The sequence below is a fragment of the Peromyscus californicus genome, unplaced genomic scaffold (assembly GCF_007827085.1).
Source record: "Peromyscus californicus insignis strain IS unplaced genomic scaffold, ASM782708v3 Scaffold_2__1_contigs__length_46816999, whole genome shotgun sequence".
Lineage (NCBI taxonomy): Eukaryota > Metazoa > Chordata > Mammalia > Rodentia > Cricetidae > Peromyscus > Peromyscus californicus.
The window spans coordinates 848495-1372192 of NW_026294540.1; the positions used below are offsets into that span (position 1 = coordinate 848495).

Sequence of the window (523698 nt, forward strand, 5' to 3'; positions counted from 1 at the left end):
GCTGGACACTAGGGAATGACAACAGCTAATGAGCTGAGCTGTGGTGATCTTTTCCAAGCAGGCACAGTTGAACTCTCGAAGATGGTGTCTATCTGGGTCAGAGGACAGACAGTAGAGACCTATCAGGTGGGCCTCCTCTTCACCCTCTCATCCGCTGGCCTAGGCTGGGTGCTCGCTGACTCACATATCTAATGAATAACTGAGCGCCCACGTTCTGACACTATGCACTTTGCCAGCCATTAGTATCTGAGCCATAAACTAAACCGAAATGATATAAATGGCTAAAGTCTATCCATTCTCTTTGCCTTTTTCCCTCACTTTCTGTGGTGATGAGGATCAAATCCAGGGCTTTCCATGTGCTAGGCAAGCGTTCTCTACCTTGAGCTATGCCACAGCCCCCAGATCTATTTCCAATTAGCAGAAGCCAGAAAAGAAATACATAGAAAGTTTATTTTTAAAACTTTAAATTAGCAACTAGAGGGGACTCTTGCTTAACTTGATCTTCTCTTCTATGTTTGAAAAGTATTTCATCTTCATTAGAATTTCCTTGGCTTTTTCAAAATCACCTGAAATAAACAAGAGACAATGACATCAGTCAACAATAAAACCAACTCTGGCATCTCAGGCAGCCAGATCAAACGGCCCAAAGGCTGACGGCTTCAATTGAGGGTGAGCGCACCCTATATCAACATTTGCCAAAGTCTAGAAATACTTTTGTCTGCCATAACCAGAGAAGTAGAAGTGAGACCTAGCCGGGCAGTGGTGGCACACACCTTTAATCCCAGCACTCAGGAGGCAGAGTCAGGTGGATTTCTGTGAGTTCGAGGCCAGCCATCTCTACAGAGCGAGATCTAGGACAGGCACCAAAACTACACAGAGAAATACTGTCTCGAAAAACCAAAAAAAACCCCAGATACGCTGTGAATGATCTTACCTCCCCCAGTAAAAATATTTTTTCACTCAGAATGTCAGCAAGGTTGAGAAATCCCAACTTAGACAAATACAAATCAGTATAATATACACTAAAGTGAGGTCTTTTGTAGCCAACCCTGGGAACAGTAAATGTTAAAAACAATAAGTAAATAAGGGGGCTGGGGAGATAGTGCAGTGAAAGGTGCCCACCCGCCAGCAGGATGGTATTTGCTGCCCACTGAAGCAAGTTGATAGCCTTGAAGAAAATAATTAATTAAAAAATGATAAACTAGTGTATAGAAAATATGGAGGATTGTTGTAGAATATTATTTTAAGATGTATTACATTTGTTTATGCTGTGGAATATTTGTTTAATGATGCAAATGCAAAAAATTGCATTTTTTCTTTTCTTTTCTTTTTTTTTAAGCTTTTCAAGACAGGGTTTCTCTGTGTTACAGCTCTGGCTCTCCTGGAACTCGCTTTATAGACCAGGCTGGCTTTGAACTCACAGAAATCCGCCTGCCTCTGCCTCTCAAGCGCTGGGAGTAAAGGTGTGTACCACTACTGCCTGGCTGTGTTGCATTCTTTTATGTTGTATTTGTCTAACTCTTGTGAAGCTGTGCTACTTTGCCTGTCTAGAACACCTGATTGGTCTAATAAAGAACTGAACGGCCAATAATGAGGCAGGAGAAGGGATAGGTGGGGCTGGTAGGCAGAGAGGATAAACAGAAGGAGTAATCTGGGAAGAGGAGCTCTAGGAGCAAGAAAGAGGAGGAGAGGACTCCAGGAGCTGGCCACCCAGCTACACAGCAAGCCATGGAGTGAGAAGTAAAGAAAGGTATATAGTAAGGTAAAAGCCCAGAGGCGGGCTGGAGAGATAGCTCAGAGGTTAAGAGCACCGACTGTTCTTCCAGAGATCCTGAGTTCAATTCCCAGCACCCACATGGTGGCTCACAACCATCTGTAATGAGATCTGGCGCCCTCTTCTGTGTACATAATAAATAAATAAATCTTAAAAAAAAAAAAAAAAAAAAGCCCAGAGGCAAAAGACAGATGGGATAATTTAAATTAAGAAAAGCTGGCTAGAAATAAGCCAAGTTAAGGCCGGGCATTCCTAAGGAAGAGTAAGTCTCTGTATGTGATTATTTGGGAGCTGGGTGGCGGGTCCCTCAAAGAGCCAAAAGAGTAAAAAAGAACAACAACAACAACAAACAATAATAGGGATCTACCAATAAGTTTGCTTAGAGTAGTGTGAACGATCCTTGGGGGTCAAATGACCCTTTCACAGGGGTCATCTAAGATCATCGGAAATATCAGATATTCACATCATGATTCATAACAGTAGAAAAATTACAGTTATGAAGTAGCAATGAAAGTAATTTCATGGCGGGGTGGTGGTGGCGCATGCCTTTAATCCCAGCACTCAGGAGGTAGAGGCAGGCAGATCTCTGAAAGTCTGAGGCCAGACTGAAAAAAAAAAAAAAAGAAAATTATAGCTGGGAGTCACAACCACATGAGGAACTGTATTAAAGGGTTGCAGCATTTGGAAGGTTGAGAACTGCTGGCTTAGAGGATATTAAGATACAGAAGCAAACTTTCCACGGTCTCCCATACCAGACCGTTGTCAAGGCCCCATCTAGCCTTTAATCCCAGCACTCAGGAGGCAGAGGCAGGCAGATCTTCAGAGAGAATTCCAAGTCAGCCAGGGTTATGGAGAGAGATACTGTCTCAACAAACAAATACAGGGCGCTGGAGAGATGACTGCTCTTCCAGAGGACTTGGGTTTAATTCCCAGCACCCAGATGGCAGCTCACAACTGTCTGTAACTCCAAGTTGTGACACCCTCAAACAGACATACATGCAGGCAAAACACCAGTGCACACAGAAGAAAAATAAAACAAGAAAACAATAACAAAACCGCCAACCCCTATGTGCATGCTGGCTCACAGGTTTTGGATTTCCACTTTCTCTGCAATCTTTTGTTGCTCCCAGGTCACTCTCTCCCTCATTGCCACCCAAGTTTTCTTTTTCATAAGAGATGTGAATTTATTAGAAATGTGAAATTATCTAACATTTATTGAAGGGAGGGGGACTCTCTATAAACTCTCTAACCCTGAGAGAAAGCCTCAATGTTTGTTTTCTAAACATTGTTTTACATTTAATAAAAATTTATTACATTTAATAAAAGTCAAAGAGCCGGAGAGATGGCTCAGCTGTTAAGAGCGCTTGCAGAGGAGCTGGGTTCAATTCCCAGTACCCACCTGGTAGTCAACAACTGTCTGTAACTCCAGTTCCAGGGAATCCAGAGCACCAGGCACACATATGGCACACATTCATACATACATACCTACAGGCAAAACACTTATATACATAAAATAAATTTTAAGAAATTTAAGAAAAGATTTATATTTATTATGTATATAGTGTTCTGTCTGCATGATTGCCTGCCTGCCAGAAGAGGGCACCAGATCTCATTATAGATGGTTGTGAGCTGCCATGTAACCATGGGAATTGAACTCAGGACCTCTGGAAGAACAGTCAATGCTCTTAACCTCTGAGCTGTCTCTCCAGCCCAATAAAAAAATTTCAAGTGAAGAAAAAAAATTAAAGTTAATAAATCAAATTTAAAAGGCCCAGTGAGATGGCCCAGTGGGTAAAGTCCCTTGCTTGCTGCTGAACCCCACAGCATGAGTTTGATTCCAGGAGACCACACTGTAGAAGGGAACTTGCTCTTCAAAGTAGTCCTTTGATCTTTTCATGCATACCCACACACACATATAATGTATACATGCTACATAAATGTAATAGGAATTTTTAAGAAGGAATTAAATACCTTGTTCAAAAGCTCTGTTTATGCTGTCAGTAAATTCTTTCTGTTTAGCTGAAAAAGGAAAATAATTATTTAAATTTTTCCATTTAAATAAACTTACAATAAAGTCAGGTGGTGGTGGAGCATGCCTGTAATCCCAGCACTTGGGAGGCAGAGGCAGGTGGATCTCTGTGAGTTCGAGGCCAGCCTGGTCTACAAAGTAAGTTCCAGGACAGCTAGAGCTGTTACACAGACAAACCTTGTCTTGAAATGCACCCCACCCCGCAAAAAAACAAAGGGGAAAAAAAGCAGACTTATAACATGAAGGCAACACTTTGTGACCGTGCCGCTTCAGACACAAGATGGACCTGGGTTCAAGGTTTGACTGACTTTGTCTTCTTGTGCTGCTGAGGACTGGACCAAGGGCTTAGGCATGCTGTGCAAAGTCTGTGCTACTGAGCACACTCTGTCCCTGCATTCTTGACACAGGGCTTCACTGTGTTGGCCAGGCTAACATTGAACTCACTATTCTCCTGTCTCTCCCTCTTGACTGTTGGGATTATAGGTATGTGCTACCATACCTGTCTAGCAGTTCTTGTTAAATGCAGTACTAACAGGCCCTATGGACATTTTGATTTTCAACAAGGAAGGTCTGGAGGCAAATGCCAAGGCTTATAAAGTGGCATGGAATCACACAAGAAAAAAAAAAAAAAAAAGGGAGAGATCCCCATAGTCTGGATGTCCCTCAAGAGGTCTGGATGTTAAAAGCTTGGCCGGTGACTGGTTTTGCTAACAGAAGTGGGTGGACACTTCAGGAGGCAGGGCCTCGTAGGAGGAGGTTAGGACATTAGAGACATGTCCTGGAAAGGGGTCCTGGGACCCAGGCGCTGTTGTTTCTCTCTTTTGGCTAGCTGCCATAATGTTCGATGCCTCCTCCACACTACATTCCTGCCTCAGCCCCAAGGAGCAACCGGGCCAATCCACCACGGCTGGACCTCTAAACTGTGAGTCAGAAGAAACCGCTCATTTCAGGTGTTGTGTCACCGTGATGGAAAGACGACCACCACAGGAATCGGGGATGTGCTGTGGGGATCTCTACACCCTACAATCATGGCATTTATTACCATTCATTACCAAGGGTTTTAGGCAACCGCTTGCAAATGATATAGCCGTCCAGGAAAATGATTTTATTTTTGAATTATTATTAATGAAATTATTTCCATTACATTGTATCTTAGAAGAGGAAAATGCCAAATGCAGAGCAGGCACAACCACCTCATTTGCCTATAGTGGCTCATCAGAAAATGAGGGATTTTACAAGTATGCCTTCAGATCTAACTATATTTATTTGGAATCTTTAAAAAACATTTCAAATAAATTGTATCTCTAAGCTAGGCAATGACAGGTATGGAATTCTCCCTTAGGCACAGGGCTGGTGAGTGCAGGAGCTGGGAACTGAATCCCAGGGCAAGAAATTTATGAATTGATCTAAAGGACAGTAAGTTATCCATACAAACCCAGCATCGACTATGTTGCTAGAAGTGTTTCACATGCTTTGTCTGTATCTCCTTACTGAAACTGATCTAGGCTCTCTATTTTACAGCTGAAGGAACTGAGGCTCAGATACCTGAAGCCAATGTTTTAGGGTCACACAGAAAATCAACAGTAGTACTGAGACCGATCCTCACTCTGGAGCTTTATGTGATGAAACTCCAGCCCAGATGATGCCTGAAGCCTCGGGAGGAGTGTAGCCCACTTCTGCTTGCACGCTCCCGAGTCTCTCCGCTCTGGACCACCAGCCCTAACGCTGTGGTTGTCTCCATCTGACAGGCTGCTCAGCACTTCTATTTACTGCTGTAACTTATTTAACAGCCATTAGCCAAGTCCCTGCCATGCTGCGGGTGCTTTTCTGAGAGGGAAGCAGAGAGCAGACACAAGTTATGCTTCTGCAGAGAGCAAGTCTGGGAGGTCCACACTGCTGACCTTCCAGACAGCAGTAAAGTGATCGGAGTGGCCAAGGGCAGAGACAGCAAGACCAAAGGAGGCTTCATGAGAAGTGATGAGTGCTCCCAGATCGGGGAGAGGAGTGAATATGGATGGGATGAGAAAGAGGAGAGTTTCAGGCCGCATCAATAGCGCTCACGAAGGCCTGGGGTAGAAGGGTGCCTGTGAGTGATGAGGAACTGGAAACTGCCAATGTGTCTACAGTGAGATGGTAAAATGAGAAGCAGAGGGTACAGCATGCAGGGCCTTGTCAGCTATGTTGAAATGTTTGGTTTCAAACCCAAAGCAGGGAAAATCCATTTAAAAGTTTTTAGACAAGGCTTTGAACAGAGAGGAGACTTAGGTTTCAAAACCACCCCATCGTGACAGGACAGATATATTCTAGGTAGGCTTCCAGGTACAGACAACCACAGAGTCTGCAGCTGCTGTGGTTGGTTAGAAGTGAGAGGAAGAGATTGCTGGTAGTGAAGAGATTGGTAGATGGAGCTGAGACATGTTTAGGTCTATTTTTTTTTTAAATAAAAATTACATTCATTTACATGTGTTTGTAGCAAGAGGGATGTGTGCATGCCATGGTATGAATGTGGAGATCAGAAGACCATGTGATTCCGGGGGAATCAAACTCAGGTTGTCAGACTTGGTAGCAAGCACCTTAACCACTGAGCAATCCTGCCGGCTTTAGGTCTATCCTTTTAAGAAAATATTGCTTTCTTTCTTTACTTCTTTATGTGTATGTTTGTGTGCCTGTATGAGTGCATCACACATGTGTTCCAGAATCCATGGAGGCCAGAAAATGGCATCTATAACGCCAGTAAAGGATGGCTGTTAGCCACTGTGGGTGCTGGGTACTGAACCTGGTCCTCTCCAAGAGCAGCCAATGTTCTTACCTGCCGAGCCATCTCTCCAGCCCACCCTAGGTCCATTCTTTAGACTTGCCAATGTACTGACTGGGAGTGCACAGCCGAGGACGTTTTAACCATTTTCTTTTTGAGACAAGGCTCACATATAGCCCAGGTTTTCCTGGAAACTGCTATGTAGGTGAGGCCAGCCTTGAACTCCTGATTCTTTTGTCTCCATCTTCCAAGAGCTGGGATTACAGGCGTGTACAATTGCATCTAGCATAAGCTTGTTAAAGACAACTCAGTGTCTACCTTTGTTCAGCTGCAGGAATCATGAATGAATTCAGAGAGGGAACGGGGAAAGGCTCATATATATCCTTTGGTGGGGGCAGACAGGTAAAACTTACACATTCTATTTGGACATACTGGGTTGGAATATATAAGTTTTTTTTTTTTACTTGATATATGCCCAGGCACACATAGTGCTTGATCCACAATAGGCATACTGTAAATATATGTATGTATGTATGTATGTATGTATGTATGTATAGACAAGGTTTCTCTGTGTAGCCTTGGCTGTCCTAGAACTCACTCTGTAGACCAGGCTGGCCTTGAACTGATAAAGATTCGCCTGCCTCTGTCTCTGAGTGCTGGGATTAAAGGCGTGTGCCACCACTGCCTGGCAATTTTTGTTTAAGTACTTAAAGTTTATACCTACATGAGAATCTTGGAGCCTTTTCTGCACAAAATGGTCATGTTTTCCCCCCGAGACAGGGTCTCTCAGTGAAGCTTTGAAGCCTGTCCTGGAACTTGCTCTGTAGACCAGGCTGACCTAGACCTTACAGAGATTCTCCTGCCTCTGCCTCCCGAGTGCTGGGATCAAAGGCGTTCGGCACCACCGCCTGGCCTGAAATGGTCAATTTTATACGGCAACCTGGCCAGGCTGTGATTCCCCCTTGTTACTGATGAAGATATGATTGTGGCTGCGGTAACATTTATAGTCAGTTGAGTGTAAAGTTCACCCCTGTGCTGGCAAGTCTTATGTCAATTTGACACAAGTTAAGAGTCATTTGAGAGGAGGGAACCTCAACTGAGAAAATGCTTCAGTAATACTGGGCTGTAGGCAAGCCTGTAGGGCATTTTCCTTTTTAGAGATGATTTATTTTTATTTTATGTGCATTGGTGTTTTGCCTGTATGTGTCTGTGTGAGGGTGTCACATTGCCTGGAACTGGAGTTATAGACAGTTATGAGTTGCCATGCGGGGGCTGGGAACTGAATCTCTGGAAAAAGCAGTTAGTGCTCTTAATTGTTGAGCCATTTCTCCAGCCCCAGAGTATTTTTCTGATTAATGACTGATGTGGGAGGGCCTAGCCCATTGTGGGTGGTGGCATCCCTGGGCAGGTGGGGTCCAGTCTGAATACAGGGGGAGGTGCTTGGTCTTATGGCAGCTTGATGTGCCATGCCTTGCTGATGCCCATGGGAGGCCCGACCCTTTCTGAGCAAATACAGGAGGAGTGGATTGAAGTTGGGGCAGAGGGGAGATGGAAGGAGGGAGAGGGAGGAGAGGCTTTGGTGGGGATGTAAAATAAATAAATAAAAGGAAATCAAGTTGAGCAAGCCAGAGGGAGCAAGCCAGTTAGCAGTATTTCTATATGGCTTCTGCTTCAGTTCCTACTTTCTGGTTCCTGGCCTGACCTCCCTCAGTGACGGACTGTTACTCTGAAGTATCAGTATTAATTTCAATAAACTATAAACTTTTTCCTCTCCAAGTTGCTTTTGGTCATGGTGTTTTATTACAGCAATAGAAACCCTAACTATGATAACCCTCAACATTGTGAGAGGGTCTCATTCAATTAAGTAAGGTCATTATGTGCAAAAAAGAGGGATTCAAAGAAAGGAATTCTGCTTGAATGCTGTAACACAGAAGAGCAGAGTGATACACCTGTAATTGCAGCAGTGAGGGGTGGAGGCAAGAGAATCAGTTCAAAGTCATCCTAAGTTTCAAAGTGAGTTTAAGGCCAACCTAGGACACATGAGCCTCTCTAGAAGGAAAACAAACAAAAACATAACAAATCCTGTAACATAGAGGGTGGGTATGCTCAGTGGTTGAGCACTTACTTAGCAGGTGTAAGTCCTTGGTTTAGACCTAGCGCCCACACAAAACATATTCAGGACTGTGACATAAAAATCCAACCTGAGTTTTTAGCCTGATGTCCTGCCCTACAGATTGTGTGTGTGTGTGTGTGTGTGTGTGTGTGTGTGTGTGTGAATGCAAGGTGTGTTTGCAGGTGCACATGCATCAGTGTGTATGTGTGCTCAAAAGTATGTCAAGGCTGGAAGTCATCTGTGTGTTATTCTTCAGGCACCATTCACCTTTTTTTATTTTAAAAATTATTATTTACTTAGTGAGTGTGTGTGTGTGTGTGTGTGTGTGTGTGTGTGTGTGTGTGTGAGAGAGAGAGAGAGAGAGAGAGCGCGAGAGCGTGAGAGAGAGCGAGCGAGCGCACCACAGCATCTGTGTGAAGTCAGAGACGACTTGTGGGAATTGTGGGGACTGAAATCGAGTCCTCTCGGATGTGCACACAAACACCTCACTGTCCCAGGTCTTGCCTGCAGTTTCTGGGCTAGCCTCCACACACACATTTGGGCCAATTTTATGAAATAAATAGACCTATACTCTATTGGTTTTCTAGAGAACCTTGATTGATACACTATGGAATGAAATGAAAAATAAAGCAGGTGGGACCAGAAGGTCAGGGTTTCAGTGCTGGCTGGGCTACCGATCTCTGTGTGATTGGAGGCATTTCTGCCAACGTCTGAGGCTCATTTTCCTCACTAGAGATGACCGGAAAACAAAGAACTCCCTGGATGACGATGAGGGCCAAACAATGTTTTTCGACCCATTTTTCCTGTAACCTAGTCATGTGCTCTTAAGAATAATGAAGGATACTTGTGAGAATCTCACCTATTACCTCTGACTGTGGACTCTATCTCTTCCATGGCAGCCTCACTTTGAGCCTCTGCAAGTTTCTCATTGATTTCCATTATTTCCACAAGGAACCGACCATCTGTGTCAAAATCGGTCCCTTCGGGGATTTCTATTCCTTGGAGCTTTAGCTATTAGGGAGAAGAACAAGGAAAATGAAACAGATCAGGGTCATGTTTAGAATACACTGATGCTCATGGGAGAAAATGTGAACACTGCTTGGAGAGGGAGCCCAGAGCTTAGTACAGGCTAAATAAGCACTCTACCACTGAGTCACATGTCCAGCCTGGAAAACTTGAGCTTTCCTGGTAATAAAGAAAGTATGGACTGAGATAAGCGTGCTGGTACAGGACCTCACTCACTCCTCTACTCAGATGTTAAAATGTTTTTAAACATTCTATTCAATTCTAAAATTGCCTAGATGTTCTTGCAAAAAACTCCCCAAGTAATCCCATCATCAGATTTATATAAAATAGTTAAAGCACTGCAACCGGGAAGTTAAGATATACAAAAGGATCCAGGCCTGGTGGTGCAGTTGTATCCCAAGAAGCCAAGGCAGAGAGATCACAAGTCAAGTGCAGCCTGGGCAGCTGAGTGAGACCCTGTTTCAAAAAGTAACAAGGTAGCTGGGGATACAGTTCAGTGGATTCAAAACAAAGCACCCCTGGCGCCGCTGCCCAAAACAAACAAACAAACAAACAAAAAACAACCCAAAAAGAAAACCAAAACCAAAACCAACCCCCGACAAAAAAAAACTCAAAACCCAACCAACAACAACAAAAAAACCACAGCTCCCCCTCCCCCAACAAACCAAAGAAAAACCCAGTAATTATCAGACAGGAGCCATGACTCGGTGGCAGAGAACTTACTTAGTTAGCATGAGGCATAGGTTCAATGCCCAGTAGTGAAGAAAAAAAAGTACAAAGGAGCTAGAAGGGTGAGGTGAAGCAAGAGAATTAGTAACCTAAAGCCAGCCTGAGCTAGACAGTGAGATTCTGTCTCAAAAGAAACAGAAACCAGCAAAATAGATTTACAAAGAATACTACAAAAATTATACTTGTATAGAGAGTCTTTTTCTTTTCTCTTCTGTAGTACTTTTGAGGCTAAATATTATCAGCCTCCTGGACTAGGCCAGGTCTCATACAGAGGAAGTCACTTACAGATGGGTTGGGAAATCACCTTACAAGGTATAGTCCCCTGCTCAGGGGAGCCTGAAGAGTCTTATAGGCATCATTCACCAGGGTCGAATGCTTCTCTGAGAAGAGTTTCTCAGTCTGTTCACAGAGATAAAAAGAGTTTTATTACCACAAGAACCAGTCCTCTTTGATTCCCAAACTTCTATAATACAGTGATTGGGCAGGGATTTAAAGAGTATAGCCGAAATTTGAACCTGCCATTGGATGAGTAGTCTGTATTTTCAACGGATGGGTTTTCAGTTATGTGGGAAGTCAGATAAAAGCTGTGAAGAAATGACATCTCTGGGCCCTGGCTGTCTAGGGGCAGGCATCTGCCACAGGGTGGAGCTAGCAGCTCAACTCTTTCCAGATCAACACCGCCACCCACCCAGTTGCACACATATATGGGGAATTTTAGTGGTGGTCAGTGAATACCTGAGACTTTTGGCTGAAGAAATCTGGGTGGACGAGACGTTGTAGTTGCTGGTACCTGTGCTGAAGCTTCATGACGTCAACCCTGAAGGATCGGTGGCTGGAAAGAAACTAGATGTTATTCATGCACAGTATTTAGAGTTGTTTACTGTGGTCTGGTTCTGCTCTTGGTGAAGACGTAATAAACATAAACAAAGGTTATTTTTTAAGACGTGGTAGCTGTAATGAAGGAAAATAGAACAGGAACAGAATAGGTAACGTAGGTATGACATTTAAGAAACTTGAATGGTGCTACTACCAAATGACCAAAGATCAGAAAAGGGACATGAATGGAAATACGTAAGTGCAGAGACCCTGAAGTGACTGGAAGATTAATAGCTTGACAAATTAAGGGATAAGGTTAGTGTGGTCCATTGTAAGTACTCAGTGACTGATGAAAATGTGTCCCAGAGTTTAGAGCACTTGCCCAACCTGCATGTCCCTTGATTGCCCCCCCCCCCCCACTCCCCAGTTAAAAACTGGATCTAGGGTCTCCTGCATGCTGGGCAAGGACTTCAGCACCAAGTCACTCCCTTCCCTCCTTCACCCACCAAACCTCTTTTTACTTTTTATTTTGAGACAGAGTTTCTTAACTAAGGTACCCAAGTTGACTTTGAAGTCACTCTATAGTTCAGGCAGGTCTTCCAAAAAGCCTACTTTCATCTCCCTGATCACTCTGATTACAGGTCTGTTACCAGGCCTAGAGCCTTGACATTAAAAAAAAAAAAAAAAAAAAAAAAAAAAAAAAAAAGAGCTTGTGTATCTCAGGCTGGCCTCAAACTTGCTATAATAGCTAAGAGAAACGTACAACTCTGGATCTTCCCACCTTTTCCCTTCAAGTGCTAGGATTATAAACGTATGACAATAAATCCAGTTTACCACCTGAATTAAAAAAAAAAAAAAGGTTGAGTGTTGCTCAGGGTTGAAAATTTTGATCCTTCTTCTTCAGCTTCCTGAGTAGTTGGAATTATAGGTAGAGGCTACCACACTGAGCCATTAATATCTAGAAGCAGGTCTTTTTTTTTTGTTTAAAGCATAGTATTGGAATTCGAACTCAGATTCTTGCTAATGCAAAGGGAGTGTTGTATCACTGAGCCAAAGCAAGGATTAAGCACTTACTTTACTTTCTTTTTGGGGGGAGAGGTGATGTTGGGGGGAGTCAGACTGTGACTCTGTGTAGCCCAGACTGTAGGATTGATTCTCTTGCTTCTGGCTGGAGGGCTGGGATCACAGGTGTGGACCACACACGGCCCTCCCACTTTAATCTAATCTTTATTAGTTCAGCTCTGCTCACACTTCCGTACCAGTCTCCAGAAGAAAAGGCAGGAGGAAACAAACCATGCCAAACATTTCTTGGCCTCTCTCCCTCAAACCTTGAGCCTGAATTAAAATTTTGATTTTTCAAACAGGGCTCCAACTTGTGACCTTTCTCCTTTCATCCCGGAATACTGGGATTCCAGACATATGCCACCACACTTGGTTTATTTTATTTTTTGAGCAATTTCTCTGTGTAGCTCTGGCTGTCCTGGATCTCGGCTCTGTAGACCAGGTTGGCTGGAACTCACAGAGATCCACCTGCCTCTGCTTCCTGAGTGCTGGGGTTAAAGGTCACCACCACCGAACAGTACACTCACCTGGCTTGTTTTATTTTTACTTTCTCCTTTAAAATATTTATATATTTGAGATAAGATGTGTCCTGTTTTTGTGGTTGGGCTCCAACTGGGGATCCTATCTTAGTCCAGCATGCTTTTAATTCCAGCAATGGGGAGGTAGAGGCAGGTGAATGTGTGTGAGTTCTAGGCCGGGAAGGACTACAAGGTGAGGCTATGTTTTTAAAAAAACAAAACAAAACAAAACAAACACTCCTTTCTGCTCCCTTCAGTGTTCAACCTCTGGACTTCCCCTTTCCAGGAGTCCCGCCCCTCAAACCCCCCTAAACTGTAACTTTGTGCCGTTTCCTTTTGGTGTTGTTGCCGATGTTTAAAAACAGGGCCTTTGTCAAAGCAGAGGCTAGTTCTGAATTCCTGAACTTCTGGCCTCCACTTCCCATGAACTTAGAGGCATCCGCAAGTTCACTCCTCTATTTCCTTTAGTTCCCCGCCTCCATCCTCAACTTCTTTCCAGTCTGTAACTTGATTCCCTCTTCCTCTCAGGCAAACTCCTAAAATTTCAGCAGGTACTACATTATACAAATGACCTATAGACTTATCTTTTTTTTTTTTTTTTTTTTTTTAAACTTGTTTTGAATCAGTCTGGGTAAGTTGCCTAAACTGGCCTTGAACTGTGGTCTTCTTGTCTCAGTCTCCCAGCTGGCTGGAAATTACAGGCCCGCCGGCGCTGACCCAAGTGAAGATCGCTAGGGTAACACTTGTTTAATTTTACTAACATCTCGGCCAACCGAACTTCTCGGGATCGCCCTCCCATCACTCCGCGCGTACCAATTCATGAGGCTGAAGTAGTCCCGAGTCGGGTCAGGAGGCTGCAAGGCGCGGCAGTGTTCGCAGAAGAACCCATCCCCACTCTCCACACCCGCGGCGCTGCCGCCGCAGTTCCAGCACTGCCGCGCATTGCTCTTCCCCGAGGCAGCATTGCTGCTCAGCAGTCTCCTTCCCAGGAACCCAGCCAGTCGCACCTCCCACAAGCAAAGCAAATCCCGGGCCCTGCAGCCCCACATCCGGACAGCCGCCTGCCTGGCCTGGGTCGCCGGACCCGAGGGAAAGGAATCAAGAGTGACTCGCTGCTGATTGGCTAAGGAGCCGAGGAGGCGGGATCAGCCGCGGGAAACCAGGATGCGGAGTCCCGTTCTGCATCCTAAACTCCAACTCCCAGGAAGCCTTGAGGCTACGTGTTGCAGCCACCATTTGTGCCTTCTTATTGGTCCTGCCGAGGAGGAAGGCGTTTTGATTGGCCGAGGGTGGAGTTTGTATGGGTAGATTTAGCGCCACACCACTGGCTGCGGCGGTAGGGTGTTTGTGGCTCCAGGTGTTCTTTCGCGGTGAGTCTTAGCGGGAATTTTTTTTTTTTTTTGAGTGTTTGAGGATTCGAAACGCGTTCTCTCAGGGTCTCATGCAAGGGGGCCCTCCGCAGCTTCCGCTTTGTCTGCTTAGTTGTGTGTGCGAGGGGGCGGCGCTGTGTGCAGGCAACTCTTCCTTTTTTAAATGCTCTTCGAGGGGAAATTCTCTTTCCGTAACTTAACAAGCAGAAACAGGTCTGGACACATGGGTAGGAAGGCACAGAGTTGGGCTCTTCAATGCCAGAGCGAAATAGTTTCGTAGTGAGTATTATGAATGTTAGTGATCATGCCAGACCCTTGATTCATTCTTCCCAAATGTTACCGAGAACTCAGTCTTAGAGCTGCTAGGCTCTGCAGGAACTGGAGAGGGTACTAAGTAAATATGTGGGGTAGGGTGGCAAGGAGTGGATAGGAGGCAGCCAGCCACTCTCAGCTTCTGTGCATGAAGGAAAGGCGGTATAGCGCTGTGTAAATGGCCGATACATTCTATTCGTAATCCTGGAATTTTGCTATGGTCACTTTTCACTTATCAGTGGTCCTGCCTTTCTTAGGTGAATATGCCTATTCCTTTAAAATTTTTTGTTTTAAAGTCATGTGCAGTGCGCATGGAGGCCAGCAGAGGGCATTGTATTCTCCAAAAGCTGAAGTTACAAGTATTTGTGTGCTCCTGGATGTGGGTGCTGGGAACTGAACTCAAGAGAGCAACATGTGCTCTTCTTGGTTTTTTGTTTTTTTTAGAGACAGGGTTTCTCTGTGTAGTTTTGGTGCCTGTCCTGGATCTCGCTCTGTAGCCCAGGCTAGCCTCGAACTCACAGAGATCCGCCTGGCTCTGCCTCCCGAGTGCTGGGATTAAAGGCTTGTGCCACTACGGCCCGGCGACAAGTGCTCTTCTTAACCGCTGCAATGTCTCTCCAGCCCCTTAGCATACCCATTCTTCACTTTGTATGTTTGGTGCTACTGGGCATGGAACCTGGGACTTTGCATTTGTTCGGTAAGTGATCTACCATCTACCATTGAATGATATCCACATTCCTCACTTACCTGTGGGTAAAGATTTATTTTATTTTTAATTACGTTATGTGGTGTGTGGGAGTGTGCACATGCGAGAGCAGGTGATTGCAGAGGCCAAGAAGGACTTCAGATCCACTGGAGTTGGAGTTACAGGCAATCTTGAGCTGCCAGACATGGGTGCTGGGCACAAGAGTAGTATGTGTTCTTTCCTGCTGAGTCATCGCTGCAGCCGTTCTTCACTCTTGAATTTTAAGCCTTGTTCCTTGAATCTCACCTTATGGTTGGGCTCTTGTTTTTGAGGTCGGATATGAAGAGCCAGCAGCCACACGGCAGCACTTCCTCGAAGGCCCACAGCAGTGGTGCCTGTTCGCAGTCCCAAGGCGGCTTCACCCAGTCCCAAGGCACTTTGTCTCAGCTGCACGACCTCTCTTCACAGTCTCAAGGCACATCCAGTTCCTCCAACAGCACAGTGCCATCCTCCAGCCAGTCCTCTCATTCCAGCTCTGGGACGCTGAGCTCTTTAGAGACGGTGTCCACTCAGGAGCTCTGTTCTATTCCTGAGGACCAAGAACCTGAGGAGCCTGGTCCTGTCCCGTGGGCTCGGTTATGGTCCCTTCAGGATGGATTCTCCAATCTGGGTAAGGCATTTTGTGCTATAGTATAGTATATTGTTTAGAGAACTAGAGAAGGTGGATAGGTTGTTGCGAAAGAACTCTCAGGGCCCCTGTAACCAATTAGAGGTGAAAAAATTTAAAAAGTTAAAAAAAAAAATAGAGGCTGTGGTGGAGTGCGTGGGTTGTTGTTACCTACCATGTGCTCATGTTATTATTTCTCCTCCTGGTTGATCTTCATGCTGAGGATTAGACTTAGGCCTTATGCATGGTAGAGAGCTCTTACACTGAGCTACATCTGTAGTCTTATCCCTAGCTACCTCATTTTTTTTTTTTTTTCCAAATAGAATCTTGTGGCCGGGCGGTGGTGGTGCACGCCTTTAATCCCAGCACTCAGGAGGCAGAGGCAGGCGGATCTCTGTGAGTTCGAGGCCAGCCTGGTCTCCAAAGCGAGTTCCAGGACAGGCTTCAAAGCTACACAGAGAAACCCTGTCTCGAAAACCAAAACAAAACCAAAAAGAAAAGAATCTTTCTAAATTTCATAGGCTGGCCTCAAATTTTTATTTTTTTTCAGAAAAAAGGCCTCATGTAGCCTGGGTTGGCCTTGAACTCACTATGTAGCTGAGCCTGGCTTTGAACTCTTGATCTTCCTGTCTCTGTTTCCCACGTGCTGGCATTATAGCCATACATCACCAGGCTCTACTCACTTGTTTTGAGACAAGGAATTCTGCAGCCCAGGCTGGCTTGCAATTTACTATGTAGTTCCTCATGGCCTTGAACTGGCATTGAGCTTCTTGTCTCAGTCTACTGAGTAGCTGGGATTACACATACTAACTATACCTGGTTCAAATTTATACATTTGTATGTAGAGATCCAGTTGATCCAGAGCTATTTCTGAAAGATACTTGTGTTATTCAGGGTTCTCTAGAGTGGCTTACAGGCTGTGTGTGGTCCAGCTAGTCCAACAATGGCTACCCATGGGAGGTCCAGGAATCTAGCAGTTGTTCAGCCTGTAGAGCTGGATGTCTCAGCTGGTCTTCAGTGTACACCAAGATACTGTTGAGGTAGGCTTTAATGCCAGTGAAGGAATGGACTTGCTAATAGAGTGAGAGCAAGCAGGAAAGAGAGAGCAAGCTTACTTCTTTCGTGTCCTTTATATAGGTTAGCAGCAGAAGGTGTGGTCCAGATCAAAGGTGGATCTTCCCACCTCAAAAGAGCTGGATTAGCCAGGCAGTGGTGGTGCCCAGAAGCAGAGGCAGGCAGAGCTCTAAGTTCAAGGCCAGCCTGGTCTTATAGATTGAGTTCCAGGATAGCCAGGGCTACACAGAAAAGCCCTGTCTTGAAAAAAACAAAACAAAACATCACCCCCAACAACAATAACAAAAAATTACAAGGGGATTTATTAAATTGGCTTACACAATATGGTCTAGATAGTCCATTAATAGTTCTCTACATGATGCAGAGACTGAGAGCCTAGTAGCTGCTCGGTCTGCAAGGCTGGATGTCTTAACAGTCACGATTTGGTACTGACAGCCTGGAGGGTTCCTAGAGAGATGCTGATCTTCAGTCTGTTTGGAGGGCAAAGAAGCAACAAAAGGTGGTAGCCAGACATAATGGGATAGAATGCAGGTATCAGCAAGAAGTGACGGCAAGCAAGCAATACTGCTTTTCCCTTGGACGTTTCCTTTCTTTTCCTTCGAGACAGGGTTTCTCTGTGTAGTCCCGCCTATCCTGGAACTCACTCTGTAGACCAGGCTGGCCTCAAACTCAGAGAGATCCGCCTGGCTCTGCCTCCTCAATGCTAGGATTACAGGTGTGTGCCACTACTGCCCGGCTCCCTTGGACCTTTTCTGTCTTGGCTCACAGAAGGTGCCGCCTACTCTGGAGTAAGTTTCTCTCCTTTAGTTAATTCTTCATAGATCCACGCAGAGGTCTGTCTCTTAGTTGTTTTCAGATTCAGTCAGGTTGACAATCAAGGTTGACCATTTCAGTATTCCACCTGTAGCCAGGCTGGCTCATCGTCCTCTTGTCTCAGCCTCCTGAATGCAAAGATTATAGTTGTGTCAGTATGCCCAGCAAGAACGAACAATTAATAGCCATGTTGTCTTTGATCTATGAATTTAATCTTTAGTTTCTTTGTACAGTGGTTTATACATTTCAATATACAAGTCTTATTCCCTTGTTTGTTTGATGGAACCCAGGCTGACCTTGAACTTGCTATGTACGTTAGGCTGACCGTCAACCCCTGAACCTCCTGCCTCTACCTCTCGAGTGATGGAATTACTGCTCCACCTGACTTTGTTTATTTGGGGAACAGAGCCTTAGGTTGTAGCCTGTCCTAGCTTGGAACTCACTAAGTACCCTACTCTAGCCTTGAACTCATAGCGGTTCTGCCTCAGGCTCCTGAATGCTGGGATTACAAGTGTGGGCCATAGACATCACCACTACACCTTGCTGATATATTTTGAGCAATCTTGAATCTGCATTTATAAGGGATATTGGTTTGTAGCTTGTCTTCTCTTTGTCTGGTTTTGTCATTAGGGTTTAACTGGCCTCATAGAATGAATTGAGACTGTTCCTTTTTTCTCTCCTTCTTTCTCTTCTCTCCCCTTCTTTCCTTCTTTTATTTCTTGTTCTTAAAGCATATCTCTTGTCTTTTTTCCTTTTTGTCTTTCTTTGTCTTTTATTTTTTATTTTTTGAGACAATGTTTCTCTGTATAGCCTTGGCTCTCCCGGAACTAGTTCTATAGACCAGGCTGGCCTGGAACTCACAGAGATCTATGTGCTTCTGCCTTTCGAGTGCTAGGATTAAAGGCATGTGCCACCACTGGCTAAAATATAATGATTTTGGGGGTGGTGGTGCATAATCAGGGATGCCTATAATAAATACCAACACTTAGTTCTGCCATTTTTTTTTTTTTTTTGAGACAGTCTTCATAGCCCTGGTTGTCCTAGAACTCACTATCTAGATCAGGCTGACCTTGAACGCACAGAAATCTGCCTGCCTGCCTTTGCCTCCTTAGTGCTGGGATTAAAGGTGTGTACTATCATGCCAGGCTTGGAGCTGCACTCTTGAACAAGATACTCCCAGCTGTCCTTACGGACTTCAAGGTCTAATCAAGGAGACAGTCGATACAGAATTAAAATAAGGGCCCATCTTTGTAGAGTAACAGAACGGGGCATTATTATGGTACTAGATAAGATAGTGAAATGGGGATCTGCTTATATGGAAGGCTTAGGGGAAGATGTAAGTCCAGACTCACCTTTGGGCTTCTGTTTGAGTCCAAATACAAAAGGAGAGAGGAAGTGAGCCATTCAGGTAGTTGGAGTATTGTGTAATACTATTCCTGGGGAGAAGTGTGCAAATGTTTGCTCACCCCAGAACTAGAACAACGTACGGACAGCACTAAAGTCCAACTGGGTGAACTGATGAGTTTTATTGGGTGAGAGGTCACTTAGAGGAGCAGAAATGACTTACAGACAGCTGCATCACCAAAGGTCCACCCCAGCACGGGTGACAGCTCACAACGCTGGGAACCTGGAGCACACTGCACAGCCTGCAGGCGGCTCAGCAGGTTGGAGGGTGTCCTATCCCAGTGGCTCAGTTGGTCTGGGCAGCGTGGCTGGTCTAAGAGTCTTTGCAGCTTGTCTTGTCTCTTGGGGAGAGAAGGACTTAGGGTCAGAAGTTATTTTGAGTTGTTTACTTTCTGTCTTAAGGCTCTTCCTTACGGTATGGAGTTGTTTCATCTTTAGAACAACCTATGGTTGGGGGCTGGAGGGATGGTTCAGTGGTGAAGAGCACTGGTTGCTCTTGCCAGAGGACCTGGATTTAATTCCCAGCACCCAGATGGCAGCTTGGAACTGCCTGTCACTCCAGTTCTGGGAGTCTGACATCCTCACACAGACATACACACAGGCGAAGCACCCATGCCTATAAAGTAAAATAATAAAAATCATTAAGAAAAGGGAACAACCTATTGTTTTACCTCTTTATATATATATTAGAATATCCTGCCGGGCGGGTGGTGGCGCATGCCTTTAATCCCAGCACTTGGGAGGCAGAGCCAGGCGGATCTCTGTGAGTTCGAGGCCAGCCTGGACTACCAAGTGAGTTCCAGGAAAGGCGCAAAGCTACACAGAGAGACCCTGTCTCGAAAAACAAAACAACAACAACAAAAAAAAACAACAAAAAAAAGAATATCCTGTCATTTCACTTCCCTTTTCCGATCCTATGCCTTTTTGTGGGGGTGGGGGTGGGGACAGGGTTTCTCTGTGTAGTTTTGGAGCCTGTCCTGGAACTTACTCTGTAGACCAGGCTGGCCTTGAACTCACAGAGATCCGCCTGCCTCTGCCTCCCGAGTGCTGGGATTAAAGGTGTGCCGCACCACCGCCCGGCCGTGTTCCCCAATTTTTAATCTTAGAAAAATTTGGTCATCAAATCTATACCTTTGATTGCCTTCAATTACATGCTTCTTTTTTGACAGCGTCTTCATTCTGTGTAGGTAAGAGTGGCCTTGAGCTTTCCGGCTCCTGGGAGCCTCCCAAATGCTGGGGTCACGTGGGTATCACGTCACAGAACTGGTTCCTCCCTACAGTGAGCACTATTGAATGTTTGATGCATGAGATTCCAGTCCTCTGCTGTGTGCTTTTGTATCAACAGACTGTGTCAACGACAACTACTGGTTTGGGAGGGATAAAAGCTGTGAATATTGCTTTGATGGACCACTGTTGAGAAGGACCGATAAGTATCGGACGTACAGCAAGAAGCACTTTCGAATTTTCAGGGTAGGTGACAGTTACCTCTCTCCTCCGAGATCTGGTGATGTAGTCTTTGCTCTTGGGTGTCTTGCACCATTTCATCCCTGTTGTTAAAACGTGGAAATCAAATGTTCTCTATTTTAGGAAATGGGCCCTAAAAATTCTTACATTGTGTACATAGAAGATCACAGCGGGAACGGAACCTTTGTAAATACTGAGCTTATAGGGAAAGGAAAACGCCTTCCTCTGTGTAACAACTCTGAAATCGCACTTTCACTATGTAGAAATAAAGGTAGTATTATTATATTGTTAATGGGCTTAACTTCCTCTGTAAAGGGAAATTTTTGTGTCTTCATCGATTATGCTTTAAATTAGTCAAGTAAGTAAGTTAGCATTCAGTCACATTCAGGAGTTAACTCCATTGCCTGAGTTGTGTTTTTCCTTTGTTTGTTTTTTTTTTTTTTGAGACAAGGTCTCATTGTATGGCTCTCCTGAAATTCCCTGTGTAGACCAGGCTGACCTTGAACTCAGAGATCTGCCTGCCTCTGCCTCCTGAGTGCTGAATTTTTTCTTTGTGTGGTGTGTGTGTGTGTGTGTGTGTGTGTGTGTGTGTGTGTGTGTGTGTGTGTACAGAGAGAGAGAGAGAGAGAGAGAGAGAGAGAGAGATTGATTCTATGTGCGTGTGCAGGCTTACATGTTACAATATGCATGTAGGGGTCAGAGGACAGCTGTTGGGAGTTTGTTTTCTCCTTCCGCTGTGGCTCTGGGGATCACACTCAAGTTATTAGGCATGTGTATTAAGTTATTTTTACCTACTGAGCGACCTTGCTGGTTCCTGGATTAAAAATAATTGACTTTGTATTACATAATACATGTAGTTCTAAATCTTATAGTCTATATAGCTGAATTTTAGAACCAGTTTTCTAATCATGAATTAACAAGCCCATTTCTGTCCTTTCCCCCTCAGTTTTTGTGTTTTTTGATCTGACTGTAGATGATCAGTCAGTTTATCCTAAGGAATTAAGAGACGAATACATCATGTCAAAAACTCTTGGAAGGTAAACTTTTTTTTCTTTATATGATAAACTAGACCTCATTTTTTTCCTATGTATTTTCATTGGTTAGTTTTTGTACTTGATTTTACAGCCTTGTTATTTATAGCATAGCTGTTTGTCGAACTTTGTGGTAGATGATGTATTACTGATTTATTTGATAATGATCAGTTTAAATACACTCGTTTTCCTTATAAATTTTAGTGCTTGGAGTAACTTGTGCCGCCAGGCTTGGCTTCATTGATGACTCGTGTGTGTGTGTGTGTGTGTGTGTGTGTGTGTGTGTGTGTGTGTGTGAGAGAGAGAGAGAGAGAGAGAGAGCGCATCTGTGTGAGGATGGTTGCATATGAGTCCTGAGGTCAGTATTTTCTTCAGTGATTTTCCACTTTATATTTTGTAGCTCGATGAACCTGGAGCTCACTGACTCAGTTTACCTTGCTGGCTAACAAGCCCCTAGGATGTCCCTGTCTTTACCTCCCCAGCACTGGGATTAGAGACAAGCTGTTTATGTAGGTGCTGGGATCCAAACTCAGGTCCGTACGTTTGTGTAGCAAACATTTTATAGACTGGACTGTCTTCCCAGCTCTTTATTTTACTTTAATTAAGTAATTTTTGAGATAGGGTGTCACTTTGTTGCGCTGACTGGCCTAGAAATCGCAGAGATTCCCTTGCTTCTGCCTCCCAAGGGGTTGGATTAAAGGCCTGGGCCACCATTCCTGGCTGGTTTATTTTTTTATTTTTTTTGGTTTTTCGAGACAGGGTTTCTCTGTGTAGCTTTGCGCCTTTCCTGGAACTCGCTTTGGAGACCAGGCTGGCCTCGAACTCACAGAGATCCGCCTGGCTCTGCCTCCCAAGTGCTGGGATTAAAGGCGTGCGCCACCACCGCCTGGCTGGTTTATTTTTTTTAACATTGGCTTCAACATCACTATGCAGTCAAGGACGGTCCTGAACTCCTGATCCTCTTGCCTTTACCTCCCCACTCAGGATTCCAAGCCTGCCTCACCATGCCCAGCTATTGATGACTTTTGAGAAGCAGTTTTTTTTTTTTTTTTTTTTTTTTTTGGTTTTTCGAGACAGGGTTTCTCTGTGTAGCTTTGCGCCTTTCCTGGAACTCACTTGGTAGCCCAGGCTGGCCTCGAACTCACAGAGATCCGCCTGGCTCTGCCTCCCGAGTGCTGGGATTAAAGGCGTGCGCCACCACCGCCCGGCTGAGAAGCAGTTTTTAATAACCTGTGATTCATGGAACATATAATTCACATGTATCTGTATGTGTGTGGGGGCACTCATGCCACAGTGAGTATGTGGAGGCCAGAGGGCTCAGTTCTCCTACCATGTGGATTGAATTCATACCATTATGCTTGAGGGCAGATGTCATGACCTGGTCAGTCATCTTGCTGGCCTGGCCTTGCTTTGTTTGTTTAATAACGCTAGTGTTCAAATCGAGGCTTCTCTGCATGTTTGGTAAAGTGCTAGAGTACTGAACCTTATCCCCAAACCATTTAATTAATTAACTAATTAAGTTTTTGGCTTTTTTTTTTTTTTTTTTGAGACAAGGACTCACTCCATAGTTTAGACTGGTGTGAACTAAAGTAAACCTCAAACTCATGGGCAGTTGTCCTGTCTCAGCTCCTGAGGGTTATAGGCATGAGCTTTCATGTCCAGTGTATTTATTGTTATTTAATTATTTAATTACTTTTGTGTGTATATATGGGTGTGGGTGTGTAGATGAGAGCGTTATCATATATGTGTGAGTATATGATATATGATGAGTGTGAGGTGTGTGTGTATGAGATTGTATGTGTTGTGTGTGAGTGTGGATAGGTGTGAATGTATTAATGTACGTGTGAGTGTGATGTGATATGCGTGTGAAGAGTGTGTGTATGGTGTGTGTAAGTGTAGGTGGGAGTATTATAATGTATGTGTGAGTACATGATGTGTGAGGGGTGTGTGAGATTGTGTTGTGTTGTGAGTGTGGGTAGGTGTGAGTGTATAATGTATGAGTGAATGTGATGTGTGTGAAGAGTGGGTGCGTGTGGAGGTTGTGTGTGTGTGTGTGCTTACATGTGACCTGTGTACCATGGTGTGCATGTGGCACTCTGAGGACAACTTTCAGGAGTTTTCTCATTCTGCCATAGATTCAGAGATTAATCAGGTCATCCAGCTTGTCTGGAGCCCTACTTTGCTTTCTATTGCTGTGGTAAGCATCATAATCACCAGCAGCTTGGGGAGGAAAGGGCTTGTTTGGCTCTCATGTCCTGATCACAGTTCATCATTGAGGGAACCAAGGCAGGAACTCAACCAGGGCAGAAACCTGAGACAGGAACTGAAGCAGAGACCGTGGAGGAACGCTGCTCACTGGCCTGCTCCCAAAGGCTTGCTCAACCCGGCTTTTTCTATAATCCAGGACCACGTCCCCAGGGGTAAGACTGTGTACAGTGGGTTTAGCATCAATCGTTAATCAAGAATATGTCCCACAGGCTTGTGTACAAGCCAGTCTGATGGAGATACTTTTATTTCTATTGGGGTTCCTTCTTCCCAGGTGATCCTAGCTTGTGTCAAGTTGACAAAAAACAAAAACATAAACAACAAAACCCAGTACAATTGATTCCTTGTCGACTTGACATACAAACATGTTACCATCGCACCATAATCTTTCCTTTCTTGTTTGTCCCCAAGATGTCACATTACTATTAATATCATCGGCTGGGGGTGGTGATGCATGTCTTTAAATCTAGTACTTGGGAGGTAGAGGCAAGTGGTTCTTTGTGAATTTGAGGACAGCCTGGTCTATATAGTGAGTTCCGGGACAGCCAGGGCTATGTAGAGAGACCCTGTCTCAAAAAACAAACAAAAAAAAAATGTCACAGTGTGAAGCACCATCTAATTTTTTTTTAAGACTGGATCTTTTTAAAATTTCAACAAGGGGGCTAGAGAGATGGTTTAGCAGTTAAGAGCACTGACTGCTCTTCCAGAGGACCCGGGTTCAATTCCCAGCCTCTACATGGCAGCTCACAACTGTCTGTAACTCCAAGATCTGACACCCTCACACAGACAAACATGCAGGCAGAACACACAGAATAAAAATAAGTAAAAAGTTCAACAGTTTGGAACTGGAGAGCTGCCTTGTGACTAAGAACACTGGTTGCTCTTCAAGAGAACCTAAGTTTGATTCCCAGTACCTACGTGATGTCTCATAACTGCCTGTAACTCTAATTCCAGGGGATCTGGTATCTTCCAGTCTCTGGTGTACTGCACATAAGTGTGGCACAGACATATATGTAGGAAAAGCACCCATACACATAAAATGAAAAAAACAAAAACTCAGCAATTTATAAGTTCAAGTTTTCATTAAAAAATATTCAAAGTCTCTTCACTGTGGGCTCTTCTAAAACAACAACTACAACAAAAATAAGTGTTATTTTAAGAAGGACCCAGGGTTACAGTCAGATCAAAGCAAAATCGAATTCCAGCGGTGTACATAGCTCAGTGTCACTCACTCATGATCGTTTGGACTACAGAAGTCTTGAGTAGCTCCACTTCTCACACTGTGCCCTCCATGGCACACGTAGCTTGTCTTGTAGTCTCAGGCTGACTCCATACCTGCTGCTGTCCTCAGTGGTCATCCCTCAGTCCAGGCATCTCCATTATGCTGGGGTCTCCAACTGCAACTGAGCCTGCATCTTTACCAGTGGCCTCCTGGACTCTCTTCAGGGATACTCCATCCCAGCCACACAGTGCCAAGCCTCAGCTGCTTTCCGTGGTCCCTTCATGCCTTCAAAACTAGTATCTTATGGGAGACTCTTACACATTATGAAGTTACATATTATTACACATTATTGACTTCCAGCTTGAGATGTAGCTTTGGACCCTTTCTGGACTGCAGTTTCTGTGTGCTGACCCAGAAGATTTCACCTTGATGATGCTGGTGTCTTATTAATCACAGCTGATTTTTAATCCCCAGCTAACTAGCATTGATTATCTCAGTAAAGCACAAAAGGTTTTATTTCACAGATTAAAACCCCTGCCCAGACAGGGTTTCTTTGTGTAGCCCTGGCTGTCCTGGAACTCACTCTGTAGACCAGGCTGGCCGCAAACTCAGAGGTCCACCTGCCTCTGCCTCACATGTGCTGGGATTAAAGGCATGCACCACCATCACCCAGCCTCACTTTCACAAAATCTTAATTGAAACTATCACACAAAAGGCTCTCATAGAGTCTTTAAGGGACTCTAAATTTTCCCTCTGAAACTTCACGGACTAGACTTCTATTATTTGCATTTCTCTCATCTTCCAGTTTTTTTTTTTTTTTTTTTTTTTTTTTTTTGGTTTTTCGAGACAGGGTTTCTCTGTGTAGCTTTGCGCCTTTCCTGGAACTCGCTTTGGAGACCAGGCTGGCCTCGAACTCACAGAGATCCACCTGCCTCTGCCTCCCGAGTGCTGGGATTAAAGGCGTGCGCCACCACCGCCCGGCCATCTTCCAGTTTTCTACAGAACAACCCGCTAATCTCTGAGCACTCAGTGGCTTTTCCAGCCCAGAGCTACAAAACCCTATAATCCTTCCCCCAAACAACATGGTGACATCCATCACAGCAGTACCCCCACTCCTGGTGCCAATTTCTCTCCTACTTTGCTTCGATAAACACTGTGACCAAAAGCAGCTTGAAGAGGGAAGGGGTTATTTGGCTTCCATGTTCTGATCACAGCCCAATCTTTTGAGGGCAGGAACTCAGAGGCAGGAACTGAAGCAGAACCATGAAGGAATGTTGTTTACTGACTCAATTTCCATGGCTTCATCATTCTGCTTTTCTTTTCTTTTTCTCTTTGAGACAGGGTTTCTCTGTGTAGCTTTGCGCCTTTCCTGGAACTCACTTGGTAGCCCAGGCTGGCCTCGAACTCACAGAGATCCGCCTGGCTCTGCCTCCCGAGTGCTGGGATTAAAGGCGTGCACCACCACCGCCCGGCTTTTATTCTGCTTTCTTAACATCCTAGATCTGCCTGCCCAGGAATAGTACTGCACATAGTAGACTGGCCCCTCCCACATTAGTCAAAAAAAAGTCCCACAGACTTATCTATGGGACAATCTAATGGAGGCATTTTTTCAATTGAGAGTCCTTCTTAGCAGGTAATCCTCAATGAAATCAAATTGGCAAAAAAAACCTAGCCAGCTTATGGGTCAATCACTTCTGCTTGCTGAACCGTCCTGTCAGCCCCTACTCTTCTAAGGTAGGCATGCAATTTAATGTAAAATGTTCAGTTCAATCCCTAACAGAAAAAGACAGCCTGGCAGGGTAGTACATACTTGGCATTCAACAACGTAAAACAAATTTAGCAGAAGGATTGGGAGTTCAAAGTTATTACATCCTTTGGCATAATAGTCATTTGAGGACAGCTGAGCTTCCTAAGACTTTTGTCTCAAAGGGGGATAAAAGGAAATAAATAGGTAGCTAGGTGCTGTCACAGGATCTTCCAGCTTCTAGAAAGGTTAAGACCAAACCAACATAGTAGGATCCAGTCTCAAATAATAAAGAGGTACTGATTGCTGCTATAACATGGGTGAGCTTTTAGAACATTAAGCTAAATGAAAGCAATATGAATTTCTATGAAATACCAGATAATTTTTAGAAAGCTAATTAGTGGTTGCTAGGGGCAAGGTAATATGGTGTTTTCTTAATTGGAACTAGATAGTAGCAGTTGCTATGGCTCGTACTATAGTTATCATTGCTAGGATTGGTCTCACTTTGCAAAACAGATTTACTGGGGGTCACAGTGGGCTGCATACTGTTCTGTGTGGCCGTTCCTCTGCCCTTGGTGGTACCCAGTGAGTCTGAAATCTTTGAGGGATGCTGCTGTGTGCAGAGTAATCGTGTAGCACTTTTAGATGTAGTGTAGGGTGCAGTTCATGCTTCCAACTGTGTATGCAAATTGTTTGTTGGTAATTGGTTTGGACTTTCTCTTTCTTCAGTTCAGGCCTGGATGAACTCTGTGGACCCAAGTTGGTCTTGGTTGGCTGCTGTCCGTCTCTCTTCTCAGCTCTTGAGTTACAGTTGTGTGATACTCCTGGCATAGTACTCAGTTTTGATCAGGAAGACTCTTTGATATTTCTCTGACCTCTAGAGAAAGTAAATTCTCTTTTTTCTTAGTGTTTTTCCGTGAATTTCATGATCAAGGCTGTGATTCAGATTGAAGTCACTCCAAACTCAGTGTTAATGGATGTTCTGCATCTAACTGTGCTCTTGACAGTTTACTCTGGTGAACCTTCAGTGTGTCCTTTGAACACAGGGACAATGAAAAAAATGTTGCATGGACAATTCTTAGTTTCATGTGTGTGTGTGTGTGTGTGTGTGTGTGTGTGTGTGTGTGTGTGTGTGTGTGTGAAAGTCTGGGAGTGCCTGTGCCACAGAATTTGTGTGGAGATCAGAAGACAACCTTGTGTGTTGGTCCTTGGCTTTCTACTTTGAGACAGGGTCCCTGTTTGCTGCTGTGCATGCCAGGCAGGCCGGCCCACAAGCTTCTGCCTCCAGTCTTGCTGTGTGGAGTCTGGGTTACAGACGTGTGCTAGGATGCCTGGTTTACATGGGTTCTGGATATTTGAACTCAGATTCTCACACTTGCATGACAAGCATGTTACCCACCTGAGCAACCTCCTCAGCCCCATCTTTGACTTCTTATAGTCAAGGCAGATTTGGACATGGTGGGTTTCATGACAGAAATCATCCTGAAAAGTCACTGTCTGTGTTTTTCCCATTAGTGGTGCTTGTGGGGAGGTAAAAATGGCTTTCGAGAGGAGAACATGTAAGAAAGTAGCCATAAAGATCATCAGTAAGCGGAAGTTTGCTCTTGGCTCATCGAGAGAAGCAGTAAGTACCTGTGTTTGCAGCCCCCTGGGTCTTCACATCTTCATAACTTCCTCCAGTAACCCTGGAGTATGGCTCAATCTCAGAAAGATTGGATGGCTTAGTTGTAGTCCTTTTTTTTCTTGTTTTTTTATGACAAGGTTTCTCTGTGTAGCTTTGGAGCCTGTCCTGGAATTCACTTTGTAGACCAGACTGGTCTTGAACTCACAGAGATCTGCCTGCCTCTGCTTCCAGAGTTCTGGGATCAAAGGTGTGGACAGCTCACCCTGCTGTACTTGACTCTGAACACTGATTTTGAAAGTATCTGTTAAAGTATCAAATCCTTATTACCTACAATGTATCATTTTGACTCATTCTCCAAGTTATGGTGATTACTTTTTTACTCCAAAAACATTTTTTTTTTTTTTTTTTTGAGATAGGGCTCTCACATAGCGCCACCTGGCCTAGAACTCATCATGTAGTGAGATTGGCCTAGAAGGTGTCTCCTATGTATGCCTCCTCTGGAGTGCTAGGATTATAGGCATGTACTCCCACTCCTGACTGAGGTAGCTTATTAACTCACTAATTGACTTTTAAGTAGTTTTGACTCAGTTTGATCGTAAAGTTCCTCTGACTGCAAAGGACAGTAACAGTCTGTTTCCCTACGCTCTGCTGATCTTATTGGCTCTGTAAGGTTTCGTGTGTTTTCCAAGGAGTTGGTTAGCATTTGCCTGATGAGATTCACTTCTGAGGTGTGAGTTGAACACTATACAGAAGTTCTGGATATTATCAGACAGATTTAGATAGATTCTCAAAGAAATCACCAACTTCCTCATAATTTATGCAGATAATAATTCTCTGCTTGGTTGTTATGGTAACTCCAAATGCTTTGCTGTTTTGGGTGTTGTGGCAATGTCTATGAGTTAGTTATAGAAACACATTTTTTTTTTCTTCAAGGTAAGGTTTCTCTGTTTAACAGTCTTGTCTGTCCTGGGACTCACTTTGTAGACCAGGTTGGCCTCAAACTCAGATCTGCCTGCATCTGCCTCCCAAGTGCTGGGGTCAAAGGTGTGTGCCACCACCGCCCAGCTTCGAGACCTATTTTTCTCAAACTCAGGGATTTATGAATGCCAGGCAAGTACTGTACCACTTAGGTAACATTTCCAATTTTCAGTTGCAGATTTTTTTAAATGTAAATTATTTTTATGTAGCAGCTATTTATCACTTTTTCTACCCACATTTACTAAATGAGTGCAGTAGCTAAAGGCGTTTTTTTCCACACATAAGCTGACAAAGTAAGTAGAAGGCAGGACCCAGTCACTTCTTCCTCCCCAGCCAGCTGTTTCTGGCTTTAACATTCTTCAAATTGTTTTTCCCTAGATAATTCTGTTCTTACATGGCAAGAGGAATTTCCTGTCTGTGTTCACTTTGTTATAGATTGTTCACCCCCATGATTTGCTTCCCATTTAGGAGAGAAAAGCATATCTACTAGATTGATTAAAAACTTAGAGCCAATCTTTACTTCTTAATTGATCTCAATTAATAGAACCCCCTACCCCACCCCAACCCTGTACTATAGTAACTAGTGTGAGAGCTGAGAGGAAAGGCTGGATTTAAAAATTTTAAATCTAGGGGGCTGGAGAGTTGGCTCAGTGGTTAAGAGCACTGGCTGCTCTTCCAGAGGACCTGGGTTCAATTCTCAGCACCCACATGGCAGCTCACAGCTGTCTATAATCCCAGTTCCAGGGGACCCGACACCCTCGCACAGACATACATGCAGGCAAAACACCAATGTGCATAAAATAAAAATAAAAAAAATAAAGCAAATAGACATTTAAAAAACTTTTAAATCTGGTCTTCTTAGCCAGAGTCTGTTTTACATAACTGTAGTTTACATATTTTATCTATTTATTTGTGTACTCTATGAACAGAGGCTAGTCTATAACTCAGATGGCCTTTACTTACTTAAGTTTAATTCTAAATGTATTGTTAAGATACTAACCATTACAATTATTATTGTTAATGAACTCTAATGTTATCCTATTTAGGACACGGCTCCCAGTGTTGAAACTGAAATAGAAATTTTGAAAAAACTGAATCATGTAAGTATTACTATTATTCATAGAAACTTATCTCAAAATATGGGACATGTACAAAGCGTTTCTGTAGGAGTCTCGTGTTAACTTGGGCTCCTTCATATGTATGTGAATGCATACATGACCCAGCTCTTTTTTTTTTTTTTTTTTTTACCTTGCGAGAGTTTTTATTTCAAGATGTTGAGAATGCAGTCCTCTGTAAAGGCTTTATAACCTCATGATTTAATACTATTTTTGCTGAGATCTTGACCAAAATCTTAGAGATTAGTGATCATATTTGCAAAAAAAAAAAAAAAAAAAAAGTAAGTTTTAGTGAGGTTAATTTTACCTGAAATTTTGACCCTGTAATATACCTTTTATTTGGAGTAATGCAGTTAAATCTATGGTATGTGACAGGTAAGTGGAGTCCCGTCGTACCGTCTGATTCATTGGTGTGGGGAGTCTTGCTGGGTATAGATGGTCCTTACCTCTTTTGTCAGGATGAGTGTGTGTCTGTGGAAGTCACAGAAAGGTGAGAAGGGCTGTAGTGTACTGGTCTGATCTTGTCTCTGCTTTTGCGATGTTTTCCAGTGTCTTTACTTTATGAGTACCCGTCAGCACCAGCTCAGTAGGTGCTGGAATTAAACTTGACTCAAATCTTGCCTGCCCAGCTAGGGGTTATCTTATTCTCGCTTTTAACCTCCAAACAAAAGAATTTCTTTTTCTTTCACCTCCTCACTTCCCTCCAAGAACTCGAAGCTCTGTTTATTCTAGATTACTGCCTTGGACACAGCATCCCCACAGCCTATTTACAACTCAGTGGCCGGCCTCCCTGCTTGGCTGTCCTCCACTTCATCTGCAACTTCTTCCTCTCCTCTTTTCCTTCCCTGCTCTCTCTTTCCTTTCCTTTTTCCTTCCGTCTGCCTTTTCTCCCCCCTCACCTCCTTCCTCCCCCACTTTCCATTTCTTTTTTGTTGTTTGGAGACAGCCCTGCCCTGTTGCCCTGGCCGGTCTGGGAATACTGTGCGCTCACGTGATCCTTCCACCTCCGCCTCTTGAGTGGAGTTTGTTTTGGTTCCTTTCCACAGGAACTGGCTGAGTTGGCCAGGCTCGACTCTGATTCCTGGCTCAAGCAATCTTCCTGCTGCAGGCTGCTTTGCCACTTTTTTTTTTTTTTTTTTTTTTTTAACACATTCGTTGCTGGCAAAATGACTCAGAGGTTTAAGACACTTGCTACCAAGTCTGATCATCTAAGACTGATCCCTAGGAACTACTGGGAGGAAGGAGAAAATCAGCTCCCACAAGTTCTCCCCTGACCTCCACACATGCTCCATGGCATACAGAGATGCAGACAGACAGACAGACACACGTAATTAAATAAACAAACCACTACACACATCCTGTCTCCTGAAGTATTTTACTGCTTCTTTTGAGCCTTATTAAAATGGAAGTCTTGCCTTAGCACTCAGCATTGTTGCCAAGGTCTTACATGTTGGGAGGCAGTGGGGTCTCCGCTGACTATCTTGTAACAGTTCACTGCAGGAAGGCCTCCTGGATACAGAGCAGCAGTTATGCTGAGACTTGCTTTGAAGGAAGAACACTGTGGTGAGTGGGTTTCACCACCCTTTTTAATCTCAATCCCGAAAGTATTATATTCTCTCCGATTCTCACACGATCACAGTCCTCTATGCCGATCGATACTCACCCAGTCTGTTTCTTATCCCTCTCACTGTGTAAACACAATGGGTGTGCTTTCTACGTGGAAAATCATAATGTTAAGTGTACATTCTAGAGTACCTAAACCTGTTCTTCCCTGCCCACGGTGTTCTGTGTCCCCTGTGCTGATGCTAGGTCATAAGCTGTCAGCCATGCTTGAAAGGTTTTATACAATGGGAGGGATATTATCACAAAGGGCTCCGTTCTCCATGCTTCCAGTCCTGGACCTAGATGAATCTGGTATCTGGTAGTATAATTGGGCTTCCTCTCTAGCCTTCTTCTTTGTTGTTGAGACAGGGTCTCATATTGCCCAGGCTGGCCTTGAACTTGTTTTGTAGCTGAGGCTGCCCTTGAGTTCTTGATTTTCCTTCCTTGTCTTCCCAAGTGCTGGGATTACAAATTAGCTTCATGGTCTCTGGTCTTGTGTCCTGTTTCTCCTCACTCTTGTGCTGGGGTTGGATTTCGGGTCTCGGGCCTGCTGTGAAAGTTCCTCACCGCCCTGAACCACCCAGCTACTGCTGCCGTATTCATGGTGCTTGTCAGGTTCCTTGGGTCCTGTTTGCGGACAGATGAAGAAGGCTGGGAAGACCTGATGTCGCTCTTAGGCTCATCTGCACACATGAGTCACCCCTTGCTGTCACTGGAGTGTTCTCAACGAGGAGTCAGCTACATCCCATTTCGCTGTCTCCCATAGTGACAAGGGCCCAGTGCCTGCTCTTTGTCCTCCTGAAGCCTCAATTTCTGTGTCTTGAGGTTTCCTTTTTGGAGTTTCTCATTTCTCCTTTCTTCTGTTTCAGCCATGCATCATCCAGATTAAAGACGTTTTTGATGCAGAAGATTATTACATTGTTCTGGAGTTGTAAGTAGTAACTTTTTGTTTTGTTTTAGTTTTGGTTTTTCGAGATAAGGTTTCTCTGTGTAGCTTTGGAGCCTGCCTGAGACTCATTCTGTAGGCCAAGCTGGCCTCAAACTCACAGAGATCCTCCTGCCTCTGCCTCCTGAGTGCTAGGATTAAAGGCATGCACCTCCACTGCCCAGCAAGTAGTAACATTTTTAATTTATTTCTGTGTAAGTCTTATAAGCCAGAAAAGAATTGAATGCAGACTTGCCTTTCTTATGCTAGGGCTCTAAATGGAAATGTGTTGGTGGGGTCACAAAGTGTGTGTGTGTGTGTGTGTGTGTGTGTGTGTGTGTGTGTGTGTGTGTGTGTATCAGTTCTAAAGCCCTTCTAACGGCAGGTATGAAGGGACTGAGACCTGTATCTGAGGCCTGCGGTCAAGCTTTACTTTATACAAAATGAGCTGATCGCCCATGAGGAGTTCATTTCACCTCCCTGAGTCTCCTTTTCTTGGTGTTACATGTGGGTAATAATTGTACCCTAACATGTAGACTTCTTAAAAGGATTAAATGATTTGAGGGTTGGGAAGCCCTACAGGGTACTGGCACATGTGGACATTCAACATGAGTCCAGTTTATCATTACTCTGAAGATACCTGCCTGTGTGGACCACTCTTGAGGCTCACGGGACCTGGTTGCATGGTGGCATTTGAGTATCTTTCAGTTTCTTCAAGGGCCCCAGTTTCTTCTCATTTCTGGAAGTGGCCTGTTCCATGTCTGTTCCTGTATAAATGTCTGGGAGCAGTTGTTGGGTCAGGCAGGGAATGCTGTGCTCATAGCCGGCAAATGATGCCCATGGAGACTGGCCATTTGATTATGACAGGGAGGGCACGATGGATGATGGCTCATTGAGGAGAGGGATCTGCCGCCAGGTTTGAGGATCTGAGTCTTATCTGAAGGACCCACATGCTGAAAAGAGAGAACTGACTCCTAAGCTGTCCTTGGACCTTTATGGTTAAGTCATGTCACATGTGTGCTTAACCCACAAACACCATACACACCCAGCAATAATATATGTGTGTGTGTGTGTGTATGTGTGTGTGTGTGTGTGTATTTATATTTATCTATTTCTAGAAAGGCTGAGGACATGGCTCAGTGGTTAAGAACATTGATTGATGGTGCTGGAGAGATAGCTCAGAGGTTAAGAGCACTGACTGCTCTTCCAGAGGTCCTGAGTTCAATTCCCAGCAACTACATGGTGGCTCACAACCATGTGTAATGAGATCTGGCGCCCTCTTCTGTATACATAATAAATAAAAAATCTTAATTAAAAAAAAAGAAAGAACACTGATTGCTCTTCCAGAAGCTTTGGGTTCAGTTCCCAGCACCTGCACAGGTCCAGGTAACAAATCAATAATAGTGGCAACAATATAATCAGTACTAGCTGCTGCTTGTTACAGCCTTGCTGTGAGCCAATTCTGCTGGCAGCATTTCCCTTGAATGGACTTAGTATCCTTCATAATGCTCCACGGGTTACAGTGGGTTCCTACTTCACCGTTGAAATGTCCTTTAAGGAAATGACTGGCCTCACTGAACGCCTGCACTCTGCCATGCTTTTTATGTGCATCAGTAGTTTTGCTCTGTAGATGGACTCAAACCCAGGGTCTTGTACAGGGTAGGCAAGTGCCCTACATTCTCAACCCTCAATTAGTACTATTATTATTTTTTGAGATGGAGTCTCATGTCGCCCACTTTGGTGTTAAATTCTTTGTGCCGCTTAGGATCTCTTTGAACTCTTGATGTACCACCAGCCTCTGCTTCCTGAGTGCTGGGGTTTAGATATGCACCACCTCTTATGTCTTATTTTGACATCAATTATTGTAGTAGGTGGGATTAAAAGTGTGGGCCACCACCATCCTGCTGGAATTAGACGTTTTAAAGTTCCCGAAGAAGTCACCAGTGCCTACTCTGTTACACCTTTTTCTCTTTTCCAACTGGGGCATCTGATGGTGGATGAGGTTTATTAGCGGGTTAATTTGTTACAAGATTTATTTTTTATTATTTTCAAGTGTGTGGGTGTGTACACGTGACTTCCAGTGCTCAGAGAGGTCGGTAAGTGGGCTTTGGTTCCCTGGAGCTGGAGTTACAGGCACTTGTGAGTTAGACATGGGTGCTGGGAAGTGAATTTGTGTGGTTTGTAAGAGCAGTGAGTGAATGAAGACATGGCCGCTCCAAGGTGTGGTTGAGAAGGGTTTTATTGTAGATAAGAGGGAGAGCACAGCCAGAGGTGTCTGGAAGAGTCCAGAGCAGAGAGAGAAAGTAGAATGAGCCAGGCCAGGAGAGAAGGGAGAGATGAAGAGGAGAGAGGAAGAAGAAAGAGAGCAAAGAGGAGAGAGGGCCACGAGAACCAAGAGAGCACATGGCCCAAAAGGCAGGGTTATGTAGGAAAGAAGTTGGGGGAAGGGAAGCCCATGAGCTGGAGAAGTTTAGCGTAGTGGGGCTCTGAGAAGAGCTGAGAGGAGCCATGGGTACTCAGTGAGCCTGGAGGCCATCCTATGCTTTGGTATGCTGATAGGCACCAGTTAGCCATTTGTCCTGAGTTTCTTTTGGACAGGACAAATAGTATATACACACTGTTAACAACTGAGTTGTTTTCTCCAGCCCTCAAGATGATTCTTATTTATTTATTTATTTATTTATTTATTTATTTATTTATTTTGAGGCAGGGTATCATGTATCCACGGCCAGCCTGGGGCTCGCTATGTAGCCCAAACCAGGCTGGCCTTGAACGCTCTAGGATCTGCCTGAGTGCTGGGATTAAAGGCGTACGTACCCCATCACACCCAGCCAAGCTCATTCATTTTGAAAGTTCTGTGAAGAGAGAATGAAATGACCTGTGTTTTAGTGGTGGAGTTCCAGGTCGGGGCCTCTCCCCCGTGGGGCAAGGGCTCATTGACTCACACCCCGCCTCCCCCATTTTGCTGGGCTAGAGGAGTTTATTTCATTTGTGCTGTGCCTCCATGAGTGAAGGTCCCACTTGTCTGTGTTTCAGGATGGAAGGAGGAGAGCTGTTTGACAGGGTGGTGGGGAACAAACGCCTGAAGGAAGCAACCTGCAAGCTGTATTTCTACCAGATGCTTTTAGCCGTGCAGGTGAGAGGAACCCTCTGGAGTTAGGCCAGGACCCAGGGACTGAGGGTTGAAATTCAAGAGGTTCTGTGTTTGTTGTTCTCTTCTAGGCAAATAAATAAGTAAGTAAATAAATAAATATATAAAAAAAATCTCTGCCCCCATGACTCAGATGATCAAGCAGAAAGGGAACTAAGGAAATGAATATACCACCAGTCCTGGTAGCGCAGCCTGGAATCCCAGCTACTTGGTCAGGGTAAGGCAGGCGTCTCAGAGTTCAAAGCCAGCTCAGGCAATGTAGAGAGAGCTTGTTTCAAAATCAAAATGGAAGGTACTTTCGAAGCCCCAGGTTCACCCCCTCGTATCTCAGAAAAACAAAATCCACACAACCCTGTCTGTGCCTTTGACTTGGAGGGCTTTCTGGAGCGGCATTGATCTTTTTGCACCTACCCGATTCTCATGGCGATGTCTTGGTTTGCAGAGCGTAAAGGTGGGATTGAAAGCAAGACTGACCAGTTGGGATGATTGAGATAGATAATTTGTTCTTCTATGGTTCGATAATATGTTCCTTATGAACAGTACCCCACAAAATGCAGCACACCGATGATGTGCCGGGCATGTGCTCATACTCTGTCCCAGGTTTTGTGGTGGTAATTACCTCCCAAGGTTTGGTAGTTTGGTCACTGTCTCTCTCCCTCCTTCCTCCCACCTCTCTCTCCTCTGACTTTCCTCTCTCTCCTTTCTCTCCTCTGCTGACAGGGTCTTTCTCTGTGGCCCTAGCTGTCCTAGAATCTATGTAGAGAAGGTTGGCCTTGAACTCAGAGATCTGCCTGTCTTTGCCTTCCGAGTGCAGAGGTTAAAAGCATGCACCACCATACCAAAGAAGTTTGTTCTCTTGAAAGCCCATTCATTGAAGGAAATAGAATGGAGGTGGGAGGCAGAGGCGGGTGGATCTCTGTGAGTTCCAGGACAGCCTGGACTGTTATACAGAGAAACCCTCTGTGGGGGAAGGGGAGTGGGTAGCCTGTATTTGGAACAGTTATTGTATTGAGTGAGGACTGAGGGGGATTTTCCTAGCTTTGGCTTATCTGAGCTTATCTTCCTTAATGTTTTCAGCAGGTCAATGCCCAGTAAAAGTTTTGGATGAGAATTTTTTTTTGGAGGGGTGGAAGCAGTTAAGTGCAGGTACTAGTTTTGCAGAGGACTGGAATGTGGTTCACAACACCTGTAATTCCAACTTCAGGGTATCTGACACCCTTGGTCTAAATGAGCAGCACTCACATGCACATAAACTCCCTCATACATAATTAAAAATAAAAAGAAACATTATAAAAAATATTTATTTTTCCTCAATCCTAGATCCCAATCACAACCCTTCCTCACTCTTTTATTTTTATTTTCTTTTCACAGTGCTGGGGATAGAACCCAGGGCCTTGTGTATAGACCTACACACACACACACACACACACACACACACACACACACACACACACACACACACAAAACCTATATTCCTAGCCCATAAGCCATCTATAAGGTTTGTTTGTTTGTTTTTTTGAGATAGGGTCTCATGTAGCATAGACTGACCTTTACTTTGCTCTGTAGTCCAGCCTAGCTTCGAACTCCTGATCTTTTGCCTTCACCTCCCAAGTGCTTAGATTGAAGGCACACACTACCTTGCTTGGCTTCACAGTTCATTTTTTAATGATCTGTGAGTTCGAGGCCAGCCTGGTCTATAGAGTGAGTTCCAGAACAAACAAGGCTACACAGAGAAACCCTGTCTAAAGATTTTTCTGTAACATGAATTTCTAAGTGCTCAGCCCTGGTCCAGCTCTGTCTTTGAAGAGTTAGATGATGGTAACTGTCCTCACGTGTGTGTGGGATAAACCAGTGTTCCTGCCTCTCTCCTTGTACAGTACCTTCACGAAAATGGGATTATACATCGGGACTTAAAGCCAGAGAATGTTCTTTTGTCATCTCAAGAAGAGGACTGCCTTATCAAGGTGAAAACTCCTCACTCTCTCTGCTGCCACCGCTGTGATTTCTGTCCAAACTGTCTTTTAATCTCTTACTTAAAAACAGAGGAATATCCAAAGGTTGGGAATCTGAACTTCCCATACTTAACAGTTACTGCTGAGATCTATTGAGCACTTCCTGAGGCCCGGGGTATACAAGCCACTCTGTGCAGAGGGAGGAAAGGGTTTGAATGGACCATTGAGTCATGGATCCCGCCTTTCCTTGTCAGCCTAGCCTCACTCAGGAATCTCCGGTTACAATTACAAGACAAAAACCAACATGAAAACCCCAAAACATAAAACTCAAGGGTGACAACAGGTGCATCTCCCCCCACCCCCAAGCTTTCCAGATGTTCCATTGTGTAGTCAAATTATATGCATAGTATTAAGAGTCCTAATGTGTTTGTGGCAGGGTTCTGCAGTTTTTGTAAAGTTATAATGATGATAGGTAAATTGGAAAAACCTTGGTTCTCAGGTTCCTAGGCCCAGGGATTTTCTTTTAAGCAAAATTAAATGCTTTGCCAAGACATGAAATTGTACATTTTGGGTTAATGGAGGGTGTCTGTGTAATAGATATTCCAGTTTCCATGTCTCTTAGGAATGGTTGACTATGATTATGTTTGGATTTCATTTTTTTTTAAAAGATTTATTTATTATGTATACAATGTTCTGTTTGCATGTATCTCTGCAGGCCAGAAGAGGGAGCAGATCTCATTACAGATCGTTGTGAACCACCATATGGGTGCTGGGAATTGAACTCAGGACCTCTGGAAGAACAGCCAGTGTTCTTAACCTCTGAGCCATCTCTCCAGCCTGAATTTCATTTGTTTTGTTTGTAATTTTAGATCACTGATTTTGGACAGTCCAAGATTCTGGGGGAGACCTCTCTGATGAGAACTTTATGTGGTACGCCCACCTACCTGGCTCCTGAGGTCCTTGTCTCCAATGGGACTGCTGGGTACAGCCGTGCTGTGGACTGCTGGAGCTTAGGAGTTATTCTTTTCATCTGGTAGGAAAAATTTTCCTTGTTTTACAGTGTGGTTGAATGAGGTCAGATGAAACTGTACCTGTGTCCGGGTAGAGAGTTTCTGTTTGATTTAGGTCATTTTTAAATCATTGATTCAAGGAAAAGCTGATTTTTCTCAATGCTGAAGAAGAAACCTGTGTATCCAAATGCCACTGAGAATGCCACTTGATTTTTTTTTTTTTCCCTTTCTTTCTCTACCAATGTTAAGCCTTAGTGGGTATCCACCTTTCTCTGAGCATAAGACTCAAGTGTCACTGAAGGATCAGATCACCAGTGGAAAATACAACTTTATTCCTGAAGTCTGGACAGATGTTTCAGAGAAGGGTATGGATATGGAAGGGTTACAGATGCGTGCTTTACTGAAATGTGGGTGTTCTGTTGGTGGGAGTTTCTTGTTAGACTCGGTGTTGTTTTCTCTTGTCTGTTCTGTTCATTGCTTTGCACCGTTTGAAAGGAAGAGGACATTATTAAGAGCCTGGGCTTAAGTCCCAGGTCTGCCATTGGTTAGTTTTGTGACCTCAGGCAAGTTATTTAACTTTTTTGAGTCTCCATTTTCTTTATTTGTAAACAGGTGATCAATAACTCTGACATCAAAGGTTTTGTGTGAGGTTTAATGTAACATACACAAGGGCCTGCTACCCATTCAAGTGTGCAAAATAACTTTTAATAACAAATATTCTTTGAGTAAGAAGAATATAAAAGTTCATTGTTGTCAGTTATCTGTATTTTTTTTTTTTTGCACCTTTCCTGGAACTCGCTTTGTAGACCAGGCTGGCCTAGAACAGAGATCTGCCTGCCTCTGCCTCCCGAGTGCTAGGATTAAAGGCATGCGCCACCACCACCCGGCTATCTGTATTTTTCAATTTATTAAATCTTTTTTCGGAGCTGAGGACTGAAACCCAGGGCCTTGCACTTGCTAGGCAAGCGCTCTACTGCTGAGCTAAATCCCCAATCCCTGTGTTTTTTAATTTAAAAGTGCAACCTTGCAACTCCCATGAGAAAAAGTAGATGAAAACCAAGTGTCCAATAATATAACATAGGTGATTGTGTTAAATATCAGGGTTTCAAAGAAGAATATTACTACAGCAGAAAGCCAGCCTTTGGTTGTTGCTGGCCTGTGGGTTGGGCTTTGTTCTGACATCCCTAAAGGGAACCCCTCTCTGGTCTCTCACCGTCAAGCAATGGGATGCAGAATTTGTGGTCCATTCTGAGTATCTCAGAGCTGGGTAGACGTTTAGTTTTAATTAGCTTGAACTCGAGTCCAGCGGCAAGACAGGGAGCAAGGAGCGAAAAGGTTGTGATGTCCCAGCAGGGAGAGATGGGATACATCCTTGTTCCCAAGGTCCCTATCCTCTGCATTCAGAGGGGGGGGACTTAGAGGGCTCTCTCCACCAAATCAGCTGGCTTCATGCTGCTCTCCTCTCTGGCTGGTGGTCTGTAGTTCTGGCATGGTTTAGTAATGCAGGTGAAATGTATCCATTTCTTTCATTATGATTTCTCCAATTCTCTTGCTGCCTTAGCTCTGGACCTTGTCAAAAAACTGTTGGTTGTGGATCCAAAGACTAGGTTTACCACTGAGGAAGCCTTGAGTCATCCGTGGCTACAGGTGGGTGTATGAGGTAATGCATGTTTGCCTAAAATTCAGGGGAGCCCTGAACTGTGTGAGTGAGTTTTAGGCTGAGGGTCACACACTGTCTCCGTGTTGTTGGGTTCGTTTACGTGTTTTCAATCAGGCGGTAGGTATAGTTTGTGTGTAGTTGTTTTCAATCAGGATGTACATACATGTGGAGGAGGGAGTGAGGGAGGAAAGGATGGGGGAGAGGATGGAAGGGAGGGAGGATGAATGATTATGTGTGTATGTTTTTTTTTTATTTTTATTTTTTAATATTTTATTGCTGTCAACTCTTTCCATGTAACTCTGTAGCTCCTGGATGAACAAGCTCACTTCATGTCAGGTTCTGATTCCTTTTGGCTGCCCTGACATTGCCGTGTAGCTGTAACCCTTTGCGAGCTTGGTCTTCCTCAGTGCCCAGCTGTCTCCTTTTTCTGCTCTCCCTCTACCAAGTGGAGTGGGCTGGGCTCTGGTCCAGCCGTTTTTTTCACCTTCCATCAAGAAAACTGGGGCAGGTCCAGGAAGGCTGTCTCCCTGAGGGAACCCAGTCACTTCCTGAGCCAGGTGGTTGTGTTTGAAAGGGTCCCCACTCTTGTTCCTGGTGAGCAAGCGTGCCCTCAGTGCGGGCTGTCACCTGCACCCTTTCAGTTTGCATGATGTCTATGTTCACACGTCCCTGTTGATGTCAGATTTTTGTGCCAAGCTCATTCAAAGCTGCTGCCAGAGTAAGAGCGTCTGTGACTTTGGGAGATTAATTGTTGGCTTGGAATTAATCAACCAGAGTATCCAGCAGCTTTTCTGGTAGATGTGTGATTCTGCTGTCCCGCTTGGCCACACTTTTCTGTGAACTTCCTTATGGTCTCAGTTTCCTCTGGGCCTGGGTGATATCACTAGGTGGCTGGAGCTCTTTCGTCTGTGATTCTCTGTTTTGGGAACACCTGGAAAAATCAAGCTTCCCCGATATTCTTCCGGGGCTCTGGAAGATTGTCCACTTTCTCTCTTGCAACCCTCCACACCTAAGTTTTGGCCAGACCAGGCCTGGAGCATGGCTTATCAGGTCCAGCACCAAGCCTGAGGACCCGAGTTTGATCCCCAGTACCCACATGGAAGGAGAGAACTGACTCCTAAAAGTTGTCCTCGGACTCCACACACATGCACACAAGATAAATAAACAAAAAAATGCAATAAAATATTTTTTTAAAAAGGAGGAGGGTGGGGTGGGGAGGACAGATATATATGTTTTGGATATTGCCCTGGAAACATTCTCCTCCCAGAAGAAATGTGTCAGATGATTCAGTGTTTGCGAGACCACACAATCTGAAAGCAGCAAGGGCCTTGGAAACAAGGAGTTTGGAAACAAAGGTATCTTTGCATGTGGGGCTTTAACGCTGATGAAAAAAAGAAACCCATGCCTTGGCTCTTTTCACATGCCTTAATAGGGCAGCTTCTGGGATCCAAATGGAGGCAGACCACTGTGTTGGCTTTCTCTGTTAGCTTTGGAAAAAAAAAGCCTGTGGCTGGCCAGTTAGGCCTAGCAACGGGGTTTGTATTTGCCTGAGATGGATGAGTCAGTGTAGCCCATTTTGTTTGTACTTCTTGTCTCAAAAGAAAACTGTTATTCACAAGCAAGAAAAGGTGAAGCTCAGCTCTGCCCCAGTCTCATATGAAGACTCTTCTCAGCCTTTTGCTTGAAGTATCATCGTGGGCTCTGGATGAGGAGGGCGAGGGAACAGATGGGCTATCTAAATGTCTGCTAATGATGATAAGCTTGGACTTGCGGGAAAAGTCTCATGGTTTGGGGGACTATGAATCCTTCTCTCTGCTTTGTCATTAGCTATATCCAGTGGGGGGATATTCTTCACCCACCTTATTTCACGTTTTAAAAAAATATTTATTTATTGTGCTTACAGTGTTCTGCCAGCACATATGCCTGCCTGCCAGAAGAGGGCACTAGATCTCATTATAGATGGTTGTGAGCCACCATGTGGTTGCTGGGAATTGAACTCAGGACCTCTGAAAGAGCAGCCAGTGCTCTTAACCTCTGAGCCATCTCTCCAACTCTCTCAATTTCACTTTTAATAAAATAGAAGAAGGCCGGGCGGTGGTGGCGCACGCCTTTAATCCCAGCACTCGGGAGGCAGAGCCAGGTGGATCTCTGTGAGTTCGAGGCCAGCCTGGGCTACCAAGCGAGTCCCAGGAAAGGCGCAAAGCTACACAGAGAAACCCTGTCTCGAAAAACGAAAAAAAAAAAAAAAAAAAAAAAAAATAGAAGAATCCTTCCTGCTTGCCTTAATATTTTTGGATGTAGACTTCTCACAGATTTACAGATAAATCTTGTAACTTGTGCTAATGTTGAGATTCATTTTCTTTTTTTTTTTTGGTTTTTCGAGACAGGGTTTCTCTGTGTAGTTTTGGTGCCTGTCCTGGATCTCGCTCCGTAGACCAGGCTGGCCTCTAACTCACAGAGATCTGCCTGGCTCTGCCTCCCGAGTGCTGGGATTAAAGGCATGTGCCACCACCGCTCGGCAGAGATTCATTTTCATTGTACTCTTGACTGATAGCTTGTGAATATGATGCACATAGCCTCAGGTCATTCTGGCCACACCAAACAATGTCTAGGAGAGGGATATTCGTGTTAATTAGCTTTCTGTTACTGTGACACACTGAGAGAAGCCAGTTCATAAAGAGGAGAGGTGTTTTGGGGGGTTTAGTCCATGACTGATGTGAGAAAAGAGAGGAAGAAGCTCTGAGGAGATGGCCAGTGGCAAACATGAGAATCTGAGAGGTTGGGGGTGCAGGCTCCCCTGTAGCTCATAGTCCAGTTAGCTTGACTGTACACAAGGATGAACAACAGGAGACTCTTTTCTTAAGCAAGATGGAAGGTGAGAATTAACATCCAGGGTTGTCATCTGACCTTCACATGCATGCTATATATGTCTGTATGCCTGGGGAAGACATGGTAAGATTTGTTTTAATTGTTTGTGTGTGTGTGTGTGTGTGTGTGTGTGTGTGTATGTGCACATGTGAGTGCCAGTGCCCAAGCTGTGCATACACACTAAGATTTTAAAAAGGAAGAGGAGGAGGTCCAAATTTTCCTTCTAGGGTATCATCCAATAATACAACTTCTTCCCAGTGGTCTCTGCCTCTGAAGGCTCCACATCCTCCAGCAGCACTCTTGGAGATAAGTGTTTAATACACAGGACTTAGGAGCACTTATCTAAAGCACAGGGGCATTCCATTGTGGTTTTATTTGTTCTCAAATTCATTCCTTCAGAGCACAGGTAGTGAGTTCATGTTTCAAACAGTGTTAGGCACCATGGTCTACAGAGCAGTGCAATTCAAGTGGTCGTAGAGCAGGTGCACTTCAGGAGATGTGTGTATGAGGTTGGTGCTCTCAAGACAGGTACTCTGAGAGCCACTCAGAGTAACTAGTAAGAGAGGGATGCCAGCAGCTGCTGCTTCCTGTCAGTAGATAGAGAGGAACTCATTATTCATCTTTTGGTCTTCGGAATTTCCCGCCTCCACAAAATTGCTCATGTTGGAAGCCTTTCCTCCTGGACGCCATGGTAGAGGTAGAAAACTGTGGTGGGAAAGAACACGGGGCTTTGAAATCTGGGTCTGTGTTCTCTGCCCATTACTTCTGTTCTAGTTTGGTTTCTGTGCTCCTGTGATAAACACTGACTAAGCCAACGTGGAGGAGAGGGTTTATTTCGTTTTACACATCACAGTCAGTCACTGAGGGAGGTCAGGGCAGGAGCTCAAGGCAAGATCCTGAAGGCAGGAACTGAAGCAGAGACTGGAGAGGTGTTGCTTACTGGCTTGCTCTCCAGGGCTTGCTAGCTTGCTTTCTTATACAACCCAGGACCACCTGTCTAGGGGTGGGTGGGTTTGTTTTTTGCTTTTTGTTTTTGTCTTCCCATCTCAGTCATTAAAAAAGAAAATGCTCTGCACGTGTGCTCATGGGTTAATCTTATGGAGGCCATTCCCTAACTGAGATCCCCTCTTCCAAGATGACCCCAGTATGTGTGATGTTGACAAAAGTCTAAACAGACCAGAGCTCATTCCGTTGATCAGAAAGACTTCAGACACAAAAAATCCACCTGCCTGTGCCTCCTGCGTGCGGAGATAAAGGAATCCCAGCACTCAGGAAGAGGCAGGTGAAGGCAGATCTCTGTGACTCAAGGCCTGAGACTCTGTGGGTGTGTGCGTGTGTGATGTGTGAGTGCAGTGCCTGAGGCGTACAGAAGAGGGGTTAGATCCTCTGGTATGGGAATTGTAGGTGCTTGACGTGGGTGCTATGAACCAAACTCGGGTCTGCTCCAAGTGCAGTACATATTCTTAACCTCTGAGCACCTCTCCAGCCTCCACCAGGAGTCCATCTTTTTTATTGATAGATTCTGTTTTATGTTTCTGAAAATGGGGAGCAGTGCCAGGCTACCTCTCATGGCTTCTGCATGCCAGTCCTTGGACCCTGCAGGATTTTACCTTGAGGGAGGTGGCAGCAAGTTATGCACATTGGGGAAGAGTTCCCTTTGAGATGCCACCCTTGTTACACATCTCCCTCGTGCACCCAGAATACCTGTGATGTTTGGTCCTGTTTATTACCATCTTTTCTCATGAGATGTGGGCCTGAGGTTTTGTAGGCTTGAGGTCTTTCTGTCAACTTGCTTAGCACTTGCTGTGTGACTTTCCTAGGGTGCTGGGTTAGCTGTTTACATGTCATTGGCAATATTTGTGGCAGGAGGGGTGGGTTTGGTTCTGTGAGCACTCAGGGTGGCACAGTTTCAACTCTGCACTGTGGCCTCTTGACTACTCAGGGGTTAGGGTTAGTTCTGAACCACAACTAGGGGCCTGGCTGTCTGGTCAACTGAGAACCTATGACCCTTGAGTTTGTTTTAGCCAATGCTGACTAAGCACTGGCTGTTCTGAGAAGGCAGAAGTGAACAGTCATGGTCTCTTCGTTAAGGAGATTTCAGCAAATGCATGAGGTTTGCCGTCAGGATGGCAGCCTTGAGCATTTACCTGTCACTCTAGGAGCTTGCTACTCCTCATGTGCAGCCTGTCTATGCCTTTGGATCTCTTCACAGGATGAATACATGAAGAAAAAATTTCAGGATCTACTTCTGGCTCAGGAAAAGAATTTGATGGCCCTGCCCCTGACTCCCGCCCAGGTATTTTGATGACTGTACTGTATCCTAGAATTAAATTGCTGATGAGCAAGTCTGATGACTGACAATTCTGTGTGGTGGCAGGTGCTTAATGATAGGCTTGGTGACCCACACATGTATTCTCAGCACTTAGGAAGGAGGCTGAGACCGGGCATTGAATCTCAACAGAGGCAGGAGGATTGGGAGTCATGGGCCAGCTTGGTCTACATAGTGTGACTCTACCCTACAAGTATAGTGCAGTAGATACTTATTTTCTACTTGCTGGCCATGCTTGGGATTGAACCTGGGACCTTATGCTGTTTAGGCACACCTTCCACCCCTCCAGCCCGAGCCAGTGTTTCTACTCTTTGTTTTGATGTGTTCCTGCAGCCCTGGGAGGTGTAATAATGCAGGATGTGTTGAACGAATTGGAGCAGTAGATGAAAAGCTTCTTAGTCCAAAGGTCTTTTGCATGGCAAGATGGAATATCCTGTTAGAGGCACAAATTTAAATTTTGGAAAATGTAAAACTTGGGCAAGTAGTTTATGATGGTTTTCTCTTTTAAAATATTTTTGTTGTTGTTGTTGTGAGTGAGTAAAATAATGGGTTTTGTTGTGATTTCTTGATTGCAGTTTTATTCTTTTGGAGTTCTTTGTATGTTTACACTAGTATGCTTGTTTATTCCTGTCCTGTTTTGTTTTCCTCACTGAGCTCTCTTGGTCTTATAAATAGGAAAATAAACTGTAGCAGAAAAGATTGTTGTTTCCATAAAACAGAAAAACTTGAGACTGTGAGAGAGATTAGGTATCCTACACACTCTGTGCTGAGGGTTGAACCAGAACCTTAGTGCGTGGTAAACACCTTTAACACTGAGCTACAGCTCGACAGTGTCAGGAGACAGTGACCAAGAGAAGCTGTTGGTATTACCTGTTGTCTGTATTTAGATGTTCTTCAGCTTACAGTGTGATCACACATCCTGAGGAACTCATCTTAAGTTGGAGGCATTTTAAATAAGGAATTCCTTTAATAATTCTAACCCCTGTAGCACAATGGAATGTGTGAGCTCCCCTGGTACTCCTAACCCCGTGCTTGGCTGGGAGCTCTGGCTGCCTTAAGTCATGCCTCACCCACAAGTTTGCTAGACAGGGGAAAGATCCAGATTTGAATTTGCTTTTGTATCACTGTAAGGCAAAACAAAACACAAACAACAACAAACAAACGAAAAATAAAGAACTGTACATACATACAGTAGTGGTTAGAAATCACCAGGCAGAGTAGATACCCATCTTGATATCAGAGGTGTGTTAGGGTTCAGTTGTCATGACAACTAGTGATTCTTGCCGGGCGGTGGTGGCGCACACCTTTAATCCCAGTACCCGGGAGGCAGAGCCAGGTGGATCTCTGAGTTCAAGGCCAGCCTGGTCTACTGAGCGAGATCCAGGAAAGGTGCAAAGCTACACAGAGAAACCCTGTCTTGGAAAAAAAACCAATAAAACAAGCAAACAAAAAACCTAGTGATTCTTGGTTCTTACCATTTCCCATGACATGCCCCCAGTTTACTGCTGTCAGGAGTTTTCATAGAAGCCATGCTTTTCTTTTGAATACTTTTCCCTTTGCTTTATTTCCAGCCTTCTAGTCGAAAGCGGCCCCTGGAACGGGAAGTGGAGGATGCTGAGAGCACAAAGCGCCTGGCTGTGTGTGATGCACTAGTTAGAACGTAAAAGAATGTAAAAGAAATGTGCTTTCAGTTGGGCCGCGGTGGTGACGCAAGCCTTTAATCCTAGCACTCGGGAGGCAGAGCCAGGTGGAGCTCTGTGAGTTTGAGGCCAGCCTGGTCTACAGAGTGAGTTCCAGGACAGTCAGAGTTGTTACACAGAGACCCTGTCTCGAAAAACCTTAAAAAAAAAGAAAAAAAAGAAAAAAGAAAAAAAGAAATGTGCTTCCTTTCACACTGCGATTGTCTTTTCTACCCTTGAAGTCTTTTTTTTTAAAGACTATATATATATTTTTTTAAATATAGTCTGTATTTTAATGATGGGAACAGTTGTTTTTCCATCGCTGATACACAATTAAAAACCTTGTGGAAACTGACCTATGAATAGCATGAATAGCACTTTAGATGAATACCTTTCCTTTTCTTAAAAAAAAAAAAAAAATTGTTAGGGGGCTGTGTGGAGAGATGGTTTAGTGGTTAAGAGCGCTCCTGTAGAGGACTGAGGTTCAGTTCCCAACACCCATGTAACTACAGTTCTGGCTTCTGTGGGTACCCACACATCTGTTCTTGCACACAGACACACACAAACATTAAAAAAAAAATTCTAAAACAATGTTAGAAGTTGTTGTGTGCCTTTCATCTGGATCTTCACCTTGACTGTTGTCAGCAGTCCGGCTTCTCAGGATGTCACTCTGGTTTTAGTTTGTATGATCTGAATACAAATTGTAAAGGTCCCTTAAAGTCTCAGCCTCTCGGGGTGGTGCACACATCTGAGTTTGAGGCCAGCCTGGTCTACAGAGCGAGTTCCAGGTCAGCCAGGGCTACACAGAGAAACTGTCCACACACACAACACCTGTCTAGGTCCCTTAGAAAGAAAAGGACACGGTGATATTGGGTGATTTGTGGTGACTGCCTGCCAAGGAGCCATGTGATGGCAGGCATGTTGCTCCTTGTGTCTTTTAGTCTGATTTCACACTTCTGGAATCCATCCCAGACCTTGAGAAGCAGAAACAGCAAGAGTGTGAGTTCGAGGGCAGCCTGAGCTGTTAGTGAGACTCTTGTCTCAAAAACAAATGAAACAGAGAAGTTATCCTTTATCTATACAGTTTATATCTCTGAACTCTTGGGGCTTCAATGAGATTAATTTTCCCCCAAATTTTAAGGTGATCCAATGTTTCTTTAAGTTAGGTCCTTCAGCTGTCCTTGTGGTAGAGGTGAAGGTGGAGAAGTAAGGTAGGAGCTAGAGACATCTATGGTGGTTAAGAGCATTGGCTGCTCTTCCACAGGACTTGGGTTCAATTCTCAGTACCCACATGGTGGTGTTAATCCCACTGGCGAGAGTAAGACCACTACCACAGTTTGAGCCAAACTTGAAGCAAGGTTGATTTTTATTGGGGTGCACTCAAGAGCCGAGCTGGCCAGTGACTGCCTTCTAAGTCTGATTAAAGAGAGCAGCCCTGAATCCATTTCTTGGGCCCCTTTTAAAGAGTGAAATCACAAGTAGCTGCAAAGCAGGTTTACAGAAGAGAGACAATGGGGCAAGAAGGAAATGCAGAAAAAAATCTCAAAAAAGACATCCTGTGGTCACCATGTGATTAGAGATGGCTCTGGGAGGGTTGGGAAGGGTAGGGGTAGTCTTAAAAACAAGTCAAGGTCATCGGTTGGGGTAAGGTCAGGTTCCTTAAATTTAAAAACAGCAATTCAGCTTTTTTAAAAAAAAAAAAAACAAAAAACCAAAAACATTTATTTACTGTGTATACAATGTTCTGCCTGTGTGTATGCCTGCAGGCCAGAAGAGGGTGCCAGATCTCATTATTGATAGTTGTGAGCCACCATGTGGTTGCTGGGAATTGAACTCAGGACCTCTGGAAGAACAGCCAGTGATCTTAACCTCTGAGCCATCTCTCCAGTCCCCAGCAATTCAGCTCTTACAGTAAATAGAAACTTATTTTTAGTAATAAAGCATAATGACTCCCCTTCAAAATGGAGTCAGGCAGGTTCCTCAGTGACTCAAAATTGTAACTCCATTTTAAGTTTGGGACATTTAATAATTCCAACCTGTGTAACACAATAGTGTGTGAGTTGCCTGTTAACCCCATGGTTGGCTGGGAGCTCCCCTGGAAACCCTGTAGTTGGCTGGGAGTTCTAGGGCCTCTGGCACCCTCTGGCTTCTGTGGGCACCAGGCATACAAGTGGTTCACAGATATACATGCAAGCAAAACAGTCATACACATAAAATCAGAAGCAGGAGGAAGGAGAAAGGTTGGTACCAACCTACGTCTTTCTGACTGTAAAACAAATGTTTTTTTGTCTCTTGTAATTTATTAAGTCATACTTATATTATTAGGGGATTTTTATTAAAGGATGTTGACTCAAACCGACAGAATCACAAGAGACTGTCTAAAAAGATTTTTTTTTTAAGATTTATTTTTTTATGTAAGTGAGTTCTGCTTGCATGTATGTACACTGTGTGGGTGCCTGGTGCCCCTGGTGTACAGAAGAGATCATTGAAGCCTCTGGAACTGAAGTTACAAATGATTGAATAATCATGTAGACTCTGGGATGTGAACCCAAGATCTCAGCAAAAGCAGCAAGTGCTCTGAACTTAAGGACTTTCCTTTGACTATGAAGTCTGAACTGCCAAAAGTAAAGAACAGTTTTTGTATCCCATAAGTCTGGTTGCAGTGACAGGTCTTTGACATGTAAAAATTGAAACATTGTTGGTGGCCTTAGAATATTATTTTAAGATGTGTTACATTTGTTTATGCTGTGGAACATTTGTTTAATGGTGCAAAGATGTGTTGCATTCTTTTATGTTGCATTTGTTTAACTCTGTGAAGCTGTGTTACTTTGCCTGTCTAAAACACCTGATGGTCTAAAAAAGAGCTGAATGGCCAATAGTGAGGCAGGAGAAAGGATAGGCGGGGCTGGTGGGCAGAGAATAAATAGGAGAAATCTAGGAGGGAAAGAAGAAAAAGCAAGAAAACAAGGAGAGGAGGATGCTAAGGGCCAGCCACCTAACCAGCCACAGAGTAAGAGTGAAAGTAAGATATACACAAGGAAGGAAAGGAAAAAGCCCAGAGGCAAAAGGTAGACAGGATAATTTAAGAAAAGCTGGCAAGAAACAAGCCAAGCTAAGGCCGGACATTTATAATTAAGAATAAGCCTCCATGTGTGATTTATTTGGGAGCTGGGTGGCAGGCCCCTCAAAAGAGTAAAGAGTTAAAATAACCAACAACAGTGGCCCATACTTTACTCATAAAAAGTGGAATTTGTTTCAGGACTATCTATGGCTGGGGTTAGTAGCCACAGTGTAAGGATCATGTAAGACCTAGGGTGAACAACCCTGGTTAGAATGACGTAAGTAAACCACAAATGGAGTAGTGACAAGCTATAAGCTATGTGTGGAAGTAGGGGTAAGACTAGAAACCTAGCCAGAAAAGAATATAAAAGATGAAGCCTCAGACACGACCAACAGAGCTTGTCAGACCCTCGCGTGAGACAACTCTCTTCCGCCAGAGACGTGAGAGCCTGTCCCCAGCGCAGGCTGACCCAAGATCCAGAGGAACAGATGTGTCGAGTCCGGACCTGTATACCCGGAGAGGTACTCCTGCTTCTTTTTGGAAGACGGGATAAATATTGCTTGTAATCTTATTGTGTGAATAAATGAGTGTTATACCAAGTCTGAATCAAGACTGATTATTCCTCCCCCGTAACCGGGGTATGTGCTCACTATACACAGGAACACAGGCAGTTCTAATAGCAACTTCTCTGTTTCTGACCCATTATAACTAACTTGGTTGGTGATAGACCACTCTGTAGTTTGCTGGCCAGGCTATCAATTGAGCACTGTGCTTCAGAAGCTCTTTACCTGGACAGGACAGTGAAGGTGGGCACACAGCTCTGTTCCTTGTGAGTGTCTGAGGTTTGGCAGGCCTAGTGCTGAGGGCTAATGGGAATTGGAGTGGCTTGAATATTAAAGGCAATGAAACGAAAGAAGACAAAAGAGGTTCATTAGAGTTGTGGCAGGGTTGTGTAGGAATGAGAAGCTGGGGGAAGGGAAGCCGCTCAGCTGGAGAAGTTTAGGGTAGGGGGCGTGGTGAGAAGAGCCATAGGTAGTTGTTACACTGAGAGCCTGGTGGGGCCAACATGTGCTTTGGTATTCTAATAGGCATCTGGAATAGCTTTTCTTTCTTTTTTTTTTGGAGCTGAGGACCAAACCCAGAGCCTTGTGCTTGCTAGGCAAGCGCTCTACCACTGAGCTAAATCCCCAACCCCTGGAATGGCTTTTGACCCCAGTGTCCTTCGGTCCTGACACTAGGAATCTTTTTCTTCAGTAGTTGGGAGCTAGTTGCACTTGGGTCCCTACATGGAAAGAACTACATGAGAAGGAAGCAATCAGAGATTGAAGACTTGAGGCATATTTGATTAACAAGTTGATCCAGGTGCAGATAAGATCACCCCAGGAGCAGCTATGCTTAAAAGTGAGATACCATCCCAGGACCTCAGTTATATGATCAGGCATTTTCCCTTTTTTGTTTACTCCGGGTTATTTGTGTCACTTGTATGTGGAAAAGATCAGAGGGACAAACAGCTACATAAAAATTCCAAGAGTATCCAGGCAGTGGCACATGCCAGGAGATAGTTCGAGGCCATCCAGGTCTACAAAGTGGGGGGAAAAATTCCAAGAGATTCTTTACCGGTAGGGGAAATGTTCTCTGCTATTCTGTTAGCTTTTGGGTTTTCTCCAGAGGTCTGTGGCAGAGAGACCTGTGAGAAGAATGGTTGGGTGAACCCCTTCCTGCTAATTACACCACAGGGCTTGAAAACTGAGTTCTTCTTCTTCTTCTTCTTCTTCTTCTTCTTCTTCTTCTTCTTCTTCTTCATCATCATCATCATCATTTGTGAGCACTTTGGAAGGATACAGCAGGAATTAGCACCTGCGAGCCTGGGAGAGCCTAGTGTGTGCCAGGCATTATGTGTTCATTACTATTACTATTATTTTATGTGCATTGGTGTTTTGCCTGCACGTATGTGTGAGAGTGTCAGGTCCCCTGGAACTGGAGTTACAGACAATTGTCATGTGGGTGCTGGGGGTTGAACACGGGTCCTCTGGAAGAGCAGCCAGAGCCCCACAATATTCTTTTTGGTTTTCGAGACAGGGTTTCTCTGTATAGTCCTGATTGTCCTGGAACTCGCTCTGTAGGCCCGGCTGGCCTCGAACTCAAAGAGATCCGCCTGCCTCTGCCTCCCGAGTGCTGGAATTAAAGGCGTGCGCCACCACCGCCTAGAAAAACATGGTTTTTAAGGAGACTAGACGTTGCATCTTTTCTAGGGATCTCTCGGTTCTTAATCGCTGCAAACACTAGGTCTCGCCTCCAGGGAACCACCTAGTGAGGACCAGCCGCCGAGTCCTGGGATGCAGGAGGTGGGCTTCTGAAGATTCCATCCTAACTGGACGAGGGAGAGCACTGATGCGGGCCTGGGACGCCAGCGTTCACCGTGTCACCCCCACACAGGCGCGCCTTCACTTGCCCCGGCCCCGCGTGGTGCCCTCCGGGTGGTCCGCAGTGCGGCGGGCGGCTGCTCGGAGCCCGGAACAGCGACCCCCCGGGCTCGCTCCGGGAGGGCTCAGGGCCGGGCACGCGCTTGCGCGGTGCGAGCTGGCTCGGCAGGCGCGCGCGTGCGCGTTGAGGGCGCGGCGGGCGCGGGGGTTGGGGGGGCGCTCGGCGGCGCGCGGCACGGCGGGAACATGGCGCGCGGGAGCGGGGCGCGCGCCTAAGCTGGCGGGACCGTTAGCTCTAGGCGGACGCGGACGGGCCCCGCGGGGATGGAACAGCCGCTGACGCTGGCGCCCGAGCCGGCCTCGGCGCGGAGCCGCAGGCGGCGGGAGCCGGAGTCTCCGCCGGCGCCGGTGAGTGTCAGCGGGGCGCGGGCCGGGAGACTTTCTTTGTGAAACTCCGTCGGTGCAAGCCGGGCCGGGCCTCGGCGGGGGCGGACGGGTGACTGACTTGGAGGCAGAGCCCCCCAACCCTCTCCTGCTCCTCGGGGTTCGATCCCCGCCGCGAACCATACAGGCAGACCCGGTCCGTCATCTGCCCGCCTGCCTCAGTTTCCACGGCTGTGCGTGCCTGCGCCAGGGGCTTGGAATGCAGTGGGCACCTTCGGTCCGCACCTCCTCTTCCTCGACCCCGCCCCCTCGGAGCAGGGCGGGGGTGGGGTGCGGTGGGGTGGGGGACGGGGCCCGAGCCCACCGTGGCTGTAGAATGCAGCTGCTGGGAGGCTCAGGTGTTGCCATCCCGGGTGGTGTTGGTAGGGAGTGGGCGTTCCGTTCCTAGAAGGCGACAAGGTGGTTGGTGCCTCATCACCGACAGATCCTGGAAAGCTTTAGGTCCACCTGGGCTTAGCAATGTTTGGGTGTGTCTGTCAGAGTGAAGGATGCTGAGCAAAATTTACTTTGCCTGGCTGGAGCAGCCTTTTTTTTTTTTTTTTTCCCTCCCAAGCCACTAACTAGCCAGGGTGTAGAAATAATCTGGAGCACTTTATTAAAATATAGGCCACACACAAGAGACGCACACACGCACAAACTGGTTTCTCAAGGCACGAAGTTTTGACTCCGGGAGTTTGTCCGGCTGTAAAGTGTCTCATAAGCAGATAACTTGCTCTGTTTTTACTTCTGCATGGTGCCTAGCAAGTAGTAGTTGTTCAGTAAATATTTGTAGAACTGATTGGCCCTGGAGTTGCAACCTGGGAACCCTTGAGATACTTCAGGTGCCTTTTGAGATAAATATCTGTTAGCTTTAGTTCATATATGATTTTTCTCAGCTTCAAGGTTAACTTTTGTTACTATTTATAAGGTGATGTTTCCAGTGTGCTTTAGTAAAAAACAAGGTATATGTTGATTAGTATAAAGGATCAGGTCTGTATATCCTGGCTAGATTAAAATTAATTCTGAGTGTCAGGGGTATGTCTCTATGGGGAAAGGTTCCTGCCACCATGCCCGAGCATCTTGAGTTGGATCCCTGGAACCCTCACAGTAGGATAGAAAGTACTCTGGCAAGTTGTCCTTTGACCTCCTCACAGGTGTACCAACACACACACACACACACACACACACACCACGCACGCACACACGCATGCGCGTGCACGCGGAGAATAAAATTCTGAATATAAAAAATGCACTATTTCTTTTCATTTGAAGACAGCCCTCTAGGATTTTTTGTTCTTTTGAGACAGGTAAACATTTACATTTTCTTTAAAAATATTTTTTATATATTTAAGTGTTTTCTTCACTCATATGTATGTGCAGCAGAGGCCGGAAGAGGGCCTTGGCTCTCAGGTTACACAAGTCGTGAACCATGAACTGGGTGCTGAGAGTGGAACTCTGACACTTTGCAAGAACAGCTGCTGCTTTTTAACCACCGAGTCATCTCTTTATCACCAATATTTGCATTTTCATCCAAGGAAATCTGAATTATTATTTATTCAGGAAATTTGGCAGTTGCTTTTTTGAAGTTTTGTTTTTTTTTTTCTTGCTAGTACTACAATTGCTTGATGCTATGGTTTCTTTTTCCTCCATGTAGCTGTATTTCATTTAGTTGATCTCTCTTCAATAGTGTTTTTCAGTAAATAGAGAATTCAAGTGTAAGAAAGACAGAGCTGAGATTGCATCTGGAGAAGAAAAAACCGAAAAATAAAATGATGTAATCTCTAAATGTGTTTTGTCGATTGTATGGATTCGTTTAAAAGAACAAACTGTCTTTAGGGGTTGGGGAGACGGCTTGGTGGGCACAGTGCTTTCTATGCAAGCACAAGGACCCAGGTTCACCCCTGACTTCCCCCTAAAATTGGGCCAGTTGGTATGGACCTGTAACCCCAGAATTGGGAGTTAGGAGGTGGCGGCAACAGGTGAATCCCTGGTGCTCACTCGCCAGCCAGCCTGCCTGAAACTGGGCTTTAGGTTGAGTGAGAAAGCTCTTGAAAAACAAGGTGGAGAAAACCTGGCATGGTGACGCATATCTTTAATCCCAGCACTCAGAAGGTAGAAGCAAGCAGATATGTATGTGATTGAGGCCAGCCTGGTCTATGTAGAGAGTTCCAGGCCAGCCAGAGCTACATAGTGTGTTAGGGTGGGGGGTGAGGGTGGGGGTAGAAAGCAATTGGGGAAGAGTCCTGAAGTCTACATCTCATGGCCTCTTCAAAAACATTCACAGGTCAGTGAACCTGTGCCCACACAAGCATGCAACACACATACACTAAAATACCTTTTAGAAAAGCTTTATTCCCGCTGAGTGTGGTGGCACACACCTTTAATGCCAGCACTTGGGAGGCAGGGGTAGGAGGATCTTTGCAAGTTTGAGGACAGCCTGGTCTACATAGGAAGTTTCAGGGCAGCAGGACTACATAGAGAGACACTGTCTTTAAAACAACAACAAAACAACAAGCCGGGCGGTGTTGGCGCACGCCTTTAATCCCAGCACTCGGGAGGCAGAGCCAGGCGGATCTCTGTGAGTTCGAGGCCAGCCTGGGCTACCAAGTGAGTTCCAGGAAAGGCGCAAAGCTACTCAGAGAAACCCTGTCTCGAAAAACCAAAACAAACAAACAAACAAAAAAACCCAACAACAACAACAAAACAAAACCCCCAAAACAAAAAAGAAAAGCTTTACTCTCAATGGATACATCTGCAGCACAATTCATGAACCCAGGGCTCAGGGAACATTGTGGAAGGTGGGGACAGAAAGATTGTAAGAGCCAGAGGAAAAAGGAGTTTGTTGTGAGATTGTGTCTTTTAGAAATGTCATCGGCTACACTGAATATGACACAAATGGTCATGCTAAAGAGGAAGGGGAAAGCTCATGAGGCCTCAACCCTAGACAAAGAATTACAGGTAGCTAAGGAATGCTGGAAGCGGGAGAAGTAGTCTTCACCAGGGACAAACACACTGATTTGTTACCCAGTACCAAATGGTAAGACCTGGAAACATACATATGAATATTATATGGACGGAGCAGTTGTATTTATATGTAGGAATATGTATATGTATGTTGCTACATAGCAACAACTAATGAAAAAAAGGCCATGGATTTGAAAGGGAGCAAGGAGAGGGGTGTGTGGGAGGATTGGAGGGAGGAAAGGGAAGGGGGATTGTTGCAATTATAATCTAAAAAAATATTTAAAAAGCTTATTGAAAAATAAAACTTTACTTCCAACAAGGTTAACATCTTTAGTGTTGTTAGGTTCTTTTCTCTTTGTTCTGACCACTGATTGAAAGTAACTTTAGGGAAGGTTTATGTTTGAGGGTCCAGCCGATGGCTGGGAAGGCGTAGTGGCAGGAGCATGACATAGCTGGTCACATTGTATCAGGAGGCGGGGAAATGAACACAGGGCAGCTGGTCACATTGTAGCAGGAGGCGGGGAAATGAACATAGGGCAGCTGGTCACATTGTATCAGGAGGCAGGGAAATAAACACAGGGTAGCTGGTCACATTGTATCAGGAGGCGGAGAGATGAACAAAGGGCAGCTGGTCACATTGTATCAGGAGGCGGGAGATGAACTCAGGGCAGCTGGTCACATTGTATCAGGAGGCAGGGAGAGGAAGGTGGACTTAGCTCTCTTTTTGACAGTCTGAGAGGGAGCCCAGCCCATGGAGTTCGCCAGCCAACTTCCTGATGAGTTTTTTCTCCTCAGAGGTGCCTTCGAAGTCACACCTGGAAGTGTGTCTTTTAGGTGATTTCAATTATAGTTGAATTAAGAGTTTTGGGGGCTGGAGAGATGGTTCAGTGGTTAAGAGCACTGGCTGTTCTTCCAGAGGACCCAGGTTCAATTCCCAGCACCACACAACAGCTCACAACTGTCTCTAACTCCAGTTTCAGGGAATGACACCTTCATACCAACACACGTAAAATAAAGTTAAATAAAAAAAAAAAGTTTTGTAACCCAGGTGTGGTGGCGCATGCCTCTGATGCCAGTGCTTGGGAGGCAGAGACAGGTGGATCTCTGAGAGCGAGTGGTCTACAGAGCGAGTTCCAGGACAGGCACCAAAACTACACAGAGAAACTCTGTCTCGATAAACAAAACAAAAAAGATTTAGTTTCATGGTATATTGACAGAGTAGTGTGTGACCATTATTGTTATCTCCCGTGTGTGTGTGTGTGTAGGTGTGTAGTGTGCTTATGTATGTATGGGTGCACACGTGTGTTTGAGGGGGTGGAGGCCAGAGGTCAATGTCCTCTATTGCTCTGCACCTCCATATATATCTGTATATTTTAAGATGTATTTACTTACTATGTATACAGTGTTCTGTCTGCATGTTTGTCTGCAGGCCAGAAGGGACACCAGATATCATTACAGATGGTTGTGAGCCACCATGTGGTTGCTGGGAATTGAACTCAGGACCTCTGGAAGAGCAGCCAGTGCTCTTAACCACTGAACCACCTCACCAGCCCTCCCTCCTTATATTTTGAGACAGGGTTTTGTTGTGCTTGGAGCACACTGTTTTTGGCTAGCTAGTTCAGGCTGGACAGCAAGCTCCTGAGATCTGCCTGTCTCTGTATCCCTTCTCTAGTGCTAGGATTATAGATGTCTCCTGACCAACTTCTGAATCCTCTTACTGGCTCTGTCTTTAAATTATTTGTGTGTGTGTGTGTGTGTGTGTGTAGATATCTGTGGTGGCCAGAGGTGTTGCACCCCCCTGGATGTGGAGTTATAGACTGTAGTGAGCCACCTGATGTGGGTTCTGGGAACTGAACTCGGGTCCTCTGGAAAAGCAGCAAATACTCTTAAGGAAGATAAATAAATGTCCAAAAACAAGTGTAAAGTATGTAACTTGTTGGTTGTTGGGGATACGAATGCAATATAATATGATTCTGCATTACTGGTGCTAAGCTGAAAAAGACTGACGTATATGAGAGCGGAGGAGAATGTGGAGAATTGTCTCATATCACTGGCATGAAAAGTGACCCATGGGCCGGGCGGAGGTGGCGCACGCCTTTAATCCCAGCACTCGGGAGGCAGAGCCAGGCAGATCTCTGTGAGTTCGAGGCCAGCCTGGACTACCAAGTGAGTTCCAGGAAAGGCGCAAAGCTACACAGAGAAACCCTGTCTCGAAAAACCAAAAAAAAAAAAAAAAAAAAAAAAAAGAAAAGTGACCCATGGACTTTGAAAACAGTTTGACAGTTCAGTAGTTGTGGCTCTAACAAAAGTTTGTATGAATGTTCATAGCTTTGGTTGGTGATAGCTGAAAAGTGACAGCACTGTTCATGAACTAACTGCTGGATGGTTAACGTTGAACACTCATACTGTGGAATCTTCTGCAAGTACTGATCAATTCATGACACAATTGGATGGCCTTTGAACATGCTCTGAATGAAAGGAACTAACCTTAAAGGTCCTGCTAACTGTCGGTGTGAAAGTTCAGCGTAGGCAGAGCCACCAGGAGCAGATCTTGAGATTGACGTCTTGGTATGCCACATAAACTGGTTTGGTTCAAGCAGTCCTCTTGCCTCAGCCTCAAGAGGAACTGTGACTACAGGTGTGCAGCACTACTCCCTACTTATTTGTCTTTCTTTTTTCAGTTTTCCTGTGTTCGTGTATGCTATGCATGTGTGTATGCATGTTTTTTCATATGTGTGGGCACATATGCATGTGTATGTAGAAGCCTAAAGTTGATGTCAGGAATCATCCTCAACCATTTTACTTTATCCAGTGAGGCAGGGTTTCTCAATGCATAGCTTGCTAGCCAGCTTGTGGAGATACCCTCTCTGCACATTCCAGGGCTGGAATTATAGGTGGGCTGCTATACCCACCTGGCATTCATGTAGGTTTCTGAGGACTCAGACTCCAGTATTCTTGTTTATGCAGTAAACTTTCTCCCCATTCCTGCTATTTAGTTTTAAAAGTATACGACTTGGGCTGGAAAGATGGCTCAACATTTAAGAACACTTGCTGATTTTCTAGATGACCTGGGTTGGGTTTTGGTCACCCACATGGGGGCTCACAACTGTCTGTAATTTTAGTTCTAGGGGATCCAGTGTCCTCTTTTGGGTTCTGTGTGCACCAGGCACTTACATGGTTTACATTATACAATCACACAAACACTCATAAACAAAAATAAATAAAATAAAGGAGTCCCCAATTGAGCCAGGCATAGTGATTTTATGCCTATAGTCCCATATTTTGTGAGACTGAGGCAGGAGAATTGCTGTGAATTTGAGGCCAGCAGGGCTCATCAGTGAATTCCACAGCAGACTGGTCACAGAATGAGGCCCTGTCTCAAGGGAGAAGCTGAAGGAACGGATCTGTGACTTAGAGCTGCTAATCTTCGGGGACCTGGTTTGGTCCCAGCACCCACACTGAGTGTTCACAATTGCTTATGATTCCATTTCCAGGGGATCTGATACTCTCTTGGCCGCCACAGGCACTGTATGTATGTATGTTGTGCAATACTTACCTCACATAGATACATAAAATGAACAAATAGTTGAATATATTTAAAAAGAGAGAAAACAAAGTATAAAACTAACACAGCCTTTGTGTATTCATATGGTTCCCTCCTCCCTAGAGACAGGGTCTCATTATTCTAGATGGACCGTAAGCCTGCTGTGTAGCCAAGGTTGTCCTTGAACTTCTGGTTCTCCTGCTTCTGTCTCCTGACTGCTGGGGTTACAGGCATGTACCACCAAACCTGGTTTTATATAGAGCTGGGGATCACACCGATAGCTTTGTTTATCAATGGAGTTATATCCTTGGCCCCATACGATATTTTTATGTGAATTTGAAAAATGATCTGAGCCATAGGAATAATTTAATATCAGGCTGGAAAGATGGTTCAGCAGTTAAAAGCACTTGCTGCTTTTCCAGAGGACTCAAGTTCAGTTCCCAGCACCCACATGGCAGCTCACAACCTTCTGTGTCTCTGATTCTAGAGTATCCATTGCCCTCTTCTGGACTCTATGGGCACTATATACACTATGCATGGTCATACATACAGGCAAAATATCCATTACATAACATAAAAATGAATAAAAAAGAATAACTTAGTGAGTGGAAAGTGACTTCATGTGATTTAGAAAATGATGGTCAAGGTGCAAAGGCAACGTGTGTGTGTGTGTGTGTGTGTGTGTGTGTGTGTGTGTGTATGTGTGTGTACACGCATGGGCACACGTGTGTCTATATGTGTGGATGTGTGTATATATATCTGTGATGTATGTGTTTGTGTGTGTTTATATGTTGTTCATGCTTGTGCATGTAGAAGCCAGAGGTTGGTGTTAGGTGTCTTATTATTTTATTTTTGTTTACTTTTAGACAGGGTTATCTTAGTTCTATTTCTCTGGAGACACTGCAACTCTTATAAAAGGAAAGCATTTTCCAGGTGATAGCGGCACACACCTTTAGTCCTAGTGTGGGAGCCCACAGAGTTTCCTAGTGAGATCTGAGATTGCTTTACCCAGCAGGGCTGCATAAGGGGATGGACTGACCACGTGTGTGGTTACCAGGTGTTTTACATTTGGATGTGAGGTATGCTTTGATCTAGTAAGGGGAGGTCTTTTGTCCTGCCCCTTGGCATTCCTATTAAAATCCCTTTTGAAGAGACAGAAGGGGCTAGTGGATTTTGATCTGGGTCCTTCTGAAGCTATCCTGTGTTTCTGTCTGTCTCATCTCTGCTATCTTTCGACCTACTAATTCCTTACGCCCTCTCCTCCTCATAGAATCGTGACAGTTGGCTATTGAAAACTTAATCAGTAGTGACTCCAGATTGCAGCTGCTGTCCTGGATGTGTTACTCTTACTTGACATAGTAACACCCCTGCTGGGACTTGGGGTACAGTCACTGTTCTAACAGATGCCTTTTTGTCAATGCCTGCCATGAGGACCACAGAAGCAGTTTGCATTCAGCTGTTGAGGCCAGCAGTACACATTTACTGTTTTACATCAAGAAATATTAATGCCCTAGCCCTGTGCCATGACTTAGTTTGAAGGGATCTTGATCATCTATCTTTCCCACAAAATGTCATAATGTCTACTGTATTGATGACATTATGCTGATTGGGTCAAGTGAACAGGAAGTGGTGGTATAGAAGAAACTCAAAGCAATAGAATTGATGTTATAAAGGGTTTGTTAATGGATTGGCTTAGGAGACATAAAATTATACAAGCTAGAATTTAGTTAGGGGTGCTACCCCTCCCAATACCCCATAGGCTCACAGATTTGAATGGTTGTTTACCAGACAGTGGCACTATTAGTAGGGGTAGCCTTGTTGGTGGAATTGTGTTACTGGGGGTGAGTTTTGAGGTTTCTCAGAAACCTGCTTAAGCCAGGCGCAGTGTCTCTCCCTGCTGCCTGTCAATCTGCATGTAGAACCCCTGGTTCTTTTCACCATCACCATTCTGCCTGCCTGCTGCCATGCGTCCTGCCATGATAAGAATGGACTAAACCTCTGGACCCGGAGCCCACCCCAATTAAATATTTTCCTTTATAAGAATTGCTGTGGTCTCTTCACAGCAATAGGACATTGACTAAGATAGAAGTTGATATCAGGGACTAGGGTATTGCTATGACAGGCCTGACCGTGTTTCTTGGTGGAATGTGGACTTTGGGACTTTGGATTAAGAAAACAGTTGAACACTTTAGATGGGGCTAAATGGGCCATGCTAATAGGAGCAGGGAAGACAGTTTTGCTGGGAACAATTTAGATTTTTACGGCCAAATCAGGAGGTTTTAGAGGAGAAGAATATTAGTAGATGGCCTAGAGATGTTCCTGTGTTATATTGGTGAAGAATGTGGCTGTTTTCTGCCCTTGTCCAAAAAATCTGTCTGGGGCTAAATTGAAGAGTTTTGGATTAACAGCATTGACCAGGAGATTTCAAAACAGCCTATTATTAACTATGTCATGTGGTATTAGTGACCAGTCTTATGCAGATCTATAATGAAAAGGAACAAACTGTGTAAATGTAAGTCTTATTAAATAAGAAACACAGAGCCAAATGCAGAGTTAAAAGCTCAAGAGGTCAGAGCAGTAGCTAAGAGCTAAGACTAAAACTGCCTTCTTACACCCCCCCCCCGCCGCTGTCATCCTTCCCCTCAGAAAGAGAGCTACTTCCTGTATATCTGTCATTTTATTGACTTTCTGTTCTACCTTCTCATTGGTTGTAAACCCAACCACATGACCTCCTCGTCACTGCCTGTCTATACAGACCTCCAGGTCTTCTATGGTTGGTATTGAGATTAAAGGCGTGTGTCTCCATGCTGGTGGTGTCCTTGAACACACAGAGATCTGCCTGTCATGTGATTGGGATTAAGGGCATATGCTACCACTGCCAGACTTCTGCTATGGCTTGCCATTAGCTCTGACCCCTAGGCAACTTTATTTATTAACTTACAAATAAAATCACATTTCATCACAAATAAAATATCACCATAAAGCTGAACAGGAAAAATACAAAATGTAGAGTTTGAGGAGAAAAGGCACACAGGAAGTATAATAAAGCTGAGTGCTGTGTTCAAGGAGATAAACTGATAATGAAAAGCCAGTTGTTAAATGGAATAAAGGGAGTGGTGACCTAAGAGCAGGATCTTACCCAGCTAAGCTTCCAGCTTGTGAAAAGGAATTAAAGAAAAACTTAAGCAGTGAAGGAAACCATTGAAAGCAGAAAGCTGATACAGATGTGTTGGGGAATATTATTTTAAGGTGTGTTACTTTTGTTTATGTTGCATTTGTTTAACTCTGTGAAGCTTTGTTACTGTGCCTGTCTAAAACACCTGATGGTCTAATAAAGAGCTGAAAGGCCAATAGTGAGGCAGGAGAGAGAAATAGGCAGGGCTGGCAGGCAGGCAGAGAGAATATATAGAAGGAGAAATCTGGGAGAAGGAGGAGGACTCCAGAGACCAGCCACCTAGCTACATATCAAGCCATGGAGTAAGAGTAAGATTTACAGAAGTAAGAGAACAGGAAAAGCCCAGAGGCAAAAGGTAGATGGAATACTTTAAAGATAAGAAAAGCTGACAAGAAACAAGCCAAGCTAAGGCCGAGCATTTATAATTAAGAATAAGCCTCCATGTGTGATTTATTTGGGAGCTGGGTGGTGGGCCCCCCAAAAGAGCAAAAACAACCAACAAAGATGTAATTGAACAAGGGGGGGCATTGTTGGACAGCAGCAATCCATTATCAAATGATCATAGTATCATGTGCTAGCAGGCCTAAGCCGGTCCTGAGGGCACAAGCAAGTTACATGAAGATGCCCAAATGCCTATGGTTTCTGTTCCAGTTGCAATGCCATCTACTTCTGAGCGTACAGCTATGGCCTCATGGGGTATGCTGTGTGATCAGTTGACTGAGGAACGTAAGACTAGTAGGATTTCCTTTACTGTTGGTTCTGTATTGTCTTAGTCACTTTGATTCTTGTGACAAAGCATAGTAACTAAGGCAACTTATAGAACAAAACATTTCATTTGGGACTCATGGTTCCAGAGGGTTAGAGTCCATGACCATCATGGTGGGATGCATGGCAGCAGTAGGTAGGCATGGCAGTGGAGCAGCAGCTGAGAGCTTACATCATCCATAAGCATGAGGTAGAGAGAGAACTTACTGGGAATGGCATGTGTAGCTAGAGTTTTCCTGCCTGGCCCACAGTCAGGACAAATCTCTCTCACCTGCCAGTCCCACAGCCGTCAGACCCAACCAAGTAAACACAGAGACTTATATTGATTACAAACTGTATGGCCGTGGCAGGCATCTTGCTAACTGTTCTTACAGCTTAAATTAATCCATTTCCATTAATCTATACCTTGCCATATGGCTCGTGGCTTCCCAGCATCTTCACATGCTGTTTCTCATCATGGCGGCTGGCAGTGTCTCTGACTCAGCCTTCCACTTCCCAGCTTTATTCTCCTCCTTGTCCTGCCTATACTTCCTGCCTAGCCACTGGCCAATCAGTGATTTATTTATTGACCAATCAGAGCAACACATTTGACATACAGACCATCCCACAGCAGGCATGGGCTTTTGAAACCTTAAGGCCCACCCCCAGTGACAAACCTCCTCCAACAAAGCCACACCTCCTAATCCTTCCCAAACAGTTCCACCAACTGGGTACCAAGCATTTACATATATGAGCCTATGGGAACCATTCTCCATCAAACCACCACATGTACACTGCAAGCATCATCTGGAAGTGGACAGATGCAGCAGTATAGCCCTTTTCTGAGACAATCGTGAAAGACTACAGAGAAGAGAAATCTTTATAGTGGGCAGAACTTTGGGCAGTGCACACAGTTGTACATTCTGCTTGGAAGGAGAAATTGCAAAAAAAAAAAAAAAAAGGAAGGAGAAATGGCCAGTTGTGTGATTATTTACTGATTCATGGGCTGTAGTCAATGGTTTGGCTGTGGCCAGGGACTTGGAACGATCATGATTGGAATTTGGTGAGAAAAACTTTTGAGTAAGAAGTTTGTGGCTAGATCTCTTCAAATGGGCAAAGGATGTGAAGATACTTGTGTCCATGTAAATGTTCATTGAAATGTGACTTCAGCAGAGGAGTAGTTCAGTAATCAAGTAGATAGGATAACATGTTCTGTGGACAGTCAGCCTCTTCCATGGCTGTCCCTCCTGTTGCCCAGTAGATCCTTGAACAGAGTAGCCATGGTGACAGTGATGAAGGTTATGGATGGGCTGGATAACATGGTCTTCTACTCACCAAGGCTGATCTAGCTACAGCTGTTGCTGAGTGTCAGATCTGCCAACATCAGAGGCCAACACTGAGCCCCAGTATGGCCCCCTTCCTAGGGATGAGTAGCCAGTGACCTGGTGGCAGGTTGATTGTATTAAAGCACTTCCTTTGTGGACAGGAAGAAGTTGTCTCTGATATGACGCTTTACCTCCCTGACTCTAACAACTCCACTAAAAGACCTGTTGACTTGATGAATCAGTTTACTCGGCTATCAGGATGCAAAGTTGGCCTACAAAGACCAGTAGCATTTTTGTATACCAATTATGAACTAGCTAAGAAAGACATCAGGGAAATAATTCTGTTCATAGAAACCTCAAAAAAGAAAAGAAAAATAGAAAAAAAAAATGACCTAGTCTAAGCCTATCTTAGCCAAGGATGTAAAAGACCTCTCTAGGGAAAATTATAAGCACTAAAAAAAGAAATTGTTGTTGAAATCTAACTTTAAGGCATGGTGGTCTGATAAGTTAAGGTGTGTTTCTTGTATGCAGCAGAAGGATGGATCCTGTTTTCTTATCCATTCTGTTAGTCTGTGTCTTTTTATAGGTGAGTTGAGACCATGATATTGATGGATATTAATGACCAGTGATTGTTAATTCCTGTTATTTTTTTGTGGTAGTGTTGCATTTTCCTTCTTTGGTATTTGTTGTTGTGGGATTATCTATTGCTTGAGTTTTCATGGGTGTGTTTAGCTTCTTTAGGTTGGATTTTTCCTTCTAGTGCTTTCTGTGGCCAAATTAACCAAAAAGCAGAGAGAGAGAGAGAGAGAGAGAGAGAGAGAGAGAGAGAGAGAGAGAGAATCCAAATTAACAAAATCAGAAATGAAAAGGGAGACATAGCAACAGACCATGAGGAAATCCAGAGAATCATCAGGTCATACTTCAAAAACCTGTACTCCACAAAATCAGAAAATCTGGAAGAAATGGACAATTTTCTGGATAGATACCACATACCAAAGTTAAATCAAGACCAGATAAACTATTTAAATAGACCAATAACCCCTAAAGAAATAGAAACAGTCATCAAAAGTCTCCCAACCAAAAAAAGTCCAGGACCAGATGGTTTCAATGCAGAATTCTACCAGATTTTCAAAGAAGAACTAATTCCAATACTCTTCAAATTGTTCCACACAATAGAAACAGAAGGAACACTACCAAACTCTTTTTATGAGGCCACAATTACCCTGATACCCAAACCACACAAAGATGCAACAAAGAAAGAGAATTACAGATCAATCTCCCTCATGAACATTGATGCAAAAATACTCACCAAAATATTGGGAAACCGAATCCAAGAACACATCAAAAAATTATCCACCATGACCAAGTAGGTTTCATCCCAGGGATGCAGGGATGGTTCAACATACGAAAATCTGTCAATGTAATACACCATATAAACAAACTGAAAGAAAAAAACCACATGATCATCTCATTAGATGCTGAAAAAGCCTTTGACAAAATCCAACACCCCTTCATGATAAAGGTCTTAGATCAGGAATGCAAGGAACCTTCGTAAACATAATAAACACAATAAAACATTAAAAAAAATTTACAACAAGCCAACAGCCACCATCAAATTAAACGGAGAGAAACTCAAAGCGATTTCACTAAAGTCAGGAATAAGACAAGGCTGTCCACTCTCTCCATATTTATTCAATATAGTATTTGAAGTTCTAGCTAGAGCAATAAGAAAACAAAAGGAGATCAAAGGGATACAAATTGGAAAGGAAGAAGTCAAACTTTCACTATTTGCAGATGATATGATAGTATACATAAGTGACCCCAAAAATTCTACCAGGGAACTCCTATAGCTGATAAACTCCTTCAGTAAAGTGGCAGGATACAAGATCAACTCAAAAAAAATCAGTAGCCCTCCTATACACAAATGATAAAAGGGCTGAGAAAGAAGTCAGAGAAGCATCACCCTTTACAATAGCCACAAATACTATAAAATACCTTGGGATAACACTAACTAAACAAGTGAAGGACCTTTTTGATAAGAACTTTAAATCTGTAAAGAAAGAAATTGAAGAAGATATCAGAAAATGGAAGGATCTCCCATGCTCATGGATAGGTAGGATTAACATAGTAAAAATGGCAATCTTACCAAAAGCAATCTATAGATTCAATGCAATCCCCATCAAAATCCCAACACAATTCTTCACAGACTTGGAAAGAAAAATATTCAACTTCATATGGAAAAACAAAAGACCCAGGATAGCTAAAAGAATCCTGTATAAAAAAGCAACCTCTGGAGGCATCACCATCCCTGACCTCAAGCTCTACTATAGAGCTATGGTAATAAAAACAGCTTGGTATTGGCATAAAAACCAACATACAGACCAATGGAATCGAATTGAAGACCCTTACATTAATCCATGCACATATGAACACCTGGTTTTTGACAAAGAAGCCAAAACTATACAATGGAAAAAAGAAAGTATCTTCAACAAATGGTGCTGGCATAACTGGATGTCAATATGTAAAAGATTACAAATAGATCCATATCTGTCACCCTGCACAAAACTTAAGTCCAAGTGGATCAAAGACCTCAACATAAATCCAATTACAGTAAACTTAATAGAAGAGAAAGTGCACATTGGCACAGGAGATCACTTCCTAAATATAACACCAGCAGCACAGACACTGAACACAACAATTAGTAAATGGGACCTCTTGAAACTGAAAAGCTTTTGTAGGGCAAAAGACACTGTCAATAAGACAAAAAACAAAACAAAACAAAACAAAAAAAACCAAACAAAAACAACAACAACAAAAAAAAACAGCCTACAGAATGGGAAAAGACCTTCACCAACCCCATATCTGACAGAGGACTGATCTCCAAAGTATATAAAGAACTCAAGGAACTAGACATCAAAATACTGAACAATCCAATTAAAAAATGGGCTAAAGAGCTAAACAGAGAATTCTCAAAAGAAGAATCACAAATGGCTGAAAGACATTTAAAGAAATGCTCAACATCCTTAATCATCAGAGAAATGCAAATAAAAAACGACTCTGAGATACCACCTTACACCTGTCAGAATGGCTATGATCAAAAACACTAATGACAGTCTATATTGGAGAGGATATGGAGCAAAGGGAACACTCCTCCACTGTTGGTGGGAGTGCAAACTTGTACAACCACTGTGGAAATCAGTATGGTGGTTTCTCAGAAAATTGGGAGTCGATCTACCTCAAGACCCAGCCATACCACTCTTGGGCATATATTCAAGGAATGCTCAATCATACACAAAGATACATGCTCAACTATATTCATAGCAGCACTGTTTGTAATAGCCAGAACCTGGCAACAACCTAGATGCCCGTCAACTGAAGAATGGATTAAGAAAATGTAGTACATACACACAATGGAGTACTACTCAGCAGAGAAAAACAATGACAGCATGAAATTTGCAGGCAAATGGATGGAACTAGAAAATATCATCCTGAGTGAGGTAACCCAGACTCAGAAGGACAAAAACATGGTATGTACTCACTCATAAGTAGATAGTAGATATAAAGCTAAGAACAATCAGACTGCAACCCACAGAACCAGGGGGGACCCTAGGATGACTGTGGCTTATAATAAGTTTTGGTTTTACTCAGTTACTGGGCAAGCCTTAATGAAACATTTCACTATTAGGATAAGAATTTATACGGTATCAAACTGATAATAGAAAAATAAATAAATATATAAAAATGAAAAAAATGAGGAAGACACTGTAAGAGTGAGAGTCTTGAGTGGATACTGTCAAAAGGACCATGTTAACTGCATCGGTTACTTCTCTGTGAAAAAACACCATGGCCAAGGCAACTTACAGAAGGTTAATTCTGGCTTTTGGTTCCAAAGGCAGTTACTTCTCTGTGAAAAAACACCATGGCCAAGGCAACTTACAGAAGGTTAATTCTGGCTTTTGGTTCCAAAGGGTAAGAGTCCATCATGTCAGGGTTGGGGTTGGAGCAGGCATGGTGCTTGAAGCAGAATGCTGAGAGCTTACATCTTGAATCGCCAGTACAGGAAGAGAGAGCGAGCACTCAAAGCTGGACTTCCTAGATGTTTCTAGATAGTGTAACCAGTGGGGACCAAGTGTTCAAATGCAGTAACCTATGGCGGACATTCTCCCTCAAACCACCATATTCCATTCCTTAATCTTCATAGGTTCCTAGCCATATTGTACTGCAAAATGCATGCAGTTCAAAGTTTCCAAAATCTTTATCGTCTTTCAGTTTCAACACCATTTAAACATAAAGTCTCTTTCCTTTTTTTTTTAATTCTCTTTTTTGGGGGGGATGTCACAAGGGTTGGGATTGGACCTAGGAGGACTGGGAAGTGAGTGTGATTGTGGTGTAAGAAATTACCAAATAACCAATACAAATATTATGTTGGAAAAAAATTTAAAAGTAAAGTCTCTTCTGAGTCTCAATGCAGTCTCTTAATTGTAACCTCCTATAAAATAAGAAAAGTATATACTTCCAAAATATGATAGCCTGCTGGGTGTGATGGCACACACCTTTAATCCTAGCACTCAGGAGGCAGAGACAGGCAGATCTCTGTGTGTTCGAGGCCAGCCAAGACTAGAGACAACATATTTTAAAAACCAATTCTGCTTCTCTAGCCAGCTTGCTCTGGATATCCTGTCTCTGCCTCCTGAATATGAAGATTACTGGTGGCCACCACACCTGCCAAGGTTTTTACATGGAATTTAGAGATCCAAACTCCAGTTTTGATGCTTCCAAGACAAGTGTGTTGTCCATTGAGCTATATCCCCCTCTTGTATGTGTCCATTTAAGGTACTGTTAGCTGTTTCAAGGAAAGCTTATTGTTTAGAAGGACAGAAGTCAACTTAGAGAAGCAGAATTGGTTAACTCTAGATTCAGAAAGAGACTGTGCCTCAATGAGTAAGATACCTGACATCAGCTCCAGGCCTCAGGAACCTGTGTGGAATGTTTGAACTTATGACAATTTCTTTGTTTGTAGATCCCTCTCTTTGGTGCTAAGACTATTGCCCAGAGAAGTCCTGATGAACCAGCACTGAGCAAAGCTGAATTTGTTGAGAAAGTCCGTCAGAGTAACCAGGCCTGTCATGATGGAGACTTCCACACAGCTATTGTTTTGTATAATGAAGCCCTGGCAGTTGACCCTCAGAACTGCATTTTATATAGCAATAGATCTGCAGCCTACATGAAAACCCAGCAGTACCACAAGGCATTGGATGATGCAATCAAAGCCCGACTCCTCAATCCCAAATGGCCAAAGGTAGCAGTTTTATTTACTTTCACAGAATTGTCTGTTTTGAAACTTTAGGATAACATTTCATTGATTCAGTACAGATACTCATTCATAGAATCAATACTTCAGCAAAATCTACAGTGACCAAAAGCCAGCAACCACCTTTCTTTAGTGGTTTTGTAAGTTTGCTTTCTGTCCATATTTAATTCTTTCCCTGCTTGTTTTAGATTTTGGTGTATCTTTTTTTTTATTTTTTATTTTGGTGTATCTTATTGATGAGTTACAGGATCTATTCAGGTTTTAGACATCTTTTTTCATATAAGTGTTTAGATGTTGTATAGCGACTGTATTTATCTCCTTCAATTTAAAATGAACTTAGTCATTTGGTGTTGCCCACCTTTAATCCCAGCACTCGGGGAGGCAGAGCCAGGAGAATCTCTGTGAGTTTGAGGCCAGCCTGGTCTACAGAGCAAGTTCCAGGACAGCCAGGGCTACACAGAGAAATCTTGTCTCTGTGAACAAACAACAACAAAACAAACAAAAAGAATGATGTTTAATCAGGGAAATCTCAGCTGAAAATAAATCATAATTATATTCCCTTGAGCACTGCCTGGTGCAAGTTGGTGATTTTGTTTTGTTCATAAAGATACTTCTTATATTAATGATAGCATTGTTATTTTATATCTATATATAATATATATTATATATATACACATATATGTATATATGTATCCTAAGTTGAAAATAACTTAAGTGAGAAATAAACTGGGTATGGTGGTGTATACATCACCCAGTATTCAGGAGGCCAAGGCAGGAGGATCATGAGTTTAGGTTTAATAAAAACAAAACATAACACATATTTAAAACACATAGTCTACCAAATATCATAGCTTAGTTTAGTCTACCTATAATGTGCTCAGTGCACTTAGGCTGGCAGTTAGACAAAATTGTTTAACACAAGCTGGGTCTGGTGTTCAAGCTTGTAATTCTAGCACTCACAAAGGAGGACTTCAGGTCTGAGGCTAGCCTGGCCTGCACAGAAAGTTCTCTAAGACAGCCTGGACTTCATAGCAAGCCTTGTGTTAAAAACAGACAGATGATGGCATTTCTGGATGGAGACGGCAGGTGTGACAGTGGAGGGGAAAGGCTGGGGCTTGCAATACTAGGGGAGCATGAAGCCATGTGAAGCCATGAGGTCATGCAGGGCTGAGTTGCCTGGGCACACATATCCTTCACAGAGGATAGAGGGAACAGATATTTCTGGCTGAACTCAGTCTCAGATATTTCTACCAATTTAACTAAAAGTTGAGCTATGAAGTTTGGATGGTTGCCTTTTCCTCAGATGGTTTGAAATCAAAGCATTAAAATTGATATAAAAGGGCAAAGCATCCAGAAAAGAAGATTATTTGGAGTTGCTGGCTGGTGTGTCTTGTGCCTGATCCTGGCCATAGGACTCAGTGATGGACACATCAACATTTAGGAGGTGCTAAGAGGGCTCCTGTTTTTGAATCTTTCCAAATATCTACATGTTGGGAGAGATCTGAGCTTCATATCCATTAACAGTTTGATCCATCGACAGGGTCTTATTAGGAAGTAAGACTTTTTGCATCTGAGACAAACAGAGTGAGGCATCATCTGGCCACCTGCAGGGTTTTCTACTCCATCTCTCATGTTGTCCTGTCTACAAGAAGTTGGTCTTTCTGTGTGTTATATGCTCCAGCACACATGTCTAGAAGTCCGAGGGCCACCAAAGCTGTGCTGTCTCCGATTTCTCTCTGAATTCTACCTTCCCTGTCACAGCTGCTTTTTTTCTTTTCTTTTTTCTTTTTGGTTTTTCGAGACAGGGTTTCTCTGTGTAGTCCTGGCTGTCCTGGAACTCGATCTGTAGACCAGACTGGCCTGGAACTCACTGAGATCCACCTGCCTCTACCTCCTGAGTGCTAGATTAAAGGCATGGGCTACCACTGCCAGGCTCCTGTCACAGCTTCTTACAATGTCAGTGTGATTATGTTACCAATGCTTAGGGGCAGGGCCAGGTGTTTCCAGGTTCTTGGCTTCTTGTTCAACAATGAAATAAAAGCCCACACAGATTTCAAAGTCACTCATTACTTGATTTAGAACAAAGCAATAGAATACCTCAGAACACACTGTAAGAGAGCCGTGGGCCACATGAGTGAGATTTCTCAAGGCTTTAGGTTATTGCCTGCAGGAAGGAGCAGCTGATTACTAAGGGACAAAGTTTGGTGGTTCTGTTTGGATCCATTGATAGGTCATATAATAATTTTTCTGCTACACACTTCCCTTCCTACAATGCATCAGATTTTCATCATGTGCATGCCTAATTATACAGAAGCATAAGATTATAAATAGGAAAGCAGAACCAGGTGGATCTCAATAAGTTCAAGGCCAGCCTGGTCTACAGAGCGACATCCAGGACAGGCTCCAAAACTGCACAGAGAAACCCTTTCTCGGGGGAAAAAACAAAATAAAACAAACAAACAAACAAACAAAAACAGGGCTGGTGACTGGAATGTAGCAAGTCTGACCTTGGAGAACCACTCATGGATCTTCATCCTGTGCAAGTGAGGCTGAGTGGGGGACACTTCATTTATGAAATTCTGTCTACTTATGCAAGTGAGGCTGAGTGGGGGAGGTTTCATTTATGAAATTCTGTCTACTTATGCAAGTGAGGCTGAGTGGGGGAGACTTCATTTGTGAAACTCTGTCTACCTACAAAGTCATCATTGAGCTCCTCCTAGCTTTTGATATGTAAGTGCAGTTTCTGATGTTATTCTGGTAATAAAATTAGACCCTTTCTTTCGGTGGTTAAGTTCACACTTCCTTAACTGGGGAGTGACTGCTGCTTAGCATAATACCCTTGTTTGGGGCAATGATGGATATGATTTAAAGCTCCTCTGCTACAGTCAGAATTGCTTTGATGTTGGCAAGTAACTGTGACCAGTAAGACAGATTTGCTTTTTTCTTTTTAATTTGTTTATTATTTGTGTGTATGCATGCTCATGTATGTCATTCACAAGTGCAGAGGTCAGAGGATAGTTGTGGAGTCAGTTCTGTCAACACAAAAATATAACTTACCTCAAAGGGGACAAGAGGAGCGCTGGAGAGATGGCTCAGGGGTTAAGAGCATTGACTGTTCTTCCAGAGGATCCGAGTTCAATTCCAGGCACCCACATGGCAGTTCACACCTGTCTGTAACTCCAGTTTCAGGGGATCCCGACACCCATGGTAAAAACACAAATGCACATAAAAATAAATAAAATGTATTTAAAAAAGGGGGACAAGAGATAGTTATTTTGGAGCCAAATATGAGTGATAAAAGCACAGAAACAAATACCACATTCTAATGAGGCAGCAATTTCTTGAACATTTTGTACTCAGAGTAGAGAAAGCTATAAATGAAGACAGTCAGTACAGCAGTGAATACATTGGGTAGGCAGGCTATAGCAAAACAGAGAGCTCTGCTGTATGTCTTAAATGCTATCTATCAGTAATCTTCGACCTTCATTACCATCTAGGGGTCTTGGTCATGTTTCTCTGCCAGTTAAAAAGTTAAAAGGCAGGAAAAGTATCAAGAGCAACAGCTAGCAGTGGAGAAATCTCAAAACCACAAACAGAAGCAGACAGAATCAGCAGAGGAGTCTTGAAGCTGAAAGTCCAGCCTCCTCTCTAGGGCTGGGGTTTTTAAAGTCTCTGGAGGTCTTCCTCTCCTAGTATAGGGTTGGTCAGTTTGAAGAGAGACGGGGCAGCGGATTGGTTCACAACTGCTGTGTGTATATGTCCTGGTCTTGGTTCACAACTGTTGTGCATATGTGTCCTGGTCTTGGTTCACAACTGTTGTGCATATGTGTCCTGATCTTGGTTCACAACTGTTGTACATATGTGTCCTGGTCTGGCCTTGAGCTCATTGGGCCAGTCCATCAGCAGGGGGCCCCACTGGCAGGGGAAAATGCCCACAAGGCTTTTGTTTTAAGCTGGCAGCCTTTTGTTTGAGGTGAAGAGGGAGAGGAAGTCATCTTTGAAGTCCCCACTTTGTCAACTGCCCACAGCTCCCCTCACTGTCCCTCTGTCTACCAGGGAGTCTGTCTGACTCCTACTCCCCACTCTTAGTGGAGGAAACTAGGGTTTTGTTAAGCTAAACTATCCCAAGAGGTTTTATCTGTGATGTTAGGTCTGACACAGAAGTGAGCAAGGAATGGCTATTTAGTTGTCTAAAAATAGCAATTGTAAAAGATATTTATTAAAGATAAATTGTAAGCAGGCTGTGGAGCTGCCACGTTCCAAACTCTACATAGTCACTAAAGTTTTAATTAGCTGGTAGGTTTGAGCTTGAAGAGAATCCTTTCTGGGAACTTGTCTTTGTAGTTCTCTCCTTTATGTGGGCTCCTGGGAGTGAATTCAGTTCTTCAGGTTTGTGCTTTAGTAAGATAAATTTTCATGAAGTTATGTGGTAGAAGATATTAACAGCAGCTGAATCAGAGGCCTATGTCAGGTCCAAAAGAAACTCAGGACAAACGGCTAACTGGGGCCTACTATAGTACCAAAGCCCCTACTGACCTCCAGGCTCATTCAGTAGCCATGGCTCCTCTCAGCTCTTCTTACCCCACCCCTACCCTAAACTCCAGTGTAAGAGTTGTCTTCCTGCAGCTTCTCATTCCTATATAACTTTGCCATTCTTGCCATGCAGCCCCTTGCCACGCCCCCCGGTCCTCTCCTACTCTGGATGCTTCCAGATGCTTCTGACTGTCCTTCCCCTCACATCTACAGTAAAACCTTCCCCTCAACCATACTTTGGAGTGGTCATGTCCTCACTTTATACAGTATGTATGGAGACACATGACTCTCTCTTCCACCTGGTTGAGGCAGGTCTCACTGGTTCCATGGTGTTGGTGTTGGGTACTCTAGGCTGGCTGGCGCATGAGCTTCTGGTGATTCTCCTGCCTCCCAGTGTGCTGTAGGATTGTTGGGATTACAGCCTTACCCAGCAGGGATGAGGGCTTCTCTGTAGCTGGATAGATAGTGCCTGGTTCTAGTCACACACACACACACACACAGAGTAGCAGATAGTGAAAAGATAAAAGTTTATTGGGGCAAGGGCAGAGTGGAAGAGTGAAAGGCCGTCTTGGAGTGGGGACATGAGAGGCAGACAGATAGACAGACAGAAAACAAGAGGAGCAAGAGCAAGGGAGGGGCTGACAATCGGGTACTTTTAAGGGGTGCGTGCATCACATAGCTGAAGTGGAAAGGCACCTGGCATCTCGTAACTGCCTCGGTGGCTGAGGCAGGCTACCGCTGCTGCCGCTGCTGCCGCCGCCTTTGCAGGAACTAACAGATAGTACAAGTGATTGCTGTATGCTTTTCATCTGGATCCTCCACTTTTTTTTTTTTTTTTCCGAGACAGGGTTTCTTTGTGTAGTTTTGGTGCCTGTCCTGGATCTCGATCTGTAGACCAGGCTGGCCTCAAACTCGCAGAGACCTGCCTGGCTCTGCCTCCCGAGTGCTGGGATTAAAGGTGTACACCACCACCGCCCAGCTGGATCCCCTACTTTTAACATTTTACCATATTTGGTTGATAGTTCTCTTTCTGACTATATCATTTTTACTGTTATTTTTGGAACCGTTTGAGACCAAATTGAAGACAAATTGTCTTGCCACTTCTAAATCCTTCAGTATATATTGAGAACATTCTGCCATATAACAACAGTGCAAACCTTAAAACCAGAACATTAACATTAATATAATAATGCTGTCCAATCCATAGACCCATTCACATTTCAGTGAATTGCTCAAGGAATGTCCTTTATGAACATAATTTATTTTCTGGCCCTAGATCTACTATTTGGAAAGAAATGTATCAGACTATATAGTCAGACTAAAATTTCAAACCTATATCACCTATCCACATTTTAGGTAACTTACTTGATGTACTAGATTTCATCATTTTTTGGCTCTTAATTGTAAATTTCCTTGGTTGGTGCCTTAACCTTTGACCACTGTAGTAAAAAACCAGAAACATGTATTCCTTGCTCTTTGTTTTGACTCTGCTTTTGCCCATACTACATGTAATGCATTGGTGCTGGTGTTTGGAAAGCTTGGAAATCTCTTGATTCTGTGAGCCAACTCATATCTTTGTTGCTTAGCTTGAAAATAAAGGAATTAGAAACATTTTTTTTTTATATGTCTGTGCTTGCTTCCAGGTCATACCAGGTGCCTCTTCTCTACAGGAGTCAGCCACAGTGTGTCAGAGTAGGAATTGTCTTTTAGAGTAATTTTATATGTCAGCCAGCATCAGGGCTGTAAGAGACACACTGGAGAGAGTGACACACTGTGCTCCATTCTGAGTCTTAGGTGAATGCACTCTGAGTTATTTTGGATTATGCTTATGCTTACAGTCTTTGTAATCCTAGTATAAAGTCTCATTAGGTAGCTGTTCGTTATTTTACAAATGAATAAGTTAAGAAAAAGCATGGCCAACATTTGGGACCAGCTGGCAACTCTGAGGAGCAGAGTTCATTATGATTCTGATTATTGATACCTAGAAGTAAACAGGTTAAGATTTGGTTGGTTTCTTAGTTACTTTTCTATTGCTGTGATGAGACATCCTGACCAAGGCATTTAATTGGAATTGGGGCTTGTTTACAGTTTTAGAAGGTATGACCATCTTTTAATCCCACTGTTCGAGAATAAAACTACTGCCACAATTTTGGGGCCAAATTTGAAGTGAGCTTTATTAAATACTGGCCAAGAAGATGGACACTGGCCATGTCCATACCTGGGATTCCCAGGGAATGGCTATGAATTATGTTAAGCAAAACCTACAAGGCTATGTAGGTCCCACCTTTTTCCAATTAGGAGAAAGCATACATCATGATGTGTACATCCTGTACAGTTGGGGCAACCAATCTTGATTCTGAAACTTCAAAGCCCATCCCCAGTGACACATCATCTTTTAACAAGGTCACACCTCTTAATCCTTTTTAAAATAGTTCTAACAACTAGAACTAAGCATTCAAATGTATGAGCCTTTGGGGGTCCATCATCAATCAAACCAGCACAGTTTCTAAACAGGTCTAAGAGTTAGACTAAAAGGCAATGTAAACTCTGATGACAGCCGCGTGTATGTTTACACTCATCTTTCTAGAACAGCCAGAGTCTTGACTGAGGTTGTGCAAAATAAAAAATAAGTTACATATTTCTTACTCCAAGAGCCAAGAAGCAGGACATAAGTCACAGTCACAGGAAAACCAAAGTGTAGCCTCGTAAGAAGCTCAGCGTCAGACACTTGGGATTCATTTGTGATCTTACAGGGCTTGGGGAGCTCCGCCTCCAGAACTCTGCCATTCACAGCGCGCTGAGCTCCTCTCACAGGCTCAGACTGCACTTGCAGCTGCTGCCGTCTTTGGTGGTCATCGCATGGCACTGGCATCTCCAAAATGCTACAGTCTCTACTGCAACTCGGCTGCACCTTCACCAGTAGCTTCTGCTGACTCTCTTCAGGGACTCTGATCCTGCCACATGGTGCCAAGCCTTGGTTTTTCTCCATGCACCGTCACCAAGTCCTCTCTGGGTTCCAAGCCTCAACTGCTCTCTCACACTCCTCATGACTTCAAAACCCTGAATCACCTGAGAGACTCTTACACATTATCAAGTTCAGTGCAGAGTACAGCCTTGCCCTCTCTGGACTGCGGCTTTTGTGTGCTGCCTTGAGGAAGTACTTCCCAAGCTTATGCCTCCATGATGCTGATCTCTTCTTATTCACAGCTGATGCTTCAGCTCCAGCTGACCAGTCTATTCCAGTAAAGGTTTCACTTAGTGGTCCTTGTCTCCTGTTAATCACAGATGACTCTTAGCCCCTGTTTAAGGGACTCTCAAATTTACCTTTGAAACTTCATAAACCAGGCTCCACGTCTACACTGTTCTCACAATAGCTTTTTTTTTTTTTTTTGGTTTTTTGAGACAGGGTTTTTCTATGTAGTTTTGGGCCTTTCCTGGAACTCACTTTGTAGACCAGGCTGGCCTCCAACTCACAGAAATCCACCTGGCTCTGCCTCCCAAGTGCTGGGATTAAAGGTGTGTGCCACCATCGCCTGGCCTCAAAATAGCTTTTTAAGCTCTGAACACCAGATGACTTTTTCTAACGCAAAATTCCAATGTCCTTCTGAAATCCTCCCCAAAACATGATTAGGTCTGTCACAGTTACATCCCATGGACCTGGTACCACAATTGATTTTACTCAGTTTTCTGGAGGAACAGAATCAAGGGGTTGAAAAAATTAAGCCATCTTTTTTTTTTTTTTTTTTTTTTTTTTTTTTTTTTTTCGAGACAGGGTTTCTCTGTGTAGCTTTGCGCCTTTCCTGGAACTCACTTAGTAGCCCAGGCTGGCCTCGAACTCACAGAGATCCGCTGGCCTCTGCCTCCTGAGTGCTGGGATTAAAGGCGTGCGCCACCACCGCACGGCTAAGTCATCTTTAAAATAGTAGCAACAGCTAAGTCACACCAAACCATTGGCCACAGCCCATGAATTAGTGAACAGTCACACATCTGGCCACAGCCCATGAATTAGTGAACAATCACACATCTGGCCACAGCCCATGAATTAGTGAACAATCACACATCTTGCCATTTATCCTCCCTAACAAATCTGCAACTGTGTGCACTGCCTGAAGTTTTACCTAATGTGAACATTTCCCTCTGAAGTCTTTCAGGATTTTTCCAGAAAAGAGCTATAATGCTGTGGCTATCCACTTCTGGTGCTGCACAGTGTGAAGAACCACCAGTTAACTGTGCCCCAGTCTCTCTTCCTCAGTCATCTAAGCTATAGGGCACACCCCACAAACCAGTAGGTGAATGCTGTTTGGAGCCTTTGGTAGTCCCATAGGTCAATCCCAGTAGAAGCCCATAGGATTTTGGAGTAAGACCATCTATAGATAACTTCTTTTGAGAGACAGCTCTTGGCCTGTTAGTGGGACCTTAGTGAAAACTGAACATTTTTTTTTTAGTTTTAAAAACTACAAACTATATTTATATTAAAAATTGAAATGTCAAGAACAAATAACACAGGGTCCAAAAAACCAAGATAAGAGGTAGTGAACATATCACTCTACCTCACCAGTCCAGATTGTAGCACACTTGACCATAACAGTCCTTATAAGGCTGTAACAGGAAGACACAATAATTATGGTCTAATAGTCACTGTGGAGACAGCAACCTAGACCATCTCCAAGCCAGCCTTTCCCCTCCAAAAGCCTTCCTTGAGCATTGGCTCACACTTGTAATCCCAGCACTTGGGAGGCTGAGGTCAGAGGTCCATCATGAGTTTGAAGACTACAGAGTGACACTGTATCTCAATAAAGCAAACAGTAAAAAAGCAGTCCAAATGTCCTCTGCAACATCACTCCTGTGTGATGCTGACGAAGATGTGGTGCTGTTCTGGAGCTGTCTCAGGACCAGGTGTCTGGACATCAGTACTGGAAGCTGCGCTTGGTCTGGATATCATCGAGAATCTGCTGCAGTTCCTCATCTTCAAAACGCCCTTCCAGGCTTGGAATCAGAGCTTTGGACTTAGCAGTCTCTGGACAAAGATTGGCTAAACAAGCCAACTCAAACTTATGTAACTTTTTCTGGACAAGCGAGCTACGAACACTGGCAATGGTCTCTCTGTTTTTGAAATGACTGAAACGGGCTGTATAGTTTAGGGTTTTCATGAAAACCTCTGAAAGCTCCTGCTCATCTTCTGCACTCTCATTCTGCTGCTTTTGATGCTCCAGAAGCATGTGAACTTCAGAGTTTAGGAGTGTCTCAGCTGTTTCAAACTCTTTGGGAAAGATGAGCTGAGAGGCGTCTTCTACGTCGCCAGCCCGTGGATCGCTGCCGCCTGCCGCCATTGCTTTAGGAAGATCTGAAAACTGAACATTTGACTATTGGCCACCAGGTCACCCTGCAGCCTGAGCTTCCCTTTATGAACAGGGTGTTATTGCACCCACCAAACCATAAAGTCACACATCACAGCAACCGTCCAACAAATCGAAGTGGTATAGATGTGATCTGGTTGGAACAGGTCCTGAGGGAACAAGTATGTTACATGAAGTTGTCTAAATATTATGTTCTATTCCTGTCACAGTGCCTTCTATCTCCAAGCATCCCTCTGTCCATGGGTAGCACTGCCCCCCAGTGAACTTGGCCCTCCCATATCATATCAATCATGTATCCAGAAATGACCTACTGACTTGCCTCCAGACTGTCTGATGGAGGCATTTTCTCAGTTGAGAGTCCTCTTCCCTGATAACTCTAGCTTGTGTCAAGTCAACAACACAAAACAAAAGTGACCCTCATAGGCTCATGTATTTGAACACTTGGTCCCTAGTTGATGGTGCTGTTTGAAGAGGTTTAGCAGGTGTAGTCTTGCCAGAGGAAGCAGACCACCAGAAGTGGGCTTTGTTTTTTTTTCCAGTTTTTTCTCTTTGTTTTGTGCTTGAGGTTCAAGAGCTCTCAGCTTCTGTTCCTGCTGGCTGCTTGCTGCCATGATGGACCCATCCTTGGTCATGCTGTTTATCACAGCAACAGAAAAGCAGTCTTATAGCCAACTAAAGGTCTCAAAATCCAGTGTTTTCTGTTTGATGCAAATCACTGGGTACTCTTGGTTTTCAGATCCCCCCATGGATTGAGTTACTTTGATCAGTCAGAATTAGACTTGGTGCAGGTTTATGAAACATTGTGTCAAATTGATTTTAAAGATTGTACAAGTGGGATCATAAGTACAGCATTCTTTTCAAATAGAGAAGGAATAAAAAAGTGACTCAAAGGATTGGTTACCAAAGGGTCAGCATTTGAGAATGTCCTTCCTACCTACTAGATAATAACAAAACCCTTTGCTTATGTAGGCTTGAAAATGTAGGCTAACTCCTTCAATTAGATGGAGATAAAAGGTTTGTTTTTTCTTTAAAAAAAATAGAATTTTATATGACTTTTTTGTGCTGTGCTCAAGTTTAATACAATTTACTCTTTAAAGGAGTAAGATATGGAGTCTTTCATGTAAATCATATGTGGTTTTATTTATTTATTTACTTTTTGTTGTTTTGTTTTGTGTTTTTGAGACAGACTCTAAGTATATTGCTGGTTTTGAACCAATGGGTTTAAGCAGTCCTCTTGCCTTAGCCTCTGAAAGCACTGGAAATACAGGCATGTGTCATAGTGCCTTCCTCCTGTGTTACTTTGTAGCTTTATAGTATCATAGACATATAGTTTTGCTCTGTTATTATTAACTTGTAAGAATCTCACATGTGCTTGTAATTGCAGTTTTCACTGAATAAGCTCTTTGTATTAACAGGTTAAGCAGTGATTCTGTTGTTTGTTATTGTTTGTGGTACTTGAGATTGAACCTAATGCTGCACACATGGTAAGCAAACACTCTACTGCTCAGCTACATCTACAATCCAAAGTTGCCCTTTTATGTCCAAGTGGATAGAGGAACTTCTGCCATGTCTCCATGTTTCATATGCTCTATAAATTTTTATGATAGTATTTAATAAATATTTGCATATGTAGCACTGTATCAGCTATTCCTTGATTATAAGCAATTTATACATTGTTATCTGGGTATGGTAGCACAAGCCTATGACTTTTAGCACTTAGAGAGCTGAGACAGGAGAATAAGTATGAAGTCAGCCCAGGTTACATAGTAAGAACCTGTATTAAAAAAAATACAACAGAACCAAAAATGTAGTACATTTGAAATTTCTCTTTAGACAGTGTTTCTGTAGTACTGTATATAATGTCTAGATTCTGTTTTCATTATCTCAGATTTTCTCCTTGGTTCAACCGTATGAGACCAACATAGTGGATTTTTTTTCCATGTTGCACAGATAAGGAAAACTGAGTTCAGGAGGGACTGTGGTTTAACAAAATGAATTGTTATATGTGGAAGTTCTTTGTAAAATATAAAAGACTAAAACATGAATATTGTATTTCTGTACATTAGGCTATTGTTAAACTTAGTCTTATTTTGAGTCTAGTATTCTTGGTCCCTGTGTTATATATTTTTCCATATAAGTAGATCATATTAGTTGCCATGTTGTTAGTACAAACAGTAATTTTGTTGGTATTCACTGCAATCGTGAATAGTGCATTGTGTTTTACAGGATAATTTTTGGTCAGGTCTATGTTTCTGCCTCAATACTGAAGATAAGTCTTAGCTCTTTCCACTCATCACCTCTTAGTTTAGGAAACAGTAATGAAATTGTATTTAGACATCAAACTAAAATACAAACTCAAATTTTTGTGTGTATAGTTTCTTTTGTAGAGATTTAGGTATTTTTATAACAAAATGGTATAAGCTAAATAATCAGGGAATGTCATAGAAAGAATGATGGTTACCAGGGTGTGCAAGAATGAGGAGAAATAACATGTGGTTTAATAGGTACAGGTTTCATTTCATAAGACGAAAAGTTCTGGGCTTGTACAACAACATGAAAATAAGACTACAGAACCCAATACTTGGAACCGGCAAAGGTGACGAGTCTTGTCTTACCATGATGACAAACCAACCTCAAAAGGTATAAAATACATGCAGTTTAACAAGTGTTCAGAACCTGCTACCTAGAATGAGAAATGGTAATGTTTCCTTTGCAGTGATTATTTGTGAAATTAAGTGTAACTGCATTTTAGCATTATTCTTGATGCAAAAGCCTGGAAGGTTCTGGAGCACAGATAATCCTGTTAGGTGAAATATGACCCTGACATTAATTTTTGCATTAGTGTTCTATTTTGTTCAGTTAATATGGTGAGCAGTATTCTTATACAATGCTTTTTCATTCTGGTTTCCGTAGTAAGAGGAAAAGATTTATTATGTTTAATGGTTCTCCCATGTTTTTACCCAGGAGCTTCCCTTCCAGACGTCTGCCTGGCACTCATTGTAAGCTACTTATCGATATCTCAGCCTCTGCAGAGTTAATACATGACTAAGTGATGAGCCTAAAATCTGTGTAGTCACCTGTAACTTCCAGGTATCATGCAGGAGTGCTCCCCTCTCTTCCCCTGCCATTAAGATGTCAGTGGATGCTGTTGCTTTATCGTTTAGTCTGAGAATAGAACTAAAAGTAACTTTTCACTGTAAAGTAATTTATTAAAAAGGAAAAGCTCAGCCGGGTGGTGGTGGCGCACGCCTTTAATCCCAGCACTCGGGAGGCAGAGCCAGGCGGATCTCTGTGAGTTCGAGGCCAGCCTGTCTACAGCGCGAGATCCAGGAAAGGCGCAAAGCTACACAGAGAAACCCTGTCTCGAAAAACCAAAAAAAAAAAAAAGGAAAAGCTCCCCAGCTAATAGCCTAGTAATTTTCTAAGTATTAATTTTGCTTTTAGTGCTACATATTAGGCATTCAAAGCAATTTAAATCAGAAGTGTACTATATACTTAATTTTTTAGAGTTTTTATTAGTATATATTAATTATAAACAATAATAAATGTCCTTATGACATTTCTATTCATATATATGATGTAGTTTGATTAGTCACCCCCATTACCCTTTCTTGGATCCTTTCCCCTCCCACCAATCCTTTCCACTTCCCAATTAGTTCCCATTTACTTTCATGCCATTGTGTGTGAACCAATGAATTAAATTAGGGTTACCTGCTAGAGTGTGAGTGAAGTAACTTAGCAGTGGCTCCTGTCTTATATTCCTCTCTCTGCCCAGCCATATCACTTCCTGTCTCCACCTCCCTGGTGCTGGGATTAAAGGTGTGTGCTCCACTGCCTGGCCTCTATGGCTAACTAGTGGCTGGCTCTGATTTTCAGCTTTCACCCTGATATCTGATTCCAGGTTTTTATTAATAAGACCAGTTAGGATTTGCGCTATACCTCTATCTCAGGGTCTCTACGCTGTGCATTGTAGAACTGTAAATAATGTTTCTTCTCACTTAGAATAAAATTCTTATCATGACTCAAGAAAACCCTGATTTGGTGTCTGATTTTGTCTCTTATTGGTCATGTTTGTGTACCATACTCCAATCACAATCTTCTCCCCTGCCCCCCCCCTCTATTTTCCTGGGCCATGAATATTTTAATTTCTTTGTCACTTTAATCCTATTGATCTTGCTCCCTGTAGTTGTCTTTCCCTCATATGGTTGCAGCAGCTTCTTTATATTTAGAAATAAGCTTGAATGTCCCTGCCTGATCCAATGTAACTATTTAGCCACGTTTAGTCATGTTGTTGTTGTTTAAATGGATTTTCTCTACAGCTCTTTTCTTAAAAAAAAAAAAAAAAGATTTGTGTGTGTGTATGTGTGTGTGTGTGTGTGTGTGTGTGTGTGTGTGTGTGCGTGCATGTGCATGCACGCACACACACCTGAAGAGGCCATAAGAGGGCACTCAGATTCCTTGGAGCTGGAGTTACAGGCAGCTGTGAGATTCCAGATGTAGGCACTAAAAGCTGAATTTGGGTCCTCTGGGAGAGCATCAGGTGCTCTTAACCACTGAGTTTTTTCTCCATCCCTCTATGGCTCTTTTTACTATCCTATTTTGTTTCTTGGTTTCTTTGCTACTTAGGATATATGTTCCACAGGAGTGGGAAACTTGTTTCTCTCTGTTTTTCATTTCTTTTTTTTTTTTTTTTTTTTTTTTTTTTTTTTTTGGTTTTTCGAGACAGGGTTTCTCTGTGTAGCTTTGCGCCTGTCCTGGAACTCACTTGGTAGTCCAGGCTGGCCTCGAACTCACAGAGATCCGCCTGGCTCTGCCTCCCGAGTGCTGGGATTAAAGGCGTGCGCCACCACTGCCCGGCTTGTTTTTCATTTCTTACATTGCATCCCTGTGTCTGCAACAGTGAATGACATGTACTAGATCTTACTAGTGTATTGAACAGATAACTGAATGATTCTTTGCTGTGTCTTGCTGAGTGCTCCCATGTTTCCCAGCGTCCTGTGGAGGAGCAGAGTTTAGTCAGGGAGATTGACAGAGCAATAACTCTAATGTGAATGTGTGAGGTCCTATGACAGAGGAGTCTGTTCTATGTAATGGAGCCACGCCTGAGAGAATATTAGTGTTTCTAGGGATAGGTCAAAGAGATGAATTAATGCATCAGTGCTTTACATTTTACATTAAATCATTCTCTGGAGTTACTTTACTGATTAGTTACTGACTAGTTCTGGAATCACTAACTCCACTCACCAGTGGTATTTACTTTTTTCTGAAGAATGTTTTTAAGATTAATCATTTGAGGGCCAGGCAGTGGTGGTGCATGCCTTTAATCCCAGCACTTGGGAGGCAGAGGCAGGCGGATCTCTGTGAGTTCAAGGCCAGCCTGGTCTACAGAGCAAGTTCCAGGACATCCAAGGCTACCCAGCAAAACTCTGCCTCAAAAAACCAAAAACCAAAACCAAACCAAACAAAAAAATCATTTGACCTTGTCTAAGTGCTTTGAAACTATAGGATACTGCATGCAGGAAAAAACAAAAACAAAAAACTGCACAGACTTGGGCTGGAGAGATGGTTCAGCAGTTAAGAGCACTGACTGCTCTTCCAGAGATCCTGAGTTCAATTCCCAGCAAATACATGGTGGCTCACAACCACCTGTAATGAGATCTGGTGCCCTCTTCTGGCCTGCAGGGACATATGCAGGTAGAACATTGTATACATAATAAATAAATCTTAAAAAAAATGCACAGACTTACGCAGAAAAAAAACAACATAGGATGCTATATAGGCCCTGATATTCTTAATTGTACAAGCAGCTGCTTTTTATAGTTTTTATTTTTTTACTTAGGTTTTGATTATTCAAATAGAAATAATGCTTTTTAAAAAGAGTATTTTGAGGGGCTGGAGAGATGGTTTTGTGGTTAATAGCACTTGCAGAGGAGCTGAGTTTGGGTTCCCAGCTCTCAGGGTAAGCAGCTTACAACCACCTGTAACTCCAGCTCCAGGGAGATCTGATACTCTCTCTTTGCTTTCCCCCAACATGAATATAAAAATAAATCTTTTTAGAAGTTAGGATGATGACTCCGTTAGTAAAATGGTTCAATCCCTAAAACCCATGTAAGAAAAGAGCCCAGGTGTGCTGCTGCATGCCTGAAATCCCAGTGATGGGAGTTATTGGCCAGCCAGTTTAGCCTGCGAGGTGAGTCCAGGCTAGTGCTGTGCCAGCCATCCTGTATCTCCCAAAAAGAGGTGATGGCACCCGAAGATTGAGATCCAGAGTTTTCCTCTGACCTCTGTGCATGTGCACACATGAGGATTTTTTTTTAGGAAAAGCCTAGTAGATATTCAAAAGACCTATATGGATCTGTATTATATTGCTAGTGGAATGTATCTGTATTTTGTACTTACTCTGATACAATTTTCTCAGAAGTAATCCACCCTCATCCCCTGGAGGCAGTAGTAGGCACACTGAGCAGGATCGCCAGTCTGCTAGCAGCTGGGTGCCCTGACTCAGTGTGACTGCTCTTCTTCTTCTTCTTTTTTTTTTTTTTTCCCAGAGCTGAGGACCGAACCCAGGGCCTTGTGCTTGCTAGGCAAGTGCTCTACCACTGAGCTAAATCCCCAACCCGTGACTGCTCTTCTTACTCTTCAGTTGTGAGGATTTTGAGAGCTAGTGCAAACCTCTTTCCTTTACTGTTATATTATGTTGTATTTGCTCAGAGAGAGCTTTTCCTCTTTCAGTACTTGGAGCATAATAATGTGCAATGATTGTTGTATGCACAGGAATACTTAATTTTACTTCATTATATTACACTATATTATAGATTTAAAAAATGTGTATAGATTTAAATTTTTATAAATTGAACCCTTTTTAAAATTTGGGCTGGGGATGTAGCTCAGCTTATAAATCGTGAGACTCTTGGTTCCACCCCTGGCACTACATAAATTCTGCCTGTTGGCACAGGCCGGCAATCCCAGTACATAGGAGGTAGAAACAGGAGGATCAGAAATTTAAGCTCATACTTGGCTGCATTGCAAGTTTTATGCTAGTCTAGTGTGTACAAGACCCTGTCTCAGAAAGTAAAAAGGGAGAAAAGGAAAAGAAGAAAAAGAGAATCATTGTAATAGCCAATATTACAAAGAAAGTTAATCCCATTTTGCTCTTTTAAAAGAAGAGCAAGCTCTGGGAGGGAGGCAGGGATGTAGAGACTCCTGTTACCTTTGGACTGTGGATAAACAATAAAAGAGTTACACTGAAAGGCATAAAATGGAATACTGCTGGAAATTGTGCTTCTTGCATTAGACTATTTAAGAAAAGCATGTTGTTTACTTTTATTAAAGGAAAAAAATGAATAACCGAGAAATAGTTTCTTGGGAATTTAATCTTTTGATAACTTAACCCTCAGATTTGATATTAACCAATCTGCTTTTTTATAGATATATATTTTAAGAGATATCATTTTAAATACATATGTGTATGTATGTCTGTGCATGTGTGTGTGGGTATCCATGGAGGCCAGAGGTGTTTGATCATTTGGAGCTAGAGTTACAATTTTGAGTCCCCTAACAGGGAGTTGAGCTTGGGTGCACTAGAAGAGTAGTACATCCTCTTAGTCACTGGACCATCTCTGCAATCCCTGATACCAATGTTTTTGCCAAGCTGAAAGAAATATTGTTACTTTTATATTTTGTAAATAGCTTGTCTTAGTTAGGGTTCCTATTGCTATGATAAAAACCACCATGATCAAAAGCAGCTTGGTGGGAAAAGGGTTCCTTTGCTTGCATTTCCACATCACAGTTTGTCATGGAAGTAAGTTAGGTCAAGAACTCAGGAACCAGCCATGGAGGAGTGCTGCTTACTGGCTGCTCAGCTTGCTTTCTTGTAATACCCAGACCACCTGCCCGGGGATGGCACAGACCTAGTGATCTGGGTCCTTGCCCATCAATCAAGAAAATGGCCATAGGCTTGTCCACAGGCCAACCTGGAGGGGGCATTTTGTCAGTTGAGGTTTTCTCTTTCCAAAGGACTCTTGCTTGTATCAGGTTGACAGAAAACTTGACTGTAGATGACTGTCTGTACCTTTAGATTTTTCTGCTGAGTTATAATCAGGCATGCTTTGTTTTATCTTGATCTGTATAACTTATTAATGCTTTTTTTTTTTGATATTTTTGAGACAGGCTTTCTCTGTGTAGCCCTGGCTGTCCTTGAACTCACTCTGTAGACTAGGCTGGACTTGAACTCACAGAGATTCACTTGCTTCTGCCTCCCGAGTACTGGGATTAGAGGCGTGTGCCATCACCGCCCAGCAATGCTGTGTTTTTAAGCACCTTGACATTAATATTTGAAGTTCCTGAGCTTCTGTAAACCAGGTTCATACCAAAAGAAACAGCTGTAAAATGGAGAAACGTAGAGATTTCACAAGGAGTTGTGGGTAGTTAATAGAACTCTTTAGTTGACAGTAAAAATACTGTTTCTATAGTGCTACATTCTGTGTTTACCTTCTGTTGTATTACACAGCTGATTTTAGGCAAGAGAGATGGGTTACACTTGTCATCTACCATTTATCCTGCATTTTCAATAACATGCTCTTCTAGACGGCAGCAATCCTACTGTCCCAGCAATTTGATCTGTTGTGAAAGTAATGTTACACACATGTGTAATTTTATTATTTATGTAAAAAACTTGTTTATCTCTTTTTGTGGAAGTAAAAATGAATCAAATTTTAAGTAAAATTGAACTTTTATTTATATTTGCTTTATCTTTTTCACGATGTCCCTTTAAAAAGTGATTTTGGCCGGGCGGTGGTGGCGCACGCCTTTAATCCCAGCACTCGGGAGGCAGAGCCAGGCAGATCTCTGTGAGTTCGAGGCCAGCCTGGACTACCAAGTGAGTTCCAGGAAAGGCGCAAAGCTACACAGAGAAACCCTGTCTCGAAAAACCAAAAAAAAAAAAAAAAAAAAAAAAAAAAAAAAAAGTGATTTTGTAAATGAAAAGAGTTTTAAAGTACTGTGCAGGAAGAAAGGGCGGAGACATAATTACATTATTGGGTGGACGCATTACGATCACTAGGCAACGGGCTGTGAGAAATGTAGCATTTCTCATTTGTGCCATCATGTAGCCACTATGGAGCTGCACTGGAATTTCTTTTTAATCAAGTCCAGCTGTTGATCTGGGAACACACTTTTCTTGGGGTATTAGGAATGTGTTTCCTTCTTTCCTGTAGTGTCTTAAATTGCTACTTACATACCACCTGCATGTACTCGTGGACTCAGCCCTGTACAAACGTCAGAACAAAGAACGTGGTTTGACAGCATTAACTTCTGTTTTTAAATAAATTGAACTCTTGTTTTTAATTTGATGAGCAGGAACTTTCCAACTCTAACCCTCTCTTTACAATCTGTTTTTAATTTGCAAAAGAGATGTCCAATTTTCAGACATAAAATTGTTTAAATTTTGTTTTTAGATTTTCTCATTCTCTAGTCATACCATCACCAAACTCAACACATTATTTTATAGCTGTCAGTGCCTTTTTTATTTGTACACTTATCTTTACTACTTTGATATTAACCCTCCTATTCTACTTTCTTCTTTCTTTCTTTATAACGCTATATTCTATTTCCCTTTCCTTGGAAGATCCCTTACCCCACCCTGGTCCCTTACCTAGCTACCTAACCTCTGTAGTTATTCTGATTGAAACACACATATCTAAACTTAAAATCTAACTTCTACACATAAGATAAAACATTTAGTATTTGCCTTTTGGGGTCTGGGTTACCTCACCCAGAGTGATTGTTTCTAGCTCCATCCATTTACCTGACATTTCCTTTTTTCTTAACAGTTGAATAATATTCCACTATGTAAATTTATCACATTTACATTAACCATTCATTAGTTGATGGAAATTGCTCTAGTCAGGGTTTCTATTACTGTGACAAAACACCATGACCAAAAGCAAGTTGAGGAGGAAAGGGTTTATTTGCGTACACTTCCACATCATAGTCTATCACTGAAGGAAGTCAGGACAGGAACTCAAACAGGGAAGGAACCTGGAGGCAGGAGCTGAAGCAGAAGCCATGGAGGGGTGCTGCTTACTGATTTGTTTCCCATGGCTTGCTCAGCCTGCTTTTGTTTGTTTATTTATTTATTCATTCATTTATTTATTCTTTGTGTCTTTCACATCATGCCTCTTGATCTCACTCATCTCCCTCCCCACCCCAAAATAAAACAAAATAAAATTTAAGAGAAAAAGAGGGGGAAAAAAGGGAAGAAGGGAGAAAATCTCGCATTGAAACTGCAGTGTGACACACTGAATCACACAATAAACTTATCTGTACATTTTTATATGCAGGAGTTTATATAGAAATAATCATTGGTCTGATTTGAGGCCCCTGGTCCCTGCTGCATCATCAGTGCTGGGCCCTTACTGGGATTCTTCTTGGACATTCCATTGCTACCCTGTGTCATGGAGATCTTACAGCCCTGGGTCCACAGGACTGACTCTTTCCCCATCCCCCAGGGCTCCAGCAGATCACAGATGGGGTGGTTGTTGGGATGGGCCAACACATAACCCTGGTTCTGGGTCTTGGTAGTTGCAGGGTTGGTCAGCCTGCCAGCTCTCACCTGTCTTCACTGCCAGGGTAGGCTCTCCAGCATTGCCCTGACTAGTTCACCACTTGCAGTGATGATCAAGGGTTGGGGCCAGTTCTCTGGCTTTCATGTGCTCAGGGTTGGTTCTTCTACACCTACACCTTCAGGGCCAGCTCTACTGTGCTGCCCAGGCGAGGTATAGGGGCCACTCTCCCAAGTGGCTCAGCCTGCTTTCTTATAGAACCTAGGACCCACAATGGACTGTGCTCTCCCCAATAAATCATTAAGAAAAATGCCTTACTCTTAGGGAAAATGTAGACTCTTAGTGAGGCATTTTCTTGATGGAGGGTCTCTCTTTTCAGGTAGCTCTAGCTTGTCAAATTGACATAAAACTAGCTAGCACACACATCTAGGCTATTTCCCATTTCTGGGCCAAGAGGGAATTATTTTATTTTATTTTGGTTTTTTAAGACAGGGTTTTTCTGTGTAGCCCTGGCTGCCCTGGAACTGACTCTGTAGACCAGAGTGGCCTCAAACTCAGAGATCCACCTGCCTCTGCTTCTCGAGTGCTGGGAGTAAAGTCTTGTGCCACCAGGCCCAGCTTTTCGGTCTTTTTTCTGCTGGAAATATTTTTTTTTAATTGAATGAAAATGAAAATACAACATACCCAGACCCATGGGGTACAATGAAGGCAATTCTGAGAGGCAAGTTCATAGCAGCAAGTGCCTAAATAAAAACCTGGAGAGATCTCATTAACAGCTTAATAAAACACTTGAAATCTCTAGAAAAAGAAGAAATGATGCCCAAACCTAAGAAAGAATCAAACTTGGGGCTGAAATCAATGAAATAGAAACAAACAAAAACCAATACAAAGAGTGAGTGGAATGAAGAGTTTGTTCTTAGACAAAACAAGATTGACAAACCTTTAACCAAAAGACACAGGAGAGGATCAGAATTAATAAAGTTATAGATGAAAAGGCAGATACTGAGTTCATTCAGGGAATCATAAGGACCTATTTTAAAAACATGTGTTGCCACAAACTTGAAAACCTAAAAGAAATGGATGAGGGTTTTTTTTTAAATGAATATATGAACTACTGAAGTTAAATCAAGATGAAATAAACAGTTTAAACACATCCCTAATCCCTAGAGAAATATAAGTGGTAATTAAAAATATCCTAACCAAGAGCCAGGCGGTGGGGGCAACACACCTTTAATCCCAGCACTTGGGAGGCAGAGCCAGGCAGATCTCTATGAGTTTGAGGCCAGCCTGGTCTACAGAGTGAGTTCCAGACAGCCAGGGTAACATACACACACACACACACACACACACACACACACACACACACACACACGCACACGCACACGCACACAGACACACACACACACACACTAAAAACCACCAAAACCAAAATAATCTCCCAACCAAAAAAAGCCCAGGGCCAGATGGATTCTCTCTCTCTGCAGAATTTACCAGACCTTAAGAGAAAGCTAACACCAGTGCAGTGCCTGTCAAATCACTCTATGAAATAGAAACGGAAGGAACATTTCCTAATTCTTTTTATGAAGCCACTATTATCCTGGTACCAAAAAACGTGCAGACTCAACAAAATAAAAAATTATAGACCAATATCCCTGATAAACATAGATGGAAAAATTCTCAATAAAATTCGAGGACACAGCAAAAAGATTATCTACCTATCATGATCAAGTTGGCTGCAGCCCAGTGACACAGGGATTGTTCAACATACGTTAATCAATAAACATAATCCGACACATAAACACATTGAAAGACAAAATCCACATGATCATCTCATTAGAAGAGGAAAAGGCTTTTGATAAATTCCAGCATCCCTTCATGATAAAATACTGACGAGACCAGGAGTATGAGGGACATACCTCAATGTAAAAGGTGATTTACAGTAATCTTTGTTCAACATCACCCTGAAATGTACAGAGACACAAAGCATTTTCACTTCAGTCAGGAAGAGAAGGATGTCCATTCTCTCCATACTTAGTCAGTATAATACTTGAATTTTTTTTAAAAAAAAATTTATGTTCATTGATGTTTTGCCTGCATGTCTGTGTGAGGGTGCTAGATCCCCTGTAACTGGAGTTACAGACAAGTGTGGCACACGTGAAAACAGGAGGGCACTTGAAGTGCAGGGATGCGGGAGGCAGGAGAATAAGGAAGAAAAGGGGGAAGAAGAATGAACAAAAATTACGTGTGTAAATGTTATAATTAAACCTGTTACTTCATCACAGGCCACTACTGCCAGGAAAGCAGGTAGGCTAACTGCAGGTCTTCACCTCTCCTTCCATTCTTCCAAGGACCATTCCCAGTGTTATCCCCAGCTCTGGAGCAGAGCACCATCAGCAGCCTCCTCCTACCTGGTCTCTAGTCTCCTGCCTATTTAGTCCCACAGATCTTCCTCTCCTAGCCACCCTTTCCCTACTAGTTGCTTTGTCCAAGACCCCAACTCTAGCAGTCCCTCCCCATGGAAACCCACAGGCCACTGCTGCAGGAAGCAGGTAGGCCAACTGAAGATCTTCACATCTCCCTCCATTCCTCCAGATCCAATGCCCTAGTGTCACCCCCACCTCTGCAGCAGAACATCTGCAGCAAACCTCCACCCTATCTCTATTAAATCCCAGAGCTCTTTCCCTCCTAAACTCCCTCTCTATTGCTTTATCCCAGCTCCTGTCTCCCTCATATCTCCCTGGGAACCCAGAGGCTATGCCTGCAAAGGAAGCAGGTATGCTAACTGTAGATCTTCACCTTTCCCTCCATTCCTCCAAGTCCAATCCCCAGCTCTGCAGCAGAGCACCTTTGGTAACCTCCTTGCTACACCTCACCTCCAGTGGATCTAACAGATCTTCCCCTCCCTACCTTTCCTCACCACACTAGTTGCTTTATTCCAGTCCACAACTCCAGAAAAGATGCTCCCCAGGAACCCACCAGTCAGTGTTTCAAGGGAAGAAAATAGACTTAACTGCAGATCTTCACCTCTCCCTCCATTTCTCCATAATCCGTGTCCCACCTCTGCAGTAGAATGCCTGCAGCAGCCTCTCTTTGCCCTCTGCTCCTAAGTCCAGTGGATCCCACAGATCTTCCCCTCCTCATCTCCCTCCCCCAACTCATTGCTTTGTCCCAGCCCCAATCCAGAAGACTGGGAACCCACCGGTCACTCTGGCAGGGAAAACAGGTAGGCAAACACCAGATCCTCACCTATCCTTCGGACTTAGGGTTTCTGTTGATGTCAAGAGACTCCATGACCACAGCAACTCCCCCGCCCCCCGCCCCGCCCCAGGGCTGAGGACCGAACCCAGGACCTTGCGCTTACTAGGCAAGCACTCTACCACTGAGCTAAGTCCCCAACCCCCACAGCAACTCTTATAAAGGAAAAACTTTAATTGGGGTGGCTTGCTTACAGTTCAGAGGTTCAGTCCATTATCACCATGGTTGGACATGAGGGCATGCAGGCAGACATGGGGCTGGAGAAGGAACTGAGAGTTAATACATCTTGACTTGCAGGAAACAAAAAGTAGTCTATCTTACTGGGAGTAGCTTGAACATGGGAGACTTCAACAAGGTCATACCACCTAATAATGCCACTCCCTTTGGGAGCCATGTTCTCTCAAATTAACACACCTTCCATTCTTCCAAGTCTAATCCCTCAGACTTATACCTAGCTCTACAGCAATCTACTTGTTGCAGCCTTCCTTCCCACTCTGCCTTTAATTTCTAGTGGATCCTGTAGATCTTCCCCTCCTAGCCACCCTTCCCCCACTAGTTGCTTTGTTTCAGTCTCCAAGTCTAGCAGACCACCACCCTCCATGGAAACTCACAGGCCACTGCTGTAAGGAAGCAAATAATTCAACTGTAGATCTTCACATCTCCTTCCATTCCTCCAGATCCAGTGCCTTAGTATCAACCCCCCCCCCCCCCCCCCCCCTCCGCAGCAGAACACTGTGGCATCCTTCCCACCACCGCCTGGCTCCTCTGACCATTTTAAAGATAATTTCTTAAGCTATTGAAGTCCTTTTTAGAAAATCCTAGCTGTGTTTTTCCTCTAACTGTTTTAATGTTTCAGGTTGTGGATTAAGGTGTTTGTGTTTTGTTTGTTTGTTTTGGTGGTGCTTTTTGGTTGTGTGTGTAGTATGAGAGAGAGATGATTGTAGTTTCATTCTCCTACATGTGGAAATCCACTTTTCTGCACCATTTGTTTATAAGCTGTCTTTTCCCCCCAATTCTCATCTCAGACAACTTTATTAACACTTAGCTGCCTTTGTTTCTAGAACTTATAGTGTTCCGCATCAGTGTGCATATTTACTTCCATGCTAGTGACACACACGCTGTCTGTTGTCCTGTGGCTCTGGAGTGTAATCAGTCCAGGAACTGTGCTGCCGCCAGTGTGGCTCGCCTGCCAGGGCTTGCTTTATCTATGTGGAGTCTTTGTGCTTCCTTTTGAAGTAGTGAACATTTTTTTTTAGCTCTGTAAAATGTCATTGGGATTTTGAGTAGGATATCATTGAAACTGTAGATTGCTTTTGGTAATGAAGCTATTTTTTCATTATTAATTTTTGCTAATTCATAAACTTTAGAGTTTTTTCCATCTAGTGTTCTTCAGTTTCTTAAAAAAAAATTTAGATTATTTTATTTTATATGTATGAGTGTTTTGCCTGCACACCTGTCTGTGCACCATGTGTGTGCCTGTGGGGATCAAAAGAGAGCATTATATTCCCTGGAACTGCTACATGGGAACTGAACCTGGGTCCTTTGTTAAGAGCTTCTAAACAATGAGTCATCTCTGCAGCTCCCAGCTGATTTATTAAGTGCCTTAAAATTTTCATTGTAGAGGTTTTTCACTTCTTTTGCTGGTTTATTCCTAGATATTTAAGAAAGACTATTACTAATGGGATTTATTTCCCTGATTTCTTTGTTGGAGAATTCAATATTGGTATATAGGAAAGCTATTGATTGTTGTATGTTGATTTTAAGTGCTTATCAAGTCTAAGAGTTCTGAGGGGGCTCTAGGTTTAGGTGCAGGTTGGATAAGGATCTGCAGATAAGGATAACATGATTTTTCCCCCTTGTGTCCCTTCCTTCTGTTCTTATCTTATAAGCATATTAAGTGTAATCTTTGGGAGATGAGGTTTCACTGGGTAGTAAAGTCTATTCTGTGTTCCCTTGTGCCTTGGGTTGGCTGCAGAGTTAGGTCCTCGCTCTCACACCTTCTAAGTGATAGAATCCCAGACACTGACAGCACCCCTGCCTTGTATCAATTTTTTTTTTTTTTTTTTTTTTTTTTGGTTTTTCAAGACAGGGTTTCTCTGTGTAGCTTTGCGCCTTTCCTGGTACTCGCTTTGGAGACCAGGCTGGCCTCGAACTCACAGAGATCCACCTGGCTCTGCCTCCCGAGTGCTGGGATTAAAGGCGTGCACCACCACCGCCCGGCCGTATCAATTATTTTTATGATGATTGATTCTCAGTTAATGTTTGCAAACAAAGTCAGATCTTTGACTGATTTTTGAATAGTGTGGTGATGGGATATGGGGGTAGGAAAATTAAGTGTATAGACTGAGGGTTGATTTAAAGATGCTCACCTTGTCTGGGCCCCAGGCTTGTTCCTGTCTTTCAGCATACCCACTCTTTTCTCTGTAGGGTAGAGAGAGTGTATTAGAATGCAGCCTGAAGTTTTATTAATTGCACAAGTCTGCGATCTGCATTAGACCTATGAATGTTACTAGAGGTCAGACATCTAAGTTCTATAGCTAGTTAAGCATCATTTAAAATGAAGAATTTGGTTTCAGACTTCGGGCAATGCAGATCTCTAATTTATCTATTAAGTAATAAATCAAAGATGAAAAAGCTGTTAAAATTTCAATTTTATATCAGAATAGGTATCTCTTCATAAATATTGCAAACTTAACAGTGTTTTGTGTAAATATATGGTAAAATTTCATTCTTTATTTCTGGGTCTGCACTGCACCTCATTTAGAAACAGCTTCCTGCAGAGGGACATACACTGAATATACAGGTATTAAATTCTTAATCCTCGTCATAGTTCTCAGGCACTTTAAAATATTAATGACATTTATTATATAAGTCATACACGTAAGTCCATATATTAAATGCTCTGCTAGGAATTGAGTTAAATGCAAGGTTATCTTCTTATTGCCTCACCTACCCTATGGTTCGTGAATTTGTCTTTGCAGATCTACTTCCCAGAGGCAATTCTCATAATTAGTTTTTTTTGTTTTTACTACTACAGATCATTTGTGCATTTAAAGATTTTACCCATAATCACTAAATTATGTGTACAAATATACATGCTTATGAAATAGTGTTTTTATGTTCCTCTGTCCTGTTCCTTTTTTCTCTTTGATGTAGAATAAATTCTAATTGGTCTTAATAATAAGAACCCAGAGTCAGATATAAGGGTGAAAACTGAAAGATCAGAGAAGCATAGCAGCCAGCCACTAGAAAGACTTCTTACCTCTAGAAGTCCTCAGACTGAAAGGGCATGAGCTCCTGTATCCTCCCACCTATATTCCTGCCTGCCCAAATTTAGGTATCTTAATTTAGTTCTCCAAGGTTTTGTTAATACATTGTTTATGTAATGAATATCTATTTCCTTGTAACTTTTGTATTTTCTTAGATTGCTATTTGTCTTTTAACTTTGTCATATACTTAAAAATGCTGCATAGAATTTTAATTATATATGTTTTATTTATTTTTATTTTATAACTTTTTGTCATTCAATTATTCTTTGAAAGGATTTTCACTAAAATATTCATTTTTATATTTAAATGTTTTATCAAATTAGAATTAATTTTAGTATAAGCATATCCATCTTTTTCTTAGATTCATTTTTATTTTACATAGCTTAATGCTTGCTTGCATGTATGTAATGTGCACCAGGTGTGTTGTGGTACCTTCAGAATCCAGAGCATGGCATTAGGTCCTGTGAAACTGGTGTTACAGATGTTTGTGACCACCATGTGGGTGCTGGAAACTGACCTCAGATCCTCTACAAAAGCAAGTACTCTTAACCATTGGGCCATCTCTCCAGCCTTTCCATCTTCATTTCTATTTCAAGTTGGCTACTCATCTTCTCTCCACTGATACAGAGTTTGTCTTTATTGTGTTGCAGATTCTCATGCTAGTTGTATAAAGCTACAGGTAAATTTGAAATTTACTTTTACTTTCACTATTATGTCATTGCAACCATACTGGTAATTATTTTCTGATATTCATTTTATTTACAAGAAATTAAGCAATATAATTGCATGCTTTAGCATATGAGTTGGATGAATTTTCCTTGTTGCTCCTAATTTATTTTATTTCTATTTTATTTTATTAGTGGGGATTAAAGCAGGGCTCTGTGCATGCTGTGAAAGTGCTCTACCACTGAGCTGCCTCCTCAGCCCATACTTTTTTATTCACATTGTTTTGTTGTCTTAGATACTAACTTGAGAATCAAGTCGCCCAGCGTCTTCGTTACTTTTCTATTACTGTGATGAGACACCATGACAAAAGCAAGTTATAGAAGAGAGAGTTTATTGTTGGTTTACAGTTCAGAGGATGAGTCCATGGCTGTCGTGGTGGGGAGCATGGCAGCATGCAGGCAGGCATGGTGCTGGAGCAGTAGCTGAGAGCTTATGTCTTGATCTACAAGCACAATGCAGAGAGAGATAATGGAATGGCGTGGGGTGGGTTTTTTTTTTTTAAGATTTATTTATTTATTATGTATACAGTGTTCTGCCTGAATGTTAGAAGAGGGCATCAAATCTTGTTATATATGGTTGTGAACCACCATATGATTGCTGGGAATTGAACTCAGGACATTTGGAAAAACAGTTAGTGCTCTTAACCTCAGAGCCATCTCTCCAGCCCTGGTGTGGGCTTTTGAAACCTCAAAGCCTACCCTCATTTTACACCTCCTCCAAGAAAGCCACACCTCCTAATCCTTCCTAAACAGTTCCACCAACTGGCGACTAAGTTCTCAAATATATGGGCCTCTGGGAACCATTCTTACTCAAGCCACCACACCTAGTTAAAACTTATCTTGATATCTTGTTGGTATTGTATTACTCTTATGAAAAATAAGTCATAGATAAAACATTGATGCCCTAGTGTCACTGAATCTTTCTGCTCAAAATAGGATAGACAGTATTTATCCTGTTCATGTATTTATTCTGTTCATTTCAGTAGCAATAAAAGATTTTTCCTTGTAGATCTTATACTTTTTGATAACTATATTCTTAGGTCATTTATCTTTATTGCTTTAATATTTGGAATAATTTTATCCTTTTTCATTTTATAAATGGTTTGCTTGTTGTTGGAAGTTCTTTGGCAGTTTAATGGCTTTAAAAACAAGATATCCCATTTTAAAACTTATGTTTGCTTTTAAAGCAATTGTTATTTATTTTGTTAAGATTTATTTTTATTTCTTTGTTTATGTCTGTCAGTCTGTCTGTGTGTATATATGCACACATATATACAAGTGCCTATGGAGGCCAAAAGAGTCTGTCAGATCCTCTGGATCTGGAGTTACAGGTGGTGTGATCTGCCCCTAGAGTGGTATTTTAAAGATGACCGTGTGCATCATTAATGATCTACTGAGAGTATGGAACCACTCAATCAAAGATGAACTTTGCAGTAGCATAGTTCACCACCACCCCTCACCTTTTGTGATTATATTTTGTGCAATACATTTTAAACTCAAGTTTAATTGTTTGCTTTAATCAGTCATGTGTCTGTTACAAAATTAAGAGAAGAAAATATATGTTTTGAATATTTATTTATAAATTTACCTCCCTCCCTCTCTCCCTCTCTTTTTCTTCCTTTCTTTCTCTTTTCTTTTTCTTTCTTTCTTTCTTTTTTTTTTGACATGGTTTCACTATGTAGATCAGGCTGTCGTTGAACTCACAGAGATCTTCCTGCATTTGCCTCCTGAGTGCTGGGATTAAAAGCATGGGCCACCATACCTGATAATGAATTTACCATTTCTTATTGTCTTCATTCTTTTCTATATATTTGAATTTTCATGTTACCAGTTCCATCCAGCCTGATAAATACCTTTTAACATATTTTTTTTAGAATTTATTTTTATTTTATGTGTTTAGGTGTTTGGCTGCATGTACATGTCACCACATGTGTGCAGTGTCCATGGAGATGAGAAGAAGGTGTTGGATCCCCTGGACCTGGAGCTACAGACAGTTGTTACCCAACATATAGGTGCTGGGAATTGGACCCAGGTCCTCTGAAGAGAAGCCAATGCTCTGACCACTGAGCCATCTCTCCAGCCCCCTAGAAAATGTTTTGTGTTTTTTTTTTTTTGTCATTTCTTACTTGATATAGAATCATAGGTGGACATTGTTTTTCTTTCAACATTTAAAGCTATTCTAATGTCTTTGGGTGTCTCTTTCCTTTCCCCCTTCATGTCTTTATCTCATGTGTCCCCCTTTCTCCTCCTTCCCAGGATACCAGCAATTCCCTCCACCCCTGCTTCCTCTCTTCCCTTCCTCTCTGTCATCTCCCCTTTTCCACTCCTCTCTCCCGCTGCTCTTTCTTCCTCTTTTTCTTCTGTAGTTGGCCTAGAACTTACACTTGCTGAGTAAGTTCTTGACCACCAAGCTCTATCTCCAGAGCCTTGTTGTCTCTTTTGGGCAGGGTTTCACTCTGCAGCCCAAACAACCCTCTCACTTCATCCTCCCTAGTAGTTGGGAGTATGAGTCTGGCTTGGCTGGCCTCTTTATTTCTGAAAAGAATTTAATGTTCCCTATTTTAGCTTTTAGGCTCTCATTTTTTATCAGTTTCATAAAAATTGGATGAAAACCTAGATTAGATGATGAATTTAACTTTGTTAATTCCACAGTCCACACAATTAAACTTTGTGTTCAATTTTTAGCAATAGTTACCATGTATCTGCAAGAAATATTCTTTCAGGGCTATTGTGGATGCCCTGTGTGTGGATCTTCAGTTACGATTTGGACTAAGTTGATATACTCAAAGTTGTCATAAGCCCTGTCTGTAAGCCCAGAAATACATTCAGAATAACACATCTCATACCCTGTCCCCTGTGGACATCTTTTGCAAATTGCAGCCTGTTAGCCACTTGAACCCCAGTGGTATTTGGTTTTCTTGGCACTTCATTAGCAGCTGCAGGGAATATTTTGATTAACTGTGGCATTGCATGCCATGCGTGTTAGCATCTTGTTTTTCTCACATCTGAGGCCCTGACCCAGACCAGTCAGAGCATTCGGGTTTTTAAGGGTCTGTTTCCTGAGGCTATTCCATGTAGCAAGTAGTTCTTGGTCCAGTCAGTTATTTAAACACGAGTTTAGTACACAGAATTCTCAAGCTGATGTCTCTGTAAACTTAAAGCAACTCTCCAGAGCTGGGGCAGGGGGAGAGGGTGGGAGGGAGGGAGGGGAGGAGGAGGAGGATAGACTTGTGGAAGGGTCTTCCACAGACTGTTGACCTCTTCAGAACAGATGGAGTTGTGATACATCGGGTGGCAGAGACATTTCTGGTGTGGCTGGAAATGGTCTGTAGTCACTTGCAGAACTCAGAGCAGTTTTCTGGAACATTACTTAACATGGAACACATTGAAATAGGGGTTGTCTGATATGCAGGAGGCCTGCAGTGCATGGTGTTCCACGCTGGTGTGGCTGTGATGTTGAGAGGGGCACAGGAATGAGCAGAATGAGCTAAGTAAGCACCTGTCTGGAAAGGAGGCTTCAGTGTCCATGGAGGTCACAGAAAGATTTCACTGGACTCAGCTGCAGTTGAGTTTACTAAGGTTCTTTATGCTCTTAGCACTTGCTTGGGCAAAGTACCACCAAGTGTCCTCAGCTCGATCACCCCCCACCCCCGCCCCTGTTCAGCAGCCAGAGAACTGGTTCATAGAATAGTCCTCCAGTGCCCTCTACTGAGAGATTGCCATATGTGTTCATTGTAACCAAGTGGATATCTGAAGGCTGAATTTGGAGCTTTAAGGCAGTTAATCAATAATGGATGTATCCATTCTCCTACACCCCAGGTCTGAAAAACTGTAGCTTTCTTCTGGAGTCCTGAAGAGAGGGGAGGGTCTCAGTTAGTCACACACATTCTTATCAAGGGTAGGTCCCTTTTTTCAAGGATTGGTTCCTTTTCTATTTGATCTTGGTGATGGTTCATCTTCAGCTGGTTGTTTATGTTCTGATCCAGGGTTATAATTTCTTAACTTTGAGAGACTCTATGTATGCTTCTCTGCTGTGATTTTAAGTAGAACCTGTTCCTTTTTTTGGGGTGGGGGCATGTTTCGAGACAGAGTTTCTCTGTGTAGCCCTGGCTGTCCTGGAACTAGTTCTGTTCCAGGCTGGTCTCGAACTCAGAGAGCCAGAACTCCCTTTGCCTCCCAAGTGCTAGGATTAAAAGTTTGCATCACCACCACCCAGCTTAGAACCTATATTTTTATTATGAAATTATAGTATAAGGAGTAAGAATGTTTTGAACTTAATGTTCTGGCTTGTTCATTAGAATTCAGTCCCTCTAGTACACCTTCTCATCTTAATGACGAATTTATGAGGTCCATGCAACATGGTAGATATTCACTGGGCATTTGCAAATATGGATTTATTTTAATCTGAAAGCCATATAAATATTTTCAAGAATTTATTGCATAACTATTATGTAAAAATTTCCCTAAGGGTTTTATATTTATTAATTTTTTTACTTTAATATAAAAAAGCCCTTGGAAATAAGTTAAAGCATCACATTTACAAGTAACCATACTAAAGACTACACAACTTAGTGAACCTGTGTGCAGTTAGAACTGGCATTTGAGATGGAAGTTTCGACACTTCCCACTAAGTTTATGCTCCAATCCATCACTAAAACTAGAATGCTCATGACAGAATTAGAACTAGAAAATACTTAACTTTATATAGACGAATTCCTGTCCATCACCTGTCTTCACTCCTCCTCACCCCTTAGATTTGCTTTTCTCCTCTCTCCTTTTTATGTTATACTCTCAGAGTTTTAATAGGGTCAGCTAGTTCTAAGTCAGCCTGCCCTCATCCCTAGGTCCCTCCCTCCCACCCACCTTCTCTCCCTCCGGCCCTCCACACTGGAGACTGGGATCAAAAGTGCGTGCCACCACTGCCTGTCTTCTAGTGGCTGTCTCCACACTCTGATCTCCAGGCAGGCTTTATTTGTTAGAGCACAAACAAAATGCCACTGTATAACCCCTTGTGGTGGTTGGTTTTTGTCAACTGGATACAAACCTAGATGTATCTGGGAAGAGGAAATCTTAATTGAGAAAATGCCTTTATCATATTGGCCTGTAGGCAAGTCTGTGGGTCATTTTCTTGATTACTGTTGTCACAGCACCCTGTGAATTAACTATGACAGCTATTATTTAATTGCAAATGTGTCCAATGTGGCTCTAGCTAGGGTGACATTTGACAAATTGATATAATAGTGGATAGTATTAATTTTTTGAAGCATCATTTTTCCAAAAATGACTTTGAAATTTTTGAATAGGGGTCAGAGTAGATGGTACACAGCTGTGGAGGTAGAGGCAGGAGGGTCAGGAAGTCAGGATTATCATAGGCTACATAGAGATTTCAAGGCCAGCCAGGGTTACATGAGACACTTGTATAATAAAAACAGTTTCTCATTTCCCCCTTCATCTCACTTATGTCCTGCTATTCCCCTCTTTAGAGTTCCTTTCTCTTCTTATGGTCCTTTTCATTTTCCTGGTTTCTGTCGTTAGTCTAGGTTATAAACTCACATCCAAAGATTCAGAGAATTAATATCTAGAATGTACAAAAAACAGAGTCAAGAAAACAATTCAATTTTAAAAAATGGGCTATGGCTGTGAACAGAGTTTTCAAAAGAAGAAATAAAAATGGCTATGGAATACCTTAAAATATGTTCATTATCCTTAGCAATTAGGAAACTTCAAATTAAAACAACTTTGAGATTTCAATTCACTCTAATCAGAATGACAAAGATAACAAAACAACTGACAACAAGTGCTGGAGAGGATGTGGAAGGCGCTCATTCAGTGTTGGTGGGATTGGGGAAGGGCCTCATTCAGTGTTGGTGGGATTGGGGAAGGGCCTCATTCAGTGTTGGTGGGATTGGGGAAGGGCCTCATTCAGTGTTGGTGGGATTGGGGAAGGGCCTCATTCAGTGTTGGTGGGATTGGGGAAGGGCCTCATTCAGTGTTGGTGGGATTGGGGAAGGGCCTCATTCAGTGTTGGTGGGATTGGGGAAGGGCCTCATTCAGTGTTGGTGGGATTGGGGAAGGGCCTCATTCAGTGTTGGTGGGATTGGGGAAGGGCCTCATTCACTGTTGGTGGGATTGGGGAAGGGGGCTCATTCACTGTTGGTGGGATTGGGGAAGGGCCTCATTCACTGTTGGTGGGATTGGGGAAGGGCCTCATTCAGTGTTAGTGGGATTGGGGAAGGGCCTCATTCAGTGTTGGTGGGATTGGGGAAGGGGGCTCATTCAGTGTTGGTGGGATTGGGGAAGGGCCTCATTCACTGTTGGTGGGATTGGGGAAGGGGGCTCATTCAGTGTTGGTGGGATTGGGGAAGGGGGCTCATTCAGTGTTGGTGGGATTGGGGAAGGGCCTCATTCAGTGTTGGTGGGATTGGGGAAGGGCCTCATTCACTGTTGGTGGGATTGGGGAAGGGCCTCATTCAGTGTTGGTGGGATTGGGGAAGGGGGCTCATTCAGTGTTGGTAGGATTGGGGAAGGGCCTCATTCACTGTTGGTGGGATTGGGGAAGGGGGCTCATTCAGTGTTGGTGGGATTGGGGAAGGACCTCATTCAGTGTTGGTGGGATTGGGGAAGGGGGCTCATTCAGTGTTGGTGGGATTGGGGAAGGACCTCATTCAGTGTTGGTGGGATGCAGGCTGCTTCAGCCACTCGAGTCAGTGTGGAGAACTCGCAAAAAGAAATAGATCAACCACTCCTTGGCGTATTCCCAAAGGACATGACATCCTACTCCACAGATACTTGGTCAGCCATGGTCATTGCTGCTCTATTTACAATATTGAGGCAATGGAAACAACCTAAGTGTCCTTTAACTGATGAGTGGATAATGTGGAATAGAGACACAGTGGGATAGTATTCAGCTGTAAGGAAAAATTAAATCATTAAACTCACATATACATGATGCGACTGGAAAATACACTGAGTGAGGTGATCCAGACCCAGAAAGACACACAATTCATGTTCGCTCTCATTTGTAGATACTTTTATTATGTCCTGTGTCTTCACTTTATAATTTCCTGTGTTTATCAGCCTGCCCTTTAAATTTTCTACTTTTCATTGAGATGATGATGAGCATGATGATAATAAAGCTATTATCTTTTCTTCCTTCTTTACTTAAGTTTTTTTTTTTAATTTACTTATCTTTATTTTATGTGCATTGCTGTTTTGCCATGGATGTCGGGTCCCCTGGAACTGAAGTTACAGACAGTTGTGAGCTGCCATGTGGGTGCTGGGAATTGAACCTGGGTCCTCTGGAAGAGCAGTCAGTACTCTTAACCACTGAACCATCTCTCCAGCCCCTCTTTACTTAAATTATGATCTAGATTTAGGGTCTGTCGCATAAATGCTTCTCAGTTTTTCTACAGAAGTATTCCTTTAGACAGAGTTCACTATTTCCTGTTGGGAAGTTTGACCAGCATTGACTGCAATGACTGGGAAATATTTTCATAAACTTAATAGTTCATGTAAATTTTGTAGCTTGTGCATCTATCACATGTTGATGTTTATCTTAATAACAGACAATGGTGGTCCAGTTCCAAGGAAGCACAGCCGGCACTACAGGCAGACCCCACAAACATGTGGTTCTGTTTCTTCTTCTCCATCTCTGCTTGCTGCCTAGAGGGTCACAACTGTCTCTGAAATACTACTTTAGGGTATTGTGTTTCTTTTTCAATAAAAACCCATATGACCTAGATGTTGCTCAACTGAAGAATGGGTAAAGAAAATGTGGTACATTTACACATTACTCAGCTGTTAAAAACAGTGGCATCATGAAATTTGCAGACAAATGGATGGAACTAGAAGAAAAATCATCCTGAGTGAGGTAACTCAGACTCAGAAAGACAATCATGGTATATATTCACAAATATTAGCTATAAAGTAAAGGATAATCATGCCACAGTTCACAGACCCAGAGAGGCTAAGAGGCTCAAGGAGGATGCAAGGATCTCCCTGGGAAGGGAAAATGGAATAGATTTCATAGGTGGACTGGGAGCAGGTGGGGATAGGAACAGGAGGGATCAGGTGGGGGTGATGCAGGGAGAGTACTGGGAGAGACAACTGGAATTGGGGGACAGTTTAGGGGTGAGGAACAAACTTAGTGCAAGGGAAACTCCCTGGGATCTATGAGGGTGACTCTAGTGAAGACTCCTAGTAAAGGGGGATATGGAGCCTGAACCAGCCATCTTCTGTAACCAGGCAAGGATTCCAGTGGAGGGACGGGGACAACAACAACCCAGCCACAAAACCTTCGAGACTTAATGTTTATCCTGCCTGCAAGATGTGCTGAGTTAAGGTGTTGCAGAACTCATGGGAGTGGCCAACCAATGATTGGTTCAACTTGTGACCCACTCCAGTAGAGGGAGACCATGCCTGACACTCTTGGATGGCCAGGAACCAGAGGCTAGATAGTCCAGAGACTTAGGATAGAACCAAACATGACTGGGGGAAAAAAAGTCAATGAAATGATTCCTAATGAAATGAAAAAAGTCAATGAAAAAATTCCTAAATATTCTGCTATACTCATAGACTGGAGCCTAGCATAACCATTATCAGAGAGGCTTCATCCAGCAACTGATGGGAGCAGATGCAGAGACCCACAGCCAAGTATCAGGTGGCACTTGGAGAATCCTGTGGAAGAGGGGAGGAAGGATTGTAGGAGACAGAGGGGTCAAGGACACCACAAGAACACTGCTCACAGAACCAACCAACCAGGGCTCATAGGGGCTCTCAGAGAACTGATAATTAGTGAGCCTGTATGGGTGTGACCTGGGTCCTTAGCATATATATTATGGTTGTGTAGATTGGTTTTCCTGTGTGACTCCTAACAATGGGAGTGGGGTCTGTCTCTGACTCTTTTGTCTGATTTTGGGACCCTTTTCTTCCTACTGGGTTGCTTCGTCCAGCCTTGATATGAGGGTATGTGCCTAGTCTTATTTGTAACATGTTATAATATGTTTGGTGGATATCTCTGGGAGGCCTGATCTTTTCTGAAGGTAAATGGAGGAGGAATGGATCTGGGGGAGAGTGGAGATTGGGGGAAAGGAGGAAGGGGAAGCTGTGGTTGGGATATAATATATGAGAGAATAAATTAAAAAGAAACAAAACCTTGGAGAGCTGGAAGGAAGGTTATAGAGGATGTTCTGCAAAGGTAGGTAAGGAAAATTGTGTTAGGAAGGAATGAAGCACTTCCAAAGTCTTGTCTTGGGGCACAGTGAGTCTGGTCACCTCTTATCTTGTCTCATTTCTGAAAAGAACATGATCATTCCAGAACAGCATCAGCACTAAATAATCTCTTACTACTGTGCCCCGGGGGAGAAAACCCCTCCTCCTGAGGTCTGTAGTGGTTGTGACAGTAAATACACAGATCTTCGCGTTCCAATAGCATGGAGTTGAAAGGGAACAGGAACACCAAGATCAACTCAGGTACTTGCCAACTGTCTGGGAAGGCCCTAGTGTCTCCTAATTATTTCCTGTTTAGATGGGGGCGGTGGTTGCCAAGCATCATTAGAGTTTATTTATTATTGAAATGAGGTCTACACTGCCCAGACTGGCCTCTAACAGCTGAGTTCAAGTGAACTTTCTGTCTCTATCTCTTGAGTTGCTGCAACAGTTGTAGAGTTACCATATCCAGTTTGTTTGTTTGTTTGTTTATTTGTTTTTTTGAGACAGGGTTTCTCTGTGTAGCTTTGCGCCTTTCCTAGAACTCGCTTTAGAGACCAGGCTGGCCTCGAACTCGCAGAGATCTGCCTGCCTCTGCCTCCCAAGTGCTGGGATTAAAGGCTTGCACCACCACCGCCCGGCTTATTTTTTAAATTAATGTCATAAACTCCTATGATAAGACACTTGGATACCTCAGTGATTACACATACCAGATTTTTGTTTTATGTGCTGTTTATGACTTTTTTTTTAGACAAAGGGCAATACAGCTGTGAAAACACAGTGATAAAGGCCGAAAAAGCCGTTGTCACTCCAGTCTGACAACTGACATTTAGTCCTTGGGACCCACAGGTGAAGGAGAAAACTGACTACTGAAAGTTGTCTCTGTCCTCACAGGTGAGCTGAGGCATGTGCCCATCCCTCTCATGCTTTTTTGCCTGTGTGCACATGCCTGCACACGCTCACATATGTGCACATGCCTGCACACGCTCTCATGTGTGCACATGCCTGCACACGCTCACATGATGGCGTCTGTTAGTACCTCATTCCTTTTTCAATGTTTGTCTTGTTTTTCATTATTTTTCAGTTGTTCTGCATTTTACCTCATCAATAATCTATTTAGTCATCTTTTGTATTCCAATTTTAGTAGTTACTCAGTCCTATTAAATCTGTTTTAATGTGTTTTAGTTCTCTGCTATAGTTCTCAATCTTTTTCTCAATGTTGTGTTTTCTCTTTCTCCTTTTCTTGTTATGGTGAGTGGCCCACATGCTGCCCCACACATGTAAATGATAACTTGCAGGAGTCACTTCCCCCCACCCACCTTATATAGGTCCTGGGGGTCAGACGCAGGTCTCAAAGCTCACATGGCAAGCACCTTATCTCACTGAGCTACTTCGTTGACCCTGTCTCTCAGTTCTCTTTCTTTTCTTTTTAAAATTATACTTTATTTTGTGTATGAGTGTGCACATTCCACAGTGTGCATGTGGAGGTTAGAGGACAAGGTGCAACAATTGCTTCTCTTCTTTTGACATGTAGACCCCAGGGATGAATTCAGATTGTCATGCTTGGTTGCAGATGCCTTTACTAGATGATTCATCTCTCTAAGTCTCCCGCTCCCCCACCCCTCCATGTTTGTGTGCTTGGTGCTCATGCTTATATCTGTTTTGCATGTATGTAGGTCCGTGTACAGGCCTGAAGTTAAAGTCAGGAGTTGCTCTTCTCCTTGGTCACGGAGGCAGAGAAACCCAGATATTGCTTGTCTTGCTAATAAGCTTGCTGTGGGGACCCCAGTCTCCCCCTCCAGCTGGAAGTAGAGGCATACCATGTGGCCAGCATGGTTTCTGGGATCTGAAATCTGGTCCTTGTGCTTTAGCCGCTTGTCTCTCTACAGCCCCACGGTTTTCCGGAGCGTGGCAGTCGCTGTGCTCCAGGAAGTCTCCATCCTTGCTGTGCTCTCTGAGTTACCCGGGTTCTTGTTGGTTTTATTGCTGTTGTTGACATATGTAGTGAATTTTGATATAAAGAGAAATTTTATGAAAATGTGGATCTCTGCCTGTCCTCGGCTGATCAGAGTGGGTGGCTACCAATCCAGTTAGGGATGGATCCAGTGCAAGTTTTGATTGAGAACTCAGTGTGTTCTCAGCTTCTTACCCTGATGAGTTCTGAACTCTAAATTCTAGTCTCCTAGGGTGGCTGAGAACATTTTCATACTTTTTAAAGCCTTACTGCTTATAAAACTTGGCATATAATATTTTTGTTGTATTTTAATACATTTTAAATTGAAGTGCAATTACATCACTTTCCCTCTTTCGTTTCCTCCCTCTAGTCCCTCCCAGGCACTCTCTGTCCAACACCTCCTATGTCCCCACTCTCAAAATGATAGATTCTTTTTCTTTATCATTGTTGTGTGCATGTATGTATGTGTGCATGTGTATGCACAAATGTACAAATGCAACCTACCAAGTATGTTTTTATTGTTTGTTACATATGGTTTCAGGCCTGACCCCTTTGTATTGGATAACCAAGGGGGCTCAACCCTGGAGAGGCTGATCCTCCCTCTCCCAGCGGTCATTAGTTGCCTGTAGTTCTTGTCTAGGGTTGGGACCCCATGAGACTTTCCCTTTCCACATTAACATGTCGGTTATGTTGCCCTTGTTTTGGTCTTGTTTGTGCAGCTGTCTTGAGGGGAAAGCTGGGTGAGTATCAGGCTTGGTTCTCTACCTCCTTTCTGGGCTTTTGACTCCTCACGTTTCTGATTCTGTCTGATTACCCCCACGGGACAGTCAGAGCATTGCTTGCTTTTATGTTTTCCACTTATGTCTGAGTGGAAGCAAGGGTCCAGTGAAGATGGGCAGCAGGACATCTACCCTCCCTGTTGCTGTTCTCCCCTCTTCTGACTGCTGCAAACAGAGCTCCCCAGTCAGCTCTCTCTGGTGTCTTTCAGTAGACTGTTTTAAAAGGAATTTGTGACTTTACCAGGATATTTTTATGGGAAAGTTCTTTTGCCACAAATCATTCCATCCAATCTGAATCTAAGACTTTGGCCACAGCCGGTAGTTGTGTGCATGCCTGTAATCCAAGTACCTGGAAGGTGGAAATGAGAGGACTAGAGGTCCAAGGTCACCCTTGGCAATATAGCAAACTTCACAGATTTATTAGATGTGTATTTGAGACAAGTTAGTGAAAAGCTTGCTTTCTCGGAAGTTAATTCATTTGGTCCATTGGTCTTTGTGAAGATGAGCATTGCTGTCTTCTTTACTTTTCCAATTAAGACTTGAATTTGGGGGCTGGTGAGGTGGTTTGGTAGATGAAAGGAAATATCATAACTTGTTTTCCTGCCTTTCCTTTGTTACTTTTGCTGATAGACCTCAAATCCAGGTCACATAACATCAGATACAGTGGTTTTAAACTCCCCATTTGGAGTTAGGGAAACTGCCTGTTGTGTGAATCCATCTCTCTTCTAACTCAGTGTGCACTCTGAAGTCTGAGCACGCTGAAGTAACTTGTGACTTGTAGATACTCTCAAGAATCCTTGCTGTCATTTACTCTTCAGTCTGTTGAGAGTGGAGCATGAAGCTCACAAACAGTCTTGGTTTTAAGGATAAATTTTACATGTCTTCTCTGCTCTTCTTCATCCTTTCTCAAAATGACCAAAGAACAACCGAAGTGCCAGAAAGAGAAACAAGGGCATGGATTTCTCTGTAGTGGAAGAGTTTCTCCTGTTTCTAATGAACCATGCATTGTGAGGTTCCTGGACCTGACTTGGTAAAGTTTTTGGTCAACTCTTTTGTCGGTTCCCACTCTGGCTGCTGTCAGGGCTTTGATTCTTGTTGTCCTGTCTTCTTCATTCAACTGTTTTATCTGCCATTGCTTAGAAAGCTGGATATCTAAGGGTGCTTAAACTGTCTTAGAATAAAAATATTCTCTTAGGACTTTAGTGGGTAGTTTGGTAGCTTTTTAGAAATTTATGGCTAATGAAGTGGAGGTGGCTTTGACCAAGGCACGAAGCTGATTACTGAATACTGTAGGAACAAGAACCTGACTTCTGAGTCCCATACTGTGTTCTGCAGTGTTGAGAGTTGAATAAAGCCTTTCAGTCATCAGTGGTTAGAGACCTTTAAACTTCTTTCCTAATGGATAGGTGAATTCTGTTAGACATGTCACTTCACTATACTTTTATTTCTGTGTGTTTTCAGTTATTTCATTTTACATACTAATTCCCCCAATCTCAAGTCAGTCATAATCTTAGGTATGTGGTCTTGGGTCTCTGATTTTGGGTCTGTGATCTTGGGTCTGTGATCTCAGGTCTGTGATCTTAGATCTGTGATCTTATATCACTGATCTTGGGTCTGTGATCTTTTTTTTTTTTTTCCCCTGAGACAGGGTTTCTCTGTGTAGTTTTAGTGCCTGTTCTGGAGCTTGCTCTATAGACCAGGCTGGCCTCGAACTCACAGAGATCTGCTTGACTCTGCCTCCCGAGTGCTGGGATTAAAGGCAAGTGCCACCACTGTTTGTGATTTTAGGTTTGAGATCTTACATCTGTGATCTAAGGTCTGTGAACTTAGGCCTGTGGTCTTAGGTCTGAGATTGTAGATCTGTGACCTAGTATGAGCAAGCCAGCAAATACCCCAGTTCACTGAAATCCATAAAAGATTTCATAACTCTTTGGAAACTTGAAATTCCCATGCTGAAGCTAGAGTGAGCTAGTGGGAAGAATATTTTAACGTTTCTGGTTAAAATGCTGAACATAATGGCTCTAATATTACATTGTTAATAATAAGTTTTTGAAAAAAGTATGAATTACAGAAAGAGAAAAATGCTTAATAGTCACTTTTGAGTTTTTATTTAATATGAGATATTAAAGCAATGTTGAGGAATTAAATTGTTGAAGCCATTTTTACCCTGAAGGTCCTAGCTAGAATAGTCAGAAAGGCCCTTTAATAAATGTTTAGGAAGTGTTCAGGAAGTTAAATAATTTATGAAGTGTTTCAGTTAGTTATGATATATGCCTTTATGTTGCCCTGACTGTTGGGAATGGGCACTCTTGAGGTGTAATGGCTGAGATATTCTGAGGCTGAAGAGTTGACAGGAGATTTTGTGCAACAGAGCCAGCCTTGTCTTTGTTTTGTTCACTGGACCTCCTTCAAGTTTCCTGACTGTGTCTTCATGTTCCCTATAATCTGTCTAGAGAGCTCTTGTCACCATTCTTTTCGGGAGACATAGAGGCAGACATCGCTATTGGACTATTTTTTGTGGAGACTTTACTTTTTTCTGTTTGAATTTTTAATTGTGTTGGGTATTGTAAGAAATAAATTATTGGAGGAAAATGGAAGAATGGATTCAGTTCTACTCAGAATGGTGAGAGCTCACTTTTATTGCTCTAAGAGGGTGGTGAATTGAGAGGATGCGGGAGAATATGCAATGCAGGGGCCGAGAATAGTTTTTGTAGTCAAGAGCAAGAAGGCAGAGGACATGACTTCTCCAGATCCACAACTTTTCCTGGATAAGATGTTTTTCAAAGCTGCAAGGTGAGAACTGAATCATATATCCTGTGTTTTCCAACCTTGGGCTCCAGGACTCTGAAGTCCCAGGACCATGTCCTTAATGATGCTTTTCTTTGCCAACGGTCGACAGAAGGCTGTTTAGAAGAAACTTTTAAGTCACTTGTTGACACCTGAGTGTTTTCATGTTTAGGGCTTACCAATTTTTAATCTTTGAAAAGGTAATTTTATGTCCTGGTTTTAGATGACTATTGTCTTCAAATGCTGGACAACAGACAGAATAACCAAATGTTAGAAATGTAATGGAGTAGATATGGGGAGTTGAGTGGTTTTGTAGATAGTTGGAGTTGCATGTATTTTACTGGATCGTTGTGATCAGTCTTTATCTTAGTTTACAAATATATTCTTTGTTTGTTTGTTTGTTGAGACAGGGTTTTTCTGTGTAGCCTTGGCTGTCAGGGAACTCACTCTGTAGACCAAGCTGGCCCTGAAATCAGAGATCCACCTGCCTCTGCCTCCTAAGTGTTGGGATTAAAGGTGTGCGCCATCACTGCCTGGCTATAAATATATTCTTTTGCCTTTAAAAAGTTCTGGAAGCGTGTGGCGTTCCCCTGTTAGTTAGCATTAGTTATAGAAACTGTAGTTTGGCTGCCAGACTCCTCTGCTGTCTGATTGCGGCAGTTCCTCCTGTCGTCTGTGGCTTTGTTTTCTGCCGTTTTTGTTATTTTCAGTTAACTGTGATCTAAACTATTACATGCAAATGTCAGAGACACAGACTTTGTCACCTGTACACTGCTGTGAATAACATGCTTGGCTGTGAGGTACTCCCACTCGGTGCTCTGTCAGTCGTGCTGTCACTGGGCACTGGCTGGCTCCGCTCTCTGATCTTTGCAGCAGTGCTTGTGTTTAAGTCGGCCTTGATGTCATGACGGCCCCAGTGCAGGAGGAGCAGTGCTGACAGTACCATTCACTGTGTTGTTGTCGTTGTTCTCTTTTATTATTAGTGACTGTTGTTGCATTTCCCCCCAAGATAGGGTTTCTCTGTGTAGCCCTGGCTGTTGTGGAACTCTCTGAAGTCCAGGCTGGCCAATAACTCAGAGATCTGATTGCCTCTGTCTCCCGAAAGCTAGGATGAAAAGCATGTGCCACCATGCCTAGTACTGTTGTTGTCTTAATGCACCTAATTCATAAATTAATCATGAGCATCTGTGTCTTACATCACTTTGTGATCATGGTGTACTCTGAGAAGTGGGTCATCAGGTGATGCTGTTTTGCAGGAGCATTCTGGAGTGTACTTACACAAGCCTACATGTTGTAGGTCTATCACTGTACACAAGTTAGGTGGTGAACAGGAGATGGGTGAGGTGGATGCTGGCATAACATTGTGTACATTTCACATCAGCTTTTCTATGTCTAGAAAGTATATGGCAAGATAGCAACATTATAGTAAACATGTAAAGCAGAACAGTTGTTTATTATGGTTTTCAGGCATTGTATGTTGTACACCATGCTTTGGTCTTTACTTTTATATGACTGGTAGCCAGCACGCTTATACCATCATCTCTACAACATTTAAATAGTACATTTCACTGCAATGTTAAGATGACTGTGATGTCACTAAGTGGTAGGACTTTTCAGCACCTTTATTGTTTAAGGGGATACACCACTTCCATTGTATACACCACTGGCTGTTGTCTCTAACACAGCTCAAAGGTAAATGGTGTGTGATTGTATGTTTATCATTTGATACTGTGTTCAGTTTCAGCATCTGACTGGGATGGGTGATAGCGTTGAAAGTATCCTTTGTGGATTAGGGGGCTACTGTAGTCCTTAGAAGATTTGTACTTTGTACTTGAAGTCTGTCAATTTGATCAGTTTCATCTAGAGCAAACCTGGTAGGTTTTAGAGTCAGAAAGACATAGTTTGATGGAGTGATGAGATAGCTCAGTCATTTAAAGTACTGTGCAAGCTTGAGCACTTGAATTCAATCCCAGAACTCATGTAAAGATTTGGGGATGGAGGCACATTCTTGTAATGCAGGTGATGGGAGGTAGAGCTAGTAGATCTCTGAGACTCACTTGCTAGCAGCACCATTGAGCACCAGGTTCCAGTGAGAGACTCTGACTTTAAAACAGGGTTTTTAAGGTGCCTGAGGAGGAGGATTAACATCCCAGGTTTTCCTCTGGCCTCTGTGTGAACGTTGATGTGTATTTGCACACATACACATGACAGACTGGAACATCTAGCTCTGCCACTTAATAACTGCAACCCTGGGTGTGACCCTTGTTTGTGAACCTAAGTTCCTGAAGTATAAAATGAGTTGCAATGAATATTATTTATTCACTACAGGATTATAAGTGTTCTTGTAAGTAAATAGGTTGTATTATTACTAATTTTCAATTGACAAATGAGAATTTCTTTGTTTTGGATGAACAACATAATGTTTTTGTAGAGAGTACATTGTGGAATGTTTAAACATACCTGGTAAAATAACATATGCACTAAGTCTTGTGCTCATCATTTTTTATGGTGATGAGTATTACTCACAACACTTAGAAGCTATTGTATTATCCTGGAATGTGGTGCCTATTTTATAATTGAACTACTGTTGTTTTCAGAACCATTTTGTCTAACATTTCTAGATAGAATTTGTTTTTGAAATACTTAATTCTTTTTTTTTGTTTTGTTTTGTTTTTTTCGAGACAGGGTTTCTCTGTAGTTTTGCGCCTTTCCTGGGACTCACTTGGTAGCCCAGGCTGGCCTCGAACTCACAGAGATCCGCCTGCCTCTGCCTCCCGAGTGCTGGGATTAAAGGCGTGCGCCACCACTGCCCGGCCTGAAATACTTAATTCTTTAAACAAATTTCTAAAAAACTGTGTGTGAGTGTGTATGTGGTGTGTGTGTGTGTGTGTGTGTGTGTGTGTGTGTGTGTGTGTGTGTGTGTGTGTTGTGTGTGTCTATAAGTGCTCCTGTGGCACAGCATGAGTATGAATCTCAGAGGACAGCTTGTGTACAGTTCTCTATTTCCACCATGTGAGTTCCTGAGATTGAATTTAGATTGTCAGACTTGGAAGTGAGCGTCTTTACCTGCTGAGCCCTCTTACCAGAAATACTTATTTTATTTGTATGTTTAATCAGTATGTGAACCTTGTGTATACAGTGCTTGTGGAAAATGGAAAAAGGTGTCCAATCCCTTGAAACTGAAGATGCAGGTGACTGTGAGCCTCCTTGTGTGGGTGCTACAGTAGGTGTTTTTAACCTCCTGAGCAATCTCTCCAAGCACCTAAAGTGCTTAATTCTTAAGAAGCATTGCAGTGTACTAGAAAATTTCAGGCCTCAGAGAATCATAGTGTTATCATGTTAGTTTACTATTTACATTAAAAAGGCATAATGAAATCATCATTTTCCAAATTACATCAGCTCATTGAAATTCATTTTTAAATGGAAATATTAGTATCTATTTTAGTTTTTTGTTTGTTTTTTCGAGACAGGGTCCCTCTGTGTACCCTTGGTTGTTCTGGAACTCACACTGTAGACCAGGCTGGCCTCAAACACACAGAGATCCTCAGGCCTCTGCCTGAGTGCTGGGATTAAAGAAAGGCGTGCACCACCATGCCCGGCATCTATTTTAGTTTTAAAGATGTAATTTAGGCATGGTCACACACATCTATGATCTCAGTACTTGGAGACAGAGACAGGATAATCAAAAGTTCAAAGTCAGCCTTGACGATGTAACAAGTTTGAAGCCTTGTCTCAAAGAAACTTCAGTAGGCAAAGGTATAAGAATTTTGTCTTAGCTGTATGTAGCGGCATACACATTTAAATCCCAGCATTTGGGAGGCCAACTTAGGCAGATCTCTGTGCTTTCGAGGCCATCCTGGGCTACATAGTGATACCCTGTCTTGGAAAAGTCCCCCCCCCCACAACCCCCCCCCCCAAATTTTGTCTTATAATATTTGACTTATTTTTTTAAAGATTTATTTTATTTGTTATGTATGCAGAAGAGGGTGCCAGATCTCATTACAGATGGTTGTGAGCCACCATGTGGGTGCTGGGAATTGAACTCAGGACCTCTGGAAGAGCAGTCAGTGCTCTTAACCTCTGAGCCATCTCTCCAGCCCTATTTGACTTATTTTTGAGTTGACTGGATGTGCCATGTACTGCAGTGATTAGACAGGACCCTGCCTCCTGTGGGATGGCTGTATGAAGACATGCTGCCGCTTCACAGAGAGTGCTCTGCTCCCCTGCACTTCTCGAACATTAGGTTTCTTGACATTTACCTTAAAACCGTGAATGGTTTGTGCTGCAGAACTCTGCTGTTTGCTTAAGTACCTCAGTAAACATGGTGATGTGAAGGAACCCCCCTGCCCCTCAGCATCTCTCAACAGTGTCTTCTTACTTAGTTTCTTATACTTATACGTGGGGTCAGGGACCAAAATCATTTGATATGGGTAATGTTGCTTTTCACTCCAATTTTTACTGATTTAAAAATAACTTAGAGCCGTGTGTGGTGACATGTTTGTAACCCTAGCACCAGGAGCCAAGACAGTAGAATTGCCATAAAATTGGGGTCAGTCTGTAGTACATGGGAATACCCTTTCTCAAAAAATAAAATAAAATTCGGGGCATGTTTAATAACTCTCTGAAAAGAACCATGAAGGTTTTTAACTATCTTGAAGGATCATAGACTCCCTTATACAGTCATCTAAAAAATTTGTAAATAGAATACTTAGCTTTAAATTAAAAAATCAGGTCATTAGTGAAAGCCTTTCTTTGGAAGAAAAGCTTCTTTGATTCTTATTTCATAGTCATTAATGAAACTATCAATTATATGAATTACAATTTTCAGTTCACATAGTAATTTCCATCTGTCTTCATAATAAAATCCACTCTGTAATCTCTTCAACAAAGACATAGTAAACAGCACCTGCCATAGCACACAGCTACCAAGTGAGTGTTCACACTTCACTGTATGAAACAACAGTGAAGGGTTAATGAAAGTTGGATACATTATAAGATTACAAAGGTTTTATTTATGAGAGGATAGGGAGGGTATGGTTATATGGATGAAACATTAATAACCTCTCCATTCTGCAGGAACTACTCTTTTTAGTCCCATAGGGACTGTGAAACTGTGTTTTGGTGGTCTGCACAAGAGGTTAAACTTGGCAAATGTTGTGGTGAATGATGTCATTGAATGCACACCATATGTATTGAAAGTCAGGGAATGCTCTCTTACTGCCATGCATAGATGTATATAAGTGCTGGAATGGAAAAATCATTTCTGTGAAAATACAGACAAGAAAGACAAGAATGTTCTGTACTGAGTCTGATCCAATCACCAGTAGCTGCCAAGTATGATACACCCTGAAAAGTTTTCTCTTCTTAATTTTCCAGCTTCCAGCCTTTCGTTGGCTCTTAGAGGCAGTCTGTTTGGAAAGCCTTATTCAGTATGTTCTTTCTGTTGATATGATTTGAACACCAAGTGAGTCTTCCATTTTCTCAGTTAAAGGAAAACCGGGAGAGTAGTCTAGTGTGCATGGTCACAGCAGATGGAAATGATTAATTGATTTAGTTTACTCACCAATTTCTTGTTGTTTCTAGTAGAGCGGTGTTATATCAGAGACTCATACTACTGATCTTTGTTCTATCCATTAATATATCAAAGAGTATAATTGTTGCTTTAATCATTCTTATTACCATTATTTAAAATGTTATGCTTTAATGCTACACTGATGGGTACACCAGGTATATAAAGCAATTGAATTTTAGAAGAAATTTATGACTATGACTACATGGAGAAAATGGCCATCCTGCCAAAAGCAATCTACAGATTCAGTGCAACTCGATCATCAAAAGTTTGACACAATTTCAGAAACGGCATAAACAAACTTTATATGGAAGCCTCTTTTCTGATTCTTAATTCTTTGAGAAGGCTTTATACTGATCTCCATATTGTTTGGGCTAATTTACATTCCCATGATCTTATACAAGGAAGGTGGTTGTGTTTTTTGTTTTTTATTTTGTTTTGTTTTTCAACTAGGAGTGCTTCCTTTAGAGTTAAGAATGGATGACTCTAGAACCTGACTTTTAGGGTGAGTTAGGCAGCACAAAGATGTGAGTGACGGTGGGGATTAGGTTTTTGCACATGTCAACTGAAGCCATCATCCTGAGCTGCTGTCCTCAGGGCTGAGGTATGGGTTGAAGAGCTACTAGCCATGCTTTGAGAGAGATTCCTTTCTAGACAAGGGTACAGGCAAACCCATATAATTACACAGTGGAGTTGGGTTTTAACATATAGGTATATGAAGGTTATATATAGAGATGATTGTATATGTATACATATGGATATACAATTATCTCTAGACTATCATAGGAATACCTTTGAAGACTACAGTATCCAGAGTATAAATTTTCATGTGATTAATAATTATGCTTTATATATCTGCCTTTTAGTTGTATGCATAGGATTTTTTTTAAGAATCAGAGATTCTAAAGTTATCAGAGATACCTGAAAGATTTAAGTGAATGATTTGGTGTGCATTTGTTTATACTGACAAGAGGAACATTATCATTCTGCTGTTCTAGGATTAGGTTACAGCAGAACACAGGGAAGGAGATGTGTGTTGTTATGGCCAGACTTGTATTGAAGATCAAAGACTGTAGCAAGTATGACACAGTATGTATTTTCACGAATCTATTGACTCAGGTGAAGTTGTGAGTGAATTGGAGAGCCCCATCTTTCACTATTGATCCACACTTTTGCTGGTGTACGTTGTGAACCAGCACATAGCAAACGCTGCTCTCCGGAGCATGAGTTGCGGAGGCCTGGCAGGCTTTTGCAGGAGGTGGACGGTTATGCAGCCAGCAGTGCTTATGTTTGTGCTCAGAGACTGTTGAAGCTGCTCCCAGCTGGAACTAATGACTGCCTTTAAATTGTTATCTTCTTGATAATTTGTAGCATTTTAAAGGTTTTTAGCTAATATCACTAAGATATAGATATTAAATAGGAAATATCTTCTTACAATAATAGATTAATATTTTTACGCCATTTTAGAGTTTGAAATTTTACCGTTACACTCAACAACTCAGCGAGACTGTTTATATTATCTTCATTTTATAGATTTGAAAACTGAAGTCTAAGGATGTTAAGTAACCTTTTTAGTTTATCTACTAAGTTGTATAATGATTTTCAAATTCATTTATTTGACAAAGACTTTACTTTTGAGTTGATTGTAAAAGTCACTGGGGATAGTCACATGGCACTTACATCATGAAGGAGAGCCAGATATTAAAGTAATCAATCATAGAATTAATTATTGAATTATAACCGTGGTAAGTAGTGCCAAGGAGTACAATGTGGGATGAGGTGTGTAATAGGAAGACCCAGCATATCTGAAGTTCCCTGAGGAAATACTGCATCTGGTTTGAAGGAAAGTAGAGTGTGTGGAGAGTTCTGTAGATGGGGGTAGGGCATGGACAATACTGAGGAAAAAGGATATTGATAAGTTTAGAGGCTGAAATTAGGCAAGTGTGTTTGGATCACAAAAAATGAGTACAGATATCTGGTGAGTTAGTAGGGAGCTAGTCCCAAAAGCATATGTTTTAGAAAACTTCAACAAATTATTCAATGTCTACTGCTCCATGTGATACAGTATGAAAGAGATTATCTGAATTAAAAATGCTCCCAGGAGCCCCAGCCAGCAGAGGGTGGGAGTAGGAGGCCAAAGTCAGCATGGCTGACTTTAGGCTTTAGAGTATTGTGTGATCTGACGCTGAAGGAAAATACACAACCCAAACTAAGATGTGCTTGTTTTTATCTTTGGTTGGCAGCAGGAGCTCTTTCCATCTCACTTTGGTGTACATTGGAGACAGTTCCATGAGCTTACTGAGGTGACAGCCTATTGTCAGAATTTTGTGGAATGTCTTTAGAACTTGGGAATGCTGCCTTTACCGGTTCCCTTGTGTTTTCCTCAGAAGGGAGTCTGCATCATTTCTCCTACAGTGTTGTTGTCAGTGAGTGAGAGCTCTGTGACTCTGAAATCAACAGATGGGCATTTTACAGGCTGCTTGCTCTCAGGTGCAGGGATAATGAGGATTAAACTGCATGGGATAGAACTGATGCTCCACTGCAGAAGTGGAAACAATTGTTACCTCGTAACTGGTTGTTATCAGATGCACTTTCAAGACTTGTCCTAGACCAGTGGTTCTCAACCTTCCTCAAGCTGCGGCCCTTTAATACAGTTGCTCATTTGGTGACCCCCAACCATAAAATTATTTTAATTGTTACTTCATAACTGTAATCTTCCTACTGTTATGAATCATAATGTAAATATGTGTTTTCTGATGGCCTTACGCAACCCCTGTGAAAGGGTCGTTGGACCCCTAAGTTGAAAACCTCTTTTCTAGATCATCAACAAAAACAGTAATTATGTTCTGTTGTATTTGGAAAATACCTTGTTAACTCTATAAAGTTAAAGATGAAGCTATGGTTTAAAAAATGCATTGATAGATACCAGAAAGTATTTGTAGTACCACTCAGCTTTTCAGGTAAAATACCAGAGTGCTGGGGGCTGGAGAGACGGCTGAGTAACAAGTGCTTGCCCTGCACCCTGAGGACCAGAGTTTGTTCCAGCACCCATGTGGCAGGCTTGTGATCCTAGCTAGTCCAATCTGGGAGCAACAGGCCCCAGTGAGACCCACCTGAGGGAGGGTACACGTAGGCACACACACACACACACACACACACACACACACACACACACACACACTCCACAAATGGCAGAATCTACTATAATACTCAAAACTTTACAGTATTTAAGAACATTATTTCATTAAAAGAGAATATGTGTATGTCATGATTTTTAAATGTACATTTATAAGCTTTATATAGACAAACAGACTTTAAAAATTTTGTTTTGAATTACATTTATTTGTATGTGAGCACCCACATGCCATGTATGGTACCCATGTACACACCACAGTGTACATGTAGCAATCAAGAAGACAGCTTGTTCAAGTCCATTCTCTCCTTCCATTGTGCGGGCCTGGGTGCTGTGGGATGTTCTGTATGTCACATGTGTTGCTGATTAGTCAATAATTAAAACACTGATTGGCCATTGGCTAGGCAGGAAGTGTAGGCGGGACAAGGAGGAGAATAAAGCTGGGAAGTGGAAGGCTGAGTCAGAGAGACACTGCCAGCCGCCACGATGAGAAACAGCATGTGAAGATGCCGGTAAGCCACGAGCCATGTGGCAAGGTATAGATTTATAAAAATGGATTAATTTAAGCTGAAAGAACAGTTAGCAAGAAGCCTGCCATGGCCATACAGTTTGAAACCAATACAAGTCTCTGTGTTTACTTGGTCGGGTCTGACGGCTGTGGGACTGGCAGGTGAGAGAGATTTGCCCTGACTGTGGGCCAGGCAGGAAAACTCCAGCTACAAATGGCGTCCAACGTGGTGGCAAGAGTTTCCACCTAAAACCTGAGAAAAGATTCTAAAACAGAGCGAAAAACAGCTTCCTAATTGTCTCTCTCAAATGAGCGGCAGCTGCTGGTTTGAGCTACTGGTGGGTTCCTAGCGTGAGTGCTCGACCTGCCTATGGCGGGAATGAGGCCTTTGCAAGTGGCACTTTGAGCTGCATGGTGGATTTAGCCTTTGCTGGTGCAGAGCAAAAGGGGAGGTTTCTGGGCTACACGCTGCTTGGCTAAAAGCATAGACCCCCGATAGCTCCCAGAGCTGGCGGTAAACCATGGCCATGTTGGGAAGCTGAGGTGGGTGGATCCAGCAGCCACAGCTGCTGCAGTTTAAGGCAATAGATTCACAATAAGACAGATTCAGATATAATAGTTTACAATGTGTGTAAAAGATACGTAGGCTTGAAAGAGACAAAAAAGATGATATATAGAGTTATAGAAATAAATACAAAGTTTTAAAAAATAAAGTCTTTAAAGAGACAGTAAAGGTAGTATAAAAAATAAGCCACGTAAAAATGGATATTACACAGAGAATCTGCATTGTCTTGTCTTTGGGACTTTTAACTGCAGAAAAACATTTCATTGTAAAAGCTGTTGAGTTACGCCAAAATGTATATTTTAAAGGTATCTTGACTTCAAAATTTGAATATAAGGATATGTTACTTTGGAAAGGAGACTCTGCTTTTGTTCCTACAGAAAGCCAGAGGCTATGGATTTGTTCCAGATTAAGACACATCAGGTTTGACCAGCCAAGACCCCCTGAAAGGTCTCCGATGACACCATGGCCCAGATGATCCAACATCCAGAATGGTTTGAAGGCAACTGGCTCAGACGATACACCCTCATGGACTATTCCATAATCCTAAAATTTTCTTTGTTTCCCCATAAGATACAGCGCCCCCCTCCAGCAGGAAGTAGTAAGAGAAGCTACACCCAAATTCCCAAATTGTATGTAATTTTACTTTGTTAAGGTTAAAACCTTCCTTTTTTTTTTTTTAAAAAAAAGGGGGGAAGTGCTGTGGGATGTTCTGTATGTCACATGTATTGCTGATTAGTCAATTAAAACACTGATTGGCCATTGGCTAGGCAGGAAGTGTAGGCGGGACAAGGAGGAGAATAAAGCTGGGAAGTGGAAGGCTGAGTCAGAGAGACACTGCCAGCCGCCACGATGAGAAACAGCATGTGAAGATGCCGGTAAGCCACGAGCCATGTGGCAAGGTATAGATTTATAAAAATGGATTAATTTAAGCTGAAAGAACAGTTAGCAAGAAGCCTGCCATGGCCATACAGTTTGAAACCAATACAAGTCTCTGTGTTTACTTGGTCGGGTCTGACGGCTGTGGGACTGGCAGGTGAGAGAGATTTGCCCTGACTGTGGGCCAGGCAGGAAAACTCCAGCTACACCTGGGTATTGAACTCAGTTGTCAGGCTTCACAAGAAGCACCTTTTCTAGCTGAGTCATCTATCCTTCTCATCTGTTTGCACTAACATGCATATAGGCAGTCTTCAAATTTAGGTGGAAAGGAACTACTCTATAATATGTTAATTTCTTTTAAAAAAATCTAGGGCGCCGGGCGGTGGTGGCGCACGCCTTTAATCCCAGCACTCGGGAGGCAGAGCCAGGCGGATCTCTGTGAGTTCGAGGCCAGCCTGGACTACCAAGTGAGTTCCAGGAAAGGCGCAAAGCTACACAGAGAAACCCTGTCTCGAAAAACCAAAAAAAAAAAAAAAAATCTAGGGCAACAAATGAGATTTCTTCAAAATTATATGAAATTTTCTTTTGGTGGGCTGGGGAGATGCCCAGTACAAATGGAATCCATCGAAGCTGGCCTTGGCTACCTTGCAAATTTGTGGCCATTCTGGGCTATGTGAGATACTGTATAAATAAGTAAGTAAGTAAATAAATAAATAAACAGAACTCATCATTTCTTTGTACCATCTGAGTATTCTGGCTCCTCTAGCTCTGTTGACGGTGGTATTGATCTGTGCTGTGTGTAGCAGTAGTCGGTTCAGTTATTTTGCTCTGTGTCCTGCAATGTACTGTTTGTAACTGATGGCTACTTGAATAGTTTCCAAGCTTTGGTTGTGAAGAATAATGCTGCTGTGATCTTTGTGTAGTTTGTTCAGATTGCTTGTGTACAGTTTGAACTTCCATGAGTGATTTATGAGAATTCCAGTCCTTCCATATCTTTGTCGATCTTTGGTATTTTCTATTTAATTTTAGCTGATTAACTCCCTCGTCTCTCGGATGTCCTGCATGCTGGTCATCTCTCTGCACCCTTGGTCTAGTCAATGTCTTTTAAGTCTCCAAGGCCTGTGGTGATTTCTTCCCTTCTTATTCAGGTTCTTTGTCTTTTCCATTGTGCTTTTTTCTGGAAATTACAAATTTCACTGCACATGTTAGAGAGTCAGCCTCTGCTTTGGAGATTATCTGTATAACTTTAAAAAATATTATTTAGTTCTGTTGTCTTTATTTAATTTTCTACTTATTCTTCTTGACAAAGTTGCTTAAGATTTTAAAATTTTCAGTCTTTTTTCTCATATGTATGTATTTAAGGTCATTAAAGTACCATCCCATATATTTTCATATGTAGTACTCAATTATCATCTGTTTAAAAATATTTTGTATTTTCCTCTTTTTTGTTTGTTTGTTTTTTCTTTTTACAACCACTGATTTGTTGTCATCATAGAAAAATTTAAGGTTTTTTATTTCCCATAAGTTGAATAATAGAGAATATATATATTTTTATATAGTGTTTTAAAAAGTGATATAAGTGGTCACATATATCAGTGCTTTGCTGAGTTTATTACTGAATGCTATTCCATTGTGTGAATATATCCTAACTAATTTATACATCAACTTGGACGTACAGCTGTCTAGTTTTTGTTGATATTGTTGATATTTTTGTGCTGGGGGTCAAACCCAGGACCTTACACAGTATAAGTTCATGGTCTACCGTTGAGCTATACACCAAATCCATGTGTGGTTTTTATCGATTATGAATGAAGGTTCTATGAATATTGACATTTCTGTAGATACATGTTTTAATTTCTTATAGGTAAAGGCCTAGGAGGGAATTATTACAACTATTAGACTAGATTCTATACAAAACTGGCAAACAGTACTTTATCAACTACTCATCTTACACTTCAGCGATAGTGAATGTTGCATCCGTATCACATTTCTGGCAACATGTTTTGTTTTCATTCATTCAAAAACATTTTACTTTTAATTTTGATAAAAACATGGAATATAAAATTGACCTATCAAATAATTTTAAATAGTTCCGATTAGCACTTGTATACAATGTGTGTGTGGGAGTCAGTAGACAACTCTAGGGTGTAGATTCTCTTCTGCCATCTTGCATTCTCTGCGCATCAAGATAAGGTCTGTGCCTCCACCTGCTGACCTTCTCACAGACTCTTCTTCTTTTCATACTTTGTCCTATTCTAGATCCTTTGTTTCCGTGGAACTTAAGAACCACCTTGTCAGAATCTATGAAAAGCTTGCTGGTGTTTTGATTTTTACATTGACTCTGTAGATAAAATTGAGGAGAATGAGCTTCTTAGTCATAATGAATTTTCCAACCCACAAATACGGCATGAGCCTAATTTATCTAGATTTTTAATTTTCTGCAACATGATATTTCACACTCTCCATGATTTAACTTTTCCTAACATTTTAAATCTTGCTACTACTCACCTTTTACTTCTTTTACTTCCGCTCAGCTAATCTGTTTCCTTTGGACAACATTCCACGTTAGGTTTTTCGACATTTTTATGGTCTTCTTTAGAGGCAGATATACATTGTGTCTTCATATAGTCAGTAACAGATCCCAGAGTCAGACAGTTTGGGTTGAATTTGTAAAGCTTTTAATGTAGTTCCTCAGTTTGGAAGATCTTCTTAGTGGCATTTGGTTACGCACACTGAATACACTGACTGTGAATTCATTGATGGTGAACAGTAACCCGTCACTTTTGTACATTTCATGCTTAAGTGTGTTTTCATGCTTGGCTTAAAGTAGGTGCTGTATAAATGTTTATTTTATATGAGTTTTGCAAAAGCTCTGAAAATAGACATTGGTGTATTATTTCACAGCACTAAGAATTATTCCTCTGGACTCCAAAATTTTATGAAATAAGCTTGCACCATTTTGCCATTTCAAAAGAAAAAGACAAATTTAATGGGTGACTGATATGTTTTTATTCTAGTCATAGATTGCTGTATCCCCAGTGATTGACCTGATTGTACTTTTTCTTCATTTTATCTTATTCATGTAATTATTAACTGAATCTTTATCTTATTCTTTATATCCCGTTATGAAGCCCAGGTTATCAGCGACTGTGCAGAAACCTGTTAATAAGTGAAAATTGTTCCTGCTAATGAAAATTATGGATCACTGTGATAAGGAATTGTCTCTTATAAATGTTGGGTTTCTGCATATTGTAGCCTTTAATGTAATTAGCTGTGTTCTAGCTATATTACATATTATTTAAAAGATAAAAACAAATCTGCATATCAAGTAAAAACTGCACCACATTGTAGTCCTTCTGCTGTTACTGTTGTGTGATGATAGGTCCTCATGTAAGAAAACCGGGTAAAGCCCTGTGACACGGTGATGGAAACAAGTGGTCTTATAGCATCAGTGCTAAAATCCTCACAGCAAATGTTAGAGTGGAGGCTTCCAGACAGACTGCAGCTGTCAGGCAGACTGTGATAGTTGTTTAGGCTAACGTGATGACTGTCTTCTTGGAGCTGGTTTTCTTTTTCTTTCTTTTCTTTTTTTTAAACAATTTCTTTTCTTTTAAGATTTATTTATTTATTATGTATACAACATTCTGCTTCCATGTATGCTTGCATGCCAGAAGAGGGCACCAGATCTCATTACAGATGGTTGTGAGCCACCATGTGGGTGCTGGGAATTGAACTCAGGACTTCTGGAAGAGCAGTCAGTGCTCTTAACCTCTGAACCATCTCTCTAGCCCAGAGTTGTTTTTCTTAATTGTAGGCCTTCTTAAGGATTTAAGAGAAGTTGAACAGTTTTTTTTTTTTTTTTTTTTAGTACTTAACTATCTGTACTCTTTGGAGAGAGATTTGAATTAATGTATTTATATCTATATTATATATATATTTAAAATCATAGTGTTGGGCCCATACAACTGCTAAAACTTCAAAAAAAATAAAATATAAAAATAAAAAAGCAGACAGGCTGGGTATGGTAATTTGTACCTATAATCTTAAGACCTAGGAGACCCAGGCAAGGGATTCCTGGGAGTTTGAGGCCAGTCTAGGTTACAGATAGACTATCTTAGAGGAAAAATACAGGACTGGGAATTTGGCTCAGCTGGTAGGGCACTTGACTAGAATGTACAGAGCCCCGGGTTTGGTCTCCAGCATGGCATAAAACCTGATGTCGTGGTTCATGCCTGTGATACCAGCACTTGGGAGACAGAAGTGAGAGGATCAGGAGTTCAAAGTCATCCTTTGCTGCTTAGGCCACTCAAGGCCAGTATCAGCTGCATGAGGCCTTTCCTAAAACAAACAAAGACACCAAAGGATTTATACTGATGTCTTTCAGAAGCCAGGAGTGTGCTGTGGAGCTGTACTACTTAGGTACAGTTCAGACATGATTTAATTTGGGAAAAGGGCTCTCTTTCTTCCTTAGTTCATCAGAGTTGAGCTCTCATGCTCTTGTTCTGTTTTCAGCTCATTGTTCCCTTAAAAGCCCGGGAGCTGTTCTTTATTCACAAGCCTAGAAATACAGGAAAACTGAAAGCTATACCGTTCAGGTAGAGTACACAAGCTTGCATTCTCAGTACTTGGGAGATGTGGACAGGAGGATCAGAATAAGCCTACACAGTGAGATTTAGTCTAGCCTGAGCCACATGAGGCTCTGACTCAAAACAGTCACCTTCCTCCCCACAAAAAGCCCCAAACCAAAACCCACATAAACAAAATCCAGACGAACAAAAGCCCCCATCCCTTAAATAGTACTTACTATATCTAGTTGTATAGTAAAGGGAAAACTCTCACTTTTCTACCATAAACAGCAGTCTTAGAAAAAGGAGACCCTGCCTCAGAAACAGAAAAACACAATAATATGGAGTGGCACCACGTTATATACGTGACATCCTGTTCGTTACCTGTCTTCCAGTGGCAACGATGATGTGTTATGTCTGAAATAAGCAGGTCTCTCAGAGTCTTCTTGTGTTATCCAGTTTTATCCATAGCTAGAAGTATGAAAACAGAAAAAAACAAGGAAGGCAGGCATGTTTACTATTGAAACATCATTCCTAAAATGTGGTCAGGAGGCTAATTCAGTGTTAATGCTTATTATGAACTTTATAGTTTGTTACATAAGATTTGATGCTGTTGTGCAGCAACATAGGATATGCTTAGAATGGGTATTATTTGAGAGATTCTCACGCAGCCCAGGCTGGCCTCGAACTCCTGACCCTCCTACCTCTCCTTCTGAGTACTGAAGTCATGGCTTATACACGTTAAGCCTATTTGATAAACATTAATTATATATTTGTTATTATAAACAGTAAGTGTATTTATACAAAGAGTTCTAGGATATATGTTTATTTATTTATTTCTATCAAAATCTTAGCCACTTTTATCTCAGGGTGGTAAGTGTAAACGTAATTAAATATTTTTTCTTCCTTTTTTAAAAATCTGAGACATGATCTTTGGTAGCCTTAGGATGACCTTAAACTTAACTACAGCTAAGGATGACCTTGAACTACTGTCCCCCCACTCTATCTCTTAAATTCTGAGGTTACAGGTATATAGCACATACTCAGATAAAAAATATTTAAGATGATATAATACCCAACTTTTTTTAAAAAAAGATTTATTTATTTATTATGTGTACAGTGTTCTGTTTGCATGTATCCCTCCAGGCCAAAAGTGGGAGCCAGATCTCATTACAGGTGGTTGTGAGCCACCATATGGGTGCTAGGAATTGAACTCAGGACCTCTGGAAGAACAGCCAGTGTTCTTAACCTCTGAGCCATCTCTCCAGCCCAACACCCAACTTTTTTTTTTTTTTTAAGATTTATTTATTTATTATGTATACAGAAGAGGGTGCCAGATCTTATTACAGATGGTTGTGAGCCACCATGTGGTTGCTGGGAATTGAACTCAGGACCTCTGGAAGAGCAGTCAGTGCTCTTAACCTCTGAGCCATCTCTCCAGCCCCCAACACCCAACTTTTAAAATCAAAGATAATTTATTAATTCTCTAACTTTCATAAAACTCTTTTCATTTTGGAAAAAAATCCAATGTGCCTATCATAAAACTTAGTCTTTGATTAAGATGTGTTTATTTCTTTTGGAGGGGTGTATTTGAGGATTTAACTCAGTGCCTTGGGCATACTGGCTAAGTTGCTCTGCCATTGAGCTAGATCCCTAGCCCACATATATCCCTTATTAGGACTAAGTGAAGATAAAAACCTGATGTTCACGGTTCATCTTCTTTTGGAAGTCTTAGCTATGTCATAGAAGTACATAAACGTTGAGGACTGCACCCTCACAGTTTCTCAACTGAATGTTGAGGAGTCATTGGCTTCCCAAGTTTTACTGTATACAATTTTTTTTATTACTAATAGTAAATCTCAACTATGTAAGTAAGGAATTGCTGGATATATGGCCTTTATCAGAGGAAATTGTGTGTAGTGAGGAAAAAGGCAGGTACTTGGCACATGTTATGTTAATGTTGCTCTGATTTTCACTCTCATGGCACTCTGTGGTTCTTCTGGTGCATTCTTAGTTGTGTGCATATGTGAAAACTGTGATTTGAACCAAATCAGTGAAGCAAATCAGTGAGACCTAGGCTTAGGTGAGTCAAAAAATGTAAATCAGCTCGCAGTTGATTTGCGAGGATTTCCTCTGTCTGCAGGACAGCATGGCCTCCCTGCCGAGTTGGCTCTTCTTGCTTTTATCCTTGGACTTGCTCTATACAGTTTCCATTTGTCATTAGGTTATTTCAAGAAAGAAAGGTATTGTAAAATGCACATGAAAGTGTTGATTACTTGTAATTCTCAGCAGAGTAGGGGAATCCCCTCCCGCATTGTGGCAGTCTGCAAATGGTTAAACTTGATGAAATACTAATGAAGAATTACAGAGTTATTTGTTTGACTTTGCCACTTGGGACACTTGGCAAATGAGACAATTCATCTCAGTGTGAGCTGGTCTTATTTCTTAAAGAAAATTAATTAATGCAGTTTGTCTTCTTCCCATATCTCTGATTATAGTCCTTTTATTATATCTTCACTTTCCTGCTTTACTTTCTCCCCTGGAAATAACTGTTTTCAAGCCTTCCTTGTTTCTTTCGACCTGATAAGTAAAAAGCAATTTTCCTTAGTGTGAGTGTCTGTTTGTGATTTTAGTACACTTTAGACTAGACATTTGTACAATTTCCCATGGGGGAATTTCTACACTAAGGAATTTCACTGCACCAAAGCCTCTTTTAAGGTGATTTAATCAATTTTCTCTTACAGTTGTCTTTGTTAGTCTTTATCTTCCCTTTGTGAACTGGGTTAGCACTGAGTGTCTTTCAGAAGCTCGAGCTTAAACTTGTCAACACCGATTCCGCTCTTAGCATCTCTGCTTTGTATGCAATGATCCCTGTGATCTTAGGTCCACATCTCAGCAGTTTCTGAAGAACAAAGGGTTGTTTTATATAATTTCAACAATTACAACTATAAATGCAACTTCTTTTCAAGAAATGGCTAGAGCATTTTTTTAAACCGAATGTCTTTGACTATACACACACACACACACACACACACACACACACACACACACACACCTCCCCACAATGTGGACTTCTCACTTTAAAGGTAGGACAACTATATACTCATTTTCTTTCTCTTTTGATACTCATTTAAAAAATAGGATTTCAGAAATTTTAACTTTTAAATCATTTCTAACATATTTTTCACCCTACACACTCAGCAAGGAATCAGTTTGAGAAGAATAAAATTATTGTCAGTCATCTCCCATACCAACGCTGTATAAAAATTTTTAGTTGTGCTGATGAGAACATGAAGAATTGGCAAGAATATGTTTAAAGCTAACTGAATGAGAAAAGATGTGGGAAATACAGAATGGAAGTGAAGCTAATTAGGAATTAAACAAATACATGTTAAGATAGCAGTTTGTGTATTCATATTTAAACTAAATAAGGGCTGTATAAAATAATTTTTATAGATTATTGTCATTTCCAGATTGTTTTATATTATATACAAGAGTATTGACTTGGTTTAACTAAGAATGAACAGTTTTGCTTCAGTAGTTGAATGAATTATAGCAATGGAAAGTATTTGTTTTTCTAAGAAAATTCATCTAATTTTCTTATCAGACTAGGTTTTAGAATTACTGAGATGATTTAATCTACTAACCTTTAAATATATCAACTCTGTGCTGATTACAAAAATACTCTTTATCATCTGCCCCAGTAGTGATATTTGACACTTGAAGGGATGGTAACCTTTAAAATGAAATAACCTTGTCATAATATCATGGCTGGAGACTGACAAGGATACTCAGATATACTGGACTTCAAGGGCCGTTCTGTGGAACCATTTGCAGATGTTTTTATTAGAGAGATTTACAGATACCATGCTGTTATGTATATGTACTGTCAAGTTGAGGAGACAAATCAGACATATAAATCATGTTTGAGGATTCATAAAATAACTAAACGAGTCTTGAGAGGCGGGTGTGAGGCAGGCGGCTGTTGTTTGCAGGCTTTACTGGTTCATCTCCTTGAACTGTCACTGAGGTGTCTCAGGTAAGTCTGTGTGCTTTTGTCTTTCTAGATTGTTTGGGAAATTATGCTGTGTTAGGACTTTAGTGTCTTTACCAGTTATTTTTCCCATTGCTGCCAAAAAATATGGACAAAAGCAATTTCTGGGTGTGGTGGCATTACCCTCCCCCCTTTTAAAAATAATTTATTTAATGCACATTGGTGTGAGGGTGTCAGAGTCCCTGGAACTGGGGTTACAGACAGTTGTGAGCGGTCATGTGGGTGCTAGGGATTGAACCCTGGTCCTCTGGAAGGGCAGCTAGTGGTCTTTCTTGCTGAGTCATCTCTCCAGCCCCCAAAAGCAATTTCTGGAAGGAAGAATATACTAATTACTTTTCTATTGCTGTGATAACACATGACTAAGGCAACTTATAAAAGAAAGTATTTAATTGGGTGTTTGGTTCCGGAGGGTTAGAGTCCTTGATGGTGGAGGTGAATCAGTGGCATGGCCGGTAGGAAGAGCTGAGAGTTCACATCCTGATCGGAGAGTAGGAGGCAGAGAAAGGTAACGGGGAATGTCACAAGTCTTTTAAAAACTCAAACCCCCCTCCCCACCTGTGTCAGACCTCCTCCAAAAAGGCCACGCCTCCTAATTCTTCCCAAACAGTTCCACCAGACATATGCACCTATGGGAACCCTTCTCTTTCAAAATACCACATGGGTTTATCTGAACTCAGAGTTCAAGAATAGAGTCCACCATGGCAGGGGAGGCAGAGAGAGATGAAGGTGTCCTCAGCTTGCTTTCTCCTTTTTGTTCAGTCTGGGTCATTTAGGGCAGGTCTTCCCACTGCCGTTAATCCTAGAAACTCCTTCACAGGTGTAACTAGAGGCTTATCTCCTCGGTGATGCCAGAGCTCATCAAATTACCAGTATTAACCTCACAGTGTCCATTTGGTCGAGCCTTGGTATAGGACCAGGGGAATAGGAAGGAGAATACTTATGCAATGGATTTAAAAGTTCAAAGTTGGGGAAATACTTGAGGTTATGTGTCCCTAAGGCTTGCAGGGATGATCTGCAGAAGTTATAAGAATGAAAAAAAAAAAAGATAAATCATGGGGCTTGTGATGGAGTCATAAACCATTTATTAAAATCTGGGAGTGATGGGATACTAGTAGAGCTGTCATAGAGCAAGGAAGAAAGGTATTCTCTGTGTGTGGTCTATGTGTGTGTATATATGTTATGTATGCATGGTGGTGGTGGTGGTGTGTGTATGTGGGTGGGTCGGTGGTGGTAGTGGTTGTGTGTGTGTGTGTGTGTGTGTGTGTGTGTGTGTGTGTGTGTGTGGTGTTTATGTATGCTTGTATATGTGTGTATGTTTAACATGAATTGCTAATTGGTTTTATTAATACAAAACCTGGAGCCAGATATTGGGATAAATGCTGAAAGATAAGAGAAGCAGAATAAGCCACAGCCAGCCTCCCCTCGCCAACTCCTCAGCCAGTCTTGCTTCCAGGAATCCCCAGACTGAAAGCCTCTGAGTCCTCACCCCTGAGGGTTAGTCGAACTGCTGCTAAAATCCTCTAATTCCTGGTCTTCATGCCTTAAATAATTTTCTGCTTCCTGCCATCACTTCCTGAGATTAAAGGCATGTGTCCTTCCCAAGCAAAGACATGAGATCTCAAGTGCTGGGATTAAAGGTGTGTGCCACCATGCCTGGCTCTGTTCCCATTGTGGCCTTGAACTCACAGAGATCCAGACAGATCTCTGCATCCCAGTGATAGGAGTAAAGGTGTGTGCCACCACTGTCTGACCTCTATGTCTAATCTAGTGGCTGTTCTGTTCTGTTCTGTTCTATGACCCCCAGATAAGTTCATTAGGGTATACAATGTATCAAATTCACCTGATGACTCTGTGTTGAACAAAGTAAATGCTAAGAATCTCTATGTAGAGTTGCCAACCTGAATCAGTAGAAAAAAATTTACAAAGGGAACATTACTCAAATCTGAAAGTTTTGGAAAATGTCATGTAAAAAATATTTTACCAAGTGGTGGTGCACGCCTTTAATCCCAGCTCGTGGGAGGCAGAGGCAAGTGGATCCCCATGAGTTTGAGTTGGTAAAGTATCTGATGTACAAACAGGGTGAGGTGAGTTTGCATCCCCAGGAACCCACATTAGAAATTCCAGAGTGGTGGCATGAATCTAAAACTCCAATGCTGGGATTTAATGGGGACATCATGGAGATAGTCAGATCCCTAGATGTCATTGGCTAGCCCATCTAGCCAATTTGTTAGCACTATGGTGGAGTGAGGTACAGGAAAAATGCCCAGCTTCTACTTCTGGTCTCCATTAGCATGTGTACCTGTTAATGCATGCATCCTCACACACATCAGCACAGTCCCCCACCACACACACACACACACACACACACACACACACACACACACACACACACACAGAGAGAGAGAGAGAGAGAGAGAGAGAGAGAGAGAGAGAGAGAGAAAGGTTCTTGTTTGATTGTAGAAAATAGTTCCCAGTTATTCCTCAGAAATTAAGCAGAATTATCATATCATCCACAGTTCACCTCTGCATATATACTTAGAAGAAATGAAGCCAGGATCTTGAAACACACATGGACACACAGTAATAGCAGTACCATCACATTAGCTGAGATGTAAAACAGCTCAAATGCCTATCTGATTGTAATAGATTGATATAGATATTCAATGGGAGATTATATAAATATAAAAAGAAATGGAGTTTTGATTTGACATTTGCTACAACATAGATGACTCTAAAACATGCTAAGTAAAAGAATTGTACAAAGGGCCATGTGTTGTGAGATTCTAATTTTTAAACTGTCTACAATACATAAATCTATGGAGATGGAATGTGAAGCGATGGCTTCTAGGAGCTAAGGGGAACGGGGAGAGTGTAGAATGGGTGTAGGCTTCCACTGTGGAATGACGACCCTGTCTCAGAACCAGATTGGTTATACCATATTGTGAATATGCTAACTCCCACTGAATTAGTCAGTTTTAAATGGTTAATTTTGTTATATGAATTTTGCTGAAGTTCCTTTGAATGTTTGAAGAATAAATGATTGCATATGGTCATTTGTTTGGATATCCTGCTATGAGTTGGTTACTGTGTATAAAATTTCCAATTTCTAGCTCTGTTATCTGAGAACAATGAAAGAGTGGGAACAAGCAGTGATCACACTAAAGCATCTATGGTACTGTTTGATTTACACAGGAAAAGGGAGATCCTTGATTGACATGGAACCCACTTATTAACAGAAATAGTTCCCAAAGTCTGATGTGGTATGAGGGACAGCGGAATAAGATTGCGGTTGCACTGACTGCTGTGAGCATGTGGTGCTCACCTGTCAAGTGCAGCTATGGCTGTCCTCAGCCCCCTCCTCCCAGTGGGAATGCCTACCTGTGTGAGGGAGCTCGTCCGATCTACTCTCCCTTACTTTGACCGACTGCAGATCCTCCACCATGGTTGAAGTCCTTCTCGGTTAGGGGTGCAGTAGACACACAGTGTTAGCCCCAAACCAACCTTTAATTGGCTAGAGCTATCATTGTTGAATGACACAAGCTTGCTTCCTCGGGAATGGAGGAAAGCACCTCTGAGAATCTGTGCAGATTCAGTTTCCACATATGGCTCCATGTAACGCTTTTCCTTCAGCAGCATGCCCTCAAAATGGAGTGGATTTCCTGTTTCCAGTGACTTCATATTACAGCTTTCAAGAGCTCTCCAGTGGTTGTAGTTTGTTCATCAGACTGCAGATAAACTTGGGTTATTTCACGTCATTACTTTCCATGACTAGACATAGCATTTTATGATATTCTACGCAGTCTCTTTTCGGTGTGTGTTCACACGTGTTTGATTATTAGCAGTGGTTTCACTGTTGCATGGATTTCTGAAATGAGGAAGTTCTAGCTCAGGTTAGTACTGAAACTGCAGAGATTAGTAATTAGAGACAGAAATATCTGTGCTGTGTCACCTGTCATATTGGCGATAGGAATGAGAGTTTAAAAAAAAACTATTTTAAAAATAGTGCCCATCTTAACACAGTTTTGGCTTTATGTTAATAACGTGATGCAGTGTATAAGACAGGACAGAATAAGAGAGTAGCAGAGTGGGTGAGGAATTTGTTCTGGACTTCCATATTGCTGGCTATGTGGCCTTGGAAAACAGATTATCCTCAGTGTTCCTCAGTTTAGCCTTTAGAAAATGAGGATGATCAGCATGTTCTCTAGTCTGATGAACTCTTAAAAGAGTAAGGCCTACCTTATATAGTAAGCTTCAGTAGGCCTAACGTGTAGACAGAGGCTTGCATTCTTTTAAGTTAATGGTTTGAAAATAGAATGAGAAATGTTGCCAGAGTGTTGCTTGTTTGCAGCTGTGAGCATTGGGCTGCTTTTCCTTCTCAGTGTTCCCCTCCCAGTTCTCACTGCTGTCTCCTTGCTTAGAAACAGTTTCAGAAAGCCTTAGCCTGAGTGAAAGCTCCTCCCAGAGCTTCTGGAACCCTGGAGTTAGACTTAGTTCTTGTGTGTATGCAAATGAAGCACTGGAGCGCTGTAGAGATGTAAATAAAACATTGGCTTACCACTCATCAGATTGCAGCGTGCTGGAGCAATGTGCCAGACTGCTTTTGACAAGCACAGTGAAAGGTTTTTTTTCTTCAGCACGACAAATCCTAATTAATTTTCTGAACATTTCAAGCTTCCAATCGGATCTTTCTGTTATTTGTGACCTGAGACTCATGCCACAAAGTTGGTGAAAATTTTTAATTTTATGGTAAGATAAGATCTGTGTATAGCTTAGTTATGTGAGAAACAAGTGTCCGAGAGCGTGAGAGTTGTTGAGTGTGCACAGTGCTTGTTTCCAGCTCTCATTAAGCAGATGCTTTTAGAATGAGTTCTTGTAGCAGCAAGTTCCTCAGGTTGCTGTGGTATTCATCATGACTGACAGCTCACATCTGGAGCTGTGGAAATCTGCATGTTGATAGCCCTCATTTGGCTTCACCCCGTCTTTTGTGGTACAAACTTGCTGTTTATTTTTTTTCTCCCCCTCAAGAAGGAGATGCACAGTCTCATGGGTAACAGTGTTATTTCTTTATTGCTTTACTTCTCATTTCTTATATTATTCAGTAAACATTTTGAGATTATGAATGAGCTCTATTTTCTGTAACCTTGGGGAGAGAGAAGGAAAGGGGATAAGATGGGTGTGGAGGGGAAGAAAGAATAAAAAGACTGTTGAGAGTATGTGGTCGAATGCAGGGAAACGATGAGGGAGAGTCTAGGGTAAGGAAAGTGGGAGAACAGAAGGACAGCTGTTTCATGGCCACAGTGACAGTGAGCATTCTCGCATCTCTTCCTACTCATCCATTACTACCTGATTACTGCAACTATCTGTTTTCTTTAAAATGTTTAATAATTATGATTCTCTAGCTCTGGTACATAAGTCATCAGAAGGTCCAGAGCAGCCTAGTGGAATGGACATCTTGCCAGATGCAGCCTGGGTGCAATGTAAATCACCCTAAGTGCTGATTGTCATCCTCACATGAATGAGGAATTTGTGTAGTCCCAAAGGAGTGTTTCTCTTGACAGTTCATTGTGAGGGTTCGTGTGCAGATCTTCTGAAGTCTTGCAAACTCTGCTGTAGTTATGTATGATGCAGACTTTGCAGTGTAGTGGTCCTTGTGAGAAACCAGGCTTCTTGCAGTTGGCGACCTGTGCCAAGGTAGCTCTCATTCCGTGTTTGTTAGGGAATTTGGTTGGACAGTTAATTGTATGAAGTGTAACAGATGGGTTTTCATTTCCATGCCTTGTCCATATATGATGCTACTTTAACTTGTGCAGTTGATCGTGGCTTGATTATTATTGTTTAGTATTTAATGAGCTGGGGACGTGATGGTGGGAAGTCAGAAGTGAGCACAGCAGTCAGTGCCTTGCATGGTTGTACTTCGTGTGTCAGGGTTGCAGTGGTAACGAGGTGGACATGCAGGTAAATAACAAGGTGATTTCCCATGAGTTCCAGGCCAACTTGAACTTCAGTGTAAGAACCTGTCTCAAAAAGGGTAGTGGCAGGGGTCCCAAGAAGACAGAAAATCAGGATGATGTGATACACCGTGACCTGGGAAGAACATTTGTTTTATTTTAGATGGGTTTGTCAGAGGTCTTTGAGAAAGCAGATTTTAACTTAAGCCTCCTCAATGAATTGAGGCAGAAGGAGCTGTAACAGCTGCAGTCTCTCTGAGGTTAGATAACCCTTGTCTATTTTTTTTTAATTATGGAAAATTTCAAATATATGTACTTACCAGTTTAAACAACCATGAACCCTTTTTCTGTCATTATGGATGAACCTTTCTTTAGGTTTTTTTTCTCTTTTCCTTTGTGTGTATGTGTGTGCGTGCACAAGTGTGCATGGGTGTCAGAGGAGGCCAGAGGAGGCTGTCAGACTCCTTGGATCTGGAGTTATGGGCAGTTGTGAGCCACCCAGTGTGGGTCCTGGAAACAAATTCCTGTCCTCTACAAGAACAGTACATTGCAGGGCAGGAAAATTTCCTCCACTCTCCAGATCTCCTAGCCAGGTCTGAAATAACTTATTTAAAGACAGACTAACAGGAACAAATACAGATAGAGGGAAGTGTAACCAATTTATTATTTATGCTTTAGGAGTGACTAAAGAGTATTTATAGGCTAGAACCCACGTCCCAGGGTAGACTGTCTGTTTCTACACTTAGGAATAGTGGAGAACAGTGATCCCTGGAGAGATGTGACTGGATGGATTAAAAGGGGAATGATGTAGCAGCAGTAGATGAAAAGGGCTTGGGGGACCCAGGAAGGCCTTTCTGTGACTGCCTTCCTCCTGGGTGTGGGGCAGGGCCTTTAGAAGGAAGTTGATGTGACTAATTTCCAGACAAGCTAAGTTGGAGAATTTCTTTATAGCCAGCTCCTACACAGAAAGATAGAGAGAAGGAAGAGTAACATTTCTAGGTTTTTCTGCAGATGTTGGGGGTCCAGGAGGGGGTGCTCCTGTTTCTATGGCCTGCTTTACAGGGGCAGGGGAGCAGGATAAAGAAGACAGCAGAGGGTCATGGTAATCCTATGTCTGTGTTCCTTTCCTTCAGTTCACGGTCCTAAGCATTTCACATTCTGAGCCTCAGGTACCTGGCTCACAAAGCTATAGGTCTTAGGTTCACAAAAGAATAGTTCATGCCAATAGGATATTGAGTATTATTTTATGGTTTCCACAAAAGATGATTGGAATCCCTGGTTTGATCAGATGTCTATTCAATCTTTCAATAGTTTGGACTCTTGATCAGAAAGTGTTATACTTGTCAACTTGTTGAAGAGATGTGATTTTTTTTTCCTAGAATGTGAGGGGGGGAGAAACTATAAAGAGAAGATTTCAACTGAGATTGGTAATTTAGCTACCACGAAAGATAGAGCATGTTCTGGAAAATCATACTTGAGGAGTTTTGCTTATATGGTGCAAGGTGAATCTAAAAAGAGATGATAATTAATGATTATTATTGTTACTTTGCTCTCTAAGCCAAATGTCAAATGAGGGTCAGTCCTATAGTGTTAGTCCTTAAGATGAGTGTTGAACTCTTCTATATGTTCAGAAAGAACTCTGATATGATAGTTTACTGTAGAGGAAAAGCCAGACACAGAAATTCAGTAGATTGTTGCTACTGACAATGTCTTCCTCATACTGTTGATTTAAAAAACATTTGCCATCACTTGAATCGATTTGGGATTGCAGACCCGTGTTTGAACCTGAAGACCCCCTCTAGTAACTGCTCCCAGAATTTGTAGGCCCGCTGGGATTAGTCCTTGGGGAGCCATTCATTTCCTTCCAGGGAGAATTACGTCTGTAACCCCAAACCATGCTCACATTCCTTCTTGATTTTTGGATATGAGATCACATTTTTTTCCTAGTAGTCTTATCTTGAACCTTCTTTTTCTAAAAAATTAGATTCCTTCTGTGATCTTTGATATTTGCTTTTCTTTTCTGATATAACAAAAATCCTATGATTTTTACATATTGAAGGCATATTTTTATTTTTGTATTTTCTTGCCACACACAATTCCTAATAGGACAGTTGCATAATGAAGACTAATTTGAATATCCATTAATTGTGATAGAAGAAAATGACCATATTTAACAGTATATTGTTAGTCTAGAACAAATTGCTGCCACAGCTGCCTCTGAAGAGGCTTGCATGATGTGTCTAGTTGAGCTAGATGCCAACAGATCAACAAGTACAGGGCTGTTATAATATTGAAACCCAGCATTAAAATTCATCAAAAGCGCTCATTTATACTTTTTATTAAATTTTCAAAAATTGCAGTTATTAATATGGATTATTCTTCAACAAATAGGATTTGCACTAGGGAAATACATGCCTGACTATATTTGGATATGGGGGAAATGATCTTCCTAGTGTGTTTCATATTAAGGAGGCACACTTTGTGTCCTCCTTGGATATTTAGCAAAGTCACAGCAGATGTGACTTACCTATTTATTTTGGATGTGAGGATACTGGTTCTAGCAAGTAGACACAAAAAGAATATAGTAGTTTATGCTAGGAAACTAATGAAGGATGAAGGGTTGGTGCTGCTCAAGCCTGGGCCCCCATAAACTGCAGTAGATGTGGGTGCTGACCCACAGTATGTGCGGAGTGCTCTTCTCTAAACCATCTGGTGCAATGCATTTATATGAGCAAATTACAGATGTAAATGTGGCCGTGCAGGGTTCGATGTGCACTGTGTGCTATCTGCTAGTGGAGTGCCAAATCACACTTCACATTCTTTGTACTATGTATGATTTCTTGAGATATATTACATCTGTTTGCTATGCCCTCTCTTAATACACACTCCATTAATAGAGCGCATTAATGCTGTGCCGCGGTGGGATTGTTTCATGTCTGTACCTGCACCTCAGAAGATCTCAAGAGGAAAGAAGCAGTCCCAGTTCTCCATAGATGCATTTCCTTCCTTGCTCAGATGATGTGAAAGGACTCAGCAAATGCATTGCTGCCTGCGCTTTAAGACTCTTCTTGGAATCCTTAGCTAATCCTGTCGTTTCTGATATTCATCTGTTTGATACTCTTATCTAAAGAGTTGGAAGACTTTTTGTGAGAAAATGTGAAGTGATTTGCCAGAGTCACAAGTTAGGGGCTGCTACTAAAACCCAACTGAATCTGACGGTTACTATGGCAGGATTGCTGCCTGTTTTGAGTATTTGTGGGTAAAAGTCCTTACTACACAAGCATGACGATGTACCTTCAGGACTCAGAGCTGAGTGACAGGAGAGAAATGGCTCCTGAAGTATCCTCTGAGCGGCGACACAATGCCTCCTACACCAGGCAATCATCATAATCAAAATAAAAGTTATTTTAAAAGAATCCTGATATTGTTCTTACCTGTTTAATTTATTTTAGTATTTTTCATAATTATTATTATTATTTTTTTAATACAAGTCTTTTAATGTCCTGAAAGATACCCAAAGTCGTACTTAAATGCACAATCTTGTTTCTGGAGCTGGGTAACTTAGGTCTTACTCATCAGCCTGCTGCACTGTTCCCTTTCAGACACATAGATACTATCCAAAATTTTTCTGATATCCTTGTTTTTAACTGTTGTGGCTTGCTGAATCAGAGCCACTGAATTTGATACAAGTTCAATATCATTCCCTTCAGGGATTAATTCATCCTTCTGGGCTCGAGAGACAGAACAAGCAACACTTGTCCTCATCCAAACCCTGCGGATATATTTTTCACCCAAGAAATTTCAGATTTCAACCAAAGACCCATTCTCCTGAGTAACGACGTTGGTGGGGAAGTGGGCACACACAGACCTCATCCTGTAGGAGAAGCCCCGTGTAACACCCTTGATCATGTTCTGAACATGACTGCAGATGGTTCGGACAGTGGCCAGTTCCTTTCTGTTACCCCACTATTTGTCAACCTGGAGCCTCTTCTTCCCGAGGAGACTCAGCTCTATATTGATGTGTTTGAAGTCCCTCTGGAGGGTTCCTCTGGGGCCCTTCACAATGACTGTGTGCCCCTTCAGAGTGATGTTTACATTTTCTGGAATGTTGACAGTCTTGATTGCTGAGAATGGTCTTCATTCTCGTAGTAGATGGGGCCTTAATAATTATTATTCATTATTTATTATCAAATAATTATTCATTAAACAATCATCTAATTTATTATAATTATTATTAAATAATTATTACTTAAGAATTACTAAATTCTTTTATTATTTATTTAAAAAATCATTTATTATTTATTTAAAAATCTAGGATTTTTAAAAAATTTATTATATATACAGTGTTCTTCCTGCATGTATGCCAGAAGAGGGTACAAGATCACATTATAGATAGTTGTGAGCCACCATGTAGTTGCTGGGAATTGAACTCAGGACCTCTGGAAGAGCAGCCAGTACTCTTAACCTCTGAGCCATCTCTCCAGCCCCAAGATCTAGGATTTCTGAGATCAAACTTTTAACAGAATTCAATATAAAATTAAGACACAATACTAACATCAAACATTTTACGTGCAATAAGTCCAAATATATTAACTCAGAATAAGAGTTCTGAGTTAGAACACGAGTTCAATACATGAGTAGTAGTCTATTTAACATTCTACAGCACTCCATTCTACTACTCAGTGTTCTACAGCACTCCATTCTACGCCTCAGTGTTCTACAGCGCCCAGTTCTACTCCTCCGTGTTTTATAACACTCCACTCTACTCCTCAGTGTTCTACAGCACTTAGTTCTACTCAGTGTTTTATAACACTCCATTCTACTCCTCAGTGTTCTACAGCACTCAGTTCTACTCCTCAGTGTTCTACAGCACTCCATTCTACTCCTCGGTGTTTTATAACACTCCACTCTACTCCTCAGTGTTTTATAACACTCCACTCTACTCCTCAGTGTTCTACAGCACTCCATCTATGTAGCAAATACAGAGGAGGGCTGGAGATGTGGTTCAGTGGTTAAGAGTCTTAACTGCTCTTGCAAAGGATCCAGATTTGATCCTCAACAATCACAGGGTGACTCCCAGTCTCCCCTCTCAAAGCTCCAGTTTCAAGAGTCTGACAATGTCTTCTGGCCTCTAAAGGTGATGTACATATTTCACTGCACTTACATACATATAGGCAAAACACACATACAAATAAAATTAAAATAATGAAGTCTTTTTTAAAAATTGAAGAAGGGGGGATTTATATCAAGCAAACATTTCTAGGAATAATCTAAAGTTTCATGTATGGTTTTATATTTTATAAGTTTAGATATGGAAAGTTCATTTAGAGGTATAAAAGGCATTGGATACCTGGGCAGAGTCTGTATTCATGACTTTTTAGAAACAGTAGGATGTTAACAAAAATTTCAGTTTTTATGGGGATGTTGCCTCATTCTTTGCAAATTTATTGTAGGACAATAAATAGATAAGATAAAAAATTTGACCTGGAAGGAGGTGATGTGAGGGAGGGCAGTAGGATAGGGGAAAAATGACAGCAATGTGTTGACACATACACATGCAGATGCTATGGTAAAACCCAGTACTTTGTGTATGTCTTAGTTTGCTTCTCTGCTGCTGTAATAACTGACCACAAACAACTTTGGGAGGGAAGGGTTTATTTCATCTCACAGGTCAGCAGTTCTCAGCCTTTCCAGTGCTGCCACCCTTTGACACAGTTCATGTTATGGTGACGCCCAACCATAAAATTATTTCATTGCTACTTCATAACGGTAATTTTGCAACTGTTATGAATTGTGATGTAACTGTCTGATGTGCAACCCCTGTGGGGTCATGACCTACAGGTTGAGGACCACTGTTACAGGTTATAGTCCATCACTGAGGAAAGTCAGGGCAGGAACTTAAGGTAGTAACCATGGAGGAATGCTGCTTACCAGCTCTCTCTCTTTCTCTGGCTACTCCCCATGCATTCTCAGCTAACATTTTTAAACAGTGCAGATAGACTCACAGTAATCTGTGTCTTCCTACATCAAGCAAGACAATCCTTTACAGACATGGCCACAGGTCAATTTGATATGGGCATTCCCTTAACTGAGACTCATTCAGATGTCTCTAGGCTGTGTCAAGGTGACAGCTCAACTTAAAAACAATACAGCCGGGCGGTGGTGGTGCACGCCTTTAATCCCAGCACTCGGGAGGCAGAGGCAGGCGGATCTCTGTGAGTTCGAGGCCAGCCTGGGCTACCAAGTGAGTCCCAGGAAAGGCGCAAAGCTACACAGAGAAACCCTGTCTCGAAAAACCAAAAAAAAAAAAACAAAAAAACAAAAAAACAATAATACAAAAAAGGGAAATTATTTTACAAAGTGTTTGAAAAAATTAAATATATAGAATAAGAGGCAAACTTTTAACAAGCAATAACTAAACAGTGTACCGTTTGAATAATTATGTTGTCTATAAAGTCATGTAAGAAAATCAACTGATTAAAGATGGAGACTTCAGTAAACAATGTAAGAGTTTGGGATTTTAGGTGAAGTGACTCTGACAGCAAAGACAGAACTGTTCCTCAGAAGACCCAGGTTCCTAGGTTTTCTGTTTTCTCATTTGGTTTTCATGGGATAGTCACTATGTTTTAGGATTAGACTTTAAATTTCTTATTTTTGTAGTGACAATGTTAAAATTATGAGAATTACATAAAATAACGTACATATTTGTTAAGGGAGGCTGAGAAAAAAAAGATTACCTAGTTTTTAAGAGTTTATAGGGGCTGGCAAGATGGCTCAACAAGTAAGGTGATTGCCACCAAGCCGGACAGCTCATCTCACTGCTGGACCTCCAGGTTGGAATCGAGACCCCGTGGTTACCACCGAGTTCCCGGGATTTGCCTGTCTGTGCCTGGGGATCTGAACTCAGGGTCTCATGCTTGTGAGACAGGTACTTTTCCAACTGAGCCCTCTCCCCAAAACCAACCCTCCCCCTCTCCCCATTTTTTTAAAATCTTTTGAGATGGAATCTCACTTTGCTGAAACTCTTGATTCTCCTGATTGCAGCTGTTGGGATTGTAGGTATAGACCACCATGCTCAACACAATCTGCCTGCTTTTCAAATGATGATTACAGAAAAGTACTTTCTTCTCTGTGGCATTTGATAACTCTACCCTGCCAGCACATGTCTTTTTTGTGCTTTTACTGGTTTGCCAGCTCATTTTTATTGTCTAGTGTAGAAAACAAGTGGTATAGTTCATGTTGATAATTTCAAGGTTTTTTGAGAAATTAGGCACAATAGTTCATGCCTGTAGCCTGAGCTACTTGGGAGGCTGTGGTAGGATTGCTTAAGCTCAGGAGTTAGGGACCAGCCTGGGACATGTAAGTGAGACTCTACCTTTTAAACAAATACATAATTCATGGAAAAAACCTTTCAGTTGAGGCAGTTACACCTGAACAAACTTTTTGTTGTTAGTCCTTTTTTTCATGCCTCAAAACTAGCTTGGTTTCTCCTGCTGTGATTGCAGGGTGGGCACCGCACACCTGCCTCAGTTTAACTTCTTAAATGAATTTGAGAAAGCCAGTTTTCTTATTACCATGACAGAATGCCTGACAGAAGCTACTTAATGGAGAAAGGATTTACTCTGGCTTGTGTTTGAAAACAACTCATATGTGGCGGTGTGAGTGTGAGTTGACAGCTCCTATCACGTGGCAGCTGGGGAGCAGATCCAGCTCTCCAGTTCCTGCTCCAACAGCACTGTCTCTGCCACTTGGGCCCCATGAACAGAAAGTTCCATGGTCTCCACAAACACCAGCAGAAGCGAGTGTTCAGACACTGGAGCCAGTGAGGGACATTTCATGTTCAAACTACAGCAGTTGACTACATTTTTATAATGGCTTTATTACGGTCTAATTCACATCTGTCAAGTCCAGCTTCTTGAAATGTACAACACCACGGCTCTTTGTAAAGCTTTCTCTCCATCCCCACTGTCGGGTCTCAGAAACTCCACACCAATTAGCAGGCAGGCTTTGCCTCCTCAGTCTCTGATATCCTTATCTACTTTCTGCCTGCATGGATTTGCCCTCTCCGAGTATTCTGTATAAATGCAATTGTATAACATGTGCCCTTTTAACCACAAGATACAGGGATTCAAGTCTAGAAATATCCCATTCTTACCTAGGCTGATTTCAGCATTTTACATTCCAGAAACCTGGTGAGATGTAAGAAAATAGATGTGGTGATTTTCCCCACCAGATGGAGAGAGCATTTCTCAGAGTTGCTCTCTTAAGAATTATTAGCTTTGCAAGAAGGAGAACTACTTGGAAAGGGAAGAAGAAGACCTCCAATGGGCTGGGCATAGAGCTCAGTGCCACCTACCAGCCAAGCAGGCAGGGCCCCTGCGCAACCAGTACCCACCCCCAGAAAAAAGAGAACAATAATTGAGAATAACACTTTTAGTTCAGGTACTTGTACTTGCTTGTTCGTCTGTTGTTTTGAAATAGAGCCCCACTCTAGCCTGAGCTACCCTTAAACTCATGACAACTCTACTAGCATGAGCCACCACAAACCTTTAGCTATATTTTGATGGCTTGGTGGTTCAAAATTTACCATTTAGTGTAGCAGCTGACCCTAGCCATTGACACTGAAAGTTGTTGCCGGCATTCTGTGCTACTGCCAAGTAACTATGTTAGGTGGCATAGGTGTGAAGAGTGTTTTTGTAGGGTGACTCTTCTGAATTACTTTCTGAACATGTTAGTGAGTCTTACATGTGTACACTCAGCTGAAGGAAACACTCCTTGATATGAATTGCTGTTGCTTAATTTGGTAATCAGGATGTTCATCATCTGACCTTTTCAATACCTTTGGAGCAGGAACACAAAGCTCTCTCTTGATTTTACAGGGTGGCCAGAGAGGCAGCACTTTAAAAATTAGCATATGAATGTTTTGACTGTCTCACTTAAGACAGCCTGTCAGCTTGGCAGCTCCAAGCCTGTTATTTCTGTGTCTTCTCTTTTTCCAATTTCATGTTTTGACAAATAAGATTGTACTTTTGACAAGTGATTTCTATTCCATCTAAGAATTTCAAAGTGTTTTAAATGTGTTTATTAAACTATCTAAAGATCATCACATCTTCTCATCTTTGGTAATACAAAATTTTCCCTGATAAGAAGGATAGAAAGTGATAGTACTGGCATTCCTGCAGTAAAATAAAATTTTAGACAATAATTGTTTTTCTTTTCTTTCAGAATAATTATTCCATATCTTTCAGAAACATTCCTTTCAATTCTTCTGATTTAGGCCTGAGTGTTTTTGAATAATCCCCGCCCCTCCTCCCCATTGTGAAAGGTCTTACTCTGTAGCCTAGGCTGGCCTGGAACTCACTCTGTAAAACAGAATTCATGACAGTGGCAGTCCTCCAGCATCAGCTTTCCCAGACTGAATTTGTAGGTCTTAGGCATCCCACTGAAAGTCTTATTGCTAAAGCAAATTCTATGTATTTAATATTATTATGTAACTGAAATTATAGTTATTGTTCAACAGATATTTAATGAATACTGTGCTGGATAGTTTTGTGTCAACTTGATACAAGCTAAAGTCATCTGAGAGAATGGAATCTCAATTAAGAAATTGCCTCCATAGATAGGTCTGTAGGCAAGACTGTAAGGTATTTTCCTAATTAGTGATTGATGGTTAAGGGCCCAGCCCATTGTAGGTGGGGCCATCCCTGGGCTGGAGGTCCTGGGTTCTATAAGAAAGCAGGCTGAGCAAGCCATGAGGAACAAGCCAGTAAGCAGCACCTCTACATGGCCTCTGCATCAGCTCCAGCCTCCAGATTCCTGCTGTGTTTAAGTTCCTATCCAGACTTCCTTCAGTGATAGACTAAAATGTGGAAGTGTAAATCAAATAAACCCTTTCCTCCGCAACTTGCTTTGGGTCATGGTGTTTCATCATAGCAATAGTAATCCTAACTAAGACAAGTACTTGTAGCATGAATCTTAGAGGGTCTTATTAATAAAATCAAACCTGAGGCCAGTTATTGGGATGAACACTGGAAGATCAGAGAGACAGAACAAGCCACAGCCACCTCACCTCATTAGTTCCTCAGCTGATCCTGTTTCCTCAGATTGGAAGCCTCTGTGTCCTCATATCCGAATGGCTCTCAGCCGAACTGTGCTGCTCAAAACCTAAAAGCTTGAATGCTTTACCAGCCAAATGCTTCTAGTTTCTGGTCTTCAAGCTTTATATATCTTTCTCTTTCTGCCGTCACTCCCTGGGATTAAAGGCTCACTTCTTGGGATTAAAGGCATGTGTCACCATGCCTGGCTATTTCCAATGTGGCCTTGAACTCAGAGGTAGAGACCCCAGGATCTCTACCTCTGGAATGCTAGGATTAAAGGTGTGAGTGCCACCATTTTCTAGCTTCTGTTTAACATTGTGGCTGTTCTATTCTCTGACCCCAGAAAAGTTTATTAGGATGCACAATATTTTGGGGAACACAATACCACCACAAGTACTTATGCTGGGACTTGCCCCAAAGTCTGGAGTCACAATTATGGACATACCCCATCCATAGAGCTTACATATGCAAAGTAAATGATGTTATTTCAAATTGATTGCTTATTTATTTCATTATTTGAGATGGACTCTTATTATGGCTCTAAACACCTGAGCTCAAGTAATCCTCCTGCCTCAACCTCCCAAGAGTTGAGACTATAGGCTTGTATGGAAGAAAGACCAAGTGGTGGCCTGTTTGGAAACAAAACCAAACAAAACTTGAACGCAAAGGAGGAAACACCTATTTTCCAGGAAGGACATTTGCAGATTTTTGCAGCTATCAAGGTTGTGAAAGCTGGTGTGGCTGCAGCAGAGAGAAGGCCAGCACAATGAGAGTGAGGGTAAAAAGCAGTCTAGAACATGAGAAAGTCATTGAGTTTCTACTTCTATTCTGTGTGTGTGTGTGTGTGTGTGTGTGTGTGTGTGTGTGTGTGTGTGAATGTGAATGTGCATGTGTCTGTGTATATCGTGTGTGTGTGTGTGTGTGTGTGTGTGTGTGTGTGTGTGTGTGTGTGTGTAGGTCATGACTCATTTGAGTATCTTACTCTTTTCCTCTCTTGCTGTCTTCTTTAAAAATTGATAATTTCATTCATGCATGCATATATTTTGATTGACTCTACTCCCTATTCTCTCCCATACAATTCTCCTCCCAACTTCCTGTGATTTGTGTTTCTAAACTGTGGAGTCCACTTAGTGTCACCTTCATGTGCCTAAGTGTAGGGCGCTCTCTGGGGCTGCACTCCTAAGCACACTGACTCTCCCTCCCCAGCAGCCACCATTTGCTAGTAGCTCCTCTGCCCCATCCATGTGAGTATTTTAGCTGTCTCGATCATGTGCAGGTCTTATACATGTGAACCGCCTCTGTGAGTTCACATGGATGTGGCGGTTTCTCCACTTTACTCTCAGACGGGTCTCTCAAGAAACCCGGAGCTTGCCATTTTGACAGCGAGCCTCTGGGATCTGCCTGTCTCTTCCATCTCCAGTGCTGAGGTTGCCAGCATACATCAGTGTACCCAATTTTTACACGAGGGCCAAGGATCCGAACACAGAAACTCATGCTTTCACACAGGTCTTTGACTAGGAGAAATGTGTGGTCTGGTTTGTGTTCAGGGTCGTTCTGCTTGACCAAGAGACCAACAGTGTGGCAGCTACAGCAGCAGGGAGCCCAGATGGTATTAATGACATTGGTGACTGAAAAGGAAGGGGCAGAGTGACAAGAAGTATTGGGGTTTGGGTTAGATTTTGTAAGGATACGACATGTTGAGGGCTTGCTAAGGCCTTGGATGTCAACAAAGTGAAGAGAGAGGTCAGCGGTGACTGTGAAGATTGGGCCTGTGAAGGAAGACACTGCTTACTGGCATGCTAGAGACCCACTCCACCCTCCAGAGAAGGAAGGCAGGCAATGGTGCCTCGCAGCTCTTGAGCAGACTCATGAGTGTGATCATGCAAGGAAAACGTCCCCAAGCACAGATAAAATCAAATATCTATGAAGAAACAGAAAGCAATTGTGATTATTTTAGTTAAAACTATTGAGTGACTCATTGAATCATTAAGAAATCAGGCTAGTTGGGGTGGAGAGATGGCTCAGCAATTAAGAGTACTGGCTGCTCTTCCAGACGACAAGGTTGGTTCCCAGCATCCACATGGAGCCTTGTAACCTTCCATCCGTCAAGTTCCAGGGGACCTGACACCTTCTTCTGGCTTCCTTGGCATGCAAGTGGTACACAAACATACATGCAGGAAAAGCATCCCACACAGACTAAAAGATAAGGCTGGTAAGACAGGCTTAGAAGTGAGTGGAAATCAAGGAGACCAGTTAAGAATTTTGTTCTTATGATGCCACAGCAGCTGTGTTGTATCAAGGATGTTGGAGTTGGAACTGTTGAGGCTTGATCTGCAGTAAGATGTCACCGTGAGGCTACCATCATCGAGGGCCGAGAAGCTGCATCTGTCTTCCATAGCTTTGGCCGTTTACCTGGGTGTCACTTCACAGTCACAATTCTACCAGAGGACTGGACCTAGGTGTTGTGCCTTCATTCAGGTGCTAGGAGCACTCATTGTCTGAACTTGGGGATGCTGTAATGACAGATATTCCCTACATCCCACTATGAATCACACCATGTGGAAGTCCCCCAAAGCAGACAGTGTGAATTGAGTAACCTGTTCTACTTCCCCAAAAATGAAAACAAAACAAAACTCTTACTTCATATTCAAGTTTTAGTTCTATGAATGTTATTTACTTACTTTTTCCTTTTTTTGTTTTGAGATAACATCTTACTTTCTAGCCCAGGGTAGTCTTGAACTTCCTATGTAGCTTGGGCTGGCTCCAAGTTCACAATCTCAGCCTCACAGTGCTAGGGTTTCAGCCATGCATCACCAGTCCAACTTCATATTGATAACATTCTTACGATAGTGGACTCACTGCTTGCCAGAGAGATAAGAACCGCTTTCCTGGCCAGCAGCCACATCATTGGATGAGTGTTATGGAGGAGGAGGACTGGGCACTTGTGCTGAGTGCCTGTCCCTGTCGTCTTCTGTCACAGAGCTCAGGTCGACAATTATCTGCAGAATGCCTGCTCTTTTCACGGATTGTTTTTAAGCTTTGGGAAAGTCAGGGTAGACTTGGTTCTAGATGCAGTCTTCTGCTTGGATGTGACACTTCTTTGTTTTTGTTTTTTGAGACAGGATCTCATGTAGCCTGGCTGACTTTAACTTTGAATCCCCCTTCCTCTATGTTCCAAGTACTGGGATTACAGTACTTGATTACAGGCCTGCGCCATCATGCCTAGCAATGTTACATTTTTGGGAGTGATGTTTGCCTTTCTCTTTTTTAGTGTACATGGTACATTATGTTACATAAAGACAGTTTCATACAGGCATATGGTGTACTTGGAACATAGTTCCCCATGCCCAGCTACTCTTCCCTTCCTCACATTACAACTCCCATGAGTTCCTCTGTTTCCTAGACGGTTTCACTTTTACTCTCATGTCATATGTGCATATGTGATTCTATGCTGATATAAAATCTAGGAACCGTAAATGAGAGAAAATATGACTTCTGCCTTCCTGAGACTGACTTAATTCTTTTAATAGGATGGTCTCCAATTGCATCTATTTTCCTGAAAGGCACAATTTCATTCTTCTTTATGGCTGAAAAAAAATACATTGTGTGTATAAACCACATTTTTGTTTTCTTTTATTTCTCGATACAGGGTTTCTCTGTAGCCCTGGGTGTCCTGGAACTCACTCTGTAGACCAGGTTGGCATCGAACTCACAGATCTGCCTGCCTCTGCCTCCCAAGTGCTGGGACTAAAGGTGTGCACTACCACTGCCCGGGTAAACCACATTTTGTCTGTTCCTCTGTGACAGACATGTGATGTTGGTTCCTTAGTTATGACTATAGCTGCAGGAAGTACTGGTGATGCACAAGAGCCCTTTGGGCAAATACCCAGGACCTGATGTTCTGAAATCTCTGCTGAATGTCCTGGGTGATGCCTTTCCTCTGTGGAGGTTCTTAGGGACACAGAGCAAATAGGCATTCAGCTGTCGTAGGTCTCTGAGTTGATTTCTGGAGCTGTGTGTCGCTGTAGTCTGGTCAGAACATTCCAGCTGTTTTATCTTCTTCAAACCCTGATTTCCGCCTTCTCAACTCCAGGAGGCTGTTGTGCTCTTTGGTGCTGCCAAGGCAGCAGGGGGCCTTGGATTGTACCTCCAAGGAGAAGCCAGGGTCACGACAGGGCTCTCTTTCCTTCCTCTACTTCTCAACTTTCACAGTATGGTGCCACCTGTTGTCTGAAATGCTTTGAAGGTAGCATTTCCCCTTTATTTTGTTCAGTCTTTTAGTTATGTCAGACCAGCAAGTTGTTCTTTCATGGACAGCAGCAAGAATCACATTGGAAATTGATAGGACCACTGCAATACATGACACTACTTCAATACACAACCCATGGTATGACAAGAAAGAAAATTTAAAAACGGAACCCAGACGGGTAGCACAGTAAACTACACTGGCAATAACTGTATTTAAATATTCAAGCTTGTCCTTATAGTGAAGATATTGCATATATGTTTATATGTATATATAATCAAACATATAATCTTTCCAATGACCATACTTAGGTAGGTGCTATTATGCCATTGAGAGTGGTAAAAATTCAGACACAGCAAAATGGAGTAATGCAAGGTCACATAGGTAGCAAATGATGGCTCTTGAGTTTGCATCAGGCAGTATTAGTGAAATAACAATTGCTATCTTAAGGAGACCAGTCAGCCTGCCCATCCTATCTGGCAGTGAAGGCAGCTGTATTTTTAAAAAAGAAATATATTAAACCAGGAAGCCTGGCCAAAGCCTGTAGTTCTAGCCTTTGGGAGGTAGAAGCAGAAGGATCAGAAATTCAAGGTTATCCCTGGCTATATACCTAGTCCAGACCAGCCTGGGATATAGGAGATCCTATCTTCCCCATTAAATTAAATATATAACATTGCTTAAGATTCAAGTTAAAGCTGGGCAGTGGTGGCGCACACCTTTAGTTGCAACACTCAGGAGCCAGAGGCAGGCTGATCTCTGTGAGTCTGAGGCCAGTCTGGTCTACAAAGTGAGTTCTAGGACAACCAGAGCAGTTACACAGAAAAACAAAAGCATACAATTCAAGTTTAATCTTTCCCTCCCTCCTTCTTCCTTCTCCCCCATGCCGCAGCCCTTCCTTTATCTCTCTCATCTTGTTCACATTACATCTTTGGAGAACTTTTATAAACCTAAAGTTTTATGTGTTATTAATGTAGTCTTTATAGCTGTGTTTATTCATGTGTGCATTTATCTCGATACTGATTTGTCTGTAAACTATATCATGTCTATCATCTATCTATCTATAATCTATCAATTTATCTATCTGTCTGTTGGTCTGCCTTTCTATCATCTATTTCTCTATCATCTATCATCCATCCATCCATCTGTCATCTATCTATCTATCTATCTATCTATCTATCTATCTATCTATCTATCTATCATCTGTCTGTCTACCTGTCATCTATCTATCTGTTATCTATCTGTCCATCTCCAGACCAAGCCTCTTCCTCCTTAATCCCCTTCGCTGCATCTGTCACTTCAGTATCTATCACTCTTCAGGTCTCAAGCTGAATTTGGAGTCTGCCTGTTCCTTCTGTGAGCTGTACTTTAACTAATGGAGTTCTTGCTTTTCTGAAAGATGACACATTCTGAGATAATCCTTAAATCTTCCCCTCTTGGCCCCTTCACAAGCAGCTTCTCCTAAGAAGGCTTCTCTTTTGTGTGTGCTGCCCCAGTTCAAGGCTGCTTCATCCCCTATTGATTTATTGCCACAGAAACTTACTTGATCTTCTTGCCTGTGTTGTTCCCGTATTCTGTCTTTCAGAGTATTTACAGGATTATCAACATAAAACCCAGATGGATTTGCCAGTCCGCTGTGTGAAATCCTGTGCAGGCTCATCACCGTAGTCTAGCTGCAGAGTCAGGAGGCGCCTCCTTTCAATTCCAGGTCCTTGTGGACACGCTACACTGGGAGTTTGCTGACTCTGTATTTTTAGTTTCCTCTTCCTAAAATGGGAATGTTAATAGTCCCTTCACATGAAGAAGTTATTTCATGTTATTTTATTGCATATTTGAGTGTCTTGTATGTGAGTGAATGTGTGTGTGAGTGTGTGTGATGGGTGTGAGTGTGTGTGGTGTATGTGTGTGTGGTGTATGTCAGTGTGTGTATGGTGTAAGTAAGTGTGTGTGGTGTATGTGAGTGTATGTGGTGTGTGTGGTGTGTGTGTGGTGTATATGAGTATGTATTTGGTGTATGTGTGTATGTTTATAGTGTGTGGTGTATATGAGTGTGTGTGGTGTATGTCAGTGTGTGTATGGTGTATATAAGTGTGTGTGGTGTATATGAGTATGTGTTTGGTGTGTGTGTGTGTATGAGTATGTATTTGGTGTATGTGTGTGTATGTGTGTGTGTGTATGAGTATATGTTTGGTGTATGTGTGTGTGGTGTGTGTGTATGAGTATGTGTTTGGTGTATGTGTGTGTGTGGTATATGTGTGTGGTGTATATGAGTATGTGTTTGGTGTATGTGTGTGTATGTGTATGGTGTGTGGTGTATATGAGTGTGTGTGGTGTATGTCAGTGTGTGTATGGTGTGTGTAAGTGTGTGTGGTGTATGTGTTTTGTGTGTGTGTGTGGTGTATGTGTGTGTATGTTTATGGTGTGTGGTGTATGTGAGTGTGTGTGTGGTGTATGTAAACGTGTATGTGGTATATGTGTGTGCATGTGCATGGCACCTGTGAGACAGCCTCCTTTATCACTTTGTACCTCATTTCTTTGAAGCAGGGCCTCTTGCTGCTCTTGGAGCTTATATTTTTCAACCAGGCTGGCAGCCAGTAAGCCCTAGCAATCCTCCTGTCTCTACCACCTTTTTCCATGCCTGTGCTGGGTTTAAGGTTATGCTCAGGACCATACCCTGATGGTAATGTGGGTGCTGATGTATGAACTCTGGTTCTTATACTTGCACAGTAATTGCTCTTAACTACTGAGCTATCTTTTCTGCACCAAGATAATATTATCTGAAGGAAATAAAATAGCCATTTAAAATGTTTCAGTGTTTGAATGTACTCAGTGAATGATGACTAGTATTATTAATACTCTTTCATAGCATTCCTAGCATTCTAAGCTTTAAAAAAATATTTTTGTGCATGTGTGAGAGTGTGTACACATGGATATGGAGCCCATCTTCAAGTACTATTTCTTAGATGTTACTCACCTTGTTTTATGATATGGGGCCCCTCACTTGGACCTGGGACTTTTTGATTAGGCTAGGCTGGCTGGCCCGGGGTCGATCCTCCTGCCTCTGCTTCCCCAATGATGTTCTTATATTGCATTCTAATGCAGCTAGCTTTTTATGTGGGTTCTGGGGATCAAACTCAGGTCCCATTGCTTGCACATCATCAGTCAGTTTACCAAGTGAGCCATCTTCCAGCCCTGCCCCTTTTTAGTGGTTTTGTGGGTTGTTTTGTTTTGTTTTGTTTTTGAGACAAGAGTTGGTCTTGTAGCCCACATTGACCTCCAAATGGAGGAAACATGGTCTTCCTAACTTCATTCCAGTACAGCTTGCCTTGTATTTTAGGGTCTATTGGATGATTGCTAATGGATTGCCTTTCAGATTTGGGCTTTTCGCTGAGTCTAGAACACTGCCACTCAGAGCAGTGTTGAAAAAATGCTGTGGCCTGTTCCAGCCATCAGAGTCAGATTTAACTCTCCCTGGATTTCCCTAGCCCCAGTGTCAGAATGTGCCTCCCAAGTCCCGTCTTCAGGCACTGGGTTTGCGCTCCCAGGAGCCCAGGGTGTGATCAGGTAGTGTTGGCGGCTGCTCTTGTGTTAGCCGTGCACCTCACTGTACCTGACTGCTCCTCTTCCAGCACAGCTGCCACCACTCATTTCTGTCTTGGCTCCCAGAGCCGAGGTATACAGTGGGTGCTCAGTTAGTGTTGAACTAAACAGGACCCTCAGCCTCTCCAGAGCTGCTGGCAATGGGAGGAGGAGAGGTAAGACCCTTAGAAGTGGACCTTATGGGGTAGAGGGCTGGAGGCAGTTCCTGCAGCCAGGGGGCATGTGGCTCACTCAGACTGTGGCAAGTTATTATAGTTTCCTAGAAAAGCAAGACTTTAACATGGTTATGTGTGAAATGTCACTAATAAGTAAATTTTCTTGGTATCAGATATACTTCTACCTTTGTCCTTTTACATTCTCTACACCCCTCTAAGGTACTTAAAAATAATTCGGAGGTCTCTAGAACAACAGGGAACTGTATTCTCCAAATACAGTTTCACGTTGTGTTTAAAACAAAATCATTGCAGGTGAGCATGAGGCTGGCATTTCCAGGCCTTTAGCCATGATCAGTGTGACACACGCCAGTCCTTAGGAACTTCTCCACCACTCACGTACTTGTGCTTTTGTTCAGATTTGGATAGACCAGTAGTTACTGAAGTACACACCATGCACTAGACTGGCTTACAGCAACTGTGTTTAGGGAAGTCATTTGCAAAGTTTTGTGTTAAAAAATCAGTAGGTTGGGACTAGAGAGATGGATCAGCCGTTAAGAGCATTGGCTGCTCTTCCAGAGGACCAGGGTTCAATTCCCTGCACCCAAATGATGGCTCACAATCATCTGTAACTCCAGTTCCAGGGGATCTAATACCCTCCTCTGGCTCCATGAGTATCAGGCATACACATGATGCACAGACATACATGCAGGTAAAAACATATATACATAATGTAATTTAAAGTATCTTTTAAAAATCAGGAGGTTATAAAATGCCCTTTAGTAACTTAAGATCTAGAAAATATATCCTTGCTGTTGAGTTTTGAATCTTGGAAGCAATAATATTAATGTGTGTGTAGGTCATTTTGACCTGTGGTAACTTAGTAGCTTCATATAAATAATTCCTGGTGGTTCATATATATTGGTAGAAGGTGAAGTTGTGAATATCTCAGGTATAAATACCAATTCAATTTCTATTAAGCCCAGTAAATTAGGTACAAAGAGGGAAAAAAATAAAATGATTCAGGATGGTGTTGGTATTTAAAAGCTTCTAGTTAATGGTCTTCTATTAAGTGAAAGCAAAAACAGTCAGAGACTCCAGGGGAAGAAATTACACGCAGATTACAAATAAGTGACCCACAGATGAGATATCAAAACAATTGGAAGTCACCTGAAAGCTTTGGATCACTCTGATGTAATTGGATTGATTCTCTTTTGACAGAAACACAAAGCATTTTCTGTGTCCCTTATTGATACAGCCCATGATTGAGACACTGCTACCCTCCGTTTAATAACTTCATATGATCTGAACTAGAAGGTTGATTTCATAGACCAAGGTCCCGTGGAGGTGGACTGCAGATGCCTTTAGAAAAGACCCCATAGATTAGCAACTGTTTGGTTGCCTAAAAGTCAACAACCACACTTTAGGACATGCAGATGGATTTTAGTCCTGTGGGTGTGCTTTGGTTGGCTTGTTAGGATACTTTAGGAGAGTTTTGAGCAAAAAGAAATCTAGAAGTTTGCAGCTCCTCCTTACAGATTGGAGGCTTTGACATGGCTGCTTACCTCCTGTACTCCAGGGTCAAAATCCTTATAACTCCCTTTGTTTTAGACCCATTTCATCTATTCATGCCACTTTCCGTACCCTTCTGAAAATGTGTGTTAAGCAGAAAGTCAGAGGCAGTCAAAAGAAACAACCACCAACCATCCTCATCTCCCCAGCAGGCCCGGGAGTCTGGGTCTTTGCTTGTTGTCAACTATGATGTGGCCTTGAACACAAGTTCACTGAACTTTGGTTTTGTTATCTGTCAAAGAGGTATAATAAGCCTTTTAACCATGCACAGAGTTTTAAAAAATTCATAAGAAGAGCCTCATAAAATCAGAGTTAATATTTTCTTTTGTATTAGGTAGGTTAAAATTAAATGCTGCTTTGGGTTGGACTTGATACATGCCTGTAATTCCAACAACTGGGAGGCTTAGGATGATATCCTGAGCACAAGCATGAAAGGTCAGCTTGGAACCCATGAGAGAGAGAGAGAGAGAGAGAGAGAGAGAGAGAGAGAGAGAGAGAGAGAGAGAGAGAGAGAGAGAGAGAGGTGGAGAGAGGGGATTCAACTGTGCTGTTTTCTTACTGTTAACCCTTTCGTGTCTTTTATTCTATACAATAAACTCTCTTTTGATTCCCACAACAGAGTGTCTTCTGTTTTGTATGAAGTAGAACAGAGTTTCTTACAGTCACCGTTCTTTTCTGCTCTCTTCATTTGTTCTTGTTTTGTTTTTAATTTTGATAGGGATCTCCTGTGGTAGCCCAGCTGGCTTAGAACTCATTGTGTAGCTGAGGATGACCTTGAATTCCTGATCCTCCTGCCTCTGCTTTCCTAGAGCTGTGATCACATGCTGAGTGCCCGATTTGTTCATTTAAAAAGTTACACTGAGTGTGTGTGTGTGTGTGTGTGTGTGTGTGTGTGTGTGTGTGTGTGTGTGGTGTTAGAGGTTAAACCAAGCACATGCCGGACAGGTGCTTTAGTGCTGAGGTACTCTAACACATGCACATCTTACATATGCTTGTTCTTTTTGCTCATATTCTCCTTTTTCTCTCTCTTTCATTGTTTCATTCAACAAATATTTATTGGCTACTTGGCGTATGTTGGCTCCTGTGGACAGATATTGGTTTGTCTGTGTATATCTAGGACAGGATCTTCTATGTAGACCCGGGTGACTTCTAACTCCATCCCACCTTCACCTCCCAAGTGCTGAAATGATGTGACTGCCATGCCCGGTTGTGTTGGGCATTGTAACAAAGTCCTGCTCCTGGGGCTAGGGATGGTTCAGGGGTTAAAAGCATTTGCTGCTCTTCCCAAGGATCCAGGTTTGATTCCCTGCATCTATGTGGTGGCTCACAACCATCTCTAATTCTGGTTCAGGAGATCTGTTGCTCTCTTCTTGACTTCCCCAGCATTGTAGGCAAAATACCCATACACATAAAATAAGAATAAATCTTTTTTTTTTTTGGTTTTGTGAGACAGGGTTTCTCTGTGTAGTTTTGGACCTGTCCTGGATCTTGCTCTGTAGACCAGGCTGGCCTTGAACTCACAGAGATCCGCCTGGCTCTGCCTCCCGAGTGCTGGGATTAAAGGTGTGCGCCACCACTGCCCAGCTATAAATCTTTTTTTTTTTTTTTAAGTTCCTGTTCCTTTGGAATTTATGTTCTTGTGGAGCAAATAGACTTTTTTTTTTTTTTTAAATAAAAAACAAAGTAGCTGGGCGGTGGTGGTGCATGCCTTTAATCCCAACACTCGGGAGGCAGAGGCAGGCGGATCTCTGTGAGTTCGAGGCCAGCCTGGGCTACCAAATGAGTCCCAGGAAAGGCGCAAAGCTACACAGAGAAACCCTGTCTCGAAAAACCAAAAAAAAAGTATATGATAGAGCTATGGACTAAAATGTAGCAATGTGAGGAGGATAGAAAAGAGCTGTCATTTTAGATAGTTTTCTAGTGTAAGAAGGAGCCAAGCAGAGATTGGTCCAGGTTCAGGGCACCACAAATGTGTGCTAGGCATGTTCAGGGATCAGTGAGAAGCCAGTGTGTGGGGACCCAGGAAGGGAGAATGGGGAGAATGAGCTCAGAAAGGTGGGGGTGGGATCAGATCCTCAGAGGCAGCTGTGGCAGGCATCTTGGCTTCTAGCTTTGGGAGAGTTGCATCTCCCCTGCATTCTTGCTGCTGCCGGCCTTTCCACCTCACTCCCTCAACAAGCCTTTGGCCACACAGCTCCTTAATTACTTAACCAACTAGGCAGTGGATTTCTCCTACCAGAGTCTGTCCTGAATTCTTAGTAACCTCCTTTAGCTTCAGGATTTCATCTGTTCCTTTCTATCCTCTGAGATGCTTTATACCTAGTTGGTGCAAATGTTTCATGAGGCTTTGGCTTCGGGTGCCAACAAGAAAAATTTGAAAGTGATATCTAAGAAAGAAGTGAGAAGAGTTGGGGATAGATTGGATGTGAGAAATGATGTGGGGTGAGTTTGTGGTCCTAGGAACATAGTGATGTCATAGACAGAAACAGGATGGTTAGGAAGGGAGGCTGATTTTAGGTAGGTTGATATGGAATTTTCAATTCTAGTAGGGTGTGTATACAGAGTTTCCAGAATAATTTGGGTATGTCACAGTACACTGAGAATGTTGGCTTTCTTTGTGGCTGAAGTCATGATTTGGAACAGTCTCTTCCTCATATTTGTAGCGCCCAGGAAAGGGGTTGACAAACAGTCAGAGCTTATACTAATGATGAGGGGTGTGTAGAGAACAGAGAAGACCCTGAGCGAGTGAAGCCCTGAGTGAATGTGTGTTGTTGACACAGGCACAGCCTTGTCAGGGACCACAGAGCCTCAGGCTCAGAGAGTTGACAAAGCCTTTTTGGGAGACTTAAGTGCAAGTGCTGATGATAAGTACAGAAAATGTCTACCGTAGCTTTCTCCCCTGGATATTTAAGGCCTGAAGACTGTGCCCTTACAAAGACTGTTCCAGCTGAGATCACTAAACCTGTCTCCTTGCTCATCTGCATATAATAATCATGACTCCTTGTTCATCTGAATGCAATAACCCCATCTCTGTTCAACTCTATAATAAACCTGTTGAGCTTCTGGGAGTGATGAGGTTTCTCCATCAGAGAGCCCAGCCTACCTGACCCCAGCTTTTCTGTCCGAGTGTCCACCTGTCTGTCATTCCTTATTCCCTTATTACCCCAGTCAGATCCCAGTCCCTGGAGCTGTGCAAGGACATGGCAGGGTTATGTGGCACATAGCTGTGGTTCTCAGTGTGAAATGACATAGACTTTGGAGTAAGGTCCTGTGGGTCTGAATTCAGCCCTCATACTCTATGTGTGTATCTCAGTTGAGCAGCAGCTGTGAGTCTCAGTGTCCTTCTATGGAAAATAGAATGAGAAAAATCTATGCGGTCACTGAAGGTTGACTCTCATTTCTGGTGTTTTAATGACTATTTATAATCTGCTGTAGTGACACACCTGTGTGTGATTCCCTGTATAAGTGAGTTCTGCCAGTGTGTAGGGAATGTTGGATGCATACTGCATCAGTTAATAATGTTTGCATCTGTTATTAGGATAGTAACTTCTACTGCCGATTATATTAGCAGCAACCAAAATAACATTAAGGTGGAATTGGGAGTTGACAGGCGTGTTGGATAATAAATGATCGTAGTATTACATAGTATTTTGTATTCATAGATTAATCGCCATCCATAAGATGGAATCAGTATACAAAAGATGAATAAAACTCAGTCCCTATAGTAATATTTTATAGTGATAAAATTAATGCATGCTATTCAAGCATGATGGTCTGTGCCTATAGGTCCAGCTAAGCTACTCAGGAGGGTGAAGGGGAAGGATGGCTTGACAAGTTCAAGACCAGCCTGGGTTATATAGTGAGACTGCTATTTTTAAAAAAGCAATTAATTTAGAGAAGCAAATAAAATTTATATTTAAGTTCATTTGGGTCGAAGTTTCTGATTTTTTTTTTTTTTTTTGGTTTTTTGAGACAGGGTTTCTCTGTGTAGCTTTGCGCCATTGGAACTCACTTGGTAGCCCAGGTTGGCCTTGAACTCAAAGAGATCCGCCTGCCTCTGCCTCCCAAGTGCTGGGATTAAAGGCGTGCGCCACCACCGCCCGGCTCTGATTTTTTTTAAGTTGTTATATCTCAAGTATTTTTTCTTTAAATCAGAATGTATATGGCCTTTCAAAAGATTCATTTATTATTTATTTTATTTATGTTAAGTGTGTCTGCTTGTATGAGTTTAGGTGCACAGCCATGTGCAGGAACTAGTGGAGGTCAGATCCCCTGGAACTGGCGTGGCTCGTGGTTGTGAAGTAATTTCTGGCCTCTGGGGTCAGATCCTCAGTGCAACCGGGGAGCCGTCTCCCCAGCCCCTTTGTAGCCGTTTGATTTGGATTCTTGCCCTTTTTTATTTCTCCATATAGCTCACACAAATCTGAGAATTCTTGAGAGGTTTCCTAGCCAGCCTGTGGCTGCCTGTGGAACTGTAGCTTTACTTTTTTGCTGTGTAGTAGATGTCGTGGCACTAAGACCCAGAAACCTTGTGCTCTGTGTGGCTGGAGCTGGGCTGTGCTCATACTGAAGGGAAGGAAGTCATTAGTGCAGACTGAGCTGTGGAGTTAGGTTCTTGCAGGATTTCCTTCCAGCCTTTCCCCACTAAGGTTCTTGGGAATTTAAAAAAAAAAAAAATCTAAACACACAAACCAAGTTTTCCTATTTACCGTGTTCAAGGAAGGTAGGCATTTCGGATGGGCAGATCCGATCCCAAGTTGTCTAAGAAGCAGAAAACTGCGCAAAGAAGCTCTGATTACAGATCTTTGGAATTTTCTTTGCTAAATTTTACAAACGAGAAATACACCCAGAATTTGGGAATTGCTCCAGGCTGTGTGTGAGGGTTTCATTGCTTGTCTAATCCTTTTCGAGAAGAGAATTCGCCAAAAGGGGCTTGGATGGCAGGAACCCGGCCGGGTTTCTGTGGCAGCTCGTGTTGTGGGTCTCTGCTCTGAGGGGTCTGCGGCCGATCGGAGAGCTGCTGTCGCTGGCTGCGGGGCTCTTTCGTAAGCGCGGGTTGGGGAACATGCCCCGCTCCGGCCCGGGTGAGCCGCTGGCTGCTGGGACTTCTTAGCCCCGTGGGAGAGTGTCGTGGCCGCGGCATTGAACCGAAGACGAAGACTGTCGGTCCTCTCCCGGGCTCTTCCCTCTCGCTGCGAACAGGGAAAGAACTAGGGGGTGCAAGGAGGCAGCATGACTTGCAGTCGCCGCCGCCCTGCGTCTGCCCCCAGCCCCCAGCCCACATCTTGATGCGCCCCGGGTCGGCTGTACAAATATGATGAAATGGCAGCCCCGGAAGAAGGTGAGTGCGGCGGCCGCGGGGCTTCGGGGAGGGGAGGGCCCGCGGGACCCCCGAGGCCATCCGGGGCTGTGCGCCCACAGCCCGCCAAGTTCTTGCCTCTGGGCGCGCGCGGCCGGGCGGGGTGACAGCTGAGCCTCAGCCCCGCGTGCTGGGCCGGGGCTGCGCCGCCCGCCCCGTTAGGCCCGCAGGTGGGCGTCGGAGCGCCCCCTGCCCCGCGGGGATCGGCGTCCGGGCTGCTGGCAGCCGCTTCCCCTGGGCCCCGCTGGGGGGCGGGCAGCCCCGGAGCGAGCGCTGAGCGGCTCCGGGCGACGGCCGGGCCTCGGGCGCAGGGGCTGCAGCGGGGCCGCTGCTGCGTTTGCGGCCGCGTGGGCGAGTGCGGGCGAGCCGGCCATTGTGCACCGCGTGTGTGCATCGATCGTGGGCAAGGGGGAGGGGGTACTTTGCTTTTTGCAAGATTATTTCCTAATATGGCTCCTTTGTTGAGAACTGAAGAAAAAACATCCAGTGGTTCTATCAAAATAAATTGCCATTGGTCCCCGAAATAACGTTTCTAAATGTGGGACCCGTCCTTTCCTTGGGACACTGAGGGAGAAAGACAGCTTTCTTCAAGTTGTTGGCAGCCGTATGTTTGGCCAGCGTTCCCCTTTGCAAACTTGCCTGACTGCCACTGTTAGGTTAACCCAGCGGTTTACAGCATAGCGGGACTTTCCCTCAATACCTCATTTGGCCATGGTTTTTATTGACATTCTTCTGAAGGAAAACACAGCGAACTGAATGTGCTGTGCCCCTCCCCAGCCGTGACCTGTCTCTGCTAGCAGCAGTCTGGTGTTTCACTCAACTAGCTAAACTGATTCTTTCTTTGTGCCATGATGTGTGATGTTGAGTTTGACATCAGAGCTGAAATAGAAATCATGTGTGAAACGCTGAGAAGACACTGTGCGCTGGTTTGACTGCTGGGGAACCCAGCAAACCCTGCTTCATTATAGCCTGGTGAACGGAAAGGTTTTCTTCAGTGTCTAATTGATTCGATTTTGTCCTGTGGCAGTTGTTTCTGCCTAGCCCACATCCAGAACCACTCATGTATTTGTTCTGTTCTCATCGCAGGGCTTCGTTCAGCGATATTGGTTTAGGAGATTTGTGTGTTTACCCCCCCCCCCCCATTAAAACAGAGGAAAACCCCATATAACCAAACATCTTTCGCAGATGCTGCCTAGTCCTAGAGTCTTCTATATTTGTATAATTTTTATGAGTAGTTTAAAGATAATCTGCAAACTGTACAGTCACAAATGCCTGGTTTTTCTATTTTAACCAACGTGTAGTAACTCATATGGTTATGTCAGTGAAAGCCCCTCAGGGTACTGGTATTGCTTGAACCACGGAAGTATTATTCTTGGCAGCCAGGTGGATTTCTGGACTCTGGAAGATTCTATTTCAAGCGTTAGGATTCACTGCAGTATTTACTCACTCCGTGATGCTTAAATGACTATACCAGAAGATTGTGTTTATTTTCTGTATTCATAATCACAAGTCATCACGTTATAAAGACCCAGATATCAATCTGCAGAGTTCATAGGAACTGAGCTGTCTGCTTCTGTGTCATCATTTGTTGGTAGCTTGAGAGCAATTCTTCTACATTGGAAGTGAAAGCTACCTTGGGAAAGATGCTATTCAACTCCAGTGGGCATCACCAAGCAGACTCGGTTTATTTTCTTAGTCATGCCAGAATACTCACATGATCACACCATTGTCATGATTTCTGGCTGGGTCTGGTAACACATTTGTGGTTGTGCAGTCATATGCCAAACTGATCCATGGACTCTTCACACCCCATTGGTGGGATCTGAACAGAGATAGGGAGAGCACCCACAGATTGTACCACAAGCAGCTGCCCGTCTGGGCTTTAGGGCTTCGGCTGATTGGTAGCTTGGGTCTTGGGGTCTTGCCAGTCACTACTAGTTTGGGCTTTTTTTAATCCTGGGTTTTTGGGTTCTCTGTAAGAGAGTAACTATAAATTCCAGATTTCTTTGTTTCTAACTGAACATGGAGCTGGGGTACATGATTTAAGGGGAGTTCTTTGCTCCTCTTTACGTTGTTAATTTGGTAGATTAAATACTCAAGACAAGGTTTATGAATTGCCAATCTGTAGTATTCTATTCGGGTATGATATCTTTCACAAAGGAACCTTCCAGCATGGTTTATCAGGTCCACACCACACCTCACCATGCCACACCCTAGTGTGAGTCTCAGAGGGCCTTTCAAACATAGTGGGCCTCTCACCAAGAGTTAAACACCTAAAAAAAAGAGAGTTAAACACTTTCCTAAAATAAATATTCATACGTGTATACTTAACTTTAGACTCATCACATTTTATATATTAAATATAGACACATTTTTCTTTATTAATCATACTTCAATTGAATGTGTTAAGTAAAAATGAAAGATTCTGAATAACTGTCCTGTTTTGTGGTTGTGATAACATTTTCTGTCGTTCAGGTAGCAGCTAACATTTCTTAGGCACCTGCTGTATGCCAGGTGCCTGTGGTTGTCTGTGCATTTGTTCAGTTCTTATCTAGTAAGGAAAGGGCGTGCTGATTGTATTTTGCAGATAAGGAAGCTGGTTAGAGGAGTGTTTTGACTTCCTAGGGCTACAGCAGGGCAGGGTGAGAACAGGGTTGAGACAGCCTTGTCTCCTTCAATACCATTGTACTTAGGAATTTTGATGATTAGGCCTTTTTATCTGAGATAGATAAAACCAAGCAGGATGTTACTATCCACAGAGCTTTGCTTCTCTACTACCAAAATGCTTCCCCCACCCCTCATCCCCTTTCCCCTTGAAGGAACACAGTAGTGACTTCAGCTACCTGGGAATTCTAAGAGCATTTATAGTCTATGGTTTTTGAGGTTAATTTCATCTTATTGGCTGGAGTCTTTTTTTCTTTCTCCCTGTATTTCTGTCTTTTTAGGTGTTTATCTGGCCTCTGTGGAGCTCTAGTTCCTTATGTTCAGGGACCATATCTCTTTTGGTTTCAAGGATAATATAGTTGCTCAATAAACATTTATTTTGTATAAAAGTAAATAACTACTACTTGCTACTATCACTTGTGTTTTTAGACCTGCTACTAAAGCTGATTCATAGGTTTGTCTCTAGTGGGTTATTGAAGAACACCAGCATATTTTGTCATTGGCTTCTAATCTTTACAGACAACATCAGAAAGGGGGCAGCCACTCTCCACAAAATCTCCCTAGAAGTCATGATTAAGACAGACAAGTTTAATGTAGTACCAGGCTCGGTAGCAGAACTCACCCCAGTATCATGACTGTTTTTTTTTTGTAACCTAATTGGCCTTGTAGAATACATTGTTTCCTGTTTTACATAAGAGGCTATCATGAGGCACATTGTTTTTATCTTGTATTTGCAGAAGTGATAGTAATTAAAACTTCAGTCTCGTAGGAGCATGTTTGTTTACCACTATGAAGAGATTTCTGCTTTCTAAATCCAAGGATTAGTATTAGATAGCACTGTGTCAATAAGACTCCAGTCTGAAAGTCAGAAAGCCTCTCTGATTAGATTTTTTCATTGCTTATCTAATGTTATTTTACTGTTCACGCATAATAAAAGATTATTAATAGGAATGTGTCACATAAGCTACATTAATTATGTAATTTGAGAATCTTATGATGTATTTATCTTGTTATACTTGTCATGTTAATAAAATATGAATCTGGCTTTACTTATCTGTTTTATTTAAGCATGTGGAGTAATGAGTTTCCTTGTGACATCTCCATCCTTTGTGTCCTGCTTTTCTCTTACTTGCTTCCTCCTCTGCCTTCCCCCAGCACCTCGGTCCTTAAATGACTTCTCTGTTGGAGCTCCATTGAGAAGCTTGTTTGAAGCTCATATGTAAGATTGCATCCTGTAGATCTATGTCTTGCAATGACATCACTTTTATGAAAGAATATATCTCAGATCCCTACTCTATCTCTGTGATGAAGTATTTTGTTTCTGGATTATAACATTAATTTCAGATTTTAATAATCTGTACTTTGGTGTTTTAGTATTTATTACCTAGTCATTTCTGAATTCTTTGCAGTTGGCATTCCTGTGTCACTCATCTTGGGACTCAGCTTGTTTAGTGGCGTAGGATCATGTTAGCAGTCTTCTGCAGTCCACTCTTTATAGCATTTCTAGGTCCATGCAGCCTGGGACACAGGCTCTGAGCCGGCAGCTCCCTTGACTCATGTCCTTGGGAGTCATTTGTTCTTTCATGTCTGACTCCTCACAGAGTTTATCACCTTCTGGATCTATTGTAAATGGCATCCTAATGATTTTCCTTTTTCTGGCCTCTTTTCCCTCTAGTTTCTCCTTCTTATTCCTTTCAAGTAATTGCTGAAAGACATAAATATGCTTATATTACTGACCTTGTTAAAGCCCTGCCCTCTCTCCATGCTCTGGGAGAGGCACACAGTGGGATAAGCACGTGGTGAGCCGGACAGAAGACATGACCTGAGGTGGTTTGTCACTTGCTCTCCTCCTCCCTGAGGCCAGAGGGTTCTTAGTGGTGCCCACCCATTGTTCATCATCAGTGTTAGTGCTACAGTGTAGCTTCTACCTTAAAACTGCATTTCTGCAATTAGTTTTATTACAAAGAAGAACCTGGAAACAGACAGCTGTAGTGTGAATTCTCTACTGATGAGGAAACTCTGAAACTGGACAGTGGTGAGGATCCAGCTCTGCTCCAGCACAGCTCTGTGGCCAGTGACTTCACTCTTAGGAGGTCTTGGCTATGTTAAGGGGAATGGCACCTGGCTCTTAGAAGAATGCTTGGCATGTTGAAGTCCTCACTGCATTTTCACTGCAGCACAACTGTACCTGGCAGTCTAGCTAGATGTGGTTCACTACTTCTTTCCTATGCCTAGAATGCTCCCTTCTCCTCCTGCCCCTCTTTCTTCTCCTGCTCCTCCCCCTCCTCCTCTTTTTTTTTTTTTTTTTTTTGAGACAAGATCTCATTTGTTGGCTGGACCTTACAGACTAGACTCTCCCTTCCTTGGCCTGCTCAGTGTCCTCATATTCTTCATCCATCTTGATCTTGTCATTGTTTTGTCATGGAGCTTGCCTTTGCTTTGACAATTCTATTGCTGGGCATCACTGGCCATTCCCTCCTTTGACTATAATTGTGCTAGCCACAGTCCTGGCTCAGCACTACCACTGCCCGGGTGTCCATCTCCACAATTTTGAGGGAGGCGGTAGGCACCAAGGAAGAGCTGAATGAGTGACTGCCTGAATGAATGCATGCACTAATGGGATGACTTGGTAAGATTCTTTGACTTGCTAGTTACAGGGAGTACCTAGTTTACAAGATTATGGCTGCGCATTTCTTAACCTTTTGAGAATGACATATTGCACAGAAGTGAGGGTTCCTCATTAAAAGGATAGTCTGAATTGTGCACCTATTAAAAATATAGTCACACTCATGGGATGGTAGCTTCATAATGCTGTGCATCTAGTAAGTATCACCGAGACACACACTTGCTGATGAGTAGTCTCATCTCATGTGAACTTCACCTCAATTGAAAAAGGAAAAAACATTGAAGTGACTAGTGACACATTTCACACTGATCACAGGACATCAGTGCATCAGTGCCATGATTGTGAGCTACCATATTAAATCTTTATTTTCTTCAGTCCTCAGTATTTTATTTATTCGTGTGATGTATGTGTATATATGTGTTTGTGTATGTTCAGGTGTGCATGAGTGTGTAGAGGCCAGAGCTCAATATCAAGTATCTTTCTCAATCACTGTTTGCCTTATACTTTAATACATTATTAGCATATGTTAATTATTCATAGCAATAGGCTTCACTGTGACACCTTCATGCCAGGTATATATATTTCAACTGTATATCCCTCTTTGCCCTTTATCCTTACCTGCCCCTTCCCTTCCTGATAATCCCTTTGCTTTCCTGTCTGCCATTTTCTTTTTGTGTGTGACTCAGTGAGGTTCACTGGATTGTTTAAATTAACATGTAGGTGAGAGTAATGTCTCCACCCCTCACTCTTAATTGCATATAAATCCTCAGGGAGAGATGAGGCCTGTGAGCTCTACCCCTCCACAACCAGGTGTTGGCAGACTTAGCCTTTGTACCTTAGTTTGTGAGGTAGGGTCTCTGACTGGATCATTAGGGTAGGTGGTAGACCTGCAGGCTCCTGGGAGTCTCCCATCACTGGGGTCACTGATGTTCCTGGAATCACTTAGTTTTGAGGTCAGTGCCGGTGATCTGAACTCTGATCCTCATTCTTAGTGCCGTAAGCACTAACCCATGAGTTACATCCCCAGCCCCGGCCCTAAACTTCTTTAATTCTGTGTATTTGGTAGGGAGTGGTCATCTATACAAGAGTCAGGAACGCTGGAGCACTGTAGTTGTATAGATAGATAAGAAGTGAAGGACGGAAGAGGTGAGAAAATCTGTGTTGGCACCTTTGCTGTCCAGGGTGATCAGCAAACCCACCAGTGTGAGTGGTACAGAGTTTAATTGGCCCAGCGTGAAGAAGGAACCCCAGCAGCTGCCTCCCTTTTGCTAGTCAGTCACTGAGGTGACGCACTGTGGAGGATCCAGGAGGAGAGGGAAAGTCTGTGGGCTCCAGCTTCCCCAGCACCTGCGTGTGCTGTCAGCAACAGCACCTGCCTCAGCAGCAAGACTGCGTTCGCTGACGTGCTAAAACCGTGGAGTTTATAGAAAACTCAGAATCATTTCATCTAACCATGTTTTCAGGATTCACAGGGCACGTTGGTCCTGTGCTTTCTTCACCCCGTTTAAAGTTTTGGCAGCTAAGAATTTTCACATTCTTACGTGGCCAAGCTCTTTAGCTTTCTTCCCTTTTTGGCATATTTGTCCTTTAGATTATTCTGTTAGTGTTCTTTGTTATTTTTTTTAAGCACTTTGTCCTTTTTGCACATAGTTTAAGAAAAAAATATAAAATTGTATCCTTTAACACATACCTTTTGTGTAATAAATAGCATGTATAGAAAAAGTTCACAAACTAATCTTGTCGTTTTTGGTTTTTTGAGACAGGGTTTCTCTGTGTAGCTTTGAAGCCTGTCCTGGATCTCGCTCTGTAGACCAGGCTGGCCTCGAACTAACAGAGATCCTCCTGGCTCTGCCTCCTGAGTGCTGGGATTAAAGGTGTGCACCCCCCAACCCCCCAGCCTATTTTGTCTTTTTCTTGTCTGGTTTTCGCTTAACACGATGACCTCTAGTTCTGTCCATTCTTCTGCAAACAAAACAGCTACTTCTTTATAGCGAGTACAAGCATCTGCTGGTGGACATCTTGGTGGTTCCATGTTAGATTATTGGAAATAGCGCACAATAAACAGAGCTGTGGCAGCAACTGTGTGCTGTGTGCTGACTCAGTGTTTTGGGAGTATACCCAGGAGTGCTATTTATGATCACATAGGAGTTATTTTTAAAAATTCTTTCTTCCTTCCTTCTCGCTCTCTTTTTTTTCTGTGTGTGTGTGTGTGTGTGTGTGTGTGTGTGTGTGTGTGTGTGTGTGTATGAAAGAGGGAGAGGGCGAGGGCGAGCGCGAGCGCGACCATGTACCTGTGGAGGTCAGAGAACAACTTGTGGAAGTTGGTTCTTCTTTCATCATGTGGGTCCTGGGAACTGAACTCAAGTGTCAGGCTTAGTGGCCAGTGCTTTTACCCACATAGCCTTGTTGACGTTTTTTTGTTTTGTTTGTTTGTTTGTTTTTTTCTTTTTTTGGTTTTTCGAGACAGGGTTTCTCTGTGTAGCTTTACGCCTTTCCTGGAACTCGCTTTGGAGACCAGGCTGGCCTCGAACTCACAGAGATCCGCCTGGCTCTGCCTCCCGAGTGCTGGGATTAAAGGCGTGTGTATGTCTGTGTACTGCTTGCCAGGTGTCTGCTTCGGAAGCCAGAACATGGTGTTGGACCTCCTAGAACTAGAGTTACATACAGTTGTGAGCCACCATGTGGGTGCTGGGAATTGAACCCTTGTCCTCTGGAAGAGCAACCAGTGCTCTTAGCCAGTGAATCATCTCCCCATCCCTACTCTTAGTTATTTTGAGGAGTTTCTGTGCTAATTTCCATAGGACACATACCAGTTTACATCGCGCCATCAGTGTATAAGGATTCCTGTACCCACACCCTCACCAGCATTTTTAGTCACTTGTTTTCTTAATGATAGCCATTCTTCTTGGGGTGAGATGAAATCTCAATGTAGTTTTCATTTGCTTTTCCACAGTGATTAAGGATACTGTGAATATTTCGAAATACTTCTTGGCTAGTTCTTTTGGGAACTGCTGTTCAATTAAAGTTTGTTCTTTTGGTGTTTACATTTTTTTTTTTTTAGTTATTTGTAAGTTCTGGATGCCCAGTCTGTGACTGGCAGAGATCTCCTTCTCCAGTGTGTGCCCTTGTTGTGGTATGGAATCTCATTGTCAGTTCCTGGAGTTCCTGCCAAGCTACAGGAATCCTTCTCAGAAAGCCCTTGCCGATTCCATATCTTGGAGTTTCCCCTAGAAGTTTCAGGCTTTTTTTCACTAAGGTCTCTGTTGCACTTTGAATTGAGTTTCATATGGGATGGGAGATATGGATCTAGTTTGATTCCTCGAATGTGGAAATCCAGCTCTCCTAGCACCATTTGTTGGAAAGGCTGTCTTTTCTCCAGTGTAGGTCTTTTATATCTTGATAAATATTAGATGGCTGTAACGTGTGGGTTCATTTCCATCTGTCCTGATGGTCTGTGTGGCTGTCTTGTGCCAGTGTCGTGCCGTCTTGTTATTATGCTCTGTAGTGTAATCGGAGGTCAGGCTTGTGTTTTCTGCAGCACTGCTCTTTCTGCTTAGCATTGCTTCGGTTATTCTGGGGCTTTGTGCTTTCATATGAATTTTGGGATTGAAAAATATTTTAAATTTAAAAATAGACTGAATGATAGCATTAGTCATTGAAAAAATGAGAACTTTGTCCATTATACTTACCTGAATTATGAGCTCATTGTTGCAACAAGTCCTTTGTTAGCATGCTTTATTTTCTCCATGTTTCCATACCTGGAATGCATACCGCACATCCACATTTTCATGATTACCTTGGGTTTGGTACCTGAAAAGCTGCACTTACACCCATCTCCATTGTGTATTGTGGGAGCTGCATTTGTGGAGTAGAGAGTATCTTGCATAAACAAGATGGGTACAGAGCTGGGGCTGCAGCTCAGCCAGGAGAGTGCTTGCACAGTGTGCACGGAACCCTGGGTTTGGATTCTAGCACACCATCACAGGTATGGTGACACATACCTGTGATTCTAGCACTTTGAGGGTAGAGGAGGGTGGACCAGGACTTTAAGGTAACCCTGCTCTCTGTAGTGGCTTGAGAGCAGCTTGAGCTACATGAGACTCCCTGCCCCCCACCCCCAAAAAGTATGCTTTTGGTTGAAGAAAAAGAAATGAAGAAGAGTAGAAAGAAGTGTACTAGAAATGTTAGAGTCATGATCTTCGTCGACAGCCTTATACCTTTATGCTTTCTTTTCTCTCTCTCTCTCTCTCTCTCTCTCTCTCTCTCTCTATCTATTTTTTGAGACAGGGTCTCACTATGTATCTCTGGCTGTCCTGGAACTCACTATGTAGACCAGCTCATCTCGAACTCACAGAGATCCACTTGTCTCTGCCTCTCAAGTGCTGCATCAAAGGCGTGTGCCACCACACCTGGCTATTATTTCATTATCATATTTTTTCCAAAAGATGTTAGACTGAAGAAATAAAAGATAAACTGAAAATTGCTTTCAAAATTATTGTTAACGACTCCGGCAGCCTTACTAGTTTGAACTGTTTCAGGTTGCTTATGTGTGACCATCTTGGCTATGTTCAGAAGTGGTGAAGGTTGTACCTTGAGCATGTATCTGAGCTTGGTAGTGTAAGAGTCACCCAGGTGGTGCTGGTTTTGAAGGTGTGAAGGGGTCATGGAGAGTAGCTGAGGCTTGGTACTGTGAGAGGTCAAGAGAGGCCATTAGTGAAGGTGTGGCCTCAGTGGCAGTTGAAGGCCCAGAATTGAAGGGGTCATGCAGAGAAGTTGAAGCTTTGCATCATGAAGAGGGGAGGCTGTTGGTGAAAGTGCAGCCCAGCTGCAGCAGAGGCCCCAGCATTTGTGAGGTGCCGATCTGTGGGACGACCTCCAAGAGCAGCAGAGGTGGAGTGGAGCCAGCCGGGGCCTAGTAGATAAGCTGTGTGCTTTGGAGAGGGCAGAGTTGGAGACGTGACCCAAGCCCTTTGGAGGAGCCCAGAAGATCATGAGTGAATCCTAGATATTGGACATTAAGTTTTTTACAGTGTTGGAGTTTGGTTTTGCTTTGTTCAGATTGTGATTGTGCCCTGGTTCTTCCCTTTTAAAGTATTAACCTAATTTTGATTTTTGCAGGAGACCACAGCTGAAAGAGTTTGAACTTTTACAAAAGATTTTGGGTATTTCTCTCTTCCTCCCTCCCTCCTTTCCAACCTTCCTCTCTCCTTTTCTTCCTCCCTCCCTCCCTCCCTCTCTCCCTTTCATTCATGTACGTATGTATGCATTTTAGTTTTTTGAGACAGGGTTTCTCTGTGTAGCCCTGGCTGTCCTGGAACTCACTTTGTAGACCAAACTGGCCTGGAACTCACAGAGATCTGTCTGCCTCTGCCTCCCGAGTGCTGGGATTAAAGGCGTGCACCACCACCCACCAGTTTGTGATTTGGATTTTTAAAGAGACTTATTTATTTATTTATTTTTGGTTTTTCGAGACATGTTTTCTCTGTGTAGTTTTGGAGCCTGTCCTGGAACTCACTTGGTAGCCCAGGCTGGCCTCTAACTCACAGAGATTTGTCTGACTCTGCCTCCTGAGTGCTGGGATTAAAGGCATGTGTCAGCACTGCCCGGCTAAGACTGAACTTTTAATGTGTTTGAATTTGTAAAGACTGTGAGACTTTTAAAGTCACTTATGTCTTTTATTGTGATATTAATATTAACATGGCATCTCCGGGCTAAATGAGAAAGGAAAGGTTCTAACTGAAAAGTGATGTGTCTGTGTGTCAAGCTAACAAGGGGTCAGTTGTTCTGGCTTGTTTTATGTCAACTTGACACAAACTAGAGTCATTAGAGAGGAGGGAGCCTCAATTGAGAAAATGACCCCACAAGGTCCAACTGTAGGACATTTTCTTAGTTAGTTAGTGGTGGGGGAGGTCCCTGCCCATAAGAAAGCAGGCTGAGCCAGGCGGTGGTGGCGCACGCCTTTAATCCCAGCACTTGGGAGGCAGAGCCAGGTGGATCTCTGTGAGTTCGAGGCCAGCCTGGACTACCAAGTGAGTTCCAGGAAAGGCGCAAAGCTACACAGAGAAACCCTGTCTCGAAAAACCAAAAAAAAAAAAAGAAAGCAGGCTGAGCAAGCTAGTGAGCAGCAGCCCTCCATGGCCTCTGCATTGGCACCTGCCCCCGGGTTCCTGCCCTCACTGCTCTTGACTGTTACATGGAACTGTGAGTGAAATAAACCTTTTCCACGTTGAGTTATTTTGTTACGGTGTTTCATCAGAGACTAAGAGAGTCACCCAGCAACTTGCTAAGAGATGGGTTCCATATAATCACGTGATGGAGCTGGAAGAGAGGATGGTGAAGCATCAGTATCAGTCTCTGCAGCCTGGCCACAGGTAGAGATGGGTCCACTCTGGTGGGGACCTTGGACAGCTGAGGAAGAGCATTAAGAGTGTCTGCACTGTTGCAGACAGGACAAGAGTTCAGGTTGAAGCAGAGATAGGGAGAAGATGCTGATCACAGACTCCACACACTGAATAACAAGGGAAGACCAACCTAGGTCAGTGTGGACCAAGAATAAGGGGGAGAGTAAATTACTGAGATAGAGCGATGTGTGAACAGTAAGCATTTGGTACAGGTTCAGAGTAGACCTCACAGGTAGGATGATCATTATCCCAATGTTGTCATTGCTCTGACTATTTCTGCTGACAGCTGTGGTCCTCAGGACCTTTAATGAACTATATAGATGCTGTATCTCTTATAATGCTTATGGAAGAAACAATTTAGAGTGACTGGGTTATTACAGGACCAGTGTTTCCCCCAAAGAACTGTAACTGGGCAAATTATGCTTGCTAATTTGGGTAGAACTCTATGACTTTATTTCCAAAGTAAGTCTGTAATATTTATTTACACTGCCTCATACTGGACTAAGAATGGATAGGTGAGAGTGTAGAATTTTTTTAAGATTTATTTTTAATTATGTGTGTGTTGGGGAGTGGTGTGTGCAAATGAGTGCCGGTGTCTATGGAGGTCAGAGCCTTCAGATCTCTGGTGCTGGAGTTACATATGTATGACTGTGACCTGCCCCATGGGTGCTGGGTACCCAATCAGATCTGCTGCAAGAGCAACACATCCTTTTAATTGTTGAGCCATCTATCCAGCTCTAGAAATGTAAAGTTCTTAAAGTTAAAATTGAAAATATTACACATCTATAGAATATACTGCTGGCATGTTTATTAGAACAGGGTGAAAATATAGAGCAACAAGGCTGGAGAGCTGGCTCACCAGTTGAGAGCACTGGCTGCTCTTCCAGAGACACAGGTTCGGTTCCCAGCAACCATATGGCAGCTCACAATGGTCTCTTAAGTCAGTTCTAGGAGATCCGATGCCCTCTTCTGACCTTAGTGGGCCCTGCATGCACATACTACACAGACATGCATGCAAGCAAAATACTCATACATATAAAATAATAAAATAAAAATTATTAAAAAACAAAGCATTATTAAAAAAAACATAAGATGAAGAAATATAGAGAAGCAAGCATAAACGTTCTAACCATAGCATACTAGTCAGGGCTGGGGATGTAGAAAGAGATTTGAAGATCAGCTTTTAAATTCCATGTTATCGACTATTGTGGTGGTATTGTGTTCCCCAAAATATTGTGCACCCTAATAAACTTACCTGGGGTCAGAGACAGAACAGCCACTAGATACAAAGGCTAGAAAATGGTGGCACTCACACCTTTAATCCTAGCATTCCAGAGGTAAAAATTCCTCTGAATCTCTGTGAGTTCAAGGCCACATTGGAAACAGCCAGGCATGGTGACACACGCCTTTAATCCCAAGAAGTGAGCCTTTAATCCCAGGGAGTGATGGCAGATAGCAGAAAGGTATATAAGGCATGAAGACCAGAAACTAGAAGCATTTGGCTGGTTAAGCTTTCAGGCTTCTAGCAGCAGTTCAGATGAGAGCCATTCGGATATGAGGACTCAGAGGCATCCAGTCTGAGGAAACAAGACCAGCAGAGAAGTTGGCCAGGTGAGGTTAGCTGTGGCTTGTTCTGTCTCTCTGACCTTCCAGCGTTCACCCTAATAACTGGCCTCAGGTTTGATCTTATTAATAAGAACTTTTAAGATTCTTGCTACAGACTATAAACATGCAAGCACAGTTAACATTTGTGTTGACCTTGGCTAGGGTTGGATCTCAGAAGTACAGCTCTTGTATACGTGTGTGAGGTCCTTGGTGCAATCAAGGACTGAAAGAGAAAAATTGTACCAACTAAGTACCAGGAAAGATTAATAGTCACAGAGCTTATTATGTTACCATAGATGGGTTTTAAATACTAATATAACACGTGCAGCTTTTATAAATAAAATCAGGTATTTATGTATATTTGTAGCCTTTTAGAGATAGCTTCAATGATGTGTTTTTCAATGGGAGCAATTTTGAAAATCAAATTTATTTTGAATGATCACAGTATTAAATATTTAGCGTAGTCACAGATGTGGAAATATTTAGTATAGTCACAAGATGTGGAAATATAGGTAAAATACATTTCTCGGCTTATAATGTAGAAGAGAGAATGAGACAAGTGTACAAATCCTTCAAATGCCAGGCGGCATATGCCAGCATCACCCAGGTAGATGAAAGGAAAAGTCACAGCTGGGGTTGAGAGTCGAGAGGATGGACTTGGAGCTGGAGTAGAAACGTGTGGACCAAGTGTCTTTATGATGGAGTAGCATTTCAGCCATGCTGGAGGGTCTGTTGGTTTTTATTAGGCAGAGATGAGCCTGTTCCAGGCAGTGAGTGATGTAGGGAGAGGCGAACTCTGGGCATGGCTTTCACTATGGTAAGGAATCCCAATTTGGCTAGAGAGGAGACTTCACTTGCCAGCTGAAATCTAGATGGTAATTGGCCCCAAAGATGGTGAAATTAGGCTTCACATGTTTATTCTCCTCTTAATACCCTGTCGGTAACTAGTTTCTCTCACATTTTCATATTAAAGGAAAATAAAAAACTGAGTAGGCTGCAAATGATGGGATTTTACTTGGCTCTGCGAGGGTTTTTATAAAAAGGACAGCAGCTGTTTACATGGTTTCCATGATTATCCCATGCACATCAGAATGATTTCCCCATTGTTTTATGCACAAGCCCACATTGGATTCAGCTGTCTTTGGTGGTTTACCATTCTCACTTTGTCTGTGCTTACCTGATGATGGGGATGTCATAAATTTGGAATTCTAAGCTCTTCCAGCTTCAGAATGTCGCCTCTTTACTACACGTTATGTGGCACTGATAATCAGTCTGAGTGCTGTGGCACAATTCACCAAACAGCAATCGCTCCTGGATTTCCAAATAAAGCATTTGAAGGAGATGATATTTGCAGAATGTGCTATAGTAGTGAATTTAGAGAGTACAAGATAATTACTTGTAATTATGGCAATTTCTGTAAGGGAAATCATCTTAATTTGTTCCCACTAAGAAACAGAATTGCTTTTCTCACAGCATTGAGTCTTTTTAGGAGATTAATACCGTGTGCCTTCATTACTTTGAATGGACATTACAGCTTTTCACTACATCTGAAATTACCCTTTTAATTCACACTTCTGTTTGAATTTCTGTTAAATGCAGTCTTCACTTATTTAAAAAAATCATATTCCAGAGCTTTTGGACAGAACTTACACATCTCTCCCAAGAGAATAATACATCTCAACTAGGCAAGGAGACCACAGGGAGTGACAGTGTGAAGGAGGCGAGAGAGTCTCTGCCAACTGTTCCTGAAATTTTCTAAATTAGATGGCCATTAGACTTCTGGGTAATTGCTCTGGGTTAAAGGAATGCTGTGTGTCTGGGCATTTTTATGGAGGCAGACTCTGCTCCTTTTATTTTTAAGTATTTAATTATTCCATTTGGGAAAGGTAACCTGTATATAGGAATTGAAGTGGGAAGAATGAATTTTTAATAGAATATAATTAACTGGAAAATACTGAAAAAGAAACGAGAGATGTATGTCTCAATAGTTGACAGTGATGCTAACTATGAGACCTAAGTTACTGTTAGGCTACAGTTGTTTACAGAAATAAGAAACTTGGGCATCTGAGATGGGAATCTTTAAAACAAAGTCTTGAAGGCCGAGGAGGTGGCTCAGCAGGTGAAACGTCGGTTGCAAACCTGATTTTGGAATCCCAGCACTCAGGTGAAAGCTGGGCATAGTAATGTGTAGTCATCAGTAACCCTAGCACTGGAGGAGAGAAGGAGGTGGAGGCAGGAGGATAATGGAGCCAGACTAGCCAAAATAGTGAGCTCCAAAGACAGGCTGTCTGTCTGTCTGTCTCAAAAATAAAGGAATGATGTTGATCTTTAACCTTTATATACACATGTGGTGTTTGTATGCACACACACACACACACACACACACACACACACACACAGAGAGAGAGAGAGAGAGAGAGAGAGAGAGAGAGAGAGAGAGAGAGAGAGAGAGAGAGAAAGTTCTGTGCATTGTGTAGGGATTTCTTTTGGCTGCAGTGAGTTGAAGATAGTGTGTTGTCTTAGTGACTGTTCTATTGCTGTGAAGAGACACCATGACTAAGGCAACTTTAAAAGAAAACATTAAGTGGGGGCTTGCTTACAGTTTCAGAGGGTGAGTCCTTGACTGGCATTGCAGAGAGCGTGCCAGAAAGCAGGCAGGAACGGTGCTGCAGCAGCATCTGGGAGCTCGTATCTGATCCACAAGCACGAGTTGGAGAGAGGTAGAGACTGGGCCGTGGTGCGGGCTTTGGAAACCTCAAAGCCCACCCCAGTGAAACAGTTCCTCCAACAAGGCCCCAGTTCCTAATCCTTCCCATAATAGTCCACAAAATGGGAACCAAACATTCAAATATATGAGCTAGGGGGCCCAATCTTATTTAGGTGTGCTAGAATTTTTCTCCTCCTCAGTCCCAGATGCAATGTTTCTCATGGTAGAGGTACTCCTGTGTTTGAGATCCAAGATGACATTTTGACTGTCAGCTCTCAGCATCAAACAGAAACCACAGCATTAGGTAGAGTCAGAATAGGATCAGCTGGTAGGCAGAGCTAGGAGGTGACAGACACATCAGATAACTGTGAAGCTGCATCTTTGAAGTTTCTAGAAGGTCTCAATTGTTGCCAAACTTGGATGAATAGATTGAATAATTGCTTCAGTATGCATTTATTGGTGGTCTAGGAATATGCCAAACAGTTTGAGCTTGGGGCTTTTTCAGGTTTTGGAGCATTCACATATACATAATAAAATGTCTTGGGAATGAGACTCAAGCCTAACCACAGAGTTCATTTGGTTCATGTATACCTCATATACATAGTCCGAAGGTAATTTTACATGTTTCCTTGATTGTGATGGTGATTCATCATAGGAGATCAAGTATGGAATTTTCCATCTGTTGTATCATGTTGACACTCTTAAACTAGAGATTTTAGAACATTTTGGTTTTTTATAGTAGGAAAGCCCATTCTGTGATGTTAATTGTCCCTGTTACTTCTGTTTCATTATAGCATACCATCCTCCTTTGGTCAATAGTTTAGTTATATAGTCAAAAGGAACTTTTGCATGTATGAATGATGCTGTCTTAGTAAGGGTTTCTATTGCTGTGAAGAGATACCATGACCACGGCAACTTTTATAAAGGAAAAATATTTAATTGGGGTAGTTTACATTTTCAGAGGTTCAGTCCATTATGATCATGGTGTGACATGGTGTGTAGGCAGACATGGTGCTGGAGCTGAGAATCCTACATCTTGGTAGGCAACAGGAAGTGGTCTGAGACACTGGGTGGTATCTTGGACATATATGAGACCTCAAAGCCCACCTCCACAGTGACATACTTCTTCCAACAAGACCACACCTCTTCCAACAAGGCCATACCTCCTAATAGTGCTGCTCCTTTTGAGGGCTATTTTCTTTTAAACCACCATAGATGTCCACATTGTTTTTCCTTTTTTAATTTAAAAAACTAGTTTCTAAACCATGTTCTGTAAGATTGAAGAATAACTTCAGTTGTTAAAAATGTTTGGAAGATGTATGTAGTTACTCCCTCCTAGTGATTCCTTTTCTCATTGTAGGGTCACAAGAGACCCTAGGCTGGCAAGAGGCCGGATGCTTCCCGATATGACCCTTCTTAGGCAACACAAAAGAGCCAGTTTTAGGAATTAGTTTTTAACATATCTCTGTTTGAGGATTGGACATGAAAACATTGTCCATATAGAGATATTCTTTTCATAGTTGAAATTAGTTAGAAGGAAATGGAAGAAGGAACCAGGATAGGGAAGAAATCAAATGAGAAGACTTTTACAGGCACACCGAAAGGCAACAGGAAAATATATCTTGAAAAGATACAAAATGTGATCATGATGTGGAATGATAGAAATCCATGATCAAGCTCCTGGATTTAATGTTTCCCCAGAGACATGAGATAATTGCTAAGTGACAATGTATTTTTCCTAGCAGTTAATCTTCATAGTTCTTAAAACATACTCCCACTGTTTTTTCCTAAAAAACACTATCTATAGGTTCCACTTTACTTTTAAATGACTGTTTTTTAATTTTAATTAAATTTTTTTTTTTTTTTTTTACCATAGAAGGTTAGATAAGAGAGTGAGTACGTTTGGCAAGTTTTACAGTAGGAAGGTCTTTCCTCTGTGCTTGGGGTTCTGTGGAGTCTCCATGCAGGGTCCTTGGGTGTTTGACTCCATGTGCTTGGGGTTCTCTGGAGTCTCCACACAGGGTCCTGGGGTGTTCGACTTGTACCAGAGCTGCTCTTTGCCTCGAATGAAGAGGTGAGGTTTTGTTTAGGGACTTTTGTTACTATTCTTTTTACTTCCACTAAGAACAAAGGCCACGCAACTGCCACTGTCACCTTGTCATGGAAGTGTGCTGTGACGGTGCATTGGCATTTGGAAACATTGCTCCTGTTTTTCACAGATTGATGCGTGATACAGCTATGAGAGTGTCTATTTTTTCATGACCCTGTTTACTTGAATGAAATTATGAATTACTTTAGTCCGGTGTTTATAGAGTCATTGACAGTCTGTGAAAAATGTTATGTAAAGTTTTGTAATACTTTGATGAAGCTGCTGCTGTAGCTGTCATCTAAAATTTGGGAATTTAGAATGTCCAGAAATCTTTGGGAATATGAGGGATCTACAGTAATTTTTTTAACTCTTAATCTTGAAACTTACATGATGTTTAATATTTGTGTTTATTCATTTAAAAACAACAACAAACTAAACAACATGCTTTCAACAACAAAGTGCTTTTACTATTTTGAGCAAAGAAGTAAGTGGTTAGAAATAAAGAGACAGACTGTGTTATCCACGAGGGACTGCCAGCGGGGTCCAGAACACACCTAAAGTATAAGTGATTTTCAAAATTAAAAATTAGATCTTTGGGTTCATTTTGATTTGGGGACAGGGTCTTACTCTGTAGCTCTGGCTGGCCTCGAACTCACTATATAGACGAGACTACCCTTGAACTCAGTCCTTCCCCGTGCTAGAATTAAGGGCATGGCCACTGCACCCTGCCAGACTTTTAGATTTTATGAATGAAGGGCAGCTTGCTGTTTGAGCTTTTAATGGTTTCATTATGACATTTAAGACATATTATAATGTTGCTGATCATACCTCCCTTCCTCCACTGCCCTTTCACTTCTGCTGAGCCTTCCTCCTTCCACATTCTAGCTGGTTTCTCTCTCTCTCTCTCTCTCTCTCTCTCTCTCTCTCTCTCTCTCTGTGATTTCATCCCAATGAGTTCCTTTAAGGTTGCTTGCAGGCATACAGATGATTTATTTATAGGAGCATAGCCATTTTACCAGTGGCTATACCACTCACAAAAATGTCTGTCCCTCCTACCACTCACCATTAATTACCAGTAGCTTCTCAGGACAGGATGCAACCCTGTGAGTCCTCCCCAGTTTGCAATGGGGTGTTGCTGGGCCCAGTCTCGTGCAGGCGTTGTGCAGACAGTCAGAGTTTCTGAAGGTCTGAGTGAGGCGGCCTTGTCATTGCTCCCGGTTTACGGCTGTCAAATGACAAACAGTGCAGACTACAGAGCTGAAAAGTATGCAGAGTGACAACATGTGAAGGTCAAGATGTTTGTTGGACTAAATCATTTGTACTTAAGGGATGCTGACCATTACCTTTTGTGAAACCATCCATATATCTTCCCATTCATAAATGGAATTCCTTAGTGCTCATCAATGCCGTTTAGCAGTGAGAGTGAAGTCGGAGTCACTTTCTTTTCCTGCTCACAGCTGATTTCCCTCTGCACTCTGCTAAGGTAGCAGAGATGCTTGCACTTGCTCCTTGTTCCCCTCTCTCACTATTCAGACACAACTGAAAATATATTCACATTCAGTCTGATGACAGTGTAGCCTAGACCACACCACATAACCACATTTCATCTCATCCTCTTTAGGTACGTTATAGATCTTGATTTGAAGTAGCAACTGTAGATTTTATTTTATTACATGTCTTAAAGAATCATTTAATTCCACCAACTCTTTCATAAATGGAATTCTTTCTTTAAGTGGAGAGATAGACTTAAATTGGTAATTATTGCTAAAATACATAAGGAATAGTGACATTTGAACCTCATTAGTCATTAAGGAGTTTGGTACTCTTTTTTGTGGGGGGTGGTTAAGGTTTCTTTTGATGATATGCTCATTTGTAATTTTCTCCAAAAAGTCAAATATTACCATGTAAAATAGAATAAGGCATTCTTTTCAGAGATGTCAATCTATTGCTTTTATTTCCCTATTGGGAGACAAATGAATGTTTTTGAGTGGTGTTTTAATTTTCAAAGTTTCTGTTGGGCATACTTCTGGATGTATTGTATAAAGGTAGGTCACAGTATGCGGATTCCATTTTTGTAGTCAACTGGAATAGGACAAAAGGAAGAATGTAGGCTGTGTTGCTGAACACATAGATGTGGCCGCTGCATGTGCAGCTTACACAGGTGCAACTCCCTGTTCCTCTCCTAATTTAGTGATAAAACACTTTATTAGTTCACCCTCAGTTATGAGACATAGGTTCTGCATAAGATATGACAGTGGATATTTGGGTTTGTGATAGAATATATAAAATACGGTAATAAGGATGCCACTATCTAGTTCCTTTTCTAAGAATTGTTTATTATGTCTGTTAACTCAGTGTGTGTGTGTGTGTGTGTGTGTGTGTGTGTGTGTGTGTGTGCGCAAAACTTAGGGGAGTGGGTTCTCTCTTTGCACCACGTGGGTTCCAGGGATGACTCAGATCATCAGGTGTGGCTGTAGGTACCTTTGCTCTTTGAGCTATTATGCTGACCCTTGCTTTACTCTTTCAAGGATGATTATGAGAGGTACTGCTGTGTCCAAGGAATATTACCAAGGGTTCCAGTATTCAGCTTCCACGTGACATTTATGCTTAGTCAATTTTTATCAGTGCTGAAGTTAGAAAAAGAGAATTTTTCAAAGAGACTGACCTGGACTCTGACAATGTCCTCATGCTCTTTCATTTTCCTTTCTTTTTAAAAAATTTTTTTTGAGATAGGATTTTGTTTAGCCTAGATGTGAACTTGACTCTGGTCGTACTGCCTCAACCTCCCAGCATGCACCACCATGCTTGACTAGTTATGCTCTCCTAACTGTGACCCAAATTATTAGTTAATAGCAAATAAAACTAGATTTTTAGTAGGGAGAGTAACAGACGTGATCATTAGCCAAGATGAACATTTCATCATCCAGCCAAAAGCGTTCATCTGTCTCCTTTACAATTAAAACAAAATCTCCCAGTCTTGTCACTCAACAGTCATCTGGTGTGATGACAAGGGCTGTACAAACATTGCTAGCAGCTGCCAGAGAGTCAAAAATCTAACTTTTCATAAATCAAAGTTGCTGCCTAGAAATAAATCAGCTTTTTATGATAAAGGCTGGTAGCTTGTTTGCTTAGCTTCCAATACATTTGTAAATTAACGTCTGCAACGTGGATTTCAGGACACTTTGGATCTACAATCTATCTTTCCATCCATCCACCTGTTTTATGTTCTAGCTTCTGATTATCTATTCATTTTCTATATCTCTATCATTCATCTAGGTATTATCTATCACCTATCTTCCATCCATCTTCTGTCTATCCACCCATCTGTATCTATCATCTATCTGTCATTTATGTAGCTGTCATCCATCCATCTAGCTATTGCTCTCTTTTTTGAGATAATGAGTTTCTTCTTTCTTCTCAATTGTAGTTGCTGTTGGGAAAACAAAACCCAGGCACTGTAGATATTCAACTTAGGAGACAAGGCAGACAGACATTGGATGGTCTTAAGTTTCAGACATTTCTGAGAATGAGATAAACGGCTCCTTTTGTTGTAGTTCATTCATCGAGTGCTCTCATTTAAGCAGAATGCTGACATGCTATGTATGTCAAGTCATTGTTTTGTTTTGTTTTTAATTTAACTTAAAAACTTGGTTTGGGGATGAACATCATATGTTTTAGCAGGAGTTCTAAATCAGTAGCAATTCCTCATATCCCCAGACAGTAAGAAAAGAAAAAAGCTCAACGGAACAAATTTGTGTAGAGCATCTACTCTGAGCGAATAATTAGGTGCTTAAGTAGATAGAGATTACAGATGAGTTTCTATCTATTAAAGAGGTTAGCCACTTACCAAGTGCTAACAGCCTGCTGCAGTGGAAGGCCGAGATATCAGAAGGGTAATTAGCACAATAGAACACAGGGTGGGAACGGCTCCTGCTCAACAGCTCAGAGAGCCTCTTTCAAACAGTAGTGTTTTAATTTGTCATGAAGAATGAGTAGATCTTCAACAAGAGGACAGAGGGTAAAGTATTTTTGAAAATATACATTCTGCTATGCAGCCTCAAATTCACTATACAGCCCAGGCTGCCTTGAACTCTTGTAGTAATCCTCCTGCCTCAGCCTTTCTAGTGCTAGGATTATAGGCATGCACCATTGTAGCATGAATCCTAATTGGTCTTAATAAAAACTCAGAACCAGATATTGGGGTAAATGCTAAAAGATCAGAGAGACAAAGGAAAAAGCCACAGCCACCTCTCACCTCACCAACTCCTCAGTTTAAAAGACTGAGCTCCTGTCTCCTCCTGCCTTATATTCTTTTCTCTGCTCAGTCATATCACTTCCTGTCTCAACCTCCCTACTGCTGGGATTAAAATTGTGTGTGCCTCACAAGTACTGGGAGCAAAAGCTTGAGATCCCAAGTGCTGGGATTAAAGGTGTGTGCCACCACTGCCTGGCTCTGTTTCTCTTTTAGACTGGATCAGTCTTGTGTAGCCCAGGGTGGCCTTGAACTCACAGAGATCCTTCTGCCTCTGCCTTCTGAGTTTTGGGATTAAAGGTGTGTGCCACCACTGCCTGGCCCCTATGGCTAACTAGTGGCTTAGTTTTACCCTCTGATCTTCAGGCAAGATTTATTTGTTAGAGCGTACACAAAATATCCCCACACACCACTACACACAACTATTATTTTTTCAACTGTACTGGTTCATTTTTGTCAACTTCACACAAACTAGTGTCACCTGGGAACAGGGAACCTCAGTTAAGGATTTATGTCCGTAAGGTTGGCCCGTGGCCATGTTTTTGGGGCATTTTCATGGTTGTGGCCATGTTTTTGGGGCATTTTCATGGTTAATGATTGATGTGGGAGAGCCCAGCCCACTGTGGGTGGTGCCACCCCTGGGCAGATGGGCCTGGGTTATACAAGAATGGTGACCAGGCAGGCCATGGAAAACAAGCCAGTGAGAAGTGTCCTCTCATGTTCTCTACTTTACTTCCTGTCACCAGATTCTTGCCCTGAGTTTGTGTCCTGGTATCACTCAGTGCTGGACTGTAACTTGTCTTGAAATAAACCCTTTCTCTTCAAGCCGCTTTGGTCAGGGTGTTTTATCACAGCAACAGAGAAATAAACTAGAATAAGAATGACTTTGTTCTATTTTATTTTTTTATTTATGTGAGTGTGTGAAGGTGCCCATGGAAGCCAGAGAGGGCATTGGATTCCCTGGAACTAGAGCTACAGCAGTTATGAGCTGCTCATTGTGGGTGCTGGAATTGAATTCTAGTTCTCTGAAATAGCAGCAAGCTCTCCTAACCATTCAGCCATCCCCGAGCTGCCCCTCAAATAATGACTTTGCAAGAGGAAATGGAATCCAGAAGTGTGATTTCAGGTAGTTGTGCAGGATGCATAATCATGGCTCTTTAGCTTTTAGTTTCCTAAGAGCAACAAAACACTCGGTAGAAGGTAGCCCCTAACCTGGATGGTCATTTTAATAATCTTTAAAAAAGTACATCTGTTTGGACCCTTTTCCCGGAGTCTATCCAGTAATTCTTGTGTAGGGTTACACTTCCTTTTTTAGCTCTGTGACTGCCCAGTCTTTTTGGTTTTTGTTTGTTAATTTGAGGTAAGGCCTCACAATGTAGCCCTGGCTGGAACTCACAGAGATCCGCCTGCCTCTGCCTCCCAAGTGCTGGATTAAAGGCGTGTGCCACCACCGCCTGGCGCCAGTCAGTTTTAAAGACAACTTTCTCCAGAGGCCTTCCTGCCTATGTAGAAGTAGTCTTGGCTCCTCCAAACAAGATGGGGGACATGTTAGACCATGTTTAATTAGGAATCTAAAAATTTCAGTGTTTGAGTTGATTTGGAATTTATTCTTCTCTATAGGCACACACAGGTGCTCAATAATGTTAATTGCTAGTACATAAGAATATGCTAATGCATCTTAGTCTTAAGGTTCAATTCCAGAGCAGTTAACAAGAATTTAAGAGTTTTCCTTCTCTTTTCCTCGATACTTCTCTTCCTTCCGTTTTCTTCTATGTTTGATTCCAGAGTATGATGCTCTTAGGTTTTTTGGGAAGCTCTGAAGTGTCCTGTGGCCTCACATGGAGCATCACCATCATTCAGGTTCCTATAAGTTCAGTGAGCATTGAGATGAAGCAGTTGTGTTGCTGAAAGTTTCTGTAGTGCACCTCCTCTATCCCCCGATCTTGGTAGTGGTTGGTTTTGGTTTTTGAATTTTTTCTTTTGACAGTGTCTCATTCTGTACTCCAGGCTGTTCTGGAACTTAGTATGTAGCCAAGGCTGGCCTTGATCTTGTGACAACCCTGTTGCCTTAGCCAAGGTTACAGCCGGAGCCATCATGCCCTGCTAAGCGTCCATAATTGTAAGTCTCTATTGTGGCCTGATGTTTTGTTTCTTCACTAGTCCCAAACCCTATTTTCTGGAGGTTCTGGGAAGGGAGTGCATGCTGTGAGTGTTTTGAAGTTCTTAGCAGTTGCAGTGATGTCACTGAGGGTTGAACTGAGTCTGTTTGATTTGTTATAGTTTCCTTATTCTACTCACTCAGCATTTCCCTGGCAGTTAATTACACAGCGGCTTCGGGTACATTCCATCCGACGCTGAAGACAGCTTCGCCGAAGGCTGACACACTTTCCTCCTTGGTTACACAGCTAATGGCCACTCAGGGATAATTAGTGAGAAGAAACTCCAATGGCCCAATTACTGTCTTCTCAAGGTTTTCCCTCCTAATTCTTCTTTGCTCAAATCTTGAGAGATTGCCACCATTGTAGGGTGTGTGTGTGTGTGTGTGAGTGTGTGTGTGTGTGTGTGTGTGTGTGTGTGTGTGCTATTTAAAACTGGGTTTTCTTAGTTCAGGCAGACAAAAGGTAGTAGACCTATATTTAGCATGTGAGGAGAACCCTGTGAGGAGAGGCTGCTGGGAGGCCTCTGAGAGGCCCCAGAGCAGCAACATTCAGAGAAGTGGTGGCTGGTATTTTACAGCCACAGCTATGCCTGGCTTTTGGTTCCTGGGGTAAGACTCATACCAGCTGCCCTATCTGCCTACTGAAAAGGTTTGAGGTTTTTGTCTCTGAGCTGCTAGAGCGTCCATGGCTTTGTGTGATATGTAGATTAGCAATCATATGTGCCATTTTTCTGTCAGGAATCTTGACTTGGGGTATTGTAGCTTCCCAACATAATGAAAATGCATGTGCATATGCCTTGGTAATAAAACCGTGTGAGCATGCCCACTACAGGGTTTGGTAGGTAGAGAGAATCTCTAAACCTTGTAAATTTCTGAGTCATCTAACTAGGCCATATGTTGTCTGCCTTTTTAGAAAGTCTGTCCAACAGAGAGCACAGTGATTTCATTCTTTTTCCGAAGGCCCATGTCGGAATTAGGTGCTTCTCACTGGAACTGGGCAAGCAAACCTCTGTTTTTGAGTTTTGTCCAAACTGGGAAAAAATGACTGTGTTAAAAGAAATTCCTTTGAAAGAACTACCTTCTGGAGTTAGTGTGACTGTTGTGGATGTGCTGTTCGTATGACTGCGTCTTTATACACAGAGGTCCCAGGGAGTGTCTGCTGGTTGAGTGGAGGTAATGAAAGTTTTCATCACTGGAGTTTGAGTCTTTCCTTTCGCCGCTGTCTTCCTGTTTGGTTTAGATGTCCAGCTCCCTCTACAGAGCCCATCACTGTCTCATCAACCCACTTGCTTCAGCATTTGTGACATGCTTTCCTGAGATCCCTGCCAAGGTTAGTAGAGGCTATCTAAAGTTCCAGATGATGAAATTGAGCAGGCCTTGGTGGAGGAGGTCACTTGAATGCAATCTGCTTTACCGACGCAGCGATGGCATCAGGAAAGAATATTGCTGGGAGATGTGTCCCTAGTCACAGCGTGACAATCAGAGGAGTAGAGGACAATCGGGGGCGAAAGCAAGGACTGCATCCGCAATACAGTCAGTACATGATATTCAAGTCATTTTCATAGTTCCAGACTGACACAGAAGCCCTCCTTCTGACTGCTAGAGTTCAACAGGAAACTGTTTTCCTGGGGGAAGCTGATGAGGGTAAAGGAAGAAGTCAGCCCGTGGACTGTCGTTGTTTAAGTACAAGCTTGCCGCTGAGCCCCATACATGGAAGCTGTGGAACTAGAGGCAGGGATGTGATGTTGCTGGATTTCTCCTAACTTTGGTGTGTGTGTTTTAAAGTTCTCGGTGTACTTTCATGAAGAGAAAAACAAAATAGTTTTTTTGTTTATTTTTTTGTTTTGTTTTATTTTGTTTGAGACAGGGTTTTTCTGTGTTTCCCTGGCTGTCCTGGAACTTTCTCTGTAGACCAGGCTGGCCTCGAACTCACAGAGATCTGCCTGTCTCTGCCTCCCAAGTGCTGGGATTAAAGGCGTGTGCTACCACTGCCCGGTGACATTTACTTTTTTTTTAATTTGTAAAATTAATCTTGCTCTTTTAAGAAGTTGCATTGTTGTAAGGATTTTTTTTAAAGATTTATTTATTTATTATGTACACAGTGTTCTGCCTACATGCATGCTTGCAGGCCAGAAGAGGGCACCAGATCTCATTATGGATGGTTGTGAGCCACCATGTGGTTGCTGGGAATTGAACTCGACCTCTGGAAGAGCAGCCAGTGCTCTTAACCGCTGAGCCACCTCTCCAGCCCCTGTTGTAAGGATTTTGTTCAGTTGGAGAAGTTGGAGAAGAAAACAACTTTCTCAGGTCCCATGGGGCAGCTCCTGTCTAAGCCATCCTATTGCTCAGGAGATGTCTCAGCCTTCTCATCTCATCCACGAAATTGCAGAAGGAGCCCTGCCTGCCCCAGTGGTGTACTGTGAGGATCTCACAGGCAATATGCATTCAAGAAATTGTAAAGCAATATATTTTTATATAAAACAGTTTTGAATCACACTTACTGATAGGTTTTCTGTACCCTGATAATAGATTTCTCTGTCAATGCAGTAAGCCAGATCGAGCTGAATTAAAAAGTAAAAGACTAGTTTTATTGGGGCAAAGCACTCCCATGACCCTCTAACCACACACACACCCTGGGTGGTGGGGGAGGAGAAAAGTCACATGACCAATCTAAAGGAGGGGTCTTAAATACCCTGTAGGCACGGGGCTGTGATATGTACTCCACAATCTGGGTTTGTAAGCCCAATTATAACGCTTTGGGTGGGGACCTGGCAGCCTCAGGGGAGGAGCCTTCTGCACTGCCAGGATGTAGAACTAGACTTTTGGCGGTCTTTCTGAGAGGGTGGGGCTTGGAGAGGGAGGAATGGGGCCGAGCTGGAGATTCCAGTGGAATACTTACTCTTTGGTGGTTATGGTGCATTATAAATAAATCTGTATTTAATTTTTAATTATCAAATATTATTTGAGGATAGAATTATGTTGAAAATATCTTTGGTTTCCATTTAGTACTGTGACAACATATTTCTCTGTAAACCAGTGTCATCAGCTGTTTTAATAACCATTGCAGTTGCTCACCCATGTGCCTCCAGGGGGAGTCCGTGCTGCTTTTGCTTTAAGCTTTTCAGTTACGTTTGGTCGTTATGTGCACGGGCTTGCCATCTCACACATGTTGCAGTCAGAGAGCATCTCTGTCCGTCAACCACGTGGGTCCCTGGGATTGAACTCAGGCTCTAAGACTTGGTGGCAAGTTCCTTTCCCTGCCGAGAAAGCACCTTTCTCTCTAGCCCCTCCACTTTCCTCTAACATTTTCTTCATTTATCTTGGGGCATTTCATTTATCTGGTATTATCTTACTATTATTTTTCTGTCATCTAAGGATTATGATAATTAAACTAAGACCATTACTAACCATGGCATGTGCTCCAAGACCTCCTTCGATACACCCCCATCTTTTTCTGTGTTCCCAAGTCCTTCTGACAGTGTTCATATTAGGCTGCCTAACTTTAGTTAAGTTTGTGAATTAGATTCTGAGCCCTTATCTCACATATTTTTACCAGAATATAGTTTTAAGTCATTAGTTATGACTTAATAAAACAAATTATGCAACTAAAATATTGAGTTAATTGATCAGTTTTGTCTAAACTGATCACCTGGTTTTTAAGGTTATAAACCCTGTATTAATTATTACTTACTATTCCATTTATTTTATTTTATTAAGACAGGTCTCATTATGTAGCTCTGACTGGCATGGAACTTGCCATGTAGAACAGACTGGCCTCTAACTCACAGAGATTTCCCTGCCTTAGTCTCCAGAGTGCTTGGATTTAAATGCATGTACCACTCACCACGCTTGGCTTTTCCATTTACTTTAAAGGAAGGCATTTCTTTTTTCCTCTCCTTTTTATTGTTTGAAAACTTCATACATACACATATACTATATTTTGATTAAGCTGCCATTCCCTCACCTGCAGTCCCTCCCCTGTCTTCCCCACTATTTTTTCTTCCCAACACAAGTTGGTTTGCTTTTCAGACCCACTAGTGCATGCAGTGCTGCCTGTCTGTACATGGCACAGAGCGTCTCCTCGGGCCTGGGTAGCTGCTGTGTCTTTAATCCCCGGAGGAAACCAGCTCCTCTGCTCCCCAGCAGCCACTCCTTTCCAGTCGCTCCTCAGCTAAGGACTGGCTTTCTTGATCTCACTTCCTCCTTCCATTCTGGCATTTTGTCTGGCTTCATCTTGGATGGGTCTTTCACAACCACTGTGAGTTCGTATGTACAACTGCCCTCTTTTCCTTTGATGATCCTTGAGGCTTGGGAGGAGGGGTGTGATACTGACATCCACTTGAGAGCTCATCACCCTGCAGTCTTGTGTTCCTGTATGTCGAGCAGTGTGGGACTTGGTAGTAATTGCCAGCTACTGCACAAAGAAGCTTCTCTAATGAGGGTTGAGAGATGTGCTGTTCCACAGGATTAACCATAAATGACTAAGGGTCCTTTTAATACTGTGCCATTTAGCAGAAGAGTAGTTGGAGATTCTCTCCAAGGGCCTATGATCTCTGTAGCCAAGGGTTCTCAACATCAGTAGCAGCGTCAGGCATGGGTTCTGTCTCGTGGAAAGGGTTGGTTGCTTCCTAACGTTGTGTCACGATTGTACTAGTGAGCATATCTTGCCAGGCCAGCTGCTGTTGAGCCCAACGGCACCCGTAGCTGACTTCTCCCTCTGGTACTGTACATAGAACCTTCCAGCAGTGTAAAAGGTAGCTGGTAGGGATGAAGTTTCCAGGGTTGGTACCAGCTTGCTTTCTCCATGTTTTATTACTCATGTATGTGATGTCTTTGACAGTAGGGTTTATCAAGTTCTGGAGGATAGCAGTGTCAGTATCTTGTAATGTTAGGAGGTCTGTGGGACCCACTGACAAGAACTCCAAAAGAGGCAAACTATTCCTGGTCTTGGGCTTTTTGTTTGGTTGCCTATAGTATCTAAGGGGGTCATTGTTTCTGGCTATAGGGTAAGTCCATTAAGCTCTGTGTATGTATATGTATATGTACACGTATATGTATACGTACACATACACGTATGTGTATATGTACATGTGTATATATTTAGGAAACTTCTATAGTAATAGGTTCCATGACTTTTAAAAGGTCTTTGCTGTCAGTCATTGCTCTCCATACTCCCTCCTTTATCCTGTCCTCCTATCCCCCACCCACTCAGTGCTTCTTATGCCCTTATTTCCCATCTCCCCTTTTTACCACCTACATTCTGTTCCCCCACCCCACGGCCTCTTACTCTTCTCATATGTGGATGCTGGCTTTAAAGTTTTGATATAGCTGTCTAAATTGGAGTACCTGTAGAGTTAAGGAAGATATTTTTGATGTTTCTCTTCAAAATTGGAAAGTGAGCTATTTAGACCAAATTTAATGAAAAACTAGCAGAATTTTGTACCATTTTTGGTGTTTAGAGCTCTGCATATTCACTTTTCTTCCTTGGGAGCTGGTTTCTACTTCCTTTCTGTCCTCACCCATTAGGTTCAATGTTTGGATGAGCATCCTTGGTCCTTGAGGTGCGCGTTTCTTCTGCTCCTCCTGATGATCTGTCTGCTCTTCATCCCTGAGACATACTCCTCTGCAGAGGTTGTCTGTCTCCACTTAGAATGCTTTCCCTACTCAGGCCGCTCTGCTGTGATTCTCTGTCCTGAACTCTGACAGAAACATCTCCTGGCTTAGAGAATAACTCATTCATCTTCCCAACTCCCCACCTTGCATTATTGTCTTCGAGGGGTGGAGTTAGCTCCCAGATGTTTCCAATATTCCTTCCTGTGGCCATTCCCTGGTTACAGGCTGACGGCTGCGGATTTACTGCTGCTCTCGAGAGAGCAGAGCTGCATCTGTGCAGGGTGTTTGCTTCCAAAAGGTCATTTCCTGCTGCGAATCCAACCAATGTGAGCAAGCCGGAGCATGCCCTTGCTCTCCTGTGTCCTCATTTTACTTGGGAGAGAAATTAGGCTCCTTTTAGGTATGCAGAAAGCACATGCCATCAGATGATGATGTGACATATTGGTGATTGACTGAAACAGGTGACAATAGGAAGAGTGTTTAAGCTCAAGTGAGTTTTGACATGTGTCTAGGTTTAAGTGAATTAAAGAGGGAATGTTTGAGTTTGAATTAGTCAGTAGTTCCTTCTGCTCCCCATTGTTTATAACATCCGCCAAGAGCATAAAGATAGTCCAAGTCCCCACCTCTCTTAGTTGAATCTCATTTGTCTGTCGTTATACTGAGCTTCTGAACAGCCCAAAGCAAGAAATCTTTTTTATCCTGTCTCTACCTAATGACACGGACCCCAGCTGACAGCAGTGGTGGGGGACAGGACAGCTCGCTTCTTTCTTTTTCTCTGAATTCTCTCTTTAAATCTTTTGAAAGTACAGATTTGCTATCTTAAGTTATCTTGAGATAGGTTATTTGAAATGAAATATATTCTTTCTGCATTATAATTTTAAAGTAAGTTTTCATGTAATAAACTTGATTCTCCTTTTTTAATCCCTGTGGCTACTACCTTCCAGGCTGCTTGTGGTATTGGTTAAGTAGGTTCATTGAAGTATTTCAGCTTCATGAAGATAAAACCCAGTTCATATCGTTCTGCCATAACCCTCAGGTGACCAGGGACATGATGGTTTTAAGGCCTGAGCCTAGGAGGCAGGTCCTTCCTGAGCCCCACCAGAGCTGCCATTTGGCCTTACAGAGCCACGTCTTGCAGCACGTGTCATCACTTTTCAAGAATCTCGTAGGCAACGGTTTATATCAAGGGTTTAATGTGGGGAAAGTCTGCTCACTGCTGTTTCACAGTCTTATCAGTTTGCAGCTCCCTTGCATCACCAGCCCCAAACGCAGAAAGAAAAATTGGAGAAACACACAGTACATGCTAAAACTGTGAAATGAACAGAATAATAATGGAGGAACAGACTTTGAAAACAGAGCTGGCTCTACAGGAGGGGTGAACTTGGAAGAAGGAAAGGGAGAGTAGAGCCTATCTAGCACAGACCTGGCAAACATCTGGTATACCTGAGGTGGGGGGAGAACACCAGTGAAGGGCTGTGTGTCAAGCTAAGGAGTTCTGGGCTATAGGAGCCACAAAGCATCCAGCGTTTTCCAAACTTGTCAGAAAACCACGATCCTCCACCCCAGTGGTAGAGGATGGTCTGGGGAAGAGCACAGGGAGGGTGGAAGGCTTACTTAGTGACCAGAGACCCGCCCGCATTGGAAAGTGTTAACCGCAGCCGCACCTAGACTCTGGTTCCAGTTGGCACAGCTTCCGTATGTCTTCATTGAGAAATCTTGAGACATTTGAAGGTCTTTTTGTGATTTTCTGTGGAGAACTTATATGGTTACAGCTCCCCTCTCAGAGTAGAATAGAGGTGGGTTGGTAACTTGCCATCCTGCTTGATTATTTTGAAATAATACTTATATAAGGTCTTCGTCTTAGGGAGCTTTAGCCCAGAACTTTGGGAGGTCAGGGTCCTGAAATCTGTCTGTTAGGATGCTGTTAGCTTGGTCTCTAACTGGCAGCAAAAATGATTGGTTTTGGTTATTTATTGTTTTTTTTTTTTATGACTCAGGCAGTACATTTGTATAGCTTATATACTAAGTGTGTAGTGATTTGAGATTGTGGCTTGTCGTGGTGGTGGTGGTGTGGGGTGTGTGTGTGTGTATTAGTGCTTTTCTGAGGCAGGGTCTTGTTATGTAGCATAAGTTGATCTTAACCTTATGATCCCTCCTGCTTCACCGCTCAGCATTACAAGCATGTGCTATACACCTGCGAGAACTGGTGGTTTATCTTTTAATCTGCTGTTTTCACGTCTTTGCCGTCATGGCAATCACTAATAAGTGCAGGCCATCAGACTTACATTATAGCTGTTGCTGTGGTCAAGAACTTTCTTCCAGGTATCATTCCAATTTATTTTCCCAATTTATTTTCCTTTTTGGAAAGCCTGTGGTCCTTATGTATTTGTTGTAGGAGTATTGCCTTCTAATGCATTCTTTCAGGAGGGAAACATCTTACAAACCTCTTCTTGAGTTTCTTGGGTTCTGAAGGATGTATTTCTCCCAGCTCTTCAATGATAGAAGCGCTAGTAGAAGATGATTCTGAGAGTGACCTTGTCTTCAGTTTGTAACTGTGTAATTTAACAATTGTTATTTTTCTTCTCCTGATCATCAATTTTTCACAGCAGACAAAGGTAGAGTAAAATCCCCACATTCTGAAGACAGATACTATGTTACATTGCAAGGCAGACAAGAAGCAAGGATAAGATTCATAAAATGCAGCTGGAAGCTTAAAACTGATTTCTCTGTGCTTCGGTAGCTCAAAGGAGTCAGCTCAGAGTTTAATGAACGTGGGATCTGAGCTGAAGAATCCTCTGTCCCTGAATCCTTAGTGACTTCTAGTAAGCGCATTGCTGGCTCCATGTGGGAGTGGCTCTCTTTGTTCACCATATCTTTCAGAGTTTGAAATGATACTAAAGGGTTCATCCAGCCCAGCAACCCTGAAGGCTATTCTCCAGTGTGTTCACAGCCTGTGGACATCACAGGGCAAATGTGGACAAGCCCTGGCTTAATATCAAGTCTTTAAAATGAAAACTTGGGACTTTTCCCTCAAATAGTATGCTGATTTTGTGCATTATGAGAAGTGTAGAATCTTCCAGGCAGAACAGACTTCATCAGTGCCCAGTTGGCATGGGCAAAACCCTGAGTTTGACCTGCAGCCACCCCTCAGCTAAAAGACACTGCATCTAGTCTCCCTGAAAAACTAGAACAACTCCTTGAGAAGTAGACTGAAAAGTTGGGTTTTCTACATGGTGATGTTTTAGAGTCTGCTTCCCAGCATCCCATTAGTTAAGTCTACTCTACAAAACTAGGCACACAAAATGGAAAAGTAAGGATGAAGGCACTTCTAATACTCCTTCCCATAATGTAACCAAAGTGAGAGAGTTCTAAGAATCTCAGTTAAGTTATTGAGAAGTCACAAAGGTATTTTCTGTAATTAACAGTGAACCAGACCTCTGCAAGGTCATTGTTGCAGGTAACTGATACAGTGTGACCATGAGATCTCCACAAAGCTCAGGTGTCATCAGGATGCTGCCTGTGTGGTGGTTAGTTCAGTTCCTTTGTATTAAACATGGCATTATCACCTGCAGGATGGTCTTCTGTTCATTCAGTGCCAATAGAAATGGTTTGTCCATGTGAGAAGTAGAAAAATACAAAGAATTTGTCACCGGGGTGCTCCAGTTCTACATGCATTGTATGTGGGAACCACAGTGCATACAACACTGCGGAATGCCTAAAGACACTGCTGTCTGTGCCTTGTTACAACCGTAATTTTTATTTGCTGTAAAATGACTACAGCTCTAAAAAATTTAATCAGACAGTGAAGCAGTTAAGTGGGTTGTTAAGCTATGCCTATCTCAGCCTTACACTGAATCAAAAGACTGTCTTATCCAAACACCCAGACCTCGTATAGAGCACTGTTGTGTCTGTCTGTGTATATCATATTCCCTAATAGGGGCCTAAGGAGTTTGGCATGCTGGGAAAAGACTTGTTTATAGAGTGCTATTAGAGAAATGCCAGATAAGAAAGATTTGGAAAATAATATCTCTGCCTATGTGGGCTTTCCTCCCTCTTACTTTTCTTAGAATTGTCTTTGTCTCAGGTCTAGGAAAGTGTTAGGTAGATGTAGAGCAAATTCGGCTTCTTAGCTGCCTAATTAGGACAGAAAATAAGAATAAGTATATTTCCCCTTCTTCATAGGCAGGTGAAAAATCATTTTCTAAGAAATGCCAGGAAGGGCAGAACCCATCTAGTTGCTAGGAGTCAAGTGCATCACCATCTTCTTGTTCTCTGTCATGGGTTACTATTTCTACGGGCACTTCTGAGGGCCAAAACACAACAACCTCCTGGAAGTTTGTTAATAGCTCTTTCAAATTTTCAAGCAGTTTTATGAATTAATAATAAGCTGGAAACAAGCCCATTTTTTAACAGGCAGTGATGCACAGAATGGAACTTCACCCAGTCCTGGCTCTTATGTTAGGAGGGAGGGGGTTTACTGGACGTTGTAAACTCACTAAACTTGTGTGATATTGTCATTAGTTGTTGTGAAGCATTGAAATTCAGACACTTGTGTCTGAGATAAAGTATCTCTTCTCATAATTAGATGTTACTAGGACAAGGCTTCAGACTTCCAATGTACCAGATGCTACGAAAGTTTATGATTGTCTTTCTGGCTGTCTTTTAGATTGTTTTGCTAGATCCCAGTGGGAAATGCATCTCTAAGCCCACAAGGCTGCTTCTCTGCTACACAGCAGGGCCAGGCTCTTCCCCATCTGTCTCAAACATAGATTTCAGCCTGAAATTGAGGAGAACGTGTGCCGTGTTAAGTCATTAACAACTGTTTCAAAACAGTCTGATTTCTAACAGTTGGTGCATGTGGAGATACCTAATTAAAATAATTCCAGTCTCGTTAATAAGATAAGTGTGTTTTCTAGTTGCCATGGGATTATCACTATCAGATACAAAGGGTTTGAGGCTTAGCTGAGCAAATGAAGCATATATTTCAGTCCCTTTATTAACTTCATTATGATTTAAAGAGTTAAACCCCCCTTCCCCTTACATTTTCATTTTAGTGAACAGCAGTGGGGGATGGGAAGACGGTGCCCACAGCAGTGCTAACAGCAGGCATCACACTTCTCGACCCCAGGAGACTGAGATGAAGCACGGTGTGCAGTGAACCGCCAGCCTCTGGTGGTCACTGTCACTGTCTTTTCCATAAGACTTTCAGAGCGCAGGGTGTCTGTGTCCTTGTGGTCCTGTGCTCTCTGCTGCTGCCCGGTGCACCAGCTCCAGAGTTGCTGTTGTTCCGTGATGTCTGTCCAGTGAACGGCAAAAGTCAAGTCCTGATGTAGTCCCATGTACTTTCATCTCTTTGATGTAATCACCTCAGAGTCTCCAGAAAGGACTCACAGGGGCCAGAGAGATGGGTCAGCAGCTAACACTGTTTGCCACCAAGCCTGACGACTTGGGGTCTGTCCATGGAAGCAGATGCTTGAAGGAGAGAAGTGCCTCCTGAACGTTGTCCTCTGACCTCCATACGTACACTGTTGCACAAGTGCACTACCCTTCCCCAGTGAGTGGAAAACGGAAGAAGGGAGCCAGAATCTGCTGTGAGGCATATGGGGATGCTCATTCTAAACTCTAAAGAACATGACGTCAAAATCATTTTGAAAAAGTCCCTCATGCTGAACTGCATATGAGAATTAACAATTTTATAGCATGAAAGCCGAGTAAACCAAGCCTTCTTCAGGGGACTCTAAACAAAGGCAGAATTTGTTATTAGCTGTTCAGAGCTGAGAGCTATTTACTAAAGTAAGTCTTGAGAATACACACTGTTAAATGCTAAACTGCCACACAAACAGAAAAACCATACATTTCAATAGATACTGGGAGACAAAATCTTCATCAAGTTCCATTTCCATCAGACGTTGGTCACTCCCAGTTTCCTGTCATCGCTGTGGCCCTCTTGTATCCTTCATGGTTATTAACCATCCCCATTTCCCCAGGGTTCATGCCCCTTAACGCTACAACTCTCCCCTTCCCTCACTCCATGTAGGTAAGACAGAGTTCATGTTTTGGATAAGATGTCGCATGGATTATCTGGGGTGGGGAGGGGAGAAAGGAGGGGGAGAGACGACTGTAAGAGTGATTGGAGGGAGGGGAGAAGCTGGAGGTAGGCGCCATGAGGCAGGTGTGAGGGAGCAGGTGCCAGGGAAGGCGCTGTGTGTGGAGAGCTGAAGTCTACGTTTGCCGCCTCCCCACTTCCTTGTTGTGTGTTGCGTCATGAAAAAGAAATAACCTGTGTACTTCTCTGACTTCTTAATGCTAATGCTAAGAACCTTCTTTGTGATTGAATGCTTTTTGCTCCCAGAGCTTGTCATTTGACAAGCAAAGGTACCACAAACCAGGCGTAAGCTGCAATCACATGAAAATGGGAGCTTGTTACCTGAGCATCTGGGACATATGTTTCTTTCTTTTTTTTTTTTTTTCAGAGTTGAGGACCGAACCCAGGGCCTTGTGCTTGCTAGGCAAGTGCTCTACCACTGAGCTAAATCCCCAACCCTGGGACATATGTTTCTTAACAGAAAAAGTCGCAATTTATTGTCCCTGTTGCCTTTCCAGCTTGACTAACTCTGACCCAGGCAGTGAATGGCTCTAGAGCTTGTGTTTGGGAGAAAATTAGAGCCATTGCTGTGGACCACACAACGCTGTTTACCTCTGATGACAAGAGGACACTAAAGCCGCCTCCTACATTTTCTTGTAACCTTCTCCCACCTGTTACATGTGAGCAGACTAAATGGGGGCTTTGCATGCAGGGTGCTCTGTAGAGCCAAGAGGGAGTTTTAGCCCACCACCAGGTGTATTGGGAGCCAAGGATCCTGCTTTAATGCTTCTCTTGAACTATTCAGGTATGGGGAGGGAAAAAGACACCGTTGACTTTGTGGACACATCTGGCTCAGGTGGCGTCTGTTTTAGGGTCTATTTAATTAATTTTTATTACTACTGAAGTATTTTATGTGTATGTGTGGGGGGTATGTGTATGTGTACTATGTGCATGTATGAGCCTGAAGACGTGAGACTTTGGATCCTCTGGAACTAGAGTAACAGGCAGTTGTGGACTACCTTGTGAGTGCTGGGAACGGAATCCAGATCCTCAGTGATGACATTAAGTACTCTTACCTGTTGAGCCGTCTCTCCAAGCCCTGTTTTAGGGTCTAAGACAGTAGTAGTGTCAGCAAAGCTTTGAGTCTAGAGCTGGGAACAGCTGACACCAGTAAGTTGAACTGTCACAATGGAATCCTCCTGTCTATTCCAGAGCTTGGCATCACCAGTATTTTTGGGCTGGTGACAGCTTCATTCACAGTACAGTTGTCTGTGGCTAAAGCTAAGTGCACTCCTTGTATGTGGTCTGGGGTTCCAGCACCAGTTGCAACAGCAGAGTATGGGGTAGTGTTCTGTTGTTCTGTCCTCTCCGATGAACTTGGCAAGACTCAGCCAGGATCTGTATATCTTGTTTGGTTAAGAGAAGATTGATATACAGGCCAGAGGTGCAGAGCATGCCATCTGCAGCTTGAGCATGGTGGCCCTGCAGGTTAAGTTGCCTTTTTGGGAATATGAGGTTGTGTAGAAGCCACTGAAGTATTTTATTTAGTTGCTGGCTTAATAGTTAGACCCGTGGTATATGGAGCCTTGGGTGTCAGAGCAAAATTGGAAGTAAAACTTCTCTAATTCTTATTCATTTTCCTGGATGTTCCCAACAGAGGCATGGGCAAACTGAACTACTGTTACCCTAGGCCTCCTGAATGCTGGGCACTGTCCTGGAGTCATGTCACCTAACAGTATGTTAACACTGAGAGTTTCAGAATGGCTGTTTCACAGGTGAGAAACAGTCTACAGATTGGTTAGTAATTGTTACTACATAGTGGTCTGGGATTTGAACTTAAGTCTCTTTGAATCAGGTACACTACCCAGTTCTATGTGTTTGAGCTTTAAAATGAGGAAGAATTATAGACAGGTCTAAAGGGAAGTTTTAGGATTTTCCAAAACTCATATGGTGTCAAATCCCAGAAATCTGTGCCTGGGGAGATGACTCAGGGTTAGAACACTTTCTGGACTCCTCCAGAGTCCTTGAATTCAGTTTCCAACGGCCACATCAGATGGCTCACACTCTAATTGCAGTTCTCCAGGCACTGTACTCACATGAACATAGCTGTATGCAGTCATGCACACCTACACATAGTTAAAATAATAGCTTTCTAAAAGTCGCAGAAAGCAGAAATTCCAACACGTTATCAAAGTTCACCAACTGACAGTATGTGATGAAGCCAGTCACTGAACTGAAACTGCAGGATAATTAGGTGGATTACTAGAGTATTAATAGGTCTTACTTTGTTTGCACATGCCACCACAAGATCTTTACCAAGCTGGGTTTCTAGGCTTTGTATATGGTAATGCTCGTGGACCTGCATCTCATGTCAGTGCGTAAGACATCATTCAGAGTAGGCAGCAGGAAGTTGTTTTCTCCTTCATCTGTCTGGCACCACTTCTGGAAACTGGAACACTGCTGAACCTGCCAACCTCAGGCTTCCTTTGGTTGTGTGAGGGTAGGACTAGGTATGCTGTTCCCACTGCAGCAGCTGAATGGGTGCACTCAATGTGGGAGACACATTGAAAGGTAATTGACATTGGAGTCAGACTGGAAATTTGGACTGAGGGTGGGTGAACTTGAGCAAAAAGCTGATGGTAGGAGATCTTGACTTTTATCCGAGAAAAGCATAGACATGTCTTACATCTAAAGTACAGCAATGGTGAGCTAATTATATGTGTCTTTCCCAGCAGGTTGGTGCTCAGGTTTGCAATAATGGGTCAGTAAAGCAGTTGATTAGACCAGTGTTCTCCTGTTCTAATGACTTAGTGTTTTTCTTTTCTTTCTTTTTTTTTTTTTTTAAGATTTATTTATTTATTATATATACAGTGTAATGTCTGCATATATCCCTGCAGTCCAGAAGAGGGCACTAGATCTCATTACAGATGGTTGTGAGCCACCATGTGGTTGCTGGGAATTGAACTCAGGACCTCTGGAAGAACAGTCAGTGTTCTTAACCGCTGAGCCATCTCTCCAGCCCAGTGTTTTTCTTTTGTTTTGCTTGTGAGATAAGGTCTCACATAGCCTGGGCTTTGAAGTCACTCTGCAGCTGAGGATGATCTTGAACTCTTAACCTGCCTCCATATCCCAAGTGCTAGGTTCACAGGTATTCTTCACCATGCCTGGATTCTAATGGTACACTTAAAAATAATTTATTTTACATTTATTTGCGTGGTGTGTGTATGTGTGTGTGCACACTTAGGGGACAGCTTGAAGGAATTGATTCTCTGCTTCTACCTTGTGAGTCTTGGGGATCGTACTCAGGTCCTCAGGCCTGGTGTCAAGCACCTTTACCTGCTGAGCCATCTTACTGACTGTGCTGACCAATTTTATGCCATCTGAGAGGAGGGAACCCCAATTGAGAAAATGCCTCCATAAGATTGGCATGTAGGCAAGCCTGTAGAGCATTTTCTTAATTATTGATTGATATGAGAGGTTCTAACCCATGGTGGGTGACGCCATCCCTGGGCTGGTGGTCCTGGTTTCTATAAGAAAGCAGGCTGAGCAAGCAATGGGAGGCAAGCCAGCAAGCAACACCTCTCCATGGCCTTTGCATCAGCTCCTGCCTCCAGGTTCCTGCCCTGCTTGAGTTCCTGCCCTCACTGCTTTTGACAATGAACTGTTCTGTGGAACTGTAAGTGAAATAAGCCCTTTCCTCCCCAAATTGCTTTTGGTCATGGTGTTTTACCACAGCAGTGGTAACCCTGACTAAGACAGTGGCCCTAATGGTACATGTTTCAGTGAATTTATGGAGACTGTTATTTGACTGGGGTAACAGAATGAGTTCATTGCAGCCTCTCATCGGCTCCCCAAACAGGCTGGATCAGATTTACTCTGTAAACCAGGCTGCCTTGAATTCCCAGTGATCCCCCTGCCTCTGTCTGTGCCTGCCATGTGCTGGGATCAAGAGCATGCACCACCACATCTGGCTCATCTTCCCTGATAGATGGCGTTTATTTGGTTGTCAGGTGTCTTGGATTGGGCATGTTTTTGTCCTTAGTGCTTCCCACAGCGGGGGTTTCAACAGACACCTGGTGAGTGAGTGAAGGAATACAAATACGCTTGGCTTCACTGAATGTCTCTTAAGTGTGTCTAAAAGCTTTGGTTTTTATTCTTATTTTGTTAATCTGATTTGATTGATCACTTAAGAAGCATCAACCCTGTTATTGCTATGGAATGAGGAGCAAGGCGTGAAGGGCCACCTTACTGTGACCCTCTCACTTCCTCCCACTGCTTGGTTAGCTGACTCTCACATGCCTTTGGTCTTCTCTTTATTTCCCTGTACACCTGGATTTTCACCAACTGGTCTGCTTCCTGCTAATGTTTTGTTATCTCTCTCTTCATATATATTTCCTTGTCCCATTCTTCTCCTCTTACTGCTCCATCCTCTTTGTCTGCAAATGTAAGCAAGAATAAAATGGCCAAACATAATTTTAAATTTGTATTTGATGACGATGTATTTATACATTTTAAAGGTTTATTTTTATTTTATATGTATAGGTGTTTTGCCTGCATGTATATCTGTGTACCACACATGTGCCTGGTGCCCCTAGAGTCCAGAAGAGGGTGTTGATCCTCTGGAACTGGAGTTACAAATGGTTGTGAGCTTTGTGTAGTGCTGGGAATAATTGAATTCAGTTCCTTTGTAAGAACAACAGTGCTCTTAATCACTGATCCATTTCTTCAGCCTCTGTATTTACATCTTTTGAAAAAAGTTTGAGTCTAAGGATTGAAGACTTTCAATTAACTTCTTCCTGTTGGATTTCCCCCCACAGGATATGGTTGTTCAGGATGTGTAAGACTGAAGAAGTAATGGTAGAAATGCATTCATGAGTGGAGTGTTGGCACGTGTTATCTTTACCATGTGGGTCACCTTAAATATTTTAGCCAATATTTGCATATTAAAACATAGAGCTCACTTACATCTCAATCATTCTGGTTAGTATGGCCTCAAAATTGAAGGATGCGTGTGTGTGTGTGTGTGTGTGTGTGTGTGTGTGTGTGTGTGTGTGTGTGTGCATGTATGTGTGATTGAGGATGAACTACTTGCTAGCTTAGTTCTGTTTTGCACTGAGCTTTGCATGCATGGGCTAAGGGGGCCTTTCCGTCCTCCCAAGTGCAAGGTGGCTGCCATTCATTGCTTTTTGGTTTTAGACTGCATGGTTGTTTGGGACGGTGTATATAATGGGGCTTAGGTAAGGAGGCTGGCAGCTTTGGGGGAGTGACAGGACTGAGCTGGCAGACTGGCAGGAAAGAAGGCAGGTCATTCCTGGCATGGGGAGGAGAGCTTGAAGTAGAACTTGGCTGGTGACGGGTTCAGACTGGTACTAATTTAGAAAAGGCAGCTGGGACCTATCTGTGGTGTTTGAGTTTGTAGGAAGTAAATGAGATGGAGGCTTCCAGAAATGAAAAAGTGAAGGATTTGGGCTTTCAAAATGAAACTGTAGTGGAATGTATAGAGTGTAATGTTAATACTGGAGCTGTATGTGATTTGGGGCAAAGGGCAGAGCTGCCCTTTGATAGAGTGTGAGGCGTTCACGGTGACCATTTGTCACAAAAGTCGGCAGGGAGAGAGCAGGAGCTGGTAGACTCTTGACGTAGGCGAGGATGGCTCTTGAACTTGTTGTGGGGCCGGTAAGGCAAGGTTAAGTGGTGCAGTGCTTTACAGTGAGTAAGAATCAAAGCTCATCTTTGTACTGTGCTTAAGATAAATTGTGTGATTATGAAAACACTGATGATGAAATTCACTTCTGTTCTCAGCTTATACACAGATTGTTCTGGAAAGAGCACAGAAAAGAGCTGAGGCTGGCGCAGTTGGGCTGGGATTTAAATTTCAAACAAAGGCAGACAAGAGATGGTTGACCAGAGAATGAAGGAGTCTGCTGGAGCAGTGGGGTGGGGATCTTGCAGTCTCCACTGCCAAGTCTCTCCAGCTAACAACTGAAACACTCACTTCTGTAACCCAGGTTGATCTTAACAATCGCCTTACATCTGAACTGGCTGCTACAGTCTGAGATTTCTAAATTGAAGTAAGAAGCAGGCTGTGGAATTGATGTACTAGAATAATGACTTAAGACTATCAGTACTTAGATGACTGGAAATGGCTGAGGGAAATATCCTCAAGTATAAACCTCACTTGGGAGGTGGTTCCAAAGTCAGAGCCAAAAGTGAAAAGGGGAATAGTCAAAATTGCCGTGAAACAGCCCTTTAGAAATCCCATGTTAGGGGTCAGTGAATCGGTCATTGGGGGGCCAGGTGTACTTGGTTTGTATTTAGGCACCGTCGGGAGGGGATAAGTAATGCTTTTCCCTGGAGCTGCTTTCAGCCAGTCAGCCTGTCCTTGTGAGGAGTGACAGCTGATTCACCTTCCTCCCATTCTTAGGCCCACAGCTCTGTGTTTCTGTTGCCATGTTTTCTTTCCCATTTCTTCTGTATTCACCTTATCTCTGTTCTTTTCCGTTCTCCATTTCTCCTGAGTTCAGCTAGGGCCAGTCTTTCTGTTTTATCTCTCCATCTCTCCGATGTGTGTCTTACCAAGCTCACCTGCTGCTCTGACGGGCAGGCGGGAGTGTGGGGCTGCATCCCACCCTGAGCAGATTGGACAAGTCTTGTGTCTTCTCGCAGCAGTGCCTGCACTGGGCTGTCAGGGACACCCAGGCTTGTCTGCACGCCTTACTGTGTGCAGGCCCAGTCTACAAACTCTGAGGGTGAGTGGGATTCTGAGGTCGTTTGAGGCTTACCAGTATATGGGATGTTCTTGGGAATCCTGCACTGAAACCCTGTGCACTGTGAGAGTCTTTTTCAGAGGGGATTTCCTGTGAATGCACTGAGATAATGAATTTGATGGTCACAGTTACCCTGAGGGAGGAAGGAGGGGTTGGACACCTGATTCTATAACTCCGTGGGTGGATCTGTGTTCCTAGCTTCTTATGTTTGTGGCATATTTTGTAGTATAAAGTTTTTGTGATACAACTGATGGGGAAAAAGAATCACAATAGCAGTAACAAATGAGCAGCCATCCAGTATTCTCAAAAGTGTCCCATGTCCTAGGGACTGGAACACATGCTTGGCCCGGCCCTTTTGCTGTGAGGGAGTTGCTCACCCACATGCACTCTGGTTGTGTAACATGATGCGGTAGATTTGGGGTTTTATACGGGTTCTTGTTTCAGCACCGGCTTTGAGGGTGTTGCTCCTCTTGCTTCTCATCCGTAGCAGCTCTCAACTTAGAATTCACTCTTCTGTCTGTTAGGTGTTGAGCTCTGTCACCCATTGCAGGACCTTATCAAGGGGCGGTGGGCTGTGAGGATGTGCAAAGCTACAAAGGGCTGTCAAGCTGCACAAGTTTGCTAGGCTTTCCCCTGTTCTCTCTGCCTTACTGCACGGTGAGTGATCTGGACCAAGGGTTGGATTTTTTTTTTTCCCCTGAGACAGGGTCTCACTATGTAGCTCTGGGTGGCCTGGAACTCACTGTGTAGACATGACTGACCTATCTCTGCCTCCCCACTTCTGGAATTACAGAAATATGTCACTGTGCCTCACTGTTTATGTGTGTGCTAGAGTTCAGGGTCAGGTCCTCATTCTTGCACAGCAAAGCTCAGTTTACCAGCTGAGCCATCCCCCAGCCCTAGATTTAAACATAAATTTACTTTGTCTCCAGCATCAAATTCAGTATTTGATATATAATAGTTGTTCCATAGGTACCCATTGAATTTGGATTTTAAACCATTGTGGCTCTTAGTAGTGAATTGGTTTGCCACACAGTCCATCTCTACCACACACTTTCAGCAATCCAACAATGTCACGTGCAGAGGGAAAGGAAGTGCTTTATTTCTGGTAAACCTGGAAGAGCAGAAAGTCAGGGTTGGGGTCCTCTTTCAGAACCAGTTCTCCTGCTGTAGTGCAAGAGAGGAGGTAAGCATTTTGCTCAGTCTGGCTTGAGACATTCTGAGGGGTTTTTATTATCACAGTGAATCTGTTGGAGGCTCCTCCACTGCCTTATAGATTTCATTTTCTTTAATTGGGATGGAGATGGAGGAAGAAAATAGCATTTACTTGGCATTCTTGCCTTTTAGAGCTGTGGGTTATTGATTCAGGGGCCTGCAATGGTAATGCTTGGAAGTAAAGTTTCCCTTGGGAGCACCTGTGCTAAAGGGCAAAGGGAAAATGATTAGAATTTAAATCTCTAGACTCCACTGAACTCGTGGCTTCATTAAAACAAGGAGGGGAGGAGGAAATGATCTGGGCTGCTGCTGTGGGCTTTGTTTAACACTCGCATCCAGAAACTGATAACTCAGAATAAAGCCTCTGCAAGTGCAGCTACAGGCCAGTGCGAGCAGCGCCTGCCAGCTGTGGGCCGGCCGGCCTGCTGGGGAGGCTGGAACCTTGGCTGTCTTTAAGCTAGTATAATCTCTCCTGCCTGACTGTGGACCATGTAATCACGAAGCTACACACACACACACACACACACACACACACACACACACACGCACACACACGCACACACATTGTACTTTGATGTGCCACTCTTTAGGAATTGGAGGATCCCAACTGGAGGCCAGCCTGGACTGCAGAGTGAATGCTGTCTCCATTTTTGAAGAATTTCTCCAAGTTGGGTTTTCCTTTAGACTATTTATCTGATACCTAGCATTGCTACTTAAGTACTGTATTCTCTTTTCCATCTATTAGTAGGAGGGAGTAACTGTGGAATATGGAAAGAACATCGGACCAGAAATAGATTTTGCCACCAAACAGCAATACGACTCTGGAAAAGCTACCCAACCTCTTTATCAAAATTCTTTGTGTTTATAGTGAAGGACTTGGGAATGACACCTGAAGTCTGAGGTTGGAAATTCTATCTTTCCACACTGCATAAAATGTAATCTATTAGCTGGGCGTTGTGGCGCAGGCCTTTAATCCTATTACTTGAGCAGCAGAGGCAGGCAGATCTCTGAGGTCAAGGCCAGCCTGGTCTACATAGTAAGTTCCAAGAGAGTCAGAGCTACACAGAAAAACTTGTCTTGGAAAGAAAAATTAATCTATTAGTCTTCCAACATCCAGCTACAAACAAACAAACAAAAACAGAAAACAAAACCAGTCTCATTTCCTTTCACTTGTAACATGTAATTGCTGTGTACAGAAGCCCTGTTGCGAAGTGGTTGAGAGCAAGCGCTCTGAGGAGTGTGTCTGGGTGACCGGTGACTAGCAGCAAGTGCTCACCACGGCACCAGCACATGGACAGAGCGCATTGTGGTTAATCTGCTTTTTCAGGGGGTCATCATCTTCCTGAGTCTCCTTAAATATTTAATGTAGCCTATGGTTTCTAAGCACACTTCAATACATAGAAAAGGCTACTTAAACGTTCTGAAAAGACGGACAGATACCCTCCTGGACGTACAAATGTGGAAGGACCTCCAGGAAGAACACCGAGTCCCTGCTGAGGATAGCCAATAAATCAGCATGTAGACTTCTGAAGTCGGGGGAAATTCCCTTCTGTGGTACTTGAATTCACTTCAGATTCTGTTTGGATATACTTCTTCTTAAGCTACGTGAAGGAGCTCAGGAATCAGTGAACTGGTGTTCCCACCGGTGACCTTAGCCCAGCTGCTCCCTTGCTGTGAGTAGATGTCCACTCTGCAAGTGAGGTGACCGGATGGAGCTGGTCTCCCAAGTACCCTTTGGTTGATCTTGTCTAACTCTGGGATTTAGGGCTGAGAAACCTGGAGAGAGGTGTCATGGTTTTGTTCTTTTTTTTTTTGGTCTGCCCTGGTCATAGTTGCAAACAATTTTCAGATTCTTTTTATTTTTTTATTTTTTTATTTTTTTTTATTTTTTTAAGTTCATATTTCTATTTTTTATTTATTTTTAAAAAAAAATTATTCATCTTACATACCAACCAATTCGTGAAGCGTTCAATTTTCAGATTCTTATGGCTTCTATGTGAAATGTATCCGTGTCTTTCCCAACATGGTTCACCCTGATGAACGATAGGCCACAGGTAACACCATCATGGTAAGTAGGCCTTGACTCTATGTGTATTTTTAAATGTCATTGCTTTTATTTGAGTGTGTTTTGTAATGAAGTAATTTGGCTGAGCAGTGTATCTCAGGGATGGGATGGCACTGCGGACATGTGGGTTTATGTATGCAGGGCTTATGGAATGAATGCACAGTAGCGATGAGTAATCTGTCTTCTAGTACTCTACCTGCTTCCTGGAAAAGAAAGGGAGGCATAAAGGAAAGAAAGGAAGGCAGGCTGACTTGGCTTTAAGGAATCATACGTAGAAGATACTGGTGTGTTAAAGACCCTTTCCTGAAAGGGGGGCCCAAGATGGCAGCTCTCCGATACCGTCGTTTCTTTAAGCTCTGTGAGGAATGGCCAGTGAACGAGACCAAACGGAGCCGGGACTTGGGCGCTTACCTGCAGAAGCGGGTAGCACAGGCCTTTCAGGAGGGAGAGAACACCCAGGGGACAGAACCCGAGGCCTGTGATCAGATGTACGAAAGCTTAGCACAACTGCATTCAAACTACTATAAATACAAGTACCCTCGCCCCAGACACCAGCTTCAGTGGTCTGTCCGTGGAAGAATACAAGCTGATCCTGTCCACAGACACCCTGGAAGAATTTCAGGAGATGGATAAGAGCGTGTGGAAGAAACTCCAGGAGAAGTTTGCACCCATGAGGCCAGAGGAGAAGCATAAAGCCTGGGCTCGGGTCTTGTCCCACCCACGTACCTGAGCCTTGTCAATAAAGCTGCCCAGTTTCGCCACTAAAAAAAAGATCCTTTCCTGAGTTTGTGCCTGTGTACACAGATGTGTGTACATTGCTGGGTGAATGTGCATCGTCAGGCCAGGCTGAGCACACATCACAGTGCATTCTGATGCCAAGTTTTTATACTGAAACTCAGCTTCCTGCTTGGAGGCTTGAACTAAGGGTAAAAATGTGGAGGCTTTCAGATAAAATAGTATACTGCTTATTCGTCTTGCTGACAGTAACGAGATCATTCCGGTTTCCGTAGGAGTCAGAGCTCCAGCTCCTATGGGGTTTTGACTGTGTCAGAGGCGAGAGGACAAAATACTGAGCAAATAGGACAGTATAATATCCTGCATGCTGAAATTCAGGCAGTGTTGAATGCTCTGTGCTCTGTGCATGCAGGTTCCAAGACAACAAGCAGGGGTTGACCTTCGCTCTGGGGCTGGGCAGGAGCCCAGGCAGCTGCTGTGAGAGTGGATTCGGAAATGCCCGTTTGTCTTGCCTTTCAGTTGGTTTTGTTCCATAGTTTAGCATCACCAGAGGTCACATTGCTTACTGGGACTTTGAAAGTCAGACTGACATTGTTGCAAATCAGATCACTATGTAGCCAAGTGCAGCCTGTGGAATCTGAGCAGTGCTTCTGGTGTAGCACATGGGACCTGAGCAGAGCAAGAATCCTTAGGTGTCTTAGGTGAGGCTTTTTGGGAATCTCAGATTTGGACATGAATATTGATTTATGATTTAAGATCTTGAGAATATTGGAGTATTTTCAGTTGTTTCTGAAAATTGAATGTAGTAACATACATTGTTAATACAGTCAAGGACTAGACTTTTGGCTCTGAATATTAATTGGTCATTTTACTATAATGTGTTATACACACACACACACACACACACACACACACACACACACACACACCCTGCAAAACTGTCCACTAAAAGTAACTTATAGGAAAGAAATAGGGTTGAGTATAAAACATTAAAAATCTATGCTAGGCTGGGTGGTGGTGGCAGCGCACATCTTCAATCCCAGCACTTGGAGGCAGAGGCAGGCAGATTTCTGTGAGTTTGAGGCTCGCTAGCCTGGTCTGCAGAGCAAGTTCCAGGACAGGCTCCAAAGCTACACAGAGAAACCCTGTCTTGAAAAACCAAAAACCAAAAATAAAAATAAAAATAAAAATCTATGCTACCTTGAGCCATAGAAGCATGTACAAGCATGTGTTCATGTACAAGTATGTGCCCCTCGCACAAAACAGCAATAAAAGTAATGGAGCAGACAATTGGGACACAACGGAGCATGGGTGCGGATGCTAAGGAGGATATTGGAAGTGAACATTCAAACAAATAGTGTGAGAAGTGCTGACTTGCAGAATGTGAGAGAGGGCGCTGGAAGTGCAGCCTGAGTCAGCAGGGTCACAACGCTTGAGGTGAGAACACTTCTTAACCTTGTATGTGGACACTCACTTTAGATTTTCCTGAAATAAAGTGAAAAGCCTTCTCCACACAAAAGCCCACTGAGACTGTTTTACTTTTCCTGCAGAATTCTACCCCATTTTCCCCACTCCTTCTGCCTAGGAAAAGAAAAAGAAAATCACAAAGAAACCAGTAACCTCCTCATTTTCTTGGTCTTGCAGTGGAGGTGTGTACTATAGCAGAACAAACCGCTAAGTTCTGGGACTTAGTGAATGATACCAGAGAGAAATGATGAAAAGTTTGGAAGTAGCTCTCATATGCCCTCTCTAGTAGATGAGTTATTTCCTGTTCCTCAACAGCCTGCTTCATAATGCCAGGTATTGCTCAGCATGTGCCCTGTGGTCCCTGCCCCTGAGGCAAGGACTGGAAGAGAGACATAAATAAAATTAACATTTGAAAGTATAGCAAAAACAGAGGTGGACATCAGCCGGCATAGCTGAGTGAGTCTCCTGCAGAAAATGGGGTCCCAGCTGGGCTTTGAAAGACTGGGGGAGCTTGGCAGACGTGCTGGAGGGGAGTGCATTTTTGGCAGAGATGGAACATAGAACAGAAATAGTAAAATGCAGCATGTGATCAGAAACAGTGAGTAGAATTGTGGTTGGAATAAAGATTGCATAGAGGTGGTTAGATGGGGGTGATTCGTGAAAGGTGAAGTTGAAAAACAGGCTGGATCCAAATTGTAGAACTCTTTGAAAATCAAACTAAAGGGCCAGTGAGATGGGACATTCATACTTGCCACCAAGCTGGCAACCTGAGTTTGATCTTCAAGGATTCACACAGTGGAAAAGAGAGAATTGACTCTGAAAATCGTTCTTTAACTCCACACGAGTGTCACGAACTTACACACACCCACATGCATTCACATCTGCACACACAAGCAACAAATAATGTAAAAGAATTTGATTTGATTTCTATAGAGTGTTACATAAGCCAGTTAAAGTTTGAACAAGGAATGACCTAATCAGAGTTTGGAAAATCACAGAAACCTCACAGTGGATGAGTGCATAGCCATTCAAGTACACATACGGCGGTTCACACTAATCCTAAAAGTAAGTGTTATGTGGTTAGCATGTAAGAACTCTCTGTACCTTTTGTTCAGTCTTGCTCTGAACCTAAAACTCCTTTTAAAACTATATCTACTGAGTTAGGCCTGGTGACCCACCTTTTGAGGCTGAGGCAGGAGGAAGATAAGTTTGAGGAGAGCCTGGGCTACATAGTGAAACCCTGTCTCAAAAAACAGAACCAAAATAAAACTAAAGAAAAAAAAAAGAAAGAAAAGAAAAGCACCCCAGATTATTTGAGTAAAACCAAAAGAAAAACTGCAAAGTGTGATGGGATTTGGCGGTAGTCCCAGCACTGTGAGATGGAGACAAGAAGTTCAGGGGTTCAAGATCATGCCTGGCTATATAGCGAGTTCCAGGACAGCCTGGGCAACATGAGATCATATCTGAAAACAAAAACAGAACCTCCCACCTACTACTGTGTCCACTTAGAGAGGAGCAAGCTTCCTGCCATCTTCTCACCTCCATAGACAGAGGTCAGGTACAGCAAGGGTAGTGGGGAGGCCAAGACACTGGAAAGTGAGGACCTTGTGATGGGATGGAGACGTAAACAAGTGAGACCGATAAGGACAAAGAACCCAGAGACCAGCAGGTCAGAAGCACTAACAGTACCCGGTGAGCTTGCCTCTACCTGCTGCTGCTTTAGGCAATGGTGATTCAGCACTGAGAAAAGCAAAGCCCCTGCTTCTCTTCCTTACCACCTCCTGTGAGAGAGAATGAATGTATTTCATTTGTGGAACTCTGCCACCGGGGCATGGTGTGGCCATTACTACCTTGAAATCAGTGAAACTACAATCAGCTGGACGAGATGCTCACATGATTGAGCCCATTAACATCCTCTTGTGATAGGAGAGGAGGGCTCATGAGGCTCAGGGGTCCTCTCCTGAGGATCCACCACAGATTAACAACTGTGTGTGTATCAGGGCGGGAGAGCTGCTCTTTTTGCTGCTGCTGCTTGTAAGTTGCTTGTTGTGTAAATAACCCTTCACCTGTGCTCCTGTAAGTAACTCCAATCAATGAATTGCATTGGTGTGCCAAGTTAGCCACAGGTGAGTTGTTTCTCTGGCATGCCTCTACCTGGCGTAAGTAGAAATAAACACCCCTAGAAAAGTCAAACATGGAAGATGATGGCAGGTGCTTAGAAGAAAACAAAGTCATAAAGAGAAGCATGATGATGGGCATGACAGGCGATAGTGTCTTAAGTAGAATGGAATTGTGCTTCTTAAGAAATGGAGGGTGGATAGACACAAAGAAGGGAAGGGAATGCCCACAAGGCTTCTGGGGAGAACAGTCTAGGCAGAGGGACCCTCAAAGGAAAAGACCAGTGGAGAGAATATTCTTGTTGAATTTAAGGAGGGATGAGGAAGGGGTGTGGCTGGCCTGGGGAGAGAGGTGAAGCTAGCCTTGGGTGAGTGCAAGGCCTCTGGTGGTAGAGGATCAAGACAAACAGGTTTCTGGGAGAAGGCAGATCATTTAGGATTTTAAGGTTGCATTAAAGACTTTGTATTTTATTTTAATGGAAGGATTTTAGATTTTAAGCGAAATAGTGACATCAAACTAATGCTTCCAAGCATCAGCCTAGATGCCATGTGGAGAATGTGCCATTGTGCAAGGATTAGACCCAGGAGGCCATTGAAATTCAGCTCCTTGTCATCTGGGTGAGAGATGATGGCATAGACCAAGGTAGAGAGTGCTAGGATGTGGTTAGGTTTCCTTCTGAAAGCAGAACAAGTGAAGTTTTAGAAGGACTCAAATACAGTGGTACTCAGATATTTAGCCTAAACATTTGGTGTATTAGAGAGAGGGGGTAGGATGTAGAGAGAGAAGCTTGGTGGGAAAAGTAGCTAGAATTAATGGTTTCTTTTTGATGACTATTAAACATCTCAATGAGACTTTGAGTACATACATGGAATTCAATAGAGTAATGCATTTGAGAGTTATAGACTGTAACTATGGCCAGTTACTCTAAAATGACAAGTGGAGATTGGAAGAGGAATGTGAACAGTTTGGGGCGATAGGTGAAGGAGTTTGTCACACTCCTTCATACCATTCTCATCGAAGAACATGCATAAGTGAAACAATAGGTGTATCAGATGGAGACGAGGTCTGGCAACCAAATCTTCCATCCTCCATCATCAAAAGACAGATGAAGAATGAGGGAAACTAAGGGTGTAGCCAGTGAATGAGTGAGTGAGTGAGTGCACACCAGCACATCAGGGTTCTTGTCTACTCTCCTTCCTGTCTGGAACTTGATAGACTTTATTATGGGGAGATAGTGAGACCTTGAGATCCAAAGAGAAAGATGTTTCAGAGCTGAGGATAATAGTCAATCAAGCAAGGCTGAGAATGGAGTTAGCATCACTGTGCCATTTTTAATCTTGCTTAGATAAGTTCTCATGAAGGTGGTTCATGGAAATGGGAGACAGAGGCTGAAGTGGTTAAGAGTGTGTACTGCTCTTTCAGAGGACCCAAGTTTAGATCCTAGCACTCATGGAGAGCAGCTCATAACCACCTGTAACTGAAGCTCCAGGGGGACCCAACACTCGTTGGCCTCCAGGAACATCTGTCCTGTAAATACCAATCCCAGATACTATAGACATGCACATAATTTTACAAAAAAAAAAAGAAAGAAAAAGTGACAGTAAGCAAACAGCTCTGTCTTCTGAGATTCTGTTATTCGGGGCTTACATGCTTGATAAGGTATTGTGGATGGATTTTCCCTTTTATAATTATAAAATGATTATTGTCCTATCTGATTCTATTCTTTATTTAAAGTCCACTTCATTGGAGGTTAATCACTCCATTTGCCGAAATCCCGTGGATTGTGGACTTTCTCCTTGGCCGTGCTTTTGGGCTCTCAGTTCCTTTGATAGTTAGGGTTGTGATTGGAGGCGTTTGCCCAGGGTGTGAGCTCGGTCTGCTGGGCATTCTGGCCCTCTGCTTATTTGGTTGCTTCCTAGTATTGCATAGCCAACTAACTCAGGACTGTTACCCGAAGGTGGAGTTCACAGATAATCCACCGAAGGATCAAATCTACTCTGTTATCTCTGTTTTGTAGATGACTGCCTCATTTGTGAGCAACAGCTTTGAGGCTGAGGAGTGATGATGGATAGAAGGATGAGATGTTGAAAAAGTGGCTCGAAACTCTTGCCACGTCTAGATTGCAGTAAGACGCTCAGCGCAGCTGTCACCATTGCTGCACCACTGTGGCTCCTGTCTTCCTGTCTGCGTCCTGAGTGAAAATGCAGGAAATTGCCGGGCGGTGGTGGCGCACGCCTTTAATCCCAGCACTCGGGAGGCAGAGCCAGGCGGATCTCTGTGAGTTCAAGGCCAGCCTGGACTACCGAGTGAGTTCCAGGAAAGGCGCAAAGCTACACAGAGAAACCCTGTCTCGAAAAACCAAAAAAAAAAAAAAAAAAAAAAAAGAAAATGCAGGAAATTTACTTTGATCCTGGGTTGTCTGGATGGTGGGTTCAGTGCCTTTCTGTGGTGGCTGGGGTCATGCCAGCAGTCTTGTGTCCTCATGACTCCCGTGCTGATCCACTAATGAGGTTCATGCTGTTTGTTATAATGGAGTAATTAAGTCCTGCTATTGAGCCTGGGCTGTGTGTACAATGCCTGTCCTTCAGCTGTAAGTCTGGATGTGGATGTCTATTGCTATCTATTTTGCTTTTTAACCAAATCTCAAAGAACGGGCACTTTCTCTTCTGATCTTCTGGAAGCACATTGCTGATGTCCGAGAGTAGACTGAAGGGAACTTGATTAGTTTTTAATCTAATCTATCAGGACATCAGAGAAATATATGTTTGGAAATATAAACAAGACAATTTTTATGGAAAAAATAGCCTTTAAATCTTTCAGTTTTCTTTGGCAGAACAGTATTAACATCTGGTTAGCAAACTGTGGTGCCCTTAAGAGAATTGGATTTGGTCCAATTTCCAATAAAATATTGGATTAAGTGACTACTCTTGAGTTTTTATTATTTTCAAGTACATTTTTAAGCCTCCTTTCTCCCTGTAATTTGCAGTTCGCATTTCTTCATAAGCTGTGATTTTAGTTTGTATGATGAATCATTCTCTCTACCAGCATTTGTAGGCTACCACAAAAATAACCTCAGAATGAAAATGCCAGGTTACTGACAGGCTGCAGACAGGGAGGCTCCATGTCCTAATAAGCAGCTGTTTTCTGGAGTCCTTTGGTTGAGAGGGAGGGGCCTAGTGTCTTTGGAGGCTGGTCTAGTACCAGGAACTTCACGTGTGTGATCTGATCTACCTTAGCTCTACAGGCCGCCTCTGGGAGGTTCATTAACTCTGAAGCACAGCAGATGCCATACTTTATATTGGTGTGGTCAAGACCAGCAGATGCAGAGGATTTGTGAGTTGCCTCATCTCCAGGCAGTGGTGGAGCTGGGAACACAGCGTCAATTATTCATTTTTTTAAAAAAATACAATATTTTTATTAATTATTTGAGGTTTTCATACAATGTATTTTGATACATATTCATACCAAACTCCTCCAGATGTACTCCCATCTCCTTAACCTACCAACTTCTTGTCCTCTTTTTTAAAAAGATGTATTTTATTTTATTTTGTGTGTGTGACTGTTTTGTTTACATCTGTGTCTATACGCCATATGCATGCCTGGTGCCTGCAGAGGCCAGAAGAGGGTGTTAGATGACCAAGAATTGGAGTTACAGATGGTTGTGAGCTGCCATGTGATGCTGGGAACTGAACCCAGGTCCCCTGCAGGAGCAGCAGGTGCTCTTGACCCCTGAGCTGTCTCTCCATCCCAGTCCTCTTTTCTGTATAACCCATCAAGTGCAATCTGTGATGACTATGAAGACAGGGCTATCCATTGGAGATACAACTGCCTCTGCTTCCTCCAGAAGCCATCAACCACCATAGTTCCTCATTTAGGAGTCGAGGAAGGGCTCATGAACCCCTGTCCCCATCCCATGGTAGAATGTTGACTGGCTTGGTCACGTGGCGGGTCTTGTGCAGGCAACCACAGGTGCCACGAGCTCATGAGTAAAGCTCATGTCATACCCAGAAGACACTGTTAATCTCTGTTCCTCCCTGACCTCTGGCCCTCTACAGTCTTTTTCTCCCCTCTTCCACAGTGATCTCTGGGCCTGGGATGGAGTGTAGCATAGATGTCCCATTTGTGGCTGAATACTCCATTTATTCTCTGCACTTTGACCAGTTGTGAGTTTCAGCACTAACTACCATCCCCAGCACAAAGAAACTTCTCTGCTGAGGTCTGGGAGCCCCACTGACCTACTTGTGCAGAGACACACATTTAGAGGGCAATTTGATACCACGTATATTTAGTGGAATAACAGCAGTAAGTTCTCCTCTGGGGCCTGTGAGCTCCCTAGCCAGAGGTTTGCAGTACCAGACACATGTTTCCTGTTGATCAGTTGATAACCCCCATATCCTTCTTACCACTATGGCATTCATAGGCAAAACTTGCCACACCCATTACAAATGACTAATTTCCAGTGTATTACTTCCGTTGGGTCTCCTTATACTGGTTTTGAGAATATGATGGTATCACCATAAGAAACTTGAGTGGCTTGTTTTCAAGTTCAGCCTTCTTACCCATCATTCCCTTTTCAACAGTTGTAAATCCAGTACAAATATGTGCCTAAGACCAAGATGAATACTATTTTATCCTGTATGGGTTTGCAGTTGGGTAGGTAAGGCGGCCATGAAACAAATGCAGGAAGAGGTACTTCACGAGTGTGGTTCCAGAACATGAACCTTCTCACTGATGAACTGGAAGAGCCAGACTAGAGTGCTCAGCTATAAGATGGCAGTGATGGTTCAGTCTTATGCTGGTGGTAAGAGTCAGCAGGCCTGTAGGGAGCTGTTGTCTGCTCAGTGTCGTGTGAACTAGTTGTTCCACAAAACTACCATCCAGGTTGAAATCTGCGGGGCTGAGAACGAAATCTGTGGGGCTGAGAACTAAATACTGCCATCCTGTGGGCAGGAATGATGGAGGAAGCCAGAGAAGGAGCCTGCTTTGCAGAAGGGTCTTGTGCAAGCGTGCAGGTCAGTCACAGGAGCCGTGCGTGCCTGGCACTCTGGTTTGGTTGGGTTTGGGGGCATTTATTATTGTCACATATGCCACAGCTTTGGGGAGGAGGGACTCTTTTATTTTGTTGTGTGTAGATTATGAACTTTAGGCCCTTCCAACAGTGTAGACTGGACTTATTATTTCTGTACACTATTGTTTAATTAAAACAAGACAGAATTGTTCCTCTCCTCTGAGTGAGATCTAAAGCATGTTCATCCTGGAGTTTTTTCACCTGTATTGACAGTGGGGCCTTTTCATTTAGAAATACCAGATCTATAAAAAAAAGTTGCAAAAATACGGCAGAGTCCTTCACACTAGACCCACCTGGCTTCAGTGCTTGTGTTTGTGAACAGGCAAAGTTGGACAGCAGTCTGGAAATGCCTTACCCCTAACCAAACAATCTTTATATTGTCTATGTTGCTTCCTTGTGAAACATTTTACTGCATACTGCTCACCAACAATGGATAGTATCTTCTCCCAGGGCCAGGACGTGGGAAACCTTACTCCTTTTATTTCATTTATTGGCCAACATTCAATGTGTGGATGTGGTGTAAGAAACACACAATATCTATGAAAAGAAAAACGTAACTTTTGTTCAAGTGTTTACTTCATCAAGTTGAATGTGGTTATCAAATAACAAGTCCAGATTTGATAGAGACAATCTTTAATGCTAACTCTTTCTGTAAAGTTTAAATACGGAGCTGTATTTGTAGATTTTAATTTTCAGAGCACATATCTTCTTGGTGGCTACTCCACATATTGCTAGCTTTTCAGTCTAAAGCTTTTCTAGAATCGCATCAAATGGAGCTGCTGTTTGCCAATTTCATGGAAGTTGTAATAATTCCTTTAGTAGATTCTATTTATAGATCAAATGTCTGACTAAATATAATTACTTACAGCTAAATCCGATCAAAGCAATAAGCTCAGAATAATTTATATGGAATTTAAAACAAAGAAAGGAGGCATAGCTTGCGGGGGATGGGCGTTCTCAGTTGTTTCTCTTGAAAAAATGGCTGTTTTCTAAACAAATGATTGTCTATATTTGTTTAAAAACAAAACAAAATATGCACATCTGCTTTTATCTCATCATAGTGTCCTTGTAGGAGACAGTTTTCAGATTTAAAGCTGGTTAATTATGGCGGTTTATAAATGGTAATTGATAGATAATGTTTTCTTTAGCTTTCCTAACATTAGAGCAGTTGTTTTCTTTAAGGGTCCTGTTTTGACCGGTTTTTCTTTTTACTTGCCCTGGATCTAGGTGGAGGAACATTGTCACTGTCAGCAGCTGGTTTTGCTTGGGTCCTTGGGAGAGCTCACAAGAGTTAACTGCTAGTGTTATTTATTTCCTCAGCTGCAGCTTCATCGCTTAGGCAAGCTTGCATCCCTCTAGGTGGTAAGTCTGCACCCAGTGGTACCTGCCGTCCAGAATGCCTCTCGCGTTAGCTGTTGCTTCTCAAGTTTGAAATGGCCCAAGGTCCCTGGCTGTGGTTTCTGGCTTTGCCATGTCTGGAGCCAGGCAGAGATGGTTCCTCCTTCCTGGTGATGGCTTGTGCTCTGTCTCCCTGTCCTCATCACTCTGTTTCTGTCTTCCCTCCCTTTCTGTGTTTCTCTCCTTTACCTTCCCCTCCCTTTCATTTCTCTCTCTCCCTCTCTGCCCACCTTCTGAGTTGGTTTTCTGTCTATAGTGTCTGAGATCCGTAAAGGAAAGAGGTCTCTCTGTTGGAACTTCAGAATGTGACTCGAACGTCTGACCCAGGTTTGCTGAGGGTTTGTACTGTGCACGTAGAAAAGAAGAAGGGCAGGTAGATACTTGTTGCAGACATTGCACTTGAAGGCAGAAAATAAAAGCCTAGTACTAAGAGCAGCTCTAAGAGAAAAGCAGTAGTCCATTCACAAGGGTCCTACCCTCCTGAAGGCCATTACTTCTCAGTGAGATTACACGGTAATTGCATTTCAGCTTGAGACTGGATAGAAACAAACCACCAGACCAACCCTTCACTCTCTCTCACAAACTCTACTCACACATGGTATCATTTGGATGAGTTGTGGCTCATTTGTAACCTGGGACCAAATCATGGTACAGATAGAATGACAACCAGTGTTGTGACCAGCGCTTGAGGATGTCAATGATGCATTCCCATCTGAGGCCATGTCAGTGCCCTGCTCTCCCTGTTCTCAGAGGAACAGGGACATTGGACAGATGTCTGCATTTTCATTCACCTTTGGGACCGTGGATAACAAGACCTCCCGGAGATGATGGTGGTTCCCTCAAGCACACCATCCCCCAGGCTGGGGTGACCATTACAGAACACTTGGGTGATAATTCAGAATCCACTAGTCTTAATTCCCCCTCCTGATTTGATTATGGCCCTTAAAGGAGCCGTTCTTCTACATGGCCCAAAGATTGAAGCTTGATAAGGTTCAGACCAGTCAGCTCTCTGAGCTAGCTGTTTAAGTGCAGCCATCTACAAAGTAAGAGAACTTAACTAGATGGTTTCCAAGACCCTCTTTTATCTGTGGCTTTGTGTTTTTATCAGTAGAATAGTTCGAATGTCACCCTTTTGTTCAGATACTTGTTTGTATCATTTTCTTTCTTTCTTTTTTTTTTTTTTTAAAGATTTATTTATTTATTATGTATACAGTGTTCAGTCTGCATGTATCCCTTCAGGCCAGAAGAAGGAGCCAGATCTCATTACAGATGGTTGTGAGCCACCACGTGGTTGCTGGGAATTGAACTCAGGACCTCTGGAAGAACAGCCAGTGCTCTTAACCTCTGAGCCATCTCTCCAGCCTCCTGTTTGTATCATTTTCCCCATCAAAATATAAATTTCTTTTTCCACTTTGTGGCGCTGTATAGTCTCTTGGTTTAATCTGAGGATCAATCAATACATAATAATAATAACCTCTCAATTATCCAGCTAATGGAGATGAGGAATTGTCTAAACAAAGTATCATTTTATTCATTTTGGAACATATTGCTGAATGACAGCAAGGTTCCTCCACTGGCTTTGCTCAGGTCTGTGTCTGATTTGGTTTGCTACTGGTAGCTCCACTCACCAGGCAGCATTTGACACAGAAGAGTCAGGGGCTAGGCAGCAGAGCAGAGTGAGATTCACTTTGTCTGCGTGCTTGTTTACATGTACTGTTACCGATTGGAGTACAGTTAGTAACTGTAGGGCAAGCTACATGGTGTGGTTTTGATTTTCAAAAAGAAGAAATGAGGATGCAGGGTGGGATGGACTCTTTTATTTATTAGGTGCAGTACTAAGAATAGTATTTCAGAATATAATGTAAACATGTTTTATTTAACCATCCATTTTCTGAGATAAGCCCTTCACCTTTTTTCATGCAAGCCTGTGTGTGTGTTTAGGCAGTGATGGTCTGGGGTGATGGCTCAGTGGGTAAGGTGCTTGTTGTGCAAGTACGAGGCACAACAGCTCTGAGCCTAGTGAGAGGGAAAGTGAGTAGAGACTGGGGGATTTCTGGAGCTCACTGTACAGACAGCCTCACCGACCTGTGAACTCCACGTTCAGTGTGAATCCTTGTCTTAGAAAATAAGGTGTCTGAGCTGTTAAGAGCACTGGCGGCTCTTGTAGGATTCCTGGTTCGATTCCCAGCATCCACATGGGGGCTCACAACTGTCTGTAAATCCAGTTCCAGGGCATCCAACACCCTCCTCTGGCTTCAGTGGGCACTAGGGACACACATGGTACACAAACATGCATGCAGGAAAAAACACTCATACATGTAAAATAATATTAAAAAATAAGGTGCTCAGTCAAGGAAGACAGTCCAGCATTGGCCTGTGGTCTCCACATTTGTAGTGAACATTAGCAAGAACACACCACACACAGATGGGTACAAATATACACACAAAAATAAATGCAGTGATTTGTGCAAATGGATGTATATTCAGTCATTGTATCACCGTGACAGTTCAAAGAGATGGGCTGTGTAAGACTGGGCCAGATACAGAATTAAATGTATGTGAAATGTTCATTTGTCTCTCCAGATGGGTATATCTTGCTTTAGGAAATGCACTATGTAGAAAGTCAGGTTTCAGCGGAAGACAATATAGTGAGAGGTCTGTTTGCAGAATCAGGAAGCTGACAGACTGACGAGCTATCTGGGAGCAGCCTGACTGTGGGGTGGGGTCGGTGCCACCTCCCTTAGCTGGAGAAGACAGCATGTGGCATGAAGCTCCTTGTTAGGGAGCTCTGTGGTAGGAGCTGAGGTAGGAGAGAGCAACTGGGGCCTTAGTGAGGCAGGGAGGCGCTGGGGAGATGAGAGTGAACATGGCCTCTTCTCACTCTGCCCTTACCTGACCAGCCCCCATGAGCCTGGCTGGGCAGGAGGAGAGGTGTGGGGAGTGTGGGCAGGGGCAGGGGGAGGGCTGGGTATCAGTCCATAGAAGGTGCTGGTATGGCAGAGTGTGAGGATGGCACTTAGCACCCTCACTGTGGGGGACCTGCCCCCACTTTTTCCCCCAGGGTACTCTTGAGCAGGGAGATGGGAGGATCTGAGTAAAAATTCACCAGCCTCGGCCGGGCGGTGGTGGCGCACGCCTTTAATCCCAGCACTCGGGAGGCAGAGCCAGGCGGATCTCTGTGAGTTCGAGGCCAGCCTGGGCTACCAAGTGAGTCCCAGGAAAGGCGCAAAGCTGCACAGAGAAACCCTGTCTCGAAAAACCAAAAAAAAAAAATTCACCAACCTCTTCTGTCTTTGCTAAAGGGCTTGTTATAGAAATGCAAAAGGGTGGAGCAAAAGACCTCACCTAGCACAGCCAAGTGCAGACCCTTCCAAACACCTGGTAACCATGCAGGTGGTCAGTCCATCCCCTTATGCAGCCCTGCTGTGTAAAGCAAGCTCAGATCTCACTAGGAAACCTCTATGGACCCCAACACATCACCACAGAAAGGACATCTGTCCATTAACAGTCAAATTCAACTTCCAAATAGAATAAAGCATACCCCTGCACATATATGAATTTTTCTATTGGTGTGCATGGGAATTGATAATGATCTTCTCTGCCTTGCATACCCCTTCATGAGAGAGAGTTGTATATAATTGCTAAAAGCTGAGCCTAGCTCTATAAGTCTGTTTACTTCTGTAAATCCTCATTTTATTCAAGAGAAGGAGATGCACTGGTGGTGTTGACATTTCTTTTAAAGCTGATGAAAGATATTTTAAATTAAGCATGGATCTTTGAAGACCTCCGTAGCTCATTTTTAAAACATGACCCATTCTCTGAAGTGCGTGAACTGTGAGAAAGGAGTCTTTTTACATAAGCACTCGATGTTTCCTTTTGAACGATCCGTTACTAATCTAATTATCGTACTTGTTACAACCGATCACACAGAGGATGATCTTTTCCATAGGCTTCTGCAATCCATGAAGCTCTAGTACAGCTTGGATCCCCAGCTGCTGACTGACTCAGCTTTGTTGGTGACCACCGGAGTCTTCATCTCTAGGCGAGAGTTGTGTGTTAGAAAGACAAAACAACACACATATAACTCTCAATGTGTTTATGAGTCGTAAAGACATATCCTTTGTGTTCAGGCTGCGAGCACACCCCACGGTGCTGTGGCCCTGCACTGTCTGCTCAGCAGTGTCTACCCTAAGAAGAGGAAGAGAAAACAGGGCCAGACATCTGGCCTGTCACCTGGATTCATTTCTAGTTCCAGTCACCATATCCTCTAAAGATACAACATATTTACTATTTTAGGGTTAGCTTTATAATTTTGAGCTTTAACAACTTTTTTTTGTTTCGTTTTGGCAAGTGTGGTGTGCTACTTTGAAAAGTCAGGACCTCTTTTAGTTCTTTATTCAGATCTGAGCTTCTGTTGTTACTGGGGTACCAAGAGCACCCAACACATCAGGGTCATCAAAAAGAGGAAGACCCTTTAATCAGAATTGCTGTCCAGGAAGACAATGTATCCTAGGCTTTAGCCATCTAGAGGGTTACAGGGCTTGTAAGGAAGTGATGGGGGGGGGGTCGATTTTTGTCAGAAAGTCACTGTTGCCTGTGGGGTACTCTCCACTCTTGTCACAAGGTTGTTGCACCTGTTGTCCCTGGACACTAACAAACAAAAGGTGACAGGTACAAATGGAGGCAGGTTGAGTTACCCAAGGGGCACTTGTAGGTCCACTGAGCAGCCGCTGAGTCCTCTTTACAGTTAACACTGTAGTTTGAGAAAGTGCCATCAAGGGCAAGTGTCCTAGCTGGACAAGGCTTCATTCTAGACTACGGTGTCTTTCGTAGAACATTTTGAACCTTACTGATGTGTTGAAGGGCGTTTTTTTTTTTTTTTTTTTTTTTTGTTAGTGTACTTTGTAGAGTCTTGAAATGCTGTTCAACCTTCTCAAGTATGTCTTCACACACTTCTAAATGTTTTTGCACATTCTTTCAGCACCACTCACTGTTCTATCAGTTTAAAGTTTAAACACTTGTCTCACTAGACAGAGAATTCCTGTACCATAGTGTGTGCACTCAATTCAAGTGTGACTTCACAGAAATATTGTAGCATCATGTTTCCACAATAGTATAAAACACTCTTTGTAGTGTTGTGTCATTATAGTAAAACAAAAACAAATGGTGGGTGGGTGAGTGTGAATGAAAACTCCTGAAAAGAAGCTGTGTCTGCAGAGACCGGTTGGCTGGCTAGAATTCCAGGACTGTGGAGAGATTGGAATGTTGCAGGTCCAGGGGCTGATTGTCTATCTTGGAATAGTTCTAGCCCTCTGGAACAGCTAGATGATCCTTGTCCTCTTCTGTGTAGGAACTAACATCTCCTGACTTACAGATAGAAACCTCTTTGAGATCTATTAACTTAGCAGACAGCTAGCTCCCATCAACCCCAAAGCTAAGAATGTCATCAGACAGCATCTTGGTCCTGTAGAAAAGCTTCCTCCATCTGTACCTGCCTCTCTGGTGTGCCCACCAGTGTCTTGTAAACATACCTTGGTCTAGGATGTTCTTTGTTCTGTTCAACTGTAAACTTCATGAAACTTCCCCCCATGTTGGAACATGGAATTTGGGGTAACCTAAATCTGTATTCTTGTGCCATGGTCTTTCACTATGGCTCCGGAATAAACTATGTCTTATTCCTTTTAGGATGAGAGCTAGATGGGGAGAACTCAGTAATGGCATTCGTGCCTAGTGCTGGAGAACACACAGCGAAAAGAAAAGAAAGGAAGGTTTAAAAAATGGGGAGAGAAGTTTCTAAGTATCACTCAACTTTTAAGTGATGGAATACGTAAATTTTTAGTGTCCTGTCACAGAAAACCTCCTGCCGAACAGCTGTTTTCCTCCCCTTAATCCGTTAGTCAGATGTAACTTCCCGTAGATAACTGCCGGAAGCCCGGCACTCCTCGGCCGGTGCCTCCATTTCACTCTTAGGTCCTTCAGTTCTCTTGCAAAGAAAGAAAGCAGGAACGTAATTGTTAATTCCTTACTAAACCCTTAAAAGGGGTTATTACAGGGCTGGAAAGCTGCTGGCTCAGTAGTTAAGAGCACTTGCTGCTTTCAAAGAAGACCCAGGTTTGGTTCCTAGCACTCATATCGAGTGGCTCACAACTTCCCCTAACTCCAGCTCCAGGGGACTGAGTGCTCTCTTTGGACCTTCAGGGTCTCTTGCAAACATGTAGTGCACATAACTCATTCACACACATACACACACGTCATTTATAAATAGGTTTATTGAGATATAATTGACATATAAGCTACCCATAGTTAAATTGTACAGTTTGGTGTTTTGACGTACATCAATGAAACTACCATAATTCTAAGAATATAATGTAAAAGTTCAGCTGTTATTGAGAGGGGAAAGTGGACACAGGGTCCCACCCCTAACCAAGAAGCCATTTGCAATTGGTACCTGCTGGCAAAGGGAAAATCAGTTTTCCCCAGTGGAGTGTCACTGGATCTATTAACCACACTTTAGGGCAGGCCCCGTGCCCAGCAGTAGCTGGCCACCACAATGCGAACTCAGTGGTATGTTTGTGTATTTTTGTTTGTTTGTTTCAGTTTGCTTCCTTTGGTACTTGTTGTCTTGTTGGCCTTTTGCTGGTGTGTGTGTGTGTGTGTGTGTGTGTGTGTGTGTGTGTGTGTGTGTGTGTGTGTGTGTTTCCTTCTGAGAGAGAGAATGTAAGGTAAGAATGTAGAATGAGTGGATAGGGAGCATCTGGCAGGAGTTGGGGGAGGTAAAACATGATCAAAATTATATGAAAAAAATCCAGCTGCTGCTCTGGGCCTTCCCTCTCATAGATGCTGACAGGCCTGGTGGAGACATTGACTTCCTAGCTAGCAGACTCCCAGGTGCCAGGGTTTCTTACCAGAGGAAGTGAGCTTGCATTAAAGTGGGTGTTGGTGGCCAGTGCACTGCTTCCTACCCGCTCCCCTGCCTCCTGCCTGGAACAGAGAGCCTAGCTGCAGGCTTATGCTGTGAAACTGCCCCATGCACATGGGTCCCAGCCATGCTGCTGCCTCTGTGTTTGTCTTCCATTCCTGATAAACTCCTTATTCCTCAGCAGTCCATCTCATTGTGTAGCTCTTGAGCCCATCTAAGACTTAACTAAGACATTTCCATCACCCCCAAAAGTTTCCTTGTGCCATTTGTGGTCCCCTGGTCCCTCCTTGTACTTTCTGTTTATATATATAATTTCGAATAATGCAGTATACGCTGCTTTTGTGTCTGGCTTCTGTCACTTACCTGTGTTGTATTTCAGTATCTTTTATTTGTCTTTTATTGCCATTGTTGTTTCATGGATACACCATCTTCTGCTATTGGACTCAGGCAATTTTTTTTTCTTTTGGTTTTTCGAGACAGGGTTTCTCTGTGTAGCTTTGTACCTCTCCTGGAACTCACTTGGTAGCCCAGGCTGGCCTCGAACTCACAGAGATCTGCCTGCCTCTGCCTCCCGAGTGCTGGGATTAAAGGCGTGCGCTACCACCGCCCGGCTGACTCAGGCAATTTTTAGTTTGGGTCTCTCATAGATAATGTATCTATGTACAAGCACTTTAGGCACCAGCCCCTTTTTGAGTCAATTGATAAGTTTCTGTACCCCATAGTAGTTTTCACTGCCAACACAGTAAGCCAGATCAAGCCGAATTAAAAAGTAAAAGACCAGGTATATTTGAGCAAAGCACTCCCGAGTGACCCTCCAGCCCCCAGAGGTGGGGGGTGGGGGCATGGTGGAGACAAAGGAGAGAAATCACCATGTAGCTGCTCAGAAGGAGGAGGCTTAAATACCCTGTGGCCTCATGACATGCCCTCCACAAAGCTGGGTTTATGCCCCACCACGCCTTGAGCAGCTAACAGCCCCAGGGAAGGAGCTACTACTGCCCCTAGGACTCCCAGTGACTTTTCTGAGAGGGTGGGGTTTGGAGAGAGAGAACTGGGGCCCAGCTAATCATTTTCAGTAGGTGTGGAGTAGAGTGTCATTATGGTTTTAATTTGCATTTCTGGAATGACTAATGACCTTGAGTGCCTTGTCATTGTATGTCTTTCAAAAGATTGTCTCTTTTGGTAAATGATCTAAATCTTTTAATAATATTTTAATCGAGTTGCTTATTTTCTCATTGATGAATTTTGAAAACTATTTTTTAATATATAAGTCCTCTCTCAGATACACACTTTTTAAGTATTATTTTCCATTTGTGACTTGTCTTTTATTTTTATGAAGTGTAATTTATCAATTTGTTACTTTATAGAATTTGCTTTTGATGACATAACAAAGGTATAGAAACTTTCTCCTGAGTTTTCTTTGAGTGGTTTCATGGTTGCAGGTTCATATTTAGGTCTATCGTTCAATTTTTAGTTGATTTTTGTGTTTATTTAAAGTGAAGTATGGGTGTACATTCCTCCCTCAGTGCTTCCTCCTCTTTGCCTCCCCGTATCTTTTCATCCTTCTTGTTAGGTGTATGGTCGTCAGACTGTTCTGCCCCCTGTGCTGAAGTCTCTCTTCTTCCCTTTGCATTTGGCTTTCTGCTTTTCAGTGGGTTTTCTGGTTAAGTCTGTCTGCTTTTCTGTTGCATTACTTAGCACTGTGCAAACAAAAGAGCAGATAAAGACCAAACTCTTTGGAGTTTATAAACAAGCCCCAAAATGGCCTGGCCCTAGTTTGATGTCTATGTTGACTATCTCTTACTGTCCATTGTGTAGCTTGACTTTAGCCTCTGTGTCAAGTCTACCCAAAGTACTTCTAAGAAACTTCCTGTTGCCTGGAAGAATCAGTCCTTTGGAGTCACCAGCACACAGCAGACAGATGTGTTAAGTGGGTTGCTTTGATTGTAACTTTTTGCATATCTGTCTTTCCTGGCTGCTGTTTTCTACAAAGACCAGATTAATTCGTGTTTGTATTTACAGGCTAGAACTTTCTGAGTAAGGCAATTTTAAGAAAAAGGGCTGTGGAAAGAAGTGGGGATGTACAAGTAGTCCCTTTTAGAGTGTTGAAGGAAAATTCAGTTGGTTTTGATTTGCTTTCTTTCCTGAGCAGAGCATGGGGCCCGTGCTACCTTAGAAAGGCATCATTTTCCACAGGCTACTTTATCTGCTTTACAGGATTCTTGGTTGATTTTCTTTACATAGTTCAGTGCTGTTAGTAAATGACATGGGAAAACAAAGCCAGTACTCAAGAGAGGTGTGCTGAGAGTAGCATTTCAACACACGGACCGGACAGTTGTCACTGTGCTATTTGGTCTCAGGAGGTCCATACAAACAGACATGAGCTTGAGCTGAACTATAGAAGGATTTCTGACTACATTCCTCAGGAACTTGTGAAGTAGGAGTCATTTCCCTTGCCTCTGGCAGAATGGGAATCTGACTCTCCATTGACACATACCTGTGGTGGCTATCAGCATATCAAAGCCCATGCTGGCCTCCTGGCTCCTACAGTCCCTTTTCACAAGTACCCATTATACATTTCAAAGCCTCCACACTGCTGTAGGCCACCACGGTGAGTGGCATGCCCTGTCACTGCCTTTTCGTCCATAGCTTTTTTATTTCCAATACTGATAAAAATAGATTTAATTGGACATGTTCAAAGGATCTAATTTTGGTTGTTTCTGTATTGTACTACTCAATAAGACTTGGCAGTATTTCCTAATAAGCTGACAAATTCAGAGTAAAAAGAAGGGATTAGAAGAAGCACGCAAATGACTGTGTATACGCTCCTGTGTTAATAACTACACATAGATTTCATTCTTTCCTTAAAAAAAAATAAGAATGGACCTCACCATAGAGAAAAGATTTGTGTTCTTTGAGCAATTGTAGGAACAGTTCCTGAGCAGAGCCCCTGAGCCCATTAGCACTAATGAAAAGAATCACCAGAGGAGATGCCTAGATGGTTTCTGTTTGCATGTGGCAAGCCCATGTGCCATCTCAGCCATTTCTGCAGAGTTTGCTCCTGTGCTTGCAGGCTCATGTTCCCATTTCCTGGCAGCTAAGCTTTTAGCAGTGACACATTTCATATCTGTCATTTCATGGCTTTATTGCCTGCCTGCCTGCCTCTCTTCCTCCTTTCTTTCTTAGACAGAGTTTTATTATATAGTCCAAGCTGGCTTTAAGCCCACCGTCCTGCAGCCCCCCAGTGTTGGGATTATAGGCGTGAGCCATTGCTAGGCTCCACTTCCTCATTCTGAGCATCAGATATGATCATATCTGAAAGTACTAAAGATGTTGAAATAAAACTACAGTGGATTTGTTGCTGACTGAATTGTTTGAAAAGCTTGTTTTATTTTTATTGATGTGTATGTCAGTGTGTGTATGCACACGTGTTCACATATCCTTGGAGTCCTGAAGATTCATTCCCTAGAGCTAGAGTTACAGGCAGTTGTGAGCTGTCCAATGTGGGTGCTGGGAATTGAACCCCGGTCCTCTGCAAGAGCAGCCAGTGTTCACAACCACTGAGCCCTCTCTCCAGCCACAAGAAGCACTTATTTCCTAATTCCAGTAAAATGTGTGTCGTGCCAATAGAAACAACTCTTGGATTCTAGTTGGGTGTTCATTTTCCTATCACTAAACCAGTTTGCTTGGTCAACTTTCAGTCCAATTCCAGAGGCTCTCACAGGCGAAGGCTGCTGTTGAAGTGGTCAAGGTTCATGGCTACAGTGAAGAGACCACTAATCTTCATGAAGAACTTGACATGGCACCCGAGGTGGCTGCAGGAGGAAAAGCTAGTCTAATTCCCAAAAGTGTTTTGATAGTAGATTTTAGTTGTCATTGTAACCTGTATTCTAGATTTCAGTTTCTAGACACAAGCCTATTAGTTGGTAAAATTATGCCAAACTATGCCTCAGTTTCAGTGTTGTTGATGAGAGTCTGCACGTTGGAGTTAGTATTTGTGTGTATAACAGGAAAAGGCAGACACCCAGGGTAATTCTCAAGATCCCATCCCCATTTTACTCAGAAAGTTGAATAGATACTGGGATGTGAAGTAGTAAATATTAAAAGAGTCAAGAGTGGGAAATGGATGAAGCTACATGCCAGGAGCATTGGGAGTCATAGTGGCCCTCATTCACACTGTCTGTAGACCATGGAACATGTTTGCTGAATGCAAACAATTACTTCAAAATAATATGTTTCTTGGCATGAGATATTTCCTCTTTGGAGCAGAGAATAAGTTCTGTGATGTATGAGGGTGTTACTGGCTTGGGACAGGCTTTCTGCTCTGACTGGAGGCATGCTGTAGGACCACAGTTGGCATGCCGGCCATCTCTCTTGTGCTGCAGTGCAAATTGCTGATTAACAGCTTTTATGTGTGCAGAGCCGACACACCACCTCATCTGGAAACAAACAGGAGTGCTCTAAGGAGCCAGTCAGAAGTTCAAACTGACATTTAGAAAGTGTAAACCCACAGACTTCATGACAAGTAGTGCTGTCAGCTTAAATTACGACTTTTCTACCTAGAGATAGATAAAGGAGCTGGGCAGATGGCCCGTGAGCAGTGCTTTGGCAGCTGTGCTCTGGTGAGCTGAGACTGTGCATTCAGGTCTAATATGTACCTGTGCTTCCTGTCCCCTGAATATGCCCTGGGTGGTCAGCGGCTGTGAGGGAGGGCAGGACTGCAAACATTTGCAGCAAACGCGTTAGCTCAACAGCAACAACAACAGCAAATACTTTTTTTGTTGTTAGGGGATTAATTAGAATGAATTGATGAGTTGAAATGCATTGAGAGTTTACTTCTCAAAGTAAAGCACTCTGTTAACACGAGGAAAGCCAAGTGAAATCTCCCTGTCTGGAATGGTTGACCATCCAGAGTGTGTGTACTCGGTGGGCTGGGAAGTGGCTCAGCTGGAAAAGCACCTGTCTTCTTAAACCTGAGGAACTGAATCTGATCCCTAGAGCCATCATTTAAGGGAAACAAAACAGAATGTGGTGAACTGTAACCTTGGCCCTGGGGATGGAGAGACAGGTGGATCTGGATCTCTGGGGCTGCTGGCCAGCCCAGCCTACCTGGCGAGCTCCAGGCCGGTAAGAGACCCTGTCTCACAAACAAGGTAGATAGCACCTGAAGAATGACACTCTTGACTGTCCTCTGGCCTACCCCTCTTACACACACACACACACACACACACACACACACACACACACACACACACACACACACATACACACACACAAACGCTGAAGAAAGTAGCCACACCCCACCCCTTGGATAAAATTACTGATGAAAAAAATTAAATGCCCACCATTTACTGGTTTTAGATTGCATGTTGGTAACTGGCCTTCAAATTCTTAAATATACAAAGATCAGTTGAATTAGAAATCTTGACTGTAATTGACAGAAACATGATAGAAATAATTCCCCCTGATAGCTAAGCTGATGCTCATGTATACAAATGGCTGCTTTGCTCACTCTTCCGCTTTGCCGTCACTCAGGAAGCACAGGCAGGGAGAGAGACCTGGTGCTGGAGCAGGAGTTGGGCCTGTTCCTTCTCCTATGCTTTATGGAATACATCACACTTTCCCAGTCAGTTCTCCAGTTGTAAAATGGGGATACCCACTCATATGCATACATATAGACATACATGTATATGTGCAGGCTTGTTGCAGGAATAAATGAAATGGAATTATTTTGTTGACTTTTGTTTGAAGCAGATATTATGATCATATGGAACATAGTAGAGTCACTGTCCTGTCCTGGGTACAGTGGTAGCATGGCTGCATGGGGTGTCCTTCTGAGAAGGGAAGTATTTTTTAAAATACTTTTTAAAATTGAAAATAAAGTGTTTTCATACACTGTGTTCTGATCACAGTTTCCCCTTCCCTGCTGTCTCCCCACTTCCTCACCCATCCAGCTCCACACCGTGAGAAGGGAACCCTGTGTTTAGTTTACTCTTCTTCTGGGGATGGACCCAGGATCCCGTAGATGTCAGCCTGAGCTGCGTCACCAGTTAGAATTTAATGTTGGAGGATTGCTCATCATGTCCCATGTGGCTTGGGTCTGGAAACCTGACTGGGGCAGTGAGGGAATGAAGAAATGACAGACATGTAGATAGAAAAACTGGGCCCAGGTGGGGTGTGCACACACTGTTGGAGAGGCAGCAACTACCAGAGCAGCCCAGAACCTCAGCAGGAGGGGAGGGGTCAACTGGTCTGGGATGTGTGTAGGTGAGCAGTCTCAGGGTGTAGACATCAGGAAGGAGGAACCTGCAGTTGCTAGGTTCTGCAAACTCTGGTTATTATTCCAAAAACACTTATAGTTGCACAGACTACAATCAGTTGTTTGTAAATACTCATCCTTGGATCAGAGGAAGGCTTTGCCATTCTCAGCCTGACCTGAGAAGGGCTTTACCAGTTTCCTAAGGGTCTGAGACATTGGTCCTTGACATGATTGTGCCTATGTCAACAATACACATTCACTCAAGACTTCATCCACTCCTTACAAATTCAGTCAGGGATTCCTCCGCTTCCTACTGCTGCCATCTTGAAATTCCGAGTAACCGTCTTTGGGTGTTTAGTAGGTGGCATCAGATAGGACAGGGAGTGCATGCTAGCACAGGCACTCTGCACCTCCTGCCACTCCTGTCTTCATTACCCAGTGCCCTTTCTACCCTCGGGCACAGACATTGAGGGTATATGCTGCACATCAACCTCTGAATGGTGTCCTGGATACCTGTGAGCATCACAACAGTAAGTTGCAAATAAAATTTAGAAGCAACAGAACTTGCTGAGAGAGATATAGCCAAAGAGAAGCAGGGAGTTCTTTCTACTTTTTAAGACAAGAGAACATTTTCATTTTGCACTGGACCTCATGAATTACATGCCTCAGGAAATGTAACCAACCTGACTTTCAGAGTCCTTGGAATTTTTAAGGGCCCTATCAAGGCCTCCATGCTATAGATGATCGTGACATTGACAAAAATCCTTGTGGGAAAAGTGGAGTAGATGTCAGCCTATGGAATGAGTGAAGGATAAGGAAGTATGACAGCAATTTAGAAGAAATTGTTCCATTAAATACATTTATTCAGTTTTAATTACTCCACAGCTAAGTCTGAATCTTACATATCAGTAATGTTTAAGAAAGCACTAAAAAGGAAGTTTGGCTTTGAAGAATAGGGAAGGAAGTGGTAACTGGATTGGTTACTCGAAAGAGTGTTCTTTGCTTTTTGCGTGTTGGAGAACACTGAGCATTTCTTAAATGTTGACGATGAAGTCAAGAGGAGGAAGTTGGATAAGAGCATTTCTAAAATGTTACTGAAAATGTGTTGTGTGGATTTTGCTGTTCACTCTTCAGATAAGGATCAAGTTTTCCTTTCCCAAACCACAAGAGGTGCTTTCTGTTCTGTTCTTTGAGCCCAAGTGGGGAAGGGCTGTGTGAGCCCCTTTCCTGTGGCTGAAGGCCATCCCCACTTGGCTGGCTTCTCGGCCATGCTGCAGCAGAAGGCTCGACAATGAAGCTAGTCGACTCCTGCCCTGAGCTGGGTGTCTGGTTGTGAGATCTGTTGGGCTTTTGAATGTGCAGCCGTGTGGCCTGCTGGGGGCAGCTGTCATATTGGCTCTTTCTGTATCTTGGAAGCTATTGGCAGTGACTATTATTCTCTGACTCCCTGGGGAATTGAATTAATTGGCTCCCACATGGATAGAATATTTATCAAAATTTGAAAGTTGTGAATATATATTTAGGATTATTATATTTTAGATGTATCTTTTTAACTGTAAAGTGGAGATAGCAATCTCTACCTTACAAATTAAGAGTAGATTAAACTAGGTAAGATGTGTAAAATGATGGAAACTTGTTTAAATATTTATACCTTTTCTTCTTTTTCTTTCCCCCCAATATTTATACCTTTTTATGAAATAAAGTATTCTTTATATTAACCATGGTTATGATATATAAGCAGATACTATTAGAAAGAGACACACCATGAGTCACCTACCATTTCTGTTCTCTTGTTTGTTTACACATTTCTTTTTGCTGAAAATATGCTACCATAAAAGCTGTCGTTTAAAAAATGTAGTAGGGGGCTGGAGAGATGGCTCAGAGGTTAAGAGCACTGCCTGCTCTTCCAGAGGTCCTGAGTTCAATTCCCAGCAACCACATAGTGGCTCACAACCATCTGTAATGAGATCTGGTGCCCTCTTCTGACCTGCAGTCATACATGCTGTATACATAATAAATAAATAAATCTTAAAAAAAATGTAGTAGAACATAATGTAAACACTTCCAATTGGCATTAAGTACATTATTACCTTTACAGACATCCTTACTGTTCAGCCCCCAAACAGAAATTCTACCCACTGAGCTCTGACCCCTGATAATGCTCACTCCACACTTCCATCTCCATGAGCTTGCTTTTTAAGACCCTCATCTGGTTGAGGATGTCCAGGACTTGTCCTCTATATCTGGCTTGTTTATTTAGCGTGACATTTTCAGGGTTGAGCCATTTTGTAGCATGCATCTGAATTTCATTCCTTTTTAAGGATGATATGTATATCACATTTTGCTTATTAATTCATTAATTACACTTGACTCATTTCCACCTGTTGGCTTTTGTGGGTGCCAATGCTCTGAGCACTGATATGTGTGTGTCTGTGGGAGTTCTGTTAGTGTTTTCAGACACACATCTAGAAGTGCAATTATGGGATCTTACGCTATTTCTGTATTTACTTTTCCCACTAAACCAAAAATGGCTATATCATTCTGCATTCTTGTTAGTTACCCACCACCGTTGAAGCTTCCTCCAAATCCATGCCTACACCTGTTTTCTCCTTACTTTAAAAAGCAAAACAAATCCATAGCCATCCTAGGAGGTCAGTGAGAGTGGCCTCTCACTGTGGTTTTGCATTTTCATAGGGACGAATTACACTGTGGTATCTCCTTCTGTGCTTACTGGCTGCGTGTGTGTGTGTGTGTGTGTGTGTGTGTGTGTGTGTGTGTGTGTGTGTGTGTGTGTGTGTGAGAGAGAGAGAGAGAGAGAGAGAGAGAGAGAGAGAGAGAGAGAGAGAGAGATACAAGTCTTCTGGGTTTTCTGTTTTTTCCCCATTGGCTCTTTGTCTTTATGTCATCTGACACTGTTTTGATTCCTGTATATAGGTAAAGTCTTATAGTTAGGTGTATAGTTATATAAAATTTTATAGTTTTATAATTAGGTCTTTTTTTTCCCCCGAGACAGGGTTTCTCTGTGTAACTTTGTGCCTTTCCTGGAACTCACTCTGTAGACCAGGCTGGCCTCGAACTCACAGAGATCCTCCTGCCTCTGCCTCCCGAGTGCTGGGATTAAAGGCATGCACCTCCACTGCCAGGCATAATTAGGTCTTGTAATTAGGACTTCGAATGAAGTTGGGCATTTTCCTAATATCCTATGAAGAAAGTACCTCAAAACTTTTGGTGTTGTAGCTAAGAAAAAAAAATTTGCAAATCCAGTGCCATAAATGTTTTCCTTAATTCTTTTTCTTCTAAGAGTTTCATAATTTTATGCTTAGGTCTTACAATTAGGACTTTGGTCCACTTTGAAGGACCTTCTGCATATAGTATTAGGGAGATGTTCAACTTTATCCCTTCACATGTTGGTATCTACTTCCCAAGAACCTTTGCTTCCAAGATTGCCTTGCTCTATGGAACGGCCTTAGCTCATTGGTTGAAGGCAGTCTATTGCATGGGGCAAAGACTGACTTGTGGGTTTTCTGTTTTTCCCATTAGCTCTCTGTCTGTCTTCATGCCACATGACTCTGTTTTGATGACTGCAGCTTTGAAAGTAAAATTTGAAACCAGGGAACTGGAGGCTTTCAACTTTGTTCGTTTCCATGACAGCTTTGACTACTCAGGGTCACATGAAGTTCCCTATGACTTTTAGTATAGGTTTTCTTCTGTCTGATTTTAGTAAATGTCTACTTAGTTCTTTTAAAGATCAAAAAAAAAAGTGAGTTGCAGAGAATAAGTAACTGTGGAATGCTCAGCAACAAATGATACATCAGTGTCACATCCCCTTCCCAAGGCTCTGGAACTATGGGGGAAGATGAGGTGGAAAGACTGTGTGAGCCACAAACCGTGAGGGCTGGAGTGAAACAGTGTACTGTGGGCATGACGGGACTGCTGTAATCATGAGCTCATGGCACTTGTGGTTACCTGCACAAGAGCAGTCAACATTCTTTCATAGAGTGGGAGTGTCCATGAGCCCCCAACTGGGAAGCTATAGACAGTTGCTTATTTCTAGAGGAGGGACAGTCGGTATTTTTCTGATGGTGTGGCTCCTGGTAGGCTGGCCACACTCCAATGGGTATCCCCCACACCCAGAAGTATATAGATAGCACAAATTGGAGTGAATGGGTTATTAAATGAATTAAAAAACCCAACATAAAGTTGAGGGGTAGGAAGGTGGGGTGGATCTTGAAGGAGCTGGAGGTGAATATGAGAATAATACATTGTGTGAAAGTCTCAAAGAATTAATAGTATTTTTAATACATTAGTACAGAAAACCCACCTTAAGCTTGTAACATGCTACATATAAGCCTATACCAAGTATCTTGAGTTCGGTTGTAATACTTTATGAGTGATACTCTTAGTTTACAGGGAGGCTGTTCTAGGATGTAGTTGATCTGCATCACTGTAGGGACACCTCATTATTTTAAAGCTGTATCAATATAGTGACACTGTCCCAAAACGATGACGAAGAGTGAGGTTTAGAATTACATATGCCTTCGAATCCCTGCTCTGATGTTTACTATTTATGCTATTTATGTGTATGACTTTGGGCAAGTTCCCCCTTGCTAAGCCTATTATATCTCTGTGAAATGAAAATAATGATAGTTAGTGTAAAAATTCAGTGTGATAACTTCAGACCAGAAGGCTTCTGCAACGTCTGACATATTCAAAGAACATGCACATTGTAAGCAGCTAGAGAAATTTCCATCTTTGGCAGATGTCTGAGTGGAAGAGTGAGCGGCTAGCCATTTATGTTCTTCCAGCTTTGCCTCTAACAGGTTGTGAGATTAAAGACAGGCTTTTCTCACTATGGAATGAGCTCTTTTACAGCTCGGATGCCTCACTTGTGTCTCCTGTATTTCCTACTTGCTTCTTTGAATTCCTGTCTGATGCTTTTGGAACTCTCTCATTCTGGCCTCCCTCTCTCGGCTTTGTTTTCCCGTGTCTGTCTCCTGTCTGTCCCACAACTTAGATTTGATTTGATTTCCATTGTGACCTTTGGGCTATCTGCCCTACCAATGTTAGCAACCAATCTGTTTTTGTTGTCTACTGAGGCCCCTCCTGTTCAAATTTCTGTTTTATTCTTTTTTAAGTCTGCCTTGGCGTTTTCTAGACTGCTCCTATTTAGTCTCACTTTGTTACTTCATCTTCTTCACCCTTTTAAACACAGTTCTTTAAACTTATGGTTATAGAGTTCCACTTGATTCTCTCACTCTGCCATTGCCCTGGGTGATGGCTTCACCTTTCCCACCTCTGTTGGTGGGCTTGATGACTCCTGCTTTATTCAGGTAACTCATGGAACCTATTAGAGGCGGCTCCTCCAGGGCCCAGTCCTGTGACTGAGTCCTAGGCTCTCTATCCTTCTGGGAGTTCCTTTGGCTCCAGCCTCTGCTTACCTTTCTGCTCATTTCCTCGTTATTTCTAGCTCTTGTACATATTCCTTCATTGGATATAACTCAGGCACATAGCTTAAAATTATTTTCATGTAGTCTATCTATTCTTGGTTTTGAGTTTGAGAGCTGTGTCTTTAAGTATTAGCCCAGTACCTGGTTTTCATATTGACTGAAAGCCTCTGCGCATGCTTAGACACAGACACAGACATTAACATATCCCTAAGAAGTCTTTAAATCAGTGGTTAAACAATTCCTCTTTGTTCGCGCGTAGTGCTGGCTGATAACTGAGGGATAAATGAGTGAGCTCCAATGCACTAGTTTCTGTTTTGAAGTCACAAGCACTGGCGAATCTTTAGGTTTTCCTGTTGCTTGTTACTGCAGTTCTCTGTTTTGTTTTATTCTTAAACGAATGATACATTCTTATTAGTTAAAGTAACCCATTTAGAGGGTGGACCAAAGGAGGGAGAGTATCCAGAAAGCGCAACACCTGGTGTTTAAAATTGGACTGTATATCAGCAGGGGAGGTCAATGTCAATAAGCCACCAGCAGATATTCCTAGATGGAACCAGCAGACGCCCCCAGGGACACTTGTGAAGGAAGAGAGCAGTCCCTTTGTGTTTGCCCACTTAACTCACCTCCTTATCTTCATAAGCAGACTCTGATAAAAGATCACTAAGTAAGTAGTTTGTTTTTTCTTGGCTTCCAGGGCTGCTTTAATTTCCCCATAAACACCAAGATAATCTCACTTAAATGAAGTGCTTTGCCGTGTTGGGCGGAGCCTGTGTTCTGCTGTTCAGCTTGAAGGGTTAATACTGACTCTGGATGAACATCTGCTGGCCCCATATTGACACAGGAATAAATTATTCATCATGTAGTATTTGGGGATTTTAAAAGCTCCATGATGAATTCTACAAAACTATATTATGTCTCTGACATCCTTGGGTCTCATTATTTTGTCTTCAATTATTCACAAAGGCTTTTCACATCTCAAAGCATATATGGAATTCTTGAGGTCATGCGGGCACATGGCTGAATTGATGGAGACTGTGCTAAGACACGATCTTCTTTTTGTTTGGGCGCTGTTTTCCTTTGGGGGAGGATTCCAAAACTCTTCTTCTGTACCAAAGGCTGAGCTCTGGTGGCCAAGGGCGTGACGGCTGTGCTCCTCGTGTGCATCGTGGCCAGACTTTGCCCAGTAGCTCTGAAGAAACGCTGTTTCAGGGATTTTCAGACCGTACTTGGTATAAAAAGATTTCCTGTGAGTGCACTGAATGGTGTTCTAAGACCTAGAGTCAAGCAAAAGGCTTCGCTGAGTATGCCCTGAGTCAGTTTTTGTTTCTTTACTGCTAGTGAGTTAACTCCTGCCCTCTGTCTCTGGCTGTATGGTTGTGGCTGTCGATAACTCGCAGATTCTGGAACACGTGTTTGTGTGTGCTTTCACGTACAGCGATGGTCTCTGTCGCAGTCAAATGGAGACTATGATTACTAAAGATGTGACCAGAGAAGGATAGTTTCATCCGTGTTCTGGGGACAGAATGCAGCGCCTTGCGTATGCTTGACCAGCACCACTCAGTGACATCACCAAACCCACACATGCTATTTATAGCTCAAAGCCAATATATTTTCTAGTTTATCTTACTCCTGACCTCAAAAATACTCCATAAAGCAATAACTTTGCATTTCTATGATTAACCCCAAAGCAAATTTTTGGAGAGTTTGAGCAAAACACATTGAACCATTAAAAAAAAAAATTAAGGACTAAATTTATTACTCTTGTAAAAAAGGCTAAACACCAAAAGACTAGAGGTCCAGATTATTCATAAAATTACTGGTGAACCTGCCAGATCCACAGAATGTATAGTAGGACAATAATTCACATAGCTGTGGGAAAAGTGTACTTCTCTGAGATGCAGTTAATATTTAAACCACTCCAGGACTGCTTTTACAGCTTTCTTTAGTTGCTATTTTATGTACAGTGTGTGAGGGAAGAGGCAAAGAAAGGTGAGAGACGATGCACCTCTCTCTTCCTGGTGCTTCCTTCTGTCCTTCTAGGAAAGGTACAGGCGTGCCTCTGCTGTCTCGCCTCACCCACGGTGTCGGGTTAATTAACGCCTGGAGAGAGTTAGAGTAATGCGTTTTTAGGTTATGGTAAGAAATTACTGATTTTCATACTTTGCCTCCAATACATGATGACATAGATTCTCATAACTGCTTACATTTTGATGTAAACATTTACAAAACACTGTAACTTATTTAATCTATCTCTCCAGTGCCTGGAGACGTGGCCGAGAGTGATGGTATTTCACAGGCAGGTTGTCGGATAAGGTGGGAACTCTGTCCTCTGTGGTCTCTCTTCTGCTCCCTCTGTGACTCCAGGCTGCAGTGCTCCTCGTCCTGATGTGGCAGATGGATGGGCGTTTGTTCCGTCTTGGTAATGGACATGGCTTATGTCCCCATCTGCTTGGTAGAAAATCAGTGACTACACTGAGCAATGTCCATTTAAAATATTAAATTGCATCAAAACTTATGACATTTAAAGTGCTTTTACAATTTAGTTAAGATAACAATTTCATCAGTTTCCATGTAATTACAGAGGTTTTGAGTCATTTTAATTTAGCAGGCTGGAAAAATACGACCTCTGGCTACATGGTCTTTTCATTGCATTTCACGTGTGTGTGTGTGTGTGTGTGTGTGTGTGTGTGTGTGTGTGTGTGTGTGTGTGTTTTGAATTTGAGGAAGGTTCATTACTTTCTGTTCTGCTTTTCCAGGAGCTCTAATTGTCCCTGCTGTAGCCCCCAGGCCCCTCCTCCCATCTGCTGACAGCAGTCAGGATTTCCATGTGACAGAGCAGCAGATTATTGATTTTGTTTTTTGTGTCAGGGCAGTATGTGTGTCACTTGAGGGGGTCTTGTGAGCACTTAGTTCATCAGTGATTATGCCCAGGACCCACTTTAGCCTGAGCTAGGAAGGAAATGTCAGACAGAGAAGCATGAGGTGCTCCTCTAGGACTGAATGTCAGGGAATCACACTGGAGAGACACTGGGCTGCCACTGGTCCTCCAGCATGTCACTTTGATTTCCACATGGCATGTTTAAAGATCCTGACGTTTTGTTTCTCTGTGTTCATTTGAGCAGGGAGCGTGGGATCAGAAACCATCGATTGGTTAGCAATGGTCTGTAACTCTCAAATAGCATTTGGTTGTGAGTGAAAGGTCTGAGTGTTTGAAACCAGCCCTCTAATAATGGGGTCCATCCATTGTGGGGGTCTGTCTTCTTCTGGTTCAACTGTGAGGAAGTCGATCATCATGGCTACAGGGAAGCCTTGCCTCCTCTTGTATGAGTGCTCACTCTAAGGATTTTAGAAACTGCATTTTCTTGGGCTCCATTTCTCCACACATTAGACTTGGAAATCCCCATAGCCTTTACAGAGTTAACCCCTGGCGTCCTTCTAAGTGGGCTTGCACTGAAATCCTGAAAATCCCAAGCAGCCACTGACTCTCCAGCCTCTTGGCCCCACCCTGCCTTTCAGGGGTGAGCCGCACAGGGAAGCCTTGAGGGCCACAGCACCCGCTTAAGATACGTGTGTGGGTTTGGGGGTGTCGCTTCTAATGTGTTCCAGAGTAATGGAACACTGGCCAGAGCCCTCAAGCATTAGGTGGACTGTTCCAGGCTAGGTCACCGATTCTACATGGCTCTTAGAGTAATGGGAAGTCAGGTGTCCACCTCTTTCCTGCTTGTTACTGGTGAATGGAGTGTGATTGTGGTTTTGATTGAGTGATAACAATATGGTGGTCTGATGGAAGATGCCAGGACCCATGCTTTTCTTCTTGCCACCGGTCAGTTTGGGCCTTACTCTTCCCTGAGGGGCTGGAGAGAGTTTGGTGAGTATGGGGTCAGGATGGGGCGTGCGTTTACACTGTGCCCAGTGTGCTTGGGTCTTGTTTCTTGCGTCTGAGGTGATTGTGCAGTTAAATGAGGTCCACCCTCAGTGGAGGAGGGTGCGACGTAGGCACTTGGACTGAACAGAAAGCGGCGGCCACTCTGGCCAGCTTTCCCTTCTCCTTCTGCCCCAGCCACCGGTCATGTTCTTACTTCCCTTTCTCCTTTGCCACCATGCTCTGCCCTGGTTGCGCACACCTCCCTTCACCTCTGGTCCCACTTGTTGTTCCTGGCGTCTTTGTCCTCCTGTTGCCCCCAGTGCCCGAGTGTGAGCAGCTTTGCCTGTTAGCAGATGGGTGCAGTGTGAGCTCACACCCGGATGACTGCTCAGAAGTGCTCCCCGTACACAAAGGATGGTGTGCAAGTTCTCCTCGCTGTCGGCAAGAGCTGCTGTCAGCTTCCTGCCATAGCAGGTGGCAGCCATGGCCCACTGTCAGCCTGCTTGGATCTCCTGTTCTCAAAATCTGGCAAGAGTTTGGAGCTGCTGTCGCCCCTTAGAAAGAAATCTCCAGTAAACAGAAGTAGCTACAGCGTTCAGACAAAAGCTGTAGCGCAGACAGTGTCTTCTACTACAGTCTTTCAAGTTGTGTACCAGTTCTAGCCTGACACACGAGGGTGAGGGTGCCACAAGACACCAGCGCTCCATCATCTGTGTGTGGTGTGCTCATACAAAGAACGCTGAAGTGTAAAACAGTGTGCAGAGACTGGATGCCCTGAGCTATACTTTGTGGCCTAGGCTGTCTGCTTTCTCTTCTGAGCCTCATGTTCTGTGCTATGGGACGGGCTACGACGACCTGCTTCCTAGTGGGTTCCAGAGGTTAAATGAGACCATGCCTGTGCCACAGCCCATCTGAGGCAGCCCCTGACATTTGCTATCATTGTTTCCTTTTTTCCATACAAATTACCTGACCACCAGCTCCTGCCCTGAGGATTAAATAAAGACTCAGACACTTGTGGATAATGGCAACTTTTTTCTAAGGACAGGGTAAATTCCCATTTGTTTCAAATATTTTAATATGATTTTGTTTGAAATGAAGAAGATGAACTGTGTAACTGCTCAAGACCTTAAAGCCCAGTAGTTTTATGTCTCTATTGTTTTGGCAAAACCAATACAGCATTCTTTCCTGGATTTGTGGTTCTGGTTTCTATATGGTAAAAGTCTGTGACAAGGAGGCTGCATGTCATAAGAAGCCTTTCTTGTTTCTGTAACCGGAACATTCATATTTTTGTGATGATGCTTCCTCTTAAAAATAAAAACAACTGAAAATGAGTTTCTTTGCCAAACTCTAAAAGTTGCTTCGCCTTAGGCACAGCAGATCCATAAAAGGTCATCACAGGCATGTTGGCCACCAGCCTCTTTGCTCCCAAGGACAGGGCCAAGGGAGACTGAGAAAGGGTGGTGTGGGACGGAGGAGACATGGCTAAAGTTTTCACTAGCCTCACAAGCTAGAAAGGGGTTTAGGGTAAGCATCAGCATTTTGGCAGCATATTTTCCTTCCTTCCTGTCAATTTTTATTTTGGGATCTACCTTTGAAAGTTCTGTTAACTAGAACTTTATTGGCTATAGCATGACATTTTCTTTTGTGATTCCCAAATATTTGTGGCTTTTTCTTTTTAATTTCACTTCCTGCGATATTAAGACCAGCTGGTTAAAGTTATTTATTTTGATACAGAAAGGTATTATGACCAAACTACACTGAATAAAATTCAGTCAGGGAGGTGACAGGCTGCAGGGGAGTAAGGGCTTTCAGGTCAGCAGAGGTTTGCCCAGGTCTTCGTTGGAGGAGTGTGTGTAAGGAGATGTAGGTTGGTGGCTCAGTCTTCTAAGCCCCCACCCTCACCCCACCCCCAGGGAACATCTCAGGGTGGAGGGAATGTGGTGGATACCACCAGGCGATGTTATAAAAAGGTGGCCTCATGTTAGTCTTTCATTCATTATTCCTCGTCCTCTCCTAGTCCATAAAAGAATGAGTTGCTCTCTGGTTTCTTAGGAGCACAGTCAGGGCAGCCACCGTGAGGGCGGGAGAAGAAGGCAGGGAGGCCCATCTTCCCCTGGGAAACTTCCCTGTTCCTGCAGTAGACTCTGCCTTGATATGTGTTTTAGAGTTAGGGCAGGACCTGGAGATGGTTCAGTGGTTAGAGCACTAGCTACCCTCCAGAGGTTCCAGGTTCAATCCCCAGCAGCCACATGATGACTCAAAACTGGATGTACCTCTAGTTCCAGGAGATCTGATGACTTCTTCTGGCCTCTGTGGGCACTAGGCATGCACATGGTACACACAAAAAATGCAGCAAAACACTCATGTGGAAAAAGTAAATAAAAGAATTTTTAAAAGAATTTGTATGATTATCAAATAGTTGGTATTGGGGAGTCAATGGAACACTCAAATGACTGTTCATTATAATAGTTCTTACCTCTAATATGAACAATCAGAAGGCCAAGTCTATTATTTTCAGGTGTATTTCCAGCATGCCAGGGCCTTTCTACAGTCCCCTTCCAGGTTCCTGGGTGTCACTGTTCAGTATCAGCTAAAAGGTTTATGTGGGGCCTTTTTGTTTTTCCATGTCACACTTCTTAAGCATATTTAGAAAAAAATCTTGAAATGAGATTCTTTTCAGGCATCTGTGTATCCTTACTGCTGGTGTGGCCGTGGTCCTTCTTCAAGACTCAGCTTGACTGGGCCTGATTTCTGCATCAGGCTGGGAGATGTCACTCTAGATTGCTAGACCATGGTCCAAGGATTGTACATGTACTGTGAGCATGGTCTGTCTCAGGCATAAACCAGATGCCAGTGATGAGTAATGAGGGTGCTTTAAAGTAGTAAGAGGCATTTGCTGTGGTGTTACTGAAGTATGAAGTAAATGCATACATACGTGGTCATCTTTATGCGTAAACATAGCATACCCTTAATGTTGAACCAAAGGTTCCTCTTCTCAACCTTTCTCTAAACTCTCAAGGAAATTAAAATTCTAAAATATGACATTCAATTCCTTAAATAAATAGAAGCAACTTTTACACCCACCTTGGCAAGCTGAGGAGCGCCTGTCTCTGGCATGTGAGATGCGTGACTCAGTGGACATGTTGGTATAAAGAGAGCAGACTGAAGTGCACGTTCATGGACGTTTGCGCATGCTCCAGTGCCGTCCTGTGGGTCCACTGGAGAGCTCCAGGGCTAACCTGTGCTACGTGAGAGGAGAAAGCTTTGAAGGATAAATTTGGTATTCCAACCTGGGGTTTTCTTTGTAATTTCTAGTCTGTTTTGTTTTCTTTTAAATTAAATATTTTTTGTGAATTATTCATTTTGGAGATACTTTCAGGCTTCTAGGGAATGTTATCAGTGTTTTGGATCTATCATTCCCACAGTGTGCCCTTTTTTTATATCTCTGTGGGCAACTAGAAATTTGTATGAGAGAAAGTATTTCTGCTTGTGGCATCCTCTGGCTCTGGAAGTGGCCACTGCTGGGGATGAAGCATTTGTAATCCCCTCTTCTGGGTCTCATTGTGTCCTCACTTTAAAAAGCTCCTTTAATTTTCAGTTTCTTTAATCTGTTAGTCTTCATGATATAGCTATAATATGATAAATGACATATAAATCCAATATGCTCGTGTGGCTTCACTTCCCTGAATAATTATGGTAAAGGACTTCAATTCCAAAATATAAGCTTGACTGGTTCTGATGTAATATGAACACTTAATATTTTGGGGTTTCGTACATACATGTGTATGTTTGCTCAACTATGTACACATATTTGTGTATCGTGTACTTGAAATCATAACTGACTTGTAAATATTACTTTGTCGTTATTTACCTGAGACGTATGTAACTAATTGACTACTTAAACCAACTTAGGCTAAAAATAAGTGGCCTTGGGAATTCTAAATTTTTAAAAATTGTGTGTCTATAAAATTATGTCAAGAGGCAAGCAAGAGTGTTATTCAATGGTTTCTGGGTGATGGGATTAAGGAGCAAATTTACTTAATTTCTTGTTTTGTTTTGTTTTGTATTTTTACTAAATTTCTAAGAGTGAGTATATATTCTTTAATTAGATAAATCTTTAAAACAAAAATATGGAGTTTTAATTTCTAAAACATTTAAAGTTTATTTATTCTTCCTCTAGTTGATTCAGAATCTCAAACTTGAGCACAATTTTGTGCATTGCCTTTCTGTTTCGCCAGTGCGGATGCATGTTAATCACACACCGGTTTTCTAAGCAGGGCCGTGTGCAGCAGTTAGAGAGCAGCACTCTGGCACAAGCTTTTATAACCCAGAACACAGAAATTTTTCATTACAGTTTTAAATTATATGCATAATATAACACATATTAGAGTTTATTAACATTAAATTTTCTTTTTTAAATAACTGAGCTAGTGTGAAATCCTGTAATAAAACGATCAAGATGTCTGAGATGTCAAAATAAATAAGAAATCGCACATTATTGTGAACTGACGTTCTCACAGGGTTGGTCGGCTGATGAGAACTCAATGTAGTTAGAATGTTGCAGGTTCAGAGCCAAATTATCTCAGGCTCTGGTTAAGCCCCTTAATAGCCATTTCTTGCCCACCTCTGTATCTGGCCTAACGTCCTTGTAACTGTCAAATGAAACCTCTCAGAATGTACGAACTGCACTAGCCCACCGGCCCAGAGGCTATGATGTCACCAGGCAGCCTCTGGGGCCTTCGCTGTGGCCTCTTAAGTGGGCAGTGCCTTGAGCTATGACCCTCACCTGTTCTGTGACTATGAAAAGTCTGGAAACTCTTACCACCTGGGATTGTGTGTTCCTGGGTCAAGGTCTGGGATTAACTGTCTTGTTCCCTTTGAGGTGAGAACTGTGTTTTTGTATCAACATTATTATGGCTTTACAGGTAAGTGAGCAGTTTTCTTACTCTTTTGCTGTGATGTATTGGTCTCCAAATGCCCTCAGTTCCTGTTGTGTGCATCCTCCCTTTGACAGTTGGTCAGCTGGACTTGGATCCTTCTGGCCTCGAAGACAGATGTATCCTCAGGTCCTCGGGTAGTTTCAGGTTTCTCAAAGAGGCTATGTGTGGTACTCTTTGGAGACTTTAAGATATTTTCTCTTCAAAGACCTATTAATGCTGGAAAAGGGCATCAGGGCAATAAACATGGTATTTTCAGAGGGTTCACTAAATCTACAGTGTTGTCTTTGTCTTTGGTCACCCTGTAGAGGACTGTAACTACAGGCCTGTTGTTAGGTGCTCCTGTGTGCATAAATCAATTTTGACATTTTCTTTAGTTTAATGATAATGTGACTTGTTAATAATTACTGTAGTAACTTCCAATTAATGAGAATTGTGACTCGGATTAGATGCCTTCTAATTAGTACTTTGTCATTTTACATCACCAGAAAATGGTGCATGCTGAATTAAGGAAAGAACCATTTGGCAATAGGTGGTTCATTAACACATGGGAGGAGATAGACGGCTCGCACCCTTGCCTGTGCATTTGTTAAGAGGGAAGGGGGGTGGTAATGGCAGATCTCCTGTTCAATACGTGGGGGGATGGTAATGGCAGATCTCCTGTTCAGTACTTGGGGGGATGGTGATGGCAGATCTCCTGTTCAATACTTAGGGGGGTGGTGATGGCAGATCTCCTGTTCAATACTTAGGGGGATGGTGATGGCAGATCTCCTGTTCAGTACTTGGGGGGGTGGTGATGGCAGATCTCCTGTTCAATACTTGGGGTGGTAGTGATGGCAGATCTCCTGTTCAATACTTGGGGGGGTGGTGATGGCAGATCTCCTGTTCAATACTTGGGGGATGGTGATGGCAGATCTCCTGTTCAGTACTTGGGGGATGGTGATGGCAGATTTCCTGTTCAGTACTTGGGGGGTGGTGATGGCAGATCTCCTGTTCAGTACTTGGGGAGGGGGGTGGTGATGGCAGATCTCCTGTTCAATACTTGGGGGATGGTGATGGCAGATTTCCTGTTCAGTACTTGGGGGGTGGTGATGGCAGATCTCCTGTTCAGTACTTGGGGAGTGGGGTGGTGATGGCAGATCTCCTGTTCAATACTTGGGGGATGGTGATGGCAGATCTCCTGTTCAATAACTTGTGCTAAGTTTGTTTTTCCAGGAGGATGGTGTCTGAAAAACAGGCAGGCTGATGCTGATGATGGACCATTGCCCAGTGATAGTGAATTTAGAAGCATTGGGGAGAGGTGTGAGATGCTTCAGCAGTTACTCATTGTATGAATAATTAAAGGCAAAGATTGCATTTCACAAAACAGAACCTCACAATGGTGTAGCTGTACAGAACTGGGGGGTCACATAACTGGCCAATAAGAAGGTCAGGGCCAGCTCAGGGTTTTCTTGCTCCCTGTCCAGGGCCAGCAGGAGGGTCCGGCCTAATATTCTGTAGGAAATGTGATTATACATAACTGAGGTTAGGAAATACAGTGATCTGATTCCCTTAGATTTGTCAGAAGCTTGATACAAAATTATGCCAGAGAGCCAGGCGGTGGTGGTGCACGTCTATAATCCCAGTACTCAGATGGCAGAGGCAGGCGGATCTCTGTGAGTTTGAGGCCAGCCTGGTCTACAGAGCGAGATCCAGGACAGGCTCCAAAGCTACACAGAGAAACCCTGTCTCAAAAAAAAAAAAATTATGCCAGAGAACTTTGACTTAACTGATGTCCCTTGGTTAACAAAACAAGCAATAGATAAGTGCCAGGTTTGGAAGAAGGAGCCCAAGTGCAGTGTACTAGACACTCTTGGGAATGGGGCGAAAGCTGCTCAAGAAGATAGGACTAGAGACATAGCAGAGCCGTGAGCCTCACAGTTCCTCTCCATACAGAAGTTAGTCCTGGACATCACAGGGCCAAGAGCATCATTACCCTGTCACTGAGAATGCTTGCTCTGCTGCTGTGATGGGCGACAGCCAGAGTTTTTTTTGGGATGTTCTCCTGACTCATGCCTTTCCAGTGTGGAAGTGCTGGTAATACATGGACTAGTTCTGTCTCGCTTGCAATGAGAAGTTCTCCCTCCCCAGAGTGAACCAGGAGGACGTGCAAGAATCCAAGACTTCCCTTTTGCTTTATTACAAAGTATATTTACAGTTGTTCATTTGTATGGTTTAAAAATACTCAGATTGCTTGAAATAAGCAAAAGAAAATGTAAATGATTTTTCAAATAGACTAAATTGTCTCTTGTAATATAAAATCGTTTTATTTCTGTTTGCATTGGCTTTGCTGATTTGCACTTAAGTATTTCTCAGAGAAGGACCTTTTCTGATCTGTAGTGTCCTTAGCAAATGAAATCAGGGTGAACATTTGAATTCAAATGTGTGTGTTTTTACATTTAAATTGCTGTTCTCTGCTGTAGGAAGAGCTCATGAAAGCCATCCATAGTTCATAGGGGTGGACTCTTGTGGTGAAATTAGAGACCATTAGAACTATTGGTCTTATTTCCAACTGAATTAGTTAACTGCCTGTTAAGGTTCAGAGCATATTGACCAATAGGCAATTATTACCCTAGCCATAATGACACAATGATTTCCATTAACTTTTAGAGTTTACAGAAATAAAAAAGATCTTGCAAAGAAAGTGGTTGCATTTAATTATGAGGATTAATTAGGCATTTAAATGTGGATGTAAAGTAAGTTTTAAAAACAAGTATTTCTTTTTCATTGCTATGAGCCAGTGTGCTGGGGAGTGTGAAGTTTTTGTTGTCTGGGTGTTGTGCTTCACCAGTACCTGCACTGAAATTGCTGATCCATGCTTCCAGAGGCTTCTTATCAGCCAGTGTCACATGGTATGCGGTCATTTCCCGTTAGTCATAACCTGGGTTGTGCTGGGAATCTTCAGCCCAGCTGCTATCTGTATCTATTCTAATATATTAGAATATTAAATATACTCTTCTGAGAGCTTCAGAAAGTGATCTGACTTTTCTTTTTCAAAGACTTTGAAAGTGAGACATTCTGAACCCACACTATATCACTTTCGTATTTGTATTTAATTATGGTCACAGCTTTATAATTAACAAGGGTTCCTTCATGAGCTAGCAATTAAACTAGAGGCTTTGTGCATCGGCTTTGAACTTGCAGTGGTTAAAAATATCTGTTAGGAGCAAAGTTAAAAGAACTTTTTAAAAAATTAATGTATCCTGAAAGGATGTAGAGAAGATGACAGATTATGAAGTGGAACCTACTTTTTAAGCACCCGGGATTCTATTACATTAAAAATTGATGTGTGAGCTCTGAATATTCATCTCTAGGAGCGTTTGAACCAATGCTGGCAAATCGGCTATGTCTCTGCAGAAGACTCATTTATTTTCAAGTGTCAACCTGCATTCATCTCAAAGAGCTTGAAATGAGTTTCTTTATTTGTTTCAGAAGTATAGTTTCAAAAGTTGATGCAACTAAGTAGCATTTGCATTTCCTCAGGACGGGTCAAAGTCTGCCTTGTTGCCTAGTGTGTGGGTGGTTTCTCCCCAGGGGGCAGTGCATCTTGTTCAGCCCTGGGCCTTATGGGCAAAGCAGCTGTGGTTAAGTTCCTGTCTGTCCTGGTTAGGGAGTGTGGCCAGCCACAGAAAAGATGTAAGGGTGGATTTGTACCGCCAGCCACAGAAAAGATGTAAGCGTGGATTTACTCCCTCTGGGTTTTGACATTAGAGGAAAGGGACAGAGAGTTTGAAAGACGAAGTTTAAGAAATGAGGGTGGAAGTTTGCACACCCAGGGAAAGCTGACCTGGAGGTACACAGGTGAGATGCACACTGCTTTTCAAGGGAATGCTGCCTTGGAGCACCCCACCTTCTGCTGCCTGTTCATACGGTAATTGGATGTACTGGGCAGTGCAGGCCTCATCTGCACCACTGGGTCTTCGGAGTCATGGGATAGATTCCTTAATTTCCGTGTGGGTAGTATTTTAAAAACCCCACTTGTAAACATTGTTTAAAGGCATTCTTCTACAGAACAGGAGCTGTGGCCTCAGTGACAAGTGGCTCTGGGTTCGAATTTACTTACTTGTTTTCTGACAGTTGCCACCTCTTGCCTTGGGCTAGTCACCTTTGCCGGCCCCGGCCCTTTCACCTTTGAAGGAAGACAGAACAATCTGCCATACGAAATTTTGAGAACTCAGTAAGATTACTTATGTGAAAGTACTTTGTAACCATTTCTTCTTTCTGTAGTATTGCTAGTCACCTCCCTCAGTGACTCAGGGAGGAACCTTTTTAACTGGCTGGTGAGTATACAAACCCTTTACAAACCATGACCAGTCTTTGGGGAAACACTTTTAAACCCTCTAAAACAACTGACTTCAGAACGAATTTTTAGAAGCATTTTTCTGTAAGTTGGAGAAAACCCATCTACACTAGTTGCTCCCAGAAAGCTCTGTTATTAACACACAGCTTTACACAAGTCCCCAATTGAGCTTTTGACCAAGATTATTTGTTCTTGTATATCCTCGAACTGAACTCAGTCTGTGGACAGTGGGTACAAAACACACTCTTATGAAAGCAAAATAGTTGCAGGAGAGTGCACCAAGGGTATATTTCATTAGTGAGAAACGGTTTTGATTCTGTCACTTAAAATTTGTCAACAAATAATAGAAAGTACTATTTTGACACATTTTCTGGAAAGAGAGTGTCAGTAAAGGAAGGCATGATTTCAGCAGTTGATGGGCTCTGGAAAAGACGTGGGACAGTGTTATTACTGTGTGAAAATTACCTTTGAAGTAGCACACCGGCATCCAGGCCTGCTTAGCCAACGAGGCCTTGTAATCCTGGGAAATAGTGCTACAGCAATAGAAACCTTGAACGTAACTTCTGAACATTTCTCAATCAAATATGGTTAACTCTCTATTAGAATCTGCTACACTGTTCTAATTGCCCTTTTTCTTTTTAAAAGAGTTGATTTGCTGTACCCCTATTTCCTTTTTGGAATTGATGTTATAACTTCACAGGAATACCACATTAGTAGGGAGAAGTAAATTCTCGACAAATTAAACTGCACTGAATGTCAACAGAGCTATTTAAAAAATAGTACAAACTGTCCAGAGACCTGAAGTTTGCTGTTTGGCACCATCTCTTGATTGTTGAATATGAAACTTTAGGTTAGAAAGAGACTTTCGGCTGGGCTTTAATCCCAGCACTCAGGAGGCAGAGCCACGTAGATCTCTGTGAGTTCGAGGACAGCCTGGTCTAAAGAGTGAGTTCCAGGACAGCCAGGGCTACACAGAGGAAACCCTGTCTTGAAAAGCCAAAAAGAAAGAAAAGAAACAGACTTTTCACCTTGTCATGCCCTGAGGTCTGGGGTGTTAAGATGTTACCTGCTCAGCTACAATAAACTACTCTTTCTATAAGCAGAGGAGATGAGATAATTTATGCCTCAATTGGTCCACTTTATGAGGACAGTCACATACATAACTACCTAAGAAAACAAAACAAAGAAGGTGGGAAATCTGAGTCCTGAGCATGGACATGTGCAGAGGACGTCTATGAACTTTACCCTCCCTGTACACAGTTTTTATAAAATAGAAGCCATTTTCTTTTCGTGTCTCACCGGGGAAAGGTATGGTTGACAGAACAAAGGTCCAGTTAAAAAAATCTTATGTATGTGTGTGTGTGTGTCTGTGCGTGTACGCACTCACACATGCACTCGGGTACCTGGGGAGGCCAAAAGAGGGTGTCCTGTCCCCTACACCTGGAGCTACAAGGAGCTGTGAGCCACCTGATGTGGAGCTGGGAACCAAACTCTGGTCCTCTAGAAGAGGAGCAAGTGCTTGTCATTGCTGAGTCATCTCTCCAGCCCCAGTTGCAGACAAGGATGTTTAGAAGTTTGCGGAGTCCTCAGTATACACCGACAGAGCAGCAAGCACATACTCACCTTGCCTGTTGGCGTCAAGTCTCCATTATAAGGTTCTGTGCTTTACTTCTTTACAATGTGTGTATATTTAGCACATACGGTTTGCAGGAGCCATCAGGGCTTTCTACCTTGGCGAGAACAAAAGTAACTAGATATTGGTGAAAGTGTACAGAGTTTGGAAATAACCCACCTTGGATTCTCAGCCACTAGCTGTGTAACTGTGGCACATTGTGCTACCATGTGGGTGCTGGGAGTCAAATATTGTTCCTCTGCAAGAGCAGCCAGTGCTCTTAACTGCTGAGCTAGCTCTCCAGCCTTTGGGCACATTTCTTTACCTCCCTGAATGGTCTCTGTCTATGTTTCTGTCTATGTATTTGTTTCCAGCTTGCCTCTTTAGCTGTGGCACTGGTAGGTGGGCCTAGAGGCCTGTGTGTCGTCTTCTCTAGCGTGATGCCTCAGAGCTGCCCATGCAGGTGCTGGTTTGAAGGAACGCTCAGAAAAGTGCTATCATCAGTAGACAGTGTTAGTAACACATAGCTGTTCTGCTCACTGTTAGTGACTCTACCACTGCGTATGCTTCCTCCTCAGAACTCTAGGAAACGCAGTGAATAGCAGACTCTGCCCATTCACTGCTTCAGAACCAGGGACAGACACCAGAGGGCGGGGAGTCTTTCTTCCCTCTTGTTAAAACATATAATATTCATTATTTATGATAATTATGTTCTGTGACACTGCTGAGTCATCAAATGCTGAACCCTTGCTCTGAGTAAAAATTCAGGGTTAGGTTCCTAGGAGGCTCTGGTCGCAACGTTTTTATTAGTGATCAGTATAAGACCTTGTTTTATGTGTGTTTCTGTTAGATTATCTAATATGTATGTTGATTCATTAACATTGCACTCATGGTCAGTGACACTGTGACTGAAGCCTGAGTGAGCTTATCAAACTGTCTGGGAAGGCACACTGTGGCCTTCTTGCATCCAGGACTATGCTTGGGCACTTCAGCAAGGCACCTGTGGCAGTACAGCACTTCAGCAGGGTTGGCCTCTGCTGGTCTCATGTAGTTCCTGTGACTCAGATATTTCACAACTGACTTTAGAGTTACAAATAAAGTTTAGTAATCAAGCAAATTCGTAAACAAAATCTGTGAGTAACAGGATTGACTATACACAATTGACTATACCTTCTTTCTTTTCATGTGTATATGTGTGTTGTTATATTTAGGCACATGGGTGTGCCAGTGCATGTGGAGGCCCAAGGTGGATACTGGGCACCTTCCTCCATCATTCTCCACCTTACTCTTTGAGGCACCATCTCTCAGGCAAACCCGGAGTTCATTCATGCAGCTAATTTCATGAGCCAGCTTGCTTTGGGGATCCCATCTCTGCCTTCTGAGGCTTAGATTGCAGAAGACCACTTGCTTCACTTGTCATTCATATGGGTGCTCAGGATCTGCACTCTGTCTCTTGTCTGCGTGACAAGTGCTTAACCATCAAGCTGGCCCCAATGTTTTAATTCATTCTTAATCCTAAATAATCTTATAACTTCTGGTCTTTGAATACTACACATTAATAAGAATACAGCATTCATCTAAATGTCTTTTTATTCTATCATGCCTCCCCCCCATTTTATACAAGGTATGTGTCCCCTTTCTGTATTTTTTTCATCATAATGAAGTTTGATTGCTACCTGGCCCAAGTGCTTTCCATCCTGTGTGTGTGTGTGTATGTGTGTGTGTGTGTGTGTGTGTGTGTGTGTGTGTGTGTGTGTGTGTGTGTATGTGTATGCACACGTGTGCTGCTTTGAATTTTAACATGTATTAACGTGTCAGAACATGCTCCAACATCCCAGACTCCTCACCCCACCCTTTGTAATCACCCTTTGCCTCTTCCAAAATGTCATAGAAGTAGAACAGTGCAGGACATTGGCCATTGGAAAGGGGCTCTTCCTCATCTTTGACCTCTGACTGGCATCTGCTCTTGTACACTCTGGGTTGTTTCTTTTCTCACTGAGTGATGACCCCTTGTCTAAGCACCAGTATGCATCCACCTGCCCACATGCATTCGGATTGTTTACAGTTAGAGGGAAATTATGAGTAAATCTGCTAAAAATATCTACAGGCTTTGTGTAGATGTAAGTTGTCCTTTTCCTAGGATAAAAATTAGGAATGGTCTGTCTGGACCAAATGTTAAGTCTAAGTTTCAATAAATAAGAAACCACCAACCCTTTTTCTGGATACTTGTGTTCCACTCTTCATGTACAAGAATCCAGGTGCTCGGCATTGTCACCAGCACTTGGTGTTGCCCTGTTTCCCCTTCTTCTGTACTCTAGTCTATGCACAGTGTATTTACTGTGGATTACCCTCTCCGTGCGAGTGCATACCCTGTCCTCCAGACAAGAAAGGACCCTGCACCCATGAGTTCACAGCAGCTGTGGTTATCTGCACAAGATCAGGACAGTTAACATTGCATCATAGAGTGGGTGGGGTGCAGGAGTCCCCACCTCTAGCTAGGGAGCTGTTGATAGTGGTGGCTGCAGGGAGTGGGTTTTCTTTAAGGTTTGTGGCTCCGGCTAGTCAGCCACACTCCAGAGCAGCAGTTCTCAGCCTGTGTGTGGCAACCCCTTTGTGGGGGGATGTTGAAGGACCCTTTCACAGGGGTTACCTAAGACCATCAGAATACACAGATACTTATGCTAAGATTCATGATGGTAGCAAAATTACAGTTATGAAGTAGCAATGAAAATATTTGTATAGTTGGGGGTCACCACAACATGAGGATCTGTATTAAAGGGCTGAAGCATCAGGAAGGTTGAGAACCTCTGCTCCAGAGGGTGGTTGCACACCTACAAGTATATGGACAGCACTAATTGGTTTAGGTGGGTTCTTGGAAAAACAAACAGAAAAGATGATGCAAAGCTGGGAGGAGGGAGTAGAGTGTAGATCTGGAGGAGTTAGGGTGAAGAGTGAATGTGATCAAAACGGTTGTATGCATGAATGCAATTCCCGGAGAATTACAAAACTATTTAGAATGTTCAATTAGTGTTTAAAATGTTCAGAACAGGAAATTTTGCTATGTATCCTGACATAATAAAATCGTGTTAACTGCTGCCATAAAAACATTCCTGAACTCCTATGTTGCTCCATCTTTTTTTATACAGAGAGGTTTCTCTATAACACACGCACTGTCCCATGAGAGGATTCTGCAGGAGCAGGGAAGAGGGAGTGTACTTACTGTTCAGTGTCCCTGTGAACCTAGAAACCATTATGGGGCTGTTGAGATAGCTCAACAGATAAAGGTGTTTGCTACACAGCCTGGTGACCTGGAACCTAAGTTAATGTGGCAGAAAAGAATCAGAGTGTCCTCTGACCAGCATGTACACAAATATATTTTGAAAGTTTGTTAATTAAAAATATTATTTTCCCAAAATGTCAAGTAACTCTGCTATCTCAGAGGTGTGTCTGTGCACATCTGCCTGGTGCAGTGCTGTGGACTCTGTTCTGCAGTAGTGTGAGTAGAAAGTGGGAGTTGCTGGCCAAAGAGCAGACCAGAGGCAAGCCCTTGGTGGTAGAATTGCTTCTGCCCAAGGAAGCCTGTGTGGAGCTCTTGCATCCCACCTGGTATGTAGCTGCTAACAGTAATTTTCATAGACCATTCCAGAAGGAGCTGATTCAAATCAACCTGGCAGCATCAGCTACAGATGGACACAGACTGCCAGGAGTCCTTTTGAATCAGCGAGAACCAAGGCACTTTAGTCCCCTTGATGCAGGAGGTCCTGTCTCCTGGTCCGTTCTTGTTCTTTGCCCACCAGTAGTTCTTTCCCCCTGCAGGCTATGTGTGAAAGTACACATTCTCTGTGTTCTGGCTTGAGGGAGAGTGGCAGGGCAGGGCCACAGACTCATGCTGAAACCAGATGGTTTTTTTGGAGAGGTCAGGAAATCCCCTGGTTTTCTTCTTGGCTTGAGTTTACAGCCTCCCTGTGCCATAGCCATAGAAGGAAAGTCCAAGCTACTGCAAGTTCAGAGGCTTTGCTGTTGGGGGCAGGGTGGGTGGGTGGGTGGTGGTGGTGGTGGTGGTGGTGGTGGTGGTAAGCTTTGATTGTGTTTTTAAAGCTTAGAAGAGAAACTCCAGATGAGGTTTGCATATTTCATAAGCTGACTCAATGCTGGGAGTGGTGTCCACTTACTTAACTCCTGGTTAAGTTTATCCCTTTTTTTTAAAAAACTGCTTATCAAGCTATATTTTTTCTCACAACTCTTTGATATGATTAATCTAAAATTATTTTTGGAGAAGAAATAGTTGATATGATGTGACAATTAGAATTGAGAGCAGCTTTCCTTTAGATATTGATTCTGGACAAACTGAAACCAAAGAGTGAGAGAAAAAAAACATCTCACAGCTGTATGTTCAGTTGGAACATCGTGTTTAGGACACTTGGTCTGTTGATCTGGGTTCCAGAAAGCAGGATGGTGTTTTCTAAAGCAGTCCTTGATTTCTCACGTGTTCTTCTAACATAGAATAAGACAGATAAGTTAAAAAAAATAGTGAAAAATAGAAGTGTAGTTTTTTGAAGAGGTAGGAGTGATTACTCCCAGCTAAGCAGGAAGAACATTTGCCATGTGTTCTTTGCTGATGCAGGCTTTTTAAAAATTTTAAATATAAGGTATCAACAAATAGAAGCAAGAGAAAACTCACTTGAAAATATTATAAAATAAAAGAAGTGTAGCAAATTCTATTGTAGCCAGAAATAAACAAGCCGGGGCTTGCTGATGGCTTCTTTTGTTTCTCTGTGATTTAAAGCCTTGTGCTCACAACCTAATTAACATCGAACTGAGTTGCAAGTACAGTGGCCTGTTTGGTTCAATAATAATACATTTATATGAAAGGTTAATGAAATGAATTTTCTCTCTATCTGATTCATTAAAAATTGTTCTACAATCAAGGATTGTAATGGAATAGAGATTAAATATTCATGTTCATAAATTGTCTGTGTCATTTCTGATTTTCCTTCATTTCGGCTTCCATGGTTTAAATTTTACAACTAGAACAATTGCCCCACAAAATGCTGATTTAGAGGCTAATTGCATGCCATTAGTTCTTTCATCAGAGACATTGTGTGGGCCAGAGAAAGAGTATGGCAGTCAGGTTGGTTGGCATTGTGCTCAGTGTCTGGGGACAACTTCGTGTGCAGTGGTTATCCAGAGAACTCCTTGCATGGGATGGGATGGCAGAGGTAAAGTCCAGGAAAACAGTAGCACATGACGCAGGACTGGGAAATACATGAATAACTTAGGAAATGTTTGGGGAAATTTTTTAGAAGAAATGCATCTGTGCCATAAAAAGAAAATTTGTAGTAGTGGGGTTAATAGGACAATAACGAACTCTTTTTAAAGTCTGTGATAGTGATCAGGCTTGGGCCGCATAATATTGAGACTCAATGCTAATAGTGTGCGAACTAGGCTAACAGTCTCTCAAAGAAGAGTGTTTCATGTTCCTACAGATAGATTTTCAGTCTTCCATCCCTGCCACCTCCCTGCTTTCCACCCAGGCCTATTTGAGAGAGTGAACATGTGGTATGAAAATGGATCCTATTCAGTAAGGAGTGCTAAACATTTCAAGCCATGCCTGTCCTTTTAAAATCACTGCTCACATGTTCTCTAGTCTTGTCCTTTTCCACAACCGTTGTAGTAGTCGTTATCCTTGCACCAGTGTTAGAGGCTCTCAGGATCTCTGGCATCATGCCGTCTTTTTTATTTCTGACCATGTTATTTTACACTGTAAGTCAATGTTCTTGCTTTTGTAAAGAACCAGGGTCAGCACTTCTATTTTCCCTAATTTTAAAAATAAAACAGCCGGGCGGTGGTGGCGCACGCCTTTAATTCCAGCACTCGGGAGGCAGAGGCAGGCGGATCTCTGTGAGTTCGAGGCCAGCCTGGTCTCCAAAGCGAGTTCCAGGAAAGGCGCAAAGCTACACAGAGAAACTCTGTCTCGAAAAAACCAAAAAAAATAAAAAAATTAAAATTAAAAATAAAACAAGGGGAAATTTGGTAGTGATATGGCTTACAAAGCACCAACCAGACATGGTAAGTGGTGTGGAGGATGCAGTGTCGAAACCAAGTCACTCTAGAGATAAGCACTGACCAGGATATGAAGTGTCCACATTCAAATTAGAAAAGGCAGCTAGGGAATCGTAAAGGGCGACATCTGAAAGTACAGACAAATTATTTGCAAATGCTTGGATTAAGTAAATATGCATCGTACATGTGAATTTCACTCTTGGTCCTATGTAACATCACATGTGTCTGTCACTTTCTAGGGGTGCTTGTGGGGGTAGTTTGCTATTGTCAGTGTTTAGTTGAATGTTTTTCCTTTAACCCTCTGGATGACTACCTAATCAAACAAAATGCTAATAATCCTAACCGTTTTAGCAACAAACAGTAAATGCTTTGCTCATTGGGTAGGTTTTGTTATTGCTGAAATACAATGACAATCCTTGTGAGTTAGCATTTGCTGCAACTTGCCACATTTATAGCCTTTATCCCCTCCACCCCTCTTCAGACTGTGTTGCCTCTGCCACACAAGCGGTGCCCATGTGTGGAATAGGGGGATGTCCTGAGGCCCATGATGGTGACTGTGTGCCAGGCATTTAACACAGCCCCATAGGCTCAGCTTCCCGTGACATGTGGCACAATGCTGCCTCTGCTCCCTGTGAAGGGACCAAAATGTTCTCCTTTCTCAGATGAAGTGGCTTCCTGTGGAAACTGTGATAGGAGAGGAGCAAACATGCTCCAGGGTGCCATGTCAGCTTCTTGCTGCTGTGGTTAACAGCCGAATCTCTGCACACTCCGACCCTGGCTGCGGTTGGGGCTGGCAGTGGCTCCTGTTATCTCCTTGGACTCAGTAATTCAAATTACTTTTTGTCAGCTATAATAGATTTTATCTGTAAGCCTTATAGTAACAAGTGGTTGCTCAGTTATATGGCTTCCCAGTTACTAAAGTCTCTTTGGAGCAAGGGAACAGGTGAACGAAGCAGAGATTGGAATCAGATAATACTTTAAAACATTCCTTGAGATTTATGTTGTATGTATGATTGTTCTGCCTGTGTGAGTGCATGCATGCCGTGTATGTATGCAGCACGTCTTTGCATCATTAAACAGATATTCCACAGTGTTCCACAAACGAATATAATACATCTTAAACTAACATTCCACAACACTTACCAACAGTGAATGCGGGGGATCCTTTTGCTCCGCATCCTCTCCAGCATTTACTGTTGATTGTTTTATTGATTTTTGCCATTCTGACTGGGGCAAGATGAAACCTCAGAGTTGTTTTGATTTGTATTTCCCTAATTGCTAGGGACAATGAATAGCTTTCTGGGTTTTTTTTCTTTTGAGATATTTCTTAGCTGTTTTTATTTCTTCTTTTGAGAACTCCATCTTCAGATTGAGCCAGAGCCCATTTTTTGAATGGGTTAGTTTTTGTTTTTGTTTTTGTTTTGTTTTGTTTTGTGTTTTTTTTTTTTTTTTTTTTGACTCTTTGCTTTGTGAGTACTTGAGATATTCTAGATACTAATCCTCTGGCAAATGTGTAGCCAGCAAAGATTCTCTCCCACCCTCTGGGCTTCCTCTTCACATGGCTGACTGTTTCTTTAGCCGCATAGAAGCTTTTTAGTTCGATGAAGTCCTACTTGTCAATTGTTGGCTTTAATTTTTGGACAAATGGGGTCCTATACAGGAAGTCCTCTCCTACACCTGTCTCGTGTAGGGTAACTACCTATGCCTTCTTCTTTCATTTTCAGTGTTTGGGTTTCAGGTTTAGGTCTTGATCCATTCAGAGTTAGGTTTGTGCAGCGTGATAGATGTGGGTCTAATTGACTGCACCCTTCCATTCTTCTGCATCTGGACATCCAGTGTTTTCAGAACCATTTGTTGAAGATGCTTTCTTTTCTCCAGCTTATGTTTTTTGGTCTTTGTCAAATATTAAATGGCTAAAGCTATTTGAGCTCGTGTTTGGGTCTTTGACTTTGTTCCATTGGTATAACATGCCTGTTTTTGTGCTGGTTCCTCATCGTTTGTAATACCGTGGATCTGCAATAGTTATGGTCTGGGATGCTGGTCCCTCCAGCTTTGTTCTTTTTGCTTAGGATAGTTTTGGATATCCAGGGTCTCTTATGGTTCCATATTAATTTTAGAATTTTTTTTATATTTCTGTGAAGAATGAGAAGAGGATTTTGATTGAGAGTGCATTGAATCAGTAAATATCTTTTGGTAGAATGTCATTTTCACAATATTAATTCTGTCAATCCATGAGCATGGAATGTCTTTCCATTTTCTAGTGTCTTTCTCTCTTTATTTGGAGGTTTAAAGTTTCCACTGTAAAAGTCCTTCACATCCTTGATTAGGTTCATTCCTAGATATTTTATTTTCTTTGGGGCTGCTATGATGGAAGTGTCATGATCTCCTTTTTAGGTTTGTTGGTAGTGTATAGGAAAGCTTGATTTGTGCAGGGTGATTCTTTATTCTGTCACATTGCTGAATTTGTTTATTGTTTTTAGAGGTTTTCTGGTAGAATTTTTGGGATCTCTAATGTATCATATCACTTGAAAATAGGGACAGGTTTCTCTCTTCTTTCTCTGTTTGTATCCGTTAATTTCACCCTCTTGCTTATTGCTCCAGCTAGTGCTTCAAGCACAATATTGAAAAGGACTGGGACAGTGAACGTTCCTGTCTCTTTCTTGATTTCCGTGTTTCTCCATTTAGAATGGTGTTTGCTGTGGGTTCTCTTATGTAGCTGTTATTGTGTGAGATATGTTCACTCTCCTCCTAGTCTTTCTGTGACTTTTATCATGAGGGGATATTGGATTTTGTCAAAGACTTTTTCTCCACAGTTGAGATGATGGTCATGTGATTTTTGGCTCTAAGTCCATCTATGTGGTCTTTCACTTTTATTGCCTTGTATGTGTTGAACCATCCTTGTGTTTCAGAGATAAAACCTACTTGGTCATGGTGGATAATCTTTTTAATGTGTGTCTGTATTGAGTGTGCAAGCACTGAGAACTTCTAAGTCTGTGTTCCTCGGGGATACTGGCCTGTAGCTTTTTTGTTGTTGTTGCTTTGTTTTTACTTTTCTCTCTCTCTCTCTCATAATTTAAGAAGAATTGGCTGCAGATCCTCTTTGAAAGTCTGGTAGAATTCTGCTGTGCGTCCACCTGGGCCTGGATGTTTTAAGCTGGAAGGTTTTTTACCACTGTTTCAATCTCCTCATTTGTTATGGGTTTGTTTAGGTTGTTGGCTTCTTGGTTTAATTTTGGTTGTTTTTCTGAATCTAGAAATTCATCCATTTCATTGAAGTTGCACAGCTCACTGGAGCACAGCTTACTGTATTCTCTTATAATAGTCTGAATTTCTTTGTCATCTGCTGTAATATTTCCCTGTTCATTTCTGATTCTGTGACTTTGGATCCTCGGTTGGGTCTTGGGTCTGTTGATCTTGTTTGTCTTCTCAAAGAACCAGCTCTTGGATTTATTGAGTCTGTTGTTGCTGTTGTATTGCTTCCTTTGACATCTATTTCACTGATTTCTGCTCTGATTTTTATTTCTTGCCATCAACTGAGGTTGGGTTTGGTTTGTTCTTGTACGTTTTGAGTTGTATCATTAAGTCATTCCTTTCTGGTTTTTAAACCTAAGCACTTAGAGCTATAAATCTCCCTCAAAGGACTGCTTTCATTTTGTCCCAGAGGTTTTGTTGTGTTGTGTTTTCTTTTTCATTGAGTTCCAGAAATTATTTTTTCTCTCTTGATTTCTTTTTTGACATGTTCATCATCCAGTTAGAAGTTGTTTAATCTCCATGAGTTTGTGCATTTACTAAAGATTTGTTTGCTGTCAATTTGAACTTTTTATTGCATTATGGTCAGGTAAAATACATGGAATTGTTTCAGTCTTTTTGAATTTGTGGAGATTTGCTTTGTACCTCCAGGATGTGGTCTATTTTAGGAAAGCTTCTGTTTGATGCTGAGTGGAATATACATTGATATTCAGGTGGAATATTCTTCAGATATCCATTAGTCCATTGGATATATGATGCCATTTAACTATGATGTTTCTCCCCTTACTTTTTGTGTAGATGACCTGTCTAGGTAGACCCTGGAGAATGATGTGCAGGATCTGTCCGGCTGAGTGGAGAGGCTGGATGCTGTGTGGGGTGGGGCTGGCAGGGCAGCTCCTAGTGGAAGCCTAGAGGTTGATTGCAGTGCAGGCAGTTGTAGCTAAACTAGGCCAGGGTACTGGATGTGGGCACCAGGCTACATTTGCCGGTTATGGATGGTATGTGATGGGCAGGATCAAGTAGACTCACCCAGCTGGACTGTGGAGAAGGGTAAATATTATTTTTTAATAATTAAGGAGATATTGCAATTCTATATATTCTCTTAATCTAGAATCTTGTGTTCTTAAGTCTTCTCTCATTAACTAGCAGAGAAGTCAGTTCTGTTCTGTGTCGGGTGCTATGCTAAATTCTCTATAATCTGTCACAATAAACTACAATCTAGGTTTCATCATTATTAGCTTAAATTTTATTGCAGCATATCTCTCACAGACATCTAAAAAGTTAATTTTGTTCTGTAGTGACCTGTTGCTGGGAAAAGAGGTGGGAGATCCCCACTTAGTGCCCACTTGATGTGGAGCGTGTTGTTCGGACATTACGTCTCACCCATCTGAACACTGCTGAGCACTGCCAGTGTCTGGAGGGTGTGGGGAATGAAGAAGGCCTTGGAGCCTTCTCTCTGCTTCTGAAGAAAGGAATCTAAAGCTGTGGGAAGCATGAGTCCAATGTTACCCTTCTCATCTCCTTTTGAGTCCAAAGAAATGAAACAGGCCGAGTCTCTATCTCTGTCATGTCACTTGAGACCACAACTGGCATCTTTAAATGGTGTGTGTGTGTGGGGGGGGGGGGGGTAGGCATGCCATGGTATGCATGAGAGCAGAAGACAACCTTGAGTGTCCGTCTTTACCTTCCACCTTATTTTAGGATCTGTCGTTTACAGCTTGCATTTGTTATTGAACTTGGCTTACTTCCCCGGGGTAAGCCAAGTAAAACATGCTTCTAGTAATTTTACTTCATAAACCACGAAATCATTGATCTCTCAGTGAAATAATGGGTGATTTATTTTAAGCATATAAGAACTTTTCAAAATTAAGACTAAATATTTAAGATTTTGTTTCTTATAATGCATATCTGAAACCAATAACTATATATTGTTTATCTCCCACCATAAGCAATAATTCTTACTTATAGATACCCAACACATTTATGTATATGTGTACATATATACTTAATTTATTTATTTATTTAATTTGAGGTAGGGTCTCCCTCTGGAGCCCAGGATGGTCGGAGATCAGGCTGGCCTCAAATGCTGGTAATCCTCCTGCACAGCCTGCCTGGGTCCTCGGGCTTTCTGGTTGTCCCACCACATGTGAGCTACATATGTATATTTATATAAACCAGGGCATATCTGTATTATAGCCTTATACATCCCTTCTAGACCTACAGAACTATGGTTATTTCTAGGTGTACTGTATTACTTTAACCCCCTAAATGTGACATGTAATGAAACAATGTCTGAAAACACATTAAAGACGGAAACAGAGGCCAAGTCTAGTGAGAGGAGGCAGGGAAAGCACACTTACCTACGGGTTTTCATCTTACCACGCCTTCGTTTTTACAGCTCTGCCAGTTTAAACCCATAGAGACAAAATAGCCCACGATCATTTGAGCGTTCATTCTGTTTATGGGTTAGTTCTTGGTAGAAACTCAGAATTGTCTTTTATGTCTTCAGATTATGTGAACACACTGCTACAAAAATGAGATAAGTGGGTTTGTGTGGGGCCGTGAGAGTCACCTGCTCCCATGTTCTCTGTGTGCTTAGTGTGGTAGAAAGTGTAGATGAATATTTTAAGCAGTCGTTTCAAGAGTTTGAAGCTTCCTTTAGATGTCATGAATGTCATTTGTGAAAATGGGCAAGTGTGTTTAACTGAACAAAGCTAAATTTGTGTTGTAAACAATATTGTAAGAGTAGGTAGAGCGAGAAGCCAATTATTTTAGAGGCAGATGTTGTAAAAAAAAAAAAAGCACATTAATAATGTAATAATTTTAAAAATTAGATTTTTAATTTTACATGGGGAGTGTTTTGTCCTCATGTATGTGTGTGCCAGAGTGGCACTCTGATCCTTCAGTAGATTGTTGTCTGTGTACTTGAAAAGCAAACTGTACTTCACAAAACTGGCTTCAAATTGATTTAAGCTCTAAATTTAGGGTCTGGGGAAATTGTTTACCTTGGAAGCTCCAAAGCCTTAGTCTACATGAAAAGAATCCATATAAAAAACGGGTGTGATGGCCCATGCCTGTGGTCCCAGCTGTGGCAGAAGCTGGACAGCCAGTTTCGCTTAATCCCAGGGAGAGAGACTTTGTCTCAGAAAACACCGCAGTCTGCCTATGCTGGAGCACACACACAAACTGACTTTTTTTTCCTAGATAGGGTTTCTCTGTGTATCCCTGGCTGTCCTGGAACTCACAGAGATCCACCTGCCTCTGCCTCCTGAGTGCTGGGAGTAAAGGCATGTCCCACCACTCCCAGCTTATAAACAGAATTTAAAAAGAATTCTTTAGTTAAAATTTTCAACTCTCTGATAATTTCTTTAGTTAGCTGAAATGGTCTCCTGTGTTCTCATGGTTCCTTTTTGTTTTGTTTTGTTTTAATCAGTTTTAAAACTAACCAATTAAAGGATGAAAAAGACAATAATCTTGGTTGTTTTGAAGGAAAGCACATGTTTTAGGTAACTATTTTAAAGTATGTTTGAAACCCCACAGAGCATGTAGCCGCCGTAGTCAGGTGTGGTGAGTAAAGGCAGACAGAAGAATAGCCACAAGGAGGTGGTGGCCTGCCAGGGCTACATAGTGAGGTCCTGTTTCAAACAACAAAAACCATCCATCAAAACCCCCAAACAAAACAACAACAAAGGTGGGTGTCCAAACTGATTTTTTATTTTTATTTTTTTTGGTTTTTCGAGACAGGGTTTCTCTGTGTAGCTTTGCGCCTTTCCTGGAACTTGCTTTGGAGACCAGGCTGGCCTCGAACTCACAGAGATCCGCCTGGCTCTGCCTCCCAAATGCTGGGATTAAAGGCATGTGCCACCACTGCCCGGCTTCCAAACTGATTTTTAAAACAATGATGTGTGCATGCTGTGTGTGTGTGTGTGTGTGTGTGTGTGTGTGTGTGTGTGTGTGTGTGTGTGTGTTTGTGTGAACTTGTCTTGATGATAGACTGTATCATGAGCCAAATAAAAACTTTTCTTCCCCAAGTTGGTTTTTATCATTGTTTTATCACACAGCAGAGAAGCAAACTGCAGCATGACATAACATGTGACACAGTTGTATTTCACTCTTCTTTGTTAATGTACCATGCCAGGTACCTTGGTAAGATACCAGGGAGTTGCCAGACAGACATCCTTAAGAAGGATGTCTCATACTTACTGTGTTCCCAAGGACAGCCTTGGCCTCTTGATCCTTCTTCCTATGTCTCTCAAGTGCTGTGATTACATGGCGACCAGGGCCAGTTAAGAATGGGAATTTCTGTTGGACTACCAAGCTGACTTTATGTGGTGCTGGGGGTGGAACCCAGGGCTTTGTGCTTGGTAGGTGAACACTATACCAACTGAGGTATAGCTGCAGCCTAAGAACTGTGTTTTAAATTATTTAGAAACAATATGAGAATAAATACCAAGGAATAGAATACAATCAGTATGTCTGAGAAATGAAAGAAAATTTTAAATGTAAGTTCATAGAAGAAATATAGTTTGTGATGTTTAGAAGAAATGAGTTGATTATGAACCCTTTATTCTGTTTTTAGCCACAGGCATCTTATTTAGAGACCTGATAAAGAGTCCCTGTGGGCACTCCAAACAGCAATGTGATAAATAAAAATCTATGTTACTTTTCCTGTATTTCCAGGCATACTTCCGACAGGGTGTTGCCCTCCAGTACCTTGGACGTCACGCAGATGCCCTGGCAGCCTTTGCATCTGGGCTGGCTCAAGACCCCAAAAGTCTCCAGCTCCTGGTGGGGATGGTGGAAGCTGCCATGAAGTCTCCCATGAGAGGTAGGTAGGATGAAGTTCTTCAGGTATTAATGAAAAACAAGACACACAGCCTTCCAGGACGTTAAGGTCAGCTCGGAGGGTTCAGAGGTCAAGAGCTTCTGCTTTAGACAGGTGAGATCAGAATTCCTTTCCGTAGCTGCCGTTGATGATGCATGAGAGCTACTGGGGTCTGTGGGCTGGTGATGAACCCTTGACATGGGCACATGAGCTCACTTCTTTGTGTTTTAGGAGTATTTAAATAATTTCCACTGTGAAATTAGATTTAATATTTTAAACCACAATACCTCTAACAATAAGTTGATTTTCTTGAATGGACACATACAGCTTTTAGAAGTAATAAAATAAAAGAAGACATTAAGCCAACCCTCCTTCCCTCCTTCCCTCCCTCCCCCTCCCTCCTCTCCTCCCTTCTCTCCTCTCCTTCTCTTTCTTTCCTTTCTTCCCTCCAAAACACAGCAGTCAATTCAAAAAGATTAAGAGATAGTTTATTCTGGAGCCAAATGTGAGTGACCGTGGCCATGGGAGCACAGTTTAGATTTCTCTACTTCCATATTTTCCAATATGGATGTAGTTTTATGGAGTTTTGTAGCAAGAGAACAAAGAACATTATAAATCAAGGCATTACTTGGTAGAACTATCAGAGAGGTGGGTTACACCCGGATGGAGGATTCTCAACTATGGGCTTCAGATGTCAGCTGCTAACATCCTTAGCCCTCCCTTTGGTGGAGGATAGGGTTTTGTTAAGTTAGCACATTCAAAGGTGTTTATGTTTGTCATCAGGATGTCAGATCTGACACAGAGGTAGGCAAGGGGCTAAATATAGCCTAAGAGAAGTAACTAGGCTCCCAACCCTGCAACGTTCCAAATTCCCCAGCCTTTGTAGACACAGCTTTTTTCAGGAATTCTCAGTCATACTTTCCTTCTTTCTTCCTGACAGAATCTCACTCAGTAGCCCAGGCTGGCTTGAACTGACTGTGTAGTCCAGGCTGGCCTGGACCTTACAGCACTCCTCCTATCTCAGCTTCTTGACTGGTGGGATTATAGGCTTGAGCTACCATGCCTGGCTTGTTCTAGCATTTCTTAAGCAAGTGTGTGCATAGCCATGGGAGGCACCCCACATCTTTAGAGGAGCATCAAGAGGCTATGTTTTGCACTCAAAAGAGATGAAAAGTAAGACAGACAGAGACTGTTTATTTTCTCCGTTGCTTTATTTCAATTGATCTTCTGAAAAAACAGAACACATGGAGATGGTACTGTGCAAGGGTGGAGGAATTCTAAGGCCCTGAGGAGATTGTCTTCATTTTGCAGAGCAGTGGTTTTATTTTCTTTTGGTCTCTGGTCCTGAATCTAGTTCAGGTTCTAGGATCTGAAGAGTACTGGGCAAACATTCTCCACTCACTGAGCTCTGAGAATGCTGAGTTTCGAAGAATGAGCACTTGGGAAGTTTTGATTAAACCCATACACCAACTGTCTTCTTGGGGTAGTGACAGAGTCATGACAGCGAATTTGTAGCATATAGACAAGGCCACTGCTATCTTCATACCCTTAGCTATGTCAAGCAGGACTCTGTCTTTGCTGCAGAAATGGTCTATCTTTTAATTGTTTATATGAGAGAATGAACATTTTGTCTAGTTTTGAAACATTTACGGCATTAGGTGGCTTTAAATTGTTGCCTGTTATTGTACTTGGCTCAAAGTATGTGCTAAATAAAAGTCTGATGAAATAGATAGTACTCACGTCTCTAGGCAATTCATAGCTTTATATAAGAGATATTTTCCTGGAAGTTGGACATTTCATATCTTCAGGGGAAATCGGTAAGAAACCTCTCTTCTAGCTGTTTCATAAATCGCACAAAGCCATGTCTTTGCTTCAGGGACCAAAGGCTTTCCCCAAGGTAGGCCTTGCTGTCAATAAGCTGTGATCCAGAGCTGATCACTTGGGGCTCCAGGACTTTGGGAGAAACAGACAATAAAAAAGCCAATCTGTCTTCTTTACCATTTTCTACTTTTTTTTCTGCATTTTTTCCCTCTATCTTCTCCATGAAGGATGTGCATGGAACTTCTCCAAGAACTGGGAACCTCTTTTAAAGAACATACATGCAGCATTTTAGTTTAGTCCGTGAAGATAACACCTGTTCATTCTGAGGCATCCCTGCTTCTGCCCTAGGATGTTGCACCGAATGTGTTGATTCCAGCAGAATGACACCAGTTTGACTTTGAAGCAATTTGTTGAGAAAAATGTAAAAACATCTTCCCTGTAGTGTGAAGAGCAGCTCAGAGCAGCTGTCACCCTTAGGGTTCCTTCCCGTCTTTCAGTGAGTGTCCTGAGGCTGACCCTGGAGAAAACTGCTTCTTACAGGTGCCTGGGGCACTTCCGTGTTCTCTTCTTCCCTCAAACATAATAAATCTGGCCCGCTAAAGCTGTGGCATTGTCTTCTCCACTCGGTCTGCTCCGAGTGGGCCTCTTCTGAGCATGCTTTCTAGAGCCCGTGGCTGTGCACAGCGTAGTTCTTTGCACCATCCTGCATCCTAGCCTTGCTCTGGGACCATCACTTTTTGCTGCTCATGGTTTACAGACTGTGTTATCCTCCTGCATTTTTTCTAAGTTTCTGTCATTGAGGCCCAACCCTGTGGTTTGGACTCTTCACAAATAGATTTGACCCGTTGTGTCCTTTTGTTGTTGTTTTAATTATTTTGTTTGTTTGTTGAGTTAGGGTGTCATGCAGCCAAGCCTGGTCTCTAACTCACACTGTAGCTAAGGCTGGCCCTAAACTCCTAGTCCTCTTGCCTCTGTCTCCCAAAGCTGGGTTACAGGCATGTGCCAAGATACCTGGCTTATTTTGTAATTTTTCTTGTTTGTTTGTTTGTTTGTTTGTTTTCGAGACAGGGTTTCTCTGTGTAGCCCTGGCTGTTCTGGAAATAGCTCTGTAGACCAGACTGGCCTTGAACTCACAAAGATCCACCTGCCCCTGCCTCCCAAGTGCTGGGCTTAAAGGCATATGCCACCACCTCGGCTGTTTCATAATTCTTAAATGCAACAGGGAAAAAACTACTTAGCACAGGTGCTTTTGTAAACAAAACTCTCATGATTTGAAAGAATGCCTACAATTTGGTGCTTATTTTTTATTAATTTATGTTTTTAATTTTATGGGTGTTTTGTTTCCATTCTTGTATGTCTGTGTACCATATGCACGCACTGCCCACAGAGGCCAGAAGAGGTTGTTGGGTCCTCTGGAACTGGAGTTACAGGTGATTATAAGCTGCCATGTGGATGTTGGGAAGTGAACATGTGTCTTCTGGAAGAGCAACCAGTGCTCTTAACCACTGAGCCCTCCAGCCCCAGTTTGTTCTTTTTTTTAAAGGCAAGATTTTATCTTAGAGCTGGGAATATGGCTCAGCACTGGAACATACTTGCCTAATGTGTACTGAGTCCTGAGTTCAATCCCGGTACTGCAGAGAGAAAGAATGCATTTTCTAAGGAGGGTCCAGCCTATACTAATATACTTTTTTCTATATAAATATACTATGCCTATCCATATTAAAATTAATTTGATTTTTATTATTATTCTATGCTCCTAACCAAATTGTCCGATTTATTTTATGCTTTGAAATTTAACGCATGTATAAAAACCAGATGTGAGTAAGCTTTCTTGTGGATATGGTGACATTACTATACATGTATTCTCTCTTAAATCATTAACAGAAATATAGAAATAAAGATAAACATAAATTGATAATTTCTCAATCTTTTGTTATCTGTGCTGTTTTGTACATCAGTGATTTCAGTTCAGGGCTGTGAAAATGCTAAGGGATTTGGATGTCGCAGGGCTGTGCCTGCTGTGGCTTAGTAACAGTTGTAGAATGAGGCTAAGGTTGCCTCCAGCTCTTCTCTCAGGATGCCGGACGGGACAGTGCTGAGGACTCCCATGTAGTTCTCTCTTCTCTTCTAAGAGTTGATTCATCTAAGGACGGTCGCCTTTTGAGCTGTCAGCCCTGGAAGGACCCTGGAGACCGCTTTACCATGTGCCCATGGAAAATGGCTGGCAGATGATTAGGTTTTTGTCTCTCAGTTTGCAGGCCTCACCTGCATTTATCTGTGTCTGCCCTCTGTGAACATCCTCCCTCCGGGGCTCTTTTAGGCCCAGTCACTCTTCACAAGAGCCCTGCTTTGGAAATGCTATGTGAGGAAGATGGGTTTTCTCCCGACAAGGAAGGATTCTGATCCTAGCGTGGCCATTTGCTAAGTCATTGACAGTGAGAAGACTTTGTTTCCTCTGTGCCTAGCTTTCTGTGAGGGGGACATGATGATGCCTGTCCCATGATGTTCTGGGAGCCAGGCTGGCCCTGCAGAGCCTTCTCCTCTGCAGGTGGGACATTTCCTTTCAGGGTGCTCATGGCAAAACAAGCCTTCACGGTACCCAAGGTCCCTTCATGTGCAGTCATGTGAAGAAAGACTGGAAGTCTCTCAGGTCTTAGTGTCAGAAAACTGGCTTCTCTTTCATTCTTGTCTGGAGTACTTCCGACCTTCCCTACACAACAGCGTGACTTCCAGTATTTCAGTTTGTATTCCATGCCCCTTCCTCTGTGAAGTGCCCTCCTTAGGACCCCTTAGGGTCCCTCAGTTCAGCTAACAGTTCTCAGAACTCTGGCTGGGAGCTGCACCATCTGCTTCTAGATGCTTACACAGTCTCTCCTTGCTACTCACTTCTTATTTGTGTAGATTAGGCTGTTTAGATAAAGTGGCTGGACATTGTGAGGTACCAGAGTTCAAGGTGTGGAGTCTAGTTCAGAACTGTTCACGTGTGGAGAGGTGTGCGTCTCAGAGCTGGCAAATGCCGCGTGCCCCTTCGCCGAGGGCGACTGTTTATTTTCAGCCTCTACTGTGTCCTCACAAGCTCCAGAAGTGTCAGGAAATGTGACCTTGTTCTTGAATTCCTAAAGTGTAACACGAATTGCTAAATGGTCTTATTAATTAAAAAAACCCTGGAGCCAGACATTGGGGTGAAAGCTGAAAGATCAGAGGGATAGAACAAGCCACAGCCACAAGTCCTTACTGCTAGGAAATCCTTAGCCCAAGTGAGAGCTACTTCCTGTGTGCTCACGCCTATATACCTTTCTGTGCCCTGCCATCTTACTTCCTCCCTCCACCCAGCTACATCACTTCCTCTTTCTGCCCAGCTCTATCACTTCATGTCTGTCTGTACAGACCTCCAGATCTCTATGGTTAACTAGTGCTGGGATTAAAGGCATGTGCCACCATGTCTGGCTCTGTTCCTGGTGTGGCCTTGAACTCACAGAGATCTGGATGAATCTCTGCCTCCCGAATGCTAGGATTAAAGACATGTGCTACCACTGCCTGACCTCTATGTTTATTATAGTGGCTGGCTTTATCCTCTGATCCCCAGACAAGCTTTATTTGTTAGAGCACAAATAAAATATCACCACAGTAAAGACTTTACATTTCAAAAACCTGCAACAGAGGCTCAGTGAGTGTTGCAAGGGGCCTTTCTGTTCCTATGGAATTGGTTTGACGCCAGGTATTTCATGTATTATGCATACATTCTAGAAAGGAAAACATCTGAATAGCTATAGGCTGCCAACATTCTGTTCTGTCTAATCTGCTAAAAATCACAAAATTAGTCCCTCTGATGATAGCACAAGTCTGTCTTAGAACAGGAAACTGCAGTAGGGTTGGAAGAGTCTTAGAGGTTATCTATAGATTTTTAAAAGTGTCTTAGCATCCTTTTCATCAAAAGCAAACACAGTTGGCTAGGTACAGTGACTGGTCCTGTGGTCCTGGCTACTTGGGAGGCTAAGATGAGAGGACGGCTTAAGGCCAGGAGTTTGAGACCAGCTTGGGCAGCAGATCAAAACCCCAACTCACGCTCCCAATCCTAACTGCTGACTAGAGGTTCTGATTAGTGACCTCTGAGATGGAATCTCAGCTCAAGCAGAGAAACATAACATAAAAAAAGGAAATCACATACAGTGAAATGGATTCACTGTGTATATTGCTGTATCCATAGGCAGAGATGTTCACATATACATAGGTGTTCATGTACACATATGTGCATAGCCTATGCACTTGGCAGTGGGGGGAGCCTGGGGTTAGTAGTTTTGAAGGACAGGCATGTTCTTTCAGCCATCGCCCACTGTTTTTCCCATTACACCACATCAGCTTCTGCTGTTTCATATACTGCCTGATCAGCTCAAACTGGCGTGTTGGAAATCTGTCTTTCTTGCAGAGATTTGTCTGTCTCTTGCTGGCTCCCTATGTAAGTCAGTCCTTCCCCCTAAAATGCCTCCCACTCAGAATAAAAGCAGTGACTGGTTTAAATACTGTCCTTTGTTTAAGAGTCAAGTTCCTCCCATGAAGCTTTTGACCACCCTGAAACATCACTTTCACATCCGCTTTATATTTATCTTTGCAGTGCCATTTGGGTTTTAATGTACTCATATTCTCTTTCTATACACTTTGAGTGGGAATTTTCTTTCTTTTTTTTTACTTACAGTTTTCTTAATTTCATTCTCCTCTACCAAAAAACTTGCTGAAATGAAGTCCCCCCCCCCTTTTTGGGAGTTTCTAGGCAGTACCTCACCTTAGTCTTCTGTTACAGTGCTGTCTCCTCTTTCTGTGGCTGTTTCAGGGGCTCTACAGTTGCTATGGGAAAGACTGTCTCATTCTAAAGCATGGGCCTGTGTCTGCATCAGTCATTTCAGGACAAGCAACAGAACACTTTCCTTGTATGTCAGGAATTCCCATTCTGCATACCTGCTTCCTGCCTCCCACTATAAAAGCTGAAACATCCAATCCCAATTTTCCCACCATCCTTGGCATGTGAAACTACAGGTTCAATGAAGAGAGGGGTGCATAGACTTTGTCACTGTGGTGGGTGGCAACATTCCTTTTTTGAGGGCTGTGCTCAGTGGCAGGGCTCTGCTTTGGGCTAGAAGCTGCATCTCCTCTTTCCACGGCATAACTGGGTAAGGGCTCTGTAGCTTGCCACTAAGACTTCCTGCTGTAGTGACCCGGTGGCCTGGAGCCCTGCGTGGCCCCTTGCATTGCCTCTAACCCTGTCTGACTGACCTTAGATGAATAGATAAATGCCCAGATTCTTTGTTCCTAGAATGATGGTGTCTGTTATTTCTAGTTTTGCTAATTGGAGATGGGGTGCTGCTTCTGAAGGCCACGGTTGCCAGCCACCGCAGGGGCACCAGAACCCTGCTCCCAGCATTCTGTGGTGGCCCCTCTTCTGTGCTCGCAGTTCCTGCTCTTTCCTGACTATGTTTAGCCCTGTTGGCTAGCCAGTGCTTACGAGTATTCTGCTGCTTGATCTTGACAGGAGTAAAAATGTTCTTTGTTCTCTGTTTAGTGATCTGATTGAAGGGGAAAATGCTTTAGGCACCAGCCAGCTCCGAGGTTTCCCTGGTGATGTTGACTGAGGCAAGAGCTCCTTAGCCGAGAACTGAAAAGTCATAAATTGCAGAGATTTCGTGTTAATACAGCGCATTGGCCAGGAGGCTAGAGATTTAAAGAGACCAGCCTTGCTACAGGCTTGATGTGTGGATTATCGGAACCACTGATGTGAAGGAGGTTTCAGGAACACATGGTTATAACTCTTACTATCTTTAGAGAAAAGAGAGAAGGCAGGGACAGGAGCTTGTCATCTGCATCCCCCCCCCCCCCCATGGAACTAATCCCACGTGGCTCACTGACCTCTAACCTGACTGTTGCCATTTGAACATAAAATGAGGCCGACATTCGTTTACCACTTGATAGCTCACCCGGGTGCAGGAGATGGTTTCCTTATGGCTTTGTTTGCCAGTGTGTTGTGTGTTTGTGAACTAGTGTAAGACGTAGCCCTTGAGAATGGTTGGCGTTCCGTGGATCCCATTTCCTTCATTGCATCTCCTAGCAGAAGCTATGAACAGGCTTTACTAATCCGTCCACTCATTTGCTTTTGATGATAGCTGTGTTAGGGACTCACCAGTGAGACAGTGGAAGGGATTTTATCATGAGCCTGCACTGTGCCACTTGACTACTTAGAATAAAGCATTGTTGATGCAAAAACACATCTCTCACCACCAAGAGGATAAGAGAGAGTTTATTCTGGAGCCAAATATTAGTGACCCTGGCCTTAGGAACACAGATTTAGATTACCCCAAATCCTGCATTCCGACAAGGTAGCATTGTCATAAACTTCTTAGGGTGATGGAACAAAGAAAATCATAAATCACAGCACATTTGAAATTCACTGGTGCTGTGCCAGGCAGGCAGGTCATTGCAGTGAACAGGGTTTGGATAACTCTGTCATAGGCCTTAGATGTTGCCTGACACTGTCCTTAGATCTTTGGTTGGTGAAAAATCTACAGTTTTGTTAATACATTCCAAGAGGTTTCTTTTGTTGTTGTTGTTGTTGTTTTAAAATCTGTTTATCAAAATGTTAAGTCCAGCTTTATCTGTTAGTAACAGGGTGTTTGTTCTGACACAAAGGGGGCGGGGTAGGGAATGGAAGTTTAGTAGGCTAAAGATTGTCCAGGATAAATTGCAATGAGGCTCTGAACCTCTCTACACCACCACAGTTTTAATCAATCAATTAGCAGATGCAACTTCTTTCAAGGAATTCTCATTCACAGTATACAACAGTTTATCCAGAAAAATATTTTTACTGGGCAAATGTGGAACAACTTTGTGGGAGCCCATTTTCGGGTTCCTCGTGGCTTTACCCAGCATGTCCACATAGAGGATGATTAGGACCACGGGCCTGAGTACAGGTGTCTGAGATGGTCTGCACTTGGCTGTGCTGGGGGAGGAGGTCTTTTGCTCCACCCCTTGGCGTCTCTATAAATACCCTGGGGCAGAGACAGTCGGGGCCCGGGGCCTGTTGGAATAGGTTTCAGGCCCTCTCGAGGCTATCCTTTATTTTCCGCAATATTCTCTGCAATAAATCCTTCTATCTAATATTTCCTGCTGCTCGCACTCAAGAAAACTCTGGGGAGCTGTGGGGTTGGTGGGTAAACGCCCCACACAACTTGAAAATAACTGTTAGCTAAACTGTGTAATACAAGCCATAAAAATAAAGAGAATTTAGAAGGAAGAGTCAGTGAGGACTGGTGGGCTGAGGATGGTACCCAGTGGAGGGCGGCTGGAAGGATGGGCTTGTCATGTTCTCATAGACACATTCAGGGAATGTATTGTATCCTGAGCAGTGAAAGCCAGAGAAGAGGGTGAATGTGGCCATACCTGCAGGGGAAGGGAACTGCTGGGGGGTGAGACTAGCTGCAGGATGTGTGGGCCGTTGGGTGGTGCTAGGTTCAAGTTGAAGAGTTTGGGCCTGAACCAGGCCACAGACACGTTTCTAGAGCACAGTGAAGAGACTGCTGTGTCTATCAATCTTCATTCTCGTGTTTTCTTTTTCTGCAGACACCCTGGAGCCCACTTACCAGCAGCTTCAGAAAATGAAACTGGACAAGAGTCCCTTTGTGGTCGTGTCTGTGGTGGGGCAGGAACTCCTGACAGCTGGCCACCACGGGGCCTCTGTGGTTGTCTTAGAGGCTGCTCTGAAGATTGGCACTTGCAGCCTCAAACTGAGAGGCTCTGTCTTCTCTGCCTTGAGCAGTGCGCACTGGTCTCTTGGGAACACAGAGAAGAGCACTGGGTACATGCAGCAAGACTTGGATGTGGCCAAGACCTTAGGTATGCGTCTCCTCTGCATGTCAGCTGCCTGCCCTGATTCTGACAGGACACTTGGTTTTAGAGTCCTCAGGTCTTGAGGATTTTCCTACAACAAGGGTCCGAGGCTCCCAGAAGACCTAGCAGGGTGATTAGCACATTCATATCCTTCCTCAGGGTTTTCATGTTCAGTTTTAATGCCCCAAGGGCTGGTTCTCCAGATGACTCATCTTCATTTTAATTTTGTCCTCCCTGAGAATGTACCAAGGTTTGTCAAAGGGCACAGTACAGCCTGGGTGGGGTGGACCACACTGAGAGGCTGAAGCAGGTAGATCTCAGTGAGTCCCAGGCCAGTCACAGAGGTTAAGCACTTGCGTTGTGGAGCCATATGACTGCGATGGCTCTGACACTTACTAACTGGGGGGACTTTGGGGCTTTGTTTCTTGCTGTTTTAGAGACAGGGTCTCATTGTGGAGCCCAGGCCAGCCTTTATCTTGTGAGCCTCCTGCCTCTCCATGCAAGGAAGAAGGAGAGGAATGACCTGTAATTGTGGCCATCACTGTAGTGATTTTTCAGGGACTCTCAGGTTGCAGGAAGGAGGGCCGTGGGGGTCTGCCATCAGATACTCATAGAGAAGTGATGTATGATAGGAGGCCTGGAATCAAATGGCTGAACCAGCAAGCTGGTAATTGCTCAGAACCAAAGGTCATCTGTAGAGTGAGGAGTAGACTCCAGCAGCAGCAGCAGCAGCAGCAGCAGCAGCAGCAGCAGCTGGTTTGTGTCAAGGTCTGTACCGCCCCCACCCCACGTGTGTGTTACAAGAATAACAGTGTCTAGAGAGTTGAGTTCTAGAATCTCATCTCCCCATATAGGGTCTAAAAGAAAGTAGGAAAGTAGCAAGTCCTGGCTAGAAAATGTGTGGCTTTGAAGAGAACCATGTATGTTATAAATAATGCTGTAACTTAGAGAATTTCCCTCCTTATCCAAATCAGGTGACCACACAGGAGAATGCCGAGCTCACGGAAATCTAGGCTCTGCGTTCTTCTCCAAAGGAAATTATCGAGAGGCTCTCACGAACCACAGGCATCAGTTGGTCCTTGCCATGAAGCTCAAGGATCGGGAGGTAAACCAAACTACATTTTCAGAAACATAGAGCCCCTTGCTTGATCTGTGCAGGAAGTGTTTGGGAGGCTTTAACATCCTACTTCAGAAGTTGATAATCACTGGCCCTCTCATGCATGATTAGGTATTAAATGTCTATTGCATAGTGTCCCTGACCTCAGGAGCAAACAGCATGCTCAGGGGCACTGTTCTGATTCCCTTCAAGTATGCTATGAAACACACACACAGGCAAAATGGCAAAGAGTTGTATCTGTGACACACTAGCTCACACAAGCTTTACTTGTGATCTAGTGTTATGATGGTCGCTCATTCATTTTGTTTCTTCAGTGGGTTTTTTACTTCTGAGAGAGAAACCTGTTGAGTTTACAGGGAGAACCATCATCTCTGTGAGTTTGACTTCTAGGTTCCATGTCTGAGTGAGATCATGTAGTGTTTTTCTGTGTTGTTTATTTCACTTAACATAATGTCCTTTGCATTCACACATGCTGTTGTGCCCCGATGTTAATGTTTTGACACTTACGTGTTCCCGTATCGTGGCTGCTGTGAACCATGCCCCATGAGCACTTGGTGTCTGCTCCTCTTTTCATGATGCTGGGGAGGGAACCTCGTGCCTTGTGCGTGCTAGACAAGCATTCTAATGCTCAGCCATCTTCCCAGCTCACTCTAAATCTCTAAGATTCTTTTTCTTAGTACTGCTGTTTACCTTATTGTGATAAACTAAAAATCTTTATTTCTATGTAATTGAAAACTGCCAAGTGATAAGCCTGGAGTTAACTATGGTCAGAACTTAGAGGAATAGGCAAAGTGTCTCAAGGGAACCAGTGTATGTTTTGTTTAGGTTTAAAGTTCTAATAGTCCAGTATTACGATCAATCCACATGAGTCTATTAAATGGGTAACAGAATTTATTAAGATATAAACTGAGGAAATACACTAATGATTACAAAAGAATGGAGTAGACAGCAGAAGTTGTCCTCTGATCTGACCTGGAGCGAATCCACCCTACAGACAGGAGCAGGGAGCAAGGGAATGTGACCCTTCTTCTGTACAATGGCAGGAACACCGCCTTCTTTGGGCCATATAGCCCAAGGTCATGGGCGGGGCAAATACCTCTACAGTCCAGTCTTCTGGGATTCTTAGACGTGCAATCTCCTCCAAGAGCTCTTGTCACAGGCAGGACTCAGAGTGAGCATGTGCACTGCAGTTTCTTCCCTGAGGTGTTTAGTACACTGAAATGTGAAAACGCTGCTTAGTAACTACAGTGAACACTGTCTTAATCGATACCAGGATGCTGTATGTGAGTGAAGACAGGGACTGGTTATAGACTCAAGGGTCTTCAGGAAATACCTGAAACACTAGCATTATCTGTCGTGTTCTGCTGACATGATGAGGCTCTTTTTAAAGATGATAGTTGTTAGTTTGTACAGTTATGTAAGGAATGTGTGGAAGTAACCAAGTTTTGTCTACCGTACGGTTACCATTTTGGACACACTCTGTTAGCCACATGCACAGTTTTATCTGTTTGTTTCAATTCAAATCAAAAGTGAAACCTTTTTTGTAAGATTGTTTTATAACTTTTTCACTTAACTTTTTCTACTGAATTTAAAGTCGTCTTCATAATTATTTCGCCCTCCTGCCCCTCCCACAGTTATATATTTCAGGTTGTTTCAAATGATTTGGCATTATACAATCTGAGACAGCACCACAGCAGCTAAGCCTTTGAAAGTTTTAATATATTTTATTTGTTCCTTTGCCTACATTATGAGACATGAGTCCGTTAGTCCCACTAACAACAGGGTCTAGGTTTTTCTTTCTTATGTGCACCAATATGAGGCATTAATATTAGAATGCAAAACTCAGCTTGGAAAGTTAAAACAAGAAAGTGGTGCCTATAGGTGTTTGCTTGCTTGTTCTGTTTTTGAGACAGGGTCTCACTATGCAGTCCTAGCTGACCTGGAGCTCGCTATGTAGACCAGGCTGGCCTTGAACCCACAGAACTTTGCTGCTTCTGCCTTGAGTGCTGGTTAAGGGCATGCAGTTTTGTTTGTATTGCTTTGATCAATTGGGTGAATTGGTTTTGATTCTTCCATTTACAGCTTTATTTTTACTTCACTGTCTGTCTGGAGACAACGAGGTCTCACTTTGCAGTGTAGGCTGGCCCGGAACTTGTGACCTTCCTGCCTTAGTCTCCCACATGCTGGGATTACAGGTGTATGTCACCGGATCAGGTTCATATCTTAGTCTGAATTTTCTGTAGTGGTTTTGGATATTTTGTGTGGGTTGGATTCTCTATCACCCCACTGCATATGGAAACTGTGCTAACGCAGTTTTAAGTATCTTACCACGTAACACCCCCACACCCCACTGTGGTGTGACACCCCACACCCCCTGTGGTGTGACACCCCACACCCCCTGTGACGGGACACCCCACACCCCCTGTGACGTGACACCCCACACCCCCTGTGATGTGACACCCCACGCCCCCTGTGACAGGACACCCCATACCCCCTGTGGCGTGACACCCCACGCCCCCTGTGACAGGACACCCCATACCCCCTGTGGCGTGACACCCCACAACCGCTGTGATGGGACATCCCACACCCCCTGTGATGGGACACCCCACACCCGCTGTGATGGGACACCCCCACACCCGCTGTGATGGGACACCCCACACCCCACTGTGTGCCTCTACTGTTGCTGCTGTGGAAGATGTCTTCCCCGCTACCTGCCAAGATTGTTTGTTACATTCTAGAGAATCATCCTTTTGGGTTTCCGTTTGAGTTCTATTCCGTGTAGACACTACTGTGGGAAAGTGACCCCTTCATTGTAGGGATCGCCCACCAGGAGTCGGCTCTGTTCTCCATTCATTCTTTATGCTTCTCACTAGCACACACTGAGGTCAAGTTTCCTGCATGGTCTCTCCTGCACACCAGCACAGAAGGTTAACTCCAGACTCATAATCTGCCATGCGAAATTTTCTCATAGTAATTTTATCAGGTTATGATTTTGTTGTCTCTGGGTTCTCCAGTTGTGGAGATGGTAGTTTGTGCGTATGGCTTAGGCAACTTTTTCCTCTTAATTGTTGCACTGATTAGAATTGAAAGTGCTCTGCGTGGCAGCCACAACCACCAGCATCCAGTTCAACCCAAGATTTACTTTCTGTTTGACAATTTTTGTCGTGCATGCCTACTGTGTGTGATTGGGTTGCACAGGGCTTGCGCACAAGGTTACTTGTGCTCGGAGGCACCCTCCTCTCTTTAGACACTTCTCCCAGTTGGTCTTCTTGGTTTCTCTTTCCATTGCCAGATACACATATCATGTATCTGTATAAAACCTAAGAACCACCTGAGAGAAAACATGGGATTTTGCTTTTCTGAGACTGACTTAAGTCACTTAATAGGGACATCTCCACTTTTGCCAATGTTACATTTTTATTTAGCCCTCTGTTGATGGACACCTACATTGGTTCATATCTTGGCTGTTATAAAGTATAGTTTTTAATCTGACATCGTCTCTGTGACCTTTAATTGCACCATACATGTTCTGTTGAGTTATTTTTATATTGAAATAAAATGCCCTCTGCAGCAAAGTTAACCACTATAAACACTGGGCACATGGAGGTAACAAACTGCATCCTTCACCTCGTGCATCTGAATTCCAGTGCATTCTAGGATTTTACCAAACAGTAAGATAGCAACCTGAAACCCATTAATCTGCTCACCTTTAGCAGCAATGGGGTTTTCTTTTATGCAATTACTCTCAGATACTTAATAGGGGAGGTGATACCTTCGCCACAGGATTTTTCATTGAGAGTAACCTTCTGTCTCCTTTAATGACTTCAAAATTAATTTCAGGTACCCACAGAGACCTTCCTGTGAGTGAATATTAATTGTCAGGAGGGTCCATAAATTACATTGTATTAAATGTTCTCTCGTCAGGAAATCTGATATGCAAATGCACCGATGCCTCCAAAGGTCTTATCACCCCCATTTCTCTCCTGAGCATCATGTTTCTCTACCCATGTGCCCCCCAGGACCCCACTTTGGCTTACTCCACCTGCTTCAGCCTTCAGCCCTTGCCTGCTGCTGTACCATTCTTGGCTTTTTGCCCAGGCCACCTCTCCCTACATGCTCATGTCAGTTTGGTGACTGAATTCTCTTATTTCTTCTGTAGTAGAAATGTGTTTCTTGTCTCTCTCCCCATCCCCTCTCCTGCCATACTTCTTTTAGTCTGAACCATTCAGTAGCTTACTCTCTGCACCTTCATTCTTTTTAACAGAAATTCTACAAGTTGAGGAGAACAGGGTGTTCACTCCTGAGACTGAGCATAGCCCAAGATAGTGAAATGATTATGAGTTTAGGTATCACACAACCTTGAATTTGAATTTTGCCTCTATTGGTAATTGCTGTGTGGCCCTGAAACTGTCTCTTTTAAATGGATGGACCAACATATGAGTTGCTTCGTTTTTGGGCTGCATCACAGCTTTCTTTGTATCTTTTGATGAACATCAGCACTTGTTTCTTAGGTGTTTGCTGATGCATATGTTTAGAATGATAGATTTTTGCCAGCAATCTAAAGTGGTTGTTGTTAGCATTTAGGTATCTGTACTGGCCTGCCCTTAGGATCCAGACAGGATATATCCTCAGCTGCAGTCACTAAGAGCACCCCCTGTGCGCATGTGCTACCTTTCCTTTTAAAGGCGGGCCTTGCCCACCTCCTGTCTCTTTCTCTTCCTTGGCTCTCATCCCTAGGGCCAGTCTCTGCCCCCTTCTCTGCCCCTTCTCTGCCCTCCTCTCAATAAACCTTCCACGTGGGCTCTATTGTATGGTGTTCCTTCCTGCCATCTTTAAAATACAACACTTGTACTGAGATATATCATCAGCAATATAAGGAAATCTTAACTCCAACAAAAATAGTTAAAAAGTAAAAAGGGGACACAAGCATTTGAGTGAGTAACTTTGAGTGCTGTTACAGGTAGTTCACATGCTGTCGTGAAAAGTAAATGTTATTTCATAGAAGCAGCTTTCAGAGGACAGAGCCTGCAACTTTAGGATTCTGAGAGGATGCTACACTGTCTCTGGAGTTATTGTTTTCCTCTTCACTGTATCAGCCGTTTGTACATCACATATAACTGCAGAGTATCAGCGCTTGTTTTAGCATAAAGGGGCTTTGTCCCAAATATTCACGTGAACTGGGCTTTGCTGGAGGGTTTTCTTTTGTTAGGTGCCTTTGCATATGTACCTCTGTCACGCTGCAGCGTGTAAATGTTCTAATTTCTGAAGCCCTGTTTTAAGTTCACCCCAATTCTAGTTTCTTCTCTCTCCAGCTGTCTCTTGTAGAGTTCTTTCAGTTGCCCTCCTGAAATTTAGTTCAGACCGTGAAATTACCTGTTCAAAAAGCTTTGCCGGCTCCAGTTGCCTCCGGGGGAGTCTAAATGCCTTCATAAACGTCCCTGTGACTTTCCAGCAGTTCTGTGTGTAGTCCTGCAGCTTTGTGCACCATAGTTTTGTCCTTCTGCATATTAGCTCCTTTTGGCTCCCCTGGGTGTTAAGTTTGCCTGACCATCTCTTGCTCACCAAAGCTCTCTTTCTTATCATCTCCACTTGACACCAGACGGTAGTCTGCAGATGAGATCTGTTGTCTTTTTGTGGCCTGCTTAGGGAAATGTTTGTGTATCCCCAGGCTTTATTGTTTCAGCATCTGCATTTGGCCATGCGTGGTTTGGGGAAGAGAACAAAGTCAGGGTTCTTCCCATGGGTCCAGCTGGCCCAACAGTCAAGAAGCTGCAGAGCACTAAAGCAGTGCTGATCCCACCCGACCGTGTGTCTTTATGCAGACAGCATGTTGGTTGCTTCACCTCTTTAGCTCACTAGCGAGTCTCCATCTCTGACACTGTCATTCTTGTAGCTTTGTTGTAGGTCGAGATTGTGCTGGCGTCCCAGCCTTTTCTCTCCCACATGTGGATGTGACATATTTCCAAACCAGCTTGTCAGTCCTTCTTTCTCTAGACATCCAGTTGCAACTATGATTAGAATAGAGTGTGGCTTATATATTTATTAGACAGTGGGGTCATGGCCCATTTTCTGTGCATTTAAATATAGGTGTGTATATAAAATATGTAGTTATGTAGTTTCCTTTTTTTTTTTTTTTTTTTTTTTTTTTTTTTTTTTTTTTTTTTTTTTGGTTTTTCGAGACAGGGTTTCTCTGTGTAGCTTTGCGCCTTTCCTGGGACTCACTTGGTAGCCCAGGCTGGCCTTGAACTCACAGAGATCCGCCTGGCTCTGCCTCCCGAGTGCTGGGATTAAAGGCGTGCGCCACCACCGCCCGGCTCCTTTTTTATTTTTAATGCCAAGGAAATAGTTTTGTACTTATAGTTGCAATTTTTATTTGTATGTGTTTATGTGCATTTACAGGGTATGATGGGATAGCTTGATTCATGTACATAAAGTATATGATCAAGTTAGAGTCGTCAGTAATTCTGTGATCTTGCATATTGTTCTATTTTCAGTTCTTATTTTTAATTATGTACATGCGTCTGCATGGGAGTTTGTGCACGTGAGTACAATATCTTTGAGGATGAAGATGTCAGATATTCTAGAACTAGGATTACATGCAGTTGTGAGCTGCTTGGCATGGTTGCTGGGAATCAAACTTGGGTCCTCTGCAAGAGCAACATATGTTCTTAACCACTGAACCATCTCTCCAGCCCCATGCAATGTTGTTTCTATGTATTGAGAACCTTCAACTTCTTTTCCTCTGCCTATTTTAAAATTCATAACACATTGGGTAGAATGTGCTTGCCCTGCAGCGCGTAGCATTGGGACTGATCCCTCTGATCTTGGTGGTATGGGGCCTTTCTCTGTCTCTTTCCTTTTCTGTCTGTTCAGGGACCATGATTCTACACTGCTTTGGTGTGGTGGAGGACCTGCAATTTCTGTCTTCCCTTGTCTGTTATATTCCATCTAACCAAAAGTCCTTCAGTTCCATCCATGTTGCTGCAGATGATGGAGTTTCTCATTTTACGGCTGTGTCTACATTACCATTAAAAAAACGGATTCATTGACAGTTTGTATCTGGTTTCTTCCAGGTTGTAACTGTAGTGAACAGCGTTGAAGACACAGATGTCAGGCATCTCTTTGATGTGTCGATGTCATTTCCTTTCATATAAACCAGAAAGTGAATTTTAATTTTTCAAGGCATCTTACCTGCTTTGCACAATTTTGGTATGATTTAAATTCTCACCAGCACTGTGCCAGGCTCCTTTTTCCTCTACATTCTCACCTCTTTGATAATAGGCATCTGTCTTAGTCACATGTGTATTGCTGTGAAGAGACACCATGACTATGGCAACTCTTATTAAAAGAAAGCATTAAATTGGGGATTGCTTACAGTTCAGAGGTTTAGTGTGCTGTTGTCATGGTGGGTAGCATGGTGGCACACAGGGCGGGTGATGTTGGAGAAGTTGAAAGTTGTACATCTGGATCCAGAGGCAGCAAGAAGAGAGAGGCGCTGGGCCTGGCCTGAGCCTTTGAGACCCCTAAAGCCCACCCCAATGACACAATTCCTCCAGCAAGGCCACACCTCCTAATAGCGCCACTCCCTAAGCATTCAAATATATGAACCTATGGGGACTATTCTTATTTAAACCACCACATCGTCTCTAGCAGGTATATGGTGACAACCCATAGTCATTTTGTTTCATACTCTTTATGGTTATTGAGTCTCAACATCTTTTCATATGCCTGTAAACTGTTTATGTCTTCTTTTTAATATGACGCAGCAGTCACCAGCACTTTCTGTTCTTGTAGAAGACCCTAGTTCAGTTCCTAGCACCCACGTGGTGGCTTACAACCACCTGGACCTCCTGCCCAGGTGATCCTGATGTTTCTCTTCTGCATGCGTGTGGTGTACATATACATACTCGGATATAAACACATAAATGTTAGATAAAAACATAAACCTTAAAAACATACATATTTAGGGATGGAGGGAGAGGGACTCATGAGTTCCTACACTAGCTGAGGAGTTGTTGATGGTTTCTGGGGAGGAAGAGTCAGCTTGCTTGCTTGGTTTCTTTCTTTTTCTTTTTCCTTTTTTCTTTTTTCTTTTCTTTTTGGTTTTTTTTTGAGACAGAGTTTCTTTGTAGCCCTGGCTGTCCTGTAACTAGCTCTGTAGACAAGGCTGGCCACGAGCTCACAGAGATCTACCTTCTTCTGCCTCCCAAGTGCTAGTATTAAAGGAGTGTGCCACCATCACCTGGCTTGAGAGTCAGTTTTCTTTTCATTTATGTGTATGTGTGTGTGTAAACAGGTACCCACAGAGGTCAGAAGAGGGCATTAGATGCCATGGAACTGGAGTTACAGGTAATTATGAGCTACTTGGATAGCTCTGGCTATTCCTAGAAACTGAACTCAGGTCCTCTGGAAGAACAAGAAGTACTCTTAAATCACTGAGCTATCGCTCCATGCCCAGGAGTCAGTTTTCTTTAAGGGTATGACCACTGTTAGGTTGACCATACTCCAGTACATGGCCCCACACCGGTGACTGTAGAGGGAGCACAAACTGGAATTGGTGGGGTATTAGACACATAAAGTTTGAAGAGATGAAGTGGATCTGTGTTAGGAATAGGGGTAGGTAGTATCAAAGTATATTGCATGCATGTATGAAATTCTCAAAGAATTAATAAACATTATATTTAAAAAAATAAATACACACATTCAGGTTCTTTGCTTCCCTTCTTCCTTCCTCATCCTCTCTCTTTCTCTGTTGTGTTGTCTGTATTCTCTATATGTCTTGGATTTAATACACAGTTTGGAGATGTCTCTTATTCCATAGATTGCTCCTTTACTTTGTCAATGGTTTTCTTTACTATATAGAAGCTTTTCAGTTTGATGGAATTCGACTTATTTTTACTACCTGTGTTTGTATCATATCCATTCAAAATTAAAATATTTCCCCAAATTAGTTACAAGGGTGGTGGTTATAGACATATCAACACTTAATATTAATATTTTGCAGCTGTTTTCAAACCAAAAGGCACATTGGTCCTGAGTGAAACTCCAGGCCTGGAACTCCTGGTCGCTTGTTCTTGGTGGCCACACACCCCACCCTCCACCCTGGTACACTGAAGGAAAGGGTTCTGACTGGTTTACTAACTCTAACTTACTCTAACAGCCATATCCAGTGGTTCACCACACCCAGGTGCTGAGCTTTTGCTGTGAGGATCAGGAGGCTGCTGTTGCTCTTGTCATTACCGGCTAAGAACCTCTGGAGCCCCTCCTGTTCCAGGCCGGTGGTGATGCTTGTCGCCTGGAGAAGTGTCCAGGTGATGGTTACCGTAGAAGCTTCCTTGGCTTGTTCTTGCAACTTCAGAGCTGGAGAGCAAGTTTTAGAAACTAGAAAGCAGAACTACATTTTGATTTCCTGTCTTTTTTACAGTTATCTTTGTTGTTAGTGACTAAATTCTAAAATTTGCATTCAATGAGGATTCCTTTGACTGTCTCATGCCACTCTCAAAAGATCTTGTAGAGTGAAAGATAATTCTTTATGATTATGAAAATAAAGGTGAACTATAATCACCAGCTCATGACACAAGTGGGTTTATCAGACCAGGAGAAAACTGAACTTCTGGGTCTCCTCTAGGATGGGGCTGCAGGAAATTACCCAGAGGTCTTCCAATGACGTCATCTTCACCACAGCACTGTCTCCAATACAATGCTATTTCCTTGGAGGTTTTTGCAGCCACCTTCTACGCAGTGTGTATTATATAATCTGCACTAGTGGTAATGTGAAATCCATTGAAAGGTTTGTGGTGTGTGTGCGTGTATGCATGTGTAAGAAAGAAAGAATGTAGTTAAGGTAATTATTTTACTCCTAGTAGTACAGGGAGTAGATTAAAATGTAAAAAACATTCCATTTTAGCCGAGAACTATACCCTCTCAGGGAGTACTGAGTTCATGAGGAAGGCTTAGCAACCTTCTCTCTGAGTCTCAAAGGCCTTTGAGAAATGAGCAGGACAGTTACACAGTAACCTAGGTCACCCCCAGATGGCAGGACTTGCCGAGAGAGGCGATTGGACCCAATTCTGAGGGTGAGATCTTTGCATAATGAATCAGCTGAGTCAGGCCTTTCAGGCCTGAGGCGAGTTATAAAAACTTCTTTTCAACCTGCTGATAAAATAGCGATGACCTCAAAAAAACCCAGCACATCCAGCAAGTATGCTTGAGGCTGGTGTAAGACATGCTATGCAGCCACTCCGTTTTCCCTGCTGGGTTTTCTGACATTCTGCTTCATTGTCATGTTTTCGCCTGTCCTCTTCTGGCCATAGTGTTTTGTGGTCCTTCTTGTGACAAGCAGAAGAAACTAGAAAATAGGACTCAAACCCAAGATAAAAGGTGCTGCATAAGACCAGCCCCAAGAAGTCAGGGTGATTAATTGAAAAGGGTTGTAGAACTAGTCAGCCAACTGTGATGGTGGCCTGTCCTCCTAGACACTGGAGAGGTCCAGGGGCTTAAGGTCAGCCTTGCAAACATGATGGGGTCTCTTTTTGTAAAGATTTTAAGTGTGTTAAATATATAAAATAATATATGCTCATAATTTATGAAAAATAGGAAATCTCAACAGCAAAATAGAAACCATAGACAAATAAAGTAGAAACATTTGGGCCGAAGAACAGAGCAGAGCACCTGACAAAACTCACCCTTTGGGCTGGTTTACTGGAACATTCTAGGTGACCGTCAGAGGGCATGAAACGGAGCCAGTGCTCTGTGGGGAGGGTCAGTGCAGATTGTATGTGTGGTGAAGAAAGGACAGAAAATCAGGCAAAAGTACTATTTATGGAAATAGTAGATAACATTTTCTCCAGATTTAATTAGAAGGAAATAAATGTACAGATTCTAAAAGCTTAGGTGACCTCAAGCGAGATAAATGCAAATAAAAACCACATGCTGTAAACCAATTACAAGAGAAAATCCTGAGCGCTTCGAGGGCACAGTGACTCATGACACAGAGAAGGGACAGTGTAGACTGCGTCTGACTTTCACAGAAGTAATGAAGGCTGGGGCAAACGTTTTTAGTTCCGAGAAAATTCTGTCAACCCAGAATTCAATAACCAAAACTAATTTTGAGTGAAAGCAAAATAAATACATCTTAAGAGAAGCGGTGACCAAGGAGGTTATTGAGAGTCCTGCCCTGTGTAAGTGCTTGGGGAAAGATTTTTCAGGGTGAAAGAAAATAACATTAAGTGGGATATTCAGGGACACAGAAGAGACCAGAGCTTGTCACTGTGTTGCTGAAAATAAAAGACTGCATGCACTTTATTTTCTCTAAAAAACATATGCTTGGAGCTGGAGAGATGGTTCCCCAGTTAAGAGCATTGGTTGCTCTTCCAGTGGACCCATGTTCTGTTCCCAGAACCCACGTGGCGGCTCATGACCACCCATAACACCAGTTCTGTGATCTGACATCCTCTTCTGGACTCCAATGGCACTGCTGTACAGAAATACATGCAGGCAAAATACCTAAACACATAAAAAAAACTTAAAAAATTAAAATAAAAATTAAATGCTCATTTAAGACAAAAATTATAGCTCTGATTGTAATGTTTATAGCTAACAGGGATGAATTATATTTGTTTGTTTGTTTGTTTGTTTGAGACAGGGTCTCAGTGTGTAGCTTTTGCTGTCCTGGAACTCACTATGTAGACCAGCTGTCCTCAGACTTACAGAGCTCTATCTGCCTCTGCCTCCCATGTGAGGGATTAAAGGCATGTACTCCATGCCTGGCCATCAAATATATTTTATTTTCATGTGTTGCTTTTGAGAGCTGGAAGTGGTACAACCACTTTTTAAAACATGTCTGACAATTTTATTATGTCTCAACACATAGTGGGCAGCAAGATAGCTCCTGGGCACCTGTCTTGTGGAACTGAGAACATATCTCTACACCATGACTGTGTGAGAATGTTCATAGCAGTTTTACTCATAACAGCAAAATCTGGAAATAGCCAAGGGTTTCTCAGTAGCAGGATAGACACATTAGCTGTTGTGTGCCGATATAATAAATGCAGTAGAAATAAATCTCAGAACCGTTAGACTGGGGGGGAACGTTCAGGCACAAAAGCAAACATGGTTTATGCACTCAGCAGCAGGAAGTCGAGAGAGAGCAACACTGGTCTGTGGTCAGAACTGTCACTGGGGACAGGGACTGATTTGGAAGCTACCTAGGTCTGTCAGCTCACTGATGGTGTAATTAAAATGTGTGTATCGCATCACATGTGTAAAACACATTAGACTCCAGTTATACATGCTGGAATATTTAGGAATAGTGTATACTTTAAACTGTATGGAAGGCAGGTGGACTGATGAAAAGTGATCCAATAAAGCATGTGTAGCAGAAGACATGGAAAAACATTATGGATCCAGACTCTTAATAGAACATGTAGGTATTCAGCATTCTGCTCTCTTGACTTTTATGTTCATAATTTTTTTTGTATCATAGAAAAGAAAGGATAGAGAACTTGGTGGTGGAAGAGTGATGAGCAGTTCTGGTGACTAGATCTATTGTGGAGCTCGATCCCCATGGTGTAGTTTCACAGGGTACCCCAATTCCTACACTCCACAGCTCTGTCTCTGTCCTGGATATATACACAGCATACCTTAGGACAATCCAGAAAATGGTCATAGATGACTGAAGGTCAACTAAATGCCCCAAAACACTGAGGTGCACAATAGCCATGAACACAGGTTGTGTGTGTGAGAGGATGGAGAGTGTGAGATACCCACTTTGCATGTTTTAGTTGATAGAGGGCTCACTCGCTCAGCCAGTGGTCTTTACCTATGGATGGCTTCCCACGGTAGAGCCTATAGAAAAGCTATTGACTAAGTAGAGCGAACACTATGAGTTCAAGGCCATCCTCAGCTACCTAGAAAGTTCAAGGCTAGCCTGGGCTATGTGAGTCTTGGCCTCAAAAGAAAATATCGTATTTCTAAAGATCCTAAAGGTTCCTTATGTATTTATTGAGGCATGGTCTTACTATGTGGCTCTGGCTGTCCTGTAACTTGCTATGTAGCTCAAGCTGGCCTCAAACTCACAGAGATGTACCTGCCTCTATCTCCCAAGTGCTGGGATTAAAGAAGTGCACCATCACACCCAGCATTAGTCATACTTTTTAATCTATTATGATATAATCTGTATAATATTAACTAGATACTAGTTACTTAAAATGACTGTTATTGATAATGAATTAGTATTTGTGTGTGATGATTGGTATTTACCATTATAAATAGTAATTCTGACTGTGCCCAGTTGTATGTGTTTCCAACTCTTAAGTTTATTCAGAACAGAACAATCCCCTCCACTTCACTGAGGTAGCTGACCACATCTAGACCAAAGCTGTCTGTGAAGTCAGATTTGGTTGTTGCACCCCCAGACTCAGCAACTGTGGTATTCCTCTGTAAGTGTCTCTGTTAACCTCCTCACTTGCGAATCTTTCAGTTCACTCACCCCCTGGCTGCATGCAAGGGGCAGACACAATCTCTGGAGGCAGGTGGAGGTCATCATGGAGATACTGGATGCCTTCCTTGGTAAAGTACCAGTAGAAATGTTTCCAGGCAAACTGCTCCTTCATGTAGCTTTGAGACTGGAGAGACTGTATGGCCTTCATGGCATGAAGGTTAGGTGCGTTTTTTGTCTGCTGGTTCCAGGTGTTTGGGCAAGTGGACATCCTTCTTGGACACCATCACCCCCTCTTTAAAAAGGAGTTCATGGTGCAAGCCTGTTCTTGAGCATCAACATCGAGGTGGCCACAGGCCCGGGGCAGAGGCTGGAAAGGGCAAAACAAAAGTAACAACAGATAATTCCTGAAGTCCATTTAATTTTTTTAGGGACATCACTAAAATTGTTCAATTTCCTGTTGTTGTGGGTTAGAACAATTAAAATCTGATTAGAATAGTTGATAAAACTGTCTTGCCACTCATGAGCTGGCTCAGAATCCTTTCTTTTTTTTTTTTTTTTTTTTTTTTTTTTTTTTTTTTTTTTTTTTTGGTTTTTCGAAACAGGGTTTCTCTGTGTAGCTTTGTGCCTTTCCTGGAACTCACTTGGTAGCCCAGGCTGGCCTCGAACTCACAGAGATCCGCCTGGTTCTGCCTCCCGAGTGCTGGGATTAAAGGCGTGCGCCACCACCGCCCGGCCAGAATCCTTTCTTAATTTCAGTTTTATTTCTCTAAAACAGTCTGTTTTGAAGCAATCATCAAGAATCTTCTATTTTTCCAAAATAAAGCACCCCTGTCTAATTTCCATTAAACAGAAAGGGACCCCAAAGTTCTGCTTTTCTCAGAGGATACCCTGAAACTGCCCCGCTGAACTGCTTTTTAAATTTAATTCTTCAAGGTTCTGCAGGCCCACGGTCCAGGTGCTCACTGATAAGATGCCCACTGTCCAGGTTCCCACTGTTCAAGTGTCCACTGATCAGTCCAGGTGTCCACTGGTCTCTGGATGATGGAGCATATCTTTCTGCCTTTCCCGAAAGGTGGAAGTGGAGCTTGCCCAGTCTTATAAGTCGCTTACCAGTTCAGTAGCTGATTACACCACACTAATTATTTGGCTCATTCATTATATTGATTTTACTCAGAATTTGTGACGGTTGCAGAGCATTGCCTTATCCTTGCATGGCTCCGGGAAGTGGACCTGTCTGGGGTGGTAAATTAGTAAAGAAGAGACACAGGAGCACACAGAAAAGCTGGGATGGGGAAACCACAGCACTCTCGAAACTCAGCATGTTTATTATGTAGAGTTGAGCAGGGAGGCAGGACTATTGCATTCAGATGAATAAGGAGGGGAGTTTATGACATATAGCTGAACAAGGAGCAGTCTTCAGGCTGAAAGCATCCAGGGAGAAAGCTATAATGGATATTTCTGCACACACTGTCAACATCTGCATATGGACCAGAGGGAAGGCTTGGTCATTTCCTTCTGGGTCTGAGGCTTGGGGGTCCTTGACTTGGCTGTGCCCATGTCAACAGTACACATTCACTCAGGACTTCACTCACTCAGGGCCTACACTCCTGGAGAGCGTATGTTTTACTCTGTTACTACCTTTTGGGAAGTTTTACTAGTCAAACCAAGAGATTAAGCATGATTAAAATATACGTGAATACTTCTCAGACTCTCTGGAAATGCTAGGAGGAATCACCATGTCTTCCCAACTTACAAGCAGAGAGTACTTGAGTTCTCACTCACACTGAGCTCATTAGGACCCAGCTCTCTAAGCTTCAGTTTCCTGATCGATTAAGAAGATAGGGTGACCTGGCAGGGGTGGCACATGCTTTTGATCCCTGCACCAAAGATTGTTAGAATTCCATCTACTAGTATGCTGGGCAGTGGCATAACTCCGCCTTCTTGTCTAGGCAGATCTCATTTCAAATTCAGGGCCGTCTTTGTCCTGCAGGCAAAGCAGTTGAGGGACTTATTTTCCTTTTGTGTTCAATGTTATTCTCCCAGTTGCCTAGACTAGCCAAGAGTTGACTGTTGGTGTAAGGAAGTGAATCCCCTGGACCGCAGTCGCTGAGGGTGCCTATTGTGTTATTCTCTTGAGTGTTTATGAAAACCATCTTCTAAAGTGTAGAGCTTGCTGTAGTTCAGTTACTTTGCTTGCTCTAATCCTTGGCGAGGAGAGGGTCATTTGGGGAGGGCTGTCCAGTTTACAAGTCAGAGTCACTTACCCTTTCTAAGCCATACCTCCCAACTCTGGCCCCACACCCTGCCCACTGATGCCATCTGCATTGCATAGTCGGTGGGCAGAAGGGCTGGCAGCATGGTTTATGATCTTTCTCCCCTTTCCTCCTCTCTCTATGGGTTTACAAACAACCGTCCCCTCACCACAGAATACTTTTACTCCCTCCAGCAAAACTGCTCAAGTGTCTTGCCTCACATGAGAGGAAAGTGAATTTCTTATTAGAGGAGCAATGAGTGTAAGTGTGCATGTTTGTCAGGATCTGTTGAAGCTCAGCGGAGTAGGCCACATGGCCACATTGCTAGAGTGAAAAATATTCCACACTGGTAAGCCTGGCATAGGTTTCTGGTTCCTTCTCTGCCTGTGAGAGATCCTGTAAGAAAATGGTGAGGAAGAACAAAGCAGTAAGATTGCTTTAGCAGTCTGTACCACAAACTACCAGTTTTATTGTTTGAAGCGAATCACGACTTCAGGACACTTTCTCCTTGTTGGAAGTGAAATACACAAGCTGTTGGAAAGGTCTTCAAAGCTCTTAGACAAGACCAAGAGTTGTCCTGAAAGCTGCTTTAGGAAAGGGTGTTTACAGAACCGAGCATGATGCAGCCTGTGGAGTCCATATACTTTCAAGTCCCATGATTATTAAATGTTTACTTTGCCTCAGTGGACTTTAAGAACCCTGTAAATAGAATTCATGATTCTTTCTCCTCTTTAATAAAAAAAGTTTAATTATGGCTGGGAATATAGCTCAGTTTGCAGAGTGCTTTTCTGGCACACATAGTCCTGGGTTTGATCTCTGGTGTTGTATAAAACTAGGCCTGGTGGTGCACACTAGTGGTCCCAGCACTTGAGAGGCAGACACTGGAAGATCAGGTGTTCAGTTCTCCTTGACTTTGTGATGAGTTTGAGGCCTCCCTGTTTCAAATATCAAACATACATTTTAATTGGGATAATAATCATACAAATTTATAGGGTATGGTGTGCATTTGATCAGACCAAATATCAGTGTGTTCATCTTTTCTGATGTTTTTCACCCTTCTCTTTTCATGGTGCTAGTGCTAGTCAAATGCTTTGCCATCATTTCCTGGTATCATTCAAAATGCTCTCTAGCAGGTCTTCTGAAACACACTATTAACTGTTACAAGCCTTAGCTACCCTACTGTGCTCTAAGCATTAGAAGTCAATCCTCTGTAAAAGCAGCCTGAGCCCTTCACCACCGCATGCCCATCCCCCACATACTCACTGCTCTGTGCTGTCAGGTGACTGGTGTTTTCCATGCACTGCAACCACCCAGGCTTCATTCTGTCTTATTCTTGTGGGTACTCTTAAATAAAAACTCCTTCAGAGATCTTTTTGTTTTTATATTTGCTTATCTTTAAAATATAGAAATATCTTAAATTAGATCTGGATAATATTCTATAGATGAACTAGGAATGTAAGCTACTATCTCTAAGGCTATCTCATTCCTTAATGTCTTTCACATACAAAGAGGGAGTCATTGGTGGACCTATAACGAGTGAGCAGGAGGAGGAAGAACTATGTGTAGATCACCATGAAGCACATTTGTACTTTAAACTCAGGCTTATTAGTACACGTGTGTTTTAAATTAACTTTTATTGACATGTACTACACATAAGGAGAGTGCAGAAATAATTTTAAAAATGGATTTTCTGTGAATTTTGCAAGGTAAACACACCTTTCTAAGCTCCTCCCAATCCATTGTTTCTGCCACTCAGGAGTCTGGTATCCTCCAGTGTTAGCCACACCCAGGATAACCACTATTCCAATGAACTGTGACTGGGCTAATTTTTATTGGTTTTACGTTCCTCTTATTCCTGGCTTTATTCTTAACATCATCTCTGTTAGATTCCTTTTGATTTCTGTGGTTTAGCTTTTCTGTTACATCAACATCTCCAATATTCGTGGATTCTTTTAGGATGTTTCCTTTTTTTATTTATTATATACTGAAAATTCTGTCTCTGTGTCATTGTTCTTGGAGAAAATTCTTTTTCCTTCTTTCTGCTGTTTCTTTTGCCTTATAAGCACTTCTCACACACTTGCCTGGGAGTGGTTTGCTTTGTGATTGCTGCTGTGAGATTCATTGAGGCTCCTGAATTTGTGGTTTCATGTTTTTATGCTACTGCAACTTGCTCAAACATCACCTCTTAAGTCCTTTTCTACCCATGGTTTTTGTCCTCTCAGTCTGCAGTTTGACCGACATCCCACATCTCTAGAATTCAGGCTGTTTTGTGTCCTTGTTATTTCTTGTCTTCTTCCACCCCCCAGATCACACACTTTCTCTCTTTTGTTATGTCTGGCTTTTGTATGTTTTACCTGTGTGCACGTGTGTGTGTGTGTGTGTGTGTGTGTGTGTGTGTGTGTGTGTGTATGTGTGTACCACCACTAGACATCAAATCAGAGTCTTCATGAAGAGCAGATAGTGCTCTTAAACACTTAGCCATTTCTCTAGCACCTATTTATTTTACTTTTACTTATGTGTAAACATGTGTGCATATGTATGTCTGTGGATAGATGCACATGGGTACAGGTGACTTGAAGCCCAGAGGTGATATGATCTCTGCAGCTGGAGTCACAAGCATTTGTGAAATTCTTGACTTGGGTGCTTGAAACCAAACTCAAGTCCTCTGCAAGAACAGTTACACATTCTTAGTTGATAAGCCGTCTCTCCAGCCCTGAAATCGATTATTTTTAAGTACATTTTAGTTCTCAGAGGAAATTTGTCTTATTTTATTTTATTTAATGTTTATTTTATATGCATGAGTGTTTACCTTCATGCCTGTCTGTGCACCATATGCATGCCTGGTCCCTGCAGAGGACAGAAGAGGGCACCAGATCCCCTGGAACTGGAGCCCCAGGTGGCTATTATCTACCAGGTGGGTGCTGGGATCGAACCCAGGTTCTCTTGAAGAGCAGCCAATGCTCTTGGCCACTGAGTCTTCTCTGTAGCCCTGTCTTATGAGTTTTTAGTTGACTTATTTTAATATCAATTATTTTACATTCTATCTCCAATGATCCATGGGTTTGTCTCTGTTTTCTTCTTGTTTCTCTTGGTTCTGTTGTGCCTGGTTCCTCTCATACTAACTATTGACTATTGTATCTAAAATATTCGGCACACCTCAGTGGAATGATCTTTCTCTGGGAGCATCTTCTTTGATATCCATAGGCACTTAGAGTATGGTCATCTTATCCTAGAAAAATAGAACCTGCGGTAATCCTAATACCTGTTGGCCAGACCTGTCTCTGAGGTTAGTCCTAAATCTGCGGTGCTGCCGTTGGGAGCTTGAGACTTTGATTATTATCTGTGTGGTCAGAAAAATGCCAGAGCACAATTTGTTATGTTGTGTAGTTGTCATCTAGGTGGGTGCTGCCTATGACGTCACACAGCGCGGGGAAGTGCGTCATCAGGAAAGGTGTGTCGCACAGTGAAGGTGGCTCAACACAGGGTGCGTTTTACAAAGTGCTGCCCCCAAATCACGGCTTCCTTAGTAACTCTGAACTGCCTTATCTGCCAGGCGTGCGGGTTGTTGAGCACTCTGGTAAGTGTCTGTGCTTCGTGGCAGCCACTTCATGCTCACCTTCGAGTCTTATTCCTGTTACCCTTTTTAACTGGATAACCAAACACCTGGGTGTTTCCTTCTGTCCAGAATCTCTGCCCACCCAGTCCAAATTCCTACAGAGCATGCTGGTATTTAGGTGGCTGTTTAATTATTCAGTTCTGTTCTATTTGTTCCTGGGAAATGGTTTCCTCTGCCTAACCAGAAGTAGTTTATTGTGTGTGTTTTATTAATGTTTTGATTCCTGATGCTATTTATTTAGAATCACATCCTTTGGACCAGATGAAGATCTTAGAGAATACTCAGCCCTCTTTTTAACATAGAAACAGCCAAGGCCCTGAGAGACCCACCACAGGATACACAGACAGCCAGTGGCTGTTGAGTTAGAGGTTCCGATTTCTAGTCCATAGCCTTAACATTGCTTCACTGATAATGTAGTATATTTGGCTTTTCCTTGTTTCCCGAAGTTATCAGCCTTACCAAACTAGCATCCTCTAAAATCTCAACCTTGCCTTGACTTCATTTGAGTGGCTCTGGTGGATTTCATCCTAGGAAGTCTCAGCAGAGCTGGAAACCCCATTCCTGCTGAGCAGTGTGTGTGCATGAGAAACTCTGAAGTCGTCTTTAGCCCATTGTGAGCAAGGATTGTCAGTCTGGAGATGGTGACTCGTAGCACACTACACCTTGCCCCTGTCTGTGAGGCTGTGATTCATAACCGCACTACACCTTACTCCTGTCTGTGAGGCTGTGATTCATAACCGCACTACACCTTGCCCCTGTCTGTGAGGCTGTGGTTCATAGTGTACTACACCTTGCCCCTGTCTGTGAGGCTGTGGTTCATAACCGCACTACACCTTGCCCCTGTCTGTGAGGCTGTGGTTCATAGTGTACTACACCTTGCCCCTGTCTGTGAGGCTGTGGTTCATAACCGCACTACACCTTGCCCCTGTCTGTGAGGCTGTGATTCATAACCGCACTACACCTTGCCCCTGTCTGTGAGGCTGTGGTTCATAGTGCACTACACCTTGCCCCTGTCTGTGAGGCTGTGGTTCATAGTGTACTACACCTTGCCCCTGTCTGTGAGACTGTGGTTCATAACCGCACTACACCTTGCCCCTGTCTGTGAGGCTGTGATTCATAACCGCACTACACCTTGCCCCTGTCTGTGAGGCTGTGATTCATAACCACACTACACCTTGCCCCTGTCTGTGAGGCTGTGGTTCATAACCACACTACACCTTGCCCCTGTCTGTGAGGCTGTGATTCATAACCGCACTACACCTTGCCCCTGTCTGTGAGGCTGTGGTTCATAGTGTACTACACCTTGCCCCTGTCTGTGAGGCTGTGATTCATAACCGCACTACACCTTGCCCCTGTCTGTGAGGCTGTGGTTCATAGTGTACTACACCTTGCCCCTGTCTGTGAGGCTGTGGTTCATAGTGTACTACACCTTACTCCTGTCTGTGAGGCTGTGATTCATAACCGCACTATACCTTACTCCTGTCTGTGAGGCTGTGGTTCATAACCGCACTACACCTTGCCCCTGTCTGTGAGGCTGTAGGATGATTGCTCATCATCTGCATCTCCACCCACTGACGATGAGTCAGCTCACCACCGTGACAGCCGTGACAGTGAAGATGGTCTTGCACTTCTCTTGCAGTTTTCTTTGAGAGTATTTACCCCTATTTCCTATCAGTAAATCAACAGCTTTAAATCTGCTTTTAAGTGATGTTTAGAAAGTAAACCTGACTCTGGCTCACAGCTCCTTAGAGGAGATGTTGGCAGTGGCTTTGCTGGAATGCCTTTTGACTGAGAGTGTCTCCTGTGGCAAAGGTGTGTGTGAAGCTGCACCTGAGTAGTATATCTATTTGCCCTTTAAAACAGATGATGGAAACAGATGAATAGACAATGACATTAATGAAGAGTAAATGTTACTTAATGCTTGACCTCTGTACTCCAAAATCTACTTTAAAATTTATGGGTGAATTTTTTTTTTTTTTAATGGTGAGTGTAACCTGCACTTAGCAACAGTCGGCAAAAACCGCAATGTCCCCAGCCTCTCCAGACACACCACAGGTGTCAGGCGATGTCTCATCCCGAGGCTGCTGTGTAACAACATTGCCAGAGCTGTAATTTCCTGTGCTATGACTTTTCAGAAAGTAACCCCCAAGGGTCACATTCGAAGTGCTTGCTCGTTTTTTAAAATGAAGTTTTAGAACTCAAATGTTTCTCAGTGTGTGTCTTTTTCTGTTTGTTGCCTAGCCCCCAAGAGTTAAAGAGATATCAGGTGAAGAAAGTTAGTAAATAAATAATTCAATAGTTCTTAGGTATTTAGTCTAGACTATCTCAACTGTAATAAAGTAGTAAGAGCCCTGATCCCACATTTCAGATGCAGGAGGGACTTGGGGATATCCACAGAGTTCCTCACCTTGCAGGACATCAGGGTGATTAGTTAGAGCTAGATTTAAGCCAGCCTGCTGACTTCCCTCCATCCCCAGACAGGCTTTCCACCCAAGCCCAGGCCTGTGCTCCTCAGGGCTTGGCCCCCGTGCTGAGCCCAGGCTGCACTCTTTCTGCTCAGGGAGTCCACAGGATTGACTTGTCACTCTCTCATGTACTAGCCCTGCTCATCCTGGCTGGTAGAAGTGAGCCTTGTTTGAGAAGAAGGATGGCTTTCTAGGACGCTTTTCATGCATGCCTTTCTTCATCCCAATAAACCATCTTTGGATCACTCTGCTTTCCCAAACCCCGATTAACTAGTGCTTCAAAAAACCCACATCCCAGAATTCTATGTGAAAGGACTTCAAGTAAATTTGGCATTTTAAAATGCAAGGCCCGCTAAGCTGTTGTATTGTGTTATAGAAGTCAGTATTGGGACACTATGCTAAAAGTCAAAGCTCATCCCCAGACACTGTTATTAAATGTAGTTAAATAGGTCTGGTGAGGATAGCCAATGTACAAAAATAACTTTAATGAACAAGGCTGGGGAGAGTGCTGAGAGACCAAAGAACACTTGAAAGGAGAAATTAAAAGTAGAATAAAGAATAAAGACAGCAAGGCAACTTGTTTCTGGTTGGGCTGGGTTCCCTGAGGGACCTTAAATTCAAAGTCTCTTTAACATGCATTTGAATCTCAGCCTCCAAAGGCCACTGATGCCACTGAGATCCCACAGCCTGCAAAGGCTCCTTCATCTCTTGGCCCTCCGGAATCCTCGGGTTACAGCCTTGAATTTAAAAATAGCAAGGAAATAAGGGAAAATCATAAACTGGCTATAATAAAATTAGTGCTTGCGTGAAAGGCTATTGCCAGGGAACAGCTTTTAGAAGGCCAGGTGCTGCCAGAAGGCCGCTGGGTGTTGGCAGTCACCAAAACTTTACTGGCCAGCATGCCAAGACTTGAATGAGGCATTTTATTAAAGGTGTAGCAGCTTTTCGTCATGCTCATGAGTGCAAAGTGTTGTTTTTTAGTAATAAAAAGTAGGTCAGAGAAAAGATTGCCACAAGTAAACATGTGACTTTCCCCACCTAAGTAGAAGTTAGAATTGTGTAACTGCGCCTGAGAAGGAATAGTGCACATCTCAGACAGACCATGATAAACTAGGGCCTAAGGAATAGCGGAACTCAAGTCTAAATGAGCAACAGCAGCATAACACCCACTCCCTGTTAATCTGTAAAGGGGAAGAGCAGGAATTAGATGTGAGGTCTGGCAAGGATCCTTTTACTTCCAATTAAATGTGCTGGTGGAAGATCTGGAATTCTCATTACTACTTGAAAGGAAAGCTGATTCTCTTTCAGAATCAAATATTTTCAAACTAGTGTGTCACAGAGCCTGCTGTGGTTTAGTGGTCTCACTGTGAAGTATGCATCACCATGGCAATTGGCTCTCCTCCCCACATACATCATTAACACAGATGAGCTTCACAGTCAGTCTGTCTTCTCAGTGACCTGGCTGAAAAACATTCTACCTAGCCTCATGAATCAGTCCTGAAAATGATGCATGGTGGCGGATCCATGTATCTCTGCAGCTGCGTTTGTGGGGTCTTCTCCTGTGCCACCACAGGTAGCAGTTTGTATTGTATTTCTCTACAGTGTTCTTGTTTCTACAAATGTTGGAAAAGTATGAGCTAGATGATGTCAGTCCTTCTGTTCTTGTGAAAACCTCACAAGTGAGAACATTGGTTAAATCTAAAGCTTTCATTTCTCTGAGTTCCACCCCCTGCCCCAAAGGCTGGGGCCAGGCCTCAATACACTGGTGCCCTTTCCGACCTCTGCACACCTGTGCACTCATGCCTTGACCTCAGCACACCTGCGCACTCACTCCTGGACCTTGATGCCTGTGCTCTTCCTTGCTTTCCCTTTGCAGTATGCTGAGTGGGCATCTCTGATGCCAGTGGAAGGAAAGAACACTTCTTGATGGCATGCCAGGCTTCAGCATGCCCATTGAATAAGATAAATACTTGATATTAAACTGTGAAAATGTCAGTGGAAGGATTTCAGTGCAGCTGACCAGCACAGGCCCCTGAGGACGTGGTCTCTGTTCGTTATCATTACCATGGAACATGGGAGCTAAGTCATTTCAGAGACATTGCAAAAGCAGTGACTGAAACCTTGAGCAAAGATGCTTGAGTTCAGAAGTACTCTAACTGATGTTGTTGGCACTAGTATGCTCAGGAATGCCCACTTCTGTGGCGGTACCTCAGGTTTAGTTTCTGCATTGTGACTGAATGATAGGGCTTAGTCCAGGTTTCATGTATGCTACGGTCCTCTGAAGAACTAAGCCTAGGTTATTAACCTGAATACTCAGCCTGTTGACATCCAGAAGTTGCGTTTACCTTTTCTTCAGTTTTATTTTATTCACAAAAAGGAATTAGACACTGGTAAGGGTCATAATAAGGTAATGACTTAGGCCCTCCTCTCAGATTTCACAGTGTGGTTTACATTGGCAGCGCCCTGCCTTAGTGTCCTGGGTGATTGTTTATTAAATGGAATGGATTTCCGCAGCTGATTGTGTGTCTTCTCCATTGATATGTCAAGGTTGCTAATATGCCAAGGCTACTGATATGCCAAAGCTATTGATATGCCTGCTGGAGAAGCCTTGCAGGAAATAGGAGTACAATTGAACTGCTTTTTCTTCTTGCTGGAAACCTATGCTTCTGTCTAGTTAGGTAGCTAGAGACAACAGAAATTAGAATTAGGAAGCCTGTTGTAGGTCACGTGATTCGGTATTTCGCATAGTCCCTGCCAGTCCCCACATGCACCAAGCTAAATGCTACAGTTTTCTCAAATATGTGTCATCCTCAAAATTTGATGTCCTGGATGCCTTTTAATTTTGTGTTTAAACATAGTGCCATAAGAAAGGTCCTGTATTTGGTCAGCTCTGTACCTGAAGAATGGTGGCTTCCCAAACCTTCATGCACACAAATTTATATCTTGGAGCTGCTGTCGTGGGGCCATTCCTGCAGTACCTGGGCTTTTGTAGGGCTAGTGAGTAAACACTTTTCCAATGCTTAATAGTCATGTGCATCTGTTTTCCGTTGCCATAGCAACTATAAAACCTCATTTGCCCGAAACAGCACACATCCATTTAACAGCTTTGATGCATGCTGGGCTCTGTGCGTTTATTAAGTAACTGTAGCCAGCTGCCATCAGTGTGTCGGCAGCTAGAGGCTTCCCTGATCCTGCCTAGCCTCCCTATTAAGGCCTCCCCTGGGACACCCATGCCCATCAGGTCTGTCCAGCAGCATGTCTCCCTGGGCATGCTCTTTTGAGCAAGGCAGAAGAACAAGTACTTACTAACCTGCTCCCTTTCCACTGAGTAACATTTTGTCTCCCTAAGAAATGGATTTGATCAAGCCCAGCATTGTCACCACGTTCCCAGTGGGAGGAAGGAAGACTGTCATTGCCACCCGACTCCAGAGTGTGGTGGCTTCATCATCTGATAAGTGGGTGTGATGGAAAATGATGCACCCAGGTGGCAGACACTTTCATTGTGCTGTTCTTAGTCTGATTCCCTTTGAGAAAGTAACAAAGGGAGAGTAAGTGGTGACTAGAATTGCTATTCCTGAGCCATTTAGGCTTCCATAACTCTGGGTGCTATTAAAGGAATGTTGCTAAGGATATTTTCTGTCCCAGGTTCTCCATGGTTTCGTGATCACCACAGGTTTTCTGGGTGTGTCTCGTTCACTATGGGTAACTTGGGCTTTGGTTTAACATTACTCTTCCTGATATTTGTCTTGTCCCAAGAATTTTAAGTGTATGCATAAGCCAGTCACCCACAGCCTGGCTATAATGGGACTTTTGAGTAGTAGCTGCTGGTTATTTGGCAGATCTGAAGTAATAATGAAAGGCCTATTCACAAAGCTCCTCTCTGTGCCTTGGGCACATGGCCCTGTCTCCTCTGATGCCTGAGTTATCACAGAAAGTGGTGACACTACCTCTGCCTTGTGGACCTGGGGTATGAGGTGCCTCTTAGAAGACACATTTCATCAGGCATCCTCTCATTTCTCTCCCAACAAAGAATGATTGAAGGGACTACATCATAAGCAGTGATGATGAAAAACCCAGCAGTCCTTCACCTAGACAGCAGGTCACAGGCTACGGCACGGATGGTCTGTGAGACAGCGCCGCAATCAGCATGGAGCAGTGCCCGAGTCTTACAGTTCGATTAACTGCATATGTCGCAAATTCTCATAGTAACAGTTCACAAAACCCTCAACAAAACAATGAGCACATGGTGCACTCATGTCTTAGTCACTTTGTTCTTCTTGGCTCTCTAAAGATATCTGCCGTGGACTCTATTAGAAATATTTATGTATTCATATATTAGTTATTCTCTAGGAGCTCATTGATAAATATATGTTATTGTTTTGAAACAAACATCTTATAGGTAAATAGAATATTGATCATTTCAAATGTTCAATGGAATGTTCAATGCTGTTACCCATGCAGAAAGTGAGGAATCAGATATAGGTCACTCTGGATTTAGCTCTTGAATTTTAAGCCACATTTCAGACTTTTTTGGCATATGACTTAATATATGTAATGAGCACCTTCAGTTCAGGAAGTCTGATTCTCAGGTTTTCATCTCTGGTCCTTGTCAGCAGGTGTGAAGCTTCTCCATTCTCCACAGTAATGCCATGAAAGGTCTGTTTGAGCTCTCTCTGTTTCTTTCACACACAAACACATGTATTTGCATGTCATCATGTATGAAATATCTATCAGTTAACTGTCTGTCTGTCTGTCTACCTATCTCTTTTAAATACCATTCTTTTTCCTTCCCAGAAGTTGTGTGGTCATCCTCCTCCTCATCCCCTGAACACTAAACCAGCAGGTCTCAACCTGTGGGTCATGACCCCTTGGGGGTGTTGAACAACCCTCCCACAGGGTCACACACTAGACATCCTGCACATCAGATTTTGACATGATGATTCATAACAGTAACAAAATTACAGTGTGAACTAGCAACAAAAATAATTTTATGGCTGGGGGTCACGACAACACAAGGAGCTGTGTAAAAGGGTCGCAGCCTTAGGAAGGTTGAGAACCACTGCACTACACGTTCCCATTTATGCCCATGTTATTTCCCAAGCATGAGAAGAGACAACGTCTGAGCTGGTTTTTCTCCCTCTTTACTCTATTCTTGATCTCTCAGACCTGAGAGCAGAATTTCAACTGAACATTTCAACATGGTGTCTCCTGTATCAGATCCTCTGGTGACTCACTGAAGCCCACAGCTCAGTCTGAGCTCATTAACCACAGCCCTCCCTGACCTGTACTGAATTATCTTTCCACTATCCTTGCAACAATGTTTGTGGATCCCGCCCTCTACCCTACACAGTCTCCTATTTCTTTTGTCTTGAGGTCAATATTAGGTAAAGCCCCATCTACACAGACAGACAGACAGGCAGGCAGGCAGACAGGCACACGGGTGCGCACACACACACACACACACACACACACACACACACACACACACACACACGCGCGGCATGGCATGGCATGCTCTCTTGGTAAACAGATCTGTCAGTATTATCTGACTGATAACACAAAGCACTCTTTCATTGCATATTTACATAGGAGTTGACACAGGAATCTAGAGACTAGTCTAGAGAAAGCAAAGTCAGACCCTGTCTGTGTGTTGAACTTATCTTAGCTCAAATTTGAATTTTTGTTTTTAAAGGAAAAAGTAGTGTACATCATGCTCAAGGCTTGCTGACTTTTGTCCCCTGACGGCTGATCTTTTCTGGCCTATGGTATATAATATGCGCATCACAGTAGAATGGTTTTGTTGTTAAAAAAAAAAAGTTGAGTTAGCTGTTTAGCTCTCTAGATTTTTGTTAAGTGGGAATAAAAACCAAAACGTATTTCAAAGGACTATTAGATGTCACAGGTGCCTTCAGTTCAACACTTGACCATGGTGCACAACACATAGTGAAGCTTTGATGGGTGTTTTGGCAGAGATCAGCATCTTGGTTAGTGATCTTTTGATGCCTGAAACTGACTCGTTATCTTACTCAGTCAACACACACCATAAACTTGACCATGAAAGTTTATCTCAGGTTTTTGTTTTTTTTCCCTTTCGGATCTGGTTCTTCCCTTCTTGTGCTCACCAGCTAATGCCCATCCCATCCCTCTCTCCAGCCCACTGACAATTCTGAGGAAACTATTTTGAAAATCTCAACACTGAATCTGGATTCTTCCAGACCTCACTCTGTCCTTACCCTTACCTTCTAACTCATGATCCACACTGACTTTCCACTCTTTAACTGGACTCTGTAGCGTGGTTTCCACTCTGCACCTAGTCTGCCAGCCTGGCCTTCAGCTCACCTCACAACTGTCCGGTTCTAAGTCATTCTCCTGTAGGGGAAACCTTGGTTGCCGACTGCCGCTTGGGGTTTGTGGGCTGACACATCTGTTATGCAAGAGAGAGGCGACTGTTCCTTCATGGGCTCTCAGCAGGTAGCAGTCATCCCTGGATCTGTCCTGGAAGTCTCCTCATCAGCACCCGCTGTATTTCACATGTACTTTTTAACTTGAGGGAGGAAGTCTCATGCTTGATTGTGTCAGGGACCAAGCTGTTGAGGTATTATGGACACACAGAGCTTATTTGAGATACTTTGGTGTGAATAACAGGAAATCAAGGAACAAGTTGTGTCATGAATGAATATGTTGCTTTTAAAGCTGTAACTTTAATTTTGCCTTCTTAACATGCAGAAAACTCGGTCTAGTTTACTATCCCAGAACTGTCATTTGCATAAAGTCTAATTTGCAAACTCAGCGGAAATAAGCGTTTGTGTCAGGTACAAATGGTGTAGCTGTTGACGCTGTGGGGCTTCTCGGCGGAGTATTGACCCTGGTTTTGACCTGCCTAGTAGCACAGCAGTTGGCTGGACATTAGCCCAGACCTTGTTTCCAAGTCTTCCTGGTTTCCCTGTCCTTGTTACTGCTTTAAAGAGAGTGGGGTGAGGGTGGCAGTGTGTGTGTGTGTGTGTGTGTGTGTGTGTGTGTGTCAATCTAAAGCTCCAACTTATTACATCTGCTTTTCACAACGTCTATGTTTACCCTGTATCCTGGCAGTTCAGATGGGAGTCACTTATCAAAATGTTTCTTAAAAAAACATTTTTTTATTATTGTATGCATATGTATGTGTGTGTGCATGTGTGTATGTGCGTATATATTTGTATATGTGTGCATGTGTGTGTCTATCTATGTATATGTACATGTGTATATGTGTGCATGTCCGTACATGTGTGCATGTATATACGTGTGTGTGTATGTGCGTGTGTGCGTGTGTGCGTGTGTGTGTGCGTGTGTGTGTGCATGGATGTGGGTGTGTGACTAGAAAAGGCTTGGGATCACTGGAGCTGAAGGCGGTTGTGAGCTATCCAAAGTAGATGCTAGGAGCCAAATCTAGGTCCTCTGCAAGAGCAGCAGGAACTTTTAACCACCATGCCATCCCTCCAGCTCCCTGTCAGATGTTCCTGAAACGAAATCTTTAAGCATTAGTTCGTAAAGGACCTTAAGGATCAGTTGATCCAGGGTCTCCTGGCCTGGGTTCTGTGAGCTGTTAGACGCATTCCAATGATGAAAAGTTTCTATCAATTCCTCTCTCTTCTCTCCACTCTCCTTTCCTCCCTCCTCTTGTGTGGGGTGTTCGTTAGGTAGGGATGCAACCCAGGTCCTGGCCCTTCATGATGAGAGGATTCTGTGGGCCTAGCATGTGCCATATCCAAGGTTCAATACTCAGCTTACTAGGCTTCTTTCCGTAGGTGTTCTTGGAGTGTTAAGTGAATTAAGGCACTTTATTGATCATAAAGGGAGAGATGAACCAAGGGCTGCTCAAATATTTGAATTATTTTTATGTGGACCATGTATTAACATTAGTGTGAGAGCCTACAAAGGTTTCCTAATTAGATCTGAGCTTGCTTTACACAGCAGGGCTGCATTAGGGGATGGCTTGACCATGTGCATGGTCACCAGGTGTCTGGGATGGTCTACACTTGGCTGCGCTGGGGGAGGTCTTTTGCTCCACCCCTTGGCATTCCTTTAAAAAGCCCTTTAGTAGAGACAGAAGGGGCCAGTGGATAATGATCCAGGCCCTCCTGAGCTATCCTGTGTTCTCTCTCTCTGTCTCTCTGTCTCTGTCTCTCTGTCTCTCTCTCTCTCTCTGTCTCTCGCTCTTTCTCTGTCTCTCTCTCTCTCTGTCTCTCCCTCCTTCTATCTACAAATTCCTCATTTCTCCCTACTCAGGAGTACCCTGGGGAATAAAAGGGAGCTGGTCTCCCTCACATTAGCCAGAAAAATCTACTTTCTTTAGCAAGTCAGAAAGAGTATGCTGTTCAAAACTACTGAAGTAGCTGGACACGATGGCCATGCCTATAATCCTAGTACTCTGGAGGCTAAGGCAGGAGAATCAGAAGTTTGGCAATAGCTTGCGCTACATAGAGAATTCCAGGCCAGCCTGATCTACATAGCAAGATCTTGTCACAAACAGACAAGTAAACAATCCATTTAAATATTTTCTCACAGCCAGGTGGTGGTGGTGCACACCTTTAAGTCCAGCACTCGGGAGGCAGAGGCAGGCAGACTTCTGTAAGTTTGAGGCCAACCTGGTCTACAGAGCGAGTTCTAGGACAGCCAGGGCTACACAGAGAAACCCTGTCTTGAGAACCTGAAAACTAAAAAAGAAAGAAAAGAAATATTTTCCCACTACTTGAAGAAAAATATCCATACTGGAGACCTGTGGGACTGCAGGACCTGGTGCCATCCAGAGGAGCTGAGCCTTCCCAGTGAGGCCAGGGTAGATGGCTGTCTACTTCACTGTGGTTTCTCACAGCACTTGCTACCTCCAGTGCTCACTACATTGTTGCCCAGTTACTGTTTTCAAGTGGTCCGTGTCCTACTTCAGTGCTATTCTATCAGACAGAACTTTTGTAGTCTTAGGCCTATACCATATTCTTAGCATCTAGGACATAGCTTTGCACACAGTAGACACTCAAGAACTATGTCTTGAGTGAGTTGATTGTCATTGTAAAAAACAAATAGTCTAAATAAGCCTAGGCTAGGAAGACAGGAGCATTCTCATCATTCCCTAAGAGGCAGGAGGGGCTCAGGGGGGCCCCTTGTGAGAAGAGAAGAGCCATGGTGATCTTGCACAATAAATGTGGTGCACTATCTTTTTCAGGACCCTGAGCAAGGAGGAGGTGAATTAGAAAACAAGGCTCCAGAAACAGGAGCAGGTTATACTGCTTGTCTGACCATGTTACAACCTCCTGGAGTTGTAGCCAGGGTGACATGAGTCGGCAGGGCAGCCCTCTGGCTTGGCCTGACAGTGACCCCTGGACTGGGCTCTGAGTCACGGTGAACAAGTTTGGCGCAGGGCACTGTTTTCCAGTAAGAGACTTTGGGATGTTTTTATTATGTTTGTTTAGTCTGTGGATTTTGGAGACTTTCCCTTTTATTTTCTAGGTTCATCATATTAAAAACGAATTCCTCCTTTGTCTTTTAGAAATAATGAAAAGCCAGGTTGAAGACACTGTACTGTCACGATGGTTCAGTTCTTTCCACAGAGAAATTGATTTTTTTTCTCCTCCCAGCTTTCAGGCTTCCTCTCTGTCATAAACTGATCAAGAAGAATGAAAAAAGACATTTGCCCAGCTCTTCTCTCAGTGGGAAAGACACACTCCTGTCCCATTAGCAATGGAGCAGGCACAATAATGGCCAGAGAATTACTGCAAACTGTGTCCCCTGAGACGCAGCCCTGTCTCTAGCACCACAGAGGCTGGCCTTCTTTCTCCACTTCTGTTTCTGCTCTGGGAAAGCCAGTTTGTTTAGCCTCATGTTGGGTCCAGACAAAGCGCACACTCCATGAGTTCCTAATGCATGTTGTGTCTCCTGTGTTTGCTCCTGCATTTTCTCTGAAGTGGCCATGCAAGAGAACACAGCCTTTGCCGAGACAGCAGCACTGGGAAGACATTTTCCCAATAAATTTGGAGACAGTTGATCTGATGTGAGTGGTGGAAAGCCTCGGGGGTGGAAGGTCGGGGCTCAGCAGTTTCTGTCTCACTCCCAGTGTCTCCTCTGCCCTTTTCCTCTTACAGTTTCCTCTGAGAGAAGTCATGTGATCATGTCACCACAGTTTTGAATGCCAAGTATCTAAGTGTCTTCAAAATGCAGCACAACACTTTTAAAGGCAAATAGTGAAGTGGTTTCGTCTGGCATTTCCATTACTGCTCTGCTTAGTGAATTCTAGACATCACACATAAATGTGACTGGCTAGTTGTTTTTTCCCCCAGAAAAGTCATGATGCAGAACCACTAAGCTGTCTTTCTGTATCTGATGCTTTATCCATTGAACACACAGCACATGGTTTTCTTAGACATGTGATTTGCTTTGCTTTAAGGATATCTATAACAGTCTGTGTTAACTTTTTAGAGCATTTACATTATATTTTAGAGACATGGCCATTTCTCATAGTTTTACACCATACTTAAGTAGTTCCTGAACTAACATCAATTACTCTGTTGTCTCCAGTATTCCAAGTCCAAGTTAAAAATAGCAAAGTGTTAAATTGATACCATTATTGTAGCTACTGTCAAATTGTCCTTTTATGGAGAAGTGAAAACTGTCTACACTTTTGCATGTACTGTTTTCTCTTGCATCTTAAAAGTTGTAAGTACATTGCCCTGATTTGTTAAGTGTCTGTAAATTGTTGGTTTCTGGCACTGTCCCACTGGTATGCAGCATCTCTGGCATCTGCTAGGCTTCAGGTCACATGCTACTTGATATATTGCAAGCTTCCTCTCTTATTGCAATCTTTGTTGTGAGTTTGTGAAGTTACTTGTTTTATCTCATTGTGTTTAATTTATAAAAACAAATGGAAAAATAAATGTAAAAGTACTAATATTTTTCCCATGTGGAATGTTTTATTATTAAAGGGAGGAGAGGGTAGGGAGGACGGGGGGGGGGGGGGAGAGAGAGAGAAGCAGAGGTGTATGCAGCCCTATGGAAGGAGAGAGAGGGAGAGAGGAAGGAAGAGAGAGCAAGTACTAATATTTTTACATATAAAAACACCAATAGTAGTAAGCCTTATATTCTAATACAATTGAGAAAAAGATAGAAAATTAATGACCCTGTCTCTGTCCCAAATTGTACATTTTTATCCTCAATTTGAATGGTTCTTTGACTTCCACTGGCAATGAGGAAAAGGACAAGACTAATTCCTGACCTTTGAGGGCCCTCTCGTCCTTCTAACACGAACTCCATGGTTTGACCTGTGTACATCAACCTTGTTCACATTTTCAGTAACAAAGTTTGCACCCTAGCTCTAGCAGAGCTCTGTGTACAGGGCCAAGATGCTGATAAGCAACATTTATTACTTAGGACAAGCATCATTTGTACATGCAGTATTGGTTTCTGACAGGATGTACAGAGAGCACAGAGGACTGTTCTTTGGGGAAAACTTTGGAGACTTCTACTGAATAGTTTTTTCACAAAAGTGTCAGACAGTGTGTAAAACCTGCAGACTGTGTAAACGCTGACTCTTGCCCCTGAGATCAGCTTGTGTAGCGAGGTAAGGTTGATACGCTGCATGAAGTCTCTTCTCTTTTCTGCCTTTATCCTTTGTGGGAACGCTTTCCTCTTCAGCAAACACTACTCAGGTCCCCTTTACCAACAAAGTGAGCCACAGCTCTTGAAAATATGACCTACATTCAGCACTCACACTTCTAGTTAGTCCTCTATTAAAATCTCTTTGGTCACGTTAAGCATATTCACAAGCACTTCTAAATTGCTCACATATCAGACAGAACAGATGAGGTTACAGCTGCAGTAATAACTCAGCAAAAGCGTGTTTGAGCTGCGCTGATTGTTGTCTGTGGGTCATTAGAGCAGCTCTGTTCATGGTTCTCATGGACGCTCAGCCTGAAAATTACCGCCATATTGAACGTCACCAGCTGCTATACAAAGGGAAAGGAGGGTTTACCCCGTAAGACCTTCCTGCAGTAGGCCAACAGGTAGAGCTTAGGTGCCCAGAAGGCAGCTGGGTGGAATACTTAAGAGTCAGCACTGGTAAAAAAAAAAAAAAACCATAGTTCTGTTGAGTTTGATAGTAGAGGGGTGCTCATTCTCCATGCATTGTCTTTTCATTTGCTCGTGGGGATGCCTCTGCATGTGCATGTGCGTTCTTCACTGAGATCTCTGCCTTTAAGGGGAGGGGTTGACAACGAGCCCCTCCCAAGTGGCCTTACATTTGCTCTGGATAGGAACCTTTTCTCTTTTTTAAACCAGTCAAGAACTTAATGTTTATTTCTTGATTTGAGCACCCATATACTTTGGGAGTTAAAAATTCAGACTCATGAGAGGGGGCAAGGAAGGTGAACATGATTAAAATACATCACATACCTGCAACTGTCAAAAACTAAATTTTAAAAGAGAAAAAAAAACTTCAGACCACATAGCTTTTGTCACAGGCTTTGGATACAGAGTTTGCACATGTGAGTGAGTGAGGTGTCTTGTTTTTCTCATCCCTTCTCTGGACCTCACTTTCTTGCTCTCCTACCCCGGTGTTTGTATCAAGCCACAGCCCCACCTGCGGCTGTATGCCATGCTTTGGTTCTGAGTGCCTTCCACACTGGTTTCCAGAACTAGGGTGGATGAATGTGCGGTTGTTTCTGATTGTGTTTGGAGGGAGGATCCCATGTACGCTTCAGTCATTCTTCAGCTTCAACAGCAGGTCTTTGCTCTTCTAGAGTGGACCCCTTCTTCAACCATTTTTCATCTATTTCCAGTTCTTCAATCCCCAAGGATACTTTCAGCTTCTTATCTGACCACACCCTTTCTGCACCACTGTATCCTCCTGCAGATGGATTTCTTCCATGACTTTCTATACTGTGGTTTGTTTCTCAAGACAGGACCTCACTGGGTTGCCGTGCTGGTCTCTGACTCCTGGGATCTACCTGTCCTCCCACCCTGAGGTGGGAGCCTCCTGAATGACTGATCTCACTTTCCAGCAACTTCTTCCCTTCTGAGGCTCTTTCAAATACTTGCTTACCAAATGCTTGTAATTTGGTAATTATTGAATGTTAGTTCAAAAATTCTTCAACATTATTGCCCCAATATATCCTTTCTTTGTGTGATCCATCTTATTTTCAGGATGAAAACTTACCCAGACCAGAGTTCTAGCTTCACATTTTCCTTTCCTATTGTACCTAGTAGCCTGTTAGACACAACATTGAGCTGTTCCTTAGTAAACTTATCTAGACTTGAAGTGAGATCCCATCACCTGACTCAGTGCAAGTGAACAGCTCCTCTCTGGTTTTCAGCTGTGTGTGTTATTGGGGAGATGATGTGGTACCACAGGCATTTATGGGTTTCATCATAACAGTTACAGCTTAACTTTCAGTCGACTGCTTGTAGAAATGCCCAGTACTGTAGAATTATCCCTTTTCCTTCCCTAGTCTTATAACCATTCTGAACTAGCACATTTCAGGGTTGGGTTAGAGACTTCCAGGTGTGGTGGACTAAAAGTGGCAACTGGAGACCTCATCTTCTTGGGGATGTGCTGGCTTCTGGTTTTGTTACAGTTCACAGGCCCCGGTAGCTATAGCTACTTCTGGACACGGACAGAGTGCTGTCAAAAACCTGCTGGAATGACTCGATCAAATGAGTCAGAGCATAAGATAGAAATGAAATGACTGTATGTTATCCTGGGGCTGCTCTGGAAAGGTGGTTGTAGCATGTTACCACATTGCCGTTTTGTGTGCACAAGTTATGAGGCTGAGTGATTGTATGGTGGTTTTTGAGCTGTGTGCCCACTGTAGATAATACAACTTAACTTTCTCTTCTAAACAGAGACTATCTTGTGGCTATTTGGTATTCCAGAACTCTACAATGAATGCCTGTAGTCTTCCATATGCTTTGCTCTTAGTCAGATGGAATGTGGGAGACAGGCTGGTTGATTCTGATTCAAGATTTGTTTTAATGTTCATTTCATAGCACTTGTAACATTTCAGATACAGTGGGCGAGGATCTGGCTCGTTTGATAGAGCACTTGCCTAGCCTACGTGAAGCCCTTGGTTTGATCCCCAGTTCTATGTAAAACCAAATGTGATGACACACACCTTGGCTCAGAAGTTTCAGGTCACCCTCGACCTTACAGAAACTTCAAGACTAACCTGAGATACGCAGGTCCTTCTCTGGGGTGTCATTTTCTCATGTTTTCATATCATAGCATTGATATTCTATATACTAGACCATGGAATGTGCTTCATAAACTTTAAATTACTTTTATCAGATCACAAGTTAATTACTGCGAATCGCTATGAATTTAGTTATTAACTCATACTTCTTTTACTCTTTTATTTCTTCCAGCACTGTTGGGCACATACAGAGTCCAGCACTCTCGTTTTCAGACTATACCCATTCTCTGAACCTAGAGGCAGCACACTTTCTGTGTGAAAGGACAGATGGCAAGCCCATGAGGGCTTTTAGGACCTGCGATCATAACTCATCCACTTTGCCTTTGTAGCAGGGACGCAGCTGTAGATGATGGGTGGATGGGGGTGTCTGTGCTGTACATGATGAGTGGATGGGGGTGTCTGTGCTGTACATGATGAGTGGATGGGGTGTCTGTGCTGTAGATGATGGGTGGATGGGGTGTCTGTGCTGTGGGTGATGGATGGATGGGGTGTCTGTGCTGTGGATGATGGGTGGATGGGGTATCTGTGCTGTGGGTGATGGATGGATGGGGTGTCTGTGCTGTAGATGGGTGGATGGGGCAGCTGTGCTGTGGATGATGGGTGGATGGGGTGTCTGTGCTGTGGGTGATGGATGGATGGGGTGTCTGTGCTGTGGATGATGGGTGGATGGGGGTGTCTGTGCTGTAGATGATGGGTGGATGTGGGTGTCTGTGCTGTGGTTAATGTGTGGATGAGGTGGCTGTGTTCCAGTACAATCTTATTTACAATAGCATCTAGTGAGTAGGGTTTGACCACCTGTGATCTATATAGCAGCTTTCAAACTTCCTGACACATAATTTTCTACTACTGTGTGAGATTCCTTCTGTTTTCCTATGTTTTAAAAGTTAGATTTCCATGCCAGGCAGTGGTGGTATGTGTTAAATCCATACCCACTTCCCAGCACTTGGAAGGCAGAGGCAGGCAGATCTCTGAGTCTCAGACCGGCCTGGTTTACAAAGTGAGTTCCAGGATAGAGAAAACCTGTTGAGAGAGAGAGAGAGAGAGAGAGACAGAGAGAGAGAGAGAGACAGAGAGAGAGAGAGAGACAGAGAGAGAGAGAGAGAGAGAGAGAGAGCTAGATATCCAGACAAACTCAAAATTGAATAATAGGTTCATGTTCCATTTTTGATTAATTGGAGGGACAAATGAATAATGAAAATCTGTTATAGCATGCTGCCTAAATTCTAGGACCATTGATCTAAGTAGCCTTGTGGTGTACCCAGTCCAGTTTTTTATCAATTGATGACCACACAGCTGACACCTGGGAATTCAGACAGTGGAATAACTCAGACCTGGGCCATGGCCCTTGGGTGTCTCTTTATTAGCCTCTGTGATCTATTACCTGCTGGCTGTACAGGAGGTAACTGCACCATCAGGCCACTCAGCCATGCTCTGCTCTCTACACCTTGACACTTGCACCCAAGTCACTGTCTCCAGTCACTTTGCCACCAAAACATTCTACCTCTGTGCTGTTTAATTTTATGTCAACTTGACATGAGCCGGGGTCAGCTGGGAAGGAGGACTTCAGTAAAGAAAATGCCCTCCATCACACTGGCCTGTAGGCAAGTCTGTGGGGACAGTTTTCTGATATATGAGTGAGTAATGGAGAAAGGCTCAACCCACTGTTGATCATCCTCGGGCCGGTGATCCTGGAGTGTATAAGAAAACAAACTGAACAAGGCAGTGAGCAGTGTCTTCTGTGGCCTCTGCTTCAGTTCCTGCCTCCAGGTTCCTGCTTCACTTCCTTCAATGGCTTGTGACTCAGATATGTAAGCCAAATAAACTCTTCCTCCCCAAGTTGCTCATGGTCTTGGTCTTTATCACAACAATAGGAAGCCAGTCAAGACAAGCTCCAACCCTGCTGGCCCAAGAAATTCTCCATATGGTTCGGGTGGCAAAGTGGCACTTGTAGTGGCAAGTGTCTCCTTGGAATTATGTCCTGGAATGTATAAGTGACTCCATCCAGCCTGGGAGGATGTGTTTGTGTTAGGGAGCATGGGCTTTCAATGTTTAAGATAGTTTGTACATTTCAGTTAAGGTCAACTTCTGATTGATTCTTAACATACATGACTGAGTGTTTACACTTTGTGAATTAGAGTTAAATCCTTAACTTTGTTAATAATGTTAACATTGACATACACTCACAAAACATGTGCACACACATGTGAATGCATGCACATGCGTACATCACACAAACACACAGAATGAAAATACAAAGAGAATGAGGAAACTAAATGTTTTTTTTTTTTTTTTTTTTTTTTGGTTTTTCGAGACAGGGTTTCTCTGTGTAGCTTTGCGCCTTTCCTGGAACTCACTTGGTAGCCCAGACTGGCCTCGAACTCACAGAGATCTGCCTGGCTCTGCCTCCCGAGTGCTGGGATTAAAGGCGTGCGCCACCACCGCCCGGCTAGAGGAAACTAAATGTAAAATTTTGAATTTTGAAATAAAAAACCAAAAATAATTAAGGATAACAAGATAGTCTTTTTACATGTGTTCTCTAGAGCATTACAAAGAAAAAACTTGCACTGAAGTTAGCATGTGAGTTACCAGGGCCATGCCTGTCTGGTTGAATTCTAGATATGGTAGAGTAGTATGGTGTTTTAGACCACAGGTTTTTACAGTTCCAGAGAGAGAAGAGTTTGAGAACAAAGCTTTGCCACTCGATTACATCAGGCGCCTTTCTTTTATATACAGAATGAATTCCTTAGCTGTGCACTAATTAAAAATTTATCTAAATAGCTCAGAGTCCTTGATTTAATCACAAGAGAAGCAAAATCCTCAAAGGTGTCACTCTGAGAAATAGTGCATCGGTCTCAAAAAGTTAGAGTGAATGGTGAGTCTTGAGGCCTGACCCCTGAGGTAATGTCTCAGCACTGAGTTTTCAGTAAAATTGATAAAGTGTCTTTATTCAGTCTCTCGAGCCTGTTCTGCTGGCTGGACTATTCGCTGTCAAGGGATGCCCATCTCTATGAGTGCTCGAGGCAGCTGTGAGGGCACACAGTCTGCCTCGAGGGGAAGCAGGGTTGGCGCAGCCAGTTAGGGCACAGTCTAGCTAGAGACACTGACCTCCTGCTCCTGACCTTGAGAAATTCATCAGCTCCTAGAACTACCAGAGACTGTAAGACATTATCTCACTCAGCACTCTGGCTCCAAGTAGGAATTCACTTAAGTTATCACTGCAGAGGAGACTGTCTTCATGTTCAACTTGCATGATTAAAAATTAGTTTAATTTTTTTTAATTACCTATGGGGGATTTAGTGTTACCTGTTCCTGAGATCTTCAGGGCTGGTGAGTGGCTTGGCACTGTGAGAAGTAATGGTGATATGGGTAATTAGAGCTTACATGTAGTGAGTGTTCGCTGTGCCAGATATGGAAATGGGGGCTTTGTACATCCACTTACTTACTCCTCAGAGCTGCCCGGTGGGGCAGATCCTGTTCTTGTCCTCATTTTTTGCAAATGAGGGAATGCAGGGTCAAATCCTCCAAATAACAGGGTTGGGATTTGAAACCTGGCTGTCTCTCTCTGAACACGGTGCTCACGATCTCTGTAGTTCTGCCTCCTTCCTTCTCTTACCCTTCTGCTTCTCTTTGGGGGATCAGTTATTAGGATAACATAAAGAATTACAGACAGATCTGGAGGCTTATGGAATTAAAACAATTCCCCTAGTCTTGTCTATCGTGAATTAACATGTTCAGTCTTCCTAATTGGAAGCGTTCACACTGTAAAGCTGGCACAAAAATGGCCAGTGGCATCGCTGTGCCCTTCCCCCTTTGCTAACACACCCTGCTTCTTTACACTGAGCCTGTCCTTACCATGTGGGAAAGCAGGGAAGCATGAAAGCATTAGGAAACAGACCTGCCAGCGAACTCTGGTTTGAATTAAGAGTGGTCCTTTGCTCTGAGAATAGAGATCCTGCAGCTTCAGGTACAAGAACTGTTTCTCCCTCCCTGTGTGAGTGTCAGGAGAAAGCCAATGCTGTAGCTTCAGTATTTTATGGAGGACAGAGCTGTAGCCAGCACCAGGGTCATGTTCTGACCTGCTTATGTCACTGGTCATGACGGCGGTTAAATATGGCTCATCTTTTGACTGTTGGGTCTGGCAGCACTGAGCGTTGCAGGCATCCCATTTTGAATTTTAATGTCTCCCTTAATTCAGGAACACCTCTGGAACTAACTCATTTTTCCATGTCGAATAAGAGCCTGAGAAAGTTGTGCAGATTAAAGTAAATTCAGCCCCCAGCCTGGCCCCTGATCTCAAGGCTGGCTACAGTGAGGACTGTCAGGGAGATAAATGGGGGCGCTAAGGTTTCCTGGAGTTTTCAGCCATGTGTGGGCACCACATGTGCTGTGTTTAGTGAATACAAATACAAGAACACATGCTGTTTCCATTAGGGACACTCCAGACCCTTCTGTCCCCAGCCTTCCTGTGGAATTGAAGGGGTCATTTATCACAAGCCACTTACTGATACTGACTGGGCTTCAGGCCCTCATACAAGTAAGCAGTAAACAGTGTGTCCTGGCGCTTCCAGAAGGCCGTCGTACAATGACTGTGTTTCCCAACACTCCACAAATTTATTTGCAGAGAAGCTACTTATAAGTTACTTCTACAGGGTCCCGCAGACCTGACCATGTGTCCACTCTGCTTAGGCTTTCCAGTGACTAGTGACAGTCTAACGAACTAATTATGGGGGTGCCTCACCCACTTCTGTTGCCTCTAGAAGGCTAAACTGTCTTTAGTCCTACATACAAGTTGTTTTTGGCGTTCTTGTGATCTGTTTGTTTCCTATGTTGAAAAGGTCTCCCCCCGCTACTTCTTTGTCAAGTAAAGCATTGTTTTTATAAGACTGAGGACCCGCATCACCCCAACTTTCAGCAGTCCTTCCCATTTCTCCTCCTACAGTCTGGATTTGGGGTCCTCTGTGTGTGCTCAGTCCCAGGAAGCTCTCCTCACACTGTGCTCTGTCTCTGTGTGTATCCTGAAGGCTGCACTTTGCTGTCCTCTGTCCTACTCTCTAGTGAGTCCAGGGCCTCAGAATGAACAGCCAGCCTTGGTGTCTCCTGACCTAAGCAGGACAGCCTGGGAGGTATCCCTGAGAGCCCTCAGGCCAGCCCCAGATGCCTCTCATTAGTGTCCTTGTGCCAGGGCCTCGTATACCCTTGCCTTGAGAAAGCTGGCCAGTAGACAGACTGCCCCATCTGTCCTCCTTCAGGAGCTCTCACCAGATGTGTCTCTTGCTGACTGTTGACCCTGAGAGCCTAGCAGACACCCAGGAGCCATGCCACACACTCTTCACCTTGACACTGTTTGCTTAGCGGGTGTCCTATGCTTGGTGTGGTGCTTGTGGCATTGCCCACTGCTTCCCACACTGTGCTGTACGTGTCCAAGGGCTACATCTCCTTCCTGGCCAGGTGCCGGGCTGTGCAGTCTTCTTCCTTTTAAAGAATCATTTCCACTGAGGTCTGGCACAGCACAGCCTGCCATTCTGTCTGATTATTCTCATCTGTGATCCTTAGTCTTTCTTCTTCTTGTCATTTTGTCGCGAGGCCAGTAACACAGGAGCTCTGAAGTCAGCAGGACGAAAGCTGAGCCCCCCAGCTGGTTACGAGACTGTCATTTTGCCTGTTGTTTATCTCTGCTGATCCTTGTTTTTTCTCATCTGAACACAGGGACAGTTCCTGTGCCTTAGGTGCTGGGAGGGTTCCGTGAGATGACTTATTGACGGGAGGTGCTAGGCACTTGAGTCATGACCACATCAGTCTGCTGGAATCCTGTGGAGCGCAGCACACAAACACAGAAGCAAGCAGCATAAGGCACTCTGTAGAAGGTGATGCGATGAGCCTCCCCAGCACAGACCTTAGAGCATGCCTGCTGAATGCCACATACCACACCAGGCCCTTGGCTGGAATACCCACACTTTATAACTTGCTCAGTCTTCAAAACTGCACTTAGAGCTGGGTGGTGGTGGCACACCCCTTTAATCCCAGCACTCAGGAGGCAAAGGCAGGTGGATCTCTGTGAGTTCAAGTCCAGTCTGGTCTACATATTGAGTTCATGACAGCCAAAGCTACAGAGAAACCCTGTCTCGACAAAGCAAAACAAACAAAAAACTACACTTAGGTAGAAAATCGTATTTTCTGTTTTACCCAAAGGTCAAACAGCTTACTCACTGAGTGACAAGTGAGATTCAAACCACATCTCTTGTATGCAGGCACTGTCATTTTTCTGTTGCATTGAACTGCTCTGTTTTGCAGAGGTAGGTACAGGTAGTGTATCTAAGGCACAATGTAGGCTCTTGGAGATGAAGATTTCCTGCCATTAAAGCTAGCAAAATAGAGTAGGAACAGTATTTACTTTTAGCTTCATGGAAGAGGTGGATTTAAACTGCTCTTCCAAGTATGAGGAGCTGGGGCTGGAGCTGGAGGATGACTCTTTAGTTAAGAGTACAAACCACCCTTGCAGAAGACCAGAGGTCAGTCCCTAACACTCATCTAAGGTGTCTCACAATAGCCTGTAACTCCAGCCCCAGTGGATCCAGTGGTTTCTTCCTGACCTCCCAGGGCACTGCACTCATGTGCACAAGTGTACGCATACACACACACATTACAAATAAAAGCTCAATGCTGTAGTGACAGTTTGATAAAAGAAGACTATAGGAAGCATTTCAGATGGGGTAATAGCATGTTGAGAAATAGGCATGTTGGTCGAATGCTTGCACAGCATGAATGCCTGAGTTCCACCCACAGCATCATATAATCATGTGGTGGCACATGCCTGTAATCTCCGTGATGCAGAAGGTAGATTAGAAGATTAGAAATTCAGGGTCATCCTTGGCTGCATAGCAAGTTGAAGGCCAGTCTGGTACACATGAGACCCTTTGAGGGTATGAATGAGAATGTGGAGAAAAGGTATGTTCACGTATATTTGCTGCCGTGTTGATGTGAAGAGGAAGTTACTAATACAGGGGCTGAGATTGAAAAGCAGCCTGGCTGTGAAAGCAGACCTTGAACTTCATCCTAGTGGTGACTCTTTAGCCTGGTGGAAAGCAAAGGCACCTCTCTAACACTTCCCAACACTCAAGGCAGAGGTGCCAGGTGCTTACCATGTATTTTCCAGTTGCTTTTCTTTTTAAAATGCATCACAGGAAAGCATTCAGCACATGCAGTGTACCATGGCTTAGAAAACTCTAATTTTGACTAATAAAATAAGTTTGCAGTGTAGTGAGATGTTTGTTTCCTTGGTGATGTTTGGAGTCTTCTATAAAACAGCTTTAAGTTTTGGCTCTACCATCTATTAGCATATGAATAGACTCAGATTCAGCCTCTCCATCCATAAAACTGGGAAAATCATAGCAGTGTTCATAGTAGCCAGGATAATGGTTCAACTTCAGTAATCAATCATCAGAATGATTAAAGAAATGTGTCATATATACACATGGAGTATTATCAGGCATTAAAAAATGAATGAGATTCTGTCATTTATGGTAACATGAATGGAACTGGATGGAGGACATTAAGAGGAGTTAGAGACACACAGTTCTGCCTGTTCTTATTTATAGGTGAAAACTAAGAAGTTGATTCCATGGAAGTACGAGAAGTGTGGTCACCAGAGCCTAAGGGCATGTTCTTGGTTCAGGGGTACAGCTGGTTAGGCGTAATCTCTCTGATACTCCATGGCACCCTCAGGTAGCTGTGGTTGGCAACAGATAGCTGTTCATTTCACAATAGCCAATAGAGAAGGTTTTAGGTACTCCCAGCACAAAGACCTGATGAATGTGTGACAGACATGCCAGTCACACTGGTCTGACTCTTGCACATTGTATTCATGTATTCAAATATCATGCTGTACCATAAACATGCACAGTTGTGTGTCAATGAAAATATACTTGTTTCTTTCCCCTTCCTCCCTTCCTTCCTTCCTTCCTTCCTTCCTTCCTTCCTTCCTTCCTTCCTTCCTTTTTTTAAGACAGGGTCTCTATGTAGCTCTGGCTGTCCTGGAACTTACTCTGTACATCAGGCTGACCTCAGACTCACAGAGACCCACCAGCCTCTGCCTCCCGAGTGCTGGGATTAAAGGTGTGCACCACTGTGTCTATCATACCTGTTTTTTAAGAACTAAGAAATCCTTAATATGTTGCCTCTTTATGGAATTGGGCTAAGGATAAAATGAAATCATTAATGTATTCTAATAAGTAATAATTTAGGGGGCAGAGGAGATAGTGTAGACAGTAAACAAGGACCTGAGTTTTATCCCCAGAACCCACATAAAAAAGCCAGGATTGGGATGGAGAAATGGCTCAGTAGTAAAGAGGACCTTAGTTCAGTTCCCAGCCCCCATATTGGGCAGCTCACTGTTTCCTGTAACTCTAGCTCTAGGGGATCAACACCCTTTTCTGACCTCTGTGGGCACCTACACCTACATCCTCATACCAACACACACACACACACACACACACACACACACACACACACACACACACACACACACACACACACACAGAGAGAGAGAGAGAGAGAGAGAGAGAGAGAGAGAGAGAGAGAGAGAGAGAGAGAAATCAAGCCTCTTTTTAAAAGCTAGGCATGGCATGGTGCCAGGTACTTAAAAGCCCAGTGGTGGGGAAATAGAAAGGGAAGAGTTGAGGCTCCCTGGACAGCCTGCTTAGCCTGATTGGCCAATGAGAGACCAGCAAGGTGATAGCTCTTGAGCATTGACAGCTGAGATGGTCTTATAACCTCCATGTACATTCACACACACGTGCATATGCACCCACACATACACGTGTGAATCTGCACACATAAATAGTAAGAATAGATATTGCTGTAATTTTTAATAAGAGCGCTATATAATCTTTGAACTGGCTTTGGTTTTGTGTTAAATGTAGTTGCCAGTCTGAGGATTTTTTTTTTTCTGTCTTGGGTGTGTTTTGGATTTGGTTATGGGCTAGGGTTGAATTTTTGGCGGGTTTTGTTTTTTTGTTTTGTGCATTTCATACTGGCTTCAAACTGACTGTGCAGCCAAGGACCACCTTGAACTCCTTCCTTATCCTTCAACCTCCACTTCCCAAACCCTCGGGTTACAGTCACGGGCCACCATGCCCTGCAAGCCTGTGATTTTTTACCCCCATCAAAACTGTTAATAATTCAGTTTTATGCATCTTAAAAGAAGAATATTTCTAAACATTATCCAGACCCTAAAGGGAAGCTCTTATGAATACAAGCATTATTTTTGAGGAGCAACTTTGCACACTGTGAAAATGAAACCTGGTCTGGCTTTTTCTGCATTCTGTTTAGCGAGCTCTAAGGGCGTTTGAATGATAACCGCTTTCTCTCCTAATACATAATGTTGCCACTAGAGCTTATTTTGCTTGTAGGCATAGCACAGGCCCCATCAAGACTAGGCCCCTGCAGTAGACCTCCTTCTAGGTTTGTGTGGATGGCCTGCTAGATCCTTTCACTTCACTGAGCTGTGAAATTGACACCAAATTGTGCCGTTAGCTTGTTTCTGGGGAGTGTGTTACACTGGATGGTCTCTTCTTGCTTGCACGGTACATGAAAAAAGATGACAAGATAAAAATGTCCCATAAATGAACATGAGCAAGAAAATTTAGATGTAATTTGTAATGAATTAAAAATACTGAATAATGTATAAGAACCCTGCGAGCGGAGGTGTATCCATTCCGAGCAGGCAGCCGATGCTTGAGGAAGAAGGCAGCTTTCTGTTTCTCTGTTAACACCTCTCCCAGTTTCAGTTGCCTTCCCTGTGGCTTGCTAGCAAGGGGACAGTCAGATGAAGTCCTCCAGAAGCTCAGGTGTGTTTCCGTGCTGTGCTGTCTCTCTATAGTTAAATAACACATCGCCTTCTTTCTGATTAGAAAATTAAAAAGCCCCCACCCCAATCGTTTGAGAAGAGGTGACCAAGAAGATGTGACTGGGTAGAGTGAGCCTCCTGGACAAGAGTCCTGTGTATGAAGCCGTGTGAACTGGGTCCCTTGTCCGCCCCTCCAGGCGTTCTGAGCAGGCACCCCATTCCCACCTGTCCTTCTTCCCTGCTGAAGCCTTCTAGCTTCTTGCTGTGATTCTTGGCCTATTTTTGTTTCTTATCTTACCATCTGAAATGAGAGTGTACCTGCCAATAATTGACATCTAAGCTGCGTATCTAAGTACATATAATTGTTAACTGTTTTTTTTTTTCTCACGTCTAAAACATGAGTCCCACATGGCAGAGCCTTTTTTTCCCATTATATGTTCTGTGTCTCTAGTGACTGCCACACAATAGATGTTCAATAAACATTTGTTGAATGAGCAGTTGAAGGGATGCACATGCCTGTGCTCTCTCTCTTTGCCGATCCTTTGGACCCAGCTCCTCATCACTCCATCTCATCCTGCTGTCCTGTGTCCTGGCCCCATCCCACCTGGGCAGCTGTGAGTTAACATTCCCTTTCCCTGGGCTGCCTCTCTGGCGGTTAGCGCCTGATAGGAGCATCCAGACTGACACAATATCAGGGAGGGACTAGCTGTGCTCTCCACAGTTAAGGATCCATCTTAATTTCCAATCTGTTGCAAATTGTCATTTTTATAAAATGCAAATGAAAGAAAAATATAGAAAAAAAGAGTCAAATATATAAGCCCTCTTTAGTGTTATATATTAGTTATAAAATTACTGTCCAGATGCATTTTTTTGAGGTTGCTACTCTTCACTTTTTGATATAGTTATATCTCTGATATATGAAATACTGTTTCACTGTAAAAGATGAAGTGGTGTACAAGGTCCCGTGTGTAAAGTGTGATGTCGGCTCTACCCTGTCATCACCACTCCCAGACTGTTGCTGTGTTATTGGTCACAGAGGTTAAGTAGAATTGAAATTCGTCCCATTTAATTGGCACCAGTAACTGGTTGGCTAAAGGGAACATCATCTGGAGTAGGAATCATAGCAAAGATACACACATGTTCGTATGTATTATCTCAGCTAGAACAAGCATGAACAGCTGGTGCTGTGACCTTAAGGTACCGGGTCACTGCCTTCGGCTGACCCCAGCCCATAGGATTTGCATACTCATCCTCATATTAACTGAACCTGCTTACATCTCATTTTCCTCAGAGAGGTGCAAGGATTGAGTACATGTTTTCAAAGAATCTCAGGGTTGGATTCTTGAAATTTTTCATGAGATTGTTTTTCCTCCTCAGTATTTTATAGTTGTCACATGTATATCAAATTCATTTTGATCTCACTGTCTTCCTAAAGCCTTTAGATCCAGGGCTTCTGTCTGTGCTCATGTTTATCAGCTTACGCTGCATTATGTAGTTACCATAACAGCCAATGGGGGATCTGAGCTTGTTTGGGCTCAACACAGGCAGATTCTTGGCAAGTAAACCCCTCAGTCCACTGAGAGGTATGCAACCCCTCAGTCCACTGAGAGGTATGCAACCCCTCAGTCCACTGAGAGGTATGCGGGGCCAGCACTGGAGCAGGAGGGGGCTCTGTGGTTCCAGATAGCGCATGTCCTGTGAAACCAGCATATGTTTCCCTGGGGTTAGAAAGCAGGCAGTAATCTGAGTTTCTGTTCAGACCCCTGAAGACGGTTCCTCTGCTGCCTTCCTGTCAGTCAGTGACTCTTATCTCCTAAGGACAAGTTTGTAGCTTCTGGGAGACTCTAGGTCACATTTGAGGGTTCTTTCTTCTCTGTCTTGTGGCTGATTTTAAGTGTACCACTCATATTTCACCTAGCATTTTCACTCATGGTCAACTATATCATCACCAAAGATGACCGTGAACTTCCTGTCCGTGCCTCACCTCCTGACCTGCCTCACCTCCCGTTCCTCCCTCACCACCCAGGCCCAGGATCCCAGGTGTGCATCATTATGCCAGGTGTGCACAGCGCTGGAGATGGAACCCAGGACTCCATGCTTGGTAGGCAAGCACTCTACTAGCCACGCTCCATTCTCTAGCCCCGGAAGCCTTATCTTCTTTGTATATAACCTCATGACACACCCAAGTTCTTTTGATAGTTTTAGTTCCATGGCTCTGCCTGCCTTTAGTTTCATTGTTACTACTTACCATTACTAAACTAATGTAACCCTTGTGTCTAAAACATGCAGGGAGGCAGGCAACAGGCAGCCCGTTTGTGAGATTTCTTACTATTCTACAGTTGTGAACTAGCAAGACTGTTGCAGGGTGCCGCTCCCCACCCCCACATTCAACCATCACCCTGCCCCACCTGCTTGGTCGTATAGTCACTCTCCATATATTTTTGACTTTGCTTTTGAGAGTAAACACTTTACCCCTAAAAACTTCGGTTTGTTTTTACTAAGAGTAGGATAGTCTCTTACCATAGTACAGTTATCAAATTCAGGACTTTAAGATGCTTGACTGGAGAACAAATTCAAGGACTAATGATTAATTCAGAGCCTCATGATGGTTCAAGTGCTGAGAATAAGTGGCTGTGAGTGCGGCTGTATTGGCCTCTCCCTCTCCAAAGCTCAGGAGCATCATGGAATAAGGAGCAGAAAAGAATGTTAGAGCCAGAGGCTAACGGGAGCACTGTGGAATGCTGACTCCTGGATGTTACATGGTTACAGCACACATGAATCCATAGCCTGGACATTACATGGTTGTTGATGGTTTTTAGCGGCGCTCTTACCCTTCGAGGAAAAGTCATGAAACACGACAGAATCCACTAACAAGAGTTTTATTCAGACAAGGAGAAAGGGATAGATGTGATCAGGACTGCTGAAAGGACACCTGTGGGGGAAGGGGCGGGGGACATGGGGCCTGCCTTTTTAAGGGCCAACCTGCACACAGGCCCAGTGGCTATTCCACGCATGTGCATATATCACATGGTCACGCCCTGCATGTGTTGTGTAGGATGTATGACCCAGAAATGACTAGGTAGAAATGACTTAAGTGTCCCGCCAGGGCATGCGCAACCATGGGGGCGTGGCTGGAATTCCTATCAGTTACGGCACACGTGAATCCATAACCCGGGCATTACATGGTTACGGCACACATGCATCCATAACCTGGGCATTACATGGTTACGGCACACGTGAATTCCATAACCTGGGCATTACATGGTTACGGCACACGTGAATCCATAACCTGGGCATTACATGGTTACGGCACACATGCATCCATAACCTGGGCATTACATGGTTATGGCACACATGCATCCATAACCTGGGCATTACATGGTTATGGCACACATGCATCCATAACCTGGGCATTACATGGTTACGGCACACGTGAATCCATGGCAGCTGTGGTCACTTGCTCAAGATCAAGCCAGTTAAAAATTCCAGCGTGGCCTGGGGAGGAGCTCTCCAGGCCATACTCCTGGCTGAGGAGGAGCTGTTGCCCACTATGACTGCTGGGAAATGAGAGCCACTTCTGTTTAGAGATGCAGTCACTAGCAGATTGCCCGTGCCCTGGCGGAGGGTCCCGCACATGTGGGCAACACCAGTTAGACTCAGCAGTTTATGAATTTTTTAAAGGAACATGAAGTTGGGAGGGGAGGTGTGTTAGGGGAATTGAAAGGGTGGGGTAGGGGTGGATATAATCAAATTTATTGTATATATATGTGAAATTTTCGAATAATAAAAAATGTTTTTTAAAGCAAGAAGCTAAAATACAGAAAGATGTCACATTCTCTCAAATATATATCTAACACTGGTGATGTCTGGTGACATTTGTGGTGACCAAAAAAAGGGGGCTTTTGTTGTTGTTTTTGCCTTTAGAAAAAATTCAGGGCCTGGTGTATGCTGGGCAGGTACTCCACTACTGAGCTACACTCCAGTCAAATTCAGGAATGTTACATCGAGTAAGTGCTCTTAAGTGTAGTCATAACTGTCACTAACATTTTATTTTATCAATTGCCCCAGTAACTTTTTTTGCAGCACAAAGTCCAATCTAAGATCGTATTTTGCATTAAATTTTCATGTCTCAGCTGCTATCCTTGAACTAAACAGTTCTTCAGCCTTCCTTGACCTTACACATTTTCATAGACTATGTTTCCATTTGGGTTCATTTGTCTGAGTTTCTTCTGGGATACATTGCAGGAATACCACAGAGGAAGTGTTGTTGGGTCTTAGTGCATCACATCAGAGCTGGAGGCTCCGTCGTCATCAGTGAGGTGAACCCATCCATGGTCAGATTGGGTCTGCTGACTTGGCAGAGCTGATGCTAACCTGCTGACATGAAGGAGAAGGCAGTGTTGGGGTTTGAATGTGAACTGTCCCCACAGGCTCGTGTGTGTGTGAACACGTGGTCTCAAGCTGGTGGCACTGTTGGGGGAGGTTGTGGAAGCAGCTAGGGCTGGCCCTCAGTTCTGGGCTCGACTCTCTGCTTTTACGCTTTGCCATGTGAGAAACCTTGGTGATTTATAAATAACTTGCAGGGAGATCCTTTGAGAATAGATGTGAATATTTCCTTAACAATGAGTTTACATTTGTTAGTTGATATTTATAACATCAAACTTCCCCCTCTTGCCGTTTAGTCTGTTTATACTGCCTGCACCCGGATTTTATTCTCTGATGTTGCTGACTTGATTATTTTGATTTTGGAATGGATCCTTACCATTGGCTCCTGTGTCCCTGTGAACAAGTCCCCATTGCTCTTCAAATAATTCTTTACTTCCTGATGCAAAAAGATGTTCCAGGTTCATGGGCTGGTCCCCTATTCAGAACTCCAAATGAGCTGTTTCCTGTGTCTTCCCTTAGTCCTTCTGGGTGAAACAGAGTTCAGAAATGAAGAAATTAGGTGTGCTTTTTGCTAAGGAGATGTCAGTGTATGGGAATCCCCTCTGGAAGCTAAGCCAGTCAGATCCATAGGTATACATGTGTGTATGGTATAGACATGTACAGATACATGCAAAGAGATGCCTGTTACTATGTATACACACCCAGATATACACACTTAATATGTGTGTCTATGGCTTGCCCCCCTCCCCTTTTTGAGACAGGGTCTCACTATGTAGCCCCTGCTGGCCTTTTCTGTAGTTAATTACATTTAAACTAGGCATGAAGACTTCAGTCCCTCCACGTGCCTCTAAACCGAGTTCCCTTCCAGCTCCCTTCTCTGCTCCAACAGTGAGAACCTGCCTTTCTGTTGTCTCCATGTACTTTCTCAGTCCTATAATATACACAAAGTAGCTTGAGAAGTACTAATTTAGAAGACTATAAAAACAAACTCCCCAGCTGGAGTTCAGTGTTGTTTAGGGTTGTTTTCGTGTTTGTCTGAGAACAAGTCATCAAAATACTACGTTCCAGAGCTTTGTGGCTCAGCTCCCATTTTCTGGTATGATTGTGCTACTCATTCAAAGTGCAGGCAGACTCATTTTTCTGTCTTCTAGGGACCAGAGGCCAGGGATCCTGCCAAGCAGCCTACGGTACTGCACCGGGCACTGTGACAGGCAGTTGTGTGCCCTTGAAGTCAGTAGTGCCTGGGAAAGCAGAGACTTGGGAAGGGAAACCTCTTTCTTGAGGCCTCTCCAGGTTCTCAGGCTCTGGGGCCCAAGCTGGTCAATCGGTGTCATTGGCATTGCCCTATCTTTGCAACCTTGTGTCTTAGCTTCCATTGCCTGATCCTCCAACTTTCCAGTGACAGCCTGCTGGAGTTTCTGGAGGAGAAACCTGCAGTGAGCAACCCTCTCTGTCTTCATTCTCCTGTCCCCCTATCCTCCTGCTAGTCCATACCGAGGCATTAGCAGTCAGTCAATGTTGTTTTCTTAGTCACTGTTCTATTGCTGTGAAGAGACACCACAGCAAAGGTAGCTTACAAAAGAAAGCATTTGATTGGGGCTTGCTTACAGTTTCCGAGGGTGAGTCCATGCCCATCATGGTGGGAAGCAAGGCAGCAGGCAGGCAGACATGGTGCTGGAGAAGGAGCTGAGAACTTACATCTGATCCACAAGCAAATTACAGAGACGGGGGAGGGGGGGCGGGAGAGAGAGAGAGAGAACCAGAACTAATTGGGAATGGTGTGGACTTTCCGAACCTCAAAGCCCACCCCAGTGACCACACCTTTTCTCACAAAGCTACCCAAACATCTATACAGCTATGCCTGTGGAACTGAGCCTACTGGAGCCATTGTCATTCAGAGCACTGTGGCTGTTTTGGTTTTATCTTATCCTGGCCTTTATGGTGTTCAGCAGTGTCTGTAACAGGAATTAGGTCCTCTTCTCCTGGCCAGTTCCTGTCTGTGTTGATTACTTTTCTCATAGTTGTGACAGAATACTCTACAGGACAGATTTATTCTGGCCACGGCTTAACAGGGTGTCAGTCCATCATGGCAAAGAAAGCATGATAGCAGGAATAACAGGAGCCTGCTTGGTGCGTGGCTTCTCACAGAGAAGCTGGGGCTAGAAGTGGAACCAGGCCATTACCCTCAAGGCCCAGCCCTAGTTAGCTGTGTCAGCCAGCTGTTCCACATCCTCCCAGACAGCACCACCAGCTGGGGACCAAGTGTTCAAACACATGAGCCTGTGGGGACACTTCACATTGGGACCTTAACCCCACCTTTCCCTAGATGTTAGGTTAGTGTCAGCTCCAATTTCAGTTGTCTGGTCTGTGGAGGAATGATCTCCAATCTGTATTTTATCTTTTTTTTTTCTGATATAATGGAATGATTTTGGTTTTATATACCTTTCTAGCTTTCAAATCACTATTTATATCTTAAGTTCCTAATAGCCACATGTGGTTTCCAGATTCTGTACTGGACAGAGTCATAGCATAACTGTCATTGTCCTTGTTGTACTGCACAACCCTGTGCCAGGCAGGAAGCAAACGGGGAGACCAAAGAGAAAGAAAAGTAGAGTACAGTTCAGTCACGGTGGAATGAGCACCCCTGGTTCTCCATCTCAAACAGCTGCTGTGCTGGCCAGCCTCTACGAAGCAATGCTTTTCAGGTGATGAGTCCTGAGATGGGGGCACTGGCTCCCTCTAGAGGCACTCTGCCTCACAGTGTTGGCAGAGCCCCACTGAACTAAGAAAACATAGGTCATAGCTGGGGGAAATGGAAGTATTTAGAATTTGTGGGTCAGAGACAGGAAAGGGCAACAAAGAAAATGGCCTCCAGTAATCTATGTTCCTTTAGGCTTTAAGGAATGTTAAACTGGAGTCGTGTTACAATGGTTCTCATGAATCTAGGCAAAGAACCATTACCATGGTAAAGGATGATGGCCTGACAGAGGAGCAAGCACCAGAACTAGGAGGGGCTAGCCCGAAAGGTCCACGGTGTCTAGGGGAGAGCCTAGAGGGCTGTGCTTCAGGAGCAATGTGTCTCTTCTCTGGGAAAGACCAGTCCTAACAAACTCAAAGCAGGGCTTGAAATCAACACTCGGGTCTGTACAAAAGTTCAGAAAATAAACTCCATATACAAACCCTTTAGAATAGCTGTTTAAATATTTTTCTTAATATGAAGAAGAAAGAAATAGAAGCCATGAGAAAGAGCCAAATTAACTTTTAGATTAGAAAAAAAAAAACATAGTTTGAGAAATGGAAAATTTTCCAGATGGGCATAATCACAGATTAGACACAGAGAAATCAAGGACCCTAAAGACACAGTGGTGGAAGCCATCCAAATTGAAACAAGGGTGAAGAGGCCAAGGAGACAGAAGAGAAATCGGGCAGTCTACTGGACATGGCCAGGTGTTCTAACAGATACAGAGACGTTTGAAGCAGCAATAATTAAGACATTTCCTAGTTATGAGGAAAACAAACTAGGAATGCCAGTGAGCTCTGTCACTAGGGGAATGTTTCTCCTTGGTTCTTGCCTCTTGAAGCAAAGAATTCAGCCAAGAGATAAGACTAAGTAGGCACTTATTTAGCAAAGTGAAGCATCCTGCAGAGAGCAGCTGCAGTGGGTAGGCCTGAAAGGGGAGTAATAGCTTGCAAAGTTTTGTGTTGCAGATTTTGACATTTCTATGATTTCTGCATCTCATGAAGTCACTGTTGAATTCATCCAATTCCACACCTGTTGTGCACTTTCTTTTTTTTTTTTTTGGTTTTTCGAGACAGGGTTCCTCTGTGTAGCTTTGCGCCTTTCCTGGAACTCACTTGGTAGCCCAGGCTGGCCTCGAACTCACAGAGATCTGCCTGGCTCTGCCTCCCGAGTGCTGGGATTAAAGGCGTGCACCACCACCGCCAGGCTGTTGTGCACTTTCTATGGTCAAGATGCCTGTGTGTTTTTTCCTTCCCTGCCTCTTAGGATGTTCGTCAGTGGGCATATATGGTACTTGGGACAGTGTTCTGGTACCTTAATTTCTGGTATGATAGGAAGAACCTAAACGCAGCTTCAAGGATGCTAAACCACAAAGGCAATGTATCAGGAAACAAAGTTACCAAGGTGTAACTACAGTTTCCCTGGTCGTTTCACATGACTCCCTGCTTACACATCCAGACATGGTAAGTAGAGTAACTATGCCAAGGCCAGTCCTAATCAAACTGATGAAAACACACAATAAAGAGAATCTCTGATGAACAGCCTGAGAGGAACAAGGATGAGAAAGACAGCAGACTCTTCTTCAAAGCCTGTGCAAGCCAGAGGCAGTGGATGGCACCTTTGAAGTGTTAAGAGGAAAAACTGTCAACCTCACATTCAATATCTAGTAAAAATATCTAGCAAATTCAATATCTAGCAAAAAGATATAAAATATGCTTTTAAAATGATAAAGACATTTTCAAACAAAGGATAAGAAAAATTGTTGCTTGCAGAATTGCTCTGAAGAAGTGTTAGAGGAACTTTTTCAGGTGTGAGGAAAAGGGTAGTAGAGAGAAACTTGTATCTCTGCAGAGGAATGGAAGGCCTTCAGAACGTACATATGTGGGTAGATGTACATGGCTTTGCCTACTCAACTGCGTAGAGCAATTACGTTTTGTGAGGCTTATGGGTTGACAAAGGATGTGTTACAATGAGGTCTCAAAGGAAAAGGAAAGGGTATGTTGTGAAGTTCCGATGGTGTACGCCAGGTAGCAGGAGGTTATTTAAGGGCGATTGTAGTAACGGAGCAACTGTGGGTGTCTCCACCTCAACCACAGACACAGACCATGGCTCTCATGGTGGCTGCTGCGACTCGGTGAGGAGACAGTGCCAGTGCTGTACGGTGGTGATTGGAGAGGCATAGGTGCAGCGTCAGCATGGCAGAGACAGGGTGGGAGGGGGCAGCTAAAAGCTGGGAGAAGAGATACCAGGAAGCACTTAAAGTACAGTGTTGTGGGGGAGCTGTTTCTAGGTTCTCGTGGGCTGCCTGGTCCTCAGCTCATCACCTCATTGGGGTTCCTTCCATCCCTTCCTGATGGACACCCACTTAATTTTCAGAGGCCTTGAACCGTTGGCATCTTTCAAGATGGTTCTAGAAGCTTTCTTGTTCCCTACCCTGACCTGGGGCTGACAATTTAAAGAGCTAAGCATGTTCTTCCTTCAGGTTCGCTAGTGTGCTTAGAATCGGCCACCAAAGCCCCCATCCTTAGAGCTTCCACTAACATGTCCTCAATATCTATGGTAGCTTCTTGGTCACCCAAAATCTGCTTTTTATTGGCCCTTTGGGTGACTGCAGATGACGCTATATCTCATCCTTCCTACATCCCATTCATCAGCAAACAAGGTGTATCCAGTCTCCTGACGTCATTGCAGATTCCTGTCCTAGTTACTCTGCCCCTGAAGCCCCGTTCTAAGACTAGTGCTCATGCCCAGCATGCAGGCAGGTGGACCGTGAGTGACAGGAGGGTAGTTAGGCCCAGCATGCAGGCAGGTGGACCATGAGTGACAGGGGAGTGCTCATGCCCAGCATGCAGGCAGGTGGACCATGAGTGACAGGGGAGTGCTCATGCCCAGCATGCAGGCACATTCACCATGAATGTCAGAGGTAAGGGATCTAACACAGGAATCAGATCTTGTGCAAATGTGGGATTGGCCAAGGATCCTAACTTGCCATCCCAAGGTTCACATCCTGAAGCTTGCCTAAGAGCCTGTATGCAGGCACAGAACTCAGAGTGGAGTTTGTAGGGTAGGTCTGAGGAGAGGATGTTGCCTCCCTGTAAGTGCTGTCAGGCATCTGGTGATGACCCGAGGCTGCTACTGCTCAGTGGGATATGGGAGAGCAAGAGAGACATCTGTTGTGAGTTCATTCTTATGGACAGTCCCAGGGATGGATCTAATTGCATCTTCCCTGAAAGGTTGATCAGGTTTTCTCCATTTACATTTAATGACTTGCCCATCTCTGCTGAGATGCTGTGCATGTGCATTTATTCTGTCTGGGTCTCACACTCTGTCCCATTGTTCAGGCATAATGATGAACTGTTTCCTTAACAGCTTCAAAGCCTCCTTCACTCCTTCCTTGACGGTGTGTCACTCTGTGCCAAGCCTAGCCTTAGTCTTGCCATCCTCCTGCTTACTCCCCTGAGTACTGGGGTTGCAAGCACACCACCAACCTGGCTGTGAATGTCTACATTTAAACTCCACTCTTGCCTCACGACAGCTAAAGGTCTCACTTACAGCAATGCTTCGCCTTGATCATAAAGCCAGTCTAGAGACGACGGTCAAGATTTAGAGCCTTTGTTACTGTTGAGCTGCTGAGGAGGACATGGGTCTTCCGGTGCAGGGCTGAGTGAAGGCAGTAGACCAGGCATCGATGCCAAGATGAATGTCACTCCCTCATTCCTTCCTTGACCTCTTGATCTTTTAGAGGTGAGAGAGAGGGCAAGAGAGGGCGATAGAGATAGAGGAAAAAGTGAGAATAATATGAGATTAACTGGAAATTCAGTCCCTGCCAGACTAAGAAAAACAACACAGGACTGATGTTAGCTCTGGGCTCCTCTCTGTGGGCTGCTCTTCTCTGAGTGAGATTAACCCTCCTAATTTTGTCTCTCACAAAAGCTAGCCTGCTCCTCAGAGACCATGTGTGGGATCACAGCTCAGGTTGGAAGTTCACAACTGTAAGTTCCCAGTCCACTGGAGGGACTCAGCGGGTTGTGATTCCAGTTCAGAACTAAATTCTGTTTGTATCTCTGAGTCTGGAGACTTTGTTCACTGCCTGTGGATAGCACCTCAGCTCTTCATGACTGTGCAGGCTTCAGTCCCAAGGGGAAGCCAGCTCTGTGTGGAGGGAACCGACTTTGATGGCTCTTGCCGCCTGGCAGTCTCAGTGGATCCTCCACTGTCGTTTAGCCAGTGATGTATTGGGCTGTAGAATGTATGTTAGTTATGGTCCTTTGTTTTCTTGTAGCAAATACAACTCATGACTCTGATGTTATTGGGAATGAATTTATAATGTCTGGGTGATGTTTGGGAGATATATGTTCAGCTGGGAAACCAACCCAAGTTATCTTTTTTTTAAAAATCACCATTTAATATTATTTTTCACTATTTGACTAGCCATGTAATGGACAGATATTAACAACTTTATTAAACAATATGGCAGTATTCTAGAAGAGTATATAAATAGCTCAATAATAAAAATGTCTGTATTTTGTTAGATGTAGAGATGTGTCCCTATAGTGAATAACAATGAATAACAATGAAAATAATTAAAATATAAAAAACAAAATATAAACAAAATTAAGTTTTAACACAGGGCTCCACATAAAAGCAGTGAAGTGGGGTCTGGGGCGTGGCTCAGTGTGAAAACTGTTCACTGTGCTAACGTGAGGAAGGGAAGTCCTAGTGCCCACTAAAGAGCCAGGCTGCATTGGCACATGCCCCGGCACCAGTGCTTGGGGCAGAGACAAGCAGGTTCCCGGGGCTTGCTGGCAAGTCGGTCTGGCCAAAACGATGAACCTAGGTTCAGTGAGAGACCCTGTCTCAAAACATAAGGTTGAGAATGATAGTAGACACCGAGTCTCTCTCTCTCTCTCTCTCTCTCTCTCTCTCTCTGGCTTCCTCATGCTCACACAGTGTACACACTGACAGCATTAATGCTCAAATTAAATGTGGCATTAATAATTATAAATAAATAATGGCAATATAATTCAGAATTAAACTTTAAAAATAAAAAGCATAACCAACTAATCCGATTAAGAAACTCTAACTAAAGAATAACTGGCTATTTCTTGTGTTCACCCTGCAGTCCTGTGTTGAGCCCCAGCCTTCTCACTGAAAACTCAGGTCCCTCCAGTTCTGGCTGTGCTGCGGTTCTTTTGATTTCAAGAAACAGACTTGTGTGAGGTGCTTGTCAAGAGAGGAGGGCTTTGTACAGGAGGCTCAGGCACCTTGGGCAGATGCTCCAACATCCCTGGGCCTCTGCTGCTGAGGGACGTTGTTAACCACCCCTATCCCAGTGGCTGCCCGCCCTCTCTTTGAATACATTCTCTTAGGGTTAGCTCTTCTGCAATATGCCCCTCCTGTTTTTCATTCTGTTTACCAGTTTAAATTCCTTAAAACAGGTTAATCTTCTTGGTTGAAAACCTTTCTTCATTCCAAAAGCAGAAAACTAGTTACTCAGTAGGTGAGCTGCCCTGCAGGTGAGTGTCCAGCCTGGTTCCCACAGCTGTGATTGTCAGGGAACCCCCTGTGGTACTCACAGAGCTAGCTGTGGCTCTGGTCAGGGGTGATGTGAAGGAGCAGATTTTCTGAAAAGGAACTGTGGCCAGGCATTCTTTGCCATTGCTCTGTGTGACACAAGAAGACCAGTGCCTGCTGGATGTAGTCGGTATTTGAAGACGATTATTATATTCTTAGATCCCTTAGATCCTTTTTCAGCAATGCTAACCCACTGTAGCACCCTTCTGTACTAAGTCAAGAGTAAATATTGAAGCTTGGTGTCAGGTCAGCAGTAAATGTTACATCAGCCACATGTCTGCTCTTTGTTTCACATAAAGCAACCATTTCTCATTCATTCTTCACCCTTATCAAAGTTGCAGTAACTGTATGGTTAGATGTATAAATGACCTGATGTTTAACTTTGATTCTTTACAACAAATAAATGTCTTCCTTCTAGACGTTGGTTTCATGGGTCTTCCTAATGGCTGTACTTGGCCCGTTAGAGCTCTTGACGGCTCCCCATCAGCCGTGTGTAAGCAACTCACATTCCACAGTGTCCCGTAGGACTCATAAGCTGAACTGAGCAGAGCTGTTCCCAGCTGTGACCTCAGACATCAGCCACTCTTACAGAGGCTTGTCTTGTGACTCCAGGAGGACTTACAGATGCAAGCTGTGCATTTGACCTCTGCAGAGATTTAGACCTAAAATTTAGAACTCTGGATGCATTCCCTGCCTTCATTTCAAAACTAACAACAACAATAACAAAAACCACAGGCTGGGATGTTCTGGTCTCCTTAAAGCACTTAACATTTTACATTGTCATTTACTTATGTCTCTCTCTCTGCCAGTCAGTAGTTATGGTATGAAAAGAATGTTGAAAGAAAATCTGGAGATGTTAGCATTAGAGCTGTCTAACTATGTACAGACAGACAGCTCATTGGGGTTATAGATTAGTGTTTATTATAATGCTCATGCACAAAATGCTTGGTGCATTTTTCACCATGTAAGTGTCCCACATAGGCATACACATCTCTCTTCCTTATACTTTTTTTTTCTTTTTGGTAAAAAAAAAACCTCATGCACTGAATTGAATAATGAGCTTAGACTTTGCATTAGGTCATTTCTCTTGGCTGAGGAAGATTAAAATCCTGGGATTGGAATGATTAGAATGCAATAGTTTATAGTGTGGGAAGCTCTCCCTTGCCTTTGCTACGGCTCGCATTTGACTAATGTTCAGGTCCTTCCCATCTGGCAATTCAGGGGATACTTCCAAGGCAAAATATCCCACTTCTGCTAAACCCCACCCAGGCTTCCTCTATGTCCCCAAACATTAGTGTGGTATGGGAACAGTCCCTGCGTGGGTCTGTCTTGGCATGTGAAGGTGAGGCCTGGGACTCTCCTATAATCGTCTGGTGTCACTCAGGAACAGAAGGTATGCTTTCAGGCTGGCTACACACTTGTACCTCAGTTACTGTTGTTGCTCAGTAGCCAAGTGCCTGCCTCAGTGGAGGGGGGCAGTTAAAGGGGCATTTCTTGCTGAGCAATAAGGAGACAAAGCACCCCACTCAACTGTGCCACTCAAAGGTGCAGTCTGTACTCTGGCCACCTGTGAAGGAGTCGTAGTACTGTCTGAATCTCTGGAGTTAATGGAGAATACTGACAGGGTCACATCTTCCCAGAGATGCAGGCTTGCCCTTGAGCACCGTCTTTCTGTGGCTGGGAGATGTGCTCACACACTTCACTGTTTGTCTTGGACATCACACTGCGGGTCACTCTGATGTGACCCTAGCGGGAAGAAAGAACAGAAGTTATGTGATCAGAAGCTGTTGTTGTAGAACGCTGGTGATGGCCATAGGTGGGGGTGTTCCCCGTCCTCCTTCATGCTTCTAGGGTGACTCTAAATCTAGTTAAATTATAATGAAAATTACCATCACAGATTATGTGGAAGGTTTATTCTTTTCTATTGTGTGGGGGAGCCAGTCTCTTCCTGGGCTCCTCTTCTGTCCCATGGGTAACTTGGGAAAACTTCAGCACCTTGCCCTTCCATGAGATGTAGCATTGGCAGCTTTGGTGTGTCATCCGGCATGTGCTTAGGGCACATGGGCTTTGAAGGCAAAGAGTTTGTGCTTTGCTATGTCTTGGTTTTACTAGTGTTGGGCAGGCCGCTTCCTTGGAGCCAGCTTGCATACCTCAGGGTTAAGGACATTTTTTTTTTTGAGACAGTTTCTCTGTGTAGCCCTGGCTATCCTGGAACTTGCTCTAGAGACCAGGCTGGCCTTGAACTCAGAGTCCATCTGCCTCTGACTCCTGTGTTAGGGTTAAAGGTGTGCACCACTACCATCCAGCTAGAAGACATTTTTTTTAAGCACATTTTGGTTAAGAATCAGGGCCTTTTTTTATGGGGGGAGGTACATGCTGGGGATGGGACACAGTGACCCCCCCCCCAGCTTAGAAAATAGTAGTTTTAAGTGAAGAAAACTCTTTAGATTAGTTTGAGCAACAAAGAAGATGTGATCCTAGGGTATAGAGGTACCAGTGAGTTCATAGAACAGGGCTTTCAGTTGACTGCCCAGGGTGGACATGCACCCCTTCTGGTCCTAACCCCAAGTCAGCCTCTTAGCAGCCAGGGCTTATTTAACTTTTAAATGTGCATTTTAAAATACTTTTAGGCTGGGCAGTGGTGGCACATGCCTTTAATCCCAGCAATCGGGAGACAGAGGCAGGTGGATCTCTGTGAGTTCAAAGCCAGCCTGGGCTACAGAGTGAGTTCCAGGACAGGCTCCAAAGCTACACAGAGAAACCCTGTCTCGAAAAACCAAAAAAAAAAAAACCCTTTTAGTTCTTTGGTGTCAGGGAAATTCTAAAATCCCAGCAGCTTCAAAACATTCTAAAGAGAAGGCATCTGATTGGCTCAGGGGGTTCTGAGGTCCCCTGAGGATATTAAGCCATGACTGGTGGAGTGGAGTCATGTGTAGCGATTTGAAAGAAAATGGCCCCCAACGAGAGTGGCGCTGTAAGGAGGTGTGGCCTTATTGGAGTAGGTGTGGCCTTGTTGGAGGAAGTGTGTCACTGTGGAGGCAGGCTTTGGGGTCTCATATATGCTCAATTCATGCCCAGTGGGACAGGTCACTTCCTGTTGCCTGTGGGATCAAGATGTAGCTCCCTCTCCACTCTCAGCTCCTTCTTCAGCACCATGTCTGCGTACAAGCCCCCATTTCCTGCCGTGATGATAATGGACTGAACCTCTGAAGCTGTAAGCCACCTCAATTAAATGTTCTTTTTACCTGGTCATGGTGTCTTTACAGCACTAGAAACCCTAACTAAGACATCATGTAAGCTACTCTCTAGGTTAGTGAGTGGATCCTCCAGAAGGGATTGCTAAGACAGTCTCATAGAACCCTGTATAGAACTTGTGTGTTCCACAGACCAGTGAGCTCAGCTTCCTCTTGAGAGTGTGCAGTCTCAGGCCTCATGTATGTGCACACACACTACAGCCAAGAAGGAACACAGAGTGGCTGCGCACCCTGCAAAAAGCGGCTATGGGCTGTGGTCTGTGGCATGGCAGGTATTCAGCAGCACCATGGCCTCTGCCCACTGTCCATAGCAAGTCCTCCCAAGTGTGACAAAAACATGGCTGGCTACAGACATAACAGCTGTCTATGTGGAGACATTACCCCAGTCTAAAAGAAATAACACATAGGATGTTCTGTGCACTATTCGTGTAGAAATGTTAGTCAGTCCAACAGGATTTACCCATGTGTTAAAGGCAGGTTTACTGTCAGGCTTTGGGTAAGCTTTTATTTCTTCATCACATCAGGTTTTATAAGATTCTTACAAACCTAACTGTATTCATTTAGAAAGCTATTTCGTTCCAGTTTCCATTTGGAGTCTAGAGTGAGGCACTTACGTAGGTGTCAACTCTACATTAAATCTTGAACTTGGCCACTGTGCAGTCCCACTTCTTCTCTGTAAAATATCTCTTGTCATTGAGCACTAAGACCTTGCCAGAGAAATCCTTTGGGGATGTTCAGGCTCTGATTGCTCAGGAAGTTCCACTGCTGTGGCCAACTTTGGGGTTACGACGACAAATCAAGGCCCGAGCTCAGGATGTGGTTCTAATGCAGATGCTTGAAGCTCATCGCTGTGGATGTTCGTCTAGCCATCTAACAGCGAGAGTGGGAGGAAATGCCTTCTCAATTTCTTTTCTTTTTCTTTTGAGAAGCAAGGCTTTCCTGGGGCTCTGTTAGCTTCACCCACTGCAGCGAAGCATTTCCCACTTAGACGCTGTATGAAACCCCTTCTTAGAGGAAGAACTCTACGGTGGGAATAGCATGAGTAGGCGCTCAAGCAATGTGTGGAAAGAAGGAAGGACAGAAGAGCAGGCAGGTGTGCCAGGGAGCTGCACCGGTGCCAGCCCTGCCCCCGTGGGACGCACCCGCTGTGTTCCCCATCACGTCGAGAACATCTGACAGAAAGACCCCGGTCTTAGATGCATTTCCTCCTCCAGTCAGACTCTATGGGTGTATTAGGCAAATGTATTTATTTATTTAATTTTGTCAGGAAAGCTAATGCCTGCCCTTCATTATGAATGGAATTCTTTCATTGTCTTAGGCCAAAGGTCCATTTTAAAACATGTATCTATGCATATTTTAAAATCAAATGCAAATATGTGTGCATAATTTATTCCCATTTCCTAGGTTTAATATTCATGTTAAGAGGCTGAACAGGGCTTGGGCTGATTAGCTCAGGCCTTGTTTCTACCGGTCCCTGTTGGGGTCAATCTTGAACGCTGGCAGCCAGTTTGAGAGACTTCTTTCATTCTAGAAGAGAATCGACAGATGCCATACTGTGCATGTCTGAGGATGATGAGCCTAATAGAAAGTAGACAGGTCCAGAACATTCCTTACAGCCGAACACACAGTGACAGCCTCAGAAGTGGTTACTGCTGGGTCTGCAGGCCCTGGAAAGTTTCACACACAGGTACATTGTGACGACTGTCTCTTCTGTCACTGAGGATTGACATGGCTTTTTGTTGTTGTTGTTGTTGTTTTTCTTTTTCTTTTTTTTTTTTTTTTGTGAGCAGAGGGTGGGTCTGAAGATCAGCTTCTGTTGCTCTATAGCACCCCAGGGCTCCACTTAGGATTCTCTGCTAAAAGCACATGGTGGTGTGCACCTGCTCATCAGAGCTTTCGGCCAGCAGGGGACGTCTGGGTGTCATGCAGACTTTCAGCCTTTGCACAAAAGATGTAGTGCTATTTCAGCCCTCTGTGTCAAGCTTCAGCTGTACTGATCTGCACTGACGAGTGACCGTGTACGCTGCACACACACAGCTGCCATCAGTGGGTGTGCCATAGGGAGACACAGGGATGCTGGTGATGGTGGCTTGAAGGACAGGAGTGATCCAGCCGGACTTGCTCATTGTTGTGCGTTTTCAGCTTCAGTCATCATTCAGTAACCACTGGATGCCAGCTGCTCTTCCAGCTGTGAAGGAGTCAGAGTAGAATGAGATATGGTCCTTTCTCTCTTGTACCCATAGTCCACTGGGTGTAGACACAGAGGCTAGCCAACCAGAGCAGAGAGGTACTGTGGTAGATGCTGGAGACTGGGCACTTTTCACCGAGTGGGCAGCATTTGAACCAGGCCCTCAAAAGTATTCGGGAATCCCAGGAAGCACAGGAGACTGGACACACAGTCCACATCCTTGCACCTGAATTCTAGCAGCTGGCCATGATCCTGCTGCAATCAAGTTTTCCTGGAGTCACACCATTGGCATCTGTTCAGTGCATGCCTGATAACTCTTACATGACGTTCAGTCCACCACATCAACCTTCTTGCATGTCAACACTATCTCAGCTCCATCTGGATGTGCTGTGTCTCTGAATAGAGGTTCAGATTAACAGTAGGCCCCAGAACTAGTTTCATTAAACCTTGGCTCTTCCCAGCCTTGCAGACTTGCCACTTGCCATGCAGCCTGCTTCAGCATAGCCTGCCAACCATGCTCTTAAGGAGATGGCACAGTTCCTGAGCTCTGCCGTTTGCACCTGTGTTAGTCAGACCACTGCGGTGGTGACAGATGCCTGAGAAAGGTTCATCAAGGGAGGAGGGACTTACTTTGGCTCATGGATTCACTTCATCATGGCAGAGAGGTTGTGGCCACTCTAAACAGCTCCAGCCGCGACGGTCAGGATGCAGAGACACTGTTCTGCTGGCGTGTTTTCTCCTTTTACTCTGCCTGGGCACCCAGCCTATCGGACGGCACTGCCTGTACTGAGGGCGGACCTCTCCCTGGACTTAATCCTCACTGCAAATGGCCTCTCACAGCCCCCCAAAGGTGTGCTCTGTGAACCTCAGTACTTCTCACCCAAACCATGTTGCCAGTCAAGATCAACTGTCACAGTGGGTTACCCCCTCCTGGAGTGTGCGGGACCTTTGACTTTCTCTAACCAACAGAATATGCCAAAAATTGTGCTGTAGAGATGACTTGATGGATAGGAATGATTGCTGAGTTCAGATCCAAATATCTGTGTAAAAAGCAGGGTGTGGCCATGCACCTGTAATCCCAGTGCTGGGATCAGGGACAGGAGGATTGCTGGGGCTGGCTGTCTACCACCCTAGTTCCAGATTCATTGAGAGATCCTGTCTCAAGGGAATAAAGCAGAATCAATAGAGCAGGTCACCTGACATCCTCTTCTGGCTTCTGTACATGCACAGCCAGGTGTGTACACACACACAGTACACATTTCACACACACACACATGCATATGCTTATGCAGTACACATTTCACACACACACACATGCATATGCTTATGCAGTACACATTTCACACACACACAGGCACACACACAAGGATGCACATCAAAAGTGCCATGATTTTTTTGTGTGTGATCTGTGTAAGGTTGTAACTCCTGTTCTGCTGGAATCTCTCTCTCCCCCTGGATAAACAGTAGCCACAGTAGCCATGTCTAGGATTCTTCTTGGATACAGAGGAACAGTAGCCATGATAGCCATGTCTAGTATCTCCCTGGATACAGAGGAACACTAGCCACCCATGGTAGTCATGTCTAGGATTCCCCCTGGATACAGAGGAACAGTAGCCACGGTGGCCATGTCTAGGATCCCCCTGGATACAGAGGAACAGTAGCCATGGTGGCCATGTGTAGGATTTCCAGATGGCAGAGAACTGCAAGTGTCTGCTGCTGAGGGAAGTCTCTACTGATGGCCATCAAAAGATTGAAGTTCTCAGGGTTATAGTCACAGGAACTGAAAGCTGCATGGTGGGAGCAGGTCTCCTCTGGGCCCAGTCTCTGAAGGAGAGCCCAAGCCTATACAAAGCCTTCTGCATCCCAGAGGACCCATCGAGGCTGTGCCTGGACTCCTGACTCACCAGATGGAAGTAATAAACGTGTGTTGTTTTAAGTGACTATGATGTGGAAGTGTTGTTACGCAGCAGTAGGTAGCTAATACAGTGTCTCACTGGAACAGAAGAGACCACAATTCGAGTGCTTGGCGTCTGGCAATTAGATGTGTAATGGTGTAATTGTGCTTTATTAAACATTTTTCTCTCTCCTAACATTCCTGAGGAAATGAGAAAGTTTTATTTTCTGAAAAGAACTGATTCATCACCTTGATTGTCTAACTTCTGAAGCAAGTGTCCCAGATAGAGGACACCAGATGTGAGGCAACAGCTGGAGCAGGGAAGTTTCAAATCACAAAGATGTTGATGTTGAGGGCAACTCTGTGCAGCAGAGAACAAAGGAAAAAGGAAAGGCGTGTTTTCTAGGGGTAGTGTGGGGGAGGAGCATCGCAGCATGGTAATGAGGGTTCAGGAGGCACCTCCACCTTCCTGTAGACAGAGACGGTTGGCATGGTTACTGGCGGAATACATCTAGAGCATTTTCGAATCCCCTGTCTCCATAATGGTGTGGCTTGATCTGTTATTTGTGCACCAGCCTAACAGATGGGGGCGGGGCTCCTGTTTGTTATCAGTCTTTTGAGCTGTTATCTTCCCTGACCTCTGAGTAGATGTGGAATGGAACACGTTACGTGTTACACCAAGGAAGAAGACAAGAAATAATTCAGGAAACACCTACTGAGTGCTCTCACCCTCTGCACAGCAGGGCTCTGTCTGTGCTTTTCCTGTCACTGGGCTAAGTGAGCAATCGAAGGCTCAAGCACCCCAACTACATGCCCAAGAGTACATGACAAGGGGTCCTGGGGACAGTGCTCAAATCTACTGACCCTGGAACTGTGCTCAGTTAATAAATAAAGAGGGAATAAAAAGAGGCTATTTGCATGTTTAAAAATGCAAAGCAAAGCTATGTTGACATTGGCACAGAAGTCAAGATGGGACACACGTGAAGGTCCGAGTGTGCACCCAGGTGGCTGCAGACCTATGCTGAAGCTCTCTGTCTTCACCATGAACTTGCAATGGGGGTGGGGTTTTCTCCCGAGAATGTACTCCCTTACTGGGTCAGGTTCATTTTCCCTGCCAGCTAAAGAATTAAAAGACAATAAAAAATAATAAAAAATTTAAATGTTTCATACAACAAGTGGCAGTGGGGATGAAAATCTCACACACAGCGGACAGGATCAGCTGGTGAAAAAGGACGAGGAAACACACACGGGGCACACACACATACACATGCACACACACACATGCACAGCTCACACACAGGGCACACACACACACGGCACACACACACACGCGTACAGCACACACGCACACGCGTACAGCACACACGCACACACTCGTGGCATACATATACACATATACACATACACAGGGCACGCATACACAGAGCGCGCACACACAGTTCACATACATACTCACATACACAGTGTACACATTTGGAACACACACACACACACACACACACACACACACACGCACAGCACACACGCACACACTCGTGGCATACGTATACACATATACACATACACGGGGCACGCATACACAGAGCGCACACACACAGTTCACATACATACATACACAGGGCACACATTTGGGGCACACACACACGCATACACACACACACACACACACACACACACACACACACACACATACACACACACACACACACACACACACACACACACACACACACACACACACACACGGCACGGTGGGGGCTTGTGAAGCTGAAGTCCAGTCGCCCCTGAGGCAGGAGATTTGGAGATTCTTTGGGAGTCTTCTTCCCCTAATTTAGGATTGGTCAGTTTGAACAAAGACAGGGAGACTGACCGGCCTCCTACTTAGGAGTAAACATGTTCTGGCCCTGAACTTTTCAGACCGCCCACAGGTGGAGAGACCCCATTGGTCAGAGAAAAAGCCTGCCAGGCCTCCAGGCCTTTGTCTCTGGTCAGGAGGGTGGACGCTTGCTGTCTTTGTTGACATCTTTGTTTTCTGGCTGTGTCCACTCTTCCGACCTGTCTCTCTCTCTCTCAGGGATCTAACTCCTAGGTCCCTCACTCTGTGAAGCAATAAAAACACAGGCATTGCTGGTCTCAACTCTTGAGTGATGAGTGTGTCTTTTTAATTTTCTCTGTGACCAGTTGAGTTGTGAGGCTCACTTCACCTCTTCTGTACCCCAGCTAAATACAAATATCTGTACCCCGTCTCAGATACAAAGCCTCCCTGTGCCTGTTTGAGTTGGGAGGTGAGTAGCAAGTCATGGACATGTATTTCTATGAAAGAATGGCAGAAAAATGGTTTTCTTGACTTGGATATTAGAAGATTTTTTTTTTTTATCAAAAATTGAAGCAGTGAGCCTATCATTTTAAAGAAAATGACATTTGTTATCAATTCAAGGTTCTAAGGAAAAGTTGGAATATGGGAGAAATTTTTACCTGCTAGTATGACTGTGCTTGACTACTTTCCAGTACTTAAAAGATTTTTTTCTGAATGAGATGGTGGTGGGTGGGGGTAGAGTGATTGCATAATGGGGCGTGTCTGTCTGGGGAAGAGCTGTTGGCAGGGCGTGGGGGTGGAAGTCAGGAGCGTGTTAAGCTGATGAAGGACACACTTTGCCCATTAGTAGTCATTCATTGTTTCAACTGTATTGCCTGATTTTTTTGTCTATTCTTTTGTTGTTGAGTTTTGGTTTTGAGATAGACTGTCATGGAGGCCGTGGTGGACTCTAGTTCACTGTGTAGTCAATGATGGCCTTGAACCCCTGCCTCTACCTGCCAAGTGGTGGGATCACATGTCTAATACTGTTGATCTCATTTCTCTCCATCACTTTAACTCTTTCTCACTAAATGGAATCCATGAGTTAGACATAACTTTGCAGAGCTGATTTCATCAGTACCTGGTGAGATGGCTAACTTCCTGTCTGAATTTATCATTTGGTCAGTTGTAGATTTTTTTTTCTCAGTATGTTAATGCTCAATTTTAATGGCACAAGATTTATTTTGCTGATCAGTTTAGGTGATGAAATTTGCCCCTGGAATTGTCCCCTAGTTTTGCAGTTTTGGAGGCAGCGTTGACTTTCTGGATTTCTCAGTGCAGCTTTCTCGTGCAGCAGAGTGGTTTGGGGGCCACAGCATTCACTGTGTTCTCTGGTGTGATAATGTGCTGCCACCAACCACAGAAAAACCAGCCTGTTTCCTATATTTGAGAATGGTTTATATGTTTTCTCCATATTTAAGCTAAACTTCCCTCCACATCACTAGTGGACCTCAGGACTGATAATGGCTGTGAATCTCCTGGGCCTTTGTGGAAGCTGCCAATGTTCCTTCCTTACTGATTGCCTCACGCTTTGGTTTTCAAATTTTCCCAGTCAAGCTTATGGATTCTCTAAGGAACCCTGAGCGAGCGAACCTGCAGTTTGAGGTTCTGAAGGTACAAGGTAGGTGGCCCCATGGCTTGCTCCTCTTGCAAGGGCCACACACCATGGTGGCAACATCTTTGGAACCCCAGTGACCTGATGACCTCCCATGAGGCTCTGCCCCCTAAAGGTCTCCATTAGCTCCCCACAATGCCACTCTGAGGACCAAACCTTTACCTCTGGACCTTTGGGGAACACACACTAAACTAGTTCAGTGGTTCACCTAACCCTACTTTCAGTCCAGTGGGGTTACGTATGCAGAGGTGAAGCAAACACAGGTCACTCCTTAATGAACTCCTTTGCTACCTCCAGACAGCTCAACTCCAGCACCTCACAGAGAAGGATGCTGGACGTGGTGAATTCATACAGCAGATGTTCAGTGTAAATGCTTTTCTTTGAAGGCATTTCCTCGCTGTCCGTTACCTCTACTCATTGACCCCAGTCAGAGTGTGACCTGTCACTCCTCCTTCACCCCACAGGCCTCTTTCTCATCAGCTGCAGTAGTCAGGGTCTCCAGACTTAGCTCTGCCTCTCAGGGCCTGTGTCTCCTGTAGTCATTCTGCACATGTTGGCGCTTCTCTGTCTTACTGTTGTTCTGGGTGCTGAGGAAGCAGTGACCCAAAGTGCTGCCCTTGGAACTCAGGCAGGTGTGCCCTGATGCCTCACCTCAGGATCTGCTGTATAGTAAGGGTTTAACTGACATTATTGAATGGTTGGCTGCCTCTCATCAGGAATGTCTTTGTCTGGCTTCCTCATAGCCAGAATTCAGTGACTTCAAATCCCTTGTGAAATGACCCATCCCTTCTGCCTATGAAACTCCAGTGCCACTTAAGGCAAAATGCAGCTCTCGGGTCTTAAATGATTTAACAGAGAAAGCTCTAAACAGAATCCATCTACTACCAGGGGCACATTAAGCAGATTTGTGCATTGGACTAAATTTCCCTTTATGGCCTGAGGTCTGAACAGCATGATGAACTGGGCTCTTACACTGGGTTTGGAACTCAGCTGCTGCTGGCCTAGCACAAATTCTGTAACTATCATTGAAGTTTATTAAAGTTGAAAGGTGATTAGAAAGTGGATGTATATCTTTACTTCTCCCCAGAATTAAACAGTGAAAGGTCTGGAGGTCCCATGAGGCTATAACCTGCTTAGACTCCAGTGAACAAGTAAAAGAAATTAAAATTTCCTTTTATAAAGGAAATCCAAGGGGCTCAGACCTTTGTTAACCTAATTCTGATGTTCCTTCCTTCTTCTCTTGCTGTGTTTAATATCACCCTCCAGTCTGTGATCCACGTTGTCTTTTACTTAGCGGTTATTACAGAGTATCTCAGCCGAGCTGGTGCAGTTAGACTATTGTGAGATTAGGGTCTGCAGTTCAGTTTCCAGGGCTTTGGGGAGATTCTTAAAGCAAAGCTTTGCTTGTTGTAGATTCCAGAATATAATACACACACCCCTCCCCACAGCTGCTCAGGGGTTTGTGCAGCCGGATCTGTATTAGGCCTCATCTGCTCTTCAGATATTTAAACCATCCCATGAATCAGTGGGAAGGAAATCGACGTCATAGCATGAAAATCAATGCACTACTTCTTCTGGGGGATTATTTTCATGTAAGCTTGCTCTGAAGTGAAATAAATGATTCTGTGGTCTGTAAAAGAAATGCATGTATGGGTGTGGGGGGGGACCAAAGGATTTGGGCTGTGTGGGTTCCTTCCCCATCTTAGAAAACCAGACCTTAATTTCAGACTTAGCATTGCCTTCCAGAGGCTAATTTGTATGTATTTACCTGTACATGTTTCTGTTGTTCATTTAACATTATCGTTGATAATTCCAGTTTAATTCATACGGTTCACCAGCCACTCACTGGCCTGCCATTTTCCTGTTAATCCCTTCCTCCTGGTTCTTTGGACACCACTCAGTGGAAGTGTCACTTTATTAAAATGTAATAGCTTGACCTGGAGTATGGGCAGCGAGGCCAAATTGTCAGGTGTAAATCATGTGGGATTTCAGGCGCATGCCGTTCTTTTTGTAGTTTTGTCACATGTGTTAATTACTCTGCCGTCCCACCTTGACCTCAGGCCCTGGGCAGGGTAGGACTTAGAGATTTGAGGACATTTACAAGGAAAAAAATGTCCAAATGGAAAAGTAAATGAAAATGAACTGAGTCCTCCTTCCAAGTTACAACAAAAGAGCCCCTGTCTGTCAGCGTCTTCACTTGAAGAGGGGAATGTGAAGCACTGTGGGCAGAATTTCACAGGCTCTCCGTGGGGATGAGGCCGGCAGGAGCTACTGTGCACCTCTGCTGAGGACGTATTTTACCTGGAACACATATTAGTTTTTGGCGTCTGGTGTGAAATCCAAGAGACTAAATAAATAATAAACAGTTGTAAGAGGGGGACAGGGAAAATGCAAGTCAGAGCACAGCACTTCCTGCTCCCAGGAGCCCTCGTCAGTAGACACTTAATCTTCTCCGAATGAGCACAGATGCGTGGCTGTGTTTTCAAGTGGTCCCTGTAGCGCCTAGCATTTATGAGTCCTTAATAAATTTTTATCATAATTAATATCCCAAATGGATTGGGGTTTCCTCTGGGGGATGGTAGAACCGAGACTCAGGAATCTGTGGAATGATAAAGTATTGTTTTATGAGTTTCTATTTCCCTGCGCCTGAGGGCATCTTGATTTACTGGCTTGTGTTCAGTGCCATGAGCCCCGTTCTGCTTGGGAGGGTCCACTGTCACGGAGTGTTGAGCCAGGCCACCATTTATTGTCTTAGACACATGAGCAGGATGAGCATGGCCCTCAACTGGATGGAGCTGGATGATGATCTAGATAGATGCCTTGACCATCTGGAAAATGGGGACAGTTTGTCTTTTCCTTCAGGGTCAATGTCAGCCCAGAAGTGTTGCATGTAAAGGGCCAGGGACAGCAGAGGCTGCTGGTAAAGACAGCTGTTCTGATCCCCGTTCCACAGACAGACTGGATCCCCTAGAATTAGCCCAGTGGCTGGTACCCCCAACAGTGTACACGTTTCTTCCCGCACTATGCACAGAGGGTTTGCATAGTGCTGTCTCTGCTCAGCAGCACATGCTCTGTTGTCCAGGAGGGGCAGGGTCATGGTGGGAGGAAAGGTCAGCATGGATTTTATCAAAGAATTGGCCATTGAGAGGAATCATGGAGAATGGTTGAAATTTTGATGAACAAGGCTAGTCTGGGGGAGTTGCCTAGGCATTAAAAAATATGGCAGTGAGTATATGTAGTTCTTTCTGTCTTAAACACACAGAAACGTGGCCGGGGTGCTCTGAGGCACAGCATCTGTCCTCATGAGCAAGGCAGGAGCAATATAAGCACAGTGCTGTGGTCCTGAGCCTAAGCAGGGCTGGTTCTTATCACTTACCTGTGATGCACCCTTTTCTATTTATTATTTTTAATATTATCTTGAGGCAGGGTCTTGCCCCAGAAACCATGCTGGCTTGGAACTTAGAGTCTTCTTGGCTCAGCATTCTGAGTGATGGGATTACAGGTGAGCACCTTGCCTTATTGTGCTTGTGGATGTAGAACTGTAGGAGTGTTGTGTCAGGCCACAGACACGGTGGGGAGAGCACAGGCTAGGCACAGGGTTAGGCGTTCAAAGATTTTGGCAAATTAGAGCAGTGGTCACAGGCTTATAGAATGTCATTCAATGGTGACCAAAGGATGAGGAGTTTAATTCTGCCATTAAAATAAATAAGGTAAAGCCTTTCTGGGTAGGAGAGTTCATAGCAGTGCATGATGACTTGACCTGGAAGTAACCACGGCTCCTTTTCATGAGCACAATCTGGCACTAGGGACCTTAAGGCCATTCTAAGACTTAGGTTTCCTAAACAAATATGATCTGTTGTAGGTTCTCATGAAATAGCTACCATCTATTGCTCATGTGCTATCTTACTGTGACAGATATTTGCTTTGTGCCAGGCCGGAGGTAGGTGTTGCTTATATCTCACAACAGTCTTGCAAGGCACATCTTTATCCTTTTTTTATTTTTATTTTTTCCAAGACAAGGTTTCTCTGTGTAACAGCTGTGGCTATCCTGGAACTCACTTTGTAGATCAGGCTGGCTTTGAACTCATAGAGTTCTGCCTGCCTCTGCCTCGTGAGTGCTAGGATTAAAGGTATCCCCTTCTTTTTTTTTTTTTTTAAAGGGTTCTGGAAGGTTCACTGACTTGCTGGAAGGTATAAGAGAAAAGCATAAGCCCAGCTCACTGAAGTCCATGCTCGCCCTGCTCATCTTGTTGTCTTGCGCTCACAAATGCAAATATGTGCATAACCAGAAAATTAAACCGGCGGAATGTGTATGCCGTTTGTCACCATCCACAGAAACTGAAAACATACAGGAACACGACAGATTTTACAGATCCATAATATACAGAGATGATACCAAATGTTCAGGAGAGTGGGAGACATCAGATTCTCACAGCAGTGACTGCAGAGGGAAAGAGGGGGGGACTGTATCTGTGACCGTTATTGCTAGAGGTTGGGGTGAGGGGCGGGGGCATTCCAAGGCAAAAATTCGAGAATGTTAAAATGTGTTAAAATAGGTCACAGGTAATTGTTATTTTAGTTTTCTGCATTTGAAGTGCTTAAAAAAGGTGAAAAGCAGAAAGAAAACCAGACCTAAATTGCTGAGCAGAACGCTCAAGCGGCGCTTGCATGGAGGGAAAGAACCAGAGCACTTGGCCTTGCTGAAGTCCCTCTGCACCAGCGATGAAGCTGCCCGGCCTCCGGCCCCCAGGGCCTCTGCAAGTCTGATGTCATCGTAGCTTTGTAAATCTAGGATGCAGGAGAATCCCTCCATTCTCCTGTTGAGCTACAGCCATATGAGCGGGATTGCAGTGACTGATTCACTCAGAGGCTGTGTGACACTTTTAAAGCTCTGAAACCAACCCAGGCTGATGCTCCACACCACTGAGGACAGAGCACTCAGCCTCCCTGGGCTCAGCTCGTTCTGTGAAATGAAGATACATCTTTTCACATGGTTGCTGTGGTGTTTCATACGACACAGGTGGTGCTGCACATAGTAGGTGTTGACAGGTGTGGTGTTTCATATAACATGGGTGGTGCTGCACATAGTAGGTGTTGACAGGTGTAGTGTTTCATATAACATGGGTGGTGCTGCACATAGTAGGTGTTGACAGGTGTGGTGTTTCATATAACATGGGTGGTGCTGCACATAGTAGGTGTTGACGGGTGTGGTGTTTCATATAACATGGGTGGTGCTGCACATAGTAGGTGTTGACGGGTGTGGTGTTTCATATAACATGGGTGGTGCTATGCAGGTCTATGTCCTGAACATTTCTCATTATGTGTTCATTTCCTGTACTCCAGACCCAGGAGTTTCTGGTCAGGCCACACTCCTGTTGCCTACAGGAGGTGAGCATCTGACCACGCCTCTCCCCCTAGCTCCTATCCCCTGTGGCACTGCAGAGAAGTTCGTATCTCTTGCTTCCTTTGCACTGAGTTTTCTCAGTGCCTGGAAAGTTCTCAGTCTTTCTGACTTCTCCTCCCTCTGCCCCTGGTCCTTCCTCTGTCCTCACTTACCTCCTGTCTTCTCTGCTCTAGCCTTGCACTTGATAAAATCAAAGCAGCCACTGTTCATCAGTGCCTAGCGGCAGATAGTAGATGCCCAGTAAGTATCAAATTGGTCCTTGTAGTGGTGAGTCTGGGTCTAACACAACTGCTTTGTGTGCCATTCACTGTGTGCTCCTGGCTAGTATCACTCTCCACGGTGAGATGTCACTGTCTGACGCAGTGAGCCAGGGAGTGAGCATTCTCTTACAGAGCAGATGCTAAAGAGGTGGGTAAGCCAGAGCGACAGAGATTTTTTGAGCAGTCTGCATTGGCTTTCCCAGTCCAGTGCTCACATCGTATGTCTGGATAGCAGTGCGCGATGGCCGAGTTTATAGGTCAGGCCTGTCTCTCTCCTCAGTGGTTCAGCCTTTGTCTGACCTGTGCAAGACCCTGGGTTGATCCCCAGTGCTCCTGATTTGTTACCCTAAGTTCTCCAAAGAGCCCTCCAGCTATGACTCCCATTCTGTTACCATTTGTTACTGATTTATTCTTTTGAAACTGTTCTTTTTAATTCATAAGCAAAAATACTAGGTCTTGAAAAAATCTTTTGACCTTTTCTTTAAAAATGAAGAATTTTAATATACATCAGCCAGTTTTCACCACTGAAAATAATTACTGTGACTATTTTAATGTGCTTTATTTCTGTCATTTTAAAAATAAAAATTATATAAATAATACGGGTAGATTTTCATGGCAGGTTTTCTAAACATTACAGGTAAGACAAATGCACCCTCTGCTCTGCCCACATTCTTCCCTTTAGTGACCGTCATTAGAGGGAATTATTCACCTCCTAGAGAGGATGGGAGTCATTTGTGGCTTCTGGTACAGAGGCCAGTGATGTTGGGAGATGCCCCACGAGACACGGGAACCCCCTGCTTCCAAACAAGAACCACCTGACCCAGGATGTTGCTAGCCCCTCTGTTGCATAACCTCCTACAGATCTTGTTACAGGAACACCCATGTGTGCACAAATAATTTAGTTTTGTGTTCTTTACATGTAACAGCATCCTTATTTAAGTCTTGACTGCCTCTTAGTGGCAGCCTTTAAAGATGTGCATACAGCCGGGCGGTGGTGGCGCACGCCTTTAATCCCAGCACTCGGGAGGCAGAGCCAGGCGGATCTCTGTGAGTTCGAGGCCAGCCTGGGCTACCAAGTGAGTCCCAGGAAAGGCACAAAGCTACACAGAGAAACCCTGTCTCGAAAAACCAAAAAAAAAAAGATGTGCATACATGTAAACATGTGTACACACATATCTACATAGTCATGCTAGACTGTTGACTTCCCATATGCTATCTGACCAGCCCCCTGTGTGGTCCTGTGACTTCTGACACTCTGATAGCTTAGTGCATTTTCCTGTGCATTTCTCTAGTGGGCATATTTGCAGTTAGAATTGCTGGGTTGCAAGGTATTACTTTCATAGAAATGATCCTGAGATTGTGTTTTTTTAAATAAAAAGATTAGGGGAGGTGGGGGACATGGCCGTGCAGGCATGAGGACCGAGTTTGGATCCCCAGCACCCAGATAAACGGCCAGGCATGGCAACACTCACCTGTAATTTTAGTGCCTGGTAGACAGAGATGCTTGGGGATTGCTGGCCAGCTAGTCCAGCTGATTGGTGAGCACAGGTTCAGTGAGAAGCCCTGTCTAAAAACAAGGTGGAAAGTAATTAAAAAAGACAGCCAATGTTGACCTCTGACCTACATACACACACCAGTGCAGGTGAGACCACATACACAGACACATGTACACATACACACACATGTAGATTGCAAGTGCAGGGTGTATGTGTTAATGTGTACTAAACTATGCTTTTTTATTTAACGTTTTGTCATGTCTCCAATAAAGAATGAAGTATTAGTTTACCAAGACGATTTCTTTTCTATCTGAACATCACTACATGCACTGCTCTGCCCATTTTGCAGCTGGCTGTGGCTGTGACCCAGTTCCACACAACAGAGAGTGAGTGGAGATGTTTTCTTCTGCTTCTAGGCCTGGCTGTGAACAGCCCCCAGTTGTGATGGCCTGTGTGTTTGCTCGTCCTGCTGGTCAGTGCTGACAGTGAGGGTCAGCTGCTGATGTGGAGTCGGGTCCACCTTCCCTCCACTCAGCCTTGTGTCTCACACCCTCTTGGACGGTTTCATGAGCAAGATCTGAAATCTACTGCAAGTGAGATTTTGGTGCTCGTATCAGCTAGCACGATCCCAGTCACTAGAACAAACGTGTTGAATGCAGTATCTTAGTGACTGTGTGGGGGTCTCACAATAGGGCTGTCCAGTCAGTCATTTCACAGCTTCGTCATCTCCCCATAAGTGTCATGACAGTCACTGGTTGGCCACTCTCACAAGTTCTGAGTCGCCACTGCCCCAGCACATCTTGCAGGCAGGACAGATGCGGGTTGAAGATTTTGTGGTTTGGACCCTTTTCGTCCTGCTGGGTTGCCTCGTCCAGCCTGGATATGAGGGTTTGTGGCTAGTCTTATTGCATCTTGTTATGCCTTATTTGATGGATATTGCTGGAAAGTCTGCAATATCTTTTCTAAAGGGAAATGGAGGAGCAGTGGATCTGGGGGAGAGAATTGGGCAGGTCTGGGAGGAGTGGAGGGAGGGGAGGCTGCAGTCAGGATGTATTGTATGAGAAAGAATACTTTTTTTTTTAAAGAGAGAGAGAAAATGTCATGACTGTTTCCTATAACAATCTTCCTTTCGGTTTTTGCATTATTTTGTTTGCATAGAGCAGCAGCTGTCTGTCACCTGGGAAACACTGCTTTTTCCTGGGAAATGTTTCTGATAAGGTGACTTGAGGAGCTTTGGTGGTATAAGGGGAGACAGGGGAGAGGGCCCTGTAGCCAAGAATTCCCTGCCCCAAATACCAATAGAGCCAAAGCTGAAAACGACTGGATTCAACTCTAGAGAGAAAATAAATCATCACAAGGACATTTACAGGACATCCTACAGGTGGTGAGACCACTCACCGGGGTTGCTGAGCTCTGCTCAAAATTATTCTTTACACTTTGTTATTTGAAAGGTGAAGTATTTTATTTATCTTATTTTTCTGAATTTTTTCACATTTGGGGGTTTTAAAAAACATTTTTGGTCAATTGTATGTGCTTGTTATGGGCCCTTTACACATGGCAGCTTTTTTTTTTCTCCAGGAAAATGTTTTGCCATCTGATTTTTCTTTGTAGTATTTTTTCCATGTTTTGACATAAGTAAATTAAAAATTTTATAGACATATCGTTTGCTTTTTTCTTTGTAGCTTCTGTTGTTTTCAGGCATAGGAAGCCCCTCTCAATTCAGATATTAAATAGTCACTTACATTTGCTTCTATTTTAATTTTTTTATTTAATCTTTTTTTGTCTATCTGACATTATTTTAACAGCTGTATGATTTTTAACCAAGTTTTTTTTCCATTTAATGAGCAGTGCTTTATTTCTTTAATTCTTATAGCCAGTGCTTTTAAAGACACCTTCGGTATTATTTGAAACAAATAAACAGTTACTTAAACCTGATTCTAGCCCTGGGCTAATGATATGGCTCAGCAGGTAAAGGCTCATACCACAAACGTGATGCCCTGCGTTTGATTCCTAGAACCCACATGATAGGAGGGAACAGAGCCCAGGAAGTTACCCTCTACTTTCCACACACCGGGGCATACAGGTGCGCACACACTAAGTAAATAAACGTTATCTTTTAAAGTATAAAGTCAATGTTATTTTTAAAGTATAACCAAAGGGTGAGGAGGAATGAAGTGTGTGTTCAGGGAGCAAGCCTGCGGACCTGGCTTGTAAGGAGGTGGGAAGCCCAGCTGGGCAGCGGGCCCTGCTGGGAAGTCCTTCTTTGCCAGCTGTGTTTCCATCCACATCTCTCACCCTGAACAAAAATCAATTCAAAATGGACCAAAGGTCTTAATTTAAAAACTGAAACTGCAGAGGAAAGCGTAGGGGATGTATTTCAAGACAGAGAGGCAGGCCAGGGCCTCCTGGACAGGACCAGTACAGGAAGCAGTCCCCAGAGTCCCCAGGGCTCCATGGACTTAAAATGTCTGCACAGCAAGGGAGGCCAGCAGCAGAGTGAACAGGCAGCTGGAGAGTAGGGAGACACCTTTGCCAGCTGTACTGCAGACAGAAGCCTGATATTCAGAGTGTAATGTAAGAACAATAACAGCTGCAAAAACTGTACATCAAAAACCCAAAACAGAACACAACCTCAAACTGCCAATCAGTAAATGGACTAAAGAGCTGAACACGTCTCAAAAGAAACACAAATAGTGAATATTTTTAAAAAGTGTTCAACATCCTTGTCATCAGGGAGAGCAAATCAAAACTACTTTGAAAATCCGCCTCATCTTAGGCAGAATGCTGATGAGGATATGGAAGAGAAGAACTTGTCCTATTTCATGGGAGGAGCGTAAACTTCTAACAGTCATTATGGAAATGGGGGGAGGGGTCCTTAATAAAATAAAAATAGAACCACCATGTGAAGCAGTTCAACCACCATGCTTGGCCATCTGGGTGTTCTTTAATGCAAAATGCCAGCCTAGACTCTGCCACAGCAGCAGGCTGATGTGGGAAGTCCTCACCAAAGTCACCAGCCTAGACTGCCACGGCAGCATGGCTGATTTCTGAATGCAGCTGGCATTCACCGCATGGGCTAGTTTTAGAGCGCAATGGACATTGTTATGCAAAGAATTAAGAACCCAATGATGACTACATCTCCCACACTCTTATTGCCAAGCCTCTGAAGTACGTCCTTGACATACCTCAGCTGACTTAATCAATGCATTTCTCTCAAGTACCCAACATGTGTTAAATGTCCCATTAACTCTGGTTCTGTCTCTGATGGCACTTGTGAGAAGTTTGAGGACCACTGTTCATCTTGTGAGGCAGACAACATTAGATGAAGCATACCAGGGGAATTGTAGCCCACTTGGCCATTCTGTGAGGGAGACTTTGGGCCTGGAGAGATGGTGTTTAAGAGTACATACTGCTCAGCAGAGGACCCAAGTTCAGTACCCAGCGCCCAAGCATCTGTGTTGAGTGACTCACAACGGCCTGTAACTTCACTTCTCACAGATCCAGTGCCCTCTTCTAGAATCCATGGGCACTGTATTCACACATGAACATACCCCGGACACACACACACACACACACACACACACACACACACACACACACACACACAAAATAAATAAATAAATAAATAAATAAATAAATAAATAAATAAATAAATAATAAATAAATAAATAAATAAGTAAATAAGTAAATAAGTAAATAAGTAAATAAGTAAATAAATAATAAAAATTAAAAATAAATTTTTTTAAAGCAAGAAGCTGGCATCCAGGTTGGACATGGGTGTTCTTCCCTTTAGTTATCAGTTCCACAAATTTAAGTTCATCACACTAAAAATTAGGTTTAAAAATAATCAAAGGGTTTTCTTTGTTTTGTTTTGTTGTTTTTTTTAGAGAATTTTTTAAGGACTGGAAAGATGGCTCAGCAGTTAAGAGCATGGATGGTTCTTACGAAAGACCCGGGTTCAGTTCCCGGTGGCTTACAACTATCCATAACTCTGGTTCCAGGGGATTTAATGTATTCTGACCTCTGTGGACACCAGACATGCACAAGTATACATGCATACACGCAGGCAAAACACTCATGTACATAAAAATAAATAAATATAAAGAATATTCCTTCAGAGAACCCTCTAAATACAATCAAGGCTTTGTGCTTCCTTACATGAAATTGCAGTTTTCACATTTGCCGGCGGTCTTCCCGATGGACCTTCCGGCCTTGACTGTGTTCCTCCGAGACATGGTGGTTATTTGACTATGCCCTGCTCGCTGCCTTCCTCCATTGAGTACTCCTACTCACTTCTCTTAGTCTGACCACATCCCTGCTGCCAGGTGAGCTTATTACCCTCCTGTTTTCCCTTCATTCCCCCTCCCCCTCTCTTCACTCCATCCCTCTTCCTCCTTCCCTCCCCCTCCCTCTCTTTCTCCCTCCCTTCCAATCTTCTGAGCTATAAAATGAGACAAAGTGCACCCTGGGTGTGATCAGGATGACCCAGTATAGGCTTCTCACAGGGGATGTGTTCCTCTCGTGGGAGCTGGAGTGGAACAGGGCTGCAACTACCCACCCGATGGAAGCTATCAGTCACCTCCCTCCCACCTCACCTTGCTCCCCCCTCTCTCTGTGGTCCAGCCATTGCCTCCCCCTTTCCCACCACTGACCCAGAGCGAGATACTGCACTCCCTTTAAGAGTGTTTCAGAAAGAGACCCCTGAGGCTTCCATAAAACTGTGACTTCTTACAGAGCCTGTTTAATACTGTGCTACATTGAGTGGAACCTTCTGGAAATGGTTCCTGCCATTGTAGGAGTTGACCCAGTTCTTCTTTTCTGTGGCGTTCTAAGAGCACACCCTTGTCAAGGTGCATTTAAGCACCCTTGAATTCATAGCCTGGTATGATAGTTGGAAACCATCTATGGATGTCCCTCCATAGAGTTACTTACAGCTGTGGCTGAAATTCAGTGACGGGGCAGCTGTCTGGGAGCTGTCAATCACATTAGGTGTGTGGGCCAGGTCTGGACTAGACACGTCCCACATCTGTAGATGACACTGTAGAGAACATTAATTAATGGTTCATCTCATCCTGGCAGTTAATCCCAGCATTTGGGGGGCAGAAGCAGGCAGATCTCTTGTGTTCAAGGCCAGTGTGGTCTAAAGACTGAGTTCCAGTACAGCCAGGCCTACACCGTGAGCAGTGTAGTGACCTGTCTGTCCCTTGCCTGCCCCTTATGTGGGGTTGTTTGCTATCAGATCTTGACTTACAGCCTAGCATTGCCTTTTCTCAGTTATTTCACTTTGGACCAGTTAATTAGTGCTTTTTTTTTTTTTTAAAGTGGGGGTAAACATTTTTACCCTGTGATAGGCCCTGTGGAGATTTGAGATGATGGAAATGGGATGCTTGGAATTCTGTCACTCAGTGGCTCTGAGGTGCATGCTTTTCATGTTTTCCTGTCTGAGTCAAGATGGGCCTCCTTACTGTTAAACACTGTGCTGTTTGACTGCACCTCTCCCCTTTCCTGCTGCACATTGCAAAGCTCTTGTGATTTATGACATCCCTGATTTGTGAAGCGTAGTCTGCATAGGTTCACAGCAGACCCGGAAATCCGCGCTCTCCTATTCTCCAGCTCTGCTGCTTGGGTGCTAGTACAAGAAAAGGGGTAGTGCCTGTCACTGCATTAACACCAACAGTGCTGCTGTTGTGACGCACTCTCTGACCATTTCATGCTCATGTGCCCAGATAAAAGCCACAGGGAGAAGATTTCTAAGATCTAACGGGAGTGCGACCGATGGGTGACGAGTGGCAGGTAGACGAGCATGAAGGGTAACGAGAAACCAGGAGTCCTGAGCAGACTGAGCAGCTGCTTCTAGCCACAGGGACTCACACATGAGCGAGTTATGCTTGAGAGCTGGGGCTGGAGGTGGTGGTGCAGTGAACTGATCATGGCAGTCTTACCACGGAGGATAGGGCGGTGTCTTGGTACACCCTCATGCAGATCTAAACTCCATGGCTTAGATGCCTCGTTCCACTCTGTCTTATGGGAGACTCCTTCCTTTGCCATATCCCATTTTTCACTATGTTAAATTAAAAATACTGGTCATTTTTAGGCCAGCTGGGTCTACAGAGTGAGACCCTGTCTCAGAAAGAGAGAGAAAAAAAAAAAAAGCTAGACACTTTTTTATGGTGAAAATTTATCTAACAAATATAACCTGTTTAATGCCATTGTACATATTTTATGATAAGCTAAAATAAAACAAGTTTAGACAAGTTAATTAAAATTAGAATTTTAATTTTTCCTTATTGAGCATATAAATATTCAACTTTCAGACCTTTGTACGGTGTCTTATTTCTTTGGAGATTTCAGAAAATGAATATATGTGCTTGTATTCCAAATAATTCATGTGCCAAAAGGATGTTAACCAGTGTCACATCAAGGACCTGATGTTTTCAGAATTTTCAGTTGACATAATGAGAGAGGGAAGGATGACATTGATTTGATACATTTACACTTTAAATAAATGTTCAAAGCAGATTAAATTAATATAAATACTTGACAATAGCATTTGTTAATTTACTCAGTTTCATTGGCGTTCAGTGTGTATAACAACAGTTCACAGTAATTGAATACACCTTGTGTGCCAGGCACAATTCCAAGCTCTTTAAATGTGTGGTTATCATTGTCCCATGAAGTGGCTGTCATTTCCCAATCTTGTCTGTAAGGAAACAGAGTGAGCTTCATAGGGGAATGTGTCCTGCGGGGACAAGACTGGACCAGGAAGCACACTGATGGCTATCCATCCTAGGTGGCTTAGCTGACAGAATTAGCAGTTGTTTAAAAAGTCTGATTAAGCCGGGCAGTGGTGGCGCATGCCTTTAATCCCAGGACTAAGGAGGCAGAGCCAGGCGGATCTCTGTGAGTTCGAGGCCAGCCTGGTCTACAGCGCGAGATCCAGGAAAGACGCAAAGCTACAGAGAAACCCTGTCTCAAAAAAAAAAAAAAAAGTCCGATTAAAATTGTCAAAGTTGCCGGGCAGTGGTGGCGCACGCCTTTAATCCCAGCACTCGGGAGGCAGAGCCAGGCGGATCTCTGTGAGTTCGAGGCCAGCCTGGTCTCCAAAGCGAGTTCCAGGAAAGGCGCAAAGCTACACAGAGAAACCCTGTCTCGAAAAACCAAAAAAAAAAAAAAAAAAATTGTCAAAGTTTACCTTTGCATTTGACACTGAATAGCACTGAGGATTTCAGAGACTGAAACAATGCGTTTTAAATATTAATATTTAACCTCATTTGTTAATATTGCCACATTATTTTAAAAATATTTAAATTTATCATTAAGAATAAAATGGTCAGAAGTTAACTCTAGATGGACTTAGTATATAAATAATTGGCAATGAAATAAAAATTACTAAATAAAAACTAGTATAGTTCTAATTTCAGGGGTTGGTTTCAGATGCTGAACATGTAGGGGTGGCTAAACACGGCAGGCTGCTGAATGCAGGGGCCAAGTGATGAGAAAGTGGGAGGAATGAGCTTGTGACCGGTTGCTGGAGGAATGTGTACAGATTTGCTTCTTGTGCCTGTCAACAGCAGAGTCAGTGAAGGCCATGGAGACTTGGGGTGAGTGGCTGGGAGGAGGCACCTGCTGGGACTGGGGACCTGGCACTGGTCCTGGCCCTTCCCTAGTTACTACGATTGACTCTCACCCAAGATAGTGGACCACTACCCATATCTAAGGACATTAAAAGATTCTCTTGGCAAGTGTTTTTCAAAGTTCTGTAAAGAGTCCTGTGGATGCCCAGTTCATCTGAGCAGTGGTACTTCACTTTGGTTTATTTTGAGATGATTGCTCCTGTATTCAAGCAACCCTACCTCAGCCTCCCAAATAGCTGGGACCACAGAGGTATAGTTCAATGGCTGTACCTTCATTCATTCAAATCCCATGTTCAAGCTAGTAGGGTTAGCTGGTTAGCTGATACTTGGAACCAATAGCCTGGGTGATGTATAAATATGAAACTCTAAAACACTCTTGCTCTTGTGCTGAAATCTGGATTTAGAATCATCATTCCCCGTAGGAGAAGAGGAGGAATCTGCTAGAGTGGGTGAGCACACGGAGAGCAGAGGTTGCCTGTCCTTGTTCCTGAACATCCGGAAGCTGTGTGTTTCAGAGCGCCTCAGCAACCATTACGACCTGGCCTTTCTAGTGAGAGGGTGTGGTAACATTCCTTCACGGATGGACGCAGAAGGTCTCAGTTGTTTAATTCCAAAACTTCTCTCCGGATCCTTGAGGGTCATTTTTACACCCAATTTAAAGGTCTCCCGGTATCTTCTAGCATCTGCACACAAGATGTCCCTTTCTGGGACACTCATGTACATGTGTGTTACCCATCTGTCTTCCTCCACATTCCTCCTTATATCCCATCCTGCCAAACCCAGGTTTTATGATTCAGTGTAAATACAACTTCTGAGGTGATCTGTTACATTCCTACCCCTGTTGAACAGTGTTTCATAGTCACTGAAATGACCGTAAATGCAGGGTGTCTGGCAGTGATGGCATGGAACTAAAACAACATCATGCTAGAGTGAACTCTGTCGTGGGAAGCTCCTCTGAGACGAGGCTATCTCCTGGTGCTTTACCCGTCCAACTCTTCTCCAGCAGCCGCTGCAGCTCCAGCTGTCTACTTTGGGGACCATGGTGACTGTGAGGTCCTCCTCTGGTGTAGCCTGGCCACTAGAAGAGACACTAGAAGTTCCTCTCTGCCATTCAGAAGTTGTTGGCTCTCAGCGGCTGCATTGTGGCGTGGCACTGATGGCAACAATTGATATTACATCAAGTTTACACAGGGCATCAAGTTTTCTAGAAGTGAAATCATTATAAATTCTGGCAGTTTTCTAGTGTAATTAAAATGTCTAACAGGAAACCCCTGGGAAACCAGATGCGGTTTTACTATTTCTAGAGCTGACAGTGGCAGTGTTTCTTGCCAGCTTTCGTATCTTATGACCTATAAATTGCTCTTAATAGCTAATCTGTCATCCCAGCTTCTCACACCAGAAAGCTTGTTTCCTTATTAATCTGTTCATTTGCATCTGCAAAGGACATTTACAAATCCTCCGTTTGAAAACATTGCCGTATAATGCCGGCCATTATAAATAATTCATCACCTGTGATAGAAGCTCTTACGCCTAGGTAATAGATCTTTGTGACATTATATTATTCTTCCAACCCTAATATAATTTGGATAAAAATAATTTTTATGAAAGTCCTCTGGCTGCTGGGTTACCATGGAGAACCCGTAACTGTTACTAATGACTCTGTAAGCCCAGAATATAGACTCAAACCAACTATTGTATCACACTAGAAAGACATTCAGCTCTGCATACTGTTTATACAATAATTGCATAATATTCTTTCAAGCTGAGGTTTAGAGTTTGGGACATTCTGGCTGGCTTGACTATGAATAAACCTGACACCAGTCATGGAACATGGGCAGCGTGGAAATGACTTCTGATCTTTACATGCCTCCCTGTATATGTGGTACAGCTAAGTTTCCTCTCTCTCTGGCAGTTCCCTAGACCCCATGGAGGAAGTGTTTCCCTACCTAGAGCCTCAGATTTTAACTGCTTTTGTTTGTTTCATTGATTTGTCTACGTTCATCCAAGAAGCATGTGTAGAAGCAGGAACAGGATGTGAAAGGAGCCATGATGCTTAATGAGGGGATTAGGGTCAGCTCCCAGGCTGAAGCCAGGGCAGTGTGTACATACTCTCATATTCCACCTGGCTATTAACAGGGAAGCTGATGGTGACCATCAGCTTCCCAGTGGCACAAGCAAAGAGGTAAACGTGGTGTTGCTAGAGTGACACTTTCTTTAGAATGATGCCACAGCAGCTGTACACAGAAGCACTGAATTCTGAACAGGTTTTTTTTGCCATGGAGTTATTGTTGGGTGTTGTCATGGGTACCGACAGAGAGGGAAGATGCCTGTAGTTTTTGTCCAAGTGTCTCATGTGAGCACCGAGTGAATATTCCAGGAGCCCTTGACCGTCATCTGCTCTTCATGAGAATTACTTTATCAGCTCAGGTGCTCAAGCTATAATATGCTCCTTAAATAAGATGTGCATGTTATCTAAGACACACCCCAGAAGAACGAGATTCACTCCGCAGTTTTTCTGGGCTCGTATCTGGGTAGCTATTGATTCTTCCTAAGTATTGATTCTCTGTGACTTGGAGAAGCCAGCTGACCTTTGCACCTAGATACACCCAAGGCTATCAAGATTAGCTAACACTGATTTAGGTGTCAGTTCTTCTCCAACATGGTTTTATTATAGAATGGACTGAAGTTTCATTGCCGAAGCTCGTGTAACTGGGCCACCGGATAGTTGGCTCTCATAGCTGACTCTCCTGGAGAGTGAAGTTGATGCTCAGTGGAATATTAGTCAGGATTGGTGGGTTCTGCAGCAATAACAACCAATCCCAGTATCTCGTGCCCACTCTGTGTTCATTACAGATCAGCCAGGGCTCTTGTACAGTAACACGCGCAGATCTGTTTAGATGGAACCATCTATAGCCACAGAGGAAAGGATGTGGTGATACGTGTCCTGCTTTACAGATGCCTGCTTTTCTCAAGGAACAATCACCTTGATTAGCTGAGGCTGGGTGCATAGCTCTGAAGACTGCCCTCTCTCAGTACTTACACTGTACCAAACCGCAAGCAGGTGCTGTGTTAGTTAGCAGTATTCTCTTTATCTTTATGGCTCTCCCTCTGTGTGTGGCAGTATGAATGCCCCTGCAGTCCCTGCTGGCCATTCCATGTAGAGCTTGAGTGTATCCAGTGCCAGGGCTGGAGATGCGGGGTGTGGCCTTTCCCTGCAGCATTATTACTTGGTACCTTTAGGGTGTCACTACACCTCTGTGCATGCAGCTTTGTCTGACATGCCAGGTCTGACATGATGATCAGATGAAGCCATGCTTGGGAAAAGCCTGGGATTGTCTACCTTGGGTACAGACTCATCCAACCTGCTTTCCTAGGCTCAGCACACACGTTTGCATCATGCCTTGTGTGGGCTGTTTTTTTCCTGGAATCACCCACCCACCCCTTCCTCCAAGGGGGGAAGTTCTAATTTATGTATAAATAATTTTTCAACTAATGGCCTTATTTTAGAGTAGAAAATTGAGGAAATAGAGTTCTCACACAGTGACCTCCCATCTGACGTCTTCTGTAGGGTGTGTATCTCACCAACAATGAGCCAATGCTGATATATTATTTACTAAAGTTGACATTTACAGTAGGGTTCATTCTGTGTTATAAACATAAATGTCACATATATCTGCTATTATATCATGCAGATCGTGTTCAATGTCCTAAACTCCCTGTCTTCTACCTGATAACACCCCTACTCACAGTCCTCTGGAACCTCTTCACCCCGAAGCTTGCCTGGTCCTGAATGAATGCAGAAAGGAGCCATTTCAGTCTGGCCTCTTTCACCAACACGTACATCTCCGGTTTCATCTGTGGCTTATTGTGGCTTGATAGACAAACAGTTTAGCCTCATACTGCCTCATAAATGCCACAGTTTAACCATTAACTGAAAGTCCTTGGCTGTGTTGTTTTGGTTTGGAGGTAAGGTCTCGCTGTGTGGATTGGGCTGAACCCAAGCTTTTAATTCTCCTGTGCCAGCCATCTAAGTGCTAGAATCATTGGGATGTGATTTTGGAGGTTGTGGACCTTGAGAAAATGGAGCCTGACTGGAAGAAGTAGGTCCCTGGGGGTGGGCCTTCAGGTATGACAGCCTGATTCCACTTCCTGTTTGCTCTCTGCTGCTTGACTCCAGATCCAATGTGCCCTCACTGTGGTGGTTTCCCTCACGCCTATCTCCTTGAACCTGAAGCCAAAACAAACCCTTCCTGCCTTCACCGCATGTGTCAGGTTTCTTTGGTCACAGCAAGGGGACAGTGACCGAGTCCACCCCTAAATAAAGGGCAGGTTGGGCAGATGTCTGCAGAGCAGTAACCTGAGCACTGTGCTGCCTTCTGCATGGGGTCCAACTGCAAGGTAATGGTGCTGCCTGCCATGGGGTCCAACTGCTTCTGTTGTCTTTTCAGTTGTGGTGACAGAATTCTGTGTTGTTTCCTGGCCATTTTAACATCTCTCTGAAACGACTAAACAGAGTATGTTGGAGCAGGAAGAGAAACTAAGATCTACAAGCCTAAAAGTCCTCTAGTGCCAAGCCCTTACCTGGGCTGCCCAAGCCCTTACCTGGGCTGTCCAAGCTCTCACGGGGGAGGAACCTAGGCTCAGCAGTGCTCTGTAGTGCACATTGCCTCTGACATGTGAATCTCTGTATGTCTGAATCCAGACCCTCTCCATGTTTCTGTGTTCTTTGGCTGGGCCTTGGGTATTTAATGTAGGACCCAGGGTTTATGAGCACTGAGCTGGCAGGGAATACATCATACACGTGGATTTGGGTAGTAAAAGGGAAAATCAATATTTCTGCTACTAGCTGCAAATACAATCCCCATTTCCCCAAGTACATGCAATTAATCAATTGGCAATCACACCGAATATTCCTTAGGTAACAGTGCAAAATATAACCACTATGAAAAATACATAGGCAGGAAGGGAAACACATGCCGGATGGGAGGCAAATGTGTACATCCTCAGAACCATGTTTAACGGTCATGTCATCAGTGTGGTTCTGGTTTGGGTAGTTTAAATCTTATTTTATTTCTCAGACTCAAAACCCTTAAAGATAGGTTGAAGTGTGAAGAAATTTCCAGCTCTAGCTCAGGCCTGGGAGCTGTGCTTTGGCAAGAACTGGACTCATTTCTATCCTGTAGAAAGAGAAAGCCATTGTGTTCTTCTGCCCAGACAGTTTGCTAGTGATGCTTTCTGTGTGCATTTTAGTGTTCAATACAGATGTTCTCAGATGTGTCCTCTGTGGGAAGCAGCTGCTGCTTTTCTGGCACAGAAGCCTCAGCGAGATCAATATAGGAAGGTAGTGTGAGCCTCAGTGCAAACACAGCGTCTGTGTGCATTGGGCCTGGGATTCCCCATTGACAGGAGCCTTCATATCCCCTTAATAACCTGAACTGTTTCAGGTTTACCCTTATTCTTCAGGAGCAGGAACAAAGACAAGTGATTAATTTCAAACAGACTTAGCTGATAAATACTATCACATGTTATTTGCCCAGGGGCTATAGACACTAGATTTTATTTCCTGTGAAACTGATAGGAATATAGATGTTCAGTCACGAGTACTGATGTTTTTAGTGGCTGCTTCTAGTGGCTGCCTGGTAAGAGCCCAGCTCACGTGGCTCGGGGTCATCAGTACCCACGCACCTTGGCTGTGAGTTTATGGAGCACTGCACCATTACTATGATGCTATCAGGAATGGTCCTGTTGGATGCCAGCCCAGCCCTTCCAAGTGTGTACAATGCTGTTATTAGCACCATTTTATAAATATTGAAGAAGTGAAATGACTCTGATGCTCAACCCTGTTCCATCTTGTCCTGTGCTGAGCCTGCCCCTGGCTTCAGAAGCTATCATGCATGCTCTATCATTACACAGTCATTCCCAGAGATGTGAGGGGTAGGACGCTGCCTTGAAGAGTCCTGCCTGACAGCTCTACAGAGCTAAGGGGAGGATGGCAGGAAAGGGCTGATGCCCCAGTCTTCTCCAGATACCCTGGGAGGGAGGTGCATGGTAGTTCCTCTCCTCATGCTCACAGAGCTTCAGTGAGGCAGCTCCTGTGTCTTCCTGACATTTAGAGAAATGAAGACTCAGAAGCACAAGATCCCCGAACCTTCATTTAGACTTGCCATAAACCAGAAGTTTCCAAGCACAGTGACACCTGGGGTGCTGTGCCTGCCTGAGTCTTATAAATCTGTCTGCTACACTGTTCGAAGCCTCATTGCCTCCAACCAGATATGCTCTGTGGAGCTAGCTAGTGAATTATTTATGGCTTACACATTTGACAGGGGCTCGGGGCTACATTTGAAAACACTCAGCTCCTGGCTTGTTGCTGTGGAAGGTAGAAATGTCTTTCTGGAAACCAAGGCTCAGAGCTGTGGAGTTGCTGCAAGTCCCAGAGGTAGGGTACCCGAGTAGCTGAGCTCAGTGTGTCTGGTCCTTCGCTGCCTGGCTTCCCAGAGAAGGGCCTGTGCATCCTGCCAAGAGGGCAGCAGGCTGTAGTCTGTACTGTGGCCTCCCTAGAGAGGTTTTGATGGAAAAGAAGCTGAGCAGAGGAAGGGATGGAAAAGCACCACATGGAGATTGAAAGACACTGAGGCCAGGCCTACAGCAAACGAAGAAAAGATTGTGAGGGTCAGTGCTAGTAGGGTTGGAGCAGCAGAGAGCCATGGTACAGTGGGCTGACATGGTACCCCACCCTCTGTTCCCCAGCGGCTCAGAGTGGAGACCTGAGGCCAACACTGATTTAGTGGCATGTTGCCTTGTGACGTCATTGCTGTCCTGGCCAGGGTCCAGCTGGTACAGCATCATAACATCCCTAGAATTTTATCTATTCTCACTGCTCGGACAAGAACAAAAAAGCAAACTTATAAGTATTTATTTCCTTTCTGATTTCTAAATCTTTTTGTGGGAACACGTGTGTGTTGATAAAAGCAACTTAATGTAGTTCACTTTGCAAACACACCACTCAGAAGCACTGTGCAAATGGTCTTAGCCCCTGTTAGCAAGACCTGCCACTTCACAAAGCAAACAGGGAAAGCACATCACTCATATCTATGAAATATTAATAAAGCCTTCAGAAGGGCACGAAAGAGCACATCTGAGACAGAACAGCCCTCCTCTACAGGGACAGCACTGCCTCATTGTTGCTCTCTGGCTGGAGGCCCCTGTGACCAAGCGCACCCTTTGTTCTTCCAGGGTCACATGTTTATGTTACAGAGGCGGAAGCAGCGTGAAGAAAGGGGCCACAAGCCAAGTGGCTGCAGACATGTAATGAAGGAGAGGAAGGGAGGCGAGCTTCCAAGTTTCAGAATAAAGGGAAGGGAAAGCCTAGCGCCACTTCCCTTTTATATCTCTACACAAAGGACTTGAGAACCCAACACTAGACTCTAAGACTGTCTGCACTTGGTAGGGGCTGGGAAGCGTATGGCCTCCTCTTTGATGCTTTAGTTCTCTGTTTGTTTTGTACTCTGTGTAGTACTGCAGCGGCATACAGTCATTTTCACTAAGACCTCTAAGTTTTAATCTTTATTTCTTTTCCATGCTGGGGATTGAACTCAGGACCTTGCATGCTATTGGCAAGTGCTCTACTGCTGAGCTATACCACCAGTCCCATTAAGACCTTGAAGGCAGACAGGATTTGATACAGATGACTGGTGTGCAGTGTGTGGGGTCCTGGCAGGTGCCCTTCTCTGTGCTGAGAGGCTGCTGCTCAGAGACTCACGAAGGTAAAGGGAAGCTGGGGCTCCACATGAGCAAGAGGAGCATGGCCAGCCAAGTGAGGGCTGCCAGGTTCTGAGGTGTTAGCTGGGCCCCACCCACAGTTCTCCTTTGATTCTGATCCAGAGCTAAGCCAGAAATCACTTTAGGGAGCAGGATAAGAGAACAGAGTCCTGGCCATGGTGGAAAGTATCCCCCTCAACATGTGCCATTGGCTTTGGGAGAGAGATGCAGAGGGTCACAGAGCTGCTCCGGGGACAGAGCCACTCGCGTGTCCCCTAGCATCCTGTGCTCAGGGAATAGAGCCACACAGGGGTCCTCAGTACCCCGTGTCTGTCATGGGATTCACGCACCCTCTGACAACCTCTTCCGTCACAGAAGCTAGTGGGTACTAACAGAGCTGTAATAACAGTGACTGTTAGGAATTTCAGTAAGTCTTCCGGATGAAAACTACATGAAACACCCCACTGCTTACATGGCCATTGTCTTCTGTTAGTGATTTGCTGTGGGATGTGCTCTTTGTTGGTTCTGAATGGGCCTGTGGTCTCCTGACAGAAACACCACTGGAAGCCGGGTTGATAATTCCAGAGAACTCTCAAGTTTTACCTGCTGTTTTATCTGCTGTGTCCTCATTTCCTGCCTTGTCCTTCCTCTCCAGGCAGCTTCGTCAGCCCTGAGCAGTCTGGGTCATGTGTACACAGCCATCGGAGACTATCCCAATGCTCTGGCCAGTCACAAACAGTGCGTTCTTCTTGCCAAGCAGTCCAAAGATGAACTTTCTGAAGCCCGAGAACTCGGCAACATGGGGGCTGTGTACATCGCCATGGGCGACTTTGAGAATGCCGTGCAGTGCCACGAGCAGCACCTGCAGATAGCCAAGGGCCTGGGGAGCAAGCGGGAGGAGGCCCGTGCCTACAGCAACCTGGGCAGTGCCTACCACTACCGGAGGGACTTTGACAAGGCCATGTCCTACCACAACTGCGTGCTGGAGCTGGCGCAGGAGCTGATGGAGAAGTCCATTGAGATGCGGGCCTACGCTGGCCTGGGCCATGCCGCCAGGTGCATGCAGGACTTGGAGAGGGCAAAACAGTACCATGAGCAGCAGCTGGGCATTGCTGAGGACCTCAAGGACCGGGCTGCAGAGGGCCGCGCATCCTCCAATCTGGGTAAGGGCCTGCCTTTGCAACCCTGGGCTAAGCTGGAAATGGCTGGAGTAGCCACTGTCTTTTTCGAGAGCTTGTGTGTTTTGGTTAAAAAGAATTCCTTTTGTATCTTTCCTTCAGCCATACCCCCTGAGTCTGCCTACTGTAAATCACACCATCTCTTTTGTGCTCTGAGAATTAAACCTCTCAGTGCTGGGAAACAAACACCCCACCTTTCAGCCCATGCAGAGAGAAGAGCAAGTACCTCTCTAACAGAGAGAGGAGCATGGAGGTGGTAGGGAGCTGTGTGTGATTTAAGAGCCTGAGGAAAATACAACAGGGATAGCTTGACTTGGTGAATTAGCCCACAGTGCACCTTCTCCCTCAAAATTATGTATATTGAAGAATAATATTGATAGCTTTCATGTAAATGCAACATCATTTTGTGGAAGACCCGTAAGGAAGATGTATTTGCAGTTGGTTTGGTGTTTGGTGACAGTCAGGACAATTCAATGTGACTGGTAGAAACCTGTGAGTAACTGGATAGCAGGCACTTTGGCAACGTCTCTGGACTCTGTGTCCAAACACGGCAGCCACACAGTGACAGAAGACACAGGGGGGTTTGGAAGTGTAAGTAGGCTTCATTGCTGAGCCAGAAACTTCTGGCCATTTGTGAGCTCTGGAGGATTGGATGGGGAGAGGATTGAAAGCGACCTCACTGGTGTTGGCCTGGGCTTCAGATATCACTGGCAGCGACTGTAGTGAGTCCTTTTCTTACGTGAACTGCCACACAGCTGACTCCATATCCCACTGGCGCCATATTAGCACTTCCCTTCCCTCCACCTCTGCTGCTTTAACCACAGTCTTTGTAAAACCCACACTGTGGCCTTTGGTATAAAGGCCTGCGGGTCCTTAGGTGGCTCTGAAGATGACCTTGAGGCCAGAATGGGAGTCTAGACTTGCAGGACTCTTCAGCCGTTTGACTTGAGGACATGATGTCATCTACTAAATCTACACTTGAGAACTGTACCATTGAGTCGCACACACTCCAGTCCTGTATTTTAGTTGGGACTGCATTCATGGTTGTCCTTGGCTGCATGTGACCCGTGGGTCTCGGTTCATCATAGTTGTCCTTGGCTGCATGTGGTCTGTGGGGCCCAGGTTCACCATGTCTGGAAGAACCAAAGTAATAAGTTCCCGGCTGTCTGTATTCATTCTATCAATTACTGGTGTTTATTGGCTCCTTACTCTGTGATTAATCCTGTGTCATTTATTTAAGGGATGTCAACACCTCAAAAGCCTTGTGCCTTTGAAGAGCTAATAATATAATAAGTTGGGAAAACATCACACACAGAGAACAACAGGGGTTTATCTGCTTGCTGTTTTAGCTCTGCCTCTTCTCGTATTTTCAGTAGTTCCTCTAGAGAGTACATCATGCATTCTCCTCGTTAGTGAATGGGGAGCATATGCTGTACCCCTTCCTCATAGGTAGATATTTTTCTAGATCATTCAGAAATTTATCAATTTTCTTGATTCGTTTTTAAGAAGACCCAATCTTTGCTCTGTTAGTGCTTTGGCTGTGTATGTTTGCTATTCCATTTGTTTCTGCTGGTGTCTTGTGTAATTTTATCTCCTCTCCTCTGAGTCCTTGTTTTAGCTGCCAAATGTCAAACCTTAGCCCACTGATTGTACCCCTTCTTTTCAGTACAGCTGTGTAAAGGAATTACATTTCCTCTGAACAGTGCTTCACCCACCACATAATTTCTGTATTATGTTTTCACCTTCATTGAACTTAAATCATTTTATAAGATCATTTATTATTTTTATCTGGTCCATTTGCTTAATTTTAAGCTACTTGGAGTCTGGGGTAGGGCTTAGTGGTAGAATATTTGCCCATGGTTCAATTTCTAACACTATACAGAAAAAAAAATCAATAATCAAAACACTGGGCTGGGGAGATGGCTCTGTGGATGAGTGTTTGCTGCCAAGCCTGAGGACTTGGGTTTTGACATTGTCATGCAAGCCTGTAACACTAGAGCTAGGAGGAAGGGTATGGGAAGATAGGCAGGTCTGGGGGCTGGATGGACTCAGAGTCCTACTCATGAATGACTGAACTGGGGGCGGGGCATGTCTGATAGACACCTGGATTGGCCTCTGAAGGGCAATAAGAGATGACAGGAGACTTTGTGCATTTTTGTGTATACATGATGTGTGTGTGTGTGTGTGTGTGTGTGTGTGTGTGTGTATGTGTATGTGTGGATGTACATGTGTACAGAGGCCAGAAGCTGACATTGGTGTCCTAAATTGCTGTCTATCATTTATAGGTTGGTGAAGGGTCTCTCACTGAACCCAGAGTTCACTGATCTGATTTGGCTCCTCTAGCTAGCCCCCTTGCCCTAGGGCTTCCCTGTCTCTGCCTCCCAAGCACGGGGATTATAGGCAGGCTGCCACGAGTACCTAGAGTTAACCTGGGCACTGGGGATCCAAATGCAAGTCCTCACACTTGTGCTGTAAACACTGCCCACTGAGCTCTTCCAACCCTGACTTAGTGAATTGTAATATATTCAGGGACTAGATTTTTCAAACCTATGAAGAGAAAGAAAATCAAAAACAGGAAGAGAACCATGGTCCAAGCCTCCTAAGTACAAGGCAGAATAAATGGGTCAAGAGAAATATTTGAAAAAGTAATGGGTAAAAATTGCTTACATTTGATGGAAGTTAGATAAAATGACACATAAAGGTATACATAGAAGATAGATGATAGACACACACACATAGAGAGAGAGATAATATGATGAAGATTCAAAAAAAATGAAAGGAAGAAAATTCAAATGTAAGTCATATCTGAGCATGTTATAATCCAAATGCTTCAACTGACATAGGAAATCTCAGAAGCAATCAAGGAAAATAAAAAAGGCATATATGCTGCATCTTTACCAGAAACAAATGGGGTCAGAAACACTGGGGAGACATTGGTAAGGGTGGGGACTTGAAAAAGAGGTCTTACTATGTAGCCTAGGCTGGTTTGAAACTCACTATGTGGACCAGACTGGCCGCAAACTCATAGAGATCCACCTGCCGCTGTCTCTGCTTCTCAAATGCCGGGCTTAAAAGTGTGCTAAAAGAAAGATTAAAATGTTCCATCAAACCTAGAATGCTGTATCCAGAAAAACTATTCTTCAAGAATGAAGGCAAAATGTGTGCCTGTAATCCCAGGAGGCCACGGCTCACCCGGGACTTCGGGCAAGTCCTTTTCTCAAAGTAAGCCAAACAGACAAAAAGACAGAGGGAGAGAAACAAACAAATTAAAAGGAATGAAGGCACATGTAGTGTCTTTTAGGTGGGCCACACGAGGAGCTCATTACTGGCAGAGAACCGTGAGAAATGTTGAATGAAGTCCTTTGGACAGACGGAAAATGATACCATATGGAGACTCAGGTATTTAGGAGAGGAAAAGGGTACCAGAAATGGTAAATACATGGATAAACAAGACATTGTTTTCCTCTTAAGTAATTAAAATGACTGTTTAAAACAAAAATAGAATACTGTATTTAAAATAAGGCAGGTAAAGTAAAGCTTGTGGCAGCTGCAGCATCATTGCAGCAGGTGCAGCAGGTGCAGCAGGTACAGCAGATGCATTTGCAAGGCTGCCAGGTTCTTAGATCTCCCAGGAAACACTCCGGTGTTAGCTCAAAGTAGACTCCAAACTGTGAAGAACACCTGAAATCTTCAGAGCAACTTCCAAGAGAAACAAAAAGGTACAGCTACCAAACAAGCAAGCGGAGGAGGAGAACAAGAGGACACTGTAAGGTGGCAACCCCAAATCGATGAGGACTGATTCCATTAAATGTTAAAGAAAAGACCACAGAAGGGGGCTGGAGAGCTGGATCCATGGTTAGGAGACCCTCTGCTCCTGCAGAGGACCTGGGTTCAATTCCTAGCACCCACAGGGTGGCTCACAACGATCTGAAACTCCAGTTCCAGGGGATCTGACACCCTCTTCGGGCTTTATGGGTACCAGGCACACACACAGTGCACACACATGCATACAGACAAAACACTCATACATATTAAATAAAACTTATAAAAAATAAAACAGGTCACAGAAAACTCTGGGTTGTCTGTTCTCTCCCCCCCGCCCCCCAGAGCTGAGGACTGAACCCAGGGCCTTGTGCTTGCTAGGCAAGCGCTCTACCACTGAGCTAAATCCCCAACCCCATGTTGTCTGTTCTTAACAAACATACGTAAATAATTAAATATGAACCACAGAAACACTATAGGAAGGTGGGGTGAGCATACCAGTATCCGATAATGTAGACTTTAAAAGAAAGGTATATCACCAATGATTTAAAAAAAAAAATAGTATCTAAAAATCCCCGCAGTTTGTGTCCTGTCAGCTCACAGGGAAATTGCGCACACTACAGATCACAGCCGCACAAGCGTTCCGGGCGCCGCCGCTCACATGACTGTGGCCAGTTTGTACTCATTATATCAAAACAAGTAAAGGCAACTCAAGAGAAGAGGAAGGGATGGTTTATGTTCAGGAGAGTGCAGATTATTTCATTTTAGAATTAAACTGATTTGCGGGGGCGGGGGTGGGGCCCGGGGGGCGGGGTGGGGGAGGCATAGGAGAGAATAGACAAATGATTTGTCAGTGAGCATTAGCCTGTGAGAGAGGCTCGGAATACAGTGGCTCATAGAGTTAAAGGAAGAAACACACCCACCCCCAGCGATAGGCAGAGGTTTCTTCTAAATGGGCATTTTCTCTGTTTCCCTATTTTTCCCCCCAAGACAGGGTTTCTCTGTGTAGTCCTGGCTGTCCTAGAACTAGCTCTGGAAACTAGGCTGGCCTCGAACTAAGATCCACCTGCCTCTGCCTCCCAAGTGTAAATGGGCATTCTTAACAGTTGATAAACGTGTATATTTAAAAAAATTTTTTTTCAGAAGACACAGATGAGCTGAACATAGTGCCAGCTGCTTGGGCTGGGGACAGTCTGAGTGTCATTCCTTTGGAAGCCCTGTAGTCTCTGACCACAGGATATTAGTGAAACCTAAATTTAATGACAGTACAGTGTCTCAGGAACTCCTCAAGTTATGAATTGTTATGTGTCTGCAAACACTCCTGTGTGGGGTGCTTGCCTGTATGTGCCCATGTGAAACCAGAGGACACTGGTGTAGTTCCCTTAAGACAGGGTCTCTCACTGAGTCTAGAACCTGACATCCCATGTCTGACTGGTGACAGCCATACTCATAATGATTATGGTGAAGGGTTCCAATTAAGCTCTGCTCACAGGACAGAGGCCGGCTGAGTTCCCAGCATGGAACTGTTAGGTTTTTTTCCTCACTGGGTCTGTGGACAGAACCAACTCTCCTGAGCAGTGGCAAATGGCACCAGTTAGAAAGGCTCATCAGCCGTGGTATCCACTTGTTACTGAACCTTGCTCATGTAGATGCAGTTGACCACACGACCCAAAGTCCCCAAGATGAAGCGCTCTGACAGCAGAACCACCTGATGCCTCCCCAGATGACAGGTGAGCATCATGCCCCCATGGGCAATCAATCCAACTGTGCCCGGAAACCTGGGCCCTCTTTCGGGCAAACCCAATTGTTTTCTGCAGAAGTGAACTTCAAGACATATATTGCAATTTTTAGCTTTAGAATTTTCATTTGGTTCTTTTCATTAACCTTTCGGTTTTTAGCACTAAGATTTTATGTGTTTGTGGTAATATTTTTCCCTTTATGTAGCCTAGTCTAGATATGGCGTGTGCTTTTAAAACCTTGACAGCTAAATCCATGTGAGCCATCTAGGGGTTAGACCCTTTTGTGGTTTTTCAGTTGGGCGGATATCCTCATGCTGTGAGATTTAAAGTGTGTCATTCACTGGCTTTAGTGTGGTCAGGGTTGTTTGCTGGTTGATTGTTGTTTTTCTTATCACTACACTCTGTGCGGTAACATGGGAGTCTGTCTCACATTGTGAGAGATGTGCAGACACTGCCTTCTGGTGCCTCTGTCTTGATAACATCCGGGTGCTGCTGCTGCTTTCCCAGGCAATTGACTTGACTGAATTCAGCCTCTTGGTGGGTGGCAGAGGAACCCTTTCTTTGCAACTTTTAATTTAGAGGCTGTCTTAGTTAGAGATTCATGCTGTGGTAAACACCATGACCAAATGCAGCTTGGGGAGGAAGGGGTTTATCTCATCTTACAGCCTGTGATCCATCAACCAGGGAAGTCAAGGCAGGAACCTGGAGGCAGGAACTGAAGCAGAGGCCATGGAGGAGTGCGGCTCACTGGCTTGCTCCTGCTCACCAGCACCTTCTGGTGTGCTCCCTCCCCACTCCTGTGTGGTCATCTACAGCAGTTTGGGTTCAGCGAAAAGCTGCTGCCCCACTGCTGAAGCCCCCACTTACTTTTAACCTCAGCAATTCGACTTTTGCCCCTCCCCAGAGATCAGCAGGCATCCCCTCAGGGGGTACTGAGAGGCCTTTTGATGTTCCAGATTTGCGTCACACCACAGCCACTGATGTCCCCTACCACTGTCCTTTCTTCCTGGCTGTTCTTTGTGCAGATTGATGTTTTTTTTTTTTTTAAGTTACAACTGTGGTGTATGCTTTTGTGCAAACAGTTCTTACAAAGTGAATGAATTGGAAAAGGACACCTGCCTCCTCATGTAACTTCTCTGCCCCACACCCAGAGTTAGCTACAGTTAGTGGTTTGGTAGAACCTTCCAGACCCTTTACCGTATGCACAGACTCATATCTGTGGATGCAGGCTCGGTGGCTGCAGCCTGTTCCGTGTGTGGAGTGGAGTCATGATACACTCCCCAGAGCCTGCCTCTCTTCCCAGCCTCCATCTCAGTCTTGGAGGCGCCCTAACCTCCAAGCGGGAGTTCTTGTGTTTTGTTGCTTCTGATCTTTGTCTGTCACCCCCAGCCTTTGACCCCTGCTTCCTGCACACTGTTTTCAACTCTACTCTTTCTCACCTCCCTCCTGTTTCCTGTGTCCGGGTGCCTAGTGAGTCCGTCTCACACTGGTGTTCAGTATTACTGAATCCAAACATGAAATTTGGCTTCCCAACACTGGCCATCGGGCTTTGCTGAACTGTTGAGGACAGCCCTGTCTTGTGGCCGTGTACCTGAGGCTGATGTCACTGAATGCTGTAAACTTGGAGCTTCAACAATGCAGATGTATTCTCTCACAGCCCCATTGTTGCTAAGAGCCTAAAATAAGCTTCACTGGCTAAAGCCAAGTCCTTTGTAGGTGGCCTGGGGAAATCTGTTTCTTTGCCTTTCCCTCCTTCTATGGGCCACTTCCTGCCCCAGGCCACCATCTTCCTCTAGTAGGGACAGCTGGGCCTTTGTCAGGCCTGCCTAGCAGATCAGAGTAAGCATTACCACCCCGAAGGAAGGTTTCCAGGGAAGGGTCATGGGGACACTGCTCAGCCTACCACGCTATCCTGATAGCACACGGATATCAGTTTCTCCCCCTTTACTTTGCTTCAGCTGACTGCCACTCTAAGCTGCCCAGTGTGTTACAAGAACCCACCAGCCAAGCTCCTCCGTCTGCGTCATCCATGTCCCTCCACCTCTACAGCAGTGTTAGGCTTATTTTATTTTATTATTTTATGCACATTGGTGTGAGGGTGTCAGATCCCCTAGAACTGGAGTCACAGACAGTTGTGAACTGCCACATGGGTGCTGAGATTTGAACCCAGGTCCTCTGGAAGGGCAGCCAGTGTTCTTAACCACTGAGCCATCTCTCCAACCCCTAGGCTTATCATCTTAAAGCTCCACTTGTTGGCTGCAGTGTCCTGTGTCCCAACAATAGTCAGTTGATGGGTAATGTCTTTATGCTGTGAATATGTGTTCCTGTGATTGGTTGATAAATAAAGCTGTTTGGCCAATGGTGAGGCAGAATAAGGTTAGGTGGTACATTTGAACTGGAGAGAGAGGAAGGAGAAAGAGAACAGAGGAGACGCTGCCAGCAGCCACCAGGAGAAGCAAGATGTAAAGATATGGTAAGCCACAAGCCACGTGACAAAGCATAGATTTATAGAAATGGGTTAATTTAAGATATAAGAGCTAGCTAGCAAGAAGTCTGCCACAGCCATAGTTTAAAAATAATATGAGCCTGTGTGTGTTTACTTGGGTCTGAGTGGCTACGGACTGGGCGGGACACAGGAAAACCTTCTGCTACAGTCAGTCATTACTGTGCATCAAAGCTGTCCTGACGATGGACACATCCCGTCTTCTGTCTGTATTCCTGCCACTTCTCCTGAGCACTCTGCACCTACTGTGCGGTTTCTGGCCTCACCATTTTCCACCTTGGCCATGCTTTCCTGCTTTTATGTTCTTCCTGCAGCTGTCTCCTCCTCCTTGTCTACAGTTACCCACCACTTCAGCATTACCTGAAATTCCATTCACCACTTGTAGCCTCTCTTTATAGTATCGCAAAATGTGTCTCTTTCTCTGTTCTATTCAGATGTAATCACTGTTGTGTGTGCACTTGTATAGGGATAGTCACCTCTGAGGCACTGGAGTCCACGCCTCTTGCTTTGTCGTCTCTTCAATATCCACAGAGTGGATTCACTGTGCATTTGGCTAATGTCTCAGTTAGGGTTTCTACCTTGACCACGGCAACTCTTATAAAGGAAAATATTTAATTGGGGTGGCTTGCTTACAGGTCAGAGGTTCAGTCCATTATCATCACGATGAGACATGGCAACATTCAGGCAGACATGGTGCTGGAGAGGTAGCTGAGAGTTCCACATCTTGCACAGGCAACAGGAAGTGATCTGTCTCACTGGGTGTGGCTTGAGCATAGCTGAGACCTCAGAGCCCGCCTCCACAGTGACACACTTCCTCCAACAAGACCACACCTATTCCAACTAGGCCACACCTCCTAATAGTGCCACTCCCTTGGGGCCATTTTCTTTTAAACCACCACAGCTAAGAACAAGCAATTAAGAGTTCAGTCACGGCCGGGTGGTGGTGGCGCACGCCTTTAATCCCAGCACTCGGGAGGCAGAGCCAGGCGGATCTCTGTGAGTTCGAGACCAGCCTGGGCTACCAAGTGAGTTCCAGGAGAGGCGCAAAGCTACACAGAGAGACCCTGTCTCGAAAAACTAAAAAAAAAAAAAAAAAAAAGTTCAGTCACAAAGTGGTGTGCCAGGGTGACTAGCAGATGCCTTTGGAAAGAAACCGGAGGAGGGAAGGGGTTGGGGGAAACTCACATGAGTTCAGTGTTCTACACTCCCAGTAGTGACCTCTCCCACTTTAATTGGTGAATAGAACTGCAAGGGGGTATCAAGGTGACATCTTAGAGGTCAGGAAGGAAAGGCAGCCAGGGAGACCGAGTCATGACACAGGAGTGGGGAGCAGGTGGAGCTCTTCTTCAGAGAGAAGAAAGCTTCAGGATGTGGTGGGTATAATCTTTATATCAAAGACGCCAAGGAAAGTGAGCTCACGGAGCCCTTCCATCGCAGATGCTTCCTGTGTCTGTGAGGGATGTAGTAAAGCTTGTGGAGCGCTGCAGAGAAGGTGAGGTTGCCCTGATACCGATCACCTACTTGATGGAGCTGATGTAGTAACTCTTGGGATTCTTGTAAACAGCAGAGCAGCCTGGAGCTGTCTGAGTAACTTCCTCCTGTGAATCGGTGCTGATGCAAACGGCCTTGGGAATGGGCACCTCTTCAGGCTTTATGCTCCAAATACTTGTACATACAGGACATTGTTTCTGTCACCGTGAGGGTTTTGGTGGCTCTAATTTAGGCACTTGGAAGTCAAACCTCTGATGGTCTGTGGAATAGGTTGCTAGACTGATGTTCCAATTAATGTTCTCCGGCTCCAGCTGTCACAGATCTTCTCACTGACTGGGAAACCAGGCAGAGTTGCCTCCTCTCAGTTGGGATAAAGTGTAATTAGGAAAGTACTAAGGGAAACAATGACTCTCTCTCTCCCATCCCCTGCCCGCCCCCATCCCACTCCCATTCTACCCCCACAGCCCTGCCCCCATCCACACCTGCACTCTACCCCACCCCACCTCCAGCCCCAGCCCTATCCTCTGATCCATCCATTGCCATCTCTGTCATGAAGGCGACAACTTAATTTGCTACACACCCCTGACACAGATGCAAAGTTGGACCATTTTGGAAGCCGCTGACCACACATGTCAGTCTCAGCCTAGCTGTCACCAGTGTTGGGTCTAAAATGAGAGATGGAAAGTGTGTTCCAACAAGGCCGGAGGTCTGCCAACCATCCAGAAATCTGTCTAGAAAATAACTGTTCTTTCTTATTTAAAGACATCTTTTGTCTGGGAAGGAGTTTATTTGGGGAATGAAAGGCACTAAGATTAGTGTTCACTAATTCGTTTGCTCCTTAGTAAAGCATGCTTTGCCACACAAGTTCTGTTGAGCATTAGTTACAGGGTGGGTCCTGCACTCTGTAAAGTGAGTAAAAACAGCATGGTTCCTCCCCAAGGTGCGTGTACAAAGCTGCTCTGGGCCACGTGCCCATGTTCATTGTCATAGTCTGTCTTTCCTGCAAACAGGACATTGAGAATATAAACTGGTGTAAAATGTGACACTTAATTCCTTGATTCTCAGAGACTTGTAACATACAGGGCTCATAAGGTCTCAGAAGCCAGTGCCCCTCCCCTGGGGTTGGTAATCTTTTCTGGGAGTCCTGTTAGCAAGTGTGCACATGGGGGAGGGGTGTGCACTGTTCCTCAGCAACAACAAAGGAGGGCAACCAAAGCTGTGGCTGTCTGCCACGCTAGTTCTGGAGTCCAAGCAAAGTCACCTAAACGGCGCTTAAAAGATCACATTTGAAAAATTAATCCTGGCAATCTGAACCAGAAAATTCTGAATTCCCAAGATCTCTTGGGATACTGTTAGGTATTATCTACATAACACACATGTACACTATACTACGGTATACTATACTATGCATACACTTAGCTGTCTGCGATTTCTGAATAGATCCATGAAGTAAATAATTACTATGAACATGTGCAACTTGGTATTCTAAGAATCTTATAAATTATTTTGTAGGAAAAAAATGTTCCACCCAGCAGTGGTGACGCACACCTTTAATCCCAGCACTTGGGAGGCAGAGGCAGGCAGATCTCTGAGTTCAAGGCCAGCCTGGTCTACAGAGTGAGTTCCAGTCAGGGCTACACAGAGAAACCCTGTCTCAAAAAACAAACAAAAAGGAAAAAATGTTGCTAATAATTATTCTCTTTCATTCTTTTTACATTTCAATTTGTATGTTGGGTTCTCTTCAAGAGGAAAGGGGCCTGACTTTATAGGAATGATCATAGACAGTAATGAATCTAGACAGTTAAGTGTTTTTCTCTAGAAATCCTCAGAATGATTGATGGGGCCATATTCAAAGCAACTTCTCTCCTGTCACAGTTTGTGAGACCTCACTGGAAGTTCTTCACATGGCAGCATTTATGTTTTCTAGTACCTTTTGTCACACCAATGTCCTTGTGAGATAAACTTATCAGTATCCCAGGAGTAAGGGGCATTTGTGACTCTGCTAAGGTTACAGGGCAAAGGTCAGAATTGCTTAAGACTTTAGGTCTTACATCCATCAGACTTTCCACCCCAGCAGGAGCCCCATTGGTTGCAGACTGCAGCCACAGACCTGCTACCCCTACCAGCCTACAGATGAGTGCGTTAGGCTATAGACCAGCCTGGAGCGATGGCTCTGCTCTGCCCAAGTCCAAGGCAGCAAGCGTTGCCACAGAACCGAAGCCGTGGTAAATGTCTCCTGCCCTAGAGGAGGGGCTCAGGACGCCTTGTGCTGGGCCAGGCCTTTCAGAGAATCCGTCAGTCCTCACTACACAGCCATAGGAGCAGAGAGGAGAAGGTGCCAGTGAGCCGTCCAGAATCAGGCTCCAGAGCCAGGACCTGCAGAGGGCTCTGCACTGTGATGCAGCCACCACGACCTTCTGTGTGGATCCAGATGTGTGAGAAGAGACAAGACTGGGCAGGTTATCCAAGCCTGATGATGGCCCTGATGTAGGAGGCCACCATATATACCTCTGGTTCTCACCTGAAGATGGAAAGAAAAAATGTAAATATAAAAGAATAAATAGCCCCTAAGCCTTAAGACAGATTTTTTTCTAGACATCTAAGAGAAGGAACAAGACTTCCTCTTCCCAGTTAAAAGAAGAAATGAGAACCAGAGAGATCTCCAAAGCAGAGTTTTTGGATGGTGCACCAGAGGACTTGTGGAGGATGACCCAAGTCCAAAACACACACCGTGCTCTGTACCTCAAGCCTATCAGTGTCTGATAAATAGTAATATTCACTTGTACCTTTGGGTCAACATCTGTCCCCTGCTTGTCCAGATGTTGCTGCTTGAAAGGCACAGTGCTTTTCTGGCAGATATGGTGTCTGCAACCCCAGCAGAGGTGGGTGGGGCAGCGTGTGTCCCGTAGAGTGTGCTCTGGACCTGCAGGACACTGCACAACTGCTGTTGGAATAATGAATAGGTGCCTGCTGCCAGGTCCCGGAGTTGTGTCTCCAGCAGGCAGAGCCTAGCAGTAAATTAGCTTACGTTTCAGCCTGGCAGTTGGCACTTGGTTCATTTGTAGATGCTAATTGTAATCTGATGTTATCAGCAGCAGGTAATTGAAATGGGCTTGATGAATTACTTAATTTCTTTTAATAGCTGAGTCTTCAAGAACTGAATAAAGAAGATAAGGTGATCGGGAGGAAAACACAACAGCTCTATCTTTCTAATTAGTGCTTGGAGGTTTTCCTCTTCTTTACACAAATGATTATGAACATGTGAGGTTGAATAAGTCTGTGAGTCAGAAGCCCCCATGGGGGCATTTCCCATTAGGTGGCCCTGTCCCGAGACTGAGAACTCTTCATCTGGGACTTGAGAAAGGAGCCCCGAAGGGACTACAGAGGGCATTGATTTCTGAGTTTGTTTCTCAGACTCGGGTGAGCAGGTCTGCCCCGTTGGCGCTGGCCCTTCCTTCAGCCCCTCCTGTGTGTCCCTTTTCTGAGCATCTGCTGCCTGGCAGAGCACTGAGCTGGAGTTCTGTGGTGGTGTTAGCGTAGGCTCCTGCCGCCCTCAGCTGGCACCTGCGCCTCCCACATCTGGCAGTCTGAGTGTCTGCAGCAACACCCTCATAGCCAGCCCTGGCTTGGCCAACAATGGCAAAGGCAGATGTGGCCGTGGGACCTGCCATCTGTTCTGGGTTCTACCTGCTGGACCCATGCCATGTGACTGCCGGAGCTCAGGAGGCAAGGGTGGAGGGCTTTCTTCCAGAATCTTGGGGTTCTGTTTTTGTATCTCGGGTACATTTTTTAGGACCCGGTGGCTTGGGGTGACTTTGGAGGAGTTGCTTTTGGCTCGTTGCTTTGTTTTTTCTCTTTGAGAAAACTGAAGTAACAGCAAAAGCGTATAAGATTGTGTCTTTTCCATACGACAAGGTGACGTTTGGAGATGATGTAGTGAGCGATTGCCTGGACTGCCTCTCAGGGCCCTTTGGTGCAACACTGTGCAAACTGCTAAGGTTAGAGAGAGATCTCACGGTTCTCAGCCACTGATGCGATTGTGGCAATACCCTTCGTGTAAATAAAACACACACTGAGAACCCCAACAATGTTCCTTTTTAAAGATTATTTTCGTGTATTTACTTGTTTGTTTTGCATGTGTGAGGGTGGGCCATGACCCACATGTGGCGGTCAGAGGACGCTCATGGGACTCTTTTCTTTCCTTCCTGTGTGGGTTGCAGTGATTGAGTGAGCTCAGTCGTCAAGCTTGGGACCCGCGGGCCTTTGCCTGCTGAGCTGCCTGGCCCACTTGTCCCATCGGAGCTGTCCTGATGTAAAATGTTTTGAGCTGTATGTGTAGGATTTTATGTCTTTCTGACTGTATTTAATACTTTTCTTTATTTTTTTTATCTATAAATACCAGCTATATATATGTATGTGGAACAGTGTGACACTTGAGCTGTGTGTATATTGTAGATTAATAACAACTCACTTTTGCAGTGAGAATGGTCAAAATTTGACATATATAAACATAATTATTAACTATGGTGACTATGCCATGTAATAAAATATCAGAACTTGCCGGGCGGTGGTGGCGCACGCCTTTAATCCCAGCACTCGGGAGGCAGAGCCAGGCGGATCTCTGTGAGTTCGAGGCCAGCCTGGACTACCAAGTGAGTTCCAGGAAAGGCGCAAAGCTACACAGAGAAACCCTGTCTCGAAAAAACCAAAAAAAAAAAAAATAAATAAATATCAGAACTTACTCTTACCTAATGAAGCTTGTTGCACTTTGACCAACATCTCTTCTTTCCCACCTCCAGCCCCTGACTCACCTTTCTTCTCTCAGCTTCTGGGAGTCCAACTTTACCAGCTCCTACATCTAAGTGCAGTACATAGTATTCATCTCCTGGGCCTGGGCAGTTGTACCAACTACAGTGTCTTCTAGGTTTGTCTATATGGTCTCCGATGACAGGATTCCTTCTTCTGTGAGGCTGTGTTGTATCCCAATGTGTCTCTATTCTGATTGTCTTTAACCATCCATTGATGCTCATGGGTGCTTGCATATATTAGCTATCACACATAATGCTGAAAAGTACAAAAGGGGCGTCTTTGACACACCTATCCCACTTGGGTTTTGTTACCCAGATCTGACTTGTGATTATTACCTATCAGCCCCTGTGTCTTACATACCTCTATCTAGCCTGTCCTGAGAATGGGATCAGATCTCATCAGGGGACAGCCTAGAGATCACAGAAGTCATCTTGGGGTGCTCACCCCTTTCCCTCACATCCCAGATCAAGCAGTTCATAAGTCCCGAGACTTCCCCTCCCAAAGCCAGGTTGAATGTGTGCTCACAGCTGTGGCTCAGTGCTGCCCACCTGGGTCACTTGCAACAGCTTCTCCTCACTAGTCCCTCAGCTTCTCTTTTAATTCATGTGCCACATGGTTTCCATGGCAGCTCTATAGAAACTCCCAGCTGCTCAATCTCATCATACTGTATGTATGCGCAGAACCCTGCTCCGGGTCCCTGCTGCCCTAAGGAGGAAAGCCCTAGTCCCTCACCTACCATTTTCATTTTTTCAGCAGCCCCCATCATCCCAGAGTACCCCTCAAGTGTCTTCCACGTGTGGGAAAAACAGGCGTCTAAATTCAGCAAGCATTTCACAGAGTGCCCTTCACGTACAGAGGGACGCACACTGACCTCTCCTCTAAGGGGCCGGCCTCAGTTGCCTCACTGACCTCATTCTCTGCCACTCATCCACACTCAGGTCCTCACACCGCCTCTTCCTCCCCAGATGCCATTCTTCCTTGTGGAGCTTCAGCCCTTCCTTATTCTTTGTGTGTTACTCTGCAGCCGTAAAAGGCTGGTTTAGAAGTCTCAGTGTTCATCTCCAGTTCCCGGACATTCTGCACGTGGTATTCACTTCTTTACCAGCTAGATCATGCATTCTAAGGCTGGCACTATGTGTCTTAAGCTTGTTGGTGTCTTTTTCACCTAGTGGCTAATGCTTGGTCCCAAGTGAGTATGGATGATAGTTTGCCTGCTGTTCCCATCACAGAATACCACAGATGATGTAAATTATAAACCATAGACATTTACTTGGCTCACCCTTGTGGAGGCTGGGAGTCTAAAATCAAGGGCTAAATGTGATGAGGACCTCCTTGGCTGTGTCCTAAGGTGTCGAGACAGAGTATGGGAGGACCAGTCAAGAGAAGAGCACATTGCACCCCACTTCCTAACACACCCATGAGCTAATCTGTTCGAAGATCTCGTCCCTAAGGCCCTCACAGTGGCAGATAAATGTCAATGTGTGTTTAGAGGACAGCGAAGACATGGCAGTGTCTATTTGTCTTAATGGGGAGAGGTAATGAGAGCCAAGCATGCTGGGAAATGCCAGGCATTAACCAGTCCCAAGCACAACACTTCCTTTCCTCTTTCTTGTTCACGGCACTCAACCCTGTGCCTTATTCTCCAGTTCAGCATCCTGTCTTTCCTGTTGTGGGTCCCAGAGCCTGAGAGCCTCATTCTGGGCAACAGCAGCAATTCAGACACTTGGTTGTACGCCTCGACCCGCCATTGGTGTAAATACCTCCCACATCCTCTCCAGCGGCGAAACGTTCAAATTCCATGATTCTTTCCATGGAGAGAAAATGTATATGAAGCTGAACATGATTCCTAAGGTTTTGTTAAAGTGTGTGTGTGTGTGTGTGTGTGTGTGTGTGTGTGTGTGTGTGTGTGTGTGTGTGTACATGTGGGTGCGGGTGAGTACAGGTACCTCCTAAGGTCGGAGGTATCAGGTCCCCTGGAGCTGGAGTTAACAGACTGTTGTAGGTGCTAGGAACCAAACTTGGGTCTTCTTCAAGAGCTGAACACATTCTTAACATTGGAACCATCTCTCCAGCCCAACTTTTTATTTATTTCAGACTTTTATTTGTGTGTATGCTTGTTGCGCTGAGTGTATGTGGTGCATGTAATATATTATGAATATGTAATATATTATGTGTTGCGTATGTGTGGTATACTGTATGGTGTACATGGGCATATACATGTTCATGTCCAGATCCACACAGAGGCCAGCGGAGGGTGCCAGATGCCCTGTTATCTCCTCAAGATGGGGTGTCACTGAGCCTGGATTGAGGTTGGTGGCCAGATGTATGCAGCCATGCTGAATGTTTTTTCAAGACAGGGTTTCTCTGTGTAGCCCTGGCTGTCCTAGAACTTGCTCTATAGACCAGGTTGGCCTTGAACTCACAGAGATCTGTCTGCCTCTGCCTCCTGAGGTTGGGATTAAAGGCATGCGCCGCCATCTCCTGGATGATTTTTTTTTTCATATGGGTGCTGGGGATTTGAACTCAGGCCCTCATGCTCGCACAAGAAGTGTTTTTACCTGCTGAGCATCTACTCAACCTAAGACTTCTGAAATGAACCAGGAATATGATGAGCTTGAGAAACAGTTAAACCATCAAGCAGCAATTGGGTTTTTATCGTACCATTTTAATTTTATTTCTTTCAGTTAGTAGTACTAAATTAAGCAGATTTTTCTCCTCCCCTTACACAATCCCTTGCCCTACAGCTGTATAAGACAGTCTGATTAGCAGGCTAACTAAATAATATATTAACCTTCTGGATCTTGATCCAAGGAGTTCTCAAGCATACTACAATGGGGCCTTTGTGCAAGTTTGAAGAGCGCTAATATTTATGACTTCTGGACAGGAAAATCACTAGGATGGTGCACTGTTTCAAGTACATGAACTTAATGGTCTGTTCTCTCCTGTGTTTAACATCCAGCCTTAGGAAACCGGTGCTGGCTCTGCTCTTTGAGGTATTCAAATAACAGGTTCCACAAAGGAAACATGAAAAGGCCTGTGTGGAAGCTCCACACACCTTTGAAGTGGCTTAGAATGAAGAAATGACACTTAGTGAGTGCTGTGGTGTGCTTGGTGCACCTCCGTATGCAGTGCCCATTATGTCATTTAAAGCGCAGGCTTGTCACCGCTAGGAAGGAGCCACAAAGGACAGGAAGGTGAAGTTGTCAGGGTCCTATAACACACGTGGGGAAGAGCTGGGGCTGGAGCCATGGCTGTCTAAAGCCAGGGTTGGTGTGCTTTGTGCTGTCCTATGCCTCCCTGAAGAAATGGCTAAGTTCTTAAGAAAACTCAAGGCTCTGGCACATCTAAGGAACAAGGACAGTGTGATATGGCAGCTAGAAAACCCAGGAAGCGAGCATCTTTCTCTGGCACAGCTTCCTGGGGCACCCACTCTCATCCCCACCTCACTCAGGGTGTGCCTACGCACCACGAGGTGCTGCTGGCCCTCCCGTGGCAGCCACTGCCCCTCCTCTAGAGTGGAAGTCACGGAGACCCCATGTTTAAGACTCTCTGCAGCATAATGAGCAATTTCATGGTGACTTCAAAGAGTGGCTTTCCAGAGGCGGCCCTCCAGGGCAGAGCATGCATCCCTGGAACTGGAGGAAAGCCAGGAGGCAACTTTCAGTCACTGCTGCTGACTCAGCCTGTCCCCACTTGACTTCCAGGCAGCCTGGGCTGCTGAGTGGGAGCTCGCAGTGGCTGGCTATGCAGCGCTCCTCTCCTGTCCATGCTGCTGGCGAGCTGGTTGCTCTGGGAAGGAGCACTTTCATTTTCCAAGGAAAATTTCATTGGTGCCATTCAGAATGTCTCCAAGAGCAGTTAAAAATGGGATGAGTGCTCTGCCATGTGCCCAGCGCCTGTGAAGCAAGCCCTCCTCAGAACGGTCCCTGTGGTAGAGCTTAACGGGCAACATTTTTAAGCCAGATTGGCAGAGTTGGCCACTTACTGGAAGCAACAGCAGTCGGTAATTGCATTTCCCTGATTCAGATGGTATGTTCTAGCAAATCCATTATGGAATACTGAATAAGACAAAGACAGCTTATAGCGTGGCCCAGCTGCTGGGGGTGCTCTGGGGGGACCTATAATCTGATCCGTGACTCGGTAAAACTGGTGGAGCTTCACAATAAGGAGACCTGGAGTCCAACCAGGAATTCCAGACTGTCGCCTTAACAAAACAGATGGTGGCCCCCAGGTCGTGGCTCCATCAGGCAAGCTGGCATGTCTGCCTTCACAGGCCCGGTACTTCTCACATGCCTGATAGAGAAAGACATCCACATTGTCTTTGTGTCCATGGAGAACCTACAAAACTCTGACTGTGATAAAAGGCCCGTGATATGACCCTGAACTCTGTGCTAAATCCTTCTCTGGCCTTCCTCCCCGGGGCTTTGGAGCTCTGTATTTGCTCCTGTTGAGCTGGCTGCTCTTTGTCTTCTTGTAGAAAGAGGAACTACTTGAATCGTGTATCGGTTTCTCTTGCTTTGATTGCTACCATTGACAAAGGACTCACTTTGAAAGCGATGTATGGGGCTCGTGTAGTGTCTTGTGGCTGGGGTCACCATAGAACTCAGAATTCAGAGAAAGCCGTGGTGGCAGGAACTTGTGATACGGGGATAATTATAGCACCCATCCCCGAGGATGGCCGGGACTGAACGTGTCAATATGTACAAACTTTCACCCTGGTGAAGAGTTCGGCTTCCCTGGGAAGGAAGATGTCTCCAAGAACATCTAAAAGGTGAAGTGGGTGATCTGCCCCATGGGTCCAGCGGGCCTGTAAAGCAAGCCCTCATCAGAATGGATGCCAGGCACAAAAGGACCCACAGAAGCCGGGCGGTGGTGGCGCACGCTTTTAATCCCAGCTCTCGGGAGGCAGAGCCAGGCGGATCTCTGTGAGTTCGAGGCCAGCCTGGGCTACCAAGTGAGTTCCAGGAGAGGCGCAAAGCTACACAGAGAAACCCTGTCTCGAAAAACAAAAAAAAAAAAAAAGGACCCACAGAAATCACCACCACTAGATTGTGTCATGTGTGGTGAGAAAACGTCATTTGTTCACACAAAACTAAAATGCTAAAAACATGGTGAACTGCTACTCAATACAAAACGTCTGCCCATTCTAATATTGTGTTCCGCAGAGGTGAAGATGTCCCAGGGCAGTAGTACAGGCTGCTGTTGGACCTCTTCTTTTGCTCACACTCCAGTATCACTGGCTAGCATCTTCCTGGTTGGAAACATTTCAAACGAAAAACCCTGGTAAATTAATTTAAAATCAAAGCATGGATGGGGACGTGGTTCCACTGCTGGTTCCACATCCATTAGGGACCTTTGGAGGAAGGCTGTCCATCCTGGGTACCGTGCAAGGCAGGCACAAGCCGAGGCAGTGTCCAGTGTCCCATAACACGGAGCTATCTGAGTGGGTGTTAGATGTCTGGGGCCTGAGTTAAGTGCCAGGCCTCTCCTCTGTGGGACCTTGGTTAAGTCCCTTCACTTACAGGCTCTGTTTTAAAAGGGGGGGGCAATAATTAGAATCTAACTTATGGGTTGCAAACCCTTTAGGGGTTGAATGAACCTTTCACAGGGGTCAAATGCCAGATATATTATTGCATATCAGATATTTACATTACAATTCATAACAGTAGCAAAATTACAGTTCTGAAGTAGCAACGAAACTAATTTTACGGTTGGGGGTCACCACATGAGGAACTGTATTCAAGAGTGGCAGCGTCACGAAGGTTGAGAACTGCTCGCTGGATTAGATATTTGTCGTTCTTCACAAGATTGTCATTGAGTCCACACAAGAGTAGGAATGCTAGGTGAATAAAGAGTGACATCAGTGTGACCAAACGCAACACCCATACCTTAGTGTGGTTTCCTTGTTACGACACTTTCCTAAGAGGCCACAGCAAGGAGCAGACAGCATGGCCTTCAAAAGTAGGTAAACTTAGGTTACCAAGTTCATAGCAAGGCATTAGACTCCTTCCCAATTTTGTTGTTGGAGACACCATGGCCTCTGTGAGGGTCCTCAGATCCACATCAGCTCTCTCCTGTGCCCGCCCACTGGGGACACCCTGCCTACCCCTCTGCAGGGGTCTGCTTGCTAGTCCCTGCAGGGTGTGAGCCCTTCAGATGCCTATGTCTTCCCAGTGCTCGCTCTCAGTGTGTTAATCTTTGATGCTCTGTGAATTGATGAGGAGTGCTTAGCAGGATCGCAGGCAGTCAGTGAATGGTACTGCTGTTATTATACGCCCATAGATTTGTCTCTTTTAAAATAAGCTGCAGATGTCTCCACTCATCTCAATTAGCAGACTTGAGGAAGAAGCAGCCATTGCAGGGCATCTTTTTTGCTTTCTAGAAGATTCCCACCAAAGAAGGATGACAACAACTAGTTGTTTGCACTACAGACCCAGCTGTCTGAAACTGTGACCGATGACTTCAGAGTGCCATCTTGAAAGAATCTGAAGAGCCTTCTACTATTAGGCCGGGGCGGGGGTGGGGGGCCTGAGTGGGGTGGGGGTGGGGTAGGGGTGGGAGGTAGCCAGAGACAGAAAAACCAGGGTCTTGGTTCCAGACCTGCCCTTTGTTTGAATTGTAGCACTGAGCTGTGAGGTCTGGAGAGAGTTATGTTAGATGTGAAACAGGGCTAAGGACCTCTGGGTGGGCGTGAGGGTGGGCCCACAGTACAGGCCCAGTGAAGGCGGCGGCAGGGACTGAGGCCTCCCTCCCATCCTGGAGTGAGCTTGAGCTGCTAAGGTCCTCCCTTATCTATCCCTTCACTTGGTTCCCAGGGGATGCCAAGGCTCTGCGGAATTTAAAGTAATTCTGTGTAAAACAAACAAACAAACAAAACAAAAAAAACCTTGAAGATTTTGACCTAGACAGATGAGAGAAGCCAGCTCCTTTTGTATCATGGATTTGTTTCTTTCTAGGCTGTGAAAAAATAACTTTCTTTCCTTATATGGCTTAAACTGTGAGTCCTTTTTTCTTGTCTTAACATTCTGGACCTTCTGTGTGATCTTGTTTTGTTTCCTTTAAACATGTTTGTAATAATCGCGAAGCAGCCGAGTGCTCACAGAGTGTCTGCTGGCATTCCCTGCTTCAAGTCCTAGGAGACCCCCCACAGCTCAGCCGCTATTACCTGCTCTGTACCTTATGGAGGGAAGCCATTCTAAATGGTTGCCAAGTGATAGATTTCCTACGGGGATAGGAACAAGCCCTGCTTCCCAGCAGCCTTGTAGCTGACAAGGAAGCCCAGGCTGCCAGGGTGGCTTTAGGAACAGTTGTTAGCCTGGCTCATTAGCTAGAAAGTATTTTGGTGAAATGGCCACTCTGACCTTTGTGACTATATACACTGACCCACAGGGGTGGGTGTCTGTTATTGGTCCTCTTTTGTCCATTCGTCTATCTACTCTCTACCTATTTTACCTCCTGTCAGTCCTTCAGATAATCCTTGGACACATGCCACTCTTAGAGGCGTTATGCTGGGAGACCAAACCCAGTAGGATGGGAGTCAGGAGACCTGGCTCTGCCATTGCCTGTCTTCACAGCGAGCTGAAGCGATTCCACAGGCCACTTGTGATGAAGAGCCCTTTTCTGAGAGCGTGGTCACACCTCCCAACAGAAATGAACCCAAAGACTGTGGCCAAGGACATTTCACCCCAGAGAGTCACTGGGAATGTGCAGAGGGCTCAGTTGTGTGCACGATGAGGCATTCAGACATTCTTCAGAAAGCTCACTGTGTTCTGGGGACTCTAGAGGGATGGTGTTTGGATGACAGTGTGCCTGTCTGACGCTTGTTCTGTGGAAGGTGGACGGCGTGTAGAGGGATGGTGTTTGGATGACAGTGTGCCTGTCTGACGCTTGTTCTGTGGAAGGTGGACGGCGTGTCAGGGAAGTCCTACAGTGGTTTTCTTCTTTGCCTTTTCTTTGTTCTCTTTTTACGACTCCAGTAACAGGAGTTTATTACAGCAGTTTGTGTTCTCAGCTCTTTTGCTGAGGCTCTGCATAATTTATGATCTAGATTCCAAAATGTTAGTGAATTGCTCCACCAGAAATAATGGAATGTGACAGCAATGGATTCCACATTCTTGGCCCAAATATTTGTGTCTGTGGTTTGCAAGTCATTTCATAGCATGATTGCTGCATCGCTCAAGCTGTTCCCCAGGATGGATTCTGACAAAGGAAGAGAATTTGGGCGATTATAAAAGCACAGAACGGGTCCGTCAGCAGCACTGTGCTCATGTGCATCAGGAGAGAGAGCAGTCTCCTCCTGCCCTCTCCCCCAACAGATGCACGGCACCCTCCAGCCAGGCAGAATAGCTGTACTAGATTTGTGATTTCAAGTCCAGCCTGATATGCTGGTCAGGACCACTGGGCACTTTCCTGCCTGAATAAAGCAGGCACCTGCCCTCTCAGTGAGCCCCAAGAGGCACCCCAGGGAAAGCGTCCAGCGGGCAGTGCATGTGAAGCCTCAGGGAAACTCCCGAGCACCAAAGGCATAATGATGGGACAGTAGCATAGTGTTTAATTGCTGTCCCTTGACCCGTCTTTATTAGGACATTGCCCAGCGATGTCAGAAACATCTGGAAGCAGGATCTACTTTAAATGCAAAAATCACTTAAATGGAAAAAAAAAAGTCACAGTGCTGAAGAGACTGTTTAACAAATGAATCCTCACCCTGTTGATGTGGCTCGGTTGTTAGTCACAGAGGCTTGGTGGCTGTGGAACTGAATGTCTGAAGGCACTGGGAGGTTTGTTTTGGTATTGAATTGTCCTTCCTATGGCAAAAATGAGGCAAAACCATCTGATCAAATTCCTGGGCTCCGCCTGAGGCTGGAGCTGACAGGAAGCAACAGCTGTGGAGCTGTGGGCGTGCAGAGGTGGACAACTACAGTGGGCAGAGTTCTAGTCTAGCAGACAGCTGTTCTTTCTCTTACCCAAACCACCGACACATCTCCCCCGCCGCAACCAGTTCGAACCTTCACTGGTGACCACACCACCATAGGGATCACGGGAAGGATTACAAAGTGGATGCGCATGTAGCTGGCTTTGTTTCTGCTCTCCGGCCAGAAGCCTTTCATGAGACACAAACATTCCTGCATCTCCTGGGGGCCCTTCCTTCACTGGTTTATTTTGTATCAACTGTGTTTAAGATATAGAGAAAGCAGGGTGAATAAAGGAAAATCCTTGCTCTTGTTTTTAAACAAAGACACAATCGGAAAGAAGACAAGGCTGAGCGAGGGGGTAGCAAAGAGCTGCGCATGCACGTTGACACACACGAAAGAGTGATTGTAGGGGCGTGGTAGAGAAAGCCCTCTGCAAGGAGGTGTTTTTATACAGAGAAGGAGTGAGGTCCAGAATGAGCTAGTCTTGGGTTCAAATTCTAACACTGCTCTTCACTCCTTGCCCATCCACGGAACCGCAGTCTGGAAACCTGATGGCAGGAAGGTTTCAGGTTATTTACTGATTGGATGCCTCTTCCTTCTCTTCTGCATTTAAAAAATTAATTTCAGCCGGGCGGTGGTGGCACACGCCTTTAATCCCAGCACTCGGGAGGCAGAGCCAGGCGGATCTCTGTGAGTTCGAGGCCAGCCTGAGCTACCAAGTGAGTTCCAGGAGAGGCGCAAAGCTACACAGAGAAACCCTGTCTCGAAAAACCAAAAAAAAAAAAAAATTAATTTCAGCCTTAGATTTTTGGGCCACGCTAATGAACCCGTAACTGAAAATATTTACAGTAACTGTTTTCTCTGATTTAAAAAGTCAAGTCTTAGGAATCTAGCCTGAAAAAAAAATACATATTTCTGAGTTATAAGTTTGTTTAAATGAATAAATAAGAGGGTGATAAAGCTACACATATGTAGTTATGCACTTAATTAACCTGCCTTTATTGAGAAGATTACAGCTATTTCTAGAGCATCTGGGCCATGGACAGCATGGCTGTGCTGTGCGTCCATAGCCTGTGAAACTCTTCAGGGAACCTAGAAGACAATATTAAAACAGTTGGAACTGAACCTTGGAGCTCTTACTGGGACACTGAGTGGCACTTGGGTTGACCTAAGCCCTAACAGGAAGTGATAAAGTCTGGAAGCAGATGTTCCCGAGGCTGCAGTCTGGTGGATTGATGTGGGCACTGTCAGTTCACAGCAACATTAAATGCAGCTATAGACGGACTCATGTGCAGCCTCTTCAGCTCTGGAGACATGCAGAGGCATATCAGCCCCCAGGCTAGGTCTACTTTACAAGTTTCCCCTAAGAGCAGTGGTTCTGAGCTGGTGGGACCTCAGAGGCGGCAGCTTCACCTTGACCCTACAGCCGCTGTGCACCTGATGGGTGGGGCGGTTACATGCTATTCAGGGTATCCCAGGTAGCTGGGGCAGCACTCAGCTCTTCCAGAACAAGAATTCTTCCTTGGCCACCTTCCTTAACTGTCCCTTTCCCTGGGGCATGGCTGGCATGTGGTGGGTGGGTCTTTCTACAAAGACCACCTGGGTGGATGTAGTTGGCTGTGGGATCCTAGCCTCTGTAAGTAAAACCAGAGATCAGAGGAAGATGGGTGAGCTCAGGGCCAAAAAGCTGAAGAGTCAGGGAGGTGCCCCAGAGGAGAAAGGGACCTTCCTGAGAACATGGGGGATTGTGCATGTTAGAGCTGGCAGCACTGCGACCTAGACCTCAGCTCGGATGAGGGATTTGAACCACAGATCTGGCTCACAGCTGGTGGGGTGGGGCTCCAGGCATGTGAGCTTCCCCCTCCTTCAGAGGGAGCCGTCTAACTCAAGTTTTAGACTTTAAAAGCATTTGTTTATCGCTCACGACTCTGACAGCCATGACAGCCAGCTCCACCTACACCGCTCACTCAAGGAGAGACTGTGGTGGGGCATCCGGTCTTTGTTTCACAGGCCTGTCCGCCTTCTGAGGTCTCCCTGAGCTGTGGATGGGCCTCAGACATGGGCACTAGGAGTAGCTGCTTGCCACTCACTAGCAGGCTCCATGCCGTGGTACTCACGTTTCCTTCTGCAGCCCACCTTCCACACACCCCCTCCAACCAAGCCCGTGAGTTGCTTGGAGGCCCATTTCCCATCCTATCTCATCCCCATACCCAGCCCCAGCCTGTGGGACCCATGTATCCCTTAGGACAAGGTGTAGTTCACAAAAGGCCGCTATTAACCAGATTGTTTTGGTAGCATCTTGATACTCAGTACCCTTTTAATCCCTTCAAATCTATCTTATTTCTCCCCAAAACTCAGGAAGAGGCAGCATCCTGTTCCTGGCTGGTAACACAGGAGACCGAGAAGTCTCATGATTCACGTTTCTTTCTGTGTGGCCATGAGTTCTGTATTTTGGGAACTGATGGCCATTGTTATCCTCCATGTATCTGAACTGCCCTTTATTCTTTGCCCGTACCTTTGAGTTCAGTTCAGCAGTATCGATTTCCTTCTAATGGAATACGAGCCCCATCAGACCTTGAATGCATACTGAGTTGTGTGCCGTCTGGAGAGGCAACGCCGCCTAGTGACAATGACTCAAGATGCCGTGGCAGTGGACACAGGACCTCACATTCTGCCGGGGGGGGGGGGGGGGGAGTTACTTGCAGTCGAATTGTTTGGCTTCAGTAAGGAACAGGATTTTCCCAAATTATTACAGCCAAAGTGTCACTGACTACGTGTAAACAGCAGCTCCTCTGCTTACCTTCAGCTCCAGCCATCCCTGCAGGAGGAGGCACAGGCTTTGGCAGAACAGGCATCTTCTTCTTCTTCTTCTTCTTCTTCTTCTTCTTCTTCTTCTTCTTATTATTATTATTATTATTATTATTATTAATTTTTTTAATTTATTTCACATGTCAACCACAGTTTCCCTCCCTCCTCTCATCCCCTTCCATCCCCCCACCTTCTTTCTACCCCACCCCCATCCACTCCTCAGAAAGGGTTAGGCCTCCCATGGGAGTCAACAAAGCATGGCATACCAAGTTGAGGCAGGACCAAGCTCCTCCCCGCTGCATCAAGGATGAGCAAAGCATCCCACCATAGGGAATGGGTTCCAAAAAGCCAGCTCATACACCACGGACAGATCTTGGTCCCACTGCTAGGGGCCACAAACAGGCCAGGTTACACAACTGTCACTCACATGCAGAGGGCTTAGGTTGGTCCCATGCAGGCTCACTAGCTGTTGGTCTAGAGTCCGTGAGCAGAGCAGGCATCTTGACCGTGACTCAATACTGGGGACGTGGGACAATCAGGCCCCTCTTCTAGTGCTCTTGCTTATTAGCTACTCAGTTCCCCTTGTACAAGGACTTTTAAACATTTGCTTGGCATTGTTGTTGTTTAATTTATGGCAGCGAGAAGTCTGTTGAAACGTTTGAAGGGTTTTGGAGCTCTCTCCCTAGTCTAGCAGCATACCTCTTTGCATTATTAAACATTCATAAAAAACGAGTTCTAACAACTTTTGATGGTGTCTTGAGATCATAATGACTTTTGTGTGAGACATTTGTTTACTTCTGACTAGCTAGCTGATATTACAGTCTATTCCACAGAATGAATTAAACTCATCAGAAAGCGTTGAAGGAGAGCTGCAGTTTTAAAATACACTCACAGAGCTAGAACTCACTAGCTCAGCGGTTAAGAGCATATGCTGCTCTTATAAAGACCTGAGTTAGTGTGTGTGCTCTCAATGCGTGGGTACATACATGTTGTCAGAGAACAATTGGCAGGGATTGTTTCTCTCCCTTATGCTATGTGGATCCTGGGGACTGAGCTCAGGTCATCAGGCTTGGCAGCAAGCACGTTACCCACTGAGCAACCTTGCCAGCCTCAGAAACTTTCAGTCATTATCTTGTGAATGAGTGTAATGCTAGAAATGTGACTGCCACACAAAGCAAGATGTGGCTCACACCCATACTTGGAAGCAGCTGGTCCCTTTTCCCAGAAAGACACGATCTTAGGAAAAGTTTGCTCTGGTCAGGGAATGGACAATCTGGCAAGACAAGGAGTCTTTGGGACACTGCCTCATTAGAGGCAGCTCTGGCCCCACAGAGCTACACAAGGACACATGGTTGCCAGGCTTGGGGAACTGGAGCTAGACCCCAGGAAGAAACCAGAAGAGAGGAGCAGAGGACAAGAGCACAGTTCTCAGAAGACTGGAAGGAGAATGTTTCCCAAGTGCTGGAAGAAATGGACCACGTAGCCTGGAATCCTGTGTCCAAATGGAATGAAAAGCAAGCAGCAGACCCATCCCAAAACAACAGCAAGAAGGCACATTATACAGAAGGGAGGTGATGGGGGAGAATTTTGAAGCATCAAGAAGGGAGGAAGAGTATGGTCAGAGCAGAAATACAGGCAAATTAAACAGACTTTCCTACCTGCATCTTGACGCACAAATTCAAGAAAATTTGATCCGAAAGAATTGAGACCATACAGAGTATGCTGTCCAAACTCAATGGGACCAAACCGGAGAGCTGGAAAAGTATCCAAAACACTGAGAAACTAAAGAGCATTCTTACATCATCCATTGGTCAGAACATCTGGAGGGAAAGGAAGAATACACTGAACAAGGTATCAGAGTGTGTAGGACTCAACTGAAGCGGCATTAACAGGGTGATTCATAGCACTGTGACAGAAAAAGACTCAAATCCATCATCTGGTGCCCCCACCCCGAACCAGCAAAGCAAACAACCGCCCAGGAGAAAGGACATTATAAAGTAAAAGCAGAAATCAGTGAACCAAAGCCCACAAGCAATAGGGGAACAGAAAACAGTAGTCAATAAAAATAAAAGCTGGTTCTTTGAAAAGATCGATACAGTTCACAAATCTGCAGTGAGCACAAGTTATGAACATTGAGAATGAAGCAGAGGGCATCACTGTTGACCTGCAGACATTTAGAGGGAAGTATGGGACGATGCTGCCTACATCCTGTGCCCAGGACGATGCTGTACACAGACATGTGATAACTGAAATAATGTGGACCAATTCTTTGAAATGCAGTAATCTGAGTAGTGATAAACTTAGTAAGAAAACCAAGTTTATAGTTAAATCTTCCCTAAAAGAAATCTCAGTCAGGGCTTGATAGTTCCACAGGATAAATGTACTGAATGCTTAAAGAGTCCACACAAGTGGTTCAGTCTTTCTTAGAAAACTAAAGGAGAAATTCCCAACTTCTTCTACAAAGCCCATGTCATCTTCCCTTAACAGGCAAAGGCTTTATACATACCAAATGTATTTATTATATAGTATTTTATATATACATATGTAAAACCTATGAGTGTAAATTCTTTTTAAAATTTACTATAGTGTGTAAGCATGATGGCTGTGGGTAGGTGTGCCACAGCCAAATCTGTGCAGCTCACAGCAGAGAGAAGACAACTCTGTGGGGTTGGTCACTCTTCCGTTTATGTGGTTCCAAAGATCAGACTCCAGTCTTATGGGGCAGGTTCCTTTACCTACTGAGCTATCTTGCTGGCTAGATTCTGAACAGTCTATTAGTGACTAGGCTTCAACTACATGCTGAAAGGATTATATACCATGAGCGAGCAAGGGCAGCTGCAACATCAGGAAAGCAAACAGTGTAAGACACTTTATTAATAAGCACATGATGTGTCTGAGACTCAGACAAACCTGGCCATACCACGTGCTGGTGAGGACTACCAGCAGCTGGAGTCCTCACATGCCGACAAGATTCGGCACGCACAGGAGGCACAGCAGTCCCCTCACAGGTGTCTATCCTAGGAAAACTAAAAGGTCCCCATACTGCCTTTGCAGCTCCTTATGAAACCAATTATTTAAAAGTAAAAAGAAAGGGGAAGGCCATGGTTGCAAAGGTCAGTGCAGAATTGAAAACAGGGTCTTCCAGCCTTTATCCAAAGCTTAGTTGCTGTATTGACACATCAAGCAACTTCCCTTTCCCTTTGCTACTTCGGAAATGCCTAACCTAGATGCCAGAGCGGTGAGGTCTCCTGAGCAGATCCTGTATCTATCTCACTGTAGTTGTTTACTGAAGGGCTGGACACACCCCCTGCCCTTGAATCCAGTTCGCCTGTGACCGACTTCCCAACAGTGTCGGAGTTATGGTAAAAAGCTCAAGGGTCCTGGAGTTGCCAGGCTGAAGACCATGATAATTTAAGGGCAGGTTCGGGTGACTAAAATGTGTCAGCTGATTAAATGTGAAGTGTTGTGAAACTACAGGCCTAACACTGCATGCTGTCTCCAGGCCACTCCCAGGGATGTGCATCTCTGGCCACTACCACACTGGCCTCTCAGGTCACAGCGTGCACATTCCTCGCTGTCTCTGTGGATGGCGAGAGCTGAGCATTTTGCCTTTTCCCTGGAGTGTAAACTCTTAGAAACTATGGTCACCTAGAAGTTACAACACCAACAATCTATCTCAGCATAAAAGACAAGAAATCAAACTTTCTGAGTCTTTTGAGTGAAGGATGTGGCTTCTTCCAACCTTAGGGATTAGCCCAGGGACAGAAGAAAAGAGAGAAGCCAATTGCATTTCCGTCTCTGGGCACTGTGCTAAAGCCTTCCTCTGCAGGACAACCCTTGGTAGTAGGTTTCTGAATGATGAAATTAAGGCTTAGAAATGGTCCACTATACCCACAGTCAGTGCACAGTGGCTCTCCGTGTTTCATAACATTCACCAGGAAACTAATCTCAGGTAAAATATTTTCCTGGGAAAAGTTTTTACGTTTTGAAACACCCAAGCTTGTAAACATAATTACTAGATAAACCTTTCTTACAAGGTATGGGGTAGGAGCTCTCTGCCCACAGCCAGCACCAAGTGCAGAGTTACACACAGTGGACTTCAGTGGATCTGACTGACACTCAGATTCTGAATTCACAGATTCAGTCAACCTTGAAATGAAAACAAGTAGGAGCCAGGCGGTGGTGGTGCACGCCTTTAGTCCCAGCACTCGGGAGGCAGAGGCAGGCAGATCTCTGTGAGTTCCAGGAAAGGCGCAAAGCTACAGAGAAACCCTGTCTCGAAAAACCAAAACCAAAACCAAAAAACCAAAAAAAAAAAACAAGTAGGAAATGCGTTTGTTTACATGTCTGGACTTTCCCCTCTGGTCTTTATTCCCTAAACAACACAGTGCTTTCTCCACATTGGCCACACAGTCTACACAGGGACTTCTCTGCAGGGGTCTTGGAGGTACGAGATCCTGCTGGATACCAAGGATTAACTGCTTACCAAACAGGCACTGTCAGCGTTACCATTCCTATCCAAAGTCACAGGCTTGGAAGGCTTGGTAAGGGTGACAGTTAAGTGGCTTCCTCAAGGACAGTAAGAAACAACTCTGTTCCTTTGGCAGAATCACACCTGTTTTAGGATTATGTATTTTAATTTGGATGAAAATCTTTAAACTCATTTTTCTGTTAATCTGCTGTCCTCTGTGAGAAAGGTTGTGTTCCCCCAAAGAAATAAAGCAAAGAAGAATGTAAAAATCAGTCTATGGGGCTGGCCAGAGCTTCTGTGGGGAGACGGAGATGATCGATCCAATCCTCTCAGGGTAAAAAAACAAAAACAAAAACAAAAAACAAACATCCATATTTTCTGAAAGACAAGGCTGGCTGTTTTCAACATTATCATTCATCAGAAACCCTAAATAGGCTGGGTGGTGGTGGCGGCGGCGGCGGCGGCGGCGGCGGCGGCGGCGGCGGCGGCGGCGCATGCCTTTAATCCCAGCACTCGGGAGGCAGAGCTAGGCAGATCTCTGTGAGTTCAAGGCCAGCCTGGTCTACAGAGTGAGATCCAGGACAGGCACCAAAACTACACAGAGAAACCCTGTCTCGAAAAACCAAAAAAAAAAAAAAAAAAGAAACCCTAAATAGGCAGTGATATTTCCGCATCCACCATTCTCTCCATGTGTACTCCAGAAACTCCTCATGCCTGACTTAGAGATGCATTGGTATGTAAGGCTGGATGCTTGTGCTCAGGCAAAACTCAACAACCATCCCTCCAAAGGATGGAGATGACTATGGTTGTTGCTGAGAAATGCTGTCAGCATTATCAAGATGAAACTAAGAAGTTTCTGAAGCACCAAGGAGGTAGTGAGCTTCTGCTTCCCTGAGGCTCCCTGGGCATGACCATGTGTCTTCTGCTCTTCCTGGGGTGCAGATAACGGCAGATGCATCTAAATTCAGGGTTAGGGAAGCTCAGATATCAGTAGGCTGGGTAAGTGTTGAATTTATGTAAACATGGGGTTCTCAGCCAGGGTCTCTGGTCAGACCTGGCCCTTTGCACATCCCAAAGTCACTCGAGGGAATACTCAGAGAGCTGTTCCTCCATGCAAAACATTTCCATTTAGTCCTGGTCCCCACACCATGTCCTGGGTCTCATCCCCCAAGAGCTTGTTAGAGATTTGGCCTCTCAGAAAGCCCCACCTCAGGCACAGTCAGCCTTGATGTGCTAACAAGTTCCCCCGAGATCCTCACAGATATTAAGCTAAAAGGAACCTCAGTCTTTATCCTTCACAGGCATCACCGCCATCACTGGGACCAGCATAGCCCGCCACTGGAGGAAGTGCTAACATCTCCATGTGCAGGAATCCTCTCCATGGAAGTGAGGGGGGCGATGATGACAACAGCCACTGCTGTGCCTGTGCCCCCAAGGGGACCCACATTCACCTCATCTTTCCACTGCCTTACAGGGACCTTGATAGCCTCAGTTTACAAACAAGGAAAATAAAGCTTGAGATTCAACAGCTTTCCTGGGATCATACAGCCAAGAAAGGCTAGAGCCGGGAGAACTCTCTGCCCATCGGGTCGCTGTGCTTTCAAAGTGTCAGAGACCATGCTGGAATGAGAAAGGGATGCAGAGAAGACTCTTAGCCTTCACTGTATTTTGGAATTGCCTGGTGCATGCTTGGATCATCAATACCAACCCACAGATTCTGGTTTTGTGGGGTTGGTGAGATGGCTCAGTGGATAAAGGAGCTTGCCATGCAGCCTTGGAACCCATACAATAGATATATAAATGTAAGAAAAATGTAACTGTTCCCCAGTGATTCTGCTCTGTACCCCAGGTCAACAGTGTCCGGCTTTGACTCTGTCACCATTTGATCCTGTTGATGTCCCTGTGATTGCTGAATCTGCTGCACTGGTGCATGCAACAGTCACCATACAGGGAGAGACTTGGGTCTCACATCTGCCTGCACATCTGGCTGTCAAGGCAGATGGCCATTGCTTTGTAATCTCTGTGGCTACCATCCGTCTACCCTCTTCACACACAGCTCAGTCCTTGTCATTAAGAAATACTTACCCTGGTTCCTTCACAGGTCTGTGCAGAGCTCTCATCCTCTTCTCCATGACTGGAACAGGTAACACAATGCCATCCTGCTCCAGCATCACTTGGTGACAAAAGTTGGCTCTGAGTCGTCCCCTTAGCTGCCAAGCTGAGCAGATTGAGGTTTGCTGGGATCAAGCAGTTTGCCAGAATGGCAGGGCGACTGAAGTGATCCCCAACAACCCATTTCTTTACTATACTTTTGAGTAGGCAAAGGAACTAGCCCGAGAGAGCCAAACCCTGGGAATTCAAATGGGTGTCACAAAGGCTGGCACAGGCTCTGATGTGGGCTAGTTGCAGGGCTGGAGGAGGAGGAGGGTGTGGCCTCTTCCCAGTTCACAATACTGAGGGAAACAATGAGCAGATGAGCCTTGTAGGTCACTTACATTTGTTAGTGATTGAAATTTTAAAGGTAAAAAGGAGTGAAATTGATAAAATTTTATTAGCTAGGTATATAAAAATAGTATTTAACATGTAATCAATATGACAGTTGATGATATTTTACATTCTTAGTATCATACTGAGTTTCTGAAATCCAGTGTCTTTTTCTACTGTACCCTTAGTGAGCCATTGAGAGCAGGGGATGTCAGCTCAGGCACCGTGGGACCCTGTCAGTTCCCCTGTAGTCAGCCCCTGAAAAGTTATACTTGTGACATTGGTCCATCAGAATGGCAGGTCCTGTGACTGTTTTCTTGAGATGCTACCTGCTGCTTGGAGGACACACTGGCTCTTCACTAGCTCCCCATGGTACATGCAGCTTGGCACTGTCATCAGAGTTGGAGGCTGTTTCTAGGAACTGGGGAACTCTAGCTAATTAGAAGCCACTCAGCGCTGCAGTCAGCCACTGCGCCGCTTCTCCTCACTCTCCAGGCTCCCCTGCACCAGCGCAGGCTGCAGCCGCAGTCAGCCACTGCACCACTTCTCCTCACTCTCCAGGCTCCCCTGCACCAGCGCAGGCTGTTTCATGCTGGTTTGTGCCTTGTGGATGTTGAGTCTTTCAGTAACAATGCACACAGCCACTTTGCTGCTTTCTAATTTCTACCTCCTGGATCCTCTCAGGATTGTACACGGGGACGTGCAGCACAAAGCCCTCAGTGGAGTAGTTTTTTCCCACTTAATTTATGCAAATGCCTTGTAAGAGAAAACCCACTCTTTGTCTCTTCCCCCAGCCTCTTGTAATGAGCTGTGCAACAATATTTTTTTTTTGTTTAATGGATGAGGCATTTCTGAATTAGTGACTAACATATTTTTATACTGAATAAATTTCATTAATGATTTTTTTAAATCACCGCTAAGCCAGTTGATGTGTCTTATTAATGACTGGTGATAATCCTCTCTCAAAAGCAGCCCTGTAAAATCGACTGCAGATAAGAGGCCCATCATCAAAGAAATACGTATCTCCTGATGCAAGCCTGCCCCACAGCCAGCTGTGTGTTCTCTGTTACCAAAGCACAAGGTGGAAAAGCATTCTTTATTCCTTTTTTCTTTGACTCAGAAAAACCCTGGGCAGCTTTGGTGTTATGAGTGAGCACCCACAGCTGGGGGGGGGGGGTGGGCACCATGCCTGCACCTGCCACCCAGGGCTGCCACTGTGCCCTCTCCAGGTTGGGGGCAGCAGTCTTGAGCTCACTCTTACTCCTGGTGTGCGCTACGGTAATACGGTGAGTGTTCACTGATAAAGCATTAAAGGTTGCTTAGCACTTTATGGCAGAGCTAACGGAGCCCAATAAGTCCAGGTGTTCTCACTCTCGAGGCCTGGCAGAGCCTGACTCCAAGGCGGTGTGATGGGAAACAGGTCCATAGTAACAGTAACCAGCTGTTGGACTTGAGCTGAGTCACTGGCCTTTGTACTTCACTTTCTCCATCTGGAAAATGAATGATTAATGACTGTGTGTCCCTGCAAGTGGTGACGTAGAGATAAAGAAAGTGAGGTACGAGGCTGGTGGGGTCCTTGGAAGAAAGATCTGTGTAACAGCCCGGCACCATAACTGCCACTGTGCTACCTCCAAGGTGTGCAGTGTTCAGCGGCTCCTTCCCTGGTGATGTAGAGAGCTGCTGACGCTGTGGGTTCTCCTGGGAAGGTCTGGTGGGTGGGGCCAAGTAGCTTATAATTCATTCTTTCAGTATTGGGGACTTCAGGGCTTTTCCCCAAGAGTCGCAGATCTGTCTCATTTATTCCCGCCCCAAGGGCAGAGTGACAGCTTGACACCTGAAGCCTGGCTCAGGGGAAGGCTACAGGGATGATTCTTATCTTTCTGTAGCTGAGTCCTGGCACAGAGTAAGGCCTCAGTCCTTGGAGCTGTTAAAATGGATGTCCGAGCATTCAGGAACAGGGGATGGGAAGATTGTAAGAGCCAGAGGACCAGGGAGTTTGCTGTGAGGTTGTGTCTCCCATTAACATCAGAAGCTACACTCATAAGTCTCACCAACATGGCTGCCCAAGCATGAGCTGAACCAGGACAACAGACATCTCAGAGTAGAAGGGGAAGGAGCATGTGGCTGCTGCCCTACCCAAGAACTGTAGTCAACTAAGGGATGCTGAGAGAGAGAAACAGTCTTCCCCAGGGAAGAGCACACCAATTTGTTATCCAATACCAAATACTCAGTCCTGAAACATACTTACAAGTAACATAATACAGACTGAGCAGCTCATATTTAGGAATATGTATGTATTCACACACAGGCATGTCATAACAGTCAATGAAAAAAAGAGGCCATGAATTTGGAGGAGGGTGGAGGGGAAGCTGTGGGAGGGCTTGTAGAGAAGAAAGGGAAAGGGGAAATGTTATATTATAATCTCAAAACAATTTTAAAAGACATAGAATAGAGGTGGAAATTCTAGAAGGAAAAGGTAAATTTTGTGTGGGTGGCCAAGATGAGTCATGGGAAGAAAGGTGAGAAACACGTAAGTGAAGGCTGCAGTGAAGGCAGAATGGGCAGAGCTGATGCAGGGGACTGCTGGATAGAGCCACAGAAGGCAGATGAAAAGGGTGAGCAAGGGTGGCTGAGGCAGAGTTGACCTCTTCTCTCCCCGTGCCCTCATGCCGAGCTGCTGTGCATTGGGGACTTGTGCCACCAAGGCACGTCTGGTCCTGCATCAGCTGCCCCAAAACAAGGTGGCTGTCCATCATCACCCTTCCCCCATTTCAAATGGACCCTCTTGTCCTGCTTGTTAGGACCATGTGATCCCATCCCAGCCCTTCTGGGAATGGCTCAGTTATGGTTACGTGGCGAAAGAAGAAAGACTAGCAGAGCTATTGAGCCAAAATACCTGGCCGCATTTTAAATTCCACACATAGAACATGTTTCAAATAAATAAATAAAACAGTCCACGTCAAAGTAAAACAAACAACAAAAAGCCAAACAGGCCCATGCTATCAGGAACTAAACGTCGGCAGTGATCATCTCAGTCACCAACATGGACTGTATGAGGTCTAGGGAGATGGCTCCTTCAGTAAAGGGCCTGCTGTGAAAGCATGAGGACCTGAGTTCGGATCCCAGCACCCATGTGAAAATCAGGTGTGGCAGCATGTGTCTGTAATCCCAGTAATTTAGGGGTGGCCGGTCAGACAGGAGGGTCCTGTAGCTCCTTGCACCTCTGGCCTCTGTGCACATATGTACACACATGTGCTTCCTGCACACACACAAACATGTAACATACATATGTAACCTCTCTTTTAGATAGATAGATAGATAGACAGACAGACAGACAGCTGACAGGCTCCCTGCCTCTGCCTCCCAAGCATTGGGTTTACAGACATGCACCAGGAAATCTTTCAGCTGATGATGACTAGATGATCTAGTCCTCGTGTACAACAGCCTAAATAAAGGTGTGCTTCCTTTTGTCCCCACCTGCTCACCTGGACCATGTACCCTAGGGTGCTTGTGATGCTCCATATAGTGTAACATTCAGATCGGTGGAAGGAAACTGCTTTTGTTGCATTGTGTCAGAAGCAAAAGCCTTTCCAAGACCCCAGAAGACTTCTGTTTTTGTTTTACTGGTGACAGTAGTGCCATTTAACAAGCCTTGGCTGTAAGGGAGACTGGGAAACTGATGCTTAGCTCTCTAGCATCACTGGCAAAGGCAGATAGGAAGAGGGTGGAAGTAAAACTGAGTGTTAGAGCCTTGGGATATGACTCAAGGGTCTAGTGTGAACAAGGCCTTGTGTTCTATGCTGCTGACGACAATGACTGTTGGGGGTGATGATGATGATGGCGATGATGATGGTGATGGTGGTGATGATGAAGAAAATAAGTGTTGGCTAAAAGCCTTTGCTACCTACCATAAGCATTTAAAAAGTAATACTTTTGTAATTGTAAACACACTATTGTGGTCATCTTTGAGCCGACTATACTGTCTCAATAAATGTGAAAAACAGAGCGAAAGAAAGCCACAGCAGCTGAGAGGGGGCTTGAGATGAATGGCCTCGGTGCTGTCCATGGCTGCTGTCTCAGTCAGACAGATTGGCTGGCACCTTGACTTCCATGCACAGACTGTAGTTCTCTATACCAGGCAGGACAGACGGGCAGACAGAGGAATCCATCCCCTCCCAATACACTAGGCTGTGATATGTTGAGACCTAGCAAATGTTTGGAACAGTCCAGTGTCAGCATGAGCGCTGAGTTTTCAACCCAAACATGAGTTCTTGAGGAAATAGCACCTTTGCAATGGGCACGAGAGCCCATCTAGGGGCCTCCCCATCCCCAGTAAACCCCTCAGTCAAACAACAAAGGGGAGACTGACAGTTCAGTCCCCTTGAGTCCTTTCCATGTTTTTGATGCTGCCCTGACGAGAAGCCCGTGTACTAATAGAGCAAATGAGCAGAATGCAGGGGTCACTTGTTTTGATAACATTACAACAGACTGGCTAGAGCTCCACTGACTCCGAGTTTGAATTTTCAATCCAATTTGAATTTTAAAAAGAAGCTTTTCAGATCCGAGGGCTTCAGGAAAGCAGATTCCATAATTCGCTCTCAGCCTTGCTAGGAAACTCATTCATCTTGGCAATTGAATTACAGAGTGAAGTCATTTTGAAGTAGTGTCCTCTTGGCCTGTCCTTCCGTTCCTCCTTCCTGTCCATTCCCAGGGTTCCCTCTGGTCTGCGCAGACCCTGCCATCCTCATCTGGTCTCTGCTAAAGGAACAATGCTGCTTCTCACCCAGATAGTATGACTGGATTCTGCAGCTGCTACTGCCACAGACTGAGAGCGCACAGTGACCCAGGGCAGAGTGTGGGGTAGTGGGGCAAGCCTAGAATCTATCACTTAATGGCTATCATTTCTGTGAGTGGTTTCAGTGGTAGCCAGCCATGCTCTCTTTGTCCTACAGTGAAATGAGATGTTGAGGTGGCCAAGGTCTTGGGAAATGGACAGTACTCTAAGACTTAGATGTGATCCAGTCCACAATTTAGCAGGTATTTATAGACTATTGGGTGGCAGAGTTTTTGAAGTGTACCTGGAAAGATGTATTATGCAGAGTCATGGGCCTAATGCTGAGAAGAGTCTCACTCTACAGTTCAGGCTGGCATCGAGCTTGTATTGACCCTCCTAGCTCTGCCTCCCAAGTGCCAGGGTTATAAGCTCCACTCCTTCCCTTTTCTAACAGCAAATTTGGGTCAAAACCTTTCCCATCAGGCCTGAGGGCATGCGACCACATTCCCGCCACTGAAGCTTGTTTATCTGGGTCAAGTGCAGACTTCCATGGTCTCACTGGGCCAAGGGTGGGGATTAGAGCATCCAGAGGCACAGGTGCCCAAAAGCTTCTTGGGAACACTCTTACTGGATGTCTCTCCTTCCCCACAAACTTTGTTGGATATAGTGTAAATTGCTAGGCTTGGGCAGCTTATCTTGGTGGCCCATCCATCAGGCTGTGTTGGTTCTGGTACTGTGATGAAGCTTAGTGGCCAGCAGGGTGGTCATGTAGCCCTCAGGCAGTTCATTGGTCCCAGCCAGCTGGTGGCCCCTCTTCCTGCAGCTGTACCATGGAAGGAAGTGTCAGCGAGGTTGCACAAGGGGACTCTGGAATGCTGCATTCTAGCTCCTGATGCTCCTGACCTCAAGGGAATTCAGCTCTTCTCCACACTGGCAACCCAAGTCCCTTGACTGTGCTCCACTTTTCCTGGATAGAGAAGATCATACCTGGGTGAAGAAAAGGGTCAGATTGGGTGGGGTAAGGGGGAGGGAGAGAGGGGGAAGGGCTATCACTAGAAATGTCCACTACAGCCTTAGCAAGGGAAGAAAGACAAGAGCATGTCGTGCAGAAAAGATGAACAGGACAGACTGGAAAGGCATGCGGGGTGCCTGCAGGCTGGCACAGCCCCGGAGCACCAGCAGGGACATCTGGCCTGGAGGTGGTAAATGACACTTTAAGTGGCTCACTCTTTGCAGGTCTGAAATAGCTCAGAGAGGTCGACTGGTCCAGCCGTTGGGGCTCAGCCGGCAGAGGAGCTACCTCACAGTGTCACAGTCATTCCATCCTAAGCCATGAGACCAACTCCCTGCACTGCTCTGAGGCATCCACCTTTTTTACTGTCTTTTACTGTGATCCCAAATGGCACCCAAGCATGCTTTGTCTTCTCCAACAGTGACTAACAGTGGGCTTGCTTCCCATCAGATGCCCTCACAGCATCCGGCCCAGACTGTTAGGGATGACAGGGCCTCATTCCTCCTACTTCATCATCATTGTGGAGCATCCTTTCCCAGCCGCCCCCTTGTCATAGCTTTAATTACTATTTCTCCTACTTCATAATACAATTAATCTTTCCCTCTAGCTGAGATTTACAACCACAGAGGCCCAGGGGATTTTTTGAGCAATTCACCTACAGCCTGGGTCTCTGATTACCCAAAGGGAAGTAGGAAGTGGGGCTGTGTACAAAGCCCATGGAATATATATGGGCTTCAGAGTGGCTTCTTGTCGCTGTTTACACAGCCCTAGACATAGGGACAGTGTCAGGAGGGGACCACGGAGCACGATGATCTATTTTCTTAAGCTTATGTAAAAAGATAGGTGCTTCCAACAGAGTGTGCTTGTGGGAAGGCAGTGGGGGTGTGCAGGGTTTCCCCACCTGACTGCTGACAGTCCAGGGCCAGCTGACTCCATCACGGGGGGCTTGTGGTAAGGACAGAATGCCACAGCATCAGGGGTGCATGCTGGGGCAGGGCTGCTCACCTCTCGGTGGCCTCCCGCACAGACAGGAAGGATCCAGGACAAGGTAGCTGCTTCACAGACCTGTCTCCAGTGTCCTCCTTCAGGTATGAACTTGGTGGTGTGTTAATCCACTGTTGAGGCTAGCACACTAGTGATCCAGTCTCACTCAGCAGCACCACCAGCTGCGACCCAACCCCTCTGCACATGGGCCTCAGGTTGTTTTGAGGCATTTATGAATCAGGCACAGGCAGCCCCTGAAAAAGCCTGCCTCCCAGTAAGACACCTGCAGCTGATAAAGTCAGATGGTGAGTGAATTTTGGAGTCATCCCCCACTTGAAAATGTACTTTGCTGTCCAACTTTGGCGAAAATAATGGAGACTTATTCACAGAGACATGGCTAGTTCTAACACTCTGTTCTTGTGCCTTTGATTTTAGCTGTTTACTGGGCCTGTCCCCAAGCTTTGAGATAGTTTCAAAATCATGTAGAACAAATGTATGTGAAAACCTGCAAGGAAGATCCAGGAATCTCAAGTTGATAGGAAGGGTCTCTGGATCAGAAAGAGCAAGTGCAACACACCATGTCCCCTCCCACCCTAGACAGTGTGCAGGTCATGACCATGAGCTAACACAGGACACAGTACTGTTACCCCAATCTGCACAAGATATCCTTGCACCTCAGGTAGGGATGAGACCTGGTAACTGGGGGGTCCAGTGACCAGTTGATAACTTCCTCTACTGAATCAGGCCTTGGCTACACGGAAGTCTCCTGATCCAAAGGGGGCTGCACAGAGCACACAGTGCCAACTTGTCTGCCTAGCTTTATTATGTAGCTGTTAGGAGAATAGTGTAACAACCCTGCATGCTGATAGCCTGATTTTCCTCGTCTTGTTCCCTCTATTTGCATAAATACCCCATGACCCCCAACTCCTAGGATAAGTGAAAACACAGCTGGGACTCTGAGCTGCTTCACCTGTAAATAGTTGCATGTGCATCCCACTGAGAACCTACCCAGCCTGGCTGCTCTGCTGTGCCACGCTTTCCCTGGAAGGAGGCACATGGACCTGTACAGCCAATAGGACAGGGGTCCATGAATTCTGCTGGTAACTCCTTCTCCCTGAGACTTGCTCACAGCATTCACAAAGCCTGGAGTGGGGAGGTGTCTTTTCTGTTTCCCAGACCCCATGTTTCCTACGAGGACAGCTGGGCCTTCTGCTTGAAAGCAGAAGAAAGAGCAGGTTGGTTCCAACAGCCCAGTGTGGGCACTAATAACAAGCAATAAGAAGTGGGGCCCACTGTGTGTGTAAGAACCCAGGCTCTGCTTCCAGAGAGCTCAAACGAGAAGCTGCCAGGATGCGCTGCTCAGCTGTAATCGGTATCATTTTAGTGGAAATATTTTCTGCCTGGTCTATCCTAGTCACACCATCTGGGCCTCCAGAGTGTGTTGAGCATGTCATCATGGTCCTCACCTCAACTTCTGAGGTAGATGTTATTATTCCCACACAGGCAATCCATAGGTGGAGACCCAACATGGCCACGTATACATTTATAACTAACCCATGTCTTCTCCCCACATACCCGGTGAGGATTCAGCTTTGTGAGGCTCTTCTGCCCCACTAATCTTCATTTAATTCCCTCCCTGCAGCCCATTGTCACCTAGGGCACCCCACTGACAGGCCCTCTGTAAGTCTTCATCTGAGTGACACCCTGGAAAGGGCAGGAGGAGCAGCAGATTACCCCTCAGCGTGTGCAGTCATTTGCTGGCAGCTCCCGGGCTGCTTTTATGTTGCTTCAACAAAGAGAACAGCTGCCAGGAGAGCACACTGTCCCTACAGAATGCCCCAGACTGGCAGCAGCCGGAACCTGCCACGGGGGACACAGCAGAGGGAGAGGCTCGCTTGGCTTGGTCAGCCTCTCCGCCCTTGTCTGTGTGTGGAAGCTGTAATTTTGAAAGCCCTCCTCTGGTTCTTTGTGGGCCTGTGGAAGATAAGGAAGCAGCAGCAGCTGGCTGGAGACCAGATCGGTTTGCCATGACCAGCAGGCAGCTTCCTTCACAAATCATTGCAGCCCTGGGCAGCCATTATCATCTCAACTGCTCCCTGCTCACTACCCAGACCCTTAGGCCAGAGTAAGAGAAAGAGGCTCCCCTTCTGGTGCCTTGTTCATTGGCCAAGCTATCTTAGGTGTTATTCACAAAGCATGATACACATGTGTTGCTAATTATGTTCCTTTCTTTCTTTGTCTGTTTTTGAGACAGTCTTATGTTGTTCAGGCTGGCCTTGAACTCACAACCCTTAACTATGCCTCTTGGGGACTGGGATTCCAGGAGTGTGCCACTATGGCTAGTTCTCATTCTGCATCTCTAAGATGACTATAATCTGACTTAATTATTTCTTAAAAGGAAGGGGGCAAATACTTTTGTTTTTAAAACAAAAACAAAGTAAAGGCTCAGATACATTATATGTCTGTCTGCCTCCTGGACCCTCATCTGAATGGGTGTCCTCATAAAACGGGACTTTTGATTTTGTCTAAACTTGTGTGCATTTTCTATAACAGGATGCTTTCCTGACGTGTGGCCAGGTTACTGGAGAACGGGGTACAACCGGCCGTGTAGGATGGCAGGGGTAGCAACAAGTCCTAGTCTTTGGCGGATGGAGAAAGCTACATGAAGTCACACTGCCCTCGGCAGCCTTCTCTGAAGGCCTTTCTCTCTTTCTTCCCCGTGTTTCCCAACCAGCAAGCGATCATACGGACTTCTAAACAGTCGCCGCAGTAGAATCCAAAGGCTGTGCAGGGGTTGCTGAGTGCAAAGGTGGCCCTGGGAGGAAGGGGGAGAGCAGGGCCAGACAGGGCTTGCACTCACACACAGTGATGCCTGGATGGGCAGATCATTTGTAGAAAGAAGGTGGTAAATGATTCATTTTGTCCAAGGATGCTTGAAACCATGAAGCCTGAAGGCAGCTTAGGAGGACAGGCTAAAAGTGGGTCTTTAACTGCAGTGTCTCCAAGTTCCCACTATTAAAGGGCCCACCACGTCGAATGGGCATTTCTTCCTGGGAAGCTTGGTGTCTCCAACCTTGCCAGGGTCTGAAAGCTGTGCCCCTTCCAGAGAGCAAGCTGGTGACATCTCCTGCTCCATGACTGGACACAACCCCAGAAATGTCACTTGTCTTATGGGATCAGAGCTCAGACTCCTCCCATGCACACACAGCCGCTTTGCCTGTCCAGCACAGGACTGCAGAACAGAGTCCCACCCACCTGCATGTCACCATGCTTTTATGGTCATTGTCCTCATTTACGCCCAACAGTTGGTGTGTTCAGGTTCAGGGCAACCGCATCTGTAATGGGGGTGCTAAAGTTTTTATTTGCTAATTTAGTGTAGGTAAAATGGTTCTATGGGATTGGTTTGTTTTTGCATTTCTCTGATTATTAAAGGATGTTAGTGCCCACCTTCCTCTCTGGTTCTTTTGGTTGTCTGTTGACATTCACTATTCTTTGCCTACCCTAGTAAACAGGGATCTTGATATTTTTTCCTTTTAAGCTAAACTGAATTTTACAACAATTTTTTCACAGCAGCTGTTACAATTTTTTGTATATGTCTCACATATTTTCTAGTGTGTTCTGTTTGCCCTTTAATTTTGCGTGTTTATTTGTAAAATATTCTCATTTTTGTCATCAAATCTGTTAGGTTTTCCTGGTGGTTTGAAACGTGGGAAGCCACCCCCTTTGCGGTATTGACGAGTTCAGCCTCCGCCTTAGTCGGTCTCAAGCCTTTGGCTCAGGACTGCATTCACCTTAGATTGAGCTGTAAATCACACTTTCTCCTACCTTCTCTTCCCCTTTATCCCAGGAATCATCCACCAGATGAAAGGCGATTACGACACGGCCCTGAAGCTCCACAAGACCCACCTGTGCATCGCCCAAGAGCTGAGCGACTACGCAGCCCAAGGCCGCGCCTATGGGAATATGGGCAATGCTTACAATGCCCTGGGCATGTACGACCAGGCTGTCAAGTACCACCGTCAGGAGCTGCAGATCTCCATGGAGGTGAACGACCGAGCCTCTCAGGCTTCAACTCATGGAAACCTGGCGGTTGCCTACCAGGCCCTGGGAGCCCACGACCGGGCCCTGCAGCATTACCAGAACCACTTGAACATTGCCCGGGAGCTTCGAGACATCCAGAGTGAGGCCCGGGCACTCAGCAACCTGGGGAATTTCCACTGCTCGAGAGGAGAGTATGTCCAGGCTGCACCCTACTATGAGCAGTACCTCCGCCTTGCTCCTGACCTCCAGGACATGGAGGGAGAAGGAAAGGTCTGCCACAACCTCGGCTATGCCCACTACTGCCTTGGGAACTACCAGGAGGCTGTGAAGTACTATGAGCAGGACCTGGCCCTGGCCAAAGACCTTCATGACAAACTGAGCCAAGCAAAAGCCTATTGCAACCTGGGCCTGGCCTTCAAGGCTCTGCTGAACTTTGCTAAAGCCGAGGAGTGTCAGAAATACCTTCTGTCCCTAGCCCAGTCCCTGGATAATTCCCAGGCTAAGTTCCGAGCCCTAGGGAACCTGGGAGATATATTTGTCTGTAAAAAGGATGTAAACGGTGCAATAAAGTTCTACGAGCAGCAGTTGGGCTTAGCTCACCACGTGAAAGACAGAAGGCTGGAGGCCAGTGCCTATGCAGCCCTGGGTACCGCATACCGGATGGTCCAGAAGTATGACAAGGCCTTGGGTTATCACACACAGGAGCTGGAGGTCTATCAGGAACTGAGCGACTTACCAGGGGAGTGCCGGTCTCACGGGCACCTGGCAGCTGTCTACATGGCCCTTGGAAAATACACAATGGCGTTCAAGTGTTACCAGGAACAGCTGGAGCTGGGGCGGAAGCTGAAAGAGCCAAGTCTGGAAGCCCAGGTGTACGGCAACATGGGCATCACGAAGATGAACATGAACGTGATGGAGGATGCCATTGGCTACTTCGAACAGCAGCTGGCCATGCTGCAGCAGCTCAGCGGGAACGAGTCTGTGCTGGACAGGGGTCGGGCTTATGGCAACCTGGGGGACTGCTACGAGGCCCTGGGGGACTATGAGGAAGCCATCAAGTACTATGAACAGTATCTGTCTGTTGCCCAGAGTCTGAACCGCATGCAAGACCAAGCCAAGGCCTACCGGGGTCTCGGAAATGGACACAGGTAACACAGACAGGGAATGGGGCTAGATACAGTTGCGAGGAGAGGAGCCATGGCAGGAAGGGCAGCTGCCAGCTACAGGGCAGGTTGTTCCCTCCCACACCTCTCATTTGGCTTTTCAACAATTCGTTGAGTTAAGTGGGTGATAATATTGCTGTCACGTATGAAAAAACTCCAAAGCCCAGACAGGGTGGGTTATTACCTGAGGTTACTCAGCCTCCAAAGACCAGTTGAGAGTCAAACCCAGGGCCCAGACTTCACATTTATTACACAGTGATCACGATGCAAGTGTTCGTATGGACGGGAAGATGGATGGACCTGCTTAGCTGACCTTTGTGAGGGCCTCCACACTTTATGACTGTGTTTATTAGTACAGCATCGGTAGCCGCCACTCACTCAGCCCTACCTGGTAACAGAGGGACAGGAGACTGGTCCAGAGCATCAAGCCTCACCCATGCTGGGCACTTGCATAGCTGTCCTAACAGTATCCCAATGCTGTACTAAACACACGTCCATCTTCTGTGGAACAGGGGAAACTGAGGCTCAGTCAGTGAAATCCACACACCCAGACAACTGGCTCCATTTGCCACCAGAAGGCATTCTCTTCCTGCTCTTGATCATATTGTCTTTGAGCAGCACAAAAAAGGCTCTGTTGGCCAAGAGAGGCTTCCTTCCAAGAGGGGAAACCCAAGACGGTGCCTATGTGTACAGACAGGGCCTCCTTGAGGAGTGGGGATCAGGGCTCCTGGAGTGGAGGAAGAGGTCAGACTAATCATCACCCATGGACTGCTCCAACAAAGTCAGGCTGAGCGATTTACAGCTCCTGTAAAGTGATTTCAAAAGCACCCTTCTAAGCAGTAGTGGAGGCTGGGAGGCCCGAGTCCCAGACCTTGCTATCATCGTGCCTATTAATATATTTTATGTTTCCTTGGGGGTGCACATCCCACTGAATTGCAGGCTCTTGGGAAGGTCACTAAGGGATGACTTTTGAATTGCTTTCCAGATTATGAAATTCCTCTGCATCTCACTCTAAGGGCACATGATAGATTTTAGCTAGAGAAGGAGTTAAGAGCTTCTGGAGTAAGTGACAGTGACGAATGCTTTTCATTTTCTCGGGGGCTTTAGCATGTCTGCACCTGCACGGAATGATCTCATTGCTTCTCTGTCTGCATCCCCACAGGGCTACAGGGAGCTTGCAGCAGGCCCTCGTGTGCTTTGAGAAGAGGCTTGTGGTGGCCCATGAGCTCGGGGAGGCCTCCAATAAAGCTCAGGCCTATGGAGAGCTGGGAAGTCTCCACAGCCAATTGGGGAATTATGAACAAGCCATTTCCTGCCTTGAACGCCAGCTGAACATTGCCAGAGACATGAAGGACCGAGCCTTGGAGAGTGATGCGGCCTGCGGCCTGGGGGGTGTCTACCAGCAGATGGGGGAGTACGACACGGCCCTGCAGTATCACCAGCTCGATCTGCAGATTGCCGAGGAGACCGACAACCCCACGTGCCAGGGCCGGGCCTATGGGAACCTGGGTCTGACCTACGAGTCCCTGGGCACGTTTGAGAGGGCTGTGGTCTACCAAGAACAGCACCTGAGCATTGCGGCACAGATGAACGACCTGGTGGCCAAGACCGTGTCTTACAGCAGCCTGGGAAGGACACATCATGCCTTGCAGAACTATTCCCAGGCAGTCATGTACTTACAGGAAGGTAGGCAAAAGGCTCTACCAGGGGAAACTCAGTCACCTCTACTGAGTGAGGGTCTCACAGGCCATGCCATCCCCACCTGGTGTTCCTTGATAGTTTCAAGGTGTCTCCTTGCCCTGCCCCAGCTCTCTGGACTCCAGCTGCCTTCCTCTCTCTGTTTTGGTACCTGCCCCTCACCTGCTGCCCAAAATAGCTGATACCCTTTGCTTGTAAGAGCAGCAACTGGGCACACAGCACATCCTCACCAATTGAATGATCCTTAAGACCTGGGGGTACAAAATCATGAGGGTCTACTTCAGAAACATGTCCAACTGCCCCAAGCCCCCACGGCTTACAGTTCTCAGCTCAGGCACAGTGGCTGCTAGCCCAAAGTGTCTACCTGGGGCCTGGCCAGGCTCCTTCTGAGCGTTTGCACAGACTGATGTCAAGGAGCAGGATTGGAAATTGGGCCCTTTGCTCCTCCACTGCGACCAGATTCTGTCAGTTACCCGAGGCCAGTGGGGCCTCACATGTCCTTCCTACATGAGCCAAAGTCTCAGCAAAGGGGTTGCCTTTCTCCTCCATACTGGGATGGTCCTGCTCTTGTAGCCCTCAGAGGCACACAGGGTCTCTCTGAGTGGGGGTGGGTGTGCTGTGGGGGGGTGGGTGTGGCTTGCCACTCACCAGTGAAGGACTTGGCTCCAGGTTTCAAGCAGAAATATCTTTGTAAGGGCTTCCACCTGCAGTCCCTTTGGCCAGATTTTAGTTCTCACAGCAATACTCAGGCTGCCCTTTTTACCACCTTTTTTCTTTTTTATTCTTTCTTTGACAGTGTTAGCTCATTTCACACACCAGGCAGATTTGCTTCCAGTGAGCTGTACCCCAAGCCCAAGAACCCTTCGTTCATCTCCATTTTCGCAGCTACAACACCAAGGCTTGGAGAAATACAGTGATTTGATGCTATTAAGTTGGCTCATTGCAGAGTGGGCTCAGCCTGGCTGGAGTTGTTTCTGACCTCACAGAAACTGCAGGGTGGGGCAGCTGGACCCTGTTGTTCCCCTGCCCCGGGGGAAGTCCTGAGAGTGGGAAGCTGCTGGAGCTGGCACTGGTGCTCTGTACAGCCCTGCAGTGGAGAAGCTGCAGCCACTGTCCTACCCCCGTGTGGCTCCCGCTGCGAGGTGGGGCCCTGTACCTGTAAAAAATGAGCCCCTAACTTTGCTTAAATTCTAGTGTTGTAACAGTCCAGCCACCTAGGGGTGGTTTTCAGTTGAATTTGTGAGACCCAGCATCCAGCATTTGCAATAAGTGCTTTATTGTTTATTCCCTTCTGAAATACTGCTTCCATGCAGCAGCTGTATGACTGGGCATTTGTCACGTAATTCTGTATTTATGGAAAACTCTGCAACTCGTTTTTATTGTCTCTTGTGATAAGTCTTACAGAGATCTAAAAACTCCCCACAGTGGATGTTTGGTGGAGGGGGCCTGTGACCAAGAGTTCCACGTGGGCCTAACCAGGTGTCTCTAGTATGCTCTGAGCAGACTCAGGGTGCAGAGCACCCAAGGCTCTCTCCAAGTACTGAGCAGGAGGTCCTGCAGCCTCCTGCAGCAGAGGGCAGTTCAGCGGGAAGTCACCCCAGCTTTCAGTGGGGATGTGGCCCAACATCCCCTGCCTGCTCTGTGCAATGGAACCCTGTGTGGGTCTGAGTCCAGACAGACCCCAGGTGATATGGCTGACACAGGCTAACACCACCACTTTCATTCAGCTCTTTCTCTGTCTGGAAACTAGAAAAGGAAGTGGGCTCAACCCAGTGACCACCTGGGGCTTTGTTACAGTGCAGGTGAGCAGGCCCTCAAGAATGAAATGGTCAGGCTCCCAGGAGGCAGCTCCAGTGCATGTGCCCAGTGGCCTGTGGGCACCATCCTTGCTGGGGACACTGAAGGGTCAGTGTGGCAGGCCCCTGGAGGTCAGAACAACCAAAGCCGTCCTGCCCTCCCCAGAACTGCTGTCCATCGTGTGGATGATTTACAGATTCTTCTGTTGCCCACCGGCATGACTTAAACTCAGAATGCTGCCTCTGGGCTCTCTGAGTCATGTGTTTTGAAATGCATCCTGAGTTAGGAGGCTGGCCCTGAGCACCACTGTTCACAGCAGCCATCAGCTGACTCAGGACCTCTAAAAGGAATCACACAGGCCCAGAGTGCTTGGCGCTGGCTTTCTGCCCTGACTTAGATGAGAAGGAAGCCCTGGGTTATGTGTACAGTTGAGCTGTGAGAGCCATACGGTGTCTTCTGCAGAGGCTCCTGCTCTGTGCAGAGAACACTGGAATGCAGGTACAGTGACCCTGAGACCCGCATAGTGACCAATACAATAAACGGTTACCGTCAGACTTTGCCCCCACAAAGCCCTGGAGGTGGCTGGTGTCATGGAACTTCCAAGCTTGCTGTGAGTGACCCACACTGCAGGTGCCTATGTGAAGACGGTTAAAATGAGGACGGTCATTTAAGCCTTCCGGCTCATAATCATGCTTGCTCTGCAACCCCACTGAGGCACATCACAGTCTCGGGCTTAAGGGACGAGTGGATAGGACATGGAGCATGTCAGCAGCTGCAGGAGCAGGGTCCAGCTGTGCACCATCCCGCTTTCAAGAGACCCTCATGAGTCTCTTCATCCTCGCTCTCAGGATGCTGTGGGGTGAGAGAGGCAGGTGTGTGATCTTAGCCTCTGTACCTATCAGGAAAAGCTTTTCCCAGGCAGAGGATCCTGTCAGCCAGGAGTTTTCATTTGCTAAGTTCAGTGTTTTGTGTCTGTGAGGGCAGCCAGGTTAGGGTCCATTGGTTCCTGTTTCTGCCTGCCCCACCAACCTACCTGCTGCCAACAGCCATCACCTGGGCTCCTGCTGCGGCATCTCACTTCCTGTAACCTTGGAAGGGTCCTCTCCCCAGGCTGGTTTGGCCCTAGTCCTGCATTCCCTACAGCCACACTGTTAACATTCCTTACATGCAGCTGAAGCAAAGGCACCATTCCGTCCCTCTTCCCTCTCCTTATATTCCCTTGTCTGTTTTCAGGTTTAAGGTTAGCTGAGCAATTGGGTCGAAGAGAAGATGAGGCAAAAATTCGCCATGGTCTTGGTCTCTCCCTTTGGGCAAGTGGGAACCTGGAGGAAGCTCAGCACCAGGTAAGCAGAACTCCGGCCTGGAGAGCCCAGAGTATCCGCCGTGGCTGCGGGCCTCTCCTGCTGATATATAAGGCTCCCAGCCTGAGAGCTGAGTCCCTGCAGTGGCCAAGACCCAGCCACCCATGGGACAGACTTCTCAATGGTTTCTCGGATTCTGGTGTTGGGCACTGTTTCCCACGGTTAGTGTTTAATACAAAACCGCATTCTTCCGTAGAGAAGTAGAGTCAGGATGCATGGCTCCTGGTTTAATGTCCTTGCAGGTCTCCAGTTAGGGCAGAGGGTAGTAAGTCCCCATTGCCACATGTGTGGAGGTGGCTGAAGACACTCTGTTGTCATGCTGGCTGTGGGTGTTGCAGAGATACCTGCTTTAAACTCATCCCTCGACGTTTGAGTGAATGCTATGAACCATGTGCCAGGCAAAGGGGATCCCTCCAGGAGCAGAGTGAGGCTTCTATCCAGAGGAGCAGCCTGAGCACATGCCGGGATGCTAGGGTGCTGAGCTGTGTGCTTAGAAGTGTTAGAGATCCGAGCTGAACAAACAGCTCAGCAGGTAAGAGCATTTGCTTTTGCAGAAGATTTGAGTTCAGTTCCCAGCACCCACATGGCAGCTCATAACTGCCTGTAACTCCAGTTCCAGGGGACCCAATACCCTCTTCTGACCTCCACAAACACCTGGAGATGGGGGCAAGTGGGTGCTCACGCACACCAATAAAAATTAAAAATCTTTTTTTAAAAAGTATTAAAGGGAATTTAAACGATTAATTGTCATTTCCTACATACAAGAATAAAAGTTTATATTAATACAGCAGCAACTTACAGTTTTGAAAGTACTTCTACTTCCCGAGTTATTCCTGAAAATCCTCTGGGAAGACGGAGGACAGCTTCATCCATGGAATAAAGTAAGACTCCGTGTCCTGGCCCAGGCCTGGCAGCGGCTGACAGCAGCTGGCAGCGGCTGGGTAGCAGGGCTTCGAGCACACACGCCCCTCTCTGCTCTTCTTCTCCTGGCTCCATGCCAAGTTTGTATAAATGTGGAGCAGTGGGGACAGGGTCTTCAAGGAAATGTCAGCTGTCTGGTCCTCAAGGTGCCCATGTGAGTGAGATTAGCTCGGTGGAGACAAGCAAAGCCTGGTCTTAGGAGAGCCATGTTTGGGCTCTGGGCCACTGGGCCACCTACAGTCTCACTGCCCAGCCTGGTCTGCCTCCAGTGTACCCCAGGCCTGAGCGGGAGGGTCCTACTTGTCTGGTGACAGAAGTAAAGTTTTCTTCATTGTTTTAATCAAATCAGCTCTTGTTTGTGTTGATAACTGATTAAATTTTTTTTTTTTTTTTTTTTTTTGGTTTTTTCGACACAGGGTTTCTCTGTGTAGCTTTGCGCCTTTTCCTGGAACTCACTTGGTAGCCCAGGCTGGCCTCGAACTCACAGAGATCCGCCTGGCTCTGCCTCCCGAGTGCTGGGATTAAAGGCGTGCGCCATCACCGCCCGGCCTAAAATTTATTTTTAAATTGCAGACCTTGAGTCCTAATCTTTCATATCCCTTCATATGTCCAACATTGGTCATGTAAACTATAGTTAACTGGGGCTGAGGAGACAGTTCTTCAGATGCACAAGGACCTGCCTGGCAGTCATCCTTTCAACCCCTTTAAAAGGTGTTTTTAGGTTGTGCACCCAGGTATGAGCAAGAGCCATCTCAAACCTGTAAATGGCTGGGTTATGAAGCATGGGTGACAGTCTCTATCCCTTGCAGCTTTATAGGGCATCGGCCTTGTTTGAAACAATCCGGCATGAGGCACAGCTGAGCACGGACTACAAGCTCTCCCTCTTCGACCTGCAGACATCATCGTACCAGGCCTTGCAGCGGGTGCTTGTCAGCCTAGGTGAGAGCAGCTAGTGTTTTGTGTGTGTGTGCGTGTTTGTGTACACAAAGCCCTGCGTCCACACTGTTCAGTAGTGAAAGTAACGGTTGGCCCTCAGCACAGACTGTGAAGCCACACCCAGCTATTGGGCAGTCATTTGTTTATTCAGCAAAGACGGGCAGAGCAGTGGATGCAAGTGCCAGGGAACTGGTGAGTTCAGAGAGTGCACACTCAGCTTGTGTCATGGGCCATCGTGGACACTGGTGGATGAGTCCAGTGTGACAGACACAACTCAATGACAGGAGAGCAGTTGAGATGCTGAGAGAGCAGAGCAAGTGTCCCTCTGCCAGAGACTCCTGCACCAGGTGTCCCTTTTACCAATACTTGCTTCAAGTCCCGCTCAGGTCCTGTGCTGAGATGACAGTGGCCTCTTCTGTTTTCTCAGCCATGCATTCTTGCTACCTACTGCTTGTCCTCTGAGAACCTGTGCCCCGGGCTGTGTTACCCAGTCGGGGTTCTTCCCACCCACCCCAGCCGTGTATTGCAAGGCACCAGAGCAGTCCACAGCCACCCTTCCCTGGGCTTGGGTGGCCAGTGTCCCCTTCTCGGTCCTTCCATTGCCTGCCACTTCCCGGAAGATGTTTGTGTGAGTTACTCGGCTATGACAGAACACCTGACTTAGAGAAGGCTTGTGTGGGGTGCAGTCCAGCATGGGGGTGCTGAGGCGTGGCGATGACAGCAGGAGGCGATTGGTCACATGAGTCATAACGCGGAGAGATGGATGCTGGTGCTCAGCCGCTTCCTCTGTTGTCTTTGTATTCAGTCTGAGACCCCAGCTCATGGGCTTTGCTGCTCAAGGGTGGGTCTCCCTTTGTCTGTTAAAGGACCCTTCTAGACACACCGAGAGGTGCCTAGGTGGTCCCCAGACCAGTCAAGGTGGCAGTGAAGATGGACTTCATGGTCAGTGCTTTGAGCATGTGAAGCCTTTCTACCCACCTGTCCTTCCCACACATGTAGTGCTCAAGTTTCCCCTTAAAAAATGAAATGGCTCTTGCCTGGGATTGTAATTTATTGACCATTATGATCACAGTATTAAATCTTCCAGGACTTTGGGGCTGATTTTCTAGTGTGCACCGAAATTGTCCTGCTGTTCCAGTTAATAAGTTAATAGAGTAAAAGAGGCTATCTGCATGCTCTCACATAAACCCTCTTTCTCCGGCTGCCTGAACAGCAGGGGTGAAGCCTCCCTGAAGAGCCATGGCAGCTGTACCTTGAGCTCCCTGCCTTGGTGTTCTGTCTCCTTGGCCCTTGCTCTGGCAACAATTCCACATTGGTGTTTATCCTCAAGTCGGCCCTCTGCAGTGGACTCTTCCCTGGGGGCCTGTGGCTTCATGTCGTGCTTTCACACTGATGCTTCAGCTTTCAAGCAGCAGTGTCGTGTGCAGTGTCTTAGAGGAGACGGGCTAGAATGTTTACTGAAAGGCTGAAGGAAAGCTTGGAAGAGAAGTGGCTAAAAAAGGATCTCAGAGGCTTCAGCCCTTGCCCATGGGATGATAGGACACAGACAGGGTTGAATAGGCTCTCAGCTGTAACAGCGGCAATGCCACCTCCCATGCAGCCGGTGATAACCAACACCTCCCCAGCATCTCCACACTCAGGACCTCACCGAATCCACTGAGCTAGGTGGGCGACTATCATAATCCCTTTCTGGGAGTGGGCCTGAAGCAGTGTGCCTGTGATTCCACCACAGCTGGCACAGAGGCAGCGGGTTTCCTTCCCCAGGTCAGAAGCGTACTCAACTACCCCCTGAGTGAGCACACCTGTCCCTTTGTCTCCTAGGCCACCATGATGAAGCCCTGGCCGTAGCGGAAAGAGGTCGGACAAGGGCATTTGCTGACCTGCTGGTGGAAAGACAGACGGGACAACAGGACTCCGACCCCTACTCGCCCATCACCATCGATCAGATCTTAGAGATGGTTAACGCACAGCGGGGACTGGTGCTGTACTATTCCCTGGCTGCAGGCTACCTCTACAGCTGGCTGCTCGCTCCCGGGGCAGGTGAGGTCTCTGTCTGTGAAGCACAGGAAGTGAGAAGGCCAGGGAAGGGGCTGGGGGAGAAGGTGCCATCTCCTAGGTCAGATGAAGGAAAAGCTTAGCTGCCGTGGTTATCCCTCGGTGGGGCATCCTAATCAAACCGCCCTTTGCCATCGGATGAGGACATGCTCGACTGGGAGAGCTACGAGAATGGCTAATGGGGCAGCCTATTTATAGACAGCTGTTAATCAGCTACTGAGTCAAGATCACATACGAATGAGTTCTTTCTCCATGTGATTCGATCATTGTGACCCCTGGTAAAGTTAGACACCAAAGTGATGATGACTCTTGTAGTTTATAAGTAAAGCTGTAAGCTTGAATTTCTGAGTTTAACAGAATCAATTTGTTTTTTACTAGTTCTGTTGAAAATCTGTTTTAGAAGTAAAGATCCTCTTTATTAAACCAGCACTGAACACGCAGGATGTAACAGTTTCACTGAATGCAAAACTACTAATTGGCTGTGGGGCCATATTTTTTGCATAATAAAATGTTGATGGCTTCACCATGTTGGAGACACACCAGATCCAATTAGAGTTTATTGACTGGAGAAGTGGGTCTTATAATTGGGAATCCTGAAGAATGGCCTTCTTGAATATCTGTAAAAAGTTCAGCTGCCAGGGAGAAGTGACAGGCTTTCTCTCCATCTACAGTAAAGGCCACGGTGTTGGGGAGACGGCTTCTGAGCATGTGTGCCTGCCCTGCATCAGCAGGACCGTCTTCACAGCCATGCTCACCTGGGTTTCCCACAAACACCATACTCACTCTTACCCCTAACCTTTTAATGCTGTGTTTTAAGTTTTTTTTTTTTTTTTTTTTTTTTTCTGGTGACCTAATGAACGACGTCTGCATCCCTGCCCCCTAAGCGGGGCTCACACTCATGAGCACAGAGTTGACGGTCGGCAAATGTCAAGTGCCTTCTCTGTAGAGCCTGCATTGTTGGGGACATGTTTGACAGGTGGCATGCCAGATCCATGTGACAGCGAGCCATGTGTAACGAGGTGCCTGGTGTGTCCTTTTTTGTTCTCTGTGCTGCTAATGAGACTGAAACTTTTGCCAGGGCTCTGATCCAATCGGAGGACCAGTGTACCTCATTACCATATGAGGACAAGGCCTATGCTTATTGCCAGGAAGCCATTGTGGGCTGCCTCTGTTTCACAGAACTGCCTTTACCCTCCCTTAAACCATTAGTGGCCATTGACCAGTTGGTTTTGTTTTAAAATGTCTATATGCTTATTATGGCTTGCTTTTGTGAAATGAAAGGTCTTTTATGAGTTTCCACTTGGCTAGTTCTGGATTTGTTCAGGATTTCAGCCTCTGCTGGGGCTTGATCTCGCATACCCATCACGAAGCAAGATTCTCCAGAGCATCATTCTGGAAGTGCATAGAAAGCTGTCCGAACTCAGGGCTTCTGCATGCATCAGCAGAAGCTAGCCTGTGTCTTCATAGTGTGGGCTGTGAGCAAACACTGCCCCAGTTTAGAAAGCCTAAAACCACGGGACCCCAGCATGCTTGGTAAAGAAGTCCCACAGCACCCGAGTTCCCCTCTCCTACCTTCTCCCGATCTCTCCTGCTACCCAACCATCCATGACGTTACCATAATTACCTTGTTGCAGGAATCCTGAAGTTTCACGAACATTACCTGGGTGATAACTCAGTGGAAGGTTCCAGTGACTTCCAAGCCAGCAGCAGTGCGACTCTGCCCATAGCAACCAGCTCTGCACTGGAGCAGCACATTGCCAGCGTCCGGGAGGCCCTGGGGGTGGAGTCTTACTACTCCAGGTAGGAGGCTGTGCCTAGTCCATCTTTGTTCCAGTTTGGGTCCTGAGGGCAGGGACTAGTGAAAGAGACCTTGTGGGAATCCCATGCATGTTTGATCAGCACAATCACTGCAGCAGACAGTCACGTGTCCAGCACGCACGCCCCCTGGAGGGCAGTCTCTGCTCTTTCATTAAAATCCCAAGCAGGATGTGGCACTGACTGTAAGCATGGCTGTCTGTGAAGGTAACATGACAGCTGACTGAACAGAGGCTCTATGTGTCGCTGACCAACAGAAGTGTACAGATCTGCACGCTGGAGGGCTGAAGTGGAGAGAGTTGGCCTCCCAGATATCAGGGCTGGGGACAGAGGCAGCTCTCTACAAACAGGGTGAGGGGAATGTGCTTCTGGTGGTGTTTTACTACGATGCTGTGTGGAAAATGGTTTCCTCCAAACACTTCCTTCAAAAAGAAACTACCAAAGTATATTTGTAATCACCCAGGTCCTCAGGCAGTGATGGCCAAATGTTTCATTTCTCGTGAAAAAAAATCTACTCAGTCTAGATAGGGCATCACCAACAGATGTATTCCACCCAAGTCCAAATTGGTAATTAAAGGAGTTTACAGGGCTGCCCTACAGAACATGGGCAAGGGGCTACTTACAAAAGCATGACTGATCCCTGAACACCTGCATTACCAAAACATCCCACTTCAGCTGTCTTCCGCATCCTAGCCACTCCAGATGGGCATGTAAAACCTGTGGTCCATACACCACATGTATCCCAGGAAAGTGACAGATACTCCCAGTGACTGTCAGATTGCTGGTGCCTCCCAAGGCCATGTGCAGTGGGGGCAGGATTTCTTACAGCTGACTGAGGAGAGGGTGAATGGCTGGAGTTTCTGGAGAGGGACCACTGGCCTCCTCTCCATGAGGGAGCATCAGCAGGCCTCATCCTTTGACAGTCTACTGGGTCGCCCCAGCTTCTCTGATGAAGACAGTCCTGGGCAGTGCACCCAGCACCAGCTGTCCAGAGACTCAGTGGCAAGGACTTATCCATGGCAGTCAGCGTTGGGTCTGGGCAGAACCTCTGCTTTGGTCTAAATGGCCTGGCACCACAGAGGCCAGGGTGTCTCTGTGCTCTCCTGGGCACTCTGCCTGGCTCCAAGTGTGGGTGCTTGTTGGGGTGCCTATACACTTACAGAGGGGATCTTACATGAGAAACAGTATAACCACAGGACAGTGTCACACCAGAGCTATTAGGGGACAGAATGGCCACCTGGTTTAGATCTCCTTTCCAACCGAAATCCGTGACATTAGTGAAATGGGACTTGCTGGTGTCAGAGCCAGGATCAATCAATCCAGCCTTCACCCAGATAGACTTTGAGGCCAGGCCTATTCTGTTCTTCATTATTATATTCTTCAAATTAATATCATATTTTGAGAAAATAGCCAAATGTCATTTTCTAGCTTCTGTTTCTATGAAGGATGAACAGGCATCACCCATATGCACACTGTGGTCACTGTGTGTCCCAGGCTGGCCTGGCCTTGGGTCATGCTGTGGGGGTCATAGGGGTCGACCCTGTAGTGAACCACAAAGATATGCAAGTATGGATGCCCTCTGAGGTTTAAATCATAAATGCCTGGAAGCTAGGTCAGACGAAAGAGAGACAAAGCCACATCTGCAGACAGCACAGCACGCGTGCAGGGTGACTGGGCTGCTCCCTGGCCCTCGGGATTTCATGCTTGAAGTGAGAAGTAAAGGGAAGAGCTGACCAGCAGAGGAAATGAGAAGGGGCAGTAAGCACGCCAGACCAGGCAGGACCCACTTCTAACAGTGTCAGAGGACTCAGAGGTCCGAGTCCATCACAAGGCTGGTCCCCTGTGAACGTGAAGCCATTGTGCTCTAATCTTTATTCCCCCACCCCAGGACTGGAGCAACTGCTCTGTACAAGTCTCTAATTTTTGCCAGATACTGGGGCAGTGGTGACCAGGGCAGGCAGCCTACTGACCGACCTGCACTATGGGCAGCAGCAGAGTGATAAAAAAGAGACTAAAATTCCAGTGAGTGTACAAATGAAAATACAGGTGTGTAGCTGGAAGTTTTCCTGTGTCCTGCCCAGCCCTGAGATCCCGCAGCCGCTTACAAAATAATCACTCAGAGGCTTATATTAATTACCAACTGTATGGCCTATGGCTTTAGCATATATTAGCTAGCTCTTTCATCTTAAGTTAACCCATTCCTATTAATCTATATGTTGCCACGTGGCCGTGGCATTACTGGTCTGCTGGCATCTTGTTGCTCCTTTGGTGGCTGCTGGCATCTCTGCCGCTTCTGACTTTCTTCCCTCTGTATCTGCTTGGATTTCCCACCTGGCTGTAAGCTTTCTTGCTGTAGGCCAAAACAGCTTTATTTATTATCCAATGGGAGCCACACATATTCACAGTACACAGAAAGACATCCCACAGCACAGGTATGGCAAGAATGTATGAGCAGGGAGTAGCCTGCACTGGGAGCTCCAGAGGACCCTAGTGAGAACTATGCTTCTGAGGCATCCTGAACATATAATGATTTTGGAGACCCCTCAAGCCACCCTCCCCTTCCTCAGGTCCTGGGCTTCTTGTCAGTCTTTGTGACAATTGGTCTCTCGAATAGGAACTGTCCACAGTGGCAGTGTTTTGTCTGGGACAGCCTCCAGAGCTGAGGAAGTTCACTCAGGAGGTAAAGCCTTTCTTGGGCAAATTCAGAATGTCAGTCTAAATTTCAAACTAAGGCCACAGCCTGGAGCTAAAATAAATGCATAGAGGTGCCTGGACAGGCATCTGCTGCTTGAATCTTCCACACAGGCATGGGGAGGTACAATTCAGTGTGCCCTTTTCTTTATAGTGACCAGGTGTGGTCATCTCAAACCAAACCAGACATCAGTGAAGCTTAGCCCATGTGAAAACATCCATGTCACTTCAGGTGCCTGGCTAAAACGACAAAGTAAGAAACCCACCTTTGACCCTCACAAGTGTCTCCCCACCAGGCCCCACCTTGCCCGAGGGGCACTATGTGAGGCTAAAGGCTGAAGCATGCTGCTTCCCCCACATTTTCAACTAAATAATGTCTTTTGAGTTTAAACTCAGCACTCCATTCAGGGCAGGGAATGGGCGGGGGTGGCAGTTCCTGCGTTCCTGTGTCAGTGAACAATGGAGCCCTGTGTCTCCAGCACACTGTAGCTCCTTGCTCAGTTGTTGGGCTGCCCTCAGTAGCTTAGATCCCCTGTCAGGCTTCCTCAGGCATGAGTGATCCTGTTAGTAGTGTGTATGTGAGATGCTCAGGAGTCCTGCAGGGAGTCCTGGTGAGACGTTCCTGCAGTTTCATGAAGACAGTAAGAAGGGTTGAAGCATGCGACTTTCCCTCTGCAAAATCAGTTCTAATTTGCAAAGTTGTGCAGCTGGAGAAGAGAATACTAGACAGGAAGTAGAGTACAGAATTATAATGAATGAAGTGTGCATGTGCAATACACACACAAGAAGATGGGCCGTCCTGTACCTGGAGAGTAGGACTGGAATGTTTCCTGTGTTTATTACTCTTTTCATCAGTTCGAGGTTATTGTGCATGTTTGTATGTGTTTTTTACAGTGGCCATATGTTACTTTTTAAGTTAGAAATAAATAACCACAAAAAACTTTCACCATCCAAAAGAAAATACAGAAACCTTCCTGCAATTTCACTGCACAAAGAATAAAGCACAGGTTTGGGAGCCCAGCACCATATCTGGTCCTAGCAGATGCTGTGCTTTTATTTTCCATTCTTGCCCCAGTGCCCCTGTCCAACAAGATGCATGCCTCAGCTGCCATGTCCTCCTCTCTGTCCCACCCTGCCCCCTGCCTCCACCACTGCACCTCAGCTCCTCCATCTCACCAGAGCTATGAACACCTCTGTCTGGGCATGCTGCGGAGACTTCCTAGTGCCATGTTAACATGTCTATCTCTACATGCCGACAGGATACAACAGAACATGCAAGTACATGTGGGAACTAGTGATTCTTTTGGGTCACCTAAGGGGCACAGGTGTCTCTCTGACAGCTACATCACCAAGGATCCATCCCAACATGGATGACAGCTCATGAAAGCTGCATCCCTGGTGTCCCCACTCCAGCTGACCTTCTACCTCCTGTATATACTAGCATCCCAGACCATATGCATTTGGGGACCAGTTGGAGTGGTGGCAGGAATCTCAGGTGAGGGGCAGATGACACCCTCTTCCCTCAGGAGGGAAGGTTTCTTGTGAAGGTTGTCTGCAGACAGTCACAGCTGCTCTGATTTCAACATGGTGGGGCCATGTCCTGTCTAGAGGGCAGACACAGAACACGCTGCCGTCTACGGATCCCCAGTCTGAAATATGCAGAGTCCCCAGTCTGCTCCGGGCCTTATCTTAGTTCCTGTACTGTCACAAAACGGTGGCTGAAGACAAAATGATCATCACCTGTGGGGACCTGCCCCACCGGGAACTTAGGTCATCTGTGAAGAGGTGGCCTGGAACTGAGGAAAGGCAAGTGCACGCCTGCTCGCAGGTTCCCCAGCCTCCCTCTTACCCGGAGACAATCAGACGCAGCGGGGAGTCAAGTCAAGCAAGAACTCCTTTATTGATAGGCAGTAAGCCTCTTTTATACCAGAAAACCTCAGAACCCTGGGAGGGGATGAAGGAACCATCCAATCATTTTAAAGGTCACCCTGTTTACAAGTTGTCTATACCCTGACATCATTTCCTGTGTTTAGCATCTTATTTTAGCATAAATAACTTGAGCTAACTTACTTCCTCACCATTCGTCTCTAATCTCCATACAAACAATCCGAGCTAACTTCCTCTCAGCCATCCTTTGTATCTATTCTCTGCACAAACAGCGTAAACTAACTTCCTCTGGTACCATTTGTATGCACTCTCTGCACAAACAGATTAAAGCTTAAGCTCTATTTGAGTTTCTTTGGGCACCCTCTTTGCAGCCCAGGTATGACCCACAGTCACCTGCGATTATTCCCTTCCTGCTTTCTGACCCATAAGTAAATGTGGGATCTCCCTATAAAGTTCAAGTTTGAACAAGCTGCCATGGAATTTTGGTAGAAATAAAACATCTGGGCAGATCTATAGTTAGGAGACCGAATCGGTACCTAACTCTTCATGAAGGGGCAAGTCCAAGGCCAGACAATTTCATTGTTGGTCATCGCCACCTCATACAGAGGAGCAAAAGCAGCTCTCAGCAACTGTAAGGAAAGAGTCAGTTCAGATACATTTACATGGTCAGACTTATCCTGACACCAAAACAACACAGATGTCCTTACTGTGACTACAGGTGCCTCAGAAAACACCAGAACCAATTCAACATCCATGGAAAGGATGCCATGCCCTGACCAAATCATGGGGCTGGTTTTCAGAAGGCAAGAATGGTTCAGAACCCGAAAATTTATATAATGCACATTAACAGGAGGGCAGAGACACACTCTCAGCCCAGCTGATGTGGAAAAGATGCTTTGTGACACCCTCAGTGATGAAAGTATGAAAGAAGAACAGAGAGGCCCTCACCATTGTTACATCCTCAGCTAACATCACCCTCCAGCACGCCTGCTGGAGTCAGCAGAAGGGGATGCCGTCTCCTGCCACTGTTCCCATCAGGACAGTCAGGCCAGGGAGGACATGAAAGCAGGAAGGGAAACTTGAAAGATTGATCCCCTAAAGTCCCAGGTAACGCAGATATAACACGGATTCAACCAGGTTGCAGGGTTCTGAGCTGTCACCCCAGGGTCCAGTTTCTGTATGCTCTTGACAAACTGTCTGAGGGGAGATCATGACCATCTAGTTACAGTCACATCAAAGCAGCTAGGCTGAATGGAACTGAGAAAAGATCCACACATCACGCACTGCAAACATTATTGAAAGGAATTAAGGAAGCCACGAGTAAATGGAAAGACATAGAACCCCAAGTATCACTTGCAAAAGAATGCATTGAGCCCTTCCTGGTACCTTAGAGAAACTCACTCCAGACGGTTAGGGACCTGACTTAAGACCCAAAGTCATAAAATTACAAGAAAACAAAGAATAGAAACAAAATCTAGAGAGGACATGTAGGACTTGGAATAGCTGCAGGGAAAAGGGCAGAAGATGCAGAATAAACCAGAAAGCTACAATCCAGTGTAAAATGGGCAGAAGTTTGAATCACATTTCTCCCGAGAAACACAAACAGTCAGCAAACATTAAAAGATGCCCGGCACTGCTAGAGCGACATAAATCAAGTGTCTGTGGGAAGCCACCTTACACATTGGAAACATGCAAAAGTAACAAATGGTGAGGACCTGGATGAGAAGCTAGAGCCCTATGTGGTGTTTACTGGAGAGTGAAACAGTGTAACTACCAAGGGAAACAGTGCAGGGGTCCCTCGGAAGACTAAACATACAATAACATGGAACACAACAATCCTACTTCTAGGTGTTACATTGTAAGAATTGGAGACACCCCTGAAAGAAACATGTGCGCACCATGTTCATTGTAGCACTGTTCCCATACCCAAGAGGTGGGAGGTACCTAAGGGTCCTTCTAGGGGTGAAGATGTAAGAAAATGTGGTATGTACATTCAGTGAAATAATATCCACCCTTAAAAAATAAAGAGATCCTGTCATATACCACATTCTGCCCATGAAAAAAGCCAGACTGTTAGGCTGAAACCAGAACCCCAGGTGGAATAGACTTCAGGTTAGACGGGGGCGGGGTGGAAGAGGAGAGGGGTGCATTTACAGCTTCAGTTCCACGAGCAACCGCCTCTAAGACCCAGAACACAGCAGCACCCAGAGTCATGACACATTGCTGCTGCCTGTGATACTCAGTTACCCTGCGGTGCTGCTGCCTGTGATACTTGGTTACCCTGCGGTGCTGCTGCCTGTGATACTCGGTTACCCTGCGGTGCTGCTGCCTGTGATACTCGGTTACCCTGCGGTACAGCTGCCTGTGATACTTGGTTACCTGTGGTGCTGCTGCCTGTGATACTCGGTTACCTGCGGTGCTGCTGCCTGTGATACTTGGTTACCCTGCGGTGCAGCTGCCTGAGATACTCGGTTACCCTGCAGTGCTGCTGCCTGTGATACTCAGTTACCCTGCGGTGCTGCTGCTTGTGATACTCAGTTACCTGCGGTGCTGCTGCCTGTGATACTCGGTTATCTGCAGTGCTGCTGCCTGTGATACTCAGTTACCCTGCGGTGCTGCTGCCTGTGATACTCGGTTACCCTGCGGTGCTGCTGCCTGTGATACTCGGTTACCTGCAGTGCTGCTGCAGTGTGCTAGTTTGGGTAGTGAGTCCTCTGTGTGTGTGTGTGTGTGTGTGTGTGTGTGTGTGTGGTGTATGTGTATGAGTCCTCTGTGTGTGTGAGTTCTCTGTATGTGTGTGTGAGTCCTCTGTGTGTATGTGTGGTGTGTGTGTGTGTCCTGTGTGTGGGGTTGTATGTGTGTGTGTGAGTCCTCTGAATGTGTGTGTGTATGTGTGGTGTGTGTGTGTGTCCTGTGTGTGGGGTTGTATGTGTGTGTGTGAGTCCTCTGTATGTGTGTGTGTGTGTGTGTGTGTGTGTGTGGTGTGAGTCCTGTGTGTGTATGTGTGGTGTGTGAGTCCTCTGTGTGTGTTTGTGTATGTGTGGTGTGTATGTGTGAGTCCTGTGTGTGTGTGAGTCCTCTGTGTGAGTCCTCTGTGTGTGTGTGTGTTTGTGTATGTGTGGTGTGTATGTGTGAGTCCTGTGTGTATGTGGTTGTATGTGTGGTATGTGTGTGCGTGCATATGTGTGGTGTAGTATGTGGTAGATTTGCACTAGCCTTCAGTGAAAGCACACTTCAGATGCACTTTCAATCCATCCAGTGCAGGTCACTCCACTGTCATCTGTATCCCAGCCCAGGTCATCTCCTGATTCCCTGTCCAGTCCCTCTCCCATGTGCTTTTGCCACCCTCCTGTCAGGGCGGCCTGTCAGGGCTATATTTGTCACAGTTTCCCTGCTCTCCCACACAGCTAACTGCTGCCCGGGTTCTGATGGACTCTGGGTTCCTGTCTGCCTTCCCACCCCTGTGTAGTGGGACCCAGCCTGCCACTTGGGCAGCTCTTCTGCCCTGTCATGGCATCCTTGTCCACCCTGATGTCCTAGTCATGCTGGGCACACAGTCTCCACCTTCAGAGCCCTCAGAGATGCTCTCCAGTGAGGCTTTCTGAAGCTCTGCCCAGTGTCCTCTCCTCAGGGCCCGTGCTTCTTCAGTATGTGAAGGACTAAGTGTGAGGGAGATGCCGTCCTGTCTACTCATCCTTCTTTCTACCCTGTGATGGTCTAGCAAACTTCAGAGTGAAAATCTCCATGGCTTCCACGGGGTGAGCTGATCTGTGGAGTCCACAGCAGCACTCACACCCTCCATGGTGCCTAATGATGGCACTGATTTTGCTTTATAAACGGCATGTGTGCATCTCTCCAGAGGATGGTGATGCCCAAGACAGCTTTCCTTTTCTTAACTGGGTAGAACTTGACCCATAGAAAGGTGGCAAGAATTTGAAATTAGATCACCAGAAAATTTTTTTTTTTACTCTTTTGGAGGGCCCCGCCACCCAGCTCCCAAATAAATCACACACAAAGGCTTATTCTTAATCATAAATGTCCAGCCTTAGCTTGGCTTGTTTCTTGCCAGCTTTCCTTAACTTTAAATTATCCCATCTAAGTTTTGCCTCTGGGCTTTTCCCATTCTCTTACTTCTGTAAATCTTACTCTTACTCTGTGGCTTGCTGTGTAGCTGGGTGGCTGGCTCCTGATGTCCTCCTCCTTCTCTCTCATTCCTTCTCTGGCTCCTAGATTTCCTCTCCTCTCAGATTTCTCCTTCTATACATTCTCTCTGCCTGCCAGCCCCACCTATCCTTTCTCTTACCTCACTATTGGCTGTCCAGTTCTTTATTAGACCATCAGGTGTTTTAGACAGGCACAGTAACACAGCTTCACAGAGTTAAACAAATGCAACATAAACAAAAGTAACACCTTAAAATGATATTCTCCAACAAGAAAATGCTGCATGCAGGACTGTCCACACTGGCATATAGTCATGGTTTTTTCTCTCTCATGGTGGCCCCTGGAAACTACATCTATATGCCTTGGTGCAGTTCTGCACGGGCAGCCCTGGTGCCCACCTCTGTCCTTGATGGCACTCTGCTGCTGAACTGAAGATTCCTAACATAGGTTTTAAAGTAAAAGAATGGCTTTGTTCAGTGCTTGGTGGGAACTCCTACCCTAGATCAGAAGAGGCCGGCTTCCCTAGAGGGAGATGCCCAGACTTCTAGACATCTTCACTGTAACTCTGAAAAGGAGCCAGGCTTGTTATGTAGAAGTTGCTCTCTGGGCACCTGGACTAGAGCTGTGGCAGTCTGGGGACTCTGGGAACACTGGTGGCTGGGTATAACCGTGGCTGGGTGGAAGGAGGGCTCCCACAGACTGTGACTAAACAGGTGTAGACTGCCCAGCTAAGGGGAATGTATTCCTCCATTGTAAAGAAATGCCAGGCCTTGGGAGGTGACTGCTGTCAGGCTCCCCTCTTCCTGATTTTCTGGGTTCCTGTAGTATGAGTTCTTTTGTAATCAAGCACATTTTATCTCAGGCACTGACTGAGCTGTGCTGGTTCACACATGCCGCATGGCTGCAACACTCCTAGAAGGAGATGGGCATTAACAGCTGATGATACCAAGCATGGGAGGTGATGCAGGTTCATTGCTGAATCCTTGAGCTGTAGGAGGACAGATAACTGCTTAGAAGGCATTTCCTAGGTGTGTTCAAAGGCTACAGAGCAGATCTATAAACAATGTCCCAGGTGCTGGAAACACTTTTAACCAAAGCAGAGCAGCAGACAGCTTTCAAAAGATGTGAAAATGAAGTGCCCCAGGTCAACTGCATCTTTTAGTAGAGACATACACAAAAGTAGATAGATACCTTTCGAAATGCAGACAGATACCATGACCCTGTATAGAAAGTACAGCCTGGAAGTGAGGATTCTGAAGTTAGTCCAGGTCCCTACTTTAGGCTGTACGGGCAGGGGATGGGCTCAGCCAGAGGGACTAATAGTGCATGCTGTTCCCAAGAGCCTAGTAGTTGTGTATCAAGGGTTGCTTATTACGTTGTTTAAAAATTACTGAATAAAGCAAGGAATGAGGGAAAGGTGCCATGATTAGTGTCATTACCCATGTTCAGATTACAGGTGAGACCTGCTGATAAATTGACAGGCCAAGTCACATGACTGCTGGTACCTATTCAGCAGGTACCAAGGCTAGGCTACTGTGTCCTTGCTAGGTCTTGAGCCCCATCCAAGTTATTATGGGTCTTTAGGGGTTTATAGAGCTCTTTCTAGATATCTGTATCTGGCGTTTTGTTACCTTCCCGTGGTTTGACTATGCACTGCCCACAACAGGCTCATGTGGTGAACACTTGTTCCATTGTTTCATGAAACTTTGGAAGCTTTAGGAGGTGGGTGTCACTGGAGGAAACTTGAAGGCTGTAGGTGATCACCAGGTCCCCCTTACTCTCCACTTCCTGTCTTTAAGAGTCAAAGAAACTTTCTCCAACTGTGTCCCAAGTGTGTGGGAAAGCAGTCACAGACTGAACCTTTGGAAGCTATGAGCCAGGATCAGTTTCCTCTTAAGATTTTCTCACAGGTATTTTGGGCACAACTGCCCAAGGGTAACCATAGCACCCCAATCAATTTGCACTGGTAAGGGTTACTTTGTGAGACCAGTGTTTCTTTTCACCAAAATCCTTGCCAGAACACCATTGAGAACACATGGGTTGGTACCTTTTGGCATTTGTACCTGACTATCGGTCATGCTGCTTTGGAAATGTTCTGTGAGCTTGTGGCCTGTGCTAGGGCTGAGGCTGGAGGGCCCCGGTTCCTGTCTTGCAATGGCTCAGCACTCAGTGTGTGGCATGAGATGGACACAGGAGTTGCCATCACCTGGGGCTTGCTGTGTGAGGCTGAACAAGGCCATGTTCCCTTTGTCTAATCAAGGCCAAGGTAACGGTTAGAGGGACTTCAGCAGACATGTGAGCTGGGCCCTGAAGGCCAAGGGGAAAGGGGGCAGCATAGGCAGGTCCTCCCTGGTGCCTGGCAGGGAGGAAGAGGCTGTTGTGGGGGTCATAACCTCACTCAACCTTCTGAGACCCCTTCTTGTCAGCACCAAGGCCAGGTGTGGTGGTCCATGCTTACAGTCTAAACACCTGGAGACTGAAGCAGAGCATGAGGAATTCAAGGCCAGTCTAGGCTAAGTGAAGCCCTGTCTCAACAACATAAACAAAAATCAAAGAGGAGCTCCCAGGTATGTGGGGTGGAGGTGTTGCTCGCATAGTGTCTGTGGGAACTGGCTTGTGGCCACATCTAGGAGCTGACCTGTCCAGGCTGGTTCCGATCTGAAGGTCTCTTCAAAGGAGATGCCATACTAGGAACCAGAGCCCTGAGTAAATCCAGCTGCAGGAATGAGTGGAATGTACCAGAAACTGCTTTTAGGTTCCTGACTCTCCAATCTGGGTTTTCAGAGAACCGGAGAAGAAAGTGAGTACTTGAGGCTGTGTGAGCTGCTGACTGGAGCAGCCGCTGAGGCAGGGGGAAGGTATTCCAGGGAGCCTGAGTTTGCTGTTTGATTTCTGCTGCTGCTGTCACAGGGTCCCCTACACTCCACCCTACATGGCATGGCCTTTTCTAGAAGTCTTTTGCATGTGATGAAGGCAGGAACCCACACGTGGGTTAAGCTTGCTGAAGCAGAGGATGCCTGCCCCTCCCCTCCATCTCAGCCAGGGTCAGCAGTACACAGCACAGGGAGCCAGAAGTCAGTAATGCAAGTGGGCAGGAAGGCCCTGGAGAGAGGCCGAGCAAATAGACAAGTGAGGGAGAAAGCACCATCCACTGGAGGCTGGGACTGAGAACCACACCTTCTCCTGAGTGCGCAGTTAGCATGACACAGTGGTAGCACATTCTTCATAGCTACTTCATGTGTTTCTCCAGCCTCTTCCTACCTACTTGTCCCCTTGTGAATGCCATGAAAGTACAGTGATCTCCTGGACACTCGCCAGGGTGGACAGAGCAGAGCAGACAGGCAGTGATGGGACCTGAGTGAACAGCCACACTGTGAGCTCCACTCTAAGGCGAGCATGGGAAACCCTTTGATGCCCACTACATATTAGGACTTGAGGCGTTAGAAGCAATGAGATGTCCTTCCTGCTTCTGACAGACAGATGCAGGACAATTTGCAGCTAATAAGCAGTGCCAGGCAGAACTGATTTAGGGTCCTGTCACTTCGTTAAAAACTGCTGGACAGTGAAGACGACGTTTGAATCACAGCTGGTCCTTTCTTAATTTATGTACTCCCTGCTAACTTAGGAACACTGTGAGGTCAGACTCCATTTCCAGGCAGACCTAAGGAAGAGGACTGCTTTTAGAGATGGGCAAAGCCCCCCACTTCTGCTGGCTCCGGTGTACGGCACCAGCACTGTCAGGCCTGGCATCCCGGCTTCCCCCACCTCCTGCCTCACAGGTAGACCAAGCAACAGTGGTGCCTCTGCCCAAGCCAGATGCAGGCAGACACATCCTGCCACTGGGGCCTGGCCCATGGTCTAGACTAGGGAGGCTGAACTGCGGCCTTTGCTGCTGATTCTCCTTTCAAGGTTGGAGGTCACCTTCCTCCACGGGGCTGAGGAGGAGAGACCAGGTGACACTCTCCACTAGATGCCATCTTTTCTTCTGTGGCGATGCTCCCAATACCACAGCCTGGTAGAGAACTCCGGAAATCTAAGGGGTTGTTACAGAGAAGATTGCATTAGATGTGAGTACTTTTTCTGTGTGGATTTCCTCCCTGTCTTCTTCTCTCAGACCTGCGTCTGCCCTTTCAACCATCCCCACTCACAGTGTTGTGCTGGTTACTCTAAGGGTTTGATTAGCAATATCTGTCTCCTGTGGGACCGGGAAGCCCACTGAGATGAGGACTGGCTTGTCCACTTTCCCCAGTACAGTTCCTGGAACGGTCACTCAGAATATTCACTGACCTGCACTGTCCTCCCCCTACCCCACAGCAGTACTGTATATTCACAATGAGTAGCTGTGGCTGGGGAAGGTTCTGGGCCATGCTTGAACGAGCCTGACTGCTGGTAAGAAAGATCACCATTTCCAAAGGAGGCTACAGGTGGGAGACACTGAGCACAGCAAGGGGTGTATGTGTGTGCTCAGAGTGCTGAGTTTCAATCCAGCATGGCTACTGTGTAATTTTTTTTTTCATATTTTTGTATTCTTCTTCCTGCCTGATTCCTCTTGCTTTGGTTCAATGTTGAGTTTTGAGCCCTAGAGATAAAAAGGTTTACAGTGAATAGGGACTTTGAACTACAGTGGTCTTGGATGTAGAGTGGCTGCCTTTAAAAGACATAGAATTATAGTTGGAAGTGTTGTAAAGAGGGAGAGAAGTGTGGGGCTCGTCCTCTTGCTTGGCCTGGAGTGGTAACACTCGACACTGATCTCCCTGGGCTCTGGTGAGCAGCCGCAGTGACCGGCAACTCAGGAGTCGCTGGCTGGGCGGTGCCTGCTGTGACCAGCTAATGCTCTTCTCCTCTTTCTGGCTAAAGAAGAGATAAACGGCCCCTTTGAAGCCTTCTTCTCTCTAGACTAAGGTGCCTGAACCTGCTTAGTGTGGCTGCACCCCAAGGTAGTGTTGCTCTTGCGCCCAAGCATCCAGCTGAGGCTCAGTATGGTTTGCTGAGTTGCCCAGGGCCCCCAGCTGCCTGAACCATGGACATAGAATTTAAATGTGGCTTTGGAAAAAGGCTCTCAAAGTCAGATGCTGGAAGGCCGTCTAGGGCTAGGAAGTCGCGTACTCACACACTGTTGAGGGTAAAAAGGAAGCCAAGCACAAAGCCTCCATTACTATCCTCCCAAATGCTGCTATCCCTTTGGAAACTGAGGTAGACTTTTATTTCCTCTTCTACAACTTCCATTTGGCCTACTAGGTATTTATTCTTCTGTCTCACTGACCTTAGGAGTACAGCAGAAGAAAGAAAAATGTGAAGATGGGAATAGAGAAATATTCTGTTCCTCAGCAGTCAGACACATCCATCAATTACAATATCTCAGGACAGTGAATCTGAGAACAGGAGAATGGCTTCTCATTGAGAAACAAAAGTTCTTTAGTGTGAAGAATCATTTTCAAAATGCAAATGTATTGCCCTAGATATTTCTTGAAATAAAAAGATTTCCTGTGAAACCCTAGCATCATAGAAAAGCCCCAGCATTCCTTCAGTATCACCTGTTCCCATTCAGACACAGACAGGACCTGTCGTCTTATACACAGCTCCCTGGGCTGCCCTGCATAATGTCGATTTTTGCTCAGCCTTGAACCAGGCTTGGCTATGGACACTGAGCAGGACAGGGTCCCTGTCACGGTGCTGGAGAGGCTGTTTTAATCACTGCAGTAATCTGAGGTCAGAGTCAGGCCCCGAGCTCAAGTCTGAGCGGCCCCCAGTCTTCTGATGGAGCACTGGCTGTGGGTGTAGGCCTGTAGGATGATCTACCAAGCTCTTCAGAGCCCTGATAGTTTTCCTGCGTTTGAGACCTTTCGGATGTTGCCTGAGGCTGGCAGCAGTATTAACAGAGATGGACTAGGAGCTTCCATGACACTCTGGAACACTGTCTTCCTCAGCTCCTATACAGTGAGAGTAAACCTGAAGCCATCGTGGTCTGAATAGGAACTCTGTGTCCCATAGGCTCATGTGTCTGAACACCTAGTCCCCAAACTGGTGCTGCTGTCTTAGAAGGCAGTGGGAACTTTTAGGAGGTGGAGCCTCACTGGAGGAAGTGGTAACTGGGAAGTGGGCTTTGAGGTTTGGCAGTCTGTCCCCACTTCCTGTCCACCCTGTCTCCTGACTGCAGATGCCACGTGACTGGTGGTCGCATGTTCCTGTCACCTGAGTCCCACCATGGATTGTACCAGAATAGATCCTCCCTCTCTTAATTCAGTTGCTTTTGTCAGACATTTGATCCCAGAAACAAGACAATTGGCATCCAAGCAGGCAGCAGACAGGGGGTAAATGCCAGTGAGGGGCAGCCACTTGTGTGGCTGTGAGCTACCATGCTGAGCCCAGAGTCATTGACAAGGGAGAAATCTTAGCCAAGTATATATGAACTAGACTGAGAATAAGCTGCTTCCCACTGGAGCCCAGCAGAGCACCTCACACTGGAGCCCAGCAGAGCACCTCACACTGGAGCCCAGCAGAGCACCTCACACTGGAGCCCAGCAGAGCACCTCACACTGGAGCCCAGCAGAGCACCTCACACTGGAGCCCAGCAGAGCACCTCACACTGGAGCCCAGCAGAGCACCTCACACGGGAGCCCAGCAGAGCACCTCACACTGGAGCCCAGCAGAGCACCTCACACTGGAACCCAGCAGAGCAGCTCACACTGGAACCCAGCAGAGCAGCTCACACTGGAGCCCAGCAGAGCAGCTCACACTGGAGCCCAGCAGAGTGCTCACACTGGAGCCCAGCAGAGCATTTACACTACAGCCCTGCAGAGGGCTCACACTGGAGCCCAGCAGAGCAGCTCACACTAGAGCCCATTCAGGGTCAGTGCTTGCTTTGGAAAGAAAATGGTACTTTTTAGACTAATATGACAGAATTCATATGATAATAACACCATATGCCTGCAATTATAAAAGTCTTTGCAATACAAAAAATTTGGGAAAATATAACTCATGTTTTAAAAGAAAGGCAGCCAACTATTACCATTCCTGAGATGACTCAGAAGTTGAAAATCACAGGCAAGGGTTTTCCAGCAGTTATCACCATACACAAGGAACTGTATTCATAAGTGAACAAAAAATGTCAAAGGTTTCATCATAGAACCAGAAACTTCTAAAAATAACAATAAAGGCTCTATGTCTGACAGTATGGCCTCTGAGGTGAAGAGTCCAGTGAATGGGTGTTTAACACATGTAGAAAAATAATGGGGAACAAGCAGGTTGGGAGGCAGGTGGATGGGAGCACCGACCTTCAGAGCTGAGAGAAGAACCCAAGATGCCAGAGAACCGCAAGAACCAGTAAGAGGAGAGCGGCAGCAGACTCCTGTAAACGAGGCTGTGAGGACCCCAAATGCAGCAGAGGAGAAGGCCCACAGCAGCTGTCATCAGGAAGATGCGGTGGAGGCCCGTCCGCAACAGGCTGGAAAGAGAAGTGTTGAGAACAAAACCTCCAAGAATAAAAGCAAAATAGAGCTGCTCTTAGCCTGAGGAAGCTGGGATCAGCAGCACCCACTCTTCAGGCCAGAGGTAAATGCGAACCAGGAGAGCAAGTTTTCAGAAAAGGAACATAAAAGGAGAAGGCTAAAGCTAGGTCTTTCTTTTCCTTTTTCTATTGAAAATGTGTTTTATAGACAATATATTCTGATCATGTTTTCCTTCCCCATCTCCTCCCAGAGCCTCCCCACCTCCCGACCCCACACCTTCTTTCCTTCTCTTTACAAAACAAAGCAGACAAAAAAAAAAAAAAAAAAAAAAAGAAATAAAAAAACCCATACACATAAAAAAAAACCCGTATCAGAACACAAAATCAGAAACCATGATATACAAGCAAAAGACCAGTTTAAAAAAAAAAAAAAAAGCCCAGCAAAGCAATATGAGACAAAAAGCCTACAGATACGCCGTTGAGTTTGTTGTGTTGTCCATCTACTGCTGGGTGCGGGGCCGTCCTTAAGTGTGGTTTGTATAGCAGCGAGATGCCAGTGGAGAAACGGAATTTTCCCGTTTCTGGGTCAGGGATAGGAACTTCCCTGACCCAGACATGTCCACTTCTCCTCTCAGTTCTCGAACCCCATCTGGCTTAGACCTGTGCATGCTGCCGCAGTCCGTGTGTGTTCATATGTCCATCGATCGCATTGATTTAGAGGGCCTCGTTTCCTTGGTGCCCGCCATCCCCTCTGGCTCTTACAGTCTTTCCCTCTCTTCCACACAGCTCCCAGAGCCCTGAGGGGTGGGGTCTGATGGAAACACCCCATTTAGGACTGAGTGCTCCAAAGTCTCTCATTCTCTGCACGCTATCCAGTTGTGGGTCTCTGTTATTAGTTCCCAATAATTGTAGGAGGAAGCTTTTCTGGTGATGGCTGAGTAAGCACTGATCTGTGGGTGTAGCAGAATGTTGCTAAGAGTAATTTTCTTATTTTTTTAAGTATATGAAATTACACACACACACACACACACACACACACACACACACATTTATATATAAAACAAAAGTCAGATTTCTCTGTGGTATTTACAATGAAAGCTTCATAAGACCAGGAAAAGGAGAGAGAGAAATACATTTTAAGACCATGGGGCTGGAGAAGCGTCAGTCAATCTTGTGGCCTTATGAGGGTAGGAGAACGTTATGAACTTTGAACCAAATGTGCAACTAAGATGAAATGCAGAGAGTCCTTAAAATCTCATTCTACCAAAGCCAACACTACATCAAACAGAATATGAATGGCCCTGGATCAGATACAGAAACTAAAGTCCTTATCACGCACTATAACTAACTCGTAGAGTAAATTCACTGAAGGCCTAGGTGATTTTCCTAATGAATTCTGTGGAGTATTTCAGAAAAAAGCCCGCAGGACTGAGCTTAGCTGGTGTGCAAAAGCCCTGGGTTCAGTCTCCAGCACAAGAAAAAAAAAGTTGAACAATTTGTACGAAGTCTTCCAGAAAAGAGCAGAGCAGGCCCTTTCCACGGGTAGCCTGAGGCCTCTGTCTGCCTCATGCACAGCAGCATGAATGGCTGTGACAGATGCCCTGTGGCCACAACCCTAAAGTACTGTCTGTCCTTTAAAATGAGAGCACTGGCACTAGAGAGATGGCTTAGTGGTTAAGAGCACTGGCTTCTCTTCCAGAGGACCAGGGTTCAATTCTCAGCACCCATGTGTCACAACAATCTGTAACTCCAGTTACAGAGGATCTGATGCCCTCTTTTGAATTCCATGTGCAACAAGAATGTATGTGATACAGATATACATGTGGGCAAAACACCCATACACAATATAATAATAACAACAATAATAATAATGCTGACCCTTAACCCAGAATATGTAAAGCGGTCTTAGTAAAGAAAAACCCCATTGACAAACACACAAAACCTGTCTCCAGGCCTCATTAAAGCCATAATAATCATGGCTAATTGCTTGGAATCCCAGCACTTGGGAGGTTAGGACAGGGGGACCAGGAGTCCCAGGCCTGCCTGGGCTGCACAGAGAGCTCTGGCCTCTGGGAACAAATGGGGAATGCTGGAGCAGAGTGGGAGCCAAAAGACAGGTCCTGCTTATGCTGTTATTGACTCTGGCAGAGACATCCCACCATATACTGGGGAAAGACAGTCTCTCCAGCAAATGGAGCTGATGCACTGAGCTGCATCTGGGGAAAATTACTCTCAACTCCAGTGCCAAACCCAAGAAATGGCAGTGGAGGCTGTGCGCCAGTAAGAGGAGCACAGAGTGTCTTCCTAAGTTAGGACAGCAGGTGACAGAAAACAACAGTCACAGAATGAACAAAACCCCATTAGGCTTCTCAATTTCACACCCCCACTCGTCAGAAGACACGAAGGCGATGAGCAGGTGAGGCTCACCTCACATGGCTGAGAAGGGGTTCAGAATATTCAAAGACCCTGACTCAAACAATATGAATAGTTCAATTTAAAAATGTGGTGAAATGTAAACAGAATTTATTCAATGATAGACACATCAGAAATATTTCATATCACTAGTCATTTAGGAAGTGTGAATTAAACCATAAGGAACTACTAGGAGGGATAAGATGGTAAAAACTGATCTCACGGATGCTGAGGGGAAGTAGAGGGTGAAGATGGTTTGTGTACTGCTGGTGACCGTATCCCTGTGATCACCCTGGGAAGCCTCTAGCAGTTGCAGTGAAGCCAGGACCCTCACTGTGGGCATGTAATTCCCCCACTGTGACCCCCCACTGTGGACATGTCATTCCATTGTGACTCCTACTGTGGACATGTCATTCCACTGTGACCCCCACTGTGGATACATCATTCTACTGTGACCCATGTGCCCGGGAAAAAGGAAAGCATCTGGTGATAGGGGACGTCTACAAGGACAACAGTATCATTCCTAATGCTGCAGTGAGCCATCAGCCCAGTGCTCTCTGCATGCCGTGGCCCTCTGCAGTATCAGGTGTGAACTAAACGCAAACCACACAGGAAGCCCAGAAAGCCTGTGGTGAGGGAGAGCAAACCACACGAAAGGCAGGCACCATGCAACTGTGATCAAGTACCTTCTAGAAAGCTTCAGTCATCTCTGTAGGGAGAAGGCACAGCAAAGGCTGCCCCCAACATGGAGGCCAAAACCAATGGCGGGGAGTGTCTTTTTTTTTCGACTTTCTATTTCTCTACAGGGTTTTTAGTACAATGTCCCTGTCCAACTCAGTGTTTATGTTAAGATTTGTAAAGTTCATTTTGTGTAGTTTTTGTATACATATTTTATACTAAAATGCGTAAGTATTGTTTTCCAGCTAGTAATGTGCCTTGTGAAGTATTTGAAAGCACTTTACTGTGATTCACTGTCATTTAAACTGCACCCAGATAGGAAATTAAGCAGATGATTAGAAGAGCAAAGAGAGCAGGGTAGATGGGCAGCAGCATTGGGAATGTCAGGATCAAGCTAGGAGGCATATCAATATTCACTGTAAGAATCTTTAAGCTTTTGTTTAATTTTTCATTATAAAAATCTTTGGAAAATATACCAAGTGTAGATGGATGATGATCTTACAAATGCAGAGTGTACACTCCTGGGTTCATCTTAAAGAAATCTAAATGAGTCTTCCATAAAGATCCGTGCATAGCTGTGTTCACTGTGGCCCTGTTCACAATAACCAAGATGCAGAACCAGCCTAGGTGTCCATTAGCAGACAAATAGATAAAGGATATATAGTATATGCATACAGTGTTTTTTATTAAGCCATAAAGAATGAAATTATGCCATTTTAAGGAAAATGAATGGAACTGGAGATGATCGTGTTAAGTAAATAAGCCAGAAATAGAAAGGCAAATGATGTTTTCTCTTATATGCAGAGTCTAGATTTTGTATCTGACATGAAAATAGAAGACAGACTGGGAAGAGGAAGGGAGGTTAGTGGAGACAACCTAGAGTCACATGATAAGAGGGAACCCCCAACTGAAGAACTGTCTGGATCAGACTGGCCTTGGCTATTTCTGTGAGGGATAGTCGTGCTTGGTGTGGGAATGCCCACCCAATGCTGGCAGCACCGTCCCTACAAAGGTGGCCTGGACTGTAGGAGAAAGCTGACTTAGCACGAGCCAGTGAGCGGCTCTCCTCTCCAGTTCCTGCCCTGCATTCCCTCAATGGTAGATTGTGACTTGGAAGTGTAAGCCAAATGAATCCCTTCCTCACCAAATTGCTTTTAGACCTGGTATTTATACAACAGCAGAAATGCAACTAGAACAGCACTTGGGAGGCTGAGAGAGACCTCAGTTCAAGGCCAGCCTGGGCTACAGAGGGAGATGTGAAGTTCATGTATACAAATGCAATGGAGGCCATCAGGTTGTGCAGTGACTGCATATAAATGGTTGAGCATGTATATCATGTAGTAGAAAGCAAGAAAAGTGAATGATTAAGATGCTGTTGCATATATGCATATATTTCAGGGGAGAGCATCAAGCAAGTGACATATAGTGAACACTGGGAGTAGCTGCAAGAGGCAAAAGTAATGTCAGTAGGACCTGGTGAGACAGACCATGGGCCTCGCACAAACTACTCATGACAATGAGAGGGAAGTGGGCTATGGAAAGAGTATGAAATGTAAAGTCACATCTTAGTACCACTAGTTTCTATCTGTGTTGCTTGGAGCAAGTTGTCCATCAATTCCCCCATTCTCTTTCACCAGTGAAGACTATCATCCTCACCTCGTAGTGTGGTCAGGAATCATAAGCCTGGCACAGCTTGACCCTCCAGGCCCTTATCTATAGTATGTGCTCATCAGAGGTTGACCTTCCTGCCCTTTCTACTCACCTGATCCTTGCGATCCTGCAAAGCTTGCCTTCTGTTGCCCTTCCAAGGACCTCCAGCACTGGTGGCCCCTGTCTGCATGTCCATGACCTTCCTTTAGAGGTGTTCTTGTTCTTAATCATGTCCACCTTCCTCTTCTAACCACTCCACTAAGAATCCCTCCCTTGCTGCCTCCCACTATCTCTCTAGACGTTGGCCCTGGAGCAGCGGCTGTGTGACTGTTTTGTGTCTGTCTGTGATGAAGGGGCCAGTGGGTGGGCATCACCAGCTCTTCCTGCCTTTTCATTCCCTGACTCTGTGAAGCATGTGGCTGAATTGTTGCTCCACCGCCTGCTTTGGTTCTGCTCAGCAGTGTGCTCATCTCCACAGACATGCACAGCAGGAGCTTGGCCCAGCTCTGCCACAAGATGCATCCACAGAAGCACATTGGATTCAAAGATAGGGAAGCTCTCTGTACTATGGGCTCTCTTTCAGCTATTTTTTTATACTGTGGATTCCATTTGAGAGCTGGAAGGGATCTAAGATTTTAATCAATTAAACCCTGAAGTGTTGGCCATTCAGTAGGAGACTGAATGTTCAAAGCTGCTTGGGATTAGCAAGGGAACCTCCCTCTGTGGAGGAGGTACCCAGAGAACTGTTATTGGTGGGGAAAGATGTGGGTTGTCTAAAGAGAGGGCAGAACAATCCAGTGGTATAGAATGACATAACCAGTGACTGGGGTGGCGGTGCTGGCGGGGAGCCCACCAAGATGCTGGCTGCACATCAGGGTTATCACATGGCATAAAGGGACAAAATGGCAGGATGGAAGCCATTCCCATCCCCCGTCCCACCCTTTGTCAAACCCTGGCTTACCCTTGATCTGATCCTCACCCCTCCGTTCTTTCATCTGGGCTGTGACTCAAATGCTAAAATCAAATCCAAATGCCACGCTTGGTGCTCTCCACTGCAGCCCAGAAATGTTGGCTTTGCATCGTGCGTGTGGCATACATAGCAGCCAGCTGAGATGGCCTCAGACCAGGGGGAGCCTTAGGCACAGCCTCAGCCTGATATTTGCATGTCTTCAAGTCATTCCAGGCTCACTGGGAGGCCTCATCTCAGTGAGCAATCTATACTAGCTCAGATCTTTAGTTCACTGGTATCAGAGATTGCTCCAGCCAGCCTTTGACCACTGCACATCAGAGAGTGTTCACTTAAGAGAGGGGTCCTTAATGAGCTCCTCAAGCATGAGAGCATGTGTCCTGCAGCAGGCTAGACCCTCTGCTCTGATGAACACCAGTGTGCAGCTCCTCAGAGCAAACATGTCTTTCCAGAGCATTTTGCTCCTTTCTTTCCTGGGCACTGCTGATCTTCCCTTTCTTCTAATCATTAAAAGACAGATGATGAGGCAGGGCTTCAGGAGGACCAGGAGTTCGATGCTAGCCTGAGTTACAAAGAGCCCATCTTGGGGGTGGAGGAGAACAAAAGAAAAGTGGGTGAAGAGAAATAAGATCTCAACTGCCCTGTGACCAACCACTGCCCTGCACCCACGGATCCAGAAATATTGGTGGTGGGACAGCAATTCATGAGCCAGGGGTGAGTGGGAGAGGATGGATTGCACAGGCAGCTGCAATTGTTCATCTAGCATTGCTTTGCAATTTGTACAACAAAAATAACTGTAGAAATCAAAGCTGTTCCTGCCCTTGCTCTTTGCATTAATTTTCCAACATCCTGCCCCCAGTGGAATGATAGAGACTTGTCTCTATCAATGCAATAGTAACTCCTGGATGCAAAGTCCCCAACCCTGTCCCACCCCAAATGGAAACTACTTTTCTTATTTGGTTTCTTAACAGCCACTACCCAATTATGCTTCTTTAAGCATCAAAAAAAAAAAAAAAAAAAAATTGCAGAGCCCTGGTAGAATAATTTGGATCCACAGGAATTCACGAAGATAGAATCAACAAGAGAATCCAGGCCACCCCGTTTCTAGTAGGGATGGCACAGTGGCTTCTGCCCCTTGGGGCTCACCAGAGTTCACTTTTCAAGCCCCACAAAGCAGAAGCTGGCTCGCAGTATGGCTGTCATTCTGATGCATCTGTGAGCACTGTAGACAGCCTCTCAAGCAGGTCCCTTGCCTCTCCTGCTGCAAACCCAGAAACAAATATTTAGCTGGCTGCAGAGAACCATCCACATGAGTGCTGTCCCCCTGGGGGTCTTCGGCATGCAGCGCCTGGCTGGGCCTTTCACGTGACACAGGACATATAATATATTTATGTCTTGTGTAACCATAGAAACCTGTTGTATTGGGGAAGATGTTGCAATCATGCTTCCCTCCAGAAAGATGAATAAAGCTACAGGGCGGGCGCTGCTGCTGCTGCTGCGGGCAGCATTTACTAGTGTCCACATTTGTGGACATTAACAAAGTATCCAATAGACGTAAGGAGGTAAAATCTACTCTGTTATTTTAGACACTCAAGACAAATCATCGTTTTCTTGTATTACCTACACAATTCATACTTCATTAATTATCCTGAGGACAGTGCTCTTGTTTGTGTGGGAGCACTTCCTTTAGGGAGTCCCTGGCATAAGACAAATATACATTTGCTGTACAACTGTACAATTGTTGGCTGTACAATAGTGAAGAAAACAGTGTGGCCATTGAGAAGGGAGGGGCGATGCCAGTTTAATGGGGGCTCTTCCACTCCCTGTGGAATATAATGGAAAGATGTGCCTTCCTGGTCCCTGGGAAGAGCAGTAATGTAGGGGAAGGGCCCAGCCCACAGGAGCAGTGGCACTGGCTGTCAGCACTGCCCCCATTTATGTCCCTCCTTCAATCCCATGCAGGAGCTCTGTGAGTGTCTTAATGCCCGCAGAAGCTTGCTTTGTTTAGCACATCTATGGTACCTCAATACTTATCAAAGGCTTCACAAATATTTATTAATTATAAAAACCCCCAAGGGAGCTGAGGAATACAAACTCCATTTCTTTCCCAATTAATTCTGCACCTTTCCATTTGGCAAGTATGTATGTTTTGTGGCTCTTAATAGAGCAAGGAGCACCTTGGCTCTTTTGTCTGTAAGTGGATTGTTGTTGGTTTTTTCTCTGTGTGTGTGTGTGTGTGTGTGTGTGTGTGTGTATTGTTTAAAGGAATTATCCATGGAAGTTCCCAGCGCACCTCATAGATGACTTGGGCGACATCTGCTGGCTGGTGATAGAATCAGGCGTGTTCCCCAAACCAAAAGCCATGCCCTTGCTCCAGGCCCTAAGTAAATCCTAAATCCACAGGGCCCTGTGGACTGTGGGTGGCAGGTGTAATCATGGCTGTGTAGGCAAGGCATTTACGCTTATTGTTATTATTTTCTTTATTATTGTTATTTAAATGGCAGTGTTAGAATGCAGGGGATGTTTCCTGCCAGCTAATAACCATTTAAGCTGCATTTGGGGGCTTTCATGACTTGACAACAGCTTCTCAAAATCTTGGGCTATTAAACCCCCTACTGGGTTAATGTGACAGAAAAAGACAAGAAGGGCACCAGCCAGCATCTTTTGTACAGCACTCCTCTCCAGCATCTGGAGGAGGGAAGGAAAGCAGGTCCTTTCAGAAAATCCAATTAGAGGGAGAGGGGAGCACCCCTCCCCCAGACCCAAGCAAACTCTGCATTGCCCTGACTGCTTCAGCCTTCAGGAAGTAGGCAGTGCAGACAGGAAACTGGCCCTATCCAAAGCTCAGCAGAGACAGAAGCCTCCATTCTGGGCACAAGGGTGTGACCACCTTTCCAGATCCCTCCCAAGGAGGAGTACAAGCCACACTGTCCCCAGACTCCTATTTCTCAGTCTGGGAATCCTACTAAGTATTCCAAGGAAGACCTACGGAATGGGCAATGACTCTTGAGGTCACCTTGTCTTCTTTAGAGACTGCATCATCTATACAAATGCCCCTTTCCCAGTGGTTGCCCAGAATTGGGGCACCTCTGTTAAGTAGACTTGGTCTGGTGGCTCTTGGTGGCATTATCTTGAACAGAAGTTTTAAAGGTGGGCTGTTTACCTAGATTTAGAGGATTGTAAACAAAGTGCACACACGGCTCAGTCCTCTTGCAGCTATATCTGGTGTGTTAGAGTGGCATCTGACTGGACAAGGTAGTGTCTAGAGCAGTTCCGAGAGTCCTGCCCAGTGTGCTGCTGTGCTGAGCTGTGGGGCTCCCGTTCTATGTGGCCACAGTATGTGCTTCACCGTGACTCCCTCCTTACCCACGCATCTTTCTCACTTTTCAGAAGCCATTCAGCATTTTACTGTAACTTTCCAGGGATGGAAGGCCTTGGGCAGACTCCAGCACCACACCAGGTTAAAGCCCCTAAGCAGCACCTGGAAGCATCCTGCATATCTGTGCCTTTGGAGGCATGCTAGATGCTTAGTGAACAGGGCGCCGGGCCTCACGGGGGCTCGAGAGACCATTCCAGTTACAGTGGTTCTTCTGTGGGCAGAATCAAATGAAGATGAATCCATACATAGTGAATAGTGAGGGATCTGGTGCTGCTGAGAGCTGAGGGGGATGGGGCAGGTGCCTGGTGAGCTTGGAGCTTCTAGTCTGAGTGATCCCAGGTCAGCCAGCATCTGTGCCTCTGAGGGTGTAGGGCGGGACAGGAAGGTACAGGTCTAGAAGCTTGCCATGCTTTGACTGCTTTGCCACTACTTCCAGTGGAGCAGGCTACCCATGGTAAGGAGGGGAAGGTGCTCTCCTTGGCTTTTCCACAAGGCTTAATGACAACATGCAAGGAGGGCCCTGACAATCAGCAACAGAGATCAGCTGTTATTACTAACTGCTCACAACTCCTTTGAGCTGGGAGTTGGAGCATATGGTCTATGAGCCCCAGAGCGGCTGACCTGGAGGGGTGCCTGATGGTCCCCATGCTCACACATGTACACCCGCCTTTCCTTTCCATTGTGATGTGATGTGAGACTGTCACAAACTCTTACAACCTCCATCCAAAGCAGAGAAAGGAAAAGCCAGTGCCATGGACTTGAGGCATGCACAGCAGCATCCAAGAGTGCAGCGTTGTCTATGATTCCAGAAACCTGACCCCAGGCCAACCCTGTAAAAGCAAGTCACCTCACAGGAAGCGTCTTCCAGGTTCTACTGAGAGGCTGGAAGAAAGGGATTCTGGGATTGCTGTGAAACCAGTAGAATTTTGTTTTCCAGTGCCAATGTGAACAGTCTCCTGGGTATGAAGGCTCTGCAGACTCCTCTCCAGAACTCACTGGCTCATTCAGGATCTCTGTGTGAGCAGCAGGACCAGAGCTAATGGGCAGTGCTCTAGAGCAAATCTAGATGTGTCTGTGGTGTGGCGAGTTCGTGGCTTAGGCAGAACAGGCTCCTCCCAGGCAACAGTGGAGATGATATCTGGAAATAGGTTAGCACTACAGTAAGGAGGGGTCATGTGACTGAAGCGAAGGCTTGGTTGGGAGGGACTGGCAACAGGAAAGGGTTTCTCAGTGAGCAGCAACAGAAATTAATTCAAAATCAAATACATAGCAAATCTGAGCTCTGCCAGAGCTCACCTACCTGTGTTGCATCATGTGACTTCACTGCCGATTTGGCTCTGAGAACACACACTCGCACTGCACGTGCCACCACACAGCTGGGTGGGTCCCTCACTGGCCTGGTCCCTCGTGAGCAGAGGTGGGTGGACCGAGACCCCCCCCCCGACCTCCCGGGGGCAGTGGCAGGCTGTGGTAGCACTCCTCAAAGCAGTTTCTTCTGTGTCTTTGCCCTTCCTCTCTGGTCACTCTCTGACTCCCCTAACAGGGACCAGAAGTCTAGGACAGCACCCAAAGCCTTTTCCTGTATCACTCATAGGGGAGAAGACACCCAGCACCATGTCTTTCCATGCTGGCAGTCCATTTTCTGTGTAAGTCATGCGTGCATACATGCACGCGCAGCACACACACCCCTCTTGTATGAGCTGTGACTCGCCGAGGATATCCAAGCTTGCTTACTCTGTGAGAGTAGGGGAGGGCCTTCGGTGTCTTCCCACATGTGCAGTCAGTCCTAAATGATCACCACCTAGGAGATTAGGTGACTGTTCTGTTTTTCTGACTCTCAGCATCTTCACCGAGGGATGCATGCACTACTGGAAGAGATGAAAACTCCAGGAGGGATTCTCAGTGACAACACAGGACAACTGTCATGTTCACAGTGTGCCTTCTGTTGCAGACTCACATACGCGCCTGTGTGACACTCAAATAGTCCCCGGGTGGAGCAGCAGATGTGCACAGAGTCACGCGCATCTGATTCCTCCACAGCCCTGCAGAACAACCAGAGTGGGGAAAAAAAGGGTCCCTGCAGGGCGCTTTCCACCCGCCCATTGCTGTGCCCACACTCTCCATCCCTCGTGATTAACCTGGCTCACCTGCAAGGAAGAGGGTCCGCTGGTCTTATGTCCCAGGGAAGTATCTGGAAGGGATTATCCCACATCCCAGACTTCAGGTCTTTCCATTCCAACAGCATTCACAGGGATTGCACTGGGCTCTGTCCACGTCACACATCAATTCGGAGGATACAAAAGCTATGTATCAGGGAGAATGCCATTGCCAACACACTCCCAGCAAAGACTTAAAAAAATAAGACACCAAGAAATGAGGCTTCGGCCCAATCACAGCTTCCTGTGACCCTGCCAGCTGGCTGTGATCACTGTCTTTACTGAAAGCAGAAAAGCTCGGACAGCACTGTGAAGCGCCTCCTCTCAGCACCTGAGTACAGACTAGATCATTCCCGGCTGAGAGAGAGACTCACAAAGCTCCAGGGTTCAAGTGATTTTCTTTAAAAAGCATTTTGGAAGTTAATTTTTATACTTTTATCAGTTTAAGCACAAGCAAGAATGTATTGATCGTGTGTGTGTGTGTGTGTGTGTGTGTGTGTGTGTGTGTGAGTGAGAGGAGAGAGAGAGAGAGAGAGAGAGAGAGAGAGAGAGAGAGAGAGAGAGAGAGAGAGAGAGAGAGAGAGAGAGAAGGCGGGGAGATGTAATCATTTATTTACTCTCACACAACTAGACTTGTTCTAGAGAAGACACGGAGGTAACTGGGTTTTGGCCTTGAGAGGATACAGAGAGCAGCCATCTCTAGAGTGACATGAAGCAAAAGCCTTTCCCAGGATATCTGGAGAGGGTGTGTGTCAGTGACTGCATTTCAGAGGGCTAGGCTGTGAACAAAGAGGGTTTGAACCAGCAGATTTGACATCAGTCTATCCCTACTGTGCCATGTATGGCTGTAAGGTCTGGGATGTGATGTTTGCTGAGGAGAGCAGCCTGTGTCCAGTGAGTCCTGCAACTGTTTCTGTGTACACTGGTACTTTCTTTCTTGAGTGTCTTTGGTCTCAATGGTATCATAACTACTGGGTGTGGTGTTTTCAGCTTGGTGCACCAAAGCCACACAGGTCTCTGGGGACACTCCCCCACCACACCAGAAGAGGAATTTTCTAGTAAGGTTAAGGGGCAGGACTCAATGAACTGCAGCTCAGTCTTGCAATGTAAGAGGAAAGTGGGGGTTACGTGGGCAGGGTCATCCATCACTGCTCAGGTGTTTCCTTTGGCTACTGTAGTTCACAGCTCCAGAGCAGAAAGATGGCCACCTTCTGTGGCTCTGTGCTTACATATCGCCTAGAGCCAGGCTCAGGAAGCCACAACCAGATTTCCCTGAAGGTGGATGCTAAAAGGAATGTCGTTATGATCAGGTGTCAACTGCACCACCCCTTATCCTCTCCAGCATGATGTGCTGCAGGAGACAGTCCATGGAGGCCAGGCTCCTCCCATCTTAAAGGTCTACTAAGCTTAGGTGAAAGAGCAGAGGGGCTGGCCTGTTGCCCAGGAGAGCACTCCTGATGCCCAGCTTCTTCCATTTCTTGCACTCTTCTGTTCTGAGTGGCTTCTGGGGACATGGTTTCTCAGATGTTGGCAGGGCTGTGAGCATCCCAGGAAATGTGCAAGGCACTTGGCCCTGAGGGCAGGCAGTGGTATCAGAGGTACTGAACATGTGCAGTGGTCACTCAGTGGGAAGATCTTTTCTTTGAAGGAACTGTCCTTCCATGACCACGGGGCTCAACATGTGGGTGTCCGCCCTGCATTGAGGGGCTGAAGGCCGGCTTCCTGCTCTCCTCTTCAGCTCAGGACTGTAAGTCAGTTTTCAGCAAGTGACTGCTCATTGGTACAAGGGAAGCTTTGAGGCAGGGAATCAGAATGAGTTAGCAAGGAATGCTCTGACATAAACAATGGCGTGCCTGTGTACAACTCCAGCCCAGCTGATGGACCGGGAGGCCATGTTTGCAAGTGGAAGTCCTTTCCGGAGCCTCTTGCCAATCCCTCATGTGTCCCTAGAGCAGGATGAGCCCTGGCACAGCTCCATAGTACTGATTCATGGCTGTCTCTTGGGGGTCACCACAGTGAGCATCTTGGAGCCCACCCCTAGCCAGTATGATTTATCTTTGCCAGAGTAGCGGGCTGGGCTCTGGCAGGGCTGGACTAGGTACAAGCAGAATAGGTGGGTACCTTGGAGAGGCTACTGTTGACTCTGCATTCTCTCTCCCACCCTTCTAGTTCTCACCAGGGTGCCAGTTTATACCGTGACCTTTGCCTTTTGTCCTCCATAGCTTGGTGATCTAAATGTCAACCTCTGCTAGCCCCACGATAGGCAGCAAGAACAGGGCCCTTACCATCCCTTGGGAGCCCAGGAGTAGAGAAGGCCAGAGCAAGAAATTCAAGCGAGACTCCTTAGGCAAAGAGATTCACAACGGAAAAAGTGTGGTGCTCAAGGGCACTGATAAGTAGGACCAGAGCTTGTTAGACCAGAGAGTAAGCACTCCAGGGGAAAGAGAGGCTGGTCTTGGTGCCCAGGACACAGTTGGCCAGGGTGCCTCCCTTCCACTGCTCCTGCCAGCGCCTGAGGCCTTGATAACTTCCCTCCTAAGCTGTAACTAGTTCTTCCTGCAGTACCAGCTCTTCTCGATGGTCCTGCTGCCTCCCATTACAGCCAAAAAAAAGTGACCAAAACCAGGCCTAGTCAGTGTTGAAAGCCTTCTGCACTGCGTCTGTGGAAGACTTCTCACGCCCACCCTAGGGCTTCCTACCGAGTATTCACTGTTATAATTTACTATCCATGTACACAGGTTACCACAACCATCTAGCACCTTCTCTGTGCTTCTCCAGGGCAGAGGCTGTCTGTATTCAGTCACATCAGCCCCAGTTAAGGATCTGGTACACACTGGTTATACAACAGGAAAAAAAAATTTCCATAGGGTTTTTTGTTTTTTGTTTTTTTTTTTTAAAACAGGGTCTCTCTGTGTAGCCCTGGCCATTCTGGAACCCACTTTGTAGAACAGCTGGCCTCCAACTCAGAGATCTACTTGCCAGCTTTTACTTAGGGTCTTAGCAGGTTGAAGCAGGCCTTGAACCTATGATTTTTTTCCTACTTTCACATCTCAAATACTGAGATTACAGGCATGCCCCACCACATCTGGTTCAGGATGGGCCCAGTGCCAATGAACCAACATACTTAGTATAACTTACTTTCCTAGTCTCAGTCAGTATTGGGCAATAGCAGGATGTTTGCTGGGGTCAGGAATAGAAGAAACTGTCATTTGAACACGGATGATAGTCACAGAGATCACAGCACAGGGATTGGCCAGGAAGAAGTAAGCTCTGAACACTATAAGTCACTCAGGAAACTCAGCCCATGAGCCCTGAGGTCTCACTCTGACATTTCCACATATGAATGGGACCTGGGCCTGATGCTGAGATAATGGAGGAGGGTGGGTATGGTGATGTGTGGGCGCCACTGTGCCATCTCTGTCTCCCTGAACAGTGTGCAGCATGTGCATTAAACAAGCCTCTAGCCATTTATTCATAAGTCAGGGCTCTGATGGGTATTTCTGTTCATGTAGAATGTGTCATGAGGTGTCCACAGGGGCGATACAAATAAATTCACACTAGTCACATCCTCATGCCCCACCTGGGGGAGGGGCCCAAGGAGCCTGTACTATTGCTCAAAACCACCCATGAGTCTGTCTCCTCATTTGGAAATGTCCTTCTGGGCTGTGCTCTGGGCCTAGTACCATGTCTGGTACAGTGTAGGTGATTAGCAAATGTTTCTGGAATGGATGACAATACAACCTGTGCTGGAGGTTGTCCCACTGCCACACAGCCTGAGAAGAGTGCCTGCTCCTCTGGGCACGTGCTAATGCTGGGGCACACACTGTTGATACATTGCTCCATCTGTACAGTTCACAGCTGTGTGGAGGCTACAGGCACACGTGAGCCACACTGTGGAAGGCATGAGCCAGCCCCACGGCAGTGTGTCCTTTTCCTGATGGCTCTCTGGTGTTTGCCCACAGGGCCTGTGCCAGCAGTGAGACAGAAAGTGAGGCTGGAGACATCATGGAGCAGCAGTTGGAGGAGATGAACAAACAGCTTAACTCGGTCACCGACCCCACGGGCTTCCTGAGGATGCTGCGGCACAATAACCTCCTGCACAGGTATGGCACTGGCCCTTAAACACGGGGTGCTCCCATGTTTCACGTGTCACAGGGCATGGAGCTCTGGTTATGTCAGAGAGCCGCAGAGGCAAGCCTGGTGCTTCGTCTTGGCACCAACAGTTCAGACAGAGGTGGGGGCAGGCTTCCCACCATCCTTTTTTGATATGATGGAGCCTAGGGATGTTCTGCTGCCATGCCAGCCCTGACCCGACTCTCCAGCCTCTGGAAGAAGCTGAGTGGCTCTCACCTCTCTCCAGCTTCTCACAGGCCTGCAACTCAGGAGGTTGAAAAGAACCAAGCAGCCAGTGGGGTAGGAGTGAGCAAGGGCCCAGAAATGAGCTTGTCCACGTCAGGTCATCCTGACCCCAGTTCCCTGTCACTTCACAAATGGGTGAAACTGCCACACCTGCGGGCTTAGGTTAGCCATATTTTATCAGAATTTATAGTTCTGTCTCAAGGGCTGCTGGCTGCCTTGGGATACAGGGGACTGGGTTGGGTGGGTGGCACTGCTTGGCAGCCCTACTGTGTGGCCACTGTCACCTGGTTTTCTGTCATTGTGTTATCAGGGTGAAAAGAGTATGCTTGCCTTCCCAGGGCCCAGCAGCTTTGGAGGGCCAAGTTGTTGTTGCCTCTTCCTGCCCTTGCAGGTATCCCTCCTAGCCCTCTGACATGCAAGGACACAGCCATATGCAAGGAGGTGTGGGATGGGGCTAGGCTTGTGATCCAGTACAAAGAGCCCACAACTTGACTCAGGCCTTGCTGGGTTGTAGTTGTGTGACACTGAGAAGACAGGTTTCCCCAATCCTAACATGGGGGTAGACTCCCCTCTCCCTTCCGTGTGGCAATTAAGGACCCAGTTTGCAAATACTGAAGTAGCTAGCTCTCTGACACATGGGCAGCATGGCAGAGAGAGGTTTTCTTGCCAGGCATGAGTGAGGCTGAGTGGCTCTAAGAGAATGTGGGGACGACTCTGGAAGGGTTGGAAGTGGCTTGCACTCTGTGCGGTGCCCCTGTGTTGAGGTGCAAGCCACTGCAGAGTACAGCTCTTTCCCTTTTTTCCCCATCACACCACATCTCTCAAGTGAGAGCCATTAAGGGAGACCATTGGATCCCAGCACTCCTATATTCAGGAGCTGATGCACTTAGGGGCCGGGATACCTGAGAAAACAAGGGACCGGAATGTGCCTACAACCATCAATTTTGCAAAGAAGGTTTATGTCTGGAATGGCTCTGGGACAGGTCCTCGAGTGTGTGTGTGTGTGTGTGTGTGTGTGTGTGTGTGTGTGTGTGTGTGTGTGTGTGTGTGTGTGTCTGTGTCTGTGTCTGCTGATTCATTCAGACAACATGGTGCTCCCCAAAGGCAGGTGTGTCCCTAGTGACACAGTAGAAGGCAGGAGGCACTGGAGCCTTGGTTATGTCTTTCTGCACAGGATCCCTTGGCAAGGTCCCATCAGGATCAGACAGCCCACTTCAAGGGGAGTCCATAGGTTTGCCAACCTTCCCTTCCCTCTGCCCCCTCCCTGTGGCTGTTCTCAGCAGCTGCTGGCCCATAGGTAGCATAGCAGTGACCGCTCAGCACCCACACCGGTCCTGACAGTGCTAGGGTGGCAGGCCTCCACTCACTGCACATGCACCTGGGCAAAGCAGGAGAGGTGACTTTCTCTGGGTTCCTGGCTTCCCTCCAGGCAGTGTAGGAACATAAGATACAGGCGGGAAATTAAGAAATAGCTGTCGGAAGGCACCTGCCAAAAGACCCACCAAGTGATGACGAGCTTATTCAGAACAACAGGAGACCCACAGGCTACCTCTAAGTTCTAACCCTGCTGGTTATTTTTAAGGCAGAATCTCTCTAATAAGCAGTATTTTCTTCACTACTTAATTCACTTTCTTGTCCAAAATATACTAATCCCCAAAATTGGGAGATGAGAACAGGCTGAGGAGGCAGGCCAGCCAGCAGCCCCTCAAGCTTCCTGTCTGGTGCCCTGGCCCCACCTTGACCTCCCAGGCCTGAGCCTGGGATGACAATACCCAGACTGCAGTGGAAGACAGGGAGAGCTGGAGAGGCTTCGGGAGCCTAGCTCCTGCTCTCCAATTCCCGTTCTTAGTAACCCCAGTCCCATATGGCTGTGCTAGTGCAGTGGTTCTCAACCTCTCTGGGACTGAAGGACCCTTTCACAGGGGCCACATATCAGACATCCTGCCTATCAGATATTTACATGACACATCATAACAGCAGCAAAATTACAATTATGAAGGAGGAATGAAAATAATTTTATGGTTAGGGGACATCACAACATGAACTATACTAAAGGGTCGCAGCATTAGGAGGGTCGAGAACCACTGTGCTAGAGAGACTGCAGGCTGTGACCCACACCCTTCTGGTCCTCACTCTGAATGCCCCCACTCCATGCCGCAGCACTCACTGTTCAAAGCAAATGGTGGTATGATGTAATCCTGGAAGGGGGCCTTGGGAGGTGGCTGGGTCTCCCAACAGATTGGTCACAGGATGGGGTTTGTCCCTCACGCCCACCCTGAGGCAAGTGGGTGGTCACCTGACCTTCACTCAAGCACCTTACCCTCTCTCAGGATGCTAGGGGAGTCAGATGGTCCTGAATCACCCTGCCATCTGCCCCACTTTCTCCATTGTCTGTCTGCTCTGCATGACCCAGAGGATTCCTGGGCCTGTCTTAACTGCCTTCCCTGGAGGCCTTTGCCTGGCACTGGGACATGTCATCCCATGCACACAGCCTTTGTCCCTAGGCTACCCTAGCTGAGTTCTCTTCCTCCCAGATCCCTGGTGCTTTCTGTCCCCTTGCATTTGCTCTCCCCTCCCCCAGGCTACACACTCACTAAAGCCTGGGTCTGGTCTAGGATTTCTTTCTCTATCCCCGAGGCACTGGTTACCTTGCTACTGTTGAGTGTCTGACTCACTCAACTGATGGGTGGAGGAAGAGATGAGCTAGCAAGGGGGAGGTATAGAGGGTTCTTTGGTCAGGATTAAAGCAAAAATTAGATCCCCACCACCACCCCAGCAAAAAGAAGGCATCTATGAACCTCAGCTAATGCCACCAAGTACCAACAGCATGTAGCGCTTCCCTGATCTCTGTTGACCCTTCCCATAGCTGTGAAGGGCACTGTTAAAAGGAAACATGGGAGGCTGGCCGTACCCTCTCCAACGGACCCTGGTGGAAAGCCCTTCTGGCTTACTCTGACAACTAGCAGGCTTACAAGGAAGGCAGCCCAGAGCCTCATAGCTAGACTGTGAAGAGCCAGCACAAAATCTGACCTGTCAGGTGCAAAGTCAGTATCCAGCCTCCCAGACCCTACTCACCTTCCTCAGAGCATCAGCCTTGGGCTTCTCCTACAGCTCTAGCAAGCATTTACCTACTTTTGCTTAGGCTCCTCCAGGGACAAAGCAGGACAGCTCCTCCCAACACATCTCTGAGGGGTCCTTGTGAACCCACTTGGAACAGCACCCCATGGGCTGTCAGGAATAGGCAAGAAGGCTGCTGCACAGGCCTCTAGTCTGGACTCTCTATGCCCAAGCACCAGTAAACTTGATGGGCCCCTGCACTGTCCCTTGAAGTGTCTGCAGGAAGAACCAGCCAAGCTTCAGGCATAGTACAGAGAGTAGATGGAGGGACAGAGGCCAGGTCCATAGCCATTCTGAGCTTTCTACGGAAGGTAGTAGGCTCTGTGGGGTAGCCGTGTATACCAGATGGGACAGGGCTGCTGCAGAGGTACACTAGAAAGTGAAAGTCTGGAGAGGGGAGAGGTGGAGGCAGAGCCCTCTTACAAGGAAGGCCATTCCGTGTGCCTGAAAGAGCTCTATCCATGGTGGAAAGGCCTGAGGAAGCAACTCATGCTGAGGTGGAGATCATTTCCGTGAGCCCAGCATGGAGGAAGGCCTAGAGCTAACAGCACAGTCCCAGCTCTGGCAATCACTTACCACTCCCTCTCCAGAGGGAGAGTCACACCAAGCAGCCTGTGGCCCCTTCCCCATTGTTCCACAGCAGTGCTTATGAACAATACGCCCTGGACTGAGTCTGCCCCATCTCCTCCTTGTACAAGGCCGACTGCTGTGCTGTGCATTCCTCTAGAAGTAGATGAATAGACATCATCTGAGAAGCCGGCTAATAAAGACTGTACAGCCTGAGAAAGCCCTCTGCCTAGAGCTGAGCTGTCACTTAGCCCAAGCGGAGCTGGAAGGAATGGATGACAAGACAGTGATCCAGCGCCACCTTCTGGAGACCCATGACCATACAAATCTGGTGCCACAGCATACAAAGTTTGACCCCTGCCCTGCCTATGAAATTCTGTGCCTCACCTACAAAGAAAGAGGAAGCAGCCCCACATGCCCAGAGCAGCTGCCTAGGCTATAGAACCTGCAAAGATGAGAGAAGGTTACCGGGCCCCTGAGGGCTACCCTAGAGACCATGCCTGCTCCTGAGCCAGTATGAAGAGGGAAGGTATCTATCTGTCCTGCCCCAGCCCTGGGCCAGGCTCCCTTGTACAGCCAGAAGATTGCCATGCACCACTCCGCTGAAGCGTCTCTTTAGAGAACAATTTGCACATATCACTTTCAGGGGAGAGCTGCTCTTCCATGTGTCCCTGGATATGGAGTGTCACTCCAGGGTCATCTGCATGTCACTGACTCTGACAGCAAAGCCACAGCACACCCTGTCGCTTTTAATTTCATTTCTTGAGTGAGTAGAGGGTAGTGGTTACCCAGGCCTCTGCACCTCCAGGAGCAGTGCTGCTGTGTTCCTGGAGATAGGTGAAGTTGGACACTGAAGACCTGAGGGAGGGCACACAGGGGCCCTTTATGTCTTTTTTTGCAGGTGCCCCTTCCAACTGGCCCTGGAGGAGAGCCCTCCTGGCTTGCTCTCAGGCAACAATTGAATAGCTGTCACAACTAGCAGACAGAATGCTTTCTACCGCCTGCTGCTATGTGTAGCATCTGGCACAGTCCCTGCCAGGGCAGGCCCTGCAACAAACAATGGAAATCATACACTACAGAGCTCAGCAGTTATACAGTGATAGTTACCAGCAGGCCATGTTGAGGTCACATGAGTTAGGTGGACTGGCAGATTCTGTGACCTCCTCTCCATTTACCTGTATGTTCAGTGCTCTTCAGGGCCCTGGAGACCATGGCTGTGCCATTCATTTTCTGAATGAATCAGACAGCAATTGGCCTCATCATCCTTTGAGAGTGTGACTCATGGGGTCCTGGGGGTTAAAGGTGCCTCTCTGTTAGTGAAATGACCCCCAATAGCTGCATAAGATGCTCCCTCTACAGGCAGTTTCCAATCAGCAGCGCTCAGGGCACCCCTGTGAGGCAGAGGGGCCCTGCCAGAGTCTGGCTGGGTCTGGCCAGCGGATCCTTGCCTTGGGTTGCAAGTTCATTGGTACTGGATGTTGTTTTCCTTGTCGGCTACACTGACCCTTCCCAGGCCTTGTGCTTGACAGCACAATTGCTCTGTACAGAACCAGCACTCTGGGATGCTCAATTAAATAAATGACACCACAGAGATGCATGCTGTTGTGTACAGAACTCAGGGTTGTATGACAATAACCTGCAAGGGACAAGCATGAGCTGGAATTGGCAGGCATGTCGCGAGGCCCTGCAGGCAACCAGAGTGATGGAGGGTGAGCCTGATTCCTACCCTTGTCCTGTCTCCCCAGGAGCTGCCAGAGCATGACAAGCTTGTTCAGTGGCACCGTGTCGCCCAGCAAGGATGGGACTTCCTCTCTCCCCAGGAGGCAGAACTCACTGGCCAAGCCCCCACTCCGTGCCCTGTATGATCTGCTCATTGCGCCCATGGAAGGGGTAAGTGCCTCCTGGGGCATGAGGCTCCTTGGTATCAGAATACATCATTTACTGGTCAGTGCCCATGCACATCCCCCTAGAGCACTCAATGGACACATGGTCTTGGCTGGCTGCTTATCGCCAAGGTCCTGAGCATCAAGTTGGCAGGTCTGGGTTTGTACTTAGCTCTGTTCTATGCAGGCTGAATGCATTCGGCCTCAGTGCCCTCATATGCTCCTTGCCTTGTCTACAGGTCATGAGACTCAGAGCACTGCCATGTTATCACTAGGACTGAATGCCTCCCACCCCTGTTTAATCCTGATGCTCATCCTGATGACCCAAGCCAGTCTAGTGCTCTTTCCCTGGGTCTCAAACAGACCCAGTGCCCAGCGATAAAGACACCACACAGACCACCTTGCTCTCTGGCTGGCATATCCCTTCTTAATTCAGACAGTGCTCTTTGATGGTACAGGGACCTTGGTGGACCTGAACATTTAAGGGGCCCATTGCAGGCAGGGCCATCACAGCCGGTGATCTGTCTACAGTGGCAGGAGCACCTCTCGGAAGCTCTCTATGCATCAGTATCTGCAGAAGCACTGTGTATCTGGAGACCACGGTTTGTATATGATTCCTCCATCCCCAGAATGGCCTAACAGTTGTGGGGTGGCTGTTCTGCTTGCTGGTACCCTGTGGTCTCTGCCCTTTCCTGATAAGTGACCCTGGCCAAAACACTTGTCTTTTCTCTGTAGGAAGTGAGGACATCTGCAGGACATGTCTGATTAGCACAGGGATGAAAGGGAAGGACACTAAAGCATTGGGGCTGCAGGCAGGACTGTCACCTGGCTGGGGGAACTGCTGTGTCCAAGCCCCTCCCTCAAGGTCTCTTCAGCTTTTCCCAGCTGCAACCTTCTGGAGATGGTTCCTCCTGGAAAGGCGGGGCCACTCTCATCCTCCATGCTCTTCCTGTCCCTTCTTACCTTTACCCTCTCCACAATGCCGTGATAAGGCTCTGGCTTTGCTGACTGAGGAAGACGTGTGTTTCTCTTGCCTCCCACCGCCACCAGAAGTCCTCTATAACTCCAGGAAGTGCTCCCTCTATACTCCGGGAAGTGCTCCCCACTCACTCTGCTCACCTGCTCGAGCCTCCTCCACCTGTGCTCCGTCAATGCTGAGTTGCTGGTTGGGAAGCAGGGGCAAGACAGAGAACAAGGGGAGATGACTGTGATGTGGTTTGACTGGCACCCTGCCCAGCTCGGCAAGGCCTCCATCCCGAAGCCCTGTCCCTTGTCCTCTACACAGCAACGTGGGAGTCTCAGGACTTGGCTCTTGCCTACTTCTCCCTTGTGACTCAATTCACATTCCCCAGTCAAGGCTAGGACTATCCCTTAGCAGCTGGCATGAGGTCTGGTGCATATGGGCACTCAATAGAGTTTATTGAGCTGTCTTAGGTCAGAAGCACATTTGCATTTGGTCTGATACAGCACAACACAGAAAGCAGAAGACCCAGGGAGAAACTAGGTAATGGCTTTCATGGCCACCTGGGGCAAACTGGGGGCTTCCTAAGTGCTAGAAGCAGATAGCCCCCCAGCACTACAGTTACACAGGCCAGGTTTCTTATGCACATGCCTGCCAGAACCCACAGTTGGGCCATGGCTGAGGAGCCCCCGGTGGAGGTACTGCTCACCCTAAGAAAACCACCACTTGCTGATGAGTCCAAGCAGAGCCAGGCACTATGGAATCAGCAGAGGAAGCTGAGAGCAAGAGGCACCATGGATGCCAGAGGGTACTCTCCAAGTGCCTGGAGCTGTAGTCAAATTTCCTGTGTCCTGCCTGGCCCATGGTCGGGGCAAATCTCTCTCACTCTCAGTCCCACAGCTGCTTATAAAATAATCACTCAGAGGCTTATCTTAATTACCAATTGTATGGCCTATGGCAGGCTTCTTGCTAGCTAGCTCTTATAACTTAACCCATTTCTATTAATCGTTAAGTCGCCATGTGGCCATGGCGTTACCGGTCTGCTGGCATCTTGTTGTTCCTTTGGCGGCAGCTGGCATCTTTCTCCCTCTGCCTTTCTCTTTCCTGTCTCTCTCCTTGGATTTCCCACCTGCCTCTAAGCTGCCCTGCCATAGGCCAATGCAGCTTTATTTATCAACCAATCAGAGCAACACATAGTCACAGCATACAGAAAGACATCCCACAGCACTTCCCCTTTTCTGTCTAATCAAAAAGGAAGGTTTTAACTTTAACGTAAGTTTTCCAGTTAGATGCCACTTATTATGATCAATCCACGTGAGTCTATTAAATGGGTAACAGAATTTATTAAGATATAAATTAAGGAAATATACTCACGAATACAGAACAGACAGCTGAAGTTGTCCTCTGATCTGACCGAGAGCAAATCCACCTTACAGGCAGGAGTAGGGGAGAAGGGGCCTGTGACCCTTCTCCAACTCCTTATAAGAGGTCACATACAATGGCAGGAAGCACCGCCTCCTTTGGGTCCTATAGCCCAAGGTCATGGGCAGAGCAAATACCACTACATGGAGCCCCAGGGTGTGCTTCAGACAGTCCCCCTCTCAGACTTTCCTCTGTGACCCTCAGAGTAAGAGTGTGCTAAGTCATGTCTGTATACCCCCATGTCCCTGCAGAGGTGCAAGGAAGGGTGGTCTCAGCTTTAGACAGGCAGAACAGCCATCAGCGAGCACCTTCACGGTGCTGGCCACCTGACACCTGCCAAGGCTGTGTCCGCTGCAGATGAAAGACCAACCAATGCCTGTGCCCACATGCCATAAATCAATGCATCTCTGACTCTAAAAAGATCCCTTTGTAGGTCAGGGGTTTAACACAATGGATGAGCTCAGCTGCTTCAAAAAAGGCATCTGGTGAAAGCTGTGTAAAGCTCTGAAATAAACGGTGAGAGCTGGGTGACCCCTGCTAACCAGAGCTGCTCTTGGCTGGGGCCTAGCCTGCAGTTTTAGCACTCAGGATAGCAGGACAGTGTGAGCCAGGGGTTCTCACCTACTCTGAGCAACATGGCAAGACCCTGATCAAAGTATATTTTAAAAGAACCCACTGTGTTTTAGGAAAAGCACTTCTGAGAAGCTGGGATCTAATTTTGTGCACAGTTACAGCTACTCATTTAGCACACACTTAGACACACCAGGCACTCGCTGCCCTGAGTCTGGAGACAACCTAGCAGCCAGGCCAAAAGTGGCATGTCAGCTGGAGTGACCCATCAATTCCAGAAGCTCCCCTCCTCCTTCCTGGCTGCCCTATAGCAGGAGGCCCAGAAGGACCCTATGTCCTCCTGTAAACATGGCACACCTCTCTAGAGACCACCAGAGGGCAACATGACACTGCCAGCTTCCAGAAACAGCCCACCCCCACATTTGCACAGAAACCATAGATCAGGACTGGAGCCTGGTGTGGGAATCACGGACGCTTCCAGCCTAACCACTGGCCTCTTCATGTGGAGCATGTAATTATTTGAACAATTGCCTTGGTTCAGCTGTGGTCCTATTGCTGGGGCTTAGGCCCAACAGTATGGAAAGTGGGAGAGAATAGTCTCCTATGTCCCCCCCCCCCCCCCCCCCCCCCCCCCCCCCCCCCCCCCCCCGTGATTGAATGCATGTCCTGTCAGGATGGGAACTGTGTCACTGTCACCCAGGAGCTGTCAGCAAATGCTCAGTCAGATCCTGTCTAATGTAGAAAGAAGTGTTTGGAGTGAAAGGCTGGCAGGAGGTGGGGTTGGGGTGCCTACAGCATGTTTAATTAATGGTGTTAAGGACAGCAACAGCCAGTGACTTGGTCTGCCTATCTGGTTGTAAGAGGACAAGAGAACCTCTCATCTCTAAGCCCATGTGACCAGACTACCTGTAACCAGTGTTTTCAGGGCTGACTTGGAGTCTGGCCCTGGACTTACCAGCAGCATGTGTGACATTGAGGCAGGCTTGTAGCAGGGCAGTCGCCAGGCTGGCAGTCACTCACTCTGTGGAGGCCCGGACTCAAGGACTTGCTCTAGTTTAACCTGTCACCCTCATCTTTTACCCCTTTGCTTCAACTCTACTTGGGGTAAAATTTGACTCTGGCTGCTCCACAGAGGTCATTTACATGGTTTAGCCATGCAGCTGTCTGCAACAGCCAGAGGGAAAATTCACAATGGAAAAATGACTTGTGGTCAGGAGTCAGGTGTGGCACAAACCACAGGCTGTTCCAACACATCTGAGTCACTATGGATAGCTGTATATTCACACTTGACCCATGCAACTGCAGTTCCCTTTGCTTCCTGGGCTACTCAGGCCCACAGAAGGCTGCACCATGGGAGCAGGCAGATTCCAGGACACTTGCCTCCTGCCTTGTTATGAAAACATCAAGGGTTAGAAAGTCCATCTCTGGTGGGCTTGTTTGGGTTCTTGAGTTTTAGGTGAAGACTGGTGTCCCAGTCATTCTGTCTCTCAAAGAGAAGACTGTAGAAGCCAGAGCCCTTCCCCAATCAGGACCTGTGTGGACCACCCACATGTGGTCCATGAGGTAGACCACAACCTCTCTTTTCCCTTCCACCCTGGATACAGCTGGGGCTGCAGGTAAGGGGAGGGGAGTACCCACAGGGCATCTTTTCCACCTGGCCCCCCAGCTCCCCACACCTCCTTTTGGAGCTGGCATTCATTGGTTGGCCAACCCATCTCCCACCTGTCTTCTTTCACACAACCAGAGCAAGGTTGCATATGCCCAGGACTGTACGCCTATGCCAGACTTGGTGCCGTCCAATGGGGCAACGTCCTAGGAGACTCAACAATATTAGGATGTGAGGCTCAAGAGTATCCCCAACCCCATGGCTCACCTGAGGTCACTGGCTACAATGTGCTGGCCAGATTTTCCCCCCCATTCCTCTGAATGTGTTGTTGGGTCTGTCTCTGGGTGGGCTTGACTCATGGCAGGCTATTCCCAAGTCCTCCTCAGTCATATAATGCACAATAGGCCATTGTAGTCCAGGTCAGGGCCCTCTGCTGTCTGGCTCCTGCTCACAGGCATTCACATGCTCTCACCTTAATGGGTTAATTTGCCTGAACCAGGCCTTTCTGGTCCTTTCTAGCTTCCAGTGCAGGGCCCAGCCTGGTACCCACACTGGCATGGCTACCTTCTGAGGCTGGCATTTTATACCTCTGTTGTGGTTCAAGCTAACACTGCTGAGTCTTACTTGGCAACAGCTTCTTATACACACAGGTTTTCTGCACACATACTTTAAGTACATGGGCAGGCCTGTGTCCTATATTACCTGACCTCTCATGGTGTAGAGTGGGCACAGGATGGGCACTGCTCAGTGGTACATCAGAAAGCTGAGGCTTCTAGGGAGGGGAACTCCCAACAGCAGAGCCATGTGAGTGGACACACCACTGTCCAGGAAACATGACTGTTGTCTCTGTGCTTCTGGCCCAGGTCCCATGGCATGGGTGGAGTTAGCAGAGCCCCTGTGACCCCCACAGCCAGGGTCATTTGCAGAGCTTCCAGCCTGCTCATGCTCCTGTGTCCCCACTGGATCATACCCATAGATGCTACCATAACAAGAAAAATGTCCCAAGGGCATGGGTGGCCTATAGGATGACATTTGACCCAGCCTGACTGGGGATTGGAGGCTCAAGAGGACCTCACAAGCTGGCATCTGATGAAATGAGTCCTATGACTCTGGAACCCAAAGCTTGGATCAATTTTGCATGCAGCAGGTCACCCGAATCCCCATGTTTCCTGTATTTTGGAAAGCAACGCTCTTATTGACCATCATACTATCCTAGCTGATAACCTCACTGAGGTCAGGGTCCTGTCAGCCCTGCCACTGAGGTCTAGACCAGGACTCAGTGTGTATGAGACCTAGATGCCTACAGCCCTACTGCCTCCCTGTGAGCACACACAATCTCCTGGGCAGCTCCGGCACAGCAGTGCCATACTCTCTACTCCCTGTGAGCACACAGCAGCTCACTTAGCTCTTCTTGGGAAATGGCTTGTAAAGCAAACAAGTAACCCCAGTGATTTCAATTCTCTTTCTCTCAGTTTAGCCAAATTATAAAAGGAAACAAACCCTGGGTTTATAGAGCCTGAACTCCCCACTAGCACATGTCACTTTGGGTTAGCAAGCACTTCTGCCACCCTCAGCCAGGTGCCCCTGGCAGCAGGCAGCTGGGTCAGATGAGCACATTCATTTCCTGAGGGTACAGCCTGTCAACCTCATCCAGTCAGACTGAGGCAGCAGAGTGCTGGACCCAGGATGCAGGCGTCTGCAGGTGACCTGCCTGAGGTCACACTGCTGCAGCGGCTTCCACTCCATCTTCTTCCCCACTTCCTCCAGGCTTAAGTAGTCTTGCTCTATAGCGCAGGCTTACCTTGAATTCATGACAGTCCTTCTCCCTCATCCTTGTAGAGTATTGGGAATATGAGAGTGCACCACCACACCTGGGTGCTTGGCCATCTTCACAGTTGGCTTCCTCACTTTTCATCAGGGCCCATTTGGAAAGGCCACATCTGGGGAGAATGGGCAGGTGTCTTCATGCTGTGGCTCGCACACAGACCTCCCCAGGTCCTCACCCCAAGCTCTGTCAGGAGAGATGCTGCCTCTCTGACCCCTTCTCATCTCCAGAGGCCATAAATGCAGACAGCACCTTCAGAGCCAGCCCTGGGGAGCTGAACTGAGACCCAAGTATCACAAAATTTCCCGGACTACAGGAACCCTGACCCCAAATCTTTCATCCTGGCTCTGAGTGTCTAGCCTTGTACTCATCAAATGGGAGATCACCAGGCTCATGGAGTCCCTGATGCCAAGGAGGGTCATTGCATGTACTCTTCAGTCCTGGTGCCAGCACAGCCTCTCCACTCTGTTCTTGGGGTGCCTCTGGGACAGCTCCCTCTCACTCATTCTCAGCCTCCAGGGCAAACACCTGGATCTAGCAGTTGCTCTGTCTTTGGATGTCATTCCCCTTCAGGCTGGTGACTCTCATCTTTCACCTCAGGTCACCTGCAGACCTTGACAGACTGCTCCCTAACCTTCTACCTCCCAGACACACAGAAGCCCCAGCCTCTGAGGCAGGCACACCTGTGAACACTGCTCCAGGGCAGCATTCTGGTCCCCACAACCTATAAACCTGCCCTGACGTTGACCACGGTGACCCTGGATCATGGGCTGCCCACCCTGAGTCAGCCCTGTGCTTACTCTGCAGGGCCTGATGCACTCAAGTGGCCCTGTGGGCCGGCACCGGCAGCTTGTCCTGGTTCTGGAAGGGGAGCTCTACCTTGTCCCCTTCGCTCTCCTGAAGGGCAGTGCCTCCAATGAGTACCTGTACGAGCGCTTTACCCTCATTGCCGTGCCTGCCCTCCGCTCGCTGGGTCCACACTCTAAGGTAACGTACTGCCTGGCTCTGGGGTCAATCCCCACAGCCCGTAGCCTGAAGAAAGGGTGGGATTAGCAACCAGGCCCCAGACCTAGGACACAATTCATATGGGGTAGTTTCTGCCTCAGTGGTGTTGAAGATCTTAACTTTTAGTTTGTTGTTATAAGTTTCCAGGGCTGACTCCAGGTTCCAGATGGGAAGTGAGCTGGTATCCCCAACATTGCCTGGCACTCTAGGGAACTGGGTGATGCCAGCTTCCAGAAGCCTCTACTCTGCAGGGAACTGTCCTGGTGTCTGAGAGGGCAGGCTGCACTGGGTTGTGAAGATGCTGAAAACGTAGGGTGAATGATGTCAGGGACACCAGATGCCCTGCTAACCCTGCTGTTCCCTCCCCTGCAGTGTCACCTGAGGAAGACGCCACCCACATACTCCAGCTCCACTGCCATGGCAGCTGTCATAGGCAACCCCAAGCTCCCATCAGCAGTAATGGACAGGTGGCTGTGGGGACCAATGCCTTCTGCAGAGGAGGAGGCATACATGGTATCAGAGCTTCTGGGCTGTCAGCCCCTTGTGGGCAGTATGGCCACCAAGGAGAGGGTCATGAGCGCCCTGACCCAGGCAGAGTGTGTCCACTTTGCTACCCACGTCTCTTGGAAACTGTCAGCCTTAGTCCTCACACCCAACATGGAGGGCAACCCTGCTGGCAGCAAGAGCTCCTTCGGCCACCCCTACACAATCCCTGAGTCGCTGCGGGTGCAGGATGACGCAAGTGATGGAGAAAGCATCTCAGACTGCCCCCCGCTGCGGGAGCTGCTCCTCACTGCTGCTGACCTCCTGGACCTGCGGCTGTCTGTGAAGCTGGTGGTACTCAGCTCTTCCCAGGAGGCCAACAGCCGCGTCACAGCAGACGGCTTGGTGGCGCTGACGCGGGCCTTCCTAGCTGCTGGTGCACAGTGTGTACTGGTGGCTCTGTGGCCGGTGCCAGTGGCAGCTTCCAAGATGTTTATCCATGCCTTCTACTCATCCCTGCTGAATGGCCTCAAGGCCAGCGCCTCTCTTGGTGAGGCCATGAAAGCAGTGCAAAGCAGCAAGGCCTTCTCACACCCCTCCAACTGGGCAGGTAGGCAGCCGAAGCCTGCCATGGGCCCTGGGTGGTCCTCCCGGTCTCATTCTGCAGCTGGGGAAGGGCAGGAAGTTGGCTATGGGTGCCAACGCCCTCATACTCAGCCCAAGGCTGCTCTTGGGTATCTTCCTTCTGGACTAAGGAGTTCATCACCTTCTGGACTAAGGAGTTCACCCTCAGAGTGAAGGCATGGTTCTCAGTGTCAGTGGACAATGGGTGTCTGTCACAGTGGCACCTAATTTAAAACCCTGTGTTAGTAAACAAGACCCTTGATGTGGCCTCTGAAGATGTAGATAGGGCTGTGTACCGTGTGGAGGTCACCAGCCCCTCTGCAGTTCAGTGTCCCTGGCAGGTATTGTGGCTCCTTCAGGGCAGCCCTTATCACCCACCAAGGCAGCACAAGGCCTTGGGCAAGTGTCCTGGTGACTCATGGTCCCTGGAGCCCACACCTGTCCTGTTCATACCCCACAGCATCTATGTAGGAAGCCAGGCCCTCTGCCTGGCCCTTCATTCCTACAGGGGCTCCCTGCCCTGTGTGGCTTCCTGGGTGTAGTGCACTTGTTTGAAAGTGGCATTCATTTGTTTTTCTTTATGGACAACCTAGGCAGGCAAAGGAGCTAAGGGTTCAGGAAGGAGATGGATAAACTCCTGTTGCTTAGCTGGTCTGGTCTTTCTTGCTAGCTCAGGCTGCTCCTTCTGAACTGGAGGAACTTCTCTTTACCCCTCTGGTTGCTGGTTCCTGCCCCAAGTTCTCTTCCACAAGGCCTTTTGACAAGGAAGCTTCAGGGTGCCCAGGCTAGTGGCTGCTCTTGGGTATCTTCCTGCCACTCATTGAGACAGCCAGGTGGTATGGGTGCCCAAGAGGCCAGGGACTGAGACCACACCCATCATTGCCCAGCTCTCTAGCTGAGCACGTGGGAGGAAATGGTCAGGGCAGCAGTACTGTTCCCTAAGGTCCCTCTGTGCTGTCCTCAGGTTTCACGCTTATTGGGAGTGATGTAAAGCTGAATAGCCCCTCCTCACTCATCGGCCAGGCTCTCACGGAGATCCTGCAGCACCCAGAGCGGGCACGGGATGCCCTACGAGTGCTGCTACACCTGGTAAGGGCTGATGGGACCCTGTGGGGAACCCGGGCAAGGTGCCAGTGAGAACCAGCTGGGACAGCACAAGATGGGGGACCCAGTACAAGGCATGGTGACCAGATCCAGCTGCTCAGTTTCCCCTGGAGGAAGGCAAGGTGCTGATACTTCACAGTCTCAGAGGATTCTTGGGAAGGAGTCCCAGGAGTGCAGGAAGACCCAGCAGCTGACAGGCCTTACTTCATTACCAGAGTCTTTCCCTGATTTGAGAAAGGACTGATTGTACCCTTGGCTAGCCCAGGGTTCATGAGGCTGTAGGCATCTGCACAGCAGAAGTTGTCAGTTAAGATAGTCACTCAGAAGAGACAGCTAGAAGGATCAGGGGTTAAAGGCTGACTCAGAATACGGAAGATCATGTCACTCCCAAAATAAAAGTCATACAACATTTGTCCCATCTTTCAACCCTTTGCTGAAAGCATGGAGAGCAGTTTCCAGTCATTCCCAACCCAGCTCTGGCCCAGGCTGGGATCCATGTAGCATGGACACACTATCTGTGGTTACCCACAGGCCTAGAGCAAGCACCATAGCAGAAGCTCCTGCAGAAGACCCACTCCAGGAGCTGGAAGTAGATTGTGGTCCAGGTGGACAGGCCACCTTGGCTATGTAAACCTCTTATCCCATAGGGAAGACTCAAGTCGGGCCCTTCAGACCCCACACCCTGGGCCACACAGTCAGCATGCACTGTACCTAGGGGTGCCTAGTCCTGCTGTGAGAAGCCACACTCTAGGCCCTGAGGATGCTGAGACTGGCTTCCTCTGTCACCATGTATCTTGAAGCTACAATATTGGGCCCTTTCAAGTTCCCCACCACATCTAGAGCACTCCGTCTGTACCACTGCAGACTTCTCTTAGGCAGCAGAGAACCCTGGCCCCACACTCCTCTGTCCAGCCAGGCTTCTCAGGGGCCCGAGGCCCCAGGCTGCAGGAATATTTACTGCTTCCCTCCATCAATGGTAATCACCAGAGCCACACATCAGGCTCCCCTGCCACACTTCCTTGTTACAATGCCTGTTTCCCCTTCAGGATGCAAGGTGTCTCCAAGACTCTCTGTCCCAGGGACAGCCACTTCTGTTTTAAGTGGACACTTCTCTTCCCCAGACATCTGATCTGTGCTGTTTTGTTCTAAGAGAAGCCTCAGGTGACATGGGGACAGTCTGCAATCCTCTGTGCCTCGGGGCCTGTGACAACTCAGGCCCACCAGGGAGGAGTGCTGTTGACACATTCTGTAGAAAATGAGGATCTGGCAGGCACTGGTAGGGCTGGACAGGCTCTGACCTGAGGTCATTCTCTGTGATTTGCTACAGTGTCTGGAGTAGAGAGGAGCAGACTTCTTTGTCTGATGATCAGATCCTTACCATCATACCCTCCTATGCCTAAGGCTCAGGGAGCTCTGCGTCGTGTCCTTAGGCCTGGTCAAATGGCTTTCTAGGTGGCAGTAGTCAGCACTGCACTGACTTCCCCCAGAGCACCAGGAGGAGGAACAGGTCTGATCTGGATCTCTACCTGTCCTGTTCCCCACTAGGTGGAGAAGTCCCTGCAGCGCATCCAGAACGGGCAGCGCAATGCCATGTACACATCCCAGCAGAGTGTAGAGAACAAAGTGGGTGGCATTCCCGGATGGCAGGCCCTCCTCACTGCTGTGGGCTTCCGGCTGGACCCTGCGGCCAGTGGCCTGCCAGCAGCTGTCTTCTTTCCAACCTCAGACCCGGGCGAGAGGCTGCAGCAGTGCAGCAGCACCCTGCAGGCCCTGCTGGGTAAGCTGCGATGGGGTGGGGGTGGGGTGCTAGCACAGAGGGACCATGAGTCTCAAGAATGCTGGGCCTTGTAGCCAGAAGTATCACCGGACATGGCAGAATCCCACAGCCACTGATGCATGGCTGATGCCCACCTCACCCGATCTTCGTCCCTTCCTGGGGGTGTTCAGTGGTCCTGGGCAAAACCACAGACCAACTAGGGTGACACAGGCACACCACTGGGAACTAGGGTATCCTGGAAACATCACAGAGAGAGTCAAGCATAAGGTCAGGATCCCTCTTCCCTGGAGGCTACATGCTTCTGTCGTAAGCCACACAGGGACATGTCTCTGGCTGGGCCAACCTGCAGCAAACTTCCCTCAGCACTGAACATCTGGAACTCTTTCCCCTGGAGGTGCCAAGACCCTCTGAGTAACATCTGCTCCTCTGTACTGGCTCAGGTCTGCCCAACCCAGCCCTCCAAGCACTGTGCAAGCTCATCACGGCCTCAGAGACTGGAGAGCAGCTTATCAGCCGGGTAAGTAAAGCTAGGCTGGACAGACCCAGACAGGCCTGTCAGGAATAGAGTGTGGTTTCCCTGCCTTAGGGAATGGCATCTCCAAATAGGCAGAGTCTACAGACAGGTTCTTAGGGCTCATACGCCCTGCCTGTGGTCCAGGTGTCTCCAGAACCCGCCATTCACTATCTTCTTGCACCCTGCCACCTCACCCAGCTTTCTCAGCTAACTGACCAGTATCATAGTGACTGTCCTGAGCCAGCAGGCATTGGGCCAGCCCCTGAGGCACAGCACTGAGCACAAAGCCAGCTGCATGGCAGTTTTTAAAGAAGAGGCTACTTTGGGGAAATGTGGGTAGAATTCAGGGGTTATGAGAATTTCTTTTCTGAGCTCTGAGCAGCACGATCCTGTGGCTTCTCTGTCTCCCTGACTTTCCTCTGGCCACTGAGAGTTAGAGTCCACCCCAGGTGCAGTATGTATGGGAGGACCTCTGGATGGCATTCTTCAAGGGTGCATAGTGGTTTTCCTGGTCATTCTGGAGGCTATAACTTAATACAGTAGTGCATGTTGTTCTGAGGTATATAAGCCAGTCTCGGCCATGTGCCAGTACGGGTACCCTATCTGAGCTTCACCAGGGTAGACACTCTCAATGGCTCCTGGAGACTCCTCTGCTCTGGAGCTATTGGCAGCCAGGGACCTGACTTGAGTTCCTGCTGGTTTATAATTAGCATGCCTCATCTGCTAGAATGTTGGATACTTCTAGAATGTTGCATGTTAAAGCATCTAGAATGCTGGTCTGTGTCCTCCATAAAAGAACGCAGAACTTGAGGCTGAGAGCCTTCAAGTGTACCAGCTCCTTATGCCTCTTGCTTTCATGGAACCAAGGGACTTTAGGTCTGCTCACTGTGGGCCCCAGGATAACTGGACACTGGCCGAGGCATGGCTGTCACCTTGTGTCCCCTGCTGCCTCTTGCTCCTCTCCCTGGTCAGAACCAGGCTGGTGCAGTGCTTCCTGTGGCAGCAATCAGCTTGTGTGCATAACTGCTATGCTTGAATCTAAACTCTCTTCTCTCTCTCTCTCTTTCTTTTTCTTATACTGTGCTGGCTGAAGGCTGTTAAAAATATGGTGGGAATGGTGAGTACGACTTTAAGCAGCAAATGCTGTCAGGTGAGCACCTTGCCCACCCACCCCAGGACTGCGGCTCTGAGCTCGCTGGCTGTGCACATGCGCGCTGACACAGAGCTCTGGGCTGGGGCTTGTCCCTCCTCTGCTCTTGCTGCCCCTTTCCTGTTCCACTCTGTCCTTGGTCTGACCTCTCAGGTTCCACTAGAGCAGCAGGGGCAGAACCAGTGACAAACAGAGTTCACAGTGGCACCTGAGTGGGTCACATGAGCTCATCCATGAACTTGATGTGTTCCAAGTTACAAGATGTGTTCAAATCTTCCTTGTCTTGTGAAAAACTCTAAAGATGGTCTCAACTACGTCCATAATTGAAGACAGAGGGCGCCAACCCCAACTCCTCTTCCCCACTTCCACAGCCGCTCCTGTACTTTAGGGAAGGCAGAGGTCAAAGCAGAGCTGGGACCCTGGAAGGCTCCTTTGCCCCTCCAGGTCCTTGCCCCAGAGAGGGCAGTAGGTATGACTACACTGAATAAGGACCTCCAGAGGCTGCAGGTGTTATGAGAGGCCAGCAATCCATGGCAGGTGACATGAGCTTAGGCAGGGTAGTCCAAAGCCTGGCAGACCTACACTTACATCTGTCCCTCCCTCCCTCAGCTCCATCAGGTGCTGGTCCAGCTGCAAGCCTGCGAGAAGGAACAAGACTTTGCCTCAGCTCCCATTCCAGTCTCCCTCAGTGTCCAGCTGTGGCGGCTCCCAGGGTGTCATGAGTTCCTGGCAGCTCTCGGTAGGACCAAGCACCTTGACTTAATAAGCTACTTCATTTCAGTTTCCTTTACTGTTTTCCCCCGTTTTCTGTTGGGTAAAGCCTAGGGACATAGAAATACATCAACCAAAGATGCTAATGCTTCAGCCCGCTTCCCTCCATCACAGTGTCCCCTCTAGTCTGTCCTTACCTCCCAGGACAGACCAAGCTTTACCACATTTCCAGGGGCTGCTGGCTGGAGGAAGGACAGTGGCCAAACCAGACCTCAGAGACTAGCATTGAGGGCAGGAGGGCCAAGAGCAGCATGAGGTCAGGGTAGGGATGGGGGCCCACCAGGCCGAGGACAGGCAGAGCCTCTATGCCAGATGAGGGGGTCTCTGAGCGATGTCAATATGATGTCACTACCATAGGGACCATCAGATACTGCAGGACTGTACATCCTTATGCTCTGTCCTGGGCATCTACTCACTGCTGGGGGCTGGCCGCCTGTGTTTTCAGTCGTATAATGTATTTCTAAGGTAGAAGGCAATCCACACTCGGTGCTCTCTATGATCTGGGCTACTTGTTTCTTGTCCAGAGTTAAGGCAAATCTGGTGAGTTGGAATCTACACAAATGCCACCAGAGGCAGGAGAGGTTGTCTTCACTTCTATCAGCCACCTCTGTGGCAGTGACACCAGTGTATCACTGGAAGGTGGCTCTATCTTTTTCTCTCAGCAGGGCAAAAACCAAGTAGTGTGGTATGGCACGGTCAGCCCTCCACGTCTGTGAACACTCCATTTCCAACCCCTTACCAGTTGTGTCATGGAGACCAGTCCAGAAGGGAAATAATCCCAGCCCTGGCTCCTCCCGAGGCTGGTTCCACTTGTGTCCTGTGCGCCTCTAAGCCAGTGCTCAGAAGGGGACACACACACACACACACACACACACACACACACACACACACACACACACACACACCTGGTTCTTCCTGGAAGCAGAGTGGGAGGAGAGCAGTAGGTGGCAGGTTTGGTCTCAAGAGTCCTTCCATCCTCGTCTGAGTTCCTCTGCCAACCCAGCACAGGGCTGTTGGTGGTGGGGCGGCTGACTCCAGTCTCTGCAGAAGCGGAGGATTCTATCAGAAGCCTTTCATTTACATGATGACTTCCATGAGGCATCCCTGTTTATTCTTTAGTCCAGAGAGTTAAGTTTCCCACAACAACCAGAATGCCCTGTGGGTCTTTCAGGGAACCTTATTCTGAATGGAATGTATGTCAGATCCCAATCAGGAGTAGAAAGGGAACAAGCGCCCCCTTTGGTGAATGGCCAGTGGTTCAGTCTGGAGCAATGTGCCCTCCAGTCCCTATCATCTCACACAGGAGCCCCCATACAAGCTCCCTTTCTTTCTCCACCCCACAGTCTCCAGCAGGCTATGATGTCTCAAGTAGAAAGTCTGGCTGGTCTCTTCTGGGGACAGTCTTTGGCCACAGTGCCTGGGAGAGTGCTTGCTGGCTGTCTGTGTGATGCTCAGCTAACCTAGACCTCCTGTGCACATTTGCCTGGAGAACGAGTGGGTTGTTCTGTGGCTGTATGTCTAGTCTCATGGAGCCTGACTCCAGGAACATGGCAGAAGAGTCAGGCAAAACCCTGCAGAAGCAGGTAAGGCTGTGCCCAGCAGCTGTTCTGGGAGAGGCAGCCTGACCTGAACACTATCAATTGGGAAATCCTAACAGCTAGATACTCACTGGCACCCCTGCCATGCTGCCCTTGGTGAGAGCCATGCACAGCATGTGGCATCTTCCTCTAGGTTTTGACCTATGTGAGGTGGGCCAAGAGGAAGTGATCCTGAAAACTGGGAAACAGGCTAGTCGACGCACTACCCACTTTGCACTCCAGTCCCTGCTGTCACTCTTTGGTAAGCACCTCCCCTTTCCCTCTAAAGGATAGTGAGTGATGCATGTTTAGTTTGTGTTAGAATCTTCTGGGGAGGGGCCCGGAGCTCCTTGCTCTGGAGAGCTTCATTCTTGGGGGATAGAGGCAGCAAGCTCATTAGCTTGCCTAAGGCCAACCTAAGAAACACCACAGTGGGGACAAGACTGGGGGAAAGTGGAGCGGATGGGACATGGCATGGTATCAGGACATGCCTGTCCTACTCCAGGTGAGCGTAAGAGGAGCTCCTTGGGACCGGAGGGCATGCCTGGCCTGAGTGCTGCTGTTCTAGGGATAAGTTGGCAACTGGATCACAGCCATGGTTTGAAGGTAGCCAAACCAACAGGGCCTGCTAAAGAATGTGTACTGTGATAGGAAGGCTTTCAGAACAGGTGCCAGAGTGAGACGACATTGTATAACATCAGGAAGGCAGCAACAGGCGTGGGCTGGAGTGCTGTCCTGGGTACATCGTGCTCTAGAGCATCTGTGAGATGCCTTCTAGGAGGAGGCCAGTGCAGGCAAGGGGAGGAGCTCTGTGCCCCAGGGGTGCTGCAGGGTCAAAGGGCACTAGCAGAGGGTATGGGTCCACTGCAAACCAGCCCTTAAGCACTGGACTTGGTGTGTGGGCTCACTAGTGACAGTCACAAGAACAGTAAGAACTAAGGCTTGAGTGGAAGGTGACAGGGGCCGAAAGACAGGGCTGCTGAGGCCTGTGGCTCATGGCTGGGCATGTCCTAGGGTGTTCCACTTCTTGTTCATGAGGACTGGGGGTTAATTGGAGTTGTGCTTATGCAGTGTGTAAGTCTTTACTAGTTTCTAACATTAAGGATGTCTCGTAAAGGAAATGTCAGTCTGTAAAATCCTAACTGTCCTTTGGCCTGGATGTTCTGTGCCTAGATTCCACAGAGCTCCCCAAACGCCTCAGCCTGGACAGCTCATCCTCCCTGGAGTCACTGGCATCAGCACAGTCTGTGTCCAATGCTCTGCCACTGGGCTACCAGCACCCTCCTTTCTCCCCGACTGGGGCAGACAGCATTGCCTCCGATGCCATCTCTGTGTACAGTCTCAGCTCCATTGCCTCCTCCATGAGTTTTGTCTCCAAGCCCGAGGGGGGTTTGGAAGGTGGGGGCCCCCGAGGACGACAGGACTATGATAGGCCCAAGAGCACCCACGCACAACGAGCCACCCTGCCACGGCGCCAGCTGTCCCCACAGGCCAGACGTGGGAGCAGCAAGGAAGAAGAAGAATATGAGGGGTTCTCCATCATCAGCATGGAACCTCTGGCAACCTACCAAGGTGATGGGAAGGCACACTTCTCCCCAGACCCCAAGCAGCCCTGTGTCAGGGCACCAGGTGGTGTGAGGCTTTCAGTCAGCTCCAAGGGAAGTGTTAGCACTCCCAATTCCCCTGTGAAGATGACCCTGATCCCCAGCCCAAACTCACCCTTCCAGAAAGTGGGGAAACTGGCAAGCTCAGACACAGGTGAGTCAGACCAGTCCAGCACAGAGACCGACAGCACCGTGAAGTCCCAGGAGGAGAGCACCCCAAAGCTCGACCCCCAGGAGCTGGCCCAGAGGATCCTAGAGGAGACTAAAAGCCACCTCCTTGCAGTAGAGCGCCTTCAGAGGAGTGGTGGCCCAGCAGGCAAGGGCTCTGACCGAGAAGATGGCATGGTAGCAGCACCCAACAACACCACAGTCTTCAGAGCTTCAGAAACCAGCGCCTTCAGCAAGCCTGTACTCTCCCATCAGAGGAGTCAGCTATCACCACTCACTATCAAACCACAGCCCCCAGCCAGGAGCTCATCGCTCCCCAAGGTGAGCAGCCCTGCCACATCAGAGTTATCAGGCAAGGATAGCCTGAGCTCTCCTAGCAGCAGCCGCCCATCACCTGGCCGTGACACCCCAGCCTCCCCGGCAGACCCACCACTCTTTAGACTCAAGTACCCCAGCTCTCCTTACAGTGCTCACATTTCCAAGTCCCCCCGGAACACATCCCCTGGCTCAGGCCACCAATCCCCTGCGTGTAGTGCGCCATCTCCTGCTCTCTCCTACTCTTCAGCTGGCTCTGCTCGCTCCAGTCCAGCTGATGCCCCGGATGAGAAGGTGCAGGCAGTGCACAGCCTCAAGATGCTCTGGCAGAGCGCACCCCAGCCCCCAAGGGGTCCCCGGAAAATATGCCGAGGTGCACCAGGAGCCTTGACATCTAAAAGAGATGTCCTCAGCCTGCTGAACTTGTCCCCTCGGCACAGCAAAGACGAGGGCGGGGCGGACAGACTGGAGCTGAAGGAGCTGCCTGTGCAGCGGCGTGAGGAGGTGCCCCCCAAAGTCCCCACCAACGGCCACTGGTGCCCAGAGACGGCAGCGCTGACCACATCTGGTGGCCTCGGCACCACAGCTGCCACCCGCCCTCTGAGACTGCCCTTGGCCAATGGGTACAAGTTCCTGTCCCCAGGAAGGCTTTTCCCTTCCTCCAAATGTTAAAGCATCTTGGCCCTGACTCCGTGCACATTACAGCCAGAGTCTTGGAGTCCCTCATCTAGTGCAGTCACCCACACAGCCACTGAAACCATCTCTCCTCAGACAGGTGGGCTCCCCAGGCAAGGTCACAGTCATGCCAAATACCACTGTACTCACGGGTAGCTCCCCTGGGCCAGATTCACCAAAAGCAGGTCTTGCACAGGGTGGGAATGGCCGTGTCTTCTCTGCCTCTCTGCTCCTACTCCTGCCACAGGACCTGTGGGAGGAAGGCAGCACTGGTTTTGCTACCAAGTCTCTATGCATATCTTTCCTACAGGAGCGCAAACAGCTCCTGTTGGGCTCCCGGGTGCTGATGGGATATAGAACATTCTAAGTTCTGCACTGATGCATTACATTATCCAAAAGGAGAACTGTGGTTTTTAAAATGCCAATTCTTTGTGATTAAATTGTAGCCATTTTGGTGGATACCGGAAGTCACAGCCACAATGCAATAATTAATGTTGAAAGCGCTTGCATTCCCAGCTGCTCCCCATGAGCTCGGCTGGGGCCTCTGGACCCCACTGTTGGCCAAACTTGAATTTTCTTAAAAAAAAAAAAAAATTCTGTACTCTTGTCCAGGCATTTTAGAACTATGCAATTGTGGTTTAAAACACAACGTTGTGCTTTTAAAACATAACTGACCTTTTTTGTACATGGATAAACACTTGGTTTTATTATCAATAGTACTTTGCATTTATAGCTATTATTTTTAAAAGCTCAAGAAATTTTAAATGTCAAATTTTGAATATTCATCCATAAGTAGTAATCAAGTTTTCTTGGGGGTATGGTTGAAATTATTCAATTATTTAAAAAAAAAAAGATAGAAAGGAAAAAAAAATGTCCCCTGGCTAGCTAGACCAGGACCCCAGCCACTTCTGCTGCCTTGCTGCATTTCTCCTCCTCTCCCAGCTCAGGCCACAAACCTCTCCTCTCTCCATCACCAGTCCCCACTGCTACCACCTCTGCGTCATTATCAACCAGGTCAGTCTTTCCACGCACTGTGACAGTGCGAGTCACAGCTCCACCAGGTCAGGGGAAACTAGATTCAGGTACTCCTCAGTAAGAGCAGTCATCATGGCCAACACCCCCCCACACACACACACACACAGGAGTGGGGGTGCTGGCATCATGACCCCCAAGGGCACTTCTCACCTTGAACAGGATCTGACTTTGGTTTTGTTTCTCATTGTGGCTTTTTAAAGCAGGGTCTCTAGCCCAAACTAGCCTCTCAGATTTGCAGCAATCCTCCTGCCTCAGCCTTGAGGCCTGCACCCCTACACTATGCTATGACCTCACTCTGTAGCCACTGACTGCTACTTCCTCCTCAATGTGCTCTTTTAAAAACTGACACTGTCCCCTGGCTCCATGTTGTTCTGGTGAGTTTTGTCAGAGAGGATTCTGCATCCAAACCACCTTGTAGACAAACAATAATAAGACTATCACATTCAACCTGCCCCACCCCCGGGAGAGAACTTCTTCATGAAAGCAGCATGTACTAGCTTATGTTAGCAGGGAGCTAACTTGCCATGTAGCAAATGAAAACCAAACCCAGCACTGTGCATTCCACTTGCAAAGTCAGGTCCTCGGCAACCGAGAATCAACCTCAGCACAAATGCAGGTGGCTGGGCCTGTCCTTCTCAGCCACCACCTCAGCCTCATCCCCCAAGTGCCCAGGAGCCTGGCTGTCTTTGCTCTGTCCAGGGTGCAGCCCACCATCAGCAGATACCTCCACCCCTCAACCATGTATGACCATGTTGTCAAGTCATGGAGGACTCCAAGGCTGCTCTGGTGTACTCCTAGGTACATTGTTGTTTTCTGGCTCACATTGAAGAGCCAAACAGTACCTGGAATGCTTTTTATTTATCTTAGATATAAGTTTCAATGAAGGAAAACAAAGTTGACAAAGTAATGGGACCAATGTGCAGATCCGAGTCATCGTTTATGTCAGTCTTGGTGATTTCACGCACGTGAAACAAAGTCAGTTGAAGCTTCCAGCTACACCGTAAAGAAGAATCTTCACATCATGAGAGACTGTGTGACTCAGCATTCTGTATGGGTCAGGGGTTGGCAAACATGATCCACAGACTAAAGCTGGTGAATGAGTTGGAAGTTTTGTTTGTTTGTTTTGGCCATAAGCCAGTGATGGGTTTACCTTTTAAAATGGTTAATAAGTACAAGACAAGTCTTGGTTTTGCCTCTTGGTTCACAAAGCCTGAAGACAAGTCTGCCTTTTAAAAGAAAGGTTGGCTCCTGGTGCATACAGCAGAAAATGCAATTGAAATTTTGTTCCACGGCCAGGAAGTTCTCAAGGAAGCAGTGGGCCCACTGGGCCTGGAGCCTTGAGGGCTCACATTTGGTGTAGGTGGCGCCTACCTAGCCCTTGGCTCTTCATCCTGTGTGGGAGGAGCCAACAGATGTGGGTCAAAGTTACAAAAGTCGTCTCTGTTTCCCCTTTGCTGGTAGTAGACAGATGTTCCCTTAAGCTCAGGAAATGAAAATTTTTAATAATTTTTTTCTTAAATATTCTACCCCGCTCTACCAGACAAAGACATGCCCCAGACAAGCAACAGCCTCCTCTGGGAGCTTGGTGGGACCAGAGAGCAAGGCCATAGGCTGCCCCAGTTCTTACCAGTAATGACTGCTAACTGCAAACTAACACAAGAATCACCTACAAAACTTACATCTTGACCCACAACTGTCCCTGCAGCAATGAGCAGGTCTCACCTTCCTCCCTTTTAGAGAAAAAAATCAGTCCACACTGATAGGTGGTGAGGTGCTGCCCACAGGATCCAACTGCCCCCAGCACACACAGAAGCTTCAGTGGTCCTTGCTGTATACCTCACAAGGTGGCAAACAGCAACAGGGCAGCTTTTCCTCACACATTTTGTTTGATCTGAATTGACTGTATATGTGGCTTGTGAACTGGGCCTGTCTGTAGCGGATCCTTCAGAGATGTCCACGCCAGCACCCACCCACCCCCATCCTGGGCACCTCCCCACTTGGCATTCACGCTCCTTATATGCATTGTTAGCCACCTTTGGCCTACATGGACTTTTTTTGTAAATTACACAGTTTCCAAACAGCATTAAACTTTTTATATTATGAAATTTGCCATGTAAAAAGAACTTCCTATTTTTATTGAGGCTGCGGGCGCTTGGCCCTTCCTTTGTGATTCAGTGTCTATTAAAGCATGAGCCTGTCAGTTTTAAATGCTGTCTCTGAGTCTCTTTCTGTGCGTTTCCCACAGTTCCGAGCGGCTGTGTTACAAATGAGCACACAATGCTGTCTCTGAGTCTTTCTGTGCATTTCCCACAGTTCTGAGCAGCTGTTACAAATGAGTGCACATCTGAGTGACTAAACTGTAACCCTGCCAGGGGACATCAGGAGGAGAGCAAGGGACACTTGCACCAGGCACTCTAGACACTTACAGAGTCTTAGATGGCCAACACTTGGCTCTTTTAGAATCATAGTGGAGTACCAGAGATGTCTACTGTTGAGCAGTTACTTAGATAGGAAGGAAAAACAAAGCAGATTTTAGCCACCTGATGGCCTATCTCAGAAAACTTTCAAGGAGGCTCTTCAGGAAGAAGAAAGCAGTCCTCTGTATGGAGAGGCATGAGCCTAGTGAGCAGGCCAGTGAGAATCAAGGATACAAGTACTTTAAGGAGTGATGTCCTACTGGGTAACAGCAACAATACTAATCAACAATATAGAAAACACTGATGCTGATCTGCCATGTCAGAACAGAAGGAAGTAGATTGTTTTTCAAATGCATTCAGTATGCAGAAGCACAAAATAGGAGAAGATTGTATTAGTGTGGGAGAAATACAATAATAATAGGACAGGAAACGGAGAACAAAGTTCTGGTGACATGAGCATCAGGAATGTCAAGTAAACCAAGCAAGTGCAGCCTGACAGAAGATGGCAGGCCCCACACTGAAGTCTGTGTGCTGTTTGCAGAACTCACCACAGCACATAGCCTCAGATGGCTGATAACAAAGAATGGGAAAAACTCCATCCTAAAGTAGACACAGCAAGAAATCAGAGGCCTGCTGTTTTACCATGAACTTAGCCGGAAGGCAAAACTCTAAATTTGGGTGCCACTGACTACAGAGCCTCAAAACTCACTGCGGAAAGTGTGGCAGATGGTCCAGTTCTGAAAAATGTCCTGTCCTAAAGGGAGACTACAACCCATAACCCTGGATAGCTGAAAGATCAGAGTATATGGTAGGTTAGACAATCCAGCAAACAGGAAACCTGCCTTGAACATCGAAGCCACATTTCTCACATGCACATGGAAGGTGTTTCATGAAAACAGCATATAGACCACATAATTATTCCTAAAGAGCAGAGAACACTGGTCCCTACCACACAGTCACAGCACAGTACAGTTCATCACAGAAGAACACCAGTCCCTACCACACAGTCATAGCACAGTATACTTCATCACAGAAGAAAACTGATCCCTACCACTCAATCATAGCACAGCACAGTTTATCACAGAAGGACACTGGTCCCCACCACATAGTCACAGCACAGTACAGTTCATCACAGAAGAACACTGATCCCTACCACTCAGTCACAGCACAGTACAGTTCATCACAGAAGAACACCAATCCCTACCATTCAGTCATAGCACAGCACAGTCCATCAGAGAAGAATGCTGGTCCACATGTTCTGGGATGGTGAACAGGTCCTTAACATTTTAAGACACTACAGCTGTAACTGGACGTCATGGTTGCAGTAGGATTGAGTGCCCTGACTCACACACAAAGCCTAGGGCAGACTTCACGGCTAGTGGTGGGGCACCCTTTGAGCTCGAAGCCTCCTGCTTGCTAGGGCTCCTCTTCAAAACCAAGTGCTTATGCTCTGACAGCACCACAGTGTGACATCTTATCCTGTGAACACCCTCTTGTCAGGCTTTCCCAGGTATGCAGCCTCCAGCAGGGGAGCGGCAGCCCTGTGTCTGCTCCAAAAACTAGGTCACACATCTAGGTCCAGACACACTAAAGGGACATGGTAGCATCTAGACAGTGTTTTACTCCGCAGAGACCATCACCCAGGCCAGCACACTTACTAAATATCCTCAATACAGTTATATTAAAAAACAAACAAACAAAAAAAACCCTTCTAAATCAATTCCCAGAAGCAGAGCTCATGGTCTTCCCTTTGAGTCACCAGAGAGGGAATGAATTTGAGTTCTATTCTGCCTGGCAGCATCATGCCAAAGTCAGACCTTTTTTATACATAGGGCTTTTTTTTTTTTCCTTTATTTTATGTGTATGGGTGTTCTGCTTTATGTATGTGCAGTACCCACAGAAGTCAAAAGAGGGCAACAGATCCCCTGGGACTGGAGTAATAAACAGCTGTGAGCCACCATGTGGGTGCTGGGAATTGAATTCAGGTCCTCTGTGAGAACAGCCTCTGCTCCTAATTACTGAGGCATCTCTTCAGCCCCTGCATGGAGCTTTTTGAAACACCGCCATTTTCTTTTCGAATCAACAATGTAATTGTAAAATAAAACTGATATGTAATCAGGAAAAAGGAAATTCTTACCTATCATTAAGGTATTTTCTGGTAAAGGATGTTGTTATAAGTAAATCTAGCAAACAAAGGTAGGCAGAAAGTGGTGGAAGTTAAAAGAAAGTCCCCTTGGTGTATAATAATAAAAATACTAAATGTACAGAAGAAAGAGAATATCAAAAGCTACAAGGGACAAAGACCAAGTAACATATAAAGGCAGACCTATTAGAATAACACCTGACTTCTCAATGGAGACTCTAAAAGCCAGAAGGGCCTGGACAGATGTTTGACAGACTCTAAGAGACCACAGAGGCAGATGTGAGGGTGATCTGTTGTGATGTCTGTCACCCCATTAATCAGCTGATTCGGCTGATCTGGCTGGCTAGGCGGGCCCCCTCCTCCCTCACTGCTCCATGTGCAGCCATCCTGAAGCTGTGCGCTCAAAGAGGATGACCTTCCCTGAATAAAGGAGGTCTGGTCTTTGGTCAAGGGTATGAGTAGCTTCACTCACAGATGTTAGCCCCAGACTACTATACCCAGCAAAACTTCCAATCACAATAGATGAAGAAAATAAGACATTCCATGATTAAAACAAAACAAAACAAAAACAAAACCACAAAAAACAAAAAACAAATTTAAACAATTTTATCTACAAATCCAGCCCTACAGAAGGTACTAGAAGGAAAACTCCAACCAAAAGAGGTTAATTAACCACATCCAAGAAAACACAAAGGATAAATAATCCCTGTCCAACAAATCAAAAGAAGGACTTGCACATGAACACACACACACACACACACACACACACACACACACACACACACACACAGAGAGACAGAGAGAGAGAGAGAGAGAGCGCAAAATAACAGGAATCAATAAACACTGCTCCTTGATATCTCAACATCAGTGGTCTCAATTCCCCAATAAAAAAACCACAGACTAACACTAAGGATACAAAAACAGGATCCATCCTTCTGCTGAACCCAAGAAACACACCTTAGCATCAAGGACAGACATCAGCTCAGGGTAAAAGGATGGCTGACTTTAAGTTGAATCACAGAGCTTCGGTAACAAAAACAATATGGTACTGGCACACAGACACACACACAGACCAGCGGAACAGAACAGGAGATCCAGACAAAACACAGCTATGGCTATTTCATCTTTCATAAAGATGCCAAAACATCCTGGAGAAAAGACAGCTGTGCTGGGAAAACTAGGTGCCCACAGAGAGGAGAAACTAGATCCTTATCTTTTGCTCTGCACAAAACCCACCTCTGAATGGATCAAAGACGTCAGCATGAGACCTGAAACTCTGAAACTTCTAGAACTGAGAATAGGAGAAACGCCTCAGAAATAGGCACACAAGTAAGAGCCTCCTCACAGGACTGAGTGACTCAAAATAAGGCGGCAGGTGCCAAATGAGACCTCATGAAGTGAATATGTTTCTGCACAGCAGTGGGAACAGTTAATTGAGTAAAGAACCTACAGAACAGGATTAATATCTAGAGTCTACAAAGAGCTTAAAAACTAGATGAGGAAAATAACACAATCGGAAAGGTGGACTGAGGAACTGAACGTGGCTCTAGAAGAAAGACAAATGGCAACAAGTCCTTTCAAGGCGTCCACACTCTTGGCTCTCAGGGAAGCGTATCAGAGAGAAGTAGTCTGAGATCCACCTCACCTAGTCAGACTGGCAGTCATCAGGAAAGCAAACAGCAAATGCTGCTGAGGATGTGAGGGGAGGGGAGTCACTGTGGGAAAACTGAAAACAGACCTGGTGTCCTCCCCGCCATTCCACCCCTGGTTATAAAAGGACTTGACCTCTCACTGGAGACTCTGCGAGGAGGCAGCCAAGCCCACATGGCCACCGCATGGGACATCTACACAAGAAGGTTGCATTTCGCCATGAACAAAAACAGAGTCATGAGAAAATGGGTAGGAAGAAAACATTACAGGAAGTACCCAGGCTTGGAAGACAAACATTGCACACACTCGTGTGTGTAAGGCCTATCTTCCAGTTTTTATGCTTGTGTATTTATGTGGGGCCCAAGGAGGCTTTAAGGAAGAGGGGCAGGGCAGGTAATGGGGGAACACCACAGTGAAAGATGGGGCGAGGGAGCTGATGAGGGAGAAACAACAAAGACTATGTATGAAAATGCCAATTCCGCTACTCTAATTAAAAAACAAAAAACTTTATACTGTCAGCATAGCTAAATTGGAAAGACCATGACAGATGCTGGTGAGTAAGCAAAGCAACTAGAACTCCCGTGGGGTGTAAAATGGTACAGCCACTCTGGAACTGTTTGGCAGCTCCCAGTAAAACAGTTTGTGTTCCCCATCACCCAGCCACCAGCTTCCTCAGCACTTTCTCAAGAGAGATGAACAAACCTGTCCACAAAGAGATTTGCTCAGAAATGTTCCTAGCTGCCTTATTTACACAAACTCTAACTAGGAATGAGCCCTAGTATGTACTAGCAGGGACATGGGTGCGTTCTAGGGCTCAGTAGAACCATCCAGCAGTGAGAAAGAGTGACACACTAACCAAGAGAAACCATGAGAAACATGGTGGGAACCAGGGAAGTCAGAGTTCAAACTCTGTGATTCCACACACCCACCCACTCTGAGAGAAATGAAAATGGCTGGACTCAGAGGGACATGCAGACTAGCTGGGTTGGCGGGAGGGAACACCATAGCATGGCGGAACAGCTCTCCGCCTTGGCTGGCACAGGCTACATGAACGCAGACATTTGGCGAGGCTCAATCAACCACATCCTTAGGATTTACGCTTCTTATTATGTTAAAAGTCCCAGCAGTGTTTTGTTTTCTTTGGTAGAAATTAACAAGCTGAGTCCCAACTCTGTGGAGACAGCAGAGACACCTAGAATACTGAGGCAGGCTGGAAGAGCACAGCAGGACAGCCACACTCCCAGACACGAGGCTGCCACAGCTGTGCACAGTCCAGAAGAAAACCACTTGTCTGTGGTCACCTAATTTAGAGGACACAGTACCGGGGCACGGGAAGTGGTGCAGGTCACAGGCTGGGGAGAGGACTCAGTGGGTAAAGAACCTGCCAGGCAAGTACAGGACCATAGTTCCATCCCCAAAACCCATAGGGAAACTGCAACCACTGCCCCCACACATGCACCTCCACATATCCAAATATGCACATCCATATGCATCTACAAACACACACATTCAAACACATACACCCATGTGCACAACACACACAAAGCTCCACACAAACATGCATACCACATGCACATACACCAACCACACACACACATACATTAATAACCTTGCCCTCTACTTCAGTTCATACCATACACAGAAATCAGTTCTCCATGGGCCACAAACATAAACGTGAAAGCCAATGTTAACGACAGAAAACCTAGGGATAGTACTTCCAAGACAGAAGTGACTGTCTCCTTACACTTTCCAAACAGGACACAGAAGGTATAATCCGTGGGTTGGGTGACACCTGTCAGCTGTGGAGAGGCTGATGACAGCATACTCGAGGCAAGTGTCCCTAACAACACGGGGGGGGGCGGGTGTCTGATAGCAAATGCCGTATGACACACACAACACTCACATCACATTACTCACACTACAGAGTGGCAATCTGGAAGTCACTCTTATGGTGGGGCTGAGGACTTGCCTCCCTGGGTGGGTTTTGGTGAGAATCTATGCAATGTGGTTATAATTATGTACTTTTCTGAAAAAATATTCTATGTCACCAGGTATAAAGCTTAAAAGTATATAAAAAAAAAAAAGGCTGGGGACAGAGTCAGTGGTGAGTGCTCACCTGGGGACACAGCCTGTGGTGAGTGCTCACCTGGGGACACAGCCTGTGGTGAGTGCTCACCTGACATTTTGGACATTTTCAAGGCCCTGGGTCCCATCCCCAGCAGTGCAAAGAACATTTAAAACACCACAAAACCCACACCTGATTTCCCTTCCAGCACTCTCCCCTTTGAAGTTTTCCACAGCTCAAGAGACACCAGGGCCGACTCTTGAGAACAAAGCCCAGCAAAGCTGCACCCCACTTCCTTTCCGTCTCACCACACAGGAATCCCCCAGGCCTGTGTGTTCCCCCACCTCCTCCCTGGTCTTTCCTCCACACAGCAGCTGTAGTTGGTTTTGCAGCAGAACAGCCCCCCCTCCAGCCATTTACTCAGTGGGCCCTGTGATCCAGCCTTGCCCGAAGGAGCCTCCTCCCAGTCCTCAGCTGTGCCCAACAGGCTCCTGCCTCGTGCACTTCACACCTGTGGCCCTTCAAGCTCAGAGCCTCAGGGCTTTCCCGGGCAGGCCTGCAGACTCCTGCTCTCCACCACTGTAGAGGTGACCTCCTCCCATCCTCCTTTTAAAGAGCACCCTGCATTTTGAGTCTTCAGTCCAGCTTTATGTGTCTTCACCAAAGAAACTGCATCGCAAAACAGTAACCAATAACCTGACATCTGCAATCCACACATCAACCACATTCCAGGGCAGTCCCCATGCTCAGGAACAGTTAGCCAACACAAATCAGACCCCAGGTTTGTTTTTTGAGAGAAAGAAAATGAAATTAGGTGGGTAGGGAGATGAGGGAGGATCTGGGAGGAGTTGGGGAGGGGAAAGAATATGATCAAATTATATTAAATTCTCAAGAATAAAACATTTTAAAAATAAAATACAATTTAGAAAAATTTGCTGTCTGAAGCCCATTAAGATGGTGTCTTAGTTAGGTTTCTATTGCAGTGATAAACACCATGCCCAAGAACAACTTGGGGAGGAAAAGGTTGATTTTGGCTTACAGTTTCACACCACAGTCCATCCTTGGAGGAAGTCAAAGCAGGAACCTGGAGGCAGGAGCTGAAGCAGAGGCCACGGAGGAGCACGGCTTTCTGGTTTGCTTACCATCGCTTTCTCAGCCTGCTTTCTTGTATAACCCAGGACTCATAGTGGGCTGGGCCCTCCCACATCAATCACTAATCAAGAAAATGCCTCACAGGTTTGCTTATAGGCCAGTCTTATGGAGGCGTATTTTTTCAGCTGAGGTTCCCTCTTCCCAAAAGACTACTCTGTGTCAAGATGACCAACACTAGCCCAGCACAATGCACACTGCTGTTCTGTTTCCATCCCTTCTCCACCACACAGAGCAGGGCTGGATTGCTAAATATGAAGATGACCCCAGACCCTCACAGAGAAAGCAAGAAGGCTTTACTGGAAAGTGTGACAAAGAAGATACATTATATCCACCAAGAAGGTTGGCCTAATTAAAAACCGCGGAATTTACTGACTTTTAACAGAGTATTATGTAACAGTTTCCTCTGAAATTGAAACACTCTATCCTGAAGGAATAATCCTTAAGCAGGTAAGTAAACAATTTAAAATAACTTCAGGAAGTCTCTGAAACTGACCAGATTCACTAGGTCCTTCCCTGGCAGAGTAAACATGCCCAGCAGAGCTGCTTGGAAGAGGTTTAGACGAAGGCACCTGGGAAGGCACTCTCCTGCCTGTTGAACTGCCTGTAGGCTGTGCAGTGCACCCCAAATTCCCAGCTTTGTGAGTTGTCACCCACACCGGGTGGACTTGGGCGATGCAGTGGGCTTTGAGTCATTTCTGCTCCTGTAAATAACCCCTCACCCATATTCCTGTAAGTAATCCCAATAAAACTCATGGTTCACCAAGTTGGACTTTGGTGGTATCTGTACTTTGGTTTGTCACAGGCTTCCTATCTAGGGTGAGTACATGTGTGTGTTGCATCTCCCCAGGAAAAGTCTTGTCACACACACAAGGTCACTGTCAAATGCTGGTGGCAATGCAATGTCACAGCTGCTCAGAGCTATGGTGAAGGGCAGGGAGGTGTCGCTAGCATGTGTCAAGTTTCATGTCTCATGAACTCACATTTCTGTGGTCTGCTCCCATCCTCCACTGTTCTTCTCCATCTCTCAAGTTCTACAGTCACTCAGACTCCTCACAGCAGGTCTTGGGCTCCATTTTTTATTGTGGGGGGGGGCAAAAAAAATGAACTTCTCTAAAAGTTTACATACTGACTAGGATGGAATTTGATCAGGACCACTCCCTGGACATTTCCAGCTGAGTGGCTCAGGCTAGATTCTTGAATAGCTCTCACCTAAAAACTGATGGAAAAAACAATATTGTCAAGGATAGGCAGGTTCATGAGGGGAGATTCTTTCAGATGCTTTCCTGAAAATCACTGGTCTACATTCTAGAGAGCCAACTATTTTCAGAGATGTTCTGTGGGTTCCTGCTGAGTGGCAAGGCCCGTGTGTGTGTGTGTGTGTGTGTGTGTGTGTGTGTGTGTGTGTGTGTGTGTATGTGTCCTCTTCTCATGGTTCACCTTCAGAGACTTCCACTCTTTCACATGCAGTCTATTCCATACAGTAGCCTGTTCCCTCAACTGGATCTGATTTACAAGTACCCATGAAGTATTCTGAGCAAGGTAAGTGTATAAACTGAGGCAAGAACCACAGTGCCCTTGGAGAGACAACAGAGTCCTTTGGGAAGGGCAAGGTTCAGAGTGCCAGGGCAGATGCAGAGTAAGGAAGACACCATGCATAGGAAGGGTGATGACAGTGGCCCTGTGTGGGCTAGAGAAGCATCCATCCATGGTGGGGACAATGACAATGGGCACATGTCACAAAGCAAGACTGATCCAACACATAGATATGCTAAGGATCATGGGAACTAGGCTTCTTGCCCAGGGAGGAGGAGTTAAACAAGAAAAGTTGGACTCGGCCTATACAGCCCTAGGTGGGAAGGAATCAGAGGTATTGATGTAAATTCACTTAATCACTAAAAGGATCAATACAGGAACGGCTGGGAGAGCCTGGCAGCACTCATACCACAGTAGCAGTGAAAGCATGCACACCCCCAGAGCCTGCACCAAGACCATTTAGCACCCCTAGGAAGCAGGGCACCCTGGGAAGATGGCTAAGAAGAGCCAGAATGTGTGGCCCATCAGAATGCACGAAAGTGATCACCGAGGCTTTCAAAGGACACCATCAACTGTTTCAAGAAGATCCTACAGGATAAAAAAAAAAGTCAGAATTCAAGTGTTAATAATCATGCTAGTGGGCTGGTGAGATAGCTCAGCAGGTGCCTACTCCCATGCCTGACAACCTGAGTACAATTCCTAGGACCCACATAGGAGAGAACTGACCTCTGCAAGTTGTCCTCTGATCTCCACATGTAAGAAATGACAAGAGCATGCGAAGCAAGGGGAACACTCCTCCACTGCTGGTGGGAGTGCAAACTTGTACAACCACTGCAGAAATCAGTATGGTGGTTTCTCAGAAAATTGGGAATTGATCTACCTCAAGACCCAGCCATACCACTCTTGGGCATATACCCAAGGAATGCTCAATCATACCACAAAGATACATGCTCAATTATGTTCATAGCAGCATTATTCATAATAGCCAGAACCTGGAAACAACCTAGATACCTGTCAACTGAAGAATGGATTAAGAAAATGTGGTACATATACACAATGGAGTACTACTCAGCCAAGAAAAACAATGACAGCATGAAATTTGCAGGCAAATGGATGGAACTAGAAAATATCATCCTGAGTGAGGTAACCCAGACTCAGAAGGACAAAACATGGTATGTACTCACTCATAAGTGGATACTAGATATAAAGCAAATGATAACCAGACTACAACCCACAGATCTAGGGAGGTTACCTAACAGGGAGGACCCTAGGATGACTGTGACTTATAATAAGTTTTGGTTTTGCCCAATCACTGGGCAAGCTTTAGTGAAACATTTCACTATTAGGATAAGAATATGTACTGTATCAAGCTGATGAAAGAATATGCTGGCTATACTTTCAGGAGGGGAGGCTAAAATCTTTTTAGATTATGGATTAGCCGATAGGAAAATGTCCACTGTAAATCAAACAGTGAAGGGGAAGATGAATAGGAATCTCACTTACACAACTTAAGTAAAACATAGCTCTCTGAACAGATGAAGATAGGTCTCTTCTGTATTCCAGAATCTAATCAATATTTATATGTGTAATTCAGCTATTATTTGGCTTAAAAGGGCTTATTGGGAAATGTTATCATTTTTACTACTTTCTACAGAGAAAATACTTTCCAGTTTCAAATAACCCTGGACTTTTGAATTATAACCTGTTTTTATGTTCAAAAGAAATGGCAAGAGCACACTCACATGTCACACACATACAAATAATGAAATGTGATGATTTTTCAAGAAGCATACTAGTTACAAGTTATAACCCACTGAATAAAATAAGAAGCTGAGTCTGCACTGATTACACAAATGGATGAACTACAGGTCTGACAGGCAGCAGGACAGCATCCATATGGAAAAACGGCTCCAGGACTTCTAAAAAGGTCTCCCATGCACTTTTCTCATGCTCATGGAATTTTCTGGAGCATGGGAGTCTACAGCTCTTTAAGTGTCCATGTCTCCTCAAACATTTCTCTACCCCCCTCCCCACACCCTCCCGCCTGCACCCCTGCCAATTACCATCCACAGCTGGAAGAGAATTTTTCAGTCCATTTTTACATCCCTTAAACCTGTTTCCTGCTTTGTTTGAGACATGATTATGCTACAGTTTGGGCCTTTCCAGGCTTCTTTTCAAGCTGTTTTGTGGTACCAAAGCAGCCCTCAGTGCAGACATCCTCTATCCTTCCACAGGTGGCCTCTGTGGAACTCTACCCTGGCTGCTGGGCACATGAGCCTTCCTGTACCCATGAGTCCTGTGGGCTGTTCTGCGGTTCCTTTCTGCATGCTCATGGCAGCCTGTCTCCTCCCCTGGCAACCTATCCTGCCAAGCTTCCAGCCACACAGCTGCAGCTTCCCCAGGCCTTTGGCCTCACTACAGAGGTCAGCTCTATGGAGATCCCTGCACTCAGGCCTGGACACACTATGTAAACTGCAGCTACAGTTCCTTTCTCAAGCAAGATGTGCAGACTGGGTACTTCTGCTTGACCTACTTTCATCAGTTTCTGTTGTGATTTACTTAAGATGGTACTGAATCTGGGATACAATCCATCCTGACTGGAGGTGAGCATGGAAAACAAGTATTTACATTGATTTAAAGTAATAATGTGGCCTTGCCACACTGTCAAAGCATTTATGAATATAAGGAGAAAAAAAAAAGAACAACCTAACAGAGAAGCCTAGAGGGCAGCATTTCAATGAAGGAATGAAATAAACATCAGCAGACATCAGAGGAACCGGAATCATGAGCTCTTGTCAGACACACTAAAGGAGCCACTGCCACACAGCTGTGATATTCTTGCCAAAGACCTACAACCTGCATCTAACCACAAGGAAGCAACAGACACAGCCCAGGGGACATCACTGTTCCGTCAACAATAAAAAAAAACACTTGGGGGAGCTAGAGAGATGACTCAGTGGTTAAGTGCATGCACGACACATACTCATACACTGACACACTTACACACAAACAATAAAATAAATCCTGAAAAAAACATTTGGAAAGTAATTTGACAACAACTGCCATGAGATTTATTTATGTGCTGGCATGTGTCCACTCAACTCTCAAATGCATGTTCTAAAGAACTGCCTGCATGCCTGAGGAGACTGACTGCTGAAAACTATCAGCAAAATCAACTGATGGGCTGGAGCTGGCTCAGAAGGGAAGCCTGGTCACTTGAGTCCAACTCTCAGGTCCCACATAATGGAAGGTGAGCGGACACTCATAAGCTGTCCTCTGCTCTCCCTGGACTCTGTGGCACACATTCATGCACACACACACAAACTCAATAAATAAATGTAACTTTTAAAAAGGGTCTTATTACTGATGAATGTTCATGTTTCTATCATGATGATAACTTTTCAGGCTTTGTTTTTGCTATGGCTCAAAGGCATTGAGTCTACTCAAATCGCTTATAGACAATTATTAATTATTAACTGCTTTTTCTACTATGATTTCAGTGTAGATTACAGAAAGTGGTCATGCTAATATATTTAAAAGTTATCTATTTTTTCCTTCTTTCTCTTCTTTCTTTCTTTCTTTCTTTCTTTCTTTCTTTCTTTCCTTCCCTTTCTTTCTTTCTTTCTTTCTTTCTTTTCTTTCTTTCTTTCTTTTCTTTTCTTTTTTGAGACAAGGTCTGTCTTCTGTAGTCCTGGCTGTCCTGGAGCTTGCTATGTAGACCAGGCTAGCCTTGAACTCACAGAGCTCCACCTACCTCTGCCTCCTACTCCAAGTTATGGGATTAAAGGTGTGAATGATCTTGCCTGAAAAACTTTTATCTCTTCTGTCAACTTTAAAGGATTCATGAAAGCTTTAGAGAGTTGCAACTTGGATCCATCTGTCATGAGTCAAAGGGACCCCTTCCCTCCTTCCTGTTGGGTGTGTGTCCTTTTTGTCTTCTAGACCTCCCAAGCAAAGAGACAGACCTGGAAGTAGCAAGTAAAGCCACCACCACCCTCTTACCCCCCCCACCCCCCCACTTCCCACCCCCACCCCCCCCACCCCCGCCAAGCTCTTTAACTTTACCTTCTGTCCCTAGTCTGTTTGTCTGTTCTGGAATCAGCTGCATCCTGCAACTGCTCAAAACAGGCTTATCTTGTTATCCCCAGGGGGTCCTGCAGAACCTGTGAACTCTGGACTTGCTGAAAGCCACTGTGAACCAGTCTGGACAAGTGAAAACTATGGACTCCAGAGGCCACTCCAAGACTCTCCTGCGATCTCCCTAGGAGCCCTTGCTCTCCTCTCCTCAGCACACTGGTCTCTACCCTTCTCATAATAACATGATTACTCTGTCTCTGCAGGTTCTTTCGGGTGACATTACCTGACGGTCAGTAAACCAGATGCTTCTGATGGAATTTCTTCATGTCTCTTACCATCGCCTGCTGACTGGAGCCTCTGCTTTGGATCAGCATTCTAGACTCCCCTATTTTAAAGCCCCCAATCAGCAGGAGATATCTAGAGGGCTCCTCTCCCCTTATCATCAACAAAAGGTTGGAATTTTAGGTTCAATGCCTTCCCCCTAAATAGCAGTGCTGGTGACAGTATCCTAAACAGAAGGACTTTGGCCGAGAAAACAGAAAAATTGTTAGTGGGTAAACAAGCATAAGGCCAGTTTCTGTTTACAGAAAAGCAGATCTCCTAAGGGGCACCCCCACAGATGGCCTCAGCAGTCTGATCCCCAATAAATCTTTCTTTCTACCCACTGAGCAGTCTAGTTTAGTAGGTTCTCTGAACTTACAGTTAGTTATCCAATACCAAATGGCCAGCTCTGTAACATATACATATAGGCACCATTATACAGACTTAGCAGGTTGTATTTATGTATTTAGGGATATATATATATATATATATAAATGTATATAATGTACACACACACATATAGCTATGTAACAATTAATGAAAAAAGAGGGCATGATTTCAAAGAGAGGAAAAAGGGGTATCAGAAGGGTTTGGAGGGAAGAAAGGGAAGGGGGAGATTATGTAATTATGTTATAATCTCAAAAATAAAGAAAGAAAATAATAATAAAACAATCAAAACTACAGAGTCTTCATGTCAGACAAAACAATAAATATATCATTTTAACTTATGGTCAAGGTGGGACCTGGGAAATGATTAAAATGGAGTGTGTGCCTAGGAATGGAGGGGCCAGGTCGGAGGATAAATGCATGCGTGCCTCTGGCAGTTGCCTTGGGAGCTCGCATTTCACAGGGGTGTGCCAATGCCCATTTCCCTGCAGCATCTTCAACATTTACAAAAGTTTTGGACTCCTGATGAGCTGTTAAGTAAGAAATGGCCCCATAGTGCAGCGTTTATATGGTGGTTTTAATTTGGGGGTTACTGAGGGATAAAGCCATCCATCTTCTCTGAGTGTATAATGTAACTGGACACACATATACTGTGTCCGCACCACCGACAGGATGCTGAACACTATCCACATTGTACGCAGCATTCTAAGTATCAATCTGCTGTACGTACTACTGCCCTCTGCAAGTCCCTACCAAGCAGTGACTCCTGAGACTGCTTTCTCCTCCAGGTGTCTTATGACAAACAGTTCGTGACCTCTGCACGGGCAGCCTGTGTCTTCTTACTGCTTGAGTAGCGGTTCATCTTGTCACTCAGTTGTATGGTTTCCCTTTGACCCGTGCTTATAAATGGGTTTTTATAAATGCATCATTTCTATGTTTTTATGCCACTTGGCTTTCTTTTCCTATAAACAGAGCATTCAAATGTCTTATTAGGTCCCTGCCCCCACCCAACCCTGCTCTGTGCCTATGTGTGTGTGTGGGGGGGGGGGGGGTTGCCTGTGCCATGACTTGTATAAAGGGCAGAGGAAAACCTTCAGAGGTCAGTTCTCTCCTACCACAATGTGGGTCCTAGGGATTGTACTCAGGTTATCAGGTTGGTTTGGCAACCAGCAACTTTACCACTGACCCACCTTGTCTGTTTTGAGAGCTCCTAGTAGTATATTAACGAGATCAGCCTCTTCTGTTAGTAAGTTACTAAGAAATAGCTTTCCTAGTTACCGATCTGAAGTATTTTGGGGATTTAAATGTTCTTTATTTTTTACATAGTCACATTTATCAATATTTTTTTCTCCCCTCCTTCTTCTGTCTTTCTTTCAATGTTTGAGACAGGGCCTCACTATGAAGCCCAGGCTAGCTGAGAACTCTGCATAACTCAGTCTTGTCCCAAATTTGCTATCCCCCTGTGGTGGTTTGAATGAGATTGGCCCCCACAGGCTCATATATTTGCATTCTTATTTCCTAGTTGATAAACTGTTAGGGAAGGATTAGGAGGTTTGGCCTTGTTAGAGAAAGTATGTTGCTGGGGGTGGGCTTCGAGGTTTCAAAAGCCCACACCAGGCTCTCAATCTCAATCTCAATCTGTCTCTCTGTCTCTCTCCCTCTCTCTCTGCCTGTTGTCTTTTGTTGCAGGATATTTGATCACACTGTGAACCCCCCGAGACTGCAATATTTACTGGAAAAACCTGTTTCTAGTTGTAGTGTGGTTCAGCCCTAGTACACACCTTTAATCCAGGAGCTTTCTGCTTGAATATTGTAAACAGGATTAAATAAAGTCAACCTTAGGTCAAGAGACCAGTTGACAGGAAAAACCATAGAGAGTAAGAGGGAGTCAGGAGGATGGAGAGAGAGACACACACAGGAAGTAGAAGGGAGGGACATTGAGTTTGAGGAGTTTTGTTTCAGAAAGGTCAGCTGGGTGTTTTCTCTGCCTCTCTGAGCTAGGAGGCTTTCGCCCCAGCATCTGGCTCCCAAGACTTTATTGGTAAAATGGAACAGCTGACATTTAGACAAAAACAGCAGCCTTTGGATGAGGATGTAAGGTTCTCAGTTACTGTTCCAGCACTCTGTCTGTTGATAATAGACTAGCCCTCTAAAAGCGTAAGCAAGTTCCAAATTAAATGGTTTCTTTTATAAGAGTTGCCTCGGTCATGGTGTTTCTTCACAGCAATTTTAAGACACCTCCTGACTTATCTTCCCAAATTCTGGGAATATAGGTGTGTACTACCACACTCAGTTTTCAATACATCAAACCAAATATAATTAGAAAAACTTTTGATTTGACCTGGTGTTTTTTTTATGACTCTAAACACATGACTGAAAAAGATAAATGAGGTAGCATTAAACTACCGGCTTCTACACAGAGAAACAGGCAGTAGAGAGAAGAGACGTTATCTCCCCACCCAATGGGAGACGACACTTGCGTCACACACATCTGATAAGAGGTTGATATAGAAGACATAAAACAGATTCAAACAGCTCAGTCAGAAGCCATCAAAGGACCTGAATAGACGTCTCTGAAGAGAGGCAGACAGGGCCAGCAGCAACATGAAAGAACACTCAGCAGCCTGTCTTGCCAGGAAAAGGCAGCTTCACTCTGATGCTCGGCAAATTTGCGCCTACAGCCATTGGGACCAGACGGAGGAAAGAGGGCCGTCATGCTGCACAGAATATAACTCAGGGTGACCATCATAGGCAGAGATGAAGACAGAACTGTGGGAGATCTGCCCCCACATAGAGGGGAAAGAGAAAGACAGAAACACAAGATAGCCTTGGGAGGGCTTAGACCCTTATCCACCGGCCCAGAATTTTATTCATAAGGGTTTTTTATAACAATGCCAAGGGGCGAGGCAAAAGACCTCCCCCTTGCTAGATACGACCAAGTGTAGACCCTTCCAAACACCTAGTACACAGGCCCGTGGTCCAAACATCCTCTTATGCAGCCCTGCTGGGTAAAGCAAGCTCGGATTTCACTAGGAAACCTCAGTGGGCTCCCACACAGAACTACTTTATGACCTACCCCATTTCTAAGTACAACCAAAGACAAGGGAATTGTATGCTGGTATGCATACTTCCATGTTCAGGGCAGCATTATGTATAATGGACAAGACACTGAATCATGTTAAGTGAATCATGTTAAGTGTCCATCAGTCAACCAATGAATGGATAAAGACAATATGCTTCATGACATACAATAAAATCTTATGTGGCCTCTAAAAAGAAAAGATTTTTGTCACTCACAATGACACAGGTAAGCCTGCAGTTATGTTGAATAAAACAAGCTCAGCAGAGAGACAGATATAGACCTTCTCCCCTATCCTGGGAGAGGGGTACCACATCAAGGGCTAGAATATCAAGACAGTTTGACTAATGATGAATATACAGGATAAAGAGATGACTCATGCATGTCCTTGGTGTTGAACCTCATTACATTATACATAACAGCATTCAATCTAAAACTTAGGAATTATTTACTTGTGGAATTTTCCATTTAATATTTTGGACTTTGAGCCAGGAAGTGGTAGCACATGCCTTTAATTCCAGCACTTGGGAGGCAGAGGCAGGCAGATCTCTATGAGTTTGAGGCCACCCTGGTCTACAGAGTGAGTTCCAGGACAGCCAGAGCTACATAATGAGACCCTGTTTCGAAAAACCAAAAAAAAAAAAGGACTTTGGCTGGCCACAGGCAAATGAAACTATAGAAGGTAGAACTCAGCTGGGTGGTGACCACCCTGCAGAACCTCACTTACACATGAGATCTAAAATAGCACAGTTGTCCACACCAACTTACAGTCTGCTAACAATCCCAAATATGTGGCTGGGTTGTTTGTTATACTACATCTTGAATTAACTAAAAATTCAAGTCACTGGGTTACCTGAAGGGATTTTTATTTTATTTATTTTTTTAGTTAATTGGTTCATCTGATGTAGGAAAACCCACCTTAAATCCAGATCACTTGAGGTGAAAAGATCCATCCTCAATTTGGGCCACACCTTCTGGTGGAAGCCTATAAAAGGAGATGAAAGGAGGAAGCACTACTTCTTCCCTGATGGCCCTCGCTCTCACTGGTAAGTTCACTCCTGGTAGTGGAGTCTGCGTCCTCAGGATTCTGACATAAACTGAAGGCCAGCTGAGACATACAGCCTCATGGATTGAACTCCTGGATTCTTGGACTTTCCATTGGTAGACAGTCATTGTTGGAGCAGCTGGACCACAGCCTGGGAGCTACTCTAATAAATCCCCTGGACAGACGAGGAGGATGATGATGAGGAGGAGGAGGAGGAGGATGGATGGATGGATGGATGGATCAATCGATCGATCGATCGATAGATAGATATAGATAGAGGCAGGCATTCATTCTATCAGTTCTGTTCCTCTAAAAAACGCTGACTAATATACCAGGAATAACCAAACAGGCAAACTAAGCAGAAAAATATACGTCCTTCAAGGTGATCTTTTAAAGTTAAAATTAGTGCAAAGCAGAGAATACATTTTTTTTTCTCAAGACAGGTTATTCTGTGTAGCTTTTGGAACCTATCCTGAAACTCGCTCTATAGACCAGGCCAGCCTCGAACTCACAGAGATCCGCCTGCCTCTGCCTCCTGAATGCTAGAATTCAAGGCATGTGCCACCACCGCTCAGCAAGAATACTTTTTTTTAAAAATTATGTTTTGTGTTAATGTGCATATGCACAAGTACCACTGTGTGTGTGTGTGTGTGTGTGTGTGTGTGTGTGTGTGTGTGTGTGTGTGTGTAGGTCAGAGGACAACTTTTAGAGTCAGTTCAACATGTGGTTCTTGGGGCTCAAACTCAGGCTGACAGATTTGGTGGCAAGCACCTTTACCCACTGAGCCATCTCATCCACCCCAATAACATTTATCAGCAGCTGGAGAAAGAACTCCAAGTGAGCAGCCAGATATTGGCACTTTTGTGCATGCATGTGTGGATGCCCGAGCAAATGGAGGACAGCACACAGTCACAGGTGTTGCACCTCTGGAACTATCCACCTTGGTTTTTGTGAGTCAGGGTCTGGCTGGCCTCCAACTCACAGAGATCTACCCTTTGCCTCCTGTACTCTGGGATTAACTATGTACCACCATATTCAACCTACCTTGTTTTTACAGCCAGGGTCTCTCATTGGTCTGGGGTTCATTTACTCAGCTAGGCTGGGTAGCCACTGAGCCCCAGGGATCCTCCTATTGCTGCCTCCTCAACACTGGGATTACAGCTCCCACCACCACACTGGATTTTTATTCAGTACTGGGGATTGAATTTGGGCCCATATGCTTGTATAGCAAACACTTTACAAACTGAGACATCTCCCTGCCAAACAATCCTTTTGGTTTTAAATTTCATTTATTTACTTGTGTGTGGATGTACATGTAAGTGTGAATGCACATACCACTGCATGTGTGTGGAAATCAGAGAACAATCCGTGGGAACTGGCGCTCTCTCCACCATGTGAGTCCCAGGGATTGGCAGTCAGGCATGGTGGCGAGTGCCTTTACCCAATGAGCCATCTCACTGGCTCCTGTCATTTTTTAAAATCACGACGTAGATGTGAATGAGTTAAGGTGGGTCTTCAGATAGACAGATCCATGATGTTTAAAGGTTGTGACAATGTTTAGTCTAAAACAACCCACTGCTTTAGTCATCACAGAGAGTCACAGAAGCAAGCACTTCACATTTGAAAGGGAAAATTCTGACTAAGACAGTTCATAAATTCGCGATTCACACCTACAACAACACTTGATTATGCCAGATTTTATAAAGCAGAGCATGTTTCCATTGGCCACTGAAAGACCCTAACCCTTTAGGCTTACACCCCCAAGCCCCAGGAGAATAAGGAACTAAAAAGAAAACTAGTTCCAAGGGCAACCTGACTCAGCCACTACTCAATCACCCCTGCAACAATGTAACAATGTAAAGAGATCTCTGTTAAGAGATGCGCTCAACTGTGACTGGGATAGTTGCAAGTGTTCCAGGAAGGACCACTGTGACCTTTGTGTAAACTCCACTCCCGCCCTGATACCCCCCTTGAGATTTCAGGAAGAATGTGCATGCGGACGTGACTGTACCCACTCTGTGATCAGACCACTCTGTGATCTTGTGAAACGAAATTGTATGGGAATTGTAATCTTATGGCTTTTGTGGGTTTTTCCTTTAAAAGCACCCATGTGATTGCAATAGGTGTGACTCTTGCTCTTTGGAGCTGAGTTTGCCCGACTGTGCAGCCGTAACAATAAACACCTCTTGCTGTTGCATCAACTGGATCGGAGTCTGGGTTCTTGGGGTGCCCACTCGAGACCCTAAACTTTGGGGTCAAACAGCCATGATTGTGCATCACCAAAAATAAAAGACAGGATAGCTCTCCCCTGTGTCTCCCACCCCTTCCCACCTGCTCCCGGATTTCCTGCCTTCACAGATTTCCCGAGGGCAATCTGGTGCCCAGTGAAGCTGCAGCTGATTTACCCATCTTCCCAGCAACTTTGGATAACTTTCACACGCTGACACTGAATAGCATTCACTCTGAAATCTCTCTTCTGTCACTTTTTATAAGTAAACTATTTTTTTTAAATCTAGCAGAGAAACCAGAAAACTTTTAAATTATGAATGGTAAGGAAGGGGGGATTCAAGTCTCTCTGCTACTCCAATCTGACAGACCCTCCCTCCAGCACACAGACTGGGGAGTGTGCAAGAAGAGTCTATGCAAGTCAACACAGAAAATGCAATTACATTTTATTGCAAGAAATTTGGAAAACATATTTTTAACAAAGTTAGCTATTCAAAAGTGTTGCCTTAGGCTGCCTTTAATAGCTCCTTTTCACAAGTGTGAAGTTTAATGGAGGCGGCAGCATTTACAAGCAACACCAAAATGGTGTCTTAATTACTAGCCGCATTTTCTGAGGCAACAAGAGATTAAATGGAAAGAGAAATTAGTTTTACAAATGGCTTCATATATCTTTATGTTATACCCTCTCCATCAAGCCACAGATGGTTATCTTGAACTTCCTAATATTATAGGCAATTTTCTTTTCCTTGGGCACACCCAAATCCATCACCATTCTCAATTATATCTTCTTTTGGAATCATTGACAACAGCTAACGCTGTTTTTCATAAAGATTTAAAACTTACTGACCACATGACATGGCCTTTTCCTTGTTAGGTTCTACACGGAAACTTAAAGATTTGCTGAAACTCCTGGCTCTATAAAAATGCAATGTACTCATTGCAAGGCTCCGTGCAGGGGTAAGAAATTTCAGCTCTGCCAACTTCACTATTAAAACATACGTATTCTTTATCAGTCCTTTGAGAATTCTGTACTTGCTTTTAACATTGTAACCCTGCGCCCCCCCCCCCCACTCTTCCCACATCTACCCAACTTTGTGTCAAAAAAACAAAAACAACAACAAAAAAACTTCACCGGGTGGTAGTGGCACAAGCCTTTAATCCCGGCACTCGGGAGGCAGAGCCAGGCAGATCTCTGTGAGTTTAAGGCCAGCCTGGGCTACAGAGTGAGTTCCAGGAAAGGTGCCAAAGCTACACAGAAAAAACCTGTCTCAAAAAACAAACAACAACAACAACAAAAACTTCAAGATCAATTTTTGCTGCCCAAATAGTCTTGGATATATGGCCTTCCTCTGAAGTATGGTCGACTACCACAGGCTACCAACTGGCAATAGTTTATTGGCTCAGGGTGGGACTGTGTGCCCAAATCCCTTTTCCGTGCTAGAATATGGTCAAGCTTGGCTTGTACAGGCCTTGAACATGCTGCCAGAGCTGCTTTGGGTTCCTATGTGCGGCTGCCTTGTGGTCAGAAAACAGTTTCTTCTGGTCATACACCTTGTGGTGGTTTGAAAAACAACGGCCCCAACAAGCTCACTACTTGAATGCTTAGTCAACAGGGAGTGGCACTATTTGAATGGATCAGAAAGATGAAGAGGTGTGTATAGCAGAAAGTATGTCACTGGGGGTGGCTTTGAGGATTCAAAAGCTCATGCCAAACCCAGTTTTTTTCTTTGCCTTCACATCAGAATGTAGCGCTCAGCTACTGCTCCAGCATCTGCCTGCATTCTGCCATGCTTCCTATACAATGACAATGGACTAAACTTCTGAAACTGTAAGCAAGCCCCCAATTAAATGGTTTCTTTATAATGGTTGTGGCCTGCAGCAACATCTATGGAGCATTTTCTCAATTAATGACCAATGTGTGAGGGCCCAGCCCACTGTGGGCGGTGTGACCCCTGGGCAGGGGATCCTGGGAAGAACAAGAAAAGTAGATGGATGTGAGCCTGAGAGCAAGCCAATAAGCATCCTTCCCATGGTCCTTGCTACAGTTCCTACCCTGACTTCCCTCAATGATGGACTATGACCTGGAAGTATAAGATAAAATAAGCCCTGTATCCAAATGCTTTCAGTTATGGTGTCTATTGCAGCAACAGAAGCAAACGAGAGATAACGGAAGCTTCTATAGTAGGTTTCCATGACTTTTTCAAACGTCTTTGGTGTCACTGTCCCTCTCCATAGTCCCTTCTCCATCCTGTCCTCCCATTCCTCACTCCAATTTAACCCCTTAGGACTCTACATCCTACTATAGAGACACCTGCTCATCCATGGTCACTGCTGTCCCAGTCACAACAGTCAGGAAATGGAAACAGCCTAGATGTCCATCAACTGATGAATTCCAAACACAGCAGGCAACACTCCCGCTAACACGGAGGCAGGCCTGTGAGAACACAAGCAGAAAGGGGTGAGGTATTTCTGCAGCTGTGACAAATACCTGGCAGCACAATTTAAAATGAAGAGAGGTTTGCTTTGGCTCATGCGTCCAGATGTGCCATGGGCACAAGCAAGGAAGATGTGTCAGGGCAGAGCAGGTCATATCCTGGTGACCAAGAAGCAAAGGAAGACACAGGCCCCAAGCACACATCCTCCAGGCAGGCCCCACCTCCTTTCACCACCTCCCAGTAACACCATCATGGTATCAATCCATCCTTCAAGTCAGAGCTTTCAGACTCAATCATCCAGAAAACCCATCACAGATACGTCCACAGAAGAGCTCCACCTGCCCATGATTCTCAGTCCTGGGGGAGAAGGGAAGGAGGGAGTAGGAAGACTGGAGCTTCAGCAGTGAGCTCACCACTGAAGGACAAGGGTAAAGACGCTGCTCGGAACATAAATGTCACTGAGTACGAAGATGTGAGACGGTCGGTGTGGAACACAGACTACCCAGGTACATCTGCTAAGGAGACAAGGCGGACTTTTCAGAGTCTGAGAAGGGAAACAGCACTTGGGGTGGGGCTGTGATGTGCTTTCATTTGCTTTAAAAGATCTCCCCAAGAGTCAAATTGGAGGAAGAGAATAAATGAGAATGTTAAGTGACTAATCAATAGACAATCATGATGACATATGAGGAGGTGCTGCTTGCCCAGCACCAAATATGACACTGTCAATTCTCTCTCTCTCTCTCTCTCTCTCTCTCTCTCTCTCTCTCTCTCTCTCTCTCTCTTTCTGTAGCCCACTCCAGCCTAGAATTTTTGGCAATATTCCTGCCAGATTACACATATTAACCAAATATTTGGATGATACTGTCTTTTAAAAGAAAAACTATTCCAGGAGAATTCTAACTTGAAGTAACTTGGTGCAGCTATCTGCACATGAGGTAAGGTAGGACTACAGGGAAAGACATCATACATGACGAGGGAGCCAATGGGCCTGAAATATTAAAACATCTTTGTGGTGATAATTTGTTTGTGCTTTTAACAAATAAATTTTGCCTAGAGATCAGAGTGTAAAGCCAGCCACTAAAGGCCAGGCGGTGGTGGCACATACCTTTAATCCCAACACTTGGGAGGAGGAAACAGGAAGTGGTAAGGCCGGGTGGAGACAGGAGCTCAGCCCCTTTTGGTATGAGGATTCCATAGAGGTAAGAAGTCTCTGCCTGGCTCCTTTGTCTCTCTCTGATTCTTCAGCATTTACCCCTATATCTGACTCCAGGTTTTTATTAAGACCAATTACGATTCGTGCTACCTCTGGCACCCAACTTTTGGGGCACGAATTCATGAAGAAGCTGCTTGCCTGTTGGCTTTGCAGCCACTGGCAAGGGCTGGAGCTGCATACAGCAGGAGTCACTACCCTGCTGGCTTAAATTTCTGCTGCAGCCTATCTTCAGCAAACTCCATAGGCGTCTGGGCTCCAAAAACAGCAGGAGTTGGCTGCTTTCACATGTTCCCCCATGCAGACGACTGGCTCTTTGGCTTCTTTTCTCCTGGTGGGTTGTGGGCTCTCCCCAGACCCCTTCCTTGGGCTGCTACCACACTAGGTAGCTGCCTTGAAACCTGCTTGGGCTTCTACTATTCTATGCAGAAGCAGTTAGCCTCACATCTGAATCATCATTGTCAGTAGATTTGGTGAGACAATTGGGAATTCTTAAGAGGAAGAATTAGTTAAAAGAGAGTTCCCACACACACATTAAAAAACGGGAAACATCATTACAGTGGGGAGAGTTAGGTCTCTGTATGATAATACAAGGGACAGTTTGAAAATGGAGCAATTGAATGTGAGGATAATTAATTTAGATGGGATTTATGTAATGTCAATTATAAATATTACATTTGATCATTTTTATTTTATCATTAAAAAAGTTGGTTAATACGAGTGCCAAGATAACAGTTTTAGAAAAACTTATTAAAACAGATCATAAAGATATTCAGACCCAGACAGAGGAATTTAAAGGAGAACCAATCTCAGCATTGCATTATAAGGTTACAGAGAAACAGCCTAAGACTTTCAAACAGCCAACCTTAATTTATCTAGTAACCTTACAGGAACTGCCAAATGATACATATCCCTCAGACTTCATAAAATTGAATGGACTCCTTTGGAAATGTCAGATTTAAGGAGATTCAAGGAAGTGATAGTCTCATATGCAATGCATTCACCTTTTGTGAAGCAGATGTTAAACTCATGGTCAACTTGCAATGGACTTGTCTCTCAAGACTGGAGAGACTTGGTTACAGCAGTCTTGGAGCCTGGTCCTCAATTACAATGGTGGACCTGGTGGAAAGATGAGGTTATGACCAATGAACAACGAAGTAGGGCTAGAGGTATAGAAATCTCCCAAAACTAACTTCTTGGAGAGGGAGATTATGCTAATGTAGAAAGTCAGTCTCTATATGATGACCACACTCTGGCCTTAGGTTGTGCAGCAGCCTCGAATGCTTGAGACAGAATTGAAGTAGTAGGAAAGAAAATTGAGTCATTTACTAAAGTTATACAAGGCTCAAAAGAAACCTTCACTGATGTCTTACAAAGATTTATGTCAGAAGTAAATAGAATGATACCAAATTCAGAAGCTAGACAAATAATAATTGAATCTCTGGCTTTTGAAAATGCTAATGCACAATGCAAAAGGGTAATTAGGCTATTAAACGCAAGATCAGCACCCTTGGAGGAATGGATACAAAATACAATTAGTATTGAATCTCATGACCATGATGATGCTTGGATAGGAGAAGTGATTTCCAGAGGTTTGAAGAAAAATAGTAATATCAAATGTTTCAATTGTGGTAAACAAGGTCACCTAAAAGAGGATTGTAAACAGAGCATTCCTAGAAACAATGTTTTTCCAAGTAATAATCCAACAGAATGCCCCTCCCTTTTGGATTAAGCAGAAGGTGTGGCAAAGGCAGACACTGGATTAACAAATGTAGATCAACAAGGGACAGACAAGGTAATCCCTTGCCCTCACTTTTGGAAACACCTTGAGAGGCCTCTTGAAGGCCCCCATGTCAAATTCCATTCAGTCCTTTCCTCTCATTGTGGAAGAAACTCCTCCCCAGAGCAATTAAAGAACCTAAGACCTATTGTAAGAAACCATACTGCTCTGGATGATAGAATAGCTTCAGAAAATAAACAAAAAAATTTCAGGAGAAACCATAAACCAAAACTGATAAAGATTAGGAAGGGAACCTCCCCAAAGTCAGGGTTGGGGAAGGGTTTTGTTTTTGTCTTACAGGAGAATGAAGGCTAAGGAATCTGAAGAACACTGCACAAATGAGACATCTGAAGAAAAAGGACAAATCATACAGAAAAAAAAATGTCCCACAGAGAAGATTTTCTGCAGTGAACTATGACCACACCTAATAGTGTTTTCTGCAGTGAACCAAGACCATGCCTAACAGCAATCTTTGGAGTCTCCAAAAGGATGATGGGGCCCCACAACAATGATTCCACAAGGACTATGATAATGCCACTAAGCTGACAAACATCACCTAAATATTGACTTTTGACTACACACTGCTCAGGACAATTTCCAGATAGCTAGCTGAGATGATCCAGCCTCACAGACTACTCTAGCCAGGATTTGAGACAAGCCCTGCACTTTCCCATTATGCAGAGACTGGACAAAAAATGATATAGCTACCTCTCACAGGACTTGACAATTAATTCAAATTTTTCCTCTAAGGATCCCCTAAAGATGCTGTTGCCCCCCAGACAGCAGGAAGTAAATTGAAGAACATGACTCCCAAATTCCCAAGAGGTGGGGTGGGTGGTTTTGGTCTTCTTTCGATTATGGATATTTGTCATTGTTTAGGGGGATTGGTTACAAGTTGTTATTGGTAATGGTCAGGAAAAAAGCTGAACAAAAGCGTTTAGATTCAGGGTTCTTGTTTTGAAAAGAAAAAAAGGGATATAGAAATGATAGGGTAAAATGTAGATTATTGAATCTACTTTTAAAAAGCAACTACTTGTTTTAAATATTTTACATTGATACAGATCTTTGTATATTGATACAAATTTGAGATTATTTTTGTTAGAATATACTATACATACATTTCTAATCTTGTTCAAGGTATTGTACCTATACAGTTCATTTAACAATGTAATGAAAATTGCTATTCCTTGAAAGTTATTATTACAAACTATTTAGGAAAATAAAGAAATGCAGGTTAGTAGTTAGTCACCTATTACAATTAAACTTGTTGTCATGTTATGTATGTTTTCAAGGTCAAACAGATACATTTTAGGTATACAAGTGGTCTTCAAACACTTCAGAGATCTACAGAATATGGCATTTAAGATGTTTTAATATGCATAGCTTCTTTTTTTATGACAATGAGACACGTCTGCTCTTGGCAACTTTAATCTACTTTGGAGAAAATGATGGGCATTGAAGAAACTCCATATGGAATTTACTTTCTTTGTAGCAAAAGTTAGCCACTGGACAAGAAAGTGCCCTTGCCTCGACTGCTGACAGTATGCTGTCCAAATTGGACAAGCAGGACACAAAAGAAAGGACTGCTGAACTTTGCCTAGACAAGGTAGGACAGCTCTTCAGAATATCCTGCTTCACAGATAAGTCTGTCAGATAGTCTAGTCCTGTAGACCAAAGATGGATGCCCCAACATTGCAGAGGAACCTTGGGTGACTGTCCTGGCAGCCAACCATTTCTGTCATTTCTCACAGTTTTGTGAAAGTTGCTTGCTTGAACTTCCTGTTTACTCAGGTAATAGTATTTCTTTCTCAGGTCTCTGATGGAGATGAAGAGTTTATAGTTATAGTTTTCCTTATTATTAGATTCAGAAAAGAAATTCACTAAAGAGGCGTAAAGTGCATAAGGTTTCGAGACATTGAAAGATAATTTTGGTAATGCAACTTAAAATAGAAAGTGAATTAGGTACAACCTTTTGGTCTCACCAAGATAGAATAGATATGGAGCATTTTCTCTGAATTTGTCAATTGTTAATGGATAACCGTTAATGTAATTATTGCTTGTATATATTGTATAAAGTTATTGCACTTATTGTTTATAGTTTCTCTTATATTAGTTATAACCTTTTTATTTTAGACAAAAAAGGGGAAATGTGGAGATATTTTGTTTGTGCTCTAACAAATAAATCTTGCCTGGAGATCAGAGCGTGGAGCTAGCTACTAGAGGCCAGGCAGTGGTGGCTCACACCTTTAATCCCACTTAGGAGGAGGAAACAGGAAGTGATATAGCTGGGCAAAGAGAGGAAGTGATAAGGCGGGTGGAGACAGGAGATGGGCCCCTTCAGCCTGAGGATTCTACAGAGGTAAGAAGTCTTTCTAGTGGCTGGCTCCTTTGTCCTTCTGATCTTTCAGCATTTACCCCTATTTCTGACTCCAGGTGTTTATTATGACCAATTAGGATTTGTGCTACACATCCTATTTTTTTTTCTGCACCTAAAAGCACAGCCTCAAGTGTACATGACAAAAAGTCAACAGTGAGGGGCTGTCACTACACCAGGGAGTTACGACATGCTTCTTTAAGTTTTTATGTAGCAAACACATAGATCCAAGTCACTGAGGAGACAGAGATAGGAACCAGGTAATCAATAAACTGACCTGATGTTTTTAGGTAGAGCACTAAAACCCAAACTGAAAAAAGACAGGTTAATATACTTATGTGATGGCTAATCTTGGTTGTCAACTTGATTACATTTGCAATCAATTAAAACTCAGGCTGCCAGGCATACCTGTAAGGGATTTTCTTTTTCCTTTTATTCCCTCCCCCCCCCCCCCCCCCCCCCGTTTTTTTTTTTGAGACAGAGTTTCTTTGTGTAGTCCTGGCTATCCTGGAACTTGATTTGTAGGCTAGGCTGGCCTCAGACTCACAGAGAGCTGCCTGCCTCTGTCTGCCAAGTGCTGGGATTAAAGGTGTGAGCCATCACGCCTAGCCCCCATAAATCCCCTTTTAGGGTAGGGGTGTGTGTGTGTGTGTGTGTGTGTGTGTGTGTGTATTCTATCAGTTTTGTTCCTTTAGACTACTCCAACTAGTATAACTTACAAAAATGTCACATATAGTCATGTGATGGATTTCTATGAGTACAAGGCCAAACTGGTCTATATAGTAAGTTCCAGGCCAGCCAAGGCTACATAGTGAAACTTGTGTCTAAAAAAAAAGTCACAAATGTAGAGAACCTGGGGGAAATTACATATGTTGTAGTCAGCACATATACCAGAGGACACATGTTCAATAATAAACCATACTGCTGAAGGTAGTAGGCATGCCTGTAATCTCAGCCCTCAGAAGGTGTAAGAAGTTCAGTGTCTTCCTTAGCTACATATTGTGCTTATAGTTAGCCTAGTTAGCCTGTGCTACTTGAGACCCTATTTTCTTTTAAAGTGCCAAAGTTATTTTGTTATCCACAAGGGGGGAACAACGCGCACGCACGCACGGACATGGACAAGTGATCCAAAAAACTAAGTCCAGGTTGATGAATGATTCAAATGTAAAATGTGACACTTGGGGGGCTGCTGTGGAATATTTGTTTAACTATGTAAAGATATGTTGCTGTTTTACCTTGCCTTGCAATTGGTCTAATAAAAAGTTGAACGGCCAATAGTGAGGAAGAAGGTATAGGTGGGACTTCTGGGCAGGGAGAGTAAGTAGGAACAGGGATTTAGGCTGGGAGAAGAAAGAGAAAGAGACACCAGGGGCCAGACAGACAGACTTGGAGGAAGCAGGAAAGTAGAACATACACAATGAAAGAAAGGTTAAAAGCCCTGAGGCAAAACGTAGGTGAACAGAAACAGGTTAAATTAAGTTAAAATAGCTAGTGGGACAAACCTAAGCAAGAGCCAAGCATTCATAATTAATAAGTCTGCATGTCTTTATTTGGGAGCTGGTCGGGAGCCCAAAGGAAATTCCAACTATAGGGGGCTGTAGAGATGGCTCAGTAATTAAGAGCACTTGTTCTTACAGACGACCTGAGCTCAGTTCCCAGAACCCACATGGTGGCTTACAACCATCCGTAACTCCAGTTCCAGAAGATCCAATGTCTTCTTCTGACCTCCATAGGCACAGTGCACACATGTGGTACATATACGTATACACAGGCAAAACACTCATACATACAACATAAAAAAATCTAAAAATAAAAATAAAAGCAACCACCAGGCCAAACATCTATGGCCTACCGAATAAAGTAAAATTATAAACTGCTTGTTTACAAATCAGTAACAAAAAATTCTAACTTAAAATTAATTTAAATATAGCCAGGCGGTGGTGATGCACGCCTTTAATCCCAGCACTTGGGAGGCAGAGGCAGGCGGATCTCTGTGAGTTCGAGGCCGGCCTGGTCTACAGAGTGAGATCCAGGACAGTCACCAAAACTACACAGAGAAACTCTGTCTCAACCCCCCCCAAAAAAAAATTAATTAAAAATAAATTAAAATGTGACAGCTAAACCCTTTAGAATACAGATCATGTTGAGACTCAGGATGAAGAAGTGTATCACTTTTGAAATGGTAGCTCCTTCGGTGACAAGGCAGGCTGGTGAGCCCCTTAAGAGAAGAGAGGGCAGAGCCACAGATGAGCTCCACCTGTCCATCTTCACTTCGCAGAGCGTGGGTCTACAGATGTGTCTCACACTGCTTCTGTCTCCTCATACTGAGGCAGAGACACAGATAGCCCTGCCCATGCACCATCACACATTACCACAGTAGAAGTGCAGTTGTGAGATAAATGATGACAGTGAGACTGATATTATACAATGAAAACATTAGGATCCTATGCACAAGGCAGACAGCAGAGTGATGAAGAACGCTGCTGCAGAACTGGAGCCTAACCATACACAGTAGGTGAGTAGTCTCTGCTGTTTGGGAGGCTGAGAGTTTAAGAAAGGTACCTTTGTAGAGGGACTCATGGCCTGGGCTTTCAGTGCTGCTTCATTTGTCTAAAATAATGCGTCCCAGCCGGGCGGTGGTGGCACATGCCTTTAATCCCAGCACTTGGGAGGCAGAGCCAGGCGGATCTTTGTGAGTTTGAGGCCAGCCTGGTCTACAGAGCGAGATCCAGGAAAGGCACAAAGCTACACAGAGAAACCCCGTCTCGGAAAAACCAAAAAATGCGTCCCTGCGTCCACACTCTGGAAACCACTGTATGCTCAAGTGTTTATATTGCCATTTTGTCTAGTGGTCTTTTCTCTTTGCCCACCCCGCTCCCTCTCCTAATGAAAGCCAAATGACTGGCTGGATTGGCTGCTCCATCCTCGTATTTTCAGTGAAATGAGGGGAGATCACGGCTGTAAGGCAATGGGATGGAGGTGGACTCTCTGGAAACTTTGCTGTTGGCCAAAGGGTAGCAACTTCAACAATGATATAGAAAAACCTAATATAGTTTTAGTTGAAAATAATTATTTCTTTTCCTGTACTTTTAACAAATCAGTTGCCATTTAATATGAGCTTGTGTCTAAAGCCTAAATGTTAAAACAACGATGACTCTAAACTCACACTGGTGAGGCAGACAGGAGGTGAACATGAACTCTGGACTGTTAACTCAATCATTCCTCCTGGGTGTGAAGGGAATGGGGTCCTGGAGTTTGGGGATATGGCTTTCTTATTTTATACTTATTCTCAAAAAGACTCAGAAAATATGCCACCAGAACCAAAATCACTCTCAATTTCATATTTCATTTTTTAATGATTCATGTTTTTAAAATATATGTATATCTTGTTTTTTGGATAAAATTTTACCAAGAATCAAAAAATTCAAACAAAGAAAACCTGTAAGACAAATTGCTAAATGGTCTTATTAATAAAAAACTCAGAGCCAGATATTGGGGTGAAAACTGAGAGATCAGAGGAAAACTGAGAGATCAGAGGAACAGAACAAGCCATAGCCAACCTCACCTTACCAACTCCTCAGCTTCCAGAGAGCATTACTTTCTGTATACCCATCTCACACTTCCTCTCTCGGCCCAGCTTTATCACTTCCTCTTTCCACCTAGTTCTATCACTTCCTGTCTGTCTGTACAGACCTCCAGACCTCTATGGTTAACTAGTGCTGGGATTAAAGGCATGTGCCATCATGCCTGGCTCTGTTCCCAGTGTGGACTTGAACTCCTGAATGCAAGGATTAAAGGTGTATGCTACCACTGTCTGAATTCTATGTTTAATATTGTGGCTGGCTTTTTTCTCTGATCACCAAATAAGCTTTATTGGCGGTGCACAAATAAAATTTTACCACAAAACCCACCTTCCATTCATCTCTTAAATGTCCTGAAAGGTGTATATTATTACTATACCAAAGATGCTGCAACCAATTTCTCTGGCTTCAAAGGCAACACTGAGTGACAGAAGCTGTTCAGAAGGGAGGCTACCACTGCACATATGTATGTGTAAAGACTAGAGGAATAGGTTTTGATTTAAAAGATATTTGTGGTGAGGTGTGGTGGCACATGCCTTTAATCCCAACATTGATTGGGAGGCAGAGGCTGGTAGATCTCTCAGTTCCAGGCTAGCCTGGTCTACATAGTGAGTTCTAAGGCAGCCAGGGCTATGTAGAGAGACCTTGTCCCAAAAAAAAAAATTTGCACACAGCAGAAACAGTCCAGGTGAGTGTAGCAGTGGTAATAGCCTCACCCAAACTAGCCTCATCCTGGGGTGGAGGGGGGATCCCCAAAGCTGCATATCTGTTGTAAATAAAAACAAAGCACAGCACACACAAGTGTTCTCAAGCCACTGGTTGGAATTTAATATCAACTTACTATTATTGTTTTTACCTGTTATGTGTGTGGGCGTGTGCACATGATACAGCAACTGTGTGGAGGGTCCACTTTTACGTGGGTCCAAGGATTAAACTCAGGTCATCGGCTTCATGGCAAGTGTTTTACTCCATGAGCCATCTTGCCTTCCTGCTAGATATGCGCTTATGCCACATGCTGCCATAGAATGAAATGGAGAAAATCTGATGTTCACTCCAACAATAACATTTCCCTTCAGTGAAACAGCATAATCTCCCTTCTTCTCCATGGCCGTCTACTGTAGCACGAATCTTAAAAGTTCTTATTAATAAAATCAAACCTGGAGCCAGATATTGGGGTGAATGCTGGAAGATCAGAGAAGCAGAACAAGCCACAGCTACCTCACCTTGCCAGTTCCTCAGCTGATCCTGTTTCCTCAGACTGGAAGCCTCTGAGTCCTCATCCAAAATGGGTCTCAGCTGAACTGCTGCATGAAAGCCTGAAAGCTTAACCAGCCAAATGCTTCTAGTTTCTGGTCTTCACAACTTATATATCTTTCTGCTTTTGCCATCACTCCCTGGGATTAAAGGCTCACTTCTTGGGATTAAAGGCGTGTGTCACCATGCCTGGCTGTTTCCAATGTGGCCTTGAACTCACAGAGATCCAGAGGGATTTCTACCTCTGGAATGCTAGGATTAAAGGTGTGAGTGCCACCATTTTCTAGCCTTTGTATCTAGTGGCTGTTCTGTCTCTGACCCCAGGTAAGTTTATTAGGATGCACAATATTTTGGGGAACACAATACCACCACAGTCTACCAATGTGATCACCCATCATGAACACAAGGGTGCATCTTGAATAGAAAAATGAGAACAAGAGGGTTGGACAGAAGATACCCAATCCCTTCTCCTTCAAGACAGTACTCAGTCTTTGTAAACAGCATCTCTCCTTTAAACTGGGGACTGAAGCAGGCATGTCCTACACCCTTTAAGGCTCTTAAAATTGTGTGATTTGCTTTGTTTTTGAGTCTCATGAAGCTATGACTGGTCTAGAACTCTTTATTTAGCAGAAGATGAGCTTGGACTACTGGATCCTTCTGCAGTTACCTTCCAAGTACTGGGAATACAGGTGCAAGCTATCTTGCCTGACAATTTGGTATGATTTTAAGTTAGTATTTTTCAAAATACACAATTAAAACAATTTAGTAGCAAATAGTCTGAGAGCCCTAAAATCACTCAAATAAAAAGTAACAAAGCTAAAACTTTACATAATTTTGTGGAGCTGTAAGCAGGATGGGGATGGAGAAATACACGAGACAATTCTTCAGTGAGATCAGGAGTGTTAGGGATAGGGATGCAGACCTAGACAAGGTTCAGTGGAAGCTACATGGTCTTGGATTTATGCTAGAGGACAATGTAAATTGGGGGGTGGAGAGCTGGCCCAGCAGTTAAGAGTGCATGCTTGTGGAGGACCTGAGTTTGGTTGCCAGTACACATGTCAGGTGGCTCCCAATCAACTCCAAGAAGACCTGAAGTGTCTGTCCTCTACAGCCTGCACTTAGGTACACACACCCATACAACTAATAACAAATCTTTTTTTCATTTATCTAACTTTATTTTATGTGCACTGGCATCAGAGCCCCTGGAACTGGAGTTACAGACAGATGTGAGCTGCCATGTGGGTGCAGGGATTTGAACCCGGGTCCTCTGGAAGAGCAGTCAATGCTCTCTACTGTTGAGCCATCTCTCTAGCCTTCCCCCAAAATTTTCTTTTAAAAAGAAGTTAAAGCCGGGCGGTGGTGGCGCACGCCTTTAATCCCAGCACTTGGGAGGCAGAGCCAGGCGGATCTCTGTGAGTTCAGGGCCAGCCTGGGCTACCAAGTGAGTTCCAGGAAAGGCGCAAAGCTACACAGAGAAACCCTGTCTCGAAAAAACAAAAAACAAACAAACAAACAAAAAAGAAGTTAGCAGCCAGGCAGTGGTGGTACAGACCTTTAATCCCAGCACTTGGGAGGCAGAGGCAGGTGGATCTGTGAGTTCAAGGCCAGCCTGGTCTATAGAGCAAGTTCTAGGACAGCCAGGGCTATGCGGAGAAACCCTGTCTCAAAAAATAAAACAAAACAAAAAAGAAATAAGCATGAATTATTAGGCACTTAAATAAAAGTTATTTTAATACTTCTATGATCTATAATTTCTATGCCATGGAAATTCTGTTTTAGGACAGTGAGATGGCTCAGCACTTGCTTCACAAGCTTGGAGACTTGAGTTGATCCCCAGAACCCACAAAATGTAAAAGAGAACTAACTCTCAAGGGTTGTTCTCTGCCCACCACATTATATAATATTGGCACGCGCGCGCACACATACACACACACACACACACACACACACACACACACACACACACACACACACTCCAAAATACGTTAACAAACAAAAAATGTAAAGAAAAGAAATTCTATAAGGCATGGTGCCACATGCCCTTAATCCTAGCACTCAGGAGGCAGAGGCAGGTGGATCTCTGTACACTCAAGGCCAGCTTGATCTAAAGAGTAAGTCCAGGCCAGCCAGGAGTACATAGTAAAATGCAACTTTCCACCTCCCAACCCGAAAAGAAAGAAAAATTCCTTTATACATAATACCTATTTAAAGCCAGGTGAGGTGGCACATCCCAGCACTTGGGAGATAGAAACAAGCAGACCTCTGAGAGTTCCAGGCCAGCTTTGGTGTCATTACCCCTCTCCATAGTCCCTTCTCCATCCTGTCCTCCCATTCCTCACTCCAATTTAACCCCTTAGGACTCTACATCCTACTATAGAGACACCTGCTCATCCATGGTCACTGCTGTCCTAGTCACAACAGTCAGGAAATGGAAACAGCCTAGATGTCCATCAACTGATGAATTCCAAACACAGCAGGCAACACTCCCGCTAACACGGAGGCAGGCCTGTGAGAACACAAGCAGAAAGGGGTGAGGTATTTCTGCAGCTGTGACAAATACCTGGCAGCACAATTTAAAATAAGGACTGAGACCACAAACTGCCAGAAAACAAAACAAAATGACTATACCCAACACACACGTTTCAATAATGACTTTAAATAATAATGGCCCCAGTTGGCCAATGGAAAGATACAGGCTGGCAGAATGGATTATGAAACAAAGTCCATCTTCCCTTAGTCTACGAGTAACTCACTTTAAAGAGAGGTACCAACTTAAAGTGAAAGGATGGAAAAAATTATTCCAAGCAGATGAGACCAGGAAGCAAGCAGTTATTCCTTTCCTTAATATCTGTCTTCGAAGTAAGCAGGAGAGATAAAGAAGAGTACTTCATTCCAATCAAGGGAACAATTAACCAAGAAGACATTATAATACTAAATATATATGCACCAAACTCCAGTGCATCCAATTTCATAAAAAGCATACAGGTGGAATTCAAAACACAGATTAACACCAACCCAGGTATTGATTTCAATACCCCACTTTCTCCAATAGATAGGTCATTAGGACGACAACAAAAAAATAGAATTAAATGATACCATACATCAAATGAGCCTAACAGTTATCTCCTCAGAACATTCCATCCAAACACCAAAGAATACACATCCTACTAGTGGCTCAGACAGCTGTTTTAAACTATACCATAGCCTGGGATACAAAACGAATCTTGAAAAGCTCAGAAATTTTGAAATACTTCCATGTATCCTACCTGACCATAATGCTTAAGATCAAAAGCAAACAAGCCTCTAGTAAGAGCACAGCTCATGGGGCATAAACACGAGTGATGAAGAAATCAAGAAAGAAATGGTTTAGCCGGGTGGTGGCAGCGCACACCTTTGATCCCAGCACTAGGGAGGCAGAGGCTGGTGGATCTCTGTAAGTTCAGGGCCAGCCTGGTCGACATAGTGAGTTCCAGGACAGCCAGGGCTACACAGAGAAACCTTGTCTCAAAAAACAAACAAACAACAACAACAACAAAACAGAAAAAGGAAAAAAAGTTTAAATTCCTGGAACTATAACGAAGATGAAAACAAAACTATCACACACTAAACGCAGTCCTTTAGGAGAGACCTATAGCTTTAAGTGCTACACAAAAAACATCGGAAAGAGGGCTGGAGAGGTGGCATAGAGGTTAAGAGCACTGACTGCTGCTCTTCCAGAGGTCCCGAGTTCAACTCCCAGCAACCACATGGTGGCTCACAACCATCTATAATGAGATCTGGTGCCCTCTGCTGGTGTGCAGACACACATACAAACAGAACACTGTATACATAATAAATAAATAAATCTTTAAAAAAAATCAGAAAGAATACAAATAAATGATTTAATGATGCAAATCCAGTATTTGGGAACACAAGAACAAATCAAACTCAAATCCACTAGATGGCAAGAAATAATAAAAAAAGGGCAGAAATTAATGAAATAGAAACAAAAAATTAATCCAAAGACTGGTTCTTTGAGAAGATAAACAAGATTAACAGACCCTTGGCCCAAGTAGCCAAGAAAAAAGGACCCAAATTAACAGAATCAGGAATGAACAAGGAAACATTACAATAGACACCAAAAAAAATTAGAATATTATAAGACAATGCTTTAAATCTCTGTACTTCATTAAGTTGGAAAATCTAAAACAAGTGGATGAATTTCTAGGTTCATCCAAACCACAGAAGTTAAACTAAGAAGAGAACAACCACCTCAACAGATCCATAAGAAACTGGGAGACTGAGGCAGTTATAAAACCCTCTGACTAAAAGGAATGCTCAGGCACAGATGGACTCACAGTGAAATCCTATCAGAGATACAGGGATGCTTCAACATATATTAGTCAATAAACATAAAAAAACATATAAATATGCTTGAAGACAAAAATCACATGATTATCTCAAGAGATGCAGAAAAAGCCTTTTGACAAACTCCAACATGCTTTCATGATTAAAGGTCCTAGAGAGAGTGTAGGACTGGGAGGGACATAACTCCTCATAATAAAGGCTATATGTGACAACCCACAGCCAACATCATTCTAAGTGGAGAAAAGTTCAAAGCAACCCCATTAAAATCAGGAAGGAGACAGCGCTGTCCACTGTCCCCACTCCTTAAATATAGAGCTTTAAGCACTAGCTGGGACAGTAAGGGAAGGGGAGGAAACTACAGTGACAAAATAGGAAAATAAGTCAAATTACCTTTACTTCTAGATGACATAATATTATACATAAATGATCCCCAAAATATCATCAGAAAACTTCTAGAAATAATCAACAATTTCAGCAAAGTGTCAGGATACAAAGTCAACTTATAAAGCCAGGTATAGTGGTGCATGCCTTTAATCCCAGTACTTGGGAGGCAGAGGCAGGCGTATCTGTGAGTTTGAGGCCAGCCTGGTCTACAGAGTGAGTTCCAGGACTGTTACACAGAGAAACCCTGTCTCAGAAAAAAAAAAAAAAAAACAACAACAACACCAATTTGCAAAAATCAGTATCCTTTCTATATACCAACTGTAGAGACCCATAGAGGT

The 523698-nt window shown here is 44.7% G+C and overlaps 4 protein-coding genes, 1 long non-coding RNA gene and 2 pseudogenes across 14 annotated transcripts; 3 read left to right on the forward strand and 4 right to left on the reverse strand.

Annotated features, from left to right (window-relative positions):
- Positions 1-431: 431 nt before the first annotated feature.
- Positions 432-13931, reverse strand: Hscb (HscB mitochondrial iron-sulfur cluster cochaperone). Of its 5 annotated transcripts, none has more exons than XM_052754910.1 (6): positions 13830-13931; positions 11162-11258; positions 10736-10825; positions 9538-9682; positions 3746-3793; positions 432-566 (listed from the first exon to the last, which is right to left on the reverse strand). In XM_052754910.1, the coding sequence occupies exons 2-6, from the start codon at positions 11231-11233 to the stop codon at positions 475-477; spliced, it is 447 nt and encodes a 148-aa protein (XP_052610870.1). In that variant the 5' UTR covers positions 11234-11258; positions 13830-13931; the 3' UTR covers positions 432-474. The 5 variants fall into 5 exon arrangements, with proteins under 5 accessions (XP_052610870.1, XP_052610868.1, XP_052610869.1 ...); XM_052754908.1 differs by having other exon boundaries at positions 13636-13921; XM_052754909.1 differs by having other exon boundaries at positions 9531-9682; positions 13636-13921.
- Positions 13932-14064: 133 nt separating this feature from the next.
- Positions 14065-51433, forward strand: Chek2 (checkpoint kinase 2). The gene is made up of 15 exons (XM_052754913.1): positions 14065-14192; positions 15522-15859; positions 20493-20617; positions 20735-20882; positions 21558-21648; positions 28389-28497; positions 30522-30575; positions 33062-33123; positions 36154-36253; positions 38146-38232; positions 39090-39253; positions 39480-39595; positions 40792-40877; positions 45971-46054; positions 47659-51433. Exons 2-15 carry the CDS (start codon positions 15529-15531, stop codon positions 47749-47751), a joined length of 1650 nt encoding a protein of 549 aa, XP_052610873.1. The 5' UTR covers positions 14065-14192; positions 15522-15528; the 3' UTR covers positions 47752-51433.
- A 2052-nt stretch (positions 51434-53485) lies between these two features.
- Ttc28 (tetratricopeptide repeat domain 28) lies at positions 53486-486108 on the forward strand. 4 transcript variants are annotated; one of them, XM_052754914.1, is made up of 23 exons: positions 53486-53658; positions 70446-70724; positions 267806-267953; positions 277377-277649; positions 278618-278748; positions 371302-371809; positions 415421-416762; positions 417940-418463; positions 421506-421615; positions 423364-423493; positions 425312-425530; positions 427180-427345; positions 458751-458891; positions 464577-464721; positions 471906-472085; positions 472476-473196; positions 474175-474299; positions 475860-476091; positions 476532-476608; positions 477699-477722; positions 478365-478494; positions 480258-480365; positions 481277-486108. In XM_052754914.1, exons 1-23 carry the CDS (start codon positions 53575-53577, stop codon positions 482860-482862), a joined length of 7383 nt encoding a protein of 2460 aa, XP_052610874.1. In that variant the 5' UTR covers positions 53486-53574; the 3' UTR covers positions 482863-486108. The 4 variants fall into 4 exon arrangements, with proteins under 4 accessions (XP_052610874.1, XP_052610875.1, XP_052610877.1 ...); XM_052754915.1 differs by lacking the exon at positions 477699-477722; XM_052754917.1 differs by lacking the exon at positions 70446-70724.
- On the reverse strand, positions 79229-82429 carry LOC128120707 (DNA-directed RNA polymerase II subunit RPB4-like). Its single transcript, XM_052754919.1, has one exon. The coding sequence runs from the start codon at positions 80597-80599 to the stop codon at positions 80177-80179; it is 423 nt and encodes a 140-aa protein (XP_052610879.1). The 5' UTR covers positions 80600-82429; the 3' UTR covers positions 79229-80176.
- LOC128120706 (60S ribosomal protein L9-like) lies at positions 141951-142523 on the reverse strand (annotated as a pseudogene).
- LOC128120708 (ubiquinol-cytochrome-c reductase complex assembly factor 2-like) lies at positions 209974-210421 on the forward strand (annotated as a pseudogene).
- On the reverse strand, positions 431928-483123 carry LOC128120709 (uncharacterized). Of its 3 annotated transcripts, XR_008221935.1 has the most exons (4): positions 483016-483123; positions 479432-479567; positions 443374-443543; positions 431928-440132 (listed from the first exon to the last, which is right to left on the reverse strand). It is a non-coding gene; the product is annotated as an uncharacterized LOC128120709 (long non-coding RNA). The 3 variants fall into 3 exon arrangements; XR_008221934.1 differs by lacking the exons at positions 431928-440132; positions 443374-443543 and adding an exon at positions 450306-453770; XR_008221936.1 differs by lacking the exons at positions 431928-440132; positions 443374-443543 and adding an exon at positions 468344-471213.
- Positions 486109-523698: the final 37590 nt, after the last annotated feature.

Excerpts from the sequence above, each read along its gene's own strand:
- Hscb (XM_052754908.1), bottom strand. The coding sequence starts at position 13,871 with ATGTGGGGCTGCAGGGCCCGGGATTTGCTTTGCTTGTGGGAGGTGCGA. Across the intron at positions 10,826-11,161 it reads TCTTCAGCCAAAAGTCTCAG|ACTGAGAAACTCTTCTCAGA; the intron begins GTATTCACTGAC and ends CTCTGTGAACAG. Across the intron at positions 567-3,745 it reads AAACAGAGCTTTTGAACAAG|GTGATTTTGAAAAAGCCAAG; the intron begins GTATTTAATTCC and ends TGTTTATTTCAG.
- LOC128120707 (XM_052754919.1), bottom strand. The coding sequence starts at position 80,599 with ATGGCGGCAGGCGGCAGCGATCCACGGGCTGGCGACGTAGAAGACGCC.
- Chek2 (XM_052754913.1), top strand. The coding sequence starts at position 15,529 with ATGAAGAGCCAGCAGCCACACGGCAGCACTTCCTCGAAGGCCCACAGC. Across the intron at positions 28,498-30,521 it reads TTGGCTCATCGAGAGAAGCA|GACACGGCTCCCAGTGTTGA; the intron begins GTAAGTACCTGT and ends TATCCTATTTAG. Across the intron at positions 46,055-47,658 it reads TGCCCCTGACTCCCGCCCAG|CCTTCTAGTCGAAAGCGGCC; the intron begins GTATTTTGATGA and ends CTTTATTTCCAG.
- Ttc28 (XM_052754914.1), top strand. The coding sequence starts at position 53,575 with ATGGAACAGCCGCTGACGCTGGCGCCCGAGCCGGCCTCGGCGCGGAGC. Across the intron at positions 277,650-278,617 it reads GGATGTGGCCAAGACCTTAG|GTGACCACACAGGAGAATGC; the intron begins GTATGCGTCTCC and ends TATCCAAATCAG. Across the intron at positions 474,300-475,859 it reads TACGAGTGCTGCTACACCTG|GTGGAGAAGTCCCTGCAGCG; the intron begins GTAAGGGCTGAT and ends GTTCCCCACTAG.